At 45.0% G+C, this 576,716-nt stretch overlaps 1 protein-coding gene and 1 pseudogene across 1 annotated transcript; both read left to right on the top strand.

Moving 5' to 3' along the window:
* Positions 1 to 319,887: 319,887 nt before the first annotated feature.
* Positions 319,888 to 569,273, top strand: LMAN1 (lectin, mannose binding 1). Its single transcript, XM_085630506.1, has 13 exons — positions 319,888 to 320,174; positions 359,364 to 359,518; positions 359,606 to 359,713; positions 379,121 to 379,182; positions 381,394 to 381,493; positions 385,626 to 385,749; positions 387,801 to 387,859; positions 407,768 to 407,900; positions 433,173 to 433,363; positions 433,489 to 433,559; positions 486,831 to 486,984; positions 526,473 to 526,588; positions 566,418 to 569,273. Exons 1-13 carry the CDS (start codon positions 319,967 to 319,969, stop codon positions 566,452 to 566,454), a joined length of 1,518 nt encoding a protein of 505 aa, XP_085486632.1. The 5' UTR covers positions 319,888 to 319,966; the 3' UTR covers positions 566,455 to 569,273.
* On the top strand, positions 424,215 to 425,297 carry LOC146864017 (elongation factor 1-alpha, somatic form pseudogene; annotated as a pseudogene).
* Positions 569,274 to 576,716: the final 7,443 nt, after the last annotated feature.

The following is a 576,716-nucleotide window of genomic DNA, read 5'->3' as shown; positions in this document are numbered from 1 at the left end:
GGGAAGAATCGGGTACTGAGGCAGAAGCCGGCTCCCACGTAGCAGCGCTAAGACCACCAGGGATCTTACTACTCACGGACAGTACACTCCGTCATGGACGCTGGCGAGGTCCTTATCTTCGTAAAACGGGGGCAGTTTGGACGAAGCCTTCCGACCCCCACACGATGTGCTAAGATACTCTCTGCTTCTATATTGACGGACCTCCGTCCGTCTCGTCCGGAATCGAAAGCGGTGAACAGGAACGAATATCCAGGATTACGCGCATACGTCTGCGCGTGTCTCCTCCGTAAATAGTCGTGGCTCCGCCTTCTCTCTCGTTGCCCTCTGTGGATTGTAGGCAATGCAGGCGCCTCGAGTGCCGATCCTTACAGTAGATCCCCCCGGCAAGTGCCTCCTAGAGCCGGGCTTGTCCGGGTGCCTGAAGGGAGCGAACCGCCGCTGGAGCATGGACGTTGCTGCTGGGCTCCCAGGAATCATCCTCAGAAGAGTACCCCTTCCATGACACCAAATACCAGAGCTTCCCTCGCCTGTACCGCGTGCCTCAGATGCGCTGGACCTCGTATTCCAGCCCTCCATCGACAACCACCAGGGGCGGCGCCCTCCGCCTGACCCCCTTTGCTGGCTTCAGGAGGCTGCAGTGAAAAAACGGGTGGATCCTCAGTGAACCCGGTAAACGCAGCTTGTAGTCCACCGGGTTTATTTTCTTTATCACTGGATAGGGGCTGATGAAACGTGGATGAAACACGCTGCGAAGCTTGAACTTAATGTTTTTCGTGGACAACCAAACTAGATTCCCTTCTTCATACTGGGGGCCCGCTATCCGATGCCTGTCTTCCCATCCCTTGTATGTTAACTTCGCTTTCAGCAGCTGCTTCCTCACTGCCCGATGTCCTTCTCTGAGCGTCTTTATGTGGGCGCTGACAGACGGCTGATCGGCTAGGTCTTCAGGCAGATCGATAGGCAGTATCCTAGCGTTGAATCCGTAGTTAGCTGCGAACGGCGACACCCCCGTTGAACTGTGGGGGGCGTTGTTATACGCCAACTCGGCCATCCACAGCAGAGAAACCCATGATTCCTGGGCCTCTATGGCATAACACATCAAGTATTTTTTGAGAGTCTGGTTCAGCCATTCCGTCTGTCTGTCCGTTTGGGGGTGGAAGCTGGTGGACACAGCGGCCTCCACCTGCCAGGCCTGGCACCACTTCCTCCAGAAGCTTGCTATGAATTGGGGCCCCCTGTCCAACACTATGACTTTGAGAGCGCCATGAAGCCGCCATAGGCAGTTTTTTGCAAGGAACGAAATGTCCCATTTTTGTGAGGCTGTCCACCACTACGAGGATCGCAGAGTACCCCTGATCCACAGGAAGCCCTGTAACGAAGTCTAAACTGAGGTGTTGCCAAGGTGACCTGGGTGTGTGCATGGGAATGAGTTTTCCCTTCTTTTTTGTTGTGTCCGATTTGCCTCTTGCACAACGGTCGCATTCCAACACCCATCTCTTAACAACCGGTACCAAAGTGTCCCACCAGAAATATCGCTGCATCAAAACTGTTGTCTTTTTTATGCCGGGATGTCCCGCCACCGGGAAATCATGACACCACGCAAACACCTTCTTCCTCAGCTCCGCTGTGGGAAGAAACAGCTTGTTGAGATGGAAAGGCAGGCCCTGTCTGATGTCTCTCTCTGGTGTAGCTGTGGCCCACTTAATCCACCGATCCACGCTTCGGTTGGTGCGTATGTCGTCCAAGTACTGTTCAGTCTTGAGCGCACATATCACTTTAGAGGGAGTTATGATGGCCCTTTCCGGGGCGGTTGCCTTATCCGAAGGTGAGGCCAGATGTGACAGGGAATCCGCTTTGTGGTTGTCGGATCCGGGCCGATAGGTGATAACAAACTCGGATTCCTCGAAGAAAAGCATCCACCTCATCTGTCTTTGGGAAAGATGCCTAGCTGTCTTGAGCTACTGGAAGTTCCGGTGATCGGAATACACCGTAATCGGATACCGTGCCCCCCATAGGTAAGGACGCCACTCCTGGAAAGCCTTCTTGATTGATAATAACTCCTTTTCTGCGATGTTATAATTCCTCTCCGCATGGTTAAGTTTCTTGGAGAGGAAGGCTACAGGATGCAGCTGACCTGTATGTCTGTCCCTTTGTGAGAGAATGACTCCCACTGCCTCATCCGAAGCGTCAGCCTCTACTTTAAAAGGGGCCAGACTGGCCATAGCGGGCACCGGGCAATCCCCTGGTGGGCCGCACGGGTATGTGACGGTTTTGGGCCCTGGGGGCCGATTTTGTTACAGGGCCGTTTTTGCAGCTTAGCTGCAAAATCGGTCCTGTAACAAAATCGGCCGAAAACCGGCCCTGGCAGAGAGCTTGACCACACCCCCAACCCCCGGGGGGGCCGGCCGAGCACTTTGCCAGGGCCGGTTTTGGTTCCCAGTTCGCCCTGAAAGGGGCGTCCATCTATGGATGTCTTAGTACCGGCGCTGTGGTGAAGGCCCTTTTGAGATACTCAAAGGCCGCCTCGGCTTCCTGTGTCCAAGAGAACAGCACTCCCTTCCTGAGCAATCTAGTGATAGGTATCGCCTTTTGTGAGAACCCCTGAATGAATCTACGGTAGTAGTTGGCGAACCCTAGAAAGCATTGTATATCACGAACGTTACGGGGAACCGGCCACTCTCTCACAGCCAGTATCTTTCGTCAGCCATTCCTAGCCCTTCCGGACGGAGTATGACTCCCAAGAACTCCACCTCGCGCACACTGAACTCACATTTGCTCAGCTTACAATATAATTGATGCCTTCTAAGGGTGCGTAGTACTTGCTGAACATTTTCTGTGTGTTGTTTCTCTGAAGTGGAGTAGATCAAGATGTCGTCTATATAGACCACCACTGTGTGGTCTATGTATTCTTTCAGGATGTCATTCAGGAAAAACTGAAAAGCTGCAGGGGCGTTCAAAGCCCGAACGGCATTACAGTGTACTCATAAAGACCATAGCGTGTTTTAAACGACGTCTTCCATTCGTCCCCTCTTCTGACCCGTATAAGGTGATATGCCCCTCTAAGGTCTAACCTGGTATATATCTCTACTTCACGCACTTGATCCAACAAGACAGGTCTGAGAGGAAGAGGATACCTGTTACGTACCGTGTTTTTATTCAGTACACGATAGTCACAGCAAGCCCTCAATTCCCCATTCGCCTTAGCGATGAAGAAAAGAGGGGAGTCCGCCGGGGAACGGGATGTTCTGATAAACCCTAGTTCTAAGAAATGATCAAGGTACTCTCTCAAATAGGTGGTCTCAGGTTCTGAGAACGCATAGACCCTACACGCTCGTATGTTTGCACCCTCCACTAAGTCGATCTGACAGTCGTACGACCTGTGAGGCGGGACCTTCTCCGTCCGTGTCTTACTGAAGACATTGGTGAACTGGGCATATTCTTGCGGTAAAGCCACTTCCTTTTCAGCAGCTGTTGCCAGCAAGAACGGGTGAGCCAACATCGCAGCACACGACTCAGGCTCTGCGACTAGGTGTTCCTGACACTCCTTGGACAGGAACTGGACGGTCTTCTCCCTCCAGTCGATGGTGGGATTATGCAGTCTGAACCACGGCATACCCAGAATCACCTCGTACTGAGGTGTCTCGATTATGTTCAGGGCTAATACTTCCACATGTTGCCTCCCACCAGTCCTAATGGTTATCTGTACTGCCTCTGTCTGTTCTAGGAGTAATCCAGAGGTCAGGGGCTTTCTGTCCACAGCTAATACCTCCTCAGGTATCTCTCGTGGTACGCTATGTAAGTGCAGATGCTGGACCAACCCGCTGTCTATGAAGTTCCCCGTGGCCCCAGTATCGAGCATAACCATCACCTGAAACGCCTGGTGATCGACTTCCAGACACGTCGACAGTACCATGTGCGACTCTGTGTCTTTCAGATGAGTGGTGGCCAAGGAAGGGTCCTTTTCCACTGTCAGTACCGAAGTGACTGCAGAAATGCCCAGGGTGTCGGGGCTCACAGTGGAAGCCAGGAACTTCCGAGGTTTGTACGTGCTTCCAGGTTTCTTGGGCCTTACAGGACACTCTCGGACGTAGTGTCCTTTTTTGCCACAATACATACAGAGTCCTTGGAAACGTCTGCTTTCTCTCTCACTCCGTGACAGGGGTGTGCGGATAGCCCCTACTTCCATAGGCTCAGAGGCGATTTCATGACCCTTCAACTCCTTTTTTGGGCCTCGCTCTGGTCTGTACCCCGTTCTTTCTCCTTTGTGTCTATCCCCTCTTCTATCCGCTAAGCGTCCATCCAAACGCAATGAAAGACTGACCAGCTTGGTACAAGAACGGGGTTGGGGGTCTATCAGGGCAATGACATCTTTCAACTCATCGCAGAGACCTTGGTAAAAGAGTGACATTCTCTTTTCTTCGGGCCATGCAGCTTCCGCCACCAACCGGTTGAATGATGTCAAATATGTTACCAAGTTGTTTCTCCCTTGTCTTAACTCTAAGAGCTCTCTATCTGCGCTAAAGGTCGTGGTCCTTCTATCAAAGACTCCTTCTAACGCTGCTCTGAACTCGTCCCAATCTGACAGAACGGGGTCGTTATTTCTAACCAAAGGCACAGACCAATTCGCCGCGTCCCCCACCAGATATGAGATAGCGAACGCCACTCGGGAATGGTTGTTCGGAAACGAAGAAGGCTTACAGGAGAAATGCATCATGACCTGTGTGAGAAACACTTGAATCTTCTGTGGGTCTCCTGCGTACCTTTCCGTGCTAGCCAAAGGGATGGGAGGAGGGGCAGTTACATGTATCTGGGGGGTACCAGAGGCCACATCAAAGGGGTTTCTTGTTATTCTTACTACTCTCTCTCTTAATGCTGCGGTCTCGGCCCTAAAAGCCGCTAATTCCTGTTGAACCGCTGCTAGTGCCTGGAGGACTTCCTTCATGGTGGTCTGGTTACTGCGCCCGAACCGGGAGGAGCAATTTATCGTGGGCGCGTAATTCTGTAATTTTCCTGTTCCAGAATAGGTGCTCCTCAGGGTTCGAGCGACGTAACACGATTTCCACCCCTTGATCTCCCCAGACTCCCACAATAACTGTACGGAGAGTCAGAACGATCAAGTGAGGGAAGGGTAGGAAGGGAACAGCGGGGAGTAGAACCTGTAATACAAACGTACACCGTTAAAAGAAAACAGAAGCATGCAACACTACACTCTGTGAATTCTCGCTAGGCTGTCTCCTATACCTGTAACTGTGACACAACACGCCCCTTCGGTTCTCCTCAAAAACCAGGTATTACCTCATACCTGCCATGAAAGACAAAAGAGACACACCAGCCTTAGCTTTTGAAAGCACATTCTATACCAGGCAATGTGATACACCGGTCCCCTTCGTACACACCTGCCAAGAACCCCACTGTGCCAAAAGGGAAAGAACAAACGAGCCTAAAGTCTCGTGAAACACCTAGTTCGGATACTTTCTCCTTCTCTGCAGTTCAGCAGCCTGCGAAATGACTAGCAATGTCAAGGTTGATCAAGACTCGGGTCCAAATGCTGTCCATAAACGAAATGTTTCAAAGTACTTCCTCCCGTTTGCTATTGTACAGCAGATAGCCTGTTAATCACAAGGAGGACTAAGAATACCCAATGGTCACTCCGCCAATGAGGAAGTTAATGGGTACGTTTTGTGAAAATGCAAAAGAAAACAAGCATGTGCATTAGTGACCCCACGGAGGAGCCGCACGCTACGGCCGCTCTGGTTATCTATGGGCGCCGCATCAGGAGTAACAGTGCTGGGAAGAATCGGGTACCGAGGCGGAAGCCGGCTCCCACGTAGCAGCGCTAAGACCACCAGGGATCCTACTACTCACAGACAGTACACTCCGTCATGGACGCTGGCGAGGTCCTTATCTCCGGAAAACCTGGGCAGTTTGGACGAAGCCTTCCAACCCCCACACGATGTGCTAAGATACTCTCCACTTCAATATTGACGGACCTCCGTCCGCCTCGCCCGGAATCGAAAGCAGTGAACAGGAACGAATATCCAGGATTACGCGCATACGTCTGCGCGAGTCTCCTCCGTAAATAGTCATGGCTCCGCCTTCTCTCTCGTTGCCCTCTAGGGTTTGTAGGCAATGCAGGCGCCTCAAGTGCCGATCCTTACATGTTTCTTCAGTTGGTGACCGGACTCTCTCGCTTTGGCAATGGATGCGTTTCTACAGGAATGGTCCCTTCATCTCAATTATGCATTTCCTCCTTTTAGCATGATCAACAGGGTTCTTTCTCAGGTTTGCCGCCAATCGACCTCCCTGGTTATAGTAGTTCCCTTTTGGCAATCACAGATTTGGTTCCCGTCTCTTCTGGAAATGACGGTGGACTTTTCGGTTCTTCTCCCGGCCTCCCACAATCTGCTCCTGAGCCCCTTCGGCCTTCCTCACAATCTCGTCCTGGACAAATCCTTGCTCCTGTCCACGTGGAAGATGTCCAGTTTGTCCCTCCTGACCTCCTCATTTCACAAGACGCTTCTCTCTTTATCAGTAAAGCCTGGGCGCCTGGGCCCCTGGCACCTCCAAAGCCAAGCCAAGTCGGCTTGGTCTTTATGGTCTAGCTGGTGTCTGGAAAAACGTATCAATCCCTTTTCAGCCCCTCTAAATTTTGTGGTCAATTTCTTAGCTTCCGAAGCCAGTGCAGGTAAGTCCTATAGAACGGTCAATTTGTATAGATCAGCCATTTCCCTTAATCACTGTCCTATTGACGGCAAGCCGGTTGGAGTGCACCCGCTTATTTGCCGCCTTCTACAAGGAGTATGTTTTTCCACGCCTCCTTTGGCTAAGTATTCTACTTTATGGGACGTTAATTTGGTCCTGAAGTTATTTTCTGATTGGCCTGATAATTCTGCTCCTCCTCTCAAAATGCTCTCGGCCAAACTTACAATGTTGCTTTGTCTGAGTTCCATTAAGCGTGTTTCAGGCTCAAGGCATTAGATATTTTCTCTCACCAGTTTTCTGCAACTGGTGTTTTATTTCAAGTTCACAAACGTAAAAAAACAAATTTGAATTCTGTGTTTTACCCTTATTTCCCTTCCCATCCTAAACTAGGTGTCGGTCAATGCCTCAAGGTTTATGAACATAGAACCTCTGATCTCAGAATGTCCTCTCATTCCCAACTCCTCATTTCCTTTTGCAAACCCCATCTTCCTGTTTCCTCCGCTACTCTGGCACGTTGGGTTAGGTGGATCATATCCCTTGAGGGCATTGATGTCTCCGTTTTTGGGGCCCATTCCTCCAGGGGAGCCATGGCCTCCAAAGCTTTTTGGGCAGGCTCCCGTTTGGAGGACATTCTGAGATCTGCAGATTGGTCTAATGATAATCTTTTCCGTATGTTCTATTGCAAGCCAGTTGTTTCTGCTGTTTCTTTGGCTGTTGATATGCTTTGAACAAGCATAATATGAGCCTCCGGTCTTGCCATAAAATGTAGATTTTCCTAGTAATTTATGACGGAAAGTCTTAATTTTATTAAAGGCACGGAGGCGAGTATTATCCCGCCTCAACACTTCTAATCTGTGTTTCTCCCTCCCTACATCGACTCCAGCGTTGCCTCCTGCATCTTCATGATGAGTCTACTAGTCTGCAAGACTGCTCTTCACCTCTTCATGTCACCTCTCCTTCCGGTTTGACTTCCTCCACGGTGATTCCTACGGTTCGACTATCCTGGCTGGATGTTGGTGAACAGTTTTGTTCCTGGACTTTAGCCTTTTGTATTGTTTTTTCGATTGTTCCTCTTTTTATTGACTCTATCTGAGCTGCTCGCCAGTGAAAAGAGGACTGTTCGCAGTCAGTGGTGATGTTATACATGTGGCTTCTTCCTGATTGGTTATCTTGCTATGTTTTATTGCGTTCCCATTGGCCAGTTTTTTGCTTGGCCCTCTGGGAACTGTAGTCTTAGTGCTTATCTTGGCTGCTATTTAAATAAAAGCAAGATTAGAAAGCATAATACTCGCCTCCGTGTCTTTAATAAAATTAAGACTTTCCGTCATAAATTACTTGGAAAATCTACATTATCTTCCACTTTGGGTAATGTCTCTCCAGCCTCCCAAGCTTTACAAATAAAGGGACAGATTTAGTAACTTTTCAAGCAATGCAGTGAAGCAAACAAGAGTTGCTGCACTGAATTGTGTGAAAGGGAGAGAACAGAGCAGTGTCACATCTACTAAAATATCGCTCGGTTTTCCTCCCTCCCTGCGCTGGCACACTTTGGGCTGCCATGCACCAACGCACACACCCTTGCATGTTCTGTCAAACAGAGGTTTTGTATTGGAAGGGGACCCTTTCAGTACAAAAACTAGGCTTTAATATTTTTCCATGGTGTATGTGTGCTGTACAATGCAGAAAATGCAAAGTAGGAGTAATATGGAGAGTTTTCAAACCTGTTCCACTGTCATGCCTACCTCAAGAAGGTGTCATTTTTTGACAGTATGATGCAAATCACTGTCTATAAATGTTAGTAGATAGGCATTTGCCTCAAAATCCATGAGTGCTTGCATACGAATGTCCATGTATCACTCATTGTAACCCCCATGACACAAAATAGTGCATGGTGCTGCTACTTTGTGATACAAATGCAAATCATGATGTGGGTTTGAAAGAATATCCCATTGCAACATTTAAAAGCACAGGGCAAACCAGGGTCAAAGAGCATACTAAAGGTTCATATACTGATATTCAAATCTCCAACTGGGCTCTAAACTATTCTCCAATTATTCCCATCTTATGTCTTCCTTCTGAGCACTCCCACCACCATATAGGTGATATCTTATTTGTTTAATACCCACTTCTTCAGCCTTTCTCTTTTAACTTCCTTAGCAACCATCTCACTAAATGTTCCAAATCAAACCACATGGAAAAAACGTCTGTCTCTCATTTATATAAATATCATTATGTTGTATTCATTTCTAATTACATCTCCACCCCTCAAGTGCTCTAGTACTAACTCTAACACCAGAAATCTAATTTACAAAGAGTGTAAATGTTGAAACGTTTAGCAACCACAGACTTATAGGGCCAGATGTATCAAGCTAAATTGCGATTGCAAAAACTGAAATTCGCAGAATTTCAGCATTTGCGATCGCAATTTAGCTGTGTGCAATGTAGGAAAGAAAAACCTACTCGCAAAATAAGGAATCGTAAAATTTGCGATTACCTATTTTGTGCAAGCATTTAGAGAATCGTAATTTGCGATTCCCTAAATGCTATTCTAGCAGCCATTGCAAATTGCGATATTGCTGTAAGGAACACAAATTACCACCAACTTCAAGTTGGTGGTAATTTGCAATTTCCTTGAAAAAAGCACTTTTTTGCTTTTTTCAAAGTGCCATGTGGCACACATACATGCCCTTAGGGCATGTATGTGCACCACATGTGCACAAATGCACATTTCAGGGGTGCAACAGGGTGTCCTTTTGGAACACTTGCACCCTTGAAATTGCATGCGAAATTTGCGAGTACCTATTGGGTACTCGCAAATTGTGCATGCAATTCCCATTCATTCCTGTGGACCTCTTGGCCCATAAGAATGAATGGGAAGGGATTCCCTAATTGCGAATCGCAATTTGCGATGCGCAATTAAGGAATATTTAGGAATCGCTAAAATTATTGCGATTACTACCTACATAGCATTTTGCGAATCCTTAATAGCGATTCTCTAAAAATTGCAATTAAGGACTCGCAAACTGCTACAATGATACATCTGCCCCATAGTCTTATTTAAAGTTTGGTGGCCTGGGTGGCCGTATCACTGATGTGGCAGAGGCAACCAGAGCCAAATTTAATTACGTTGGCTATTTATGTGTACATTTAATTGGGTGGCAATTCCTTCTCCTTTTTAGAGGGCGCATAGATCAAATAGAGAGTTGCCCCATTATTGGAGCCATCTGTTGCTCTGCTGTTAGGAACTACAACTTCTCCTGAAATCTACGTGAGGAAGGGGCATGTTGTGGTGGAGAGGGAGAAAATGCTCCAATTTTTGGCAGATTTTGGGTATTTCTGGAACTTTTGCCTCACCCATTCTACATGTAGCCACTCCTAAGGGTTATTCTATTCAGAAATTGACCAATAAAGAAAAGTTTTAAGCAACTATCTCTGGTTTATGAATGACATTCACCTTCCTCTAAAGTCAAAGACCACACAAAATGTGATCGTGAATCCTTACTTGCACCTTGCTCACTTGATCTGATTGTCTGCCCCATCCTCCAGCTCTTTGTTGGACTTGTTACACCTACCGCAAGGGGGCATAAATGTTTTTACAAATCCCTGTCTCCTTTTTTAGTAGATAGCGAATTGTGTGAAATACCATGGATGGTTGCATGGAAATATCCATGTGACACTGAAGTATGCACCACTTAACTTACAGTAGTGCAAAGTTGCACAAAGCAATATTTTGCCACTAGTTTACTGATACTTTCCGGCTCAAAACTTATAAAGTAAATACCAAACTAACCGTTTGCACCGGTTTGGTCTCCCTCTGACCTGCCACACTTTAAGCTGGCTTACACCAGTACACACACCCTTGCACCATGTTGTAAGGGTGTGTGCTTGATGTCAAGCACAGATTGGGTACTGAGAGAGTACCCTTCCAGTGCAAAATAATCTACTTTGACATTGACTTTAGCCACCTACTTTATATGTGTGGTGTACAATGCAGCACATATGCAAATTGGAAGCGTTTTGAGAAAAAAATTACTTTTCTCAAATGTTTCACCTAATTTGAGAAGGTAAACATGTTTGATGCAAAGTAGTGAATTCCTTGATTAGTAGATAGGGCTTGTGCAGTGATTAATTTGTATATGAATGACTGCTGGTGCCCAAACCTGTGCTCAGAAACCTGCGGAAGGCGCAAACAAATGTTGGTATCCCTTTGTAGTCTTGAATCCACCTCACGTGTCGTTATCCATTACTAGCAAAAAAGGAACATATGATGGACGGAATGCTGAACAATGAAAACATTCACCTCCAGTCACAAATATCTGGGTTTAATACATAGTTCTTTTGCTCACCACACCACCCCAATTTGGAGTCTGGACCCAGCCATATGAAAATAAGTCTAGACTCTGTTCCTCATGGGAACAATCCAGCCCGAACTACCATGCCAGGTCCACCCTGGACCGGAATCAATCATCCTGGGACAGGTTTCGGGGCATCACCCCTCATCAGCAAGGCTAGCTTGAATTCAATGGGGCAGTGAGCACAAGACCCATGTCTGAGCATACCATTCACACTTAGGTCCCAAAATGCTTGTTTCCATTTCAGGGGACACTTGACATGGCAGTTCGGACATGGCAGTCCCATGAGGGTCAGGGTCAAAACTGTGTTGCATATAGCTGGGTCCCAACTGGGGTGGCATAGTGAGCAAAAGAACGATGGATCTCTAGACTAGGGGTAATGTTTTATTTACTCAGCATTCCATCCATCATTTGTTGCTGTAGCATTTATCCATTACTAGGCATTCCCTGTCCCTTTATTACACTATTGCAGGTTCCTCCTTTCTCCCTTTGTGACATTATTTCCATCTTTCTAGTCCTCTATTTTTGCACTTTAGTTGTTTTTCCCTCTCTTAGTATGGCAAATGTCTAATGTGGGAAAAATAAGTGCTGGCCCCCAAAAATGAGCGACGGTGGCCCCCACCGGCAACCGACGGCTACAATTATGCAATTGCTTTAAGGCAAAATCCATTGGTGGCTGCATAGGGATGCTCATTTACTACCCATGGAATGCCCCCTTGAAGCAAAGTAGTGATTGTGCAACTTACACTCCTTAATAATTACTTTCCTGAATAAATCAGGATTTGCATTGGACAGTAAATCCAAATTTAACACTTTTCGTCAGGTTTGCTTGACTTTTGTGGTGCAAACCCAGAATACAATGTTTGCAAATGTTCTCCAATGTGCCCTGGACTTTATGATCTACTGACTGGGATTGGTTTCAACAGCTGTTGGTCAATATCCCACCTGTCTCCACTGCGTCCTAATTTCCATTGCATTCTCCTATTGCAGTAGTGCAGTAATATACTATCACATACAGTACTGCCACAAAATAAATTCCCCCCAAAGAAATAACCCATAAAACAAAGTTTTTGTAAGCAACATCGGTGTCATTGGTGCAGAAGGTGCAGTAGCATTGAGGGGCCCACAGCACCGAAATTGTAGAGGGCTGCTGAGCTCATTTGTCTTGCTAACATTAGGGGACATGGCTAACTTGCCATGCCACTAGTATGCATGCATTATGACTTGCGCTGTTTGAGTCATACAACCCTCAATAGCTGGAAGTAAGGATAGGAGGGGGGTGAAAATGACCAGGCTGAAGTTCAGACAGCAAATCATCACTAAAGATGCCTTCAATTGTTTTTGTGGAGTTTTATATAGTGCAAACTCGACCCGAACGTATCAGAGCGCTTTACATGAGCACCAGTTGCGTTACAGATGGACACATTCATTTTGTTAGGCACAGGGAGAATAAGTGATTTGACCAGAAGCACAGGATGTTGAACGTCCCTGCTGAGACTCGAACCCAGATCCCCAGCTTCGAGGTCAACCGCTCTAGCCGTTAGGCCACATCCTTTTATTATTTTGTAACATTTTCTCAACCTTAGGAGATAGAGGTCACATATCAGGCTATGTTTTCTGACAAATTGCTGCCTTTTGTTTTAACCTGTAAATTGGTGCTTACTTCTCTTTCCCTGACTGCAAAGGTAGAGACTGTTTTAAGGTGAACTATCTGACAATCTTGCTGCGGTACAGAGAGTGAAAGGAAAGGCTGTAAGATGTCAGTTTTTTGTCTATCAAACAATGAACAGTAAACATATTTCGAAATATATCAGCAGTTAGGAAAGCACAAATGAAGCACATTTTTTGTAATTCTAAAGTGTGATGGAAACAAAGATTTTGATAGGATCAAACCAAATCAAGACACTTTATTTTGTGATGTGGAAATTATAAATATTTGCTAAAAACGTGCATGTCAGTGTAAATTTTGTGACCATTTAGATGGAAAGTGTACTCTCTGTAAATGAAAGTGTGTTACCACACCGTGCTTTAGTAATATATTTACAACACTGTACTCCAAAATGCACCATTGGCTACATACCATACATCTACCACTCTCATGCTGAATAAACATGGCTCATTCATTATATTTGTGTTTTTTGTGAAACAATTGGATTTTTCACAATCCCTATGACCAAAGTGATGTGACAATGATGAGAGCACCCCCACAATAAAACTTGGTCCAGCCCTATTTATACAACCACTCAGTTATGAATAGATTTGTTTGCATTTATTTTATATTAGGCAATTGGTAAATGGACAACTGTATGCTGGTTTTATGACTCCGCATTGAAATGCTTGGTAGCTGGGCTGTTAAAATACATTCCACAGCCGAAGGAGAAAAAGCAAATGACATATACTTTGTATAAGTAAGGTTAACCAGCTACCTTTCCAGCTGAGAAAAATCCTATTTCATACTTACAACTTTTTTTCTCTTGCTGTCTTGAGTGGTTCAAACGTCTGTAGTGGCCCATTTACCATGGTTCAACAAAAAACTCCTATTACACCCCATATCTTGAGGTATGTTAAAACAGGATTATAGCTCAAACACTAAAAAGGGGAGGTGTGCAGCCAGATCTATCTCTGCCTATCAGTGTCTGTGGTCCCCTCGCCTGTGGTCTCTCCACCACTGGTTACCTCCAAAGATTCGGTGTTTACCTTCTTTATTCGTGTTTGGTTCCCACAGGTCTTTATTATTTGGAATTCAATTGATAGCTGCTGACACTTGAATCCAAATATTTGTGCTATTCAACTGGAATCTTTTATTCTGTTAAATGCTTGATAATGTAAGTGTTTTTGTGTTTCCCTTGAATAGAGCACTTGACCAGACCACTAGGCCTATAAACAGGTCACGTGCAGGCTCAAGGTATGTGATATTCCATAATGCCAGGCTCAATGGGGGGGCACATTGAGTGAACTTGCTGTGCTGCGTTGTGTGAAAGGTAGAGAGCTTAAATGTTCCGTAGTTGCAAAGATATGTTGCATTTCTGCTCTCTCCTTGCGCACTCTGTGCTGCCTAGCACCAACGCAGGCACCCTTGCACCACACTACAATGTTGCCTGCATTACGGGGAGGATTGTTTTTATGCAGGAAGGGACAGCTTCCTGCACAAAAACAATCCTTAGAGGCATATTCCTCTTTCTATATGAGCTGCACAATGCAGCACCAATGAAAAGAGGAGAAACAAGAAGAAATAAAGATATTTCTCCTTGTTATGCCTCAGTCGGGAAGGAGCACAATTTTTTCACATACCTAGGTTTACAAGTCTTTGTAAATCTAGTTTGTGTCAAAATACATGGGTGGATGCATAGGAACGCCCATTCTCAACTCACATAACACCTACCCGATTTAAAGTAAGGCAAGGCAGCACTATGTGTTGCCTTGCATTACTTTGTATTTACTAAACCTGTAAAGCCATGTGTGGCTTAATAAATGCAAGAAAGGATTTTGCCTCAGGGCTGTGGTCCTAAAGTGATGCGACCGCGATGCAAAATCATAGTAAATCTTGGCCCAAATTCGTAAAACGAGCTGCAAGCAGCAGTCAAAGAACAGAAAACCATGATGGGAGAGGAAGGGGAAAATACACAACAGCAGAAGAGGCCTTTTGTTTTGTGGCAACAACAACAACAAGCATTGGCAAAGCCATTAGGTCTTGTGTTGGCCACCAGCCTGTTGGCTTTGGCAATTCTTATTTTGATTTGTTATGGTTTTTGCAAAATGTTATTGCTGGGGAAGCTGCAGGGCCCTCAACAATCTGAAAAAAACATTGGCTAATCCCAAAATATTTTTTTGTCAGAAAAAGGCACACATTATTCTAGTAGACCCTGGCACTAAAGAGAATTACTTAATGTGTAGATGTGCTCCTTTTGAAAGGGCAGCATGCAGTAACTTACACTGAAGTCAGCCTTAGGGTGAAGTGGGCTGTGGGTGGAAGAAAAACATTACCGACACACTAACAGACTAATTGAAGTCAGGGTGAAAAAACCCTATAAGTAATTATGTTATACACATACTTTTAGTAAATTAAAAGGTCTTGGCTAACACCTGACCAAAACAAAAAAAGAACTCAGATCTTTTACCACTTGCTTACGAGTACGAACTGGGCCTGATGGTCTCCAAAGCGGTGGTTAATTTCCCGCCACAAAGACTTCTGTTTTGTTGCCATTTAATCTTAAACAATTGTATTTCATCCAACTAGCCATGGCCGATAGGCAGGGCCTCAACTTGGTATAGCAGCTGTCCTCAGGAGAGGACAAAGAATAGATAATTTGGGAGTCATCGGAATAAGAAAACAAAGTAATGCAGAATGCCTTCAGTATGTCGGCTATATGTTGGATATATATTGGGAAAAGCGTAGGGCTCAAAGAGGTGCCCCGGGGGACACCGAGCGGCATATGACGGACCAATGAGGAAATGGAATTGGGAGTAACCCAGAAAGTGCAAACCTGTAGGAAGGAGCAGAACTATGCAGAGCTGATCCCCTGATGCCACGTCTACAAGTCTGTCAAATGCCGTGTTTAAATCCAGAAGAAACAGCGCAGCAGTCCCCCTGGTGTCAAGAATTGCTCTAAGATGCTTAGTGACTCCTAGCACAGCTGACTCAGTGTAATGGCCCGAGTGGAAGACAAATTGGGAGCCATTAAATAAGGTTGTTGAATGCTAAGTAAGAGGATACTTAAAAATTATTAATATTTTTCCAGTGGTTTAATTAAAGCCGGGAGAAGTGATAGAGGACAACAATTTTCAGACTTACACATATCTAAAGATATTTTTTTTAGCAATGAGACAATCATGGCATGCTTCCAAGAGGTAGAAACCTTAGCTTGGACATAGACATCTTAAGGACATCAATCCAGATAGGAAAGAACATTTTACGACCATGTTTTAATGTACACAGAGGTGCAGGATCAAATAGTGACCCAGATTTAATAGAGTTCAACAGAGGCTCCAAGCTTTAGGGGTACAATAAATTGAATGAGACCATGATGTGCTCCAGTCCACTTCAGTTGCGTCGCAGTAGGCAGTGCTACTTCTGCAGGGACATCAAATGAGGTGTAAATATCAGCTACCTTGTTAAAAATAGATTGGCAAATTATTTGCATCTAGCTAAAGAAAGAGACGCACATAGAGCCAGGCATGAAGGATCTGACAAGGATTCAACTATCTGAAACAGCTCCTTTGCCATATTCTTTCCATGACTAATTTTGACAACAACGCAGGCAACGCAAGCATCACAACAGGCCTTAGAATAGATGTCCAAAGCTTCCTGATATTTTATTTGATCAATAATATTATAATTTTTTTGCAAAAAGCACTCCAGGCGTTTACATATTTTCCTATGAGTAAGGAAAAGAGTAGAAAAAGCCGGAGCAGCTATGCAACTCTTACCTTTATGTACCACAGCCTTAGGGAGGAGGGCAGAGATCCTATACTCCACCCAACAAACGACTTGACTCGCTGTCAATTGAGCCCTTCAACTTTGGAGTATTATTTGAAAGGAGATCACAGAAGGCAATGGGGTCAAACTAAGGCCAACATCGCGGTAATATGTCTTTGGCACTTAACTGGATTGCTCTGACCGTAACCGGCACCATTGCCAGAACATCTAAATGATCCGTCCACAGCAACAGACTAAGGGCCAGATGTAGTGGCCAAATAGCGAGCACTAACGCTGAAATTAGCAGAATTTCAGCGTTCGCAATCGGTATTTGGCTGCGAGCAATGTAGGATGAGTTTAAACCTACTAGCAAAATAAGGAATCGCAAAATTGTGATTCCTTATTTTGCTCTTGCATTTAAGGAATCGGAAATTGCGATTCCTTAAATGCAATGTAAGTAGCACAAAAGAAAGTGCACTTTAGCCTTAAGGAATCGCTAATTACCACCAACTTCAAGTTGGTGGTAATTAGCGATTTCCTTTAAAAAAGCACTTTTTTGCTTTCTTTAAAGTGCCATGTGGCACACATTCATGCCCTCAGGGCATTTATGTGCGCCACATGTGCACACATGCACATTTCAGGGGTGCAACAGGGTGTCCTTTTGACACCCTGGCACACCTTGAAATAGCGCCCGCTATTTGCCATTCTTTAATATCGAATCGCAAATAGTGAATATCTTCCCATTCATTCCTATTGGCCTCCTAGCCCATAGGAATGAATGGGTAGGTATTCCTTATTAGCTAATCTCAATTTGCAAATCATTATTAAGGAATATTAAGGAATCGCTCATATTTTAGTGATTACTACCTACATTCAATTTTGTGAGTCCTTAATAGCGAATCGGTAAAATTCGCTATTAAAGAATCGCAAATTTGATTTTACCTACATCTGGCCCTAGGTGGCTTAACCTCAAGCATGGTCAATTTAGAAAAAATAGGTCAAGTGTATGACCAGCTAAATGGGTGGAGCCATCAACTAATTGAAGTTATTCAAGCATCTGAGTGTCTTCTTATAAAATGAGCGGTCATGGTGCTATCATAATCATCAAAATGAATGTTAAGGTCACCAGGTATATTGAAAATGGAAAATCCTACAACAAGTAAGGCAATGGCATCTGCGAATAGCGATCTCCACTTAGATGTCAAACCAGGCGGCTGGTAGACAAGAGATTCCAACAAAGAATACTTATTTGAGACCTTAAGCAAGAAAAGCATGACTTTACAGTCTGGAATGTTAAGATTTTCTGTGACGCAGGTAAACCATCCCTTATAGATAATTGCAAGACCACCCCCAGCTTTACTCTGCTGATCACATTTGTCTTTTCCATAGCCATTTGGAAGAGCCTTAAAAATATCCGTCATGGAAAAATCATTAAGCCATGTCTCAATTAAAAAGATGGCATCTAAGTTATTGTTGTGTATGAGGTTGAATACCTCCAGACTCTGTTTAGCCAAGGAGCAACAGTTGAGGCTTCAAAAGCAAAACATGCCCTGTCTAAAAGGTGTCACTATTTCAGTGATAGCATCCCCAAACGCCCTCCATTCCAGAATACAAACAAACTTACAACATGAGCATTGTTTCTTGAGCTTAAACGGACACATTATGACCACCATGCAGCTCAGCCTCCGAGTACACCAGCCATCTTTCAGAGGTTAATGACAATGAGCCAGTGTCGCTAGCCCCTGGGCCTTGTCTGGTGTGGACGGGCACAACCAACTTGCCTTTGGTGCGCCAATGGCAGCAAAAGCAGCACGCAGGCAGCACGTCTGGATACTTGGATGTTTATATAGCAGATTGGCTCTCCACAGGGCTGCATGGCGATAGAACTAGAGCGTAGCTCACCGGTACTTGAAAAGTCACTCCCATGATGGCCACACAGCTACCCGTCTTCCCCATCTAAGCCCTGCAGGAGCAGTGGGAGAAAAATGCTGATACCCAGCAGAGTGAATGCCAAAGCCCTTCGCAGTTACCCCAAGCATCTTTAAAACCACATGCAATACTAACAAAAAAAATAAGTAAAAACGATTTTAAAAGCCGCATGAAAAAGTTAAAAAGCTTCTCTGACAGGGCTGGAACTTATCTATAAGGTGAATCCACATAACATCTTCATCAATCCAATGCAGCCTACCAATACTCTTGCTCTGGATTGACCTTCTTGCCATCCCATACTTCCTTCTTCACACCCAACACATGAATGTCAGCCCAAACAAGAAAAACAAACATATAGGTCCTTCAAAGATTTTTCCTTAAATGACTCACTACAAGGAGAACTCTTACAGCTGACTGTCGCTTTCCACCCATCATCAGACGTCAACACCAGATACACCACCACACCATGTGGACCCAACTTACCTTTTCCAATATGATGCCCCATATCAAAAATCATGAGCGGAGTGATACTGCTAGTAGTTTTCTGGAACAATTGCACCATTCACAGACAAGAAAATAAATAAGTATGAAGCAAAACCACAGACAGCCTCACCCAACTCAAAAGATTCTGCTCTGTGTGTAGGTTGCTCATCAGCTCAGCCAGACCGAAAGCCTACCACTTTTCACATACAATATTGGCTCAGAAGATAAACCAAGCAGAGTACTTACTGTACAGAGAATACTATCACATCACATTGCATAGTAGTCTAAACTAAGCAATTCAATAGCCTAAGAATCAATGTTTGTGAAAGACAATTAATTGTTGGGGAGAGATGGAATGACATCACAAGGCTGTAATACAAAAGGCCAACAAATCAGTTGAAAGAAACTCCACCCTGCAAGTATTTTTGTATTGCCAAAGACCTATTGTGTACAATACAATGTTACAGAAAGTACGGCATATCCATAAATAACCAGTTATATACAGTTTGCATAATTGTTATCAACCAGTCTTATGTATGGTTTGTAGCTAGAATAAGATCCGCAGATATGCAACAAAATTCATCACTAACTCTGGAGTCATTGGCTCTGAGATTAATTGTGGTGCTGCTACAACTTTTATACAGGTATATGTATGGAAGATTGGTGTGGATTTGTGTAGATCTTCACAATGTCCTGGTGTGTTATTTTAGAGTCAACAAGCAACAACCAAAGGAGTTCATCAGTAGATCTCTAGGCTATCCCTATCTATCCCCATTCAAACGTACTAGCTGTCTGTGTAACTTGGATATGGCAACAGAAGGAGATGGGAGGTGGGTCCCGAAACTATGTCATCACTGCAAGTATCTAGCGCAAGACACCAGGTTAGTGGTTGATGCACACGTTTGTGTCCTGGCAATGTACAATCCTTTTTCTCCCTCCATGGGAGGTGAAGCACGCTTACCCCTTGCACAAATAGTATGAAGACAGTTATTGTCATCTTTATTCCTTTCAGCTCCCCAACTAAGATCTACTCTTCCCTTTCTTAGAGCCCCATTTCCACTCCTTATATTAAAGGTAGAGGGTAAGCAAGTGGATCTGATGTTCTGCACAATGTTTACTACCTGGAAATTAAATTTTTCCAAATCTGAAAACTGCCTATGGCTAGGCACCCTTCTCACAAGCTGTTCTGTGCTTCTGTACCACAGAGGAAGGTAATAATTTACTGCTTGAAGCTATGGACTCAACTGAGCAGGGACAAAGATACTTTATCGGACAGGTTGCCCCAATGTTAAACTTTGTCTGAGAGACATCTAGTTCCTAGCTTGGGCCCCTCTCTTCACAGCACATTTCTGATAGCTCACACCTCACAGCAGTACCCCACATTTTATATGTGCTGATAATCTAAGAACTGGAAGTTCTGACAAGAGCAATCTGAAGATCTTCACCTTGCTATTACTCCTGCAATGCGTGTCCCAAAGGATGAAATGAATATTATCAATGGAACTAATGAAGGAAACAAAGGGCCAGATCTATCAATATAGTATGGAGCGCAACACAGCAAGACAATCTGCTGAACTATGTCAAATGGAGAGAACAGGAATGCGCCATATCTACTAAAATTGGTGCATTCCTGCTCCCCCCATGCTCTGGCACACTATTGGCTACCAAGTGCCAAAAAGGAACCCTTGAGCCATAATACAAGGAAGCTTGCGCTGCAGGCCGAATTTTTTTATTAGTGCAGGAAGGGACAACTTCCTTCACAAAAAGAATCCTTTAAGGCTTTTGCATTTTTTTACCTGTGCTGCAGAATGTGTTTTATTAGTGCTGCAGATCCAGAAAATAAACATCCCTGGAGTAGGCCAGGGCCTGGGGTGCTGCAATTACATTTTTGGGGGAGGATGGCGTGCGCTTACCCCCGTGCACCTCAGAGAGGGCCCTAAGATCCCATTCCCCAGGGCCGTATCTATTTATTAATAGCAGGGGGTTTATGATTACCCACCTCGAGCCTGTGAGAGGCCCCGGGACCATACCCGCCATGCCAAAAAACGTAATAGCAGTAGCGGCTGATTTATTTTCATAGCTCCGGCATGAAACACCCCATAATGCCCTGCAAGGGTTTCCTATATACATTTTCAAGATCTTGATGGTGCTCATAGATAGGGCAAGGGCACAGCCAAGTTATTTTGATGTTGTGGCGGGGCTACAGGGAGGGAAGCAGCCAACCAGCAACCTTAGATTTAAAAAACTAAGTTTCCAGGGTCATTAAAACCATGAACTCAAAAGAGTTAACCATATTTTTTAAAGCACTCCTAGCTGGAGTTTTCTGCTTTTCAGCGGGAGTGCAGGGCCCTCTTGCAGTTGTTTTTATGGCTGCATTTTGTGAATTGAAAAATGTTAAAAGCAAGACTTAAACATGTTTATTTTTTAAAATAAAATGTTACTATTTTTTTTAATGACAATCATTTTTAGTAAACATTGCAATGTGTGAATTATTGACATATACATTTGATTTAATTATTGGAGATTTTTTGACAAATACAACGATACAGCCAATAGGCCCATTTTTTATATTTTTGGTGTTCTGACTCTGTGACATAGTCAGTAAGCAGCCTTACTTAAAATAACACCCTTTATGTTGTGACATCACATAGCCAGCCTGAGGGGTCACGACACTGCACAGGGGGGGAGGAGGTGTCAGTCAGGTGTTGGGCACAGGGCCTGGCTGAAGGCCTATCCCTCCCTGCAGGCAATGGCACACTGCGCAACACCAAAGGACATGTACTGCGGGGGTTAGGGTGCTTACCTGGCCTGTGGCCAGATGTTACACCCATTCCACACTGCACACAGCCAATGGTTGCGCGCAGCGGTGAATGGGTGCCCTGCATCCAACCCCACACTGTGCATAGCGATGAACATATTACTTTATGAAAAATATTCCATAGAACTGTATTGAAGACACAAAAAGTTAAAATGACACTATTGTTAGGAATTGTAATAATATAACTTTTTTTAAACCTTAGAAATTCACTGAAAAAAACAAAGGTTAAAGGTACATTATAGTTACGCGATGGCTGATTACCTCACATTTCCTCAAATATTACATCACTCATTGATAACATCACTGTCACATCTGAAATGACATCATTGATGACAAGACTGCACATGATGGGGGCTTAAACTGCCTAAGAACCCTAGATGATGACTATGACTATGCAAAAAGTGATAACGGGGGGGCGTGGCCAAGCAAGATGGCTGAGCGGACATGAGCCGCATCAGCTCCGCGCCCCCTGAGCTTGCCACGAGTCACTCCTTACGCTCATAGAGGACCAAGAACCGGATGATCCTGTCCAGCAGAATCCCGTGTTGATCGGGATCTTCGTGTTTGGTCTCAATCCCAGAGAAAATAAGTGTTAAGGGGATGGACACGCTGTGGGCCAGAGAGCCGGGAGTGGACCAAAGATGGCGCGGAGGCGCGCATACAGTGAAGCCGCAACAGCAGTCTGAACGATCGCGGAACTCCTGAATTCCCGGTCGGACGCACTGAAGACAGAGCACATCTCCTGATCTTGCAGCAGCGCAAGAAGAACTGAATGCGGCTCAGCGCAACGCACCCATTGCAGGACCAGGCTGGCTGGAGAGACGAAATGCGCTGAGACACGGCGGGGAGGCACATTGCACCGGTGGCGTTGCCGTGGGCCTGAGGGAAACAAAAATCAGTGGCTATGAATACGGGAACAAGGCAGTCGGTAGCGAGAGCACACCTGATGGGTTAGTCTCTTTTTCTTTCTGAAGTGGCAAGAGGGGGGCCCTGGGGAAGACTGAGCAGAGAGACCCTGCCTGACTTCAAGATGGCACCCGGGCAGTGGGGATTCCCGAGGAGGGAACCCTACACCGATATATCGCTGTCGGAGGGCGCTCTTCGAGCGAGGTTACGTCCCCTTGCAATGGACACCCTGGGGTGAGGAGAAAAGGCACGGTCACACCCAGTTAGCTGATGTAGCAGACCACATGACGTCTGACCCTAAGATGGCTCCAGTGGAATATACCACAGCAAGAGCTCCAACTTAGCGTATACCACACGTGGCGAGATAGCAGTTAAGGCGACTCTACGCTGAGGGACTACTCACAACCTGATTCAACACAGTGCAATTTTCTGCCCTTATGCCCCCCAAAAAAGCGACAAATACGGTCTCTCACTACTTTGCAGCTACAGATGAGGGCCCTTCTTCTGCCGAGGGGGACCAGACGCACAAAATGGCGCTCACCAGGGAAGATCTGGTGGCCTCCCCCTGGGACTTTAAATCTGACCTTTGCCTGGAAATCAGGCAAGATTTTCGAGCCTCCATAGACCAACTCAAGGCCGATCTAACTGAGAAGATGACGTCACTTTGGCACGACATGGACGCGGTGGGCTCTAGGGTGTTGGAAGTGGAAGAACAGATGCAGAAATTGGATGGTCACTATGTTAAAATGCAGGAAACATAACAGAATCTTCAGTCACAGCTACACCAAGTGCTCTTGAAAGCAGAAGACCTGGAGAACAGGTCCCGTAGGGAAACATACGTATCCGGGATCTGAGGGACCAGACCTGGAAGCTTTCATGGTGGGCCTCTTCTCCGAACTCCTGAGCCCTCGACAGCTGAAGCTCAAGATCAAATGGGTCCATCATGTGGGGACCCCACAGACTGGGGAGCACAGACGCACACGGGACGTCCTTGTCAAGATGCACTCATTCAAAACAAAAGAAGCCATCTTCAGCGCCGCGAGGAAAAAAGAGATCTCATTCCAGGGCTACAAATGTGTGCTCTTTCAGGATTTGGCACCCTTCACTCTGGCATGCAGGCAGCTGCTGCGTCCTATCACCACCAAACTGCAAGAGGAAAATGTACGATATCTCTGGACTTTTCCCTTTGGGTTCACTTTTGAACATAAGATCAAATCACACCATGTTACGGATCTGAATATGGTTTTGCTCATCCTGGGTCACCCGATTCCGGAGGATGAAAGCAGCTCAGGACCTTCGAACAGTTCAGGACAGCCTCGGAGAGAGTACCGGCCTTGACACACTGTTTCGAAAAACAAGCTAACTCCAAAATGAAGCCCTTCGAGTGGTGAATGCTCCAGATGCACAGAAGCCCTTGGTTAACGCCCACAGTTGCAGCCAGTCGAAACACTAAACACGGGAGTTTTGGCGCAGCAGGGAAGACAAATTTTCATGCTTGGGCATTAATATGATGTGCCTGTCCGCCCTTGGTGCTAATGTACTTCTGAATGTTCTCTATGTACTCAACGCATGGCAGCCGGGGGTTCGGGCCTTGTCCGTACCGCCCAGAATTACTCTACCGTTCTTTGAGAAGTACCGAGTTGAGAGCCCGTTGGCCTCTCGGCACACAGTTTCCAGCGGTTGTTGTTTTTTTTTGTTTTTTGGGGGAGGGTTTCTGGTGGTGGTGAAGGGATACGGTCGGCTTCTGTTTTCCTAGGGGACAGGCAGTCCGCTGTGGTGGGTTCACTTAAGATACGAAACTACCAGAAGGGAGACGCGCAAAACCACGGGAGCAGCACACAGGGGGGAGGCCAGCAGGATGGGAGAGGGGGGACACTTTCCAATGGTTTCCATAGTCTCCTGGAACGTTAAAGGCCTGAACTCACCCCAAAAGCGGCAAAGAATCTGTCGCCAAGGATCTGCCCTGTATCAAGTAAAGATCCATCTGTGCCCCAAGTAAAATATCACCTGCAGATAAGCGCCCAACGCTCAGCTTTCCAAACAAACTGCTGCATCACTCCCAGGCGCTGAGGTGCTCTGAAACCTGCCAGTTGAGGCTAATGGACAAGGTGGCAAATAAAGTTTCCTCCTTGTTGTGTTGATCGATGCGCTGGTAACAAGGCATGCGGCGCAGGGCTATCAACGAGACTCGACCACTCACTTGACTCATGTGGGCAGGACGTCCCAAGTGACCTCCGCCCATTTATTTATGCTCTCTGGCCACGCCTAGCCAGAAAGTGATGTAAAGTGTGGGAAACCCTTCCGGGCTATGAACAGGTCCCACCTGCGCGGTACTCAGGTTGCTACATCCCTTCTCAAGTTAGTGTTCAAACAAAGTTTACCGATTAACATGCAAAGTCTTTGATTCTTTGGCTGAGTCTGGGATTGGGCCTCAAGTTGTATTTTCGCTGCGGGACCTCTGGCTCTCAGTAGGGCTCTGAGGCAATGAAGTGTCTCCTCTGGTGTTAATGTCAGGCTCTGCAGTTGGAGGTTGGTGAGGATTCGCCTTAGTTGGTTCTTTATCAAGGCACGATTGTATGCCCACGACTGGTGCCTCTCTGCCCTCTGCAGGTCTGGGAGAACTTCTTTCTGATACCAAAGGGGATGATGGACGGAGCGTTGAGCAAATCAAACACTCACCCCTAGTCAATTGATCTGGGTTTAATCCATCATCATTCTTTAGCTCACTCCACCACCCCAGTTCAGACATGGCCATATGCAAATCAGTCTGACCCTGTGCCTCATGAGAACAGTCCAGCACGAACTGCCAAGCCATGTCTTCCCTGGACCGGAAACAAGAATCCTGGGACCGGTTTCGGGTCCATAACCCTCGTCAGCCAGGCTATTTTAAATCCAGTGGTAAAGTGAGCAAGGGACCCACGTCTGGGCATACCCTGCCAATTTAGGGCGAACAAAGCGATACCAAAGGGGATGATGGATGGAGCGTTGAGCAAATCAAACACTCACCCCCAATCAACTGATCTGGGTTTAATCCATCATCATTCTTAAGCTCACTCCAACACCCCAGTTCAGACATGGCCATATGCAAATCAGTCTGACCCTGTGCCTCATGAGAACAGTCCAGCACGAACTGCCAAGCCATGTCTTCCCTGGACCGGAAACAAGCATCCTGGGACCGGTTTCGGGTTCATAACCCTCGTCAGCCAGGCTATCTTAAATCCAGTGGTAAAGTGAGCAAGGGACCCACGTCTGGGCCTACCCTGCCAACTTAGGGCGAACAAAGCGATACCAAAGGGGAAGATGGACGGAGCGTTGAGCAAATCAAACACTCACCCACAGTCAACTGATCTGGGTTTAATCCATCATCATTCTTTAGCTCACTCCACCACCCCAGTTCAGACATGGCCATATGCAAATCAGTCTGGCCCTGTGCCTCATGGGAACAGTCCAGCACGAACTGCCAAGCCATGTCTTCCCTGGACCGGTTTCGGGTTCATAACCCTCGTCACCCAGGCTATCTTAAATCCAGTGGTAAAGTGAGCAAGGGACCCACGTCTGGGCATACCCTGCCAATTTAGGGTGAACAAAGCGATACCAAAGGGGATGATGGACGGAGCGTTGAGCAAATCAAACACTCACCCCCAGTCAACTGATCTGGGTTTAATCCATCATCATTCTTTTGCTCACTCCACCACCCCAGTTCAGACATGGCCATATGCAAATCAGTCTGACCCTGTGCCTCATGGGAACAGTCCAGCACGAACTGCCAAGCCATGTCTTCCCTGGACCGGAAACAGCATCCTGGGACCAGTTTCGGGTTCATAACCCTCATCAGCCAGGCTATCTTAAATCCAGTGGTAAAGTGAGCAAGGGACCCACGTCTGGGCATACCCTGCCAACTTCTTTCTGGGCCAGACTGTCGAATTCTTTTAAACCAGGATATAATTCTGGTGATCATTTCTGCTCCTCGCTGGGCTGTGCCATTTGTTTTTATAAAAGTCCACGGCTCAGGTTCATATGTTGTTCTGAATTTTCCACTGCGGCGGTTTTGAACTAGGACAATACTCCCTGAAACAATGAAGCGAGTCTTCACACTCCTTCGCCAGCTAGCCGATTCATTGGTTGCTGTTCGTCGTGCTTGAGTGCTTGCGGGATCATATGGTGACGGGACCCAATTATCAGCAATAGGGATTGTGACCCGGCGGTGTCTGGCTACCATCAGGGACCCCGGTGATATCTGTGTCATGCAGTGCGGGGTGCTGCGGTATTCACGCAAGAAGAAGTGAAGCACACTTTCAGGATCTGAATGCTCCCCAACTGCAATTTGGAGAATTTTGTTGAGTGTCCTCATGAAGCGTTCTGCTTCGCCATTGGCCTGCAGCCATTGTGGAGGTATTCGATGATGGTGGACTCCTAGTAGGGCTAGTAGTTCTTTGAACTCTCCTCCTTGAAACGGGGGTCCGTTGTCTGTTTTGATCTCATGGGGCAACCCGAAAAGCACAAAAGGCTTCTCAAGGATGGGCTGCAGGTGTGAGAACGACGTGGATGCAATCACTTCGACTATCGGGTATTTTGAGTAACTATCAATCAACACCGCAGTAGTTCTTCCATTGGGACAACTCCCAAAATTGAGGCTCACTCCTGACCACGGACATGCTGCAGGATTTTCTGTTATTACCGGGGCTGGTGATTTTTGACTGCTTGTGAGCTGGCAGGGTCGGAAATCTCTCACGAGGGTATCCACGGCTGCCTCCCGCCCTGGGAACCAGACTTTCTCCTTCATTCTTGACTTCATCCGTACTGTTCCTTGGTGTCCTTCATGAGCAAGCATCGTAGCTCTTTCCTGGAGACTTACGGGAATGACAATCCAAGATCCTCTCAGTATCACGCCATCTTCTGCAGTACTTAGTTCATCTCTTACTTTCCAGAATTTTCAGAGTCGCTCTCTGTCATGTTCATTCCATCTGTTGGCATCCCACGAGCCCTTTTGTAGGGAACACTTTACCCTCATTGTTACGGGATCATTGCTGGTCTCAGTCTTGAGCTCGTCTATGGTGAGGGTCTGAGGGCATGCCCATTAGGAGATCATATCTACATATTCTTTGGTTTTCACCTCATGGTCACAATCATACTCTGCTAGGTCTGGTGGGTGACATGATAAGAAATCTGCCGGATTTTTTGCTCCTGGGCGATACACTAAGTCCATTTGAAAATGCTGTAGCTGTATTACCCAGTGTTCAATTCTTGGGGGAGGGTGTGGTGCTGTGCCTTTGAATAATGGGACTAGTGGCTGATGGTCAGTTACAACTCTGAAGGGGTGGACGCTGACATATAGATGAAAATGATTGCAGGGCCACTTAATTGCTAGCGCCTCCCTTTCAATCTGGGAATAGCGTGCTTCCGTTGGGTGAGGGTTTTGCTTGCGAATGCGAGAGGTGCCCACTTGCCTGGTTCTGTTTCTTGAGTCTACCAGGAGTTTGGTCATTCAAGTGGCGTCAAAGTATGCCATGGTGGTCTTCCCCAGAAGTGCTGCTTTGACCTTTTGGAATGTGTCTTCTTCTTCTTTGCCCCACCTCCCGGTGGTCTCTTTCTTCGTTAGGGCTCGCAAGGGTTCAGCTATCGTGGCCAAATTCTGCATGAAATGCCCATAGTATGTGGCCATTCCCAGGAAACTTTGGGTTTCTGATGCTGTGGTTGGTGCGGGTGCTTGCTGAATGGAATGGGATTTCCGTGGGTTGACTCTGACTCCATCTTGGCCGAACACATAGCCGAAGAATTCGATCAACTTCTGGAAGAATTAGCATTTTTCTTTGTGGAGGGTCACTCCGTGCTCAGCAAGGCGTTGGAGGGTAGCCCGAAGATGGTGGTGGTGTTCTTCTATGGTCACGGAGTGTATTAAAATGTCGTCACTGACATTCAATATTCCTTGAAGCCCTGAGAGCATTTCTTGAACGGCATTCTGGAATATCTCGGCCGGTGACGATATCCCAAAGTTCAGTCTTTTGTAGCGGCGCAGGCCTATGTGGGTTGAGAAGGTTGTGATATACCGGCTCTACTTAGCTAGCCTCATCTGATGATTTCCTGCATTGAGGTCCAGCTTAGAGAACCAGTGGGACCCATTCAGGTCGGCTATGATGTCGTCAACGGTTGGTGTCAAGTGCCTCTCGTGCTTGCTTGCCTGATTGGGCAGGCGCATGTGTATGCATAGCCTTATTTTCCCAGGTTGCTTTGGTTTTTTGGCTATCACCATTGGTGAAACCCAGGGTGTCGGTCCAGAGACTTTTTCGATCATCCCTTCCAGATTGTGAAGTTCTTGCTCCACTAATGGCCTTAGGTGGAACGGTATGCGCCTGTGTCGTAGAGTGACTGGTTTCACAGCTTCTTCTGTATGCAGCTTAATCGGTGGTCCCCCCATGCTTCCTAGTCCTTTGAAGAGCTGCGGGAAGAGTTCCAAAATGTCTTCTGCCTGCAGGGCTTTGACCGTGTGGGCGAACGGAACGCGGCCTAGATCTTCGGCCGTGTTACTCCCTACCAGGATGTCGGCTTCTCTGTCTACCACGTGGAAAGCCGTCAAAGCTTCGTGGCTCTCTGACTTCACTTGCACGGTCATTTTGCACTTGAGGGGCAGGGGTGTTTGGCTGTCATTGGTGAGAATTTTGACACGTGACGGAGTTAGTATAGACTTTGGTTTCAGTTGCTTGTATTGTTGGGATCCAATTTCATTCACAGACGCCCCTTTGTCGATCAGCACGGTGACCTGAGACCCAGCGATTTCAAGTGTACATGTAGGCTGCAGACACCTCCTGTGCTTCAGGTCATTGGCGAACAACAAGATAGCACTTCCTTCTTAATTTGTGGATGAGTCTTCTAGGTACTGTTGCTGCTGGACGTCTTCAGGCTTTCGGGTTCTTCAAGTGACAGGTGCTTCACTAACTTCGATGGTGGTCTCCGTCCACATGCTCCTCTGTTTCCTGGACACCCTCGGCATGCGACGGCAAAGTGGTTGGGAGTGCCACACTTCGAGCACGTCCGTCCTTGTACAGGACATTTTTCTTGTGGGTGTTTGTCTTGCACGCAATACACGCAGCGCGAGCCTGGTGTGCTCTTGCTCAGCCACCGGCCCCGGGTTCCTCTGGTGGGGCTCTCCGGTCCGCTCCTATCCTGAAAGTCTCGGGGTGATTCGTCAAGCGGGGGCCGAGAAAAAAGGGGGTTTTTCCCCATGCAATTTTCCACAGGAACCGTTAATCGCAGCTGCAGCCGGAACTGCTGAACGGAGTTATATGGAATTTGGCAAAGAGGTAGCCCTTGGTTCACACTCGTGCCTTTTGGTGTAAATCCGTTGAGAAGTTGCTGAGAAAATCAAAAGTAAAATCATATATATATCAGGGCGGAGCCTAACCACACATCTCATCGTGACATCTGATTGGCTGTCAGCATTTCATCCCAGAAGTGTTGGCAGCCATCTTGGGACCAATATCCATGATAGCACCTCATTAAAAAGCATTGCAGTTAATAGAAGGTTTTAACACTTTAGTTACATTATAAATCATTTGTTGATGGTACCATACCCATTTTAGGAATTGTGGTGTGTTCTAAGGTGATTTTACCATGTGAAAAAGCCTTCTGCTGGGATATCATAAATCATGTTTGAGAGAAAACTATTTTCTCATGCTTTTCCCACAGAGGTTTGGAAGGTGATCTATAATCTAAACTGAGAGCATATTTTCTGTAAATTAACATTATCTTTCTCAGTCATGTGAGAATGAAGTCTGACATTCTCAGTAAAACATGTACATCCAACAAGGGCAGAGACTGTTAGTTGATTCCTTTGTGTTCTACTGCAGCTTCCCAGAGTGTTCTACAGAACATCTAGAGCGCTAACAGTCCTACTTATGACAAACGTATGGCACACCTGAAGCCATCCTGATTGGAATGAAGTGGTAACTCTTAAAACATTTAATTTTAAAAAGGAACAAAATGAGGGGGTTCATTTTGCCATAGAAAGTATGATTAGTGCTGCAGAAAGAAAAATTAGGGCCCATTTTGAGTGACTTCTCAAATCCTCTTCTATTTCATAAAAAAATTCTGACATGCAGACTGAAACATGCACTTTCAATACCAGCAGCAGACTTCCCTGGTGAGCAGTAGCTTTACTACAGTGATCTAATGAGCAACTAGAGTGCTAACATTGTGAATTTATGGCATATGTGTGACACATCTGAATGCCTTCTTGATGGAATCAAAGTAAAAACCTGAAAGTATTTCCTACTGAGGAGACTGTAGTAAATGAGGAAATTAGGAAACGTCATAACAAATAAGTCTCCCAAGATGGCCACCAGAGACAAAAGAGCCCAAATGTAGCACAAATATCACCCAGATGTAGCCCAAGTATAGCCCAATGACAGAATGTCCCAGAGTGTTCTGAAGAACAACTAGAGCGCCAACAGTCTTACTTATGACAAAAGTATGGCACACCTGAAGCCATCTTGATTGGAATAAAGTGGTAACACTTAAAACATTTAATTTTCAAAGGAACAAAATGAGGGGGTTCATTTTGCCATAGAAATTATGATTAGTTCTGCAGAAAGAAAAATTAGGGCACATTTTGACTTCTCAAATCCTCTTCTATTTAATTAAAAAATTCTGACATGCAGACTGAAACATGCACTTTGAATACCAGCAGCAGACTTCCCTGGTGAGCAGTAGCTTTACTACAGTGATCTAATGAGCAACTCGAGTGCTAACATTCAGAGTTTATGGCAAATGTGTGACACTTCTGAATGCGTCCTTGATGGAACAAAAGTAAACAAGCATTGAAAATGCAATAGGTCTCGCACTCGTTTAAGTTAAAGCAATTCTGTTTGTAATTAGGTGGCTTTTTAGCTTTGCTTTTATTAGTGTTTTTCAAACTTTTATGTACATAACATGCATATGTATGCATATATGTATATGTATACGTATGCATGCATTTATATTTGTATTTATATAGATATGCAGATTATATGTATGTTTATATATATATATACACATACATATATATTCACTGAAAAACCATAGGTTTTAGAGACGTTATAGTTAGAAATTAGCATTTAAAAAACCTTAGAAAGTCACAGAAAAAACCATAGGTTTCAGGGGTGTTATAGTTAGCTGGCCATTTCACTCATACAAAACCATAGAAATTCCTTCGTTATAGTTAGTTCTGCTAACTATAACTCGCGCGCCCGCAATGCACTGCTGATGATGTCACATGTTGCATCATTCATGACATGGTCATGTCATCAGTGATGTCATGAGTGATGCCACTGACCATGTCATGAGTGATGTAATATGTGACGTCATCAGCAGTGGATTGCGGGTGCGCGAGTTATAGTTATCTGAACTAACTATAACGGGGGAATTTCATTGTTTTTTTGCGAGTGAAATATCCACCTAACTATAACATGTGTGAAACCTATGGTTTTTTCTGTGACAATATATATATATATATATATATATATATATATATATATATATATATATATTCACTTAAAAAACCATAGGTTTCACACATGTTATAGTTAGGTGGATATTTCACTCGCAAAAAAACAATGAAATTCCCCCGTTATAGTTAGTTCAGATAACTATAACTCGCGCACCCGCAATCCACTGCTGATGACGTCACATATTACATCACTCATGACATGGTCAGTGGCATCACTCATGACATCACTGATGACATCATCCTTGTGATAGAGTGGCGGCCGCGCGAGTTATAGTTATCTGAACTAACTATAACGGGGGAATTTCATTGGTTTTTTGCGAGTGAAATATCCACCTAACTATAACATGTGTGAAACCTATGGTTTTTTAAGTGAATTTGCAAGGTTTTTTAAATGCTAATTCCTAACTATAACGTGTGTGAAACCTATGGTTTTTTCAGTGAATTTGTACGTTTTTTTAAATGCTAAGTTATGTATGTATTATTATTTTTTTATATATTTATTTTACAATAAACTACGTATTAAAAAAAAAAAGTAAATAAATTTTTTTTTTTTTGGTTTTTCACCGTGCGCACACGGTGCGCGCACCCCAGCAATTTTTTGAAAAAATTTTTTTCATGTTTTTTTCTGCCTTGGGGGTCCTTCAGGGACCCCCTGACAAAGGCTAGGGGGTCAGGAACTCTCTACCCTGCCCCCTTTTCATGTTCGCCACCTTCCTTTTTCACTCTCGCACTGAAAACAAACAAAATGGCGGCCGACACTTCCTGATTTCGACCGATTCGAACGTTGACTAACATGTAACCACCAATCAGAATTACGCTCGCGCACGTTAGGGTGCTCGCACGGTGCGCGGCTCTAGATATGTATGTGCTTTTAACTGCAATTTTCTCAGGAACTACTGAACAGATTGACTCCATATATGCAAAAGGCACATCCCTGAGCTGAGGACTACCTCTCTGCCAAATTTCAAGTAATTCTGTTCAGCCGTTCGGGCTGTACCTTGGACTAAAGGTCCCTATGGAAAATTGCATGGGGAAAACGAGTTTTGGGACACCCCTTTTTTCTCAGCCCCCGCTTGACGAATCCCCCCGAGACTTTCAGGGTAGGAGCGGAGCGGAGCGCCCCACCTATTTTGAAAATTTCATGAGGATTTGTCAACCGGCGCCAAAGTTATTCCAAATAGAATGTTGCGGATTTCCTATGGAAACACGGTCCTAACTATAACTATCTACTGGCGACCGCCAGTAGATAATATATATATATATATAAAATACTAACAAGAGGTTGCAGCTATATTCAACAGCCTTGTCATTATTATTATTACTATCGTTGCAAAATATTTTGCTAGAGCATAAGAGATCTTAGTGTCCGTAATGTCCATAATTAACTGCAATGCCTCCCGATAGCCAGTCAGTCTTCACATAAAAACAGAGGTTTCAAATATGTTTTCTATATTCAAGGTAAAAATTACAGAAAAGAGTTAAGTGCTGTATAGATAGTTCCAAGATATTGTCACATGGGCATTTGACATCATTTGTGGTCCACTTTGCCCTTCTTGAAAAGGCAACCATATGATGGAATCTTGTTAAAAGAAATCTGTGGTGAACATTTCCGACCAGTCTGAGATAACTCTGCAAGCCCAGACAGCTATATAACTGAATATAAGTCATTATGGTATTTTTTGTTTCATTCCTCGATGTCATTATCTGGGCACTCAGATCCCATAGATGGTGTTTTAGGGCCATTTTTAGGAGCTGTACAATATTTTCTTGTATCTCCTACGGGCTCTTATTTTTGGCATCAAAAAAGAATAAGCTATTTCTAATATGTAACAACGAGGGCAATTTATAGATCTGTTCCATTGCCATACAATCCCTGAGTTTTGCTTGAGTAAAATGAACCTCAGATTTTGACCAGACAGAATGCCATAGTAGTAGGAGTTTGACCTCTATGATATCCGAGATGGAATGGATGCCCAGTTCCATATGTATAATATCTCCGGAGTATGGTACTGCCAGCAATCTTCTCAAGAATTTGTCCTCCTGCCTTTGTATAATTTTATTGGCTCCCAGACCCATGCACCATTTGTCATAGCAGCTACCATCTTGGCATTATAGAGTGTTAGTATATCGTTAATTGGTTTGGTACCTAATTTTGCAGCAAATCTAAAATAATCCTCATTATTCTTTAACATATTTGTAACACTAGTTTCCCTGTGCAGGTTCCAGCCCCTATTGGTGAAGAACCGCAGGACTAAGAAGCAAAAATGCTTTGTGCTTGAAATCTTGCTCCCATTTAAAAAGAAGGTACGAGCCTTCCCTTTCCTCCTTTGGCATGGCATAGTAAATGTTTCCCCTGATTTATCTTCAAATCAATATTTACCATAAGGACAGTACATTAATTAATAAGAGTCTGCAAGCTTAATTGGGTTAGAGCTAAAAGGACTGCATAATCTGCATATAACAGAATTGGCATGAAACAGGGTCCTGCTCTGGGAGTATCAACAGCAAGTATCTTTAGTTTCTCGTCTATTCCATTGATATATAGTGAAAAAAGAAAGGGTGCTGTTAGTCCCAACAGTTTCCGGCCGGCTGTGACATATTGGAGCCAGTCAGAATCCACCATCTCGGATACGATGAGTAAGATACACATGCCAGATGACCTGTGTCACCCTTGGGTAACTTGTCACCGAGCAGTCAGGCTTATCCTCAGGGCCCAAGTGTTAAGTATTGGCAAAACACCACCTTCGCAACACACTGCGTAAGCCACAAAAAGACTCCACACCGTATGTATAAAACACTGGTCTTTGTATTACGCACACATTGAAATCAAAATGAACTACACATTGTATATACACTTTACAGTTATATGCAATTATCGAACCTTCCCATCAGCAGCAGAACTGCATGCACATACATGCCCTAATCAGAGGTATTCACACAGCACGACATTCCCCAATATCGCACACCCCCAACAGTTGCAATGGTCAAGCAATCACAGGTCTTTGACTTTGCCTCATTTTCCAGCCCCTAAGTCACTTAACTACACCAGCCACCGATTCATGTTGCCCTGCTGTCAACAAATTGACAAGATTGTCGGAACCACCTAAAATGGAAAGAAACAGTTAATTAGTTTTGTCCATCCAGATCAGACCTTCAGGCATCCAGCAGCACCTGCACGAGTGCGGGATCAGTATCCCCCTGTAGACAAAAGGTTGTGACCCAGGATGCTAGTGTGCTTCCATGTCTGGAGAAATGTTTTCCCTCAACTTGAGGTGTGAGCTACCACAGCTCAAGACAGCCAGCCATAGGTACACAAGGCACATCAAAACCCCTTGGCCCCGTCACAATGTTCTCCACCTTGTGGCGTGGTTCCAGGGAGAGGGAGCCAGCGACCTCGGATTGAGGTCACAATGTCACACACTGTCGTCCTCCCGATTTGGAGGTCGAAGACAGCCACATCTCCCTGCTCAGGTCCCCCAACACCTCTCAGACACCACACGCTCCGGAGTGCAAGCTAGCATGAGTCCCCTGGTTGCAAACACGGGTCTCTCAGACTCTGCAAGCTTACCCTGCACTCCTCGTACTCCTCATGTCCCAGCATCTCATGTGGGCTGTTGATCTTTACGAGCACACTCCTCTGCACAGTGTGATGATGGTGTAAATCAAGACGGTCCTTGTCCCAACCGATGACCACTTCCACCCATTTAAGCCGCACCGTGTGTGGTCCTTACAATCTCTTGCAAACTGGGAGATCCTTTGAAATCTCATGGACAGGAGGCCAGCCAATCGGCCCTTAAAGAGTACTTAGAGACCCAATGCATGACCGTTGGCCCTTAGCTGTAGGCAAGCAATGTCCAGGCAAAATTCACCAAGTGATAGTCCCTTTCCTGGAGCATGACAAGCTTCAAGCCACCATAAGTCTGCGGATAATCCAGTTGCACTCCCTCCTGCTCCAATGATTCCTTGTGTCGATGTCCCAACATAGAACCAGCACAGTATGCATATATAACTTCAGAGGCCAGAGCCCCAGTCACAGCAGTGGCCCGTGCAGGTAAGAGCGGTGGGACAGTGGGGCCGGGTGTGGGGGGGGGGGTTTCGACAGACGACAATGGCGGAAAATTGATTATTTATTGCATTTTCCCTTGTGGTCGTCTGTCGAATCCCCCCCAACCCGGCCCCACCGCTCTTACCTGAACGGGCCACTGCTGCCTAGTAGGTATACCTACAATGGCCTTTGAAGATGCGATCAGTTCAAAAGGTCACCTTTAAAATGCGCAGGCCCTCTCTAACTTTTGTCCTGTCTGCCTTCCTACCCCGGTAGGTTTTAGCACTATCTTTAGTGGGGCCAAGACCCTGCCGCTTGGAATGCAGGTACCAATTCCACCCCCATGTATCTGTCCCAGAAAGGTCACTTATAGTCAGAGATCTGCAGTTTGCCGTGTGCCTCTAGTTTATGGCCTTCTATCAGGAATGCACAGATGTAGCTGTGCCCCCAGCACCCAGATGTGAATTGGAAACAGACCGACAGGTACACAGAGCCAGGAGCATCAAAATGCCCGCTTTCCCAAGGTGACATTTCCAACTTAGTAATGTTGAATCCACTTGCACTACTGTAGAGGATTCACCATTACAAGCTCATCGATTTCAAACACTATACTGCTACTATTCTGCTTGTGCGAAATACTGCTCAATAGCCTTTCCCTACCTTCCCTCATGCTAGTCCAATGTGAGAAGCAGGCATCATCATACCGAATACACCATCCAGTGGCATTCATAACCCTTGCATGTAACGCACACGTGCACATATCCTACCTCTCCCCAACACTGCACCCTGTCCCCATGGAGAACTCCGATATAGCAAGAGACATGCAGAACCTTGGCACATAGCTTTTAAATGCCAAGCCGAAAAACAGTAACCTTCACACACCGGCCCCACCAGGGCAACCATGTGGTATGATCAATGAGCTACCTCTGTAGATGGCACAACCAGTGCTGCAGGAGCATGGAAGAGCATTCGAGGTACATGGCCTGGGTATATGTCTTACCCCAGACAAGGGACTTTACAGTTAACTCGAATCAGCCAATCATGTATATACCAAACACCAGTATGTATATGACAAGCACAGTTCTTTGGCACTGAATGGCAGTGTCCAACACACTCAACGTCCTAACCCACTAAAACAAGGTCCAAACCTGTGGTCGGCAGCCAAAAAGGCTAGGGAAGACCACACAAAACATGCCAGGTCTAACAGCAGCTAAAATGCATCCTTGTCTCTTTCCTCTGTGTAGTCTAAATGATCTAGTTAGTTCCCCACACGGTCCATGCCATACTCTTGCAGACAGATTACTGTACATATGGGCTAACAATGAGACAATGTCTCTGGGGGCCCCTAGAGAAATCATGCATGTCCATAGTTTGTTATGATTTACCATGTCAAAAGCACAGCTTAGGTTCATAAACCACATGAATAAATTGCCCCCTTTAGCCTTTGTATACTTCCCCATTAGGATGTTTACATTGAGGCATTGTTCCACAGTCTCCAATCCTCTTCTAATGACGTACTGTGCATAGGAAAGAACATTGCTCTCCTCTGCCTATTCCTTTAATATTTCCAGCAAAACCCTTCCTAATATCTTCACTGAAGAGTCAAGCAATGAATTAGATCTATAGCATTTTGAATCATTTTTTCAGCCCTTCTTAAAAATTGGAATGATTAAGGATTCAGACCAGGTGGATGGTATACTACCCGACCCAGCTGCATTACACTCCATCCTGAGCAGAGGAGACCAAAGGTCCAGAAGATATTTGTACACGTCTAAAGAAACTCTATCCTGATCACGAGCTTTGCCCAGCAAGGATTTAGTTAGTGCTCTCTTGATCTCTTCTATGATAAAGATAATTTGGGTTATATCCATGAGCATTACCCCCTCTTGGACTAATTAGTAGATGGTGAGAAGATCAAGAGGAAATGACCCACCCAGCCCTCCTCAATAACTGAGCTCTCACAGTTGGATGTTGAGTTTTCCCTAAGCAGTGGAGTATTCATGATCTTGCAGAAAAGGGTAATATCCCTGGTTTCTGTGGCTTTTATAGTCATTTTATTACATCTTCTGCTGTTTTAGGTTGCTGTGCAATCTCTTGGATGAATATTGATTGATCAGGTCCCTATGTGCCTTGGCGCAGATAGGGTTAAACCATCCCTTTGTGCTTGGTTCTTTACCCCTAGGTGCTATGCTCAAATATTGATTAACAGACTTCAGAATTAAGGTGTGAGCAGCAATGATTGACCCATTATCTGGTTTTACGTCTTAATAGCTCTGATGTAAAATTAGCTGAATCAACTCCTGACCATTTTATTCCGATTGTATTATGCCACGCCACATGGATGTTTTCTACACTGGGTTGGTGCTTATGCAATGGGAGATACAGTTGTAGTGTTAAAACTAAAGGATTGTTATCACTTACACAATTTTCCCCCACCTGTAAACTAGTTGGTGCAATCATTTGGTTAATGGGGGCTAAAATGTGGTCAGCAGTACTGCCCTCTCGTCCCAATAAAGGTGGGAGTATTACAGATGTCACCTGTACCATGTGGCTCCATAAGTTTCATATTATATTTCAACATTAACTTGTTCAAAACAGAGCTGTACAGGCAGTATTTAAAGTGATAAATATCTACCTCTAGAGGGTCACTAATGCCCCATACCTTGTTTAAGGCTACAGACCATTTTACTAGGTTAAAATCTGCTGCCCAAATTATGAACACGTCCTTCACTTTGTCCGAGAGAAATAGTTCTAAATCATTTTCCAAATTATCTATCACCTTCAACCAGGAGCAATCAAAAATAATATTATAATAATTGATTACTAGCTCGCAGTCAAACCGCAGCCACAAACCACCGAAGCACTCAGGGACAGCCATACCCCACCTTACTACAATGGACCCACTCCCTACACCCCACTGTTACCAAAAAAGGAATAACTCCTTTCAGCACCCGCACTTCCCACGATCAGCAAACTAGCTTGGCCCCACATGCTAGGATCACCCCGACCTACCTCAGCCCATGTTCCTCATCTCTGAAGTCCACCGACTGCATCCAACAGAAGCCCTCCTGTGCATCCAACAAGAACCTGCTTGAGACCTTATTAAGTAACTGCCACCACCACCGCCGGAGTCTAGGAGAGGCGAGGAAAAATCATCACAGGACAGTTCCAGAAGGCAGGGCACCTGGAAAGCGTTACAAGGAAGCGATGCACAGCAAGGCCAAAGAAACCAAGGACATCATCTTCTGCAGGAAAATCTTCTTCCAGGGGCCAGACTGGAGCTGGAGGAGTTTGTGGTCATCAGCGAGGCAGCCAGTTAACCAGGTGGTGGTAAACAACATCGCTTTGCTTTTAACCTAACCTGGCTGACCCCGAAGAGACTCTGCAGGGCTTGCTGCTGCCAATAGGTGCTGTAGCCAATCCTGTGTTCCCTGGACTTGTAATAAGGATTCCTTCGCCCTTTATCCACCTTCCAGTTTTGCCATTCAATCGCAACAAATGGAGATATACATTATGGAGACTTGGGTGCCGGAGCATCCCCTTTTGCTGAGACAGGAGGCCCTATTTAATTGATCAGACTAGAAAGGCTGAGGCTCAAGGAATCTGTGTTCACACCCTCCTGACTCAATCTGGGGCTATCAAGATGACACAGACCCAGTTTGTATTGACCTGAAACTCAAGGCAGGAAATGGACCAGTGGGAAAACATACAGGAAACCTGAGGTCCACTGTAAAACAGAAAGTGTCTCCTAATGACCTTCCTGGTTAAAACTCCAGCATGTAAGAGTCAACCCTGTGTATTCTTAGTGATTGCCAAAAGATGCACCTAGGGCATGCCCACCTGTCAAATGTGTCCTTGAGCACTTCAGAAAGAAGATGCCATTAGAGGTGACATCTGCTCCACTTATCCACTCTGGCATTGGAAGACCAATTAGTGATTGGTCACCAGGAAAATGTCTTGCTGATCCAGCCTCCAACAATGCAGGACTTCCTCTCACAAGACCACTGACCCCTCTGCTTGTTGTAGTTCCACCTGGTGGTCATGTCAGAGAGAACCTGCACAAGCTGCCCTTCGTCGGTCAGCAGGAAGGCTTTCCGAGTCAGCTGAATGGCCTTGAGCTCCAAAAGGTTGATGTGGAGCTTGCACCAGCCTACAGACCTCTGGTTTACACCTCTCGCATGTGGTCTCCCAACTCAGAGATGATTCATCCATCACTACTGTGAGATATGGACGGGACAGAGAGAGTGGCTTCCTTCAAGTCCAGTTGCTGTCTCTTTGCTACCACTGTAGGTCCCTCCCTGTCTCTTCTGAGTTGTGGATGGATTCGGACAGACTGCCCTGGGCTGACCCACTGAAAATAACAGCTCCACTGTAGGACCTGCATGTACCATCTATAGCACAAGACAAGGGGGATGCAAGAGTCTATGAGCCCAAGAAGCCCTAGAACCATCCACACTGATTCCCAGGATTGAGCCCGTAACATTGGGGTCATATCCTGAATGTCCTGAATTCTCTACAGCTGTGAAAAGACTTGAATGTAACCATGTCCAGTATAGGCTCTGTAAAGATAATATCCTGTGTAGGTTTCAGGTCGGACTTCGGCTTACTGATGAAAAACCCAGAGATGTTAAGAGCTGGTCTGCAACTGATTAGGGTGAAACCAGTTCTAGCCTGCTTGTAGACTGGTTAAAGTAGGACCTGTCCTGGCTAGGCTGGACTGTTTTCACTAGATCGGGTCCAACACTGGCTTGCAAATGGCTGGGTCTAAACTGAGGTGGCATGGTGTGTAAAATAAAAATGGACTGGAATGAGGCTCTGAATAATTACCAGTTGCTGAGATTAATTCAAGCATTCCATCAATCACTTTTTTGTAAACTTAAGTGTGTGTCCCTAAGTGGGACGGGTATGCCCAGATGTGAGCCCCGTGCACACTGTGCTACTGGAACCAAGCTACACCTGGCTGATGAGCCCTAACTAGGGCGAAACTGAACCGGTCCTAGGTCGCTTGTGTTCTGGTTCAGAAAGCATCTGGCCTGGCAGATCAGGCTGGTCTGGTCCCATTGGAGCATAGCCAAGACTGATTTGCATATAGCTGCATCCAAACTGAGGTTGTATGGTGTACGAAATACTGATGGCCCGGGATGCAGCTCTAAGTAATTACCATTTGTTGAGGTTAATTCAGTCATTCCATCCATCAGTTTTTATATACATATGAGCAGCCAGTCTTCCAGGTACAGGAGCACATGAATCCCTAACCTCTGAAAATGGGCTGTGACCACTGCCATTCCGAGTGGCTGAGTTGAAGTCAAAAAGCAGAAGTATCTATCAGATAGCAGCATTTTCCATTTTAACTTCCATAGTTATCCGTTCTGCCGTCTATCTCTGTAATGGGATAAAACCTTAAACCTGGCATGAAACTAGGCCTTTACTCATCGAAGTGCATTGATGGATGGTAGAGACTGGTAAGTATACCTTCTGTTCTTTTGGGCTTCGGTAAAACCTTTCTCTCTATCTGTAAGTGACATGGTAGTTGTACGACTACTGTCCAATATCCCTATACCAACCCATGTTCATAATTTATCCTTAAACTGTGTCTTGTAATGTCACCACAAAATATCCCATTTAGGCCTTGTGTTAATTTCCAGGAGAGGAATCTCTGTGTTTATCACATTATCATGTTTGACGGGGGTTTCCTATCCCTCTATATATCTCTCTCTTCTCATATACAGTCAGACAAGAGTCCTTTGTGTTCACATTGCGAGCAATACCACAGATTACATGGAGGACATCATGGCAGCAGCAATTTTTAGTTCTATATCTCAGCATTTTTCCCATAATTGTCTACTTTTTCAATATTGCTATTTGCCACCTCCGTTGTTTTATAAGGAAGTGTGTTGCAGTACCTATGAGTGGCCATGTGTGGTGCTAAACATACTCCATGGCTTGGCTTGAGTAAATTTCAGCCTGTTTAGTCCCCACTGGAGTTGTAGTAATTTAGAAGTGTACTTTTTGAATTGCAATGGTCTTACTCTTCTATTGCTGTGTTTTTGTATTAGCATGTCCCTCCTTAAAACCCCTCTTTAAATGTCTCTAATCTACTCCCATTTAGTAGTAAGTATTCACTATTTTCCAGCCATTTCCACTTGTCCCTCCTACATTTAGTATAAAAACGTATACTTACCTGTGCAGGTATCTCTGCACATATGGTGGAGACCTCCGCATAGAAAAAATAGGAGAGTTGGAGGTCTCCATCTATATGTTTTTGAATAGCATTATGTAGTACATAAGTAGTTCTTCAGTCGTACTACCTTACTTACTACAAAATTCATGAAAAATAGACAAGTGATGACAAGAGGAAGGAGGTGGTAGAGACCAAAAGATGAAGGGTGTGTGTATCTGTACGCAGGAAGGAGGAGTTATAGTGTCCAAGCTGGGACTGGCATGATGGAACAAAAGAATGAGTACATGTTATACAGGGAGAGGAAAAGGTGTGAACATAAATAAATGACGTTATATATTTGCTCATAATTCCTTCCCTCCTCCCACCTGCACAACTTTTATTACCACACTTACATGAGGTCTGGGAGAAAGGATTTGTTCACTTCTGAAATTTTGTGGATTGACACCCTTTGATGCCTTTGAGTACTGGTACATCACCCTTGTTGGTATTTTTCAAAGAGTGATTGACTAAATAAAATAGAATAAATAAAAGTGTTTTTTGTTCTGCATTTGTAAATTGCCCTTAATATTATGTACCCTATAACAGAATCTGAATACCATTGAGTACATCAGCTGACAGCTGCACATAATGCTACTCATTGGTCAATAAGTTTTGTCAGTTTTATAAATTGTACCTAACACTAGTGCGGTCTCTCAATAGCTTAGTGGGCTGAGAGTTCACTGCAAAAATCAAATACTAAGAATTCTTACTAAAAATCTGCAATGAAAATATCCTTACATCCTAAAAAACAAATTCTGTACAATAAAAGTTAAAGATGTGTCAAGATTACTTGTTAAAAATTGTTTCATGTTTTATCCTGAATTCTCTCAATCAGGACCCTGTCCACATTCCCAGATTCTTGTCCCAAGCTTCTTTCAGTGTCTATGCCCTTTTGATATTTTTCTAGTGCCATTGTCCACATTTATCTTCTCATCTTCATATCCCTGTGTTCTTGTGTGTTGTGCTCGGTGTTTCAGTCATTGAGTTTTGGCCCTTTTGTCCTGTCCAGAAAAACCACCAGAGGTAACTATATACATCCCACATGCCTGAAGGAGGGCATGTGGTCTAGCGGCTAAGCTGCGCACTTTTAACCAGTGGGCTTGGATATCGTGTGATTATTGGTGAATCACTTATGCACACATGCCAACACACCCGACTCAGGCAGGAGACTACAGTTTTTTAAAGCCCAATATTGCTTTATTTTAACTGTCTCCTGCCTCAAATTACCTCTGCATCAATATAAGTCAAAAGGGAAAATGTATTCTCCAAATTTGTTTTCAAAATCTCCCACTTTCCAGTTTTGAAATGTTGGCATATATGCTTAAGCCCTTATTATGTGTTACTCTTTTATTTAATTGGGTCTAGAAACAGCACTCACTGGCCCCAGTGCATTTATAATGTCGCAGGAACACCACAGATCTGTTTACTTTCACCTGGAGCAATCCAGTGCAGTCTGGTCCAAAATTACGACTTATCGGGGGAATAGAACCTGCAAGTAGTGATTCCTTGAAAATTTCTCAGGGTCCAACTCATAATAGACCCCATATTACCCATCCGGGAGGTTCCAGTATGCCTGGTATTGGTAACTCTAGGGTTGGGGAAGTAACAGACCATTTTATGGGCCAGTCGTAAGGAAGGCTAGAAGGAAGTTGGAAGGAAGTTGTAAAATGTAAAAATAATAAATGCAATAGTAATTGTATAATTCGAAGATGTAAATCTACAATTATTAAACGTACAATGTTGTAATGTCTCCAAACACCTCACCCATCCCATAATGTGCAATATTAAATTGTACCTCATTAATTTTTGTGCTTTCTAAATATACATACTTACTTCCTGTGTTCCAAAACTCATTCTAGCTGGTATAGCCAGACAACTGAAAATGTTTTTGACTGAATCTAATTGCACTAAAGTATACTGAAAAGGGATGAATGGAATGCTTGAATTAAGCTGAGCCACTGGGCTGCATCCCAGTTCATCGTGTTTTTGCACACTGTGCCACCTCAGTTTGGACTCAAATTAAACTCAACTCTGCTCCAATGGGGGCAGTCCAGCCCAAACTGCGATGCCAGGTCCTCCCTGAACTGGAACACAAGCAACCTACAACCGGTTTCACCATAGTTAGGGCTCATCAGCCAGGTATAGCTTTCTTTTGTAACATAGGGGTATATAAGCAAGGGATTTATCTCCGTATTTTTGGCTTTAAAAGCCAGAAAAGCGGAGATAAAACCATCGCTCTATCAGCAAGAGGGTGCTAACATGCATATTCGCATGTTAGCACCCTTTTTCCCTACACCGACTATTGCATCTCTAATGAGATGCAAAGTGGGCGTTCCTCCCCAGAATAACGGGAGAAATGTCGCTAAGTGACATTTCTCCTATTATCAAGCCTCACCCTAACCTGCAGAGCGATAAGAAAAGTAGCTCTAACCTCGGTTAGCGCTACTTTCCTTACGCCTGCTTTTAAACTGACTTAGCCAAGATATCCTATGGAAGGTGGATATCATGGCTAGGGATGTGTAGCCCTCTCAGCAATGTAGCGCCAAACGTTGTGCGATTATCGCTGGAATCCCAGCAATAATTGCACATTTGGCAGCTAACACTGATGTTTTTATCGCTCTGGAGATAAGCGTCGCAGATAGCGCGCTATCTCCGCGATAAAAACAAGCGATAGCCGGCGATAATTATCCTAGCGCTAAGTGCGCTTAGCGATAATTATCGCCGGTTGTTGCTCATATGCCCCATAGTGTGCACGGGGTCCACGTCGGGGAACACCCATCCCACTTACAGAGACAAACTAAAGTGTACAAAAAGAGGCATGGACGGAATGCTTGAATTCATCTCAGCCACTGGTGATTACTCGGGCCGCATCCCACTCCATCTCTGTTTTGCACACCATGCCACTGAACACCAAGGGTGCCATCTAACTGCGGCAATTGGTTTTTGCAAATGTTACTATTGCATTACCAAAATGCAATGGAAAAAAAATGATATCCTCATGGTCGTTGCGTATATGTCTGAACACCACATGCCAAAACGGAATCATGCCTAAACCACTCTTAAATGGTCCACTGGGAGTTCTATTAAGGCGCTACATTTATCAGGACAACACAATGTTTTAATGTTTACGCCTTCAGGACGCGTAGTGTCTAAACTGTCTATCCATCGACCCAATGCTACTTTATTAAAATTTTACGCTGCACTAATTGGATAGCCGCACACACTAATACTCGCCCACTTAGCGCAGAAGTAGCGTGTGTAAACATTGCCCTGTTCCAGCGGGGCTTTCTCTCTAACAAAGATTAACCCCGACTTGCTTCTCTGCAGCTCAGGTGCTTGGAAACGAGGCCTCCCAGGCCCTCCTCTGGAAGCAGTTAATAGTGAAAAGGCTTCCCCGGCCAGGCTTCCACAGCAGTTAATATTTGCTGAAGTGCGGCTTGTGCTCAATTATAACTCCCTACTTGCCATTTTAATAATTTAAAACTGCCCGCCGCTTAGAAAAAAAATATTCCCTAATCAGAGAGGCCTGAATGCGCCCTTCGCCTTTGACAGCTTTAAATTGAAGCTAAATGCCGGATTGTGAATGAGTTACTGTGCAGGGGAATAAAGGCATTAATGAGGTAATTTCATTATCGAGACTCACCCAGGCCTATGTGAAAACAAGGGGAGTAAATGGAGAGGAAAGCTGCTTTGCAAATTAGGGTTCCTTCCACACTAATTAATGTTGTGGGGCATTTGGTACAGGCACAAATTAACTGCTCCAAAGAGCGCTCATTGAAGAAAAAATACATTGTTGCCCTCTCGTGTCATTAGGAGACAGAAAACTGGAACACTTAATGAGTGCAAAGCCGGCCTTTAAACGACTCCAGCCAGCCACTGAAAACACGCCATTGTGGGGGCCCGGAGTTTAAGGAGGCACCGGGCGGACAATATGGCGACTGTTTAGGCCCTTCAGCTCTGCGGGCTGTAAACAGGTAGTCTTTGAATAGAAGACTATGAAGCGCTTGGGAGGCCCGCCTTGCCAGAGAAAAACAGCCTTAAATGCACCCCAAAGGCAAGGGGCGGTGAATGGGCCCAGCACAGCGAGGGCCCTCGCTCGCTCAATGCTGTCTTAAGCGATTACAAGATGTCGGCGCATCCTCTCCCATTGAGTTACTTTTACACTGCCTTTGTCTCCTCTAATTGGAGTTGATGAGGTGCTAATCGGTTGTCTTTAAAAAAAAAAAGAAGTTTTAGAGCTGGCGATCAGGGCGAGGCAGCGTGAGAGGAGTTAATGAGGGGTTAGCCTTAAAACACAAGCTAGTGCGTGTTTAATAAAGTGAGCTAGCGAGAGTTCGTCTGAGAGGGGGGGGGGGGGGGTTCATGCAGGCCTAGTTCAGGTCGGCAGAGCATCCGCTGATGTCACAATTCATGTTTGGGCATTTATAATACCGTTATTCGTTTGGAGAGGTCTTTTATCAATGCCCTGATTAGGTAAATATTGATCCATGTGCAGAGAGTGATCTGCCCAGGGACTGGATTTCAGTTATGCTCCAAATCATGGGTACTCACAAACATTGACTCAGGGGCCAAAGAATCTGGTCTGTGGTGTGACGAGGGCCACTTTGATGCCAGCAAGGGTAGTAGGTTGGGTGTGGGGGAGCGCTGTTTGGGAAGCAAAGCATGTGCATCTAGTAGCTGAATTACAGAATGTGAAACCAGAAAACCTGGGATCAATCCAGGCTTCTCCACGTGAACAAACTGTGTGATCCTAGGCAATTGTTTTATTTCACTTTGCCCCCTTTTTCTTCATTATCACATATAAGAGCATCTTGAAATAAGTAAAGTCAAGATGTGTGCTGTACACCACCTTCTCTGATGTTTGATTTAATAAACTATAGTGTTGTCTATGTATAATAATAACAACCCAGGCCACCCGGAGGGTGCACACGACAACTCCCTTGACTCTTAGTTCACTATTGGCATTGCTGTTAGGGCGGAGGGAGGCATGAATGTTTCTAAAATCATGTTAAAAAAAATATCACTTTAAAAAAACTTCTCAATGAACTGATGTAATCTAATGTACTAAAGTAAAATGGCTCTGCATGTTTATGAAATATTCTTTTTGAATTTTCAAAAGACCTTATCATATTTGTACACGTTTGCTGCTAGATGGCTTTGAAATGAAGGTATTCCTGAAGTTAAGCAGTCAGGATACCTTAGTTACTTCTTTTATTTAACTTCAATTGTCCATTAAATAAATGCTTGACCTTTTATTTAACATATTTTTAATACTAGTGCTGAGTGGAGTAAACAGCTCCCAGTCCTACTGTTAACCAGGGCGACGCATATGAAGGTCTGGAAGGCCGATAGCGGCCCCCGGTCCATACTCTGAGTACCACTGCTCCACATAATGAAGGGGAGGTTTTCCCCAGAGAGGGGTATTTACTACATTTGGTAATGGTATTTCTCATTTGCGGAAAATATGACCCCCTATTCTGACCCAACATGTAATTGGGGCATTAGTGCAAGGCTTATATTCTGCACCCGAAGCAGTGTCTGTGTACATTAAGCCACTGGCGGCCACACCACCCTCCTGACCCATCTAATCCACAGTAGGGTGCTTTGTGTGTAGGCTGGGCCGGCCCACCTTTCAGCTCTGCGCTGTCTGTACTCCAGAGTTTAGCAGATTTGTATTGTGCTCAATAGTTCTCCTCATTTGATAATCCACATGTAGAAATTCTGCATGGCGCAGGTGTTTTTTAGGTCCCTGTGAATTAGGCAGAACATTTGAATAGTTTTTAGCAAGCAGAAAAAACATGTAGAATTGGGGGAGGGGTTGCATTAATGAAGAATGAGACTAGGCTTCAAGGATGTGTAGATTGTCATTGACAATGGACATGGAGTGCGTACTTGAAACTTCGAAGTGGACAATTCTTGATGAATGATGCCTCTATCCATCTGCAACTATATGCTGTGTAAACCCCTCATCCCAGTCCAACCCCCCTCCAGCAGTCACCATGATGTAAAGGGCAGGAGCTTAGAAAAAAGACCAGAGACATAGGATTCCATACATCTCATGTAATGTACCCAAGCTACCATGCTGAGCTACACATATTTTTCCAGATACTCAGACCCACCCCGTTGCAGAAAAAAATGCAGGGGGGGGGGGTTGACAACATGTCCCTTGTCAGATGTGATAATTCTCACACCCGATAAAATCTGACACTGGTGTTCAGAGTTTATCGGATGCAATAATTAATTCGTATTCTGACTTTTTAGGACATTTCATGTAGATTTTGGTGCTTACTACCCCAAAATCTACAAGCCACAGATAATACCAAGTCTTTTCCCTTGTCAAATTACAGCAGGTACAACCTGCCAAACTTTTATGAAAAGTGTGAACTTTATTGAACCCTGAAACTACTGGCTACTATAAACATCTCAGAGCTTATAATTATGAGCCCTGAGCGAACACATGTATGCTCTGGGGTGACAGAATAACACACCACTTGTAATCAGGCCTACAGTATTCTGGACCACACTCCCTCTTCTCTGACCTACCTGCAACTCAGCGATACTTGCAATGTCGAGTCCACAACCTTCTACTCCCTCATTCCACCGCTTTAAAAAAAGTGACACTGTACCTTTGCCCTACCTCCCAGTCTTCCACTTCGCCTTCATTTTATGGTTTCCTCATGATTCCACGTCATTGGAACACAACATTTTAAAGCCCAAGGCCTTCCACTTACAGAACATTACTTTCAAGTGTGTTATTTTGACTGCTTTGATTTACCTGAAACCTAAATACAAGTCTCTACAAATCTACTTAATGAAAGCGCAAGACTGTGCTTGTTGTAAGATGTAAGTGGTACTGTGTGACTGTGGTAACATTTTTCTGTGTCCTGCAAAGTGTCCAGATCCAGCTGTGGTCCATTTAGGTAACATCGGTGGGGCAGGGTGGGGGGAGATTTTGAGGGACGATGCAGAGGGAAAATTAAATAAATAATTTGTTTTCCCTCGGCATCGTCCCTCGAAATCCCACCCCCCACACAGCCCCAATGCCCCACCACTGTTACCTGCACGGACCGCGGCTGCCCAGATCCAGCAGCTCTTATTGCGCTGACTCCGTGGCGGACCCAGTGAAATATGCAGAATTTTTCCTTGTCCTATTTGTCGACCCCGGGGACATTCAGCAGTGCCTGCACATTGTCTGCATTATATTCGGAGCAGCAACCTGCAGGTGGTGAAGGGGTTTTCTTATTTTTCACTACCAGTTGGGCTCAACATAAAGGCCTTTTTTAAAGGGCCATCAGCCTTTCTATTGTTCGAATTTCAAGTTGACTGGGAGTTATCTGGAGTATCACACATAGTTGGCAATATAGAAAAAAAGACACATAGTTTGTTATTACTTCACAAGTACTTAAGAGAAACTATGATTTGGAAACAGGTTTTGACTTTGTTCAACCCCTATATAAATATGCATGCACCGTAAGAATGTCAGATATATCTGTCTGAATGAGTAACTTCAAAAATAACAATTTAAAGAACACTTACCAATTTATTTTATCTAATTCTTTTATAGCGCTATCATATCTTGTAGGGTGTCAGAGTACTTTATATCACACTCACTATACAGAGACAGATAAGTCAAACAAGTGTCTAAATCAATGTCGCGGAAGTGCATAATACATTGAGAGTTACAAGGTGTTGGAATCACATATCGTCCACACTGGTAGGCATTATATTTTAAGAGTGCATGATGATAAACACAAGATTTCAAATTTAATGCAGTGGCTGGGGTTGTCTGACTAACAATACTTCATCACTAGCCAACCTTGGAATAAGGATTATTGGGAAAAAACACAATAACGTTCTAAACCCATGGTTTGCAGTTTGCTTGCAGCACCTTAATGCCACATCACAGTTCACAGCGCTTTTTGAATGATTGCAACTTATGAACTATGCATAACAAAATAACCTCTGTTTCAAAAGCAGAAACTAACTTACCTATCTATATAAAACACAAATCGATGATCTAGAAGTTACACAATGGGTTTGCAGCTGGAACATTAAAACTCTATGCTACTTTATGAGTTAAAACTGTGATTAGATGAAACACAGATCTCGTCAGAAAGTTTATTAACCACCAGAGATATCTTACTCTTAATATTATCCCTGAAAATTACTGGCCACACAAAGATCTCTGTACAAGTTTTCTTCTCCCTCTCTGATATTTTAAAATACATCCTCCTTGGCCAGAACAGATTCACACTCACATTTGTCCTTTTTGACAATGTTATTTGGGGCAGACATTTTAAATGAAATGCATATTGTGACTGTCAGACTGCTTTTCATGTCTCCGCCTCTTGTGACTCCACCCACTTACCACTGCCTCACCTTGACCTCCAATTTAGGGTTTACGGAGGACGTTGTTTCCATTTCCAGCATTGGTTCTGCACCAATGAGTGTAGGAGGTTCCAGTCCAGCGCTTTGTTGTGCACTCAAAATAGGCAGTCACTGTCTGTAATGCATTTATATAGAACTTGCTACCTCTGTTGAGGTATTGAAGTGTTTTATGGTGAGCAGCATGCTACTCTGGAACCTGAAAAGAATGATGAATCCATTGTTTTTTTCACTATCGTTAGTTATTGAAATTAGTCTTGTGGTCTCAGGTAAATCATTGTAAGCATTTACTCAAATTTATGTGCAGAAGAATAAATGAACAGGAGTTAGGTGTGTTTATTGGTGGGAGCTATGTGAGTTAATACATATGGTCGGTGGGGTGAATAAACAGGCTAGAGGAGAGTAGGCATTGTTAGCTTGCAAGGAAATAGTTTCAAAGGAGAGGGAATAAAACAAGTAACACCATTCTCCTGGTATGACACCTAAGACACCTATTGATTTCACACGAGTCCTTACCCAGTGGTGCCTGCAACGTGAGCAACGGGAGCACATTTTAACCTGCACTTGCTTTTTGTCAGCCTTTAATGTGAGCTTAACTCCCTAATATAAACCTGTCTTGGACTGGGGAACCTGAACCTTGCAAAAATGTTTAAACCAGCCCTGTTCCCTTCATGTTCTTGTAGCATCTCCCTCTTCCATCCATACTGTCTCAATCTCTCTCTCCTTATCTCTCTTCTTTCTCCCTCTCTGATTGATTGCTTTCTCTCTACCTTTCTCATTGCTCCCTCCATTCCTTTCCCCATCTCTAGAAGCCTCTCCGTGCCTTCTGCAATTAACCGCAGGGAGCTCGGGAAAGCGACAGAGAGACAAGGGCCCCAGCCCAGCAGGGACATTCCCAGTGGAAGAAAAAGCCTGTCTGGCCCTGCTGTCTCATAATATTAAGCCCACCTCTTTCTTTGTCAACCTGTTTCATATTCCGACTGTCTGTTTAGTGTGAGTCTGTTTCTTCATGGTGTGCCTGTTTGTTTAGTGTGTCTGCCCATGTAATGAGAGCCTGTCTATTTTGTTTTTTTTAGTTTGTCCCTTTACTTTTCTTACAGATGTGCCTGTTTCTGTACTGTAAGCCTGTACTCTGTCTAAAGGTACAGTGTCACATTAACCTTCTCTATAGACAGTGATTAATTTGTAAAAAGAGTATGCACTGTGGACTATAATTTCGCTCAGAAGACCGCTGCAGGCGGTATTTTATGTTTGAACTCCGAATACCAAGGCTGTATGTTGTTGATTCCACCTCATGCCTTTTTCATCCACCATAGTTACTTCCTACCTCTTTATCTCACACTTGCAGGTTCCTGCTTTATCCATTTTTCATGTTTTTTCTGCTTTTCCTTTCCTCCTTCTTTCACCCTTGTTTATTTTTCACTCTCTTTCTCTGGGTCAAAGTCTGGCAAGGAAAAATAAGTGCCAGTCCCAGGGCTTTAGATAGGATGAAAAAAGTGTGGGGATGGTCCCTGATAGGGTTGGGCCTGTATAATCAAGGGTGTGGCTTAAACATATAAACTAAACTTCCCATAGAGTGCCACCATACCCTCACATTTGCAAAGATTCACAACTGTAAGTGACATACGTGACAATTGCTCTGTGAGCTTCGCAGAGAGGCCAAGAATTGGATGACCACATATTCTAAACACAATTTTCCTCACTGACAGACACTGAGAGAAACTCACTCTCTCTCAGGCAAAACACATTTATGCCCTGTCATAAACACCTGGATGCAACTCCATTCAAATTATGCACTATCATCATCAACCAACTCTCATAAAGCGTGCAGCTACCCGAAACGGGCTTCCCGGCGCTAACAGGACGAGTGAGGTTTTTTTGACAGAGTAATATGCTGCCTTAAAAAAACAGTAATGACGTTATGCAAAAAGCAAACTCTAATAGAGAATGCAAGATTAATAAAGCATGTAAAATATAAGCAGAAACAACATGAGTTAACTTAACGTTTTTTACACTTGCTGTTCAGAACTCAACGAGTGTTTTTGCCTGAAAAGTTACGGACATGAATACAGGGCCCGAAAGGGACCTGTTTCAATTTCCATTTTTAATTAATACCTGGTTTGAGAGCCGGGGCGACCCGACTCACTTAAAGCCCTGGCCAGTCTCTAAAAAATGAGTGCTGGTGGGCCTCACCTGCAACCACTGGCTTAAATTAAGCACTGTCTATAGAACGTCAATGCTAACTTTTACAGCAGGGTGATGTGCAATCCAAAAAACAATGTTATTAATTTAACTCTAGCAATAATAGATTTAATTTGGTGCACGTGCCATACATTGCAGCTTGAATATGGTGGGTTTTGGAACAGTAACTGGCAAATCACCACAAAAGTGTACGATAAATAAATTAAGGGCAAATATAGTGGGTACAACTATCAATGTTATAAGACCACTTTTGAATGAAGCAACAGACGTTAATCATTTGCTTAATATTTAATTTCTATAAAATGCTTCATCTTTTCTTTCAGGAAGTCCAAGTAGGAGGATTGGAAAGCTGACATCCTGTATGCTGCAAAGTGATCCAAATAGGCATATTCTAAACTCAGTGCCACCAACATTTTAATAATAAAATAATATGCTCACTTCACAAATCATTAAACACAACTCATCACGAAATCCATAATTGGGACTATTTTCCACCATGTGGTGCGTGAACTGATTGGATTAGCCAGACCGCATATCCCTTCTGCGTACAAGTGGATATGTTCGTCACCGCGAATCACACTGCAATCATGCATACAATATTTATATAAATACACAAAATGGTACCAGTTCCTATGGTGGGCAGTCCCAAAGTGGTGAACTGCTGAGGGGTTGGGAAAATAATGGTGATTGTGAAGGTTCGCGGTGATGTCTAACGTGTAGGCCAGATACTCCTGGGTGGATTTCCAAGTGCCCTCACACACCCTTGCGGGTGCAAAGCATCATCATCGGGCGTTGCTCCTCGTGGGGGTGGCGCTGCAGTCCCTCACGGGCCCTTCAGGAGGGCTCTCTGTCGGAGATCTTTTTACTGGAGTAGCCGTAGTTGTGCGTGCGGGTGTGTGGGGATGGTGGGTGGTGTGGTGAGGCTAAAAAGACCTGTAGGAACCCCAAACGGTTTATTAATGGGTCCTGCGGGTCTGGTTAAAATCTAACGGGGAGTGGTGCCTAAATAGCACTCTAAAAAGGTAGGGGAAAGGTAGATAGTTCTGTTACTCTCGACCCGTATGTGATAAAGTTAGAGTGAGAGTGAGAACGTGAGGTGGGTGGTCAACATGTTTCGCGCTTCCCAGCGGTCCCTAACGGATACGTAGCGCTTCGTCAGGACCAAAAGGAAAGTGGTAACAAAATTTGATATAGGTCAGAATGTATCCTATATGTCCACAGTATAGGGATCACGTTTTATTCGAGTCCCTATGAGCGAACCTAAAAGGAAAGGGAGGAGAAAAAGGGGACAGGGAGACAAAAAAGGGGAGGCAAAATGAAGTGGTCAACAACATCTCCAGGGGGCGTAATACATGTCCCTGGTATCAAAACGAGTCGGTGCGGAGAAATACTCGCATCATGGTTGTGCCACATGCCAGGGGAGGGGGGCGGGTGCAAGAAAGACTAGTGGTTCTATCAACTCTGTCGGTATACGGGTCACGCAAGATAAATCAGTGCGGGACACATGCATAGTAGACAGCTCCACAGTGTAAAGTTCATGCAGGGTATCAGGGGGAGGCATAACTGCATCCGTTGAGCTGGTGTCTCAAAGTTGTCTTGTGACCAGTGAGACTACTTCTTGACGACATGCCTTGTGGTCTGCCCTAGTACAAGGTGAGTCATGCAGGGTTTCAGATTGAGGTATGATTGGATCGGTATCTGAAAAATGACTTGTGTCGAGTGTGATAGCTTATTAACGACATGTCTAGAGGTCTATCTGGTGAGTGAGGATAACGGAGCCGGTGAAATTATTCAGCAGAATCCCGTGATCACGACTATTCTACATAGTGGTGGTGTGGCAATATACTGTTTATAGACAAACTGGTAAACCTACCCAATGTTTAATGGGTCCAGGCTATACCGGATAAGGATCGGCTGGGGCGGAGGGCGCCAGCTAAAAGAGACAACCAGCGTAGTTTTACAATAAACACTTCAAGGGGAGCGGGAAATTGTTAAAAACGCCAGTAAGGCTAATCTTGGTAGAGTAGAGATAACACAAACAAACAAATTGTAAACCAGGCCAGTAGGGCTAACTGGACAGAGTAAGGATAATTCAAACAGGACTAATAAAGTGGCTGCAAACAAGTACTTACTCACGCCCCGGGTATTCTGCTCTGAACACCTACGTGCCTCCAGGATCGCCGGTAGTTGACACGGTTTTGGAGGCACTATTTATGTCCAAAGTTGATTGGGTGTTCAACCCGGAACAGCTGCGAGTGTCGTGGAAACAGAGGCGGGACTTTGTTTCACGAAGTTGTGGATGGCGGCCATGTTTGAATGGTCTAGAAATGTCAAGGAGTAAGAGTCTCCGTATCGACGATTAAGAAGGGGGGAACACATGAGTGTGTCTCGAGGGTGTGCGTGGCGTATGGACCCAAAAATAAAAAATAATAATAATAAAAGTGCCTCAGGGTCACGCAGTGGGTTGGTTGACTGGTAGCACCTCTAGCTACTGTGGTTAGCACGTCGGCCATATTGGAACGGGTCTGAAAGATATCCCAAAGTGTGTATATTATTGACAGATTGCATGGTCTGGATACAGGCACATGGGTTGGTACAATTGTGTCCGTTCCAAATTTACGTGTCATCGTAAGGGTGTCTCTGTGTCATAGATCTTAGAAGACACGTGTGGACATGGTGATGCATAAATACAGCAACCGTGTGGTGGTCCCAAAAGCCGGGCAGTCGAGTGAGGTACTATCATCCCATACACTTCTGGGATGGGAGCGTCGGCCCTGGTGGGTCCGGGACACTGTTCATGTGTGTGTGTGTCAGCAGAATGACTGGATAAGTTAGGTCATACATAGATATGGTGGTGTCTGAGTGTGATTGACCTGAGAGGTACAAGTGATCTGACACTCAGTGCTGGAGGTGGGGATACACAATTAATAAGGGTCCGTAGACTACAGATATCTGTGCACAAAAACTCTCATGTGTCCATACAATTAAAAGCTGTAGTAATCTAATTGTAAACGGGAAGAGACCCGCTGTTATCGTCAGGAGATAGAAACACATATAGTGACTGTCCGTTGGGTACAGGTGTCAGTACACAAACCCTCTCAAGTGTCCATACATTAAACTGCAGTAATCTAGATCCAAATGATAAGAGGACCGCAATAGTAGTCTGGAGATGGAACACAGGGATGGAGCTACAGTCAAAGCAGGTAGGTGTCGGGTCTGCAGTGGGTGGTGGAGTAAGGTTATGATAGCTGGTATTATGGATTGAGGGAACTCCATGGGATGTCGTCGTTGAGACCTGTGACATCAGTGCGGAGTCTGAAGACCCAGCGTTGTTCTGTTATGAACAGGTTGGTTGGTGTCCATGAGGGATTGTGGTCAATCACAGTCCATTTGAGACTGTCAGGGGAATGGTTGTGTTCCAGGAAATGATTCTGCAGTTTAGTCTGTGTTTTCTTGCACCGTATTGTACTCTTATGTTCTCCGATGCGGGTTTTGACAGGTCTTGTTGTCATGCCTATGTATCGGAGTCCGCACGGGCAAGTAATCAGATAAATGCAGTTTTTAGTATTGCAGTTGGTGTGGTGTCTTAATTGCCAAGGTCTGGGAAGTCCCAGATCCAGCTCTTTCACAGGTTTTGTCTGGTGGCAGGTAGTACAAGAACCACATGGGAAATGGCCTACAACCGGGGGTAGTGCCCACAGGGTTTCTCGTGGTTTCCTGTTCTTTCTGGGGCGGGTATGCACCAGGATATCTCTTAGGTTCTGAGTGCGTTTGAACGAAAAGAGGGGGCAGGGACCGGGGTCAAAGGAACCAGTTTTGAGTATTTTCCAATGACGTTTCACTATCCTCTGGATGTTGTTTGAGAGAGGGGTGAAAGATGTCACACATGTAAGTGCCGTGTTCTCTGATTTGGTCCTTGTTTCTAAAAGTGCATCACGGTTGTTATTCCTAGCCCTTTTGTGAGCTGTTTTAATGATGCTGGTGGGATATTTCCTGGTTACAAGATTCTTTTTCAGGATGGCAGCTTGAGCTTCGAACTCATTGAGGGTGTTACAGTTCCTTCTCAATCTGAGGAACTGTCCTACTGGGAGGTTGTCCCTCAAAGCTTTCGGGTGGTGGCTCTGATAAAGTAGGAGGCTGTTCCTATCAGATGGTTTCTTGTAGTTCGTGGTTAGTAAGCAGCCATCTTTCAAGGATATAGAGAGATCCAGGAAGGGGATCGACTCGTGAGAGTGGGTACCTGTGAATTTGAGGAAAGGGTCGATCGTATTCATCCATGCAAAAAAGGCAGCGCATTCGTCTGTACTCCCCCTCCAGAATACAAGGATGTCATCAATATATCGCCGCCATAGAAGGATGTTGTCTTGGAAGGGGTTGGTAGGATTTTGAATTTTGTCTTCCTCCAGCTTGGCCATGTATAGACAGGCCAGGCTCGGCGCAAATGTGCTCCCCATGCATGTGCCCTGTATTTGATGGTACAGTTTGTTGTTGAACTCGAAAAAGTTTTCTTTAAGCGCGAGTTGGGCACATTCGCAGATGAACTGTATGGGAGTAGTGTATGGCCATGGATCGAGAGAGTGTAGAGCATCTTCTAGGACCATCAGAGTGTCGTCCTGGGGTATATTGGTATATAATGCTACTACGTCTAGGGTAAACAGAAGATCGATCGTGTCAGGGGAACTGAACTGTTGTATCAGATTAAGTACTTCCATGGTATCTTTCAAATAGGTAGGGGTCTTTTCTACGAGAGGTCGTAGGAAGAAATCACAGAATTTACTTAGTGGTTCTAATACAGAATTGATCCCTGACACTATAGGGCGGCCCGGGGGGGGGTTGGTACCCTTGTGGATTTTGGGGAGACAGTAGAAGAATGGAGTGCGTGGATTGGTTTGATTGAGAAATGCAGCTTCATCATGTGAAATCCAATCTTCAGCTTCGGCTTCAGTGGTGATGTTCTGTATTTTAGTCATCAGGCGTTTCGTCGGGTCCACGTTGATAGGTTGGTAATATTGTATGTCGGCGAGTTGGCGTTCGCATTCTGCTTCATAGACATCCTTGTCCATGATGACGATGGCTCCACCCTTGTCAGCAGGTTTTAGAATAATTGACTGGTCGTCTGTGAATTGGGACAGGGTGAGTCGTTCTATTTTTGAGAGGTTGTCAAAATGGTGGTTGGGGGTCGCGTCGGCGACATCTTTCAGGACCGCCTGTTCGAAGGTGAGAACCTCATTTGGTGTCATGGCCGATGTGGGGGTGAACTTAGATTTGTTCTTGAGTCCAGTCCCTACTATGGGAGTTTCCGGTTTCCCTTCGAAGAAAGCTTTTAGTCGGATCTTCCTGAAGAATTGGTTGAGTTCCTGGTGAAGTCTAAAGTCGTCCTCTCTTGGGGTGGGAACGAAACCAAGGCCCTTGTCCAAGATTCTTTGTTCGTCCATTGTCAGAATTTTGGTGGACAGGTTGACTACGAGGGTTTGGGTGTTCTGCTCCTCAGGGTCATCTGTTCTTGGTCTTTCCAATGTACGTTCCTTGGTCCTGTTCTTCTTCTGCCTCTTCCTCTGCCCCTCCCTCTGTTTAGAAAAGGTGGGTTCTCGAATTGATGGTACTGAGGCACTAGTGAGTTAGGACCTAGGTGGGGGTTCCACACAGGTTGAGGGCCCATCCAGGGTCCCTGATACACGGGTGGTTGGTATGGGACACCCGGGAAGCCTTGGAATAGTGGGGGAGGTTGAGATGTATTTCTGTATCCTCCACGGTATCTGGGTTTCCTGTTCTCATAGCTTGAATTGCTATTAGAGGAATTGGATCCTGATGAGTAGATGCTGCTGGCATCGTCCGATGTTTCAATAGTTTGAAAGACATAGTCTTCCTTAGTGTACGGGTAAACCTTCTCCTTGTCAAATCGTTTTACGTCCTTTTGAAGTTGGTTGATTTTCTGTTTTGTGAGTTATTCCTTATGTTCGTTCATCTCTTGGTTAATCTCAGACAGGCGAGACTTAAATGTCGTGATAGAAATGCCTGTCTTTAATCTATTTTCAGAGAGAGTGATCTGTATCAGAAGTTCATCTGATAGGCGTTTGGCTGTGTTTATAATGAGTACCAGCCAGTCTCTGGTGCACTTCCATGAGATGCGAGACCATTCTCGTCTAAAGGTGAGATCTTCTAAAAAGATTCTTGGTGCCAGGGAAATAAGAAGACCATTTGGAGCGATGTTGGCTCTGAGATATTCGGTCATGATGGTGCCGTGCAGAGCGGTCTTAATCTGTAGTCTTCTCAAAGTTTGGAGAGATTTCCAATCGTCATCTCTACTCCCAGATGGGAGATTACCATCTTCTGCTAGTAAAGAGGGTGCCCTCAAAATTTCTGCTACTGTTTCGTCATCGAAACAGAGACCTGGGTCTTCCATGGTAGAGAGTGATAGGTGAGGTCAGTCTTGCGTGGAGGGGGGTAGGTGTAGACAGGGATAGGAGGTCAGAAAAAGATAGTAGGGGAAGTCCCACGGCAAACTGCCGTACTAAGTCGTAAACACACTGAGAGGGGGGGACCAGGAGCAGGAGTTAAGAAGGAGGTCCTGTACCAGCGCTCCTAAGTTAGCTAAATACACAAAATGGTACCAGTTCCTATGGTGGGCAGTCCCAAAGTGGTGAACTGCTGAGGGGTTGGGAAAATAATGGTGATTGTGAAGGTTCGCGGTGATGTCTAACGTGTAGGCCAGATACTCCTGGGTGGATTTCCAAGTGCCCTCACACACCCTTGCGGGTGCAAAGCATCATCATCGGGCGTTGCTCCTCGTGGGGGTGGCGCTGCAGTCCCTCACGGGCCCTTCAGGAGGGCTCTCTGTCGGAGATCTTTTTACTGGAGTAGCCGTAGTTGTGCGTGCGGGTGTGTGGGGATGGTGGGTGGTGTGGTGAGGCTAAAAAGACCTGTAGGAACCCCAAACGGTTTATTAATGGGTCCTGCGGGTCTGGTTAAAATCTAACGGGGAGTGGTGCCTAAATAGCACTCTAAAAAGGTAGGGGAAAGGTAGATAGTTCTGTTACTCTCGACCCGTATGTGATAAAGTTAGAGTGAGAGTGAGAACGTGAGGTGGGTGGTCAACATGTTTCGCGCTTCCCAGCGGTCCCTAACGGATCCGTAGCGCTTCGTCAGGACCAAAAGGAAAGTGGTAACAAAATTTGATATAGGTCAGAATGTATCCTATATGTCCATAGTATAGGGATCACGTTTTATTCGAGTCCCTATGAGCGAACCTAAAAGGAAAGGGAGGAGAAAAAGGGGACAGGGAGACAAAAAAGGGGAGGCAAAATGAAGTGGTCAACAACATCTCCAGGGGGCGTAATACATGTCCCTGGTATCAAAACGAGTCGGTGCGGAGAAATACTCGCATCATGGTTGTGCCACATGCCAGGGGAGGGGGGCGGGTGCAAGAAAGACTAGTGGTTCTATCAACTCTGTCGGTATACGGGTCACGCAAGATAAATCAGTGCGGGACACATGCATAGTAGACAGCTCCACAGTGTAAAGTTCATGCAGGGTATCAGGGGGAGGCATAACTGCATCCGTTGAGCTGGTGTCTCAAAGTTGTCTTGTGACCAGTGAGACTACTTCTTGACGACATGCCTTGTGGTCTGCCCTAGTACAAGGTGAGTCATGCAGGGTTTCAGATTGAGGTATGATTGGATCGGTATCTGAAAAATGACTTGTGTCGAGTGTGATAGCTTATTAACGACATGTCTAGAGGTCTATCTGGTGAGTGAGGATAACGGAGCCGGTGAAATTATTCAGCAGAATCCCGTGATCACGACTATTCTACATAGTGGTGGTGTGGCAATATACTGTTTATAGACAAACTGGTAAACCTACCCAATGTTTAATGGGTCCAGGCTATACCGGATAAGGATCGGCTGGGGCGGAGGGCGCCAGCTAAAAGAGACAACCAGCGTAGTTTTACAATAAACACTTCAAGGGGAGCGGGAAATTGTTAAAAACGCCAGTAAGGCTAATCTTGGTAGAGTAGAGATAACACAAACAAACAAATTGTAAACCAGGCCAGTAGGGCTAACTGGACAGAGTAAGGATAATTCAAACAGGACTAATAAAGTGGCTGCAAACAAGTACTTACTCACGCCCCGGGTATTCTGCTCTGAACACCTACGTGCCTCCAGGATCGCCGGTAGTTGACACGGTTTTGGAGGCACTATTTATGTCCAAAGTTGATTGGGTGTTCAACCCGGAACAGCTGCGAGTGTCGTGGAAACAGAGGCGGGACTGTGTTTCACGAAGTTGTGGATGGCGGCCATGTTTGAATGGTCTAGAAATGTCAAGGAGTAAGAGTCTCCGTATCGACGATTAAGAAGGGGGGAACACATGAGTGTGTCTCGAGGGTGTGCGTGGCGTATGGACCCAAAAATAATAATAATAAAAGTGCCTCAGGGTCACGCAGTGGGTTGGTTGACTGGTAGCACCTCTAGCTACTGTGGTTAGCACGTCGGCCATATTGGAACGGGTCTGAAAGATATCCCAAAGTGTGTATATTATTGACAGATTGCATGGTCTGGATACAGGCACATGGGTTGGTACAATTGTGTCCGTTCCAAATTTACGTGTCATCGTAAGGGTGTCTCTGTGTCATAGATCTTAGAAGACACGTGTGGACATGGTGATGCATAAATACAGCAACCGTGTGGTGGTCCCAAAAGCCGGGCAGTCGAGTGAGGTACTATCATCCCATACACTTCTGGGATGGGAGCGTCGGCCCTGGTGGGTCCGGGACACTGTTCATGTGTGTGTGTGTCAGCAGAATGACTGGATAAGTTAGGTCATACATAGATATGGTGGTGTCTGAGTGTGATTGACCTGAGAGGTACAAGTGATCTGACACTCAGTGCTGGAGGTGGGGATACACAATTAATAAGGGTCCGTAGACTACAGATATCTGTGCACAAAAACTCTCATGTGTCCATACAATTAAAAGCTGTAGTAATCTAATTGTAAACGGGAAGAGACCCGCTGTTATCGTCAGGAGATAGAAACACATATAGTGACTGTCCGTTGGGTACAGGTGTCAGTACACAAACCCTCTCAAGTGTCCATACATTAAACTGCAGTAATCTAGATCCAAATGATAAGAGGACCGCAATAGTAGTCTGGAGATGGAACACAGGGATGGAGCTACAGTCAAAGCAGGTAGGTGTCGGGTCTGCAGTGGGTGGTGGAGTAAGGTTATGATAGCTGGTATTATGGATTGAGGGAACTCCATGGGATGTCGTCGTTGAGACCTGTGACATCAGTGCGGAGTCTGAAGACCCAGCGTTGTTCTGTTATGAACAGGTTGGTTGGTGTCCATGAGGGATTGTGGTCAATCACAGTCCATTTGAGACTGTCAGGGGAATGGTTGTGTTCCAGGAAATGATTCTGCAGTTTAGTCTGTGTTTTCTTGCACCGTATTGTACTCTTATGTTCTCCGATGCGGGTTTTGACAGGTCTTGTTGTCATGCCTATGTATCGGAGTCCGCACGGGCAAGTAATCAGATAAATGCAGTTTTTAGTATTGCAGTTGGTGTGGTGTCTTAATTGCCAAGGTCTGGGAAGTCCCAGATCCAGCTCTTTCACAGGTTTTGTCTGGTGGCAGGTAGTACAAGAACCACATGGGAAATGGCCTACAACCGGGGGTAGTGCCCACAGGGTTTCTCGTGGTTTCCTGTTCTTTCTGGGGCGGGTATGCACCAGGATATCTCTTAGGTTCTGAGTGCGTTTGAACGAAAAGAGGGGGCAGGGACCGGGGTCAAAGGAGCCAGTTTTGAGTATTTTCCAATGACGTTTCACTATCCTCTGGATGTTGTTTGAGAGAGGGGTGAAAGATGTCACACATGTAAGTGCCGTGTTCTCTGATTTGGTCCTTGTTTCTAAAAGTGCATCACGGTTGTTATTCCTAGCCCTTTTGTGAGCTGTTTTAATGATGCTGGTGGGATATTTCCTGGTTACAAGATTCTTTTTCAGGATGGCAGCTTGAGCTTCGAACTCATTGAGGGTGTTACAGTTCCTTCTCAATCTGAGGAACTGTCCTACTGGGAGGTTGTCCCTCAAAGCTTTCGGGTGGTGGCTCTGATAAAGTAGGAGGCTGTTCCTATCAGATGGTTTCTTGTAGTTCGTGGTTAGTAAGCAGCCATCTTTCAAGGATATAGAGAGATCCAGGAAGGGGATCGACTCGTGAGAGTGGGTACCTGTGAATTTGAGGAAAGGGTCGATCGTATTCATCCATGCAAAAAAGGCAGCGCATTCGTCTGTACTCCCCCTCCAGAATACAAGGATGTCATCAATATATCGCCGCCATAGAAGGATGTTGTCTTGGAAGGGGTTGGTAGGATTTTGTATTTTGTCTTTCTCCAGCTTGGCCATGTATAGACAGGCCAGGCTCGGCGCAAATGTGCTCCCCATGCATGTGCCCTGTATTTGATGGTACAGTTTGTTGTTGAACTCGAAAAAGTTTTCTTTAAGCGCGAGTTGGGCACATTCGCAGATGAACGGTATGGGAGTAGTGTATGGCCATGGATCGAGAGAGTGTAGAGCATCTTCTAGGACCATCAGAGTGTCGTCCTGGGGTATATTGGTATATAATGCTACTACGTCTAGGGTAACCAGAAGATCGATCGTGTCAGGGGAACTGAACTGTTGTATTAGATTAAGTACTTCCATGGTATCTTTCAAATAGGTAGGGGTCTTTTCTACGAGAGGTCGTAGGAAGAAATCACAGAATTTACTTAGTGGTTCTAATACAGAATTGATCCCTGACACTATAGGGCGGCCCGGGGGGGGGTTGGTACCCTTGTGGATTTTGGGGAGACAGTAGAAGAATGGAGTGCGTGGATTGGTTTGATTGAGAAATGCAGCTTCATCATGTGAAATCCAATCTTCAGCTTCAGCTTCAGTGGTGATGTTCTGTATTTTAGTCATCAGGCGTTTCGTCGGGTCCACGTTGATAGGTTGGTAATATTGTATGTCGGCGAGTTGGCGTTCGCATTCTGCTTCATAGACATCCTTGTCCATGATGACGATGGCTCCACCCTTGTCAGCAGGTTTTAGAATAATTGACTGGTCGTCTGTGAATTGGGACAGGGTGAGTCGTTCTATTTTTGAGAGGTTGTCAAAATGGTGGTTGGGGGTCGCGTCGGCGACATCTTTCAGGACCGCCTGTTCGAAGGTGAGAACCTCATTTGGTGTCATGGCCGATGTGGGGGTGAACTTAGATTTGTTCTTGAGTCCAGTCCCTACTATGGGAGTTTCCGGTTTCCCTTCGAAGAAAGCTTTTAGTCGGATCTTCCTGAAGAATTGGTTGAGTTCCTGGTGAAGTCTAAAGTCGTCCTCTCTTGGGGTGGGAACGAAACCAAGGCCCTTGTCCAAGATTCTTTGTTCGTCCATTGTCAGAATTTTGGTGGACAGGTTGACTACGAGGGTTTGGGTGTTCTGCTCCTCAGGGTCATCTGTTCTTGGTCTTTCCAATGTACGTTCCTTGGTCCTGTTCTTCTTCTGCCTCTTCCTCTGCCCCTCCCTCTGTTTAGAAAAGGTGGGTTCTCGAATTGATGGTACTGAGGCACTAGTGAGTTAGGACCTAGGTGGGGGTTCCACACAGGTTGAGGGCCCATCCAGGGTCCCTGATACACGGGTGGTTGGTATGGGACACCCGGGAAGCCTTGGAATAGTGGGGGAGGTTGAGATGTATTTCTGTATCCTCCACGGTATCTGGGTTTCCTGTTCTCATAGCTTGAATTGCTATTAGAGGAATTGGATCCTGATGAGTAGATGCTGCTGGCATCGTCCGATGTTTCAATAGTTTGAAAGACATAGTCTTCCTTAGTGTACGGGTAAACCTTCTCCTTGTCAAATCGTTTTACGTCCTTTTGAAGTTGGTTGATTTTCTGTTTTGTGAGATATTCCTTATGTTCGTTCATCTCTTGGTTAATCTCAGACAGGCGAGACTTAAATGTCGTGATAGAAATGCCTGTCTTTAATCTATTTTCAGAGAGAGTGATCTGTATCAGAAGTTCATCTGATAGGCGTTTGGCTGTGTTTATAATGAGTACCAGCCAGTCTCTGGTGCACTTCCATGAGATGCGAGACCATTCTCGTCTAAAGGTGAGATCTTCTAAAAAGATTCTTGGTGCCAGGGAAATAAGAAGACCATTTGGAGCGATGTTGGCTCTGAGATATTCGGTCATGATGGTGCCGTGCAGAGCGGTCTTAATCTGTAGTCTTCTCAAAGTTTGGAGAGATTTCCAATCGTCATCTCTACTCCCAGATGGGAGATTACCATCTTCTGCTAGTAAAGAGGGTGCCCTCAAAATTTCTGCTACTGTTTCGTCATCGAAACAGAGACCTGGGTCTTCCATGGTAGAGAGTGATAGGTGAGGTCAGTCTTGCGTGGAGGGGGGTAGGTGTAGACAGGGATAGGAGGTCAGAAAAAGATAGTAGGGGAAGTCCCACGGCAAACTGCCGTACTAAGTCGTAAACACACTGAGAGGGGGGGACCAGGAGCAGGAGTTAAGAAGGAGGTCCTGTACCAGCGCTCCTAAGTTAGCTAAATACACAAAATGGTACCAGTTCCTATGGTGGGCAGTCCCAAAGTGGTGAACTGCTGAGGGGTTGGGAAAATAATGGTGATTGTGAAGGTTCGCGGTGATGTCTAACGTGTAGGCCAGATACTCCTGGGTGGATTTCCAAGTGCCCTCACACACCCTTGCGGGTGCAAAGCATCATCATCGGGCGTTGCTCCTCGTGGGGGTGGCGCTGCAGTCCCTCACGGGCCCTTCAGGAGGGCTCTCTGTCGGAGATCTTTTTACTGGAGTAGCCGTAGTTGTGCGTGCGGGTGTGTGGGGATGGTGGGTGGTGTGGTGAGGCTAAAAAGACCTGTAGGAACCCCAAACGGTTTATTAATGGGTCCTGCGGGTCTGGTTAAAATCTAACGGGGAGTGACAATGGACGAACAAAGAATCTTGGACAAGGGCCTTGGTTTCGTTCCCACCCCAAGAGAGGACGACTTTAGACTTCACCAGGAACTCAACCAATTCTTCAGGAAGATCCGACTAAAAGCTTTCTTCGAAGGGAAACCGGAAACTCCCATAGTAGGGACTGGACTCAAGAACAAATCTAAGTTCACCCCCACATCGGCCATGACACCAAATGAGGTTCTCACCTTCGAACAGGCGGTCCTGAAAGATGTCGCCGACGCGACCCCCAACCACCATTTTGACAACCTCTCAAAAATAGAACGACTCACCCTGTCCCAATTCACAGACGACCAGTCAATTATTCTAAAACCTGCTGACAAGGGTGGAGCCATCGTCATCATGGACAAGGATGTCTATGAAGCAGAATGCGAACGCCAACTCGCCGACATACAATATTACCAACCTATCAACGTGGACCCGACGAAACGCCTGATGACTAAAATACAGAACATCACCACTGAAGCCGAAGCTGAAGATTGGATTTCACATGATGAAGCTGCATTTCTCAATCAAACCAATCCACGCACTCCATTCTTCTACTGTCTCCCCAAAATCCACAAGGGTACCAACCCCCCCCCGGGCCGCCCTATAGTGTCAGGGATCAATTCTGTATTAGAACCACTAAGTAAATTCTGTGATTTCTTCCTACGACCTCTCGTAGAAAAGACCCCTACCTATTTGAAAGATACCATGGAAGTACTTAATCTGATACAACAGTTCAGTTCCCCTGACACGATCGATCTTCTGGTTACCCTAGACGTAGTAGCATTATATACCAATATACCCCAGGACGACACTCTGATGGTCCTAGAAGATGCTCTACACTCTCTCGATCCATGGCCATACACTACTCCCATACCGTTCATCTGCGAATGTGCCCAACTCGCGCTTAAAGAAAACTTTTTCGAGTTCAACAACAAACTGTACCATCAAATACAGGGCACATGCATGGGGAGCACATTTGCGCCGAGCCTGGCCTGTCTATACATGGCCAAGCTGGAGGAAGACAAAATTCAAAATCCTACCAACCCCTTCCAAGACAACATCCTTCTATGGCGGCGATATATTGATGACATCCTTGTATTCTGGAGGGGGAGTACAGACGAATGCGCTGCCTTTTTTGCATGGATGAATACGATCGACCCTTTCCTCAAATTCACAGGTACCCACTCTCACGAGTCGATCCCCTTCCTGGATCTCTCTATATCCTTGAAAGATGGCTGCTTACTAACCACGAACTACAAGAAACCATCTGATAGGAACAGCCTCCTACTTTATCAGAGCCACCACCCGAAAGCTTTGAGGGACAACCTCCCAGTAGGACAGTTCCTCAGATTGAGAAGGAACTGTAACACCCTCAATGAGTTCGAAGCTCAAGCTGCCATCCTGAAAAAGAATCTTGTAACCAGGAAATATCCCACCAGCATCATTAAAACAGCTCACAAAAGGGCTAGGAATAACAACCGTGATGCACTTTTAGAAACAAGGACCAAATCAGAGAACACGGCACTTACATGTGTGACATCTTTCACCCCTCTCTCAAACAACATCCAGAGGATAGTGAAACGTCATTGGAAAATACTCAAAACTGGTTCCTTTGACCCCGGTCCCTGCCCCCTCTTTTCGTTCAAACGCACTCAGAACCTAAGAGATATCCTGGTGCATACCCGCCCCAGAAAGAACAGGAAACCACGAGAAACCCTGTGGGCACTACCCCCGGTTGTAGGCCATTTCCCATGTGGTTCTTGTACTACCTGCCACCAGACAAAACCTGTGAAAGAGCTGGATCTGGGACTTCCCAGACCTTGGCAATTAAGACACCACACCAACTGCAATACTAAAAACTGCATTTATCTGATTACTTGCCCGTGCGGACTCCGATACATAGGCATGACAACAAGACCTGTCAAAACCCGCATCGGAGAACATAAGAGTACAATACGGTGCAAGAAAACACAGACTAAACTGCAGAATCATTTCCTGGAACACAACCATTCCCCTGACAGTCTCAAATGGACTGTGATTGACCACAATCCCTCATGGACACCAACCAACCTGTTCATAACAGAACAACGCTGGGTCTTCAGACTCCGCACTGATGTCACAGGTCTCAACGACGACATCCCATGGAGTTCCCTCAATCCATAATACCAGCTATCATAACCTTACTCCACCACCCACTGCAGACCCGACACCTACCTGCTTTGACTGTAGCTCCATCCCTGTGTTCCATCTCCAGACTACTATTGCGGTCCTCTTATCATTTGGATCTAGATTACTGCAGTTTAATGTATGGACACTTGAGAGGGTTTGTGTACTGACACCTGTACCCAACGGACAGTCACTATATGTGTTTCTATCTCCTGACGATAACAGCGGGTCTCTTCCCGTTTACAATTAGATTACTACAGCTTTTAATTGTATGGACACATGAGAGTTTTTGTGCACAGATATCTGTAGTCTACGGACCCTTATTAATTGTGTATCCCCACCTCCAGCACTGAGTGTCAGATCACTTGTACCTCTCAGGTCAATCACACTCAGACACCACCATATCTATGTATGACCTAACTTATCCAGTCATTCTGCTGACACACACACACATGAACAGTGTCCCGGACCCACCAGGGCCGACGCTCCCATCCCAGAAGTGTATGGGATGATAGTACCTCACTCGACTGCCCGGCTTTTGGGACCACCACACGGTTGCTGTATTTATGCATCACCATGTCCACACGTGTCTTCTAAGATCTATGACACAGAGACACCCTTACGATGACACGTAAATTTGGAACGGACACAATTGTACCAACCCATGTGCCTGTATCCAGACCATGCAATCTGTCAATAATATACACACTTTGGGATATCTTTCAGACCCGTTCCAATATGGCCGACGTGCTAACCACAGTAGCTAGAGGTGCTACCAGTCAACCAACCCACTGCGTGACCCTGAGGCACTTTTATTATTATTATTTTTTATTTTTGGGTCCATACGCCACGCACACCCTCGAGACACACTCATGTGTTCCCCCCTTCTTAATCGTCGATACGGAGACTCTTACTCCTTGACATTTCTAGACCATTCAAACATGGCCGCCATCCACAACTTCGTGAAACACAGTCCCGCCTCTGTTTCCACGACACTCGCAGCTGTTCCGGGTTGAACACCCAATCAACTTTGGACATAAATAGTGCCTCCAAAACCGTGTCAACTACCGGCGATCCTGGAGGCACGTAGGTGTTCAGAGCAGAATACCCGGGGCGTGAGTAAGTACTTGTTTGCAGCCACTTTATTAGTCCTGTTTGAATTATCCTTACTCTGTCCAGTTAGCCCTACTGGCCTGGTTTACAATTTGTTTGTTTGTGTTATCTCTACTCTACCAAGATTAGCCTTACTGGCGTTTTTAACAATTTCCCGCTCCCCTTGAAGTGTTTATTGTAAAACTACGCTGGTTGTCTCTTTTAGCTGGCGCCCTCCGCCCCAGCCGATCCTTATCCGGTATAGCCTGGACCCATTAAACATTGGGTAGGTTTACCAGTTTGTCTATAAACAGTATATTGCCACACCACCACTATGTAGAATAGTCGTGATCACGGGATTCTGCTGAATAATTTCACCGGCTCCGTTATCCTCACTCACCAGATAGACCTCTAGACATGTCGTTAATAAGCTATCACACTCGACACAAGTCATTTTTCAGATACCGATCCAATCATACCTCAATCTGAAACCCTGCATGACTCACCTTGTACTAGGGCAGACCACAAGGCATGTCGTCAAGAAGTAGTCTCACTGGTCACAAGACAACTTTGAGACACCAGCTCAACGGATGCAGTTATGCCTCCCCCTGATACCCTGCATGAACTTTACACTGTGGAGCTGTCTACTATGCATGTGTCCCGCACTGATTTATCTTGCGTGACCCGTATACCGACAGAGTTGATAGAACCACTAGTCTTTCTTGCACCCGCCCCCCTCCCCTGGCATGTGGCACAACCATGATGCGAGTATTTCTCCGCACCGACTCGTTTTGATACCAGGGACATGTATTACGCCCCCTGGAGATGTTGTTGACCACTTCATTTTGCCTCCCCTTTTTTGTCTCCCTGTCCCCTTTTTCTCCTCCCTTTCCTTTTAGGTTCGCTCATAGGGACTCGAATAAAACGTGATCCCTATACTATGGACATATAGGATACATTCTGACCTATATCAAATTTTGTTACCACTTTCCTTTTGGTCCTGACGAAGCGCTACGGATCCGTTAGGGACCGCTGGGAAGCGCGAAACATGTTGACCACCCACCTCACGTTCTCACTCTCACTCTAACTTTATCACATACGGGTCGAGAGTAACAGAACTATCTACCTTTCCCCTACCTTTTTAGAGTGCTATTTAGGCACCACTCCCCGTTAGATTTTAACCAGACCCGCAGGACCCATTAATAAACCGTTTGGGGTTCCTACAGGTCTTTTTAGCCTCACCGCACCACCCACCATCCCCACACACCCGCACGCACAACTACGGCTACTCCAGTAAAAAGATCTCCGACAGAGAGCCCTCCTGAAGGGCCCGTGAGGGACTGCAGCGCCACCCCCACGAGGAGCAACGCCCGATGATGATGCTTTGCACCCGCAAGGGTGTGTGAGGGCACTTGGAAATCCACCCAGGAGTATCTGGCCTACACGTTAGACAGCACCGCGAACCTTCACAATCACCATTATTTTCCCAACCCCTCAGCAGTTCACCACTTTGGGACTGCCCACCATAGGAACTGGTACCATTTTGTGTATTTAGCTAACTTAGGAGCGCTGGTACAGGACCTCCTTCTTAACTCCTGCTCCTGGTCCCCCCCTCTCAGTGTGTTTACGACTTAGTACGGCAGTTTGCCGTGGGACTTCCCCTACTATCTTTTTCTGACCTCCTATCCCTGTCTACACCTACCCCCCTCCACGCAAGACTGACCTCACCTATCACTCTCTACCATGGAAGACCCAGGTCTCTGTTTCGATGACGAAACAGTAGCAGAAATTTTGAGGGCACCCTCTTTACTAGCAGAAGATGGTAATCTCCCATCTGGGAGTAGAGATGACGATTGGAAATCTCTCCAAACTTTGAGAAGACTACAGATTAAGACCGCTCTGCACGGCACCATCATGACCGAATATCTCAGAGCCAACATCGCTCCAAATGGTCTTCTTATTTCCCTGGCACCAAGAATCTTTTTAGAAGATCTCACCTTTAGACGAGAATGGTCTCGCATCTCATGGAAGTGCACCAGAGACTGGCTGGTACTCATTATAAACACAGCCAAACGCCTATCAGATGAACTTCTGATACAGATCACTCTCTCTGAAAATAGATTAAAGACAGGCATTTCTATCACGACATTTAAGTCTCGCCTGTCTGAGATTAACCAAGAGATGAACGAACATAAGGAATATCTCACAAAACAGAAAATCAACCAACTTCAAAAGGACGTAAAACGATTTGACAAGGAGAAGGTTTACCCGTACACTAAGGAAGACTATGTCTTTCAAACTATTGAAACATCGGACGATGCCAGCAGCATCTACTCATCAGGATCCAATTCCTCTAATAGCAATTCAAGCTATGAGAACAGGAAACCCAGATACCGTGGAGGATACAGAAATACATCTCAACCTCCCCCACTATTCCAAGGCTTCCCGGGTGTCCCATACCAACCACCCGTGTATCAGGGACCCTGGATGGGCCCTCAACCTGTGTGGAACCCCCACCTAGGTCCTAACTCACTAGTGCCTCAGTACCATCAATTCGAGAACCCACCTTTTCTAAACAGAGGGAGGGGCAGAGGAAGAGGCAGAAGAAGAACAGGACCAAGGAACGTACATTGGAAAGACCAAGAACAGATGACCCTGAGGAGCAGAACACCCAAACCCTCGTAGTCAACCTGTCCACCAAAATTCTGACAATGGACGAACAAAGAATCTTGGACAAGGGCCTTGGTTTCGTTCCCACCCCAAGAGAGGACGACTTTAGACTTCACCAGGAACTCAACCAATTCTTCAGGAAGATCCGACTAAAAGCTTTCTTCGAAGGGAAACCGGAAACTCCCATAGTAGGGACTGGACTCAAGAACAAATCTAAGTTCACCCCCACATCGGCCATGACACCAAATGAGGTTCTCACCTTCGAACAGGCGGTCCTGAAAGATGTCGCCGACGCGACCCCCAACCACCATTTTGACAACCTCTCAAAAATAAAACGACTCACCCTGTCCCAATTCACAGACGACCAGTCAATTATTCTAAAACCTGCTGACAAGGGTGGAGCCATCGTCATCATGGACAAGGATGTCTATGAAGCAGAATGCGAACGCCAACTCGCCGACATACAATATTACCAACCTATCAACGTGGACCCGACGAAACGCCTGATGACTAAAATACAGAACATCACCACTGAAGCCGAAGCTGAAGATTGGATTTCACATGATGAAGCTGCATTTCTCAATCAAACCAATCCACGCACTCCATTCTTCTACTGTCTCCCCAAAATCCACAAGGGTACCAACCCCCCCCCGGGCCGCCCTATAGTGTCAGGGATCAATTCTGTATTAGAACCACTAAGTAAATTCTGTGATTTCTTCCTACGACCTCTCGTAGAAAAGACCCCTACCTATTTGAAAGATACCATGGAAGTACTTAATCTGATACAACAGTTCAGTTCCCCTGACACGATCGATCTTCTGGTTACCCTAGACGTAGTAGCATTATATACCAATATACCCCAGGACGACACTCTGATGGTCCTAGAAGATGCTCTACACTCTCTCGATCCATGGCCATACACTACTCCCATACCGTTCATCTGCGAATGTGCCCAACTCGCGCTTAAAGAAAACTTTTTCGAGTTCAACAACAAACTGTACCATCAAATACAGGGCACATGCATGGGGAGCACATTTGCGCCGAGCCTGGCCTGTCTATACATGGCCAAGCTGGAGGAAGACAAAATTCAAAATCCTACCAACCCCTTCCAAGACAACTTCCTTCTATGGCGGCGATATATTGATGACATCCTTGTATTCTGGAGGGGGAGTACAGACGAATGCGCTGCCTTTTTTGCATGGATGAATACGATCGACCCTTTCCTCAAATTCACAGGTACCCACTCTCACGAGTCGATCCCCTTCCTGGATCTCTCTATATCCTTGAAAGATGGCTGCTTACTAACCACGAACTACAAGAAACCATCTGATAGGAACAGCCTCCTACTTTATCAGAGCCACCACCCGAAAGCTTTGAGGGACAACCTCCCAGTAGGACAGTTCCTCAGATTGAGAAGGAACTGTAACACCCTCAATGAGTTCGAAGCTCAAGCTGCCATCCTGAAAAAGAATCTTGTAACCAGGAAATATCCCACCAGCATCATTAAAACAGCTCACAAAAGGGCTAGGAATAACAACCGTGATGCACTTTTAGAAACAAGGACCAAATCAGAGAACACGGCACTTACATGTGTGACATCTTTCACCCCTCTCTCAAACAACATCCAGAGGATAGTGAAACGTCATTGGAAAATACTCAAAACTGGTTCCTTTGACCCCGGTCCCTGCCCCCTCTTTTCGTTCAAACGCACTCAGAACCTAAGAGATATCCTGGTGCATACCCGCCCCAGAAAGAACAGGAAACCACGAGAAACCCTGTGGGCACTACCCCCGGTTGTAGGCCATTTCCCATGTGGTTCTTGTACTACCTGCCACCAGACAAAACCTGTGAAAGAGCTGGATCTGGGACTTCCCAGACCTTGGCAATTAAGACACCACACCAACTGCAATACTAAAAACTGCATTTATCTGATTACTTGCCCGTGCGGACTCCGATACATAGGCATGACAACAAGACCTGTCAAAACCCGCATCGGAGAACATAAGAGTACAATACGGTGCAAGAAAACACAGACTAAACTGCAGAATCATTTCCTGGAACACAACCATTCCCCTGACAGTCTCAAATGGACTGTGATTGACCACAATCCCTCATGGACACCAACCAACCTGTTCATAACAGAACAACGCTGGGTCTTCAGACTCCGCACTGATGTCACAGGTCTCAACGACGACATCCCATGGAGTTCCCTCAATCCATAATACCAGCTATCATAACCTTACTCCACCACCCACTGCAGACCCGACACCTACCTGCTTTGACTGTAGCTCCATCCCTGTGTTCCATCTCCAGACTACTATTGCGGTCCTCTTATCATTTGGATCTAGATTACTGCAGTTTAATGTATGGACACTTGAGAGGGTTTGTGTACTGACACCTGTACCCAACGGACAGTCACTATATGTGTTTCTATCTCCTGACGATAACAGCGGGTCTCTTCCCGTTTACAATTAGATTACTACAGCTTTTAATTGTATGGACACATGAGAGTTTTTGTGCACAGATATCTGTAGTCTACGGACCCTTATTAATTGTGTATCCCCACCTCCAGCACTGAGTGTCAGATCACTTGTACCTCTCAGGTCAATCACACTCAGACACCACCATATCTATGTATGACCTAACTTATCCAGTCATTCTGCTGACACACACACACATGAACAGTGTCCCGGACCCACCAGGGCCGACGCTCCCATCCCAGAAGTGTATGGGATGATAGTACCTCACTCGACTGCCCGGCTTTTGGGACCACCACACGGTTGCTGTATTTATGCATCACCATGTCCACACGTGTCTTCTAAGATCTATGACACAGAGACACCCTTACGATGACACGTAAATTTGGAACGGACACAATTGTACCAACCCATGTGCCTGTATCCAGTCCATGCAATCTGTCAATAATATACACACTTTGGGATATCTTTCAGACCCGTTCCAATATGGCCGACGTGCTAACCACAGTAGCTAGAGGTGCTACCAGTCAACCAACCCACTGCGTGACCCTGAGGCACTTTTATTATTATTATTTTTTATTTTTGGGTCCATACGCCACGCACACCCTCGAGACACACTCATGTGTTCCCCCCTTCTTAATCGTCGATACGGAGACTCTTACTCCTTGACATTTCTAGACCATTCAAACATGGCCGCCATCCACAACTTCGTGAAACACAGTCCCGCCTCTGTTTCCACGACACTCGCAGCTGTTCCGGGTTGAACACCCAATCAACTTTGGACATAAATAGTGCCTCCAAAACCGTGTCAACTACCGGCGATCCTGGAGGCACGTAGGTGTTCAGAGCAGAATACCCGGGGCGTGAGTAAGTACTTGTTTGCAGCCACTTTATTAGTCCTGTTTGAATTATCCTTACTCTGTCCAGTTAGCCCTACTGGCCTGGTTTACAATTTGTTTGTTTGTGTTATCTCTACTCTACCAAGATTAGCCTTACTGGCGTTTTTAACAATTTCCCGCTCCCCTTGAAGTGTTTATTGTAAAACTACGCTGGTTGTCTCTTTTAGCTGGCGCCCTCCGCCCCAGCCGATCCTTATCCGGTATAGCCTGGACCCATTAAACATTGGGTAGGTTTACCAGTTTGTCTATAAACAGTATATTGCCACACCACCACTATGTAGAATAGTCGTGATCACGGGATTCTGCTGAATAATTTCACCGGCTCCGTTATCCTCACTCACCAGATAGACCTCTAGACATGTCGTTAATAAGCTATCACACTCGACACAAGTCATTTTTCAGATACCGATCCAATCATACCTCAATCTGAAACCCTGCATGACTCACCTTGTACTAGGGCAGACCACAAGGCATGTCGTCAAGAAGTAGTCTCACTGGTCACAAGACAACTTTGAGACACCAGCTCAACGGATGCAGTTATGCCTCCCCCTGATACCCTGCATGAACTTTACACTGTGGAGCTGTCTACTATGCATGTGTCCCGCACTGATTTATCTTGCGTGACCCGTATACCGACAGAGTTGATAGAACCACTAGTCTTTCTTGCACCCGCCCCCCTCCCCTGGCATGTGGCACAACCATGATGCGAGTATTTCTCCGCACCGACTCGTTTTGATACCAGGGACATGTATTACGCCCCCTGGAGATGTTGTTGACCACTTCATTTTGCCTCCCCTTTTTTGTCTCCCTGTCCCCTTTTTCTCCTCCCTTTCCTTTTAGGTTCGCTCATAGGGACTCGAATAAAACGTGATCCCTATACTATGGACATATAGGATACATTCTGACCTATATCAAATTTTGTTACCACTTTCCTTTTGGTCCTGACGAAGCGCTACGGATCCGTTAGGGACCGCTGGGAAGCGCGAAACATGTTGACCACCCACCTCACGTTCTCACTCTCACTCTAACTTTATCACATACGGGTCGAGAGTAACAGAACTATCTACCTTTCCCCTACCTTTTTAGAGTGCTATTTAGGCACCACTCCCCGTTAGATTTTAACCAGACCCGCAGGACCCATTAATAAACCGTTTGGGGTTCCTACAGGTCTTTTTAGCCTCACCACACCACCCACCATCCCCACACACCCGCACGCACAACTACGGCTACTCCAGTAAAAAGATCTCCGACAGAGAGCCCTCCTGAAGGGCCCGTGAGGGACTGCAGCGCCACCCCCACGAGGAGCAACGCCCGATGATGATGCTTTGCACCCGCAAGGGTGTGTGAGGGCACTTGGAAATCCACCCAGGAGTATCTGGCCTACACGTTAGACATCACCGCGAACCTTCACAATCACCATTATTTTCCCAACCCCTCAGCAGTTCACCACTTTGGGACTGCCCACCATAGGAACTGGTACCATTTTGTGTATTTAGCTAACTTAGGAGCGCTGGTACAGGACCTCCTTCTTAACTCCTGCTCCTGGTCCCCCCCTCTCAGTGTGTTTACAATATTTATATCCCACACTGCCCAGTCTTTATTTACTTGTCCCATGCCATGGACATGTTTGGTAAGGGAGACACCAGGGAAAGGAGGCTTCTTTTGAAGATTGCATATTTGGTCTTTATTATCCATTATGGCATAAATAGGAAATAACTAATTATTTAGAGAGGTTTATGTATCCCATACATGTGAAAAATTTACATTTGACCACCCACCCAAGCAAATATGCCCTATCGTCTTGCAGGAGAATAATACGTTAAAGACATAGAAGTGTGTGGATTTTATAGAGCATCTTGCTTACCCAACACATTACATATGCACTTCCATTTTATGGTTTAGAGTGCTGCCAGAACCCATTCATGGCAATATTGCCCCATATTACATAGTTACCCCATTATGTATCCACATATGTGCCATGGCAGTGAAAATAAAAGAGGCCCAATCACACAAGTTGTCTAGAGTAACTAGATGAATAAATGCACGTTCATAAATGTATTATCACATCGCAGAGGTCACATTCTGGTCTAGTACTATAGGACAGTAACATTGAAATGAGAAAAACACTGTTTACTGCTTCATAAATTACAGAATACGATTACTTTACAGAGGGGCGTACCACAGGCCCCCGCATCCCCCGCAGTGCGGGGGGCCCCCAAGCTCCAGGGGGCCCCCTCAGCACTGCACTTCGGCCGGGGAGCTCCTGATAGAGTTCGGAGGGGGCCCCTCCACGTACCTTGCAGGGGGGCACCCTTAATTATCGTTACGCCACTGACTTTACATAGTGTGGCAGCCATTTTACAGTTCCTGAAAAGACTTGCTGGTTAACTGACTCTCGCAAAGGGTTCTTTCCAAGAGAAAAAAACATATAAAACTAGTTCAAGCAACGCTAACTATGAGGTACCCATTGTCAAAGGGATTATAATATAATTTAATTTCTTATTGGTGATTAAGACCACATGGTTTATGCTTTGAAGTGTTCATGCCTAATCACTATGTGAGCAGTCTGATATTTCAGATGAAGAAGGAAATTCTAGAACACATGACGGCGATTCAAGATCAGGTTCCGAGGTACCAGTAGTGAGACATTTTAAGGGACAACAAAACAGTGATAGGAATTTGGGGAAATATTTTGGCATAGATAGAATAGAACTCAACCCCATGAGGAGGAGATAGAGTTAGGGATTTGAGGATATTGGAATCAAAATACTTTTCAGACATACAAATCAAGATATCAAAAGGACTGAATAATGATGAGGAATTAGCTGTTCATTTGACTTGATTAATGGTATAGACTTCACTAGTAAAACTTTTTTTTTTTTTTTATTGTTTTCTAGTTTTGATTCACTCGATGTTTATCTTTTAGGAAGCATCTGGAGGACCCTTTGGTTACAGGTATCAGATCTGATCAGTTCTAAAATTGTTATCCATTTGCCCACTTTGGCCTCATTTACAGTGATTTATTTGATTACATGGACAATTTAAGGACAGTTTACTATTTTTGTTTGAAAATTAGGAATGTGAGGACTATTGTGTAATCAGCACAATTGGTCCTTATGGCTTTTCAAATGACTATTATTATCTCTATTTATATTTATATCACTAATACCCCATGAAGCACTATGCCCATTATATTTGTTAAAACTTTCATTATATCAATGGTTAGGGTGCACGCCACATTAGTATTTACTCTATGTTGATTGGTTGCTGAATTATGTCCTTTCTCACTCTTTGTCACTGGCTGCCTGATGTATTAATTATAGCGAACCAATGAAAACCAGATGTGGAGTGCCCCAGGGATATTCCCTCAGCCCCACCTATTTCAACATCTACATGGCCCCCCTTGCAACCATCATCAGAAACATTGTCTCCTATGCCGACAACACCCAGCTTATCCTCTCCCTCACCAAAGAACCCGGCATCACCAGGCACAACTTCCAAGAAGGGATGGAAGCCGTCACCACCTGGATGAAGAAGAGTTGCCTGAAACTCAACTCAGAGAAAACAGAAGTCCTCATCCTTGGCTCCACCCCCTCCACATGGGGCGACACCTGGTGGCCCCACACCCTCAGAAATCTCCCCACACCGACGGACCACTAACGAAACCTCGGCATAATACTAGACTCATCGCTCACGATGAACCGCCAGATCAACGCAGTATCCTCGGCCTATTTCAACACCCACCACATACTCCGAAAAATATTCAAGTGGATCCATTCTGAATCCAGAAAAATGGTCACGCAAGCCCTCATCAGTAGCAGACTAGACTATGTTAATGCCCTCTATGCTGGAATCAACAAGAAACTACTTCGCAAACTCCAGACAATCCAGAACACCGCAGCCAGACTGACCCTAGACATCCCCCGTCGCAACCACATCACCCAACACCTCCGAGATCTCCACTGGCTCCCCATCGAAAGAAGAATAACCTTCAAGCTCCTGACTCACGCTTACAAAGCTCTCCACAAGATTGGACCAGCGTACCTAAACAACCGCCTCTCCTTCCACGCACCCAAGAGACACCTCAAATCAGCTGACCTCTCTCTGGCCACCATCCAACGCATCTGCAAGACCAGAATGGGAGGAAAATCCTCCTCCTACCTCGCGGCCAAGGCCTGGAACGACCTCCCCCTCCACCTTCGGCAAATCCCTACACTGCTGCAGTTCAAGAAGGACCTCAAGACCTGGCTCTTCGGATTACCCCAGCACTCAGCGGAGCTGCCCCCACCAACCGTGCTTTAACAACCCTGATTGATTGATTGGAAGAGTTGGAGCAGCATTTTTTTTACCATCCATGGTAGTAGAAATTGGTTGCTTTTCAAAGGATCTTTATAGGCTTGTGCCTATTTTATCTGGAAATATATCACCATTTTTTTAAATGTCTAAAGTAAATAACAGAACCTGACACAATAACATTCACAGTGCAACATAATTAAAACAATTATAAAATAAAAGGGCATAATAGAACAAAATGGTACATCGTAACCCTTTCTCCGGACCTCTGCACCTATATATCTCTATACTTCAGCAACAGAATCACCAGCATCTACCACAGATTCAACTTCAACTGGACCCTTCCACCCTGCAGCCCTACTGTCCATCTCACCCTACACCCAGATGACCACCCTGACCATCTGGCCCACCGTCTCCTCTCAAGAAACTGCAATAACCATGCAGTCCATACACTCTGGAGCACCCTTGGACCCCTGATCTCACATCTGGACATGGGACTGGACACCCACATAAATAAAAATGTAAATTACTGTGGGGACAACACCAGCATCATGCTTATGACTCTATTTGCCCTGTGGTGAAATGTCTACAAATCACAGAACCCTAATCTAGATCCTGAATGACTCAATCATCTCTGCCACCTGCCTGGATGTCTGGAAACACACCACAGTACTCTCCCTCTTCAGGAAACCCTCTGGAGACCAGAATATGCTAGCCAACCTCTGGCCTACCTCCCTGCTACCCTACCTGCCAAAAGTTATAGAAAAGATGATAAACAAATGCCTAGCCACCCACCTCAATAAAAACCACCTCCTTGATACTGCTCAATACGGATTCAGGCCCAACCACAGTACAAAGACTGCCCTCATCCCAGATGACATCCGGATGATCATGGACAGAGGGGACACCATGGCTCTCAAACTATTGGACCTTTCTGCAGGCTTCGACATGATTTCCTGCCCCACTCTTATCCAGCAACTGCAGAAAGCCGCCATCCAAGGACCCACACTTTACTGGATTTGCGTCTTCCTGGCGGGCCGCACCCAGTCTGTCACCCTGACCCCCTTCACCTTGGATGCTGTCAACCTCATCAGTGTAGTTCCATAAGGAGCTCACTCAGCCCCACCCTCTCCAATGCCTGTGGCCAAAATTCCGCTGGCTAGGAGATTCCAGTCCACACAAAACTCAGCAGCCGGGCTCATCCTCACACCCCTCACTGACATCACCCCAGACCTCAAGAACACTGTCTCCCAATGTACAAATGAACATTCTTCAAACTCCTTAGGTACACAAACAAAGCCTTCCACAAAATTGGCCCCACATGGCTCAAAAACTACATAAATCTCCACAAACCTGCCAGACACCTCCACTCAGCCAGACTCCTACTTGCCCACCCCCGCATATGCAGAACCAGATCTGCCAGTCATGCCTACCTCGCTTCTAAAGCCTGAAATGACCTGCCCTTGTACATCAGAGCAGACTCCTCAGTTCTACAAGAAACTGAAGACTTTTTACCTATTTCCCAACCCTTGCTTAGCTCATACAGCTCCCGCTTCAGTGCCAGGATTCCCTCATAGGTGAGTAGTGCACTATATAAATACACATAACATAACAGCATAATAACACAACAACGCTTTGCAATAATGCAGGAGAAAAACATAGTAGCACAAAAAACGACATCACTGTAACAAAATGCCACACAGTAATCATTCTTGTCACATATTGCCACCTCCATTAAGATGCTTTCATAATAAGGTAATAGAAGGTGTCTGCACTAAACGCTTCCCGAACTTGCTACCAAGGAGGTGAAATACTGCCAGCCAAAATCGTATGTGATCTGGCCTTATAACATGCTAAAGCACCGCCTCACCTTTCAGCGTGTGATCTGCAGAAGGCATGGCACATAAACACTTTCAAATGATTTGCTCTTTTGCACACACATTTCAGTGTGTGATTTGACAGCAATGTTACAAAGACACTCCAATGTGGGCAATATGCAGTGCTGCTCATAAAAGAGGGTGCGGTGTTTATAAAACGACATTACACGTTTTAAGACAGTAGGAAGGAGCTCAGTTTCTGTCAAAGTTTCTATCAGATAGACATTGCTTACTCGTGCGAGTCACAAAACACACTCCTAGCTACAAAGCAAGGGAGCGCTGTACACAAGTGGGGATTTGTACAGTGGATGTTGCAGAAAGCGTGGGATTGGGAGGATCAGAGCTACTGGAGGGCACCGGAGGAAGACTGGCAGGGAGTGTCGTGCTGGTGGGAAGAGAGCGAAAGCTGCAGGAGGGAGCGGTGAGGGTGGGAACTCTACTGTGCTGTTCAGGCAACTGAGAAGTTACACTGTGATGGGCTGTTGCTTGAAAGAGTTTAGTGCCAGAAGAAGACATAGTGCACGCCAAGGCAAGAAATGATGGGAAAACACTTTTTATTCCATTCCAAAGTTTAATGTAATAGGAACTAGGACACAGTAAAGAATTCCAGGAAACTTGCAATCACGTTTGGAGGATTACAATGTCCTACCTACTGCCTGCTCTGCATTATAGATGTTAGTTGTGGGTTCCATAAACCCATCATATTCTTTTTTATTTCTTTTCAGACCGTCTGGGGCTCCTACGCCCAGGTAGATTCACTGCATCTGTAAATGAAACTTACAACTACGGACAGTCCAGCAGATGGCAGAATTTTCTGTAGTCATATTTTTGAGAAAGAAGTAGGAAAGTGGGTGTGCGCGTGATCAGAAACCTCCCCAATCCATTTGAATTTTCCTACCATCATAAATGCTCACTTGAACTTACTCCAAAGTAAGGTTAGAGGCACCGGCGTAACGCAAAATGCCCCTCCCCCAACTCCCGCAGAATGTCAACGAGGCCATTGAGACTCCAATAGCACAGAAATATTCATAGGCTTTGGGCTGAATGGGGGCCCCTGAAGGATTGGGGACGCGCTGACGTGCTGAAAGGTTGGAGCTTGTCACACCCCTGGTTGGAGGAAGTGTGCATTTAAGATGGCAATGTTCCCCAACAACAGAGCATTTCCTTCAACACTAATTATGTGAAAAGTCTGTAGATAACCTGCAGGCCTTTGGTTAAGGGATAAAGGAAGATAGCTAGAAATCTATTATTGATCAAGAAGCACTTGGCTTATTTGTAAATCCCCATTAATGGGTAGGTCTGTGACAATTGTAGGCACACCAACTACTTTTCTGCTGTGATGCCTTCTATCCTGAAAATCATGGGTTCAGGTTTCACATTCACTAGGTAGCGCTACTGCAGAGTGTTATAATGAGTTGATGCACAATATGCACCTGATTCTGAGTTTGACCCTTCTCAATGGGGAAATGCATGCAATGTGTGCATCAACTCACCACTTAAGGTTGTGCAAACTGGCATTTTGATGAGTGTGCCCCAGACCTTGCAGCAGGATAGCTTACCAATTATTGTGGCCACAACCACTTGCTTCAGGTGCGATTTGCGCCTGATTAATTGTAATCCTCTGTCGGGCACAAATGGGAGTTTACACCCAAAATAGGATTCACTGTCTGATTATATCCTTTTGAAGGAACAAGGCTCACTCCGAAAAATGATTTCCTGGCATGGACAGAATACGCAAGACATTCACAGCATACATCAAAACACACATTTGAAAGACTGACCAACATTGCGCAGAAATTTCCAGGACAACATCCAACTATGGTTTACTCACCCCAAGGCCTAAAGACAAGTGATTGCATATTTATTTTTCGCCTTGAAAAGTCCCAAGCATGCAAGTTCTCAAGTGGAGAAACGTGTTGGCTGAGAACTATGCAGAAATATCCAAACGCCGCATGTTGCATTGATGCAAGATCAAAGAAATAAAAAAATAACAAAAGTCATCACTTGCACTATTTATGTAATGACTATGCGTAGGCGAAATGTGAATTACGCCTGTGTAATTTGATTAACTTTGGGAATTGCACAACATTACCCTTGTTAAGCGAAATTCTCTAAATTACACTGTTATGCCACATTGCATAATTACTCCAGCTTTTGGGACAAAATTACAGCAGAGGAGTGAGAGAATGATGCAAACAACCATAACAGGAGCAGCTGTTCGCAGTAATTGTTTTGATGCTATTATTTTAGTGCAGAATGTGTCATTGCATCAAAAGTTGACACCATAACACATTTCACGCTAAAGCATTGCACTTAACGACAGATTTCCATTTCATGTAATTGCACATAATTTTGCGTCTTTGTCCCGAAGTTCCACATACCCCTAGCAATTACTGTATGCATACAACATGAATTTTGATCTAATTAGCATGCCGTACGCTTACCATACGTGTAAACTCTAGTACATAGCTGCTGCAGGGTGAGGACTGTGCCTCCACTTACAAGTGTAGACATGTCACAACATAGGTGCTAGTCTAATAAACGCATTTAAGAGAGTGGGTGGGAGCTAAGGTCCCTCTTGCCTTATCAAGTTACTTTCGACTACGAAAAATGCAACAATCTCGCAGGAAGGCAAACAGTCACAGTCGTAAAAAAAGAAACCCTGCTCTGTGTGTTTTTTAAGGTCCAGTTTAAAGGATGCGCTTCTCTCAGCGCCCGTACCATGAATTTGTTGAACCAATAAACTTCCCAGGGCAGGCTGAGTTTACAAGGGCACAGAAGCTAACAAAGGCACCGACTGCCTGTTTGTGATGCAGAGTTTATCACTGTCCCAATTATCCGAGGACAAATCTGCCCGATTGTCTTCAACAAGTGCCCTTGGTTCGGCGGAAAACAAGAGCTTAGTTTGCAAAGTAACGCAGAGGGGCCCAGACTAAATGTTTATCCCGAGTAATTTGTACTTTCTATTCGCGTGTGAAAGCCTTGTTTGACTAGGCACTGAATGTCACTGAGTCCTCATCATGGGCGCGTTATCTGCCCTTTGTCATGAAAATGAAGGGTTTCCTTCTGCCAGGAAGGAGGAACTTCCCAATCAACAAGTGACAATTGGCTAATCCTTATGTAGCTCATTCCTTGGGTGCTTACAAGTTAGGATGTGAGCAGTGAGGCAGCCGCCATGCCGAAGCCCTCCAAGATGTAGGCAGCAATTGTACCACGTGGAAAACCCAGCAGGTGAGCCCAAGTACTATTAACTGAGGATGAAAATGCCAAGTGAGACTCATAAAGCGCATAAATCATTAAAGCTCCTGCATTGGCAAGACCCCATACCAGTAGCCAAAGCCAAATCAGGTACCTTGTCATGTCTTAGCCTACACCCATTGACCGCTGCACCTTCCAGTGGAGGACCACTAGGTGTTCAAGATGGCAACATTGCCAAGTGGTGCATGGCAGAGAGCTTACAATGGGTGCCTGGCTTATGCAGCAAGTTGGTGCATTCCATATTGTTGCAAGGCAGCGTCGAGAACGTGGAGAAGTGTGGCTCAATGATTAGAGCGGCAGACCCTGATGCAGATGTCTAGCCTGGGACCAGGGTTCAATTCCCCGCCTCGGTGTGTCTTGGGCTCAAAAATTCCACGGACCTGATAATTCTTGCCTCGGTGCCATTCTAATCATGGAGTCCCACTCTGCAACTCTGGGCAATAGCTTGCTTAATCTCCACAACAGCCCCCACAACGCTAAGCATGCCTGGCCTTCACCTTGGGGGTGCCCAGGAGTGGACGCCTCACAGGGAAAAGCCAGGATGGGTTCCACAGTGGTATTCATACAAGCGCCGAGAGGCCTCCGGGTAGTCGTGCGCTATACAAGTATCCATACATTTACATTTGCAACTGCATACTTTAAACGTGTTCTAGAATCTGAGGGCAGAAGAAGGGCTTTCCATGAAGAATTGTTCCAGTGTTCAGGCCCAGATATGAGAAACCTGCAGCTGTTCTAGGAGAATCTTTAAGGATGAAGCAAAGCTTTTGATCCAGGCCCTTATACATGATATAAAACACCTACAAATAACCCTCTCTAAATATAAAGGTAGGCTTTGGTAGAACTGGTGAGACAGAATTCTTTTTTCCTACTAGCAGATTGTTAGCTAAATGTTTAATTTGGTCACTAATTTTGTCCAGCATTTTGATTAATATTTTGAAAAGCCTAAATACAGGGAGTGGAAAACATTATTAAATATACAAACTACGGTGCCCACAATAACTGAGTGGTCAACCTTCTCTTGTTAAAAGATAGCAACATATATATGAACACGAGAGGCCGAGAGGCCAGGACCAGAAAAGGATAAAAGGGCACCCAACAGCAGTGAATCATTTTGCACGCCTAAGTGGTAGTCAGATGCACAAAAAGTTGCACTTGTGCCTGCATAGCACAGATATCGCACAGAAATAAGACATTCAATGCTCTACAAAATCCACAAGTTGGCTGGATGTTATGCAATGGGACGTGGCATGACCATTGTGGCGAACATTTGCTTAATTGTGAACATTACTGTTTTCTTTCACAATATAACTGCCCTTTTAAATTAGTCAAAATGAGGGTGGAAACGGTCCACATACAACTCTGCTTGTTAAGTTGAGGTACTGTATGGAGTTTCTTCATAAAATTGGTTGGGTAGGAAAAAAGAGACAAAGTAAATGCACAATTCCCAATTTTTATGAGTGTGTGAGAATTTTATGACTCAGGTGGCAGGATGAGGGGCTTTGGAATGACATTCTGGAAACCCTAACATAGAACTTATACCAGGGAAGCAACAAAAGCCATACATTGCCCTGATTTACTCCTAACACCTTGTCGAATCACAAACTATTAGTAAATCTATACAACCTGAATGCAAATGCTCCTGCTCCCTGAGCAATAGGACCCAAGCAGCACCCCACTGAGGAGGCCCAGAAAGGCCATAATCTCTTTCCTTCAGGAGAGGACCTGACAGGGAGTTTGGACTGGCTTGATCTTATTTCAACTGGACCAAAGCTAAACTGCCGAATTTTGGTCTCCGTTAAGACTGGCACACAGGCGAAATGTGCACACAGGTTGAGATTATTTCATCTACTGTGGATGCCTAGACGTAATCATTTTTTCACTTAGCCCATAAGGTTTTAGGTCTGGCTCAACAGGGCAGCTGTTGCAATGCCTTATGTGATCAACAGAAAATGAGTACCCACATGGTGTTTTTTTTTTTTACATATAGCATTTGATTGGGAAGACGTTGTGTGCTTTTTCTGGAAAAGAGAACTTGTTCTGCAGTTTTTGCCTTGTGGGCAAGCTTATGCTCAAAACAGCAGGAGTGAGTTGGGTATGGTGGCAAGCCATCGATGAAGGCTATTGGCCTGATCTGTTCCTCATGAAACATTACAATAAAGTTTGTAGACCTGACATATTATTGTGAAAACTATATGTTAAAATGCATAGGCCTTTAACAGGGGTTCATTATAACACTGTTACAGGTTGTAGATATGTGTTATGTTACATAAAGTCTGAAAGATTACCATAGAACTGACCCTTTGGGTTAAAATATTTTAAATATGATAATCTTTGTTAGACCCTTATGAGAGGGGTTGGACATTGTTTTGCCAACTATCATTTTGTACATATTTGTAATTTTATAACTGTATGCATGATGGTTGCCAGCTTATTAATAGTGGAGTAGGCCTGTATTGAATGTGGCTTAAAGGTAAATGATATAGGTATTTTTTGTTTCATTGGGAAAAGGAATGTCAGATTCCATAGACTTGATTTGTTTATTTTGAAACATTATGGCAAAACCAGTAGACTTGTGTTGGAAACCGGGTTACTGGATGAGGGGAGTAAAACCCTATTGAAGCAGGAACTACAATCCAGTGGCGTAGCTAGACTAGTTGCCGCACATGGCGGTCCCTGTGGCAGCCGCCCGCGGCCGTATGTAAGAGCGGGGGGATTGGGGTGCAGGCGATACCTGCGGCAGCCGCCCCGCAGCCGTGTGCAAGAGGGTGGGTGCTGGCGATGCCGCAGGTAAGAGTGGGGGGAGGGAGGCCGCTGCCTCACCTTGATACGCCACTGCTACAATCTCTGTCAGGTTGAACGACAAGCAAACCCCAAATCCCCAAATTTACCTGTGCATAAACTTCTGGTAGCGTAGTACAAAGCATTCAAGCTTAACTTAGAGGTAATATGTAAAGTATTAAGGCAATAATTCGAATAGTAATAAAGTGAAAGCACCACACAAGAAAAATCACACACTAATTTAGAAGAATAGCGTAAAATGTAATAAATTATTTGACAGCAAAAGAACAAGAATCCAATCAGTAGAACCAGAGATATCTAATTTTAAAGATTCAAGTAAAAATAGTGCCTAGAAGCACAAAGGGCCCACTGTAGATATCTGGTTGTGCCAAACTGGCCAAAAGTCACAAGTTCAGGCTGACTCCGATGGATCCCGGGCCGGATACAGGGCCCCAGTTAGGCCAGCTGAGCAAGAGTACCTTAACTCCTGGTTGCCAAGTGTTTGTGAGATCGTACGTCAAGGATAAATCGTGCAGTGGGGGCCCCTAGGAGATGTGAGGCTACGATGCGAGGTCTTGCGTCGTAATCAAAGATGCCATCGTTAGGGGGCCGGCCATGCAAATTCGTGTACCAAAGATATGTAGCACTGGCTGGTTACAAAGAAGTTGCGGGGCTTGCGATGCAGAGTCCTGAATAGTAGTTGACGATGCTGTCGATGAGGGGCATGTGATGCGAAGGCCTGCATCGAGGATGCCTCATGCAGCAGCGGTTCCAAGCAGGCTGCAGGCTGTGAAGCGAGACCCTGCATCAGGTATGTGTCGAGCAACAGCGGTTCTGAAGCAGAGCTGCAAGGAGGTTTGTTGTGCTGTGTTAGTTCTGCACACATGACCACAGCTGAACTGCCAAAGCACCTTCAGGTCCACTTCCAAGGGTCCAGGACTGGGGTGGCACCACTTGGGGGACAGGAATCACAACAAGCTGAGTCCAGGTGTTGGCTTCAAAGTGGTTGGAGCCTATTCTGCCCTTGAGGCGTCTGATGAGGAGGCCAGACAACTGGCCCTTGGAGTCACTCTGGTGGTCCTGAGATCAAGGTGCAGGGCCAGTCTTTCACCTAGGTAGCAGGGCAGCAGTGTAGCAGTTCTTATTGCAGAGCAGTACACCAGTCCTTCTGAGTCTTCCACAGGTCCAGAGGGTTGTCTATGAGGAGCCAATATGTATACCTGGCACCCACTTTTTTTTTAAGTTTGAGTTTATTAAGCAAAGTAAATAGTAGAAGAAAAACAGTGTGTACAAAAAAGTACAATACATCTCAATTACATAAAAGTATTATATGGAGAATGCCCAAAATACAATCAGTATCAAAAAACACACTTCGTAAAATAAAGGAGTGAAGGAAGGGGGAAGCTGGGGTTATAGGGAGAAAGGGGAGAAAACAAGGGAAGAAGAATGTATCATAACTTTGTATCACTACAGGAAAAAAAAATATCACTGCAGGCATAAAAAAGACATTTTAAGAATACATTTCATACTGTGATAAGGAATACAATGTAAGAGATAAGAATGATAAGTTATTTTAAGAAGAAAAAGACAACACAATTCATTATGGCGGTTTCCGGACTTCATCTGAAGTGATGACAGGTGGAGCAATAGATGATGCAGCCCAAGTTAAGTAGATAACCAAAGGGAGCCACAAAATATCTCTTTTAATAGATAAATATATTGGGGTAATGTAATTAGTATCAAGTCTGTGATGAAAACATACGGCATTCCACCATGCTCTAAAAGTGACTTTGTCTGCCTGTTTCCAATTGGAAGTTATTAAATGCAAGGCTATTGCTAGTAATAAATCCACTAATTTAAAGTTACATGGTGATTGGGGCCATTGCAGGGATAGGGAGCCTAAGAAAATGTTAGAGAGGGAGAAAGATATATCTGTTTTAAAGATTTTATTAATTTGAATCCAGTCTAATTGCCAAACATAAGAAAAAGTGGGGCAATCAAAAAGCATGTGTTTTAAGTCAGCATGCGTTCAAGGACAGGACCAGCAAGTAGAAGAAGTGATCGTAGAGAAAGAAGCGAATGTCGCGGGAGTAAATAAAAGGCATTGGTAAACAAAATAAAGGGTTTAAGAAGTATTAGCAGCTCTGGAAGTTTTGTGAATTTTGAACCATGATTTATCCCAGTTGAGGGTCGACCAGCACTCTGACCAGTCCTTTTCCCACCCCAACTCAGCCTTTGTCTTGTCCCTGTCTCTGGAAATAAATAAGTGTTTATATAAAGAAGAAGCTGTAGGGGAAGAAATTAATGAGGTAAAAAGAGTGGTTTAGGGGCAAAAGATAAATAATTAAGATATTGGGTAAGAGAAGGAAGTGAAAGATTATATTGTGATTGAAAAGACGAAGGTAATGAAAATGTTGTCTGAAGGTCAGAGAAAGATAAAGGAACATCATTAACTAATAGATGTGAAATCCAAAACAACCCTTTGCGTCTCCAAGCTTTCCAGCAAATAGTGCAAGTCTTTATACCCAATAAGTTATTGTGCCAAATGGGTTGTTGATCTAAAGAGGAAGGAGAAGGAGATGAAGATGGTAAAAGGGGGATGAGAATTTTGCATGTATGGGAAATAACGGGAGGTCGAAAAGAAGATATATTGTTAGTAAAGGCAAGAGACTCTTTAAAATCAAACGGGGACACAAAAAACATTTCTATAGAGATCCATATGGGGGGTGAGTACAATGTTCAGGAGAAAGTCAACGTGAAGACTGTTTTAAAGAGAAAGCATAATGATAAGATTTAAAATCAGGGAATTTAAGACCACCGTTAGACTTGTCTGCCTTCAAGGAGGATAAAGCTATCCGAGGGGGTTTACCTTTCGAGAGAAACTTTGTTAAAAGGGAGTCAATTTTTTTAAAATACATTTCTGGAATGTGTACTGGGATCATTGAAAGAATGTATAGAATCAAAGGAAAAAGCATCATCTTGATGGAATCTAATTGTCCCCACCAAGAAAGAAAAAGCGGGTGCCATCGTTCAATAGTGTCATTTAGAATTTTGATGATATGGTCAAAATTTAGTTTCAGTGTTTCAGAAATATTCAAGGAGAACCATAGGCCTAAATATTTTATTTTAGAAGGTTTCCAAGAAAAACCGGTGTGCATAAAATAATGTTTAAGGCATAGCACATTGAGAGGTAGGACTTCGCACTTGTCCCAGTTAAGGTGATATCCAGATAGTTGAGAAAAAATATCAACCTGGCTGAGAAAGGAGGGGATAGATGTTACAGGATTAGAGCAATATAAAAGAATATCGTCTGCATATACAGACATTTTGACTTGGGAAGTATCAAGTTGAAAACCAGTAATCTGAGTATCTTGTCTGATCTTGTTTAAAAAGGGTTATAATGCTATTATAAATAATAAAGGAGATAAAGGACAACCTTGTCTTACTCCTCTGAAGAGAGGAAAATATTCAGAAGTTTTGCCGTTAACAAAAATAGAAGCTCTGGGACCCGAGTATAGTAAGGAAATAAAAGAAATTAATTTTGCGAGGAAATCATATCCATTTTAAAGCCTGGAACATGAAATCCCATCCAATCCTGTCAAAAGCTTTATGGTCTGGTACGACCTAACGCCCCCTCCTCCCCTGATGGTGACAAAAACAAAGAAACTTTCTTGTTTTTGGAATAGGGGGTCGTTGACCCCCGATCGTATTTATTAACATACAAACAAGTTATATTCATAACATACCATAACTCAGAAATGACAAGACAGGATTCGGTACATTTGCTTAGATCCTAGCTTTAACAAAAACTCTAATACATAAATGTTCCTATCCTAGTCTAACACATTGCTGTTAACATTTCTGCGTATTGTTCTGGGCCTACGGCAAGGTCAAAATGCTGGCCCCTCCCCCTTACACCGAAACTGTCCCGCGCACCCCAACCGGGATGCGCATGCGCCGGAGGCCCAGCTGACCCGGAAGTACTTACCCCCAGGCAACCCCCAAACGTTCAGGACTTACTCCATAAAGGGGCCATGCAGACAGCGCAGCTTACTTACGCCCGCGTGCGGGGTGGCTAACCAGCCAATGGAAAGCGTAACCCCCCCCTTGTCCCCGCACCGTTCCAACCAACCGGTTGTAACTGCCCCTGGAGTCTGGTGAGAACCAAATGTCCCTCCCCTCTGGGCGGCTCACGTAATGAGACGCCCCAAAAGATGAGTCAATTTAGTCTGTCCAACCTATGACCTTACCGCACAGGCCTGCATAGTAGACCGACTATCAGGCCACCCCCCCAAACCCAAGGTCATACTTACCACCGGAAACCCTCCAACCAAGCCAAAATATTGCCCAGGAAGAACTCGTTACCCAAACGAGAGAGGTGGACTCCGTCTTGCACATAGCATACGTCCCCCTTAATGCAACCATGAGCAATCACCTGTAATCTAGGGGTCCTAAACAGCCTGTCTATTTTGTTATTGACCCTCTGCACCGAGCGGTTGAGCGCCTTCACCGATACCCCCCCACGCCATTCAAGTCGCGGTATCATGTGTGACCACACGATAACCGTCTCAGGGCACTGCTTTGCCAGCCATGCCGACTCCGACAACACCGTCTCTATCAGGACCCTCCTGTTGAGGTGTACCAAATCGTTGCCTCCCAGATGCAAAATGATGGCGTCGGGAGGGGCATCCAAAGAGGTAAGCATGTGGCCTATCCGTTCCCTGAACCTGTCAAAACGTAAGCCCCCATAGCCGAAAAAGGAAACCCTGAAACCCAAACGCTGTGCACGTGCTGCCCCATTGCTTGCCCTGAAAAAACTGCCCAACCGAGACACATAAGAATGGCCAAAAACACAGGCATGACGCTCCCGCTGTGCCTTCGGGGAAATCCTTGTGGACTTGACTGTGTTGCTGTCTTGGTGGGGCGTCGCCGTCACTCTACCCGCGTGGCAGGCAGAGGGAACTGGTGATAGACAAGAAAAGAATGCCGTCAGTACCGTTAACATATGGAGTCACAACATATCCACCCGCACATAACGCCTGAAGCAATTGGAAGCCCACCGCCCAATCCTACGCGCCGCCTCTTCCCCGAGACCCTGCGCAACCGCCTCGGTGGCGGCACCAATCCTGAATGAATGTGTCCCAAAACTAGCAGGGTCCAGGCCCGCCCTGCCTATTGCCTTGTCTAAAACCCGCCTAAACTGGAACCTTGTCAGCGGATCCCCCCCCATGTGTATCAGCAGTGCCCCCCCCCTATCACTCGGCCTGTGTGACAGGAAAGCCTCCACATGATAAACCGGGCAGCAGGGATTGCCCGGCGCCCGGCTGAGAAACACTACCTGACCTCTGCCCTGCTGATCAGTCTTTGAACGCCGGATTGTAACTTGCAAAGCACCGTTGTGGAAATGAATGTCACCCACCTGTAAACCACCCTCCAGGTCCCTTTTGTTGTTAGCCACTAGTTCCCCTATTCTAAAGGCCCCATAGAAAGCCAATGTAAAGGCTGCCCTGAACAATAAGCATTCAAAAACACAGTTGCAGATCTGTTCTAGCGCTGTCAAGACTGCAGTCAGGGTATTCAAACCTATGGGGCGTCTAGTATCCGGCGCGTTCCCCTGCAAACGCTGCTAGCCCTTCAATGCCTTACGCACTATGAATGATTGCGTAGGGTCCCGCCCGCCGCCCAGCTGCGCAAAGAATGAAATTGCAGCTATGTGTCTCCTAGCTACCCCCACCGACTTCCCATTGTCCCGCAGGGCTTGCAAGAAGCAGCAAACCCCGCCCGCTTCCGTCCAATCTGTGCCCCCCTGACTCTGTAGGAAATTACAATATGCACCAAACGCCCCTTCGTATGCCTTGCGCGTTCCTGGTGCTAGACTTGCTGCCACCAAGTCTGGTAAGTGTGGGCACCAATCTGCCAGAGCTGCTCGGGAAACGGTGTTGGGCATGGTGCTGCTCCCGGGAGTTGTGCTCTGAACACCTGCATCTTGAAACGAGACAGAGCGTCAGCAGCATGATTCAACACCCCCGGGACATGTTTCGCTCTAAAAAGCAAATTCAGCTGGAGACATCTCAACACAATTTCCTTAATCAAACGCAAGATCATTTTACATTTTGCCGCCTGGTTATTTATACACTCCACTACTGTCATGTTATCAGACCAGAACACCACTGCCTTATTGCGTAATTGTTCAGGCCAGACACACAATGCCACCCAGATGGGGAATAATTCCAGGAAACCAATGTTAGACGTGAGTCCATTGTCCACCCACCATGCTGGCCAACGCTGCGCCACCCACTGAACGCCCAGTATGGCGCCAAACCCCTCACTACCCGCGGAGTCCGTCATCAAACCCAACTCTTTGCAGGAAGTGACAGGGCCGGGCCACAGGACAGAGCCATTGAAATCCCGCAGGAATGCTAGCCAAATCCGCATATCCTGCTTAACCTCGCCGCTCAATCTGGTGTGGTGGTGTTTTTGTTTAAGGCCTGACATTGCCTGTGCAATGGACCTGGAAAAAGGCCGTGCCATAGGTATAATGCGTAGCGCAAAGTTCAACTGGCCCACCATCTGCTGTAGCTGGTGCAACGTTACCCTTTTTGCTTCCAAACATTGCCTCAGTGTCTCCCCAAACCTGGCCACTTTGTCAGCAGGAAGCCGTGAGCATCCCGCGACTGAGTCTAGTTCAATCCCTAAGAACTCTATGACCGTGGAGGGGCTCACGGTTTTTCCCTGAGCCAGTGGAACCCCAAAGCTCTTCATTAATGCGCAGAACTGCTCCAGTGCCTGCCCACACCCTGCGCCCCCTGGAGGCCCCAGGAAGAGAAAGTCATCAAGGTAATGCAGCACATGGGCATGCCCTGTCACCTGTCTAAAAACCCACTCCAAGAATGTACTAAACATTTCAAAGTAGGCACATGACACCGAACACCCCATTGGCATGCACATGTCCATGAAAAACTTGCCCTCAAACTGAAAGCCCAGGAGGTGAAAATCGCTCGGGTGTACGGGCAGGAGCCTGAAAGCAGACTCTATGTCTGATTTTGCCATCAGTGCGCCCGGCCCCAGACCCCTCAGCATCTCAATCGCCTGATCAATAGATGCATAACGCACCGAGCAGCAATCATCATCAATGGAGTCGTTCACAGACTGCCCCCGTGGCGCTGACAAATTATGAATCAGCCGGAACTCTCCAGGGTCCTTCTTCGGGACTACCCCCAGGGGTGAACACACAAAGTTATGCACTGGAATGCTGTCAAAGGGCCCTGCTACTCTACCCAATCGACATTCCTTTGCAATCTTGGCCTCTGCCACACCGGCATTTTGGGTTACCGATACTTGATTTCTGCAGAAAGAGGGGCCCACAAAATTCACTACCGGGATTCTAAAACCATCTCTGAAACCCCCAATTAAGGTTTTTGCAGAGGTTGCGCACCTATATCGATTTAACCAGGGCATCATGGCGTGGAGGAGGATGGGAGTCCTAGTTCTGGTGGAAACCCCTACCGTCTGGTTTCTTCCCCCCCCTATCTTTCTGCTTCTTAAGGCACTTTGCCTCGCCATGCCCTGCGTTACCACAGAAACTGCATGCATGCCTAAACCTGCATGTCCCTGGTGCCCTAACGCAGGAGCGTCTGTTGTAATCCCAACAATATCCCTTCTTTCCGCCCCCCCTGCCCTGCGCAGCTGGGGGGAACGCCTGAAAGGGCTGAGGTTTTGGCGAGTCAGTGACAGCCTCCACTGAAAGTCCGCCCACATGATCCAACCAGGAAATCCCCTCTACCTGATTCCACTTTAACGTAGGATCAGAAGCCCTGATACGCCTGAACTTCTTATCATACTCCAACCACCCCGAGCCCCCTTTAGTCGCCTGCGCCGTGCTAATCCTAGACATATAGCATGCCATCGCAGGTGCCTCCTCAGGGAAACGTTCTGTGACCACTGCCATGTAGATGTTGTATGCCAGCATCCAATGCCTAATGTTCTCCTCAACCCTGTACTTTGACATTTCATTAGCCCACTCCCGCGCAGGCATATAATCCTTTTTTCTCCTCATCTCTTCCCTCTCCACATCATCTATCAGAAGTGAAAAAATATCGATATAGGTCCCTTTCCAAATGCGTTCCTTCACCTCCTGCGACAGGTGGCGCGAGAGCGATTCGTAAGACGTACGTGCCTCACCCATGCCCAACATTGGCAACGTCTGTGGCTTACCCTGCGAAGGTCCCGGGGTTTCCTTGGGGGCCTCAACTGCCGGCACGTCTTTAGGCTTTGCTAATTCGACCAGCTGCTTCGCCCACTCCAACGCGTCCGCCCCGACAACACCCGCCGCACTCACGTTCAAACCCATGCCCCCCAGCCAGGGTAGCACAGCTGCTAAACTGGAAACAAAATCGGGAGGCAGCGTTGGCACCCCCCCAGGTGCGGGGGGAATAGGTACCGAAAGCGCAGGCAGCGCCGGGACTGGCAGTGCTGGTGCCGGGGTAGGATTTGCCGGTGCCGGGGGAAGAGGTAGGGAAGGATCTGGCACCGCTGGCACTGGAACCGCCGGGATTGGCACCGCTGGCGCTGGAATGGGGATAGGGGGTGCAGGCGGGACAAGAGGCGTTGCGGGGAGCAAGGGAACAGGCCCCCCTAGTGGGACAACAGGCAGGGGCTCGCCCTCCGGTGCGTTAGGCAATGCGGGAAGTATTGGCAAAACTGGGGCCCCACCACTATCGGGGACAACCCGCGGGCCTTTCTTAGCTCTACTCCTCTTTGGCAAGGGAGGAAAAGCTTCCCTTGGAGGTAAAGCGTCCCTGCGTGACCTCCCAGATGGCCCCTCCTGCGCATCCAGCCTTTCTGCCAGCTGTGCCATGGTACTATCCATCTCCCCAATCTTCCTCATGAGTGCGTCTAACACAGTCGCTATACCTGGGCGCCGCTCGCCGCGCTTAGCCTTCGGGGGCATGGCTACCCTACTACCTGCACCAGACTTTACCAAAGATTTTGATGGAGGAAACACGCGGGCCACTTCACCCCCGCTACCGGAGCCTCACAACTGGCTAACCCAGCAGGGCAGGTGGGCAAAAAGGCTCCAACCCGCTTGGCTCCCAGCAGCGCCGGGGTGCAGTCCACAGACCGTGTCCTCAGGCACTCTCCGATGTTACTGCCGCGTCCCACCGATGAGAAGGCACCTTCCTGCTCCTGGAGCTGCCTTTACCAGATCTGCTTAGTGCGCATACAGCGTGCCTTCCTATGATGCAGGAACAAAAGAAAGTGATTAATAAAAGACAACAGCATTAAACCTCCAATGGTATCCAAGACCGTATAAATGTTACGTAAAACAACCCTGTGCCTGTGAAAACTACAGCGTTACACCCCGCGCCTTCCTGTTATGTAGAAAAGACAAAGCGATGAATATATGCTTGCTGCAGTGGAACAATAGTAGGCGGCTGATGGCTTACAAAACACAGTGAATATCAAAGCTTCTGACCACGGTAATCCCTTGCAGCTTCCAAATAAACGAATTCCCTGCTGAAAACGATCTCCCTGTTTAATAATCCTCCCTGGTTAATAAACCCCCCAGCCTCTCAGGTCCTTAGACACCCACATGAATGAAACGGCAATCTGTCCATGCGCTTCGTAAAGCCTTACGTGTACGTGTTGGGGAAGTGTCCCGAGGCGCCGCGCAGCAAACACAGTGCTCACCGTTGTGCAGGTAATCCGGAAAAGGCCTGCCCCCTCCCCTAGACTGTACCGGTAGGCCTCGCGAATGAAAGGGGGCCGACACAGCGAAAGGGGGCCGACACAGCGAAACTGCCCGGAAACCAGCAAAACGGACCGCTGTAGGCAGAACGAGCCGCCGCCCACGCCCACAACACCTTACCTCCGTCAAACGGAGCGCGTCCGCAAAAAGGGGGAAAGTAACCGAGTCCGCCGCACACAACGCTGCCGCCGACCCAGGCTCGACCGATGTCCCGTCGCGTGTCCTCCAAAGCCGCAGAACCGCCGACAACACGAGGCTGAATGACCTGCTAACGAAAGAAAAGGAAAAAACAGATTAAAGAGCCTCCCGAGGGAGGTAACGCACATCCGCCCGATGTGCAGCCGGGAGGAAAGAGAGAATGATCCCAGAGCTCCCCCCGGTTTTAAAGTCCCGAGGGTCGCCCACGCCCCCGGAAGTGATCGGATCGCTTCCGGGGCGCGGGGGAGCCTCACGTGACCCGGAAGTGATTCAATCACTTCCGGGCCATGATAGTCAGCGAGTGACCAGGACTGGTGGAGGGCACAGTTCCGGTGGGGGCACGGCCGACCACCATAATGGCGGCGGGGCCGATGCTGGCCCCGCCTTCCTCTTTCTGCATCAAAAGCTATAGCAGCAATTGGGTAATCTAGAGAAGAAGCTTTTCTAAGGATATTGAAAAAGACTCTGGAATTATCAGATGATAATCGACCTTTTACAAAACCCGATTGTTCGGGGCCAATAAGATAGATAGGATAGGATCAATAAGGAGAGCGAGAATGTTTGCAAATATCTTATAATCAATGTTAACTAAGGAAATTGGGAGGTAATTTTTGCATAGAGAAGGATCTTTATTGTCCTTAGGAATTAAACAAATCATGGCCTCTTGAAAAGTTTCACAGGAAGAGCCGGCTGCAATAAAAGAGTTAAGAAGTCATATAATATTTGGAAGGAGTAGGTTAGCAAAGTGCACATAAAAATCTATAGTAAATCCATCAGGGCCAGGGTCTTTTCCTCTTCTTAATACCGAAACTGCATTCGTAATTTCTGGCAAAGTGATATCAGTTTCTAAAGACCTAAAATCAGTATGAAGAGAACGAGGGGATTCAATAGATTAAAAATAAGAGGAAAGATCATTTGGGGTTGGGTGCTGTTCAGGGGTATATACATCTTTAAAGAGGAATCAGTGTTCAAATGATAATAAGTATATTCAAGATGCTTAATCTTAGTAAGTAACTGGGCAGTTTGAGCTTCAAAAGACTTATTCTTTTGTGAAAAGAAGTTCATTATAAAGCCTCGGGCTGCGGCCTTGAAAGAGTCCCAGAACATTACAGGGGAAGATTCTGGAGTAGAATTGAAAGAAAATAATTCAGGCACAAAAGAGCTGAATTGGCTAGAGAAATTAGGATCTGTTAATAATGTATTGTTAAAGCGCCATCTACCAGCATGAGGGGCAAAAGGTATCAAGTCAAAGTCTACGTAAACTGGGGCATGATCTGATATTTAGATAGAACCTATTTCAGAGTGAAGAACCTGTTGAGATAGGGATCTACTTAAAAAAGATAGTCAATTCGGGATTGTGATTGATTTGGAGGGGAAAAGAATCTTTTCTCGGAGGTCAGGGTTACAGAGCCTCCAAATATTAACTAGAGATTTGCGGCATATGGTGGAAGTGAATTGTGAGTGCATCTTAGTGTTGACAAATTTAACTGAGGAATGCCTGTCCAATACGGGGTCAAGTACCTGATTACAATCTCAGCCAAAAACAATATAGTCATCATCAAATAAAAGAAGTTTATCAGAGATTTGGGTCCAGAAAACATTGTCAACATTAACTGGAGCATAAACATTAAAGAGAACTAATGGTAACTGATTAATGAGAAGTTTAACAATTACCCAACAACCTTCTGAATCTGTTTCTTGACGAGTAACTGAAATCTGAAATTTCTTGTGGCAAAGAATTGAAACTCCATTTTTCTTACCTAGAGCTAGAGAGGAAAAAGCATTTCCTACCCAACATCTTTTTAGTTTAGATGCTTCAGTTTCAGATAAATGGGTTTCTTGAATCAATGCAATGTCCATTTTTAATTTGGCTGAATAGGTTAATACCCGTTGTCTTTTTATAGGGTTATTTACTCCCTTAACATTCCATGTAGTAACTCTAAATATAACCAATAAGTTTTAACATGAACAATCACTATGCAAACAGTGAAACTATCAAATTCACTATTAAGAGAAAGAAAAAAGAAAAAAGAATAAAAATAGGAATGCAGTTTCAGGACTGATAAAAAGGTGAGAAGGAGTGATAGGAGAGATATAGTAAAGAATGAAAAAGTAGACAAATTTGAAGAGAAAAGGTGGGAAAAATGGATAAACATAACAAATCAAACAAATCCAACATTTGATAAAAAAGAACGGTAACAAAAAGACATACCACAAACAGACAATAAAGGCGGGGTTGGTGGAGCCACATAGGGGAGGTAGCACGCCGAACGGAAGATTCCAGGATGAAAATGGCAAGGGTAACATCATCCAGGGAGAATGAAGGGAACATATAGCGAGGGACCACAAAACCGCACCTGCTAAGGAAGAGAAAGAATTAACAAAGGACATTACAACTTAAAAAAATACATCAGGAAGGAGGAGAAACACAAGTAATAACAAACATTAATGAAACAATAAAGTCATTTATGGCAGAGGAATATCCATGGATACAACTCTGCAGGTGTTCAAGAAATGCTGAAGAAGCGCAGGATCTTCATAATTTGTTGTTTTGTTATTAAAAGTCACCTTGAAAAGGCAAGGTTGAAACAAGCCATATCGAGCATTCAGATTGCGAAGTGCAGGTCTCATTTCCACGAACTTTTTCTGGCAATCCGCAGTCACTTTGGCATAGTCCTGGGCAAAAAAAAGATTAGATCCATTCCAAGAGATTTTTCCCTTTTGCATGGCAGCATGGAGGACTTTAAGCAGATCAGTGTATTCCAGAAAATACAAAATAACTCCTCTAGGCTTCGTTGAAGAAGATGAAGAACGAGGGCTCTGCCCCAAGCGGTGTGCTCATTGAATATTCAATGGTGGGGTGTCAGGAAGACCAAGAAGAGTTGGAAGAAAGGATTGAAAAAAGGATAGGGGATTAGAACCTTCGAGGCCTTCAACAAGACCATAAATGCGTAGGTTATTATGCCTGTTGCGATTCTCTAAATTTTCAACCTGCTGTCTAAGCTGCTGTATCTCTCTGTGCATATAGGGAACCTGATCGGTGACTGCTTGAACAGAGTCAACTCGTTTCCCCAGGTCCTCAACTTTATGCTCAGTATGAGACCAATTATCTTCAGGGCTCTGGAGACGAGAGTTGGTTTCTTCCATGTATGGGTTGAGGGCACTAATTTCTTCAATAAGTAGCTCCATGGAAATTGAAGAGGAAGAATTAGTAGGAGAAGACGGGTTCGTCTTCACTCATTTGCCTGACGTGGAAATGGATGTGGAGGGTATTTTGAAACCTGGCTTAGAACATGAACGAGGTTTATTAGGAGCAGAGCCCCTTGTTCCAACAGGCTCAGTGACTACATCCTCCATATTCTCTTGCAGGACACTAAAAGGATTATGATCCTCTAAAGACACACAGTTGCTATGCTGAGCACCACTGCGATTAGTGCGGGGCATTGCCATGAAAGATAAAGGTAGAGAGACCTCCATAATGATACTTTGGAATGAACTGTTCTGACAGAATAGCACAAACTCCTAAAATGATGCCTGAGGGCACATTAGATACGCTTTGAGGTGGAAAGAAAAAACAAATAATTTCAGTCCAGAAGCTTGTAATGCACAGGCTGATGGTCAATAGGAGGGAAAGGTGTTGAAGAAAGAAAGAAAAATGCTAATGCAATGCCAAACAAGCATCTTGCTGTGAGGAAAGAGTGTCCCAGGTCGTCAGGCGGTACACGCGGGGAGCGACAGAAATTCAAAATCGCGGCCGCGACTACGCATTGAGCTGCGGTCAGAAAAACAAAGTTAAAAAGACATCCTTCACGCTCCCCCGTTCATCCACGAAGGTCACCTGCAGTGTCGCAGAAGTTCCGACACATGTGTGTTCGGTCTTGAGGTCCAAAATGCAGGATTAGCAATCTGGAGAGCTCCCGTCACCCTACACCGCCATGGAGCTCCTCGGAATGGCGACCATCTCCTTTGGCTCCGAAGCCACGCCAACCCTCGCGTTCAACTCCGAAGCCACGCCCCCCTGGCACACACTTTTAACTAGGAGAATGTTCTGGAGGCTCATTTCTCCACCCATCCCCGCCCCAAGAGGTGTTTGTTCGAAAATGTGTGCCTCCCTGCCCTGGCCCCAGATTGTCTGGCAGGGCTAGACTGGGAACCCAAAGCAGCCCTGGCTAATTTTGTCCGACCAGCCCCCGTACAGTGCGCAGTATGTGAGTACGACCCCTACAAGTGGTTTTGGGGTGTACTCCCCCCAAGAACATTTGATCAAATGTTGCATTCTTCATTATGTTTTCAATTGTATTAGCTTTTAAAGCATAGTAAATAACAAACTTACAGTGCACCAGAATACAACAATCTTTGTTGGGGCTCTTCAATGATTCCCTCGCTATCACCCTCTAACAGTGCCTCTCATCTCTCCATAGCCCGTCTTTCACATGTATTTCATTTGTTTTATAGCGTCTCTCATCCCAGTTTGCAAGTGCTTTACATCACACGCATACAGAGACAATGAATTGGGTGAGTGTAAATCAGTGCATAGAAAATGTTGCATAAGACAAAGGGGACTACAAGTTATAGGATTCACATTTCATCCATACTTGTCGGCATATTTTAAGAGTGCTAGGTGTGAAGAAGCACAAACTCAGGATTCACAACGTAACACAGTGGTTAGGGCTGGCTTTACTAATAAGAATTTATTTCTACCTAAACAAACCCTTTTTAGCAACATTAGGATAATGAAAGACTGGGAAAAATATAACTTTCTATCCTGTACCATGCAGTTTGCATGCAGCTCTTTCATGGGAGTTCATACCTCACTGTGCTAGATTACGATTGCAACGTTTTAACTGCACAGTAGCAAATGGATCTCTGGGACAAAAGCAGTATCTCACTGAGCTATGCACATAAAATACTGTTCTGTGATCTGCATGGTACATGTTCTTTCCAGCAGGCACTACCTTAAATTAGTCAAACAATCTCTCTCCACCAGGTACATTAATCACAGAGTTATCTTGACACTTTTATTGGTGCCTGAAAACTGCTGGCTAAACAGCAAACTCTCCAGCAGGTGCTTTTAAAACTGCTGCACTTCTACAAATGGCCCCCAGTAACAAAACAGCCCCCCTCCACCCTTCCAGCCTCTAAGGTAAACGCCTGATGTCCAGTCTGTCCAGTCCGGCCTTGTTGTCTGGTGTCACAACAGACTAGTTTCAAACCCTTTGTGAGTGTGTTCAGGCAGGGCTTTTGTGATGTTCAGGTGTGGTAGGTGACAGCTTCCCCCCGCATCAAGTCAGAGGTGGCCCATCCTGCCAACATCTATGCCCCTGTGTCTCACTGTCTGGGAGAAATACACAAACACCAACTATGAGCTACACCTAGTTACGTTACGCAGGATACAGGCAGCAGACACCAAATGGTTAGGAGGAGAAAATACCAACTTTCTAAAAGTGGCTTTCCAGAATTGTGACTTAAAATCTGACTTTACCATTAAAGAAGGCTTTAAAGTCCAATTCTTTAGACACCAAGCTCAATATTCCTACCTGCTCCTATTTGAAAGCTATCACTTATTAAATGTAATAAGTTAACCCAATGTTACCCTATGGGAGAGGTAGGCCTTGCAGTAGTCAAAAGTGAATTTAAGACTATTTCGCAACAAGGTTATTGAAAAGTTAAAAGTACATATCCACCTTTTTAAGTACACTACACCCTGCCCACTGGGCTGTTTAGGGCCTACCCTAGGGGTAACAAATATGCATTAAAAAGGAAGGTGTATTTTGCCAGGTGGAAATGGTGGTTTAAACTGCCCATGCAGGCTGCAATGGCAGTCCTGAGATATGTTCAAGGGGCCACTTAAGTGGGTGGCACAATCAGTGCTACAGATCCACTAGTAGCATTTAATTTACAGGCTTTGGTACATGTAGTACCACTTTACTGGGGACTTACAAGTAAATTAAATGTGCCAAAAGGGTGTAAGCCAATTTAACCATGTTAGAAGGAGAAAGCACATGCTGTTTAGTGCTGGTTAGCAATGGTAAAGTGCACAGAGTCCTATGGCCAACAAAAACGAGATCAGCAAACAATGGAGGAGTATGGCAACACATTTGAGGGAAGACCATCCTGAGGCTGACAAGTCTAACAGCCTGACTGATTGTGAAAAGCATGTCCTAAAGACAATAGGCGTTTAACGGTGGATTGCTATTACACAGTGCAAAAGCCTGTAGATAGATAGTTTGTTAGATGGAATCTCAGAGGCTACCGTACGCAAGGGTTGTGGTACTGGTGATCCACTCAGTGGGGAAAGAAGATTTGCACTACAATACTCCATATTAGTACCACTTAAAGTGGGATTTTATATTGCTTTGAAAATTGTAATTTTGAATATATTTGTAGTTTTATTACAGTATACATAATGGCTGCCTTGTGGGAAGGCTTATTCTCAATACAGTAGGTCTGAGTTGGGCATGGTGTAAAGCAAATGATAAAGGATATATGCCTGACTGATTCATTGGTAAAAAGTATTTCAAATGCCTTAGGTCTGACCTGTTTATTATGAAAAGTTATGGCAAAGGCAGTATACCTGTTTATTTCTTATGAAACACATATGTTAAAGCCAATAGACTCTAATGTTGGATTTTTAATGCTCCATGTTGATGCCTGCAGACATGTATCCTTTGTAGGCCAGTGTTTAGTGCCAATTACTCCCTTTGACAAACACTTTGAATAGAAGATATATACATATATATATATCTATATTTATATATCTATATATATTATCTACTGGCAGTCGCCAGTAGATAGTTATAGTTAGGACCTATTTTCCATAGGAAATCCGCATCATTCTATTGGGAATTTCTTTGGCGCCGATTGACGAATCTTCGCGAAATTCTCCAAACTTTTGGCCAGTTCCGCTCCGCTCCTACCCTGAAAGTTTCGCGGTGATTCGTCAAGCGGGGGGCGAGAAAAAAGGGGGGTCCCAAAACGCGTTTCCCCATGCAATTTTCCATAGGATCTGTTGTCGCAGCTACAGCCCGAACCGCTGAATGGAATGACACCAAATTTGGCAAAGAGGTAGTCCTCAGTTCGGACTCGTGCCTTTTGCATATTTGGTGTGACTCTGTTCAGTAGTTCCTAATAAAATTAGGATAAAAAAGTTAGTGATATCTATGGCCGCGGAGGATCCGCGGACCCTACCCGCACCGTACGCGAACCCTCCCCGAACGGAGCGCGCACCCTCCCGATCGTGGCTGAATGCTAATTGGCTGTCAAGCGTCTCTCTACATTCGAAACCAGGAACTGTTGGCGGCCATTTTCTGCCTCGGTAGAAGCAACGCTGAAGAAGCAAGGGGAATATGTGCGTAAAACATATAAAGGGGGCAGAGTGGGAATACTCTGACCCTCTAGAGGTGCTTAGGGGGTCCCAGAAGGACCCCCTGGGCCCCCCTTTTTTTAGAAAAAAAGCGGTGAAATGCGCGCACGGTGCGCGCATCCTATCGCGTTGGATGCACGAATTCTCTCGAGGTGGGTGCGCGGATCCACGGCAACGTTTTTTGAAAAACGACAAGAAATCATTGGTTGTATAACAACTTTCTACACTGAAAGGTAGGGTGTATATTTCTGTTTTTTAAAGGTATGATTGTTATTGGTTAACAAAAACAGATTGTAAGGAACATTATATATGATAAGCTGATATGTTGAAAAGTCAAGCACACTTCCTGTCTTGTGTAGGAACATTGTGTGCTGAACTTGTGACCTGTGAGCTCAGTGCAGTGTTCCATGACCTGTTTCTATGGTAACTGGCAGAAGGCAGATTGGGGGAAGGGTTGAAATGTATTTCAGTTGGAAAGGGTTGAAATGTTTAACCAATAGAAATGTGTGTTTGCTTTTGAGTTTATGTGCGAAGTATTGTGATTTGATGTTTACATGTATATGTGTGGAAAATGAAAGGGAAACTTTTCCATTCTTTGCTTTTGCTGAGAGGTGCACAGTGCAGAGATTATGTAAAAGAAAATATGGTGAGTGATTGATGTACTCCTTAATCTACAAAAGAACTTGAAAGATGAGTTATTTAATTGTGAGGGGATGTATGTGGACTATTTTGATTTTAATCAGACTAATGTATTTTTCCTGCTAAAGTTTAGGGAGTACTTTTTTTCTCTACAATGTGTGTGCATGTAGAAACCATTCTGTGATTGGCATTTGTGTTTTTCATGTGTTTGTAGAGAGATAACTGTGCAGTTTTTATATTTTGGTAGAATTAGAAACCAGTCATTGTTTATGAATTTGTGAAATGAGTTATGTTATGTTTCTATACTAAAATGTAGTACTACTTCTAAATGAAGAAATGTGTTTTCATATAGTGCAAGGGATAGTGTTGTTTGTCTAGAATCACACAGTGAGTCTGTGTGCATTTGGGAACCACTGTGAGAGAAGCATTTGGTAATATCGTGTATTTGCTGACAGATAAGTGTTTTAAAACCAGTCAGGTTGTCAAGTTTTAGTAGCATTAGAAGCCAGTCTTTGCTTATGTGTTGATTAAATGAGTCAGGCATTGACACTAAAGTGCAGTCGTGAAATATGTAGATTGTGTGCAGTTCCCTTATCACTTCCAGTGTAGTGAATGAGTTTTGGTAAACTCCTAGGAATACTGGTGCTTGTCTAGAATCATACTGTGAGTCTTTGTGAATTTGGGAACCACTGTGAGAGAAGCGTTTGGTAACATCGTGTATTTGCTGAGAGAAAACTGTTTTAAAACCTGTCATTTTGTCAAGTTTTAGTAGCATTAGAAGCCAGTCATTGCTTATGCGTTGATTATGTGTTGATTAAATGAGTCAGGCATTGACACTAAAGTGCAGTCGTGAAATATGTAGATTGTGTGCAGTTCCCTTATCACTTCCAGTGTAGTTAATGAGTTTTGGTAAACCTCCTAGGAATACTGGTGCTTGTCTAGAATCACACTGTGAGTCTTTGTGCATTTGGGAACCACTGTGAGAGAAGCGTTTGGTAACATCGTGTATTTGCTGAGAGAAAACTGTTTTAAAACCTGTCATGTTGTCAAGTTTTAGTAGCATTAGAAGCCAGTCTTTGCTTATGTGTTGATTAAATGAGTCAGGCATTGACACTAAAGAGCAGTCGTGAAATATGTAGATTGTGTGCAGTTCCCTTATCACTTCCAGTGTTGTGAATGAGTTTTGGTAAACTCCTAGGGATACTGGTGCTTGTCTAGAATCACACTGTGAGTCTTTGTGCCTTTGAGAACCACTGTGAAAGAAGCGTTTGGTAACATTGTGTATTTGCTGACAGAAAATTGTTTTAAAACCTGTCATGTTGTCAAGTTTTAGTAGCATTAGAAGCCAGTCATTGCTTATGCGTTGATTATGTGTTGATTAAATGAGTCAGGCATTGACACTAAAGTGCAGTCGTGAAATATGTAGATTGTGTGCAGTTCCCTTATCACTTCCAGTGTAGTGAATGAGTTTTGGTAAACTCCTAGGAATACTGGTGCTTGTCTAGAATCACACTGTGAGTCTTTGTGCATTTGGGAACCACTGTGAGAGAAGCGTTTGGTAACATCGTGTATTTGCTGAGAGAAAACTGTTTTAAAACCTTTCATGTTGTCAAGTTTTAGTAGCATTAGAAGCCAGTCTTTGCTTATGTGTTGATTAAATGAGTCAGGCATTGACACTAAAGAGCAGTCGTGAAATATGTAGATTGTGTGCAGTTTCCTTATCACTTCCAGTGTTGTGAATGAGTTTTGGTAAACTCCTAGGGATACTGGTGCTTGTCTAGAATCACACTGTGAGTCTTTGTGCATTTGAGAACCACTGTGAAAGAAGCGTTTGGTAACATTGTGTATTTGGTGACAGAAAACTGTTTTAAAACTTGTCATGTTGTCAAGTTTTAGTAGCATTAGAAGCCAGTCATTGCTTATGCGTTGATTAAATGAGTCAGGCATTGACACTAAAGTGCAGTCGTGAAATATGTAGATTGTGTGCAGTTCCCTTACCACTTCCACTGTAGTGAATGAGTTTTGGTAAGCTGCTAGGGATAGTGTTGTTTGTCTAGAATCACACTGTGAGTCTGTGTGTATTTGGGAACCACTGTGAGAGAAGTGTTTGGTAACATCGTGTATTTGCTGACAGATAAGTGTTGTAAAACATGTCATGTTGTTAAGTTTTAGTAGCATTAGAAGACAGTTATGGCTTATGCTTTCATTATATGAGTCAGGCATTGACAGTAAATTGCAGTTGTGAAATATGTAGATTGTGTGCAGTTCCCTTACCACTTGCACTGTAGTGAATGAGTTTTGGTAAGCTCATTGGGATAGTGCTGGTTGTCTAGAATCATACTGTGAGTTAGTGTGTATTTGGGATCACTGTGAGAGAATCATTTGGTAACATCATGTATTTGCTGACAGATAACTGTTTTAAAATCTGTCATGTTGAGAAGTTTTAGTAGCATTAGAATGCAGTCTTTGCTTATATGTTGATTAAATGAGTCATGCTTTGACACTGATGTGCTGTACTTAAATATGTAGATTGTGTGCAGTACCATTAACTCTTCCAGACTAGTGAATGCGTTTTGGTAAACTCCTAGGATAGTGTTGCTTGTCTAAAATCACACTGTGAGTCTGTGTGCATTTGGGTAAGGTTTGTGAGAGAAGCATTTGGTAATATTGTGTATTTGCTGACAGATAAGTGTTTTAAAACCAGTCAGGTTGTCAAGTTTTAGTAGCATTAGAAGCCAGTCTTTGCTTATGTGTTGATTAAATGAGTCAGGCATTGACACAAAAGTGCAGTCATGAAATATGAAGATTGTGTGCAGTTCGCTTACCATTTCCACAGTAGTGAATGATTTTTGTTAAACTCCTAGGTATAGTGGTTGTTGTCTATAATTACACTGTGAGTCTATGTGCATTTGAGAACCACTGTGAGAGAAGCATTTGGTAACATCGTGTATTTGCTGACAGATAACTAATTTAAAACCTCTCATGTTGTCAAGTTTTAGTAGCATTAGAAGCTAGTCTTTGCTTATGCATTGATAAAATGAGTCAGGATTTGACACTAAGGTGCAGTACCATGTACTATTCTGTTCACTGTGGCAGAACTGAAAATTTAAAAGTTTTACCTAAGCACTGTCCTAGAAGTAGTCTGATTATTTAGCAAGTTTCTAAGTACCAAACAGATTGCTTCAAATAAAAGTGTTCTGACATACTATACACTTGTCTTTTACACCTTCAATTCCCTAGTCAGTATCCATACACTTCCAGGAAACATCCAGTCACTTCCTTTGCAGTCCTCTAGAGACCCATTCAATAGCATGTACTAATCCATTGACTGTGCCAAAACTCAAACACTTATAAATTCACCTAGACACTCTCTTTCCAGTACTCTAATGATTCAGTCACTGCCTAAGTATTCATGCACTGAGCCAGTTCTTAGCACATGGACTACGTCAAACCCATATCCACTATGCATGCAGTCCTCTAACCACCTACACACTTGTCTTTCACACCTTCAATTCCCCAGTCAGTATCCGTTCACTTGCAGCAAACACCCTGTCACTGCCGTTGCACTCCTCTAGTGACCCATTCAGCATCATGTACTAATCCATTCACAGCGCCAAATCCTAATATATTCACCCAGGCACTCTCCTTGCAGTACTCTAATCATTCAGTCAGTTCCCAAGTACTCATCCAGTGACCCAGGCCTCTATGTATGCAGTCCTCTAACCACCTACACAATTGTCTTTCACACCTTCAATTCCCTAGTCAGTATCCATACACTTCCAGGAAATACCCTGTGACTCTCTTTGCAGTCCTCTAGTGACCCATTCAGCACCATTTACTAATCCATTCACTGTGCTAAAACCCAAACACTTATACATTCACCAAGATACTATGTTTGCAGTACTCTAATCATTCAGTCAGTGCCTAAGTATTCATACACTGAGCCAGGCCTTAGCACATGGACTGCTTCAAACCCCTATGCACTATGCATGCAGTCTTCTAACCACCTAGACACTTGTCTTTCACACTTTCAATTTCCTAGTCAGTATCCATACAGTCCAGCACTTGTCACTGCCTTTGCACTCCTCTAGTGACCCATTCAGTACCAAGTACTAATCTATTCTCTGTGCGAAAAGCCTAGCACTTATAAATTCACCTAGGCACTCTCCTTGCTGTACGATAATCATTCAGTCAGTACCCAAGTAGTCATGCAGTGAGCCAGGCCTTAGCACACGGACTGCTTTAAATGCCTATGCAGTATGGATGCAGTCCTCTAATCACCTACACAGTTGTGTTTCACACCTTCTATTCCCTAGTTAGTATTCATACTCTTCTAGAAAACACCCTGTGAGTCACCAAGTGTGTCTCCTTATACTACTGTAATCATTTAGTCAGTTAGCATGTAGTGTTTTAGTGAGGTAGGCTTTAGGGCATGAACTGCTTCAAAGTAGTATGCACTATGCATGTAGTGTTTTAATGATCGTCACACTTATGGTTCAGGGCTATAGTTTCATAGTCAGTTTTTATATAAAATGTGTTTGTACAGTAATGGAATAGTATAAATTTGAAAGTTATTAATATACATTTATTTGTGATTCTTTTTTACAGATACAGAACAGGAGTGTTTCTCATCTGTTTGCACTCTTCTCATGCAAGATTGTTTGGATGAAGGGTCCTTAGGTGTTTCATCATACTTGCTGTGCCGCACGAGTATTTTTTGTTAGGATCTCCTCGTAACAGAACTCTTTGGCAAATCTTGCGAGTGACGAAGGTGGCATTGGTCTTTGTTTGCTCCTTGGAAAAAGTAAAAAATTTCCTCACCACTGAAGAAAAACGTTGTTTGTGTGGTGCCTTCTGCAAAACATTTTCTTCAGATTCGGTAAATATTTTAAAGCGGCAACATTTACAGTTTTTGTAAGTTAAACTTATAAAATTTTGATAGCTGTATGCATTTTATATATCTGTGATTTGTTTCTTGTGGTATTTTGTTGAGAATACCATGTTGTTTTTTTTTTAACAATCTTTCTTATTTTCCAGGTCTGTTGTCGACATCCATTGTCCCCACAGTAGTGTTCCGCCTTGTTGTTTTTTATTATTGTTGTTACATTTTGTTTATTAGTTTATTGTTCATATATATGTTAATAAAAAAATAAAGTTTGAAAATAGTTTTTCGTTTATATATTTATTATTATAAAAAATACGTAATAACGTTTTTGGTTGTTCTCTTAACTGCTGTGTGACTCTTTCTTGTTCTTATTACTGTTATTTGATGGAGTCCACCATGGTGTTAAATTTTGGTGGACTTATTGCTGGAATACTGGTGATATCTGCAGTTTGCACTAACTTCTGAATAGTGTGTTAGATTTATCTCAACTTTACTTCCGTTAAAGTGCAGATAATGAAATGGAGAGTAGCCATTCCCGTGCAAAAAGACACGAGGTGCACCTTTCCGATTTATTCTAAATACTAACATCCTGTATTGAATTGCACTGAGGTATTGGCTGCAGTTACAGTGTACACACAAAATCTATTAAGAAATCTCATTGTATTTATATTGATTGGGAATAGTGCGTCAGGTGCTGGATCTTGATGAGATACACTGCTCAGTTCGTATATTGTTCTGCGCACGAAAAAAATCCCATCACAACTTTCACACCAATTGCAATGCGAAACAAATTCCGGCGATAAGACACGTTAGCACCAGGGATTTTACACCTGCTTTCTGCTGGTGTTAAGCAGGACAACTACCTGCACCATGAAAGGGAACACAGTCAAGAGCCACACCAGAACACCCACAGGTACCATAGAGTCAATGAGCATGATACAGGGATACACATGAGGGACAGAAGACTCATCTCAACAACTCCAGGACCGACAATGCCCCCCAAACCCACATCTTAGTAAGTGTGTCCCTGTGGTCATTGTCTTAGCATGATAGGAAGGAGCCCTGCAACATCACAGTGTGCTGTCACCTCAGCGTTGGCAGTGAGCCTGGATGTGTAGCTACACACGCATCCTCCTGCATGCACAACTGGCGTGTGCTGGTCTGGGGTTCACAGGTCAGTGCAGGGGTGTGCCTATCCGGCAAGGGGAATGGGGTGTCTCGGACATGTCCGTGTACAGGAAGTGCGGTAAGTGTGTCTCTGTGTTCTGGTGTGGCCTGCTACAAGAGCCGCAGCAGTTGATGTTGTAAACTGGTTTGCACCACCTCCAAACGGCACTGTGATGTTGTTGTTGGAATGTAGCAGGACATGCACAAATAGGCATTACAATGGTGTGCTGTACGAGTGTACGAGATACAACAGCGCACCGTACAAAAGTGTGGGGGCTCGTGAAAGGGAGGTGCAGCCGTTTGGCAACATAACACACAGTGAACTCAACCATGTGCCACATGCTGGGCATCTCATCCATGATGACCACGGTCGCAGACATCCCACAACACCAACGACTGGCCTTTGTACACATCCTGTATGAATGCAGCGTGGTTTTCACTTCTATGCTCGTTCAGTGGTGTGATGTTGGCGGGTTGTGTGACTTGTGCTGCTTGTTGGTGTGTTTCATTTTGGCCATTGTTAGTCTATATGTGTGTTGTACTTAATTGTGCATGTGTGCCATTCTGCCCATCTCCGCCCTACCCCCACTCCCTGCTTCTTCCTCTTCCTACTGCTGTTGTGTCTATAATTTTGTTGCTGCACACATAAATACATGTAAAGAATAAATTAGAATAGTTCCTTGATTCTTTTAGGCTTCAAAACTTCTCTATTGGTTTCTTTTTAATTTTCCATATGAACCGTTTTTTTAATATTGAACACATAGAAGACAGAAGTGCAACGTATTCTATCAACACACTTTCTAGAACATTCTACAACACGTGCAGGTTAAAAGTTCATCAATTTTTTAAAACTTAACGATATTTTTTTGTAACATTTTCTTGAATATTTAACGACACGTGCAGGTTAAAAGTTGACGATTGTTTTAAGTTCGAACAGTGCCTTTCAAATGCAAGTAGCAGGTGTGGTTGATCTGAGCAAATTTTATCCTTTGATATGTACTCCACGTTGAAACTGCTTTTTCTTAACCAATCACAAAGATGCTTTTCCACAAAACTAATGTGCACCCTACTTTTAAAAAAGAATGCTTTTCGTGATATCTTCAGAGATAAGTTATAGATAGGAATTAGCATTTAAAAAACCTTTGAAATTCACTGAAAAAACCATAGGTTTCAGGGGCGTTATAGTTAGGAATTGGCATTTAAAAAACCTTAGAAATTCACTGAAAAAACCAAAGGTTTCAGGGGCGTTATAGTTAGCTGGACATTTCCCTCGTACAAAACCCTAGAAATTCCCCTGTTATAGTTAGTTCAGCTAACTATAACTCGCGCCCCCGCAATGCACTGCTGATGACGTCACATATTACATCACTCATGACATGGTCAGTGACATCACTGATGACATCACTTTACTCCTGAGGGTCTTTGGGGCCAACTACCCCTCCTGTTACCTCCAGTAAGTTCCAAACAACTGGATTACTAGGATGCTGTTGGAGGCCGCGCCCCCTTTCTCCACCACTCTGCAAGTGCACATCCTGGCACACTGCTGGTTGGGGAAGAAGTCCACTTTAGTCCTGAGGCCCTCAGAAGGCAAGGGGGTGTCACCCCCCTACCAGCAGTGCACTGGGAGGCACATTTGCAGAGTAGTGGAAAAAGAGGGCATAACCTGTGACCACCTCTCAGCAATCCTGCTGTGTGGGACTTACTGGAGATAACAGGAGGTCTTGTTGGCCCCCAAGGAACCTCAGCAGCATGCCAGGAGGTGCGATTGCAGATTGGTGCAGAAAGGGGGCGAGGCCTCCGGTGTGGTGTGGGTAGCTTTTTTTTCTTTTTTTCTTTACATTATAAAGCAAGGCGGGCCATGTGGCACCCCTTATCTGGGCTGTATTTGGCCCCGGGGACCCACCCCCCCAGGGCTAGGTATTTTCAGAATGGGGAGAGGGACCGCACAGCCACCCTCCATGGGCCGTATACAGCCTCGGGGACCCCATCCTCCAGAGCCCAACTTTTTCTTTTTTCTTTTTTTTAATAAAGAAAGAGGGGCCCCTCTTCCCTTCGCTAATTTTGGCACCGGGCCCCATCCCCTGGAGCCTACCCTTTTTTCTACATTTAATTTTTTTAAACATGGGAGGGGTGCTGCGTGGCCTCTCCTCACGGGCCGATTTTGGCCCCAGGGACCCCATCCTCCGGGGTCTGGCCATACTACTGGGAGCCCCAGTCCCACCCAGGGCACCCAGTTATTTTCATTGGGGACCACGAGTGGAGCCTGAAGTCCCCAGTGGTCCCTGCCAGCTCCCCGCGTCTTGAGGAAGCCGGCATTGCTTTTGGACAGAGAGAGCTGCTGAACATGTAGCTACCTTTGTCCAAATGCAATTCTGCTCTGCTTTCAGCAAGCGAGAACATTTATTCTGCTCTTCCTTGCTGAGAGCAGAGCAGAGTTTTCTATTTGTTATTTGTGACTTGTAGAGCGCATAGCTGCCCTAGGGTTTCCCAGCGCTAAGAGACAGGGTGCAGGTTGAGGCTGGACAGAGATTAGAGGTATTGCTTAAGCAGCCACAGTTTTCCGAAACTCCAATTCTTTGTCCAGGGTCAAATATTCCAGTGGTAGAGAGTTCCAGAGCTTGGGGGCTAGGTTGGAGAAGGATCTACTTCCCCAACTCGCCTTCCTGGCACTTGTTGGTTTTAGGAGTCCCTCCGAGCTTGATCTCAGGTTTCTATTTGGGATATATAGGGACACCAGAATTCTGATAGTCCTAGGGCCCCTGTTATGTAGAGCTCCTTGCGTTATGACCAGTGCCTTAAATTTGACTCTGGCCTCCACTGGGAGCCAAACTAGCCCTTTGAGGTGCTTTTTTGCCGTCTCCCGAGCTGAGACATTGCATAGCAGCCTTGCTGTCGCATTTCGGACCACCCGAAGTCTGTAGGTCACATATTTTGGCTGCCCTAGGAATAGCGAGTTTCCAAGTCCAGCCACGACGTGAGCAAGGAGTGGACTACCGTCTTCCTGAGCTGTGTTGGGATCCGCTCTTGAATTTTTCGAAGACTTCTAAACAGGTGGACGCGTCTTTCTTGGCTTTTGTTGTCAAAGAGAGATCCTTTTCTAGCCAAAATCCAAGGTTCTTAATTGATTCTTTAGGCATGGGTGGGGTGCCTAAGCATTCAGGCCAGCTTATGGATGGCCTGGGAATTGTCTTGTTCCCGAGATTCATTAACTCAGTTTTGTCCCCTTTCAGTTTTAAGCAACTGTTGGTCATCCACTCCAAGACTTTTTCCATGCTATGGCTTGGTGGGAGCAGTAATGCTCCCGCCAAGCTATAGCAAACTGCAATGTGCCAGGGGTGGGCACACCGGGACATTGCTGGAACCGGCCCTGGAGGGTGGCAGTCCCCAGGGCCATTATTGCCTCCAGGATGGGGGGGCATGCGACCCCCCTCCTATGTTTGAATTTCCGGGATGTGGTGGTCCCCGGCCCTACAAATGGCCATGCAGCCCTTCCGCATTACATTTGGCTAAAGCTTTGGGGCAGTGACTTTCCTCAGGGCTGTGAGGGGGCCACATGGTCCTCCCTGCATTATTTACATTTAAAGCTCTGGGGAGGTGGCAGTCCCCAAGGCTTGGGGGTCCAAGAGGCACCTCCATTCATAAAAAAATAAGCCTCGTGCCTCCCCCACTTTCATTTTTAAATATGCCCCGGGGAGGTGTACCCAGGGCCATTTTTAGCCCCAGGAGGGGGGCCCATATGCCCCCCAACATTATTACACAAAAGCCCTCGGGATATGGAAAACTGGGGGCAGATTATGAAAGAAGCGCAGGAGCCCTCGCTTCACTCTTTTTTTTTACATTTTTGGCTGGATCCACAGATCTTGCTGATAACGTTTGTAAAAAATGCCTTTTTTGGCCCTGCAGGGTCCCAGTGGGACTTCTCTGGAGGCCTAGGCAGTCAGGGTGCTTCTACCCTGCCCCCTTTTCTTTTTTTTAAACAATTTTTGTGGGACTCGGGACAACCGAGTACCACAATGTCTGCCAACACTTCCTGGTTGAAGTGTTGGTAGTCAATCAAGTTTCAGTAGGGTTTCAGTAGGATTTTGGGCTCCCAGATATCTATATTTTTTAAACTTAAGTATCTCTGAAACTACTGAACAGATTTACACCAAATCACAAAAGGCACGCTTTCCGGACCAAAATCTAGCTTTGTGCCAAATTTAATGTAAATCCATTCAGCAGTTTGGGCTGTAGTCATATTCAAAAAATTAAAAATCCCCGTAGACATAACATGGGGAAAACGCGTTTTAGGACCAGTCCTTTCTTCTTGGCCTATGCTTGCCGATTCACCCCGAAACTTTCAACACAGCAACTGAACCAACACGGAGACGTTTTTTGAAACTTTCGTGAAGATTCATTGAGTGGCGCCAAAGTTATTGGCAAAACAAAAACGCTTTTCCAATGGAAACTTTGGCCCTAACTATAACTACAACCTACTCACGGTCGCAAGTAGGTAGTTATAGTTAGGGCCAAAGCTTCCAGAGGAAACTACCTACTTGCGACCGTGAGTAGGTTGTATAAATATATATATATACACTCCAATGGTTCCCAGTTACCGGGTAATTGCAGCGCTCCTCGTATATATATATATTCCATATTAAGTCGCTCAGCAATTGATGCACCACACACGAACGTGTTCAAAACCTTTTATGTGGCAGGTAGCAGGGGAACCAGCATCACCTCCACAGCAGAGGTAACAACCAAACACGTTTCAGGCTCCCATAGCTCTTGTTCACTGGTGTCTAAAGGAGGCACAGCTGCAAAGTCTTGCGCGGCACTCGCGGCGGTGAAATAGAACTCCCGCCCTGTGGGCGTGTCCTGCAACAGCATTATGGTCTTTGTAGTGTGTGGGTTTTAAAGTTTGCAGCGTAAAAGGAACGGTGTGACCACTTTGGTGCGGAGACACGAGCAGGGACCCAGCCTTGCCCTTCCCAGCAACCTACTATAGGATTTTAAGCAAGTTGGGAGGCATTACTGCATACCACTATGGACTTTAAAACCCACACACAACAAATATATATATATATATATATATATATATATATATATATATATATATATATATATATATATATATATATATATTGCCTACTGGCGGTTGCCAGTAGGTAGTTATAGTTAGGACCTAGTTTCCATAGTAAAAGCATTTTTTGTTTTCCCAATAATTTTGGCGTCGTTTGACAAATCTTCGCGAAATTTTCAAAACTAGTGGACCGCTCCGGTCAGCTCCTGTCTTGAATGTTTCAGGGCGATTCGTCAGGCGGAGGCCGAGAAAAAAGGGGGTCCCAAAACGCGTTTTCCCCAAGTTAATTTCCATAGGAAATTTAGACCCAGCTACAGCCCGAACTGCTGAACGGAATTACACCAAATTGGGCAAAAGGTTAGGTCTTGGTTCAGAAAGCGACCTGTTTTAAAATGGTGTAAATCCGTTCAGTAGTTCATGAGAAATTAGAAAAAGAAAAAGTTTTGATATCTAGGGACGCGGTGGATTCGCGAACCCTCCCGACCGCGAGCTTAATTCTCATTGGCTGCCAACACTCCAAACCAGGAAGTGTTGGCAGCCATCTTGTGACTCGATAGAACCAAGTCACAAGAAAACAGAAAACTAGGTTAAAAAACAATAAAAGGGGGCAGGGTAGAAACACCCTAACCCCCCTAGGCCTGCTCAGGGTGTCCCACAAGGACCCACAGGGCCAAAAAAAGCATTTAAAAAAAATAATTTTGGTGAATATCGCATTGGGGTCACAAATCCAGCAGAAACTATTATAAAATAATGAAGCACGGGCTCCTGAGCTTCATTTAAAAAAAGCCCTGGGTGGGCCAGATCCCGGGGGCACTGCCAATTCATTAGCAGGGGCCCGCGGGGGCCACCACATCCCCGGGGCTTTCATAAACAACCGTGGGGGGCCCGAGGGATGGGGTCTCTGGGGCTGAAAATGGCCTCGGGAGGGGGGGCCACGTTGCCCCCTTCCCATATTAAAAAAATAAAATTAACAAATAGGGGTCAGGCCATGGGGGATGGGATCCCTAGGGCCCCAAAATAGGAAAAGGATGGGGGCCACACAGACCCCCTTCTAAAAAAATAAATAAAATAAAAAATCGGCATCGCGCCGGAGGCCTTGCCCCTTCAGTGCATCACTCTGCAAACTTGCCTCGTGGCACGTTCTAATTTGGGGAATTAATTCGCCTTGAATACTGGGGGTCCTTGAGGCCCAACTAGCCCACTGGGTACCTCGAGTATGCACCACAGAGCTGCGTTGCAGAGAGGTGGTCCGAGGCCATGCCCCTTTTTACACCTCTCTGCAACGCAGCTCTGTGGCACTTACTGGAGGTACCGGGTGGGCTATTTGGACCCCAGGGACCCTCAGGATTCAAGGGGACTTAATTTCCCAACTTTATACGTGCCATGGGGCGAGTTTGCACAGTGGTGAAGGGAGGGGCGGGGCCTGATGTGACATGTGTGTAACCACCTCCATAGTGGTGGAAGGCTACTGCCTTCACCAGGAGTTAAGCAGCATGAGTGCAGTGGTGGCAGCAGAGGATGCAGCCTAATGGCTAGAGTGGTCGACTTCAAAGCTGGGGAACTGAGGACCTGGGATTGAGTCTTGGCAGGGACGCTCAACATCCTGTGATTCTGGGCAAATCACTTAATCTCCCTGTGCCTAACAAAAAATGAATGTGTCCATCTGTAATGCAACTGGTGCTCATGTAAAGTGCTCTGATACCTTCGGGTTGAGTTTGCGCTATATAAAACTCCCCCCCCCCCAAAAAAAAACCATAATACAGTTGGAGGTAGAATGCTGCACAGTGCAGAAGTGGTGATTCTGCACTGGATGTATGTGTGCCTGAGAACTGTAGAGCACAAGAATAGAGCAGTGCTGTGCATGTACTGAGTGTATGTATATCTGAAAGAAATATATTACCTGGGAAATGTAGTGCTGTGCAGTGCGTGCGCAATGGAAGCATGTGCTGTGTGTATGTGTGCTTACGAGAAGTGCAATACATGAAGGGTGAAGTGTTGTCTAGTGTGAGCATGGTGAGTATGTACACTGGCAGTGAGTATTGTTTTTAAATAGCACACTATTGCTCAACAGAAACGATACAGTACTGAGAAGCGCACACAGAATAATTGTTTGTGCTGGGGGTGTGTGTGTTTGGGGTGTCACAATATATGGAGGTGACAGTACCGGACAGTTTGTGTGCTGTGTATGTACACTAAGTGTAAGTGTGCCTGAAATGGCATATTTTATGGAGGACCCTGGGTTCCATTTAGAGAAGCCCAGGACCTCCTGGTGAAAACACGAGGAGTGGAGGAATACCCCCAGACAGAATTGTGCATTGCTGCATTCAGGTGAGCTGGTTGGGACACACTGGGGGAAGGAAAAGAGAGGCTCCCCATGTACCTTTCAAAAGGGTGCTCTTTGATTCAAGGGTGCTCTTTGATTCAAGTTATAGATCACAATTAAGGGGCATGGATACATCTCAGGAAGGAAATGGGGCTGATAAGGGAATCATAAAGAGTTGGACTAGGAGCCTAGGATTAACTTTTTGATGCACATATCACTGTGGCTCACATCCAGCTGTGAACTCTAGTCACTTGGTGTCCAGACATTTGGTGTCTGGAAATGGACTACTAGAAGGGGAAGTTGAGACCCCAAAGTTTTCATCTGCCAAGTAGCCAGGTAGGCTGTGTGAAAAGACTTCTTCTGTGACCAAGACTAGGGGGCCAACGCCTGCTAGTCTCCTTGCTGGGTGAGGGGACCTTACCCGGGAAACCAAGATGCCTGCTCTGGAGCCTGGAGTACCAGCTGCCTGCTTGCTAAGACCAGTGTGCCCTGTGAGGAAGAGGAGCATGTTGGAGGGAGCAAGGTCCAGTAGGGAGCAATTCCAAGTAGACTCCCGTTGCAAGGTGTGAGGAGATGGCTGTGCACCGATCAGGCCATTGCCCATGTGCAGGAGTGATTTTGCAACCATTGTATGCCAGGAGAGGGCGTCTGTGGACTGAGCCAAGCATCACAAACCATGTGGGGAGCGCCAAGCCAGTACCGCTTCAATGCCGTGACCATGTATGCCAGAAGGGACCACCATAAATGTGAAGGTATGACAAAGTGCAAAGACTTGTCAGGAGGGGCTGCCGTGGTATCGGCAATCGCAACAAAGAAGTCTACGCCTTGTCTGCATGTACCGTGCCAACCCTGTGAGCCAGGTGAGGCTGCCGGCACTGAGTTTTGCCAAAGATATGTCCATTGACTGAGATCATTGAAGATAAGCCCTGCAATCGTCATCTGCCCGACTGATCCCGAGGAAGCTGGAGGATGCTGTGAGGGCTTTGCTCCTTCGCTGGGCTCTATTCAGGAGCGGGGAGATCCAACCTCCTTGTCCCCACCACCCTTGTGCGGGGAAATTGAACTTACCACACCGAAAGAACCTTGGAGCTCCTCCGATCACTATTGAGGCTGGCAGTGCTATTTGGAACAGATAGCCTGAGCCTGCCAGGTGCACCCTTGTGCAACGTGAGCAGCCCGACTCTTCCAAACAGGACCAGAGCTTCAAGTGGTTGGGGCACCCGCTGAAACACTGAATGCTTCTGTGCTGCTGGAGTGGGTAAGACCTTAACCGGGACAGCCGGGCCACGAGGGACTCGCTGCTGAAGGTGCTGCAACACCATAGACTCTTTTGACTGTTTCCTAAATCTCCAAAGGAGACTCTTGAGTGAGGCCCACAAGTGAGCATTTCCTGGATGTGGCCACCAGTGAACGGGGAATAACCTCAATCACATTGCACAGATGACGGTGGGACAGGAATTTGCCCGATAAAAACTAGAGCCCTAACTCTGTTGTTCCTTACAAACACTGTTTTTTCTTTGGATGTGCAGAGTTAGAAATAAAATAATTATTTTTATATCTAAGAGCATGTATTTGACTGGACATTGATTTATTGACATAACAGCAGAGCTGATTGGTTGGAGGGCGGTAGGGGACGATACTTCAGCGCGCTGGAGCAGACGCGCAGCGGACGCGCGCAGCGGGCGCGCCGAAGGCGCGCCTAAGGCAAGCCCGTCTGCGCCCTGCCGGGACCAGGGGCCATAAGCCCTGGCCAAATGCTGAGGTATTCGTCTTCTGAGTTGATGTCCTTTGCCACATTGTCCTTTCCTCTCAACCCCCCCACCCTGTTATTATTGGAAACAGAAAACCTCCTTAGGACCCCCGTCGCTCCCCGCTGTAACCCCTGTGACGTTGTGACCCCAGCACACGCTGATGCTCCCCCTGTCTATTCGGTATCCGGATCAGTGAAACCGCCGGGCCTGACTGTGGCTCTTTTGAATACAAGATCTTTACATAAACATCGTCTTGAAATCTTTACCCTCCTTCAAGATGGCGTTATTGATATTCTAGCACTGACGGAGACTTGGATGGGGGATGCATCAGTCCCCGACCTCATCTCTTCCCTGCCAGGTAATTTTGATGCCTGCTGGCACAATAGGCAGGATAATAGAAGAGGTGGGGGGTGGCGATTTTCTTTAAATCTAATCTAAAGGCCACCACAATACTATCAGAAAGCTTGGATAATTCTGAGATCTTAGGAGTCAAGTTTACGTTTGACTCCTCCTGCTTTGTATTGCTGACAGTTTATCGCCCCCCGGACGCCTCACCAGGCTTCTGTGACCACCTTAGCGAAACTATATCAGATCTTAGTACACGCTATCAAAAACTCATGGTTGTGGGCGATTTCAACTTCCATTGGGACAGCAATCCCCGTGAATCTCAGGCCAGTCAGCTGGACACGACTATGTCTAACTTGGGATTCCATCAGTTGGTCAATGGCCCTACTCACCTCAAGGGACACACCCTTGACCTGGTCTGGTCAACCTGCCAGCAAGTCAGACTTTTAAAGTGTCTCCCATGTGTCTGGTCGGACCACTTCCTCATCTCCTGCTGGGTTCCCCTGGACGGTCGTCCCACACTTTTACCTCCAGAGTGGAGGAGAGTGCGAAGTTGGCATAAGATTGAGTCGGATAATCTCACTGATTTCCTTCAAAAACTTCCTCCGCTTAGGACTGAGGAGGACCATACCAACATTGACTTAACCAGCCTATCTCTTAGTGCCACTCTCCTCCTGGCTATTGACCATCTAGCACCAGAACGCAGGGAAAGAGTCAAGCCCAAAAATAAAGGGGCCCCCTGGTTCAACGAGGCACTACGGATACATAGACAGAGCCTACGTAAAGCTGAAAGACAGTGGAGAAGAGCTTATAAGGCTTCTGACCTGATCCTTTATAAAGCTGCTCTGGCCTTGTATAAGAAAGCTATCACCTCAAGGAAAGCAGAATATTATGAGGCTCGGATTATTGAGGCACCTAATAAGCAAAAGGAAACTTTTAAGATTCTAAAAGAGCTTAGCAGTAAGGTCGATGTGCCTTCGACTCAAATACCTTTCGATGTTGACACCTTGCAGTCCTTCTTTCTGCAGAAAGTGGTGGATATTTTGCTTGAGATCAATAGATCCCCGGTGATTGCCGCTAATCAAGGGCTAGTGTCGCCTCAAACGTCACCAGTCCAATGGCTTGCCCAATTCCCGCCGCTGGACTCAGAAACCCTGGCCTTCCTGATAAATAAGATCAAATCCGGCTCACCGGCTGATCCCTGTCCTCCTAGGATTTTCCAGTTGGCTCGCCCAATCTTGGAATGTCAGATTCTCTCGCTCCTTAACAACTCCCTGGCCTCGGGTCAGGTGCCAAGTAACCTGAAGGAGGCTCGAGTTATTCCTCTACTGAAAAAGCCAGGAGCTAATAAGGCTGAATTGAAAAACTACAGGCCTATCTCACAACTCCCCTTTCTGGCTAAAGTTATGGAGCAACATGTCCTAAAACACCTTTCAGGTTTTTTGGACACATTTAAGCTTCTACATCCTCGTCAGGCAGGATTTAGAGCATACCATAGTACGGAGTTAGTCATGCTGTCCGTCCTCGACGATCTTAGATTGAATGCTGATAAGAGAGAGCCAAGCGCACTTGTGCTCTTGGACCTCTCCGCAGCATTTGATACGGTCAGCCATTCCATCTTGCTGACCCGTCTGTTGGACCTGGGACTCAGGGGCTCGGCCCTTGATTGGCTAAAATCCTTTCTCTCGGGGCGCTCGCAAAGGGTGCAGCTGGGCGACCGTTTTTCTAAGAAAGGTGTCATTCCATGCGGTGTACCCCAGGGCTCTGCGCTGTCCCCTCTGCTCTTTAATATCTATCTGCAACCCTTGGTGGCCGCCTTATCCAATCTTGACTGTCGTGTCTTTAATTATGCTGATGACACCCAGCTCATTCTGAGGATTGACAATTCAGCTCAAGCCCAAGAGACGGTTCAAAACATCTTAAGATTCACAGCTGGTTGGATGACAGCGAATTCTTTAAAAATCAACCCCGATAAAACGGAGGTCCTCGTCATCCCAACTATCACTCTTGGGGTGGCCTGTTCTGGCCCAAAGAACTTGGGACCCCTCCATGCCCTTCCCCAGCTGTGAAGAGTCTGGGCATTAAGATTGATGCAGAACTTTCATTAAGTCATCAAGTCTCCTCTGTGGTAGGCATCTGCTCTGGTATTATGAGGCAACTGAGGAAACTAGTCCCCATTCTGTCTACTTCCTCTATGAAATCCATAGTCTCGGCTACTATTCTGTCCCGCCTTGACTATGGAAATGCGCTGTACCTAGGTCTCCCTCTGAAACTCACTAACCGGCTCCAGGTGGCACAGAATGATGCCGCTAGGCTAATTTTTGGCCTTCCTAGAAGGTCTCATGCAACACCTCTGCTTCTAAAGCTACACTGGCTGCCCGTTAGACAACGCGCTAAATTTAAGGCCCTATGTATCGCCCATAAGTCCCTCTATGGTCACGCTCCCAGCTACATTAGGGATCGCCTGACTAAGTATGTTCCGGGACGCCTACTTCGCTCTACAGATGCTTTCCAACTGGTCTGTCCCCGAAGCAACTTGGCCTCCAAGGGCGGGCGAGCTTTCTCTGTGATCCTGCCACGCCTTTGGAATCAACTGCCAGATGCCGTTCGGAAAGAGCCAGGCTTACTCCCTTTTCGAAGGATACTGAAAACGCTGCTTTTCAGAGACATTTTCTAAGATCTCTGCGACCAGGACTGTCTTTACCGGGCTAATTTTGCAATCTCCTTCTGTCAAAGCGCTAAGAGACCTGTCGGTATACATGCGCTATATAAATTCCCCTACAAATACAAATACAAATAACTGCGTGCCCTTTGAGTTATGAGTCATGTTCATTCATCTGTCCTCCCCTTCGAGGAAGCCTTTGATTGATTGTCCAAGCTACTTCTCACAGACAAGTGCAGAAGGGGTGCTTGGCCCCAGTTGTGCAGTATCCACAGTAGGTCTCGTCCTGGCACATCAGAATTAAAACTCCCCGTACCCCCTGGAAGGGGTTCTGACAGCAAGAAAGGGATAAATGCACAAAGGAGGAGGAAAAGTAAGATGGAAAACCGTCCTAGGGGAGAAAGCAGGGACCAATAATAGTGAGATAAGGGGTCTGAGAGTGTCTGGTAGCTGATTAAAGAGGATGAGGTGAAGTCTACTGAGCCTTGATATTTGGCAGGCCAACATTTAACAGCGCCGGCTTCAGGCTTCTAAGCAGAGCTTTGGGCACCAGCACTCATTCTTATGCAAATTAAGACTGAGTGGGTGATTACAGTAATTCGTTTTTGGGCGGTTGAATGGATGCATGAGTGCAAGGGTGAGTGAATGAGTACATGTTGAGTGTCTAAACTCATGAATAATTGAAGAGGCACTTTCATTTATAAGTCAGACTATTTGGCGTTTGCAATTATTGTTGCTGTAAATACATGCCAAACAACAAATAATATAGTTTCAGATTTGAGAACATTACAGAAATTGACACTGAATATTGATATTGCCATAGTGCATAGCTTGCGTTTAAACATATTTCTATTGAACCATATTTTTAATAATTATTTTACTCTATTTTGTATTTTTCTAGTATATCACTTTAGTATACAATAGGGATGTCCTACATCAGCCCAACATCGGTCTAGTACAGCTAGATCTATATTTTCAGGAAAATTCACACTACTTAATTTATTATAAATAAATGTACTGTATGTAAATATATAACATGCAGATATCCTGAATATATGGAATGGTACTAGCCCTCATGGATCAACATAAAGCTTTTTTCTCTGTGTCTGTATCCATTTCAGAGACTTTACCACTTTCATTTTCAGGGTAAGTCTCTACACTATTCAAAAAACTGGACAGGATTAGTAAATTGGGTTCATCAATGTATCCAAAACTACTGCATTCTTTATTTTTGGTGGACATTTTTCATGATGTGTCGTACCAGTATTGTATTACTTTTTCAACTAAAAGGTTTAAAACATCAAGGTGGTAGAGAAAACACTAGTGCACTTGCAGGTTTTTTATTTTAGTGAAAAATATGCATGTACAAAGTGTCTAGAAAGGAAAAGACAGTTTCTAGGCCTCAATGGTTGTGCTGTGACTGTCATAGCATTAACTAGCCAAAGAAGAGTTTCTAAACTCCACCACGATACCAGTTAGCTGGGGTTCAGAGAAAAGACTAGCTATGGGGAGCTTACTTTTATTTCCATAAATGGGTTACCGGTTGACCCTCAATTCTGATAAGGGTGCTTGTTAATACTGTTAAATGTTGCCTAAAAAAACAGTTGCAATGTATGCTGTGCAAGACTCTGCAGGTTCACCCAGCCTCATACCCGGTTAATCTGAACTTGAGGTCATTCATTATTCTCCCTGGGAGACCCAGAGTAAACTGTTCCCGGTTCCTTGCCCAGGTAAGTGGCTTCAACCCTCGCCAACCCCCGCTCTCACAATTGCTATGCCTTAAACACTCTAGCAGCGTGTTTTATTCCAATCTCCTTTTTCCCGCCAGGATCGCTGACTGTAGCGTTCCTCCAAGTGCCCCCACGCTTCCCATGCCGGAATATAATCACAGCTCACCCTGAGCTCCAACGCCCCTCCTTAAGGCTTTGAGGTTAGTTGGTTGACAAGTGCTGCCACGTTCTTATGCGCTTCAAGTTTGTTACTGCAGTATCCGTTTGTTCATTTTTTCGGAATCAGCACAACCACGTCATGCCTCCGTAGTTACCACTTCCGTCTATTTCACCATTGTGAGACTCATAGGTCTTTTAAACAGAAAGATCCGAGTTCAGAAATTAGCCACATTCCGTTGTCTAGTCATTTCACGCATGCATGCGGCAATAGTAGCTGTCTTCATAAGTCACCTGTTCACGGAACTTGTCGCACCGCTGGTCATATCGGCAATGCCTTGCTATAGCGTATATACCCAATAGGCGCATTTACCACCATAGGCTCTTGTTGCACTTCAACTCACTTACCAACAACAGTTCTTTAGGCACTTTCAACCTCCCTTCACCATCTACAGCTCTCTAGGCACCCTTAACTTCCCGGCACGTTTGTGTACATGGCAATTGCTAAGTTGCTCACACATTAGATACCACCAGGAGGTTATCTCTTTTTTTAACGTGTCCTTGTTTTCTGCCTTTCTTCCCAATTCTCCCTTGTTCCACAGGCAGTATATTATTTTCAGGCTATATAATACCTGTCCTGATGATGATCCTAGTATTAATAAAGGGATCGAAACGTCGTCGATTTCTTTAAACAGTATGCACGTTAATCCAATGTGTTAAAACAAGTGCAATAACTGTTTATTTAAAAAGCTTGCCTTTATCATTTGGATCGGCCATAAGCTAATTTTGTTTTGCCTGAAATGTTTGTTTCTATTTGTAATTGTTTTGTGTTTCTGTAGGACGCAGGACTGTGTCCCACTCTATTATTGTGCTCTTATTTTGTTCTGAAATTGTTTTGATTCATTAAATCTCTTGTCCGGCTGGACACCATTTATATAGCACTGATTCTAGTTTATATTTATCACTATTTTATTGTACTTTAGAAGGACCGTTTGTTTTTTGTAACTAACTGATACCCAAGGTCCTCTTCTACTTTGCGGATTCCGTTGTTAAATTAAAATGTTTCTAGACTCTGCAGTCAGATGGATGAAAACGTGGTTTCTCCTGAACAGTGAATACTTCAATAGTTTCAGACAGTAGCGTAATGGAAACTTGGAAATTACATGGAGCCCCCACCCACATCCCCCACCCAGTCATCCGCTCTCAGGCCAGGGGCCCGCTGTTCATGCACAGTGCAGGAGAAGCCCCCCTGGAGCGAGGGCGGAAGGGCTGTTACGCCACTGGTTTCACAAAATTGTCAACATCCACACTGAAGTGGGGGTGAAGGGGCTTCCCAAAGGATGGTAACTATATATCCCTCTCTGTCTGTGTGCTCTCTGTTTGGAATTTGTTTAGCTAAACTCCAAATAATGAACTGCTTACTGCAATCAATTAAATATATGATCGATGGAGAATATTTTGCAGGTAGATCCAACCGAAGCAAAATTCAAGGTAAGGAAGAGAGCATTTTCTTGAAAAATGTTTGTTTCCCAGCAACCACAGCACATCCAATGTAGTGCACTGGTCTGCAAAAATGTCCTCTGCTTGAATTTCACTGCAGGCTCTGGTAGAGCTGCACTTGAATAGAGGATATTAACCTGGGAGGTGGCTGCAATTAAATGATTAAATAATATTAGCAGATATACTGCTATAAAGTATATGTAAGATAGAAAAAATAAAAATCGAAAAATTCAAAAAAGGGCCTGATTTAGATGTTGCCGGTCTTGGGACTGCCATTCTGGTGGATGGCAATCCCACCGCCGCCAACACGTCGGGCTTCCCGCCTGATCACGATGGTGGCAGTGGGACCGCCTCAAGACCCCCACTACTGGTAGTATCCCTTTTCGGTGGGAAAGCAGGCGGGAATCGCAGCGGTGCCGATGCCGGCACCGCCAAGCAGATTCTGACCTGCCTATCCTCCAAGCCTTTCATTGGGACGCCACCATGAAATGCTTGGAGGAAAGGCATGTATAGGGGCCCTCAACAGGGCCCCCTGGGCACATCTGCCCATAGGGGTGCATGCGGGGGGCACAATATATGCCCCCCAAAAGTGCACGGTCGTGCGTGCTCTGTGTGGCGTGCATGACATGCAGTAGCGGCTCATGGAGGGAGTTCGGTGGGGCAGTGAGGCGGGGCGGGGGTGGGGCAGGGTGGGGAAATGTAAACACCGGAATATGGATGAACGGAGGTAATTACACATTTAAATTAATAAAACAAATTCCTTTGCGCGTGCTGCATCGCATTTTGCGATGCAGAGCACGCAACGAAATTCGTTTTATTAATTTAAATGTGTACTTACCTCCGTTCATCCATATTCTGGTGTTTACATTTCCCCACCCTGCCCCTCCCCCGCCTCACTGCCCCACCGAACTCCCTCCACGAGCCGCTACTGATGACATGGTTGCATGCAACACCATGTACGGATGTGCTAGAAGCTCTGTCACAGCCGCGGGAGCTCTTTTGGCTCTCCTAGTCGAATATTCCCACCGCTGTGACACTGTTGGCATGGCACTGCCCGCCCTGGATTACTGTTTATAATCTGGTGGGCCGGACTGCAGACGGTTTAGCGGTCTATCTCGGACCACTATGGAGGCAGTCCAGCGGGAAGACCGCCAACATCTAAATCAGGCCCTAAGTTGGTAACCTCACAATAATTCATCGCAAGTGCAGTTACCAGAATATAGTATGGACGATGAGTGGGGTCAACTGAAGTGCAGACAAAAGAGAGCCTGCATTAGGAGCAAAATAAGACAGTGTTATGTTAAAGTCTAGCATATTGCTTCCGCTTTTAGAATTAAAACCGAATCTAGAAAAGCTCCAACCTTCCCAACCTTTCAATTTCTTTTACAGTTCTTTGTTAATTAAATTAAATATTTCATAATTTGTTTATTTGTATGATGTATACTTGATTCTGTTTTTAGTGCAATGTTTCAGGTTCAAATCGTAGAAACTGCTTAGACCGGGGTCCCTGGCTTCCAACAATGAGGTTCCCGGATTCTAATGATATTTTCAGTGGGGGTCCCAGATCCAGGAAAGATTCAGTGAGAGATCCAGAGAAGTCAAAAGGTTAGGAGCCGCTGCTCTAGAAACTCTCATCCCCATCTCCTGCTAGACCTGATTTTCTTTTAATTGACATGGGTTCAGGAGGGGAATGGGTACGATGGAGCAGTGCCTGAACCTCGACCTCATCATAAACAAATATGTTACGGTCAAAAAAGGTAATCTGTTTTTATGTTTTGCTGATCTCAGCAGTGCCTTCGATCTGGTCGAACACTCTATTTTATGGCCAATACTATTGGAAATGGGCGCCCCAATAGATATTGTACATTTTTTGGCCAGACTATACGAAAGGCTCTCCTGTAAAGTACGTTTTGGGCCTGATGGGGAATCTACCCCCTTTTTTAGAGTGACTCGAGGCATCAGGCAGGGCTGTGTTTTGGCCCCTTTGCTTTTTTCTTTATTTGTTAATCAAATTGATTCAATCCTTAGGCAAGTTCCTGCCGATGCCCCCCGAGTAGATGGCGACCCCATTCCAATACTGTTATATGCGGATGACGCCGTCCTCTTGTCACGCACTCAAATTGGCCTCCAACGTTTAATTAGCTGCTTCTGCAGGTTTATTGACAAAAGGAAACTGCTAATTAATAAAGAAAAAACATATGTAATGACTTGCGGGAACAAGAAGGGTGCTAAAAGGACCTTCTTCCTGGACGAGAATAAAATCCAATCTGTGACTAGTTTTTGTTATCTTGGCGTCACATTCTCCGGTGATGGGAGATGGGATAATGAATGTGAAAATGTGCGCCTTAAAATGGAAAAGAATACTAACGGAGTGTTTAGATTTGCCTCCAAGCTTGGGAACAGTAGAATCAATGATATGATTTCAATTTACAAAGCCAGATGTATTCCTTCCGCTTTATATGGTGCTGGTGTGTGGGGGCACCATACCCTTTGTGGTAATCACATCCAACTTGACGAGAACACATTTCTGAGGCGTCTATTGTGTACCCCCGCATCAGTCCTTCGCCCTCTGACCTTATGGCGTTCCATCTGGTCCAAAACTGAAACCATATTTACCCAAAGAGTAATCAGAGATTGTCTAAGGCTGGGCCACTGTTTGCATATTTCTTGGCTAAGACACATTTATTACTGGTTCAAGCTCCTTTTTAATCTAGATCCTTTTTTAATACCTGAGGAAGCTGCCAGTATATCTAAATTAGATCTCAAGGTGTCTCTTTTACGTCATACAAGACAATCCAGAGATTCTGTTTGTCTTAAACAATGTACTTATGCCTTTTATCGTGAAAACAATTTAAGTGAAGGTTTCCAGCCATATCTGACAGAAGTTACAAGAAGATCTCACCGTTTCGTTCTTATCCGCCTAAGGCTTGGAATAGTACATCACCTTGTGTCCTTCCCCATCACTAGGCAGCATAGTAATACTTTATGCCCCTGTGATGACTTATCCAAACAGAGTTGTTGTCATTTTATGCTTTTTTGTAAATTTTATGTGTTTTTAAGACGACATTTTTTAAAACCCATCTTTTTAAAATATAATGTCCGGTCTACAAGGAGCGCAATGCAGCTAATGTTTAATCTGGAAAGTGCAGATATTTGTTTTTATATAGCTACTTACATTTTGAAATGTATGAGTGTCAGGAAATCTATTGTATTGTAATTCATTCGGCTTTTAGTAAGTTGTATTGTCACTCTACCAAGCATCATAAGTGACTCTTTGCACATGTCCTGAACTGCGATTTGCACTTTACCTCGCATATTTTGCACATTAGCCGGCATGTTAGTTTTTAGGATATATAAATTTTAAGCCTATCAGAACTATCTTATTTGTTCTACATTGCTCATCCTATCATGTACTGGCTTTTCTACGGGGATGGCAACATAATTAATTTTCGGGGATAGTATAACAATTATTCTTGTTTTGTACCTAACTATGTAACTGGTCTATATTCTGCCATTTTACAGTTTTATTGTATGATTGTTGTATGTTATTTTATGTTTACTATGTGGCTGTATAACTTGCCGAATAAAGCATTTTGAACTGAACTGAACTGACATGTTTTTATTAGGGTTTTTCATGTATTGCATTACAAGTAACAATCATCATTATAAGCGTAAATTATTGTACCAGAACATATCATAACATCGTGGACCTTTAAGAAAGTTAGCGTGTGCGTGTGCTGTAGTCCGTTAGTGGCTGAGATCTCCTGTGGTGTCCCGAGAGACTTGTCTTCCCAGTGGTCGGCTCTATCTGGCCCCCATGTATATCGTCCTGGTCGTGCCTACACCTTCCGTCTCGATCGGGGGTCAGCTGCACCTTCCCACCGTGGTCTGAGCTGCGGTCCCTTCCTACCCGGATTCCCTATCATGTCATGTAACTAAAACAACGGTGTGTAAACCGCTAACTGGGGCTCTTGCTGCCTATGGGGCGGCTTGGGAAGGGCCCTGGAGTAGGGGAGGGGCCTCGAAACTGGGCAGAGTAGGGGAGGGAAGGAGGTAGTGTGGGGAGTATGGGGGGGGAGAGAGTGCGGGGTCGGCAGACGAGAAATTCCCGTGGTAGATTATGTATGGACTGGCGGTAGGTGTATGTGGTGTGCTCCGGGGATCCTTGGGGGGGGCGGCGGGCCCACCACTTGGCACGAGGTGGGGGGATCGGGTTCATACCTGCCCTCGTGCCTAGGCATGTTACCTGTCTTATGGGTCGCCTGTATCCCCTGTCGATCCGGGGCGGTCGGGGGGGCCACCGGGGCGTGGGAGGCGGATTGTGTCAGGTCTGAGGTTTCCCCCGTCACTCCTGTTTGTTTAAAAAGGATGAGGAGCTGTGCCCACTCCATAGATATCGGGCGTTTGCGGGCGCCTTTTGCCTCCTCCTCTCGCAGCAGCTCCTCCTCTGCTGCACCCCACTTGAGCACCGCGCCCACCCATGCCGGACTGGATGGCCCCTCCGGGGCCCTCCAATGCATCGCAATGTTCCTCTTCGCGAGGAGAAGGGCCAAGGAAGTGAACTTCCCGGGTAACTTTCGCGGATTTTCTCCTCGGGGTTATCCCCAGCGCGCATTCCTCCCAGGTGAGGGCGGACGGGAGTTCGGTTGTTGCTTGAATGGCTTGGTGTACTCCCCCCCAGAAACGTTGTATGGACGGGCAGGCCCAGAACATATGTTTGAAATCGGCGTCTACCTGGTGGCAACGGGGACATTCAAATCGTGTATCGGGGTAAAACCGGTGGAGCTTGTCCGGGGTGAGGTATGCCCGGTGTAGGATATTAAATTGGATATTTTTAAAACGCGCGTTCCTAGACACCTTTTTAGGAGATTCCAGGGCTTTACGCCACTCCGCGTCGTGGAATACTCTGCCGGCGTCATTTTCCCATGTTTCTCGAAGTTTGTCTAGGGAGACGTCTGTGAGCTCCCGGATCGCTTTATACAGCCAGGTGATGAGGTGGCTGCCCGCTCCCATCCGCAGCACTGTGTGTAGCACCGGATGCGTCGGGGGTTCCCCATCGCGTGCTTGCCAGAATTGGCCACCACTCTCCAGCAGCTGTCTGTGTTTCAAAAACTGCCCTTGGGGTAGGTCATGCCACTCCATTAGTTGTGCGTACGTCCTCAGCTGTCCCTCTTGGAACAACACCTCCATCTCTGTGACCCCGTGATCCGTCCACACCTGGAGGGCCCCCGCGGTGTAGTATCCGCTCCGTCGGGGGAAGCCCACAAGGGGGAGCAGAGGGGAATATATTGGCTGGCCCCTCGACATGCGGTGGATCCTCATCATGCATCTGCGGGCTATAGCGACCTGGAGCGGGTGTGTACGTGTCGGTTTGGAGCCCGGCATGAGTAGTCGGCGGATCACAGGCAGAGGAAGTTTGCCGCCCTCCGTGATCGTCTTCCCTACATGTCGTTCCGCCGTCCAGTGGGACAGCCACTGGAGCTGTGCCGCGAGAAAATACGATTCAAAGGATGGTGCTCCCAGGCCGCCAGCGGTCGTGGGGAGGTACAGTGTGCGCAGCGCTACTCGGTGTCGGCCGCCCCCCCATATCAGGGCTGCCAGCAACGTGTCTAGTTCCCGAAAGAAGGAACGCGGCGGTATGATGGGGAGGTTTGCGAAGTAGTAGAGCATCCTTGGGACCATGATCATTTTTGCCAGAGCAACGCGTCCTATGGGGGCTAGTGGCAATCTCTTCCAAAACCCTACTGCCGAACGCAGGCCTGTCAGTGCCCTTTGGTGGTTCCCCTCGAAGAGGTCTCTGGGGGAGTGATATAGGCGCACCCCCAAGTATCTGGGGGCCGTCCCGTCCCATCGCAGCGCCTGATCGCCCAACGTGATCTCTAGGGGTTCCGTGTGGGTGCCCAGAGGGAAAATGGACGATTTCTCCCAGTTGACCCGGAGTCCCGAGATTCCCTCGTATTCTCGTATCGTTGCCCAGATGGGCGTGAGGTCGGCCGAGATATCACGGACATATATCAGGAGGTCGTCCGCATATAACGACACACAGTGGGTGACATCCGCTATGGGTATCCCCCATGCGCCCCCCTCCTGTCGTAGTCTTACGGCCAGGGGTTCCATTGCTAGGGCGAAAAGGAGAGGAGAGAGGGGGCATCCCTGCCTGGTCCCGCGGGTCACTGGAAATGGTGCCGATATAAGTTTGCCAAGTCTCACTCTGGAGGTGAGGCCTCTGTACAGCAGATGGGTATAGGCCAGTAGCGTGGGCCCCACACCCACGTGCCGCAGAACCTCGAAGAGGTACGGCCACAGCAGGGTATCGAACGCCTTCTCCAGGTCCAGGACCAGACATGCCGCTCGGGGATATCGTTCTTTCGTCTGATCCTGAATGTGGAAGAGGCGACGCAAATTATGTGAGGTGTTACGCCGGGGAACGAATCCACACTGGTCCGCATGCACCAGTGTGGGAAGGATTTGGCTGTACCGATCCGCTAAGATTTTCCCAAGGATCTTGCAGTCCGTGTTCAGAAGCGTTATCGGCCGGTAGGACGCCGGGAGCTCGGGGTCTCTGTATGGCTTCAAGAAGGTCACTAATATCGACGTCCGCATCGAGTCTGGGAGCATTTGGCGGGTTACCGCCTCTTCGTATATGGAGACCAGCCGCGGTGCCAATAGCGTCGCAAATGTGTGGTAGTACTCAACCGGGAATCCGTCCGCGCCCGGTGCTTTCCCGCACTCTAGGGCTTTAATTGCTTGCTTTACATCGACCGGTTTGAGTTTCTTGTCTAGGTCTTTCCCGATTGTGGGGGGAATCTGGGGTAGGGCCAAGCCATCTAGGAATCCGGCAAGGTCTCCCGAGGGTCTGACATGTGGGGATCGGTACAGGGTCGCGCAGTACGTGCGGAAGATGTGCAGGATATCCGTCTGTGTACCTTTGAGTTGCCCGTCCAGGGTCCGGAGTTCAGTGATCGGGCGCGGCGCTGTGTCTTGCTTAGCTAGCCAAGCTAGTAGGGATCCCGCCCTATTCCCCTCTTTGTGTGTCCGAGCCGCGTATGCTCGAAAGTTATATTTGCGCAGATCTCGCAGCGCCGTTGCATGGGAGGATTTGGCCGCTGATAGTTGCGCCTCGGTGGCGGCTCCTTGGTCTACTCTCTTCGAGAGTTCCGCGAGCCGGGTCTCCGCCACTTGCAATGCCCTGTCTAGCACTCGTCTGACCCCCACTACTTGTTGAATGCAGTGCCCTCTGGCGCTTACTTTGAATGCATCCCATTCAAATGAACGTGCGGATGCCGTGTTATCGTTTTGTCTAAAGTGGCCCTGCATAAATTCCTCAAGGGTTTGGCGGAATACCGGGTCTGTAAGGCATTCTCGGGGCATCCTCCATGTGGGGATCGGGGGGTGAGGGGGTTTCCATCGGAGGACCGCCGTGTGTGCATCGTGATCTGACACTACTCTGCCTAGGTAGTCCGACTCTTGTACTGAGGATAAGAGCGACGCGGAACATAGGAATCTGTCTAACCGGACCCTCAGATCGTGTGGGATTGAGTGAAAGGAGTACAGCTTCGTGGTGGGATGGCGAGTTCTCCAAATGTCTGTTAGTCCCCATCTGTCTGCCCAGTTGCGAAGGTCTGTGGCCTGCTTGTATGCTGACGAGTGGGCTTGTGGCGGGTGCGAGCGGTCCAGGTGTGGATCCAGGGTGCAATTGTAATCCCCTCCCAAGAGCCATGGGACCGATGTGTGGGGGGCCAATGTGTGGGTAAGTTTGCCCCAGTAACCCTCCTGCTCTGTGTTAGGGGCGTATATATATACTCCCTATCAGTAGTTGTTGGCCCTCTAGCAGTCCCGTCAGTAGTGCATAGCGGCCCTCTTTATCCACAAGTCTGTTTTGCTCCTTAAAGGGCACCCCCGGTCTGATCCAAACGAGCGCACCCCTAGCGAATGCGGAGTAGGTCGTGGCACAGATGATGCCTGGCCATTTTCTCTGTAGCCGGCCCGCCTCCCCTGCCGTCAGATGCGTTTCTTGCAAGAGTGCTATCTGGGCCTTTTGTCGCTTGATGTAGGCATAAACGGCTGTATGCATCCCCCGAACATTAAGTGTCAGGAATTTTATGTCCGTGTTGGGAGAGTTGTGAGACATGCTGTGGGAGGTCGTGTGTATACGTCCTTGTTGCAGTGTGGGCCCCTCGGCCGTCGCGTCCAACCCCTCGCCCACCACCTACCGTCCGTCTGTGTATTGCCTCGTCTGTGAAGGTTGTCTTGCCCGCTCTGGGAATGACAGGGAGGGAACATAGGGGGTAAGGAGATGAACTGTAACAATGGTGGGAAACAGTCCCAATGCTGGGAGCGCATCGTGCGAAGCGATGCGCCCAAACAGGTTGCCATGGTGTAGCTTTAGTTCGTAAGCGTGGGGGTGGTGAATCCAGTGGCTGCCGACTCCCGCTCTGGCGGTTGCCCGTAAATCATTGGTGTCTATAAATGTCCTGCCCGGTGTCGGGCTCAGTGGTTATTCTGTTCCACGTGGTCTGCCGGGTCGTTCGTGCTCGTTCTGTCGCCGACCCGATCCTCGGGCCCTTCGTCAGATGAGTGTGTCCGCGGTCTGGGGGGTCACCACAGGGGGTGTCATCGAGCCCTCTTGTGATCCTGGCGTTGCGCTCTTTTCGTCGCCCGAGCTAAAGATGTGAGGGCCTCGTTCCGAGTCCGAGCCCCTATCCTGGGGACTCAGGGTGGCCACCGCCTGGAGTGCCTTCCGCCGCTCCGCGATTATCTGTGCGAGGTCCGGAGAGCTGGCGGTGGTAGTTCCAGTCTGTCTGTTAAGCGGCGTGGAAGACGCCCTGCGGGTTTCTTGTTCGGGCGAGGGCCGGGGCCATCCCCGGGTTGTCGTGTGTGCTGTTCCGCCCAGACTGCCGCGTCCTCCGGGTCCATGAAGAAGTGTGTCTCGCCTCCATAGATGATCTTGAGGCGGGCCGGGAAAAGGAGCGCATATTGTATGTTCTTCGAGCGCAGGGTACGCTTCACTGCCAGGAAGGTGGCCCATTGCTGCTGGACCGCACGGGAGTAGTCCGGAAACAGCATGACTTGTTTGTCTTCCAGCTGCAGCCGTCCCCGCTGTCTGGCTGCCCGTAGGACAGCGTCTCGGTCCTGATAATGGAGGAGTTTGAGCAAGAAGGGGCGAGGTGGCATGCCCGGCTGCGGTCTGCGGGCCGGCACTCTGTGGGCCCTTTCCACGGAGAAAAACGCGGTGAGAGCGTCTGCGGGTGTGAATGTGGCTATCCAGTCCGAGATGTATTTGACCGGATTGGGCCCTTCGATGCCTTCCGGCAAGTTCATGATCCGGATGTTGCTCCGCCTGGAGCGCCCTTCCAAGTCATCTGTCTTAGTCTCCAATACCTTTATCCGAGCGAGTAGGTCCTGGAGCGTGGTGTCCTGCTTTTGCACCTGCGGTTCCAGTGTTTGGAGAATGTGCGCGCTGTGCGCCACTTTGTCCGCCAGTTTCCTGTGGTCGTCGCGGAGGAGGCCCAGGTCCGATGACAGCTCGCCGAATCTCCCCTCTAGTGCCACTCGAGATTGTTCTATAGCTGCCAGGACCTGGTCCAGTTTTCTTGACGTGGGGTCATCCTTGACGGGCTCTGTGTTGTGGGGGGGCCTCGCTGGCGTCGGCTCGGTCGTCCTAGACTGGTGAGAGGCTGGTGGCATCCCCGCCGTTTTTTGACGACCCATTGTGGGAGGGGGGGGAGATCCTTCTGCGTCTGTGGATACGTCCGCTCACCGGTGCCCACACTCTGGCTGGTCCGGCGGGCCCGCTCTCCTCACAGTCGTGGCACGTCAGGTGGCCATCCCCATCGGGCCACGCCCCACCGTCTCGTCGGGAAGTGCACCACCCGCGTCCCTCCTGTCCTCGGCCCGGTCACGGGGTTGGTGCACGGGACGTCCGCGACCCCGCAGCGTCCGCGGGCCCGTCCCGTTCTTTGGGCGGAGGTGAGCGTGCCGCCCTCGTTAGTCCTCAGGAATTGCGACCAGGCCCATCTCCGTGACGCTCAGGGGCTCCCTCGGATCACCACACGCCCCACGTGGGTCCCGTTCAGCCCGTCGGGCCTCGTGATATCTGTGTCACAGGCTGCACGCACCTCCCGATCCGACAGTCCCTCGGAGGTCGCGTGGCGTGTTCAATGGGACCAGTCCAGTGACGGTGCGCGGTCGAGGTGCCTCTCTCTCCCCTGCCGGTGTCCCCGTCCGAGGCTGCCTGGTAATGCTGTGGCTGGGGTCCCTCGACTTGGGTTCTCGAGGACGGCGGGCCGCACCCCACACCCCCGTCAGGCGCTGCACCAGCTCTCTCCCTTATACAGGACACTGGGGGGGGGGCCCTTGGAGTCTCCCCGGAACTCGCGCCCCGCTCGGGGCTCACCTGCTGAGCGGGCTGCTCCGTCTGGCCGCCATCGTCCCGGCACGAATCCAGCCCGGTATCCTCCGTTCACTGCCACTGGGGGGGGAGGGGCAGGGGGATCAGCGCTCTCCCGCCGCCTCGCTCTCGGAGCCGCCGGAGCCCCCAGATCGTCCCTCCGGGTCCCGCTCCCGCCTCACCGTCGCTGTGCACCCTCACGGGCGGTCGCGGTCTCCAGCCAGGTTAACCACGTCGTCTGGGACGCAGCGGCTCCCTCATCTCGTCGCCGCTTCGTTCCGCTCCGTCCGCCATCTTGTGTGCAGCCCGTCCGAGGCCACACACGGAGCCTCCAGCGCCGTCCCTGCCTTGATCGCGGGGATCTGGAGTCAGTCAGGCGTGTCGCTGGATGGACGCCCGGGGCAGGTAGGATTAATTGCGTTACGGGCCGCCGAGCAGGAGCCTCAGGGAGAGGAGTCCGCCATCTTGGCTGGCTCGGCCACACCCCATCTCCTGCTAGACCTGATGTTCTGCCTGCCAAATCCTCTGTTACCCTTGCAGGTGCTGAAGGTGGCTTCCATTTACATTTCGCCGTGGAAACAGTGGAATCTTACATTTGGTTCAGAGAGATGCCACTGATTCACCTTTTGGAGCGCAGAATAACTTGTGTATTGAGCACAAAATAGGCAGCATAGTTATCATTGACTTCAATAGCTAACAATCACTCATCAGCATGGCATCGCAGCTCCTTTCGACAGCCCGCAGTTTGTGCAACTATGGATCACCTGTTTAACAAGCACAATTAATTCAGCCCTCCTTATTTATCATGCCGTCAAGTCACACATTCTTGAGCACTAATTCTTACAAATGTGTTGTATTGCCACAATTAAACAAGCATTGGCAAAGCCAACCGGTCTGGCTTAAAAAAAAAAAAAATTCATGTGCTCCTTAACACACTTCTCAGTGTGCTTGTGAGGATTGGTGAATATTCTAATGTCACATTCATACAGCGCTTCATACCTCTATGTGGGGCACTGAAGGGCTTGGCCAAATGACTAGCAAGTAGATTAATGTGAGAATGAGTCACTGGCTAGATGAATGGATGTGTGACCGAATGCATGGAAGAATGAATCTTTAATCTCTCAGTATATTTTATCCTGGATGGCTGCAAATAACCCTTTTGGAAAAGAATTAGTACGCACGTGTGATGTATAATTGCAATGTATATTTTATGTATGTATGTATAAGCTTTATTTTGACAGCTCGTGTTGTTAAAGGTATAAAAACACAAGTTGGAATAATAAAAAGAGATATAAAAAGAGAAGAAACAACTCATGCAACAACTTATTACAATTAAGGGTGTACGAACAGTTTGTCTTGTGCGTGCCTGTGACAGAGGAGCAATATAAAATTTGACAAAACAGTGGTAAAGAGCAATTTTAAAACAACAATAGGATAAAAACATACATTGAAACAATGTGAATAAAAAGAAGACGCATCACAATGGTTTCACATGTAGGGCCTATACAACTGGACCCAGTTCCCAATACCCAGGGGGTCTTATTATTGATTATTCCAACCATCCACAGGACAACATTGCAAGGAGGCTATAAGCACTAAAGTGCATGTGCATGACGTATGATTAAAGACATGAAATGCCATCCAGTGAGCCCTTATACGGCTATGGGTAGTCCTAATCCTGGAGGGTACTATGACATTCCTATCTGGGCTTTCCGTCTCATAAACCATTATTGGCCACTCCACATGCAAAAATTGGTCTAGAGTTGGATCTTTAAATGCGCAGGACAACCCGATGGTTCCGTGTGCCCAGTTGCCGGCAAATCGGTGTTAAGCCATTTCGACCTTGTAACGTATGCCGGACAAACAAACATAACATGGGCAACACTTTCCACTGGGTTCTTGCAGCATGGGCAATCCTTAGGTACTGGGTTGTGTGAGTACCAATTAGCCGTTTCCTCGCAGACAGGAAGTGTTCCAAACCTAAAATGGATGTACAACATCCTGTCCCGAGGGACCTGAATTATGTCTAGGTAGGATTCCAGGTGTCTGGTCTGTTTGTGGAGATGGAATTCTGTGGTTAGTCTCCCCAAGTTAGGTTTGCTGGATTCTTGCTGATCCACCCATTCCCAATAGTGTCGTTTGAGCACATCTTTCCTCGGTGGATCCTGCTTGACCCACTGCATTTAAAGCCTTAGCGCGTACGTCAGCTTCCTGGTATTGGTGATCCAGCCTACCTTATTACTTGTGTCTAGCCGGATAACCTTAGACAGAGCTTCCGCATAAGGTAGAAGCTCTGGGGTCCACCTAATGTGAGCCGAAAAGAACAATGGGCGAAGCCTTGCTATATCACCGATGGAACACCTACCCATATCGAGCATTAGGGGTGTGAGCAGAATATTTCGTGGCAGCATCACTAAATCCCTTAAAAATGTTTGCTCAGATCTACAAAATCATGGATCTTATCAAATCCCCACAGCTCTGTGCCATACAGAGCTGTGCTAACAGCCTTTGCATCATAGACCTGAAGGGCTGGGGCGACCGGCCTACTATGTGAAGCGCAATGCTCCTTTCCCAGCCACCCGTTACTCGCTTATGACCCAACAACATCTTAGTTAGGTTAGGCTTCCACGTGATTTTGTCTGAGAATCGGACACCGAGATAGTCAGAGCTGCCAACTCTTTCCAAGGGAGTCCCTCCTAACAAAGGACTGCCTTTGTAGGACTTGTGGGGGTTAAAGGCCATAAATTTGGTTTTAGACGTATTAATAACCAGCCCCCTGGTGTCGTCGCAGAAAGAGTGGAATTTGATAAGTAACCACTGCAGTCCCGCTGGGGTCTTCGACCGCGAGCAAGAGGGTCGGTACCTTATCACCCCTCAAGGTTGGTGAGTCTGCAGGTTCTTCTTGCACAACCTTGTCGAACTCCCCTGCTTACTGGGATACGATCGGTCAGTTGCCACTACGCCCCCATCTAATTTGTGCATAGTTACCTTCATTAATCCGAACTACCAAATTGAGGATGGGTGGCGGAATACCCATATCGTTTATCTCCAACCATAGTTTGCCCCTGGGGACTAGATCAAAGGCAGTCTTTAAATCGATGAATGCTAAGTAAAGACTGCCCTTGCTGATCGTTACCACTTTCCAATAGAGGAGCAAAAGCCGAAATGCCTGGTCAATAGCCCCCGTCTTTACCCTAAAGCTATCCTGGTACTGGGATAAGATTGCATGATCATCCACCCGTAATTGGATTCTCTGCAGCACAACTCTGCAGAAGACCATCTGTAGGGTGTTGATCAGGCTAATGGGCCTATAGTTTGAGGGTTCATCTCCAACTCCTTTCTTATAAATTGGGACCACCTCTGTGCCCTTCCAAGACTCGGGGACTCGGGCACTGCTAGCTATTGCATTAGACAGGATTAAAATGTAACGGGCCCAGTTTGGAATATCAGATAAAAATAGATCCCCCGGGATTCCATTAGGGTCTGCAGCTTTGGACGGCACTATTCTACCTATTGCGGCCTCTATTTCCCATAAGGCGAAAAAAGCATCATTCACAGGGATGCAGTAGAAGTCAGCCACCTCCTCTGTGGGCGTGTCTCCTGAGGTTGTATAGAGTTTCCTGAAGTGCTCATACCAATTCTGGCCAGTGATAAAGTTAGGGGGTGATTTTGCTCCTGAGCTACTACCCCGGGTGACTAAGGACCAGAATGACTTAGGGTCTTTCGCTGCGCTGGCCTCTTTAAGCTGCTGCCAGCGAGATTCCTCCCAAGCCATTTTTGCTGAGCGCAAGGAAGCCTTATAGCGCTTCCTGGATGATTTAATCAAAGGGCCGTTCTTAGCTTTAATTGCTGAAGCTAGAAGGGATCACTCACGCTTGCAATCCTTTGTGTACTAAGAATATGTTCCTCCTGATGGAATGCTGGGTTTCTGTTCCGACCTAGAGACTAAAAAGTATGAGCTAAGTCGGTCGAAAGTTCGTGAGTGAGCCGTGGCTATATTGACCATTCCACATTTGCTAGCAACCAAGGACTGGAGCTCGGAAGTGGCTACTAATAAGTTGTGCTGAATACCTTTAATCTTGTCTTCTTGTAAAGTGACCTTTTGCCATTTTAAGGATCTCCTGTCGTTAGAGGGAAGGGCCGCTCTGGTGTAGGAAGGAGGTGGACTGCGCATGAAATAGTAGGATGCTTTCCACAAAGGGTTCATACTCAAGTAAAGAGGATTATGATCACTCTCTGTTGTTGCACCCACGTTCATGTCTTCCAGATCTCTCCAGAGCCTCACATCAAGAAGGATGTAGTCGATGCGGGATGGGCAACTAACTCTGTTGTACGTATGTGCACCGTGCTGTCTGACGAGGTTCTACCATTCACTGCCCTCAGACCAAACTCAACATTCAGGGCATTAAGGTGGAGCACAGTCTGGATCCATCTTTTGACTTGGGGTAGGTTTAGGTGGGGGACAGCCCATTTAAGGTCATCATCATCCTCATTGCCTAATCGATCTTCTTTATCGCGGGGCTCAAAAGTGCAATTGAAGCCCCCTGCTACTATTACTCTTGAGTGGGATGAACAACTAGCGAGGCTTTCTTCCAATAGGATAAGAGTAGGTGAGACTCTGCACTGTAGTCCCCCTCACATAAACAGTAAACAAATCAATGGAATCTCTCACAGGGGGCCCTTAATACCAATCACCAAGATGTCGGGACTGAAGCTAGAATGGAGGGTAATCTGGCACCCCAGTGCGATTCCCACCCAAATGATCAATCCCCCTTTTGGATGCCCTCCCCCTATTGTTGTTGCTGGTGAGCAATAGCATACATAGCCTTATTTAAATAGGGGAATAAGACTCCAAGTCTCTTGGAAGATGCAAATGTCATATCCCTCAATTAGAGCATTCCAGTGAGGGAGTGACAATTTGCTGTTTAGCCTAGCCACGTTCCAGCGGTCGATGGGAATCCAGGATAGGAGACAACATGGCATTTGGGTTGGAGGGACAATGATTAGTAGGTGCCTGGGTTGGTATTTAGAAATGATAGACTGTCCAGGAGTGCACCCCCGCCGACCCGCTGGAATTGGTAGGGGCACTGCATGCTCCTGCTTCTTGCTGCGGTCCATCCTCCATTAGGTGCAGCGCCTTCTGCGGAACCTCATCACTAAGGCGGGTATTTACATGGGAAAAGGGAGTAGGGCATGATCTAAGTAACTGGTGGTCTTCCTTCGGGAGTCAATCGTAAGTTCTAAGGTGGAACCACTAAGTCTTCCGCCCAGAGGTAGAGGAATAACTAACTGATGGGGTATAGAGTGCTTAAACTGCATTGAAGAAGCGTCAGGGGAGCAAGTTCGGTATTCTAGGGCGAGGAGTTTCTCTGTCAAATCTAGCCCTTTTAGTGTGGGTTTAGCTGGTAGTATGCATCTGCGCGCCCTAATGATGCCATCACGAATCACCGAACGACAACACCTGACATGACCGATCCATTGAATCGCTTTGTTGATTAAGGAGTCTTCCCCCTCATGTCCCTTCCTTGTGCCAAGATTGGGGACATTAACCATAAAACATTTCTGGGCAGGTTGCAGACACGGAAGAACAAGTTGAATCGATTGATTTCTGCCATATTGTGACAATGGTTGCCCCTGAGGCAGGTTGATGTTGCTAATCCCAAGGCGATTACTGGGGCCGTGCACAACAGTTGGATTAGGGGGATAATTAGCTCGATTGGCCGTGGGTTTAGGAAGTGTATGGGTGTAGGGAGTAGTAGCAGGATGTAACTGGGGGGGCCCATCAGTGGGGGTATCCCTTTGGCGTAAATTTGGCTGACGGGACATGGGATGGTTATAATTGGTTTGTATGTCATTTCCTAACATGGGTTTGGCAAACTATACGGGTGGTGGGTCGTTCTGTAATAATGATTTAACTAATGTAGTGAGACCATCAGTCATTACTCTCAAGGGCCCTACTTCGTCCCTGAGATCAGTGATCAGTGATAAGTTGGTGGGTGCTCAAGTTCAGAGGCTCCGGGTTTGGAGCGGGTCTAATTGCATCAGAAAGCACAAGAGGCTGTTGTGGAAGATCCTCCTTAGGCTCATCGGACCGATCCGAGAGAGGAGAAAACCTGTTAGCACAGGAGATGATGGATTCCAATTGTAATATTGTGCTACAGGGGGGATTAGGAAAATTGGAAGGGGTAGAGTGGGGGTGAGCCCTCGCAATGTGGAAAGAGGCCTCCTGATTATGTGCAAGGCCCCCCTTGGAAAATTACTTTTTAAACAGCTGGGATGGCAGGTGGACCACTGCGGCTTGTGGTTCTGGTAGAGGATTGGTCAGTAGAAGTGCGTGGAGGAACAGATGGTTCGACTCCTAAAATATCTTCACACTCACTTATCAAGGTTGTCAATGCGATCTAATATGCAATTGTTACCTGAATGTTTAAGAGCTTTCCAGACCTTTTTCCCTTTCCCAGCTTGACCACCACCCGTACCCTCCATAGCTTTTCTTTTCCCCATCCCACAGGCCTCAGAGGACACAGCCCAACGTAAATGAAAACCAACTACGGTATAGACCTTTTCAAGCACAGAGTGACAAGATGTTAGAGCAGGTAGATGGTAATAATAGTGCCCAGCCCAACAATTGGCCTACACCAGCGAAGGACTATAATCCAGCCCACAAGATAATTGAGACACGGTACGGGGAGATGTTCTTCCAGGCAACGCAAAACGTAAACAGTCTAGATGATTCTCCCCCTGACGCAGAAACAATGAGTAGAACCAGTACAGGGTCCTAGGGGAGATTGCCGCAGGAGAAAAAAAAACTCATTTGTCCAATACAAGGTCCTGAAATACTCCTTCCCCAACATCCAATCGCTGTAATCCTTCACATGCCTGGAATTCCAATCCGCTACCACATTCCTTACTCCAGGAAGATACTCCGCTCTCAAAGCTATTTTGTTCTCTAGACAAAACTTCCACAACTCTTTTGCCACATCCGATAAAACCTTTGATTTGCAACCTCCCAGACGGTTTATGTACTCTACCCCTGGAATGTTGTCCATCTTCAAAAGCACTGTCTGACACTCTAACCTCTCCTTAAAGCTCTTCAAGGCATACAACCCTCCTGTCAGTTCCAGCCAGTTTATATGCTGATTTTTCTCTTCCCATGTCCAAGCACCACCTGTCTCCTGATGATCCAATTGAGCCCCCCATCCTAAAAGGCTTGCATCCATCTCTAGAATACATCTGGAAGGCAACCAAAAATTGACCTCCCATTCCAAACCTCTAAATTGTGTAACCACGACTCCAGTTCCTCCTTTGCTTCCATATCCAAAACTACCCGGTCCCCATACCATAATCCTGCTCTCAATGCATTTGCTTTCACTCTTTGTAAGGCTCGATAATGCAGGGGACCTGGGAAAAACAAACCCAGAATCCTTGCCAAATCTCTTAATGTCAAAGTCATTTTTTGGAGAACCTTCAACACCACTATCTTTATCATTTTCACCTTCTTCTCTGGTAACCTTAATACCTCTCCAACTGTATCTATCGTAAACCCAAGGAAATCCAAACTCTGAGCTGGTTGAAATATTGACTTTCTTTGGTTTATCACAAAATCTAAACTCTCTAACATATTTACTACAACCCTGAGTTGACTCCTTAACTCCTCTTCGTCCTCCAACGTCAATATAATATCATCTAAATACACAATTAAACTGAATCCTCTCTCTCTGAAATAAGCGACTACAACTCGCATCAACTTCGTGAAACACCATGGTGCTGAAGACAGGCCAAAAGGAAGACAAAGAAATTAATACAATTGGCCTTTCCACCTGACTTGAAGAAATTCCTGACTGCTCTCCTTCATTGGTACCTTGAAATAAACATCTTTTATATCTAACTTCACCAACCAATCTTTTGATTGCAACATGCTCCTCAGAAGGTGAATCCCTTCCATTTTGTAAGTTAACGAATGATTCAAGTTTCTCAAATTTATTACTGGCCTCCAACCCTTGTCTTTCTTTTACACCAAAAACAACATACTTACAGAAACTTTTAAATGATCTTCTATCATACAAATTGCTTCTTTTCTTAGCATTTCCTTCACTTCTAAATCCGCAATCTCTATTTGTTCTTGACTCAGCACTAATTCCTTTGGTTCCACACTCTGATATGGCCTTCTTACAAAATCTATTTCAAATCCTTGAACCACGTTTAAAACCCAAGGATCCCTAGTAATTTTCGGTCATGCTTCTACAAACAACCTTAAATATTCTCCTACTTTTCCTAGGGAAAAACCAGAAATTGTCTGTGATTCTAACTGTAACCGTGCTACCTGTGCTACCTGTGCAACCTGTGTAACTTATGTTAAAATAGTAACCAACATTAATCATCTAAGCAACCAAGTAACCCAGTGACAAGCATAACCCTAGTCCTCTTGCGGGAGGTTTTGGGGGAGGCCTGTGAGTGTGTCAGCTAGATCATAGGCTTATTTTAAAGCTGGGGGGTGGCTCTTTACTCGACAACAGGCACTCGAGTGTCTGTGAGGATTCAATCACAGTCAGCACAGACTGCTGCCCCCCCCAGAACCCGCTCAGCAAGATTATTACTGCAGTATCTTTGCTTCTGCCGGGGGGGCCAAACGACAGATTCATTACAAAAAGGAAGGCCGCCCAAGATTCATCGCCATTCAAAAAAAATTGAAGAACAGCAGCTGTGGTATTGTCGGCTTCATCGGCATCTGTGGGAGTGGTCGCAAAAGAATTTAAAGTCTCTAAAGTCTCTAAGCTGCCTATTGTGAATATAACAACTACTATAATTATAACACCCTTATCAAGCGTGCTGAAAACATTAAGACTTATACATTTAAAGCGGAGCAGGAAGCCGACTAGCCAAACCTCAGATCCACGCTCCATCAGGTTAGAGAGTAACAGCCAGACATATGACATGTCGGATAATGATGGGGCATGGGATGGGGCTGACAGACAAGGATCTGAGTCAGTATCTGAACAAATTTCTCAACAGCCATCTGAACAAATAGAGCCAATTACTCATCTTAATTACCCAGAAGCACTAGAACAATCTCGACAAGCAAATTCAGAGAAACAAAACGATAAAATTGCTCAAAAGGTAAAAGACGGACAGCAACGACCGGAAACTAGAGGGTCAAAGGCCAAAGAAAAAGTAGTCGAAAAAAAAGGGGTAGCAACTGCAATGTGGAAAAACCTAAAAACAAGGATAAAAACAAAAATAAAAACGCTGAAAAAATAACGGAAAAGGCTTTAGACAAGAACTCGGAGAGAAACGCTAACAAAGATAAGGTTAAAGAAAAAGATAAGGATAAAATGGAGAACAATGAGATGATAATTCTTAATGAGAACACAATGGCTATTGAAAAACAGACCAATGACGATTATAACTTGGAATTAATGGCCAAAAAGGCAAGAAGATTACAGACCATTAAGAATTTGAAAGCAGCTGCTAAAACCACTGGCCAACAGATAACATATTTACCCCTATATCTAAGGATGAGCAAAACAAATCAACAGAAATTTCTAAGATAGATGAGATGGAAAATATAATTTTACCCACAACAATACAAGATGAGAAGGACCTCAAGTCTATACTCTCAATTGAACCCCTGAGACTCGAGCAATTGGCACTTGCATTCTCCTCAGACAGAAATTTATTTTTGGAGCCCAAAGTACTTATCGCCGAGTCTAATTCAGATATTTATGAGACAGGAGTATCTATCTCTAGCACGACAAGTGACTCAAGCGAAGATGACTCAAATGAAAGAAATTTTAGCCATAAGTTAGTAGTAACAACTATGGAGGCATCTGATAATACACTCCCAACCAAATCAGCGCTGTTCTCTCAAAATTCTATAACAAAAAAAAACAGGAAAGAAAAAGATTAAGACATAGAACGCATCCTGTATCTGGAGGACACCGGCGACGTCCTGGAAGGGGCTATGGGGATGCTGTCGCGCTTCGGCAGGCTCTCGGGCCTCAAGGTCAATTGGACCAAAACTTGTGTTTTCCCGCTGCGGGCGGATGTGCCATATTCCCCTCCCACTCTGGATGTGGTATGGGAGGCTACGTGCTTCACTTACCTGGGGGTCCGGATATACCACGACATCGTGAACCTGTTGGACGGTAATATAGGGCGTTGTATAAGGGCCCTGAAGGGGTGCATGGCCTTCTGGGCCTCCCTCCCGCTCTCGGTGCTGGGCCGGGTTGCGCTGTTGAAGATGGTGGCTCTGCCCCGACTGCTCTATTATTTCCGCACCCTGCCAATATGGATCCCGCATAGGACTTTCAAAGAACTGAAGACACTGGTTATTGGCTTCCTATGGGGGACCGGACGGCGGAGGGTGGCCTTGACTGCTCTGATGCGGCCTAAATTCGAGGGGGGACTGGCGGTCCCTGATTTTGAATTATACTACCTGGCGGCACAGCTACAAGTGCTGACTCAGAACGTTGCTAAAGTGTTCAGAGGCCCGGAACAGGGACGGGGGACCGGCATCCAGAGGCACGTTCTATCCTACATAGTCATGCAACAGAAACTAGACCCGAGAGACTTATCCATTGAAGAGAGAACTCTTCGGTTATGCTGGCAAAGGAGCATCAAGAGAGCGAAAGCGGCGCAACCTTATGCACCGGAGATCCCGTTGGGGATGCTGACGGCGTTGCCGCATGGAGGTGACTGGTCCCCGTTGGCGGAGTGGGAAGAGCTGGGGTTGCAGATGGTGGGGGACCTCTACGTCGACGGGGCGCTGGCCCCCTTCGAGGTTTTGCAGGGGCAGTTTGGCCTCCCGGATGGGAGTTACCTCCTGCATGCGGCGGTGAGTGCGGCAATACAAAAACATTGGAGGGAAGGGTTGGCGGAACCTACCGTAACCCTGACCTGCCAGTACGTGGTGATGGCGGCGGGAACAATTAAGGCGGTGACCTGCCTCCATGCTAGACTGTTGCAGGAGGGGCTGGAGCCGCTCACGGCATTGAAGGAACGGTGGGAGGAAAGCATAGGCAAGCCCATTCCGGACACAGTCTGGAGCCACGTCCTGCGGAGGACCTGGAAGGGTAGTGGGAATGCCCGCTTTCAGCAGGTGCATTTCTTCGTCCTCCATAGAGCATATTTGACCCCGGGAAAGATTAGACGATACTTTAAGGTGCAGGATGCCGCTTGCCCGAGATGCTTAGCACTGGGAGCCGAACTCGACCACATGATGTGGGGGTGCCCGAAGCTTGGGACGTACTGGGCTGAGGTGGGGGAGATTTTGAATGCAGTAACTGACCGGGAGGTGGAGTTTGACATAGCGTCATGTTTACTGCTTTGGTTTCCTCACACAGCAAAGACGAAGGTGACGAGCAAATGCATTGACTTAGGGCTCATGTTGGCCCAGAGAGAAATTACATGGCACTGGAAATCCCGGGAGGGCCCGTCAGTCGGGCGATGGTTATCCGAGCTGCTGAAATGGTCTAGATGCGAGAGTGCGATTAGAAGGCGGCAGGCAACCAAGGCGGATAACGAGAAGGGGTTGGAGTGGGTGTGGCTCACTGGTTAGAGGCAGCAGACCCGGAAGCAGAGGACAGCCCGGGACCAGGGTTCAATTCCCGACGCGGCAGGGTCGTGGACCAGGGCCAGCGGACTCGATAATTCTCGCCTCGGTGCCCACTGTAACCAGGGATCACACTCGGCAACTCTGGGCATTAGCTTGCCTCATCTCCACAACGGCCCCCCACATTCGCCGGGGATGCCTGGTTTCACCTTGGAGATACCCAGGAGGGACCATCTCACAGGGATAGCCAGGACGGGTTCCCCAGCGGTCTACAGCGCCACGACGCCTCAGCAGCAGTGCGCTTTACAAAAAAACACATACATACATACATACACATACATAAGGGCTTGGGAGATGATCATACAAGCTTTGCAGGATCACCGGCTGGAGCGTGCGGAGCACGAGCGTTAGGAGAGCGGAGTTCCTTGAGGCTGGGGAGACTAGATGCAAACCCCGAGGATTGGCACGCATTAGTGTTAGGAACCACTGGTAGGGCCCACGTCAACAGCAGTTGGGGGGTGGGGTGGGCGGGGGGGGAGTTACTGGGGTGTGGTTGTAGTGTTACGACGAGTTGGATTTGGGGAGAGAATCTGGTAGGAATAAAAGCAGAGGCTATCATGAGACATGGACCGGGCTTCGCCATGAGGAGATCGTTGTGATAATTTGAATCACTGTCTTACTACGCCGCCCGGCCCCCGGGATGTGGGCTAAACGGCTGTGTGCATTGCTACAACGAGGGGTGTGATTTGAGATTGGACGCGGGTGCCGGTGGCCCCGAGGGATGTTTTGTTTAAAGTGCTGCAATAAAAACATGTTTAAAAAAAAAAAAAAAAGACATAGAACGCATCGAAAAATATTATACGATGAAACTATTGATCCCAGGAGCAATGTGGAACATTATGAGGAAAACACAAAGTATACACAGAATGATTTAATATCTCAAAATCCTCGCAAATCTGAATCTAATGAATGTGCTATGGGGGCCTTAGAGGAGATGACCCCAGTACAAAGGGAAGAGTATGATGACAGACATGGAATTGCAGATGAGCCATCTATGAGTGAACTACTTATTTCCATTAAACTTTTTCATAAAGATGTTAAAATTGATAGTAATAGGACTCATACAAAAAATGCAAGGTACTATTTATAAAATTGGTCAAACATGCACCGAAATATCGAATCGTATGGCCTCTGTTGAATCTTGTACAGAAAATCTAGAATCCGATGTCACCAAACTCCAATCCCAGGAAAAAAACATGATGGCATTATCAAAGACTTGATGCAAAAGGTAGAAGATTTAGAGAATAGAGGCAGGAGAAACAACCTGCGCTTTCTTGGCATACCTGAGGGCGCCGAGGGCAAAGACCCAAGTGGGTTTATGGCTGATCTACTAAAAACAACCTTCCCAGAACTTCAAACCTGGGATATGAATAAAGAGATACACCGAGCACATCGTTTCCCCTTGGCACTCCCGAAACATAACTTGGATTCGGATACCACAGCCTTCATGGCCTGGATCCGCGCCGCCTTGGACAAATTGGCTCCCGAACGACTAGAGAAAACCAGAGCTAAAGGAAAGGGAGCATTGTGGTTTGATGCATCACTTAGAGAACAAAAACAAGCCCTTCGTAAGGTGGAAAGAAGGTGGAGACTTAATTATAGTCCTGCGGAGGCAGAAAAGTATAAAAAGTCCCTTTCAAAATACAAGGCAGAGATTCTGGTGAGGAAGTCAGCCTTCTATGAAAACAGGATCAGAGTAGCCACAAATAAACAAAGAGAGACCTTTGCTATCTTAAGGGAACTTACGCAGCTGGATGGGAGGGTCCCTGCTAGCAACCAGCCTGACTGCAACGCCTTCCAAAGGTTCTTTCTCCAGAAAGTACAAGACATCATTAGGGATATCACAGCGATCTCAGCTGAGTCTTCGCTGTCATCCTGCTCAGCTAGTCAGGACTTGTCAGGGACATTGAGTATTTTCCTTTGCATCGACTTGGTGAGCCTGGCCGTGCTTGTCGGTCAAGTCAAGTCAGGGTCCGGCACGGACCCATGGCCCCCAAGGTTCTTCCAAATGGCTCTGCCGGCTATTCAAACTCAGTTGCTGAGTCTCTTGAATGAGTCGCTAAAGGTGGGCTATCTCCCAGTCCAGTTGAAGGAAGCCAGGGTCTCCCCACTGTTAAAGAAAGCAGGCACAGACACTAAGGCCTTAAAGAACTATCGGCCTATTTCACAACTGCCATTCTTGGGTAAAATCCTGGAAAAGCATGTCTTGAACACCTTGGCTAGCTACCTAGAGGATCATGGCTTACTCCACCCCAGGCAGGCGGGCTTTCGACCCCAACATAGCACTGAGCTAGTAACAGCCGCCGTCATTGACGAGCTGAGAATCAGGGCGGATAATAAACAGCCTTGTGCCCTGATTCTTTTAGACCTGTCAGCGGCCTTCGATACGGTCAGCCATTCCATCTTACTGGACCGTATCGCAAGGCTGGGAATTACAGGACAAGTGCTTAAGTGGCTTGAGTCCTTTCTGACGGGTCGCACCCAGAGAGTGCAGTTGGGGGACCAGCAATCCGAGGCAAGTGCTGTGACCTGGGGTGTGCCCCAAGGGTCCTCTCTTTCGCCTCTGCTTTTTAATATCTATCTACAACCCCTGGTGGAGGAGCTAATGCATAGGAACTGTCAAATCTTCAACTATGCCGACGATACCCAGCTTTTGCTCCAGCTGGAAGATTCAGTGGAAGCACAGGAATCAATAAGAAACCTGCTTCGATTTACTGTAAACTGGATGACCAATAACCTGCTGAAAGTAAATGCTAAGAAGACAGAGGTTTTGGTCATCACAAATCAAGCAAACCCCTGGTGTGACCTGTTTTGGCCTCCAGAACTTGGTACAACTCCCATTCCGGGTAGGGTGGTGAAAAGTTTAGGACTAAAGATCGATGCAGACCTCTCTATGGCCCCCCAAGTTTCAGCAGTGGTGGGGTCGTGCACGGGGGTGCTGAGGCAACTGCGCAAGTTAGTTCCTATTCTTTCTGCCCCCACCCTGCAGTCCATTGAGTCCGCCACAGTTATCTCAAGGCTGGACTACGGCAATGCCTTGTATCTTGGTTTGCCACAGAGCCTGTTGAGGAAACTACAGGTAGTGCAGAATGACGCTGCTAGGTTAATTTATTCTTTACCTCAGAACTCGCACGTCACCCCTCTCCTTCGGAAGCTACATTGGCTGCCAGAGTGCAGTTTAAATGCCTTTGCATAGCTCATAAGGCAATCTCTGGCAAAGCTCCAGACTACATCAAGCAGCGTCTGAGGAAGTACACTCCAGGCAGAACCCTGCGCTCGGGCACGGCCTCCAACCTCTGTCAACCTCGATTTAAGCTAAAATCAAAAGGGGGTAGAGCTCTATCTGTACTCCTCCCGCAATTGTGGAATGAGTTACCAACTAGCCTGAAGGCAGACCCGCAGCTACTGTCCTTCAGGAAGAACCTGAAGACTCATTTGTTTAAAAAGATAATCTCTTCATCCCAAGTAGGACGGCTGGCGGAATGATCTAGGCGCAGTTGGTTATGCTCTCTCTGTGTAAGCGCTTAGAGACCGTTGGTGATAGGCGCTCTACAAATTGACTATAACATAACATAAGACTCCACAATATCCGAGAGCAATGTTAGTTTATTTCGGGAACTTTATCTTAAGGGAAAAAATCTACGATATTGCCAGACCCTCAAATAAAAAAGAATATAAGGGGCTTACCTTCTTCGCTCGCCCGGACTTTGCCCACGCAACAGTAGAGCGAAGATGGCGAATGAGGCAACTTTTTACCCCTTTTGAGCAAATCGGAGCAACCGTGTTCCTGCAAAATCCGGCTCGTCTTAAGGTCATTTATAAAGGAACAACTAAAAACTTCATAAGTGAAATTCAGGCCGAATCCTACCTGAAAGAAATTACTGAGACAACTAAGCATAACACCGGAAAATAACATAGCGGCACAGATGAAAAGAATGGACACTAGCAGTATACTGATATTGATAAAAAATTAAATAGAGGTAGAAAGTAATTTACTTTCTATAGCTTGGGTTATGAGGATTACAAAGTGAAGTAACCTATTTTTTTTTTTTCTTCTTCTCAACCCAAAAGTATACATTGCTGATCCGGCCGCACTGCCCGCCGGGATGTACTGCTCACACCGGCACCTACACCTGGGTGCTCTATGACCCAGGACGTCTCGCAGGGTGGTGGGGTGGGGGGGTGGCAGGGGAGGTTGGTGGTGGATGGAGGGTAGGGGGGCAGTATTTAAAAAAAAATCTAACAACAGAATCAGAACTAAGACAGACATCACTTTTTTAACTATATTAATACTACTTTTAGGGAATAAGGTACTCATATACAAATTAATGTTAACATATCATTATTGTTACTTAAAACTACTGACATACTATGGGCTACGAAATATAGGATTATGGCAAAGTTAACTATTCGAACCTGGAATGTTTCAGGCCTTTTAGATAGAGATAAACACCAACGGCTGAGCGAGATAGTATACCAAAACCCAGTAGATATTATTTGTCTTCAAGAAACGCATCTGCCCTGGGATAAGAGGCATCTCCTTAAAATTAGGGGATATAATTTACTAGCATGTACCTCACAAACATCGAATACTAGGGGGGTAGCTGTGCTTGCTAAAAATTTTCTGGGGCAAGCTACTTACAAATTAGCAGATACTCAGGGCAGATGGGTTATTATTAAATTGGACCTAGGCATTACTATCTGCTCCATTTACGGATCTAACCATGATGACCCGACTATATTTGAGTTACTTGAGCTCGAATTAGCAGCAATACAGGGCCCACTTATCTTATGCGGTGACTTAAATATTTCATTAGGCCCCCAATTTTGCAGTAATATATGCCAACACTATAAAGGCCGTAAGCCCCGAGTTTTTAAAGCTATTTCCCGACTCCGCAATAGCTTTGGTTGAAATGATATTTGGGAGCTTAAAAATTATCCGGATACTGGTTACACCTATTATTCTTTTCCCCACAACAAATATGTTAGAATTGATTACTTTCTTACTACAAACGATCTGGTGAACAATGCCTCAATCATTAAGGAACCTAAAATCATCTCTGACCATAATGCTTTAACTCTCACAGTTAAGCTTATATCTATTAAGAGGGAACGATATATCTGGACTTTTGATAGGAAGCTATTAGTTAACATGGAATATATTACTCACATTACCAGCTGGACTCAAGAGTTTTTTGGCATAAATAGATATAGCGCCCCTAGGATTGTAGTATGGGATTGTTTTAAAGTGGCTCTAAGAGGTGAAACAATCAGTTATCAAGCTAGAATACGGAAGGAAACTAGTAATATGTATCAACAACAACTGGCTGCTCTGGCTAGGGCTGAGGAAGAACATACTGTGCGAATAGCACACGGTGATAACGGGAAATTAGCTATGTATCATCTGTTGGTGTTAAAAACTGAACTTAACTCTGGCTTGACTCAGAAAGCCGCTGAGACGTATAAAATACACCAAAAAGAAATATATGAGAATGGGGAAAAGGTAGGCAAACAACTGGCACTACATACACGCCAACAAATCTCTTATAATACTATTACAAAGATAAAATGGGAGCGCAGACGTTTACACAAACACCTGATATAATTAGCGCATTTCAACAATATTATCAAACTCTTTATCAGGATGATGATATAACTAATGGGGCAGACTTAGACCGGTTTTTGAATAATTTTCTCGAACATCCAGAGGTAAATAAGACTTTAGATGACAATATTAGAGAAGATCTTGAGAAAGAAATTACGCTAATAGAAGTCCAGTTTGCCTTGTCTTCATTGGCCTCAGGGAAAGCGGCAGGTGCCGATAAAATTCCTCTTGAATTATATAAAATTCTTAGTCATACCATAGGTCCACTTATCTATGATCTTTTCTTGGGGATTCAATGGAGCGGTATTTCATCTGCTTCATGGAGAGAAACAAATATACTTATCTTCCCAAAAAAGGGTAAGCCTCCGGATCAACTATCATCTTATCGTCCAATTTCCCTAATTAATTCTGACTCTAAATTATACGCCAAAATTATGGCCAATCGGCTCGGTCGGGTCATTGAACAGCTGGTCTCCCCATGGCAACATGGGTTTATCCCCGGTAAAGGCACGACTGATCATACTCGGAGAGTTATTTCCCTGTTTGATATTATGTCCGCAACGGGAGGGCAGATGTCGATGATTCTTTTGGACGCTGAGAAGGCCTTTGACCGGGTCTCTTGGGATTTTCTATGGGCAGTAATGACCCGCTATAATTTTGGCCCCAAATTTGTCAAATCTATAATGGCTATGTACTTTGAACCAATAGCAAAATTACAAATAATGGGTCCTGAATCAAGTATAATTAGAGTATCAAGAGGCACACGTCAGGGTTGCCCTTGTTCCCCAATATTATTCGCCCTTTATATAAACCCTTTAATTTTGAAACTACTAGAGAATCCCCGAATTATACCTATAGTGGTTAATCAATATAAAACTAAAGTATTGGCATATGCCGACGACATTGCTGTACTAACACCGAATCCCTCTGAGGCAATGTCTGAAATAGAGACAATAACACAAATGTTCGGACTTTACTCTGGATATTCATTAAATAAAGAAAAAACAATCATGCTGTGTACAGATAATATCATTTGTAACGATCGTAGGAAATCCCATAGCGCTACATACCTTGGTGTTCGCATAAGTCCCGATGTTATACAAATCCCTAGACTTAACTATGAACCCTTATTAAACACTATAAAAAAAGATTTAGACCGGGTTAATAGCCTACAGCTATCCATCATTGGTAGAGGAAATTTTAAAAAAATGAATATTCTTCCTAGGGTGCTCTATTTATTTAGAGCTATTCCTTTAATTCCTGAAGAGAAGGCCCTTAAAATATTAGATTCTGTTATGTCTAAATTTATGTGGCAACAAGGTAAAATTAGAAGACCCTTGAAGCTTCTCTCGCTCCCTCAGAACAAAGGAGGATTAGCAGTTCCAAATATCTTGTTTTACCTCTGGGCCTCATTTCTCCAACAGATGGCTCCGCTTCTCAAAGTCAATCCCAATCAAGAGATTCTTGTAGCCGAACCTCTCCCTTATATCTATGAGTTATTTTTAGGTGAAAAAGTTAAAGGTCTTTTTTTGAGGCAATTGGAGAGAAGCTATTATAAAAAGATTAAATTTAAAGTTATCTCTAGCACATGGAAAATATGGTTTAAAATAACAAAATATATGCATATTTCAAAAATTAATAGATACTCTCCTCTATGGCACTCTAATTTACTACCTGAACTAGTCTATGATGCTATTTCAAAGAAATGGCAAACTATTGGTATTATTACTATAGGTGATTTTTGTGGGCGAATCCAGTTTCTACATTTGCCGATCTGCAAAAGAAATTTCATCTCTCAAATGGACAATATTTTAAATTCTTACAGATTCAATCTATTATTAAATACAAAGCCCCCAATATTGATTTGGGGAAAATTGAAATTATCGATATTATAGGTAAAAATACGACTAGAATCGGTACAATTTATGGGCTATTGCTGGATAAGCTTGAAGATGACATAGAGCATACGGAAATTGCTTGGGCAGAGAAACTTGACAACCCAAATGTTGATATCGATATGAGCCTTTATCTTTCATCATGTCTCCTTATGTCAGCTAGGTTAAAAGCCCAGACGTATAAAACTATATATAACTTATATTTTACCCCGGCCAAATTATTTACTTGGGGCAAAAGAGAGAATGATCATTGTCCTAGATGTAATAAAGGCCCCGCTACAATAATACACATGTTTAGTGAGTGTGATCAATTAACTCTCATTAAAAAAATGATCTGTGAATTTTGGGATGAAGTGTTTGGCCATAAGTTACCTGACCCCCCCACGTTATATTTGTTAGGAACAGATAATACACTTAGCCTAAATAGGGATGAAGAAGCCATGCTTTTTATTGGAGCGGCGGTCCTTCGGATTATACTAGCAGCTCGGTGGAAAGATTCAGACCCGTTATGTTTTCAAGTGTGGTTAGCCCGCTTTCTTGGTGTCTTTAACCAGGAAAGCGCCATCTATTCTACTAGAGGGCTAAAATCGCCTATGCGGGGCAAGGTGATTTGGCAACCAATTATTAACTGGAGAAAGGGGCTCTGCGTAGTTTGAGAATAAATCACTGTAATATCTTTTTTTTTTTTTTTCACAACGAGAATGTATTATATATGAAAGTGCCTGTATTATATTTGAAAGTGTCGGCATATTGTATTGTATAATATTTTTGTATTAGGACTTCAGTCTCTGCTGGTTCTGAAATAAAAAAGAATAAAAAAATAAAAAAAGAACACCATGGCTCCATCCGCGCAAAAATTGCACGTCAACCTGATCACCATTAACCCCTTCAGTGCCCATGACGGTGGCGCTGTGCCCATGACGAGTCCAGCTCGTCATAGACCCCGCCCGCTAATGCAACGGCCGGCACTGGGCGGGGAAAGGGGCGGGCACTGAAGGGGTTAATGTATGCCTCCTCTGTCTTGTCTAATATTTTTCCTAATGGACCCAACACATCTAGCAAACGGTCCTGACATTGTTTCAATGACCGTTCTAATCCTTTCCTTAGATCCTTACCGAATTTAAACAAATAATAAATTAAATCTGGATCCAGATTTGGTTTTTGGCAAACCTTGTTGTCAATTTGAGGTCTTGAGCATTCAGCCTTCAAAACACTCCTCACTGCTCTTTCTATAGGTTTCCTTATCCACTGTTTGATAAATTTAGCCACATGATCTTGCGGCCACCAATCCGCACTTCGGGGGGATTAAACATTTTCCCACCTAAAGGCTCATTTAGAATAGTCTTTGAGAAAGAGGCTTGATCGATCTTTAAATCATCGTTAAGATCATCATCATGATCTACATCAAAAACATACTCATCGTACATTTTATCACCTCTCTCTTCATTCCTCTCATCCATATCCATATTATACTCCTCTTCGGAGTTATCCTGCTTGCAGCCAAAGACACCTTTCCTTTGTGTACCGTCAAGGGTACCACTCTTTTTCATGGAGTTAAATCCATCTTTCCCTTTTTTATCCATGTGCTAAGTCTTTATTGACCTTTTTGTCGCTCATATCGTGCTTCTATCCTCTTCCTCCTCTAAACAAGACCAAAAGTCCACTTCAGATCTATTATCTTTCCTTTTCTTATCCATGACAATTTCAATTACCTCTCTTATAGAGTTTTTCATCTCACACTGAATTAACTTCCTAAGACTCTCCTCACTCACTCTTCCTTCCACTACTTGTTGGCTAACACCAGCTTCCTCTGAACTCATTTTTAACTCAATTTTTTTTTTTAAATATGCTTTTACTCTTTTTAAACTAAAATATTCCTCTCTGTCCTGACTGTTCCTTATTTCCGATCCTCCGATACTCCGTCTTGCTATGTAATAACAGCTGTTTTTTTTTATTTATGTAAACTTGACACAATCACGCTCTCATGTTTGCCTTCACTTTAATGTAAAATGACCCAAACCAAGATGGCCGCCTTTCTCTTGCGAGATCTCGGCAGCCAGTCCTTTCCAATTAAAATACCATGACCTCACAACTTGTCACGCTATTTCCCGATGAGGCGACCGGTTCATTTAAACTGTTAATACTTTGTATCCACGCGATCCTCATCCGCAAAGATGTGCCTGAGTCCCCAACATGAAACTGGAAGACACCACATGCCCCCTACGCCTCGAGAACATGCGCGGGAGCCATCTGTTTCAACTACTCGCACGCGACCTCCGAATCGGACAAAATATGAAACGGTAAGATTGCGTGCAGCCTATTAATCTAAAAACACCGCATTTTACATAATTAATGCATCATAAGCTGTACACATAAAAATAAAACTCTCCTAAAACAGTTCTAAATTTTGATTTCTAAACAATATTAAAATCCCTTAAATATCCACGCATTTTCAGTGCTGCCTATTTACCTAAAAAGGCCGCATTTTAAATAATGAATGCATCATAAGCTGTACACATAAAAATAAAACTCTCCTAAAACAGTTCTAAATTTAAATTTCTCAACAATATTAAAATCCCTTAAATATCCACGCATACTGCTTCTGTAAATTAAAAGCTTATCTAAAACCCATACTTAAACATATTCCTCATAATTATAAAAATACATACAGGCCAACAGTCAATCCAAAATAACTTGTACTTATCTGTTAATGAGCAGCATTTAAAAGAGGATGAAGGTTCTATGCAGGAGACATTTATTGGTTTTGTTGTTCCAGTTGTGGATTGTTGTAGTGGAAGTTCTTTAAAGGAGCTGCTCAGGAAAGGCAAATAAAAGAATATGCATAATGGTAGCCTCAGTTCTTGTAATGAAATCCATTCAGCTTTCTGTGAAGTAGCTTGGGGAGTCAAAAGGTTCATCCACACTCAAAGACTCATGGTAGGCGACAAACTGAATGATATATGAGAGGAAGTTGCTAAGTGGCTTTGTGCAAAATGGCAAAATGGGGCATCGCCATTCAGCTATGATTAACTTTATCTGGGTACATGTGGCACATGTGGCATGGAAACAAATGACAACCAAGAACATGATACATAAATTAAACAAATGGAAAGCTGGAATGCTGGAAAGAGAAAATATGGAACTAGTGATTGAGAAGTGATTGCCAAATTAGCCAACAGATTAAAGTAACACCTGCCCCATAACTGTAAAGATGCATGGCCCAATTATTAAAGACTAGTGTATGATTAAGTGAGGCTTACTCTTGTAGTACTCCTGGCTTACTCCTGAATTTCAGGGGGTAATACACAAGTAAATCACAGGAACATCTGTATAAATCAGGCCAAAATCACGAAAAGAGCTGTAACAAGGAACACAGCTCCTGAAAACTACTAGTATTCACTAGAGCCTGTATGCCTTTCAAACATTATCAGTAGGCAAAGTGCCTTAGTAGTCATTATCACTTGGTCTGTTTTCTAATGATAGATGCTTCAAATAGTGGTAGAAAAGACGACTTTATTGACAGCAGTACAAACAATAGATCCCGTTCCAGGATAACAGTCTCAGCTCCCCATATTTCATAACATCCCAGGTTCTATCAGATGCCACATGGCAATCATCTCCAAGTGACCACAACAAACACATACATATTACAATATATCTTCCTTTTTCAAGAACTTGATATAAATTGCATAAGAGGAAACAAATGTACATAGCTAAACTAGTACGCTAAATAAACATAGGAGCAGGATGAATATAAGAGCAGGAGGGAAACAAGAGCACTAAAACCTAGGAAAAATAACAAATAAAATACTTTAAGCTTGATACCTATACATGCAAATAACACAAGTTCACAACTATAATCTTACATGCATAGAAAATCTTTCAAATGTTTAGGTGGCCTTCTGAGTGGCAAAGAAACACTTCTGGTAACGCCCTGATCGGGAATCAATCGACTTCCACTCTTAGTTTGACTGTCATCACTCCACATACCACTTTTATTTTGACTGTCCCCATTCCACATCTCAGGTTCAACAGCATGGCACTTGAGCAACTTTCTCGTATTCCACCATTTCTCCTCTAACAATACTTTAGTCCCCTTCACATCACTGATTTGTTTAGGACATTACTACTTGAAAAAACCCTTCCTATGACTTTCCCTAACTGCTCTAGGCCACTCTCCCTTCTTAATTTATGCCTTTGTACTTACTGTTCCTAATAGTCACTGACCTTCTTTCCCGATGACTCAAGATCCACTTTATCCTTAGCTGCCCTTTCCATCCATGCAGATACAGCAGTAGAACATGCTACTTTTCCTTTCAATAGGAAAAATTTAGTTGAACCTGTGGCTGAGTGTGGCATGGTTCTCAAACTCCACAACATATTTTTAATTTCTTTTTTCCATTTCAGCCCTGCGCACATAGCGAGCTGTACATATTCACTCAATACTCAGTTGAACCTTTCCACTAGGCTGTTTTCCCTAGGGGTTTCCCTAGGGTGATACACAGCACTTTGATAATGTTTGATACCTTCCATCCTAATAAAATGTGTTAATTCGGCTGATATAAATTGCAGGCCATTGTCTGATACCAAGGTTTCAAGACAACCCTCCCTCCTGAAAATCTCCTCACAGAAAGAAATTACATGATTGGCTCTGATCTCCCTGATAAATGCCACTGCCGGCCACTTAAAAAAGTTATCTATGAATACCAAAGCATATATCTTTTAGTATTAAATCGATTTTTATTAGCAGAACACTTAGCTTGAAAATACATTACAGCATCGCCTACAACCCTGCGGTTCCGCTACTGCACATTCAGACCGGGAGGGAGGGACAGTGGAATAAAGGCTCACCCAGTCGGGTAATTAACACAGCATGTTGCCTACAACCAAGTCAAGGTCGGCCGCGTTTGTGAAGGAGAGCTAGCGGGCAGGCCTAACTCCATAGCAAGTGGATAGTAGCAAAGTCCAATGTGCTGCGGAGTTTCGAGTAACAACAAGCCGAAAGCCTGGTACAGAAAACGAATTGCTAATGGTTTTGCTTTTGAAAAAGGGAACAAAAGAACAGCAAGAAAACCCAACACCCACCCTCCACCCCCACCCTACCCTTCTCCAGTGAGCAAGAAACAAAAGAAAATGTATTCCAGCTTACAGATACTATTAGATGCGATAATTCACAACGCCATAAAGAGTCAGGTAGCCCATTGGAGATAGATTGCGCTATGCATCCGCGCGACCCTCAGGAATCTATTTCAGAATACGGAGATTGTTGGAACAGGATAGTTCCCAGGATTCAGTGGATAGAATTATTATTATTATTAGGAAAGTTTATAAAGCGCCTGGTTACGCAAAAGCGTGTCCCCGCGCTACGTTTGCAAAACTCAGAGCAGAGGAAAGGAGGGGTTCAGTTACTTTGAGAAGAGGTGAGTTTCTAGGTTCTTGCGGAAACTGGATTCCGAAGGGTCTAGGCGGAGATTAAGAGGCAGAGCATTCCAGCATTTAGCTGCCAGATGGCGGAAAGAGCGTCCACCCATACGGGCCTTTCTGATTCTAGGGACCATCAATAGACCTCCGTGAGAGGAACGCAAAGCACGCGAGGGTACATGCTTGATGGCTAGGTTCTGGAGCGGTGCCGGCGCTTTTCGCGCAAGAATGCGATGACATGTACAGAGGGCCTTGAATTCCACTCTGCGTCTTACTGGTAGCCAGTGAAGGCTATGAAGAGCAGCTTTGGAGTCTGATCTTTTGGGGAGTTTTAAGATGAGGCGGGCTGCCGCATTCTGTAATACCTGGAGGCGTTTTACTGCCTTACAGGTGGCACCTAAATAAAGTAGGTTGCCATAGTCCAGGCGTGATGTCACAAGGGCATGTACCAGCGTTTTCCGGGCGGACATGGGGAGGAGGGCAAGGACCCTGTGTAAGATTTTTAAGACGCTGAAACAGACACCCGCTACTCGGTTTATTTGGGGACCAAAAGACATATCGGCATCAAACCATATACCAAGGTTCTTGACCTCCTGACGAGGCACCGGAGCCTCCCCCAGACAAGGGGGCCACCACGCCGACGACCAAGCGGAGGGGCTCCCCCCCACCACGAGCACCTCTGTCTTGCTTCCGTTTAGTTTAAGGCAGTTGGTAGACATCCATGTAGCAAGATCTTGCATGCAGGCCTTAAAACTACTTGAAGCAAGTCCGGGTTCCCGCGATAGGGAGATGACCAGTTGCGTGTCGTCTGCGTATGACACGATTTCCAGACCATGACTCGCGGCAATCGAAGCCACTGGGGAGATGTAAAGATTGAACAGGGTTGGGCTCAGGGACGATCCTTGGGGAACGCCCTGTCCCAGACCCATGGCTCTCGAGTAATGGTCGCCCATGCGGACTTGGAAGCTTCTTCCAGTCAGGAAGGATTGGAACCATAAGAGTGCAGCTTCAGATATTCCCCCATCATTTAAACACTGTAGCAAGTTGGCGTGAGCTACAGTGTCGAATGCTGCACTCAAGTCCAATAGGATGAGGGCCATAGTATGACCCTCATCCGCCCCCTGACGAAGAGCCTCCGCTGCAGTTAAGAGAGCGGATTCTGTGGAATGACGGGGACGGAAACCGAATTGTGTCTTGTGCAGTAATGCCGCTTTTTCGACGAAGTCCATCAGTTGTGAGTTGACCAATTTTTCGGCTACTTTGGCCAAGTAGGGGAGAAGAGAGATGGGGCGAAGATTCTCAAGTTTCTCGAAACTGATGGTCGGTTTTTTCCTAAGGGGTAGGACCACCGCCTTTTTCCAATCTTTAGGTACAATGGAGCTACTAAAAGATGTATTAAGTAGGTGCCTGATATAGGGTTCTAATACCACTAGGCTGTCTGCCAGGCACTTAGGTGTAGTGGGGTCTCGAGGAGAACCCGACTTCACAGATTTGCAGATTTTTACGAGGTCTTCAGGTGGAGGGATAGCAAAGTGGGTCAGTCTGATTCTGTTGCTCCATTCCCTGGGGCTTTCGATGAATTCTGCACCCGCTCTGGGTTGTGTTGGGAACGCTGCGTATATTGTTGCTATTTTCTCGGAAAAAAAATTGGCGATTTTATTGCAAGCGTCGGGGGAACAGTCATCTGGGACACTGGATGATTTCCCGCTCGAAAGGGTTTTGTATAGCGAGAACAGCTCTTTAGTAGAATTACTGGCTTCACTAACTCTAAGCGTGTAGTATGCAGTTTTGCACTTTCTAATTTGACCGTGGTAGAGTCGCCTCTCGGTCAGGTAGGTGGCTCTGGATTCTTTGGAGAAGGTCTTGCGCCATTCTCTTTCGAGTTTCTTCAGTGCAGATTTCAAGGATCTAAGTTCATCGTTGAACCATGGAGCTGTTTTTTGTACACGGCCCCCGGAATTAGTTTTTTTGATTTTTTGAAGAGGAGCCGTGCAATCAAGTGCCTCAGTGATACGTGTGCACAGATTAGTGTTGGCTGAGTCTGCGTCAGCCCTCCCCGGGCTTCCCCCTTTAACCAGTGCCACGCAGAATTTACGCTGGGAAAAGGTGGCCCAGTTACGCCTAAGATGATATAGCAAAGCCGGCTGCGGAGGTCTATATCCAGGGATCCGAATGGTAAAGGGAACTAAATAATGATCTGACCAGGGGATAGGAATAGGGGGTTTGGATTCTACTTCCTCCCAATTTGCAAATATGGGGTCCAAAAGATGACCCAACTGATGTGTTGGGCCGTTCACAATTTGAGTCAGCTGGAGAGCACCTAATGCCTGGCTGAAGTTCGTGCTTGTACTATTTGATGGGTTGTTGAGATGCAAGTTGAGATCACCAAGTACCAGAAATTTATTGTTGCATAAAACAGTCTCCATGATACCTTCTATTAGACTTTCCTCAAACTTGGCAATGGGACCAGGGGGTCTGTAAATTAGCATGCCCTTTAGCGTGTAGCTGTTGTTCACTTTAATAGTGAATTTCCCAGCCTCGCTGTCCAGGATAGGGGCACTTTCAAATTGGCATTGCAGACTTTCACGGGCTACAATTGCAATGCCTCCTCCTCTACCAGTGGGTCTGTCTTGTCTATGTATAGTGTATCCCACTGGTAATGCCTCAAGGGCATCGGCTGTAGACTCACTATCTAGCCATGTTTCTGTAAGGAACATAAGGTCCCATTTAGTCTCAGAGAGAAGATCATGTAGGTCCAACTTATGTTTCCTTAGTGAACGCACGTTGAGTAGTCCACAGTGTATAATGTGGTCGCTGGTGGTCGGGTTCTTGTCAAGGACATAGTGAAATTGGCAGTGTTGACAACCTGCAGTGTTTTCTACATGTAGCTTGTGCATGCATGACACGGTGACCGTACGACGTAAGGCAAATAAATCCTGCTTGCTCCACCGTATGTGGTCGTTCCGGGGAGCATGGGGTATGGCCCTGGACCGCGTACGATCGCGGACGGGCGCAGATGGGCTTGACTTAGGCTCGACTTCGGCGCGATGCCGGCGCGCCCGCTGCGCTCGCCCGCTGGGCGTCCGGAAAGGGCACATTGATAGAGGGCGGAGAGGCGAGAATGAAAATAAAGGGGGCCCACATCTTGGCGTAGTCTGATTTATTCCCAAGGGTAGCCATAGACAGCCTCTCCATACCTAAAAGATACCACAATTGATGCAGCCATTGCGTATGCTCCTGGATCCTGTCAGATTTCCACCCCGCCAGAAGCACCCGGTGTGCGGCATTCAGTGCTAGCGCCATCTGCCTACCTCTGGTAGAGCGCATTGGGCAACCCCAAGAGTGCATAAGCAGGGAGCCTGGGAATGGTGGTGTCGAAGGCCCTATCAATGTCGTCAAGTATTCTCACCCAATATCTCGTAAGCTTTGGGCAGTTCCACAGCAAATTAAGAAGGGCACCAGGGCTGCCGCAGCCGCGCCAGCAGAAGCCATTGCATTGTAAGTTCCAATTAGCTAGCTGGGCCGGGGTATGGTACCAGTAGGATACAATTTTAAATGCAGTTTCAGCGTGGCCCATGGAGTGCACGGTATGGTGGGACCTATAGAAGACATCCTCCCACTCCTTGTCTGATAGTGTGTGTCCCAGTTCTGCCTCGCAGCATCTCTGACCAGCCGTGCGAGCCTTCTTGCTGCCTTGAGTGAGGAACGAGTATATTTCAGAGATGAGTTTGTGGTCATCTCTCTTATAGAAGAGCCACTTGTCGAACTGCAGCATTGGTCTAACAGCCAAGGGTCGCGTTGTAGTACCAGTCACCCAATGTAACATTTGTGCATGCGGAAAGAGATCTGAGCCAGTAAGGCCATAGATCTCTTGGAGCTGTTTGAAGGGGATGTGACCCTGAATGTCGAACAAATGTCCCAGACGTTTACACCCATCCTCCAGCCATCGCGAGCCGACCCCTTTATCCATCCTGGGCGGGAAGTCAGGGTTTGAGAAGATCGGGGTCATCGGAGAGGGGAAAGTGGTAAGGTTAGCCTTACATCCAGCTGGGAAGGCAGATCATCGAGGTTGAGGCTCAGCACCTTGCAGGCGTCGGTCAGGGAGGAGACCTGATGTAGTTTCCCGATGGTGCAGAAAATGAGGTTGAATGGGTGGCCCCACGCATAAGAAATATTCTGAGAGCGCAGATGATTAGTAATGGGGCGGAAATCCTTTCTCTTTTGAAGGGTACTGGCAGCCAGGTCCTGATACAATTGGGGAGAGTGGCCTCGGAAGTGTAGAAGTTGGCTCGAAGGAGCCGCCTTGAGAATCTCTTCTTTCACCATGAAGTCGTGTACACACACTAAGATGTCTGCAGGAGGGCGGTTCGCACGCCGCGGAGGGCCTACACGGTGGCATCGATTGATCTTAACGATGGAGTCCGCTGATGCATTCCGGACTGTTCGGAAGAGGTCTTGGATGTATCCCACGAGGTCTTCCCCATCTGCCCTGGTTGGGGCCGCTCGAATGAGGACGTTGTTCCTCCTCGACCTATTCTCCAGATCCTCGGTGTGCGCTTGGAGGTCCAAATGTTGGTTGAACAGCCGTAACACTTCTTGCTGAAGTGCTGCGATCTCCTCATCTCTGGTAGTTGCTGAGTCCTCCAAGGAGGCCACCCGCTCCCCCCACATTATCGACGTCCCTCCGCACCTCCCGCAGGTCAGCTTGTAAGTTTGTTTGAATGCCCATGATATCTTCCCTGTGAGAAGCGAACAATGCCTCCAAGAACTCTCTAGTGACTGCAGCATCCAGGCCATCACCACCTGGCGTTGAGTTAGATCCTGAAGCGTCCCCTGCAGACTTTAGGAGAAGGTCCTGAATGGACCTTTCTTTCTTGGTTTTGGCAGTAGCCATCGTGGAGGCCCTAACTGGGAATGGACCTAGAAGAAAGGAGTTGCGCGTACCAGGGGGCCGTCTGATGATGGAGAAAGCACGCAAGCCCCCAGGAGAAGCGTTGCTCACCCTCAGGTACTCCGCAGGAGGTATCGACACTCCAATGAATCTTGGTAAGACTCCGTGTATTCCAATGTCAGGTGGCAGTCAAGGGGCCCTTGAGGCTCCCTGGGGCATCCAGACCTAAAGGCGGGCCAGATCTTGGGCTATGTAACGGAGGACCCCATGCACCGTCGATCCTCAAGTCTTTGCAGGGGACCAAATACCTAACAGGGTTCAGAGTCTCACTCCGGACCCGCTGGGCAAGCAGGGGAGGCCAAGCAGTTGCAGAGGGTCCCCCACAGCACCGCCGTCTCCCCCCAAGGCCCTCACAATTTGACCCCAGGTAGCTGGACTGCAGGCCTCCTGGTGACGATGTAGTGTTCACAGCAGAAGGACCCCCCAGGTGAACCCCCGTACCTGTGTTCACTGGCCACACCTGGGCTCCACGCTCGAGGCCTCGAGGTGGGGGGACACCAGGCCACTCCAGTCCACGCTGGGTAATCCCTGATGGGTGCAACGTGTTGGTCTCGGCCCTCAGACAGTGGGAGGCAAGTGTCAAAAGGGGCAAAGAGGAATCTGCAGGCAGCAGGCCCCGCCCACAAGAGGACCCAATGAGGTTCCACTGGCCCAGGAGCGTAGAAGCAGCCTCCTCCTCAGCTACGATCAGCCACCGGAGGGCTACCAGATCGCCCTCAGCTGCACTGTGTCACGCCGCCTACAAAGCGTGGAGCAACAGCACCGCTGTGCCCGTGCTCTGGCCCCACTCCACAGGCCCCTGGTAGGCTGCAGCCAGCGACTGGGCGCTCCTGAAGCCTCGTCTGACCCTAGGTCAGGACCGGGTCTCTCCCACTGTGCTATGTGCACACACTGAAGGCTGCAGCAGTGCAAGAGAGGCCCCGTACACGTCAATAGGCCAAGTCGGGCACTGCTCACGAGTGTGGGGACTCAAGCGATGAGCTCGGCCAGGAGGGGCCGCGCCGCCAGCCCTGGGCCGGTGCCCAGGCGCCAGCTCCCGATAGGCGTCCGGGGCGAGGAGCGGGAGCGGGGAGCCGACCCAGGCCTGCAGGGGCAATCCAATCTAGGCACCGTCCGTTAGTAGAAGCGGCGGGGGCCCGCCACACTCAGAGGCTCACTGACTGGCCGTGTAACAGGCCCAGTGTCTCCTCGCTCTCCATGCTGATGCCCCGGGGGTCGCTGGCATTCGTTCAATCCAGCCTCTAAGGAGGTCGAAATGCCCCTCTTCTCACGACTTCCAGGCACTGTCCCACCATGAAGTCATCGACAGTGGAGCCGGGTGCTGGGGATGCCGTAGATAGTGCTTTAGGCCCGGTGGGAGCAGAGCTCTGTAACAACGCGTCCGCTCACTCCACCATCTTGGCCACACCCCAGCATATATCTTTTCCTATATTAAGCAATGAAACAGCCCACAGATGTTGATGGCTAACTTTTCCCAGGCTCGCTTAGGAATAGCTATTGAGACAATGGGAGTCTCCAGGACAATATGAGACTTGTCACTGCAGATACATGATACACAATCCTTAATGAATCTATCAACATCACTATCCATTCCTAGCCACCAAAAGTCAATACGTGCTTTACGTTTCATGGCAGAAATTACCTCATGACCTTCATGCAATAGTTCCAACAATCAGATACTCAACCCCTCTGGAACCAGCAGTCTGTCTCTCCTCCTAGCAATTCCATTCAATACTGAGAGCTCGCCCCAGACAGGTAAGTATCCACTCAGATTTTCTCTTTGATCCTCACCTACTCCTAGATTGCTTTGTAATTTCCCCACAATCAATGTAATTTGTTGATGTTCACCCCACTCTTGTTTCCATTCGTCCTCCCACATAGCTCCCGTGCAAGTCTCATTTACTTCCGCCACCACCCATTCCTCAGCTTCAACACTCTCGCTCTCTTCTTTCTTCTTTCTTTCCTTGTTTCTTTCTTCTTTCTTTCTTGACAAACAATCTGCACTTAAATGTTTGCTACCTGGTACATAGCACCTTGTGAATGTGAATTCTGTACAACCACGTGGCTATCCGAGGTATGGCCCTCGCAGCACCCTTGGTGGTAAACAAGTTTATTAACGGTTTATGGTAAGTCCGTAATTCAAATTGTTTTTCCCAAATATACATACAAAAATATTTTATACCCCACCAGCACACTAGGGTTCTTTTTTCAATTGTGGGGTAAGTGGACTCCTTTTAAGGTATGGGATGCAAACGCCACAGCTCTTTTACATCACTGACACTCCTACCTTTGAAACCCCTCAAGCCCAGCTGTCTGAGGAGGCTGGGATAGAGAAAGCACAGGCCTCCAGGGCTCTTTAGAGAGCTGGGAGAGGCCGCTCCCTTCAGTCCTGGTATTGATCTCCTGCTTGTTACCAGCTTGAGAGCAGGAGTGGTTGGGGCAATTTTCTGGAGCCTGCGAGTCTGGAGGAGAAAGAGAACATAGAAGGGAGCAGGACGTCGTGCAGCAAGCAAAGTAAGTGTCTATTTCTTTTATTTACAGTTGCCACTCACCTTGCAGGCATGCACCCACCCACCACCCATGTGTCTGCCCCCCCACTCTTCCTAGATGCCAGCCGCCACTGGGCAGGATATAAGAATGAGAGCAACAAGTGAGGTGAGTGTGGAAAGGAACTAGCATTGGTGATGGGAATGATCAGGAAAGAGAAATGAAAGAAAGGGAACAGCGTGGAAAGCAAGTAAGGACAGGAGGAGACCAGTCAAGCGGGAGCTAGAAATGACATGAGCAAGAGAGCAATGAACACCTCACATTACAGTGCCTCAAGCCTCATTCTGAGACTCATTTTGAAATGCACTTGGAAATAAGGGAATGAATCCATACAATCCAGTGGAGGGGGCGCTCATATTAAATCACCAACGTGCACATTAGCAAAGCAAATTAATGAAAACTGTATTTGCGTTTTCCATTTGTGTAAAAAAAATTTGTTCGCAACACATAATGTATAGTGCAATGCTCAGACAGTGCTAAAGAGGAGTATGAGCATCCATATTAATGTGAGCGTTCAGCGATTTAAAATAGTTCCTCATGCCTTCTAAAGGAGGCAGAAGGAGACAGCCAATAGAAATACAGTGAGAATAAAAGGCCCCAGTGGGCTGATCCAAGATATGATTGTCAGTGTTGCACTCCAATGGCTGAAGGTTCCTGATTCAAAGAAGCCACTGGCCAACGGAGACCGATCCAAAGCCCCTTATGGTAAGCACGGAATATAATATGGTCATCATGAAGGACACACACTCAATCACACTAATGAATGGCGCAGGTGCCATTACCCATCAAACCTGAAAAGAGCTCTATAAAACTAAAAATATTTGGGGCAATAGAACAGCTCAGCGTGGACCCCAAGGTAAATCGTGTTGTGTAGGCTTTCTTACCTGCAGCAAGGTTTAAAGAGACACAGTAAACCCGTTTGTGGTGAACATCAACTCTTCATTCTTTCCTGTGTTCAGTTGTAAATGGCCGGCTTTCATGTTATCCAGGATACCTTTCAAACACCTCAATGTGGATTGGAAAGATTTTGGGGGTATTCTAGTAAGACCCACATAAAATATGGGGTAGCACTGGTATATGATTGTGTTGTGAAAGGCGAATCTTTGGAACCCTCCTCATCCAGAAGTTAGTATTAAAGCACATCTATTTCCAACCTGTATGATGTTGGCATTGAGCATGTCTTTTTTGTATTTTTTATGGTTCTCTTCTAATGCCTTAAGTAAGCGTCTGACACATTTTTGTGGCAGTGTTAGTCTTACGTTTTGTATTAAATCCATGCCACTATCTAGCCTAATGGACATACAAATTGTAAGAACTGAGAAACCTTCATGTCACAGAGTATATATCTTATTTTTTGCAATCTTTACTAAGTTCTAATGTAACTGTGGGAAGTATAGATCAGTAAATTAGTATAAAGATTCCCTGATTCAGAGGAGGCTCCTCGAGAGCCCTTATATGTTTTTATCAGGCTCTGCACAAATGCACTGTGCTGGAGATGCCAACTCGGTACAAAAGGGGGTGGTGATGGACGGAGCATCAGAACCAATCAAACACTCACACCCAGTCAACAGATCTGGGTTTGATCCATCCCCGTTCTTTGGCCCACTCGGCCACCCCAGTTCAGACATGGCCATATGCAAATCAGTCTGACCCTGTGCCTCATGGGAACAGTCCAGCCCGAACTGCCAAGCCATGCCTTCCCTGGACCGGAAACAAGCTTCCTAGGACCGGTTTCTGGCATTTCAGCCGTCTTCAGCCAGGCTTGCTTGAATCCAGTGGCAAAGTGAGCAAGGGACGCACGTCTGAGCATACCCTGCCAACTTATGGCGAACAAAGCGGTACAAAAGGGGGTGGTGATGGACGGAGCATCAGAACCAATCAAACACTCACACCCAGTCAACAGATCTGGGTTTGATCCATCACCGTTCTTTAGCCCACTCTGCCACCCCAGTTCAGACATGGCCATATGCAAATCAGTCTGACCCTGTGCCTCATGGGAACAGTCCAGCCCGAACTGCCAAGCCATGCCTTCCCTGGACCGGAAACAAGGTATGAAAAAATTACCTGTAAATATCTGAGGAGCACACATCTGGTGAACTGTACTAATGAAATTATGAATAATTGTTAGGTACATAAGTGAGTAATTTAGTAAGTGATCACCCATCTAATGAGTGAGTGAAGTGCTTCTATAGTGCTCTATTTGCTTCAGGGAATCTTGGCAATAGGACTAGCAGAACAGACAAGGTACTACACTGATCATAAGTATAAAAAGCTAAGGCTTCATCTAACAAAACAGATTAGATTTTAGTTCCTTGCAGAGCTATACTATTCATATTGTGGAACCTGTCGAAATTTAAGAAGCACATTGCTCCACGCCCATGGGGTGATGACGGAAAAGGCTCTGCTGCCAAGTCGAGCTCGCCTTACGCTGAGAACCTCAACAAAAGAATAGAACAATATCAAAGGGATAATGAAGGAGCAAATGGGCAAAGTCTTGAAAAGATTTATTTGGACCCAAGCCTATAAAAGACTTGGGAGAGTAGACACAACTTGTTGAAATTAACACATTGCTCCACCAGAAGGCAATGAATCTTGCAACAAGGTTCAGGAATATAGTCATGTAGCTTGAAGACTAGCCACAGCTTGAAGGCTAGCCATATTGCCATGTTGTGGCCTCTTGCAACTTATTGGTAACACTGGAGGGCAGACCCAAGTAGCACATGTTCCCATGATCATTTCGTGGCAGAATTAATACAGCATAGCTGGAGACCACAAATGTTGAGTGACCAAATGTCATATTTCCATCAGGAGCCTTGTCTAATGGAAACAGGTTAATACCACTATGTATCAGTACTCACAAAGGGACAGTTTCCTGTCAAACCGGCATCCAAGGTTTCGGTTGGTGGAGACCCTACTTCACTGGCCCAAAGGAATGATTTATCTAGCATACCCATTGTGCTGAATCTCTAGCAGAATCCGATTTGAACTATTTCGACAGTGAAAATAGTTTAAGGGCCAGATGTACAACCCTTTTTTGCGAGGGCAAACGGTAGATACTCCCGTTTGCGACCGTAAAAAAGGGTAATGGCATGTACAAACGCTATTTTGTGAGTCACTGCCTTGCGACTCCTGCTATGAGGAAGGGGCATCCCTTCCTAATAGCGAGTCACCATGCAATGTACAATTGTTTTGCAACCGCATTTGTGGCCGCAAAACACTCGCAGTTAACCACCTACTTCAAGTAGGTGGTAAACCACTCGCAAACAGGAAGGGGTCCCTAGGGGACCCCTTCCCCTTTGAGAGTATGTGAGAAAATATTTTTAAGAGCACGCAGTGGTCCCAGGGACCGCTGCCTGCCTGTTCTGAACTCCACATTCATGATCATCACAAATTGCAAATATGAATTCATTAAAATCCTTTTCTTCTTCACTGACAAATGAGTGTATTGTGGTACCTTATGCCAAATCTTCATCAGGGCAAGGGAAGACACACATTTTCCTTGTTATTCTCTCTCACTCCTTTATCTCTTTCCTCTTTGGCATAAAATATGGTATTGTTTTTGTTAATTCTTTTGCTGTCTCTGGCCTTTTAAATAAAATATACGTAAAAGGAATTAATGTAAATTACCTTGCTAAGATGAAGCAACATATTTGACATAAAGTGTTGTGAAACACGTGTTGGAAGTTTTGATTAAAGAGATTTTTAACTAATATATATTATGAATTATGAAGATAGTGATTATTAAAGAAGAACTAAAAATAAAAATCTGTTGGGCATCCCTCCCAAATCATTTATGCACTCCTAGAGGCTCACTCCCTTTTGCTAGTCAAATTTGATCTTTTCTTCCTCCAAGTATGAATACAACTCTAATGAGTTTTTTACCTTATGTGACAAATGACTTTAGCAGCCAATTTTCTCTATTTGTGAAACTGAGACCCCACACTTCAAAGTAAAATGCCAAACCATTGCAAGAGTGTAACTGGATAAGGTATTTATTCAGCGTCACTGTACATGCCCTTAGCATCAACCGCATATTCTAGTAATTCAGGCGATGGGAGGATTTAATATTCTCCTATTGTGTCCTGTATAGTTACAGATGTAAATATTCCAAACTTCTTCCTAAAAAGTGGTCTTTGTTACTTCTTAGAAGGTAAGTGTGAATAGAATACTCTTTCTTATCTGCATCATGCGAATCCGATAAATGTTGCTGTTCTATTAACAAAGAACTGAGATATATTCAAATATCTGCTTCAAGGGCAATTTTCATCTTAATTACAGGAGAAGGTTTCAACACAATGAAACAGGGCTCTATTCCAGTAAGGTATCAAAAGAGTTACCAATTTATTAAATAACTGTAATGCATAGACACACATCCGTTGTCCTCAAGGAAAAGAAAGGCAGCATTCTCATGTGATCAAAAGATGTCAAATACAATGCATATTGGGTGACGTCTCTCTATTAGAACAGGCATAATTGGAATTCTCAATTAAATAAATACTTCCCCAACCTTACAGTGTGCGTGTGTACCTGCAGGGAGCTTGGAAAGAATGGTGTTTGCCACCAAAGCATTCTAAAGCAGGAAGCTTTACCTACGAATTGCTGGAAACCCACTAAAATTTCAATGTAGCTTTCCTTTTTATACTACTTATGTATGATCAAGAGGAGACCAAAGAGGAGCTTCATATTACCATAATAATCACATACCTGCCAACTTGAAGAACAATCTCACAGTGTGAAGAGGGGGCGGGGCCTTGGAGGGGCGGGGCCTCGTGTGGGGCCTCGTGCCGAGAAGTACCTACCCCACCCAGCCCCCAATCTCCCACCTTCCAACCAAAAAAGCTTCCTGAGGCAGGAGCCGATGTCCTGGGGTGTTTTCACGCCCCTTAATGAACATCAGCTCAAAGCCCCTTGAAAACAAGCTGGAAAACAACTATTTACAGTGCTTCTCAGCTGGTTGTCCCTGCCACAGTGTGATATTGGCTCCTCACCGGGAGACGATGTGATGGGAGCCGATATCGAGTGTCACACTGTGGCACCGTGTGAGTTGGCAGGTTTGTAATCATGAAATAAGACCACATTTCACTTCTTCACCAGGGCCAAAGCACTCACACACCAGCTCCTGTGGTATGGATTCACACCCCGAATTTCCCTCGAAAAATGCTGCAGGCCCACCTTTGACGGAGGCATAGCTATCCCGGACCTGCTATCTTATTACAGATCGGCACACTGCCGGGTGCTAAATTACTGCTAGTTGGAGGGGTTCGAAGAGCCTTCCTCCACGGTGGAGGGGTGGGTCATGAGTCGCAACAGCGTCCAACGCTTGCTATATGGCGGTGACCTACCACAATCCTTACCCGCTTCTACTCGAGTGGTGCTGATCACTTGGACAGTAGCTCTGAAAGCCACTTACACTGAGACCATGTCATGGAAGGGGACTAGACTTCCTCAGGTATCTGCACTCCGCGGCTTCACCAAATGGGACATCATAAGTATAACAACACTAGCGGACACGCTTACCAACGGGCTTCTGAAGTCTTTCACAGAGCTGCAGGAGGAATATCAAATGCATCGCACCCGGCTTTTTTTGATTCCTCCAACTTCGGCCTGCGCTCACCCCATATTTGCCAGTGAACATCAAAACCACTGCCTATTCACCCATGGAGGCAAATGTCTTGCTATCAGACATTAAAACCTATAAACTGTCAGTTCTGTATAAATCACTGTTACACCATCAGCCAGACCCATTAGTGAGAGTAGGGAGGCATGGTCCCAGGATTTGGGCAGCAGGTAGAAGAGGACTGGAAGGAAGCAGTGGCCACTCCAAGGGAGGCGGTGGCGGCCTCTCAGTTCCGCCCTATACAACTCAAACTACTGCATTGCATATATCTAATGAGGACACGCCTGTTTAGAATGGGGATGACTGGTTCTGAGTTCTGCCTGCAAAGTGACGATGCCACAGGGGATTTACTACACACTTTCTGGAGCTGCCCAGTCTTATCACTTTTCTGGTAGTGAGTTCTGAAAATGCTGGGGATGTGATGGGTTGGGAGATCCCAGAGAACCAAAACTGATATTACTGCACATTTTGGATGATGTGGGGGGTAGCAGATGCGAGAGAGTGCTGCTCTGGTGGGGATTGCTGATATCCAAATGAGACACTGCAAATTCATGGAAGGGCACGGAGGACCCTTCCCAAGATGAATGGGCAAAGGGCATGGACTATTGTATGGGCTTTGAACGTCCAATATATCAGGCCAGGTTACCCATGCAAACATTACAAACTTTGGAAAGACTGGGCCGATCACTGAGGGATACACATTGCACCCTGTCCACCTAGGCCCTGGTCCATGGACAGTGAGATACGCTCCTTTGGGGACATACCAGGCTGTGTCCAGAGGAGAGGGTGTTTAGAAGTTTAAATAGTTACATTTATTAATGTACAATGCATTTAAAATATTTGTGCACGTCACACTCCATGACACTGTATCATGATTGTGCCAGGCCCGACTTATGTTTTTGATAAAACTTCAATAAAAAGTTATTCAGAAAAGACAGAAGGCAGGTGCAAATAGGTAAGTATAGATTTACTATTCTTAACTCCACATCTCCACATCCTGAAGATATGTATTATCATGGTACATATTTGTAGAGCAGCCCAGTGTAGGAGCGGCCCATTGAGGCTGCAATTGGAGAGCTGTGGAGACGATAAACTAATTGAGGCCACGGTACAGCTCAGGCTCCGCAGTACATTCTGGGTCCAGCTACCAGGCTGAAATTTAAGATGCCCGTGGTCACAATCTAACCCCCCATGGCCTGCTCTTTATACATGTGGAGAAACATTGGGGATATTCACTAGCCGGCCCTCTGAAAGCATCAAAGTGCATTTCCTCAGGACACAGATTCGCTGTATTCACTCCAATTCTGCCCCTCATGAATACATTTAAAATTGCTGACTCCATGCAGCTTCAAAACTGAGGAGTGCTGTAGCCTCTACGCCTGCTGCATATAGGGTTATCTTTTACACCATCCAATAGGTACGAATACACTCCACCACAGAGACTGGAGATCCTGCTTAATCTTTTAACCTATGATCTAGACCTACAAAGTTACTCTTTCTCATTGACATTCTGAGGATGCTGAATGTCTGAGAGACAAGTGCTTGCTATATCAAGCTTGAACTGGCGCAACCTGCAAGTGACATTGGTTGCCTCTGGTTAGGCCTGTGTTTGCTTGTGACCCCAGATTGGACTTGTGGGGGAGAGGCGAGACTGGGTCACATTGGCACCCCAAAGGCACCCATCATTAGCTATTCAGTAACACCGGTGTGAACTGTCACTTAACCTCTTCCGTGCTCATGACGTCTCCCGGCAGTCATGAGTCACGGGGGGTGTGTGCGGACGACGGCCGGGAGACGTCATGGCCAAGGCCGCGATTGGAATGTCAGCACTGCGGGAGCGCTGCGGCTGAATTTGCGCCACAGCGAAGAGGCTAAGTGGAGTTCTCAAATTGCAAAATCAACACTACTATTGATCATAGACATCCTGGGTCACGAGGAGTGGAGCCTAATGCACCAGTCCAATGAACGGGCTGATTACAGATCTGTGATAACTTAATCATCAGAAAACTAGGCGCGCTTTGAGCGCTCTGTGACAGCACCCACGACTGCACCTAAGTTCCCTATCATACAAGTCTAAGTACAGGCCAGCCACCTCCTCCGAACAATATGGGCAAACAAGACAGCCATCAGACCAAACTGCAATTCGATCCCCACTGCTCCACGAGTGTACTTAATGGAGTAATTGACCAACCTGTCACTGATGACCCCTCAGCAGAAATGCCATTGGATGCAGTAGATATGAAAACATTGCTGATGGCAATGCAAAATAGCTAGCTTCTATTGAAGCCTAATGCACAAACTCGAGAAAAATGACAGACACCTCCTGAACAATGCTTCTCCACTGTTGAGGACATGGTTTCCTCCCAGAGCGACCAACTAATAAGGATGGAAAGTCCTGAAACTCATTGCTGCTAAAAATGAGGATCTAGAGACGAGATCTCTGCACAACAATCTATGTATTTTGGAATTACTGGAATCTACCAATACTAACAGGATAGACAATTATATAGTGCTATTCCTTACCACCTTGTTCGGCGCAGACTCCTTCTCTACACTACTCATAGTCGAGCTTCCACACCGCTCACTGCTGGCCCATCCACCGCCTGGTGCCCCTGCATGGCCGATAATTGCCAGACTCCTAAATTATAGGGACCATAACACCACCCGGCGCCTACCCAGAGAAAAGCACAATTTACAATTTGAAGGCAATGAGGTGACCAGCTATCCAGATTTCACAAACGCGCTCTGGGAAGCAAGAAGGAAATGTACTCCAACCAAGCAAAAATTGAGACAAGCCGCCATTTCCTATGAGATGCTCTATCTAGCCTGTCTTCGTGTCTGCTTTCAAGGCAAGAATCACTTTTTCACCAGTCCGCAGCAAGTCATCAAATTCATGCACAGACAATCTATACATGCCTTCCCAACGAGATCATGTGACACCTCACCGAGAACCACCACACCAGCATCAGATATAGGCTGAAACTAGCATCTTTGATATAAAAGTTAAAAGCCTACTTGGCAGGTATTTGAAATAGATGTCTAGCAAAGGTATGACTGCAACTGTCAATATGTAATCAAAGCTCAGCTCTTGTATATGTTCTTATAGTGCTTACACACACTGAGCCAGATGAGACTAAATCACACCCCCTGGACACCCACGTACATACCAGGAGGGAACCGCCTGGCTCTCTGGAGTGCCTCTACAAGTCACTCCTAGTTGGGACAATTACCATTAATTTTGCATAATTTTCTCTGTTGGTTCTCCTGTTGTTTTGGGCCATTTTAATTGTTTTTTGGCAATCCTCCTACTAATCATTTGTTCCCTCCTTCCTTGACTCTCTCTTTTACTGTACCCTCGCTCTTTTCTTTTACCGCTATACTATTCAAGGCATTCTAGTGATAATCTGACCGAAGTGCATAAATTATTTTCCCCATAAATCAGATTTTGGTTCAGAATATTTGGGAAGGATGTACATCCCTGGCGGAATTGGGCCGCCAGTGTGTGTGGAGGGGGAATGGGACTGTTTGCTCTGTTATGTATTGTTCGCCGATACACCATACTGATGCCGCACTGTTCTTGTCCTGCGTGGACCCGCTTCTCACATCCATTCGCTGCTCCACCTCATGACAACCCACCTTACTTTGTTCAACCAACCTGATACTCTGATCCCCTCTACACACGCAGTCTATAAATGCCTCACATGGGAACGACAGGGGCCTTGGAAACCTGCAAAAGCAAAGACATATACTAGCCTATTTAGACCAATATGACATCCACATAGCCCTACTTCAAGAAACCCACCTGATTGAAGCTTCAAGTGCATCATTTGCCACTCCATTGGCCTCCCACAGGCAATTCTCCACGTACACTTCATACGCAAGAGGTACCATTACACTCATTCTCAAAGGTGTAACCTATGTCCCACAGGTATCATTGAATGATGCACAAGGTCGATAGTCGATAATGTGGGGCAGACTAAATTAATCTGCCATTGCTCTAGTAAACTGTTATGGCCCCAACACAGACAATCCAACATTCTTCGACTGTCTCTTGGGACAAAATTGCAGACATAGTCCCAACCCTCATCTAGTGGGGGGGGGGAGGGGGTTGATTTTAATGTCGCCCTGAACTCATCCATCGATGGATCACGTACACCATCCACTATGCACAGCTCTGCAGCCCGATATATAAGAGATATTATGGAAGACCGCAACTTATTAGATGCTTGGATACTGTTTCGCCCCTCTGAAAGGGAGGGCATATTCTACTCAGTGGTACACAACAGCTGGTCAATCTTAGACTACTGGATAGTCTCCAAAATACTCAGATCACTCCCCTGTCCTAATAGTGCTGCACCTTTATACCTGAGCTCCCATGAATGGGACATGGCGGCTCAATCCCTCAGTGCTTCTGGATACTCCTTTCGTGAAGAGATGCGACAAGAAATTGCAGATTATTTAATGAGAAACACTTATCCATGCCTATGAGAGGCGCAGTATTGAAAGCCTTTAAAGTCACGATTTGTGGAAACAGCATCGCTAAAAGAGAGGGGGTATCACCCTCATTGCAAAATCACCTGAGCCAACAGGAGAAAAAATTTAGGAAACTTGAGGTTTAGCTTGGCATCACAGATAATCATAATCTATCCAAGCAAATTAGAACAAGTTCATCAGAGGGACTGCCACTACCTTGGTAAATATGGTAAGGCGCGTGCATACTGGGAAGGCGCACTCCCAGGGCACACCCCAGACACCATGACCCGCAAACCGCCTGATGCCAATGACAGTCTAGAGGCGACAGATGCAGATGAGCTAATATGTAGAGACACACCAGAGATCCTCCAAGCATTTCCCCTATTTTATGGTTCCCTGTATAAATCTCGCAGATTGGAACCCATAAATGCAAATGCCTGCCTATATGAAATAGCTTGCGGTTGGCTGAGTGACGTACAGCAGAACTTTCTGGCGGAGAACATCACAGATGATGAGATGCAAGAGGTGATCATGTAATCGCGAAACGGTAAGGCCCTAATCTGTATATCAAGAGGCAAAGACAAATGGCTGACCCCTTTTGTCTCCGCGGTAAGGTATGATTATTGCTTTGCTTAAAAACAGGTAAGACACCTAATAAATGCAATTTTTATAGATCGCTGTCTTTAATAAACTGCAAAGATACAATTTTGGCTAAAATCCTTGCCAATCGGCTTTCCCTTCTTATGCCCTTCCTATCTCGCCCCGCCGGCACTCGAGTCCTATTGTATTGCAAATGCTTGTTTCCAATTATTGTCAAGTAATCAGAAAGTGGGACCCCCTAAATTAGTCCCTCTCCCAACAATTGCACAACTGCTTCCAGTGATAAACAGGAATCGTTTGAAATCCCACCCTGCATCAGATGACTACAAGCCATTTTCGTCAAGCAATCCTCTTGCTGAGCAGTGTAAATAACTGGAGCATCAGGTCTAGTTTGTTAAGCGTTTGCCGATGAGCTCATAGGAAAGTCTGCATTCTCAAAAGTGCTGGTTTTTTTTGACATTTTGACCTTATTTAATGCAAAGCAAAGTATTTCTCTGAAAGTAATCCTTCTAAAAGTTTCAGCACAATTAGAAACTGTTTGGTTGTCATTGACAACTTGCTGTGGAATAAAAACTCACCATATGCATAATACCGCTGGGCTTTATTCCAAGTGCAAGTTGTGTGCTCGACAAACCGACTGGGCAAATATTATTTCATTTGGTAATTATTCCAAGAGGAGGATTTCTTTTTTTATAATACATGTATATAAACTATTTTCTAAGAATTGTGCCAAGTGCAGTATGTATGCCAAAATACACAAAACAAATATTGAAATTCTCTAATAAATGCTTCAAACAGAACAATTATTCTCGAAAGATCAAGCAAGTACAGTCAAGATTCATGCTTGACAAACTCCCTCCGCTAATAATAATTTCAAGTACCACATTTATGCTGAAATAAAGTCAGCAAACATTGAGGGTTGCTGAGAAATATTTCATTATGATATTTCTGCCGGAAATCATCAAATGCTTATTTTGTTCTGAATTATTCCAAGTGGCAATACACTTACACGGCCGGACTGGCCGTAGCGGGCACTGGGCATTTCCCCAGTGGGCCGCCAATGTGGGGGCCGTATTTGGACTCCTGGGGGGGCGTTTTTGTACCGGGGTGGCAATATCGGTCCCCAGTAACAAAATCAGCTGAAACAGGCCCAAGCTAACAGCTCGGCCCCAACCCCTCTGCCCCACAGGGGGGCCGGCTGAGCAGTTTGCCAGGGCCTGTTACGGTCCCCAGTCTGGCCCTGTACACTTAGCATATTAGTCCATTTGAAGAGATGGCGGAGGCAGGTACACATCACACGAGGCAGGCAGCTTCATGAGCTGAAACATTTATCACCAGGTAGATCAGTGCAGAGGGCAGATGGTCAGGTATGCGAGTGAGTCACTGTCCCACCTTGAGAGTGATGTTATTAGCTCGGATGCTGGCTAGATTCTCATGGTTTCACCTAACACACAAAGAATCCTGAGGAAGCTCACAACTTCACACTCAGAACCATACAAAGCGTGGCATCAGGACAAGGAAGGGGCCACGTCACAGACACAAGATACTTTGCATCTCCCTCCTTCAACAACAACTAAACGAACAATGCTCCCCACTCTCAAAAATGAGAAACAAAACATACCACAACTTAAAACATTCAACCAAAAGTAGTCCAAGCACTCGCGTGCAAACTGCTACAACCAAAACCTTCTCAAGCAGCAACACTCTCATTACCTCTTCGTAAGTCTTCCTCGCCACATAACTAACGTAGTGAGATGAAGCTCACTACGTTAGTCATGTAGCGAGGAAGACTACACGCAGAGTAAGGAAGATTACAGGTAAGTAACTGGGGCATTACCTCCTTGTAAGTTTTTCTCGCAAGTAGTTAGTCATGTAGCAAGGAAGACTACACTCGGAGTAATGACGATTACCAGTAAGTAACTGGGGCATTCCATGTCAGACTGCAGCGAGTGAAGTAGATTCAAGCAGAAAGCCACCTCCCCTTTGTAGCCTCCCTTGAACCTCACAACCACACCATCTTCTATCCTCAGCCAGTCAATTTACATTCCGCAAGGACCTTTTACAGTGGGATAGAGGATGCTTACTGATGTACAGTTCTCATGCACCCACACCACCCTCAAGTTGCACCATAGCACATAGACACAGGGCTTTAAGTGGGCCGGGTCTCACCGGGTCTGAACACCGGCAGTTATTTAAAGGGGGCCTCAAAACAGGTCTCTATAGGGCACTGTTTTGTGCCCTGGCACAGGCGGTCCATTTTTTTCCATACTGCAGTGACAGCAGCCACATCGATGTGTGCATGCTCACACTGCTCACTTCTCACTAGTGGAGAAGTTACGGCATGACGTCATGCCAGGTGAGCGTTGTAGTGGAAGGGAAATCCTTTAAAGAGAGTCATTTTCTCACTGGATTTCCTTTCTCTTTTTGAAACTCAGGAGCAGCAAAATTGTCGTGGTGTGACTAGGGCTTTAAGTGGAAGCCTTTTCAATATTATATACAAGTCATAGTTTCTGCTTATTTATCTTATGCAACTAACAACCATTGACAAAACTAATGTCCTGACTTGTTGTAGGTATGATGTTACTTGTTGTATCATATATCTGAATGCAATGACAGAAACAGCAAAATATGTTAGGCGGCACACTATGCTAAGCACAGATTTATAGCTTATGTGTTTTAAGCCACGCCCCTAATTACATTGGCCACACCTCTTTGAGAGACACCCCCATTTTATCATCCCACTTAAAGCCCTGCATAGACACACTCTGTGATGAGTGCCAGCTGACTAGCCAAATAGAAAAAAAGAAAGAATAACACCCTACAGTCATATTTTCACTCCTTAGCCACTGTGGGTACACCGGTAAATGTACCAGTGCTTAATTTGAGTTGGTGGTTTCCGGTGCTCGGCATCGGCACTTAATTGTTAACACCGACACTTGTGACAGTCTGCCAAAAAGTGGCGCTGCTTGGCTAATTTCGAGATGACCACAACAACAGTTCATTATTAATTTAAAATTGAATAAAATATCTATTACATGCTGCCCGAGCCATTCTTAAAGCTTTGGGGGCCCGGAACAGTCCGAATTATTAGACTTGTACGAGTGTGATGGTTATTAGTTGTGTTGGTACTATCATTGGCAGCATGGCAAAGGCATTGTGTGGTGCAAGCTGCAGTGGCCTCTTGTAGAGAGCCCTGGCACTTCTTTCTTTACAAATTAAGCACTGAAATATACACAAAGCTGAGTGTAACACTTGAATCATATACCAATCTGCTATATTTTAGAACACAGACACCAACAGCTCAGTCAGAAGTAGCTACAACTCAAAGGAAATAAACAATGAAAAGGGCTCTAAACAGGATAAAAAATGCTAGAATAGACAATGACTTTCCAACCCAAGATCAGGTCTCCATAAAAAAGTTGAGTACAAATGTTCACAAAATTACAGACAGAGGAACAAGACAACTGCACAGAACAATCCAGCACATCAATAACACAATTATTTGTAAAGCGCAACATACCCCAAGAATCGTAACTTACCACTGAAATTAGAGATGTTTATTGTAACTCAACTCAATGGTACTCATTTCTAATGAACCTCGGAAATATGAAAGGCTGAGTGGACTCCCTGGATTTGAACCTGTTACCATGAGGTAAAACACAGATTCTTGCAGTGGACACATTAGTCTACTGAGCAACCAGATCAGGTGGTAACTTAGAACAAACTTTAGCAATAAATGAAAGAAACACAGACGTGGAGTAAAAATGTCAAACACTGCAAGAATAATCCTGTTTATGCTAAGTACAGTGTGATAACACGTCTTTCACCTCCTGACTCTTTCCACAAGTACATGTGCTGTAACAATCTTGACATAATAGCATTTCCCATGTAAAATCCTTAAATCATGGGAAGGAAGAGCCGCAACGGCAGCAATTTCTATTAGAAAGTATTTTTTTTGTTGACAATGCTTGCACTGAAGGTAGCTGCTCTTACCACAGGCAAAGTCCAGAATAGAATACAGATGAAGCAGATGAAGCAAGGGGAGGGAATAATATGCAAATATCACATATAGTCTGATTTCATGCAGATGCATCAAACAGCGCCAAGTTATTACTGAATGAAACTTGACTGCCTGTCATTTATCTTTGCCTACCCTAATGGATCTGCTCAAAACTTGACATAACCAACAGAAAGCTAAGTCTGCTATGGCTAAGCAGGAATAAAAAGGTCTTCCATTTTATTTCCCTCTTGAAATTATACTTTAGATCAAACCTCTGAATGGATTTTGTACATCTCTGCCATTTTAAATTTCAAACCATGATTCACAACTCCAGTCAATCATATTTAGAATTTTTCACACGTAATTGGTTGGAGAGGAGATAAAATGTTTTCTGCCATTTTCAAACTCATGGGTAAGCACTGACTTGCAAGTTTTGAGCTATGGGCTTTGCAAACTGATATCCACAGCCATGGGAGGAACCATGAGAGTTCCCGGCCCCAGGTGGATGTTGGGAGGCAACAAGAGGCATTAGTAATGTGTGTAGAATCCCCCACAAAACTGCGTTCGAAGCACCAAATGTCATCACAGTGGGCATTTATCCTCCGTGGTCCATTGTGCTGTCAATACCCCGGTCGATCGCCCTGCCTGTTCATATTTGTGCCTTGCCTTCGGTTGCCTGTGTGCATGCTTATTACCCACACCTCCTGTCGTCAATGGTCTGTTGTGTGCTGCCAGTGCCCCTGCTACTTGCTTGTTCATCTTACTGCCCCTGGCCACTCCCCCTGCCTCCCATTTTCCATCTGTGCCCCTGCCCCTCCATCCAGTCCTGCACGGTCCCTTGTGCTGCCCCTGCCTTGTGCCCTGCATTTTCAGTTTGCTGTCTAGTCCCCTTGCCCTCTGTTGTTCATGTGTCTGCCCCTGCTTCCCCCCTTCTGCTCTCCGTGGTCCATTATGCTGCCTCCTGCCCAGCCTTTTCAGTTTGCTGCCCCATTCCCTTGCCCTCTGTTGCCCATATGGGTGCCCCTGCCTCCTCCCCCTGCCCTCTATCTGTGTGCTTAACCTTGCTCCATCCCTCCTGTCCTTCGCAGTCCCTTGTGCTGCCACTGCCCCTGCCACCTTACCTGTTTGGTGAGCGTGCTACTTCTGCTCCTGCTTCTGCCCCCTCTCTCCTGCCCTGCGTTGTGCTGCACTGTCCCTACTGCTTGACCTGCATGATCAGCAGCCTGCCCTCCTCTCCTCCTGCCCTCTGTTGTCTGTGTGCATGCCCTGGCCCACTCCCTCCTTCCCTCCATGGTCTGTTGTGCTGCCACTGCCAGTGACCTCCCTGGTACGCTTACTGACCCTGGCCCCCATCCTCTGCTGTCAATGTGCGTGCCCTGACTCTATCTCTCCAGCTCTCCATGCTCCGTTGTGCTGGCATTATGTCACTGCCCTGCCACCTTCTTCTCCTCATTTTAGCTTTATAGAGGACTAACCAAACAGCAAAATGTTATTCCTATGGACACTCTGACCTAACTACCCAGTGCCGACCATCAATTTAGGTGTTTAGGTATCGATAGGTCAGCTTACAATAGGAAGAGCGTTCTTTGTTTCACTAATAACTTTGGAGTCTAAACATGAATCTTCATGAAACTTTCCCATTAAAAAAAGTTAGTTTACCACTTCAGCACCTTACTAGAAGGTTTCTGGGTGACCAGTTAAGCTGAAACCCAGAAAAAGGAGAGCCACAGATTTTTTTTTCACCATTTAACTTCTATAGGGAGTTTCAGACAATGATACAAAAAAACGGCTAAACAGGATTTCACCAAGTTTGCTAGATTATTACCCAGAACATGTGCTTTTTGTGATTTGGTGTAAATCTTTTCAGTCGTTTTTGAGAAACTAAGCCTCAAAAACTAGAGATCTCTAGACGTTTGGTCCTGCAGGACTCCATCTGAAGTCTCGCCTGACCATAAATTAAAAAACGTCCTGGTATCGTGGGCCGAAGCAGTTCTGCTGTAACAAGAAATCTGATTGGTTGACCGCAATATCAAAAAAATGTTTGCAGCTGCCATTACAGAGCATAGAGACTCGGACCCCATGTCCTAAAAAATAAAATTATTATTGGTAAAAGGGGGAAGGGTAGGGGTATCTCAACCCCTTCCGTTTTTAGGCCCCAAATTAAAAAACAAAAAACTATTTTGATTCACCAGTCCTGCAATGCTTTCGCAAGGCCCTCCATGTGGTTCCATGGGTTCCCGTGGGAGCCAGCGTGGACCCCGGAAAATAAACTTTTAAAAGGAAAATGTGTGGTAGGGTGCATGGCCAGTTGGCTGCTCACAGGGGTTGGCTGTCTGTGGGGGGAGGGGATTGGATGCATGGCCACATATGGCCAAAAGCTATAGTTAGGTATTGTAATAAGATGTTACTTTACATAACAAAACTGAAATTTAAGGAAACAAAATAAAGTGGACTTTATAGTTACTGAATAGTATCTAACTTTATATTTAAAAAACCTAGAAATTCACAGGAAAAAAAATGGTTAAAGTGATGTCATAGTTAAACTGATTAAGTGGCTAGGCACCTACTACTCACAGACATTGACTCATAAAGAGCTCTTCACAAGGAGACAACTCTCTTCACAGAGCTAAGTACCTTACCGGGAAGACTGCACCACCACAGAGAAGGAAATGTGAGTCTCGTTTGGTTCAAGGTTTGGAGCCAAGCAGAGGAACAGTAGACTGGCAAAGAAAATGTAAGTACAGCTGTCTCTTGCACTGAGAGGCCCATTGGAGGGCTGTAAACATTTTTAACTGTGCTTTATGGCTAAGCACACCCACTGGAGGGTAACAATGAACATTGCAGCACTGCGTTTCCGAGCATGCAATTAAAAAAGAAACATACCTGAAAGGTCCACCAGAGGACAATAAAGTTTTATAAGCATGAGAAAAAGGTGCCACAGCTGTTTGGTGTAATGTCATGAGGCTGCCTGTGAACAAGGATCGGGAGGATCCGAAACGCGTGAGGCTGGAAAGAATTTTCTGTGTAAGCGCCAGACCACCTGACTGAAAATAAATCCTTTTGTCTACATGGGAGTGAGTCTTCATGTCTAAAGGCAAATTTGGTGACGGATTATATGGCGGTCCTGCCGGGAAGACTGCACCACCACAGAAGAATTGTGGGTCCGGTTTGATTCAAGGTTTGGAGCCAAGCAGAGGAACAGTAGACTGGCAAAGAAAATGTAAGTGCAGCTGGCTCTTGCACTGCGAGGCCCACTGGTGGACTATAAACATTTGTTTAATCTTGCTTAATGGCAATGCACAGCCACTGGAGGTAACAATGAACATTGCAACACTACGTTTCCCAGCATGCAATTAAAAACAAACTTACCTGAAAGGTCCACCAGAGGACAATAAAGTTTTATATGGATGAGAAAAAAGTGTGGCAGCTGTTTGGTGTAATGTAATGAGGCTGCCAGTGAACAAGGATCAGGAGGACCTGAAATACGTAAGGCTGGAAAGAATTCTCAGAGGTAGCGCCAGACCTCCTGCCTGGAAATAAATCCTTTTGTCTACATGGGAGTGCGTCTTCATCTCTAAGGGCAAATTTGGTGAGAAATATATATTCATCTCCATTCATGGTGGTTGAATCTTTTCATTTAACCTAGTTCATCCGATCAAGGAAATGCTTTCATCTACACGATTCGGCTGACAACTGCAGCTTGTTCATGATGAATCATGACATGTGTACACTCAATTTTAAAGAATGTTGCTTTTCATCAACATTTAAGAAGGATAAAATCAGAACAAAACAAAAGAAAAGTGCAAGCCAGCACAAATGATTTTGGTTAGTGCCATCTTGAAATGTGCAAATACAGCAAGAATCAAGGCAAATGCCTCATAGGAGAAACAGGAATTGAGGTGTCATTAAAGTCAAATCTTTTGTTTGCCATACAAACTTCCAAAGATACTTTGCATCAAATGTGAAAATAGCCATTTCGCTTCAGAAAATAAAGTGCTCTAGTGCATATGTCACTTAGCAAGTGCCTCTATATTGGGATACCAGATGTTATAATAAAAATACTTAAAGTCATCAATATTTTGAAAGCAGTATGACATAATGATCAAAAATACCCATCTCTGCAAAGTGATTCTATAAAATCAATATTGTCCTTATTCTGGCTCAGAATGTTTACTAATGGTATAACATACATGATCCTAAAAAGAATTTATTAATATCTATTAATTGAACGTTTACATTTTCAAAGGCATAGACGCTGTAAAAAAAATATTCGTAAGGCTGGTGCCCGAGTCATAAAGTGCACAGTGCAGTGTATAAAGTGCCTTACAAATGTAACACGAAAGTGCAAATCCACATAGCTGATTTTGATTAACACCATCTTGAAATGTGCAAATACAGCAGAACTCAAGACAAAAGCTTCGTATTTAGAGACATGGAACAAGATCTCATTTATAACAGGATACCCCTGGAATCTAATTGACTGTTCACCATACAGACTCCAAAAATAGTTTACTTTTAGTGTTCCAATAGCCATTCCACTTCAGACAATAGGATGCTTTGGTGCCTCCTCCAACGGCAAGTGCCTATACATTGCAATGCCAACTGTTATGTAACAGTACTTAAAAGCATCAATATATTAAAAAGCAATTATGTCATTGTTACCTAAATACCCATATGCAAAGTGATTCAATAAAACTGATATCAACCACAGTCTGACTCTGAGTTTGACTAATAGAATAGCCTATATAATCCTACAAACAGTTTCATAACATCTGTGAATTCCACTTTTACATTTTAATGGCATAAAAGCTATGAAAAATATTCATATGGATAGTGTCCTCATCATAGAGTGCACAGTGCTGTGATATTTAAAGCGCCTCAGTGCCCTCTAAAACAAAAACTGAAAATATGAAAAAATATATCATTTCTGCATGCAACATGATCTTTCTAAGAGGTATAAGTGCTTTTGATATACAGTTAATAAAGACATGTATAAAGCTCTTCGTCAATATTGAAACCATATGGCTCCTAACTCTCCAGTTCCAAGTTGTAAAACGTTACTAACTTTCTTAATTTTTTCTCTCTATCCCCTCCTCTCTTCATTTAGGAAATTTGTGCGATACAGCTATATTTAAAAAAAGATGGTTTATTCGGATAGGTTTTCTCAAAATGCTTCTCTATTGGATAACTCTGATCTTTGTTGTTGATAGTGCGGAGGTGCTGTAGGATTCTCCTATGTACAGGTAAGGTTGTGCTCCCTACATAACACTTATCACACTGGCACTTCAAAATATAAACAACAAAACTTGATTTACAGGTTAAATTACCCTTAATTTCTATTGTCTTTTGAGATGGAATGGTTTTAATAGTTAAGTTTTCGCCATTCTCGCATGCTTTACATTTAGAGCACATCTTAAAACCTGCTCTGGCAGTGAGCCACGTTCTATTCATGTTACCACAAGAGAAATCACTTTTAAGTAAGTGGTCCCTTAAAGATCTAGATTTTCTGTAGGTAATCTGGGGTCTTTGAGTGAGTATCTTGCCTAGAACTGGACCCTGTTTCACTAAGTGCCAATGTTTATTTTAAATTTCCCTGCCCTTTGTGTATTCACAGTCATAAGTGGTAATGAACCTGTATGGCTGTCTCTTGGTACTTAGTTTTTTTTGCTGTGTTAGAAGGTTCAAAGAGGGCAGCTTCCCTGTTCAGTGCTCTTGCTTTATTGGATGCTGTATGGTATAATGGTCGTAAGTAGGCCTGGGCGAAGCACTACGCTACGCTCGCGTAGTTTGCGAAGTTCGCGCTACTTCGCGCTACGCGAACTGCACGTAGCACAGTGCGAACACGCGTAGCGTAGTGTTGCGTAGTGCTGCGGTCATTTTTTGCTTGCTCGCGGTCCTCAACGTCAAGTTGGCGACCGCGAGCAAGCAAAATGACATCCTGGCGAGACTTTTTCCTTGTTCGCGATCGCGAGCATGGAAAATAAACCTCCCGGCGAGATTCCCAACGCGAGAAGGTCAGGTTTCTCATTGCGAGGGGTCGCGTATGCTCGCGACCGCTCGCGATGAGAAACTACCAGTTCGCGTTGAGAAAGCTGCAGCTCGAGTAAAAATCTACTCGAGCAGCAGAAAACTACAGCTCGCACTGTGCAAGATGCCATTTTCAATGATTGCACAGTGCCGGTTGCTTGTCCGCACTGTGCAATCATTGAAAACAACATCTTGCACAGTGCGAACATGTTACTTCGCAGTTCGCGAAGTGCTACGCGTAGCTCGCGTAGTGCGAACTTCACTTTGCGTAGCTTCGCGAAGTGCTACTTCGCGAACTACGCCCACCCTTAGTCGTAAGTCCTTTATCACATTTTCAGAAAATATATCTAAATTGTCCTTTGGTGTTTGTGGAACATATTTAGACTTCACTCTGAAAGATGCTATAACCTCAGTTTCAATTATAAGCTATTTGGGTCCAAAATCGTTGTACCCCGACTCTCTTGAGTACTCGTTATGATGCTACTTTCCTTCTCTAGGGATCACAGATCTTCTATTGTATCTAGATCTGCCACTGTGAGATTGGTGATTCTGCCACCACTGATGGTATCATTATTTGTTAGTTGCAAGTTGTTCCTATCCTTCATCACATGTATTCTAGTCAACTTAAGTTTCCTTATAAATTTGTACAGATCTATTTAACTTTGGGGTAATTAAACTCATTAAGATGACAGTAGGACAGTCCCAAATCCAGGCAGGATCCCTCTTCTTCAGACAGGTCATCTAACCGACTTAAGTTAACTATTGTTTTGTTCTCTTTTACTCCAGAGAGGTTTTCTTGCCGTTTGAACGGGTCGACCTTGTTGTTTACTCTCCATGAGTTTCTTTTTCATCCCTGGCCCCCTCTCCTCTGTTTCCTCTTCCTCTGGGCCTTCCTCTCCTCTGTGTTGACTTGTGATCTACTCTTTGGTCCAACTTTAAAAAACGTAACTCATCCATTACTGAAAGTCTCATAGTGGCACCATCCTGTCTAGTTGTTTTGTCGAATTCCACCTCAGATCCTGTGTCTGAACTCATTTCACTCTGATAGGTCTCCTGTTGTCATTTGTCTGCTATTTGCTGCTGTTGAGTTTGTCATACTTTTGTCTTCTAGCGATATCAAACCTTTTGGCAAAGGTGTACATCTGACCCCTCTCATAATCTAGGTGATCATGCAAAAATGTCACTTTCCTGTCTTTAATCCTTTGCTCGTATTTGGTTAAAAATCCTTTTTGATCATCTTTCAATTTGGTAACTTTTCCTTGATCCGGTTCTTTCTCTAAAATCTCCGCTATCTCCTTTAATTGTTTAATGATTTCATGGCTCTCAATTTTGGCATATTTTAGGAGCATTTTCATCATCCACATTGGCACTATGTTCAGCCCATTCCTTCAGAAAATCAGAATTAGGATTCTCATATGTGAGGGTAATCATGATTCTTAGACACGATCTTTTGAGTGAGGCACATTCCCACCAACGTGAGGTTCCCCTCTTTTTCAGTCTCTCCCATGATTGCAGATTTTTCTACAGGCTATTACTGCCCGTCATCGCTTTAGCTGTATCACTGATACCATCTTTAGAGCTGTCCTCTGAAAACAGCTTAAATGCCTTCTGCTCTCTCTCGGCACATTCCTCGTCACTCATTTCCTTGTAATTTAAAAGGAATATTCACACTGCTCTGTAACAGCGTTAAACTGTCCACCTTTGTTAAAATCCCAAAAGCTGTTAACGTTGTTTACCCCGCTCCCACCTGCTGCCACATACGTGACTCCTACCTTGGTTGGTGAGTATCCCATCCATCGAGTGGCCTCCAACTCCCGGCTCGCATCTCAGCATCCAACCTGGGTTCAGGTCACTGGTTTCCTGGCTTTGGGGGGCACGCCTCCTCATCCAATCGGGGTTAAGGTCACTGTTTTCCTGGCTTCAGGGGTTGTACCTGCCTCGTACTTGTCTTGCTACATTGCTGCAGTTGCTGGCGCGCTTCCTAAGCGCCGGTGGTGCCATTCGAACGAGGTGTCCGCCCCGCCTCCAATATTTCAGAAGAGAAACATCCTGGTTGGGACATAGAAATGGCACTCTATTCAAGGTGGTTAAATCTTTTCATTAAAGCTAGTTCATTCGATCCAGGCAATGCTTTCATCTACGTGTTTCAGTTGTCAACTGCAGCCTTGTTCACGATAAATCGTGACATGTGTACAATCAATTTAAAAGAATCTTGCTCTTCATCAACATTAAGGAAGGAAAAATACAAAAACAAAACAAAAGTGAAAGCCTACACAAATGATTTTAGTCAATGCCATCTTGAAATGCAAATACAGCAAGAATCAAGGCAAATGCCTTGTATTAGAAACATGGAATGAGGTGTCATTAGAAATCTTTCCTTTCCCATACAAAATCCAAAGATACTGTGCATCAAATGTTCCAATAGCCATTTTGCTACGGAAAATAAAGTGCTCTAGTGCATACCACTGGGTAGTTATAGTTAGGTCTGCGTTTCCAAAGGTCATCCTTTTTATGGTTTGCTATTTACTTTGGCACCTTTTGATGAATCTTCACAAAACTTTCCAAAAAGATTTTTGCTTTTGCCTAGTTTCTTCATGCACAGTTTCAGGGTCATCCATCAAGTGGGGCTGAAAAAAGAGGGGGCCTTAAAAGCTGAATCCATTTTCCATAGATTTTTTTTAGGAAGCATTATCGCAAATATTGCTGAACAAAATTACACCAAATTTGTTAGGAAGCTAGATCTTGGGCCAGAAAGTGTGATTTAGTGTAAATTTGTTTAGTACTTTCTGAGATATTGAGGATGCAAAATATTTGACTCTATGAGCAGTTGGGTTCCAGGGACACTTGCACGAGTCCCTCGAACCCAACTTTAAAAAAAACAGAGGGTTCTGATTGGCATAGGGGGTATTTCCCTTGGGCTTCCTTGCTTCCATGGTAGTGAGACTCCCACAAGAGTTAGCGGCTGGCTACATGAAAGAAAATGTTGCAGCAGCTATTACAAGACATGGGACTTGTATCCTGTAAATGGTGTTAAAAAAGATATATGGGCGCATGATAGGGATACCGGGCCCCCATAGCCCTTTGGAGGGGTCTCTCCTGGGGCCCCAAACATTTTTTTGTCATGATCCTACGAGAGATAACTATAACTGGTGAATTTCATCTTTTGTACATGTAATGAGTGATGTTATATTGGAGGTAATTAGCAGCTAATGGGGAGCTCGACTTATAGTTACTTTAGAGCATGAGTTAGATTTACATGAGATAACTATACTGGCCCTCGAAAAATCATAAAAATTTTATTAGACGTGCAGGTCTAGTAACCTGAATAATCTACTTGACCTAACTGTAATGTACTTGACCTGTAAAATGGTCTCAAATTGTGTAACCCTGGGCAAATATTGTATTTTATGGATCCACCTTTTTCTTCATTATCACATAAAAGAGCACTTTCAAATATGAGAGGGCAGCATTTCTGCTGTACAAAAAAACCTTTTTTAATTTATTTAATAGACTAAGCGCTAGCTCCATGTATAATAATAATCAAGCTCACATATAGGGTACACATGACCCCGACTTGCCTCTCAGTTCACTAATAGGATTATCATCAAGGCGGGGCAGGAATATTTCTCAATTCAGGTTTAAAAATTCCCCTTTAACAAATATATTACAAAAGTGTGATGTGGAAGGGCACTGCCATTTACAGACAGCACATTTTCCTTTGAAATGACCAAAAACTTTCCCACTAACGTGCATATTTATAATTTGCACTTAACCAAGTTAAGTGTTCTAGTTTGCTTTCATCCTATAAAAATATTTATTTCACCACACAGAAATACAAAAATGTGCCTTCATAGTGACTGAAATATATTTAGAAAATTTAGTACAGTTCATTTATTAGCTATTTCAATGTTGTTTTAGAATAAAAGCCTGACATTTTACAGCCATTCATTTCACATGCTGTGCACAGCATGATTGTCACACAGTTGACTTTACAAAATCCTCTAACTTCACAATCAGAGAAATAAAAGTAAATGTAGGAAGACAAACTGACTTTTTACCTCTGTCTCTAAATGTAGGACAAATGTGACAAGAAAAAAACAATACTTAAAAGCATCTTTATTGCTCATTAACTTTGTGAGTGAACAGAACAGCTGTTATTTGACAGCTTGCCAGAATGAGCAAGTAGCCCCTAAAAATAGTTCACCCTCATGAAATATGACTCACCAAAGCAAGTGGGCAAGATTTCTCGATGCCTGCTGCAACTGGTGAATTTTAGTGGTTTTATGCCTTGTCACCTATTTAAAACATCCCATCAACCATTGTTTTTTCCAGTGAATTTCTAGTTTTTTTAAAAGTACAGTAACATATAATAACAATTCTTAACCATAACATCACTTTAATGCCCAATCCCCTCTCCTCATTCATGGCCAATGTAGCGTTTGGCGAAGGGCTTGTCAGGCCAGGCCCTGCGCCAAGCCCTCCCTCCCAGCTTCAAATAGCTGAATATGTCATGTAACAATATAAAATATGTAATTTTCAGTAAGAGAGACCTATTGGCTTTCTCACAGTCTCAGAATACCAAAATAATAGTGCCAGGCCCATTGGCTTCATCAAGGGGTCACCTCATCAACCCACATAAAGCTGGCCTATTGGTTTTATCAAAAAGTCACCTATAACCATAATCAAATGTATATTTAATAAATGCACACGTTGCAATGTTTAGTAATAATGACTGTGATTAAATATTTTCAATAACACCTTTTTAATTAAAAAAACATTAACATGTCTTTGAGTTTTTTTTAAAAATTTTCAGGCCACAAAGTGCAGACATAGAATTAACCACAAGTGGTCCCTGCACTCCAGCTGAAGAACATACAACCCCAGCTCGGAGTGCTTTAACCCCTTCAATGAGAGTGATGGTGCGGTTCCGTCATGCGCGTCGGTTGCGCTGTGCGCATGATGGAACGCTCCGTCATGGCCCCGCCCATGCACGGAACCTTCAGCACGGCACGGTAATCCGTGCCGCGCTGAAGGGGTTAAAAAAATATGAAAAGTTCTCCTGGGGTAATGAATTCAGTGGCCCAGGTGACTTATTGTGTGATTTTTTTTAATGTTGTTTGGGGAACTGCTGCACTCCCTGTAACCCCACACAACATAAAAAATGTTTGGTGGTGACCCTGGCACTTCTAGGGAACACATCAGAAAGTATTTAATTTATAGTTGCCAGAGAAAATTGTGTGGTGCTCCTTAATGGAGCATTTAATGAAAAATGAGCAGCTCCTGCTGCTCATTTATTATTCATGTTTTAAAATATATTTTTTAATTTTGTAAATGTCCCGGTGCCAACCCGAGGCACACACTACTTTTTAATGCTGGGGGCTGCAGGGGGATCTCCGAGGCCACCGCTGCCCCACCCCGGCTATTGTTTTTAAATTTGTAAGTGAGTGCCCTGGTGCCCACCCAGGACACCCATATGCACACAAGCATTTGGGGCCAGAGGGGAAGCCCCAAAGCCCCTACGGCCCCTGCATGCTCCCCAGCCACCCCAGTGGTGGAATCTAACCTTTTTAAAAATATTTCAGAAGGGGGTGTTCTGGTGCCCAACCACGTCACCCTCATGCACATAATCGTTGAATGTAGCAGCGGTAGCCCTCTAGCCTCGCGGCCTTCAGCCGGCTAGCACCATTCTAATATTAATGCACCCGTCCCAGGGAAAGGGATCCCCAGGGCATCTCAAATGCTCAGGGAGGGGAGCCTCATGCCCCCTCCCCACAAATCAGAATGTTCTGCCCCCTGGGCCTTGGTTCACCCTGGGATCCTTATAGAAACTATGCGGGAGACCGCTGCTTTTTATTGTTTAACGGTGCTGCGGATCGTCCATGGATCCGTGGAGCTGGCTTACCCAAACTGTTTTTTGTGCCCCCACGGTCCCTACCCTCCCCTCTATATGTTTTTAAAACTTTTTTCTATGACAGGGGGCTATATAAATTATATATATGGAATATATGAATACATATTACCCAGTGGCCGTCGCCACTTTGTGTTTATAGTTAAGATCGTATTTCGGTTGGCCTATAACTTTAGCGCTGTTTGATGAATCTTCACAAAACTTTTCAAAAAGAGTCTAATCCACCTCAGCTCCTTCATGTAAAGTTTCAGGGTGATCCATCAAGTGGGGGCAGAGAAAAAGCGACGAGCCCAAAATGCATTTTCCCCATACATTTTTCCATAGGAAAATAGTACAGGGATACCGCAAAAACTGCTGAACATAATTTCATCAAAGGTGGCAGAAATCTAGATCTTGGTCCAGAAAGCATGCTTTTTGTGACTTTGTGGAAATCTTTTCAGTAGTTTTTGAGAAATTGAGGCTCCAAAAAATGGTATGTTTCACACTGCGGAGGATCTGCGACGTTGACAGATCTCGACCACATCAACAACTATGTGGTGGCAGCTATATTGGAACTCTGGACTAAGTCCTGGGAACAAAAGTACAAAAAGATATAACGGGGCAGTATAGGGAGATCCTTACCCCTAGGCATGGGGGGTCCTCTAGGACCCCTTGGAGCCAAAACCGATTAAAAACATTTTTGTTTTAAATGCCCAGGCTCTAGTGCTTTAAAAATATCACCCTCCAGGATGGGATATGGCTGGGGGGATGGCACAAAGCATTTTAAAGGGGTGGTGGTCATGTGGCTCCTCCAAGCATCTAGGAGGCTCAGGAAACCCAAATGTCCGGATCGTGCATAAATTAAAGGGCGGGCACATGACCTCCCTTCTCTAAGTCACACTAAGGCCTCTGGGACCCACCCCCCACCTGGGGGTTGGCCTCCTCCCCGTGCCCTGAAAGGCCCTAGGAACCCCATTCCCAGGGGCGGGCTCCATGCGGTGTCCTAGTCACCCTACTACTGGGACACTGTTTCCCTGCCTGCAAGAGTGTGGTCAGGAAAACCTGTCAGCTCCCACCCGACAGGAGCTTCAAAAATACTCCCGCCAGTAGGCAATAGATATTTTGTTTGTAGATTTTAATAGCGCTAACTCAACCCAAAGGTATTGGTGTTTCCCTGCCCATGGTCCCCAGGATAGTGTCTTGTGGGTGCCCTGGTTTGGCATTTGGGCACCCACCTAATGTCCCTCTGGGGATGGGGTCCCTAGGGCTATAAAGTCTTGGCGAGGGGGGCTGCATGTCCCCATCGCCTTATTAAAAATGAAAGGAAAACGATCCTGGAGAATGAGGTCCCCGGTGCCCATAAAGGCTCGGGTAGAGGGGCCACTTGCCTCCTCCCAATAACGAAAGAAGATGGTCCCGGGAGATGGGGCCCTGAGGGCCTTAAAAGGCTATGGGAGAATGGCCACAGGCCCCCCTCCCTTATAAAAAAATGTATGGATGTCCAAGGTAGGCACTGGGACACCCAAAATAAATTTAAAAAAAAAGAAAATTAATAATGAGCGTCAGGAGCTGCTTATTTATTATTAACTGCTCTTAGGAAGAAGTGTCCCATAATGCCATAGTGCATTTTAATATACAAAATGTTCATGCTTGTGGTATCACTAGAAGAGGCAGGGGCACCACCAAGTTTTTTTAATGGTGCGGGGGACTGCAGGAAGTGAAGCAGCCCAAAAGTCTTGCGTAGCGTGGGGTTGGCTGCTTGCAGGGGATTGGGTGCCCAAAAATAACTACAACTCACGCCCTCAACATGCATAGCTAATTACCCGACATTGTACAACATGGCTTTCTATATCATAATTGATAACATGACTGTAACATATGAAACTACATCATCAATGACAAGACCGTGCATGGCAGATATAGTTACTTTAGGGCACAAGTTATAGTTACTAGAGACAACTATAACTGCTAAAGTTCCGTTTTTTTTTACTTTAAAACATTAAGTTGTCACTGAAATTTTCACCTAACTATAACGTTATTTGAACCTTTGGTTTTCTCAGTGTAAAGTAAGATATAATTACAGTTACTAACTATAACGTTAAATTAACCTTGCTTTTTCTCTGGGAATATATATATATATAGTTCATTTCACTTATGTGTAGTCAAACGGGGCAGTACTATAAAAGGTATGTTAAGGATTGACAAGTACAAACAAAAAACAAGAGTTTTAGGAGATTTCTGCCCACATCTACCCAACACTGCTCAGATATTTTTTTCAGTGCGCTTTAAGTAGTAGATCCCCCGACCTGCCCATCCCTGTTACCAGCCCCCCCCCCACCCCCACCCCCGCCCACCCCGAGCCGTCTAACTTCTTAGCACCACAGAGAATGTGTCCTGAAGCCGCGCCTGATTCATTGAATTTTCCCATCAGTTTACTTCAACAGGACCATTGTTCATGAGTTACACTAGAAGCGTAAAAGTAAATGACTCAATTTAATCAGTTTAATTAGGCATAACCTGTACTTTTTCTAACAACTGAAAAGAAGGAAGGGAAAAGGAGAGCTGGCAGAACCACTGCTCCCACCGGACACAGCGCGGGGGTATTTTCTTAATCACACAATAATTTAGCCCTGTTCGCTGAACCTCATCACTTTGGTTCACAGGTTTGGAGTAAACCCAGTTTTAGGAAATGCTTAGCTCGGTTGTGAATGTATCCTGTCTTCTCAGCTTTGTATAGGTGAGCGTTTCGTATATTCAGTCATATGCACGTTATAAGGCATCTGTTGTGTTCTCTGTAACCACTCGCATACATAGATGTTTTAAATTCTGCCGGTTTAAATCAATCGGTGTGTTTTTATATGTTTCATGTCTGTAGCAGGAGACGCATGCTGGCCATTAGACAATCTGTAAAGCTATGTCTGAGCAACCCAATGGCCAAGTAAAAGTACTCTGATTATCTTTGTTGAGTGCCCATATCTTACTATTCAACAGTAGACCAATAATATTCATTTAAACAACAACATCCAGCAAACATCTGCTAGTCTGCACACTCCTGCTGCAAACAATGACAGGTAAGTAAAGGAAGAGTTATTTGACACAACCAAATTGGTGCCCACACAGTATAGAGGCTGACGTTTAAATCTACAAGCTGAGGTGTGGCAGAATATAGTCATATGGCTGATCAAGGAGGTTCAAATTAATTGCAGATTCAGGCAGTAGACTCATGCTAACAAGAGCGTTGACAAAGCCAATAGATTTGACTTTTATACTGTAAAACATTAGGGTGCTGGTTATTAAGCTGCTTGTTGTTGTACAATTTAGGACCTTATTTAGAGGCAGATGGTCAAGGGAAACCCGTAAAGCAGTCGCTGTTCCCTGACTGACCAAGGAAAATGACTGAGTTTACAAAGGCGGAGTCCTAGCCAGGTCTGCTGTCCGAAACCCACTGACTGTGGGCCAGCTACCCACAGAGAGCTTGTGTGCTCCTGGCCAATGCAGGTCTGCCTGATCCAGGCATAATGCATAAAAATAAAAACAACTACAATAATAATAATAATTCCTGAAAATACCCTTGTCCTCCAAACATCAGCCTGCATTGTAGCAAATAAACCAATTAGCAATCTCAACATCCCCTTGCCAAGTACTTAATAATCACATAGTTGGTTTATTTTAAGTAAACACACAAAATAATTTCGAAAAATTCTGATTATAATTTTTGGAAAATACATAAAATCGTCCTGTCTAGAACAAAAATGTTTTAAATTCATATATGCCAGTCATTGCACTAGGTTCCCCATCAATAAACATTTAGTGCCGTCCTGGAATTAGCCACTTCAACATATATAAGTGCCATCCAGGCCACCTAGTATGCTCGAGATATCAATTATTGCCATGATGTGCCCCTTTATTATCCCTATGGGTTAGGAAGAGCTTAGCACACTCTCTGCTTCTGCGCCACCTTGCAAGATTTGCATAGGGTTGACATCATGGCCACGAGATCTACTGCCCTCTGTCCTGTTGAGCACCTGAGATTAGAAATGCAATTTGACCCTCAAGAGAGCAGCAGGGGACTGGATATCCAAGGGACCAGTGGCTGTCGACAAATGACTAACCGCTTCTGCTGGTCTCTCTTAGGTCCCCGCCTACTCTCCCTGGGGACATGGACAAACAAACATGGTCAAGCAATTAGTAGTGGCACCTTGCAAGGCTTTTGACATAGCCAATCGTGATATTAATCAGGCTCTTCATTGTAAAAGCTAGTGTAATTGCTTTGACATGTACACTGCTTGTGCAATGGGGCCCACAGCTCAGTTGATCCTCATGCAGTAAGCAGGCAGATCAAGTCTAAGTAAGAGATAACGGTCTGCTGTTATGCAGTTCCAAGAAGAAAGTAGGTTTCTGGAAATATGTTATCGAAACAGAAACCTTATGAAGAATATATTCAATTGTGATTATACAGTCATCCAAACTTGATCCGTAAACTTAGGTCCTCCTGCTTTGTGCTGCTATGCCTGCTGAAAGAGATCCTCCTGTTTGTTTCCATGGCAAGGCGTGCCTCTGTTAGTGGCACTATCCTCCTCTTACGCCTGGGCTATGGCAATGTGCTGTGTACATGGGACTCTCTGAGCATCTGGTGGGTAAACTACAAAGACTGCAAAACACAGAGGTCTATCTAATGTAAATTATCTCCATGTGCCATGTACTTCACCAGATGCTGGTTAAGCAAACACATCCATGTTTAGGTGCTTTGTTTCATTCAATTGGCATATTACAGAAAAATAACAAGAAAACTGTAAAAGAGAGGATAAGATGAAATAATGGTCCAGCACACATTGTCCCTAACAAATATCAGGTTGTTCAAAGTGCTGTGCAGTTCCATGAAAACAGTCTCAAAAACCAAATTCTGCTCTCCTTTTTAGGATGCACAGACCCTTAGCCACCAGAGTGGCATTCTTCATCATCGGGTCTCATCAAGGTGGCATGCTTCATCATCTGGTCATGCTCCTCAGTGGGCGGACAATAACCAACTTGGCCTACAAGGTGGTTCTTAGTCAGAGATCTTTCCTCATCTATTTGTCCTCAGACACAAGACATTTGCCCCTATGTCCTGTGTAGGCTAGAGGAAGTCGATCAGAATCAAGCTTGTTGGTTAAAATTAACTAAAGGCACCAAATCAGTTTTATCCTGAATGGATGCCCTTGTTAAGGTTAAAACTATCAAAGGGTTGGAACTCCTAGGGAGACAATACCAGAGTTCTGTATGTGGGCAACATATTTCTTCCCTAGTTGCCTTAACAAAGGGTCAGTCGCAATTTATCAGGGCCAAACTACAGGATTGATATTCTACTGTTATAGACACTCCCTAGTGCATAGATGGTGCCCACTTTAAGAGACCTATTCAGGATATTTAACATCTGTATGTAGTAGAGTCCTCTGTTAGGAGTTTACTTCTTTTTCTGCTTGTGACCTGGGGGACTAAACAAATGAACAAATATAAGTAAAAACACTCTTGTTTTTCATATCCATTGATATTAAAGAATAGTGAGAACCAGAGGCGCAAATAGAGCCAAATTTTGGGGGGGAGGGGCTAAGAACATATTTCAGGTGGAGGCTAAAGCTGCAGGGGCTCTAAGAAGGGGTGAAAATACAACAAAGCCTCATTAACAAGCAAATGGTATTTTAAAGACTTATGAAGTACTCGGGTGCGGCTGTGTGTGTGCCCTGGAAGCTGTCTCAGCCCAGGCTGCCACACACGAGGGGGGGGGGAGGGAATGAAGCCCTTTGAGCCCCATGGGCGATGCACTCCTGGTGAGAACCAGTTAAAGCCACACATGTGCATGCTGAGGGCCATCGTGAGGCGTGAGCAGAGCATAACACAATACACAACACACAGTGATCGACGTAACCTCCTGCTCATATACATTTATGGTGAAACTTGTTAGGTGTGAGTGCTTACTCAAGTCCCTAGTTGATCAGGCCCCCTCGGTAATCATGGAGGAGAGACTCCCATGTGGCTCTGTGGGAATCAATCAAGACATTTATTCAGATATTCGTGTGGAGACAGAAATCTCATGGCAGTAGAAAGATTAAATGGAAAGCCCTGTTTTGGCTTACTTTTTGGTATTAGACACTCCACTGTAAGCCTACCCGCAACCAAGATCTGGTAAGTGGATTCCAGTGGAGTGGGCAGCATTTAATCAGTGGATTGGGCCAATGCGTGCGGCATGTTGTATCACCACATTTGTATGTGATGTCAACATGTCAAGAGAAACTTCTAGTGTGTCTCAATCGATGCACCGGGTGCCATGATGGGTGCAGACTTTGAGATATGCACATGCCATATTTGTGAAGGGCAAAAATATTTGTGTGGAGTAATGTGAAGTTCCAACAAATTGGGACATAATCTGGAAAACACAAGTGGCATATTTAAAAAATAATAATTGAGAAACCTAATTCACTTGAGAGATTATAAGGTGTCATATTAAAAATTACTGGGGCAAACTGTCTCATTTGATATAGTGAAGTACTTTATTTGCGGACATCAATTGTATATTTCTTCTTTCCTATAAATCATTTGTGTAGTAGTTCAAATTTTCTATTAAAAACTGTGTGCGTTCTATCTCAATTTGATATAACTCATGTGACGGCTACCTCAAGAATGGTTAAATAATAGCTATATAGTAAGGAATGATTCATCAGTGTATATGACCACCTAGGTTGAGATGCGTACTCTCTGATACCATAGGTAATAAGGAAAAGAGAATCTTATTTTCTTGATATGAGGGTGCAGGGGATATCATCATTTAAGCATCTTTCATGTGCTTTTAATTTTAAAATCCACCTTTCTTCTGTATTGAATAGGTATTCTTGAGTATTTTTAGATTTGTTCTTCAAAGCAATCCAGGTCATGTCATTTGGGGAGTGATTTATTTTTAAAAAATGGTTCGCCATTTTGGTAGGTGATCATTTGCATCAGATAGTGCTTCTGTGTTCATTAATATGCATCCGGACAGGTCTTGTGGTCAATCCTATATACTGTAGTTGGCAGGGACACTTTATGAGATATACACAATTGATGATGTTGCAATTGCTGCATGCATAGAGGCTGGTTACTGGTGATAAAACCCAACGCGTGGGGAACAACCCAGGTACCAGTTACTTTTTGGCCTTGTATGGACCAGATGGTCTTTTAAATTACTTAAGAGTTGGAAAGCAAACAATGGCTTCAGAATTGTCAGGTTGCCATAGCTCAAGCTGTTCCGTTTTTTATTTATGATCTTTTAAATGTCATTTGATAGGGGGGTAAAAGTAGTGGCAAAGGTTATTTTTTTTTTGTTCATTCCTAGGAACAACCTGCAAGAGTGAGCCACTATTATAATTTATTGGTCTTTTCTTGGCTATTCAAATGGTGTTTTCCAGAGTTCTTAGTTTCTTCAGTAGATCCTCTGCTTGATTGTCATATTTGCTGGGGGCGTGGCTAGCGCCCGCGGGAAATGGCGGCATGTCCCTGAAGCTCCCGGGAGGGTAACGGCGGTGGTGGACCTGACGAGACCTCTATTGCCTGCAAGGTATCCAGAATGGCAGCGTAACTAGCCTTCAAATCACTGCACACGGCGGATGCTTTCAACTCACCGCGCCATAATGTAAGCTGCTTGTCTTGTCTTCGGCGCTTCAGAGCGGTCCCATTTTCTGAACGGCCGCCATTTTGAATCGTGTTCGTTGGATTCTGCTCGCAGCTTTCTCCACAACGAATGGGCTCTTCAGCTGCTTTCTAGTCTAAGGAATTACTTTGTTTTGATCAAATAGGTTCATGTTTTCTTCAATCCTACCTTTTCGCTTGTTTGCTCCCCTATGTGCTTATTCCTGAGGTAACCTCCCGAGGTTGTATGTCCTCCTCAGTTTTTGGCGGCAAGCTTGGAAAATCCTGAGATGTCAGCATTTGAGAGGGAGACATTCACACTTTATGCCATTTAGTAGTGATATTTGCCTCATAATGACTGTGGCACTGATTTGATTTTACCTTACATCATAGTTTTGTGGTGTCCTCATCATCTGCCAGCTGTTTTTGTGAGGAACTGCATTTTCTTCAATTTGGAACTGCAGTGCCAGCTCTTCTTTGTCCAGGCAATTGGACAATCATTTGCGAGAGAGATATTTACATTTCATGCTCTCTAGTTGGGTTTTTTGCCTCATAATGACTGTGGTACTGATTTGAGTCTATCTTACATCATATATAGCAGCACCCCACTCATTTTATACTAGTGAGGTTCATTACTACTCACCCTTATCTTCCTCCATTTGTACACCTACTCTTAATAGTTTTGTGGTGTCCTCATTATATACCAACTGTTTTTGTCAGGAACTGCATTTTCTTCACTCTGGAACTGCTGTGCCAGCTCCTCCTTGTCCAGGTACTTAGATCAATTCATTCAAGTTATACCTTATTCTTCGCTCTTCATTCAGTATATACTGTTTTGAGATGGATGACTCAACAAATGATTCGTCTAAGGGTGCTATGACATCCACCATCATGGCTACCTCTAGCACCAATAAGGCGCCAAGCAAACGGCTAAAAAAGGATCCCCCCTCTCCACCCAAACAACCTTCTTCAGTCTCTTTAGACCTACTATTAGAGGAAATCAGAGCTCTACGTCCCTTCGTAGAGGAAACTAACTCTAAACTACAAATTTTAAATGACAGCTGGTCAAGTTTGGAGAACAGAGTTACTACAGTGGAACATAATATTGAAGCTCTTTCCTCGTCTCAGGTCAAAATGGAGGCTCTCCATTCTCAAGTATTGATGCTCCAAAGGCAAGTTGAAAATCTTGAAAATAGAAACCGTCATAATAACCTTCGTATTTACGGACTACCAGAAGGCTCGGAGGGTTCAGGCCCCATCAGTTTCTTCAAATCCTTTCTTCCAAAGGTTCTTAACTTACCGCAAGATACTATTCTCAACATACAACGAGCCCACCGCTTAGGCCCTGAATCTTCACTGAGCTCCTCCACAGGGCGGAATCCGAGAGGCTTTATCTTGTACTTTTTGGAATACACTGACTTGCTTAAAGTCCTGTCTGCAGCCAGAGCAACCAACCATATTATTTGGTCAGGATATGCTCTGTTTTTTCCTCAGGACTATTCCAAACCCACTGCTGACAGGCATAGAGACATTTTAGCAATGAGACCACAGCTTCGTTCTATGGGTGCGCGGTATGGTCTCCTTCACCCATGCCTATTCAAAGTGACCCTCAACAACAAGACTACTACATTTGAGGATCCCATAAAACTGAAAAGCTTTCTCAACTCTTATCATGTGGAGTCTATGGACACCTCCTCACTGCAGAACAAATAGATGTTCCTGGCTTAGTCTTGTGCAGCTTTTGTCTCTTGTTTTTCCTTGTTAACATTACTTTGATTTTCCTGTTTGAAGTTACTGTTGTTCTTTATTCAATGTATAACATGCATATTAATCTTCTTCCTTGGTAGGTTTTGTCTTTCTTGTTGTACCTCCCCTATGTTTGCTTCTCGTTGGGTCTGTTTCCCCTCCCGTCTTCCCGCTTGGAGTCTGGATCCGTCATTGTCCCATGTGGCCTCATCTCCCCCCATTCCACATAAATCTTGGATTTTTTGTAAGTATGTAATTGGTGTCTTCCTTACTTCTTCTCACATCATTTGACTTGCTCTTCTTACTTTTATCACTCTTCATTTTGCTTCTACTTCTCTTCACTGCACTCATCTCCCTCCCTGTCTCCCTTCTATCTTCTTTTCCTTATTTATTACTATATTACATGTCCCTTTTTACATTTCTTTATCTTTATTTTCTTTATCTTTTCAACTCTTTTCAAATAGTTTTTATATTTATTATCTTCGTACTTAATGTAATGATTGTTTGAACGGTTTTACTGGTTGCTATCATTCTTGACTTTGTCCTTCGAATGTTTTTCATAATGTTTAACTCTCCACTTCTTATATGTTTTCCATTTAGAAATACATATGTTATTACTAGAAACAAACAACGTACGACTGACCAAAGGCTCAGCACCTCAAAATCTTAAATATAAAAGTTCATTTAAAGTCTGTGCAATCACATCCGGAGTATGTCGCACTTATACCCCACTGGAAACCAGATAGATTCAAATGGAAGAGAAGGATGGTGCACCAGGATAAAATCAGGTTACTTCGTATGTATTCCAAAATATGTTCTTTAATGGTTTTTCAATTTAAAATCTTGGACATCAGCCAACGCGTTTCGTTCCTAAGGGAACTTCATCAGGGCTGAAAAGAATATACATAAATACAAACTAAATACAACTGCCACATATATAAAACATACAAAATACAACATTTATATACATATAACATATATATTACAAATAATCATTAAATAATTAAAAAGAAGAAAGTGGCAACGAAAAAAATACAAGATCCTAAATATACAAACATATGATGTTAAAACATATAAACGCATAAATAATATGCACATCATAATAATGTCATTGAATATAATGACACAAAAAGAGAAAGAAAAGAACAGTATTTCTTTATGCCACACAAAAAAGGGAGAACAAAGAAAACAGTAAGTAGAAAAAGGAAGCATAAACATTTATGTAGAAAAATACTAGTATATAAAAGAATAAAACTCAATAGAAAGATAGAAGCAAAAGAGAATGTAAATATAGAATAAATATAAAAACGTGTATGTGAATGAACATTTTGAAAAGCGTTTGTAGTAAATATAAAACCCAGGATTAGGACTTGGGTTTTATATTTACTACAAATTTACTGACCGTGGAATATTGAAGAATCTTATTATTGACCTCTAAGTTCCAGAACCCTGGCCTTTCACATATATGCTCTTTGTCCTATCCAAGCGACTACTTGATTCTCGGACACGTGAAGATATATTTGGTGAGACTTTGTACTTACCCTCGTGGACAGTTTTGTAGTACATTTAATTTGCGTAAGAACTTTCTGGATTTCGTCTACCTAACGCTTTTCAAAATATTCATTCACATACACGTTTTTATATTTATTCTATATTTACATTCTCTTTTGCTTCTATCTTTCTATTGATTTTAAATTGAAAAACCATTAAAGAACATATTTTGGAATACATACGAAGTAACCTGATTTTATCCTGGTGCACCATCCTTCTCTTACATATGTTATTACTGGTTCAATTGAATTTTCATTTTACTCGTTTCATACGTGTTCCTGCAAATTGTCACTTGGAATGTCAGAGGCTTAAATTCTCCTATTAAAAGACAACGAGTTCTTTCCCACTTATCTAAAATGGATGTTAACATAGCTTTATTACAGTAGTCACATCTCACCGAAAGCAAATCATTAAAGCTTAAGAGGAATTGGGTGGGTGATTTTTTTTTCTCACCGGGAGATGGTAAAAGAAATGGTGTCATAACCTTATGTCATAAAGCATTGAATGCCAAACTTATCTCACAGGAATCAGACAACGAAGGCAGATGGTTGCTCACCAATCTTTTGATAGGGAAAACTCCCATATCCTTACTTAACGTATATGCTCCTACCACTGGTGATGTCTGCTTTTGGACTCGCATATCCCAACTACTCTTACAACATCCCACAGAGAACCTCATTTTTGCAGGTGATTGTAACCAAATAATAGATCCCTTCCTTGATCGGAATTCCAAGGTTTCCTTTATCCCAAACAAGTCGCACAAAGCTTTTTTGCGAACTATAGAACAAAGAAATTTGGTTGAAGCCTGGAGACTTTGTACCCCATCCTTGAGAGAATACTCCTTTTTTTCTCCACCACATCAGACACAATCCAGAATAGGCCATATTTTTCTCGCACGCAATGTTACCCAATCTCTGCTCTCAGCAGATATAGGTCCCATCCTCATTTCTTACCACGCTCCTGTTATGATTCAACTAGATATCTTCCACCAATCTACGTCCCCTAAGAGATGGCGTTTCAATAATTCCTTACTTCTTGATTCTAGCTTTAACGCTTCTTTTACTACATTTATCCATGAATTCTTTCAAACCAATCAAACTGACGATCTCCCGTTTCGTACAATTTGGGACGCTTTTAAAGCTACCACCCGAGACTTTATTGTTAGGTATTGGTCAAACAAATGCAAATCTTTTAAAACAATCCACAATACACTTCTTACTCAAATTAAAACATTAGAACATGCCTTTTACACCTCTAAAACGAAGACCAACCTGGAAGATCTTATAAATGCAAAGATTGCTTTTAATAAATCTTCCACTGAAAGCGCCACTTTATTTTTATTGAAGATGAGCGTGAAATACTGTGGTGGCCAAAACAAATCAGGCAAACTATTAGCCAATTATCTTAAGATCAAGCAAAACAGGCTTCACATTGATTCCATTATAGATGATAATCATATACCACAACATAAGGATTCCGAAATTCTTCAGGAATTTTTACGTTTCTATGAAACTCTTTATGCACCAGAAAATAGACCTCCGGATACAGCTATACCTCAATATTTTTCCAATATCCAGAAACATGATATTCCCCCTTCCAGTCTAGATATTTTGGAATCCGACATTATGCAAGATGAACTACTAGCTGCACTTAAGACTCTCAAAAAATATAAAGCTGCGGGTCCTGACGGATTCACGGTGGAATTTGTTTTACACTTCACCCAATTGCTTATTCCGTACTTACATACTCTCATTTCCTCCTTCACTTCTTCCTGCAACTCATCAGGTTCATTTTTAGAGGCATTGATATGTTTAATACCGAAAGATGGCAAAGACCCCAGATATTGTGAGATTGCTGGAGCGGGTAGTACAAAATTTTGTATACCCTATTCTGCATGTTTATATTAATCCGAATAATCAATTAATTGTAATATTATTAATCTGTTTGAAGTGTTAACTCACCAACTATATTAACAAGAGAAATATACGTGGGAATTGCACTTTGCATGGCTATATTAATTGCGAATTAACTTTTGTACGCATATTAATAGTAGAAAATTTGAATATTATATGTTATATGTTGCTTTAAGTGATGTATTTGTGATTTGTTCTTTATTTAGTGAGTATAAACCACTCTGAGTGTTGCTTCTGCTAGATAAATACACACACATATGGGTATTAGTAAGGGTATAACATTTTATTAGTCATTTCCATCTTTTAATTACGTTTTTGTGTTTCTTTTGCTTAAGTTGACCATTTCGGCCTATACAAGATGGCTGAACGGGATGGTAAACGTGACTGCCTTGACAACACGAGGTTCTGGGTGAAGTGCGCATGCGTCACCGCCAGCAACAGTGGCCTGGACCTGACCCCGGGTGAACATGTACCCTCCAAGGTCATTCCGGGAACCCATCCAAGACTAAGAGACAATGCCCAATTTAAAAGCCGGAACAAGCAAGTTTGATGACTTCAGCCTCGACACCCTGAGAACCGCTCATCGCCAGTCGAAATTGACCAATCAGAACTCTCTAAACCCAATCTTGATACATATTTGTTAGTATTTTCATTATAAAAGTAGGTAGGGAATTAGGGTAGTAATGCTATGACCGGCTCGCTCTTCTTTGACAAACTCGATTTCCTGACGTTATGCTGATGGAGAGGACGGTGACACTGCTGGACAGCTATTATCCTGAATCTTTGAGAGACTGAATTGCGGCCTAACTCGCTGAATACATTCTTGACTGATTGACTTAGAGGACGACTTAGCCAGAATAGGTAAATATGATGCTCTGAAATGCTGATGATGATGATTTTTAATTTTCGTGCAAAATAATTTAGATGAAGAGTATTTGATTAATTGACAAATGTGTTGTGTCAGTTATTTGAACAAAAGAAATGTGGTAAGGAAGTAGTGTATAGATAGACGAGCATTATTCATTAAAACCAAGTAAAACAACTAAATGATCCATCTCCGCATGGGAGGGATATCTTAGGTTTGATGTCAAAGTGTTTAGGATAAAGTAAAGGTATTCCTCTCATGTCAGCATTGAGAAACGTATTTTCCCTCAGAAAACAGGTCAACTGAGTGTAAGTATATTGGTGTTATGGGCCCCACCAATGAATGTATGTGAGTAAATTGAATGACGAGGTAGTTAGTCTGTGCCGAAGGGGAAATTTGACGTTCTGCGCTGCATCAAGATTATGCCTTTAACCAAATACACGTTTAAAGAAGATTTTCAGATCTCCAAGTTTACATGGAACTCCAAACATATAAAATATCTCTGACTTTGGTTCTCTTACTCCATAGCCACATCTATATCTCTCAACTTAGATAAATGCATAGATAAATTAAAAGCGCTCACTGCAAGATGGCATCCACTTCATCTCTCTTGGTGGGGTCGTTTAGATACCATTAAAATGATGCTCACCCCTATAATCCTCTATATCATCTCTAATATACTGTTACCTATACCAGCCAAATACTTTCACAAGATGAATTCTATACTGGCAACATTTTTATGGAATAACAAAAAAACAAGGATGGCCATACACAAACTAATGCAACCAAAATCAGAAGGAGGCTTTCATTTCCCCCATTTTTCCAGTTATCATAAAGCATTTCAACTGAAGCACCTATCACATTGGATATCTGACCAATCATCCAACTGGCCATTGTGGGTTGACCTTGAAGCCTCATTTATAGCACCTTTCTCATTTTAAGAATATCTTTCTTTTACTCGTAAGCCACAGAAAAACTACACACCAGTAATCAAACATTCATGTAAATTATTACAAGCCAATTTTCTCAATTCCACAATTTGGCATAACAAACTTGTATTAATTAAAAATAAACCTATATCCTGGAAAGTATGGAGAAATAAAGGCTTAATTTGGATACACCAGTTATTTGACCAGGGCATACCTCTTCAATTTTCGCAAGCACAGGACCTGTTTCAATTACAGACTTCCTTCAAACATAAATTTTCGACCCAACAAACTGCGATTTCCGACACATGTGCTCGGCTCTCACATACCCTCTCTCCATCCTCCTTACCCCATAACATTTGGAAACGTTTTCTATGTGTACATCCTAAGGCCTCTACTATTTATTCCCGCTTAACACAATCTCCTCCAAATAGAGATAAATCTAAAATAGAACTCTCTTGGGAGAATGACTTGGCTGTTGATTGGCCTGTCTCTCTATGGAACAAGATATGGCTAAAAATAAGGAAATCCTCCAGAGCGGCAAGTACCACTCAAACATTTTTTTTTATTTATAACAGACTGCTTTTCACACCCGCACATCTACACAGGATACACGCTGCTACCTCCAGTACATGCTGGACCTGCTCTCAAGACATTGCTGACTTAAAACACATGCTATTTACATGCCCATATGTCTTGAAATTTTGGGAACAGGTTTGGTCTCAAATCATCACCATCTTCAACACCACAGTTACCTTGTCCTTTAATAACATTATTTTAGGTAGTTTGTCACCTGATTGACAGTAACATCACTCACGAATACGAATCATTGACCTACTATTAGCAGTTGCCTTTCAACAGATAACAAAGAACTGGAAAGACACTTCCAAACTGTTATTTCTTGCCTGGTGGTATGCTATTTGCCACAATCATGGATTAGACACGACTCTTGTTCATCCAATCTCGCTCGCCACAAAGCGATTACATCTATGGTCTCTGTCACACAATTTTTAGAAGATAGTGCGAAAAAATCCTTTGTTCCCCAACCTCTACTACAAGAAGTTGCTAAGCCTGCTTGACTTCCTTTATTTTGTATTAACATTGCTTAATATCCCTACTTAGTAATATGTACATTATAATATATTGAAATAACATTGTACCCTCCTTTTGTTATATGCTATGTTTAACATGAACCAGACTTTCTTTGCCTTTAAATATGCATATCTCCCAATGTACTTTTCTTTTCAAATACAATGTAACTATGTATCATCAATATCCTTTATTTACTTTTAACTTTCTTAAATGTATTACCTGTACGAAGTATTGTTGATTAATTGCTATTCTTAAATAAACTTACTTTTGGAAGTTAGATTGTCATATTTGAAGATTTCACTGAATTGACCATATGGTAGATTCATACGAACAGCCCTTGGGTGATGGCTGTTAAAGCATATAGAATATTGTGGACCAGTTCCTTGTGGTATGTCTTGTTTTTCAGATAACCATCTTCAATTGTTATTGTCAGGTAAAGGAAAGATATCTCTGAATCTGAGATTGTGTGGAAGAACTTTGATCCAGGTGAAGAAATCCTCCGTTGTTTATTGATCTCCTCTCCATATTGTCAGGATATTGTCGATGTACTAATTCCATAAATTAAACTCAGTTCTGAAAGGATTAGTTTCTGAATCAATGAAGGTGTTCTCAGAGTTGTGCATATACAATCCCACCAAGCTTTCGGCAAAGGTGCTGCCCATGAATGTCTCTTTGATTTGGAGGTATACAGTGTTTTCATTTTGGAAGAAATTCTCTTTCAGATCCATTATGAAACTTCATTAAGACATTGATAACAGTTATAGAATCCCAATCATATGCTGTCATAAGTTCTTATAATATTGTCAATGTTGTGTCTTTAAGAATGATCAGACGGTCTGTGGGTCCTTCAATATTGATGGTGTTTATTCAGTTCAGTACATCCTTGGTGTCTTTCAAACACAAAGGTGTTTTCTCCACCATAGACCTCGGAAGTGGTTCACAATGTGAAGAGAGGTTGTAGGGCACAGACCTGGAACTGCATATCATTTTAACAGCTATTACAGATCAGACCTGTTTTTCTCTCCAATCTGCTAATCTGTCAGATACCTAGCTGAGTGTGGATATCTGGCTGCCTCGTTGAGGGTGCCATGCTTTAAAAGATATCGATGCTTAAAAGCCAGTTGAGTAATGCATCCAGTCCAGACATCTGTTTTGACCTCATGGCCAAAGGTTCAAATCCCGGCTGGTCCACTCAGCCTTTTATTCTCCTGAGGTCAATAAAATGAGTACCACTGAGTTGGATAACAATAAACATCTGTTATTCAACGCCAATCTCCCACAAGGGCTGAATGTGCACATCACAAAAACTATGTTGCATGTCAAAGATTATTATTATTTTTTCTGGTTAATTGAGTCTGTATGACAAATGCATGTTAGAGTGCTCTTGTGCATAATGTTTTACTACTTGAAAGACCTGAAGTGCATATAAAATCAATTATAAAATGTTGACATGGCAGTGAAGAAAATCAGAGGCTCTTGGGATTAAGCATTGGAGGAAAGAAGTGAGGCTAAAGCCAGAAGCCACAGGTTTATGCAGATAACGTAGATAGCCTCTGGAAGCCTTCGTATGGATTACTAGTTAAAGCCTTTGTACAGGTAACTCTTGGGTAGCCGAAATTGTAAGATTTACCCAGGAACTCTCACTGGCTTATTATGAGGAAGGTCCCAAGTTCCTTAAACTGCAGAAGTGCTTCATTGACCCATCAGGGTTTTGGTGGAAGAAGAATAGCCGCAGATGAACATTATTTCAGGTGAAGGGCCATTGTTCCACCAACTCAGTAGTTCTGAGGTAACAGAGTAAATCCCTTGTTTGCCTAAAGAAATATCAGAGGACTATCAGGTGCGGCTGAAAAAATGATGCTGGATGTGTGTGAAGAATTTAAAAACACAGAATTTAGAAGAGACCACTTGCCTGCACATTCACCTGCAAATTCGCAAAAGTCATGGGGAAGAAACATGTACACAAACGACAATTAGGAGGATAGAATTGGCAGGCAGGATACACCACCACAAATGTTCTTGCAGAGCTGGGTTGGGAATGAGCTCAAAACACATTTTCATAGTCATTTCACTCATTTTACTAGAGAGGAGGTATAAGTGTTACACTAAACGTGGTTGCCCACAGGAGCAGGGATAGAGACATTTAAATTTAGTCTAGGTCAGGTGCCCAGGTGCCTTATAAAGTTAAATAAAGAGAAGAATATTTTGCACCCAAGCTACATTTTCTGTACAATTATTTCTAGCACAGCACAGTTCACCTTTATCTTTACCAATGATATATTTGCCTGTCTAGCTATGGGCACATGGTTATCATGAATTCTCAGAACTAGGCTCAGTGGAGGCAGTATACCAAATTATAAAAATATCAACCATAAGCGATCTCAGATTGAGAAGACATTCTTTTAAAAAGAAAACCGCATATAGCATCATGCAGTCTTCACAAAATCTGGGTAATCATATTGTTCAGCGAGTGAGACCCTAAATAATATGAGCTTACAGCAGGAAAGTGTAAACAGGAAGGGATACGTTTTAGTGGCATTAGTTACAAAGTACTAGTACTAGTAGCATAGCACTTAGACTGCTGAGGACCAGAAGGAGAAGAAACATCTATGTTTACACCGGGAAGGGAACATTTGTGAGTTGGAGGGTGGCTGTCTCCTGCTATGATAATACATACAGAATGTTGTTGGCAGACTTAATGTGGTGAAGCGGTAGATTTCCAAGTTAGATGTTGCATGGGAGATTCAAAGTAAACTCTCAGTTGGAACTGGAATGCCAGAAAGGGAAGAAGGCTCCGCTAGCAAGACAAACAGAGGCAACAAATAGAGTCTTTAACTCTACCTATCACAAAAGGGTACAGAAGTATTCCATTAACCCTATATTCAGCCACTGACCACCCTGCAGAGTATACTCACAGATTTCCGAAAACCTTGCCCAATTTTAAATTTTTTCCAACACATAAAAAATCTGCGGTAACGGTCCCTTAAGTTTGTGTGAAAAGGCCACGAGATTATGTAAGAACGTTTAGGTCTAGAAAAACAAGTGCCTCTACAATGCAGAGCAATCTAAGGCTTTGCCAAATATTTGCCATCATGTTAATTAAGAAAATTGGATGGTATGACACACATAACTAATTACACAGTATTTTCACATCTTTGGGTAATAGTTATAACTGCCATGTATTTCTCGAAAAGAAAATGAAAAAATTGAAGGTTGGAATAATTCAATTCATCTCTTCTGCTGGCAAGAGAGGGACAGAAAAAATGCCTTACACTATCCACCCTAAATAGGGGGGGGGGCAGTGTAATGCCCTGTCTCTGATGGCAGTTACTCCACCAGACCACAGAAGAAAGTGTTCAATTAGCCCCAATGGGGGTTCGTTGAAACAAACCTTAGGGTCTGCCCATCTCTAAATGACATGGGCGGACTGAGAATTTGTAGGACTTGGTACTCCATCACATTTGTGTTAGAGTACCCTGTGAACCAAACTCCAAAATGGGCCCTTTGCCCCCATTCAGAACCAGATCTATAAACACACTGCTATGAAACAACCTTGTGAAATTGGATGAAAGTTTATTACTCTCCATTACCCATACTAGGAATTCCAACTTCACCAGGTGGAAAACCTGTCTCAGTGTCAAAGAACACTATTGGTGGTGGTGGGGGCGCGATTACAATCGCCTCTGAGTAGTCTATGACCCTCAAAAGATAATGAGGGCCTGCTGCTAGTAATCTGTGTGGATTAAATCAGCCTCATTACACACAATTGGATACATTGGTCATTAAGATCTTTAAAAAGTTGGATCTTCTAAACCATCATTTCCTCATCCCAGAATTAAAGTTACCAGGGAAATAGCAGGGATTGTGAATTTTTGTGTAATAACATGTCAGAATGAGTGTTGCCTCTTTGATTCCTGCATGGAACCCCCGGAGTTTCAATTGGAGATTTAAGATGCATTCAGCATGTCTGGTGTTTCCTTCTGTAAACAAAAAATCCCTTTACTTTTCACTGGATCAGTCTATGTTATTGTAGCTTTTTTCTAAGCTGTTCGCGACCAGCTCTCACTTGAGAGAACATTGCTCCACAAAACTATTTTTTAAAGACATGACTGGGGGAACCACAGTGTGCTTATAGTGGGCAGTCATGCTTCTGCCTCATCACTGAGGTGTAGTGTGAGTTCTAGTGTACAGCAAGCTACAAGACCTATGTCTTGAAGTATGTATCTCACTTGAAGTTACGTTACCCACTTAGAAGACCCGAATGTGAGTTACAAATTGCTTGAATTTACACATTGCTGGATTGCTGTTTACTATTTGTAGTGGTATGGTGGGCAAAAATATGACCGAATTGAATTTGATGTAGAGGGAGCACCGCTATAGGACTCAAACTGCTCTTCCCTGAGGCCTAACCAGGCTTACTCATGTCTTAGGTTGCTTATGTTTCTTACAGAGGTAATTTGTGCCACAGGAACTGCTCCTGTTGTGGAAATGCCAAGAATGGCTTGCATATTGTTGAACCCTGTCTATAGTAGCAAGGTGGGCAAAGCAATGGACTGAAATGCAGCCCACAGCAATTACTGGTAGATGAGATTATTGCAGGCATTTCAAACATAGCCTTTTTAGGTTTCGCCTGCACAGCGATTGTGTTGTGCTGGTGAAATCTATTGTATTTAATATAAATCTTAAAAGGGGCTTACATCCTGCCCTTACTTTACATTGGTTGGTGTGCTTGCCACTTACTTTTCCTCCATTTCTATTGGCTGTAGCATACTATTTCCTGTTATTCCTTGTGAGTTTCTCTTATCAGTGTCTCATGGCCCAAGTACTATTTTTATCTGCTTTAGTGGAACCCTTTTGTAAGCTTTTGCCTGCATCACACTTTATTTGTTTGTCCTCCGCCGTTTACCTAATCTACCTGTGGCTGCACGCATTTTAAGTGTGCTAGTTAATTTACTTTTAGCAATTTAAGATAGCGTGAACTCTCCGAGCACTTTACATGTGCATCAGTTGCATTACAATAGGACACAATCCAAGGCACGGAGAGAATAATTAATTTGCCAAGAATTACAGGATTTTAAGCCTCCTGCCGAGACTCAAAACTGGTTCCCCAACTTCAAGATCATCCGCTCTAGTCCTTTCTCCACATCGTCTCTCCTCTCCGTGGACATTGAGCTCACCATTTAACATGGATGACACTCCTTTGGAATGCACAATTGAAAAGCATTTCAATTACATTATGTGTTCCAAAGCAGCACCGGCCATCGTGTTTTTTTGGCCAAATGGAACTTCACTTCCGATGCTTGTTTTTGTTGCAGTTCTAGTTGTAGCCTTCCAATTACAGTGCCCTCTCCAACCCGTTTTGCTTTCCCACGAATCCAACCCCACCCTGTTTCGTTTTCCCATAGCTTTTTTCATCCCCACGCCCTCCCTATTTACAGTAACTTCTGGTGCTGCCAAACACAGATAGGGTACTCAGAGATACTATGCACCATGTTTATTTGTTATTGCTTTTTATTGATTCATTGTAGCTACAGACCACTGCATTCAATTTTTAATTTACAGTAGCTGCAAGTGCTACCGAACACAGATGGATAATCATGGTTACAAGGCACTGTTTTCATTTTAATTTACTGCGATTGGAGAGGGCACCAAACACAGGTTGTTTAATGGCAGTTGCAGAACGCTGTGCTTGTCAGAAATTAAATTGCTGATTTTGGCGTCATTACCCTTTTTTTTTTAGTTAGTATTGCAACGCATTTCTATAATTTTTAAGTAGAGTATTTGCTACTAGCACCACATACTTGATGGTTATGCCACATATGTCATTGCTTGGGTTTGCTTTTAGTACTCATTGTTAGAACTGGGAATCTCTGGTTGACACAGGTAGGTACTTGTGTCAAGCAGGGATCCTTTATTCTAGTCAGGGTAAGGGGGTACACTCTAACAATAACCCCTGCTCATCCTCTAGGTAGCTTGGCGCGAGCAGACAACTCATTATCTCAGGTGTAATGGTTGAGCATTTGTGAACACACACACAGTAAGTCAGCGACAACCCCACAAATGGACTCCACACTGGGATATATGCAAAAATAGTATTTTATATAGAGATATAGGATTAGCACAACACCAGATAGCTGTTATATGGCCCACAATACTTGGTAGCAAAAGAGTTCTTCACTTTAGCGTAATGTTATGGTTCCGTGCGCATCGTTCCCTTCAGTACGCTTCAGACGCGTTAAACAGAGGCTCGGGGAACGGGTCTTACACGCACTGTAGGCGCTCCAGTCAGGAGCGTACACCCTACGGTGTGATCTGGCACAGTACCTTTGTCTTGGGGGAGTTCGTCACAAAGGTTGCGCGGGCATCAAGCGCGGTGTCCGGTGCGGTGTCTTCCTGGGCGTTGCGTACTATGGTACGTTGGACCTTGGGTGTGCAGGCTCAGGGGACGGTGCGTAGGCACGGCACTTCACAGCTCGTCGCGACGTTCGCGCCGTACCGTGAGATCGGTAATCTTGGGTCGAAGCGCTGGATACAACAACAGTACGCTCCGCACAGGGGAGACGTACACGACCACCACATGCGCCGCAGCTTTCCCAAAAGCAGGGGAAAGGAGCGTACGCTGGCAGTACAGTTCGTAGGGGGGTAGAAGCAAGTACGGATCACAGTCCTTCCGTTACGGTGCGAGCTACGGCTCGTAGGGGCCAGATAGTCGCGTTGCTCAGGCCGGATGAAACCTTCCTTTGCAGTGTGAGCTACGGCTCGTAGAGGGGCCTCAGTCACTTTGTTCCGGCCAGACAGCGGGTACAAGCTTCAGGGGGGTACGCTTCGATCGGGAAGTGCACACAGCAGTTCTCTTCAGGATTACAGGAAAACGGTCCGTTTTCCAGCGCTCTCTCACGGCGGTGAAGTCCACTGGTCCTGGGACTTCGTTCAGGGGGCAAGCTCGTTCACTAGCCCTTGGAGATCTTTAGCACAAGTCAAATAAAAGTTCCTTTGGTCTTTTCCTCTTCTTCAGCAGCAAGGCAACCACTGCAGGCCAATCCCCCCAGGTCAGGGACAGTACTCCTCCATGCAGCTTTCCCGGTTTCTCCTCGTCGGACAGAGGTTTCTTCTTGGCAGGACAGGATCTACTTTCTTAGGAGCAGGGCTCCTACATTTATACCACAAATCTTTTGTTCTCTCAGGCCAGGGGGGGCCTTGCCTAGTTCAGTCCAGTTCTGGAGCACTTTGTTGATGCGATGCAGGCTTCTTCTTTCAGGGTGCAGGGCAGAGCCATCAGACGCTCCACAGGGGGCGGAGCCAGCATTGTGGTGGCAGAGCACAGCCCTATTCAGAGTCCAGGTGTACTCCTCCCACCCATCTATATGTCAATCTTTCTATTCACTACCAGGTGACCTAGCCCTGCCCCTCTGGGTTTCCCCAGCCCTGTCACTCACACAAGCCAGATGTTACACAGTAGAACCCGTTCCCTGTCTTTGGTTGGTCAGGTTCACTACATTACCTAGAAGGCAGTGGGAAGGGGGAGGAGGTTGTGTGCGCTTGCAGAGATCACCTGATGTGAGAGGCGGATATATCAGCGTCTCTCTCCGATATGCCGGTGCTTGACAATCCCTCCTTTCTGGATGGACCACGCCTCCCCGCAGCTGTGCATCGGACCTTTGCCTGCAGCGGAAGTTCAACAGGTAGCGCGTTTGCTGCCATCCTGCTCGGAACCTTTTTTGCCATTGCCTGTTTCTGGATCTCGATCTTTCTCATACCTGAAATCTTGATACAGTGTATCGTTCCTCCGCAAGACCCGCGGACCAGCGAATAACCTAATCGGAGTTTCCTGAATCTGAGAACGTTCTTGCTCTCATCCCGGCTTCGCATTTCCCCCTGATTCCAGTCCGTGTTTTCCTTTTCACCTCCGGTTTCCCGCGTTAAGACAGCTCTCGGAATACTTACCCCGGCCTTCTACACAATCACGGAGGGAGTCGGACTCATTTGCTTCTCACGACAATTTCACTAATAAGTCGTGACTGGACCTTTCTCTCTGTGCGACTGCTGTAATACACCTTCCCTAGTTGCTGATATTTATCGAGTGCTTGGAGTGCTTTTCTCGTGGAGTGTTGGACTCTCATTGAGAACATTGGTGCCACCTGTGACTGCGCCGGGTAGTGCGTAACCCTACGAGATTGCCTGCCTTTTATGTTGGGAAATTACTTGTCCTCGAGTACCAGCCATTCTACTGCTTCGAGTGAAGACTCCACTTACAGATTAACGCCCTGGTGAGTCTGCGAGAGCACACATCCTGGGAAGGGTAGTGGTTATAGGAGTAAATAGATACTGGCGGGAGGGAAGGTACACAAGGGTTTCTCACCAGTTCACTTCACTTATCTACTGTCTCTTCTCTCTCTCTGTAGGGAAATTGCACTCCTGACAACCTTACTTCTCAGCCGTCCCTCCTTGAAGCCTGGTGGTCCTACGCTGTCTCCTACCTCCCTGTGGGGCAGTTGATCAGGGGTCGAGATTCTTCTCGAGTCTGGTCGTGCCCTGAGGAGAGACAGGAGAAATATCTTCGCTCCTGAGGTTTGGTATCCTTTTTCTGGAAATCGTGCCCTGACAGATTGTCAAGCCCACGTCTTTTCCTAAACCCCCAAGCGAAGATGGATAAGGATGAGACATTCACGGCCGGAGCCATGGCAGACCCTCATCAGGTAGTCACGATGTCTCAGTTAGCAGCAGTAGTTAACAACCTACAACAAGAGCTCCAATCCGTAAAAGATGAGAATAACCAACTACAACTAGAACTTAACACTGTAAAGAACCAGACCATGCCCAATGCCAGTACCCCAGATGGGTCTGGTAAGCCTAAAAAGACGTATATTCAGCCGGCCCGGTTTCAAATGCCTTCTCTGGTGGCAGATTCCCCCGTAGTGGTTCCTCCAGCGCCAGTGAACGTCACGGTGCTCACTCCTCCTCAAACTCCCCTGGCTATGCCTGAGAGGTTCTCTGGAGACAGTCAGAAATACGCTGTGTTCATGAACCAATGTCATTTGCAGTTTCTTTGTCGCTCAGCATCTTTCCCGGATGATGCGGCAAAAGTGGCTTTCATCATATCCTATCTATCTGGCAATGCTGCCTTATGGGCAGTTCCCTTAATCGAAAACGACGACCCCATTCTGTATGATTTGGTCCATTTTAAGGACCGCATGAAAAGTCTTTTTGCTCGGCACGCCTATATGCAGGCAAGTGATAATGAGCTATTAGGGCTGAAACAAGGCTCCAAAGACCTGGTAACTTACATCACTACCTTCAATCGGCTGGTGGCTGAGACTCAATGGCCCGAAGAAAAACGTACTTCCTTGTTTTATAGAGGACTGCGAGATGATTTGAAGGATATTCTCTCTCAAATAGTGGACCCACCAGAAGATTGTCCTTCGTTCATTGATCTAGTGGTCAAGGTGGAACACAGACTTAGTGAGAGGAAGGGAGAACTTACTAAAGGTGATTTTTCTCGCTTGTTGGTGACGCGTAGTGATAGAAAGGAGGCGAAAGAGGGACCAGAGCCAATGCAGATAGCGGGAACTTGGGGACCTCTCAGTAAAGAGGAAAAAGAGAAGCGAAGAAAACTTGATCTGTGCTTGTACTGTGGGAAAGGGGGACACTATGCCACAGATTGCTCGGTTAAACCAAAGACTAGTACTAGGTCGGTTGTTGATAAGATAGGATCATCCGTGCAGGCGGAAAACTAGTTGACTTGGAGAAACAGGAGACCAGTTCTTCAAGTCCTCTACCCTCAGTGGTCTCTAAATTTCTGGCGAATACTTCCTCTGTCACTCCCAAGCATTTAACCTTATCGGTGGTACTGTTTTTATCCGCTACTGATAAGACCATGCTGTCGCTCATGTTGGATTCCGGTGCTACAGGTAACTTCCTAGACATTACGTTAGCCAAGACCTTAGGAATAAAATTTATACCCAAGTCACAGCCAGAGACAGTTAGGGCAGTGGATGGTACCGAGCTATCGTCAGGTAGGATCACCTATCAAACCCCAGCCATGGTGATGTTATGTGATAACGGACATACTGAAACGGTCCAGTTTGATTTAATAGCGGCTCCAAATTTTGGGGCCATAGTAGGAGTGCCTTGGCTTCAGAAACATAACCCGTACATTGATTGGGTAACACGGAAAGTTACTCTTCGGTCTCCCTATTGCTTGCAACATTGCTATCTGAACCCCACACCCACCACTACCTCAGTTACTTGTGCCCTCGCTGATTCCCATACCCCCGCCTTACCTGCAGAATATCACGACTATGCGGCGGTATTTGACGAGGTAAAGGCGGTGGCTCTTCCTCCTCATAGATCTTTTGACTGTCGCATTGACTTAATCCCGGGCGCAATCTTACCAGTGAGTCGAGTCTATGCTTTGACCGAACCTGAAAGCAAGTATCTACAGGAATACTTAGAGGATATGTTGAAAAAGGGTTTCATTCGCCACTCAACCTCTCCCGTCTCTTCCCCTCTTTTCTTCATACCTAATAGGGAAGGGGGTTTGCGCGCCTGCCTGGACTACAGAGCCCTGAACAAAGTCACTATAAAGAACAAGTATCCTCTCCCTCTAATACCTGGTCTTTTGGACCAAGTCCGAAAGGCTAAGGTATTCACTAAACTAGACCTGAGAGGTGCGTATCATCTCATACGAGTGAAAGAGGGAGATGAATGGAAGACGGCATTCCGCACAAAGTTTGGCCTCTACGAGTACTGCGTAATGCCGTTTGGCCTCTGTAACGCTCCAGCAGCGTTTCAATTTTTTATCAATGAAATTCTGCGAGAATACCTTGATGTGTGTGTCATCGTCTACATAGACGATATTTTAGTGTATTCACAAAACATGCAAGAACACGTCTCTCACGTGAAGAAGATCCTCCAGATACTCCATGACAACCATCTTTTTGCCAAACTGGAGAAATGCCTTTTTCACTTAGAGAATGTAGACTTCTTAGGATTTGTGATTTCCCCAGAAGGCATCAATATGGATCAGACTAAAGTTTCGGCCATTACACACTGGGCCAGTCCCACCTCCGTCAAGGATGTGCAATCTTTCCTTGGCTTCGCCAATTTTTATAGGCGTTTCATAGACCATTTCTCAGATCTCATCACGCCCATCACCAGGCTGTTAAGAAAGGGAGTGGTGTTCAAATGGGACGACAAGGCGGAAGACTCTTTCCAGGCACTGAAAAACAAATTAGTGTCCGCCCCGATTTTGAGACACGCATACGAAACACAACCCTATTACGTTGAAGCTGATGCTTCTCAATATGCTGTGGGTGGTGTACTACTGCAGAGAGACCCTGGGACAGGAACGCTCCATTCTGTAGCCTATTTCTCAAAAACGCTTGCTCCCGCAGAACAGAATTATACAATCGGGGAGAGAGAACTCCTCGCGATTAAATTGGCCTTCCAGGAGTGGAGACACTATTTATTGGGCTCTCCGCATGTCATCACTATATATTCAGACCACAAGAACCTGCAGTTTTTCAGATCAGCGAAGGCCCTCACACCTCGCCAGATGCGTTGGGTGGCTTTCTTTTGTGAGTACGACTTTGTCATAAATTTCAGGCCCGGGGCAAGACACAGAGCAGATGCCTTGTCTCGCCTAGGCAAGGAAGCAAAACACACCATGGAAGAGTCTGTGCCGTTGATACCTGCTCACAAGATCGTGGCAATTGGGGAAACCAAAAAAGAAGCTGTCACCCCTTTTATAGAAAGATTAGTGCATGCTTACACTGCCCTCAATGAAGAGGAATGGTTACTAGACCCTTTGAATAAAATACTCTATTTTATCATGAGGGATTGCTGTATGTTCCTTCTATGGAGTTACAGACGGAAATAATCCAGTGGTGTCATGCTCTCCCTCTTGTGGGACATCCTGGGGGTGATAAAACGTTAGAGTTGTGCAAGAGGGGGTTTTGGTGGCCCAACATGTCTCTGTGCATCCAGGAGTATGTTAAGGCTTGTCCCGTTTGCGCGCGACAGAAATCTCTTTGTTGTGCTCCTACAGGGTTGTTACACCCCTTACCTGTTCCCTCAAGACCCTGGTCATCCATCAGTATGGATTTTATAACTGATTTACCTCGATCTCAAGGTTATACTGCCATACTCGTGGTAGTAGATTTGCTTACAAAGATGGCACATTTCATACCACTCAAGAAACTCCCCTCAGCCAAAGAATTAATAGAGACATTTATCATGCATGTGGTGCGTTTGCATGGGCTGCCCTCAGTCATTGTCTTAGACAGAGGCCCTCAATTCATTTCTAAATTCTGGCAGGGCATCTGTACCGCTCTTCACTTAGACCATCGCCTATCCTCTGCATATCACCCGCAAACAGATGGGCAAACGGAACGCACCAATCAGACACTAGAACAGTATTAAGATGCTTGTTGAGTACTGTTACAGGGGATTGGGTACAGGCACTGCCGTTGGCGGAATTCGCCTACAATAACACTAATCACTCGGCCTCCAAGATATCTCCCTTTTTCTCTTCCTATGGCTATCATCCAAGGTTCCTGCCCTTGTCTCTGCCCCCTTCAGTAGCACAATTCCCTGCAGTTGCTGAACATCATGCTTTGCTAACACAGATTTGGGAACAAGCAATACATGAACTCACTGAGGCTAAAGACAGAATGAAGAAACATGCAGACACACATAGAAGACCAGCTCCCGAGTATCAAGAAGGCGATCAAGTTTGGTTAGCCACAAAGAATTTGCGAATGCCGGGACGACGCAAGCTGCAACCCAGATATATAGGGCCTTATACGGTGAAACAAGCAATCAATCCTGTGGCCATAAAGTTAAATCTCCCAGAGGAAATGAAAATTCACCCGCTGCTTCACACTTCTCTGCTTAAACCTTATGTAACGCCATTTTGTTCGGAACCCCCACCTCCTCCGCTTCTCATTAACGGAGAAGAAGAGTATGAAGTCAAGCGTATTATAGACTCTAGAAGGGTGCAAGGAAAACTGCAATATTTAGTCGATTGGGTAGGCTATAGCCCTGACGACAGAACATGGGAACCAGCTGCACATGTAAATGCCCCTTCTCTTGTGAGAAGATTTCACGCCCTGAATCCTAGCAAACCCAGACCAGTGGGGAGATCTTTACGGGGGGAACTGTTACACATTAGAACCCGTTCCCTGTCTTTGGTTGGTCAGGTTCACTACATTACCTAGAAGGCAGTGGGAAGGGGGAGGAGGTTGTGTGCGCTTGCAGAGATCACCTGATGTGAGAGGCGGATATATCAGCGTCTCTCTCCGATATGCCGGTGCTTGACAATCCCTCCTTTCTGGATGGACCACGCCTCCCCGCAGCTGTGCATCGGACCTTTGCCTGCAGCGGAAGTTCAACAGGTAGCGCGTTTGCTGCCGTCCTGCTCGGAACCTTTTTTGCCATTGCCTGTTTCTGGATCTCGATCTTTCTCATACCTGAAATCTTGATACAGTGTATCGTTCCTCCGCAAGACCCGCGGACCAGCGAATAAGCTAATCGGAGTTTCCTGAATCTGAGAACGTTCTTGCTCTCATCCCGGCTTCGCATTTCCCCCTGATTCCAGTCCGTGTTTTCCTTTTCACCTCCGGTTTCCCGCGTTAAGACAGCTCTAGGAATACTTACCCCGGCCTTCTACACAATCACGGAGGGAGTCGGACTCATTTGCTTCCCACGACAATTTCACTAATAAGTCGTGACTGGACCTTTCTCTCTGTGCGACTGCTGTAATACACCTTCCCTAGTTGCTGATATTTATCGAGTGCTTGGAGTGCTTTTCTCGTGGAGCGTTGGACTCTCATTGAGAACATTGGTGCCACCTGTGACTGCGCCGGGTAGTGCGTAACCCTACGAGATTGCCTGCCTTTTATGTTGGGAAATTACTTGTCCTCGAGTACCAGCCATTCTACTGCTTCGAGCGAAGACTCCACTTACAGATTAACGCCCTGGTGAGTCTGCGAGAGCACACATCCTGGGAAGCGTAGTGGTTATAGGAGTAGATAGATACTGGCAGGAGGGAAGGTACACAAGGGTTTCTCACCAGTTCACTTCACTTATCTACTGTCTCTTCTCTCTCTCTGTAGGGAAATTGCACTCCTGACCACCTTACTTCTCAGTCGTCCCTCCTTGAAGCCTGGTGGTCCTACGCTGTCTCCTACCTCCCTGTGGGGCAGTTGATCAGGGGTCGAGATTCTTCTCGAGTCTGGTCGTGCCCTGAGGAGAGACAGGAGAAATATCTTCGCTCCTGAGGTTTGGTATCCTTTTTCTGGAAATCGTGCCCTGACACCAGACAGCAGATACACATCACGCAGAGGCAGGCTGAAATGGTTAGGCAAGCAAATGCCAACTTTCTAAAAGTGGCATGTGCAAACGGAGAATGTTAAAATAAACCTTACTAAAAGATGCACCTTATTATTCCGAGTTCAGGCATACTAAACTCGATCTTCTACCATATTCCCTGGGCCTGTTAGGATCATAGAATGTAACAATCTTAACAGCCCATTCTGGCCTATGAGAACAGGTAGCCTTACAATAGTGAAAAACGAAAATGGCAGTAATTCACTATTAGGACATGCCACACACATCAGGGCTTGTCCTACCTTATGCCACAATGCACCCTGCCCTTGGGCCTACCATAGGGGTGACTAACATGAAGTTAAGGGAAGGTTTAGGGACTGGCAAGTGGGTGCACTTGCCCAGTCAGCATGACAGTACCAGACTGCACGCAGGTTCTGCAATGGCAGACCTTAGACATCTTTTACCAGGCCGCGTCAGTGGGTGGCACAATCAGTGCTGCAAGCCCACCAGCGGCATTTGTATTTACAAGCCCTGGCACTCCTGGTGCGCTTTACTGGGGTCTGATAGTAAACCTAATAAGCCAATCATTGAGATACAACCAGCATATACATTTTACCTAGGGAGCACTTGCACTGTGGCACTGGTTGGCAGTGGCACAGTGCTCTGAGCGGCCAACACCATAAAAACACATGAGGCACAGCGACAAAAAGTTGAAGGGAGACTCACGCCAAGGTGCCAGGTCTAACACTCATCGTTCATTATGCACTACTTTCATGCTAGATTACAAAACGATGATGCGGCACCCGCTTGAGAGATAATGGCAGGCCATTCCACAAATGGGAGGCTAGCACTTGAGAGGAGCGACCGCCCATACGGGAGCGGGAAAACTTAGGGATGGTCATCAGGAGCTGTACTGTGGACCTCAATGCGCTTTGCGGTACATATGTGTAATATGAAGGGCCAATATGTAACACTCAACAAACCAACCCAGAGAAAGATGACTCACAGCGAGTGAGACCCCACCTCTCCTACATTCTTTACCTCTGTTGGCACTTTACTAACCCTCTAATGGAAAGCCCTGCCTAATCAAATGTATATATTGTACAGGGAGACCAGTAGTGCCCAATCACAGAGCGGAAATACATCGTCTTTTATAGTCAGGAACCTGAGGAAGAAGAGAATGGGCAGAGTGGATGAGCCTAACATGAAAAATGGTTTCTATCACTTAAGGCAAATACATCTTAGGATGTCCGCCTTCTTCAAACTACTATGTAAAGAAAACCCTCCCATACCTTCAAAGTATGCTTGCTTTGCCAAAAGACAAAGTCTGCCGACGTTCGCACACAGTCATTCAGTAAGAGGTGAAATTCGATTTTGGACTTTTAGGCTAGACCTGGTAGTTTCCATACTAGCAGCCTCCTGCTAGAACACATGGTTCTAGGGCTTTAAGTGGGCCGGGTCTCACAGGTGCTGAGCACCGGCAGTTTTTTAAAGGGGGCCTCAAAACGGGTCTTTATCGGGCTCTGTTTTGCGTCCTGGCACAGGCTGTGCATTTTTTCCGGACTGCAGTGACAGCAGGCACATCGATGTGGGCTGATCACACTGCTAACTTTTCACCAGTGTAGAAATTACGGCATGACGTCACACAGGTGAGCTTTGTAGAGGAAGGCAAATCCTTTAAAGAGATTCATTTTCTCTCTGGATTTCCCTTCTCTTTTTGAAACTCAGTAGCAACAACATTGTCGTGGTGTCACCAGGGCTTTAAGTGGAAGCTTTTTCAATATTATATACAAGCCATAGTTATTGCTTATATATCTTATACAACTAACAACCATTGACAAAGCCAATAGTCCTGACTATGACTAGGTATGATGTTACTTGTAGCATACAGCTGGATGTAATGACAAAGAGCAAAATACAAGTCAGGTGGCACACTATGCTAAACACAGATTTTTAGCTTAGTGTTTTTAAGCAACGCCCTTAATTACATTGGTCACGCCCCTTTGAAAGACCTCTCAGTTTTTTCATCCCACTTAAAGCCCTGCATGGGTCTACATAAAACTGCTAACACGATCTAGCCATGGCACAAGTAGCTTCCTACTGCAAAACACAAAGTAACATGGCGGCATGATAAGCCAGCCGAGACAACGGCCCGGCGAGTTAAACGCTCAACGTTGACATCTACAGAGGCCTGTCGGCTGCAGTTCGAATCCCAGTAACGAAACCCTGGCTTTTGAGATCAACTGAGCAGCATTAAGGAGGGTAAAAGAGACAGTCCTTGTTTAAAGTGTTTAGAAACGGCAGAAATGTGGTGTTAAAGTACTGTGTTTAAAACAATTTGGAATTATACCGTAAAGCAACACACAATATTGGGTTATTCAGTGTCCAAAGTCTGCCCGGGCGAGATGCTTTCTGGCACCAGGACGTTCTTTGGCAATGTTCCTTGTTGCCCTAACCAGACAGCAGGAGCTTTGATAGCCTGCCAGGGCGCTATATGGAAATGACGTGTCATACAACAACAGCTTTATAGAGAGAGTAACATTTCCTAAAACCTCAGCCCTTTCAGCATTAGTCTCTGAAGGAAGTGGCGCGCAGAAGGAAGAGAAACAGGTGTCGTCATACTAATTGCAGTGGGTAGCTCAGTGGGTTTCGTTTTCTCTGCTGCTTGTCTCGTCGATATGTTTTCTTTCTGTCTTAATGTTTCTCAGGTCGATGTGCAAGATTTTCCTCAGTGGCCGGTATTGGGACACAAGGTGCCTAGACCGCCAAAGGCTGCCCTGGGCCAAAACCTGACTCAAGCAACCCCTCCTCTTCCCCCCCGCCCCCCCCCCCAACATCTTCCCCAGGTGTGGGTGTGACGGGCTGACATGGCAGGTACAGGAGATGAGCTGTCACTCACCATTACACATTATTTACATATTTCCGGCTACGTGCACGGCGGCGCTGAAGCTGAGGAACGCGGTGAACACTTGAAGCGCACGTGGCACATGGAGGGCTGGAGAATGGCCAGCCATGGTCCCTGACACCCATAATTGCCTCCCACATTCACTCACGAACCTTTTACTTGGGTTAGAAATTAGGGACTAGTCTATGGTTAACAAGAAGGAAAACACTGATTATGTGCACAGCTCTTCCTCCACCGTTTCTTCTTAGCCCTTTCACCCCACCTCGCCCTCAGCCCCGCACCCCATCTTTCTGCTTCCTTTTCATCCTCTCAACCCCTCTCCTATTGATTTGTTCACTCACTTGGTCTCCCTCCTGCCCGACGTGTGTTCCCTCTCTCTTCTTCTTTCTCACTTTCCTTTATTATTCGACTCTTTCTACTCTTGCTTCTTCATACTTCCTTCCCTCTCCTCATGCCCCCCTCCCAAACGCGTCTCTTTCTTCCCTTTCCTTCTTTCCTCCTCAATCCTGTAGCTTATTTTATTCCTCTGATGTGTTCAACAGTCACTTCTTCCTCTCTGCTCTTCCTCCTATTCTCACAACTGGCCTGTACCTCTCCTTTCCCTCATACCCAGCCTGCATTCCTCTGTTTGCCCCTCTCTGCTCTTCTCTGTCTATGCCCTATTCTCTCACCGTCCCCCTCTGCCGTCTCCTTACCGCCCTTCCTCTGTCAGGACTTTGTCCTCCTTTTCTTCTCTCAGACTGTATGCCTCTGTTTTCTCTCTTCTGCTCTTCTCTCCTCCCCCTCCGCCTTTGCTCCTTCAGGGCCTGAGGTTGAACCGCAGCCTGTGGCGCACACACACTCTGAGCTGTCTTCTTGCTCTCCCCTTAAAACCGGCCCCAGAGGCCATCTTTACATCATCCATTCGCAGGAGATTTTGTGGAGACATCAGCAGGTGTTTATTGGGAGCATATTGTTTGGGGTCTCATGACATAGCGCCCTCCTTCAAACCAGGCCTCTCAACGCTTTAAAAGGCAAAGATGGAGTTTTTCCAGTATGGAACTTGCCCCGCACTGATAGTGAACTTCTGGTCCACCAGTGTACCTGACCAATGAAACACCATAACACACTGTTTATCTTAAAATATTATCTTTGGTGGTTACACGACACTTACAATAAATATGTGCAAAAATAGTGAATATCCCACACATCCCAGAGTGGTAGAAAATAGATTCCAAAATTCCAAGTCACAAAATTATCATTTGTTGACATATGTGGCAAAGAGTCTCTAGTGCCCGCCATCCATTCTCTGAATCCAGCTAAGGGAACATCAACCCCTTGCCCGGTGCGTCGCTTCCCTTGGTGCAGCAGGTGCAATGACACCAGGGCCGTTAGGCCTGTGGTGCAGATTGAACCCTGAATATTGCTTTATTTTATAACTCAAACAGTGGACAGGGATTCCATATCCTCCCTTGCTATAGGGCCCATGACAAACTAACAAATACATATGCCTTCATAATTTACCACACACATACCTAATCAGCCCATAGCTGCACCTATTTCAAACGTGCTTGTTGGCTGCATGTTTTTTATTCTTTGTCCTCCACTCTTTACCTAAGCTCCCTACTTTATAGTACCACCAGTAAATGCGCAATATATAGCCTTTCTCAATAAACAAGTCCTAACACTTTTACGGAGTTTCAGTAACATATTACATAACTGCTCAACAAGCTCAAATGTAACAACAAAAAACAACTTATCATAAATCACATAAGCGAAACCTATTGCATTTTCCCATGCTTAGTAGTTTTCTTTCCTATTGGTTATTCATCTCATTGTAATCTGAGTGAGAAATGTCACAAGACATGACATAGAACCTTTTACCCACATGCCACCTGAGTATGTTCTGGAGAGTCACCTGTAGTCTGCTGACGTTTTTTATACTCCAGTTTGATTACGCAAGGACTATGTTTTGTTTTTGTACCATACAAACTGATGTAATCAGTTTAAACCGCTTTGCCTTTCCTATACCATAATATCTATACATAAAATAGAAATTGAGTTTCAGCAGCTACAATTTGCTGCTAGGCCGCTTTTTTTCTAGAGAAAATATACTTTCCCATAATGTTCATGTTTTTTTTTTATTTACCATTCCAAGATGAGTGTCCACCGACTTGAAATGGTAAATAAAAAAATGGCAGCCAGGCCCACCAAGCTTGGACCACCATATCATCATGACACATACATGTGCATACATGACGACGGATGCGCCCCTATGCATCACGTGTTTTTCCCTCATGCTGTTCTGCATTGCCAAAAACCTTTCTTTTTCAATCTTGACGATGCGTAATGGCTCCAGCAAACAAACAGTGGCAAAGGAAATAGACCCCCACATTGGCACAGTGAAAAGGCGAGACCCATTGGCTTTGCCAATACTTGTTACCTAGTATTGCTTATTTTACGAATAAAGGTCAGTGCTTCTTTCTTGATCAATTAATTAAAATCATTACAAAATACTACATTTTCCATGTATAAAAAAGGAATAGACAAAGGAAATGTGACAGGGCTAACTGAATGTGCTAAAAGCATTTTACGAATCCATTCCTTGTCGCAAATCTGCCTCACAGACTTTCTATCTGCCTCATGATGTCACAACCTTAGCACATTTATTAGTGCAGTGTCAAGTTTACCTTCATGCAGAAGGGCTGCATTCCCACTGTACTCCCGCAGGCAGGCTGTGCCCGTTCACTTTTGCAAGCACTGGGCTATAAGGGCAACAACCCCCAGCATGTATGAGGAGTGTGTGTTAAATGTCGGCGTTGAACATCACACCAGACTCTTAAATGGCTTCTGTTTAGGGAGACTCTGGTGTAGGTTACTGACGGCGCATCCCGCATTACACACACTTCGTGTCAATTATTGCCTGCAGAACCCACTGCGAAAGTTGTTGAGTTTAATTAATTAATCATGTAATGTTATAATCGCCCTGCCTGCCGTAAACTTTCCATTTCCTCGGCCCCGCCAGGTCCGGGAGCCGGAGACCATTCCCAGTTCATTAACTGACTGACCTCGGCATTAACACCCCCTCGGCGAGGGTTGCCCGGGAAACAAAGCTTCCTGTGCGTAATCCAAGATTATCGAGCTCTTTATCCCGCATGTGACCTCTTAATTACTTGCTAAATTAGAATGGTTTTCTGAAAATCACAAGCGGGAGGTTAATGTGAGCTTCCAGAGCTGGTCAAGCTAAGACGACACTAAATTCACAAGGAATTCATGCGACATGATCCCGGAGGCGCCCCTTTCAGTGGGAAGACGTCCTGTCCCAGTGGGCGCGGCCTGTCCTGATAATGCGTCCGTCACTCACTTTCCTCGTCCTGCTGGTCTAGCCGCAGACAGATCCGCACTGAGTAATTTCTTAGGCCGCTAACTGCAGCCATTTTATTGTCTTTGGTGATTAACTCTGTAATTGAATGTGTTTTGCTGCATTGCTTCATGGCCGAAGACAGTTGAGTTTCGCTCAGATTATTAAATGTTTGCACTGGAGCAAAACAAGGCGCAAACTTCTTTTACGGTGCTTTTGCTATTTGCTTAGCAGGGAGTTGGCAGAAGTGCTTCTTTTACTTTATTTTATATAGAGATTTTGCAAGCAGGGAGAAACGGAGAAACATAGAGCAAATGGAACTGGAGTGTTACCTGACATTGACCAGTTTAGCAAACAGTATCAAATGCAAAAGTGTTTCTCCGAAGTACATACTGTGTTGTGAGCTTTGCACATTAAATGCGCAAGCCCTGTTCTGGTAGGGCCCTTGCACAAGCACGTTATAATACAAGCACGTTTCGATGCCTCGTCAGGTGTAGTAAGCGCTATATAAATGCTATTAAAATACAATTGCAATACATTAGTCATAATAGAAAACAAGAATATCAGAAGAGGACCCCTTTAGGCCTTACGGTCTGGAAACACAAACAAGTGGAGGGCTGGAGACTGCTGACATCAGTAGGCTCAAGGCATGCCTCACAACGGCCTTGAGTCACCATTAACCATGAAAATTAAGCAGGAAATAACTTTCAATGACTTTGCTAGCAGTTTCCCAGGTGGAGATATAGAATGAAATATTGTAACCACTAGGCCTGTCCTATGGAAAATGTAACTTAACGTGCAAAGTAAAATAGCTTTAAAATTATACATTTTGGGGCACCTTTCTGTAAGTTAAGCACCCTGCCTTGTGGGTATGCTCAGACGTGAGTCCCTTGCTCACTTTGCCACTGGATTCAAGCAAGCCTGGCTGAAGACGGCTGAAATGCCAGAAACCGGTCCTAGGAAGCTTGTTTCCGGTCCAGGGAAGGCATGGCTTGGCAGTTTGGTCTGGACTGTTCCCATGAGGCACAGGGTCAGACTGATTTGCATATGGCCATGTCTGAACTGGGGTGGCAGAGTGGGCTAAAGAGCGGTGATGGATCAAACCCAGATCTGTTGACTGGGTGTGAGTGTTTGATTGGTTCTGATGCTCCGTCCATCACCACCCCATATTGTACCGCTTTGTTCGCCATAAGTTGGCAGGGTATGCTCAGACGTGAGTCCCTTGCTCACTTTGCCACTGGATTCAAGCAAGCCTGGCTGGAGTCGGCTGAAATGCCAGAAACCGGTCCTAGGAAGCTTGTTTCCGGTCCAGGGAAGGCATGGCTTGGCAGTTTGGTCTGGACTGTTCCCATGAGGCACAGGGTCAGACTGATTTGCATATGGCCATGTCTGAACTGGGGTGGCAGAGTGGGCTAAAGAACGGTGATGGATCAAACCCAGATCTGTTGACTGGGTGTGAGTGCTTGATTGGTTCTGATGCTCCGTCCATCACCACCCCCTTTTGTACCGCTTTGTTCGCCATAAGTTGGCAGGGTATGCTCAGACGCGAGTCCCTTGCTCACTTTGCCACTGGATTCAAGCAAGCCTGGCTGAAGACGGCTGAAATGCCAGAAACCGGTCCTAGGAAGCTTGTTTCCGGTTCAGGGAAGGCATGGCTTGGCAGTTTGGTCTGGACTGTTCCCATGAGGCACAGGGTCAGACTGATTTGCATATGGCCATGTCTGAACTGGGGTGGCAGAGTGGGCTAAAGAACAGTGATGGATCAAACCCAGATCTGTTGACTGGGTGTGAGTGTTTGATTGGTTCTGATGCTCCGTCCATCACCACCCCCTTTTCTACCGCTTTGTTCGCCATAAGTTGGCAGGGTATGCTCAGACACGAGTCCCTTGCTCACTTTGCCACTGGATTAAAGCAAGCCTGGCTGAAGATGGCTGAAATGCCAGAAATCGGTCCTAGAAAGCTTGTTTCCGGTCCAGGGAAGGCATGGATTGGCAGTTTGGTCTGGACTGTTCCCATGAGGCACAGGGTCAGACTGATTTGCATATGGCCATGTCTGAACTGGGGTGGCAGAGTGGGCTAAAGAACAGTGATGGATCAAACCCAGATCTGTTGACTGGGTGTGAGTGTTTGATTGGTTCTGATGCTCCGTCCATCACCACCCCCTTTTGTACCGCTTTGTTCGCCATAAGTTGGCAGGGTATGCTCAGACGTGAGTCCCTTGCTCACTTTGCCACTGGATTCAAGCAAGCCTGGCTGAAGACGGCTGAAATGCCAAAAACCGGTCCTAGGAAGCTTGTTTCCGGTCCAGGGAAGGCATGGCTTGGCATTTTGGTCTGGACTGTTCCCATGAGGCACAGGGTCAGACTGATTTGCATATGGCCATGTCTGAACTGGGGTGGCAGAGTGGGCTAAAGAACAGTGATGGATCAAACCCAGATCTGTTGACTGGGTGTGAGTGTTTGATTGGTTCTGATGCTCCGTCCATCACCACCCCCTTTTGTACCGCTTTGTTCGCCATAAGTTGGCAGGGTATGCTCAGACGTGAGTCCCTTGCTCACTTTGCCACTGGATTCAAGCAAGCCTGGCTGAAGACGGCTGAAATGCCAGAAACCGGTCCTAGGAAGCTTGTTTCCGGTCCAGGGAAGGCATGGCTTGGCAGTTTGGTCTGGACAGTTCCCATGAGGCACAGGGTCAGACTGATTTGCATATGGCCATGTCTGAACTGGGGTGGCAGAGTGGGCTAAAGAACGGTGATGGATCAAACCCAGATCTGTTGACTGGGTGTGAGTGTTTGATTGGTTCTGATGCTCCGTCCATCACCACCCCCTTTTGTACCGCTTTGTTCGCCATAAGTTGGCAGGGTATGCTTAGACGTGAGTCCCTTGCTCACTTTGCCACTGGATTCAAGCAAGCCTGGCTGAAGACGGCTGAAATGCCAGAAACCGGTCCTACGACGCTTGTTTCCAGTCCAGGGAAGGCATGGCTTGGCAGTTTGGTCTGGACTGTTCCCATGAGGCACAGGGTCAGACTGATTTGCATATGGCCATGTCTGAACTGGGGTGGCAGAGTGGGCTAAAGAACGGTGATGGATCAAACCCAGATCTGTTGACTGGGTGTGAGTGTTTGATTGGTTCTGATGCTCCGTCCATCACCACCCCCTTTTGTACCGCTTTGTTCGCCATAAGTTGGCAGGATATGCTCAGACGTGAGTCCCTTGCTCACTTTGCCACTGGATTCAAGCAAGCCTGGCTGAAGACGGCTGAAATGCCAGAAACCGGTCCTTGGAAGCTTGTTTCCGGTCCAGAGAAGGCATGGCTTGGCAGTTTGGTCTGGACTGTTCCCATGAGGCACAGGGTCTGATTTGCATATGGCCATGTCTGAACTGGGGTGGCAGAGTGGGCTAAAGAACGGTGATGGATCAAACCCAGATCTGTTGACTGGGTGTGAGTGTTTGATTGGTTCTGATGCTCCGTCCATCACCACCCCCTTTTGTACCGCTTTGTTCGCCATAAGTTGGCAGGGTATGCTCAGACGTGAGTCCCTTGCTCACTTTGCCACTGGATTCAAGCAAGCCTGGCTGAAGACGGCTGCAATGCCAGAAACCGGTCCTAGGAAGCTTGTTTCTGGTCCAGGGAAGGCATGGCTTGGCAGTTTGGTCTGGACTGTTCCCATGAGGCACAGGGTCAGACTGATTTGCATATGGCCATGTCTGAACTGGGGTGGCAGAGTGGGCTAAAGAACGGTGATGGATCAAACCCAGATCTGTTGACTGGGTGTGAGTGTTTGATTGGTTCTGATGCTCCGTCCATCACCACGCCCTTTTGTACCGCTTTGTTCGCCATAAGTTGGCAGGGTATGCTCAGACGTGAGTCCCTTGCTCACTTTGCCACGGGATTCAAGCAAGCCTGGCTGAAGACGGCTGAAATGCCAGAAACTGGTCCTAGGAAGCTTGTTTCCGGTCCAGGGAAGGCATGGCTTGGCAGTTTGGTCTGGACTGTTCCCATGAGGCACAGGGTCAGACTGTTTTGCATATGGCCATGTCTGAACTGGGGTGGCAGAGTGGGCTAAAGAACGGTGATGGATCAAACCCAGATCTGTTGACTGGGTGTGAGTGTTTGATTGGTTCTGATGCTCCGTCCATCACCACCCCCTTTTGTACCGCTTTGTTCGCCATAAGTTGGCAGGGTATGCTCAGACGTGAGTCCCTTGCTCACTTTGCCACTGGATTCAAGCAAGCCTGGCTGAAGACGGCTGAAATGCCAGAAACCGGTCCTAGGAATCTTGTTTCTGGTCCAGGGAAGGCATGGCTTGGCAGTTTGGTCTGGACTGTTCCCATGAGGCACAGGGTCAGACTGATTTGCATATGGCCATGTCTGAACTGGGGTGGCAGAGTGGGCTAAAGAACGGTGATGGATCAAACCCAGATCTGTTGACTGGGTGTGAGTGTTTGATTGGTTCTGATGCTCCGTCCATCACCACCCCCTTTTGTACCGCTTTGTGGGTTTACAAGGCTGACATTAGGAGTGACATGTTAATATGTAAAAATAGGTTTTCCTACATGGCAATGTCACCTTTCCTTGCCATCTGTTACTGCAGTGCCTTTAAATTGCAGTCTAGCCAGTGCAAAAGCATTATGGCACTGAATAGCAAGTTCTAATACATCATGTAACAAAAACGTGTTGATGCTAAAAATCTAAAAATTGCAACTCAAAATAACCACAAAATAACACGATAACAACATGTTAGATATGGCCAGCTTATGCAAGGTTCTACACAAGAATTTGTTTGTGACTGTTTTTACTGTCCGTAGAGCTCTGAGCACTTTACCCATGCTAACCACTGGTAAAGTGTCTGTGCTCCTTCTTTCAATATGCCGAAATTGGCATCCCCTTGATTGGCATAGCTGCAGTTAAGGTTACTAATGGCAGGCCTCCTGTCCTCTTTACGCTGCCACTAAATTGGATTGTATAATGAGTGCTGTTGTCCACTGTGGCATTTAACATTCACATTCTGTGTATACTGTAGCACCATATATTAGGGACTTATAGGTAAGTAAAATATGACCTGTTGGAATAACCCCTTTCAACAGGCCTAAACCCTCTCTTTTAAATATTAATAAGTCACCCCTAAGTTGACTTTACATGCCCATAAGGCAGGATGTATGGTATTTAAAAGTAGGACATGTAAAGGTTTAATGGTAAACATGCTATTACAGTAAAAAAGCTCTTAGACCTATTTTTACTGTAGTAGGGGTAGCTGTTCCTTAGGAAAGCATTGGGATACAATATTACATTTAATATTAGCTATTTTCGCTTGTGAAACAGCTAGAGTTCATATTTGTACTTTTTAAAATAAACATTTAACACAAAAAGAATTTATATGTAAATTCGGATTTGTAATAAATTCTTTAGAGCTGGTACTTTTAGAAAAGTTATCTGTTGCCTGCCTAAAGACTCTATAACCCATTTGCATAAGCTACTAACTGTCACCAAGGAGCTGAATAGCTCTCCTGATAAGGTGTGAACTTGCTCCCAGAGCTGACAAGGGTCTTGATGTGGGAAAATGTTCTGTTTCTCTGGCAGGCTGATTATCTGGGCTGTGCACAGGAACATAATTAACTTCAGAGGTACTTACCCTGTCACAGACAGATGCAGCTAACATTTGGTCTTGCTCACTTCTATTGACAACCAAGCCAGTCAGGCACCAGGCCCAGCGGGTGAGGAGCTGCTCGCAAGACCAGTTTAGAATGACCACAGAGAAGGGGTTGCTCATTTCCCTGGCCATATCTCTAAGTTGGGCACTGGAGCTCTGCACAGGAAAATAAAGGTTCTGTTGTGTTGGTTCTGGGCAGAGAGGGGCACTGTGGGATTGTTTACAGTAAAACACACAGGAAGTGCTGCAAAATTGGGGACAGTCTCCCCTGGGAACTTTGACCTCATTGGGTAGGAAGTGGCCAGAAGTTTCCCCCACCCACAGGCTAGCATAAATTTTACATCCACAATACGCTTCTCAGATCACTTCTGGACTTGTAGAACAGAAGAGGATTAGACCTGCTGTTTGTGACCTGAGAAGAGTCTTGAAGACTGGACCTGCTTTTCCTCTTGTACGCAGGACAAAGAAGTGGACTCCAGGGTTCATAAGGCTGACCTCCTGTTTGGGCTACTGGGATATAACAAGCCTCAAGAGGCCTTTTCCAGCATTTCCAGTTGACCAATTCCCACTGGACCTTCCCTGGGTCCTTCTTTTTTTTTTGTCCTCATACAAGCCGCCAGTTACGAATAGCCTCTAGATGGGATCCCCCTGCGCCTTCCACACAGACATCTTCAATAGCCGCCCTAATGGATGGCCTGTGACGGGCTAACAGAGTTCACCCAGAGGTAGGGATGTCTCCTGGTCCCACTCCCGTTCACCGCACCTGACCAACCCTATGTTACTTGGGAGGACAGGACAACAGTCTTCTGGCATAATCATCGGACCAATCTTAATTATCCCTCCAGGTCTCTAATGCCGCCCAGATTTTGTTAACGCTTGATTTATCGCAGGCCATATCCGATTGGCTAATCATGATAATATTCCTGAGACAATCTGCAAATGAAGGTGGAGTCTCGGATTTCCATGCTCTACAAATTTCCCTTCTGGCAATAACTATTACATAAAATACAAATTTCGAAGCCAGAGTACTCATACTGTAGTCCGGCAAAAGACCAAAGAAAATTAATCTAGGGCTTACTTCAATCGGCATCTGCAGCACTTCCTCCAAGAAACCACATACCTCAGTCCAGTAGGAGCCAATCTTTGAGCAATCCGCAAACATATGTTGATCATCCCATTATCTTTTAACACTAGGGATCTTGCTACCCCCAAGGTAAAATTGTTTCCTTTATATGGGCTACAAAAACGCCTAGAATCGCATGGAAAAAACTTAGGAGGAGGTTAAGGTTAGGGGGACTGGCCTTACCAGATTTACTTTCCTACTGCCATGCTTTCCACTTTAAGAACTTTAGAATACTGGCAAACAGATTAGACTCTTCCTCGTTGGGTCTTTTATTCCAGGCAATGCTACAGGATGTTCCGCAGGATCATGAGTTTTTTTTGTATAAATTTGGCGACCTCAAGTTCTACAAAAAAGTCCGGCTTAAGACCTTGTTGGCTGCACTCAATAACTGGGGGTATATCAGGAAAGCTCTGAGAATACCATACTATACAGCACAGGCTCCAATTTGGGATTCACCGGGCACCCCGGAATGTCTACAGGACCAATTGTGTCAGCCGCTGAAATTAGCTGGTATGGAGCTGTGGGGTGATCTCTGCGAGGATTCGCAACTTATAAGCTGGGAGTATTTTTGCAACCTGACCAAAGGGACATTAACTAGATTTAAGTTTTATTAGCTATCTGCATGGTGGGCAACACAGCCGTGGGACAATGAGGAGGCTAGTACGATCACTAATCTTGTTTCTAGAAAGGTCCCATGGAAATGCGAAGTCTCGTTTTGGTATGGGGCCCTGGTCGGTGCAGAAGATCGCCTGGACTTTGAACTGGGAAATCGCTGGGGCAGTGTTCTTATAGGTGATGGGGAGGGAACGCGGACAATCTGGTGTGACTCCTTTGTTATGTCGCAGACAGTGATTAAACCAGCGTCTCTCAGGAGGAATCATCTGTACACTGCTTAGAGTGTACTGGACTCCTGGGAAACTGTCTAAGGAGTCTGCGAGGATATACCACAGTCCCAGATGTAAGTTTCCAGCTGCTGATGATCAACATATGCCCTGGGCCCTTCTGATGGTATTTACTGAAGTGAGTTTTGATCCCAAAGTGCTGTCCCTAAGGCCCTGGACCCTTGGCTAGTGTCAGAGTGTACTCCTCCAAACTAACCCTGAAACCTGGAACTTAGAAACTTTTGCCAAATTTTGCTCTCAGAACCAAGCAGACTGTAAGAAAATGAGTTATTGGTTGAGAGGGGTGGAAGTCTCACTCAGACAATAACCAGAATTCTTGTCAGGGTGTGCGCCGGGACAATCCTTGGAGTAGCTATGCACGCTAGAAATGCTGTTAACATAACAACATAACACAACATAACATAACATAACATAACAGGGTGAGCCACGAAAGTAGGGGTGGGCGGTAAACCCCACTCCTCAGAGGAGTTTGTGGAGTTTTGCCTACACCACGCTCTACTTGGAGCACAGAGTTTCTGAAAAAACTCCCCCAACCACTACATGGAGTTTTTTCTCACGCATGGCTCACCAACATTAAGGGAAGAGGTGTGGGGCAGCAGCCAGAGCGGCTGACTCAGGAGCAAGAGGCTCATGGTCCGATCCCGGCACCGGCGGCAGCTCAGCTCCGCATCATGGGACTCTGGGCTGTAGCTCACTTAATTTCCCAGATGGTCCCCAGTGCCTGAAAACACTAAGGGGTGACATGATTGCGCTTTACAAATAGGAATTATTACAGAGCGAGAAAATCGAGTGCTAGACCGTCTCCCAGCGAGATTTCTCAACGCGGGCAGTCGCGGCAGGTAGCTATTGCTCATGTTGAGAAAGTTGCCGCTCGCTTTGAGAAAGCTGCGCTCAAGTAGGTGCAAGGTGCCATTTGTGCTGATTTTACAGCTTGGGAGAAGCTCTGGGCGCTAAAAAGCAACACGACGTACTAAACTCCGCCATTTGCGGAACTGTGAGGAATATCGTAGAGTTTTTAGGTAACTCTAAGGAATTCTGGGGAGTGAAACTCCGCAAGTTCTGCCCACCCCTTCCCAAAAGTCACTAAATTAACCTGTTTGTAAGCTTCTGGTAGCTTGGCACAAAAGCAGTGAGGTTTGATTAAACGCAATGTGTAAAGTATCTATGCACACACAAACAGTAATCAAGTGAAAACACAACACATGAAAATTCCCAAGCCAATTTAGAAAATTAAAGTAAAATTTAGTAAAGGAAATAATACTAGCATGAGAAAAACCGAGTAAGAAGAACCAGAGATATTGAATACATTTTTTGATAATAACGCCAAGAAGGAGAAAGTGGTGGGTGGCATGGCCAAGATGGTGTAGTACTCGGACGTACCTTAATGAGCTCAGCCAGGGCTCACCTGCTGAACATCAAGTCCTCTGGACCTGGGATGCCTGAAAACGACCATCACAGTCTCTCCAATTGCCGATACTGTGCGGGGACACCTGCTTTTCAGCTCCCGCTGACATTCCATTGGCTGTGTAGCAGAGTGACGGTTGAGCCTCAAGCCGCTATATTTGTGTGAAGTGAAGCTGCACTGTGGTGCTGCATCGGCTGCAAGCCGTCCTGTGACCTGTGGTTCGACGGATGTTGGACAGTGGAAGGGGCCATGCTGCATATGGGGTCTGAGCACTACCCGCCTGCTATGACACCGTACCAGGAGGCCACAGGATCATGACGAGGCTGCCCCCACCCATAAATGGCTGTAGCTGATGGACCATACAGCAGGTGAGGGATGGCGAAGTTTCCCTTGAAGGCCATTAGAACTGGGATCCCTAGGAGAGGCCTGCCCTTCACTACACAGTGGTTGACTCAGGGGCCATTGGACACTGCACGCCCTGTGGCTTGTGTAGGCCTGTGGCGCTCGGGAGGCATGCCCCTCTCCCACCGCTCCCCAACTGACTGAGACCTCCTGTGGTCTATCAACTGTGGGTGAAGCTTTGCCGCTGGAAATTTCCGGGTGGAACCGGCAGCCTATCTTGGCCTGAAATCAGTGGCGGCTGGTAGGGAACGGGGGTGGGGTGGCGGGGTTTTAAAAATATTTAAAAATAACACGTAACTTTTCTGCAGTCTCTCCTCGTCATCTCCGCTTCTCTTCTCTTCCTGACTCCGAGTCCGTAAGAAGCAGGAAGCACACAGGCACCTCTAACCAATGATTGGTCTGAGCGCCATGGTTCGATGCTCAGACAGGGACAGGGAGCCTATGCATGTTCCCCACCTGGCGGTGCTTTACAATCTGGTGGGGAATATGCAAAGCGCACATCACTGTTTGGCCAGCCCAAGATGGACAACCAAACCATCATGCGCACTTAAGTGAATGAACTACACCTCTTCCCTATGCCACCAGCCCCGCCTACCCTAACCCAGCTCAGCAGCAAAGGTTTTATTATCATTTTATTTTTCCCTTTTCCACTGCTCTGAGAGCAGTTGGGCGATGTTCCTCCACCTTAGCGGAGGAGTCGCCCTGCCTGGAATGTGGCTGTTTCTCACATAGCACACCAGGCCACGACCAGGGCGAGACATATGCTGGATGAGGCTTGGCCCTCTGGGGACACCCCAACTTGAATGCCCCCCCAAACACTGCTAGAGGAGTCTAAGGGTACAGGACGACTGCCTCCTGCAGTCATAGCTGGGACTGGGCCGGGGGAGAATAACTGCTGCCACTGCTTTAAACCACAGTGGTCTGCCAGGCAGGAGAAGAGACCTAAAGGAACAGTAGCTAGTTGAGTCAGAGCTGCACTGCTTCGGTGCGGTGGGACCTAGGCTGCCAGGCCTGACAGGTGGGAAGCAATTCATGATGCCTGTGGGAAACCCCCTGCCTGCCGTTGCTGCATGCCTGCACCCACAAGTCATCTACTGCGATAGGGTAGCCAGGAGCCCTACTCCCTTTTCCCGTTTACTAGCGATGGCACCTTCTCATCTCTAGTGTACCTTTGATGTTTCCACACCTTTTGGCAATGGCAAAGGCAGATCAACCTGTGCTATCGCGGTGCCCTTCCTGGGACCTCTCCACTCTGCCTAGATATGCCACCTGGCCTGAGGGCAGGGGTTAGCCCGAGGACCGACGTGAAGCCTGCCATTGCCAAAGGTCTGGTAGGCCCTTCCCTCTATGGGGTCATAATGGTGAAGCCCAAACCCAACAAAGGCCTGACCTAGGGCCCTACTGGGGATGCTTCCCTGTCCACCACCCCAGACCATGACCTCAGCATGCTGGCCACCTGGAGAATACACTACGCAAACACTCTACCCAGTTGGAGAAAGTATTATGTAGTATACTAGACACCAAGACCTCACGGGAAACAAAGATAGATGCTGTGTCTCTGGATGTAAATGTTGCTCCGTGGAGTCCACCGGAAGCTGACAGAAAGGGTCGAAGATGTGGAATCCTCATTGACATCCATGCATCCTACTCTACTTGATCTCCTAACTCAATTAAACAACATGAAGATGACATCCCTCAACAGACAGGCAGAAGACGTGGTAGGCTGCTCACGACGTAACAATGGTGGCTTCCTGGGCTTCCCCGAATGCTCTGAGGGCCTGAGCATGGAACTTTTTCTTGAAAATTGGCTGACGAACACTGTGCTGGAAGGCAAGGTATCAAAATTCTTCTCAGTGGAATGTGCACTCCGGCAGCTCGCCTGCAACCTGTCATTGCTCACCTTCTTAACTTTATGGACAGAGACTTGATATTGCAGCTAATGAGGACAAAAGCCCCGTGGCACTTTGAGAATACCACAATTATTGACTACCCAGACTTCACTATGGAGGTACAATGCCTTCATAACTCATGTACAGCAGTCAAACAATGACTCCGGGAATCAAACCTGCATTATGCCCTGCTCTATCCTACGAAAGTTGAGGTGGCGGACGGTGAGATATCCCACTTTTTCTCTTCCTCAGAGAATGTGTGGACTTGGCTCAATGTGAAGGGCCACACGCCCACTACCACGCCAGCTATGGGGAACTGGCTATCAAATCAACCGCGGCGTAGGAGACGTAGATGAATGAGTGGCCATCCCACTCAGGAAAAGGTGGCCTGGGAACAGGCAAAGGTGGTGGCGGAGGCATTACAACATAGTCAAAATCCCTATGACACATTACGTATGGACTGAGTCTGAGAGACGGGCTCTGACACTGGGGATTCTGAGACCTTGAACACAGAACCTCTCCGAGGCCCGAAACTGATTCCAAGAATGGCAGATGACATCCTGTGATCTATAACAATCTGTACCATAGGCTGCAGAAGGCTGACCTCGTCTATGTGAGGCAGGCTGACTCCTTACCCTGATGGTTGCCTGTCACCAGATGCCCATACTATCAATTCAAGCCTCCTCGCTGCTGGAGACCTCTGCTTACTGGTATACCACGCCCCCAGTGGCTCCGAGCAGGAAATGGCTTATTTTACAGTTTTTATTTATCTTTGTTGTAGTAAGATGGGTAACTTTGGCCGGGGGCTTGTGTTCCTTCTGACGTGGGACAGGGTGGAGCAGGTTTGTTTGGTTGGACTTTTGCTCTGTTTAATCTATGGAGTCTCCTATAGTTTTGATTGAGTTATGGCCCAGATACACAACAGACACATCAATACAGCTGGGATACACAGGAGGAACCACACATGAAGTTTGGGTGGGGAGGATTGGTTATTCCTAGTTGTGTCGTAACCAAACACTTCATCTCATGGCTATACCGACATACACTGCTATCCCATGCTATACCATGCTCACATGAAAAGTGGGCGGCATGGCTATCCCCACAAAATGATACAGGGTGCATGCATACCACAAGCACCGTTACACCCACTTCGCATTTTTACAAGGAACGCACCTTACACAAACAGAGGTTCGCAAACTTCAGGCAAAATGGAGGGGACACATTTATGGCACAATGGCATCAGTATATGCGTGGGGGTGTTAATATGGATAGCCCTGGGGTCCCCTTTGTGTAGTTTATACATCAGGTAGATGAGGGGGGTGATATGTGATTGTGGAGGGCCACTTAGAGGGGACACCACTAACACTAGTGGGCATGTATACACCCAACACTATTCAGGCAGCCTTTTTCGATACCCTCACACCCTATGGGGAGGTGATTTTAATTGTGCACCAGACATTACCTGCAATCTGTCTGTCCCACCTCTTAAAGGAGCGCCCTGCATCCGAACAACCCGACACTTTCGGAACGGGCGACTTGCATGCAAGTGATGATTCATGGCTTCTCAGACCTCCCCACGAGACAACATTTTCATATTACTCCCCGGTCTATGGGATACACAGCAAGTTAGACTTTTTACTTTGAAGTGCACTCCTAGAAGCACAGATTGGTGAAAAAGAATATCTAGCTTGCACCCACTCGGACCAGTGCCCTTTGTTAATGACGCTTCGATGGGGTAAACAATGACGCTACGATGGGGTAAACAGCGTCCTGCCACACCGACCTAGAGATTCCAAACGGAGGCATTGGGAGACTCACCCTTCAGGGAAACTATACCAACATCTATAGCTCAATACTTTGACATTAACAAACACACCATCCCTCCAGGACATTGGAATGGGACGCCCACAAAGTAGTCATACATAGAAAATGTATCACTACCTCATGGGGGGTTCGATGAGTTTTAACCAATCAAGCCCTGACGCTGGGATGAGAATTTAGTATTCTTTAGACTAAAGTGGCCTGACAAGTCTTCAACAGTTGAACTACTCCAAACATCGGAGACCAAAATGAGGCTGAAGAGGCATAATCTTCAATGCTGGACTAATCTCCTCCATACGTATGGAGACTGATCGGGCAGGTTACTGTCCTGGCTGATGAAAGAGGACCAACAGAGGTCCCCAATAGGTGCCATCCAATTGAATGATGGCACAGTAGGTAACACACAAACAAATATTAACACTGCTTTCATGGATTACTTCCAGACTTTGTACGCAGCTAATGAGCAGCCGCTACCCAACCACATGGAAGGATTCCTTAGGGATCTACCACTTGTCAAACTGGTCCCATTACAATGTGAGGACTTAGAGGCACCCCTCCAATTGGAGGAAGTGCGAGCAGCAATTGCTCAGATTGCCCAGAACAAAACGCCGTGCACTGATGGCCTTCTGACCGAATACTATTTTACTTTCAGTGCCCACCTCTCCCAACGTCTTTTGGATATGTTTAATGAGGCACCGACGCTGAGCCAGCTTCTGGACTCGCTCCATGAAGGGCTGGTCGTGATTCTGCCTAAGCCAGGCCGTGATCCCTTAGATGTCTGATCATATCGCCCACCATCACTCCTAAACTTAGATTATAAGATCTTGGGGAAGGTTCTAGCCAACAGGCTCCTTCCTGTCTTAGATACACTTCTACATGCTGACCAATCCTGGTTCATACCAGAACGTAGTACCTTTCTGAACGTACGTTGGTTACTGTGTCTGATAGGGGCCACCCAACACTAGGTCAGATCCAAGTGGTGGTATCGTTAGATATTGAAAATGCATACTAAACTTTGACATGGGAATACCTGATGACTTTTCTGGATAGTATAGGCATGAGACCCGGGTACCTTGGGTGGATTCACACCCTATACAATAACTCGACGGCTCGTGTTCAAAAAGCTCATCGGATCTCTGAAAGCTTTGCCATCCAGAGAGGCACAAGGCTGGAATGCCCCATATTGACTTTGATCTTTGTTTTGACCATGGAGTCATTGGCTTGTCGTTTGCACCAGCAAGCGCGGCATTGGGGGATACTGGTGCATGATAGCAGCCACGTTGTCTCGTTATATGTGGACGAAACCTTGCTCTTCTTGTGAAATGTCGCTGCTTCACTTTCAGCCCTGATGGCACTGATGGAAGGGTTCGGGAAGTTATTGGGCCTTAGGATGTACTGGTCCAAGTCATGTTCATTCCTCTGTCTCAGATTCCAAAACCTGACAGGGAGCCCTTACCACGATCTTGGTTCAAATGGTGCTGTGACTCCTTTAAATACCTGAGCATCCAGGTTTACCATAATGATGCGGACCTCAAAAGAGGGCAACATTGACAAGGTGCTGGGTTTGATTTCATAAATCCCTACCCTTCTGGGGCTCTTTCCTGTTATTCCCACTGGGGCGAGTGGCAAACTCTAAGAATCTCATATTGCCCTGCCTCCTCTATTTCTTCGCTGCACTACTGATATCAACACCTAAGAGCTTCTTCCGGGAACTACATGGTCTTTTGTCGGACTTAATAAGGGGCTCGAGCAGGGGATGGGTGGCACTCTCCATACTACAGAGGCCACTGACTGAGGGAGGCTTAGGAGCCCGCAATAAAAACGCAATGGTCGATGTGGTGGCTGGGATCCACCACCTGCCCAGTTAGGGCAACTATATGCAAGGTTCTTGGGGTAACCCCAATGTACACATTGCTAACAAGCTCTGAAACCCACCTACGATTCGAGACACACCAAATGCTTTGCCTGGCAGAGATATGTGTGCAAACTAGTCCTGCATTCCCCATATTCTCCGTCCATACTAGTGTGGCAATACCCAGAACTTCGCAAAGTGGGCCAACAGTTTGATCTTGCGACCTGGAGGGACGCAGGAATAGAATATCTCAGGGACTTATATTCTGACAGAACCCTTATGTCCTTACAGGACATAATGGACACGTATGGGCTGACTGCAGGGCAATTCTTGGCTCATCATGCCATACAGCATGCAATACATGCCTTATGGGGCACCGATGTAGAGGAACCATCCAAATCTCTTATACTACACACACTCCTGACATATGGTGGAACCCGATGAGCTATAACAGTGCACTACACTGCATTGACTACTGACCCCTTGGGAGCACCTGACAGAGCAAGGACCAGATGGTCTGCGGACCTCTCACAACAGCTGACTGACAAGCACTGGAGCCAGTCGCTCCAACAGGTCGAGAAGGTATCTCAAAATCCTTGTTTAATTATCTTCACCAAACAGACTTGGCATCTTTAGCGTGGTTTCCCCAGACTTTTTTGCCTCTACCTCCCGTATTTTTGATGCTATGCTGGATTTCGTTTTTGCTGGTTTAGATGCTTTGGGCACTTTGCCACTGCTGATCAGTGTCAAAGTGCAAGTGCTCCCTGTGTAAATTGTTAGTACAATTGGTTCTCCCTGATAAGCATATTTTATGTACTGATAAGTCCCTAGTAAAGTGCCCTGAGGGTGCCAGGGACTGTAAATCAAATACTACTAGTGGGCCTGCAGCACTGATTGTGCCACCCACATGAGTAGCCCTGAAAAGGTATCTCAGACCTGCAACTGCAGTGTCTGTGCGCAGTTTTAAACTGCCATGTCAACCTGGCAAGTGCACCCTCTCGCTAGGCACTAACATTCCCTTTTCTTACATCTAAGGCACCTCTATGGTAGGCCCAAGGTACCCCCATGGGCAGGGGCTAGTGTATGTAAAAGGTAGGACATGTACTAGTGTATGTGACATGTCCTGATAGTGAAATATTGCTGATTTTATTTTTTCACTATTGAAAGGCTATCTGCCCCATAGGATAGAATGGGAGATACTTTGTAACATCTTACATGTGTAAGTTCCCATTGGGGCAAGATGGAAGAATAAAGTTTAGGTTCTCTGAACTACGAATTTAATAACACATCTTTTGGTAGAGATGGTTTTTTAAATTATGCGTGGAAAATACCACTTTTTCAGAAAGTAGGCATTTTCTTATTTAACCACTCTGTGTGCCTCTGCCTGTTTGTGGATTGGCTGTCTGGTTTTGGAGTAACAGGGGCTGGGATGTGCATTCATTGTAGACAGCCACTGGGGGGGGAGTTGAGGTGTGCCCGGCCCTTCCTGGATGACTCAGAGCTGGGCTGAATAGACCTTGGCTGCATTTAGAGTACCGGGAGGAGTTTTCCTTTCACCTAAATAGGGCCTGTCTTCCTTGCACAATGCTGTTTCCACCCCCTGTGGTCATACTGCACCAGTGAGGACAGAACTGGTTTGAACCTAGCTCAGCGACCTTGCACAAAGAAGAACAAAGACAAAATGGGGTATAAGTAGTGGACCTTAAACCCCAGAACTTTAGATAAATTCTGGTCTCAAGAGGAACCTTTGCCAAGGAGAAGAGCTGTGAGGAGAAGTACTGCCCCTTTGATGTGTGCTGTGTGGGGTTGGCCTGCAATGCTGCTTCTGCCAATGAAAGGATAAGGACTGAAACTCTGCTGTGAACCTGCTTGAAGAAGAATCTGTGTGTGCTGCCTTCCTGTTCTGAAGTCTTAGGGATACAAATACGTCACCCCCAGCTCCCCTGAACTCTATTGCTAAGAGTTCTGACCGTCCAGGAGGTGCCTATTCCAACTTGGGCCTCTGGAGCTTGTTCCTGCTGTTGGGAGCTGGTAGCAACTTGAAAGGAGCAAGAAAACCTGTCTCCGACGCCGTCAGTGATGCCGCTGTGATGCTGCGGAGGCTAGGGGCACCCCTCCTGAAGTGCACAGCACCTCTGACGCCTGCAGTTATCGCCATTTCCCGACGCAGGGCTCGCACCAACTCCTTCATTGCCAGAGCCTGCATCCTCTTATTGCGGCGAGATAACTACCGAGGGTGACTCCACAAACTTGCCAACTTTGCACCATCACCGTAACCAACGCCTCACTGCTGACACAACTGACGTGCCCTGTCCTGGAGTGGAAACATCGCCTTCTTGCGGTCAGGACGCGTCACCTCCCCCATGGTAGCCAGAAAGCCGGCCTCGACCTTGACCACGACGCCTCACCTCACAACACAGTGCATCGTCATAGACTTCGTTATCCAAAGTTACTCTTTGTTTGGAGGTCCATGTGACTCCGTGCCCGACGCCGCACACCTCGCGGTCAGCGTTTCACTTTGGATTTATTACTGTCATGACGTCGCAATAACCCCTGTTGGAGATATTTGTTTTCTACAAGCTTTATTCTTGAAATTACTATTTTTTAAGTGCTATTTTACTACCAGTATGTTGGATTTTTGTCATTTTGGTCTTGTTGAGTTTAGATAAAGATACTTAGTTTTCTAAACTGGTGTGGTGCCCATTTGTGTTGTTATCACTGTATTACTGTGTGTTTTGTGTACAAATACTTTACACATTGCCTTTGGGATCAACCTGTCTGCTTGTGCCAAGCTACCAAGTGGGTGAGCAGGGGTTATCTAGAGTGTGTATCCCCCTTACCCTGACTAGAAGCAAGGGTTCTTACTTGGACCAAGGTACCTACCTCTGCCAACTAGAGACCCCCATTTCTAACATACTTGACACTAGTTCAACTTCATGTATGTTCTCCTTGGTGTTCCTGGCCTGCCCCAGATGAGGCACACTTAGTGCTGGTTTTTACAACACAGTATGGGACTGCAGGCTGATCCAGAGGGCATGTCAAGAGGTCACGGAAGTCACAGCTGAGCAGGCATTAGTGTCATCACCTGAAACCTGCTTACTTGGATTACAACCCAAATCGAAAGGAGACAAATACGTACATAGGCTTATTTTCCTGGACCTTGTCCTGTTTAATTACTATATTACAATGACCTGGAAGGTGCCCATCTCTCTGGAGGTTAAAGGTTGGCTGGGTGCATAACTGAAATGGGCAGAGGCTGTAGCGGACACCCTTGCAATTACATGTATGCGGGAAGGAGGGTCAGTGACCGGAGGGGACTGGGAGAAATACATACAGAATCTAGAAGTGAAAAATGACAATCGACCATCCTGAATGCTACTCAGAAGTCGAAGAGTCTATTCTACAATATGATAGTTCTTTAATTTACCATCCCCTGGTGATGCAATCCTGAGACCCTGAGATGTACATCTGTGCACACAATCACTTGACGTGAGGGGGCTGCGGGTACTGCACTCCTACGAGATCCCAGAACCAACCATGCCGCTGGACTTTCCCTAGTCTATCTCAGCGTTGTTATCCTGAAACGTAAAAGAGGCCCCTGATCCTAGATGACTCTACTAATGTTGTTGTGTACATTTTGCTTTTAGGTTTCTTTTTGGTTACATGTTTTGGCTGTTGCACACATTTGTGCTTGTAAATGATATCCCTATTGCACATGTGTTTAAGTAAGGCTGCTACACTACTCGTATTGTCCAGACTGTTATATCCTTCACTATGTTGTGCACTGCAATCAGTAAAATTAAAAAAATTAAAAAAAAGATGGAGAAAGCGGAAACCGCGGGTATCTGGTCATAAAAAGGCTGGACCAATGTCAAAGGTTAAGGTGACAGCAATGTAGCACGGTCCGGCTACAGGCACCAAGTTGCCTCAGTCTAAAAGTTACCTTCAGACTTAAAAAACTTCTTCAAGATTTCTGAAGCATGTAGAGTCTTCAGCAGGGCAATGCAGCAGGCTGTGGCCGAGCGGTCGTAGTCATCCGAAATCCACTGGACAAAGTTAGGGTGAATATTTCTACCTTTGGACTTTAAAGATTTTTCAGAGGTTAGATTCCTTCAGTGGGATGAGGCTGCAGCCTCTAGTCCAATAGGGCTGCATGAGGCTGAACACCTTATTTGAGAGATCCCGCTGAAAAGGATTTGCTGCTGAGGAGCAAAACATAGTAGGAGCTGCGGGGAAGTCAGTCCCATTGGCGATGGACCTTTGTTGAACCAACTTGCAGGCAGGTCCCAGTCTCGGAGCAGAATTTCTTGAAAATGTTTCTTTTAAGTCCCAGCTTTTAGGGTTTGGCAGGGACAGTACCACCAACACCACTTCCCAGGGTCGAGGACCTGGGGGCACCACATGGGGGCTTAGAACCCGCTCCAGCAGAGGCAAGTAGGAGGGGTCAAGGCCTCTGGAAGCTTGTTGTGTGTCCCTGTAGCTCACACAGGAGGCTAGCCAGCTTGCCCTTGGAGTTACTCTGGGGGTCCTGGGTTCATGGAAGCAAATCCAGTTTTTCTTCCTTTCTCCCTCGGGTAGCATAGCAGTGCTTCAGCAGTAAACCAGTCCTTCTTGCAGCATGGCGGCAGGGCAGTCCTTTGTCTGAGTCATCCACGAATCCAGAAGTGATCTGATTTTAGTATTGAAATTGCCACTTTTTATCCCCAGTGCCACCTTTGTCTCCCCTTCCTCCTTCCTGAGCCTTCCTGAAATTGTCTAGCATGAAAATTGCAAGGGCAGACCTGCTGTCAGGTCCCATTGTGTGTGTTGAATGCATAGCCCTTTGAAGTGCAACTGGGACTGAGTACCGTCCATCCCCTGCCATCCTGGCAGGATAGTCCATCCTGTCCACATCTAAGCATCCTTTTCTCAGTGTCTGGCAGCATTACACAACCCACAACAGCAGTGTCAGGTGACCCAGGCTACTGGCAGAAAGGCGCAGTGGACTTGTGCCAAAAAATACCAACTTTTAAAAAAAGTGGATTTTTTTTAAATTGTAACATAAAATCCTACTAAGCCATTAAAGAGGATTTTATGCTACAATTGTAAAGAGACCAAGAAGTATTTCTCTATTTGCTCCAAATCTAAAGGTAGCACGAATTAAGTGTAATAAGACAACCCTGTGTTATCCTATGAAAGAGATATGCCACGCTACAGCGAAAAACAACTGTAGGTGTTTCTCAACACCAGCACATGTGAAAACTTAAACCCACTTGTCCTACTTTTTAAATAACATGCACTCGGTCCTAGTAGCTCTTAGGGTCTACCTTAAGGGTGGCTAATAATTATTAAAACAGAAGATTTAGGCTTAACAAAAGATTTCTTTTGCCAGGTCGAAATGGCAGTTTGAACTGCACTACAGGCAGCAGTGGCAGGCCTAACACGTTTTCAAGTGCTACTCTTGAGGGTGGCACAAGTTGTGCTGCAGGCCCACAAGCAGTATTTAAATTACAGGCCCTGGGTACATGTAGTACTATTTGCTAGGGAATTACAAGTAAATTAAATGTGTCAATTAGGTTTAGGCCAATTTTATCTTGTTTTAGGGACACAGCTCAACCATTTTAGCACTGGTTAGCAGTAGTAAAGTGCTCAGTGCCCTAAATGTGAAGAAAAACAGATTCAGTAAGAGAAGGCAGAGGAAGGCAACAATATAGGGTGCCCTGTTGAAAGGGTCAGGTCCAACATGGACCAACCTGGCAAGTTGATTCAATGAAGGTGCATCGCCACAGGGCCAAAGATTAAGGTTGCTCCCACTGTGTACTTCTCCTCAGCATCAAATCCCTTTCAGCCAGACCTCACGGAGAAGGTATCTGGCTTAATGGAGTCCACTTCGTAAATTCAAATCTCTCCCGCTCTGAGCTTTACTGCCAAATGTCACTGGCTTGACATAGACCTCATCCGGTGGTTAGCCAACAACGTGGATCCGTTTTCAGCCATGTCCTGCTGCTATGCCCTGCTGAAGATTTTTGCTTCCATTCCAGAGACTAATTCCAAAGATACATTTTTTTGCTAGTACGAACCTGGCCCCCGTATCCGACCTGCACTCAATCGCAGTCTGCCTTAAACCATACCCTTGTCTTGGTCAAGCGTAATACGATGCCCACATATGGACCCATTATCTGCCTCATCAATAATCACAAATGAGCGGCTGTGTCACCCAAGGAGATAGGTCATGATACTTTTAGAGGTTGGGCTCAACATGCCGTAGTGTTCTTTGGATGGGCACATGACTCTATGACTGCAAAGAAATTATGCTTTATCTTTGCCAGCTTAGATCCCAATGACTAGCAGTCCTATCATCTCAAACCATCCTTTTCTACAGGAGGGTCATTAAATTGCCCTCAAAATACATTTCTCTGTTCACTTTGCTGGATAATATGGGCCAGGCCAATATGAGGCAGGTGTTCCATAGGCCTCGCCTTTTTGCTTCTGCCAGCAATCATCGTGGGCACTGGTCCAGTCACGATAGAGGTCAGTTTGCATTCTTCTGTCCCTTCAAAGGCCACCTCCCACTCTCCTTTGGCCTCCATGCACCCACATTTTATCCCAGTGGAAGCCGCACCAATTGAGGATTCAGCCATGGACCCAAGTAGCCAATCCTCTGTTCTCCAAACCAAAGTAAGCCAGGTATTTTCTTATTCTTCCCCCTTACCTCGTATTAGAGGGTGCATTGATCTGTTTTTCCCGATGCGCTGCTCCATAACTTCTGACCCCTGGATCTGCAAAACTGTCTCTTGGTATGCAATACATTTTTTGACTACTGCCTCTCAAACCTGCAATACCGACCCATCCCCTTTCCACAAGAGGAGTCCGTCTTGGGAGACCAGGAAGTTTTCCTCATCCTCAAAAAGTCAAAGGTCTTCGCCCTGTCATTAACCTCAGAGCCTCAACCCTTAGGTGTAATAGCACTGCATCAAAATAGAGGTTATGCCCCCCCTACAACACATCCTTCTTCCTGGGGACTGGTTAGCTGGACTAGACTTTAAGGATGCTTACTTTTCAATTACCACCTGCAAAGACAACCAACCCTTTCAAAAGTTCCAATGGAAGCAACAAAAGTGTTAGTTTTGCTGCCTCTCTTTTAGCATTTCCTCAACCCCCAAAGTCCTTTGAACAGCTGCCAGAGGTGTCTACCTCATTGTCTACGAAGATGGCAGTCTCTTGATGCATCAGTCACTGACTATCCAAATTAATTGCCTAGAATTGACAGTGTCCCGCCTTTAAATCTTGGGTTTCCTCTTCAAATTTGAGAAATCACACTGCACACCTACTCAGAGAACATATTATGGTAGAGGCAGTCACCTGTACACTCTACCCACAACTACCAGAAAATAAGCTTATTCTCCTCAGACATGAGTTGAAGGCAGCACAACCAGACCACATCCTTTGTCTCAGGACCCTGGCTAGTTCCCATCAGTCTACTCACTGCCTCAATCTGAGCGATTGATTCAGGTCCAATGCATTTGGGATTTTTGAAGATGGCACCTTCAAGTGGTCAGTGGTCACAGCTCTGAGAGTGTTAAGCTTTGCAATGCAGATGGAGCCCTTGCCTCCAAAACGTCAAAGGAGAGGCCTCTTGTGAGTGGTGCTAGAGGTTCGAATGCCTCCCTTTGTTTCTCTCGGATGGGCATGCCAAGGCTGGTCAGGGACTGTGAATATAATTACCTTATGCAGATTCTGTCCCCACTTTTTGCACATCCAAGAACAGACGGAATCTCCTCCAGGTAAGCATATTGTAAGGGGAAGCCTTTAATGTATCTGTTGGCTAGAAGAGTAATTACCTTGGCCCAGCAGTGTAGCTCAAAACCTGAATCTAATTAAATGTTGACTCAGAGATATATGACCACGGTCAAAGCACACAAAGGAGTGCAATTATGGTCACATTAATATTATATTTGCACTCTGGCCTTTGTTTACCTAACTAGGCATGCGTTGAACCTCTCTCTAGGTTGAGTCAATGTGAAATTGTTACTTTGGTGCAGCTTTTGCCTTGAGTGTTATTACAGAAAAGCACTACGCAATTTCAGTGAAGCACTACAGACTCACACTATAGTCAAAAAGAAATAGAACATTTCTTTTTTAATGGCCAATTAAATTATAAAGCTTGCACAGATCATAAACAATTTTTTTTAAATATCTCATCTGTGACACGCTACTTGTGCACAGATATCGGGATGAGTTAGACAGCAGTCCCACTTTCCCAGTTCGCACAGGGTGTGTGTGTGCGTGCGTGCGTGTGTGTGTGTGTGTGTGTGTAACTGCTCATGAGCAACAGGCCCACAGCCTCTTACCCCAGCTGTGTAGCAGTGGGCCCTATTACAAGAGGCAGCCTCTGGTAGCTAGCTCTCAAGTCCGTTTTATCAGACCTTATTGTGAGTAAGACTAGGTTAATGGGACTCACTGACAACAAAGATTCAAATACCGGGTGGTTTAAGGGCAAAAACTCTAAGGGGACTATATGGGTCAGAATCCATTCTACATCATTCATGTTATGTTATGTTATGTTATAGCCATTTGTTGAGCGCGCAGCTGCCCCAGCGAAGGGGCGTCCCGGCGCTGACAGCAGTTTCCAAAGAGAGCCAGGTTAGGCTGTGGGAAATAGATGGGTTTGAATGGCCTTACGGAAGGATAGCAGACAGTCTAAATGTCGAGTCTTCACAGGGAGGGAGTTCCACAACTTAGCAGCCAGGAAACGGAAAGATCTGCCCCCTGCCCTGGTCTGTTTCACTCGAGGAACAGTAGCCAGGATCTGCCCAGCCGTGCGTAACTGGCGGGTAGGGACATAGGGGACCAACAGATTAGATAGGATCTCAGGCGTAGAAAGTTTTACAATTTTAAAAGCTAAGCACAAAGTCTTAAATTCTATCCTCTTAGAGATGGGTAGCCAGTGAAGGCGGCGTAAAAGAGCCCGACATGGAACATTTATCTCCCAAAAAGTTAAATATAGACGTATATACACAATTATGGGATCACTTAATTGCATCCCTGCCATGTTTACCTCCTCAAACATTAGAATAGGGTACATGGGCAATTATTTACCAAGACATATAGGTTCATATTAGACTGTAGTCCAATCTTTACTACTCATCAACTGCCACATGAGGTATAATAATATCATAAATGTTGTAGTAGGTAGCAGTAAACAGAGACAAAACATTCTACCAATCAACAGTCTTAATAGTCCTTTCATTCCTGTATTTGGATGTTGTAGTCCTGCTATAGTGCACTGTGTTATCAGGCATTACTGATACTATATGTTGCACTTATTGCTTCATTATTCAGGGTAAAGGCTTAAGACTTAATAAAATAATCTTATTTTCATTTTATTTTTCACTGTTGCCTTTGCTGGGAAGCCGAGTCTCCACAGCCCCACCCCGGGCCATCCTGAGCTTCAGGAAGAGGAGTTCTTCTTAGGATGGCCAAACTGACATGCGCACTTAGCGTTTCTTTACCCAGCTTTGTTGCACAGCAGGCTGGAGAACAGACACAGGCTCCAAGGCTCTGTCTGAGCAGCAGACCAGGCAGCTCAGACCAATCCCAGTGCTTCTCTTATGCTGGGAATAGTATTCCCACTCTGGGAGTCTACGCAGTGTGCACCAGACGAGGATCATGAGAAGAGCAAGATAGCGGACGCAGCGTCAGGTAAGTGATAATTTATTTATTTTGAAATGTTTTTCTTTGGTTTTTTATTTATGTATTCCCCCCCACACTGCCGCGATACCACGTCCCATCGGGAGCAGCCACCCCTGGCCCTTAAGCTGAGCAGGCCTCACATTAATGCAGGGCGTGACTGATACACCTAAAAGGCAGCCGGCCATTGCTGTACCAGCTTGCTGGAATAGGCCAGCAGGCCATACAGGATGCAATTCACCCATCCTGTTTTGCAGTATGCCTTAGGTGTGAGCGACTGACACTTGACCAAGGAACGTGTTGGGCCTGAGGCAGTCTCTGGCAAAGAAACTACAGACTGTGCCTGTACAGTCACGGGGTGCGTATGCCTGGTAGATGCAGGGTGAGCTTTGCATCTTGCGCTGGTTACATGTTCCAGCATTCAAATCAGAAAGAGTCACTTGTGCTTGTTGCTCACAGCAAATCCTTGCAACCCCAAGGACTGCATATATGCCCGACGTTTCTTGGAGTGAAAGCGGAAATTATTACTAATAACACAATGCGCTTTCTGATAACTAAATATTGTGTAAGCCTGCCTGCTACTAAAATCGGATTGGGATTTCTAACCCTCAGACACAATACTGAGCCGACAGACAGGGGCAACGGCATCCTATCTCCCAGACATGGGTGAAAGTAGTCACTTGTGCTATAACATATTCAATTATATGTTCAGCAGCGCAAAAAGGAGGGAAGAGCAGGCACATGAAGATCCTCAATCAGACGTCCATGAAATGACTCTGATGAGTGGGAATTACCATTAGCCTGGAGCTTTAAGCAGGTGATGTGGGCATCAGTAGATGATAAGGTGCACCAAGCTGTGTCAGACATGTTAGAGCCTATAGAAGACATGCTAGAGTGCCTTTTACAGCAAGTGTATCACCCATTGAGTATTCCTGGGAGGATACCAAGGCAGAACCAGTCAAGTGAAGGTTCTGGAGAGCATGATAAGTTCAGGAAATACAGCAAGTGCCCATACCAGAAGGCATGGGATGACAGGTGGCGCCTCCTTGAGAAGCTGCAGTGATAGCTCAAGTGAGTTGCAGACTCCTGATCTGCAGGCAGGACCCTCCGCAGAGTGATCCCTTTCATAATCTAAGGGAAATAATTATGGGAGGTGATGCTGAACCGCATGATGAGTCTCCCGCTATAGGTGGGGGAGCCATGAGAAGCGCAGTCAATGACATTGACACATTCCAGGGTGACTCAGAAAGCACTGGTGATGATCATAAAATAGCCTAAATGGGAATGGACGTTCTCCAGGTGGGTTGGTTTGCTCCAGCCAAATAGGTGAGTTGCCATGAAGATGAGATGGCAGACTTGGGGGAGGACGATTAATTAATCTCAGAAAATCTTGTTTATCCAAGGTATTTGAACTGGACCTCTTCACTTAAGGTGCCACAATAACTCAGCAAGAGCCACTTCAGAGGAAGGTAAGAAAAAAGCTTAGAGCTGAATGCCCTAGGTCAGACAAGGTAGCCATGATACCAAAGGTAGACGCAAAAAGGTTAATGTTTATGTCTAAGTATGCCAAGGACAACAAATAAAGTATCAATAGGGCATGATGAGTGGCCAGGATAGGATTTTTGACATATGCAGCCCCGTGGCCGAAATACTAGATATGCAAAGGAAGCCAAGGAGACAGGATCCACAGTAGACCCAGACATTTTCAACAGATGGAACCAGAGAGTGGTGAGCTTTCTGGGTAACATAAGTTGTGCATGCTCAGGAGAGCGGTCCAAAGATTTCCTGCTTAAGATTGATCTTAAGGTAGGAGAATCAGAATCCACAAAGGCTGGGCAGGTGGCCCGAGGTTAACTTTCTGAGGAGCCATTTATTAAAAAGGTGTTCACAATTGTAGGTGCCTACACAGAACATGAGAAAGCCCAAGAAAATTGTCAGCCAGAACCAGAAGGTTTTCAGCAGGGCCAGTCGAGATAGAGGCGGTTTGGCTGGCCTTGGTGCTGCATCGAACAGGTTCTAGGGAGGTCATTACTCACAACAATGGTATGACAAACAATAATTGTTTACTTTCTTATTGTCCAGAGGTAGAGGAAGTAGGATATGGCATGTTGAGGAGGCCAGAAATATACCAGACTCTTATCAGATGAGACCCAATGTAGAGGCCATTCAGCGTTTGGGAGTGGGGGTTGGCAAGTTTCTTTCACTTCTGAAAAGCCTGGCTCCTACAGACTGTGAGGGGAATCCTTCTAGAATTTCTCAGCACTCCCTTTCAAAGTCACAAACCATGACTGATCTCCTTCTCACAGTAGCTCCACTAACTGATGAACAAGGAGGACAGGAAATTTGCAGAGAAAGACACCACTGTGCCAGTAGATATAACTGTTACTGGTTTCTTGACCAATGTTTTATTAGTGGCAAGAAACAATTCTTTGAGGATGCGGCCAGTGATAAACCTAAAAAAGCTGATCCAATGGCTTGTGTATCATCGCTTCAAAATTAAAGGTATTCACATTCTTCAAGATATCCGCCTGATGGGGTCTGGATGACAAAATTGGATTTGAAGGATGCATTTCCAGTGGTTCCTATGTGGGTTCAACACCACAGATTTCTCTGATTCGAGTGTCAAGTCAGATATGGGAGTTTTCCTGGTTGTCCTTTGTTTGTCTTACGACGCTGGTGCCCTACGAAATTACTGAAACCAGTGGCAGTGTTTCTGAACTCCTGGGGTATCAGAATGCTCCTCTTTCTGGACAACATGATGTTCATCTCACAAGACACAAACATTGTATAGCATCAGATAGAGATGACTATAACAATTCTTCAAGATCTGTGTTGGGTTCATGAAAAAGTTGATCCTGAACCCCACACAAGATAACATTCTTGGGGTTCTCAGTTCATTCTGTTCAAGTGGTGTTAGATTTGCCCATAAAAAAGTTGAGGGCAATACAGGAGATGAAGCACATTTTGAAATAAACAGAAATGCATTTCCTTGAAAATTCTGCCAAGAATAGTAGGCCACTAGTGTTAATTTACATAGACAATATTTCCAGGCCGCTTCTTTACACCGGGCACCGAACTTCGGAGGCATTTTACCGTGTTCGCAGTCACACAACACCCATCAAAGTGCCAGGCAAACGATGGACATTCCCTTATTGAAATGAATATATAACTTTGATAATCTGCGATCCACACTCTGATGTATTCTTGAAAACCTTTTTCATACAGTTTGCATCCAGTAACATTGTAGACTCAGATACTGCATCAGAAATGGCTTGCATGTAGCAAACATTTTTCACTTAAATGATGACATGACTGGATTAATTTGATGCCAGTAAATGTCTGCCCTGATGAAGTCCATTTTCTAGTGGACGAAATGCGTTGTCTGGTTTTTTTTTAACATTTATATAAAGCACTAATAAAAGAAGAATATCACTGAACTGCTCGAGAATTATTGTTATTAACTGCAAAATATTTATGTGCTTGTATTTTTCTTCTGTTTATATGTAGTGCATCTCTGGTTTTTGTATTTGTATTCATATTTCCAGGCCCTTTAAACTACGGGGCTCTTCAGAGAATGAAACTCTTACACCTGCAGTGTGGATTGTCTTATGAGGTCCGAGTGTCATTGTCTCAGAAAGTAAAAATGGAATTAGAATGGTGGCTAATGGGCACATAGGTGGGAAATAGGTAATCTATCTTTGGAAAAAACTAGACATGGTAGTAGATTCCTATGCCCATTGTTTCAGCGGGGGAGCTCACTGTGGAAATCTGTGGAATCAAGGGTGAATTTATTATATGGCAGAGAATATGAGCTATGAGTTTAGTATATAGAGTATGTCGCCATTTGTATTGAAACTGTTTTTTAAAATAAGCCTTTATTGACATCCCGGCTCCTAATAATATAAACTACAATTCCCTTCATTCCTCGAATATTGGAACTACGACTTATTACGTGCCCGATTGGACTACACGTCCGGTCACGTGGTTGGGAGAACCAATCCTAGGCTAACCACACATTCCTAGATGTCCGAGTATTCCGGACAATGTAATAGAGGTAATATCTCCACTAAAATAAAATACTGGAGCCAGCGGGTGCTTCCACCCGCGGTGTAAATATATTTTTGGGTATCAAAGTTTCCTGATTTAAAACAATGTTATCTCGCTTCCCAGTACACTCGGGACCATACGTTCACGTGATTCATCACGTGACGGGGTTGACCAATCTCGGCTCACTGTACCGAACGCGGAACCATAAATCCACCATTCTACGATACACGGCGCGAAACGCCGGGGATCGAGACCAAGTAGGTGGACAAGCGGGGCAGGACTCTTGACGAAGTAAGTGAGAATCTAATGAAGGACCTTGAAAGGGCGACTCACATCCTTACTGGGAGAGATGTTTATATAGTCAGCTTCTCCACATCCCTAAACGGGTCTTTCCCATACTTCTCCTCCCTATCTCTCATATTCCGGGGCTCCGACGATAGGGTGTGACTACAGAGCTACCCCAATAAGCCCTACGATCCTCTGGGACACGTAAAACATTCGAAATTCGGGTAAGAAAGAGTGCATGTGTGTTGATTTGATTCTGCAGTGGCACATATGTCTTGTAATAATCACACATGGTTGAGGAAATACAATGTTCATTCACAGATACAGTGAGATTGTTGTATGTGAGCGTACTCCAGGAGAGTTTTTACATTGATAGAGAATACTAACTGGCATGAAGATTCAGTTAGGATGCGAGCAAATTCGCCACCGCACAATACATCTGTCACGCCGATTAATTGTGTACAGATACAGTTGTGAGTGGCACATGTTTGTAGATAGTTGCACACCACTTTGCATTATGACCACCTGCCACTTGTAGGTGTTGTTTATCCTAAACACGAATAGGGGAACCAGTACTAAGGAAATCTACAAGTACAAGTTGTTTGTTGTTGTTTTTCTTTGTTCTCTTTTCACAGATGGAATACGACGCTTGACAGATTAATTAATCAGTCGCTCATATAAGGAGCAGCTACTCTGCCCTTACCATAACGAATAGGATAGGGAACTCCTTCCTCTGTTATCCAGGGTGGCCTCTTTTTGCCCTGAAGAAAGTCCTGGACCTTCAAGGCCACACACGGACTGAAACATGTTGGCACTAGGGTCATAGGACCATAACACTCCTACCTAGACCCCAATTTTAGTATTTTAATAACCCAGACAGACCCGATAATAAAGGGAAACTGGGGATCTGCCTGAGGTTTTTTAATTCTCTAGTCCCCCTGGTCTACAATATCTTCAAAGAGCTCCCAACACTGTGGTTGAGCCCTCCCCGACTTTTAGGCGTCAGGGTGACCCGATGATGAAGCATGACACCACTAGGGTGTGTGAGGGTACCTAAATCAAAAGGAATTGCTTCCTTGCTCACCTATTGGTGAAGTTAAATTTCCCCTCATTATTTCCTTCACATCATTCCATCCACGTGTATTGATATTGACCTTCTGTTGGTCAGTTGGAGTAAAATTAATTGTGTAATTGATTATATAGGGAGGTGTTACTCTGACCCAGAATCCTCTCCACCCTTTAGGCAAAAGGAAAATCCTTTTTCAATAGCCTTTTGTACACATTAGCCATTTGTATTTCATCAGGATTCTTTTTTCTTCATCGGTACATCAGAAAGCGAAGTGAACAGACGGAATGACTAGTTGAAATGAGAGGAGAATTAGGAGCAATATTCATCAATGATGGTTCTAATCAAGTTATAGGTGGAAGTGCAGATCTTCATTGTAGTTGTCTTGCATCAAGGAAAAAAGAAAGAAGTGGAGTTCATCAGTGAGGTTATGGACTATGACTGTTGATTGGTAGAGTGTTTTGTCTATGTTTACTGAGACCTACTTCAACATTCATGGGAGTTGTGGTATTTGATTGAGTGTCATTATTATACTACATATGGCTTCTGACGAGTAGTAAAGACTGGAATTTGGCCTAATATTTGCCTCAGTGTCTTTAATATAATTCAATACTTTCTAATATGGTGTCCTGAAAATCTTAATTATCCCTGCATAAACAGAATGAATAATATTCTCAGGGAAATCTAGTGCTCCTCTGGCCGTGATTCAAGTGTACCAGGGTTTGCCAGGCCAGGCTCAGGCAATGCAAAACAAGCACTGGCAAAGCTAATAGGTCTCGCCTATGTGAGAGCTATTGGCTTTGCCAATGTCTTTTAGCCATCTTTTACAGCAGCATGGCTAAACATTTTTGGCATAGCATCATGGAGACAGGAGTAGCATGGCGTAGAGTTGAGTGGTGTAGAGCAGCGTAGAGTGGAGTGGTGTAGATTTGAGTGCAGTAGGGTGGAGTGGCGTAGGGTGGAGTGTTGTAGAGTGGAATGAGGGAGTGTGGAGTGGCGCGGAGTAGCGTGGGATAGTGAAGAGTAACGTAGAGTGGAATAGATTGGGGTGATGTAGAGTACAGTGGTGTAGAGTGGTGTAGAGTGGAATGGAAAGGTGTAGAGTGGAGTGGGGTAGAGTAGAGTAGAGCAGAATGGCCTGACGTAGTTTAAAGTAGAGTGGCGTAAAGTTGATCACCACAGAGTGGCATTGTGTGAAGTGGAGTGGGGTGGCGTGGACTGGAGTGGCGTACACTGGGGTAGCATAGAGTGGAGTGGCGCACAGTGGCATAAAGTAGAGTGGCACAGAGTGGGTTGATATAGAGTGGAGTGGAGTAGAGTGGCTAATCTGAGTGGCATAAAGTAAAGTGGCACAGAGTTCTGTGGCATGGAGTAGAGTGGAGTTGCGCAGACTGGTGTGGAGTGGAGAGGCATAGAGCATAGCGGCGTAGAGTAAAATGACGCAGAGTGGCATAGAGTGGGGTGGAGTGGAGTAGAGTGGGGTGGTGTAGAGCTTAGTGGCATAGAGTAGCGTGGCTCAGAGTAGAGTGGCATGGAGTAGAGTGGAGTAGTGTAGTGTGGGGTGGAGTGGAGTGGAGTAGAGTGGCTTAGAGTACAGTGGCCTAGTGTGGTGAAGTGTGGAGTGGTAAAGAATAAAGTGGCACAGAGTGACATAGAGTAGAGTGCCGTGCATAGAATGGAGTGGCATAGAGTGGAGTAGTGTAAAGTGCAGTAGCATAGAGGAGAGTGGCGTAAAGCAGTGCAGTCATGTGTGTAAGTAACTAAAGCGTCAAAAGAGACTGCAAATAGGGCGAAAGCTACATAAATAAAATCAGTATGCCTGTATCAGAATTAGGAAAGCACACTGCATGTACAGGAACAATACAGAAACAGTTATAAAATAAAAAATAGTATGTTGCAAAAAGATGAGGAAGAACAAAGTTGAGGAACACCACTTGTACTTGGTCTATGCTCCAGAGAGGAGCTAACACAAGAAAGGAAGGGAGGCCTTAGGAAGAAAAGTAATCGGAAGATTGCAAGTGAGAGTGGTGACTAAAACAACCAAAGGTATGCTGTGGGCTGTGGGCTGGTTGTAAACCCACTGAATTGTAAACAATATGTCTTTCAGTACAGCGCATGCACTGTGTAGGCACGACCTAAAAATGGATGTTCAACCACAGCCCTATGGGTCCCTCTAATTCTGACATTCAATTGCTGAAAGAAATAAAACTGTTGCTACCTCTATGTCATGCACGTGCTGCAGTACAATGTTATTGGAACCCCCTTTGTGACACTGGCACTAAAGCAACATGGTGGATACTGTTATACTTCTTTGGTGACGCAGTACCTAAAGCACTATTCCACTACACCAAGTTATTTTCACTTACTTTTAAATTTACTTTGTCAAATTTTCCATTGCCTATGGGCGAGGATAAAGGTGCTATATTAACTGTTAAATTAAATATCTTATTTTTTTATTTGCAATTGTCCCGTGAAACTCAATTTGTCAAACACAGGATTCTATTTCACAAGTATTAGGCTGTGCCGTTAGTTACAATAGGTGCGCCTCTTTTAAAAGTTTCTTAGACACGCTCCGCTTTCTCCACGTCTGGTCTAGGGCTCCCCATCTTTTTCATTTGAGATAAAGCACTGTTGGAAAATAGCCCTCTCTAGAGGGTCACCCCCAAACATTTTGCATTCCTCCTACACTTTTTCTGACCTCATTTATGTTGGTCTTAGGACTCTGAGCACTTTATCACTGCTAACCAGTGCCAAAGTGAATGTATTCTCTCCTCTAAACATGGTAATATTGGCTCATACCCAATTGGCATATTTAATTTACTTTTAAGTCCCTAGTAAAGTTATTTGCATGTGCCCAGGACCTGCAAACTAAATGCTACTAATGGGTCTGCAGCACTGCATGTGCCACCCACTTAAGTATCCTTCTAACCATGCCTCAGGCCTTCTATTGCAGAACCTGTGTGTGCAGTTTACACTGCCATTTCGACCTAGCAAAATAAACCTATTGCCAGGCCCAAACATTCCCTTTTTAAACATATAAGTCACCCCTAAGGTAGGCCATGGACAACCCAGAGGGCAGGGGGCAATATATCTAAAAGGCAGGCCAGGACAAGTACTTTTAAGTTTTACATGTCCTGGGAGTGAAAAACTCTCAAATTAGTTTTTCACTACTGCAAGGCCTATCCCTCCCATGGGATAACATTGGGGTTACCGTTTTACATTTTGTAAGTATAATTCCCAATTATGAAGAGATGGACCTTTCAAGTTTGGTGTCTCTGGAATCACAATTTAAAGTTCAAACTTATGGTGAAGTCGGATTTTAAATTGCAGTTCTCAAAATGGCACTTTTAGAAAGTTGGCATTTTCTTACTTTAGCCATTTGGTGCCTGCTGCCTGTCTCTGATCACATGTCTCAGTGGGTGACAGTTGGGCTTTGTGTATTCTCCCTAGACAACCACACACAATGAGAGCTTAGGTGTGACTTGATGGGCCATCCCAGCCGAATTGGAGGGAGGCGCTGGACCCAGCCTCACTTACACCTTAATAGGCTGTGTCCTGTCCAACAAACAAAGGGCTGCATACCCCCCTGTAGTGAGTCTGGAGCCAGGGAAGTAGGGGAGGACCTCTGTACACTTCAAAGGCATGTCATTGAAGTCTCCCCCACTTCAAAGGCAGAGCTGGGTATCAGTACTGGATTTCTGCCACCACCACTTCAGTACACTTCTGGACCTGTGGATACTCTGCCAGAAAGAAGGACAGCTGTGCTGCTGAAAGGACTGCCACTGGCATGCACTCACCTCGTCCCAACCGCAATAGAGCCAATGCTGGGGCTCCTATCCCTCCCGAGGACAACAAATGCCAAGGAACTGAAACCTTGGAACACACTGTCCCCCAGGGGCAAGGGGGTTGAGATAAAATAAGAAAAGAGAGACGTGTGGTATTTGATCTGCTCTGAGGCTGTAAAAACACAGAGTAACAGGATCTGTGACATCTGAAGTCTTCTAGGTTTGTGAGGTAGATGCGCAGTGGACTAAAACCTCTGATTTTGTGATGACACAATGCACTGGAAATAACAAAAGGAGGCAGTTACCATCCATATACTAACAGGTCTCTATACACAGTGACCATACATTGACTTCACTGACAGGTTTCATCAGCAACACAACATGAAATTAGAATAACCAAATCGCAGATTTTAGTTTGGGACACTCCCGAGGGTTAAACTCGGAACACAGGTTCGGTACAAGGTTCATACATATATCAAAGATCCTGAAGTGCTTTCTCTAGGCACTACTGTTCATCTGAGATACACTAAGCTCAAGTCTTTAATCCTTGTGCGCTAACAGTTCTAGCGCCCAGGTTGCAGGAATCGTCTGGAGTATAAACACACTAGAATCGCTGGAGTAATAACATTGAGGACACGGATTAAAAGTCTATAGGCTTTGAAGACGTGGATATTCAGTCCCGCTTACTACTATAGGAGGATTAGTGGGCGGTAACCTAATATCAAGTACTTAACCTAGTTCTTCCACTTGACTGAAGTTCGAAGATCTCAAGGCTTTGACTTAGGGAGTTACAGGTGGTCCGGCGTAGCAGTAAGGAGTGAGAGAGGAGGAAGACATCATGGCAGCTGGAGCCACGGGAACCACAATTTCAGATGGACTTGAAGGTGACTGGAGCGCTTCTCGGTTCTGTACCATTCTTCAGATGAGTGGGAACGGCGAAGGTTGTTCTGCAGGGACCAAGGCCAAGGTACGATTCAGGGTTGGGTGGGGTTTATATACCCCCTCGAAGACTCAACAGATGTAGCTAGATCATGTGTGGCACGTGGGGCACATGGCCGTCTGAAAGGTTCTCGAATCTTGAAGAAAACTTGTGTTAGTACACTCCCTTTGACCTTACAGAATCAGCAGGTACAACTTGATGATCAGAACCAAATAACAGGAAACAAATGTTTCGTTTTCACTTGAACGTGCATAATGGAAAACAACACCAAGGCCCCAGTAAGAATGGGAGCAAGGCTTGCCATTAGCTCATGGGATTCTGGGGTAAGCTTGCAGGGATTTATTGGAAAACCACTTCAAGACCCTAGTAACAGCAGGTGCAGATAATCTATTAATTCACGGGTTCTGGGGGGCTCTTGCAGGGATTCAAGCGCAATGGTATTGTGGTTTCTGGGGGACTCTTGCAAATACTCAAGCGCAATGGATTCACAGGTTTTGTGGAACATCAGTCATGGTATCATGACGTGCCATAAAGCGCCAGAGGGGTAACGCAACATGATCCCTAGGCACTAAACCAGTATGTAGGGGATGTAGGAAGGGATTGTGACAGAGTGGACGCAGGAGGGGGTCATGTCAGCCACTCTGCTGGACTCCTTTTTTGCTGCGCTGACCTGATGCCTGCTACCATCTTGCCTGGGTGGAAAAGACTGGCCCTGCATCACTTGAATCTAGAACCCAGAGTGACTCCAAGGGCTATTTGGCTGGCCTCCTGATCTGAAGTCTCAGGGACATAAAAGACTTCAAACCACCCTACTTCTGCACCTGGACTATGCCATCTGTGAGTTTGCCCTGCGAAGAGGTGCCACCCCAGTCCTGGACTCTTGGAAGAAGGCCTAAGGTGTTTGCTCCAGCAGAACCGACACATCCTCTATTGTACTGACGTATCACCACTGTTGAGTGGACCAGAACCGACACATCACCTCTGCTATGCGGATCAGAACCAGCGCATCATATCTGCTGCTTAGATAAGCACAGATGCACCACCACTGTTGCATTGATCATACCTGGCGCGGAATTACCCAACACTGAACCTCTGCATTGGAACTACCTGCTCATTGGATTGGACGTGTTGTCCCTGCTGCACGTATTCGGACGGGCACATCGCTGCCGCTGTGTGGATTGGTACCAACACATCGCCTCAACTGCACCATGTATCCTCGACGTTGATGCATACCGGATTATGGTACTTTTGTTCATCAGGCCTCTCTATGAGTCCCTGTATCTGGCCCACAAAACCATTGTAGTTGGCCTGAACTTTTGGTTTAGTCCCGGGTCTGGCATAACCTGATATGCCAAATAGCGCTTTTTGCTTTTAGGTGCTATTTTTACCTAAAAACTTTGAAATTCAATATCTCAAATTCTAGTTATTGGATTTTTGTTGTTTTGGTCTGATTTTATTTAATAAATAAATCTCTATTTTTCTAACCAGATTTGGAATCTGTTGTGTGTGGTGTTTTCACTGTTTGAAGTGTTGCACAAATACTTTACACATTGCCTCTAAAGCTAAGCCTGACTGCTCTGTGCCAAGTTACCAGAGGATGAGCACAGGTTAATTTAGGGTGTGCCTGCTTCTTACTAGGCCTGGGTGGTGAACTCCACTCCGCTCCCAGAGTTTGCAGAGATTTTCCCTCCCTGCGTAGTGGAGTTTTTCCTCTCTCGTGGCTCACCAATGTTAAATTGGTAAGCGCAAGCATGGAAAATACAACACTAGACCACCTCCCAGCAAGATTTCTCAACACTGGCGGTTGCGGCAGGTCGCTACCGCTTGTGTTGAGAAACTTGACGCTTGCATTGAGGAAGCTGGTGCTCAAGTAGAACATCTACTCAAGTGGCAGAAAGAAGCTGTGCCCTTTTGCGCTGTGTGTGGTGCCCTTTGCACTGATTTTACAGCGCAGGACAAATACCCACCGCTAAAAATCAATGCCTACTTCTCACCCTGACTAGGATTGGGGCTAGGGCTCATACACCAGTTAACCAACAACCCAGTTTCTAACAAGTACTGTCTTCGGAGCTCAGCCTGTCGCACTTGTGCCAGCTGATTTTTTTGTCATTTTAGGATTTTGTTTCTCTGACTTAGTTATGAAGCAACATTTAACTGCTGCCAGTGGATATTGTTGTCATGTTTCTGACGTTGGCCCTTGCCCTCTGCCGGCAGCTGCAGGTTCATGAACTCAAGTGCATTGAGGCCAAGGGAAAAATGGGCATGTGGTACATGCATACCTTCTTTTTTAATGGCAGCAGGATGGACTTCGCAAAAACAGAATTAAATGGCCGGCCTAGAGAAAAGGGAGAAGGCAGAAAGAGCTGTTGCTCGTGGCTGAGAACGAGAGGACCACTCAGCGAGCTGAATGTGCAGTGCTAAGCAGCAGCACTGTGCCTTCTGAAGGGAAGCTGCTGATCAGTCATTTCACCCTCCTCCTCCATAAGCTGGTTAGTTAACTCTCCAGCTCTGATATACAGGAGTGGACTGCTGTGTTATGGGTACAGAGGGTAGGTAGTCCTGCACATTAACTGTGAGCTCTACAGTTACATTAAAGTCATAGGGGTTCAGCTAGTGAACGGTTATCTCCTAAAATATTGGCCCGCCTTTATCACCACACTTAGATGCAGATTTGTCCTCTGTTAATAAATATTTGGTAAACTTTTTAACCAGAGTTCTGAAATTTCCTTTCACTACACCTGAGCTGCTCTGTGTGTTTAGTAATTTTGTTCTGCATTTGTTTTGAGTGCCCTGTAAGTATTATGGATATGCCCTGTTTAGGTGTCTCCTAACAGTGACTCTAAACAAAAGAGTAGGGGGGACAGGGAGCTAATAAAGGTCCAGTGCAAGGGATCCATAGCAATGTATAAGCCAAAACAAGGGGTCACTGTTCCTAAAGGAAGAAAGAAGATGTCGGTCTGGAGAATAGGAAGGGAAGTCAACTTGACTTTTACTTGTTGCACTCACACATCCCAACGGATGTCATGCTTCATCATAGGGCAATTGATCCTCGTTGGGCTGGTGCTGCAATGCCCAAGGGGTCCCCCGAAGGGTCGCTTTTTTGGAGATCTTTTGATTATTCGCCATATGATGTGTGCGAGGTAGTGCTCGTGAAGTGGTGAGTGAGTCTAAAAATGACTAGAGGATATCAGTGCTACATCAATTTAATAAATGGATTCTTCTGTCATGAGTAAAAAAACAAACGGCTGTGGCTGCTGAAGGGTTGTAATGGCCCTAAGTAGTTATGATGTGTGTAAATAAAGTTTTATGTTAATTAGGTCAGTGCCTAAGCTGTTGCTGCGAGAGGTACTGTATACAGTAAATGGTTTGGCATCCACTCATTACTTACAATTTGCTAGTTTGATTGTCCATCATTTTTTGCTGTCTCCTAATTGGCCACCGTATGCCACATAACACTTCCTTTTATTTCTCTGGAGCATGGGCCAAGTACTAATGGATTTCACTTTATGTGAGTCCTCCTGCTGACCGCTCTGTGATTTATGGTACTTTTACTCTGACCAGCATTTTTTTGGGAGGTGGGGGTGAATTCAGTGAGTCCTTTTACATTTAACAGTAACAAGTAAATGCCACGGAGTCTTTAATCAGTTCATGATTATTGTTATTATTATTTCTTTTTTACAGTTCTGCGCTATCTTTTACCAACACCTTTGGATTGCCTTTAATTTGTATTCCGTTTCGTGTTGGAAGCTTTTGTTTGTTACTATTGGAATTCTGCACTTCCTTTTACAAAAACAAATAAATGGCACAGATGATTAAAGCAGTCTGTGTGACTTTATTCGTGTTTGTAGGTTGTGTTTATTGCCTTTTTAAGCGCCTCAATTATGGGCAGCGCTGCAGTTAATCCATTTCTCCTTAAAATCTGTATTCTCATTCTTACATGAATTCCACAGATGCACATTCAGGTGCACTAGATTACTATAAATTCAGATACAACAGATGTACCCTAACGGCCACAGCTACACTTCACTCCACTCTAATCTACCCTACTCCAATTTACCTCAATCTACTCTACTCCAATCTATCCCACTCTACTCCATCCAACCCCAATTTACTCAACTCCATTCCAATATACCCCAACATACCCTACTCCTCTCCAGTCTACACAAATCCACTTCCATCTACCCCACACCACTCCACTCCAATCTACTCCAATCCACTCCAATCTACCCCACTCCACTTCACTTCAATCTACTCCAATCTACCCCACTCCAATCTACCCTGCTTCACTCCAGTCTACCTCAATTCGCTCTAATCTCCCTAATCTACCCAATCCACTCCACTCCAATCTACCCTACTCCACCCCAGTTTACCCCAATCCCCTCCAGTCTACCTCAATCTACCCCACTTCACTCCAATCTACCCCAATTTACCCAACTCCAATCGGCCACAATGTATCGCACTTCAATCTACCCCACTCCAATCCAATCTACACCACTCCAATCTACTCCACTCCACGCTACTCCAATCTACTCCAAACTACTGCACTCTGCTCCAATCTAACCCACTCCAATCTACCCACTGACTCCAATCCACCTCACTCCAATCTACCTGACTTCACTCTAGTCTACTCTAATCCACTCCACTACAATCCACCCCACTCCACTCCACCCCAATCTACTCCAATCTAGCCTAATCCACTGCACTACACTCAAATCTACCCCACTGCAATCTACCCCACTCCACCCCACTCTACCCCAGTTCACTTCACACCAATCTACCACACTCCACCCCAATCTACCCCACTCCAATCTACCCCAATTCACCCCAATCTACCCAGCTCCCCTCTAATCTACCCCACTCCACTTTAATCTATCCCTCTCCATGCCACTCTAACCCCGCTCCAAACTACCCCACTTCACCCCGATCCACACCAGTCTACTCCACTCCACACTACCCCAATCCACCCCACTCCACTCCAATCTACCCCAATCCACTCCATTCCAGTCTACCCCAATCTACCCCACTCCACTCCAATCTACCGCACTCCACTCTGCCCAACTCCACTCAAATCTACCTCACTCCACTCTACCCCAATCTACTCCACTCCATTCTACCCCACTCTACTCCAATCTACCCCAATCTACTCCACTCCATTCTACCCCACTCCACTCCAATCTACCTCACTCCACCCCAATCTACACCACTCCACTACAATGTACCCCACTCCACCCCAATATACCACAATCCACCCAGTATACCCCACTCCACTGCAATCTACCTCGCTCCATCCCAATTTACCCCAATCCACAACAATCTACCCCACTCCACTCCAATCTATCCCACGCTCCTCCAATCTACCCCATTCCACTCCACCCCACTACAATCTACCCATTTCCACTCTAATCTAACCCACTCCAATCTACCCCACTTCACCCCAATCTACACCACTCTACTTCAATCTACCCCACTCCACTACACTCCAATCTAACTCAAACTAACCCACTCTACTCCAGTCTACCATAATCTATTCCATCCTCTTTACCACAATGTACCCCACTCCACTCTAACACAATCTAACCCACTCCACTTCACTCCAATCTACCCTAATCTACTCCACTCCAATCTACCCAAATCTCCCTCAATCTACTCCAATCTACCCCAATCTACTCAACTCCAATCTACTCATTTCTAATCTAGCTCACTCAACTTCAATCTACCCCAATCCACTCCATTCCAATCTACCCGACTCCGCTCCAATCTACTCCACCTCACCCCAATCTACTCCACTCCACTCTATTCCAATATACCACACTCCATGCCAATCTACCCCACTCCGATCTAATGCACTCCACCCCAATCTAGCCCACTCTTTTGTACCACAATCTACTCCACTCCACCCCACACCACTCCAATCTATTTTGAAATCCACCCCACTCCACTTCAATCTATCCCACTCCACCCAGCCCAATTTACCCCACTCCAATCTAAACCACCCCACTCCACCCGACACCACTCCAATCTACACCACTCCAACCCAATATATGCCACTCCACCCCAATCTAGCCCAATCTTGCCCAATCCACCCTAACCCAATCTACCCCATTCCAGTCTACCCCCACTTTACCCCAATGTACCCCACTCAATTCCAATCTATCCCACCCAACTCTAATTTATCCCACTCCACTCAAATCTACCCCATTCCACTCTAATCTACCCCACTCCACTCCAGTGTACTCCACTTTACCCCACTCCAATCGACCCCATTCCACTCCAATCGACCCCACTCCAATCTACTCCACCTCTCCCCAATCTATCCCACTCCACTCTACCCTAAACTACCCCACTCAACTCTACCCCAATCTACCCTGCTCCACTCTACAACACTCCACTCTAACCCAATCTACTCCACTCCAGTCTACTTCAATCCACCCCACTCCACCCTGATCCACCGGAATCTACTCAACTCCACTTTACCCCAATCTTCTGCACTCCGCTCCACCCCAATCTACTTCAGTCTATCCAAATCCACCCCACTCCAATCTACTCCACTCCACCCCAGTTTATCCCACTCCACCCCAATCTACCCCACTCTACATCAATCTACCCCAATTCACCTCACCACAATCTATTCCACTCTACCCAGTCTACCCCACTCTACCCAACTCAACTAAAAATCTATCCCACTCAACTCCAATCTACCTAACTCCACTCCAATCTACCCTACTCCACTCTAACTTACCCCACCCCAATCTACCCTACTCTAATCTACCCCACTCCACTTTACCCCACTCATCCAACTCAACACTACCCACATCTACCCCAATCCACTCTACTCCAATCTACACCACTCCAACCTACCCCACTCCACTCTACCTCACTCCAATCTCTCTGATTCTATCCCAATCTACCACACTCCACTCTACCTCAATCTATATCACTCTACCCCAATCTAGCCCACTCTACTCCAATCTAATCGACTCCAGTCTACTCCAGTCTACCCCACTCCACCCCAATCCATCCCACCCCACACACTTTTAGCCATGCTGAACAGCAGCCACCTTGGTGGACAACATGGCAAAATCACATTGCCACAGCCAATAGCTCTAGCATAGGCGAGACCTATGGCTTTGCCTATGGTTTGTTTGTATGCCGGGACTGTACAAGACTATATGGAGTGGGGGGGGGGGGGGGGGGGGGGGGGGGGGGGGGTTTGATGCTGGCCCGGCCAGTGCTGCTGCAGTCCTTTTGTAGTATAGCTTATGGTCCATTGTCGAAATTTGCTAAGTTAGCATAAGTTTCGCTGCCACGAGGCTGCTTTTGCGCATGACACTGCATGCATATATTTCTCAAGACTCTGTTTGTGCCCCTTTCACATGAGAACTGTCTGCCTTTTGCATTCTCTGCTGTGCTCTGAGGTTTAATCTGCACACAATGTACAAGGTCGATCAACAATGCCCCTTGTTATTCTGTTCTGGTCAGTCCCTCGCATCTAGATAAACATGCTACCCACAGCTGCACTACTGGAAATCGTGTGGTTTAATATTGCAAACAAAACATGTTTTAACACACTTGGAGAGACACCTTACCAGAGACAAGAGCGGTGCTTGTCTGAGATGTGAACCTTTCACCTAGGCCTTGAGGTATGGGGTCTGCTGACAAAGCCCAGAGGTCTTCTTTTCTATAACAAACTATTTCTTACAACGGGGAGGGTGGCTAGGTCTTTTCGTCCTTTTCTACTGTCTTTTATAAAATGATATCCTCGTTTGTATTCTATGAAATTGTGACAATGCTGACTATATTGTGTTTATGTATTTTGCTGCTAGTAACGGCACGTGTACTGTACCATAGAACGCGTTAGTTGAAATAAACATTTGAAACTATACCGCATCTCTGATTACTCTCATTGTGGACAAGTACGAGTGAGTGCGCGAAAGAGTGTCTGGCTCCCGCGATTCCCAAGAGAGAGTGACATGTTCTGGGTTGTCTAATCATTGGTAGCTTCGCTGTAGACAGAGAACGAATGAGACACTACAGCTAGTCGGTTTGGGATTTTGGATACTAATGTGATAGGTTGGTACAACCCTATTCACTGAGGTCCTGTTTTCCTGTACATAGTTCTGTATATGTGCAGAATAACTGCAACATGGCACCGCCAATGCTTGGTCTGGTTCTTATCTGCGAGACGCTTGAGTAGTGCTTGTGCTTGTCCACAATACCCTCACTTCTGCCTCCGGAGATAGCTGTGATGGTGTAGCCTCCTAAATTGCCATTTTTATAGGTTCTTTCAAGCTTAAAGTTTTAAAAAAAGGTTTCCCTCTTTCTTAGTAGCCCTACATTGTGCTGCCGCTTTTTAAGTTGTTCTTCTTTGCTTTTTGTGAAGGCGCATAATATTTCGGCACACAATGGCGCTCCCCTCAGGGATCATTTGAGACTACATGGAGAGCCTAATGCAGGTGTGGATTTGATTTTTGTAGTAGAAGCGGATCCTGCATTCCACTTCGAAGTCTTTTACTCTTGGGTCACCTTTCCGGCAGTGGACGGAAGAGACAATCTGTTCCATGAATACACCGACACGGCTGTTCCGATTGCGTAACAGCCCTATCGGACCCCTGAGGTTCCGTTAACAGCTTGGCAACACCGAATTTGGTTTAATGGCTCTCTTCCACACTCATTCACGCCGGTCCGTTTAGGTTCTTTATCAATTGAAGGGGCAACATGGCAGGTGTTGGCTGGGTATGCACCTCACCCGCGTGGGTTGACAGCAGCAACACTGCCCGAGCTACGCGTGTTACATACTTCTCTGATACAAGTACATAGAGCTGTTATTCCGTTCGTGTTGCGTACTTTCCATGTGGCTCCACCTGGACTTGTTGCACAGCCTGCGGGGCCTGGTGGAGTGACTATCAGTCCTGTTATGGTTAATTTAGTGATGGGCAAGTGGCCCCAAAATAAGGATGAATTGCCTTATTGGCTTGCCGAGAAATTTTGACAGCTTGGAGCTGTTTTTCCTAATACGTCTCCTGTAGAGAAGCACCGGATTTTGACTATAAGTTTGCCTAAAGACTTACTTCCCGAGTTGGCTGATTGCAAAACCTGGGGCAGGTGTTCGCAGCTGTGTAGTCTATGACTGTACTCCCCTCTGTGATTAAGCGTGTTCAAGATGAGCATGGTGCTGAAGCCACTGTGAAACTGGGGATGAGACTGGTGAGAGTGTTCGACGTGGTTGCTGATATGATCCTTGCCAAAGTCAAGGGCGATGCAGTAAGCTTTCAAGTCGCTAACGGCTTGAAGGCTGTCCCTGATGTAGACAAACCACGCAAATTACCAAACATTATTGCAAAGGCTTATAAAACCACTGGCCGCAATAGTTTTAGAGTTATGCCTTTTACTCAAACGCAAACTGAGTCTCAAACACAACAAAAAGCTAAGTCTTACACAGATGGACGTCCAGTCTTTTCTAAAAAGAACTGGAAAAACAAAAAAAGGGGGCAGCAACAACAGAAGCAGAGGTTGCATGCGGGATCAACGACACCTGAAACTGGGATTTTTTGGGAGTATCTGACTGCTTCCTATGACATTTTATTAGCAGAGGCAGATTGGCCCCCACCTTTTGTTCTGGCTGCAGCACGAGGGGAGGACGTGATACTTCTGATTTTTTTGCGTTATGTCCCCAAAGAGCATGCAGAGGCTTTTGCAGGTGAGTGGGCTTTGGCCCTGGTGCCGGCACTGTGCCGTAATCAAGTGGGCTGGCATAAAGATTCACCGCCACACGAGATTCCATTGCGGTGTATGCCTGAACCTCAACCCCAATATCCCATCTGGCGGGAAGCCAAAAGTCCCATTTCTGATGTTCTAACTCAGTTGGAGTATCAAGGAGTGATTGAGACATGTGTGTCACCAATGAATAATCCTCTTTTTACTGTATCCAAACCAGATGGGTCTTACCACATAGTTTTAGATTACCGGCATTTGAACTCCCATTGTCATACGTTTGCAGTACAGAATACCCATAGCTCTGCTCTTGTTGACAGCATTGTTTGTGAAAAATATAAAACGACACTAGACATTTCCAATGGTTATTTTAGCCATCACCTGTCCCCTTAATGCAGTCAATGGACCACATTCACGACCGGTGGAAACCAGAAATAATTCCGGCGTTTACCTATAGGGTATAAGAATAGCCCCGGGGTTTTCACCACATGTGTTGTCTCTCTGTTAGACAGCATAGACCCAGATGCATACTCGTATGTTGATGATATTTATCTCACAGACGATGCATTATGGCCGCATCTATGCCGTGTTGACCTCATAATTCTCGAATTGGCGGTCAACGGATACAAATTTAATTTTGCAAAATCTAACACTGCTTGTTTGGCGGTGCTCTTTTTGGGCTATGAGCTCAACAAGGAAGGTTGGGGCTTGGCTCCCCCCTTTCTGGAGAAATGCGCAGGTTTTCAGTCTCCAACTACCCTGAAAAAACTTCAGTCTTTGCTGGGTTTTTTAAATTTTGGGCGTTCTTACATTCCCGAATATGCCCAGCGTATCAAGCCTCTTTATGCCTTGATACAACCTACCTTTTCAAAAGCCAGCTGGCTCCCGGAACATTCTGCTATTTTGCATTCTTTGCAATCTGATTTGCTTGAATCTAAGTACTTGTTAACGAGTGATAACCACACACGATGATATGAATCGTGCCAGGCGCAGTGGGTTTCACTTACTTAACGTACAATAAAGGAGACACAGTACCTATCGCATACAAATCACATTTGTACACTTCAGCCGAAATGCAGTTTTCCACTGTTGAAAAAGTTTTGACAGCTGTGCAGATGGCGGTCCTGAAGGAACGCGCACTGGCACAGGAGAAACGCATTTTGGTGGTTACACCTTACCTTGCCTTAGAAGCAGTGACAAAGGTAAGTGTGCCAAACTCAAAAGCTTTACATCCCCATTGGATACAATGGGCTACTTCTTTGACATCTCCAGATGTCATGTTTATTTTTAACCCTTCTCTTCAGACACAGGAGTTCTTGCAGTTTGAACATGTTCATGTACCTCCTCTGTCTTTGCTCCCTTTGGAGGAGTACGCATGTATCATCTACACCGATGGTTCGGCGCAACCGGCCACTGGTTCTAAACATGTTTATTCAGGGGCTTGCGCTATTGTGGCAGGTACAATGGTGAATGGTGAACTCAAGTTTAATATAGTACACACTCAGGCACCAGGAGACTGTACTGCCCAATTGGCCGAGCTGCGCGCTCTGGTTCTTGTTCTCAAATTTGCAGATCCAAAGGTTTCAACCCTTATTGTATGTGACTCTTATTACTGTGTTCAGTCTTTCGATGGCAACTTATTCTTTTGGTCTCAAAATGATTATCGAGATTGTAAATGATGTACCATTAAAATACCCTAAAGAACTATACCTACCAATAGTCCCAATACCATTACCAAATAATCAGTCAGTTGGCAGTGAAGAAGGTTCAATTGTTTATTAGACAAAATACTCTATAGAGGAGCCTCTCCGAACCTCACCTATCAGGTGCGCCGAGAAGACTATTGGCTCGTATTCAAACATGAGGTTATATACTTTTCGGTTCAACCCATACAATCACTGCAAAAGGAAAAATACCAGTTGGCCCTGGAGCTTCAGGGAAAGACCATATATGGCACACATCAGATCAGTACAAAGGCTTGACTATCTATTATTGAGGAGGTCAGGAGGGGTGACTCCCTTTCGTCTTGGTGCCTGGGAGTGTAGACACGGCGCCTCTAGGAATGCGCTTATCACCCCCAAAGCCAGATGCGACCTTGAGTCTTAGAACAGTCAAGTAAAACAGCCTACCTTCAGCTGCTACCAATAACTCAGATGGAACTGGGGCCTGACAACGGCACGTGATCAACACGTGATCACGGCCCGTGCTCGAGCATAGAATCAGAAGATGGCGTCTGTATGGTTCTCGGCCTACTCTTTAGCAATAGATATACAGGGAGGAAAGAAACAAATTTCCTCCAAGCAGAAGTATATATATCAAACAGGGAGTATACGTATAGATGCATCATGCTAACATAATATGAGTCCGATACCCCTTATATACGGTAAATCTACTTTTTATCCCTCATAAAGGCAGCACAATTAAGCATAAAACGCTTTGGGTTCGACTGGCAGATCTTAAACAGCGTCTGCTGCTCACACATGTTATACATACTCTTGGCCATCAGCATGTGAGAGCACACGCTCATGGGAATGTTTTGGCTGATGAAGCAGCCAAATCTGCAGTAGCCAGGTGTTCCGTTGCAGCCGTTATGAGGTCCATGACTAAGATTGATAATTACATTTTGGCAGCAATAGCTGCTACTAAGGAGGACCTCAATTACCCGCAGGACTTCCCTTCAAAGTATTCTTATCAGTTAACTCACGAACAAGTTCCTTTTGCTAGAATACCTGACGTTGGAGATCGGCTGATTCCCAATGCGGACTGCAGACACACTTGTAATCAAAACTGCACACGAAGGCATGGCTTCGGCACATGCCGGAGTGTCTGCTACTGTTTCTATCTTGCAACAACGTTACTGGTGGCGTGGTTTATATAAACAGACCTGTAATTATGTACTTTCTTGTGACATCTGTCAACAAATCAAGCCTTCTATGGTAACACGTCCACCACAAACACTGCTTTGCATTGCTAATCGCCCTTTTGCTTGTGTGTATCTTGATCACTGCGGTCCCTTTTCTTCACTGGTTTAAACAGACTTATTTGGTCCCTCCATGGACATACATCTGGTTGGTCCTTATCTTGATTTTTCTCTTCATGTCAATTGGATTCGTAACTGTTTTTTTCCTGCTCATCAACAGTCACTACTTGCCTGAACGCTCTGCTGTGAACTTGGTTGATGGTATTTTGGCCCCCCCATTCGTCTTCCCACATCATGAAGCATGACCAGACTCTTGTTAACATTTCAGCATTCCCAGTTTCTGATGGTATCGTTTGGGATTAAGTGGATTTTCAAGTTCATGGTCCGACTGAGCTCATCAATGTACCACACATATTTCGTGTTTCTATGGGTGATGGTAACACAGGACATACGTTCTGATGACTGGGATGTGCATGCAATACAAGCCTTGGTTTCAGATTTAAAATATTATGGTGCTTTTGATGCTGAAGACTTGTATATGAATTCTGCCAATTATGCCGATCTGTTCTGTTATCAACATTATGGGCATCATTTCCGACACAAGACTAATACATTACATCCTGTTGTTAATTACACTCAGTGGGAACATCATTGCCCTACAATGGTAAAAGACAGTTCGAAAACACTTAAAAATATGTTTACATACTTTACAGATTTTGATAGGTCAAATCCTGAGTCATATTATTTCAAATTGAGTAGTTCTTCCGCCCCAAAAGTCATGTTGACCCGCAGTAAATTAATGTATTCAAATTCTTTCAGGCATGATCTGACTCTTAAAGGTTATGATCATTGGAAGGACACAGTCGATTTGAAATCAATCTGGGGTTCTAAGAACTGGCAGGTGTGAGGCACTGAGGCCTTACATCGTGCCTGCCTCATCCCAGCCTAAATATTATTTTTAAATAATACAGTGTACCAAACTACATGTTTTGGTTTGGCTACTGCAAAGAAAATGAACGCCCCTGCCATTCTCTCTTTAGCTGCATATAATAATTGGCGCTCACACACAAATTATACCATTGAAGTATTGCAAAATGTATTTCAAAATAATTCATTCAATATATCTTTTTTGGATCCTCTAGGGTGGTTAGTTTGGCTGACGAGTTACAATGCCTGCCAACTCCGTTTTCATAACACTATTTTAGGTTTTATGCAAGACAGACCCGCCCCTAGATTTTCTGATTCCCATTCTGTAACAACCTACTTGGTTGGTAAATTATGTTAACAGTGGTTGCAGCACTCTACTCTCTTGTCCGTTAAACAACACTTATCGTTGTTGTCCAACAATATTAATTTGGCCGATTCTGTCTTAGGGCCTAGAGCTCCTAGAACAAAAAGAGGGATATACGCTGCTTACAATGAAATTTGGAAACTTTCACAAATTGAAGCAGCTTCTTGTTTGTGGGAAATTGACCAGGCTAACTTAGAAAAAGATTTAGCCGTTGTCAACAACAGTATTAATACACTGTCTCCCTGCATTTATACATTAAATAATATTGTTTTCTCTGTTATTGACATTGTACAAGAAGATGTGTCTCTGTTATATCATGCTCAGAATCAATTGCGCTCTGTAATGCAATTTGTATGGACTTTGCAAACTCTGAAAATGGGAAAAGTACCGTGGGATTATTTGAATGCAACTGCTTTGTTTTTACAGTTTAATTTAACAGACAAACAGCAATTCATGTCCATGAAAGATGCTACCTACACTCTTATGCACATTGAAAAAATAGAGCCTTTACCTTTTTCTGTCGCAGAAACTGACTCTGCTGTTTGGTTAATCCATGGTGTTATATCTTTGCCTTGCTCCCTGTTTCAATTCAGCTCTTGTATGAAAAATTACCATTTACGCCGATTTGAACCCATTGGAAGCGCTTTTCTGCATGAACTGTGGTCTTTGCCTTTCACTTATCGATATTTAAGGGAAGATACAGAAGTTTATCTTACCGGGGAGGATTGTGACTCCACAGTGGGGCATTCCCTACTATGCAAACTCATAAAATTGCACGGAGCATGAACATGTTAGCTCCGAACCTCGCTTGTATTTTAAAAGATAAACCAGTGCCGGCAATAATTCCCAATTCCCATGTTCACTCTGCTTACTAACAGTAGTTATCTTATTTTAGATAACCAAGAACGCTGCGGTGGCTTGCTTGCATACCATACATTGTAACGTAATTCAAACGCTTATAAACACAAACCTCTCACTACATTTTGGGGAGCTCATCCATCACATTTTTAATGCGTCTACTACTCAAGGCCTAGCACATTTTTTTAAAGCTGTTGGCTCTGGCCTTGTGACTTCTTTTCAGAATATATTTGGTGTAAGACCTGCATTCATTCTATCTTTTCCAGCGTCTTTGGCGGCTTTCCCCTAATATTGGCATTAGGCGCTGGAATCCTGCTTCTGCTGTGCCTTCTATGCAATGGCTGCTCCTCTTATGGTACTGCACAGACAGGGCCGGCTGCAATTGCTTCGAGAGCGGATGCATGAATGCTTCGGTACACTACCACTGGCGATACACAGCGTGTCTTATGGGTTGTCCTAGCGTTTTGCATATTTCACTTGCGTGTAAGCAGTCTTTTCATGCTTACGATGTCAGTTTACATGGGCATTGGATTTATGCCTTACCAATACGTCATGTCCGGACCCAGATTTCGACCAGCTAATGGGTCCCTTAGTGGCCCATGAGCAGGACTGTTCTGGGATTGGCTAAATGGTGCGTGCAGCTGCACTTGGATATCTGTGAAGCTGTACAGAATCTCCTACTTCAGAGTTATTTTGAATATCACGCAAGCTATCCAGCGATGCTAATGGAGGCACCTGACTATTAGGAACACTCTTGTTCTTTCACCTTGCTAAATTGGATGGCGTCTCTTTTTTCTACTGACCACAATGATGTTCTTTAGGAGGGTGGTGCGTTCTGCTCCTACACTCTCATGGATTAACTGCATAGATGGCCTGCCGGCAACATTTGGGTTCCATTAATTGTTTTTTTTTCTTTCCCGAGACTCTAGTCTTTGATTTTTTCAAATTAATGGACACGCCTTTTGAACTCTGCTCTCGTTTTTTTAACTCTGTTTTCATCCTATGCCTACATAAGATGGACTTACCATGGGAAGGGTGTAGTATAGCTTTGGGGTCCATTGTCGACATTTGCTAAGTTAGCATGAGCTTCGCTGCCATGAGGCTGCCTTTGCGCATGACACTGCAGTCATATATTTCGCAATACTCTGTTTGTGCCCCTTTCACATGAGAACTGTCAGCCTTTCGCATTCTCTGCTGTGCTCTGAGGTTTAGTCTGCACACGGTCGATCAACAATGCCCCTTGTTATTCTGTTATGGTCAGTCCCTCACACCTAGACATAACATGCTACCCACAGCTGCACTACTGGAAATCGTGTGCTTTAATATTGCAACCGAAACATGTTTTGACACACTTGGAGAGACACCTTTCCAGAGAGAACAGCTGTGCTTGTCCTGAGATGTTAACCTTTCATCTGGGCCTTAAGGTATGGGGTCTGCTGACAAAGCCCAGAGGTCTTCTTTTTTATAATAAACTATTTCTTACAAAGAAGAGGGTGGTTAGGTCTTTTCGTCTTTTTCCACTTTCTTTTATAAAATGATATCCCCGTTTGTATTCTATGGAATTGTGACAATGCTGACTATATTGTGTTTATGCATTTTGCTCCTAGTAACGGCACGTGTACTGTACCATAGAGCGCGTTAGTTGAAATAAACATTTTAAACTATACCGTGTCTCTGATTACTCGCATTGTTGACAAGTATGAGTGAGTGCACGTAAGAGTGTCTTGCTCCTGCGATTCCCAAGAGAGAGTGACGTGTTCTGGATTGTCTAATCATTGGTAGCTTCGTTGTAGACGGAGAACGAATGAGACACTATAGCTAGTCGGTTTGGGATTTTGGGTACTAATGTGGTAGGTTGGTACACCCCTATTCACTGAGGTCCTGTTTTCCTGTGCAAAGTTCTGTATATGTTCAGAATCCCTGCAACACTTTCTCTCTTTACTTATACCTTCCTTATATGGTTGAACCTATTGTACAGCTGTTCTCATCTCATCTACCTCAACTGCTGTCTGATTCTCATGCTTGCAGCATTTCACTTTTGCTTTTACTCTTGGCCTCTGACCTTCGCAGAAGTGTGACATGGCACACTATTTAAAAGGAAGCTATTATTGTTTGAATAATTGTTCTTCTCGTACACTATTGTTTTCTGACCAAACATAGCTAACAAGTCCTGTCTTGCAGATCCCAAACACTTTGCTGACATGAGACTTGCACCTCCAAAGCACAATCTATTGTCACTTCTCCACGTGCACACTGTTGCTCTGGCCTCCTCCTCGCCAGCTCATCAGTTGCTGGTATATAGCAAAGTGCTTCTTTAGTGATTACTGAAATGATCAACTACACATACAAAATAGAAGACCAGTGCCCTAGCACTAAAAAAGGCCAGACCTATTGGCTATGCCAAAGTTTGTTAAGAATGCATTTGTTTGTATATTTAACTATTTTATTACATTTTTTGCTCAAAAATTGGAGTTTGCCTTTTTCAAGCGGTAAATAAATATTTATATTTATAATGATAAATTATAGCTTTCACCGAACAACATCACATTGCTAATGTACAACAGAATACATAAGTCTCCATGGTCTATTCTTAGAGCACATACTCCTCTTCATATTCGTTACAGTACTCATCTCTCCTTTTCTAACTATGCCACTTTGTACATCCTTCCCTATGCATCAGTTATCTGCAACTACTCTCCCCTCATCTTTTCCAGGTATCAACGCTGCAGCATATTGATGTTATAAGCACTAGGCCCCTCGTGGTTCTGGGGCGGACTCTGAACAGGAACTACGTTGTATGTGGGGAGGCGTTAGGGTGTGGTTAATGTTGAGTATGATGTAATGCGCAGTGTGTGAGGATATGATGAAGAATGAAGAAGTGTTTGACTGCAGCTCCCATGTGTGTTATTTCATTTGCATACTCCAAGGCTGGGGAGGACGCTACATCTGGCGACGAGTAGGGGATATCGGCACCAAAGAAAACAAAGCCACCCTCCCTGAGAGTTTCCAAAGGTACAGCAAACTGCTTGAGTGTGCCACTTGTATTTGACATTGTTCAGCATTCTGTCCATCAAGTGCTCTTTTTGCATTTGCCACCTGAGTGGGACGTGTATGCCCAGATGTGGCTCCCGTGCTCTCCATGCCATTGTAGTCAAGTTAGCCTGGCTGATGATGGGTGAAACCCCAAAAACTGGTCCCAGGATGCTTGTTTCCGGTCCAGGGAGAACGTGGCCTGGTATTTCGGGCTGGGCTGTTCCCATAGGGAGCAGGGTCAAGACTGATTTGCATATGGCTGGTTTTAAACTGGAATGGCATGGGAAGCAAAAAAGCAATGTATTTAGGGGCCCTGATATCTGTACTGGTGTGAATGTTTGACATTGTTCAGCATTCTGTCCATCAATTGTTCTTTTTGCATTTGTCACCCCGAGTGGGACGGGTATGCCAAGACGTGGGTCCCATACTCTCCATGCCACTCGAGTCAAGCTAGCCTGGCAGATGAGGGATGAAACCCCGAAACCGGTCACAGGTTGCTTGTTTCCGATCCAGGGAGGACCAGGCCTGGCGGTTTGGGTTGGACTGTTCCCATAGGGCGCAGTTTCAAGAGTGATTTGCTTCCGATCCAGGGAGGACCAGGCCTGGGGCTTCGGGCTGGACTGTTCCCATGGGGCGCAGTTTCAAGATTGATTTGCTTATGGCTGGGGTTATACTGGTATGGCATGGGGAGCAAAAAAACAAATGGATTTAGGCCCAGATCTCTGTACTGGGATGAATGTTTGACATTGTTCAACATTCTATCCATCAATTGGTCTTTTTGCATTTGTCACACCAAGTGGGACGAGTATGCCAGACGTGGATACCGTGCTCTACATTCCACTGGAGTCAAGCTAGCCTGGCTAATGAGGTGTGAAACCCCAAAACCGGTCCCATGATGCTTCTTTCCGGTCCAGGGAGGACCTAGCCTGGCAGTTCGGGCTGGACTATTCCCATTGGGAGCAGTGTCAAGACTGATATGCATATGGCCAGGTTTAAATTGGAATGGCATGGGGAGCAAAAAGACAATGGATTTAGGCCCAAATCTCTGTACTGGGGTGAATATTTGAAATTGATCAGCATTCTGTCCATCAATTGTTCTTTTTGCATTCAAATCGATGCAAAGCAGTCTGCGACTGGTACATGTGGAGTCAAAGCACTGCTCCAGCCCACACAAAGTAGAAAGCAAAGGCCCTACAGAGTAGCATATTCAAAAAGCCAGCCGAAATTGCAGGTAAATCGTTTGACGGAGATGCTGCGGTACACCCCAAATATGTAGAAATTACTCAAATGAAGCAGAACGATAATGGCAGCAGCAACCGGGTATGAGAAACAGAGAATTTACTCACTGTCAAGGACAAGTGATTCATTCTACGACCTCAGATTGGGTGTTTGGAACTAAAGTTCAAGCTTAAGGGTTGGGCTTGCAGAAGTTGCAAGCACTGACTGGGACAGTGAAACCTGTCTAAACCACAAGGGCTCCCAATGGCAGAAAAAGGGAGCACGAAATACACTGTAGGCATGTTCCTGAAGCCACCACCACCCTTAGACACTTCTAGGAAGCAGGAGTTTGATTCTCGGTGGGCTGCGCGGATCGAAACATTCAATGACTTCATAAATGCACAAGAAGAAGAAGAAGAAAAGAAGATTATTAAATACTTGAAAAACCTTGCAGGCGATGGAGTGAAAGAAGTGCTAAAGAATGTTTCACACACAGATGCACAATCATACCAAAAGGTAACAGAAGCATTGGATGCCAAGTTTAACCCAATTCCCAATGTCCACTATGATAGGTATACCTTCAACCAAGCTTGACAACAGGTTGGTGAAACAATGGACAAATTTGTTGAAAGACTTGATACACTCATTAAACATTGCAAGTTCTGTGATTTCATGAATGAGGAAACCATGCACCTCAGAGTCATTAATGGCTGCCTTTCACATTTTTTAGAAGGTGCATGTTAAGAGAAACACACAGCTTGGAGAAAATGCTGTTGACTGTGAGAGCAGAAGAACGAGCAGACCAACAAGCTGCTGACATGCAAGCAGGAACAGCCCACAATGAATGAGCCCAGGCCATGAAAAGCAAGCCCAAGCAAAAACAAAACCTGCGTAAGTCGACATCTTTAAAGAAATCACACTTATGCTTCCGATGTGGATTTTCATTTCCCCATGAAGGTAAATGTCCAGCCACCAGGCAGGTCTGCAAAGGTTGTGGAAAAAAGAATAATTTCATAACTGTGTGTCGAGCTAAAGAAAAATCATGTGTGTCACGATGGAAAGACGCCAACAAAACCAAAAAGCAACATCAGCTACAACAAATGGAAAGCAGGCAAAATTCATCATCATCAAGCTCATCATACAAAGGCTCTTCAACGTCACTATTGAGTACCAGTGAAGAAGATGGGTGTGCGCTGATAATGTCTATCGACGGACAGCGTGCAGATGTGGGGTTGGCTGCTTGTAAGGAAGATCACAGTTAAAAAAAACCTCACCAAAGTGACAAACTTCATTTGGACTTTGTCCCCAAATTACATTGAAAGTGAACGATCACCCAATAACTTTCATCATACACAGTGATGTGTCTATTAATATCATGTCAGTGGAAAACTTGAATGGCTTATCTCCTGTGCCTCACCTAACTCCATCAAGCACGAAAGGCTATACCTGGGCTGCTTCTGAGGCACTGCAAAGCCAAGGGTCATTCAAAGCCACAATGCGATACAAAAGACATTGTTGCAAGCCACCATTTATGTTCTAAAAGAGACTTTGTTGACCGCCTCTTGACTCTTTTGCCACCGCTACTGACATGGGGTTAATATCCCTCAACTACCACCTCTGTGCTCAGTCTGAGATCACAAGCTGATTCCCATCGTTATTGCATGGCCTGGGAAAACTCAAGAACATGAAAGTACAGTTTCATATCAATGAACACATTCTCCCTGTTGCTCAGCGACACCGTAGAGTTGCTTTCAATCTACAAGAAGCTGTAGAGAAAGAGTTGGAAGCATTTTTAGAGCATGACATCATTGAACATTCCACAGGCCCCACACAATGGGTTTTGCCTACAGTAGTAGTACCAAAAAAGAAGAGTAGTGGAGCAGTGCATGGTATACAACGTTTACAACGCAACTTTTACACCGCACTACCATTACAACGAAACTGTAACAACGCGAAATCTGTTACAACGCATGCCATTACAACGCATGCCATTACAACGAAATGCACTAGATGGCGTGCTAACATTAGAAATAGTGTAGTTTTACTATCCAAACACCTTCCCAACTGCAACGTGGACTGGAGTTAGAATAGTAAATTATACATTTCTAATGTCAGCACCCCATCTAGTGTACGTCGTTGTAAAAGCATGCGTTGTAAAGGCTTGCGTTGTAACAGATCTTGCGGTGTAAAAAATGCGTTGTAACGGCATGCGGTGTAAAAGCATGCGTTGTAACGTCATACATCCGCAGTGCATATCTGCCTTGATATTTGCCTGTTAGACTTGGGGGTCTCTAGTTGGCACAGGTATGCACTTGTGACAAATAGGGGCCCTCGTCTCTAGTCAGGGTAAGAAGGTACACTCCTAAAATAACCCCTGCTCACCCCCTTGGTAGCTTGGCAGGAGCAGACAGGCTTATCTCAGAGGCAGTGTGTAAAGCATTTGTGAACACATACAGTAATCAAGTGACAACACTACAGATGGACACCACACAAGTTTTATATCCAAAATAAGCATTCTTTATATAGATTTACCACAAGACCATAAACGACAAAAATCCACAATACTGTTACTTTAAATGGTAGTTTTAGCTTAGTTCTCTTTAGTTCAATGTACTTGTAGATGCGACACGCAGGGCAACAAAAGTGTTGCAACGATGTTGATGCGATGAAAGTTCGGTGCAAAGAAATAAAGACGTGAAGATCTTCCTGATGCGGCTCGCTTCTCCGATGTTGTGAGAGATATCAGCTCGATTCGTCAGCTGCAGCGGCGACACCCTTGTTCAGTGACGCGACGACAGCGGCTTTGGCGGCGACACTCGTCTCCGACGTTGCGAGACGCTTCCGCTCGATGCAATAACTGCAGCAGGTCCGATGGCGGCACGCTTCTCCGTGGATGCGAGGTACTTTTCTTGATGCGGTGCAATGTGACAGCTACAGCGGCGTCATCCAAGATGCGACGGCAGCGGCTGCGACGGCGACACGCTTCTTCCTCGATGCAAGACTCTTCTCTTGATGCGATGCAATGCATCAGCTACGATGGCTGCGACGGCGACACGCTTCTCCGGTGTTGCGGGCGCTTCTCGTGATGCGGTGCAATGCGACAGCTACAGCGGCGACACCCTTGTTCAGTGATGCGACGGCAGCGGCTGCGACACGCTTCATCTCCGTGAGTCACGCTTCTGGCTCCTTGCGACACGCAGTCCCTCAGAAGGCCCAAAACAGCAGCAGGCACTTCCAAGGAACTCTGGGGAGCTGGTGGTTGAAGTCTGTTGTCCCTGAGACTTCAGTAGGAGACAAGCTCTTTTCTAAGCCCTTGGAGATCCTTCACAAGTTGAGCAAAAGAACACACAAAGTTCCTTTCTCCTCTCTTTGGCAGTAGGCAACCACTGCAGGCCAATCCCCCAGTTTCAGGGATAGTCTCTCCTCAGTTTCTTCTTGGTTCCTCTCCTCAGCAAAGGTTCCTTCTTGTTTCCCAAAGTGATCCAAATTCTTGGGATCAGGGTTCCAATACTTATACCCCAAAATCCTTTGTCCTCTGAGGGCAGAGGGGCCTTTGCCTTGTTCAAACCAGTTCTGGTCAGTCCTGGAGCACTTTGTTTACCTGACTTCTTCTTTCCTTTCAGAGTGCAGGGCAGAGACATCAGGCACACCACAGGAGGTGGAGCAAGCATTGTGGAGGGAAGGCACAACCCTATTCAGGTCCCAGGTGCAACTCCTCCCTCCCATCTAGATGCAGATCTCTCTATTCACCACTGGGCTACCTCCCCCTGTCTCCTGGAATTCACCAGCCCTGTCACTCAAACTCCAGACAAGGAATACACAGCCTAGCAGAGGCAGGTTTGAATGGTTAGACAAGAAAATACCTACTTTCTAAAAGTGGTATTCTCAAACACAGAATGTTAAAACCAACTTCACTAAAAGATGTATTTTATCATTCTGAGTTCAGGCATACTAAATTCGAATTTCTACCATGTTCCCTGAGTCAGTTATAAGTTATATAGAATTATAAGATGCAATAATCAAACTGCCCATTCTGGCCTATGGACAACAGGTAGCCTTGCAATAGTGAAAAACAAAAATGGCTGTGATTCACTATTAGAACATGCCACACACACCAGGGCATGTCCTACCTTATACTTACACAATGCACCCTGCCCTTGGGCCTACCATAGGGGTGTCTGATATGAAGAAAAGGGAAGGTTTAGGGACTAGCAAGTGGGTGCACTTGCCCAGTCAGCATGACAGTACCAGACTGCACGCAGGCTCTGCAATGGAAGACCTTAGGCACACTTTTACAGGCTGCTTCTGTGGGTGGCACAACCAGTGCTGCAAGCCCACCAGCAGCATTTGGATTTACAAGCCCTGGGCACTCCAGGTGCACTGTAATAGGGTCTGACAGGTAAACCAAACCAACCAATCATAGAATCACAAATTCATACATCAATTTACAATAGGTAGTACTTGCACTGTGGCACTGGACAGCAGTGGCACAGTGCCCTGAGCACCAAATACCAGCAAAAACACATGAGGCAATCAGCAAAAATGGAAGGGAGACCCACGCCAAGGTGCCAGATCTAACAGTGCCAGACAAACAAATCCATCCAGAGGGAGACACACCCTGGTCCACACATAGCAGATGTGATCATCTCACAGGGAAAGCCAGGATGGGTTCCCCAGCGCTATACAGCGCCGGGACACTTCCGAGTAGCTGCGCGCTTTACAAATTAAAATAACATAACATAACATCATGCAATTGAACTGAGCAAAAGTGTTTTCCTGTCTCAACCTGAATAAAGGATACAATCAACTTGAACTGGAGCAGAAATGCAGGTACATTGCTACCTTTTCGACTCATGACGGTTCGTTCAGATATAAGAGCTTGAGTTTTGGAGTATCCTCGGCTGCTAAGATATTTCAGGATACTATTCGCTGAGTTATCCAACCTGTTACACATGTTTTCAATTACAGTGATGACGTACTGGTTTTTTGGGAAAACACAAGAAGAACACAATAAAGCCCTTAATCAAGTATGCCAGTTACTTGTTGACTCAAGTTTTTTGGGCTCATATTTTCTGATCAGGGAATGGTTTCAGACCCAGACAAGGTGCAAGGGCTATCATCCACTTGCCCTCCCTAAGATGTTACCATGCTTCCATCCTTCTTAGGCATGGCCAGTTATTGCTCAAGCAACATTTGCAACTTTGCCACAGTGAGCGCCCCAATAAAAGACTTGACAATGCAAAATGTACCATTTCAATGGTCTCCAGAATGCAACAGGAGTTTCAGAGACATTGAACATGCAATTGAAAGTGCAGCTGAAATGGCCTATTTCGACTCCAAGTTACATTCTGAAGTAACGGTTGATGTAAGCCTGGTAGGGCTCGGGGCAAGCCTTGCTCAACAAATGGCCATCCGAATGCTCAGCGACACATTGTGGCTTATGCCAGTCGGAGCTTGTATGATACAGAATGTGCCCACTCTCAGTCGGTGAAGGAGAGTCTGGCTGTAGTGTGGGTCAGTGAACATTTTCATGTATTCCTCTTTGGGAAACGGTTTACTGTTGTCACAGACCAACAGGCATTGCTTACAATATTTGGAAACCCGAAGGCCAAAATGCCCCCTCGCATTAAGAGGTGGGGGTTAAGACCTAAAAATATGACTATGAGGTTGTGGACAGACTGGGGAAAGATCATAACCCAGCAGATTACTTTTCACAAGTGACGCTACATAGTCATAGTTCGACATCCAAGACAGCTAAATCCTATCTCAACTTTATCAAGAGATCCAGCTGACCAGCGGTTCTGTCAGTGAAACAAATCATTGTTGCCACCAATACCAACAAAGGCATGATTGTCGACAAAGAAATTATTGCTACGCAATCATGGAGAAAAAGTTCCCAAGCCCTTGCATATAATGTTGAATTTCAAAAGTTGTACAAAAAATGTACAGGATGAGTTAGCAGTCACCCTAGAAGGTGTGATACTGAGAGTCTTGAGAATCGTCATACTTGAAAGCCTAATATAGCAGGTCATTGAGTTGGTCCATGAAGGACATTGTACTATCGTGGCCACCGAAAGGGCCCTGTGAGATCAAGTGTGATTCCCTCTGCTAGATGAGCAAGTCACGAAGGAGCTGAAGGCAGGCCACATTTGCAACTGTTTGTCCTCTAAGATGACGCAGCACTTAGCGACAATGTCTGACCTACCTGCCCATGTCTGGGAAAGGGTTGCATTTGACTTCTTTGGGCCTTTAGGAAATGGACACCATCTCATGGTAGTCATTGATAAATATTTGTATTTTCCTTTGGTGGAAGACCTTTGACAACCCATGACATGGTCATAGAACAACTTGATTAAATCTTTGCAAAATGGAGCATTACCGAAATCCTCAAATCTGCCAATGGCCAACCCTCTTACAGCAAAGAGTTCAAAGAGTTTCTTGTCTGACTCAACGTCAAACAACAAAAGAGTACACTTCTCTGGCCCCAAGCCAATGGTGTAGTTGAATAATTCATGGGGACCCTCAAGAGAGTCATTTAACAAGTGCACATGGAAGGAATTGATCTTAACCATGCCATGTGCCAGGCCTTTCTGGGCCATTCCTCACTCCACAACTGGTGAGAGTCCAGCCACCTTGCTATTTGGGAGAGCCTTCAGAGCAAAACGACCTCAATAGCCCTCAGATCGATCAGTAAGTACTGACCAAATTCGAGACACCGACGCAACTTGGAAAAGGAAAATAAGCCAATCAGCGCCGTCATGCCCAGGAGACAGTCTTTGACAAAGCAGACTGGGTATCGGTTAAGCAGAAGCAGAAACAGAAAATGGACACTCCTTTTGCCACTGATCCTCTACAGGTCGTGGCATGGAAGGGACATATGATAACTGAAAATCGTACAGGATAATCCATCACTTGGGACACGTTGCGTTTCAAACACCTACCACGACAGTTGTCGAGTCCTGAAACCATGCGTGAGGCAGCCCAGCTAGCAGCCCGGCTCAAGTACCTGAGCCTATGCCACTGTGGTCCAATCAGGGTAGAGGACGATCATTTCGGATAACATGGTCCGGCCGAACAGTGCGAGCACCTCGCCGACTGATTGAAGAAATTTGATTTTCAAATTGTTTACCACTTTTTATTTAATAACAGGGGAGATGTAGCATATTAATATTATACGCATTAGGACCTTCGTGGTTCTGGGGCGGACTCTGAACATGAACTACATCATATGTGGGGACATGTTATGGTGTGGTTAATGTTCAATATGATGTAATGCGCAGTGTGTGAGTGTATGCTGAAGAATAAAGAAGTATTTGTGTGGCATATTTCATTCACATGCTCCAAGGCTGGGGAAGATGCTACAAATACCACACACAAAACATTCCACCAACCACCATCAGACAATTTTACAGAATTTCCTCTGAACTCTAAAACTCACATAGGATCACAAAGTTTAGACATAAGATTCTTGACCAAAACAAGGTACTTAACTCTAACCCATTTACCAACTCTCAACCTAGATTTGTACTGTTTCTTGCATTTATGGTATCATCTATTTTTGGCCTTCTTCCATGCCAACATGGAAACCTCATCTCAGTCTTCACCATCCAAAATGGACACAATTCTGAAGCCACTCTTCTTCGTCACTTTAATTCAAATGGAGAACTACCTGTCGATAAATAAGGTCCCTCACTACCTTCACCCACACTGTTTCCAAACAACCCTTGAAAGTATTCCACTGACACGCTATTAGAATGCTCTACTTTTCTATTACTCCGAGGGTGGTAAAGTGTTTAGTTTTGTCTAGTATCACACTTTTCAGGTAATGTCTTCATATCAGAAGAAAGAAATTGCAATCCATAATCTTTGAGTCTCTCTTTCGGGACTCCTTCCCTCACAACATCAAAAACACTCCTTGTCATTGGTTCCGTAAACACTTCACCTCCACCCATCTTGATCTGATCATCCCTATAAAATGTATGCAGAGGAAAAATCATAAATGGTCCCAAAATATCTAATCTAAGTCTTTGCCATGCTCTCCCTCGCTGGTTAAAGCATATTCCACCGGCACTTCATGACTAAACTTTTACTGATGGTGCAGCACCTCAAACATTTCTTTACAAACATCTCCACTTCTCTATCAAGATCAGGCCATTGACAAACAAAATTCTCATTCTTCTCCTGATAATATTACTGCTGAGATGACCAATACTTGCAGTCAATACAATTCTCTTTGGGAAACAGGTCTGTGGAAGTCTGTGAAACCAACTTATCACCTTGCACGAATCTTTAACCAATCTGTTACCTTCTATGGATAATTCATCATCCACTTTCCAATAGGGGCACAATTATATCTGCATTTAATTTTCTTTAAGCAAACTGTCATGTTTTAATGCATTTTCACATAGTCATATAGTATGCCTACTATTGCTTCTCCTACCTGTTCCCGTTTGTCCCCACCTCCCTTTCTCCTAATCCTCCCCTTTCCCAATTGCTGATTGGACAATGGGCTTGTGCCCCGAATGAATGTGCCCCGATGGATGTGGATTATGATCAAATGAATGAGCAAATTGAAATGGATAGTGAGTACCTCATTCGGGAGAAGTGACCCTCTGGTGAAAAGCTGCACATCGGTGGGCTGAAGGAGCAGGGCAAGCTCCCATCTTCGTCGCCAAATGAAGTAAAGGATAACATGGAGCGAGGAGCTTGTTGAAGAGGAGTTTATTTCAGAGGATCAGCCCAAGACACACCCAGAGCAGCCGGTGATCCAGCTCAAAGGGGCAAATATACATATTCTCCCTCTGTCACAGATTCTTAATCACAACAACTCATCCATACACTCCTTCATTGGTGGGGCCCATAACACCAACACGCACTCATCTCACCCAAATCTGTGCACAGGAGAAAAAGCGCTGGACATGTGGGTACCTTATTACCTATCAGGATTACATTTCTTTACATATATACATTATATACACGTGCACCTATAGGATTCTGACTTTAACATCAAGGCTCTCCACCACTTGGACGATGGACCAATTAGTTGGACTGGTTGATGGTGAATTAGAACCAGCTAAAACACAGTTAAAGCATGGGAAAACATTTAATTTCTGTAACCGATTAAAGAACCACAAACTCTTTTCTTATTAATTCAAATTTTGTTTATCTAATAATAATTTTCTCTGCATTAGCTTTTATGCACTACAGGTCATAGTATAAATTTGTTTTATTTAAAGAGAAATCGAACATCTAGTAAATAAGCATAGATTTAGAAGGCGCATTTAATAATTACCAAATGTCAAACGTTGGCGACCCTCTGAGCAAACAAAGAATTATCTGCATTCTCTGGTACAATCTCCGGGATAAATGTCCGACCCACAGCAAAGATGAAACCATCAGACGAAATAACTTCCCGAAAATCAAAGAAACCCAAGGCAAACCATGGAAATCTTCACCAGCTCAATACAGACCCAACGCCATGAAAGATCCACCCGATAAACCACCCCCCTTTGGCGGATGAGGGCATTTTATACCCTTTTTCCCTCTTACTTCATTTTAACACGCAACATTTTAGGGGTAGAGAAATGTTCTGATTGGACAGTCCGGGGTCATCTGTAATTTTATAAAAGTTTCCCAGGGTAAACTGGTTCTCCATGAGACTTGGCACAGCAGGGCGCAAATTTTATACTATTCATTCGGCTCCCAGGCGAAAGTTTCGAAAGTAACGTTTGGAGGAAGAGAAAACATTTCAGTACAGGTTCTGTATTGTCCCCTTTGCTGTTCACACCGTCCATCAGTTGGCAGGACACCACGCTCAAATCCTTGACAAGGAACACAGTGTCACAGAGCTGAGGTCACTTGGAGATCTCCAGAGCCATCCGATTCTGCGCAGAAGTCATCGCGCTCACATGGTGGTGGCTTTGTAGGGACTCCATCTTAGGTACTGCGGCCTAGTAAGCCCGAATGCCAACTTAAGCAAAAACAGACATAACAAGAATTAAAATATAGAAATGGAGATTCTAATGTTTAAACCCACACTAATCCCAATGTATATTAGTATTCACCTAGCTTGTAGCAACATTTAAAGCAATAATACTCACCATTCTGTAGTACTAGAAGAACAAACCATCACAAAAGCAACATAAATCATGCAATTTTCTATTTCACCACAATCTAAAGTTAGTTTGCGTACCATAGGTAATTAATTAATTGTTCTGCCATGCAATTAGCATTTTAGTCCCACGTGTATCTGGTGTTTATCAAGGTGTAAAAGTTGGTTAGTAAATTTCACTTCAAACTAATTAGTACGAGTTAGATTTAGAATGATTACGTAATTAATTTAATGCAAATTAGAGGGGGTATTCAAAATTTTGTTTTATCTGCTCCATCAGTCCCCCCTTTGGTGATTTTAACATCACCACTAATCACTAAATTTTCTAAATTTCTCTACGGAAATGGTTTTATTTAGTCTCAGTTGCATTTGTTAGGTTACATCATAGTATTTCCCATATCGTTCTCTTTTGTTTTCTTGTACATATTATCTTGTAACTTTTCTAGTTCTATGTCTTCTAACTTTCTTTCTCTAATTTCTTTCTCTTTCCTTCCTTGTCTTGTCTTCTCTTTTTATTTTATTTTGTAATTTTCTTTTTATACACACACATCCTAATCTCAATATTAACACTAAGATAATCACAAAGGTCACAGGTATCAGTATTTTACCCACAAAGGAACTACCTAGTTTTGTTAATAAATTCTTAATAGTGGAAAAACCCTTACCAAGTTTCTCCCATACACCTTCAAACTCCAGTGGAGCAATTTCTTCATGCAAATCAGTTATATTCTTTATGTATTTCTTTAAGTACTGACTTTCGTCAGGAATGTAAGTACAACAATGTTGTACCTTCTGCATTCCACAGACTCCTCCCTCTTTGGCCAATATAATACCAAGGGCAAGTCAATTTTGCATATTCATCACTCTCATGGCAACCATTTCAGTATTTACCATTAAGAACCCTCCAGCTGTGCTTGTTGATAAACGATCCACAACTGTAGACAATTTTCTAATTTTATGTGCATTCAGAGATATTCCAACTGCTGGTATCAGTGCTCCAAAGACATCACCTATCATTTCTGACCAACTTTCCCTCCTTCTACGTGTCAGTTGCCTATCTATTTCGTGCAAACCGTCATCTCCCTTTTCCACATGAAATATTTTTGGAAAGACCAGTCCTACATAACATGTCCCGAACCAGTGGTCCGGCAACCTATAATAAGCTCTGTTACCACAAATGAAATATATTCCAGGGAATACTGGATCTTTTCCTCCTTTAAATCCCCATCCTCCTATTATTCTATATAAGTAATGGCATTCACTTGCACCTACAAAATAATTAGCATATACAGTATTATACTTATGCATAACGTCCCTTTCTGGGGCTAATCTAAAGCCATTGCTGGATTTGTGTCTCCCTTTAAATGGTTTTCCTTTCTAACATTCCAAAATGTTGTTTCCATCTTTTCCCCAGACGCCTTCCTTTGCATCTTAACTCTCCTCTACCATGTTCAGGAAAGTTTTCTCTTCTTTCCTCAAACTACAAGCAAGGTTATTCTTAAACACTTCTTCCAGAGTTAATTCTCTTTTTTCTAAGAAGAATTCGCTAAGAGTTTTACCAGGCTTTACCCTATTTAATTCAGGAACTACAGGAATCTGTGAGAAAATATTATCTACATCAGTGTAATAGTATTCTAATTTCCCTGTTTTATAAAACAAACTAGCTAAGACACTACAAGTTATCCCATATGTCAAAGGACACAGATGCAGATAACTGCATGCAAATGTAGCAGTCTCTAACCTCCATGGTTTTTACATACTCGTACAACAACTTTGAAAAAACATTATTAGAAAAATTATTTATGGACTTATCTTTGTGAAGTTCTGTTCTATCTACCAGTTTGGTAACATGACTTTCAGCAACCTTTTCCTTATTAGTTCCGTTTACTGTGTGTTCTTCTATATTTTCTAATGTTACTCTAAATGAAATTGTTATTGCTAATATGATCCAGACAAGCATTAGTAATCCTGTACAACAAAAACACATTTTACACCATCTTCGGAGAAACCCACATGTGGGATTTCTATTTTCTCTGTTTGCCATTTCGGTAATGATCAGTGTCTTTTGACTTAGCCTCTTTTCTTCAACAATTTACTTTTGTCTAAACCTAAGGCTCTGGTTGCCTAATTGGTTCTTTTCTGGTCACATATCTCGTCCGGGTTTTAATTCCTGGTGATTTCCTTTGTCATTTCAGTCCATGTATGAATCGTCTTTGCCTTTAGGTTCACAGTCTTTGTTCAGAACTTCCTGATCATCCGTTTCTTCTCTGGTGTCAGACAAGATAACTCTCAGGATTTCTGAATCTTCCTCTCCTTCGTCCACTTTTTGCACAGTCAATCTTAGACTTTCTTGGCTATCAGCTTCCTCTTGTATATCAGGAAGTGCCACATTTGTCCATTCCGGTGACTTGTACTTCTGGTTTGGTTTCTTTATCCTCTTTGCTCTTTGCAAGTGTTTCTGGTCAGTGTCTTCTAGTTTTTCTTGACTAGACACTTCATTCACTTGTTCAGCATTGGCAGATTTTATTCTGGTTAGTCGGTATCTCAATCTGTTGATTCTGTTGAGCCAAATATCTTCTTTTAACGGCCTTTTTAATTTTGTTCCTTGCCCTTCTCGCTCTGTTTTCCAAGCTCTTTTCCTCAAAGTTCTTCCACCTTTGCTTTCTTCTTCACTTTCTTCAGATTCTGTATCTGTCTGGATTTTACTTTCTTTGGATTTTATCCTCAAGACTTCAGGTTCACTGTCTGTATCTATCCATCCTCGTGTTTCTTCCACGCAATCTTCCTGCAGTTTAACTGTCCCTTTTTCTACCTGGGTGTGTTGTGTCCCTACACCTCCTCGGGGGTCTTCCGCAATCACCTCACACTCACTCTCTGTATCTAATTCCTCACCTTCTATCTCTATGATTTTGGGCGGCATTTCTCTTGTGCTTGTACTCGGGACTTCCTTCCCAAAGATTACTTGTTCAGTTTTTCCAGTATTCTCATTTATTCTTTCTTGTATTCCCCCTGGTTCTGTCTCTGATTCAGAACTGGTATCAGAAATTTCAAGTCGCCTTCTTAGTGGTATATTTTCTTGCTCAACAATTTGACTTAAACTCGTTTCTCCTGCTTCTGGGTTTTGCCTTGTTCTCGTTTCTTCTGATTCTGTTTCGGAACTGGTATCTGATGCGTCTTGTTGTTCCTCTTCAGCTTGATCTTCGGGATTGGGGACTCGAAGAGTGTGACTGGCATGAATCCAGTTCTTCACTCCTGCACACTTCACAGGAGTCGTTGTTGTCAGAATCACTTGTCGTGGTCTTCCCCAGCGTGGAACCAGACAATTTCTCATGTGTACTTTGGTGCGTGCATCTGGTCCAACCTGATGAAACACAGAATGTACCATATCAGCCAATCCTTTGCAAAAATCCAAGACGAAGTCATCGGATATAGGCAGTAGTTTGTTGACAGGAATGAAAACATGTCTCATTGCTCTGCCCATGATAATTTCATGGGGACTCAGATAAGAGGTTCCTATCAGGAATTGACCTTATTGTCATGAGGACAAGAGGCAAAACATCTGGCCATTTTAGACCTGTGGCCAAACACATTTCTCCCAACCTGATCTTTATGGTGCCATTTATTTGCTCCACCACTCCAGAAGCCTCTGGTTGGTAGGCACACTGCAGTTTATGTTGTACATTCAATGCTTCGCAAATCAATTTTATAATTTTGTTCTGGAAATGTGTTCCTCTATCTGTTTCAATCGTTACTGGGACACCAAACCTAGGAATGAACTCTCTCAGTAGGAGTTTTGCTACAGTAACTCCATCATTCCTTCGGGTCGGGTAAGCCTCCACTCAACATGAAATCAGACAGACAATCACCAGTACATATCTTAGCCTGTTACATGAGGGCATTTCAATGAAATCAAGCTGCATTCGAGTAAAAGGACCTCCCTCCCGTCCTATGGTTCCGAAGCTCACTACAGTTTTCCTTCCTGGATTATATTGCTGGCATATAAGGCATCTCTGACAAAGACTCTCAGCTATATGCCGAAACTTTCCATTATACCAGGTCTGTTTAAAAAGTCTAATCATGGCATCCCTACCTATGTGAGCCTGCCCATGGTACATCCGTGCCATGGTAGAGATTATGCTATTAGGCATTACTGGTCTTCCATCACGGTAAACCCAAACTCTGTCTGCCTCTCGTGGTGCACATCCTGATTTTATCCACTGTTTCTTCTCCTCTTCCTGTAACTGTCTCACTTCATCCAATGTACATACAGTGTTAGTAAAAAGCAAGGGACATAAATCCATTTCCTTCTCCCTATTACGATTTAATGAAGTTTGGTTTCGTGCACAACACTGTGCTAGGTCATTGACAAACTCATTGCCGGCTGACACATAGTCAGTTCCCTTTCTATGTGCGGCACATTTTATAACAGCGATCTGTTTAGGCAGCTGTATCACCTCAAGTAATTTTCCAATTATTTCTGCATTTCTGATTGGGGTTCCACTCGACGTCAAGAAACCTCTTTGGGACAGATCTGCCCAAAGTTATGCACCACTCCAAACCCATACTGACTGTCAGTAATCACAGTGACTCGCAAATTCTTTCCCAACTTGTATGCACTATTCAGTGCAAACAACTCAGCAACTTGAGCAGATTGTACTCCTCTCAAACAAGATGCTTCCAACACAGTCGCTACAGTAGGAAATTATTCAGCAATAGCACTCCCTGACACAGTTATATTTGGCGATCTTCCGCCTAAAGTACAATAACAAAAATGCTTGCGTCCTCAGAAAAATTTGGTTTTCCTTGTTCTTGGCTTCAATGCTTTTCTCTCCTTCTCTTTAATACTCTATGTCTACTTTAACACTAAGCTAACATTCATCTGTATTAATATTTAATTATGATAGCTTGTTTGTGTAGTCTCATGTATTATATATACTCTCATCTTTTCCAGCCTTGATAAAGTCTGCATACGTATTGTGGTACAGACGAAACACGTGTTGGCCCAATTCCAATAATTTGCTGCTGGGAAATTTCATATAAAAGAATAAAAAGAAGATGAAAATACATCATTAATGGACATTTTTCTGAGAATGCAAGCATTTTTGTTATTGTACTTTAGGCGGAAGATCGCCAAATATAACTGTGTCAGGGAGTGCTATTGCTGAATAATTTCCATGTGTATATGCAGGTTTATGATCTGTTAACAAGCATTGTTGGGTAATCGGTGTTGCCAGTCTGTACACCGTATCCAAAATATGCCCACTACCACGGATAGAGTAATTGCACAGTTGCACGCACATACATTCATCATACGCTAGGGCCCATTTCACTAACACACGCTCAATACTCTACTGGTAATAAACCTGTGGGAAGGAAACACCTAAACACCCTGCATCTATATCGAGGACGATAGGACCTAATTATAGTGATTGTCCTTACGCTCAATACAATCTATACAATAATGATCAAAAATGTACACAATAATTGACAAGAAAGAATATTCAACACCATGTTTAAAAGTTATATTGCTTTATCTAAAATTAGTCAAAGTAAATCAATCAGAATAAATCAGTTCTCATAGTTACCTATTCTAACTAAGTGTCAGAACGGGTCAGGACCAGTCTCTCGGTAAAGTCTCTTAAGACGGAGTCCCTTCAGCATCGATCCTCAGCAACGCAGGTTCACGCGGCAAAGGCAAAATGGCAAGTGGCAAGCCCTCCCTAAGCTAACAATTTTTATAGTAAAAATTACAATGGAAACACACATAAAGTTTGCAAAATACACTGAATCACTGAGCAGAGCGAGAAGGAAGAAATGTAACATTGCTACATCTGAAAATCTCCGCTCAGGAAAAGTCACAGGACGGAACTACGGAACAGGAACCAAGAAAATAAAACATGTATCACATTTATCCTGCTTCTCCTCGGCCATCGAGCCACAGTTCATAGTTTCCCTCTAAGGCTCCTTTGTTTTTCAAGATTGCCAAGGACACTTTCACTTCTCTTGGAGAACTCCCAAAAACTGCTGCTGTCCTCATGGAAAGTTTTTCAAACCAGCAAACAAGGACCATGGTCAGTTAGCTTCAAGACCATTTCCAGCAGGGGTCTCCCTCGTCTCAGTTTTCACATATTCACTCGAGGCCAGGCTCACCAAAACAGCCATCATGGACTAGGCCTCCATAGGCCACAATAAACCATCTCAATTAAAAGAAATAAAAACAACGTTACTACAGCATAGTGATTAAACAGTGTTAACCCCACTAATACCCTTATGTGTATGCATTTATCTAGCTTTTGCAACATAAAAAGCATTAATTCAGACAGCGTTTTTGTGCTCAAAATAAACAGCACACAGCAACGTTTAAACATGAAAACTTGCACATTATTTTTTAGAAAACAGAAACAGCACACACATGCTAACCCTCGTGTAACTTTCTCTTATGTTAAGACAAACGAATTGATTAATTAAAACACACTTGCACAAGACAAATAATTAATTTGTTATTTATTAATAATTAATAAAACGCATAGACATACTAGAGCTTCAAAAGCCCTGAATTTTCTAAATGAAAACTCTGCTCCAGCAATCCCCCCTTTGGTGATTTTATCACCAAATAAACCCCCCAAAAAAAAAAAAACAAATTAGTGAAAATTTAGTCCCATTTTAGGAGAAATCAGAAATGTCTTTTCCCCTTACACAACATTAAACACCAGTCACTCTTTCATCATCCCTTTTTGTCTCTAAGTAAACACCCTCCCTCAATTCTTCTAGTTCAATTTCTTGAGGTTCTCTCCTCAACTTCTTATTTCTCTTTTCTTTATTCAATTTCTTCCTCCCTCCCCTGTTTTTACAACACACACACACCAATCTTATTATTAATAAAGCCACAACTATACAAGACAAGGGAAACAATATTCTACCTATAATAGTACTACCTATTTTTGCAATAAAATCCTTAACAGCTATCATCTTATTAGCTATTTTAGTCCACAAACTCCCAGCTTCAAGTGGTACTAATTCCTCATGCAAATCAGTAATATTTTTGATATAGACCTTCAGGTCTTTACTTTCATCAGGAATGTAAGTGCAACAATGTTGAACTTTCAGCATTCCACAGACTCCACCCTCCTTGGCCAATAGAATATCAAGGGCAAGTCGATTTTGCATAGACATGGCACGTACGGCACTTAATTCCGTATTCACCAAAAGAAACCCTCCTGCGGTATTTGTCGATAAGCGATCAACCACTGTGGACAGTTTCCGAATTCCATAAGCATTTAAAGAAATTCCCACTGCTGGAATCAAAACCCCAAAAATATCACCCACAATTTCAGACCAAGTTTCTCTCTTAAAACGTGTTAATAAGTTAATATCTTCTACATCTCTTATTTTATCTGTATGAAAAATCTTAGGAAAAACCAGGCCCACATAACATGTGCCATACCAATGGTCAGGCAACTTGTAATAAGCCTTGTTCCCACAAACATAGTACACTCCTGGAAAAATTGTATCCTCTCCACCTCTGAAACCCCAACCTGTCGCAACGAAGTATGTATCATGGCACTCACTAGTCCCCACAAAATATGTATCATATTGGGATTTCCTTCTGGTAATGCATAGTTTACCCTTCTGCGGTACATCTAGAGCTAAAGTTGGACTAGCCCCATTTTTCAACTCTTTTCCCATCTCAATGTCCCAAATTGTCTCACTCACTTCATATTTTCCCGCTTTCTCATGCACGTTCACTCTCCTTTCCTCTACCATATCCAGGAAAGCTTTCTCCTCTTCTTTCAGACTGCAAGTTAAATTATTCTTAAAAATATAATCTAATGTTAATCCTTTTTCTTCAATAAAAATCTCACCAAAAGTGTTAGCTTCTTTAGCTGGATTCAGCTCTTTGTTCATTGGCAAGTGCCCAAAAATACTATCTCTGTTAGACATCTTATAATCTATTTTCCCCAACAGATAAAAAACACTACTTAAAACACTACAAGAAATACCATATGTAGCTGGTAAATGGTGATAAGTAACACCCTCTGAAACAGATGCAGGTAACTGCATACAGACATAGCAATCCCTGACTTCCATTGTCTTCACATATTCATATAACAATTTAGAAAACACATTACTAGAAAAATTATTAATTGACCTATCTTTGTGTATGTAACCACTACTTCTAATTGGAATTACTTTTTGTGAACTCTTCTCTATATTTGTCATATTTTCTGTATTCATCCCAAATTCAACCTTAAAAGTCACTAATAAAACTAAAATACCCCATAGAAGCATTAATAATCCAGTACAGCAGCAGCACATCCTACACCACCTTTTAAAGAAGGCACATCTATTTTGATTATCCTCTATGTTAGCCATTTTACTACTTTGACTTAACCACTACTGAAATTTGAAACTTTAGAAATCTTCAGCAATTCTTTTCAAATTCTTTTCTCTCTTTCCAGTTTCTTCAAATGATCTTTTCCATTCACTTAATCCAAGTGAATCCTCCTTTTATTCAGTTTGGATACTTGTCACTCTTTACTTCACTTTCTTCAACATCAAATTGTATTAGATCTCCAACATTCAAATCCAAATCCTCAGTATCTGACTCTTCTCCAATGTCAGTCAAGAGTACTTTCAGGATTTCACCAGTATCTTTTTCAACCACTCCTCGTACGGTCTCCTCTGGATTTCCTTGACTTTCCACCTCTTCACCTTCAGGCAGTGTCACATACATCCATTCCGGCGACCTATACTTTTGGTTAGGTTTTCTCACTCTTTTGACTTCTTCTGGTTCTTTCGATTCTTTTGATTCTTTCCCTTCAGCCTTTGAACTTTGACTCGATATTTCATTCACTTGTTCAGCTTTTGATGAATTTGCTCTTATTATTCTGTATCTCAGCCTTTTAACTCTGTTGTTAGGCCAACGACCTCCTTTCACAACCTTTTTCGGCCTTAATTCTTTATCATTCCTTTCTCCAATCCAAGTTCTCTTTCTCAGAACTCGACCCTCTGTTTGTTCATTTTCATCATCCGATTCTGTTTCAAGTGCCTTTTGTTTTCGTTTCTTTGCAGTTTTCTTTTCTTCCACAGATTCTTTCACCACTATTTGAGACTTCCCTACTTCTGTCCCTCCTCGGGTCTCCGACACGCAATCTTCTTGCTGTCTACTTGTCCCTTCACCTAGCTCGTCATGAATGTTCCCTACACCTCCTCGGGGGTCGTCCGCAATCTGTCCCTTTCTATCTTCTTCTGACCCTGCTTCTTCAAGTATAATCTCAAGTGGTTCTTCAAACTCCTCCTCTTCTGATTCAGGAGTAGTCTCTGTGTGATTTTTCTTTTCTTTTCTTTTTCCTCCACTGCTACTTGAAACTTCAGGCTCTTTTACAGAATCCGATTTTCTCTCTGATACTCGCAGTGATTCTCTTGAAGCTTTCTCTGCTTCTTTTCTCACTGATTCCGTATCTTCAGTATCTTCACCATCACTAGAATCTGACTCTTCAAAATACTCTTTACCAGTCCCTTCTTTTGGGTTTGGAACTCTCAGAGTATGACTTGCATGTACCCAGTGCTTTACTCCAGCACACTTTACTGCAGTCGTCGTAGTCAGAATAACTTGTCTCGGCCTTCCCCACCTTGGAATCAAGCAATTTCTTCTTCTGTGCACCTTAATCCTTACCCAGTCTCCTGGACTCAGATCATGGGCTTGCTTCTTCTCAAGTGTGGTAGCTTCTTCTCCAACCTGGTGAAACACAGAATGAACTGCGTCAGCCAGGCCTTTACAGTAATCCAAAATCATGTCATCAGTTATTGTCACCAATTTATTCACAGGCACGAATGCATGGCGCATTGCACGTCCCATGATTATCTCATGCGGGCTCAAACCTGTAGTTCTATCTGGAGTAGATCTCATAGTCATCAGAACTAAAGGTAAAACATCTGGCCATTTCATGCCAGTAGCTAAGCACATCTTTCCGATCCTATTTTTGATTGTGCCATTAATCTGTTCAACCACACCAGAAGCCTCTGGTCGGTATGCACAATGTAGCTTCTGCTGTATTTTCAATGCTTCACAAATTAAACTTATGAGCTCATTTTGAAAGTGTCTACCTCTATCAGACTCAACTGTAACTGGAAACCCGTACCTAGGAATCAACTCCCTCAACAGTAATTTTGCCACTGTTAATCCATCATTTCTTCTAGTCGGGTAAGCTTCCACCCACCTTGAGAACAAACAGACTACCACTAGAACATACCTCAGTCTGTTCACTTGGGGCATTTCAATGAAATCAATTTGCATTCTTGTAAAAGGACCTCCTTCTCTGCCAATAGTCCCTAGACTCACCACTGTCTTTTTCCCAGTGTTAAATTGTTGACAAATCAAACACCTTTGACAGATGCTCTCTGCAATTGTCCTGAACTTTGCATTGTACCAGGTCTGTTTGAACGACCGGACCATTGCGTCTCTCCCCAAATGTCCCTGGCCATGATACATCCTTGCCATTGACGACAAGATTGAGTTGGGCATTACTGGTCTGCCATCTCTGTAGACCCAAACATGGTCTGTTTCTCTTGGAGCACATCCTGCCTTAATCCAATCTTGTTTCTCTTCTTCTCCTGCCCCATCTTGTAACTGCTTCACTTCATCCCATGTTTCTAAAACATTAGTAAACATCACAGAGAGAAAAGACATTTCCCCTTCTCTGTCCCGATTAATGGACTGATTTGTCTTGGCGCAGTATTGCGCAACATCATTTGCGTACCTATTTCCAACCGTTATGAAATCCTCCCCTTGACCATGGGCAGCACATTTTACAACTGCTAACTCCTTAGGCAGCTGTATCGCCTCAAGCAATTTACCAATCATTTCAGCATTCTTTATCGGAGTTCCACCTGACGTCAAGAAACCTCTTTGTAGCCAAAGTTGGCCAAAATCATGCACCACTCCAAATCCATACTGACTATCAGTTATCACAGTTGTCCTCAAATCTTTCCCAATTTCACAAGCTTTTGTCAATGCCACCAACTCAGCAACTTGCGCAGATTTCACTCCTTTCAATGGTGATGCTTCCATGACCTCTGAAACTTTGCACACCGCATATGCTGCACATAGCACACCATTATCATTTCTCAGGCATGATCCATCCACAAACAACACATGGTCATTCTCAGGTAAGGGAATATCCCTAATGTCTGGTCTCGGTTTTGTACAGTACTCAAGCACATCCAAACAATCATGATCATCTTCCATCTTTATACCCACATTTTCAATATCCGGCAAGAGTGTCGCTGGATTCACATTCACACATCTCTCAAGAGTCACATTTGATGCTCCCAGAATCACCTTTTCGTACTTAGTCAGCCGACTATGTGACATGTACTGAGTCCTGCTTCTCGTCAAAAGAATTGCCACATTGTGAGGTACGAATACCCTTACAGGATATCCCATTATGATTCCCTCACTTTGTTCCAGGCTTCTGCATGTTGCAGCCACAGATTTCAGACAACCTGGTAAACCCACAGCTACAGGGTCAAGTGTCGATGAGAAGTACGCAATAGGCCTCCTCAGCTGTCCATGTTTCTGGATTAACACTGAAAGTGCACATCCATTTCTCTCACTGCAGTACAGTTCGAATTCTTTCTCATAGTCAGGCATACCCAAAGCTGGAGCTTCACACATTTTACTTTTAAGCTCTTCAAATGCTGCCAATTGTTCCGCATCCAGATCCAATGGGTCTGACATCTCACTTTTTGTCAATTTAATCAGTGGCTTTGCTATCAGCGAAAAATTAACTATCCACTGACGACAATATCCCACCATACCCAGGAACATTCTCACTTCTCTCTGGGTTTTTGGAGCTTTCATTTCTCTGATTATTCTGATCCTGTCATTAGTCACTTTTCTCAGACCTTTTTCAATATTGTGTCCAAGATAATGCACCTCTTTCTTGCAAAATTGCAATTTGGCTGGAGATACCTTTAACCCTCCATCTCCCAGATGATTCAGTAAAGCTATGGTATCTACTTCACAAGCTTCACGTGTCTTTGATGCCACAAGTAGGTCATCAATATACTGCACTAGTACTGAGTTCTCAGGCATGATTAAACTTTCCAACGATTTTTTCAATAACTGATTGAATATCGAAGGACTCTCCGTATACCCCTGTGGGATACGACACCATGCTAAAATACGCTGGCCAAACCTAAATGCAAAAATCGGCTGGCTGTCATGATGCAATGGAATTGAAAAGAACGCATGACATAAATCAATCACTGTATACCACTCAGCATCATGTGGAATTTGATACAGAATCACTGATGGATTTGGCACGATAGGACAACATGCCACCACAATTTGATTAACTTTTCTCAGATCTTGGACGATCCTAAATTTGCCATTAGGCTTCTTCAGCCCCATTATCGGTGAATTACACGGGCTACTCAATAGTTCTCTCAGAACTCCTTGCTGAATCATTTTCTCAATTATAGGAGTTATCCCTTCAATTATTTCTGGTGTCATTTTGTACTGAGGAATGTTAGGATATGTAATTCCCTCTTTCACTGCAATTTTCACTGGATCAACATTATTCATCAATCCCACATCCTCTCCAGTAAAATCCCAAACTACTCTTTTCACTGTGTCTCTCAGCTCTTGAGGCAAATCCTCCGGATTAAATACTGCAAATGCACCAATTAACTCACTTTCTCTATTTTCTAGAGTCATTCGGTACAATACATCATCATCTGGTGTCTCAAAAGCTATTCCATCCGGTGTACAGAAAATTGTGCAGTTCATCTTGCACAACAAGTCCCTACCTAACAGGTTCACTGGACTCGTGTCACAGACAATAAATCTGTGCATGTCTGAAAATTTCCATATCTGTACTCTTACTGGTTCAGTAAGACGTGTTCTGATTTGTGAGTTTGCTACACCAACTACTTGGATTGCTTCATCCGAGAGAGGAAGATTTCTAACATCTGTTGACCTGACAGTTGATCTTGTCGCACCTGTGTCTACTAAAAAAGTAACACTCTCCTCATTTATTTTCCCATCCACAAATGGTCCTGCCTGGTCTATTTCTAGAGTTGCACCAAGTATGCACTCTTCCTCCTCTCTTCGGCACCGTCAATAATCACCCTCAGACTCACTCCCTTCACTCTTTAACAAGTACTGTTGTACCTGGTTAGAACGTCTTGGTTTGTTTACCTGTTCATCATTGTAGAATCCTGAATCCTGATTGTACTTTTGCACCCCTCTATTCTGCGGCAAGGGCGGTTTTGGCTCTTGACTCTGCTGTCTCACAACTTTCTGTTGTTGTTGCTGTTGGTTATTTCCTTCATTCTGCACCTGTTGATTTAAGGATTTACCCTCATTTAATGGTGGATTAGGACATTCAGATCTCCAATGTCCCAGTTGGCCACAGTTGTGGCACGGGAACTTCTTCTTAGCTTCCTCAAGACTTCCCTTTCCTTTTCCTGCAAACCTAGGTCTATTCCCCGCATTATTTCCTGGATTATTTGCCTGTTCCACCAACTGTGCTTCTTGTCTTTCCGCAACCTTCACTTGTGCCCACATCGCTTTCTCTTTCAGCTTTCTTTGATTTGCTTCAATTTCATCACTGAAGTATTTTGCATGTCTCAGAATCTCATCTACTTTCTTACTCTGCCAATCCACTGTGTGTTCACGAATTCTCTCACCAATTTCAGGTCTTAGACCATATACAAATCTGTATACAAAATGACTCAAATCTTTGTCACCCAGGTGTTCATCTCCACTGAATTGTTTAAAAGCCAGTATCAGCCTTTCGTAAAAAGCATGAACTGATTCTTTTGCTTCCTGTTGTGTTCGATCTATCTTAACCCAGTCTGTCTCTTTTGGAGGAACTTTACTCTTCAGGTATACCATCACCTGATCATACTTCCTCATTACCTCTGGATCTGGTGCCCCTGTTCTTGGATCTCTTGGATACTCCTCACTAGGCCAACTCACAACTATTTTACACTCAGTCCACAAGTCTGCTGGAACAATTATATCAAACAGACTATTCAGGTCGACCCACAGCACTTTTGACAATTTCACAAACCTGTCTACCTGCCTATACCACTCGACGGGCTTTTCTCTCAATCGAGGGAAATCATTCGTAAATTACAAAATATCCTGTCTGGTCCATGGAACATGTACATGTCCTCCTCCAGGTATTTCTCTCATGGGATAATGCTCCACTGGTTTCTCCTTTTCTCTCACTGGAAATGCTGAATAAGTCGTTCTATCTTCAGATTCATCTCTTCTCTTATACCACCTATCCTTCCACTTTTCTACATCACCCCATCTTCGCAATAATGCTATCATTTCCTTGATCTGTCCTGTTCTACCAGTAGCATTCAAATTTTCTATATCCTTTTCAGTAAAGTCCATCCTGTAGGTTTTCTGCAAGGCCTTCACTTTATCAATGTCAATTCCCTGCTCATTTGCTATCGCTCTTAGTCTATCATGTGTATTTCTTGCTCTCCAGGTGATACTTTTACACATAAACATCAGCTCACCATCATGATGACTCTTCAGGATTTCTGTTGGAACTGTTCCTGTCACAAGCTCTTCTAATTCTATACGTAACCTAGCCACATCAATAACTTGTGAATCTTTATCCTTTTTCTGAAGAACTTTCATCCAATCATTTAAATCATCAACTGTTATTTCAGCAGTTTTTCTCACTGGAACCACTCTTTTCTGCGGTTCTAAAATTGGCATCCCTGAACAACTAGGTTCACTAGCATCCAGTATTTCACTACATGTGTCATGTCTGGTTTGTCTCAGGTCACTTCTCCCTGTTCTTTTATCTGAATCTCCTGAAGGACCAACTGAATTTGTCAAATCATTCGCAACATATGGAACTACCAGTCCATTTTCACCTGTCCTCTGTCTGTCAAACATAGGAATAACCGGACCTATAGTTACAGGCACCGTAACAGCTTCCAGATTCTTCGTTAACTCCCTAATTTTCTCAGTCAGTTCTGTTGTCGTTTTGGCTAATTGTCTGGCATTTTCTTCACTACCTCTATTCTCTCTCTCCCTGAAAGAACTACTACCTGATTCAGGTGTCACTTTTTCTTTCTCAACTATATCTCTTATCGGAGAAACAACTGGTGTACTCTCATTTTGTTCTGGTCTATACGGAGGTGGTCTCTTGTAAATCATGTCATTTAAGACCTCATCCTCATACTCTCCATATCTTCTCATATCTGACTCAGGAACCCTTTCTGCTCCCCCTTCAACTGTTCTCATCGGATATAATCCCTCTGACATACTAGCATCTCGCCATCTCTTCATTCGATCATGATGTGTTTCACGATCATGTCTCCTCCCAAACATATGCCTGTAGTAACCTCCAGATCTTTGCTTTTCTCGCTCATGAACTTCCTCTTCCCATTCCACTAAAGCCTCAAACTGTGTAGGTCTCGGCTTCGGGTCTAAGCATGACATCTTTTCCCGTAAATTTCTCAACACGGCCAAATTAAATGAACCATGTTCTGGAAATGCTAGAACACCATCTTCTTTAGTATACCCAACCCAATTCTGCAACCATATACAGGTATGTAATCCATATTTCGCAGCCATGAAGGATGCAGGTGTTTTCGCTGGAGGTAGCAACTCACCCTCTCTCGTTTTAACCTCTTTATCCTTGCTAAACCACTTCTTAACTTTTCCAAAGAATGTCCTTTTCTTTTTCTCTTCTTGGTAATACATTTTAGCGCTTACCAAAACTCTCTACTCTTTCCGTATTATAAATATACAATACGAGTTTTTCAACCAATAGCAGCGCGACTCACACTAACGCACCAATCCTGGAGCGTCTACGTCACTAAACAGCTCTACCAATCCCTGCGCGACTTATACTAACGCACCAATCCTAGCGCGAACCCTATTCTGATCCACTATCCAATCAGAGCGCGGTCTTTCTGACGTCAACAGTCGCTGCAGTCTCTGTCTCCTGTCTCTGTCACTCGTCTACCCCTCCTTTACAAAATCACTCAGTAGACTTCGTGTCAAGATTTCTACAAAATCTATTAGTTACAACATAAAAACATCTCCATTGTCTGCTTCGCTAACCACAGAATAGTAAAAAGAGAGTCTATTTCTCAAGAGTCAACAAACTTACATACATCTCATAACTGTTTCCTCTAGGACTTATCCAAAGAGTCTTACAATCAATAAATGTATATGCATTCACGCACATTCATACAAGAAAAATATAGTACATGCACACAGAATCCTGCTTCCCAAGAACAGCGTACAATCTGTCTCTGTACAGAATTATAACTCGCAACAACTAAGCAGCTTACCTCCGCCCAGTTCCTCAAACAAGCTCAGAGAATACCTATTACTCCTCCCGCAATAAGCTTTAACGGCAATCTTTACAGATCCCTGGGACTTAAGACCAGAGTTTCACAGATAACCTTCACTACGATACACACTCCTTATATAGCAGAAATATATTCTAATAGTAACATACAATAATGTCACTGATTCCGAACCCAGACAATGTGAACGTGCAACTTCAACTGTCACACGTAATTCCTTACAATCCCGTCTTTCCCGAGAGCAGCATATACTTCCCTCTGCCCTACTATGGAACTGCTACCAGCTTCCAAATTCCAGAAGCACTACATATAACTCAACAAGACGACTCCAACATATAGTATTAGTACATATACCAACATCAACCAAATAAATCAATAATCAATAAGCTAATGTACAAGCAATCTTATCTTATCAGATCAAGACAACCATCTATAACCATCCTCTGCTACCAGAGAAATTGATAGAGATCAGGGTATCCAAAATATGCCCACTACCACGGATAGAGTAATTGCACAGTTGCACGCACATACATTCATCATACGCTAGGGCCCATTTCACTAACACACGCTCAATACTCTACTGGTAATAAACCTGTGGGAAGGAAACACCTAAACACCCTGCATCTATATCGAGGACGATAGGACCTAATTATAGTGATTGTCCTTACGCTCAATACAATCTATACAATAATGATCAAAAATGTACACAATAATTGACAAGAAAGAATATTCAACACCATGTTTAAAAGTTATATTGCTTTATCTAAAATTAGTCAAAGTAAATCAATCAGAATAAATCAGTTCTCATAGTTACCTATTCTAACTAAGTGTCAGAACGGGTCAGGACCAGTCTCTCGGCAAAGTCTCTTAAGACGGAGTCCCTTCAGCATCGATCCTCAGCAACGCAGGTTCACGCGGCAAAGGCAAAATGGCAAGTGGCAAGCCCTCCCTAAGCTAACAATTTTTATAGTAAAAATTACAATGGAAACACACATAAAGTTTGCAAAATACACTGAATCACTGAGCAGAGCGAGAAGGAAGAAATGTAACATTGCTACATCTGAAAATCTCCGCTCAGGAAAAGTCACAGGACGGAACTACGGAACAGGAACCAAGAAAATAAAACATGTATCACATTTATCCTGCTTCTCCTCGGCCATCGAGCCACAGTTCATAGTTTCCCTCTAAGGCTCCTTTGTTTTTCAAGATTGCCAAGGACACTTTCACTTCTCTTGGAGAACTCCCAAAAACTGCTGCTGTCCTCATGGAAAGTTTTTCAAACCAGCAAACAAGGACCATGGTCAGTTAGCTTCAAGACCATTTCCAGCAGGGGTCTCCCTCGTCTCAGTTTTCACATATTCACTCGAGGCCAGGCTCACCAAAACAGCCATCATGGACTAGGCCTCCATAGGCCACAATAAACCATCTCAATTAAAAGAAATAAAAACAACGTTACTACAGCATAGTGATTAAACAGTGTTAACCCCACTAATACCCTTATGTGTATGCATTTATCTAGCTTTTGCAACATAAAAAGCATTAATTCAGACAGCGTTTTTGTGCTCAAAATAAACAGCACACAGCAACGTTTAAACATGAAAACTTGCACATTATTTTTTAGAAAACAGAAACAGCACACACATGCTAACCCTCGTGTAACTTTCTCTTATGTTAAGACAAACGAATTGATTAATTAAAACACACTTGCACAAGACAAATAATTAATTTGTTATTTATTAATAATTAATAAAACGCATAGACATACTAGAGCTTCAAAAGCCCTGAATTTTCTAAATGAAAACTCTGCTCCAGCAACCCCTATTCTAAAAAATATTCAAGCGCTTAATTACTTATGCTAAATTTGACGGGTATCTTTCACTTGAAGTGCGGCTCATCCCTATTGAGGGATTGCTATTACCCTCCATTCTCAATTTAACAGTTGCTACAGTACACACAGCATAGGCAGCGCTCAAACTCCCTTCTCCAGTTCTTAGGCATGACCCATCCACAAACATCACATAGTCACTCTCTCAGAGGCACATCTTTTATGTTCGGACGCGGTTTGGTGCAAAAATAAAGCACTTCCAAACAATCATGATCTACCTCATCCTTCATTTCCGCATTCACTGCATCAGGTAATAATGTTGATGGGTTCACATTAGTGCATCTTACAAGACTCACATTTGTAGCACCCAAAATCACCTTTTCATATTTAGTTAGACGACTATGCGTCACGAACTGTGTTTTACTCCTTGTCAAAAGGATTGCCACATCATGGGGCACAAACACTCTCACAGGGTATCCCATTACAATTCCTTCACTTTGTTCCAAGCTTTTACAAGTGGCTGCCATGGCTTTCAAACAACCAGGCAACGCTACAGCCACCGGATCTAATACAGCTGAAAAATACGCAATCGGTCGTCTCAATCTTCCATGTCTCTGCACTAATACGGAAAGGGCACACCCATCTCTCTCACTGCAATAGAGCTTGAATTCTTTTTTGTAATCAGCCATTCCAAGAGCTGGTGCTTCACACAAGCTTTCATCTCTTCTTTATTCAGCTCAATGGGGATCTTTCACATCACTTTTTGTTAGGCGTACCAGTGGTTTTGCAATCAGCGAGAAGTTGCTGATCCACTGTCGACAATATCCTACCATTCCAAGAAACATTCTGACTTCTCTCTGTGTCATTGGTGCTCTCATTCCTTTTATTATTTTAATTCTGTCAACAGTCACCTTTATCAGGCCCTTTTCAATCTTATGACCTAAGTACTGTACTTCTTTCTGACAAAACTGTAATTTTGATGGGGATACTTTGAGTCCTCCATCGGCCAAATGATTTAACAATGCAACTGTGTCAACCACGCATGCTTCTCGCTTCTTCGATGCCACTAATAGGTCATTGATGTATTGCACAAGCACTGAATTTTCGGGCATTTTTAAATCTTCCAGTGACTTCTTTAGAATCTGATTAAATATTGATGGACTTTCTGTATACCCTTGAGGGATACGGCACCATGCCAAAATACGCTTAACGAACCGGAACGCAAACATTTGTTGGCTATCAGGGTGCAATGGAATAGAAAAGAAAACATGACACAAGTCAATGTCTGTGTACCATTCTGCATCATGGGGAATCTGATATAGAATTACCGAAGGGTTTGGCACAATGGGACAGCAAGGAACAACAATTTTATTCACTTTTTTTAAATCCTGTACTATCCTAAAGGTCCCATTTGGCTTTTTCAAACCCATGTTCGGAGAATTACATGGACTGCTCATTATCTCTCTCAGAATTCCTTGTTCAATCATTCTGTCTATTATAGGTGTTACTCCTGCAATTATCTCTGGTGTTAATTTATATTGAGGAATATTCGGGTAATTTACTCCTTCTTTTACAGTTATTTTTACAGGATCTACCCTTTTCATTAATCCAACATCTTCTCCTGTGAAATCCCACACTTCTGTTTTTACAGTTTCTTTCAACTCTTGAGGCAATCCTTCCGGATCAAATACAACAAATGCCTCTGTAATTTTGGGTTCTAAGCTTGCCATTGTCATTCTATAAGGTATGTCTTCATCTGGAGTTTCAAAAGCTATACCATCAGGGGTACAAAAGATGGTGCAATTCATCTTGCACAACTAAGCTTTGATCTGTCTATTTGAGACTCCAACTACTTGTATTGTTTCACCCGAGAGAGGAAGCTTTTTCACTTCATCTGATCTAACAGTTGAACGAGTAGCACCAGTATTCACTAGGAAAGTAATGTGTACTTCATTCACCTTTCCATCCACAAAGGGTCCAGTCTGGTCTACCTCTAGAGTTGCGCCAAGTACGCACTCCTCTTCTTCTCCTAGGCACCGTCAATAACTCTCTTCTGACTCACTCTCATCGCGATACAGCCAATACTGCGAAACGGCACCAGCACGCGGTAGCATTGTTACCTGTTCTTCGGTGTAGAATCCTGTCTCATTACTGTATCTTTGAGGATTTACGTGCTGTGGAAAAGGTGGCTTTTGCACCTGACACTGTTGGGTAACAACCTGCTGCTGTCGCGGCGGTCGGCAACTCAACCCATTCTGCACCTGTGGATTCAATGATGAATTATCACCATTAGCTCTCGGTGGCAATTTACACTCGGATTTCCAATGCCCTAATTTTCCGTAATTATGACATGGCCATTTCTTTTTAGCTTCCTCTATGCTGATCTGTCTTTTTCCTTTTCCAATATTAGGTTTTTGTTTTGCTTGGCCCATACCATTAGCTTGCTCGATCAACTGGGTTTCTTGTCGCTTGGCCACCTTAACCTGTGCCCCCATCGCCTTTTCTTTCAGTTTACGCCGTTTAGCTTCAATTTCATCACTAAAATATTTTGCATGTCGTAACACTTCATCTATCTTTTTGTTCTGCCAATCCACTGTATGCTGTTTAATCATTTCACTAACCTCAGGCTTTAAACCATAAACAAATCTGTACACAAAATGACTCAAATCCTTTACGCTTAATTTCTCATCTCCACTGTATTGTTTAAAAGCCAACAATAACCTTTCGTAATACACATGTACGGATTCTTTAGCCTCCTGATGAGTTCTGTCAATTTTTACCCAGTCGGTTTCTTTTGGAGGTACTTTATTTTTCAAAAAAGTAATTACCTGATCATAATTTTTCATTACTTCTGGATCAGGGGCTCCCGTCTTAGGATCCCTAGGATACTCTTGCGTTGGCCAATCTATTGTAATTTTACATTCTGCCCATAAATCTGCAGGTACAATTATATCAAAAAGACCGTTCAGATCTAGCCACAACACCTTTGAAAGTTTGACAAACCTTTCTACCTGTCAGTACCATTGAACTGGTTTTTCTCTTGGAAAATCATTGGTAAATGACAAAATATCCTGTCTAGTCCATGAAACGTGCACATATCCTACTCCAAGATTTTTTCTCATGGGACATTCGATTACCACTGGCTCTTTTTCTCTCACTGGGAATGCTGAGAAGGCCTTACCTGTAGTTTCCTCTCTCTTTCTGAACCATCTATTTTTCCATCGATCCACATCACCCCATTTCCTTAGCAATGCAATCAGTTCTTTAATTTGGGTAAACCTCCCTGTGGTGTTCAAGTTTTCAATATCCTTTTCAGACAAATCTACCCTATATGGCTTTTGTAATGACCGTATTTTCTCAAAATCGATTCCCATTTCAATCGCTGTCTCTTCTAACTTTTCATGCAAAGTCCTTGCTCTCCAAGTTATACTTTTGCAGAGAAACATTAACTCCTCATCATGATATGCTTTTAATTTTTCAGTTGGAATGGTTCCTACGATTTGCCTTTTAAAAAAGTTTCCCAGGGTAAACTGGTTCTCCATGAGACTTGGCATAGCAAAGCGCAAATTTTATACTATTCATTCAGCTCTCAGGCGAAAGTTTTGAAAGTAACGTTTGGAGGAAGAGAAACATTTCAGTACAGGTTCTGTATTGTCCCCTTTGCTGTTCACACCATCCATCAGTTGGCAGGCCACCATGCTCATATCCTTAGCAAGGAACACAGTGTCACAGAGCTGAGGTCACTTTGAGATCTCCAGAGCCATCCGATTCTGCGCAAAAGTCATCGCGCTCACATGGTGGTGGCTTTGTAGGGACTCCATCTTAGGTACTGCGGCCTAGTAGGCCCGAATGCCAACTTAAGCAAAAACAGACATAACAATAATTAAAATATAGAAATGGAGATTCTAATGTTTAAACCCACACTAATCCCAATGTATATTAGTATTCACCTAGCTTGTAGCAACATTTAAAGCAATAATACTCACCATTCTGTAGTACTGGAAGCGCAAACCATCACAAAAGCAACATAAATAATGCAATTTTCTATTTCACCACAATCTAAAGTTAGTTTGCGTACCATAGTTAATTTATTAATTGTTCTGCCATGCAATTAGCATTTAAGTCCCACGTGTATCTGGCGTTTATCAAGGTGTAAAAGTTGGTTAGTAAATTTCACTTCAAACCAATTAGTACGAGTTAGATTTAGAGTGATTACGTAATTAATTTCATGCAAATTAGGGGAGGTATACAAAATTTTGTTTTACCTGCTCCATCACCGGTCAGAATCCAAAACAGCCTGAACTGCCATGGAACCCAACCATCGCCTAGGAGCGCGTGGCAGCTTTGTGAGTATACACATTCGAGGGAACGCAGGGTTGCCACTTGTCCTCAATAAGTAACATATCACTTACAACAATGAGACAGAAAAGAGCACAGGGACAGCTGCAGTACTGAGGGTGGGCTCCCAGTTTAGCTGATGCATGCTGTCTGTCTGGTGCCCATTCAGTGTTCAGCCAGGTCGTTCAGCACTGTAGTTCTGATATGCCCATGTGTTTATAACCTATGTCTAACTGTCGCTGTAAGACAAACTGCACATACTGCAATTATGCTCTGCTGCTTCTGAGAATTGTTTGGTTTATACCTTGTGTGAGCACATCATGCCCCAGGCCACTCCATTGAACTAAGGGGAGTAATTTCTGAAATGAATTCCATCACAGAGACGTAACTGGTTTGCACCTCTCATAATAGTGGCACTCAAAGTGTCACATTTTATCTAACACAAGGCATTGACATTTCACACAGTGGCACACTTCAATAACAGAAAAGTCACTTAAGAAATATGTAAACGTTGCAATGGTATACAGGAGCAAACAACTCGCAGGTCACAGCTGGTTTAAGAAAATGATGCATGCTTAACCAGAAGTGCCGCTGGATGAACAGCGTCATTCCAAAGCATACACAAGCAGGGGTTAAGCGGTGTTTTATGCATATGGCTCGGCCATGTTGAAATTCCAACTTTTCACTTTAAGTCAAACAGCACAAACGTTTATTAACTTACTTATATGGCATACTTTCTAAAAAAAGGTTTTCTACCAAAGTCTTTAGTACAGTCTCACTAATAAATTCAAAATATTTTTCTTACAATTAATGTATTTAGTATATTTATAGCCAGAAAAACAATTTATATATAGATGTCTTTCTTTATTAAATCGTGCCATGAGTTGTAAGCTTGAGAAGAAAGTGTCTTCAATATTCGCACGAGCTTTCCATTCTATGAAACTAACAGTATCTGCAGGAAGAAGCACACGTTTTTGTCAAGAGGAAGTCGAGAATCCGCTAATTACGTCTGTCTTTTATTTCTGTAACAACTGCCTCCATGGCTCCCAGAGTAAACAAAACCCATCTGACTTTTGACCTGCTCCCGAGTTGATTGACCAATCAGAGAGCGCCCTGTTGGCTCTGCAGGATTTCCCCATGTCCCCTCCTGTACCTAGGTCTACGTCAGCAGAGCCAAGATGGCGGTGTCCATGAAGCGGTTTCAGCTCTCTCCGGTATCCAGGGGACTGTCATTAATTCTATTCTTGTGCCTCCACCAGAGCTCCGCTGAACCGGGCACTGATACACCCTCAGTCCCGCATCGAAGGTTTGAATATAAGTACAGTTTCAAGGGACCGCACCTGGTGCACAGCGATGGTAGCGTGCCTTTCTGGACCCACAGTGGAAGTGAGTATGCCAGAAACATATTTTTAATAGAGTTGGTGAGAAGACAGACTGCCTATATACATAGCAACGCGCCTGTCTATGTGCATTTATCTGGCACCGAGAGCCTAGTTCAGGGCGATTATTTTGTGCACTGCGGTAACTCATAAACGGTTCACTTCACTGCATCTTTATTATATCCCTGTGCTATTCTGGGCAGTAAAACTGTGATAACAAAAAGCGAGTGTGCGTATGTGTTCCGGGGAAAGACCAACATCTTATTTACATGCTTTGACCTGTCTCTTCTGAGTTATTTGTAGATGTGTCCACTACAGAGGGTTGATCAGTTAAAATAACAAGCATTGGCATAGCCAATAGGTCTCGCCTTTGGGACGTTATAAGTGTTTAGCCATGCAACAATTGAAGTTGTTGCACCAAGGATATTGTGCTGCATAACTAAACACTTCTAAGGTCCCAAAGGCGAGACCTATTGGCTATGCCAATGCTTGTTTCTTTCAGAGGGTGAATTGCCGTGTGAACTCTCTGAGAGGCCAGAGATATGATGCGCGAGGCGGGCACATAGGGTATGACTCGATACGGGACAGATGACGGACCTAGGTAGGCAAGGAAGGGCAGCCTCTTACAGTTCACCAAGGACGAACTATCAAAGTACTGTAGAACTGAAGAGAATGGCACGATGTTCATGTTTTTATTTTAGGGTGAGGCATTTTATGAAAGAGAAAGCAAGCAAAATACATAAAATCAATTTGTGTTTAAAAAGAAAAAAAAGCCTTCCACCTTCGGGGAGGGGGTAGGGGGCTATTTGGGCACACTGTATTAGCCTGGGAAGGCGTAAACAGTGTGTAGAGAGAAGGAATTTGCATGTTGCTAATAACACAGATTTCTCCGAGCGGCCGAGTCTCGCAATTCATCAGGTGCCCCATCCTTTCTTCCGGAAGAAAGGTTAACGTGGCCCCGCGGGTAGGTCACAGGGGGCTTCCGGCGGGGTCCCTTTGAGAGCTGGGCCGCGCTGACAGCAGGATGGCTGGGCAGCCGCAGTGCCTTTGTGCCGCCTGTTTGCGACCCGCGGCTGCCGGCTTCAGGAGCAGAGCCTGAGGTCCGGCAGGGCTGCAGCACGGTGCCAGTCACTGGCGGGTAAAAATTTGCAGATGCATGGCCGCCCTCCAACCATAGGGGGCGGAGGCTAATCACACAGTGTCTCTCCGAAAATTGCTCGTCAGGTTTCCAGCACAATCTTCATAGCTGAGCAATACACCTTACACCAACCTTAAGCCAAACACATTAACTCGCAGCACCGGACCTGCATCTGTACGCACTAACAAACAGCACTCACCGGTAGCTCGTCACACTAATAAACAGTACGCGCCTGCAGTTGTACACATTACCTCAAAATACAACGTTTTAGCTGAAAGCACTAACAGCAACAAACCTTTAGGTGTGCGCACTGACTCCAGTTGTCAGTAACTCATGACTACGGCCACTGCAGGACACACCACTGCATTTAGACAAAGGGGACACTTTAGCATGACGGCCGAGCGTCTCCTTGTACCACTAAACTTTTTAACAGCTGGTCTATTCTGCACCTCTAACCCTACAGCAGAGGCTGTCAATATCCCACTAATCTCTTCTGCAGTCATGTGTGTGTCTGTGATAAACAGTTGTATAGATGTGGGCGACAGCGTGTGTATGCGGGAATCTATCTACATGACAACACATACACACGGCATACATCGCTAATCATACTTGATATAACATGATCTATAGGCTTGCAAGACCCCACAATTATATACTACAATAGTTCATTAGCCCGAGTCATTCGGGTTTTCAAAGTGCACCAGGATCGCTCTTTCATCACTGAAATCAAGAAAGCTTTCTCTTGCAATGTAAAATATTAAAAAGAAAAAACCCTGCATGTTTGTACAGACAGGTGTGCCAAGTCATTAGCAGTTCTCCTAATGGCTGAAAAAGTGTGCCTACCAGAACCAACAAATTGCCGAGCGAAGGAGGCGAAATGTCATAGCAGGGAAGGAAGGCTGAACGCACCAAATCAGAGGCGCGTGAGAAATCAGTTATCGATTTCGAGGCGCTATTGTAGGCGCTGGACGCGTGAAAGGGGAGGCATCTCCGCGGTCGAACAGCCCACGCGGAGCGCGCTCTCGTCTCCACATATTGACGTATGGCCAGCATCGGAAAATCCAATGTGCTTCATTAAGTGAGATAGTTGTAACAAACAAGCACGCACGCGCCTCGGGAGCGAGCAGCAAGGCGCGATAATTGATAACATATGGCGCCAGCTGCTTGCTCCCTCGAGTGAATCGCCAGACGTGCACGCGTTGCCATTAGAAGCAATGCAACGCGTGCACGTTTTTGCCGGGAAAGCTGTGCCGATTGCTAAAGGTCTCTTCCCTAAGCAGCGCATGCGCGCTGCGTAGGCGAGACCTAAAAAGCATTGCAGAGTGTAAATGTGCACAATGGGTAACCTCGCAGGGTTAGTCCTTGTGCCCCAGAGGAGCTATAAAGTGTAAGTCTTAGTGTCCCCAGGATCTATCACTTGTACTATCATTTTATAACTTACAGAATGACCTTCTAGCAAATGATAGAGGGGCATTGGTATGTGGGTCTAACTGATGGCTAGCACTAGTTCCAATAGAAATGCGAAGTGGCTTCCTCAAGAAGCTAGGTGATGGGCCCATTAGATGGTATGTGAGCCCGTTAGACGGTATCTGAGCCTGTTAGACTTCGTGTACTCCGGCTGTGCTCCAGAATTCTGGATCTAGCAAGACCTTGAGCAGGCATGGGTTTGCCAAGAAGATGGATGTTGTGCGCGCAAATATCAACTAAGGAAGATTTGGCCAATGACGGCATGGGCCCATTTTTAACAAGTCTAAGATGTGAAAGTTGCATATCTTTAGTAATATTGGGTCTAATTGATATCAACATTGGTCCTGTGCAGTGCCAAATTTGTAGTGCACGCATGGTTATAGGGCATTAGTGCAGACCATTCTGTGCAGGCATTAGTGCAGTGCCGTCTGAGCACAGCAACAGAAAATGCTTATTTGAGATGTGGGAGCAGAAAACTGGTTAGAGGGCCATGAGCTTTGTCCATTGCTCGTGCATTCCCATGCCCAGAGAGTATTATGGGCAAGATTGTTTTGGCTACAAAGCATGCCTGAAATGTATGGACTGTGAACTTGAGGGCAATATGTTACCATAACTAACAAAAGCTGTTAAAGTCAATGTTTTTTAGGCTTGTATCATAAATAGAATGCCCTTCAGCAGTGATTTCAAAACGCTTATTTCACAGGAATTATGCTATGTTGTTGAATAGTTTATTTTCCAATGTTTGTTGAGCTCAGAGTATTGTAAAATACTATTGTCTATAGAAGCGATATCTGTTCATGTTTTCAAAACACAGTTTACCATTTTCAAAAAACGTGTTGTGAAAAGTATATAACTTAAAGTTATGAAGTTCTGATGACATTTACCAGTCACTGCCACATAGTTCAATCTCATGCCACAGGCATCCTACTTTTGTAGTATAGAGTTAGAGCACAGTGGAGTACTATTTATAATAAAGAATTTCTGATGCAAAGCAGCTATATTTGTTAACATTCACGTTTAGCAGCTTGCAGTGAACTGCTTTTTATACAGAAAAGGGGGCGAGGAATAGAAAAAGAGGAAAAAAGTAGAAGAGAGAGAGAGAAAGTATGATGATGGTGATAAAGTGCATTCGGAATGATTCATAAATATACTTTCGAAAAACAGTATTTTTCAATCAAAGATGAAGTGTAAATGCCTTAACAGGTAAATTATGAGCAGTAAATTGGCACCTGTAAGACAGTAAGAGTACTCAAGGCGATGATTCATATATCTCATATATGCAGCAGCATGTCCTGATATAAAGTGCTAGTGCATCAATAGCTTATTCAGTGCAATTTTTAAACAACGACTTAGCCCAATAAAGTGCAAGTGCATCAGCTTCTTATGTTACATTTTACGATATCTTGAGCATGTATACAATGAAACTCTGTATAAATATGAATTTACTATACAAAGATATAAATGTTTATTCAAATATATGCTCCTTAACTGATTTTTCAGTACTTTGCGACTTGTTCTTTTTACTTGTTGCCTACACACATCTTTTATTATCTGTTGTCAAAACACTAACATGACTAATACCATGCAGGCTTCACTACTTCATTGTTTTTCTCTCCTCTGGAGAATGTCCCAAGTGCTGCTTCCCTACCCAGTGCTCTTCCACTGCTCGCGTTTTCAGAGCTACTTTTTAGGTCGAGCTAGACAGCGTATGCGCCGTGTCTTTGAGACCTGCTGTTATCACTCAGTGGGCATCCAGTCAAGGCCTCTTTTTGCTATTGGATGGCTGCATTTTCACTCGTTCATTCTATACTTTGATTTGTTAAAATCATGCATTGTTGTTTCCTGTTTCCTCCCACAAAGCACTGGCTTTAGGCGTTCATGTGTTCCTTTTGCGACTCTTTTTTTTTTTTTCTTTCTTCTGTCTGCACTTGTTTGGCATTTCACCAGAGCGCTCGGCCTGCAGCGAGGCTGTCAATCATGTTCTCTCATTACATTTGCTGTGTAGGAGGGTGCTTGTTTCCACCCCCTGCCACCACAAAAAGAGAATCACAACCACAATTATTTACATAAATTTTCACACGCTGTGTCAATCTACTGAGATAATCGCTAGTGGTATGATTTCTAATAGTGGCTGCATGGCATGCCGAAGGATATGAATAACGTCAGAAGACCGTTTTGAATCTGGACAATCCTACTCCTGTATAATTACTCTACATTCAGGCACATTGGGCTTTACTGAGTGACACGCTAATGGCCCGCCTCACAAGCCCCTTTTGACCCCGCCCCCTCTCCTTCCCTCAGCAATGCCCTTGCCGCTCTCTCTGCCTTCACCATGCTGGAGTCCGTAGGTCGGTGTTGGCCCTTCCAAATGCCCCCGTCGCTGTTTGAATTATTTTAATGTACTTTGCATTGTTTTTGCTTTAAGCTGCTCCACTTTGCCCAGCGCGGCACCTTCACCCATCTCTCCAATCCTCTGCCACAACACTGCTTGTTAAGTACACAGACTGTTCGGCGGTATGTGATGCGACTGCGTTTCTTCTGACAGCGCCGCACGGAGTTGTCAGCAGCTTCAGCTCGCTTTTGATAAAACGGGAGGGGATAAAAGAAACTACCAGTGTAAGAACATGCACAAGTACCTCTACGGTTTGTCTGCCTCACCATCCATAGTGACCACACCGTCATCCGCTCCGCTCAACACGTATGCACAGACATCACCCAATGATTACACTGACACATTAGTTATGGGTGAAGAACTGCTGCAGGTTTATTTCATACAACATAAGTATGACGGTAGAGTGGGTTATCTTACGGGCGATCCAGGGCAAGCAGCCCCTCGCTGCTCCGCCCGCCTTACGAGCCAGCACGCACGGTGGGTCGATGCCCGGCAGTGCGGCACATTTTTCAGATCCTCCTTTGGATCACGTGATCTGTCTAATACTCCCGCCCCTTTTAACGGGGGCGGAGCGTGTTATGGCACACCCCCGGTTGGTTAGGCCCCCCAATTGCCCGAAGGACTAACGGGGCGCCGTCGCGGTCTTCCCAGAACCTCCTTCGGCTCCCGGACCTTGGCTCGGGCACCCTTACTGTGCCGGACAGGGGTACCCTTACTGTACCGACTGTCGCAGAGGTACCCTTACTGTACCCTTCTGCCTCCAGATCGCCCTGTAACTCCGCCTGCAACGCAAGAAAAAACATTATAACAGTCCAGTTGCGCGCTGCTTACGCCGCGCAGGGTAAGCGGAAAGGGTGGGAACTCGCGCGGCACAGGAGTGTACCCCAGGAAGCAGAGGGCGATCTGCGGGGGCGGCGGGCTTAAGTAGGGCCTAGCCCCGCCCCGCCCAGCACCAGTGGCCCGCCTCCCCCAGCATATGCCTATTGAGGCCTCCCCTCCCCAAGGCGCGGCCTCTCGGGAGAGGTCGAACAGGGGGGGGGGGGGGAGAGGAGACTCCGACGGGTGGCCACTAGAGAGCTGCCCTGCTGATGTCCCTCTGCGTGGGACGCGGGCAGCGGCATAGTGACCACACCGTCATCCGCTCCACTCAACACGTATGCACAGACATCACCCAATGATTACACTGACACATTAGTTATGGGTGAAGAACTGCTGCAGGTTTATTTCATACAACATAAGTATGACGGTAGAGTGGGTTATCTTACGGGCGATCCAGGGCAAGCAGCCCCTCGCTGCTCCGCCCGCCTTGCGAGCCAGCACGCACGGTGGGTCGGCACATTTTTCAGATTCTCCTTTGGATCACGTGATCTGTCTACTACTCCCGCCCCTTTTAACTGGGGCGGAGCATGTTATGGCACACCCACGGTTGGTTAGGCCCCCCAACCGCCCGAAGGACTAACGGGGCGCTGTCGCGGTCTTCCCAGAACCTCATTCGGCTCCCGGACCTTGGCTCGGGCACCCTTACTGTGCCGGACAGGGGTACCCTTACTGTACCGACTGTCGCAGAGGTACCCTTACTGTACCCTTCTGCCTCCAGATCGCCCTGTAACTCCGCCACAGCTCTGGGGAGGCTCCCGTCGCTGCCAGAGCCCCCCCTTCCTCCCTTCGCTGTTATAATAGGTGCCCTGCCCCAGCGAGCTAGCTTTAGTGGGCTAAATTATGGGTCCTGTCCTGTAACCCGTAAATCACAGCAATAATTTGCAACTTTACTCAGAAGCCCAGGCAGACTGACAAAAGAGATTTCTAATCGAAGCGAATTGACGCAAGGATGTCTTTTGGCCCCACTGCTGTACAGCTTAGACGTGAATGGTGTTCCTAACTTTCTTTGCGATGCGACTGCAGATCTACCTAACGAATTATGTGAAGATCTAAAACCCACAAATGGAGCCAGAACTGAAACAGTTTTTTTTTTTTTTTTTTAAATTCTTCAATCCATCATACCCTTCGTATCCTAGCACGAAGAAGGTTTTTAATTTCCACTTTGTCTACAAAGGTGATGTATTGATAGTGTTGTGGTTCCCGAATTGCTGCTGCTTCGAGGTTTGCATGATTTCTAGGAGGGCAAAATATTTAACGCTGACTGCTATATGGACGCCTTTTATCATGACTCCGGATAAAGCCAATATGACTGACTGACTAAAAGATGAGAATATGCTTCTGAAGAATACATATCTTTCAGCTCGAGGACCAAAATTTGTGAACGTTTCAAACTCCCTAGGCTCCAAGGTAAGACTGAGCGAAGAAGAGCAACACCTAAATCTGTTTCTCAGGCTGGAAAATATGGCATGGGTAACAAGGCATTGGTGAGATAGGCGCTTATGGACATGAAATCCTATTATTATTTTTCAAATGGCCAAATTAGGGTCCATCCTGACTTAGAAGTGTGTTTCCAACGGCTACAGCACAATAAAGCAAGATGAAGGTAACGTGAGGGTTAACCACCTTCCCTACGTATATAAACACAAGCTGACACCACGGGTGTCTAATGAGGGGGTGGGCACTTAAAAGCTGTGAACATCCGACAGTATGGGGGGGAACAGCCTCTGTCTATGTACTCTCACCCAGCACACGGGAAACATATGCTCACTGCCCCTAGCTGCTTAATGTCACTGTCTCTGAATGGTTAATGCCACAAACCTTAGCTGGTGACTGCATTGTTGGCAAATGAGTCGTTGAGACAATCTCACCTTCCAACAGCATGCCAGTACAAATAACTGAAAAAATTCGATAAAAACTGCTAACTCTGCCGTATTTACCTTTCCGGCCATAACTCCCTACTTTTGCTTCCTTTCACATTGTATTGTTATCCTATTGTTTACTTCAAATTTACCAATATCTCATCAACATCTCCTTGTTTTGGCCTTTCTACTGCCAATAATGACCTAGCATTCTGCGGATCTATCTTAACTAACCAGGTAATACAGGCTTTATTGAATACTTTTGCAAATTAGTTACAGTAAATTAGATGACGGGGTCTTATTCTGGCCTTGTTGTTCAATAGTTGTAATATAAACTCAAACTAAGATAAATATTATTGAATATGTCGGTTCATTCCTACTGTTTAATTTACTTAAAATTCAAGTTTATTACCTGAAGACGACACGTAATGAGAACTAATATTTATAGAAATCAAATCAGTTTCATTAATTAAATTGGCTCAGCCCCCCGTTCCCTAATTCAAAACCTAATGCTAACCACAACAATTATGAACCTATGTGCAAGTGCCATTGGCTTGGCTATTTGGCAATGTCCTTTTCGAAGGAGTACAGCTCTCAGATATCATTCACCCAACACCGGGCATCTATGAGCGACACCAAATATTAACAGTTCCTTGTGCTTATTAAATTGGACCCGATCCTTAGTTTCCAGGACACACTGCACTTTAATGTCATCTGGCCCTGGTGCCTCTCAAACAACTGTGATGGCCTCTGTCACCGTCATAAAAATACATAAACGAACTTCAAAAGGTCGCAGGAGAGGCAGCCGGGCTACATCTCGGCAGACCATGTCACTCTGGGCTTTAGCTTGCCTCCCTGTGGAACAGGGAGAATAACTTTAAAGATGTTATGTTTGACACACAAACCCCAGGCCTTCCGCTTGCCTCATCACAGCTCAGGCTGCTGACTTTCCTGTATAGACTAGGCTGCCACTATGACTGCGAGTTGAAGAAAACATTACCCCAGCTGTTTCCGACTGGCAAGGCTAAAGATGAAGGCAGCAGCATCTCTTGACTGAAGCGTGGAACTCACAATAATAAATCAGTATTCCGAATCCAAAAATCGCGAGTGGCTGGCAAAGAGTTCATTTGAAATATCAAAGCCATGCATATTCAACATGAAGCCAGGAATCGAAGGAAAGCTTGGGGACGATAGTGTGAATAGCGATGGTGGCATCTGGTTCAGGGCTTCCAGGAACGAAACATCCTTCAAGTTAAGAGAGACCACTAACTCAACTCGAGCTTGGGAACTAACCCATAGGTTGCTTGCATGGATTGTAGTTCCACCAGTAGGTGGGCTGCAATACGAATTACAGTATAGGGGCCAATATGAGCATGGTGTTTGGACAACAATCGGAGAGGTAACCCGCAGCAGCTGGTCCGCATGCCACCCCCGCACGGCGCCGCCACCCAGAGCATCCACCCCGCAAGGGGGAATGACCCAACTCCCACAGCGCTCAAAGGCCACGCGATCACCACACACCCAAACCAACTCAAAGACATGTACGGGCAACATTGCAGCTGAGCCGGTGCCAGCTCAGGCGCCCACCGGCTGCCCCGAGGTAACAAAAGGAAAACCGAATGCCACAAACCCTGAATTCCAGGAGCTATACCCGAAAATGTAAAACAGAAATTCAATTCTAGTGGTACACACAGGAGGGGGCTGGCAGTCAATGAATTTAAGCCTCGTGGCTCAGGACGCGAGCCTGCCCAGGGTGACACACTGGGGTCGAGAAGTATTCTGAGTAAATAAATGAGCCTACGCGAGTAACATCCACTAACATGTAACGGCCTGTGATGAAGCGAGAGTGAAACTCCAGAGTGTGGCACGGAACCTGAGGACATCGTAACATCTATAGCCCCTTCACAACAAACTGAACTACCGTAGCAAGACCTGAGCAGAGGCTCCTATAGACCCCACCGAATCGAAAGGTAACATTTGTTTACGGAAAGCAACTCACTCCTGGTGGACGACACAATCAACTAAAGTTTCATCGAAGGGATGCATCATCAGACAATCGTGGCATGTTTTCGAAAACAGTACAGCACCACTTCACTTCCACAGTCAGAGTGTCTTCAAGTACACAAACAACCAACACAAACAGTGCCACACCACGGCAACAGACACCGGCGCAGGTGCCCGTTGCCAAGCGCTAGAAACAATCGGCCCAGCTTTTTGCGCTGCGAAAACCGGCGAGGCAAAATGAATCTACGTCTATCCTTGCTACATGCGAATTCCAGAGGGGGACACTGACCACAGCTAGGCCCATGCCACCCAAAAGTTTAAGAGGGAAGGTCAATTGACTGAGTCAGCAACAAGGACGGCCACTATCGAATTCCACTGTGATCTCTGATAGGATACGCGCCCTACGCCCCATCCTCGCACTACACAACCTGCAGTCAGGATTGACCCATGAGGGTCTAAAGGCGCTGACACAGGGCAGAGGTTAAATTGGTGGGCAAAACTACTCACCCTCAGCTGCTCACAGTTCACTAATATCGACTAGTGGGGCGTGCACCTGCCCACCACAGATCCCGTTGCTTCCCCTGACGCTCCTTGCCCCCCCAGTCCCCTCAGAGTCTCGCCCTCGTACACAATAAGTAAGTACAGGGGACTGGGGGGGCAAGGAGCGTCAGGGGAAGCAACGGGATCTGTGGTGGGCAAGGCTCCTCAACGGATGCCCTGCGTGTGTAGATGAAGTGGGAGTGCTGGAGGGGAGAAAAGGAAACGTCAGTGGGGCTTCCCCGAAGCGCGGACGATACCCCAAACGCCCGTCCCACCAAATCCAGGTGGTCCGTGGGACCCGAACCCCTCTCTCCCACTTACACCCGCAGGTGAGATCCCTGACCAAAACCTGAGACTCAAGCTGTCCGACCTCCTGCGTCGCAATCCGAGCGCGTTTGCGTCCTGAACACTGTCTGGCCTGCGATAAAGAAAATAATCATTATAGCGCCCGGACGATGCCAGCGTCCGTGATCCCCATAGCCCTGTCGCATCTACATTGCAGGCCCCTGTGTCCCAGAATCGTGCTGCGGACGTGGACCCTTTGAACCACCGTGCAGCAGTCCCCCAACGCCTGTCAGTTCCTGCAAAAGAGACACATTAAAACCATCCAAACAGTGCACCAAATGCTCTTGCGACCCCCATACTTGACTCTAAGGTCTTTGAGCGCTGTGCATGCACCGGACTGACACAATCTGGCACGGCAGGATTCCGTGATTCGCCCAGAGTCACAGCGCAAACTCGACCCGAGGGAAATGGAGCGCTGTCCATGAGCACAGTACAAATAAATATACGAGCCCTGGGAAATCAGTGATTGAAACGGAGACACAGCGCGACAAGACCGGAAGGTAATGGAGCGGATTGCTTGAGCACCTATGATACCTACATATTCGGGCACGCGGGAGATAGAGTGAATTGGCCAGTCACGGCGCAACGCGACCCGAAGGTAACGCCGCACTGTACTACAAGACCCCGTAATTACAACAAAACTTGCGCACGGGGAGAAAATTTAATTGCCCAGGGTCACAGCGCAGCTAGGCCAGGAGGAGCTTGAACGCTGTACATGGGCACCGTATAAAACAAGAGCGGGCCATGGGAGATCGAGTGATTTGCCGGAGCTGTACATAAGCACCTTACTTTCGTGCAAGCTCGGGCACGGGGAGATAAAGAGATTAGCCCGGGGACACTGCACAACGCGACCCGAAGGTAAAGGGTCGCTGTACATAAGCACCGACTTTCGCATAAATATCTGCCGCGGAGAGGTGAAGTGGTTTGCCCTAGAGACACAGTGCGAACCCGATCCCGAAGATACTGGATCGCAGCGAGTGGGCACCGTAGTTATGAATCGGTCACGGGAAGAAAGTGATACACTGCACGAGCCCGACCCAAAGAAATCGGAGCGCTGAGCATGAGCCCCTAGAATACCTACATCTATGGGAGATAAAAGTGCGCCCTGGGGACTCCCGAGGCAAAGAGACAAAGGCGCGGCGCGTGGGGGAGCGTACCATGCCGGAGTAGCCCCCCACCCGCTAGGCCCGCCTCCGGGTAAACACTTAAAGAAAGAACGAAACCGGCGCCCTAGTCAGCATGGACGGGATACCCTGAAACTTGGCCTTATGGTCAAAACAACATAAACAAAGAATATATGGGCCCGCCAGAAAGTACAGTGCAGAAGGAGTAAAATTAGCAAAAGGCAGCGGAGGGATGCGAACCTACGGCAAACCCGCGCCTTCGACCGCATAGCCGCGATACCCAGCATACTCGGCCCCGGGGTAAAGCACCACAGCCACCGGGCGCGGCCCCGAGGCCGTACAAAACAAACCTGCCAAGCTGGAGAGCCCCCCGCCCCCGAAGGTCACGTGCACATGAGAAACTCATGCCTGGAGGCCATAAGGGACACTCCTAAAAGGGCACCGGCCGTGACTCGGGAGCCGAGCTACGGGCATAAACGGCCTGGGATAAACATTTCATCACATCGATAAAACAAGTAAATATGTACAGTCAATGGTGACATCCCCTTACACTGCCTAGGCGCTCAACCCGAACCGCGGGACTCCCCCCACACAGGGTCGAAAGAGCAACTCCCGGACAAGTGGGAAATGCGAAAATGCCCCCCTCACCCCCGGAGCTGCGGGACACACCGCACACGCTTCAGCGCCCCTTGACCCCGCACGTATTGAGCGGACACAGAAAGGAGGGGGCCACTGCCAGGCCCTCCGGATCACTCACCGCCTAAGCGAGCAGCTTCGAGGACAGGACATGACACGACCGAGTCGGCGTCGGGGCGGGGGCCGTCGGGGACATCAAGCGAGCAATTGCCCAAATTCGCACGGTGCTGGGCTGTGCAGCCCGCCTGTGCCTGAGATCGAACCCCGATCCCCGCGCTCGGGAATCGGCCGCTACGAATGGGGCACAGCAAAGCCACTGTGAGAGCCTTTGACTCACATGCTTCTGAGTTTTCGCGCCCCTCGCAGTCTCAGCGGGGCGCGGGCTTTATGGCTTTCCAGGGCCTGGGGGGGTGCTACGCTCCCCGGGTGAACACATTAGTCAGTGTCAGCGGAGGCCCGGTAGTGATACAAATCACGGCGCCTACCGAAAACGAGCTTTGAAACCGTGGCTTTGACGCTGACGAAGCGTCCTACTGTGCCACGACGGCCCAACTTGCGCCCCCCCCGCCCGTGGCCATCCGAGCCACAGGGCCCCGTCGACCTGGTACTGCCCAGGGACGGGGCGGGAAGGGTAGAGCAAGACTCACCGTTGTTCAAGATGGTGGAAGGGCCGGGACCACAGCGACGAAGCGAGGACGACGACCGGAGACTGCGACCGATAAACAAGGCGAGGTGGGCAAACTCGCGCGGCACAGGAGTGTACCCCAGGAAGCAGAGGGCGATCTGCGGGGGCGGCGGGCTTAAGTAGGGCCTAGCCCCACCCCGCACCAGTGGCCCGCCTCCCCCAGCATATGCCTATTGAGGCCTCCCCTCCCCAAGGCGCGGCCTCTCGGGAGAGGTGGAACAGGGGGGTGGGGGAGGAGGCTCCGACGGGTGGCCACTAGAGAGCTGCCCTGCTGATGTCCCTCTGCGTGGGACGCGGGCAGCGGCATTCCCGATGCAGACAGAATAGTTACTAAAGATTATCTGTGCTACGTACGTAACCCTGCCTTATTAAAATAATTTCCATTTTATATAGTGCTTGCTACAGTTTTGTCTTTTCATTGCACTGCAAAGAGCATGTGTTAATATTACAGACCACAGTATAACTTCATGTATCAACTTCAGATAGATTTAAGGTGATTGAGGCCCGTCGGAGTTAAAGATAGTTCAGGAGGAGTTCAAACGTTTGACGAAGCCCCCACAACTATACATATAAGAGGAAAAACCACACTTTGTGGATCGGACTCCGAACCCTTGAATGTTGCGTTCTAACACTAAACTTTATTTCGTTTGGGATCATATTTCAAAAGATGTCTGATGAAAGAGGCTCTAGAAATAAAGGACATTAATTGGCTGGTAAATTTCACTTTGATTGTCTGATAGTACAGTCCCTCTCGAGTACAAAACGACAAAATCAGGAGATGGCACTATGAAGCGGCACGGACGGCAGATAGTGCTTTGTAAAATTACTTGCATATACCTAATTAAGTCTGCCGTCTTTGGGACCAGTGGTTAGTAGTTTTCCTAATAAAATCATTTGCCATTTCCACTTGTTTCCCCCACCTTAATTATTTCAAGCACGAAATACTAGTTTGATTCCTCAGACCATGGGCTGCAGAAAGCTCAGTAGTTTAATACATCTCAGCCTTTCATCCTTTGAAGCTAGATAACATGAGTACGAAATAGGTTATAACGCCTGTTTTCTTTTAAACAACAGGAGGCACTTCCATTTCACATGAACCCAACAAAATGCTCAAAATATGAACTTGGGTTATCGCAATAATTATTTTCCAAAGCGCTACAAAGCAGTAACGGGTAGCAGGCACTATTTGTAAGCACACCTGTGTAAGAGGCGCTTTTCAGTGGCTTGTAGTGACTTGTGCAGCGCAGCCCTTTGAACTGTACTCTAGTGATTTTAAAGAAAGACACGTGACACAATGAGGCCCAGAGGTGAGCCACACAAGCCCAGGATATTCTTTAGGGAGGCCAGAGGGCCCCAACTCATGTGAAGCAAGCAGCAGCCTCACTGATCACGGAACGCCAGGGCTTTATTCTGAGCCTGTATTCCTCAAATGATATATACATAAGAGATTGGCCCGCAGACTCTGCTGCAGCTACCAAACTCAGTTTATCCATTACAGTAGCCGAGGTAGAGGAGGCGTTAGTTCAGGGGTCCCGACTAAAAGCACCAGGTTCTGATGAGGTCCCCCTTGACCTTTTTAAAAAGAATCCAAACCTGTGGGCTCCTATGTTGACGAATGTTTTTAAGGTAGTAATTACTGGCCCAATCCCGTATCTTGGAGGGAGGCAATAGTGGTCCCTATTTTTAAAAAAAGGGTAATAGAAGTGACCCAGCTTGTTACAGTCCAATTTCACTCATTGATGCCACAGCCAAGGTACTGGGCATAGTTCTCCTGGCCCGATTAGAGACCTGGGCATCCTCCACAGGAGTGCTATCCAATACGCAATATGTATTCAGGAAGGGACTTGGCACGTCCAAGCAATGCCTTTAATCTGTCCTTAATTAACAAATATGTGAATGCCAGAAAGGGCTCAATTCACCTGGCCTTCATGGACTTGTCCAGTGCCTTTGACACTGTTAATTGGGAGAAACTGTGGGATATTTTGGAATTATTGGGCGTGGAACTAGCATTGGTGTTACCCATCAACAGACTACAATGAAATACTTCAGTCTCCATAAGATACGGCACTCGGGGGGGGGGGGGAGGGGGGGAAACTGACCAAATAGCTTCAACAGAGGGTGTCCGTCAAGGGTGCATTTGAGCCCCTTTTCTGTTTTTAATACTTACAAATGGTCTAGAGGCCTCTTCGTTAAGTATGAATCTTGATTTCCCCAAGATTGGCAGTAAATGTGTGCCCTTGCTATCTTATGCCGACGACACGGTGCTAATGGCTACGAGAGCGAATGGCCTTCAGAATTCCCTGGATACTGTTATTGATTTTATGGGTTCACTTGATCTTAAAGTAAATTTCATTAAATCTTATTTTATGGTATGTGGCCCAAAGAACACAAAGACCAAACTTTTGTAGCACGGGAAACAAGAATAGAAAAGGTTGAGAATTTTATGTACTTGGGGAATTTGTTTAATAACAAGTTGAGTTGGGACCCATTAGTGACAGCAAGAGCCCACCACACAACTAGGGCTGTGGAGGGGTTATTTTGCTTTGCATGCAAATTAGGCCATAAGCCTGTGGGGTCAATAATTACCACTTGCAAAGCAAAATGCCTCTCGATTGCAACATACGACGCTGGGATGTGGGGACATTATAATAGCCGCCAGTTAGCTAAGGTGGGCGCCCCGGTTTAAGGAAGGCTATGATTTCAGCGTCCCTCAAGTCTGGGGCATGCATTTATTTTTGAGGGCTTCGTTGATGGCCGTGAGATATCGTGGCCCTAGTATCGATGCAAAGGCTTTAAAGAATTAGCTTGGGAATCCGTTGGGTCCTGGCAATTTCCCAGTTGTCATTTCAGAACCAGCTGACATTAGTTCCTCGAACGAGATGGGAGTTTCTAATAATTCACACTTGATATTGGACAGTGCCTTTGGTGGTATCTCTCGGTAGAAGTCTTCTATCTGGAATTCAGTTAGGACTTCATGCGCAGTGGGAAGGGGTTGATAGAATTCGGCGAAGTACTGGGCAATCTGTATGGGGTTAGTGAGTGTCTTGTCTGTGTGTGATTTAATGGTCGGTAATTGAACCGGTTTTAGAGTGTGTTGGCACAACCTGTGCAGGAGTTTCCCAGATTTATCCCCCCATGACATATCCTACTTTGTGTAACCTGCCATGTATGTTTGGACTCGTCCGTAGCTCACTTTGATTTTGTCTCTGCAACATGCCTAGTTGTCTATGAGCACCATCACCGTTATGCTCCTGCGCGCGTCTCTCAGTATCTATGATCTGGGCTTTGACTTGTGTTAAGGTCTGCCTTTTCTAGCATTTAGACCCTGTGCAGTGACTAATATTGAATCCCAAAATGGTTGGTTTATTTGCTTCACATAGTGTTGTGTCGGAGCTTGCTGTCTACACATTAAATGAGGAGTATTCTAGCAGGGCTTTATGAAGGTTGGTTTTATAAATATGGTTGTGCATATGAAAGACGATAGTCGCCAGTGAAATGGGAACCGCCTGGGGCCAATTACTAACTGGAGCTGAACGGGAGAGTGAACTGACAAACCTTTAGGCAAGATTTCTGCTTTAACCAATGTATGGATGTGTTCCCTGGTGATAAAGGTGTATTCTAATCTAGAGAACGATCCACGAACGGCTGAGAAGTATGTGTAGCCCGCATCTGGGGGCTGTAGGGTCCTCCATGAGTCTGATCAACCCAGTGTCTCCACCATTGGTTCTAGACGACACTCCTTTGGTGTAGAGTGTAGGGATGTGGGACGCCATCTGTCACGATCAGGGTGAATGACATTGTTCCAATCTCACCCCCACCCCCAATGATTGGCTAAGGGGCGGGGGCATATGTGTACCCACCACTATAGGTTCTCCACTTATCGTGCCTTGACCGAGCAGATACCTGTCAACGTATCAGCCCGCGTGTGATTATGTATGAAGGAGATTCTACGATGGATCAATATAGCGTCTCCCCTGGAGCCTCTAGTAAAGCCTGAATGGAAGACGTGTATAAAACCAAAGCGGGCCAAACATGGGGCTTTAGTCCCCATTAGGTGGGTTTCTTGTAGAAGCAGGATATCAGCCCCTGTATGTTTCACATATTTGAGGATTGCACCTTGTTTGCTCTTGTCTAAGAGACCCCGTACATTCCATGTTAACCACATTAAGTTCCCCTGTTGGAGTTGGACTAATTTGATGTGTCATCAAGGCATGCAGCATGAAGAATTGTGGGTATAATAATCGAGAGCCAAGTAAAGATAGTATGATGAGTGCGCAATTTAACCACTAACTCTAACAACATCTGGAACTCCCACCCCTCTCCCACGCCCACCCCAATACCTCAAAGAACATTGAAGCATCTGTCGCGTAAAGTAAGCAGTTCCCACCCAAACAGGAGGCGAGGGCTGAAGCAGTCCAATGGTTCCCCGAAAATCCCATCCCTGGCCAATGTCTCAGGAATCTGAGGGGATCAGTTTATATACAGTAGCCCATGTTGGTGCCGGTAATAGAACGCGCATCCCAAAGGAGTATTATCGTTGATGACCGTGCGGTCTGGGGGTACAGTATTGTTGGATTTTTGAGTCCGTTGTCTGGTAACTCAGCTTATTGGTCGCCGCGAGACCTGGAGCGCCAGTATGACCTCGATCGATGCCTTCATTTATCCTTTTTATTCTTCTAATGGAGGCGTGGGTCTCCAGAGGATGAGTCTGAGTCACAAGGCGCAGCGTATGAGGCTTGACCGAATGACTCTTGTCTGCCCATTGGAAGACCTCCTCGGGAGTGTCGAAGAGAAGGTGCTATTTTTATAGACGGGCCAGGAAAAGCAGCATGTAAGGGACTTGTAGTTTGCCGAGGCATGTTTTCGCAGCCGTAAAGGATTGTCTCTGCGCCTCAATAAAGTTTGAAAGCTGCTGGTTAACATATTTCTCTGTAACCTTAGAAAAAAACTGAAGCAGTGAAATAGGCCTAAATTTCATGCTTAAATGGGTTCAAAATATATATATATATTTTTTAAAGGAGTGGGACCAATGTAAAGTGTTTCCAGCACTATGGAACCTTGCCCACCCTGAAGGAGCTGTTAAGTAGAGCACAGGTAGTACTCCTACCACTCCTCGTTCCAGAAGGGCGGGCGATGGAGTGTCAGGTGGGGAGCCCGACTTAACTGCAACCATCAAAGTGGACAATTCCTCTGGTTCAATGGGTCCAATGAGTGACAGCCCAAGCTGTCAGTGGGGGTTGGGGGGGGCAAGAATTAAGGCATGGAGCATCCCTAGAAGCCTCAAGAAACAAGGAGTAGATGGATGCCACTTTGTCAAAGAAGTTCTGAGCTAGGGCATTACAGCGCTCCTTTAAAGGCGGAGTAGAGGATGACACTCAGTCCAATGAAAATAGGTGTCAAAATTGAAATGGGTAAACCTCATATGACTATTATACACCTTTAAGGCAGACCGATAGTTGGCCTTAACAGTAGGATCAACATCTCTGCCCATACGCGCTCTAAGCGTTTTGCAGTTTTTTTCCAAAACAAGCAGTTCATCATTGAACCATTGCGCCGATGGGTGGGTTCTTCTAATAGTTTTGTCTGACAAAGGTGCAATTTGATCAAGTGCATCAGTTATCCAATCTTCCATTTGAAGGTTGGCTGGGTCAACATCTCTATCTACAATAGGGCGATTCCTGTCTAAAATCTGAGTGAAATTGGCAGAGGTCATCCATGCCCATTTCAGTGTCGTGACTAAAGCGATCAGACCACAAAAGTGTATGAGAGGGATCAACAGATAGATTGGTCAATTTGGAAAGAAATGGGAGCATGCGTATGTCCCAACCTATGAGTGGGGATCAAGACCAATTGAAAAAGCGAAAGGCTTTCTATGTCCGCAACCAAAGCAGCTACCTTAGGACATGTAGTTTCATCAAAATGGAGATTAAGGTCTCCAATAACAGTAAAATTAGAGTAGTGCAAAACAAATGGTGGCAGTGCTTCTGCTAGTGATAGAATAAACAAAATGCTGGGCCCAGTGGGTGTTAGATCAGAATCCCAGCTAGGGTAAAATTGCTGGAAAAGATAAAGGAGAAGAAAGCTGCCCCACACCCTGTGATAGCTAACTCTGTAAACATACACTTTCTCTATTGCCACATATGGAAATAGACTGACATCAACTGCAGAAAAGATGGAAATCTATTAATATTTTAGACCCCCATCTACACCTCTGCCGTGCCAGCTACAAATGATTTAGTGACTGTCCAAACTTTGTTGCTTGTCCCGTCCCTCCCATCCCCGCACATAGTTGTTCTATGCCCCATTGCTGCCTTGTTGTTGCTTGCCTTGCCCCTCCCACATTGTTGTTGCTTGCCCACTCTTATCCCGCCAGAACAAAAGTGCTAAGACACAGCCAGTACTGGCCACATCAAAGCCCTTTTTCCCCCTAACTTTAGCCATGCTGCACATCAGCCACACTGCTGCACAACATGGCTAAAAAACATTGGCAACGTCAATAACTCATGCATTAATGATACGTTTTAGTTTTACCAATGCTTGTTTCCTTTGATAGCAGCACTTTGTGGGAGTGCCTGTGCTTTCTTACTCTCTTCTCCAAGAGCAGCTTTCTCCCACTTTCCTGCCCCTCACACTCCGTGTTATTTTTTGACCAAAAGTCATCCATTGCTTCCCCCATCAGTATTATTTTTTTTCTTCAACTCCTTCGCTATCTCCTCCATTGCACCTCTACCCCACTCCATCCTGCTCCTCCTGTGAGGCTGACTTACAGTCACCCGCCTACCCCTTTATTTATATACGATCCCTAACCTTTCTTTTAAATATATATATATTTAAGAGTCAAGCTGTTGTAGTTTGCTTCCAGGCCACTCCTTTATCTTTGATTTACTTTCATGCATGATTGTTTACTTTAATTCACTGGTCCAAGATTGGTGTCTGCTATCTTGAATGGTAAAGTAAAAAAAAATGCCTTCCTTGTAGGCCTGGGCAGAGTTGGCGGAGTTCCACTACACGGAACTCTGCGAAGTGACAAAAAAAACTCTGCCTCACTCCGCAGAGTTCCGCAAGCAGTGGAGTGAGGTAAGTTGCGCTGCTTGCACTGATTTATAGCGCCAGGTGTTTGTCCTGCACTGTAAAATCAGCTTGAACGACACCACATGCAGCTCAAGAGGACGCAGCTTCTTTCTGCCGCTCGAGTAGATGTTGTACTTAAGCAGCAGCTTCCTCAACGCGAGCGGCAGATATCTCAACTCGAGCAGTACAGTCCTACCGCCTGCGTTGAGAAATCTCACAGGAAGTGGTCTAAAGTTGGACTTTCCTCATTCACGAGCTGCGAGAGAGGAAAAACTCCGATATGCAGAGTTTTTCAGAACTCCGTGCTCTACGTGGAACGCGGAAAACTCCGCAAACTCCCCGAGCTGAGTTTACCGCCTAGTCATACTTCCATGTCGTGATGCTTGCATGTTTAGCATCATTATGCTGCTATGTCTGTTTTTTGGTTTTGTTTTGCTGATGCTGTTTGGCAAACAAGCATTTTTTTTCTTTTTGCCCTTGCATACCTGGATTGGCAAAAAACACAGGCAAAGCTAAAAGGTCAGGTAACATCACAAAAGTGGAGACCTATCGTTATTGTCAATGCTTATAGATTGTAACACACATATATCTACTGTAACTTTAATTTCCATTGAAACCTTTATTTTTTGATCTAACAAATAACATATCAACTTGATTTTTCTGTTGTGCTTGATATAACATATTTTGACATTTTATAGTATTGTAAATAGCAAGCTTTTCTACTCATCAAGCCAATGATAAACGTTTTATCAGTCTCAGAAGGATGAAATACTGAGAAGCCTATGCTGGCAATCAAAGCAGTGCCCTGCAGGTTACACATGACTCCGACGTTAGTTGTTGTGCTAGCACAGATACCTATGTAAATAGACATGCATTTCATGTGAATTAATTAGATTAATATACAAAATGGTCTTTTACTGTTATGATGAAACATTTTTTTTATTTAGTGTTGCAAATTAGGAGCTGCCTCACAGTAGGAAGAAAATATAACAAACCACTACTAAAATATATTTTCTTTAACTGTTTACATAACATTTTTACTTTTCTTGGCAAGACAAAATTCTTTAAAGTTTGTGTCTCATTTTGCTGTCTGACTCTTAATTACCCTCTAATGGGAATTGGTATTTTGTTGTAATAGGAGTTCAAAGATACCCTCCTGTGCATTTTGACTGGGGAGGGAATATTATTATCCACTCCTTCTGATCTTCATGCCTATTCCCTCACATACAGGAGCCAAAGACATTATGGTTAAACAAAAAAACAACATATTGACACTTCTACTTGTGAATGGGCTATGGTTGAGTCGGGGGGGGGGGGGGGGGAGGGGGTGTCGCTAAATATTTAGAACTTGTGCCCACCTTCAAAACTTTATTGCAAAGATTGGAGGAACTGAAGGGGCAGGACTGCGCATAGGCAGCAGAGCTAATGAGATCATTTTGAGTTATTTTTCTGTAGCTCATAATCCACACTAAATGTAAGACTTATAAAAAAGTAAATGCATCAAACAAAAGCAGAAAGTGACCATCAAACCACTGCTCCCCATAATTGGGGGTGTTGTGAGCCCCTCACATTCGTGGGCCCCAATGCTGCTGCAGTTGCTGCACTAATGATAGCTGCAGCCCTGCAAAGCTGTCTCTCATGTGGCTCTTTCATCCCTTCCCCACCATGCCTGGCCATCACTCCAATCTTGAAACAGGCTCTCTGTCTCTTTCAGAAAAAAAATTGACTACCACTTGTTCCTCCCCTCTGCAGCTCATATGCCTAAGGGTGCACTGAAATCTAAAGAAGAAATAGGCCTTCTCATCAGGGTGTCTGCTACCTGAAAGAAATGTAAATGGGTGCAATTAGTTATGAAATGTAAAGGCTACTTCAGAACCAGCATTAGCTTCAATTGGTGGAGTCTCTCAAAGCTTCTTGGTGACTTAAGATTTATTCTTTCTGAGAGGTAATGTAAGAGTATTATCAGCCGAATTCTGCAATGCGTCTTTTAATGGACACGTATAAAAATGTTGGTGGTACTTATAGTACAGTCGGATTATGTATACAGTTTTATAAGTATTTGTTGCAAAGTCATCCTGTGTCCTGGGCACCCCCCAACTTTTTGCCTACTGGAACTGGTGGTAACTGACTCTGACTGACCCTGGGCTCTGCCTAACCAGGCCCAGGGCCAGTGCCAAGCTGAAAGGAACACATTAGATGTATATAATATGGCAGGGGATTGAAACTACCTAGAGGTCCCCAGTATCATGGGGCATGGCAGTTTAGAGGCCAGCAGCTTTTATGCACTTGCATGTGTGCTCTGCTGAAGCCTGGGGTGAGTTTAAAACCAGCCCTGGATGTCAGGACTGCTTTTAAAAAGTAAAGAGCTGCTCAAATTCGACTTTGATGCTAGGAAACCTGGTTAAGGAGGATCTGCAATATTTCTGCAGATTCAGAACCCCTAAAGTCTCCCTTAGTTGCACAGGGGGTGGGGGTCCTGTAGAGATTAGGGAAATACTTCTAAAATATGTTTTTAAAAGCCTTGGTGCTAGAAAACTGACCCAAGTCATTTTCCCCATTGCAAACCCCATGGCCCATAGGTTAACATGGTAGGAAGTTATTGATTAATAAATATTGAGAGGAGAGGACTAGCCGGACCATTCAAAGACTTCCCAGAATGGTAGTAGTAAATCCAACAATATTATATTGTTGAATTTCTCCTAAAGTGTACATACAAAAAGTTATAAGACTGTCTTGTTTGTAAGTCCAAATTGAGCCTTCCAGTGGTCTGCCCTGATTGGTCAGAGTTAAGTGGATTAGCCAGGCTGCTTTGAAGAGGTGATAAAGAACCACTCTGCTGGGAGGGCAGTGTGCTGGTCTTTAGGTATGCCAGGCCAGGAGGTGGAGTCGTAATCTATGCTCTTCAAAGGCAGAGGGGAGGCCTGGGTTTCAGTTTCACTCTGACACTCTTGACCCAGAGTCAGGGCTAGACTTAAGGAAGTTATGTGCAGAAGGTAGGGGGAGAGTCCATGGAAATAAGCCATCCCAGGGGGTGTGTTTAGCCAGCTTTTACCTCCTTGCTGGAAAATCAGCCATTATAGATTTGGAAGAATGATGCACTCTGGGGCAACAAAATGCCACACTCTGCAGGATGTGGTCATCACTATGAGGAGTTACCCTGCTTTCATTGGCCAGAGGTGACCTGTGGCTTGACCCGGAGAATTTTGAATAAGTATCTGAGTGGGGCAGAGCCCTCCAGAACTGCTGCTTGAAACTTACTGAAGCAAGACGTGCCCTGCTGCGAAGTTCTGCTGTGCAAAGATTTCTAAGGCCTGACCTCTGAAAACTGCACCATCTGAAACCTGCAGCCCTGTGGATTACCTTGCTACAAAAGGACCAAGAAGTAGACTCCCTGCAAGCTACAGGTTAACAGAGCTCACCTGGACATCCCCACAAAGAATCCCCAGCCTGGAGTACCAGTGGATTTGAAAGGGTTTTGTTCAAGTGGATTGCGGAATTGAAGTTTCACACTTTCAAGGACCCTCTTGGAGATTCCAGAACCTTGGACTGTGTGTTGGATACTTTGGGACCCGCAAGCAGAACTTCAGGAAGGATTTCTAACTGGACCCAACCTGCTGGAGAAGGTTGCACAGTGGTGAGATATTCTCCAGAACAGCTTCTAAAGGTGTGTCCCTGTCAGAAAAAACGAATTGACTAAAAGGGGCACTGTTGGTTTCTAAGCGCTACAAAGTGACTAATCTTTAAAAATTCATATCTCTGGTTCCCTACAGTGGATTTTTTTCGTTTTGGTGTCATTTAAAAGATACAAATATTTTTATAAATTGGTGTTGGATTTTTATTTTGTGTTGTGTCTTAATTATTTACTGAAATCGTGTTTTTAAATGCTTTACATACCTGTCTTTGAAGTTCAGCCTGTCTGCTCGCAGCCATGTTGCCAAGGGTTGAGCATAGGAATAATTTTCTAAGACCTATGCTGGGTCCTATCATGTGTTAGTGGCCTTATTGCCAGTGGCAGACCTACATTTGCCCCTACCAATAACCCACTTTCCAACAGTATTACTAAAATACATTCTTTGAAAGCACTTGTTTTATTTTATCGTAATCAGTAAGGCCCAAAATTTACTAGGAAATCACACAATGCAGTGCAGCAAGTAAAGGTGTGCGATAGTGCAAGGGTTTCTGCATTGTGCTCTGCATAGGTTTTGTTCCCTCTTTTCATGTGCACTGTACAATACAGCTCACATGCAAAGAAGGGAAAAGCAAGGAGAATTGAAAATATTTCTCTCCGTTACGCCTGCCTCGAGAATGCTCACGATTTTGTCCCAAATCCCTGCCCACTCTTCTTGGTAAACGGGGATTTGCGTCAGAACACATGGTGATTACATGGGAAAGTCCATGCACGTGAACGCCCCCTTGATGCAAAGCAATACAAGGCAGAGAGTAGTGCAACTTTGCATTACTTTGGGAAAATATCCAAAGCAAATACTGATTTGCTTTTGAAAATAAATCTCAGCCTTATACTCAGGGTTGGGTTTGCGTTACAAAAGTAAAATAAACTCATCACAAAGCATTAGTAAATCTGGGACCTAGAATGGCGCTGTGCGGCCTTGCATTACATTTGGTTGTACTCTAATGCAAATCACAATTTGCTCCAGATTGTAACTATCAACACAACACTTTGCGTCGGGGTTGTGCTAAAAAAGTAACACAAACCTGACGCAGTCTTTGCAAATCTTGACCTAAATCGTTTTGCTGCAGCTAGTTTTGTGCTGTGTGTAATGCAATTTTAAAATAATAATACATTAGCAATGCTTTCTACCAAATACAAAAGTCACTATTCCCTACGGCACCAACCAGGATTCAATTATGTACATCTCTGGTCACGGACAAAGATTTCTGCTGTGATCACATTAACCAAGAGTGCTTTCCCCACTGGTTAATCTGCATGTATTTTTCATGCAGTTAACCGGAGGTGAACAAAACAGCTACACAATATTTATTTCATTGACCCTGCCACTACACTGACTTCAACCTACCCCCATGGCACTTAAGATCACAGTTTCCATGTATGTTTTTATGCACTTTGAGGTCTGCATGTAAATGAAGACAACGTGGAAACTCCAACTAAACAAGGTTGCTCCTCTGGGCCAGCTTCATTTACAAATATTTACTGAATCATTTGTTTCACTCTGGGAATGCCGCCACGGATCCCCATTGGGGTGGGGGAAGGGTCGCCCCACAGAAGACCTTTGCTCTAGAAACAGGCCTGTGTGTACTGAAAGGCTAGCTGAGGGGATTTGTGTGCACTGAATAGCGAAGGATTAGCCTATGTGCACTTAAGGAATACCAAATCAAAGGAATTTAAGTGGGCCAGGTCCTTGGGTCTCAGACCCAGTAGTAATTAAAAACGGACATTAAAACGGGTCCTATATTCATGTCCATGGCAAAAACACTGATCACTTGTCATAGATTACCTTATCCTGAAACGTTAACTTAATTTATGTCTGAGATTTAGTTTCAATCGCAGTCAGTCAGTCAAAAACAATGTTTATTTAGACCTTGGTCTCTAAACAATTCTACAAACAATATTAGATTAAAACAATTAAAAACAGTATCTATTCCAATGTATATTTTATATGTTTTACACAATGTTGCATTTCCTAAGACTGTTGTCTATTTCCAGGATGTTGTGTTTCTGTATTTTTTTCGTGTAACATATTGCTTTTGCATAGTGCATACTTTGAACTGAATCAACTTTGGATGTTCATAAAATACCCCAATTGAGAACTTTGTAGTTGAGGTTGAAGGGAGTTTGTGTTTCTCACAGTGCCTGTCAGTGGGTCCAAAGGGTGCTCGGAATACATGGCAATCCAGTCCCTGGCCTTTATACAAAAAAAGGGCACGTATTCCTGATGCCTATGTGATTGTCACATAATTGTCTGGCGACAGCTGTCCTGTCAAGCCAGACCATAACATGTTGTATTGTGCCTTCTCATTGCACTGCATACTTTGTGTCATATCAAGCCACGTAACCATCACCTATGCTGAGTATGTTTTAAACTGGATTGAGGTATTGACGCATGCACCGTCTTGTACTGGTTGAAAAAGCAATTTTTTTAAACGGTACATTGACCTTGTGGATTTCAGCCCAGCAGATTACAATAGCATCAAAGTTCTGTATTAACCAGCATAGAAGAGTACACGTAACCAGCTAGAAGCTACACTTGTGCCACATATATTACTGACAAAAACATTATACCTTAATACAAACTAAGAAGGTATAACTGGAATAAATTGCTCTACAGGGCACTTTATTTAAAAAAATGAATGACACAGCTTATTCTCTGTAAATTAGCATACTTCCAGTAATATGTGCTCCTTTTCGGTATCCATTCCAAATTCTCTCAGACTTGCTCAGAATGTAATTCTTTTGAAGTTACTAAAACAAGAACCAGGGGCGTTGCTAAGATGTGGACTGAGATGTCTCCTGCGAGCTAGCCGACCCTTTTCAAGCGACTTTTTAGGTCTCGCTTAGAGCAGCGCTTGCGCTGTTTGTTCGAGACATGCAGTATTCATCTTTATAATTGGCTTCTTTTCCTGTCATTTGGAAATGATGGCATTTGATTTGTCAATAGGCTTAGCAGTCCCTCCTTTGCCCCTCCTTGTCTCTTTTTGTAACCTTCCATGAGGACTGGCCCTCTTACTGTGGTGTTACGCAGTATGTTTTATTTACTGTCTGTGGGCACTATTTTCTTAAATGGCTTTCTCCTAATGCACGCGCCTCATGCTTTCCTGCATTCTGCAACTGCTTGTTTACAATTTACGACTGACAGACGCTCCTTCCCTCTCTTCAGCTCCCTCTTCCTCCCTTCTGCTTCTTTAATCAACGCTGTCTACTGCGAGTTTTACATTGACACCCCCATCCAGCTTTTATTAGCACAAACATCCCTCTCTCCTGTTGCTTGTTTAAATTGCCCTGCAGAAATGAGAATTGTAAACGGAGGGTTTAGTAATGCATGATGGCAGAGTAAGATTGAACTTGGTAAAAACACTTTTTTTTGGCAAACCCACATTAAATGTAGTTTTCCCCACAGTCACCTTTTCTGTCTCAAAAACGAGAGTTTTGCAGCCATTCACAACTTCCACAAAGAAGTGTGCCGCTTTTTAATGAACCAGATTATTTATGAAGTGCCCTCTTTCCTCCTATGTTGGCAGAGCCAGTTTAGCTATGCATTAAAGTTGCATTGTGTCCAAAACGTGCTGTCTCTGCGGACATAGGAGGAGGTAGGGCATTTTATAAATAATCTTGTTATGCTTATTACATGTGCAGTAACAGCCCCTTGCATCTTTCATTTTCTGTCACTTAATGCAGTAATGCAGTTTTCTGGCTTTAATGCAAAGGGAGTGTTTTTCTTCAGCACACATTTCAGTTGCTAGAACACAAAGCTTTAGAAAATACAAATATCATTGCTCTGTGAAAGCCAGCATTTTGTTGTTCTTAAGTAGAGTTTATTGCTAAGTGTTCACACTACTGACAAGCTTTTTAGGTCTGTAGTCTGCAGACCTAGCACTGGAGCGCGCATGCGCTCCTCGCCCTGCGAGGCTTATTGTGATCGGTACGATTTGAGAAGGGGACTTGAAACCCCGCCCATCATTCCAATTGGCTTGCGTCATCGTTCCTGCTAAACAGTGGCTTTTCATTGTAAAGGAGGCTTCTTAGTCCCTCCTTGTTACCGCCCTACCTCCTCTTGGCCCCGCCCACCCAGACTGTATCGTTTACATGCGACGTTAGACGGTCTCCTTCATAAGTCTGTAAGCACTTTTTTTTCACTTTCAACGTGGTCTGCTTCGGCTGCGCTTTTTAATGATATGCTTCATGCTTGTGTAAGTGCTCGATGCACGTTTGTGTCTTGTTTTTCACACAAAGCATTCTTTTGAGCAGTCCCTCCCCCATTCTTTCACTCTATTAAGTGCATTTTTTAAATACACTTTTGTAAAGGACCTGCGGGCCAGGAATTACACTTCCCTACCCAGACCATAGTAAATATTTGCACCATTAACCTCACCTGCACAAATTTCTGGCTTAGAGCAGAAGGGTTACAAAGCGCGGCAGATGAGGAATTGTGACCGCATATTTCTAATACTGTGTGTGATGCTGATAAGCCACGAGGGGGGTAGTAGGGGGCGACTGAAGAGCCCTGCTAGAGGTTTTGTGGTCCCTTACACCTCTCTTGCCTCTGTAGGGGCTTCACAGACATGATGAGTCCAATGGAACTGCACTCTGTGCGCTTTAAAATGTCTAACTGTGGGAGCGTCTATCTGGCTTGAATGCCAGACAGCCTGCCATGTGGCTGGCTCTGACCCAGCCCTACAGACCTTTCAGAGGCACGTACGTATCGGGAAATCTCACTTTTCTCATGGTCTGGTCCGCCTTTGGCGACGCCTTTTATTAGACTAAATGGTTCTGCAGATACATTACAGCAGAAAGGCTTTTTGAGTCCCGCACGCTCAAATTCTCCGGACACTTTCGGGCAGTGGAAAACGATATCCGCTCGAATCTGCCATGTGTTAAATAATACACTGATACGTCACGGAGCTCTAGGGTAACCGAGCCAGGTACCCATCGATGTTTGACGCACACCAGAGGAACAGTGAACCCCCAAAACAGCCAACTCCCAGACCTCTGGCCGCGAGAGATGTGTGCCAAAGAAAGAAGGCACGGGTTGGTGCAGAATCGAGGCGCAGCTGACCGTGAGTAGAGCTGATTACTGAAGGGAAATGTTGCACTGTGGCTTCTTTGTAAAACGTACCAAGGGCATTTCGCCACTAATTGAAAACATACTCGTCTGGTGCCCCTTAAGACCCAGTTCACACCGTCGTCCACCGCCCTCTCCTTCCTTGTGCCTCATGCTGCTCTCCTCACTTTTCTTCCTTCTGCCTCATGCTGCTCTTCTCCTCCTCACAGATCTCATGTCCCTCATGCTACTCTTCTCCTCCTCTCTCCTTCCTTGTGCCTCATGCTGCTCTCCTCACTCTCCTTCCTTCTACCTCAGGCTGCTCTCCTCCTCGCACTCTTCCTTCTCCCTCATGCTGCTTTCCTCACTCTCCTTTCTTTTGCCTTATGCTACTCTCCTCCTCACTTTCCTTCCTTGTCCCTTATGCTGTTCTTCTTCTCTCCCTCACTCTCCTTCCCGATTCTTGGTCTTCTCCTCCTAACTGTTTCATACCACAGCTAATAATTACAATCCAACCCACATAATTCCGCTGCACATCACATACATACACTCAATAACAGATGGCTAAAATACAATACCATTAGCAAAGCCAAAGGTTCTAACTTAAACAAATGCGAGACCTATTGCATTCCCAATGCTTTTTAGGTCGAGGGACCATCCGGTCTGCCGAAGGCAGAACCGGAAGTCTGGAGATTTAATGTTTCTTAGAGTGGCTATTTAGCCCGCCTCTCTTTTTGGCTCTCCTCCATTGGCTGGCTTCCTAAACGGAGGCCAGCCATTGGAGGAGAGAGCCGTCCCTCCAAATAGGCTCCGTCTTTTTCAGATTCGGGGGCGTGTTCCGTGCTGTTCTTTCCACTTTTTAGCCACGCCCTTTTTCGAACAGCAGGAACACGCCCTAGAATCCGAAAAAGTTTGGAAGCTTCCATCCGCCATTTTTTTAGCAATCACGCGAAGCTCCGAGGGCGTTGCGGGCGGCGCCGGGCTCGGAAATCCTGTGACACAGCTCCCAGGTGCAGCCTGCTCCATGCCCGGCTGCCCTGTGCGCATCACAGACCGACAGCCTCCTCCCGAGGATCCCGGTGGCTGCGCTCCACCCTCAGCCCGGCTGCTATCTTCCAGTGCCGTCCGCGCCGCGGCACCAGCAGCAAACAGCTCTGGGATCGTGCACAACCGGGAGCCCCGTGAGCTCCCCCAGAGAAACTATGACTGTCGGAGACAGCCGAAAGAGCACGGAAGAGCCGAATATCCGGGCCACAGAAACACCCGAAGCTCTTCGGCTAACCTCAGAATGGAGGGAGAGGCGCAAGTACGATGCAGCTGTAACTGTTTCTGAGCAAGTCTAGTGGGTTTTGTTTAAATATTACTTAATGTTTCTTCTTTCGCTCTGTGTATCAAATATGAAGAAAAAAAAAATCGATAAGACTTCTTGACTTGCCTTTCCAACTCATACATTTATGTTTTTAAGAAACTAGTGTCACGCGCTGTGCAGTGTGGTACAGAAACGTATTCGGGCACGCAGTTGCATTCTGGCATATCTTTAGCCTTTAGAGTACAAGGAAAATCCTGTGTTGAGAGACGAGAGTTGGAATAGTAATGGATAAAGCAGGACGCAGGAATGCAAATGCTGTGATGATAAATTACTCAAGTGAATGCAGGCTCGTGCATTTGATTATCCCTGCCTTTCAGTAAAATGGCGCTCGTTGCATGTATATACTAGGTAGGGATGACTCAACAGATAGAATCTCTCCTTAAAGACGCCGACTGAACCAGTTAGCTTGGTTTGCCTTGCTTTAACTAAATAAAAGATACCGACAAGACATACACACGTGATACCCAAGCATGGTGTAAGGAGGAAGGGCTACAGACTTCTGCATTTACATAATTTTCTATTAAACTTCTACCTAAAGTAAGAAGCACCACAGAATTCTCAACAATTCTTTGCATAGGGATTTTGTGAGTAATATTTTACATATCCTATTTATCCTCGAAGCCGGAAGTTTCTAACAGAATGAAAGCATTTCAATGCACAACTCGTAAACACGGGCAATGGTAATGTTATTTAGACTGAAATGAGGCATCACAAACGTAAATTCATACAGATTTTGATGCAACAGCACATGCCATGCAACGAGTAACCATTCCAACGTGCTATTCAGCTCAAAAACGAAGGGTCCCATTTATCCACTGCACTTTGTCCGTGGTAAGCACAATATGTTATATTAATAGTTGGCATCTAAAAGTCATATCTTTTCCAAATGATGACAGGCACCTCAGCGATTAGCTACATTATGCTTATATGGAACATTTGTTGAGAGACTGAAAAATACTTGTTTAGTCTTACACACAAGACATCCATATTTCTGCTAAAGGTCAGCAGACTAGTTTATCTGCCTCTCACAAACGATTCTTCAGCACAAATATAATGAAAGTCCATGTTCTCCACTTTAGAACACAATTACAATGTAAATGTAAGTACTGTAACACTTATTTGTATTCGTGAATGAGCTCAGAGCAAATGCACTTCCAACTACTTCTCTCTCTAAAAAGATCACTACCTCACTCTCTATATCACAACTTCACTCTCTCTCTAACTCACTACATCACTCACTCTCTATCTCTCTACCTCACTCTTTCTATCTCACTAACTCACTTTCACTGTCTCTTTCACTACCTCTCTCTATCTCACTACATCACAACACCACTCTGCTTACATCTCACTACCTCACAATATCCCTCTCCCTCACTGTTTCACTACCTCACTCTCTCTCACTACATAACTCTTTCTACCTCACTACTCCACTCTATCTCACTACCTCACTATCTCACAACTTCTCTCTCTCAAAACATCACTACCTCACTCTCTAGCTCACAACCTCACAACTTCACTCTCACTCACTACCTCAATCACTCTCTATCTCACTACCTCACGCTTTCTATCTCACTAACTCACTTTCACTCTATCTTTCACTGCCTCTCTCTCTATCTCACTACATCACAACATCACTCTATGCTTATATATCACTACCTCACAACATCCCTCTCCCTCACTACCTCACTCTCTATCTACCTCACTCTCTCTCACTACCTCACTCTCTATTTCAATACCTCACTCTCTCTCTCTATCTCTCTATCTCACTACCTCACTCTTTCTCTGCTAATGCAATAGGTATCACATATGCAAAAAAAAGCTAATGCCAATAGAAATGACAATGCCATTTATTTAGGGATACAAAAAAAAAATAATGAGCAATACCAATAGCTCTACCTATAATATTGCTATGGGTGCGGGAGGAAGGAGACAGGCCTGATAAGATAAGGATCAGCAATCAAAGGCTATGTCTGTTTTCAAGAAACATGTGCTGCTTTCCTGTTACTATAATATGATACTTTGTGGAATTTTTGTCAATCATCCATTTCTTTTTATATTTACTTTTTAACAAACATTACGGGATAATCCCAACACTACTAGCCTATCATAAAAATATTTGTGATATTGTCCTAGGCTTTTTTTCTTTGATATGAGATAGTGTGCTGCTTTTGTAAAAATGTTGCTGTTTTAATCACTTTAGAATTAGACACAATTCTAAAGTGTCTACAATATAATTTAAAATCCAAGGGAACATAAGACCTGTAAACAGGGCTTTTTATATGTAACCAATGCATCAGGGCTATTTGTTACAAGCAAACAACCATAACCCACAGGTTCCTACAAAAGGTCTCCTCCTTTACTAGAATAAAAGAAAATTCTGCTCATTCAGGAATTGTAAACTGCGTAGCTTTCTTTCTAGAAATTGTATGAATGTTAACATTGTTTTCTGAAGCTTTTGCGTGATGTTTTCACTGTTTTTAAAGGGAAGGCGTTTTTATATGTACTCAGTCAGCACTGCTGTTGATAGAAAACAAGTATTCAGCGCTACATAAATCAAAACAATGCCACAGAATTCCGCAACACACAATTCAGAGCCTCACAATTCCACACAACAAAATTACAATCCACATAATACCACTCAACACCACATAATTCAACTCCACCTAATTGAATGCTACTCCATACCACATAAATACATTCCACATAAATCCCCTCTGACACATAACAATCCACATAAATACACTCCACACCATGCCACATAATTCCATTCAACATATTTTCCCTCAACACCACACTGTTCCATGCCACACTATTCAACTCAACACAAATCCATTCCACACTACATATTTCAACACCAAACACATTATTCCTCTCCACAGCACAATTCCACAACACACCACATATATTAAATTTAGAACACAGAATTCAACATCATACCACAAAATTCAACAGCACACCTCATAATTAAACTCCATTACATAACAATCCACAACACAAAAAGCCATTCCAATACAGTCAAAAACACCAAATTACTATTCACATAATACAACTGCACACCAAGCCACATAATTCCACTACACAAATCCACGCCACACAACAATGCTGCAACTAACAATTCCAATCCAACTCATATATTTCCATTACACACCACATATATCCACTCCAGTCCATAACACATAAGTAAGATATTTACATTTACAACACCAATACCTCTAACTCTTTCTCTTTTTACCACCTAAACACACAGATCTGTGGCTTAGCTATTAACTATTTGTTCTTTTTCGTCACAAAAACGCAACACTATCCACACAGTTCCACGCCACACAATTCAACTCCACATATTTCCAATGCACACCACATAATTCAACACCAAACCACATTATTCCACTCCCATTCACCATTCCACTACAACTCAACAACACAATTACACAACACACCACATATATACAATCCACTCCAAACATATCCAATCCACACCACACAATTCCACATCATGCCACAGAATTTAACAGCACACCATATAATTAAACTCCCCTACATGCCATTTCACATAATCACACTCCATAACACAGAATCCCACTCTACATGATTCCAGTACACTAAAAACCACATAATTACTATCCACATAATTCCATAGTACACCATGCCACTTAATTCCACTACACAAATCCTATCCACACCATACAATTACACAACTAACTAATCCAATACAACCCACATAATTCCACTACACACCACATACATACACTCCATAACACATAGGTAAAAGACATTGCCATTAACAATGCCAATAGCTCCAAGTCAAGCTAATTAATGCAAGACCTATTGCTTTTTTTGTTGAAAAATATCCCATCAGTAGCATAAGTAAGGGTGCAGTACCTTATATGGCTAACCGAGGTCCCTTTACAACTCCACAAAGACGCCTAGTAACAGCCTGTGGTACTGCCCCCTTTTCTTGCTTTGTGGATTTTCTTTTATTACTTATGCTATGCTGTGATATTTTTTAACAAAATAAAATCTAACAAACATTCTCATTTGCAACATGAATAGCTGAAACTTTCAGTAAGGCTACATCTATTGCATTGCAAATGCTTGTTTTACAACGGCCTCCTGGAACTTGGTCTGACAGCTGCCTACGGGTTGATTGAGTGTCCAGCAAATGCTGGATCTTTGGATGGGTGCCAATACGGAAGGATTGGTGTAGATTTATGACTACAGTAGGCCCAACTTGGAGCAGACAAATAACGCCCAATACTGTGTACTGAATATGCAGGCCCTCGTACAAGGTGCTGAAAGTTTATATGAAAGGAGTGGGGTACAGATGGGGCCACCCATTCCTCCTGATTTTCACCTGGCATGGCCAACAATATCACACAATGAGGTGAAGGGAACCCTGACCATGATTGGCTCGATGCCTTCTACAGACATCAAAAATGAAAATGCTCCATCAAAGACCTATCCAAGACCACAAAGAGAACATTTTTAACTGGTGACATGAAGATGAAGGTAAACAAAACCAATGAAAGAGGCTGTGGACAGTGAGAGAGTGGAAGCTAGCTCACATCTGCTGGAGAGAGAGATCCTGGCAAAATATGTGCCAAGGATACACCCCAGGCACCTTGGATACGAACAGTGAAGGGGAAGTTTGAAAATGAGACATAATTGAGCCCAGTGACATTTACTTGGGACAGATAAATTACTTGCAATGGAATGAGGGTGGGTGGGGGTTTGTGGGACATTGATTAGTGTTTAGTCTCTTCCTGGTTGTGACAATGCTAATTGTATATTGGGATTGCATGTGTATTGTATAGCACAAGAACAAGAGCAACGTCCTGAAAGATCTGGGGGTGATGGACAGACACTGCAGACTAGTTACTAGCTGGGTAGAGCATTTTTATGGAACTTAAGGGATTGGGTAGGGTTGGGTTGTCTTACACTGGAACCAAGAGGGGAGAAGGAGAGCACCCCGAACTGATCTTATAAAAAAATGCAAGAATCAAAGAGGCTAATCGCATGGGCCAAGTGACATATACTTCACTATGCCACATGATTAAGATAATTAGCTTAAACACACTGAGACTCAAATTCTCCTCTAAAATCCTGGTGTTTATGAATGTTACCTTTCTTGAAAAGGGGACATTTGCTTCTTATAAGAGACCGACCTGGCATGAAAAAACCGGAGGGGTGGCATTTCTTCTAGAGTGGAATTTCCGGGGGTATTTCATTGACATCCGACCTGATGCCTGCTGCCAGCTTCTCAGTTGTCATGTGTGGCACCTTTGTCCAGCCTATGCTTTTTAGCCAGCAACAATCTTCCTTTTGAAACTTGTAGTTTTGCTTTTTCCATTGTAATTGTTGCCTCCAAGTTTAGGTATGTGGAGTTCTGTTTGCTGATTAACCAGAGCTGGTTTCAGTCATCACGCTTTGAATGAGACCGTTTAACATATATGTGACCACCTACCTCAACGCTTTCCCCAAGTTTCAGAGGCCGGTTAGTACGAGGCAGCCAGTCCCGCCACCCATGCCATCAGATGCATGTTTTTAAATAGGCCTGTATTGCATAAGTAAGACTGTCATTTTACACACATGCCAACCTTGAATATTGTATTTTCATTCCTATGTCTATAGAGTGAGTTGACTTCTTTAGCACGTGAAAAACACACTGAAGAGGTCTGGTCTGAAACTATTGACTGTCAAAGGTTCCCGGCCTCAACCTTCAATTAATAATCTTAATCTGCACTTCTCCCCTGTAATAGCAGCTATGTATTGAGTTATTTTTAATTGTATTTGTAATTTTGTTGCTTTTATGGTTACTGTTTGTTAACCGAATAAAGTACATTTTGACTTGAATCTTAATCACCAGTGTGCCCAAGGAAGGACGTTTCGAGGCTTGAAGTAGAGCGGCTGCAGGTTGCCAAAGAGACAGAAGGACGTGGTGCATTTTTGGAATTTAACAGTCGCGGACCTACATTAGTCTTGTTCATTTAGCAAAAGAGAGCAGAGAGGAAAGTAAAGCTCGTGCCCGTGAGTTGGACGCTCCCCACAAATCTGAGTTTGGTTTCATCTCGACTTGGATTTAATTAGTCAAAGTCATCCTGAGCCACCTCTCAGCCTGCGTGTATGTGGTTGGTGTCAGAGCACTGGAGAACAGTCTCTTTAGACAGAATCACTGGAGCAGATTCTTTTTCGGAGAGCCTTTCTTCTAGACTGGAGTGCCTACAAAGCATCTACAGATTGATGCACCTTGGTGATTACTAATCACTCAGTGCAGCTCCTTGTCCTTGATATGTTTTACACTTTTACTTTCTTAATATTTTTTCATTCAGAGGTTTCAAACTGGAGCATCACTGTATTTTACTGATGCGAACACATCCTTCTCCTCAAGTTGGATGGATCCCGTGCCTCCTTTGGCAATTTGATACCCAGCTATATATTATTAAACCATGTAATTAAATTAAACACGTCAGTGGCTTAAATGCTTCCAATACAGGAAAAATCCCCCCCCCCTCCACCTCCCCTTATAAAGTGTGCTACCGACCTGCTTTTGATTATTCAGCTTTCTCTGGTTGTTTTAGTTTTACTGTGAGAACATCAGCCCTTGCTTCAGGAGTCTGCTATGCAAAATAGAGTGCTTCCCTACTACAAAAATGCTGTATTATTTCCCTTGTTATAGGATCTATCTATTTCATACTGTGAGTATTCTGAGATCCTTGAATTCACGTAAAACATTTTTCACCCAGTATAATTGCAGTATGCACTGAGGAAGGCACTGTCAACGCAATTACCTTGCTTGATTGCATATATTTGTAACTATTTAAGGTAGTGGTCATCAGACGTTTTTTATGCCATGTTCAACTTGAGTGTAAGAAAATAAAAAGGCTTGGACCCCAGAAGGGGCATAGCCTGTTGAAATGTTTAGTGAGGAACATTGAATACTGCTGGCATTATTTATTAGTAGTTAAGCGATGTTTGGGGTTAAAATTTAAGAGAATCAAGAATAAACATGATCTTTTGTGGTGCATGGCCCACTGATACTCTTTAAACATACAATGTAAATTGTGCTCCATGGCGTGTACAGCACAAGTAGCAGCTGCAGTTCAAGCTTCCCTCAAAAACACTGAACAGACAAAGCACAGCTAGGAGCGCAGTGCAAGGTCACCTAACACACAACAACTAGGTGCAGCATTGAAGGCCACAGATAAGGTACAGCAGATGTTGCAGCAGTGTCCGCTTTCCTCTCTCACAAAACAGACACAGTAGAGGCAGAAGTCGATGCAAGTCGCCTCGCAAATATGTCGTGTATAATTTGAGCAGTAGAAATTCAAGGTGGCGGAAGGGTCCTCCTGTGGTTAGCAAGGCAGAATTATGGCAGATGTGAAGTGGATCCTCCAATCCATCACCATCCATCACAGAACGTCTGGTGAGTCATTAAGTGATTTTCACATTACCTCAGCCAGTGCTCAAAATTCAGGTGACCCTCCATAGATACTTCATCAACTCTAAGACATCCTAAGCTATTACTCCGCCACCCTAAGTCAGCCCTCTGACAATCCTCGTGATCCAACATGCAATCATTGGCAACCAAACTGACTTTAAGATCATACACTAGTTTTTCAGTCACCCTTAATCCACCCAAATATGGTGCTCAGACCAATTCTACAGCAGTCAGGCTGTAAACTTCAAACAATCAATCTGCTCTTGATCCAAAATATGTTGACTCGAAGCCAGTCCGAGTGACACTTGACTAACTCACAGACGCTCAGGGGGCTCTTATATCAATACACTCACCCAGCTAGACTGCAGAGCCACGTAAACACCTAATTTGTCTTTTGAGCATGCCACATTGCCTTGATCACCCTAGTTCAGACCTTCTTTAATGACCCTTCGATAGCTTCAGTCCATTTCTGTGAACTATCAGTTCCTCATTTTGAGCCTTAACGTAACCGAAGTTCTTCTGAGCTCTTCAGACACCTTTCACTCACTGCAAATGGGGCAATTTCTCAGCAATAACAGTCTTTGAATCTCCTTTCTAATCTACCCTGAATTCCTCTGTCCATATCCTTTCATGGTGCATCAAGACACTTCACTTAACTGCAGCTCGTAGGGTGCCACAGAGTGGCATACATCAAAACTGTACCTACCGGTCAACCCCCACCCAACACCCAAAAGGGCAAAAGATTTCACTTAGGTTGGCTACCTCACAGATTTACAAAGGCATTGGACTAAGTGTGGCCCTACCGAGGGCTGGGGTTCCCCTGCACCGCAGCAACTGCCCCTGGTACCACATTTTCTGCAAGCAGATCCCAGTGTTTAAACAGGACTGCAGAAATGCGAAGAGCTCCTTTACAGCGCTGTACAGAAGACATATTAATATTGCTGCAAAACTGGGGCAACGTAGCAAGTAAAAAACAACACAAGTGTGAACTGTGTATGTAAATGTATATCTACATGTAGATATATATCTGCATACAAAAATTGGTATTTTTTCATGCAGTGTGTTACAACAGTCTTACAATTTTGATGCACTAATTGCAGACATGCAGGCTCAAAAATTAGCAAGACACCGCAGTAGGTTCAAAAGGTAGTTATAGTAGAGATATTTGGATAATTATCAGTTTACAATGTATGGTCTTGTCAAATTACTACATTCCTTATACACTTGCTGCACAGATCGGCATGTGAGCTACTTAGCTTAAATTTGTATCCTTGCCAAGATAACTCAAACTTTAATTTTTAGGAGAGTGATTCGGTGTATGCCATTGAGTGGTGTGGTATGATAATGAATGCCACAAAAGGCAGTTAAGTTAACCTTACAGTTTTTAAGGTCTTATAGTGAAATAATGTGGTTCAATGATCTTCCATCTGCCTTTCAATGTTACCATTTGTTGTACCTTTTTATTTGTATCTTGCAGTTTTTACTTTATCCTTGTACTGACCAATGTTTTCTTCCAGATGCCATACCCAGTGCAGATCAGGTACGCATAACTCCATCGTTAAAAAGTCAGAAAGGATCAGTGTGGACGAAAAGCAAATCAACTTTCGAGAATTGGGAGGTTGAAATAACGTTCCGCGTGACGGGAAGAGGAAGAGTGGGAGCTGATGGATTGGTATGCTATTGGGATTTTTGAAATACAAAGTATTATAATTTGTTTTGAAACTCTATTTTTACATTTGTATTTTGCTGCTTTTAACAGGCAATTTGGTTTACCGAAGCACAAGGCTTAGACGGTGATGTTTTTGGGGCATCTGATTTATGGAACGGTGTTGGCGTTTTTTTCGATTCCTTTGACAATGATGGCAAGGTTAGTTGGTGACCTTTTTTTCTCCCCATTAAACTAAATCTAAATGTATGTTGGTTTATACAACTTTATTCAGGTTTCATCCCCCTTCCCCTCCCGTTTCACTTCTGTAAAAAGTTTTTCTCGGAGTGTTAGATTTAATGACTCCCACTATGAACTTACATTTCAAATACAGGGGTGATGATACCAGCACATTGTTACCATGATCCATTACCTCTCAATCAAGATATCATTGCGATGGGGGAGGGGGAGGTGAAGGAAATGAGTGCATATCTGTATGTCTGATTCCCTGGGTATGTAAAGTCATGGCATGGACGTTGATTTGAATAGATTCAAGTCATTGTATTATTGGTCCATCAAATGCTTTGTTTGAAAGGGAACAGTGCAAGTATAGTGCCATTGTATACTGCCAATCACCCTAGCATGAAATGTCTGCTCCATCTATGTTTTCTCTACAACAAACAAGTGACATGGTTGCGGTTTGACAAATTGTGCTGATGCACACACTCAATGTCCATATATAGTATAAAAGTTATTAAGATAACACAAAATTCAATTGGGCTCCTTATCTTTTAGTCTTCTTTTATTTCTAAGTCTTCCATTCCCAACGCGTTTCGTCGCTATGGTAATCAACTGTGCGACTTCCTCAGGGCTGGAAGTAACAAATAACCACAATTGTAGTACCATGGTTGCGGTTTGAGCTTCCCCTTTTCCCTGACTGTGAGCCTGTCAGTCTATTCTTATCTGGCGAAGCCGGTGTATGTGGGATCAATAGATTGAATTACATTTACTGCCAGAAGTAGATTCTGGTTTGTCTTTTAGTTGACCTGTGATGTAAAAATGAGGAATCCTACTTCAGTGACATGTTGGACTTTGAGACTGGGCTCTGAATCAAAATCTACGGTGCAGAGTGCCCTCCAATTTGGCTGTAAATTTACACTAGGCATCCTTTGCTCTGAAATGTAGCACTTACAGTTGCAATCGTATCTGTAAACCGTATAAAAAATAATATATCAGGAAAGCATTATTAGTGGCTTTCAGGGTCTTTATTATTTACTTAAAATGAAAGAAGTAACGATGAAGAGAGGATACTGTATGCACGAATGAGAGTGCAATGAGGGTATGGAAGAATTTTCAGATTGGGGGTGAGGATAGACAATATTGAGAGACCATAGCAAAGATTTGATAGCAGTCTATATTCGAAAATAACCTATTTAAGGATATCCTTTAATGTCGATCAATAGCCATGATGTGGTGACGGAGTACATTTAAGATATTGATAGTGCAGCCTAGGAAAGTCGGTTAGCAATGTTCCTTAAATGGTATTTTGTAAAGCTGAGAGGTCCAAACAGTTTTTACACAAGGATTGCTTTCTTTCCAATGAGTACCTCTTCCGCTATATTCAAAGGTGTCTTTCAGTGCGTTAGTGAGGCTGAGAACTTGAGTGCAAACCATGTAATGGATGTTTAGACTCCACATCACCTGGTGGCGCCAAATATTTTCAGTGCCTTATCAGCACAAAAGTATGACTGAAAGTGGTCTATATTTGGAAAGGTTGTTGCTATGCACTAAGGACCCGATTACTTTATCGAGCGGAAAGCCTCTGACCAGCAGTCCTGGGTAGAATTTATATTTTTATTATGGGGAGGTGGGGAGCACATGGCCCATCTCCCCAGGTCGATTTCAGTCCCGGTGCCCCCCCACCCCTCCGTACTTAAAAAGGGAGAGGGGGCCATAAGGAAACTATAACTCGTGCCCTTGCCATGCACTGCTAATTATCCCATATAAGTCATTACCTCTTCTATGACATCATTGATAATATCACTGTGATATTTCCAATAAAATTATTGATGAGAAAACTGTGCATGGCAGGTGTGTGAGTTATTGTTACCTTAGGGCATGAGTTATAGTTTCTTGAGATCAGTACAACTATAAATGCTGAATTTCTATGATTTTGTATGTGTAAAATCTGAACCTAACTTTAGCGTCCTTGTAACCTTAGATTTTTTTCAGTGAATTTCTATGTTTTTGCAATTGTATTTCCCAACTATAATGTCCCGGTAACCTTTGCATATATATCCATATCTACTAATGAGCGCCAGTACAAAGTTGTAGTTAGGACCATGTTTCCAAAGCGTTTTTTGGTTTGCCTATATCTTTGGCGCCGTTTGACAAATCTTCACAAACTTTTTAAAAAAAGTTACCCGGTGATACTAGTTGTGCACGGAAACTTTTGGGGCTATCCGTCAAGTGGGGGCCGAGAAAAAGGGGGGGGGGGTCAAAAAAAGTGCGTTTCACATGTTCATTCCCTTCGGGCCTTTGAACATGACTACAGCCCGAAAAGAGGGCACAGTACGAATACCCTAACCCCAGAGCCCTGGGGCCTCGGCAGGGCAAAAAAGCATTTTATTTTAATTCACAGTGAAATTCGCAAATATTGACATATTGCAGTGAATTAAAAAGAAAACGACAACAAGCACGGTCTCCTGCGCTTGCTTTTAATATTGCCTCCGGGTGGGCCAGGTCCCGGAGAATGCAGACATTCAAGAATAAGAAGGGCGGGTACATGAGGCCCCCCTCCGAGGGCTTATTTATTCCCAGGGGACAGCCACCTCCCCGGGGCATATGGCAGTGTTAATGTGGGTGTGTGTGCGGTGGTCCCGGAGACTACCACCTCTCTGGGGCTATAAATAACAAGCATTTGCAATGCAATAGGTCTCGCCTTAACACTAGTTTAAGCTATTGGCATTGTAAATGACAATGCCTTTTATTTATGTTTTAAAAACAAAAAGAAAAGGCATTGTTATTTTTAATGTTAATAGCTGAAACTTGCGTAAATGATGAAAGGCAATGTCTACAAATATTTTCCCCAAAAAGGGACAGTTCTGGTGCTTGCGCCCTGCTGCAGGTGGAGACAAACCTCACAGACCCCAGTGAAGTCCCATCCCTCCTCAGAAGGGACCCCGGCATGTATGCCCCGTCCTCAGAAGGGGTCCAGTAAGACAGGGTGTCCTCTGTACCGGCTTTGTTTGAGTGTACTCCGAAAGGAGCGCGGTTTGAGTGTGGGTCCTCAAACGTCAGTCTGGAGTGAGATTGCGTGCCCTTAAACATCAGCCGGGAGTGAGAGTGCGTGGTCTCAGAAGCCAGCCCGGAGTGAGAGTGCGTGGTCTTAGAAGTCAGCCTGGAGTGAGAGTGCGTGTCCGCAGAAAACAGCCTGGTGGGAGTACGAGTCTTCAGCAGGCACCGTTATGTGAGTGCGTGACCTTTGAAGAGAGCCCTGCGTGTCCTAAGATGACAGACAACCGTGACTGGGAGCATGTGTTTTGGAGTGAGCTCGATGTGATAGTGCTAGCTGTTAAATGCCTCATCAGGGGTGTTAAACGCTATAGAAATACAATTACAATACAATATTGCAAAAGAGTGCGACAGAGAGGAAGTGAGAAAGAAAGAATAGAGGGAACTTACACAGACTCACAGAGATTAACAGACAGACAGGTAGAGACATAGAAAGCAAGTGAGGGAGAGATGGGAGACAGAGCAAGAGAGAGAATCAGTGAGACAGAAATAGAGACCTAGACCGGCAGAGTGGCAACAGGGAAAGGCAGACAACAAAGAGAGACACGTGAAAACAGAGGCGCATGCTGAGAGAGTGAGCAGGAGAGGTTGACGGACAAAATCACTCACAGCGAGCCATAGGATAGCCAGAGAGAGATCTGCCCTAGCAACATGGAAGTGACCGCGCCCTTACAAGTATTACCCCAACTCAAGATGGCGCTACCCTGGGGATGTACTTTAGATCTCTGCTCACTGCCCAAATCCAGCAGGTACAGGTGGTGGCTGATGCTTACATCGGTTTAAGTGAAAGAGCACGTGCAGGGTGGCAGAAAACTGAGCTCCAGTCAGTTCTGACTGTGAGGGTAAAGCATGATCTGTGTCTGTGCCTTGGGTTCAGGCCTGTGCTGGCAGGACCAGTACAGTTTGGAGGCCGAATGACTGCAACATGGAAGTAGTGAGGCAGTAAGCAGTGAATACTCAAGTTATCTATACTGGACTGTTGGGATAAATACAGCAACACCCGTGTGCATGTTTGTTTATTAGGATGGCTCGTCCCAAAGTTTTGCGTTGTTTAGTGTATGCATCTTCACTCGCAGGCACTATAAGTATTTTTTTATATCATACATGTATAACAGTTGTTGATATAGCGTGGACCAGGACATAAAAGGAGTATCGAAGCGCTTTACAGCGCATTGCAAGGATCTAATGAGAGGAACGCAGAGCTCACAGTAAATAACAGCGTCTAATAAGAACTAGTTAATCAAGGATTACGTTGTTCTTACAAAAGAAACGCATTTCTGAAACCCTACCATTTTCTGCATATACATGTCGAAACTTTCATTCAGCTTTACAAATTAAACTTGGAAAATGTATTACTAATCCGTCATTTCGGGCAAAACCTGTACGAGGCGAAGTCCCATAAGTGAATTGCCCTGTGTTGATTCCTATAGGACTCACTGTGGCATCTACAGCCGAACCCCCTCATTTTATAGGTTTTTGATTGAGATTCACAGATGAAGTCCCCAAACCGTATTTTCGCTCCGCCGCCGGGGGTCTTATAGGAGGGTTCACACGCGGTGTATTTGCTTTAACCAATGTTAAACAGGTGGGCGGCGGGAGGGTCCCCCTAATTTCGCTCGGCCCCCTCTCTGCAGGAGACCCCCCTTTTAACCCATTGTCAGGGCCCTGAATGGGGTTATCAGCAGGGTCCGGCCGCTTTTAGTTAGACACGTCTTCTGTACGGCTCCCATTGTAGGACGACGGTCTCATAGAGCGCTCTTCTGCCTCTTTAGAGCGCTTCCTGAATGCCCAGAAACGATCTAAGCCGGGTGAATAATGCGGTACAGCCGAGCAAGTCTCCTCTTCGCGGATCTGAGTGTGCACTCCTTGAATATCTGAGGGTGCGCGTGCACACTCACTCACGCACATATACATGTGCTTAGGCAGATTGGTCAAGGCGTAGGCACCAGCCTCCAGCCGATCATTTTTATTGCTCCAGCTTCATGTGCAGTCGCAGTCACTCCCTTCCTGTGGCCTCGCACGCGCAGCAGCCAGGACCAAAAATCGGAATCCCAGCCCCAGGCAGAGCGTGAGCACAGGGACCACCTCCTCCTCTGTGGCTTTTAATGATACTGGCAAAGAGGTGACCAGCGATCCCTGCTTCCCTCGACTCACCCAGTGTGCACAATTAATCTCAGTCGCGTGGCACTGATGGGCGTTTAATTTAATGACGCCTGCCCCTCGCACCCCAGACATGCATGTACTTGGCCGTCACTCTCTAACACGAGGGAGCGAGCGCGCATGCACAAACAAACGCCCTTAGATATCATGCCAGGACGCAATAGCCCCAAAATAATGACATTATCGTGCTTACTATGGAAAACCTTGGCTGCAGGCAGTTGGCATAGCAACACACAAGGAAGGCCATTTCCTGGCTAACGAACAGGCAGCCTCCCTTCCCACATAGTAAAATAAAATATAAAGAGGTTCTCGTCATAGTAGGCACCCGGCATTGCTGCTTCCTCTGCAGGCTGCGGTGCCGGTCAGGGAGCCAGATGCAGCCCGGACGGATGCTCGCTGGAGCCTCCTTCCACAGCCCTTCCCTCCCGGTACTATAAAACATTCAGCCCACGGAGCCGTCACGAGTGCAGCGGGGCATTGTTTGAGCGTGCAAAATGTGAAAGCGTGGTGGAAGCACACTAGACGCCGTGAGTGTGCACATCTGCTGTCCGGCCGCAATCTGACATCGCCAGAGAAGAAATGGCATGAGTGTGCATATCGGCTGTCTGGGCAAGTGCACATCTCCTGTCCCCCTTCGGCAACCAAGTCGATGACAATAGATCTTGCCAAGGCGAGCAGCGCATGCACTGCGTCGCTAGGCGAGACCTAAAAATTAATAGGGAGAGAGCCTCCCGAACCCCTGTGACCACCACCTCCCTGGTGTTGCAAAAACCATTAAAAAGTGGGTCTGCGGTCCCTTGCAGACTGGGTGTCCTGAGTGACACAGTGAGATGTGGCAGTCGGGGGGGATGGGATCCCCGGGGCCGAAAAACTGGGATAGGAGGGCATCCCGGCCCCCTCTACTCCCCCATTTATTTGTGGCTAGGCCCCGGGGGATGGGGTTCCCAGGGCCGAAATCGGTTCGGGAGGGGTGGCTGCATGGCCCCCCTCTCTATTTAAATTTCCTCTGGGCCCTGGGGTGATGGGGTCCCCAGGGCCAAAATCGGTTTGTGGGGCTACATAGCCCCCCTCACACATTGTCGTGGCCTGCCCCGGGGGATGGGATCCCCGGGGCCGTGCTGGCCCTGATGCTCATTTCACAGAAATTAAACCTCAACAGGAGTCAATTACAAATATAAACACAGCAGGTGCCCCCGTTGAAGTTTCACTTCTGTAAAGGACAAATTATTATTCCTTTAAATTGCTAGGAGTATGCAAATGTAGTAATCACTTGGATGCTTTCCCGTTTTGCCCCGCCTTCCTTAGTATGCCATGGTCTTTCTGCCATTTTGCCAAGTGGCCCCCTAACGCATTTTGCTCTGATTTGGTGGCGCATTCTTGATGCTGAGGAATATAAGAACATCTCCGTCAAACAAAGAAGCACTTGCTTCATATAGGACAGTTGTTTGATGGAGATTTACCTCTTTGTAGTCTTGTCTTGTCTTCTCTATAGGAGTATTCATGTTATCAAATATTTCTGGATAAAGACGCACCAGGTATAACCATATTTCCAAAACGCTCTCAAGATCACTGGTGATATTTCCATATCAATCTAGAAAAGCTCCCTCAAGACCTGTATTTCTTTCACAAATCTGAAATTAAATTCAGCATGGGCTAATCAACTTTATCATGACAGCAACACAATTTAAGGGAGTGAACTTCTGAAAGTGGGGCTTCCTCAAACTTGGAAGGCTCTATTTTGTAGGAAGGAGGTTAGCCATTTTAGTGCTGTTCCGCCATGTCGGCCTCTTCCAACCTTTTTTCTAGTACTGGGTGGAAGACAGTGTCAAAATCTGCTCTCAGATCCAGCAGGATCAGGGGTCCTGTCTCACCCCTATCCAGGATAGCTCTGAGCTCTTCCATGACAGTAAGCAGTACTGTTTCTGTGCTCTTACCTAGTCTAAAGTCTGCCTGAGACAGATGTAAGATGGCATTTGTTTGTAGATGTCCGGAGAGGTTTTTATTGACAAACGTTTCTAGAATTTTACTAGTTCCTGGGAGGAGGGAGATAAGGCTGTAGTTTTCACATTTTAGGGGGTCGACCTAAGGCTTCTATAGTAATGGTTTGACATTGGCAGGTTTCCAGGCAGAAGGAACCATTTCTGCTTTGAATGAAACGTTGAACATATCTCTCAGCATAGTTGTTACTACTATTTTTCACTCTCTTCATGGGAGATTTCAACTGCGCAATTGTTGGTAGCACAATTGGCAAGACGTAACTGCTCAATAAACAGCCCCAAGTGTGAGGAGGATATCATTAACCATCTCTAACAAGAAGTCGACCAGCACGTTGCATCTGGATTCTGAGGCAGGGGTCTGATTTGCTTTTTGCGGGTTGCATTAGACTACTCACAAGGTGGGACAATTCTTTGGAGGAATCTGCCCATTGTCAATCTCAATCTCAAAGACAAAGTCGTCGACTCTTTCTAATAGTATAGTGATATGTTTTTACTGCCGCCTTGTAGTTATCTTTGCTAGATACATCGTAGCTTTTTCTCGAGACCCTTTCTACCTTTTTTGGCTCCTTCATCACTTTTACGAGATGCAGTGTGAATCATGGTGCTCTATATGACACTTGGCGTTCTGTTGTGTAAGAGGAGCATTTTATTTTTTTTAGCTTTCATCATCCGTGTTTCAAATTTGCTGTATCTGCTTGCCAAATATCCAACCATTTCAGGTGAGGGAGGGGTAATGTGGTGTGGAATTGATTAAAATATCCACTTGTCCATGGGACAGGTTGCTTCATAAAACAACTTGTCCTGTAACAAAATCCACTTGTCCCTTTTGGTGCCATGTAGTGCGGCAACAAATTATGGCAGCAATCGCATTATATAAGAGCTCTGATAATAGACTCTCTGAATATCCTAGAGCTCATACCATAGTGAGCTTTAAATTCTAGCAATTTCCTTATTTTGCCACATTTCCACAGATCTACTTATTGGGGCTTAAGGTAGCGGTAAGGAATAGTTCCCTATGGTTGAAATGCCCTTTTGAGTCTGTGCAAACCTACTAACGTGCTTGTTTCATGGGTTTTCATCAGCTTGTCTCTAATATTTTCCCATATAGAGAGATGTTGTATGTTTACTCCTGAGAAGGGCAGAAGTAAAACTTCTTCCAGGGTTGGGGGGAATAAGTAGTTGGTGGGAAAGCGAACTTGTTACAGCTCAACAGATTTTCACATGAGGAAATCTACACTTGATTATTTGCCACTGCTAAAATGCAGTTCACAAATATTTTTTTAGGAGTACGAATTCTTGTGAATTTATGGAATCTTCACCACTACAAGGGAATGTACCAGAGGTGCAATATTGTGACTTTCTTTAAGAATTGGGCCCCTATTTAGGTCTGGCATGTAAAAAAAAAAAATTCCTTCTCTCTATCTGCTTGCTGGCTGCACTGTGAGTGACCGCATTCTGCTGTTTCACAAGGAGCATGTTGGCACCCTAATTAGTTTTGTTCAGTGCCAGGAACTACTTTGGTAATGTGTAGTTCTGGAGACCCAAAATATTTTAGCTTTTGCCAATGTTATAATGATGATGGCCCACCAGCTCCTACAACAATAATTATTTTCTACAAAGCCCATATCAAAACAAGACACACATTGACATAATCAAAAGGCCGACCACCAATGTCATACCGGTTAGCTTTGCCAATGCTTGTTTATTTTCATATTTCTTATAATTTTGTTGCAACTGGTTACACTGATTTTCTATAATGAATATTTGTGGGAAATGCTAGCATACATCAACACGTTACTAAATGAGGCTGCAAAGAAATGGTACCTGAAATTTCACAGTGTGTTCCTAGTATATTTTTAACTGCTTCGGTGCTCATGACGAGCCCAGCTCGTCATGAGGCACAGTGGAGCTGTGCTCATGACCTGCTGGGCTCGTCATAACCGTGGCGGCCTGCCCACACGTGGTTGATTCCCCGCCTGTGTGGAAGAATAAATTGGTGGGCAGGGTCGTGACGAGCGGGAGAATTACCCGCGCGTGGAAGGGGTTGATGAACATTTTATGTTAAAAGCTAAGAATCATCAATCTTGATTTTAAGCTTTTGCATATATTTGCATCTAATCAGAGAGCATCCTGGAAGCATAATATGTAGCTTTATATTGTTAAACTTTGCAAACGTGTGTACACATTTTAATACTGGAACCACTGTCAATAGTGCAGAGCTTACCACATTTCCTTAGAGCGCTAACCCTAATAATAAATGCTTTGTATTAATGAGCCACAAATACAAGTTCTAACAGCATTCACATATGGGTACAAATATTACCTTAACTGCAGACAGTGCCCTTTCCTGATCCATAATGTGGTGCTGTAAACGGGAGGCAAAGGGTTTGTGCTGCAGCGGGTTGGGCCTACTTGTCCCAAGGACAAACAAAATAAACATGAAAACTGCTTGTCCTTGACCCCAAACAATATATCCTGGGCATCGTGCTATAGGAGTTCCACACCCTTGGGTAATCATGTTCTCCCACAGTCCTATGTCCATTTTTGACCAGCTGCGTCTAAGTTTTCACTGGTGAGGCGCAGTGAATGTAGTACTTGTACTACACAGTTGGAAGGGGATTAGATCAGACTATAGGATCCCTAGTGGGTGCCCTGTGGTCAGCTCAGGTATGTTGGAGAATATTGAGTCTCTAAGGTGGCCTTGCTTATGAGTAGGGGCTCCGACGTGTAGTGTTAATTGGACTGTTGCTAGGTCCATTATGAAGTTTTTGGATTCTTCACAGTTGGAGTTTTCTAGATGCAAATTTAAATCACCTAGAACAGCGAAGTTACCAGATAATAGGCAGTGTCTGCCACAAAACCAGGAAGGGTCTGTATGAACTGCGTGGCAGGGCCTAGGGGACGGTAAATTAATGAACCTGAGAAGGTAAAGGTCGGTTTATTGATAGTATTGTAAGTAAAGGATAGTTAGTTTAGGGTAATATAAAATACTTTGTGTACGGAAATACCACGTTTTGCATGTTCACCTTCACATTTTTGGATTGATACTGCTGGTTTTTTTACTCTTGAGAATGAACTGAGACCTGCTATCCAGACCTCGGTGCCAGTGCTCTAACCCATTACAAAGTATATGTTGAATTGGCTATCTCCATGTGGCAGAAACTGACTTACTTATAAATCCTTAGCATATGGTACCCTGGTAGGCCTAAAAAACGCTGTTACTAGGCCTGCAGGTGTAGTGACTTGACTAATCTACTCGACCTAACTATAGTGTTCTTGACCATAAACTGGTCTAAAATTGTATGATGCTAGGAAAATATTTTATTTTATGGAGCCGCCTTGTTCTTCATTATAACATATTAGAAGGTGCTCTTATAAAAGAGTTCAGCATTTCCGCTGTACAAAGAAACTTTTTTATTTTATTTAATAGACTAAACGCTTGCTCCATGTATAATAAGAACCGAGCCCACATATAGGGTACACATGACCCCTGACTGGCCTCACTGGCCATTAGACTACTTTCTGCCCTCCTTTTAGAGTAGTGTGAATGGCCCACATGCTAGGGAACCATAGCAGCCTGCTACAGGGCCAGGTTTTACCTTCTCTTCACAGGAAGCCACTCAGGGTGTTAGCCCAAAAGGTGAGCCTCAATCAATCAATCAAGACATTTATAGAGCGCACTACCTACCCGTGGGGTCTCAAGGCGCTGGGGGGGGGGGGGGGGTGCCGCTACTGCTCGAACAGCCAGGTCTTGAGCTTCTTCCTGAAGGAGAGGTGGTCTTGGGTCAGGCGCAGGTCGGCCGGGAGGGAGTTCCAGGTCTTGGCGGCCAGGTAGGAGAAGGACCTTCCTCCTGTAGTGGCTCTGCGGATGCGTGGGACGGCGGCGAGGCCGTGGCTGGCAGATCGGAGGTGGCGTTTGGGAGCGTAGAAGTTGATGCGGTTGTTGAGGTAGCTCGGGCCTTGATCGTGGAGAGCTTTGTGTGCGTGGGTAAGGAGGCGGAAGGTGATTCTCTTGTTGACCGGGAGCCAGTGCAGGTCTCTTAGGTGTCCGGAGATGTGGCTGTGTCGTGGGATGTCGAGGATGAGTCTGGCTGAGGCGTTCTGGATGCGCTGGAGTCTCTTCTGGATCTTGGCGGTGGTTCCGGCGTAGAGTGCGTTGCCGTAGTCCAGTCGGCTGGTGACGAGGGCCTGGGTGACGGTCTTCCTGGTCTCTGTGGGGATCCACCAGAATATCTTCCGAAGCATGCGCAGGATGTTGAAGCACGACGAGGAGACGGCGTTGACTTGCCTGGTCATGGAGAGGGAGGAGTCCAGGATGAAATCCAGGTTGCGTGCGTGGTCCGTTGGTTTGGGTGCGGTGCCCAGGGCGGGGGGCCACCAGGAGTCGTCCCAGGCGGAGGGCGAGGAGCCCAGGATGAGGACCTCCGTCTTATCTGAGTTCAGTTTCAGGCGGCTCGTCGTCATCCACTCGGCTACCTCTCTCATCCCTTCGTGCAGGTTGGCTCTGGCGGCGGCGGGGTCGTTGGTCAGGGAGAGGATCAGCTGGGTGTCGTCGGCGTAGGAGATTATGTTGAGGTTGTGTTGGCGTGCGATGGCCGCGAGGGGGCTCATGTAGACGTTGAAGAGAGTAGGGCTCAGCGAGGATCCTTGAGGGACGCCGCAGATGACTTCGGTGGCCTCTGACTTGTACGGTGGTAGGCGGACTCTTTGTGTTCTTCCGTCGAGGAAGGACACGATCCATTCCAGTGCCTTCTCCTGGATTCCGACGTTGCTGAGGCGCTGCACTAGGGTGCGGTGGCAGACCGTGTCGAAAGCCGCGGAGAGGTCTAGGAGGATGAGGGCCGCTGTTTCTCCGTTGTCCATCAGGGCTCGGATGTCGTCAGTGGCGGCGATGAGGGCGGTCTCGGTGCTGTGGTTGGCACGGAATCCGGACTGCGATGGGTCGAGGGATCCGTTCGTCTCGAGGAAGGCGGCCAGCTGTTTGTTGACGGTCTTTTCGATGACTTTGGCTGGAAACGGGAGTAGAGAGATGGGGCGGTAATTCTTGAGTTCGGTGGGGTCTGCTGTAGGTTTCTTGAGTAGAGCGCTGAGTTTGGCGTGCTTCCAGCTCTCGGGGAAGGTGGCGGTGTCGAATGAGGTGTTGATGATGTCCCGCAGGTGGGGTGCGATGACAGCGTCGGCTTTGTTGAAGACGTGGTGAGGGCAGGGGTCGGTCGGAGATCCGGAGTGGACGGAGTTCATCATGTGGACGGTGTCTTCGGTGTTGACCGGGGTCCAGGCGCGGAGGGTGGTGGTGGGTGGCGTTGCTGCGGTGGTGGCGTGCGTCGGTTGAGTGCTGAAGCTGTTGTGTATGTCCGCGATCTTGTTGTGGAAGTAGGAGGCGAGGGAGTTGCAGAGGTCTTGCGATGGGGTGATGTCGTTGTTTCCGGCGTTGGGGTTGGAGAGCTCTTTCACGATGTTGAAGAGTTCCTTGCAGTTGTGTGCGTTGTTGTCCAGTCGGTTCTTGAATGCAGTTTTCTTGGCGGTGCGGATCAATTGGTGGTGTTTCCGGGTGGCGAGCTTGAGGGTGGTCCTGTTGTCCGGCGTGGGTTCCTTTCTCCAGGCTTTCGAGGGCTCGGCAGTTCTTCTTGGAGCTCTTGAGTTCGTCGGTGAACCATGGGGCTCTCTTATTGCCGGGTCTGCTGGGCGGGGTCCTCAGAGGGGCCAGTTCGTCTGCGCATTTGCTGATCCACTTCGAGAGGTTGTCGGCGGCCTGGCTGGGGTTCGCTGAGCTGGCCGGAGGGTGCTGGCTCAGGGAAGCGGCGAGCTGGTCGGCTGTGATCTTGTTCCAGCTTCTTCGGGCAACCTGTTGCTGGTGGTGGTGGATCGTCGTTCTTCTGAAGGTGAAGTGGATGCATCTGTGGTCCGTCCAGTGGAGTTCTGTGGCGTGGCTGAAGGCGATGTCTTTGCTGGATGAGAAGATGGCGTCGAGTGTGTGTCCGGCGAGGTGGGTGGGGGTGGACACCAGCTGCTTGAGTCCAAGGTTGGCGAGGTTGTCGAGCAGGGTGCTGGTGTTGCAGTCGTTGTTGTTCTCCAGGTGGAAGTTGAAGTCCCCCAGGAGGATGTAGTCAGCGGAGGGGAGGGCGTGCGGGCTGACTAAGTCGGCGATGTCCTCGCTGAAGTGAGTGCGTGGTCCCGGAGGTCGGTAGATCAGGGTGCCTCTGAGGGTGGTCTTCGGGTCGGTGTGGATCTGGAAATGCAGGTGTTCGGCGGAGGGTGGGGTGTTGTCGGTGCTGGTCGTGATGCGGATGGTGTTCTTGTGGATGATGGCGATGCCTCCTCCCACCTGGTTGGCGTTGCGGTCCCTCCGGGTGATCTTGTAGCCTTCTGGGATGGCGATGGCGATGTCGGGCGCTGAGGAGGCGTTCATCCAGGTCTCCGTGATGAAGGCAACGTCAGGGGCTGTGGCGTCTAGGAGGTTTCAGAGTTCGATGGCGTGTCTGTGGACGGAGCGGGTGTTGAGCAGGATGCACTTGAGGTGGTTGCTGCTGGTGTTCGGCTTCGGCTTGGCGAGGCAGGTCTGGATGCAGGTGAACTTGCAGGCGTGGCAGCTGAAGGGTCCGTGGGTGCGTCGTGGGGTGGCTTGGTAGCATCCTGGGAGTCGACCGGTGTTGAGTGCGCTGAGGGTGGCGGCGGTGTACGTCAGGCGGGTTGGCCGGGGTCCTCGTGGGCCAGGGGTCCTGGCACTGGGCGCGGTCCAGGCGCGGACGGGCGTAGACGGGCTTGCCTTTGGCGCGCCTTCGGCGCACAATCGGCGCGCCCGCTGCGCGTGACCGCTGTGCGTTCGCACGGTCGCCATATCTGGCGAAGTGCGCGGGTGGGCGGAGCAGCTGGGAGGCGGGAGCGGGGAGGGAACAGAAGGAAAAAAGGGGCGGGGTCAGCGGTGGTGGCGGGAAGCGGGGAGCGGGGAGGGAAGACGGAGGGCGGCAACAGGCGGGAAAAAGACAGTCAATACGGCGGAAAAAACAACAATGAACACAAATACAATTCTACAGGCAATACGGCGGAAAAAACAACAATGAACACAAATACAATTCTACAGGCAATACGGCGGAAAAACAACAATAAGCACAAATAAGCACAAATACAAGTCTGCACAGAGAACCAGGGGCACAGGGAGAGGAGCGCTGATCACGGACCACGCCGCTCGAAGGAGGGGGCGTGGTCACGAGCCGGCAGTCGGGCAGCGAGGCACAAAGGAAGGGGGGGCACACGCAGCAGCTGGTGGCCGTGCGGCGCGGGGGTGTCCTAAAACTAGGTCACACTCACCTGCGTCGCACGGTCGCCATATATGGCCAAGTGCGCGGGTGGGCGGAGCAGCTGGGAGGCGGGAGCGGGGAGGGAACAGAAGGAAAAAAGGGGCGGGGTCAGCGGTGGTGGCGGGAAGCGGGGAGCGGGGAGGGAAGACGGAGGGCGGCAACAGGCGGGAAAAAGACAGTCAATACGGCCTAAAAGGCAAATCCACCTTTGGTGGGCAAATGGCACCACACTCATGAGGGGCTGCCTTTGTCTGGGTAGATATGCTGGTTGTGGAAACAGAGAGGGGAGACCAGTGCTCAAACCGTTTTTCCCGTGGGCATGTAGTCCACAGGTAGCCACACCTCTAGGGTGGGCTACCAAGCTCCCAACATCTGAGGAAAGATTCAGACAGCTTGAGAGTGGGCAGAGTAGTGCACTCTGGGATTGCTAGATGTCATTTATTTTTTATTTTATTTATTGAGTTTTATATAATTTGAACATGACCCTTTCGGGTATCCGAGCACTGTACAACATGGAGGCAAACAGATAAGCATATACAAATGACCCTTTCGGGAATCCGAGATTTCTACTTCAGGAAGAAAAATACATACACATGCAATACACGTAGCTGGAAAGTCCTCTCCAATAGGGAGGAGATCTAGTAGCCTATTTGCTAGTGACCACATAATCTGCCCAGGGCACTTTCTGGGCACAAATATGATACCCATGGCACCCTGAACCTCCGATCACGCCGGAACTGGAGAAGGGACCGAAGAAGGACTGAACTGCTGACACCTGGACTTGGCACCTGCCGCACCTTGGGCTAGCTAAGAGAGGACCGTCCCTGTGGCTCCTAGCTTGGGGAATAGTAGTTCCCAAGCCTCAGACAAAAGAAGTGACTCGAAGGGTCAGTCGGCTGACCCCCTGAAACCTGCACCAGGGCCAACAAGGCAGAAGTAGCCCAACTTCAGAAGAATCCCCACTGACTGCAGTTGGGGGCCCGACAAACTAATCTTCGATGGGCACAAGTTGTACCCGAGTCAGTCGGACCTCGGACTGTTGCCTGAGTCCAGATTGGTCACCCAAGAGGGACACGAGCCTCCACCAAAGGATATCGTTGGGACCGCTGTGGACGGAGAACAGTAACCCAGCTACAGCTGGCCTACAACTGTCTCAAAGAGTGCTTCGAGGGACACTGATCTCAGTGGCCAAAGTCGCCCCACCTGATCTGTGGACTGAGGAGTAAACTAAAATCCCAGTCGACCACACAGCACCCAGAGCATCCTTGAGCTTCTTCCAGCTCCTGTATCTGCAGCATCAGGACTACTCCATTGAAGTCTATGGCAGTCGTGCTGTAAAGTTTGGAACTAGAAAACACTTTGGTGGCCACGTAACTGTCCAAATACTCCTTATTGGCACGGCAGACCTTCTCCCTGTCAGATTTGGTCGCCCAAGTCGGGCCGGAGAAGTCAAACTCAACTCTTATAAGCTTTTCAAAAAGTTCACAAACTTTACAGCTACCAATGCTTTTTTGCGGTTAAACTAAGATTTACGTTTTCTGTAAAAATCTGCATCTCCGTAACCCTTCAGTGGATTCTACTCACTTTGGGCTCTAAAAATGCATAAAAATATTATCTATTTGTATATATTGGTGTCTGATTTCTTTTGTGTTGTGTGGCTTTATTTCATTGTTTGGTACTGTTAAATGCTTTACACTAGTTCCTTTATTGATGCCTTGCTGCTCACAGCCATAGCTACCCAGAGTTGAGCTTAAGGTTTTACAAATGAGACTGACAGGACCCAAGACAGTTTTTGCGAGGGTATTACATAGTAAACCCGCACTGCCATACCATATAATTCACCCAAATCCTGACACTTTGTATAAGCATTTGTCAACTGCGAAATTACTGTCTTGATTTGCTTGAATTATTATCTTTCTATTATTACAAATGTTTAAAATAATCAAAATGACACTTGTGTGCAATAAACCTACTATTTTGTCATCTAAGAATCATCGACATCTTTGACTTTAGCAAGTCTGCAGCAACAAAACCTACTCAAAAAGAAACGCAGTCTGGGAGCATATTGCCATCATTTCCATATACCCAGTAAACATGTGGGCATGGAGTCCAAATTCAAGTATGAGAACTCAACACATTTTAAAAGAAAGATATTCTCTAGATAATTGTACTGTAACTGAAACTATCCAACTTGATATACCCGATAAAGCTTCAAGAAACATATATCCAATTACACACGCACAGGAACTTTATTGTTTTGGCTTGAAAATGTTGCAAACAGTGTATTTAATTTCCTTTTACTTGATATATTTGTATTTATAAAATGTCCGGCAGTAATCCATCCTGATGTTAATGATCTCACCAAAAATCCCTATGTGGAAAAGCGGAGTTGAGTGCAGCTTACAGAGCATCCGTAGGTCTTCCTATTATTTGGGGAAAGTGCTCTCCAATCCAACAACGCTCTTTAACATTTAAAGGAGTGATTCCTGACACAAAGCGAGGGACTGTTTATCTCTCTAAAGAGATATATTTTTTATTTTACATTTTCCTGGTACCTTATGCTTGATTATTCAAACTACTCAGAGAGGAGTACCCACTAACAGTGAACTTGTGCATTAAATTGTCAGTATGGTCGTTGAGTTGTTAAAAAAATTAGAAGAATGTGTTTTGTATTGCAGTTTCCTTTTCCGAGAAGTGCATCTCTGCAAAGTTGGGCAGCTCAGAGCATGCAAGTTGGCTCTGTGTCTGTTGTGCCAGTTATCTGATTCAGATTAGTTCTTGTACAAGCCATTATTACAGCCGGAGTATACTACTTGAGAAAACAAGAAATATGATATTCGTATATAATTATCTGATTAGAGAGGTAAAGTCCAGAGAATTTGATACGAATGAGACAATCCTCCATACCTGCACAGATTTTTTGGTGACCAGACAGTGATAACGTTATAAGGTGCTTATTAGGAAGCTGATGGGCACTCAGAAGATTAAGATTTATTAAGAAGGATTAGATTCCCTTTTTGAAGACCGAAGAGTGTAAAATTGGTCATTGTTACAACAGAATAAAAAGTTAAATGTCTCAATTTCACTTCGAGGTTTCCGGTTAAATGGTTAATAGGGAACTTTTTATTTCTGTTATTTGGTGGAAGGATTTTCTGTATGAATTTCCATTACTTCATCCCATTAATAAAGCTACTCAGAAATCCAACTATGTGGACTTCTTGATGACTCTGATTGTTACAGACTAAGCTGAACAGATAGTGTACCAGATATGTATACTCCAAATGGTTATCACCATGCATCATATTTATTGAACCGATTCTCACACAGATGGGTGAAAGTGAGTCATCCCACCTTAGTATAGTTGAGTTTAACCAGTTGTCTCTTGGGATACACTAATGTGGAGATTATGCTCACCCTCAGGCATTTATGGAAATTCGAAGGATACTACAATGCCGTCAACAAGTGTTGGTCCTTACTTCAAACATAATATATTGCATTTGAATTGAATTGATGAAGCAGGATCTATTCCAGCCTATGTAATTCATTCAAAATCTGTTGTACTGTGTGTTGTCTTGTTAGTGTATTTGCCTTTCTAATAAGGATTCCAGTCATTCATGAGTTCCTGGACAGTTTTGAAACCAGTGTGGTTTTCACCAAAATAAATGGTCTTTTATATGAGCTGTTACATAAGTGTAACTAATATGCATGATTGGGTTGTGCTAGTTTAGGCGCCATCAGTCACCCAGCAGAATGAAAGAGATGAATGCATTTTTATAGACCATTTATGATTTTTCTCAGTGATATGTATTGGTGTTTTAATAGCACAAACTTTGTTGTAGAGCAACACAGTGGTGTATGCATTCATTAATATAATTCCAGGTGAACAAATAAGTTCTTTTCAAATCATGTCCAAAGGGAGGTTCAAGAGGTTTTTATTATAGGATGACAACATCGATTTTGAAGAGATGGATTTTGAGCTTCTTTCCTTAGTGGAAAGAGGGTGGTGAAGTTTTATCTCTAGGGGCCTGTTATTCCAGATCCAAGGTACATAGTAGTTTGAGATGGATTTTTTTCTGCACTTGCAACGTTTGCATCTTAGTTTGCAATCTGGGTGTTGTAAGGTTTTTTTGTGTTGCACTGATTTTGGGTGTACACAAGTAGGATTACCTAAAAAGTGATTTTGGATTGTAGCGTTAATTAGGTAGTCGGTGTTTAATTTCTGTAAATCAACGTCCCCAATTTAACTTATTAATATTGGGTATTTACATTTGTGCTTGGGATTAATGATTATCGAGACTCTAGGCAGATTTTTGTTCTTGTGTATAATCATTCCGTTATCAACCTTTTTTAAAGCATACATTTATGGAGGGGACTGTCTATGTTGAAAGGTTTATTATTTTAGATTTGGGAAACCTGTGGCTCAATCAACAAATAGAAAATCAAGTCCTCTTAATCCTCAGTGGATTTGCAGGGCAGGTGGATGACTATGAATCCATTGACTTTGCAAGCACTACTGCTTGGAATCTAATGCAAGCTATGATTCTTTGATGGAGAAGATATTGCTCTAATAGTGAATTTGCTGCTTTCCATTTTATCTGGAGCTTTTGTTCCACTGAGTACTCTGTTCAAATGCATATTCTTTGTGGGTACTTGTAACCACACCACATTAGGTCAAGAGCAGATTTAGAAATATTTTCTTTGCTCATGCTGTCTTATTTATTTGACATGACCTCAAATCCCTTTACCTGAATATTATTTTTCTGATTGACTACATGTTTAATTCAAGTATTTCCTCATTTGTTGCTAAACCACTCTGGCTAGTTTCATCACCTAATTCAAGCCTATGACTAAATAGTTTTCTTTGTGTGTTTTATCTTCAGAAAAACAACCCAGCAATAGTGGTTGTAGGCAACAATGGAAAACTTGTCTATGATCATCAAAAGTGAGTATTTGAATTTGTATTTCTTAAAATATTGTGCATCTTGACTAACAATTTTTCCCTTCAAAATAAGCATTTTGACTAAAAAATGTACATTGTAAAGATAGATTTCTATTCATTGTAGAAGTATGTTTGAATTTGAACTGGAAAGTCTTTGAAAAAAGATCTTCAGTACCAGAACACAGTTGTGCGCCCTATTGCTGGGGAAAATTTAGCTTCCAGAATGTATTTATGTCCTCTGTGAACATCTGGAATAGTCAACTAAGTGCAGACAATACAAAAAAAACACCACACAGTAATTCATCCATATAATATTTACTAAAAAAAAATCAATGTTCCTACCTAAATATTCTGTGCACTATTATTTGCATGAAAATGTCATGTGCTTTGTTACTTATCTTTACCTCTATTGTTATTCCTCTTAGGGGTTTTATTCCAACTATAAATGTTTCAAATGTAATTAGATTCAATGTTCTATAAGTACACTTGGGTCTGCATATAATGCGATGTATGGCATGCAAATAATCTGCTATCTTGTATACTTGGACATCTGGTATATTGATTATTTTCTCTGGATTTGATGCATTAGACCATCTTATCTTGTTAAACGTACTGCCAGGGCAGGTGTCAATGCTCCCTGCTGAGTTGTGAGTTTAATTTTTCTTTTTGGCAGACCGCAGGTCATTTAGATCTGTTACCAATCTATTTAGTTGAAGAAAACTGTTTAACAGTTGTGTAAAGTTTCTGAATAATTTCTTCAAAATTTGCAGACATCTACATCAGAATTACGTAGGTGACAAGCATATTCTATTTCATTTTGTGAGGAGGTTTGAGCAGCATAGAGTTCTAAGTTGAATTAGTACACAATTATGTATTCTACTGGTTTCCGGTCTGAGGAAATATGAACAAGTCTCGCAGAAATCTAGATTGTTCAAAAATGGGGCTCCACTATCATTGGTTATGATTATTACCTGATTCATTCTTGTTTCTACACCACCATCAATGACAAAGAAGAAATGGAGGGTTAAGACCCACTAGTACAGGTCTACTAATTCCTTCCCAGTTTGCCTTGCTCTAATGGGTAGCCAATGTTTTCTAACTTGGTGACTGAACAATAGATCACCCTTTGGTAGGAGCAATTTAGGTACACCATAACACTTTGCTGCTTTTTATATTATTTTATCTAACAGTCATAAGACTTGCAGAAACCACAATGAATAACTCCTGGAGATGTAGCTACATAGTACAAGCTATGTAACTGAAATCAAACCAAAATGTTTTTATCCATTAGTTGACACTGCTACATATTAAGAGCACTGTTAGCACTAGTGGGTTTTTTGCAGGTAAAATATGCTTGAACCTGCCTTTGTTAATCCAAACTATATTTTCTATCTCCATTTTTGAAACGCAAGTGCTAAGTGTGAACGAGAAATATCCCTGAATTTCTTTCTTGCTGGGAAGGGAGTGGGAATGCCTTCCACAGAGTTGGGGAGTAGAACAAACCTGTCGCTGTAGGCTTACCACTCAAAGTCCTTCCACTTCCTGACTTTCTTATGAAGCCTTTACAGTTTCCTGTTCTTTTGTGAAGCAGGTGTCTTCACTTCATCTCTGGCTAGCTAAAATGTAAAGCCTTTGTGGCTCCTGAATGCCACTGTTCCATGCTGGCTTACCCTAGTGAGAGAACCTCCACTAAGGTTTGCTCTGCTGGACTTTGTTCTTTGTCTTACTGCTCACAGGCTGGCTTCTCTTCATACAAGTGGCAATACGCTGTCCTTTTATTACTGACATGTTCTCAATAGTGCTATAAATATGCAGAAGTGAAGGGGTCATTGTATATGTTTGACACACATTACTTGTTCACTCTCTTGAATTATATAACATCCCGATTGATGAGCCTTGTTTTGGTTTTCTTGGCGGTTGCACTTATCATTTAGTGCTATGCCATTACTCCCTTATCCACTCATGCATTAAATGAAAGCTAACTTTTAGGAGAGGGTAAATGCTCTGAGCAATAATTGCTATATTTTTTGCTGAATTAGATGGTGGTGGAATGCTCTTATCTGATTTTGTAACATATCAGGAGTAAACTATGTGTGAACATTTGTTTTCACAGAATACTGAACATCTAATTGTGTTTATTTCACAGTCTGTTTCTGTTTTTTTTGTACGTATTAGAGGTATGTGAGATTGAAAATTGTACTTTGTGTCTTTTAGTGATGGTGCCACCCAAGCTCTGGCATCCTGCCAAAGGGATTTTCGTAACAAGCCTTATCCAGTCCGAGCCAAAATTACATATTACAAAAGAACTCTCACTGTAAGTGTGCATGCTTATTCTTAACCCAGTGAAATGTTATACTTTAAAATTAGAGGCGTGTTAAATGCAGGACTACTCTTTCACTCATGTTCTCAGTTGGAGTTTGCATCCTAGTTTTTGGGTAACAAAAGGACTGCCACTGTTACTGTACCTAATAAATATCAATGGACATGTAATTAAAATTAGGCATCCAGTCACTAACATTTTCCAAGCTTCCTAAACATTACACATTCACACATAATTCATTAATCTTTTGTGTGAACAGCCATAATCATTTTCCAACTGAACGGCACGGTAACCTGATAAAGTATTCACATTTTTCAAATTGCCTTCATTAGACTCTATGACAATTCTTTCCTTGTCAGGGCGTATTTCATTTTTAATTTTGCAGTTTTATCTTCCTTTTCTATGTAGTTTGTGACCACATTTCTATAATGTAGATGCTTTTGTTTAAAGGTACAAATAAAGTGCATTGATTTACATTTGTTGGACTTTCAGTAACTATCTATTAAAAGGCATGTTCACAGTAACTATAGGTGTATCTGGTACACTTTTCCAAAGTTAATATAACATTTTATTCAGTTTGTAAATATTTAAAATTATTACAACATTACTAAACCATGTTCCCTATTTTAAATGATAGATTTTCAGGATTTCATCTTTCAAATCTAAATAAAGGGATTATTGGACATATTTGATATTTTTTCCAAATTTATGATGGCCTGTACAGGACAAACATATTGTGAAGTAACAGAAACTTTATTACCATGTTGACGTTTTACCCTAATACTGTGTTCCTCTGTCACTATCCTCATCCATCAGCTCTTAATGAAAAGCCGACTTAAACCTATTAATTTTCAAGAATCTCCTGTATGTCACATATTCAGTTACTGCCCTTAGGTTGAAATTCAGCAGCTCAGAGCTTGGGACGCCAAGGAATCCGCCTCTGTTATTTTACCATGTTGGCAATCATTGGTGGGTCAGGGTTGTATGACAATAAAATTGAAGCAAAAAATTTCGGATATATCACCAAATAATATAGAGGACACAAATACTGACTTTGTGTTCTTTGTATGTAAAAGACAAAATAGTGACTGCAAAAATATAGAAAACCAAAATATAGTTACAAAATTAGTATATTTCAAATTTTTAATATTAACTTTCAAAAATATATTCAATTGGAATATTACTTAGAAACTTTAAATAAAATCATATACTCTGAAATAAATGTAAAACAATAATATCTGTGAAATATAAATACGTTTTAAATAAACATGAATAAAATACATACTAAAAATAATTCCCAATTAAAAAAATAATCAAATCCTAAAACATGCTTAAAAGTACTAAAATCAACAAATGTATAGGAATAGTCCTTAAAAATATAAATACATAATTATTAATAAATCAAAATAACGTAAAAAATTAAATGACAAAAATGTACTCTTTAAAAATTAAAAAATTAACCCTTGTAGGTTGGACTGTGTAGGGTTCAGACTTCCCATTCCAACTCAAGCAACATTAGGGAAAGTGTCATACTATGGAGTGATCAGATTTACTATACCCACTCCAATTTGTTCAACAGCAGGGAAAGTGTTGGACTTTGGAATGGTCAGACCTACTAATCCCACTGTAACCTGCGCAACATAAAGGAAAGTGTTTTTGAAAGCTTAATTTTACTATTCCGATCTTCCCACCCCAAAATGTTTAAAAGTATATGCACCAAAACTTAGCATAACATTAATTTAAACAAATGTATATAAGTGTGTGTGTCTGTGTCTGTGTGTGTGTGTGTGTGTGTGTGTGTGTGTGTGTGTGTGTGTGTGTGTATATATATATATACTTAAATATTTACTAATTAAAAATAAATATTATAAAAACTTGGAATGATTTCACAACCTATCTTCCCAACTATCGAACAAAGTTAAATTAAGTAATACTTGGAAAAAAGTTCACAGTACACATACATTGTTCAGAGAAAACAAAAATTGATAATCCATAATCTAATTTATATAATTAAAAATCAAATGAACACACTTATAATAAACAAGACTTATAATTCACATAAATATTAAACAAACCCACCGTATTCCTGTACAAACCCATCGCCCTAAGTGCGTCGGGTATGCCTAGACGTAGGACCCGGGCTCACTGTGCCACTGGGATCGCCCTAAGTGCGCCAGGTATACCTAGACGTAGGTCCCGGGCTCAGTGTACCACTGGAATCTCGCCCTAAGTGCGCCGGGTATGCCTAGACGTAGGTCCCGGGATCGCTGTGCCACTGGAATCAAGCTATTCAAAAAATCGCCCTAAGTGCGCCGGGTATACCTAGACGTAGGTCCCGGGCTCACTGTGCCACTGGAATCAAGCTATCCTAAAAACATATGGCCAGGTCTAAACTGGGGTGGCATGGTGAGCAAAAGAATGTTGGATTTAACTCAGATCTCTTGACTGGGGGAGAATGTTTTGATTTGTTCTGCATTCCGTCCATCAATTGAGTGTCTTTTGCTTTCTCACCCCATCAACCCACCAATAAAGAAATTCAAATTAAATTAAAGAAATTCTTTAAATATATCACCAAGTCTAAAATAAACTATCCTAAAAACATACACTTAACATTTAAATAATAATAATCTACAAACTGTAAAATGAAAAAACTACTAAAACACAACAAAATAATTAAAATATATTATGTACACATATATAAAAAAATGTAAAGTACCCCCAAAAATATTATTGCCTTCTATTTTATGTCCCACAATATTTTGAACATTACAATATTTTTGGACACAATATTCGTACCCCACTTTCTTTTTGATTCAATATTATGGTAGAACACAGGGGGTCAGGTTTGACTGAATGTTTATTTCTTCGCACTCACTCAAACCAGGGCCACTTTACATGTGATTCATGGTATTTTGCTCCATTAGGCATTTTGCATGGTACAGAATAATTTACATTTGATTCTAGAATCTGCTTCAGTCCGAGTGTTTCTCTACAATGATATACAATTTGTTTTCTTTAAGTTCAAACTCTTTCAGGCAACCTGGTTTAAAACTGTGCACTCTGTTTATGTGTTTAAGGAGTCCAGTGCAGATGATGGTGCAATAGTAGCTCACTCTTGCAAGCACATTTGTTAATTCTACCTGATGGTTTTGTGGAGGTGAGATCGAAATTTGCAGCATTCTTAATCACTGCCTATGACCTCACTCCCTTCTTCATGAGCAAATCCCCAATTGCTTCTTTTTAAGAGTCCCAATCCTTCTTTTGAGATCTATAGTTGTTTAATACTCTGTCATCTCTCTGAATGTCTGTCTTCTGACGTTACAGCGCTCACTTTTAGGCAAGCACTTTTTTCTTTTTCAAGCACTCCATGAGAGCGCATGTGTTTTCCAGCTATATCCACTATATTCTGATGCCTCCTCACCAAATGCCCACTCCCCCACTCTCTATGTTGTGGTCTCACTCATGTAAGCATGGTCCATATTGTGTGCTTCTCCATCTACCTAACTGCCTCACTGCCCTGAGCTCTGTGTTGCTTTTTCGCTTGTGTGCTTCTCCCCTGCTCCTTGTGTTGCTCTCCCTTGTGTGTATCTTTTCCCTCCCTCTCCCACTTGATGAAAACCTGCTGCACCTATCTAGAGTGATTTATCCTTTTCCATTTTTGGACCAAATATGGACCAGACAGTCATATTTCTCATTTTACGACATATGTAAAGGCAAATGTTGCCCCACCTTTGTAAGGTTAACCAATGATCTGTGGCACCAATGCTTTCTTTTACACCCAACAACTCATTTTCCACCCTTTCCCCTCCTGCAAGCTGACCACTATGGGAAGCACACAACAATGTGGTAGTGGCAGGGTGACATCTCAAGCTCCCAATGGAACGATCTTTAACTAGGCCCTTGCTGTGTAGAAGCACAATTTGCTAGACATGGAAGCAGCATCCTGATTTCTGGTTGAAGTATGTGTCGTTGTATATGTAGTTTCATTGTTCCTGTTAATACTAATTATAATTTATTCTACCTTTCTCCCAGTGGTTTAAATACACAATGACAATTGTCTGTTTTTGTTTTTTGCAATTATATATGTGCTTATGTACATTGTGAATTTAGAGTGTTCATTTTCCAGGTGCTAATCAACAATGGGTTTACCCCAGATCGAGAAGACTATGAATTTTGTGCCAAAGTGGATAACATGGTAGTCCCATCACAAGGGTACTTTGGCATATCAGCTGCAACAGGGGGGCTTGCAGGTACTATTTCTATTATACAATAGATGATGGTTTTTCTAACATAAACTGTTTTACAAATAATTCATTATTTGCTTCACCTTATGCAACCTGTTTAGCTACAACCATAGTTTAGACTATTTTTAGGAACGGGGGAACCGCAAACCAATTTGTTCAAATTTTACTTGTGGTAGGTCAGGACCTGATGTATCAAAAGGTTTTACTAATTCTTGTCTACTTGGAATTGTCTATAAGTGATGGACTTACTTAATTATTACATTTTTTAATGTAATTGTAGTCATGAAGTAGTGTGAAGTTTATGCTGTACGGGATATTTTTCATCTCTCACATTTTCTCCTAGAATTGCTAGACACATAGTAGTGTATGTAACAGTCACAAATTGTTATCAGATATATTATGATATCAATTCAACTAATTCACCAATGTTTTGTACAATGTGCAATTTCAAATCCTTATTTATTGAATTATGGAGTTTAGTTTTGTACACATAAAATTCCTTTTGTATGCGAAATATCAGCTGTACTAACACTAGTTTCAAAGGTAGGGGGATGTTCCAGCAAAGGAGCAGATGACAATTGTGAATTGAAAACAGACCAAGCATTAGCTTTTGGGATATTCTGCAAGCAGTTTATACACCTAATGTGTGTGGTAGCAGAGCCTGACAAAATAGTGTAAGACACAAACAAAACAAAGGAATGGAACTATACTATTATCACGCACATCAGTTCTTTAGCTGGGTGGTTCTGTAAATCCATTACAGTTAATAGTTTCTTTGTGAATCAGACCATGAATGCTTATTTCTTTCTAAGTTACTTTTTATTTTAAACATTCTACTTAATAGGAGTGGTATCCTTTGTACAAAACTCACTGAAATTAGTTGTAATTGAACAGCTTTATGTTGAATTTTGATGACTTTTGTTTCATGACCTAGCTTTGTCACATCTAGTTTATTTTACTGTTATGTAATACCGCTATAAATATCTGTAAATTGCTGTGGCATTTTAAATTCATAATGCAATTGCCACCACTAAAAGGAGGTCTATGTATTCCCTTTATGTGATTTTTTTAAATGTGGATTAAAATAAGGACTCTTATGGCATTATTATGAGTTTGGCAGTGCGGTAGCGGGACTGCCCCATTCCAGCACCACCAAACCCATGTTTGAACCTCCTGCCAGATTAGGAGATCTCTCCTGTCTGGCGGGCAACTCTTTGGCATTCCTACGGTGGTGCCAATGAAGTAGGCACCGCAATGGGAACGTCCTAATCAGTACCTGCACGGCATGGACTGCTGCAGTCCATGCTGTGCATGTATTGGGGTGCACGCACACAGGGGGGGGCTCAACATGTCTCAGGCGCACAAGGGGGCCCTGTAGGGTCTCCTTTGTTTCCTCACCGCCATACTTTTCATGGCGGTCGCACCGCCATGAAAAGTGTGGAAGTGAGAATACTGGTAATATGCTTGGCGGGGCCACAGCTGCCCACCAAGCATATTGTGGACTCAAGACCGCTGTGCCACGGCCATGGATATCTGATCCCTGGTGATTGCAGTGGTATCAGGGTGGCCCGACCGCCCTAGTCATAATAGGGCTGTCAGAAGACTGCCACCGCCACGCCCCCACGAGTCTGGCGGTCTGTGGACCGCCAGACTCATTATAAGCCCCTTAGTTTTGCACAATTTACCTGTGCTATATTTCTCATAAAGATTTAAAGACTACTGTGGACAAACATATCTATAATGCATTCACCAAAGCGGTTTATTTTGCACTTTTTGTAAAAGTTTAGAAGTAGGGCGAATGACGCTCTATAGTTTTCCATCCCCAGTGAAAGGAAGGGGTGGTGGAGAGATGAGTGTATGTTTTATGTGGGGTTATGGGTACATGTGGGTGTACCGAGAGGTATGTGAGGCAGGGTGTGGGGTTGTGTATGTGCTCTTAATTGAAGCTACATTATTTTAGACTGATTGCTCCATTTGTGTCAGAGGAAATATTGCATGCAAGCTATTTTGTGTTAAGCAGTGAATTCATTTTGTGTGTTTTTTGTTTTACTTTTCAGATGACCATGATGTTCTCTCTTTTCTGACATTTCAATTGACTGAGCCTGGAAAAGAGCCAGTGAGTATTGTTGGAAATGTACACCTTTCTAAATATGCGCCATAATTTACTGAGTAGCTCTAGAACTTTTATGGATTCCTGCAAACCTCTCCTGATCAGTGAGGCTTGAGAGCTTCCAGTCTAGATCCAGCAATACTGCTTGCTTAGCATAGATGTGTATGTGTTGAAATAACAATGTGAATGTGTAGTCAGGAAAGGTGTAAATAGATATAGTTCAAGTGTGGTAGGGAGAAACTCTAGCACTATTGCCCGCAAACTGCGAGGCAATGTGCCACATGTATTAGTTTAATGACTAACCTATAGGCTGGTAAACATGCAGGTTACTTGGTACAGGTGGGGGCAAGAAGAGCTTTTAGACTTGGTAAGATAATTTATACGCAATGAGACTATGCTTTTGAAACACTTGACATAGGACAGATGACATTCTGCTCTTATCCATCATAAAACCTCTTTGGAAAAACTGTCATCATATCTCTAACATTGTTGGTGCCTCCTGCAGACAAAATATCTTCCTGGTTATGCTTATCTTACCCCTGCTGAAAAATCATACCATGTAGCTTGTTGAACTAGCCCATTTCTATGCAATAACCCGCCTGTCTTTCATTGGAAAGGCACATATACAAGAACAGTCTGTTACAACAGCCTCTTCCCTCAGTGACAAAATTACCCCTGCCCTCCTGATCTTGCTTGACCTCTGCAGCCTTCATCACAGTAGACTGTCAATCACTGATCTAATCCACGAAAACACAAATAGGTTTTTGCCAATACTATCCTGCAGTGTTTCAATTATGACCTTGCCAACCATCACTAGCTTGTCCTGATGGGATCCTCAAGATCCCTGAAACTCTCGGATTCCTGCAGAATACCTGGGAATCCATTATATTCCTTCATTATGTTCATTCTCTTAAAGGCGCCCACCCCGCCCCACCATATTCATACTTCGCAACAGCCCTCACCAATAATGTACCTCAAAGCATCCTAATCCACTGTGATTCAATGACGGAAAACCAACCACAAGCTAATATAGAATAAAATGTTAAATACTCCACTCTACTAAGACCATTCCATTCTCTATCACTACCAGACAGGAGCATATAAAAGCATGTGGTAGTAGTAAAACTTTATTTCGGCCAAAAGGCCATAAAAGTCCAAAGATAGTAAACAAGATACACAAACTTAGCAGCAAGTAATATCAGACAGTATCACAATATCTGAGGCCCACAAGTTGGGGATATGAGGATACGTTAAGAATGGAAAAAAATAACATTCAGATAAAATGCATAGAGACATAACATTGTGTGACAATAAAGTACTCAATGGCATACGGTCAAAATGCCGCGAAATACACACTGAGAATAAAAATAAAATTGATTACATATGAAGATGAAGCAGAATGAAAGCACTGTTTTGATTAGAAACACCTAGAACCTAAACAGCGAAGTTGGATGGCTTACATATTCAAGTAAAGTACACAGATAGAGAAGGCAGGTAAATAAAAACCTCAATTAAGGGTCTGCTATGTGCTCCTACCAATTTGGCAGTTGAATCCGAATATCGGAGCTACACTTGAGGAAGAGTCATGATCCTGTTGCCAGGCTATCCTCTTGTAGGCAACAGGAAATAAAATTCGCTAACCTAAGCTGAACAATATAGTTAAGACGTCTAGGAACTGATGTGCCAACAGAGCCAGAAATAAATAAAAATTGGTGAAATGTGAGGAGAATCACCACTCGTCAACCCTTTGAAGATCAAATAAAGAACATAGAGCTAGAACACGTATTTCGGGAATATTTCTATCACTAGGCATGTGAATGAGGAGTAGAAGGGTCTGGTGAATAATAGAGGTGTAAGAGGAATTCAGAGTACCAGTAAGAAAAAGCCTGGAGCGTATAGACTAGGCCACGAATTAATTATAAATATCTACCGATAGTGACTACTATGGTCTTGGAGGGATCAGATGTAAAGATCCTCTGAGCCACCAGAACTCGTATCAATGCTGACGTTAAGGAATGAATTAATTTGTGCCTGGGACGCAAGTAGAATGGATAAAAAAAACAGAAAATGATCGCTATCATCAAGCTTATGCCCACACAATTTACACTCCGTCATCAAGAAGTAGTATTGAAACCATTTGCTGGCAAAGGCCCTTAACAACAAGATTCCCAAATGAAATTTGATATATAAGCTTTTCGCCAAGGGGGGAGTAATCTCATCAAGATAAAGATCAAATTTGGGGAGTGGTTTCTAAGAAATGAGTTGAACAGATAACAAACCCAGGTTAGTTGATTAGTGCCAATGGGCCACTAAAAAGTCCCAGTAGGTTTTCTTTAGAATGGCCTTAGAATTAAAAGTAATGCACACAGGAGAGGTGTAAAAAGGCTGTAAACCTAGTTTTGTAAACCATTTCTTCAGATGAGTGATCCACTTGATCTTCTTGCCTAAATCTAACCTCTTGATTTCCAGTACATCCCTTCAATACAGGTCCAGTTCAGGTTTGGACCAAAGTCTGATCCAATAAAGTAGGGATCGTAGAGCAGAAAGATGCTCTATACCTTTATGAGCAGTACCCAGGATGATAGGTAGAGTAGGGGCAGACTGAGGCAGTTTGAGCAGTAAAATTAGAACATTTAAATCCCAATGCATCAACCCAAATACAAAAATCGCTATTTAAGGAATCCTTAAATAGCGATTCCTTAAATTGCGATTGCATTTAAGGATTCCCAAATTGAGATTCCTTAAATGCAATGCATGAAAGTTAAAAAATTAGCGAATTCGCTAATAGGGGGAGCAAATTACCATGAAGATGAACTGCATGGTAATTTGCTAAAAGTTTGAAAAATGCACTTTTGTGCATTTTTCAAAGTTTCATGTTGCGCACACACATGCCCTTAGAGCATGTGTGTGTGCAACATATGTGCACATATCAATTTCAGGGGTGCAATAGGGTGTAATTTTGACACCCTTGCACCCTTGAAATTGCATGAGCAATTTGCGAGAACCTACTGGTACTCGCAATTTGCTCATGCAATCTCCAATTCATTCCTATGGGCCTTGAGGCCCATAGGAATGATTGGGACGGCATTCCTTAATTGCTACTCGCAATTTGCTAGTCGCAATTAAGGAAAGTTAAGGAATCGCTATTTGAATAGCGATTCCTACATGCATAGCCTTTTGCTATTCCTTATTAGCGATTCCTTATTTTTCACTAATAAGGAATCGTAAATGGCATTGTTGATGCATGTGCCCCTTAGTTTCTTGGATTTTAACAGATTGAGATTTGTATTTCCCCATAACTCAGCACCACAGAATGTAGCTGATTGAGTTTTAGCTGTATAGACCTTAAGTGCTTGGGAAATGGCCTGCAATTGGGAGGCCTTGTGCATTTTTTAGGAAACCAACCCATATATGGGGAATACTCCAGCTGCATTGAGCATCTGGGGCGACAAGGAGAGAGAATTAGAGATCATTACCCCAAGCATAAACCTAGCTGACAGACCGTGCAATCATGATATTCTGTTAAGTTGACTACATTCTGGAACCATAGTGCCGAATACTGCTATTCAGTAATTTATTTAGTTTTCTAGGATAGACCCTGTAGCAACTTGCACAGGAACTTTCTGCCTCTACATTTGCTATAGCTACACAATCACAGATTCTTATTGTACCAATTTAAGAGTGATTAATAATATCTAGTCCATACAGCTATATCCCAGTTACAACAATCATCCATAGCTTCAGAAAATTATATTAAATGTTTGGGGGAAAAAAACAAGCTTTATTTTATTACACATTTTTTGTGATTGAAGCATCAGTGAAATATATAGAAAATGGCACTCTGTAGAAAAATATCTGCCGTTACCCGATTCAGAGATTACAATGTTGATTATCTTGAAGATCAAACAGAAAAAGACACAGCTATACTTATGGAAAGCTTGGATGCGCTGGGGCTTACCCAGATGGTTCACAAAGCGATGCATGAGGCAGGGCACACACTCGATGGGGTGTTCTCCTCGGTACCGGGTCTGGCAATTAAAGAGATCTAGCCTATGGCCTGGACAGACCACTCACTCATCCTAATAGACTTTCCAGTCACAAAAATACAAAGAACCAGACACACCAAACCACAGCAACACACATATAAAGCATGCAGTAAGCTAGATATGAATCATTTAAAACTTCAGCTGGAAAATACTGAGCCTACACTGAGTACTCACACAGACCAAGCAGCAGAAGATTACACCAAGTGGCTCAATGATGCTTTTAGGATTACAGTGCCCACTTGCACAAATGCAGGGAACCGTATACAACCATCTGCTCCTTGGTTTACTGAAGCCCTGCGTCTCGAAAAACAGAATTGTCGTAGATTGGAAAGACGCTGGAGACTGAAATATGAATCACAGGATAAAAATAATTATAAACTCGCTTTATCTAAATACAAAAAACTACTGGTCACAGAGAAAAGGTCTTATTTTTCTCAACAGATGGAGAAAGCAAAAAACTCTACCAAAGAACTTTTTGGGGTAGTGGAGAAACTGACTGCAGCACCCAAAAATAAATCCTCAGGGAGTAGTTAATCTCTCTGCGATAGAATTTCTAGTGCCTTCAGAAATAAAGTGGATGACATATACAACATATTCAATTTGACCACACCTAATAAAACAGAGAAATGAAACCGAAAGGAATATCTTTCCTAACTTCGTTGAGGTTTTAAACAAGCAGGTAGTAGAATTGATTCAGGGAATCAAATCAGGATTCCCACTGGATTCCTGCCCCCCTGCGTTGTTAAGAAACATTGCAAGGTAGGTTGGCCCCACCTTGACCAAGATATTTAACATGTTCACCTAAGGCAATTACCCGGCTATCTGGAAAGATGCAGCCATCTTGCCACTAATAAAGAAAGCCAATCTGGACCCACTACTAACTAGCAATTACAGGCCAATTGCTAGGTTGCCCCTCCCAGCAAAAGCAGTGGAAAAAACAGCCAGTTAACTGAATTCATTCGACAAAAGGATTTACTATATTCATCTCAGTTTGGCTTCCGTCCTGGTCACAGTACGGAGACAGCACTGATTAAGGCAACAGAGGAGATAACAGCAGAGATGGACATAGGAGGTGCGGCTGTACTTATCCTTCTGGATTTGTCGGCGGCTTTCGACACCGTACAGCATGACACACTGCTCCAGAGCCTTGATAAGCTGGGGATCAAAGAGCTGGCATTGTCTCTAATATTATCTTTCTTGATACACAGAAGACAGACAGTGACTCTTGACCAGTTCAAAGCAACACCCTATGTGCTCCCATGTGGGGTCCCCCAGGGCTCCTCGTTGAGCCCTTCCTTATTCAATATCTATGTATCTGATCTGGCTCCGTTAGTTCGAAACTATGGTTTCAATCTAACTTCATACGCGGACGACACCCAGATTGTGATCGCGGCGCACAAAAATTCTCTCTCCCCAGCAACTCCAGTTTCAAAACTGTACAATAGAAATCAGCGGGTGGATGGAAAGACATTGCCTCAAGCTGAATTCGGATAAAACCGAAGTGGTTACCTTTGGCAACCTCCAGCCGAGCTGGGACGTACATTGGTGGCCAACAGAAATGGGAGAAACATCTATTCCAGTAGAAAATGCCAAAAATCTAGGGGTTCTGATAGATAGTAAACTCTCCTTCACCCAACAAACGAATGCGACAATCTCAGCATCGTTTTATTTGATAAAGAAACTAAAGAAGGTTCTCCCCTTTATTCCCCTTGAACTCAGGAGGACAGTGGTCACCACCATGGTGCTATCGAAGCTGGATTATTGTATCTCGAATTACAAAAACAACATCTAAAAAAGCTTCAGATGGTGCAAAATGCGGCAGCCAGGCTCCTACTGAACTTACCAAAATTTGTATCAGTTAAGGAAGAAATCAGAAAACTTCATTGGCTGCCAGAGATCAAACAAATTGGGTTTAACGTGCTGTGCTTAGCCTACAAGGCCCTGAATAACATCGGACTGGCTGCTTTGATAAGCCTATACTCATGGTATAACCCGGTCAGACACCTGAGGTCTTCCGATTCCGGGCTGATGGTAGTTCCCAGGGTTCGAACAGCGAGCTGGGGGGCCGAAGCATAGCCTACGGTACAGCCAAAATCTGGAACACGCTACCAAAGGAAATAAAAGCTTTCAACTCTCCGGGCCTTTTTAGGAAAATGTTAAAGACCGGGCTTTTCCAGAATTAAGATAGGTAGAAGCAGGCAGAGTCGGTTCATTTCAGCTCCAAGACACTTCTGGGTAATCGTGCGCTATAGAAGTTACAATAACATAACATAACTGTGTGAAAATCCTTCTTTAGAAAAAATTATTTTTATTAAATTTTTAACTTCATTTTTTTTCAGACCAATGAAGGACCTTCCACCAAAGAGAATATAAGCTTTGTTTATTTATTACCAGAAATCTGTACTTTACTGTGACTACCCGATCTGTAATTAGCAATATGAAAATAGGCAACCAAGTAATCGGTTACTGAAAATGATTTAATAGATTATTTGATATCTAGAAGCAAATTGGCTTTTGCTGCTTGAGAAAGTAGTTTAATAAAGGGCAACAAGAGTCCGTGTCAGAGTAAGAGCGAGTAGAAGGCCAGACTTCTAGTTGGAGAACCATGTGACATTTATGCTCTTTTTGTTAGCTGTTTGGTTTTCTATGGGGAAGGGGTTTGATTATACCCATCTGCCGTCCCTGTCAAAGGATGATGTACACTTGTTTGCCATCAGAACATTGATTTGCCTGTTTCTGTGTTAAGCAGTCTCTTTACAACATAACTTATTTATTCGCTCTGTGCAGACACCTCTGTCGTTCAGTCTAGATAGAGATAAACAAGAGAACACTAAGGGCCTGATTACGTGCTTGGCGGACTGGGAGCAGCCCACCATGCCGGCGGCCTGCTCCCGCCAAACCTGCGGTCGTGCCGCCCGTCAGATTACTTGTTTCCTCGTGTCTGGCAGGCTGTTGTAGGCATTCCCACATCGGTACCTCTGAAATAGGCACCGCAATGGGGACGCCCAAAACAGTTCCTGCCCGACATTGACTGTAGCATCCATGCCGTCCAGGAACTGTGATGCAAGCACACCAGGGTCCAGAGGCACAAGGGAGCCCTGTAGGGCCCCCTTTGTTTCCTCTCTGCTACAGTTTCCATGGAGGAGAACCACCATGAAAACCATGGTGGAGAGGAAACTCTTAATATGCTTGGCGGGACCAGAGCGCTCCCACCAAGCATATTGCTGCCTCTACACCTCCGCGCCCCCGCCAGGAAACAGCGGTTCCCTGGTGGCATCTTTGCTGCACTGGCAGTCTGACCACCCTACTCGTAGTGGGGCTGTCGGTGCGCCGGTGCGGCGATTGATGGACTGCCACCGTTGCGCCTCCGCAAGTGTGGCGGTCCTCAGACCTCCAGACTTGTAATCGGGGCCTAAGTGGACTACATTAAATTGTTTAGGAAGATGCTGCCTCCATATTTGCTAATTATTCATCTTGTTATCTTATACAACAACTAACTGCACTTTCTGCAATAAACATAGGGCTATGTCACAAAAAAAAAGGCTGCTAGTGCCAAACTCTAACATGAAATTATCAGACCACAAATGTGTTTCACCCTTTGAAATTGCTCTACTTGAACTTGAAGCCAAGGTGAAATAATCTCTTCTTCCAGGCCTTGAGGACTAATTATTGTTCAATTGTAATCCTCTTTTTTTAAACTCTCATTTTTCAAATTGAATGGTTTATATAGTGCATCTCAATGTTTGCATTTTATTCTACCTCAATTATCTGCTAATTAATCTACTTTGGAATTGGTAGCTTATTAAAACACTCGCAGTAGTGTCTCTAACGCTTTCTTTCTCAAATAATAATCTTTCTTTAGTTACGATCTTTAAGAGACCTAAATATGCTTTGTCTGAATTTCTGGTTTAATTTTGCACTAGTCTAATGACCGAGAATCCCAGTCTAAACAAGGGCTTTCTTAACTGAGACAGGAACTCTCCAGCATTTGAATGTTATCTATAGATTTGTCTACAGTCATTCTATAGACTGAATAAGGTGAGTAGTGGCTTATTACTCTGCTAGTACAAAGAAGCAGCTGGCTACAGTAGACCGATATTCTCATAGACCGTATATGTTTGTTAATGGGTTCTGAAAGAGAAATACATTGACCTTGTTCTAAGAGAGATACATTTATGTTGTCCTTAATTTTACATGTTATTCATATTTAGTAAGCTTTTGCAAAAGAGATGTCCTCATACTTCCAGACAACACTGAGATTATGCAATAAACACAATTCTCTCTTAGCTCATTTGTGCACTATTTCATTGTGCTTGTAGGCTTCTTTTTAGAAAGAACAAATCCATAGTGACTTTTGTGCTTCCCAAGTGATTTTAGTGGGTACAGAGAAAAGAAAAGGCAAAGATAACCTGTTATTAAGTGACTATTGATTAGCTTTTGGTTCAATAGCAATAACTAAAAAACGGGGACTATGTGGCATCAGAACATGTTTTGGAAGATAATCTTCGTTTGATTAGATTTGATTCTTCGCTGGGCCTTAAGCTTTTCAAAGTTTTTCTACCATTGGTCTAATTTGTAGCCATCATCAGATCATTTAGGGATTGCTTGACATTTTAGTTCCATTTCTTTTTATTTTGGTAAGTATTGTGAAGGTTCATATATTGTGTTATCTGTGGTACCGCACTCTCTGAGCAAGTGTCCAGATGAATGACTAAGTTTGTACTGCTGGCTGAATTTCTGGCAAGCACCCTGAGCAGCCTAGCTGAATCCCAAAGAAGTTACCTTCTCAAGACATTGATTTACTCGTAGCCCTTTTGGAGACATTTAACATCCCCTTTAAATAAGTGTGACAATGTATGGAGTAACTGCAAAGGACAGAGAGGGGCAGGACACTGGGTTTTGGAGACAGAAGAGTTGAGAGATATTCTGGTGATGGGGGTAGTACACGGCATCACACACAGTCTGAAAAAGTAGACTATTGAGGAATGGGTAGAGCAGTCAACAATACTTGGGACAGGGTCAGTTAAACTAGAACTACAGTACGAACAGCAGGGGTGCTGAAAACTATAAGCACTGAAGATGAAAGGCCAGAAGGGTGAAGTTTAGTGCAACATTTACGTCACATAAGGAATGCCTAGTATTCACATATTTTCACTATATATGCCAATTATAATTTCAAAAGAATTAACCTGTACTGTTCTGTGTCTTGTAGTGATATTTACCACATGAGTGGTTTAATCCAAGTTGCAAAATGGTGTGTAGTTGCACCTTAGACTTGGCTCTGGGAACTGGTAGGATATACTTGTATTAACTAGTTGGTCTCTTTTTTCTTATTATGTTGGGTAATTCATCAGTGTATAGATCATTAAAGTATTCTCATTTTTCAGTTGTAGAGGTCTTTGTGTTATGGCAGTGTAGTGCGGGCAGAAATAATGTTTCAGATGATGATGTTTATTTTCTCTGTGGACTAGTATGCAGGTCCCAGATTTCCTTTGTGTATCTATGCGTTATTTTTGCATGCTAGTTCAGACTTCAAAGAAAGAAGTTCTAGATATACTTCAGTCAACGCCTTTCAACAATGAGGCTATTGGTCACAGTTTTGTAAACAGCGTGGAATAAGTCTTTTGGTCAATTATGGATTTCTTGAATTAAAGTTGGGGCATTTCAATATCATTTTTGTATGTTATGTTTGTATGTATTACACTTTGCATTTAGTTCTGACATTTAGGTAATTGACATAAATCTCAAGGAGTATGCATGGTGTTAGACCCGGCACCATTGGCGTGGGTCTCCCTTCCATTTTTCGCTGTTGTCTCCTCTGTTTTTGCTGGTGTTAGACATTCTGGGCGCAGTGCCACTGCCATCCAGTGCCACAGCGCAAATGCTCCCTATGGTAAATTGACTATATGAATTAGTATTCCCATAATTGGCTCATTTGATAGACCTGTTAGTCCCTAGTTGAGTGCACCGTGCGTGCCCATGGCTGGTATGGCAAATGCTGCTGGTGGGCCTGCAGCGCCGATTGTGCCACCCACAAAAGCAGCTGAAAAATGTGTCTCAGACCTGCCTTTGCAGGGTCTGCGTGCAGTCCAGAACTGCCATGTTGACTGTGAAGTGAACCCACTTCCCAGTCCCTAAACCTTCCCTTGGCATCATATGAGTCACCCCTATGGTAGAGTGCATTGTATGTGAAAGGTAGGACATGTCTTGGTATGTGTAGCATGTCCTAATAGTGAATTACAGCCATTTCTGTTTTTCACTGTTGCAAGGCTATCTGTTCTCCATAGGCCAGAATGGGCAGTTTGATTATTACACCTTATAATCCTAACTGACTCGGGGAATATGGTAGAAATTCGAGTTTAGAATGCCTGAACTCAGAATGATAAAATACATCTTTTAGTGAAGTTGTTTTTACCATTCTGTGTTTGAAAATACCACTTTTAGAAAGTAGGTATTTTCTTGCCCAAGCCTTCCAGTGTGCTCTGCTGTTATGTGTATTGGCTGTCTGGTTTTGGAGGGACAGGGCAGGCTGAGTCAGACCTGGATTGATTAGAGAGATCTCCATTTGGAGTAGGGGATCTGAGCAGGGCTGTGCCTGGCAAGGTGAATGCTGGCTCCACCTCCTGCTATGCGTCTGATAGCAGGCCGCCTCTTGCTGAAAGGAAGGATGCAGCCTTGTAAACAAAGTGTTCAAGGACTGAGCAGAACTGGTTGTAGCTGGGTTCAGTGTCTTGTGACTGTTTAGAGCAAAGACTTTTGGGGTAGAAATATCTGTGCTGAAACCCCTACAATGAGTATTACTTCTGGATGTCAAGACGAACCTCTGTCCGTGTAACCAAGGAATCTGCAGGAGTTGGACTACCTCCTGTCGAAGTATCAGGCACATTAGACTTTACCATCGGCCTTCTGAATCCTCCCAGCGAGGACTTCTATTTGCAGGTGAGGCGCCTGTTGAGGATTCCAGGGCCTCTAGTTCCACTGCAGAGAACGCGGGCTGAAATCACCGCTTCTGCACGTTTGCGAGCCGCTGCAGCCGAAAGCGCCACTTTGTGAATCGAGCCGCTGGCTCCGAGTGCTTGCAACCTGAAATTATCTCACCACATGTTTGCGGGCCACTGCAGCTGAGAGCTCCATCTAGAATCATCGTGCTGCTGCATGCTCGCAGCATCAAGATCATCGCATTGCATCAAGAGTGTCGCATCCCAGCGATCGGCGCATCACGACATCGCAGCGGGACGCACCGCGACCGCCATTGCCATCGCATCGTATCAAGACTGCCGCTCCCGAGCGGAGCGCCCTTTCTCGCATCGCAACCTGCGCCATCGAGAATCATCGCGCTGCTGCCGCTGAGTGCTCGCAGCATCAAGATCATCGCATCGCATCAAGAGCGTCGCATCCCAGCGATCGGCGCATCACGACATCGCAGCGCAGACACACCGCTGCCGCCATTTCCATCGCATCGTACCAAGACCGCCGCTCCCGAGCGGAGAGCCCTTTCTCGCATCGCAACCTGCTCGCAGCACGCATTAGCAGGCCGTCGCATCGTCTCCTCCCTTGCGGCAAGGATTCATCGCATCAACGGCCTCGCGTGCAGAAGTTCAACGCCTCGCCTTCCCTCGCATCAGCAGATCGGCGCATCACCTCCTCCCTCGCGTCAAAGAATCGATGCATCACCGGCTTCGCGTGGAAAGAATCGACGCTACAGCTTCATTGCGACATTTTGTTTATTTGCACTGCCAATCCAGGTACTTTGTGAGTGAAAGGGTCGCAGAGACCACTGCTTTGAACTGAGCTCCTTTTGCACATCTTGAACTATTTTTGCAGCAGTCTAAGAGTATTTCCATTTTACAGTATTGTGGCTGTTTATAAGTTTTGGATCTTGTGGTAAGTCTATATAAAGATACTTAATTTTTTATATCTACTTGTGTGGTGTCCCTTTGTAGTGTTCTTTACTGTGTATGATCATAAATTCTTCACACACTGCCTCTGAGATAGGCCTGTCTGCTCGTGCTATGCTACCACAGGGTTGAGCAGGGGTTATCAAAGGGTGTAGCCCCCTTACTCTGACTTAGGAAGAAGGGTCCCTACTTGGACAGTGGCCAGCCATTGCCAACTAGAGACCCCCATTTCTAACATTGGTGGTCAGCGGTGAGGATCTGGACTTGCATTTGTGATCCACATACAGTAATTATAGTGTACACTACTAGTGAGTGCAGACCATAACACGACCACATACGTTTTTGAGGTTTTTTCTATATTTGATTGATATCGCCAGTTATTGCTACAATGGGCAAGCCCAGATCCAATGCCTCGGAGGATCTCTCCTGGGAAGAAGAGAAATTAGAAACCTACAATGCCAAGCAGCTCAAATATTTCTGCAAGCAATTCACAGTCCCTATTACAGGTCTCTCTAAAAAGGAGGCGTATCAAAAGGCGCTGATGGCCTGGCTAGAAACCAGGGATGCCCCTAAGAATGTGGGAGAGTCTGTGGAGGAGGGAGAGGATGCCGGAGAGCAGCAGGTGGAAGTAGTAGATTTGGTGGGAGGTAAAGCACTTTCCAACCCGGGCACTAGCGTGTCCTTAAGGAGTCTGTCTCCAGAAGAAATAGAGGACAAGGAGAGAGATAGGTGGCATAACATGGAGATGGCTAAGCTTAAAATGGATGGTCAAAGGGACCTAGAGAACAAGAAGTTGGAGTTTGAGTCAATGAAAATGAAATTTGAGCATGAGAGAATATTGAGAGAGTTGGAGATCAAAGCAAAGAGTGTAGACAGCATACCTGTAGTACATACTGAGAGTAGAGTATATATACCCAAGGAGGTCATTAAGGATTTCCACAAGAGTGAAGATATTGGGCAATGGTTTGCAGCCTACGAATTAGCCATGGTGTCCCACCGGGTCCCTGAGAAGGATGAGGGGAGGGATACCCTGATGGACCTGTCCGAGGAAAGTAGGATGGTTTATGCCCATATGAAAGAGGCCCTGTTGACCCACTATGGTTTGACCCCTGAAATGTACAGGCAGAGGTTTAGGACCCGCAGGAAGTTAGAGGGTACCACTTGGGTGGAATATGTGTCTCTTTTTTTGCAGAGCAATGGATCGCTGGGTAAAAGGTAGCAAAGTAGAAACTTTTGAGCAATTGTATGATTTGTTTGCATGGGAGCATTTATCTAGTAACTGTTTTCCAGAGCTACGCCAGTATCTTATTGATAGCAAGCTGACTAACCCTAGGAAGCTTGCTGAGGAGGCGGACCGCTGGGTGAGCACCCGGGTTCGCAAGGGTCCTGTGGGAGACTTCGCCAAAGGTGAGCAGGGTCCCCAGCAAAGAAGTGGGGGGGACAGGGGTAAACCGAGGGAGTTCCAAAGAGGGCCCCAAAGTAGTTCCCAAGGGAACCAAGCAGTGGTGTCCCAGCCTCCACCTGAGAAGAAGCCAGTGCCCCTGACAGGTAGGCCTGTTAAGAGGCGGGCCCCTTACTTGTTTTAAGTGTGGTCAAGTGGGCCACCGGTATTATGATCCCCAGTGTCCCCAGAGGGACCCCAATGCACCACCCCGTGCACCACCACACCAGATTGCCAGTGTAGCCCTGGGTGGGGAGTAGATGATAGATGAGTGCCCCCGGTGGGTGGGATCCCGTAGAGTTGACCCTTGTCTCATTAGGAGACTTTGAGGTGGTCCCTAAGCCTACACTGCCTGATAACACTAAGAAATACAAGCAGTGGGTGATCATCAATGGCCATAGGGTGGAGGCTCTAAGAGACACAGGAGCCAGTATCACTGCTGTCAGGTCCCGGTTGGTGTCCAAAGAGCAGGTTGTCCCCCATGCATTCTGCCCAGTAGTGTCAGCAGACAACTCTGAGAGCCAGTGTGAGGTGGCTCAGGTTCCCTTCGAGTGGGGGTGGGAGGGTCTCAGGAACTCTTCAAGTAGCTGTGAGGCCAGCCATGCCGGTAGACTGTCTATTGGGCAATGATTTAGAGGACTCCCCGTGGGCTACAGTGGAGAAGAGATCTCACTTGGAAATGTTGGGTCTGCCTGAGTGGGCGTGTGTGACCACTCGGTCCATGGCAGCCCAGAAGGATGTTCAGAAGGACCTGGAGCCTGAAAGTATGGTCCAGGCCCTTGCCTTAAAGAGAAGGGGTAGGAGTTGCGGGAAGCCGGCCCCCGTGGTTCCCACGGTCCAGGAGGAAGCAGACCTCGAGGGGGATGCCCTGGAGCCTACAGGGGAACAGGTAGCTGAACTGGGGGACCTGCCTGAGCTGACCCATTGGCTGCAGGAAGGAGGGCCCACCAGGGAGGAATTTTTTGAGCAACAAAAAATGTGCCCTTCTCTTGAGGGTCTGCGGCAACAGGCTGCAGCCCAGGCAGCAGGTGATCAGTCCGGGTCACATCTGATTTATTGGGAGAACGACCTCCTTTACAGCGAGCCTAAGGCTGCTGAGCCTGGTTCAGCCCGTGTGCTGGTGGTTCCCCAGAGCTTCAGAGCCTTCCTACTGGGGTTGGCTCATGACATACCGTTCGCAGGACATCTGGGGCAAAGCAAGAACTTTGAGAGGCTTGCTACCCACTTTTATTGGCCCCAGATGCGCAGGAGCTCAGATGCTCACTGCAGGCCATGTGAGACTTGCCAGGCAAGTGGGAAGAGTGGGGGGATAATCAAGGCCCCACTCCAGCCCTTTCCAGTTGTCAGTACCTCATTCGAGCGAGTGGGCATTGACATTGTGGGGCCTCTGGACCTCAAGACAGCCTTAGGCAACAGGTTCATCCGGGTCTTGGTGGACCATGCCACCCGGTACCCGGAAGCCATCCCGCTCAGGACAGTGACGGCCCCCGTGGTGGGACGTGCACTGATGGGGATTTTCTCCCGTGTGGGGTTCCCCAGAGAGGTGGTGTCTGACAGGGGAACCAACTTCATCTCCCAGTATATGAAGTCTTTGTGGGAGGAGTGTGGGGTAACTTACAAGTTTACCACTCCTTACCACCCCCAAGGTAATGGGCTGGTTGATAGATTCAACCGGACCCTGAAGGGCATGATTATGGGCCTAGAAGAGCCCATGAGGCGTAAGTGGGACGTCCTCTTGCCCTGCCTGCTGTTTGCCTACCGTGAGGTGCCACAGAAGTCCTTAGGGTTCAGTCACTTCGAACTGCTCTATGGCCACCCATTAAGGGGACCTCTGAGTCTAGTCAAGGAAGGCTGGGAGCAATCTCCCAGGAAACCTCCCCAGGATGTATTTAGCTACATGCTGGCCTTCTGGAACCAGACTCGGCGTTTCAGAAAGCTTGCTGAGGCAAATCTGGAAGCCAGCCAGGAAGAGATGAAACGCTGGCACGATCAGAATGCCACTCTGATCGAGTTTCAGCCTGGTCAAAAGGTTTGGGTCCTGGCCCCAGTGGAGCCCCGGGCGCTGCAAGATAAGCAGACCGGCCCATTTGAGGTGGTGGAGCGCAAAAGTCCTGTTGCCTACTTGGTGGACTTTCAGACTCCCAGGAACCCCTTGCGGGTCCTGCATGTGAATCGCCTGAAGCCCCACTTTGAGAGGTCTGAAGTGGGCATGCTCCTGGCCACAGACGCTGGGATGGAGGAGGAGAGTGAACCTCTTCCTGACCTCCTGTGCGCAAAGGAGCAAGATGGGTCAGTGGAGAGTGTGGTCCTCTCCACCACACTGACGCCTGAGCAGCAGAATGATTGTCGCCAGCTGTTGGGGCAATTTTCTGGTTTGTTTTCCCTGGTGCCTAGTGTCACTGATTGGTGTGTCCATGACATGGACACTGGGGACAGTCCTCCTGTGAAGCACAAGGCTTACCGAGTGACTGACCGGGTTAGGGCGTACATTAAGGAGGAGGTCTCCAAAATGTTTGCTTTAGGGGTGATTGAGTCCTCTAGCTCTTGGTCCAGCCCAGTGGTCTTGGTACCAAAAGCTGCAGCGCCTTGTACCACCCCAGAACTTCAGTTCTGCGTGGATTACCGAGGTCTCAATTCAGTCACCAAGACTGACGCGCACCCCATCCCCAGAGCTGATGAGCTCATAGATCGGTTAGGGGCTGCCCGGTACCTCAGCACGTTTGATTTAATGTCTGGGTATTGACAGATCGCCTTGACTGAGGTGGCTAAGGAGAGGTCAGCGTTCTCCACACCAGATGGGCACTACCGGTGATGCCCTTCGGGATGAAGAACACCCCTGCCACCTTTCAGAGGTTGGTCAACAGGGTGTTGGCTGGGCTGGAAGATTTCAGTGCCGCCTACCTGGATGACATTGCAGTGTTTAGTTCCTCATGGGAGGACCACTTGCGCCACCTCTGGGAAGCGTTGATGGCGCTGCGGAAAGCAGGCCTCACAATCCATTCCAGTAAGTGCCAGATTGGGCAGGGTTCTGTGGTGTACTTAGGACACCAGGTTGGGAGCGGCCAGGTGGCGCCCCTACAGCCCAACCTTGAAACCATCCTGGCTTGGGAACCTCCCCAAGACCCAGACACAGGTGAGAGCCTTTTTAGGACTCACAAGCTATTACCGGAGGTTTGTCGAGGGATATGGCAACATTGTTGCGCCCTTGACTGAGCTGACTTCCAAGAAGCAGCCAAAGATTGTCCACTGGACTGACACCTGTCAAAAGGCTTTTGACGCCCTGACGACTGCCATGTGCACCGCACCCGTACTCCAGGCGCCCAACTTTTCAAGAGAGTTTACTGTCCAGACAGACGCTTCAGAGCATGGTGTGGGGGCTGTTCTGTCACAGATCAATGAGGAGAGGGCCTAGACCAACCTGTAGCCTTCATTAGTAGGAGGTTACTTCCATGGGAACAGAGGTGGAGTGCAATTGAGCGTGAGGCATTTGCTGTGGTCTGGGCGCTGAAGAAGCTGAGACCATACTTGTTTGGGACTCACTTCCGGGTTCAGACAGACCACAGGCCCCACAGATGGTTAATTCAGATGAGGGGTGTAAATCCCAAGTTGTTGAGGTGGTCCATTTCCCTACAGGGTATGGACTTTACGGTGGAACATCGCCCTGGTACAGAACACACCAATGCTGATGGTCTGTCCATATTTTTCCACCTTAGTGATGAGAACTCCCAAGGGGGTGGGTAATTCTCCTCACATTTCAGCTGGAGGGGACACGTGTTTAGACCTGGCACCATTGGCGTGGGTCTCCCTTCCATTTTTCACTGTTGTCTCCTCTGTTTTTGCTGGTATTAGACATTCTGGGCGCTGTGCCACTGCCATCCAGAGCCACAGCGCGAATGCTCCCTATGGTAAATTGACTATATGAATTAGTTTTCCCATAATTGGCCTGTTAGTCCCTAGTAGAGTGCACTGTGCGTGCCCAGGGTAGGTAGAGCAAATGCTGCTGGTGGGCCTGCAGCGCTGATTGCGACACCCACAGATGCAGCTTGAAAAGTGTGTCTCAGACCTGCCATTGCAGGGTCTGCGTGCAGTCCAGAACTGCCATGTTGACTGTGAAGTGAACCCACTTCCCAGTCCCTAAACCTTCCCTTGGCATCATGTGAGTCACCCCTTTGGCAGAGTACATTGTATGTGAAAGGTAGGACATGTCTTGGTATGTGTAGCATGTCCTAATAGTGAATTACAGCCATTTCCGTTTTTCACTGTTGCAAGGCTACCTGTTCTCCATAGGCCAGAATGGGCAGTTTGATTATTACACCTTATAATCCTAACTGACTCAGGGAACATGGTAGAAATTCGAGTTTAGTATGCCTGAACTCAGAATGATAAAATACATCTTTTAGTGAAGTTGGTTTTAACATTCTGTGTTTGAAAATACCACTTTTAGAAAGTAGGTATTTTCTTGCCTAAGCCTTCCAGTGTGCTCTGCTGTTACGTGTATTGGCTGTCTGGTTTTGGAGGCACAGGGCATGCTGAGTCAGACCTGGATTGATTAGAGAGATCTACATTTGGAGTAGGGGAGGGGTGACCCTTTGATCTGAGCAGGGCTGTGCCTGGCAAGGTGAATGCTGGCTCCACCTCCTGCTGTGCGTCAGACCCCCTCTTTCTGAAACAAAGTGCTCCAGGACTGAGCAGAACCGGTTGTAGCTGGGGTCAGTGACTTGTGACTGTTTAGAACAAAGACTTTTGGGGTATAAATATCTGTGCTGAAACCCCTACAATGGGTATTACTTCTGGATGTCCAGACAAACCTCTGTCCGTGTAACCAAGGAGCTGGACTGCCCCCTGTGCCAGTGTGCTGTTTCTGGGGTTGGCCTGCAGTAGTTACCAGTGGACTTGGAAGAAGAGGGGAAAGGACTTGGAGAGAACTTTCACAAATCTTGCTGAAGCAATCAGCCAAGGGCTTGAATTGAGCTTGCCTTCTGTCGAAGTCTCAGGCACATTAGACTTCACCATCAGCCTTCTGAATCCTCCCAGCGAGGACTTCTATTTGCAGGTGAGGCGCCTGTTGAGGATTCCTGGGCCTCTAGTTCCACTGCAGAGAACGCGGGCTGAAATCACCGCTACTGCACGTTTGCGAGCCGCTGCAGCCGAAAGCGCCACTTTGGGAATTGCGCTGCTGCCGACGAGTGCTCGCAACCTGAAATCATCGCACCGCACGTTTGCGGGCCGCTGCAGCTGAGAGTGCAATCTAGAATCATCGCGTTGCTGCGTGCTCGCAGCATCAAGATCATCGCATTGCATCAAGAGTGTCGCATCCCAGCGATCGGCGCATCACGACATCGCAGCGGGACGCACCGTGACCACCATTGCCATCGCATCGTACCAAGACTGCCGCTCCCGAGTGGAGCGCCCTTTCTTCGCATCGCAACCTGCTCGCATTGTCTCCTCCCTCGCGGCAAGGATTAATCGTATCAACGGCCTCTCGTGCAGAAGTTCAATGCCTCGCCTTCCCTCGTATCAGCAGATCGGCGCATCACCGCCTCCCTCACGGCAAGGAATCGACGCATCACTGGCCTCGCGTGGAAAGAATCGACACTACAGCTTCATTGCGACATTATGCTTATTTGCTCTACCAATCCAGGTACTTTGTGAGTAAAAGGGTCGCAGAGACCACTGCTTTGAACTGAACTCATTTTTGCACATCTTGAACTATTTTTGCAGCAGTCTAAGAGTATTTCCATTTTACAGTACTGTGGCTTTTTGTTGTTTTGGGTCTTGTGATAAGTCTATATAAAGATACTTATTTTGTCTGCTCGTGCTATGTTACCACAGGGTTGAGCAGGAGTTATCAAAGGGTGTAGCCCCCTTTCTCTGATTTAGGAAGAAGGGTCCCTACTTTGACAGTGGCCAGCCATTACCAACTAGAGACCCCCATTTCTAACACATGGGAGTCAACACAAACATTAATTTGTCATTCATAAATCTATTAACTCTTGAGGATTGTCTGTATGACCGTGAATCTACTCAAGAATGAGTGGCAGAAATATCCTTTAGAATATGTAATGTTTTTTCCCCTCGACCTGGGAAATATTTCAAGAAACATCTTCCCCTACACCCTCTTGAAAAAGAGGTGTTGAGTTACCTTTCCCACATTGGCAATATACTTGCTCCTACATTTTTCGTAGTAATTGAACATGTGTCTTAATGTGTGTTCAACCCAATTTTCATAACCACCTCCCCTTCACCTCCTAAACATAATAATGCAAAATGTATGCAAAGGTAGTAGATTTTGTTTAGTAGCAAGTGGAAATTGTATAAATCTGATTCTGTGAATAGGAATTTTCAGTTTCTTACTGTAGATTTCAATAATGAAGGCAAACGTAAGTGTGAAAATAATAAGGCTCAGAGAAATTTGTTGTGACATTGATTTATCCGTCAAAAACAGGCACTGAGCCTAGATTTGTGAAATAGCTAAACATAAAACTGACCATGGTAGTGATTTTTTTTGTTGTTTATTATTATTTTGAAGCCTTCACCAGATGCAGAAATGCCGAAGGAGGAAAAAGACAAGTACCAAGAGGAGTTTGAGCATTTTCAACAGGAACTTGATAAAAAGAAAGAAGACTACCAAAAAGAGCATCCCGGAATGCAAGAGCAACCAGGCAAATGGAATTTATGGTTTTTGTTTTGCGTTTCCATGGCTGGAGGCATCATAATATAATGCATTCTGTTATATAATGCTGTAATTGACAGTGGAACCATTGTTCGCTTTCACTAATAGCGTAGTGTTGTGCACTACATATGTATATATGTAATCATTAGAAGACCTGTCATTCAATTGCATACTAAATCAGGTGATTTGGGCATTTTTGGACCAATGCCCAAGTTTTTACCCTGCAAGGTATATGGAAAAGGTTGACCAAAGAGTTGTTGCAATTAGTTTAGTCCAGCACCTCTACACAATCTGCTTCTATCCTTGTCTAGAAAACGGAGTAAGTTCTGATGTTCTTGCTGGGTGAAGCTATGCAGAGGAAGGGTAGTGGTGTGGGTGGAGCCCTTTTCCGGTAGACCTGCCAATAGTCTTTGACAGCATTGACCACAGAGTCTTACTATCCCACCTGCTTTGGCAATGGAGTCTTGAGGCTGCTTTATTTTAACTCTAACTCTGTGGTAGAGTACTCCTAGTCCCTCCTTTCATGTCTCCTCCTCTCATGCTTCCTCCTCATAAACTCACCTAGGGTGGTAATAAAGTGCCAGCACTGTCACCAACATTCTTTGCCCGAGAACCATGGTTTCTGCTACCCAGTCAAAGTGCTTGGAGTTCAGTAAATATTTTGACAAAACAAACAATTTTTTGACTTTGGAAGTAAACCTAATTTTAATCCAGTGCAACTCTCCCACTTCCGTAAACTATTAATCTTTGGGTCCTTCAGAGCTTCCTTGAACTAAATGTAAATTAATTTATGTTGTAATTTCCGAAACCCCTGTCAATCTTTGCTTGAAGACTTCTCGCATTCACAGTTTAACAGTTTTGTGTTATCGCATGACTAGCATTGTTGGTTAAGAATCTCTCTGGAGGGTTATTTCCTATGTACACTTGACATTTCTATGTTATTGTTGCTGCAATTAAGGCATGCCAATTATAACTTACCTATCTCAGTATTTGTAAGGGAACTCACACATAGACTGGTTGAACAGTTTTAAAAACCCAATTCCATAGTGGTCTATAAACCGTTTTCAAACCATACATAATGAATCTCCAAAGCATCTATTGCCCCGAAATGTCTGAAAGGTTATAAAGTGGCCTTGGTGCAAGGAGAATACCATTTACTTCTAAGTGGATTGCTCATCGATCCCTTTATGTAATTGGACTACTTGTTGTTCCTGACTCTGGCAATTTAAGCTGTAGCCTCATTAACTATCATATTGCTTATGGCTGGAACGCCTGTATGCCTTAATCCTACTTTTTCCTCTTAAGTAACATGCTTATGATGGAAAGAGTAAATTTCACAACTTTACCTATGTGCTCACACTTACTATCAGTCAAGGGAAATGAAGAGTTTATTTTTACCCATATAGGTTTGCTTAAGTACATTAAAATGTGGACATGTTGCATAATCTGCTGGTTCCGTTTATTTGGTTTAGTATAGTGCAGTAAACAACATAAATGATATTAAGATGCCATTCTCATTAGTTCTTAATACACATGCAGGAAATATCAGTTGTTACCACCCATGCATTTATCACACATGCCTTTACTACCAATGTAATACAATGTGTAGACCTTTACAGCACATGGTATTACAACGTTGTTCTTTACCATGCATTTTTATTTTGTGTGTGTATGTTTGTGTGTGTGTGGTTGTGTGTGTGTGTGTGTGTGTGTGTGAAGGGTGTGTGTGTGAAGGGTGGGTGTGTATCTAGGGTGTGTGTAGATTTGTGTGTGTTTGTGTGTAGGTAGGTGTGTGTGTGTATATATATGTGTGTGTGCGCATTCATTCATTCGTTCGTTCCCTCCAATACCTTCGATTTGGGCGACAGAGACATCTCAAAACACAGTAGTTCGGTACGTGAAAATAATTTTTCTTTTATGAAATGTGTGTGTGTGTATCAAGAAAAAAACAAAGGTTAAAGCTGAGTTATAGTTAGGAAACCTTTTATTTTTTTTCTATACAAAACCAACTTAAACTACAGAAACATTAGAAAATTGCACAGATTTATATATTTTTTTTTTTAAAGATTTATTTATTGACACAGTACATTGCACAGATTTATATATTTTTTTTTAAAGATTTATTTATTGACACAGTACAATACCAAATAACAGCCAGTATAATAGCCATGGTAAGCAATATGTCAAAACAGAATATAGCATCATGCACTGTGTAAGTTTTATAATAGAAATAAAGTGGTAAACAGTTGGGAAATAGCCAGAGATATCAGCGTGTATACCATTTGTTTCAACCGGATTCATTGACTAGCCGCCTATATTCTAGGTTTACTCCCCTTGTGAACTGACCTCAACTGTCCGTGATATCCTAGAGCCATTGTGAACGGTGGGGGGTGCATCCCTTCCCCACGCCATAGCTACTCAACATTTACCCAAGAGCAGGGCCAATCCAACGAATTTCCTACTACACTACTTTGGCATAACCCAGTAATGCTGTCTGGGACATAGGCTGCACTGTCAAGCCAACACTGTCATTTAAGGTTTGCAATAGTCTCCTCCAGTATTCAGCTTTCACGTTGCAGTCCTTTGCCAAATCTAATAAATCTGCCTCAGGAGGACTATTGCATCTTTCACCAGCACCACTGTCTTTCCCTCTATATTTATGCAGTCTGGCCGGAGTGTAGTTGACATGATGGACAAAGTTGTAATGTAGCAGTCTGTTTTCCGTTCATGGAGCAAGACCCCCTGACCTTTTGGCCAGGATACTGCTCTCTGGCGCGCAGCTCCACCGTGAGTGCCCTGCCTCCTGCTTCCTCCGCTGATCCCGGTTCGAGGCCACTCCTCACTTTTGGCCTGCTCCTCTTCGGCCTTCTGTGCACTCTCGGTCTCTGACGTTTTTTTCCTACTCTTCTTATCTTCTCTTTGTTTTCCTTCTTTGTTTATTTACTCCTTTTTCCTTTATTTAGATTTTTTCTTTTCTTTTCTTTCCACTTTCTCTTTTTTGCCCCCTTTCCCGCCGCTGCAGCCCCGCTGCCCCTCACCCTCCCGCGTGTTCCCGCCTCTCAGCTGACCTGCCCACTCCCTACTTAAAGGCAGCCGCGCCGCTGGCACACCAAAGGCAAGCCCATACGCGACCCGACCACGACTAGCACCAGGAACCCTGGTCCTCTGCCCGACAGCACTATACCTCTCTGTGCTTTCAACGTTGGCAAGAACAACCACTGCAAACTCACCTCTCGACACCCACGGACCCTTCACCTGCCGAAACTGCTGCCACTTCTTTGCTCAGACCGAGCCCCCCCCTCCTCCACCATCCAGTAACACCACCACCGCACCCACCAAACCCTGCGATGCATCCTCCTCAACGTCCACTCACTCCACAGACACGGTATTGACATCTGGGACCTCCACGACAGCACCACCCCTGACGTCGCCTTCCTCACCGAAACCTGGACAAACAACGCCTCGGGACCTGACATTGCGATTGCCATCCCCGAAGGCTACAAGATCACACAAAAGGACCATCCCAACTGCCCCGTAGGAGGCATTGCCCACAAGTCCAACCTCCGCCTGAACACCACACCGACGGACCTACAGACCTCATGGAACACCTCCACTTCAAAATACAGACCAACCTGTCCACCACCCTCCGAGGCACCTTCATATGCAAACCCACCTTTCCAGGAGTCCATCACCGACATTATCACCCCGCAAGCCATCACCTCAACCGACTATCCCCTGCTGGGAGACCTCAACTTCCACCATGACAACCTCCAAGATCCCAACTCCGCCTCCCTCCTGGACAACCTCCACAGCATCGGACTCAAACAGATAGTGCCAGAACCAACACACTCAGCAGGACACACCCTCTTCCCCATCTTCACAGCAGGAGACTCCATCGCCTTCCGCCACACCTCCGAACTCCCATGAAATGGACTATCGTTTCGCCAACTTCACCTTCAAAACCAACATCACCCGCAAACGTCCTCACAAGCTCCAGCGGAGAAACTGGAACAAGATACCCGACGATCAGTTCACCGCCTCCCTCTGCAGCTCTGCACCCACCGCTACAGACGACCATTGCTGCCTATACCCTACACAAATGGATCACCGACTGCGCCAACACCATCGCCCCTCAAGAAAACCTCCAATTCCCATGCCAAGAAAGACTGCTGGTTCTCCATGAACTCCGAGAATCTAGACGAACCTGCAGACGCCTCAAAAAGCTATGTAGGAACTCCAAAACAGCAGATTTAAACAGCTTCAATCAGCCACCACAGCTCACCACAAACACATCCGGATACTCAAGGAAGAAAGCACTCCTGGACAGAATCTCCACCCACGCACACAACAGCAAGGAACTTTTTGGCATCATTAAAGAGTTTTCCCAACCTAACAGCGAGACTACCGACATCCCACCCTCTCAGGACCTCTGCGACACTCACTTCCTTTTTCCATCTCAAAATCAAGACCATCTATGGCAATTTTGAGGACGACCACCCCCAAAAGAGAACCCACACGCGCCACCTCCTACAACACTCAGCCGAAACTTGCCAGCTGGACCACCCTCAGCATTGAAGACACCCTGAAGACTATGAAGTCAACCCACTCTGGGACCCCCTCAGAACCCTTGCCCCCACCACATCTACAGAGCAGCAGACATCATCTCCCCATGCTTCAACGAAGCATCAACAGCTTCTTCGAGATCGCCTACTCCCCCGATGACTGGAACCCCCTCCTGAAAAAATCCTCGGCGGATCCCACCAACCTCAATAACTACAGACCGTTCTCCCTACTCCTGTACCTGGCAAAAGTCATGGAAAAAGCCGTCAACAGCCAACTCGCCTCCTTCATAGAAAAAAAACAACTTCCTCGACTCCTCCCAATCAGGCTTCAGGAAGAACCACAGCACCGAAACGGCCCTTCTCGCCGCGTCCGACTATTTCAGCTCACCTCTCGACAGAGGAAAGAGTGGCCCTCATCTTCCTGGACCTCTCTGCGGCCTTTGACGCGGTCTCTCATCGTACCCTAGCCTGCAGACTCCACGATACAGGAATCCCAAACATGGCCTACGACTGGAATCGCTCATTCATCTCAGACAGAACGCAACGGGTCAGACTCCCCTCTTTCCTCTAGGGACCCACACTGACCAACTGCAGAGTCCCCCAAGGATCCTCGATCAGCCCGACCCTGTTCAACGTTAGGGTGGTGAACTTCAAATATGGGGAACCGGGTTCGAGTCTCGGCAACGACGCTCAACATCCTGTGATTCTGGGCAGATCGCTTAATCTGCCCGTGCCTAACAAAAATGAATGTGTCCTCATGTAACACAACTGGTGCTCATGTAAAGCGCTCTGATTTCGGGTCAAGTTTGCGCTATATAAAACTCATCCTCTTCCTATCCAACAAACCTAACATCAAAGACAACTTCTAAGAAGGAATGCAAGCAGTCGCCAGGTGGATGAAGAACAGCTGCCTACAACTTAACACAGAAAAAAACGAAGTACACATCATGGGCCCACACCCAGACTCCTGGAGCGACACCAGGTGGTCCCCTGCCCTCGGGAACCCACCCTCCCCCACGGACTACACACGCAACCTCAGAATCTTCGTTGACTCCAAACTCAAAATGGACTGCCAGATCAATGCTGTCATCTCCTCCTGCTGCCACTCCCTCCACCTCCTCCGAAAGACCTTCAACTGGATTCCACTTGAACACAGGAAAACAGTCACCCACGCCCTTAACATCAGCAGACTAGACTACGGCAACGCACTCTACGCCGGGATCAACAAGAACCTCATCCGCAAACTCCAGAACTCCGCCGCCAGACTGGTCTTCAACCTACCACGCCACTGCGATATTAGCCAACACCTACGGACACTACACTGGCTCCCTGTCGAGAAGAGCATCACTTTCAAGCTCCTCACCCACGCCCACAAAGCCCTCCACAACACCAGACCAACCTACATGAACCACTGCCTCTTGTTCCATGCATCCCAAAGATCCCTCCTCTCGGCCCAGCTATCTCTTGCGATGGAAACCTGCATCAAGAAGATCAGAACAGGAGGACGCTCCTTCTCCTTCCTCGCGGCCAAGGCATGGAACACCCTCCCTTTCCATCTCTGACAGACACCCTCACTCGCCAAGTTCCTGAAGGGACTCAAGACCTGGCTCTTTGCCTATGCACCGTAACATCCTGTAGACACATGCACCCCCCCTACCAGCGCCTTGAGACCCTTTTCGGTGAGTAGTGTGCTTTACAAACACCTGATTGATTGATTGATTGATGGAAACCTCTTTTGTGCTCCAACAATAGTATTCCAATTGCGTGTCTGCCCGTTGCATACCTAGAGCTGTCAATCTGTTGGCCCATGAGTGATGCCCCACTATGGGCATGTCTCTCAGGGTTGTAGTATACATTGTGGTGATTGTTTTTGTAGTCAATGTGCCAGTTGCAGCAAGGCTCAACAACCTCCAATCTACCTGTTCCCAAATAGAAGTATGCAATGCCTTTCATACAGCCGCACGTAACCTGGCATAGAGAAATATCACTAGTGGTGTAGAACGACCTCTTGATAGATATTTCTCAAGGGTGAGGAATAGCCTGCCAACATATAAATCTCCCACTGTCCGGATCTGTCTATCCTGCAGGTGCTGTAATATGAATGGTTCACTAGTAATTGGCAGTTTGGGGTTATGGGTTTACTGTGATGAGCAGGGAGAGTACAATGTCAATGCCAGTAAGTCTAGCCAGTTGTGCCGATGCTCATGGTGTGTAATGCCCTTACTCACTATCAGGCCCTGGTCTCTTCTTAAGTTTTATGATAGCAGTGTTAAGCTTGTGGGGGTTTGCTAATCTCAGTTCTAAGTTTCGGTGTGGTACTTGTTGTTAGTTATGGAAGCAAACTGTGAGCTATATTTCTAAATGTGGTACGGCCAATCCCCATTGATCATATGGTCTCTGCAGTAGTTTCCAGCTGACTCATGGCTGCTTACCTGCCCATGTGAGTTTGATTAGTGAGTTGAAAAAACTCTGGTTCAGCAGTATCGGGATTTTTTGGAAAAGGTAGAGGTGCTGGTGTAGTATCACCATTTTCCTAATTGCAATGTGGCCTGCCATTGTCATGGGCACTTTAATCCATTTGTCAGCATTGATTTCATTTTCATCCAGTGAAGGGACATAGTTCTCCCTTAGGATCACTGTCTGATTTTATAGACCAGAATCCTAAAGTAACAAATGGGGTCTTCCTGCCACTGTAATGGGTACATCAGAGATGACTGGGTTGTTATTTCTTTGAGGAGCATCGTAAGTGACATAGACCAGTTTATGGCAAGGCCCTGATCAGCAACTGAATTTGGTGATATCTGAAAGGATAGGGTCCAGGTTAGTGTTGGGGTCTCGCACCAGCAGCAGAATGTCATCAGCATATAGCAATGTCAATACCCTTTGTGTCCTAAACTGGATGCCTTTTTTGCTGTGTATTTCATAGAGTCTACTAACTAAAAGTTCCAATGTCAAGGCAAAAATTATCAGGGACTGGGGTGCAACCTTTCCTCATCTTGCATTGTATAGTGATTGGGTCACAGAGACAGCCATTTAGTCATATGCACGCCACCGGGTTAGTTACTTTTCAACACTGCCTGTAAGTATTGCCATTCTAAGGAATCAAACTCCTTGGTGGTTTCAAGAAACACTGCCGCCGCCCTCAACCCCGGGTCTAATGATTAAGGACTGGGAAAAGTATGCAGATATTGTCAGCAGTAGATCACCGCGGTATGAACCCTGATTGTTCCGGAAAGGCGAGGCCATGTAATTTTGGTACTGGTTGGGCTGGTAAGATTTTCGCCAACATTTTATCATCCGTGTTTATTGAGGATAGCGGTCTATTTGAGCCCCATTTCTGTGCAGGCCTTCTGGGCTTAAGGAGTATGATAACCACCACCTACCGCACCATAGGCGGGAGTTCACCCTTCCGAAGTGCTTCATTATACATGTCAAGGAGATATGGGGCCAGGAGTTCACCATGCTCTTTAAGGAACACCCACAGCAATCCATCCATACCCGGCACCTTGCCATTTGTAAGGTCCTTACTAGTGCAGATAATATCCTGCTTGGTAATCTGGGAGCACAACAATTCCTGCTCAGTAACCTGTAACCTAAATATCCTGTGAGCCCCTCTTCATCTTCCCAGTTTGCAGTGATGTTTAACTTATGAAAGTATGGCGTAAATTCCTCAAGAATATCTAATGTACCGGTTTTCTTCTCGCCTCTGTTAGTTATTAGGGCTATGCGATCTGCAGCACATTTGGGTTAAGTAGTCAATACAAGTACTCTTTATACTGTCATCCAGTGACCATACAAGAGACAAAAGAAATCATACATAGTACAGTACATTATGTACAATGATGCTATTAATGCAGAGGACCTAAAAAGGCATAATTTAAAACAATAGTTTATAAAAACATAGCAGCCCTTAATCAAATAGCATGTTGCACAAAAATTGCAGTAGAGTAACAAATCCTCACTGTTGGCAGTGACTGTAAAAATTCTGTAGCAGGCCTGCATTGTCTAAAATTGACCTGTTTTAAAAATGGTAAAATAAGTAGTTATCTTAACGATGAAAAGTAGAATCAAAAAAATAAAATAAAATTGCAGCGGGCTTTGCGAAGAGCATTCATCTCAAGGGCAAGGTTACCCATGCGGCCAACCTACCGCATAAGTAACCTGTATGAGGAATGCAACATGAAAATGTATAAGGTTCAGCCTTAGCCTGGTTAACAAGAACCTATGGTGTGTATTGTTGACCCAGGTTAATAAGGTTTAATGCCAAGACATGCAAATTTGAGCATGGGCAGGAATGATGGATTTACTTTATTTTTTCCCGTTCTTCCATACATTTAGTTAAGAACAGTTTACTGTGTGTTTTTGAGAATCCAATGGAAAAAGAACCTGGGTTCTCAAACAGGTCACCTAGGTCCAGACCAATGCAGGCTTTATATCTGTATGAAATCCAGGGTATATTTATGCCCTTTTCCAATATAAGACATTTGGCTATATTAACTCGGTTCAAGGAGGTTTCTTCCTTAGCCCATATTTTGAACCATAGCAAAAGTGGTTGTAGCTTCACATCATCATTTACCTAGTCCAGCTTCACTGTGGCAGATGTTAATACTTGTGGAGTTGGGTAAAGCTAGCAATCTTTTCTGCCCCATACATCAGCCCCATATGTAGCACCTGGAGAACATTTTGCCTTATAGACTTTTGATAGCTCTTTATTCGGCTTGGTTCTTAATCTAGGCTCAAAGACTATAACCGCCTCAGTGCTTCTTGCAAGATGGGCAGCCTGTCGGCTTTCAAGGTACCCCCAGGTAAGCCTGTCATCAAAATGTATTCCTGCATATGGATACTAGGGAAACGTGCTTATTTCTGTATTATTTATTCTAAAAACCTTGTTTTTTGTGGGGTGGGGGGTCCAAAGATCATTGTGTGTTTTGACTTGATTGACCACTGGGTCCAGACTGCTTATAAAAGCACAGAACTGGTCTAGTAGTCACTGTTAGCCAATCGCAGTTCTGGCCATTAAAACCGTGTCATCAGCATATATCAGGGCAGGTATGCTACAGTTACCTACCTGTAACACAATCAACAGAGTCCATCAGATGTTTCTCCAGCCCATTAAAATAAAGTGAGAAGAGAAAGAGGGCCAAAACACAGCCCTGTTGTACACCGCTTTCAAGCCTGAACGCTTCAGCTGTTTCTTCAGCAAGCCCATATCTCACACTGGTGGTTACAACTAAATGGAGCTCCCTCATAAAGTTCACAATACTGGGCTCTACCCCTAGGTCTGTCGTGATTGTCCAAAGTTTTGACCGGTTGACACAATCAAAGGCCATACAGGCTAGATAAACCTTACCTTCTTTGGCCACTGTATACTTATTGATTAAAAGATATAGATTCAGTCACTGCTACTCTGCCCCAGGGCCGGTATGAAAACTGAATGGAAGGTCAGAGAGCACGTTTATCTTCAGTTACCCATACTAGCAGCCTTTCGAGCAAGACCCTACCCATAATTTTAACAGTAGAATTTAATAATGAGATGGGACGTAAACATTGTGGGTTACCTTTGGAGCCTTTTTTGAAAATGTAGACTGTAGTTACATGAGACCAGGCCTTCGGAGGGCCCAAAGTGGGAGAGGCCTTGAACACATTACTCATGAGAGGGCAGAAATGGTTATGTTCACTAGGATCTCATCCGGTCCGGGGCCTTTACCTACGGGACATCTATTGCTAGCCTCTATCACATCGACCAGTTCGATCTCGAGATCACTAATAGGCTGGAAGGGAGCCTACTACTGTTTTTAACTGACTCCTGGGCTGGACAGGTCTCTCCTGACATACCCAACATACCTGACCTGAATACAATGGGGTAAACTGACTAACTCAATCCTCCGGGGCAATTACTGCATCAAGCTCAGTTTGGTGTGATTTCAGATAATTTAGGTTCACTGTATACTGAAAGAGTTTGCTATCCTTGAGCTCTCTAGCCATTATTAAACTCTGATAAGCTTCCTTGCTCAGTGCTTTTTTCTGGGTTGCTAATGTCTTTTTATATAACTTCCTACAGCTTAGGTAGTCTAGCCAATGTATTCCTGTCCTCCCTGTACTTCCACACAGCAGTGTAGTTCCCCAAGTATTTCAATGCTCCATCAGCCTCATTTTAGACCTGTCGTAGTGTCAGCTGGATCTGTTAAAGCATTTCAGGATTAGGATCCTCTCCGTACTGGCTCTAAAGTTGTTTCAATGTATCTTCTAGTCGAGTAAGAGGGCCTCCAATTGACTTCAGAATGCCATCCACCTTCAATATGCACTCGTATTATGGCTTTAAAGGCCCCCCCATGCAGTTGCGTGGTTGCAGGTGCCACAGCTGTCACGTCGTCCGCCTCTGGCATATCTAGTGTTAATATCAGTGAAATGGTCTGAAAGTGTACAGGGCATATGCGTGATGTCATGTGTCCTCTCCAGGGCATCCTTGATCCCAAGCCAAACTGTGGAACTCTAAGCAAAACGTGTATTCCCGCTTGGTACCAGAACATGTTCTTGAGATGCCAACTGATTTTTGAGTCTGCACTATATCTAGTAGTGCAAACTGAGCACCACCGTGTTGTTAAAGTCCAATGTTTGAGCTATTCAGAGTGCCATGTTGTGTCAGGTTAAAGTATCCTCCCTATAGTATGAAGCTCGGTCAAAGGCAGAGGCAACATGCCACCCTTGTGCGATAAAAGTTGGGGTCATCATGATTGGGACCATATGTGTTTGATAGTGAGATGAGTTTGCTGTAGTATCCCCTGAACTTTCAGGTACTGTCCCTCCTGGATCAGACAACAAATGAAGGGGTTGGAATCTGTGATTATGCCTAATAAACATGGCAACCCCCCATGAGTAGGTTGAATATGTAGCCAGAAATGTATGTGAGCTCTATTGTTTAGCCACATTTTGACTTCTGAGGTGCAAAAGTTGGGTTTCCTGTAATAGGAGGCTGTCAATCAAATGTCTTGAGGCATAAGCTAGTACCTGGTGTGTTTTTCTAGAATTGTTTAGACCTCAACATTCCACTTCATGTATTTCACTAGGAGGGGGTCTTCAGTCAGTATCTATGGTGGTAGTGATGTGCATTAGGCTGAGTTCTATGTAGGGCTGTAGTGTACACATAGCAGTCACTTATAGAAATGTGTAGTTGTTTTCCCATGTTATCTCCCCAACCGATTCCTGTCTGGTCCACTACCTTTCCCTCCTCATCCCATCTCTCCAACACAACCATCCCCATTCCTCTCAGAAACATTTCCATATTCAGGGGCTTGCATCTGGGGATGGCTAGTAGAAAACCATATGAACTATAACAAGCAATATATGGAAATTTATATGGAAAAAGCAAGTCGTAAAAAGCCCTTGTTTGTAGTTATAGGGTCATAGCAAGAAAAAGCACTGTTTCCAGTGTGACATGCCACCCCCCTGTGGTATATATATAGCTCCCACTCCATAAGCCCAGGCTGTGACAAGCACTTAGGCAGGTTCTGAAATGCAATCCAGTCTGCCCTTGTGCCACACCCTCCCTGCCACCATACAACTGAATAATAGCATGCCATGATCCACAATAAGTGTGTCATGCTATATCACAGAGGCCTTGTTTCGAGTCCGGTCCACTGGGGTGCTGATTCTTATGTATCTGTTTCTCTTGCGTTGTCGGGAATTTAATGGCTGTTTGGTGATGCGCAAAAGACATGAGGTTTGCCATTGTAAACGTGCGTGGTCCAACATTGCATATTTAATATTCAGTTCCTGCAGCTTCTTCCTCACAGGGACAACTTTCCGAGAAGCATCTTGAACCCCATGGGTTTTTTCCGGGTAGAAAGATAGTTTGTTACCTTTCATGTGGGATCTCAGTTTGTTCTCTGGCTAAGGCAAGTATGGTGTCTTGGTCGGTGTAGTTAAGTAATACAGCCAAGATTGGGTGTGGTGACGCTCCCGGGACCGGTCGCGGACCCAAGGTGCTGTGGGCTCTTTCCACCCCAAATTGGGTGGATAATTTTTCACAGCCAAAGTAAATGTTCTATATACTCCTTTCAGTTTCCTCATTGCTGCCGTCTCTGGGAGAACCAGAATGCAGGTGTTGCACCTCAGACCTCTTTTTCAGATCCTCTTTTTTACCTTTTAACCGCTTCCAGTTCAATCGCCAATCGCTTACACTATGTAGGATGTCTTCGGTGTCAGAAATCCAGTGCTCAGCTGCTGCTGTCATTGCTCGTGTCCCTCCAGCTTTTCCTTCATGGAGTCTAAGCACAGCTTAAGCACATCGATCTTCCCATTGATTTTGGCCAAACTCCCTTGCATAGTAGTGTACTCTCCTCCGCCGCTCTACCACCCATCAGTGCTAGCTTCTGGAGGGGAATCCGTTGCCATGGTAGGGTCTGGGTTTGTGTATTTCTACTGGGAGGTGGTTGCCTTTTTAGATTTGAATGGTAGTCAGCCTTATCTAATATCTGCTTTGTGAGTAGACATTTGCTGTTATATTTCAGGGTCTAAACCAGCAAAAGATGCGTGATGTGGCGCCGTACTCTGGTCACATAGCTTGTGGTAGCAATTCGCAGGCCCTTGAGGGCTGGCCCAGGTCACAAAGGGTATGCATTCAATTTACAATTCATAGTCGAGGAGCAACGCCATGTTAAACACACCATCCACCTGCCATGGAGAAGCTAACTGCCCCCTCACCCAAATTGTCTCGCTCAGAGGGTGCCTGGCGGTGTCTGAAGGGCGTAGGTTGACAATTAGTCGGCCATGTCGGAAAGCAAGGCAGGTTAGGCATCCCAGGGGATCACCAAGATGTATTGTCAGGGTGGCAGGGCTGCGTGGTACAGCTATAATGTAAATCACTGCTCACTGGAGTCTTTTGTTTTGTGTCTCAACTGTTTGTGCCATGTAGTTTCCCAGCGGTATTCTTTAGAAGGAGGTATAGAGGCCTCAACTGTTGCATGCAGCCAGTTGACAATCAGTCACTCCCCTCCCCATATCGAGCGGGGAGGTTTGAAGCCCTGCCCTATCTCAAATTATGGGAAGAGGTGGAGGAGTGTCGCCACTGGCCATCTCCGCAGCCCACCTGCTGTGTCGCTACTTTCCATAATTTATTCTCTGAATGTTTACTAAGTCCCGAAACGCATTGGGCTTGAAGATTTGTTTATGATTTTGGGCACACACGTTTGTTTATGCAATTTGACATTTACATTTGTGTATGTTTATGAATCAATCAGAACATTTGTAAAGTGCACTACTCACCCATGAGGGTCTCAAGGCACTGGGGATGGGTGCTGTTACTGCTAGAATAGCCAGGTCTTGAGTAACCTCCTGAAGGTTAGTAGGCCCTGGGCTGCCGTAGGAGGATGGGGAGGGTGTTCCAGGTTTTGGCGGCGAGGTGGGAGAACGATCTGCCGCTGGTGGTTGCTCTTTGGATACGGGGGACGGTGGCGAGGTCGGCGGAGCGGAGCTGGCGGTTCGGGGTGTAGAAGGTGAGTCGACTGTTGAGGTATGCCGGTCCGGTGTTGTGGAGTGCCTTGTGTGCGTGGGTGAGGAGCTTGAGGGTGACCCTCTTGTTGACTGGAAGCCAGTGCAGGTCTCTCAGGTGGGGTGTGATGTGGCTGTGGTGAGGGATGTGGAGGATCAAGCGTGTGGAAGAGTTCTGTATGCGTTGTAGTCGTTTCAGGAGTTTGGCCGGGGCTCCTGTGTACAGGGCGTTTCCATAGTCCAGCCTGCTGCTGACGAGGGCCTGGGTGACCTTTCTTCTTGTTTCGGTGGTGATCCACCTGTAGATCTTGCAGAGCATGTGGAGGGTGTTGAAGCAGGAGGACAAGACTGCGTTGACTTGCTTGGTCATGGAGAGTGTTGAGTTGAGGATGAACCCCAGGTTGCGTGCGTGGTCGGTGGGGGTCGGCGCTGCTCCCAGTGCGGTCGGCCAAGGGGGTGGAGCCGAGGATGAGGACCTCCGTCTTGTCCGAGTTCAGCTTCAGGCGGCTGTTCTTCATCCACTCGGCTTTCAAGCCTTCGTGGAGGTTGGTTTTAGCGGTGAGGGGGTCCTTGGTGAGGGAGAGGATCAGCTGGGTGTCGTCAGCGTAAGAGATGATGTTGAGGTTGTGCAGTCGGGCGACGTGAGCGAGCGGTGCCATGTAGACGTTGAACAACGTCGGGCTGAGAGATAATCCTTTGGGTACGCCGCAGATGATCTCGGTGGCTTCGGATCGGAAAGGGGGAGACGGACGCTCTGGGTTCTGCCGGAGAAGAAGGAAGTGGTCCATTCCAGAGCCTTGTCTCTGATCCCTGCGTTGTGGAGGCGTGTGTGCAGGATGTGATGGCAGACAGTGTCGAAGGCGGCTGATTGATCCAGGAGGATGAGGGCCGCGGTTTCGCTGTTGTCCAGCAGGGCCCTGATGTCAACGGTGGCGGCGAAGAGGGCAGTTTCGGTACTGTGGTTGCTGCGGAACCCGGACTGGGATGGGTCTAGGATGCTGTTCTCTTCGAGGTGACGGGTCAGTTGTCTGTTGATGGTCTTTTAGATGACTGTCTCCAGGAACGGGAGCAGGGAGATGTGGTGGATGTTCTTGAAGTCCTTCGGATCAGCCTTGGGTTTTTTGACTAGGGCGTTGATCTCGGCGTGCTTCCAGCTCTCCGGGAAGGTCGCGGTCTCGAAGGAGATGTTGATGGCCTTGCGGAGATGGGGTGCGATGGTGGCGCTGGCTTTGTTGAAGATGTGGTGTGGGAATGGGTCTGACGGAGAGCCGTAGTGGATGGTGTTCATGATTTTGATGATGTCGTTGTCATTTATGCTGGTCCACGTGAGCAGGGGTTCAATGTGGGTGGTGGTCATGAGGTCAGAGGTCTCGGGGGCTGTCGGGGCGGTCAGGTTGTTGAAGCTGGCGTGGATGTCTGCAATCTTGCGATGGAAGAAGGTGGCAAGGGAGTCGCACAGGTCTTGCGATGGTGGGATGTCGGTGTTGGAGCTGGGGTTGGATAGTTCCTTCATGATGTTGAAGAGCTCTTTGTTGTTGTGCGCGTTGTTGTCTAGGCGTTCCCTGAAGGAGGCCCTTTTGGCGGATCTGATGAGGTGATGGTGTCTGCGTATTGCGTTCTTGTGGGCTGCGTAGCTGTCTGGTGTCTGTTCGCGGTGCCATTTCTTCTCTAGTTTTCGGCAGGATTGCTTGGAGGCCTGGAGTTCCACGGTGAACCAGCTGGCTTTCTTGTTGGTGCGTCTTTTGGAGGGTTTCTTGATCGGGGCAAGAGTGTTGGTGCAGTCGTCGATCCTCTGTCTGAGGTTGCGGGCTGCGGTGTCGGTGGGGTAGACGGGTGGGCTTCGGGCAAGGGTGTTGTGTAGCTGGTCTTCAGTGACTTTGCTCCAGCTGCGGCGGGGGATCTGTTGAGTGCGGTGGTGCGTGGTGGGTTTCCGGAAGGTGAAGTGGATGCAGTGATGGTCGGTCCAGTGGAGTTCGTGGTGTGGCTGAAGGTGACGTGGGAGTTTGCAGAGAAGATGGGGTCAAGCGTGTGGCCGGTGTAGTGGGTGGGTGTTGCGACGAGCTGTCTGAGTCCAAGGTTGGCGAGGTTGTCAATCAGGGTGGTGGAGTTGGTGTCGTCGTCGTTCTCGAGGTGGAAGTTCAGGTCCCCGAGGAGAATGTAGTCTGTGGAGGCAAGGGCGTGCGTACTGACTAAGTCGGCGATGGATGAATGCAAATGAATTACAAGAATTATGTAAAAAATTCAGAGAATAAATGATAGAAAGTAGCATGAACCCCGAACCCCACTACAGCCAGAAGCGTTTCGAAGAAATCACCAAGGAAGTCAGCACCTACATCAAGAAAATCAGTTACAACCCAGCCACAGTGGCATTTGTGCTAATCTCCGGCTGGCATGGGGACAACATGCTCGAGCCCAGCACCAACATGGCCTGGTTTAAGGGCTGGAAGGTTGACTGTAAGGAGGGGTCCTAGACTCAATCATCCCGCCTACCCGTCCCACCGACAAGCCACTGCAGGACGTCTACAAGATAGGAGGAATTGGCACAGTCCCAGTGGGCTGTGTGGAAACCGGTATCATTAAGGCTGGCATGGTGGTGACCTTTGCCCCCAGTAACGTAACCACTGAAGTTAAGTCTGTCGAGATGCACCACAAGGTGCTGGTGGAGGCTCTCCCAGGTGATAATGTTGGCTTCAATGTGAAGAACGTGTCTGTGAAAGATATCCGAAGTGACAGCAAAAATGATCCCCCGATGGAGACTGGGAGCTTCACAGCCCAGGTCATTATTCTGACTCACATTGGATTGCCACACTGCTCACATTGCCTGCAAATTTGCTGAGCCGAAGGAAAAAATCGACAGACTATCTGGCAAGAAGCTTGAAGATAGCCCCAAAATACTCAAGTCTGGAGATGCAGCCATTGTGGACATGATTCCAGGCAAACCCATGTGTGTGGAGAGCTTCTCCAAATACCCTCCTCTTGGTCGTTTTGCTGCCCGCATCATGAGGCAGATGGTAGCTGTCGGAGTTATCAAGGCTGTTGAGAAGAAGGCTGCCAGTGCTGGCAAAGTCACCAAGTCCGCAATCAAGGCCTCTGGCAAGAAGTAGCGCCAGCCACACCCAGCTGCCCTAATGGCACTGGGTACCCAGAATCCTCTGGTCTCGGATCGCCACCTGCACTCTATGATCAGGGACTGGTTACTGTGCATTAGGGTCCATCACAAGAGCCTCCGCAGGAAAGGGAGGCTGGACTTGGCGCTTGTTCTGATGTTCTAATATTTTGTGACTTACATTCTGGTTATTCCCTGTCTATGATTTCTGAATAAAATATTGGCACAAAAAAAAGGAAAGTAGCATGATGACATTGATAATATTGTTGATTTTGTGATATATTATATTGTACAGTGCACACTGAATTAAAGTTCAACCACTTGATTAGAAATCAACATTGACCCTATACCATACACTTTACAGCTAGCATAGTTCACATTAATAATCAACCACAGATGTATATAGGAAACCCTAATTGAGTACGATGTTCAGTATACAACTGTTCACAGAAAGTCAAGATTCTAGAAATAGTAAATCTCAGTTCCAAAACAAGTGACCTACTACGGGCCCGTTTATCCATATGAAACACCTGAAGCTCACCAAACCTACATTGAGCAATGAAGTTGATATCAGTAGAGAACTGGGTACTGTAAACAGTGCTTACTACATGTAGAGAGTTTACTATATACCACACTGTTTGCAAACACTGAAACGTTCATGAGAAATACAGAAAAACAGAATATGAAAAAGTATCTACTAAGAAAAGTGTAAAAAAGAAATTATGTGCAAAAGGAATAACCAAGATCAGAAGGTGCTAAACGTCCTACTACATTCACCCTTCATTCTGTCTTGAAAACTTTAACAAATGCTCATCTTCTGAAGCACATGTACATAGGTTAGTACCTGGTGCACATAGTGTTCGATGTTCTGTAGCAATTGTCATGCTGACACTTTTATGTCTAATAACGCAAGGCTGATTACAAAAGTTAGGATCTACTGCGTAGAATCCTACTCCTGTTGAAAACGCTTTTTGTAGAACCAAAAAACACAAGTCAACTTTCACCTGCAAACAGAGTTACTCTTGAATACAAAGATGTATAAGTTGTTCAATACCTTTACACACCTATTGTGCATCAGGAGCAGATGTGTTTAGTAAACACTTACACTCATTAGCTGGACCAAGGCTGTACAAACGTAGGTAGTAATATGGTACTTACTCCCCATTATGTAAACTATGAAACAAACTAGCACCATCATTGGAAGATGGCATCAGTGATTTCATTTGAGATGTCACCAGTGATGTCATAAATAATGTCATAGAACATGTCATGAGTGAGGTCATATCTGAGGTCATAAGCAGTGCATGGCGGGGCGCAACTTATAGTTAGTGCTGCTAACTATATCTGGTGAATTTCTGTGTTTTTTCTTTTTTAGTTCAGAATGTTAATGTCATTGGCAAATTCACCTAACAATAACGTTACTTTAACCTTTGCGTTTTTTCCGTGAAAATATATATATTACCCACTGTCAGTCGCCACTGGGAAGTTATAGTTAGGTCAGCGTTTCCATAGGAAATGCGGTTTTTAGTGTTACTAATAACTTTGGCTCCATTTGCCGAATCTCTACAAAACTTTCCAAAAAGGCGCTACTTTTGACTAGTTTGTCCATGGAAACTAGTGATCCACCAAGCGGGGGCGAGAAAAAAGGGGGTTCCCAAAACGCAAAATCCTTATGCATTTTCTATAGACTTTCAGGGCTACGGGAAAAACTGCTAAACGGAATGACACCAAATTTGACAGGAAGCGGACCTTAGTTGGCAGATTGTGCTTTTTGTGATATGGTGTAAAGCCGTTCAGTAGTTTTAGAGAAATGAAGGTTTAAAAACCATTGTATATCTGGACGGTTGGGTCTGCGAGAGTCTCGCAGGAACGCTAATTTAAAATTGAAGCTTTCTCATTGGCCCAGGGAACTTTTTTCCCTTAGGCCATCCAGCTCCCATGGGAGAGCAGGCACATTGAGAAAAATGTTACTGGCAGCCAGTACAGGACTCTGGGATTAGTCCCCTGTCCTGAAGTTAAAAAATTTGTAAATTACATTAGGAGGCAGGGTAAGGATACCCTGCCCCCCCCCCCCCCCCCCATGCCATATGGGGACTCCTGAGATGACCCCCCAAGGGCCAAAATGTAAAAATACAAAAAAAAAGCAATTTTTGCAAGGATTCCATGGTGCTCTACCAGGATTGTTGCAAAAAAAAAGAACAAAATGGTTGCCCGGGGCCACATTCTTCAATTACGGAGAGGGGTTGCAGCCTCCCCTCGAGCCATTATAGGCCCCAGGGAGCCCAACCCTGGGGTTACATTCCATAAGGGTGGATAGACATGCGGTCCCACCTCCCGGAGCCGTTATAGGCCCCGGAGAGCCCACCCCCAGAGCTGAAATGTTCTGACAAGGGAAGGGGGGCACACAACCCCACTCCCAGAGCCTTCAAATGCCCCAGGGCCGATTTGTTTAATTAAGGGGAGGGAGGCTGTGCGCCCCCACCCCTTGCCTGAGCCTTCAATGGCTCCGGAGAGTCTACCCCTGGGGGCCGCATTCCAGTCCTCCTCCCCGAACCATTAAAGGCACTGGGGAGCTGATTACTTCAATTAAGGGGAGGGAGGCTGCGCAGCCTCCCTCCCCGTTCCTTCAAATTCCCTGGAAAGCCTACCCCCGGGGCCAAAATGCTCAAAAAAGGGAGGGGGGCACGCAGCCACCCTCCCTGAGCATTCAATGTCCCCGGGTACCCAATTCCCTGAAGTCAGCTTGCATATTATGTCATGGGAACTTGTTTTTGCTCCCACCTGGCAGGAGCATTTTTTAATCTCCCGCCAAACAGGAGCAAACACAATGTCCGGTCCTAGCGGGCGGTGACTTTAAAAATGCTTTAGGCAAGTAAACTGATCAACACCTTAAAAACCCTCTGGTCTCCAAAGAACAGTGTGACAATTTCCCTAACTTCATAAGTGACAAAATCACGAAGATCGAGCTCTCCCTTGAAGATCACCAATCATCCAATGGGAGCCCCCTTCCAAAAACAACCTCCCTTCTCACCTCATGGCCTCCCGATCAACTATCACCCCTCAGGACAGTACTGGGAACAGCCATCTCCATGGGGCCCTACAACCCTCCTAAAAGCTGGAAAGTATTCAACCCACTCTTGGAGGAAGACCTATCTGCTCTGCTGGCTGCTCCCAAACCCTCCTCCAACCTTGCTGACCCTCTTCCAGTATTCTTGGCAAAAACACTCGATCATGCCTTAATCCCCCTCTGGTCAAAGATTATAAAAAAGCTCCTTGATGACGGGCCTGATGCCAGACTGCCTCAAATTCTGTCAAATCACTCCAATGCTAAAAAAAACAGTTGCAGACCCGAACGACCTCAGTAACTTCAGAGCTGTCTCCAATCTCCCCTTCCTAGTCCAAACTCGAAAGAGATGTTTTCTCACACAATTAAACCAACACATGGACAACAAAAATCTCCTGGATCCTCATAAAAATGATGCAGCCCAGAAACAGCTATTCTGAACATCGTAGATGACCTTCACAAATTTCTGGCTACAGACTGATGCTGCCTGCTCATACTCCTAGACCTATCTGGGGCCTTAGACAGTCGACCACAAGCTCCTCCTAGAGTACCTCCAAAAAAGAACTGGTGCAGAAGGGGTGGTCCACTGGTTCACATCTTTTCTACAAAACTGATCTCAACAAATTAAGTCACAACCTGACCTCTGACACAACAGCAATTACCCGGTGCATCCCCCAAGGCTTCGTCCTCTTGCCCATACTGTTCAATAGCTACATGAAGTCCCCCACAGCCATTCTCAACCAAGCAAACACACCCTTTCATCTATATACAGATAACACCCAACTATGCACTGAAATATCCTCACTTGCCGACATCCACCAGTTAAATGGCACCTTCATAGAGGTCCAACACTGGCTATCCCACAACTGCCTAAAACTCAACAAGATACAACTAAAATTCTCCTCTTATCAAAGACAGAACCGTCCCCACGGATGCAAGAATGGCTAAAATCCATTGACGCTCTTAGCTGCACACTATCCCTAGCTGACTCTCTAGGAATCGCACTGGACCCTAAACTGACAATGAAAGATTATGCAAAGAATAGCTCGAAGAGTGCTTTCTACAACCTGAAAACATCTGAACCAAATTAAACTCTACCTAGCACCGAATAATCTCAAATCTACCACGCAATCGCTGGTGTTGTCTAGATTAAACTGGGAAAATTCCACCCTCACAGGAACAGCTCAACCCCCTTCGAATCACCCTCAATGAAGCAGCCAGAATGGTCATAGGAATCAAAAAATATTACCACATCTCCCCTGCCCTCAAAGTACTGTACTGGCTCCCAATTAAAGCTTGCTGCAGTTTTAGAACAGCCTGCCTAACTCACAAAGCCCTTCACACGGGAAAACCAGCTCACCTCCCCTCTAAACTCAAAAAGACAGGTCAAACAAGATACCTAAAGAGGGTGAAACCCTCTAGTTCTCATTCCGCCGAAAACTCACAAACAAGAAACCCAGGCACGCTCCTTCTCGAGCAATGCCCAAAAAAATCTGTAATTCAATCCCAACACATATTAGAACTAACCCCTCCTTCTTGAGCTTCAAAGGACAGCTAAAGGATCTCCTCCTAAACAAACATCTCACCTAGCAGGACATCAGTTACCCACAAAGACTTGACCTCGACCCTGAGCTCTCCTTTACCCTCCCCTGCTACTTTTCCTCCATCATCCTCAACCCCTGCCTTGTCCTGATTTGATTCAACTGTACGGTCTACACACTTTATTTGTTGAACATATACTGTTATAAAGTGCTCTGATACCCTTGCGTATTTGCCAGTGATATATAAACTCTTCAAAAAACGAAAATTACCTCCCCACGGGAGGGAGCAACATAAATAGCTTCTCCCTCCGGGTGGGAGCAATGTTGTCTCCCACACCACAAGGGGAGCTGGCTGGGGCCGTGGGGTTGCACGGCCTCCTCCCTTCTTGTCAAAAAGCCAAAGTAACTATGTCTCCTCTACAATTGCACGATGAAAAATTATCTGAAATCCTTGATGGAGGTGAAAGATCGCTGATTTATTGGAGTACAATCTATTCTGCAGTGACTGTCCAAGATGAATGGGTTCTTTCTTGTTGTCTCCTGGTCTGAGAACAGAGTCCACAGTTCCCCCTTTTAATTGCTGCGGAGTATGCAAAGGTGCCCAATCACCTACAAACTCTGCCTGTTAGGCCCTGCCCCTTCCACGTTAGTCGTATGCAATGGTGTTTCCACCATTTTCTAGGCCACTGTTACTCAAAGTACGCCCCTGGGGCTGCATGAGGCCCTCCTGACCTTTACAGGCAGCCCACTGATCAACAGCAGCTCTGGGCTGCTGTTTAATCGTCTCAGGACTATCGAGAACAATCATTGGCATAGCCAATAGGTCTCGCATTTGGGACCTTATTAGTTTAGCCATGCATTTTTGACATTGCAAATAACAATGCCTTTTATTTTTTCGTTTTTAAAACATAGATAAAAGGCATTGCCATTTACAATGCCAATAGCATAAACTTGCGTAAATGCGAGACCTATTGCATTGCAAATCCTTGTTTTAATCATGAGGAGGACATGCAGAAGCTGTTGTTCCAGTGTCCGGGGTCCAGAGCCAGGAGCTCCATGGCAATGTAGCAGTGGATGGCAGGAGGGCCAGGGGCCCTAGTGCTGAGCACGGTCCAGGAGCGGATGGGCGCAGACGGGCTTCTGTTTGGGCATCAGTGATGCGCCCGCTGAGCGCACCTGCCCATTAGCTTTCATAAGTAGTCCTGGGAGGTGGGAGGGGCTGGTAGGGAGGCGGGAAACCAGCAAGAAAGCAGGAGTGGGGAAAACGGCGGGCAGGGGCAGAAAACTTTACTGCCCAACAGTAAGGAAACCTAAGTCTACACAGAAATAAACCAAAGTGGCCTCAGCCACAATCAAATATAATTTTGAATCCACAATTAAAAATGAGCCACAAACAAAACAATAACAATAAAAAAGAACCAGCGGCAGCCAGGCTTGAACCAGGCGAGCCTCGAAGATTGGGGCAGGAGCGTTATACAGCGACTAATTTAAAGCTGATTTATCCATTAGCATGGCGCTCAATTTAGCACATATAAATGATAAAATCAGCATTCTAGTTCTTTGTCAGAACTCTGTGGGCGTGACCAACTGCCCATTGATGTACAAGCCTGTTCATTAGAGATTTCCGAAAGCACCTACAGCAGGTGCGCAGAAACTGAAAAGGGGCACTATGCATTGTTTACGTGGTGGCCCTTTTAGAAAGACTGTGTTCTCTTTCTTAACCTACGCTGTCCAGGGGGAAAGTCCGAATTAATTCAGTTGTATCTCGCTCATAATTTTAAAGGGAAGTTGCGAGGACCAAATTAGGTTGATTAAAGGGAAACTTTTAAATTCTCAAAAAATAATGATATTTGAAAATAGTTCGAAGTGAAAATAATAAATCATGGCCCTTTTGATTGCTGCCTTAATGCAACACTGTCATGTTGTCGGCAAAGAGTGGTGTCTATCTGTTAATTCCATGTTGAAAACGTATTTTTTGACAAAAACGTTTAATATAATACATTGTGTTTTAATGTAGTTTTTTTTAACTTATTTAACACATTTCTAGGTTGTTTGGCGTTGGCCTTGTTTGGTAGGCCATACACTTGTTTTGGGCTTCTTTTCTCGGAGGATTGTGTGTGTTTTTTATTTCACACGTAACAACTTTAGCCCCGGGAGGAGAAGGAGGGGGGTGGGAGCCGTCATCGCCACCGCGAGGCTGTGTTGAAAAAAAAAGAAAATCATGTGACAGTCCCCAGCCTTCGGGCATCGGAGGACGGTACCAAAAAAAGAGCATTAGATTTTTTTTCTAATCTGTATCCCCCGAAGCGCGGGCGGCCACTGTGGCCATGGCTTTTGAGAGCCTGTTCTCCAGCCACCTCCCCCCACCCTGCGCTAGAGAAGCGCAGCCCCGGCTCTGAGCGTGATGCAGGGGAGGACGAAAGGTCGAGTAACATTCTTCTATCTGCTTGTAATGTGTGTGGGGACCGAGGGGTAGGGTAGAGGGAGATCCCCATGTTCATGACTGCAAACGCAACATTCACATGAAAAAAAGGTGAATGCCCGACCTTTTGTAATCCTGTAGTTTGAGGGTGGGGGTCTCTAGGTATAAATGTGTGTATCAGTTTATACTGTAACAGTAAGATTACATGCATGAAGGGTGCCACAAAAAACCGTCATCGGAAATCACTGGTCAAACGCAGACGTCCGTTCATTAATCCATCATCCCTTTCCCATGGCCTACTTAAGAAACATCTCGCTGTACGTTGACAGTGCTACTAAATGAGCACGAATATGAAAAGCTTAGGAAATGAAGTTAAATTGGTGTAGTGAAATAACATTTCACTGGGCATATATGCCTGTAGGTATTATAATTAGACCCTACGTTACATACCCCACCCCTCAGTTCTGCTTAATTTTATAATGGGGGTATCCAAATGATCTAACTGTACTTTCGTTGTTGACATCTTCACCCCACAAAGCAAAAACGTAAAGCTCACCATCCTCTCATAATAAAAAAGCACGGTGCGCGCGCACTGCAAGGAATGTGAGGTATGCAGCTGGCACCGGGCCGCACTGCTGCTCGCTCCCGAGCTCCCTAGGCCAGGGGAGAGAGAAGGCGGGACATGCACCTGCCTTTGGCCAATTGCGTTCTGTCTTTCTTAGAAAGACGCACGCAAAGGCCAATAGTGTGTGTGTGAGCAAAAATAAAAGCACAGGTACGAGCGTGTGGTCCGAGTTGAAAGTCCTTACTAGAAGCCTCGTAGAGCAGCGCATGCGCGCTGGCTCAGGCGAGACCTAAAAATATGCTAAATAAACAGGCAAGCATTTATTCAAATAATAATTTGTCTTGAAAAGGAAGTAACTAGGGAGTCTTGCACTAATTAACTTTAGGAACATATATTTTAAAGACTTCTTACAGCAACCATGTAAACATATATGATAATTACTCTTCAGAATTTAAATAGTGCATTTAATTAACATGCAGAACTGTTTTTTCGACTGTTCCTTTACCCTGCAGATGACCTGTATGAATCTGTAAACGATCGAGAGCTCAGACAAGTTTTTGAGGGGCAAAACCGCATTCATCTTGAAATAAAACAACTGAATAGGCAACTTGATATGATACTTGATGAGCAACGGCGGTATGTCACTGCTGTAACAAATGAAATAGCCAACAAAGGAGCTGGAGACCAAGGTCAGCAAATGCAGGTGAGTAACTGTAATGCTCTGAACTGCCTACACACGGATCATTTTTAATAAAGATTTATCCCTGTTCCCATCTTATTTATTGCTGACACATTTAGTAACCCAATTTCTGTGTTTTCTTTCTTCAGGTGTCGCAGAAGGATCTTGAGGCTCTTCTACACACACAGCAGGATGTACTGAAACAAGTGAATGAAATGAGGTAAGCAATTATTAATGCATTTTTTGTGCTTCCTTGAAATCACTAGACCTTCAAATTTCTAGAAACGTGAGTCTAAGTTTATTAATGGATTTCAAAATCATAATCTCAGCATTTTTTAAGTTCAAATCTGGTGTTACCCTTTGAAAGGGACTAGTCGCTTAAAGTGGTTTTTGGTCTCTACCGGGTGACCGTTGAACTTTTCAGTGAAATTTTTTTTTAACAAACTATTAGTATTTAAATGTGAATGAACTGGCAATTGGTGATTTACACTGACAATATGAAATAATTGCTTTAGTGAGTTGTATTACTTTATTTCTGACCACTCTTCTCGCGAGTCACTCCTACTGTTGCTCAAAGCGCCATTTTAGATTTAATTACCTTGCTTGCTTGTGAGGAAGTGATCACTACATGCAACACATGGTTGCAAACTGTGAAGCACAAATTAACCCTGGAGGCAACGCACTGGGGAGCAGGAAGTTGCGTCAACAACTATGCGTTCTAGGGACGAAGTAGAAAGGTGGTGAAAGGCTGGGAAACTGAACGAAACCTACCTGAGTGTGCCACAGCTCCTGGCGCTTCCAAGTTCCTTGTGCCCGCGGCGTCTCCCTCCCGCCGTCGCTTGCTGTGGTGGCCGCTGTGTGGGGGGAGCGCACGCCAAAACTACATTTCCCAGGATCCCCTGGGGCCGGAAACACGCCGCCAGCGCGCCCGGAGCCGCTACTTAACGGTCCTTGACCCCGGCAGAGCGGGGGACGAAGTAGAAAGGTGTTGAAAGGCTGGGAAACTGAACGAAACCTACCTGAGTGTGCCACAGCTCCTGGCGCTTCCAAGTTCCTTGTGCCCGCGGCGTCTCCCTCCCGCCGTCGCTTGCTGTGGTGGCCGCTGTGTGGGGGGAGCGCACGCCAAAACTACATTTCCCAGGATCCCCTGGGGCCGGAAACACGCCGCCAGCGCGCCCGGAGCCGCTACTTAACGGTCCTTGACCCCGGCAGAGCGGGGGACGAAGTAGAAAGGTGGTGAAAGGCTGGGAAACTGAACGAAACCTACCTGAGTGTGCCACAGCTCCTGGCGCTTCCAAGTTCCTTGTGCCCGCGGCGTCTCCGTCCCGCCGTCGCTTGCTGTGGTGGTTGCTGTGTGGGGGGAGCGCACGCCAAAACTACATTTCCCAGGATCCCCTGGGGCCGGAAACACGCCGCCAGCGCGCCTGGAGCCGCTACTTAACGGTCCTTGACCCCAGCGTCGCGGGTAGCGCCGGGAGAAGCCCGGGAGAAGGGCGGGACCGTCTGTGGCCGTCCGGGGCCGGAAGAGGCCGGGCTGGGCCACGGATCCTGTCCTAGCTCACTAGGTCCTGGACTTGTAAGTAGGCTACCCTATTGTACATTGGCATTGTTTTGGTTTATATACTTCGTAGTTGGGTGCGCTAAGTGTATGACAATTCTGAAAAACAGGTGAAGACCCTGCCATTTTATTTACTTGTAAGTTTTAATTGTTGTCTGCCTTGATGTCGAAGCTTAGGTCTACTAAATTACCTGCCACAAGTGATAACAGGACTATGGACAATTATCTTGTGAAAGTGGTAAACAAGATCAACAAAGACAGGAGACTCTCCCTGGGCAGATTGAGCCCAGAAACGTCACCAACAAGGTCTATCACTCCTAATATTAGACCTCTTGTTCTAGAAAATAGTTGCGATAATATTAATATCGCTGATATAGTCATGACAAACGACCTGGTAAACGTTGAAAGTATGGAGGAGCATGTAACCTTAAATGATTCAATTTCCTCCCAGTGTCTAGCATCCTGTTCTAAGGACATTACATCTCCATCTCCTGCGCATATAAGGGTGCGTGCTTGTAGGAAGGCTCCAGCTAAGAGGATGGTAATCCGAAAGCCCAAAAAACAAGGCTCTGCACAATCAAGTAGGGGGGTCACATCTGAGTCTCCACACGATACCCCTGAGGTCATTAATAAAGCTGAGGGGAGTATTCTCCACCCGGCCCTTATAGATCTCTTGGTTTTAACTTTAGAGTCCAAACTAGAGTCAATGCTTAGACCTTTGTTGGAGAAGTTAGACCTAGTCTCTTCAGAGGTAAACAGTTTGAAAGGCCTCTTGGATTCCCACCTGTCCCGTTTTCCTTCTTTGATAACCCCCCAACCCGATTTGTCCGGCCCCTCGGGCTATAACTCATCGGAATCCATTTTTCATCCCACTGTTAACATCTGTGAGGGAGGTCCTGGGGGCTCTGGGGGTAGTAGTCAGACATGTCAGCCTGTAATCGCCTTGCCACCCTCTTTATTACCACATCCACTAGGGGCTATCCCACCAGTTTCAGTACCTACTCAACGACAACCACACTTAGCACAAAAAAGTTCTCAGAATACCCAGATGAACTTAGCCAAGGGTGAAGCGCCGGGGTTTATTAAACACAGGAGAAACAATGCTGTTAACCTCCCACCACAGTGTGTTCCTTACACAGTGGTACTGATCAATGTCCCTGAGGTTGACTCCTGTATGTCGAATTCTAGGCAGGAAACCCATGATGCTTTAAAAAATAAATCACTTGCCTGGCTGAATAAAAATTGTGGTTTTCCGTTGGCTCTTTCAAACGATATAATATCTACTCGTAGAGTAGGCTGGATTGGGTGTGGAAGGAAAACCACAAGAGGGGATTGCATTATAATCAACTTCAAATACCCTCAACATGTGGCTACCGTCCTCCTAAGAGCCGCCTCTTTACCCAATCAGGATAACTCAGTCGCTGTTAGACCTCTTGGATATTTTTATAGTCATCTGACCAGCACTCAGCAGCAACGGCCCCAATTACCTGAGTATTATGGAAATGACATCACCAGGGGAGGGCCTGGCTGTCCTATTAATATGCCACTGAGAGTTCCTATGCACTTAAATGATGTGGATTTTTATGGCCAGCAGCCAGCTAACAGGCAGTGGGAAAACGATTGACTCCCTGATGCAACCAGCAAGCCACCCGAGTTATCAGCTCCATCTCTTAAAATTGCCACTTGGTACATTGCTGGTATAAAGAACAAAATGGGGAACCCGGATTGGCTATCGTCACTTAATGCATTTGACATCATTGCGTTACAAGAGACATGGGATCTGACGAATAGCTTTTCCCTGGATGGCTACAGCTGCTTCTGCATTCCAGCTATCAGTAGCGTGGCTGGTCGACCCAAGGGGGGCCTGTTAACTTTATTTAAACTAGACATAAAAGGGACACTTACCCAACGTTCATCTGGCTCTGAAAATTGTCTGATCGTTGAACTTGCTTCGAATGATAAGGCTAAGATTCTCTTTGTTAATTTTTATAATTCTAATGCCAATGATTGCACCAGTCATAATCTTGATGTACTGGATAAATTTATGTCAGCCTATAGTACTAATGCTCATACATATGAATTAATATTATTGGGGGATTTCAATATACATCCATGCCCTCTACCATGCACTAGCCAGGAGGTTGACGTCCCCCCCCTTCTCCTCCCTAGTGCATTTTGAGCATACCAGGCGTGGTGAACTTCTAGAAATTTTTCTAGCCAGATGGAATTTATATGAATCAGCCTGTGGGGATGGAAACAACAGAACCCCCTCTTTTAAAGGAAATGACAAGGGTACTATTATAGACTATATATTTTTGACTTCATGTTTGTTGTGTAATGTTATCAAATATTATACGGAGGTATCAGTTTTTAGTGACCATAATCCGGTTCTTTTAGAGTTATTGTTTGCCAATGTATTTTCCCTTAAATCAGCTAAAGGTAGAGGGGGAGCAAATCTTGTGGCAAAAGATCAAAATCGCAGGTTAAAATGGGCAAAAATAGTTCCTGAAAGCTTCTTAAAGGAGGTGTTGCACAGGACCGAGGACGAAGTTGCAATTTGTTTAACAAATAGAATTGAATGCAATGAGGTCATAGCAGCTTTTGCTAACATTTGCATAGAAATTGACCGTAGTCTCCAGAAAAAACCTAGCCCGATGGTGTCCGTGGGAAAAAGATGGTTTGACAAGAAATGTTCTAATGCGCATGGGGACCTATTAAAAGCCATCAAGGCTACCCCCAAAATTCGTGCGGACATAGTAAGTGCAAGGTCTATATATAAGAAAACTATTCTAGAGAGGAAGAGGGTCCTAAAAGATAATGCCTTAGCGCAGCTACTGGACCCATTAACACTAAAAAATAGTGGCCTCTTTTAGAACACTATAAACCAGCCACTTTTTTCGGAGGACCCACATACCCCTCTTGAGGCTAACATCCCCGATGAGGGATGGATTAAACACTTTAGTGAGATCTACACAGATTCCACTGGCATTGACATTATCGTCGCCCCCTTAGGAGTAGAAGGAGGCGTTTTGTGTCCCACTAAGCAAATTGTCATTTTTGCACCGGCAGAAGTGGAACGGGCAAATGACTTGTCCCCGAAAAATAAAGCCCCAGGCCCTGACGGGGTTCCTGGAGATGTTTTTAAACATGCACCTAAATTTTGGTCTAAAATTCTATGTAACGTTTTTAATGTTCTTATCACCGATAAAATTCCGGACTCGTGGAAAAAAACGATCATCATACCGGTCTTTAAAAAGGGTAACAGGCAAGATCCATCCTGTTACAGACCGATATCTTTAATCGATTCCTCGGTGAAGATCTTGGGTAGGGTTATCCTCTCTAGGTTGAATGAATGGATAACTGAGAAAGGGGTACTATCTAATGTCCAGTACGGTTTAAGACCCAAAAGGAGCACAATCGATCAAAGTCTTAACTTACACCTATTGGTCGAAAAATATACGAAGGCCAGAGAGGGGCTCATGTATCTGGGGTTCATGGACCTCTCGTCTGCCTTCGATTTTGTTAATCGCTCCAAATTGTGGAATATCTTGCTTAACTTAGGACTGGACAGGGCTCTAGTTTGTCTTCTAGCTGATCTCCACTCTAACTTAACAGCTGCGGTTAGAGTAACCACGGAAGGGCGATGCACCAACCACTTTAAATCAGAAAGAGGGGTGAGGCAGGGATGTATCCTGGCACCCCTTCTGTTTACAATTTACATAAATGCCTTGGAACCCTCCCTCAAAGCGGCAACTCTCGATGTCCCACGTATAGGTGAACTTGGTATTCCAGTTCTCCTATACGCGGATGACGCCGTTTTGCTCTCTCGTACTGGTATGGGTCTCCAAAGGCTATTGAATGCTTTTGAGGCATTTATGAGTTCCCTGGACCTAAAGATCAATGCTAAAAAATCTCAAATTATGATCATGGGCAGGGTTACGAATAATAGGCCTTCAAAAACATTCTTCTGTGGCAAACAAGAGCTTTGTAGAGTAGCCACCTTCCCATATCTAGGCATAGTGTTTGACGAGAAAGGTAGCTGGGGGCCGAATATAAAAAGTAGAAATATTGCTCTTGCCAGATCTTCTTCCGCTCTCCAGTGTTTTATAAAAAAATTAGGAGCAAGACCGATAGTCACTCTGCTAAAAATTTATGAAGCCAAAAGTTTAGCTGTGGCAACATATGGCAGTGCCATTTGGGGTTATTGCTCAACGGAAAGCATTCAGATTACTGAAAATAAATTTTTAAGTTCAGTCCTTTCCGTCCCCCAGTCAACTCCTACTTATATTGTACACTCTGAACTTGGCATGGGTTATATCTCTGACCTGATAAAAATGGCCCCTGTCCTGGCTTGGTTGAGGATCTGGTTGAATCAGGAAATTCCGCTCAACCATACCATCCTAAAAGACTGCATGCAGTTAGATAGAGCATGCAAAATACCGTGGCTAGCCTATATTAAAAACAGTCTATCCAAGATAGGGAGATTAGACCTTTACTCATCCCCGTCCACAATAACTGCAAAAGACCTAGTCCAGATCAAAGCTCTGATGGGAGATACGTTACGTTTAGCCAGGGAACAAACAGAATTGGAGAAACCTATGGTAAGGGCGGGCATTATCCTGAGCAGCCATGCTGGCCCAGAACCATATCTAACCTTCGTTAACCTGCCTTATCATCGCTTTCTCTTAACCCGATTTCGGCTAAACCTGATCCACTTATCTTTGGGTCACTTTCCAACTTGGTGTTCTCCCGAAAACGCCCTGCTATGTAACTGCGACAACTTCTCGACCCAGAACACTTTGCACTTTTTGATGTTCTGTGAGCATTTCACGGCATTAAGAAGGAAATACTTACTTCCAATCCTCAAAGAGGTTGGGTTCATACAGGTTAGGCCCGCACTCCTTTTTTTACAGCTATTACAGACACCAAGGATAACCTTCCACGTTGCTAACTTTTTAGTGGGGGCTATCAGAGTCAAGAAAAGGATGTCGAATGACATCACTCTGAACTAGGGTCTCTAAATGCGTTGAACTGTATTTTGCTCATGGTTATTGATCACTCCAAGAAAGACTTTTAATTGATTTTATGTAAACGCTTTGTACAGTTTATTTTATCTTAACTGACCTCTTTTTAACACATACTTAGGATCGAATTTTATCACATGTATTTATTTTAGTATTATTTATGTGTATATCATGATTGAATGTATATAAGACAAATATTTATTTGGTATCAATTGTATTTTTTGTTTGAGTGTACATATTTTGTTCCCTTGTCTTTTTATGATATTGATTTATCGAAATAAAGTACTTTGACTGACTGACTGACACTACATTCACCTACAATAACTAACGTGCTCCATGCCATACTCTGTGTCAAACCCAGCAACAGTTTGATTGACTTGTGGCTGTCAGGGTTCAGCGTGCATCAGAAACAAATATTATGGGATGTTGGCCATCTTTTTGGATTCTGAGACACTTCATCTTGTGAGATGCTTATTTGTTATAGGACCTGAATGTGCAACAAACTAGATGCACTTGGATATGATTGATTCCCTCCAAATATTCAGGTACTGCACCAGACCCCAGTGACTACATGGCCAAACCCTGCCTTTTATGAATTGTGAATGCAATCTGACTCTGTAAGCCTGATAAATAGTTTACTATTGAACTTTGGTGAAGGGGTGTGCACCAGCAAAGGAGGGCTGAACCGGGAGCTGCACTGTGTTGCTGCTACTTGCCTGTAAGGTTTTGGGGCAAATTGTGATTTAGGAAGAGACTGCTATTGTTTTGGGCTAAGACAAAGGAGTTAGACTGCCCTGTGGACTGCAGACATTTGCTGCCTTGTTGCAAGACATGTTAAGCCGTTTTCAGCTGCGCTGTGAGACCCTATTGTCCTTATCGAGGAGCTGCCCCAGAACTGTTGCTTGTTGTATGATGTTAAAATGCATGCCTTTTGCCACGCAGTGCCTTTTGCCACGCAGTGCCTTTTGCCATGCAGTGCCTTTGCCGTGCATGCCTTTTTGCACTCATGCCTTTTTGCACGGATATGCCTTTACCACTCATTTCTTTATGACACGAGGTAAGTATATTTAAGATAAGTTAAACCATATATAAACACGCTTACCTTAAATATAGTTACCTTCTTGGTAAAAGCATGTGTGGAAAAGCAAATTCTTAGTAAAGGCATGCATGGTAAGGTAAGGTTTTATGGTAAAGGCATTAAATTGTAAAACAATTGTCGTAGAGTCTGTTCTCCCCACCCCCACTCCACCCCCCAAGAGTGTTTCACCCGTGCACCAGAAGCTTTGCATTGAAGCCTTCTTTCTGCATCTTGCAATCTTTGTACTGCATGAGGGAATTTCTCTCACTCCTCCCTGTTGTGGGTGGTGACTATCAGTTAAAAGGGAAGAGTAGGTTTCTGTCTCCTACTGCCTCCTCAACTCTGCTGCTACCATAACCACGAAGGTCACCCAATTCTTGTCCCTGGACTGGAAGAGACTGTACACCCCTTTGCCCTCGGTGTGCCATTAAGCTGGAAAATAGCTCCCACCTCAAGCTGCACTTCCTGGCTTCAAATGCTGTTGTAAGTTAAGCATTCTGACTGTTAGTGTTCTGGCATCGCAAGTACAGAGGTCCAAGATGTTCCTGGGACATGTCTAACTACAAAGAAAACATGTAATGCATAATAACCAGCACATTTGCAGAAGTCTCTACACTTTCCAAGACGACCAGAAACTTGCTTTCTAGGCCACAATCACAAACCTTGCAGGTGTTCATGTCCCTTTTAAAACGTAAATGTGTGCAAAGGAATTTCAATTACTCCCGCATTTTGGTAGAAATTAATCCGCTATAAACTGTGGCGTGTTTACTGCCTTTTGAATTTAATAGTGAATGATATTGTATTCTTTTCTTAAAGGATACGTCTAGCTGGACAATATAATGGAGTGTTATTTGCTTTGTCACCTCTATCTTATCTAAGCCTACACTATATTACCTTACTAATGTCGAATACTTAAGAGACCCATGTTAATTGAGTTGCAGTACAATCTGATTTCAGAGGCCCAAAGAAAACTTGTTATAAGGATTGATCAATTTCCTTCTAGTTATCTAGGCACCAGAGAATCGGGTTGACATTTTATATTTGTTGTTTTAAGTTATGGTATTTGATAGGTATTGTGTGCTTTAATAAACCAGCATGTTTGTGAGTATTTAAAGTAGAACCTCATGTCAACATTGTGTCCAGTACAATTTTGGGTTTTCAGGATTTTCAGTGGTAAATCCATAATCAATACCCAGCCCAGGAGATGTCCTCTGTAAGGTGTTCGTACTTTCACCATTTTCAGAATAAAACAACACTTTAAGATTTCTAGTTGGTGATGGTGCTATAGAGCCCTTTTCATTTCCCACCCAAAGATTAAACTCTCAATGGCCAAATCTTACCACTGGCTTTGTGTATGAATTGAGGAAATACGTTTTTTCTTCAAGTGTTTCTCAATTTAGGTTGAACTAAAGAGGACTAAAAGAATGAGTCCTGCTGCAGTTTCATATCCGTATACCCACTATATATAGGAAAGTGGATTATTATTTGGGGTGGCCAAATTTCCACCTCCGAGAATAAGGTCATCACTTGTCACACAAAGCAAATAGAATAAACCTGTGCTCAGTCCCTGGTAACATGAAAAGAAGTCTGTCTTAAATCGAAGGCAACATGAAAATTATGTAAGCAACCCATTTACAGTAGAAAAAATTGCACAAAACACTGTAAAGAGCCACACCAAAGTTTAGATAAGCAGAATTTTTTTATGAGAAAATAAAACCACGGGGACAAAAATCCAGAAATGTGGCTGAGCCGCAGAAGATGAGGAATGCAAGCTAGAGAAGCTCCGTTTCCGAGACCCACGATCCTGCACACATCGCAGTAACCAGTGCTTGGCCGACTAAAACCAGTAGCAATCGGTGATGTGGCGGAATCTGTGCCAGCCACTTTTAGGTGGGGACCCCGGCGGCGAGGCAGGGTAGCTTACATTGGCCTACCTTGAGGGGGGGCCGAGCATCAGCTTGAAGGCCGTATGGGTTAGGCCCATGGGTGCGTCAGCCCTTTTACTGGCAGGGAGAGGCCCGAACCCTGATCAACGGAGGGCCGGGGTGGTTGAGAGTGGCCAAGAGAGGGCCCGGGTGATGTCAGGACATGAGCTGAGCTGGGAGGGGAGCGAGCGGTGAACTGCTGAAGGCCGCATTGCCCAGTGCACACTCCAACAGGGACTGAGGCGTGTGGGCCCCTAAGAAGACATCGCAGTGGCCGGGAGGAGGAATCAGCAGTGCTTGGGGGTTGCGATACCAATGCCCAAGGCTAAACTGGTATGGTGTGACTTGCCTCCCCCCTACTGATTTGTGGCAGCCACTAGTGCCCGACACATTTGCAGCAGCTGAGGGTGGGTGTGGCTATTTGCCTCAGCCCCTTCTCCCCCCGCGGAGCTGAGACCTGCTACATCATTGCCCACAGAGGGGGGGGGGGGGAATACTGTTGGGCCTAACAGCCGATTGTGCTGGGGCAAAAACAGGGACAGCGGAGGCCTGTAATAGAGGCCACCCGGACCGGACACGGAGGAGGGAGGCCTCTGCTGATGGCTGCCATAGTACTGTGGGCCCTGAAATCGACTGGGAAATGACTAGGACGCAATCCTGGCCTGAAGGGGGGCAGGTGAGGAGCGGGCAAGGGATTACTGAGGGCCCAGCTTCTGAACACACACCTCTGGTGGAGGCTGGGCTCGGGACCCGCACCTAGGAGAAGGCCTGGATGAAGCCAGGAGACTGTGTGAGCATCATCCTGGGGTGAGTTTGGCTGCTGCAGTGTGGCCCCGGTGCCAGGTGTCCATGGATGCCTAACCACATGAGTAGCATGTGTTTCCCAAGTGACTGTGACCTGCTTCAGAGACACCCAGAGAGGGGGAGGGACGACTGAACCGCTACGATTCCGGTCACATGTTTGGGTTAGGACTGGGAGGAGAAGAGGCCCTGGGGGGGTAGCGTCCCTCGACCCTGGCTCATCCATTGAGAACCGCTAAGAGTATCCACAGAGTACTGTCCCACTTGCGCTCCTACCCCGGCTCGCACATAACTTGATCTGCAGTTCAGCCTTGGGCTGCTCGTGCCCCCGTGTATCAAGGTTGAGAGTCAGATGGGGAGAGGCGGGTCCTTGTCAGTACGAGAGTCATTACGAGCGAGGCCTCAGCAGGAGTCCCACTAACACAGGAGTCATCTCAGTCACTGGTCAATTGCTGCTGCAGTTAGATTGTCCCTCGACCCTGTTTAGAAAACGGGAGCAAAGTGCTGGAACGGTAAGGTCACTGACTCCTGCCCCTAATGGAATTGGATAGTCAGCCAGAGTTGCGCTGTATGGTGTTATAGCGATCTGGGGACTGGCGGGCTTGAGCTGAGAGGAGTGCATTAAACCAGCCATCCAGAGAGCGGGACTTGACTACCTCTCAGTGCCACAAGAGAGGGTGAAATCCCTGACATCATGGGGAAGAGAGGCAGAATAGGCTCCCAGCACATTGGACGCCCACCAATGGACGTGATTGAGCGCCCTACCCCTGAGTCTATGACAGTGGAGGTAGCCTCACCTGACATGGATGCAGAACTAGTTAAAATGCTGGAGGCTGCCGGTGAATTCAGACCGCAACTTAGAGGCACGTAGATACTGTAGTGATTGAGTTGGGGGTTGCTACGGGACGACCAGAAGAAACTGTACACCCATGTCTGATCCACTGAAACTGCTATAGCGGAGCTCCAACCCAATGTATCAGAATTGGTGGCACAAGTGCGCTCAGTCACAGCCAAAGTCCAGGTATTTGAGAAAAGAGCAGAAGACTCAGATGGGCGATCGCGCCGCAATAATCTCAAGCTAATTGGGTTTCCTGAAGGATCCGACCCAGTACTATTCTTCTAAAACTGTCTGAGTCAGACAGGCGCCCGTGCTAAGCTATCTCCACATTCCCTACTAGAACGTGCCACTTGTGTGCCACCTAGGAGGCCACTGATAGGAGCTCTGCCTAGACCTGTTGTGGCATGCGTAATGAATTACAGTGACAAAGAAGCAATATTGCAAGCAACCCGCACTGCAGACCCTATTCTATACGACAACACAAGACTATACCTGTACCCAGATCACATGATGGCTGTGCAGTACTGGAAAACCTCGTTCCTAGGAGTGAAACTAAAGCTCCCACAGGTGGGCTTAAGATACTCTTTGTCATTCCTGAGCAAACTAAAGGTGATCGCGAATAGCAAAAAGTCGTTCTTCACTGAGCCTCCGGATGCTTGGGATGGGCAGAGCGCACTGTTATGAGGAGGAAACAGCGGCAATATAGGCGGCGAGGACCTGTGGGGGCGAAACAGGACAAAGAGGCCAACAGTGAGATTAATGGTACTCCTACACAGGAGCAAGCCTGGGTGAAGCAGTCCCAGGTGTTGTCCACAGCCTCGTCTTGGTGGGTGGGACGTTGCTCCCCGCCGGAGATCATGGATGACGCCCACTAGGACTCAAGAGGCTCATAGAACAGTAATGCATTGTTGTTCTTACCAGACGTCACACCGCAAACCGCTGACAGTTTGATATAAGAAAAAAGGTTGAATTTCTTGACACTGTGTATCTGGGTCCATCTGTGGCCATACCCCTGAGACTAGAGAGGGTGATTTAATGTGCCAACCCTCTATTCCCCACCTCCTCCTAAGATTGGATTGCCTCCTATTGCAGATGAGGGGGGTGGCCATTTGAGTGCTGGGCCGGGGGGCGTTAATGCGGATGGGGATTGTGTATGGAGACTTGGGCCGCGGCGGCCAGCCGAATGTGCTTCCGAAAGTAATAGAAGCTGTAAACGTGGATCTAGCACAACAGTTGGCCTGCTCTAACCCTTCTTAGCACTTACAGCTCTAGACGGCTGAGAAGGCCATCGCAGAGCCACTGGATAAGTCTCCCCTTGCCCCCCCTCACTCCCTTTTTTCCACCTTCCCGCCGCAGATATCTCCCCACAAGCCTCGTATAGTAATATGCAAAAACATCTTTGAGCTCCCACACATGGGATATTGAATTAACGGTTTGGGCAGTCACCCCATTGGAAACCACCCTGGGATGGGAGTTGAGATGGGGTTTATTATCAGTTCATGTTATAAAGATCATGCAGACAAAGACGGACCGGATGTCCGTGACAGGGTTACCACTGGATGAAGCTGCACATGCAAGCCAAGAGAACCCCTGTATCACCCGTATGATCGGAAACTGGCCTGCCTCCCTCACCTTCGCCCCCCCCAGATCCCCCTGATAACACAACACAGTAAAACATTGATAACATAGGGGTTTTAACCTGGAACGTGAGGCTCACATAGCAAATGGGGAGGAGGTTCCGTTAAAAAAGCGTTGGTAAGGGCAATGCTATAGCACCACCTATTCAGGGTTTGCAAGAGGGGTGCTTATATGGATCTGACTTGGGGTTCCTTTCTGGCACATTGCTGCGGAGGTGGACTCGGAGGGGCGCTATGTCCTAGTGGAGGGCCTATTAGATGGTAGACCCGTACTCCTAGGAAACATCTATGCACCAAAGACAGCCCAACCAGCATTTTTGACGCGTCTCTCCTTGGCCCTCAGTCGCTGGGCACATATTCCTTTGATAATGGAAGGCGATTTTAATTGCTTCCTTGACCCGCACCCAGATCGTTCACACCCCCATTGCCAGCCTCCCTAGTGATGTCAGCGGCAGCCTGTTCTCACTCAATGGATTAGCCACTGGTCACTACATGATAGCTGGCGGGGCTTACACAAGGGGATCAGGGAATATTCCTATTCTACCCCTCATGACTTACACGTCAGATTAGATTAACTTTCTGTCATCACTCAGTTCAGGCTCAAGTAATGGATGCTGAGTATCTTGTAAGGCCATTCTCTGATCACAACCCATTACAGATCCACCTCCGATGGTGGGCACCCCGACCCCCAGTCCCCACGTGGAGACTGCCGCCACTGAAACCAGAACATCAAGCCTTCAGAGAGGAGACACGCGAAACAGTTTTCCACTATTTTGATGATAACTGGAACACAGGCACCTCTAGGCAAGTTGAGTGGGAGGCACTGAAAGCTGTAGTGAGGAGGCACTGCATCAGAACAGTGGGTCCAGCGCTTCATGGCAACCTAATGCGGACTCACTTGGTACCCAGGAGCCTGCAGCCAAAGATGACCCCACAACGCAGCCCACCCCGGAGGAGGCGTGGGCATGCCATCTTTGGCTAATAGTGCAGCTCCGTTGCCTGAACTTTCGTGCATACCAGCAAGCCGGCTTCTATCTTTGCTTCTCCATAGCGCAACACCAGCGATCCCAATCCTCCAGCCCACATGCACACTACCCAATCTGACATCCTTAGTGCCTTCACACGTTACTTGCAGCGACTATATGGTTCCACGACTGTAGAGCACCGCACACAAATAACTGATTTTCTGGAGCACCTCACACTACCTACCATTGATCCCTTGGAAAGAGAGTAACTAAACACCCCACTCACACTACTGGAGATCGGTGGTGCCATCAGGGGCGTAGCAACACAAAAGAACGCGGACCTGGACGGATTACCCACAAAGTTTTATAAGGCCTGGGAGTTGTTGCTGGGCCCGAAATTGTTGAAGGTATAGCAGGCTGCCCTGGATGAGGGTTGCCTTCCGCAGTCTGAGAGTATCCCTGTTAGTGTCAATGACTAAACCACACAGAGACCCGTTAGAACTTACCTCTTACCACCCACTTTCAATACTAGGTACGCATTATAGGATCCGGAGTAAAGTATTAGCGGTCCGACTGATGGAACATAGGCCCCGTCCAGAACAAATTAACCAGAACGGCTTTATCCCTGATAGGTCCACCACACTGAATGTCCAAAAACTATATTGAGTGATGGAGCAAGCCTCAACACTGTGGCCATTTGCTGCCTGTCTGGTATTAGACTTAGAAAAGGCATTTGACACAGTTGATTGGGGCTACTTTTTCTCCACACTAAGATGTGCATAATAGGGAGACTGTAAGCGCTGCTTATTTACACAACACTCTCTGCCCCGATTCTGGTGAGTAGAGGCACCCTACAGGGTTGTCCCCTCTCACTAATATTATTTGCTCTGGTAATAGAGCCTTTGGCTCAACAACTCCGCCAGAGTGGAGAGACATGGGGCATCCCACTAAATGATGAATTCATAGAGGGCTGGGTGTACGACCCTTACATTTTGCGACTCTCAATTTGCGACTCGCAAAATGCAGTTTACAACAGTGTCTCAGATACTGTTAACGATTCCTAATGGGGTCGCAAATTGCCTCCCTCACTAATATTCGTGAGCATGCGCTATCTGCAACCCCATTAGGAATGGCCAGCACTCACGGGGATAGTGGGCTGCAGACCACCATGTCTGTGACTGCTTTTTTAATAAAGCAGTTTTTTTTAAAATTTAAATGCAGCCCGTTTTCCTTAAAGGAAAATGGGATGCGCTTAAAAAATAAAAATAAAACATTTCTGTTTCATTTTTAGGTCTCGCCTGAGCCAGTGCATGCGTTGCTCTGCGAGACATACAGTAGGTGGGTTTCCAAAGTGCTGCCACAGGCTTTTGGTGGCCTAAAACTTGCGTGCACGTCAGCATGCACACGCGCAGCCGCCATCTGTCTTTCCTCCGTCGATCGTGATCACTTTCACTTTCGCTGGCCGCGCGGCTGTGTCACATTCACGGCCGCGCGGCCAATGCTTGTTATACCTGGGAGAATGCAGGCAGGGGGGGATGTGATGTGTGCTTTGTCTTTCACTACTCACTCCCTAGCAGGAGAGGGTAGTTCACCTTACATTGATTGCTCTCATTGGGGTAGAGGGGGACAGACCGGCTTACAGCACTCCCCCCTTGGCTGAAATACAGTACTGCACAAGTCCCGGCGCAGCTCCCTTCTCACCTCTACCAGCCTGCTTGGTGCGTGTGAACGGACACCGACGAGTGTGGGGCACGCAAACATAATCATAGAAGCTGGGTACACAGAGTGGGTGCAAGGAGTGCACTTGAGACTGTGTGAGTCACACAGGAAGGGAAATCTGAGTATCCGGGACACACCGCAAACTGCAAGGAGCAATGGACACGTTAGTGTGAGAAAGTGGCTCTGTATATACTGTTCCTTAATAGGTACAGGGTGTACGGATTCCACAGTCCCCCAGGGTTTGACAGAGGCTAAAGTTAGATATAACCTTACTCTCTAAAGTGGTAGCTTGGTCGAGCAGTAAGGCAGTATCAGAGGACAGTGTAAAGCATTTGTTGTACACACTCAGTCAGCAAATTGTCTCACACACTCAATAACTGAACTCTAGGCCAATGGTTTATATATAAAAAAAATATATGCTTGTTTTATTTTAGAACCCACACTTGGATTTAAAATATACTTTCTCAGAATGAGATGTCTCATATAAATAATTTTGCAATATACAATTGACTTTTGTAAACAGTTACAAGTGGTTGCAATAGGAAACTCTATTTTAATCACAACAATGCATTGAGCTCAATGTAAAATTCAAGTTATTTGCAACAGATTACTTTTTAGATTACTTTTGGAATTCCAGGACTGGATCCTAGATTCAGTCCTGGGTCAGTACTCGGAATCAAGTGATGAAAGTCGACTTAATTACTGTAATGATTTTTAAACAATATTTAGCTATTTTAAAAGTTGACACTTAGAGAAAATATTTCAAAGAAAACAGTCAATGATTCCCTATGGAAGAAAATTCAAGTTGCAGGTACAGTAGGTTTTTGTTACATTTGTAATCCAGTACTGGGTGCCTAGACTCAGTACTGGGACCTTTATCCAAAACAGGTAAGTAATTACGTTTTCAGATATTATACGATTTTTGAAGAATATTTAAAGATTGCAGAAATCGACACTTAGAAGAAATTTCACAGAAAAACAGTCAATGATTTCCTATGGAAGAAAATTGGGTTACGGGTAAGTACAGTTGTAAGTATTTTTCAGAGTCAGTGCTGGGCACCAAGATCCAGCACTGGGAGCTCACCTAAGAGCAGGTGAGTAATTTCGCTTTCGTTACTCAGCTGATTTTTGGTGAATATTTTAAGATTTGAAAAGTCCACACTTAGAAGAAATTTCAGGAAAAAGCCAGTCAATGTTACCCTATGAGGAAAATAGAGTTATCGGTTTAAGGGTAAGTACTCGACTGGCAGAGTTGAGGTTCTGGGCATAGACTCAGGGGTCCCCCAGGGTTAGGTAGGTACAGTTGGTTCACCCTCAGCGACTCTAGGGCGGCCGGGTGTAGAGAGAGTTAGGCCCAATGTTATCCTATGAGGGATAGGGGGGGTCTTGGTTGGTGGCTGCTGACTGGCAAGCCACGCGGCTGTGGGAGCTGGGCTCCTGGTCACTTACTCAGGGCAAGTGGGGAAGTAGGTAGGTGTGGAGTTTTCACTGCCAGGGCCACTCGGGCGGCTGGGTGCAGGGTGCTTTTGAGCCTTCGGGCGCTCAAATGATTTCAATGGGAAATCTCCGGTTTAGAAAAAGACTGCAAGGTCGGGGACGAGGACTCTTCAGGTGCCACCACCACTTCGAGAGGTAAGTTGGGTAGTTGGAGGATAGGTAGGTACCCCTGGATTGGGCACAGGGGGCCGTGGGGCGCCGCGTGCAGGGGTGCCTTTTGGTGTCGGGAAATCTTACCCTCTGTTGATTGTGGTAGGGGGGCACCTTGTTCTGAGGCTGCAGGCTTCTTCAGGAGTGTCGAGGGAGGTCCTTGGGTGCCGGACTCGGGGTCACAGTCGACGTGGGGTCGTCCTCGTGGTCTTTGTTCACTCCGGCACTGGCCAGGCTTGGCTGGTGCAGAGTGTGCTGGGTTCTCGGTTCCGGGCTGCTGCCAGGGATTAGAGGTAGGTTTTGAATAGAGCCTCTACTCATGGGAGTCCCAGGGACTTAGAGCCAAAAGGTAGCCAGGTCCTCCGGGGTTGGTGAGGTTGCTGGCCACAAGAGATGCCAGGTTGGAGCAGGTTCGAGGGTCGACAGGCCGGTAGGGCTGGGGCCAAAGCAGTTGGTGTCTTCCTCTTTTTAGCAGCTGCAGGGCAGGTCTTCTTTCTTCTTCTTTGTAGTTTTTGAATCTGGAATCTGGGGAAAGAAGGTTCAGGGTGCCCCTAAATACTAGATTTAGGGGCGTTACAGGTAGGTGAAGGGCAGGGACCAATGCGTCCCTGTCCTGGGGTGGGTACACCCACTATCCTGCCTCTCCTGTGGGAGGGGGGCAGTAGCCTAGTCCTGATAGGTTAGGACTCCCCATCTTCAAGATGGCGAGAGCCCCGAGATGTGCTTCACCTCGCCTCCCCCACCTGAGGGGTGGGGTTGGCAGGCTGGCACATCCCCTGTCCTTATTTGGGGTTTCCTGACAAAGCTTCCCGCCAGAGTGAGGGGTTGCAGTGGCCTGGGGAAGCTCACAGAGGCGGCATGCCTTTGAAGCTTCCCCTGCCCATCCTGGGGGAGGAGATTTAGCACCTCGCCCAGGATGTGCATTGTTGCAGGCCCAGGAGAGCAGGGGCTCAGCAACATGTCTGCTGGGTGGCAGCCTAGGGAGCCTCAGAGCAGACGTGGATTGTGGGGTTAGGTTTAAGGGGACACCTCTAAGATGCCCTCTGGGGTGCTTGGTACATTAAATCCCACACTGGCATCAGTGTGGGTTTAATGTGCTGAGCAGTTTGATACCAAACTTCTCAGTCTTTAGTGTTGCCATTATGGTGCTGTGGAGCTCGTGTTTGACGAGCTCTCCGCACCATGTACTCTTAAATGGCAGCACTGCACTTACAGTGCTCAGTAATGGACCTGGGCACTGGGCTCCTGCTCCTGTGCCCACACCATTGGCATAAGGCACCCAGCTAGAGGGGTGGCTGATGTATGCCATGGCAGTGTAGGTGATGGGCATGGCACACAGGGATGTGTGTCATGTCGACTTTGTTTTTGTATTGCACCCAAACACTCAGCCTGCCAAGGCAGTGTGTGTGTGTGTAAGGGTACAGGGCCTCCAAGGGTGGCACAAGGAGTGCTGCAGCCCTTAGAGGCCTTCCCTGGTCACAAGGCCCTGGGTACCTAGGGTACCATTTACCAGGGGCTGACATGTGGCCAGGGTTTGCCAATTTGGGTTTGGTTTGTTTTAGGGAAGGAACATAGGCCCTGGGCACCTGATTGGCAGGAGTCCAGGGCACACTCAGTCAAAGTACATTCAGCAATTCAGCAAAAAGTGGGGGCATACCATGCAAGAAAGATGGCACTTTCTCACAGTGTGAAGACTTTAGGGGACGGTTTACTGTTTGGGGCATCGGGTGGACCTCTGTAAATTGGCCGTTCTCCCGCCCTGTCAAGCTCACGGTTTCTCCACTCCAATTTCAGTAGGCGGAAGTGCTGGTTTCTCTGACCTGTCAACTGGTGCGTCACAGGGCCGCCTGGCATAGTTGCAATACTACCGCCATATTTAGCGTGATGTGAGTGTCACTGAACTTCTCTACTCGCGACCACCATGGGAGTCCCAGGGAGAGGAGATTATCCAGCCGCCACATGAGTCAGGGTTATTGATTTTGTTTGTCAATAATAAAAGCCCCCTTTTGGAGTTTATTCTTGAAAAACAAAAACCTTGCAGAGTGGGGGCCCCTCTCCTAACATGGAGGCTACCCGGCAAAGCGTCACTGCTTTCAACGGTGCGGCTTAAGCGGCTGTTTCACTGAAAAGAAACACTCTTGCTTGGTCGGTTCTCCAAATACGGAGGTCCGTCCGTCCTTCGCTAGCATGACGTATACTACGTCATGAGAAACACAAGGGGACCATTTTGCGATCCCCATCAAGCTGCACAGCCAATCACCAACAAATCCAATGAATTAAATTCATTTCTTTACTCCTCAATTTTGTCCAAAATTATTCATCTTTCATTCTCTTCTTTGTATTCAATTCATTTTACTCATTTTCATTAACGTTCTTTCACTGTTCATAAAACCGCAGGAGGAAACTTGTTTCTACATGCCGCACTTTATTTAAAAATCACCCAATGCATTTCGGGAACAAATCCCTTCTTCAGGGGTTTCGTGAAAAGTGCAGCTGAAAACTACTGAAAGCACAGTTTGACTGAATGTCCTCTGCTTTTAAACTGTGTTCGCTTCTCTAACGCGGAAAATCCTGCGCACTGGTCGAACGCGACTTGTTAACCAAGCTTTACGTCATACCATGAGTGACCCCGTAGACTCCCGAACATCCCATAGTTACATTTTTTGTTGGCACGTGAGCCCAGTTACCCACACATGATTTGACTCACGCTTGTACTGTGTGCAAAGTATACTGTTATTTATTTCATGCAGCTCTTCGGCGTGAACGCAGTGGCCAGCGTGTTAGCTTGTAAGAGTGCTATTGTCAGAATAAATGTTTTCATGCCGGCTGATGTTAATTTGTTTTCAAAAGCTGTGGTGTTGTGGGCGGTTGTGAGTGAGCGTCCAGCGGTTTCAAGAGTGAATGAGTGTGACTGTGTATGTCTCAGTGTTTTTTGTTTGCCAGTTAGTGCAGGTTCGGCTCTGATTTGCGCTCACCTCCAGAGAAGGGCTTCCCAGAAACTCATCTGCTGGTAGTTTGCAAACCCCAGAAATTTTGTAGTTCTTCTGGAAAAGAGAGGAACAGTCGTAGAGGGCATCTGTGGAAGGAAAAGAGAGCTTTACCTAAAGCACAAAACAGTTGGCGTCGCTATGCTTGCTCCCTCCTCTGGGGTCCATCCAACCTCTCTACACTTGCTTCACTCCTGCACTCCTTCTGACCTCCCTGCACTTGTTATGGCCCCTACGCATTCCATTGGCCTCTCTGCTCACTCCAGCTAACCTAATTGCATTTCACCTGATCTAGATGCACTCGAGGTCATTTCCTCTCCAGGCTGCACCGGGCCTCTCTATGCAGTTCACCAGCCATGATACACACTGTTCGGGCTCCAAACGCCTTCCAGGCCCCTTGGACGTCTAACTGGGCTTTTGCTCATCCTCCACCCCCTCGGGTCCCACACACTCCATACTTCTAGCCTCTCTGTTTTCGTCATGACCACTCTGCTGCACCTTTATCCCACACACCACTCTGTCTGTACTCCATCGGCCCTTCTACACTCTTACGTCCCCTATGCATCCACCCCGCCTCCCTGTTTCCCACCTTGCTCCTCTACTCTGACCAGACCTTAGTGAACCTCCACCTAGCTTCTCCGCACTCTCGTGGTCTGGACTCTCACTGTCCATTTCCCAAACCTTGCTGTACTCTCTTGCCGTTACCCCTCTGTAGCCTGGCATGTCCCCCTTTACAGTTCCCTGGTGGGCTCTTCCTGACTCTACCTCTGACCCCATTGGTGAACGTACATTTATCGCTGTAATGGTGTCCCCCCTCCTTTTCGAGTAACTCTACTGCGAAATCAAAGTCCCTCCACCCTTTTATAATTGTTAACTATTTAAAGGATAGTTTTGATGCACATGCCTTATTCTCAAGCCATTTCAACTCCTTATGCCTTTTTCGCCGTCTAGATCTTGTGTTTCCAAACTCCTGAACCCATCTCGATTAAATCCAATTGTCGTTCTGTGGGAGTGGTGGGTGAAGGACTAAGTGACCACATTGTCTCATAATTATTGGGTACTGTATCAAAACCTGGTGGTAAGGAAACACTTTGTACAAGACACCCCACAAGAAATGACCAAAATGAATGTGCAGTGGCGCTTCTCTCATAATAAATACTATATACAAAACAACAGTGAAGGCAGTAAGTGAGCTAAACATTATAGAGGCTTTTTGTAGATATCATCCAAGACTTTTTTACGTTCAGGTTCTAAATTTGTAGATTTTTTTTTTGCTCTGTCTTTGGCAGTATTTTATAATTAACAGCGTGATTAGGGAGATATCCTGTGTGGAAGTAATGTAGAGGTAACATTAGGAATATCACTGAAGGTAACTTCAAGATCTAACACTGGACAAACGCTGAGGTGCTGTGGGCCTCAGTGTTGTCAATTTTGTGACTCTGCTCCCCAACGTATTTGGTACTACCCTTAGACTGATGCCACCTGACATGTTGGTCAACACTGTTACCTGGTTCCAGGTTGGAGGTGCTGCAACCTTAAATAGTATTTTTGTTCTACTCTTCCATCCTACCTCCTTAAGGTATACATTCTTTAGTCCACTTCTTACTTTTTTTGCACAAAAACCAAAATTCAGCGCTCTTGAGTGTTTAATGTCCTTATTTAAATTATTTTCAGTATCAACATGTACTAATGCACTTGCACTTCGGTACAGAACTTACGACCCCCAAATGTTTCTGTCTGTATCTAATTGCCTTTGGGCTGCTTGGATTTGGCTGCATAGACCAGTTCAGGGCCCTTTTAAAACAAGCACTGGCATAGCCAATAGGTCTCGCCTTTGGGACCTTATAAGTGTTTAGCCATGCAACAGTTGATGTTGTTGCTCCAAGGATATTGTGCCGCATAACTAAATACTTATAAGGTCCCAAAAGCTAGACCTATTGGCTATGCCAATGCTTGTTTAAGAGCAGGCAGTGGTCCCTGGGACCACTGCCTGCTCTTAAAAAATATTTTCGCACACACTCACAAAGGGGAAGGGGTCCCCTGGGGAGCCCTTACCATTTGCGAGTGGTTTACCACCTACTTGAAGTATGTGGTAAACTGCAAGTGTTTTTCTGCCACAAATTCGGTTGCAAAACAATGTGACATTGCATTGACTCGCTATTAGGAAGGGACACCCCTTCCTAATGACAAGAGTCGCAAACGCTATTTTGTGAGTCACCGACTTGCAAAATAGTTTGTACATGCCAAGACCCTTTTTCGTGGTCGTAAACAGGCCGATTACCTGTTTGCGACCGCAAAAAACGGTCAAACATCTGGCTCATAGTCTCATTGTATGCGGACGACGTCCTCTTGTATATACGTGACATCCGAACAGGGATCACTGATGTTGCAGGCTTACTTGAAGATGTTAGAAGGGCAGTGGGACTTAGAGTTAATTGGGCAAAATCATGTGCTTCCCCTGACTCCGGGGCGACTGTCCCTCACAGGAAATAACAGTAGGAGAGCACGCTGGGAGATGGGAACCTTACATGTTTCGTATTTAGGGGTAAACGTATTCCACAACACCCAAGACCTTATAGATGGAAATCTCACCAGTGCTATTTCCTCTCTCCGTCCACAGATGACATTCTGGAGTACTCTGACATTTACAGTACAGGGATGTATATCTCTCTCAAAGATGTGATGCTCCCCTTGCTTCTATATTTCTTTCTTAACCTTCCAGTGTCAATCCCACAATCCACTTTTCATGCCTTGCATAGAATGTTGTGCGTGTTTACATGGAACAAGGGGAGGAGGTGGGTGGCATTGCGCAAGCTGCTACTGCCAGTGGATAGAAGAGCACTAGGAGAGCAAAACTTTGAATATTATTACCTAGAAGCACAACTGCAGTAGCCTAGTAGGTGTTTAGCAGGTAGGCAGACCAATATGGTAGGTAGACTATCAGTGGCCAGAGAACAGACTTTGATAGGAGAGGCCCTACTCTGAGGAGCAGGAACGCCTGTGCGGCCAACAAACTGGTTTATGTTGCCTGTGAGAGTTTTCACAGAAGTATACACTTTATGATGTGCATTTTACCCTATTCTCCAGCTATACAGATTAGTACCATCGCACCATTCCGGGAACTCATCGGGTGAGATGGACTGGTGACATGGTCATATATTGGAGTGGGTACACTTGGAAGTTTTGTTTCGGGATAGCGCAATCATATCCTTCGGTCAACTACAGGAGGACTTGCCGTGGGACACATCCTGACCTATGGCACATTGGTGGTTGAGCTAGGCCATCTATATAACATCACTGACTCAGAACCTGAGAAACATCCACTTGTATACACTTCACACATCATGGAGAACAGCCGCCACCTTGTTTACCTGGTTTGCCAAGGTGCTAGCACACACAACGACTGACCCACTACTAGCTACACGCAGAAGTTGGGAAAGAAGCCTATGCCTGGACTTGACTTCCAAAGAATGGGACCATGCCGCACCATATCTACTGAAATTATCCCTCAATGCTAACTTCTAATATATCCAACATAACATACTGCACAGGGCTTACCTTACTCTAGCCAGCCTCCATAGAATGTTCAGGCTTCCCACCTATGCCCCAGATGCCACATGTCCAATGCGGATTTGATACATATGTTGTGGGATTGCCCAGCAGCGGCGGCATGGAGTTCGGTTACAGTCACATTAGCAACACTGACTGATCGCACAGACCTATATACATTAGAAGGGGTAATGCTTGGCCTTTATAGACGAAGGAAATCCCAGAAAGTAACTTCTACATTCATAGACCTGGATTTGCTCGTTGCTCGCTGCTTAATAGTAATTCACTTGAAGGCACACACTTTGCCGAACGAACGGCACTGGCGGGTAGCAACTTTGAAATGAGATAGGGCTGAGGCAGTGGCGCTGCCATGAGAAAAGTCCAGGGGTTTACGAAGAATCCCAATAGCGGGGCTGTGGGAAAACATGCTTCAAGAGCTACAGCTTCTGCCTATTACGCCATCAGATGGATAGGCGATAGATTAACACTAAGGACGTACATTCAATGGGCTGTGTACCCATACTTGCCTGAGCCGACCCCTCCCCACCCCCTTGTCTGACCGCATTCACTACAGTTTGGGGGGGACCCAGCCTTAAAAGACCACAACATATGCCCACCCACAAACATTGAGGATCTCTTCCCTCCCCAACCCCCCTCCAATGGCGGGTGGGGGAAGAAGCCACATTCACTGATTCATGGCTGAAGTAGGTGCATACTAAAAACGGAGAGACCCACTACATGTAACAGAGATTTTTTGGGGGGATATATCGATATGCACACTTAACAGAGATTAGTACAGAAATACAGACATCCAAAAAGGTTGACTCTACTGCTGAAATCTTAAGTTAAAGATGTTATTAAGAACTGTTATTGTTATAATAAACCAATTTCACCTGCAAATATTTATGAATGTAAACTCTAATGTAAATTTTACTATGATTTACCATGTGATGCATTATAAGCTGACAATCGAATAAAAATGGTTAAACAATAAAAGTTGACAAAAATCCAAGGGCAACCGGACACATACATTTTTAAAGATTTAAAAAAAGACAGCCCCAATGATAGTGTATGGAAGTGGTAGACTGGGGCCTAGGTGTGGAGCAGTGGTCGGGTACGCTAAGGGAATTGGTCCCAGTGAAAGTCTGCAAGTCAAAATGTTTCAAATTTCCAACATAGAACAGGACTTTGTCACTCCCTTAGTTGGCCACTGCTGAAGTTGTGACCACCACCATAGAACCGAAGGCTGGATGCTAGAAGCAGGTAGGTCCTGCTGGAACTCTGGAGCTTTAGAAATTTCTTGCTGAAAATGGTCTAAGTTCCAACACTGAATGGGAACAAAGCTGAAATTCAGACCAATGCCATGGAACTACCAGTCCAATACGTTTTTCTATAGGTCCCCCTGATGCTGTGGAGGAAAATGTTTCTGTTTCTAAACTTTGTTTGGGCACCAGAAGAATCACAGGAGTGCACTTCTAAGACCCCTGAGTCCTATGGGGAGGGCACTTAAAGACTCTCAGGGTGTCAGGCACAGGCCAACAACAAAGTCCAGTCCATATCCAGTTGCCACTGGTAAGATGGGCCCTTCCAAGGACCGGCCTCTTGGAGCTTGTTACCCTGTAACGATGCAGGAGGTCAGCCAAACAACCCTTTGAGTCCTCTTCTTTGTCCTGGGTACAAGAGGGAGCAGGTCCAGTAGTTCAGGACTCCTCTCTGGTCTAATATTCTTCTGATCTTAAGCAGGTCCAGTAAGTGTTCTGAGGAGTTGCGTTGATGTGCCACATTTATGCCTGGCTCCAGCTAGTGACTGGTGGTGACTCCTATGGTGGTGAATCTTGGGCACTCCCTAACCAATGGGGCAACCCTGCTCACTTCTTCAGCAGCTCCTGTTTGCCCTACTGCAAACAGTCCCACAGTGCCCCTCACTTTCAAAATACAAGCTGGGGAAACCCTTCTCCTCTTGTGTTGACCTTGTATACCTACCTAGAGATGTTGCCACCGTAATGAGCATTCCCCCCTCTATAGTTACTCAGTACCGGCTCTTGGGGTACTTTTACTCCCACTGGACGTGTTGCCAGCCTGACTTGGGGCCAAAACCTGAGGCCTTTCCAAGTGTTGCCTAATATTTATTTGTGCCAGGTAAGGTCCTGTTGTTGTAAATTAGGTTTGTGGGTCCAACGGATCATCTTACAAGAGACAGAAACACCTTCCCACTCCTACGCCATGTTCGCTACTCTTAGAACTGTTTTCATACCTCATGAGGGCTATCACACCCCTTTCACTCCTAATTCAGGCTAAGTACAGGCTGGGCAGGTCCTGGTGGGCTATTGCAAATTAGTCTCCAGCAGTTTAAGGCAGCGTAAAGGTATCTTTCTAAAATGATTTTTCTCCAGTATTCTATCTTTTATAGAAGCACATGCTTGAATCTTCCCCGTCGTCATGGTGAGAGTCCCACAGTAACATTAGAAATAGCAGTATTAAAACATCACTATAGACATCCATAGAACGGAAAATTAATTTGAGTGACCTTTCAACCTTATTTTATAACATCCAAAATTCAGCCAATCACAGCACAGACTTCAGAGTTCCCTTCTCCTGTAGTGCCGCCATACCTCATATTTCTTTCTGCACGTCGTGTGATAGGGAGTATTCTATCTTCAACTTTTGACCTCCAGTCCCAGCTTCTCCTACTTTCAAGGTATTTCTGGAGTATATATTCCATACTTTATTTCTTGTTGAGATGCTAGAGCCTAAAAAAGGTCTGTTTAGGCCCTGTAAGACCTGTGGGGAGTGTAGGCTGTTCTCTGAAAGCCCCCACAAACAGTGCCTATATTGCCTCTACCCTGATCACAAACCCAGGGAATGCAAATATTGTCGCACTTTTTCAGCTAAAACCCTCAAGAACAGGCAGGGTAGGCTACTACTCTGGCTCCAGAAGAGGAAGGCTGTGTCAGACTCTGAGTCTGAAACTGAGGAAAAGACCCATTCTTCCTCAAGCAAAAGAAAGGAAGACTGTTCCTCTTCCCATCATGGGGACTCTAAGATATCCAAGTCCCAGGAAGGCAGAGACTTCAAAGTCTCCTTCAGCGCCAGCTTCTGCTTCTCTGACTCCTGTCAGAGACCAGACTTCTCGCCTGTCGACGGCATCATCGTCTAAGATTCCAGCCTCCTCAAGCAAATCTGAGGTTTCTGCACTGTCTACGGCCACTACGACGACAGTCAAAATGTCGACGGCTACAACGTTGGCAGGATCACTGCAGACCGTACCAACTATGTCATTGTCCACGAGGCCTTCTTAATCGACTGGAATCGCACCGTCGACCACCGGTCCATCGACAATTACAATGACGAAGGTCGCCCACGCACCGTCGAGGGTGTCGCAGATAATTACAATGGTGACTGCACCATCGTCGAGCCCGTAGACAGGACCTTCTAATTAGCCTCCTTTAGCCCAGGCAAATCCTGGATTTCTCCAAGGTATCTCCTTTGCTCCCTGCTTGCCTTTGGACTTCGAGAGTCAGAGGATGAAGGTTTGTTTGGCCCTGTATACACTCCATCACAGTTAAGGGTCAAGTGCCAAGATTCTGATGATGAGGACATTGAGGGCAGTGATCCATCATCTTACCTGGCAGGAGAGAGATTTCTGCCATGCAGCGGCCAAATTAATTCCAGGAACGTTACCCTTATGATGATGGGGGGAGGAGCGTCATCATTTTAGGGTGCTGTTGGTGAACGTTCTAGTTTCTTTGGTATAGGATCTCCGTCATATTATTAGCGATTATTACAGATGTTTCCCGGACGCAAATGCTCCTCCGAGGCTTCTACCTTCCCAAGAGGTTCCTAGTGTTCGCCCTGGCCAAATCACTCCCAAATCTACCGGGGAAAAAGTTCTCCCTCCTCCTATAGTCATCATGGAGGATATGCCACCTTGATAAGAGGTTCTCTGCCTTGGCGGCCACCTTTACTAGTGCCTTTAATGCCATGGCCATTCTAGGAAGATATGACCGACAGATGTGGTCAGACATCTCTACTCTGCTGGAGTATCTCCTGGATGTTAAAAAGAAAGAGCGTCTTGGGAGCTCATTGAAATTGCTATGGACGTTTCCTCTACTGCGTTTCACCAAATGGCAGGAGCGGCGGTCTGCGTTGCCAGGGATGGCTAAGGGCAACCACCTTTCATGCACAGGTTAAAGCCAAAGTCCTCAACATGCAATTTGATAGATGGTGCTTGTTTGGTAAGCACATATACTAGGCGCTACAATCCATAAAAGCGAACACGGACACGGCTAATGCCTTAGGCAGTCTCCAGCAGCGCCATTTTCAGTCCTTTCGGGCTAGAGTGCGGGGGCAGTTCTTATCCCGTCTGCAATTTCACAGTGGTATCTGCCATATCCGCAGAATACCTACCAGCCATACACCTGGTCTTTCAATCCAACTCTGCTCAGTTTTATTTAAGACTGGCAGGATGCAAGAGGCAGCAATGTGCTGTAAAGTCCCAAGTCTCCACTAGGGGGCTACGAAGTTCATTTGGCCCCTGCCACCATAGTCTCACACCACGATGCAGTCTTCTCCACACCGTTTCTGAAATGGAGCTCCATTTCTTCATACAAATGGGTTCTAGACATCTTCTAGCACGGTCACACTCTGGAATTCATTCAGACTCCTCCAAATGTTCCACCACGGAAAGTTCAGCTGTGTCATCTTCCGGATCTTGAAAAGGGGATACAATCGCCTCTTCTCAAGCAGGCCATAGAGAAAGTACCCCTCAGCCAACAAAATCGGGTTTATTCTCACTTCTTCCTCATCAAAAAGAAAACAGGAAAATGGAGACAGTTCATGGAGCTCAGAATGCTGAGCAAGTTAATCAAAAAACAATCTTTCTGGATGCTTTCTCTTCAAGAGATTCTTCTCATGGGAAAATGGGATTATCTTGCTTCTCTCAATCTCCTCAGTGTCTATCTTCATATTCCCACCTTCCCTCAGAATCGAAAATTTCTCAGGTTCGAAGTAGCAGGGAGCCATTTCCAATTCAAAGTGCTTCCATTTGGTTTGAAATCCGCTCCCAGGGTTTTATCAATTGTATTGCACTGGTAGCGGCCTTTTTAAAACGTTCAGGTTACCATGTGTTTCCCTATCTGAACGATTAGCTCATAAAAGCTCTGACTTATAAAGAGGCAGAAATTTGAACAAGATCCTATTGGGATCTCTTCCAGTCTCTAGGTCATTGCATCAATCTGGAAAAATTGTCCATTATTTCAGTCAAATCGCTGATTTTCCTGGGTGCAGGTCTCGACACGGATCTCGGCAAGGTCTTTCCCACTCAAGAGAGAATATTGCATATTTGAAAGACAAAGCTTCTTTCAACAAAAAAGTTTGTTTCTGTGATACAGTACAAGTCCATGCTGGGGATGATGTCCTACTGCATCCCGCTAATCCCCAATTGCCATCTCCGCATGCGACCACTGCTGGAGCAGCTCGATGCACACTGGATTCTCTCTCAAGGTTCATTTAACAACAAGGTTCCGTTTCAGCAGCAATGAGAGCCGCAATGGCCTGGTGGATGGTCAAGGAAAACCTTTTCCGAAGTCCCTTTCATTCACACTGTGCCACAGCTGGTGATGACCTAGGATGCCTCAATGGATGGATGGGGGGGCTCACCTTCAAGAATTACAGGTTCATGGCAAGTGGTCCAAACAGGATTCGGAGTGCCACATAAACATTCTGGAACTCAAGGCAGTATTCCTGGGTCTGGAAGCCTTCCATCCTCGGGCAAGGGTTTTTTAGTACTCGTCAGGATGGACAATAATACAATGTTTTACTTCCGAAAGCAAGGCAGCACAAGATCTCGAGCGCTCTCCCTTCTTGCTAGGCAGATATGGGAATGGCTTTTTGCCAACCACATCTACTTGCGAGTGGAGCACGAGCCGATTGTCCACAATGAGAAGGCCGACTCTCTAAGCAGGGTCTCCAAACAATGTCACAAATGGGAGCTCAACTTGCAGGTGGTCTTCCAATCCTGAGGTTATCCAACATTAGATCTGTTCGCTACGTTCCTCAGCAAAAAGTGTCCTCTTTGCGCAAGCAGGAACCCTCATCCAAAATAGTGGGGAGATGCCATCCAGTTTCCTTGGACGGGGATGTTCGCCTACTCCTTTTCCCCGTTTCCACTCATCCCTCAAGTACTTCAGAAATTGAAGCAAGAGCCGTGTTGGCTCATTCTCATTGCTCCCGGGTGGGTAAGACAATTCTGGTACACCGAGCTGCATCGCCTATCAGAGTAGTCTCCGATTCTCTTTCCTCCAAAGGAGGATCTTCTCTGCTGAACCAGGGCCAAGTGGTTCATCCACAAACTCCCTCTCTTAATTTGTCGGCTTGGCTCCTCACCATGCTCAATTTGGGAATTTGAGGCTAACCAAGCAGTGTTCTTCGATAATACAGAAGTCTCAAGCTCCTTCCACGCTGAAATGTTACACAGCTAAATGGAAGAGATTCTGTGCAAAGCGCGACAATAGTTAAAACAATAGAAAATTAAAAAGTAATTGTTCAGGAAGTGATCTAGAATTTGATGTGTATAATTTATAAAACTTAATAAAAAACAGCTCATATAATACATTTAAAACATTTGATCCCTAGTGCGTGCCAGGAACCTGGCCAGACCAAAAACTCCGACCCTGCGGGTGTCGGTGGCTAGAGATCTAAAAACTTCTTGGTGATAGCCAGGCCCAATTAGTTAACACAACAGAACCATACACCTGCCCCTCAAGCTTTTATAATGGGGCAAAAAAATAACAAGTGGACTATTGGTTCGGAATTAGCCTTGCACGCTGGACACTGTTCATCTGAGGGGGCCTTACTACCCCACTTTTTGCAGAACAGTTTAGTGGGTAGAGTTTTAAAGCGAAATTGTAAAAATAGTTTATGTGCCAAGGTTGGAACAATTTCATCAATAGTTTTCTCATAAAACAGAACAAATCCCACCGCTTTTAGCAATCTCCTTCACCATAATAATATCCCAGTATATCTCTGTGACCCTGCATTTTGGAATATAGGACAATCTTTCAGGAGTGGACCAAAACTCCTCCATCCCAAGTCTCTTGAGTAGATTTTTCAAGGAGCTAAACCATGGAATAGAGTTTACCTGGGTTTGCTTCAGGAGATCAATGGTCACTGCACTATAGGGGTCACTGCTCATTAACCGACCACATATGGTGTCAAAACATTAGCTGCTTGTAGTCCATCTTAGGAGCTAGTAGTTTTTGGCCCAGACCCAAATACCTGGGAGCCAGGGGGGTGCTTCTGGGAAGGTTTAAAAGTGAACGAAGAAAACGGTTTTCCTCAGAATTAAGAGAATTTGTGTTCCCAATGCCCCACAATTCGGCCCCATAAAGAGCCTCCCCCCCCCCCTCCCCCATTGTTTTGGTATTGTACATTTCCAATGCTGGGGCCAGTTTCCTAGCACCTATTTGTTGGAAGTTTACTTAAATGAGCAGTTTGCTGGATTAGTGACAGTTGGACCTTTCCAATATGTGATGTCCAATTTAACTTTGAGGTTAAATGGATACCCAGATAATCAAAGGCAGAAACATGCTCCAGGGGGCTACTTCCCACATACATAGGTCTTTTAGATGGGTTAGTGTTCCCCTTGGAGAAGATGATAAATTTCATTTTAGCCTTGTTTAATACCAGGCCAAACTTCTTACAGAACCCAGTGAAATCATTCAACAATTGTTGCAGTCCAAGGGGAGTTTAGAAATTAATAGGGTGTCCTCCGCAAAGGGTAGGGCTGGTATTCTTCTCTCACCTACTTTCGGAACATCACATCCGTCACGATATCTGTAATCTACCACTCCATTTATAAAGAAAGAGAATAACGTAGGCACTCACACCCTTGTCTCACTCCACGTTTACCAGGGAGATGCTCAGTGAGTTGGTTGTTTTCCCCACACCTAACTTGGGCTGAATTTGAGGAATGCAACCAACTTTATATTTCTAATAAATCATGAGGTAGGCCCATCCCTGCCACCACTCTCCACAACTTGGCTCTCTGTACTAGATCAAATGCGTTGTGCACATCTATAAAGGCAACATATAGCTCACCCCCTCTAATACTGACCTCCCTCCAGTAAATACACAAATTAAGACCTGGTCCAATGTGCTGATGTTAGCACGGAAGCCTGCTTGAAGGTCACTCAGAATATGGTGCTCTGATATCCAATCCTGGACCCGTAGCAACACCTGCTTGCAGAAAGCTTTCTGCAATTAGTCAATTAGGCTTATAAGTCTATAACTGGCTGGGTTGGCTCTATCGCCCTTCTTGTAAATGGGGATTAATCCCACTATGTTCCACAATCTGGAAATATTCATGCCTGTTATCATATTAATATAATTGCCCAAGCAATTAAGTCCTCTTTATACAGATCGCTTGGAAATCAGTCGGGCCAGGGCCTCTAGCTGGAATACTAGAACGAATCGCCACCCAGGTTTCTTCCATGGAGAACACCAGGTCCTCCATAGCTTTATTCAAGTTTTCCCCCCATTCTTCAAGTGGAGCCTCAACCTCAGTACTACCTAGCGTGTAAAGACCCCCAAAGTGAGTCACCCACTCCTCTGGTTGAACTGTAAACTTCAATTTAGGCTTTCTACCGTTTAGCCAGTAAGCCAGTTGTTTCCAAAAGGATTTAGAATCCTTGGCTATTGATGCTTTTTGTAGGGAGGGCCAAAGTTATCTTTCCCACTTCTTTTTGGCTAACTCTAGTGCTTTCCTATAACTTTTTCCACAAGCCACCAGATCAGAGTGGGCGTTTTGCTGCCCGTACAAGGTCAGCCTTAGCTTTCCTGCAGTCCTGATTGTACCAAACTGCCTGAGGTTCTTGCTTAGGCTGGATCCTACTATACTCTGGTTTCTGCTCCCTACATGGTTTAGCCAAGAGGTCCCTAATTTCATTGAATAGAGTTTCATGCAGGGTAGCCAGTTCCTCAACTATCATATCTTTAGGGAGTTTTAACATCTCTTCCACCTCCAGGCGTACTGTGCCTTTAACTATTTCCAGGGCCTCTGGATGTTCCTCCGCCCTATTCCATCTAGTTGATCTCAAATTATTTGTGATGGACAATTCTCCCAGATCCTTCTTCCCCCTGCTGCCCATTTCAGTTGTGTTGTCACCCTGGTTTATTAGGGAAAGGATCAGGGTGTTGTGGACACTATCTAGACTATTGGCCACTGCTATATCATGAACCAATGGCCAAAGACTAAGAGCAACCAAGCAATAATCGATCCTGCTGGCATAGCCAGGTCTCTTAAAAGTTAGCTCCCCATTTTGGTCTGATTTGGTTCTCCCATTAGTGGCTCTCAGATCGTGTTGCAGTGTTAGTGCCAACACCTGGCTACCTCCCTTTGTCCACCTGACTGGGGGAATATCTAGCTGTGGGACCTGCCAGACACTATCCCACTCCTCGGTCAGGTCTTGGGGTGGTCAGGGCAAAAGTTTCAAATAGCAATTAAAATCTCCCGCTACCAAGGCTGGGGCACTATCATTGGAATCAGATAGTACATGATCTAGAACTTTGATGGCGTTAGTGTCTTCAAAGCCCCAAACAACTCTGTTGTAAACGTTATAGATCCTAATTTTCAGATCACCACATGATTCCAGATCTATAGCTAGAATATCGGGTGAATCTACATAGACTGACTTTATTTTTAGGCCAAGAGCATTTTTGACCCAAATCGCCTGGCCTCCCGATGGTCTCCCTTTCTCTTTCCTTGTGGCATTTAGACCATAGGAGGAGAACCCACTCCTATAGGGGGTGTGCAGACTCCATGTTTCTTGGAAGAGTATCAAATTGTGTGAGTCCACAAAGGAACCCCAATCAGGGTCATACAAAAGTTTGGTAATCCCTGTCAAGCGTTTCCCTCACTACAACCCTAGCAGATCCCTGTGTTCCTCTAAGGACAATCTAATCCTTCCTACTAGGTTCTCTTCGAAAACCAAAGGTGGCAAAACCTTAAATCATCTTGCCACTAAAGCTTGGAACAGCATGCCCAAATCCCTGAGGTCCTTAACCCAAGAAAAACACTTCAGGAAAGCACTAAAAACTTGGATTTTTAATCTTCCCGACGACTACACCATGGCAGCCATCTAACTTTTCTACCTTTAGGAAGTTACTTGATCTTCTACCTGGAAATCAGCGCCAAGATGCTCCTTCCGGAGCGACCGTTGCGCTCTACAAATACCCCCACAAATTACAAATGTTCCAGACCAATACTCTTAGGTGTATGGGGTGAGCATTGATATGTATATAGGTGATATTGATCTCAGCAGATACTCCTCTTTGCTCAATATAGGGGAGACCGCTGGCCCCATCTCCTCCCAAGTCCACATTCAGATGCTCACAATTTTCCTTAACGTTTATAAACAGCCCCATCCCTACGGGTATTTGTGCTAGGGACTCGGTCAAACTTTGGCCAGGGAGGCGGGGTGCATATTCGTCTAGGGGCGGCAGTTCTCCTCTCTGCAATCATACCTGTGCTCCTGCACCACTTATTTTGGTTAGGGGCCCCCTTCTCATTGCAGATCTTGGTGACCTTAACAGTTCTTTGTCGATTCCTGCCGGCGGTCTGTATCTAATAGAGGTATTAACGATGGGGATGGTGCGAGAATCAATTGACCTTAAACCATCAACAGGGGCCTTACAAAGGAACAAGACTTTAACTACATCTTTAGATACCTAATATCATCTCTTATGATTGGGTAACAGTGCTGGGTGTCCCTCGACCAGTAGGTAACCTTATTTTTGAGTGAGTTACAGTCTTCGTAACCATCCTCTTGGAGTTTGGGTACTTCCTGTATATATACTACTGGATTATTATCCTGGTGCTAAGATCCAGAATAAATTCCGTCCATTATAATACCCTTTCCTAATAGTCCCCCAAACCCCGACATAGTAGGTCGCCCCTCTACTGGGGAGGGCTTTCCCCCAGCTGTCACCCCTACCTCCTCACTTCCCTGAAATATGCACTGAGGGGGGCCATCTGCTTGTTGAAGTACGCATTGCTTCCAAAGTTGTTTTTCGGGCAGGTAGGACGATTTGGAAGGGGGGTGTGGCATAGTGGCTCATGTGTGAGCTGAGCTGAGCAAATCTGCCTCCCTCCACCCCTGACGACCACAGACGTATAGATGTTTGGCTCTTAGACGGTAGGCGGGAATTAGGTGCCTCAAGGGCAGTGCGTTCATCAGTCTTGCCTCTCCCTGATAGTTCTGTAGCTCCCATCCTCAAGAGGACTAACTCGTCTCTCAGGGATTCAATAGTAGTTTAAAGAGCCTGCAGTAAACCAACCAGCGCATTTTTTCCGTCTCCTTGACCAACCATATACCACCCATTGTTTCTCCATTAGCCCCCGCTGTAAAAACCTTGAATCTGTTATGACACTCTATTTGGGGACTATACACCTTCTTACTGGGGTCCTGCGAGTCACTAGTGGGAGCAGTTGGATTTAATTGTGGCATAGGGCTAGGGAAAATACTTCCAGTCCTCTTCCCTTCCTGAGGATTCTTAAACATCAAAGGAATTTGTATAGCAAATGTTTTTGTGAGAGGAGGCATGGTAGGGGGTTCCTACGGGGTTCCAGGGTTGGTGTCAAAGCTAGTGGAATTTGCTAGTTGGGAGGGTGACAAAGGAGGGTCTGGACTATCTATCTCATGGCATTCGGTAAGAAGGGTCTCGATCCTATCCATCGCCTCATGGCAGACTGCACCTGTACCCCTCTTTTTAGAGTGGGGCGCACCCTGGACTTTTTCGTGGCCTTTCCTTTTGCCCATCGTGAATCCTCCCAGGGCACTACTTTTTACAGCAAAGGGGAGATCAGAGGTAAGTAACTAGAGGTTATAAAAAGAAAAGCACTTCCAATCTCTACCCGCTCAACACAGTATCTCAATGAGTACCCCCGTAGTGCTCATGCCCTCCCTCCACAGACTCCCCTGTTGTTCCACAAATTACAATTTCCAATCAAATCAGCGACGACGAGGGGAAAAATAAAAGCAATGCTTGAATTGTTGATAGTCAGTCAATAGCAGGCTCTACTTGGTTGAAACAGTACCTTGTTAGCAGTCAGCTCTTTGGGGTAGTAGGCAGAGGGTTAAAGGGTACTCTACTTCCATTACATCCACGAGGTGTGGCCCTGCCCTGCCTCTTCCGGGCCCGCCCTTGGCCCTGCGGGAGCCTTGAGCTGTTTTTGTAGCGCCTACTGGCGTGTTGTTGGCGGCTTGCGAGCCGCAAGGAATGCTGGGGGGTATAGGCACCGGCTCAGCCAAGTGACAATGTCGGGCTCTTGCAGCTGCTTTTAAAGCGCCTCCTGGCGCGCTGACGGTTTGCAGCGTTGGTGGCGTGACAGCCGCAAGGAAGGCTGGGGTTGTAGGCACCGACTACCCCGAGTGACCATGACGAGCTTCAGTTTTTAGATTTAGAAGACGTTCAGAGCAAGCTTCCCTGTGGTCTATTCAACTCATCAAAGAATTTATGAAGGGACTCTTTTAAGCTTTTCCACCTGTTAAACCTCCTCCAGTACTGTGGCAATTAAATACAGTCCTGTCGCAGCTGATACGTCCTCTATTTGAACCAGTTTTCAAATGTGAATTGAAGTTTTTTCTGGGAAGTTGCCTTTTCTCTTGGTCATTACGCCAGCCAGACTTCTCAGTAAAATCCAAGCTTTAACTATAAAAGAACCCTATCTTCACCTTTTGCTAGACAGGGTTATCCCACACACCAACCCTTCTTTTATACCTAAGGTGCCTTCAACTTACCACCTCAATGAGCAGATTGTCTTGCCAACGTTCTTTCCTAATCCATCCTCGGCTGCAGAAAGGGCATTGGATTCACTGGATATTAAACGTTGTTACAAATTTTATCTACAAAGAACGAAGATCTTCCATAAATCTTCTCAGCATTGCTCACTGGGTCTCCTCAACAATTGTTTTCTGTCATGAGAAGGCTGTTCGCCTGTTTCCTACAGACATGCAAGCTCACTCAACTAGGAAAGTGGCAACTTCCTTGGCCCTGTTTGAAGGAACATCATTTCCTGACATATGCAGGGCGGTAACGTGGGCAAATGCTCACATATTCATGAAGCATTACTGCCTCGATGGTTGTAAGAAGGCAGATATTACTGTTGGACAAGCTGATCTTCGACGCTGGTTTACATACTGGTTGGTTATTTTATATTAACATGGGGTTGTAAAACTGTACGCATATACTGATGGTTGACGTAATTTTCTTCTTTCTTTACTTCTTGGTTTTCTGATGTTCCAATATTATGTCATGGTGGGATAGTTCGCCTACCCACCACCTTTTTTTTCTCTTATTGTGGTTATACTACTTACTGGTCTGATTCAAGCCTGTGGATCTATAAAAGATACAATACTGGAGAAAAAACAAGTTACTTACCTGTACACTGTGGTTATCCAGTATTGATATATTTTATATATTCACATGTGACCCTCCCTCCTCCCCCATTAGGCTCACCATTTACCTCAAGAGTTTTGTACACTTGTGCTTGAAATCTGAGGTATGGTGGCTCTACAGGGAAAGGGAACTCTGAGGTCTCTGCTCTGGTTGGCTAAACTTTGGATGTTCTAATACTTTTATTTCTACTGTTACCGTGGTACTCCCACCATGACGGGGTAGATTCAAGCATGTGATTCTATAAAAGATATCAATGCTCGAGAACCACAGTGTACAGGTAAGTAATTTGTTTTTTCCAATATATTTAATAAAAATCTAACTTCTCCATTACAATTAGATTTTTATCAAATGTGAAAACAAGCCTTTGAATTGAGTCTGTAGCTGGTACAGGTCAAATGTATAGATTTAAGTATATAAACTACATTTTAACGTTTCCTATGAGGCTCACCAGTGACAGTCATTTTGGGCCTCGTCACTGGGGAAACACGTTTCTGATGTCACATATTTTCCACTCTTAAATAATGTGCACCCTACCTTGTGAAAAGCAAGGTGCACTTAGCGGTGATTTATTTAATTCTAAATTCGTTTTTCCTAACTGTCAATATGGTTATTTTAAGAGGTCTGTGCTGCAGGATTCAAGCTGCTTCTGTCAGGCTATGTGGGGTAGGCCTAAAGCCATGTTTTCACTGCGATTGTAGTGGATGGCACAATGGGTGCAGCAGTCCACAGGTGGCGTTTAGCTTTCCATGCCATGGGTGTATTTCTGCACCATATACTAAGAACTTATAGGAAAGTTCAATGTGCCAAAAAGATTTTAAGCCAATTTCAACATGTGTCATAGGTTGGAGCACAAACACTGGGTACTGGATACCAGTGTCCCAGTGTTAAAGTTCAAGGTTACCAGTAGCTGAGTCTAAATAAATGTAAAATGTGAGGGTAACCATACCAAAGGGCTTACTTTTCAAGATTATTTAGTTTTTCTTTTAATAAACTGCAGTGGATTATTGGAGCATCCCAATTTTTACCTGTGTTATTGGGATGTCTTGCAGCCCATCCATTTCTCTAGCGGATGGAACGCCGTACACACTACCTCTCTGGCCATTTGTACACTGTAAATGTGTTAATTTGGAAAATATTATAGATTGACAGTGATCTACGTTTTACAGGTATACATTCTAATGTAGGGTTGATTCTGTGCATGCCAAAAGATTAAGGAAGGAAAGCTTGCAAATAATCTAAACCACTGGCAAAGTGCTCTGGGAGACATCCAATCCATTGTGTTTTGCTGGTCTGAGGATTCCTGTGTTCTCACTTGTGGAGGAATTTCACCTGGCAGTTCAGGATGAAGTGTACCCATAGGTAGCAGGATCACTACTGGTCTGATTAAGGCAATTCTCTATCTGCTATGGTACAGTAGGCAAAAAATGATGAGTTGGAATGCTAAATAGAGCAATCAGTGGTGGTTTAGACTGTTTGAAAGCATTCTTCCCATCACCTTTTGGGTGTTTGGTTTAATGCACTAAGTGGCCAAGGGCATGCAAAGACATTGGTCTTTTGCTCACTGTACCACAAGATCCAAGCTTTAACTCACTGACTAGGCTTAATAAGGCTCAAACTGGCCTAAGGTTGCTAGTGTTGCCTTCTGAAGGGAATGCCGCCTTGCAGTTCATGATGGACTGTTCTGATGAGGAGCAGAGTCAGTACTGATTTGCATAAGGTGAGTATCTGACTTAAGTGGCACAATGGCAACAAACAATAAGTTGGAATACTACCTGAAGCTATTGCCTATCTATTGTTCGGTACTCTGCATAATCTGATATTTATCTGGCAAGGGCTTGAATTAGACCACAGTGCAAGGTTGTATGTGTCAAACAAACAGAAGTCACTACTGCTCAATCATTTTCCACCTTCCCTTTGCAGGAAATAACAGTGGTTAGTCTGACTGCAGTACTCGATCAAGGCCACACAGGTTGCCTTCAAGGTCTTGGAGCAGACTAATGGTGCACAAACATGATAGGGTAGCCTCAGTCACAGCTAAAGGATAAAGTTCTTCTTGAGAAAACTGTACAGAAACACCCTAAATTAATTTAAAAGTAAGAGGTAACATCTCTTTCAAATTGTCTTCAAAAAATGTTTTAATTTTTTTTAATAAATATTACAATAGATGGTGGCCCTAAGCCAGTGGTTACCATAACAGCATTGATTGGTTTGTATATCTGCCCATTGCATGTAGTGTGTTTAGGCTGTATTGCCACTGTGATTCTTAACAATTCAGTAATGGGCGCTTCCACAGATTAAGTGAAATGCAAGTATAACTTCTAGATTCACATTTCGAAGCAAAATGCTGCAGGCTTGCCCACCGCTCACGTTAAATTGACCATGCAATATGTTTAGACTGGCCTAGAGTATGCCATTTTTAGTCTGTATTGCTGACAGTGTTCAGCTGCTTTCTGTCATAAGCTATTTTCTGAGCCTATGTAGAAACCTGTTACTTGCAATTCAAACAAATTTCTTGATGTGAGAACAGTGAAGTTCAGCAGCCTTTCAAACTCATACTTCTGTTGTGTGTTCAAGGGATATCCAAAATCAACATTCTACCAGAGATGTTCACAATAATGTCCCTTTGTGCAGTTGCTAATAATTCTGCACTTTGCACAGCTTCACCTGAATTTTTGCATTTGAGAATTTACTTATGTTTGTCTGTCTTTCTCCATCTCAAACTTTGTTTTAGTTATGTCGGTTTCATAATAAATAAAACTACAAAGAAGCACACAATGTCAGCCCTTGTTTGAACAGCTGCTTTCTAGACTCTTACTTGCAAGTATAATTTAAGTTGCAAATTTCATACTCTAATTCTTATTCATAAATAGACCAAAAAAGCAGTACAAATATCAATTTACAGTGAAATAGGGATAACAATCTTTGATTGATGTGTCTTTCATAGTAGTTAATGTTTTCCGTCCCATTAATAAATACAGAGTCTATAATCCTAACATCCTCTGATGTTTTGTTTTTGGAATAGGATGAAAATTCCATGAGCCGCAAAAATGTCATGTTGCTGCTTCTCTGTTATTAAAAGCTTTTATGATAAATGATCAAATTTCCTATTTGACATCTGCCAATTTATAACTAGGTCAGTTTAGTGAAATGAATAATTGAGTAGGGTTGCGTCCCCATATATTTCCTTAGAAGCTTTTATTTTAATAATCGTGACAAATCTTTAAAAAAAAACAAATTAGATTTTTTTGTTAAGACCATCAGTCTGTTTGTTTACTGACTGCCCATTTGGAATTAATGTATCTAACATTATCGTAAGGTACTCTTCTAGGATTAAATAAATGTCTTGAGATATTGGTGCATAAAAGGAACAGCCTGTCGCATGCTCATTGCTGATCATTTTTGGAAGAAAACAAGTTGTTCTTTTAAAGTAATTTATTTTTGGAAGATTCGATAAATAATCTGATTACATCAGCATCTAATACAGTCTTAACATATATTAAAGAATGTAATGTTCCTTTGACTTGTTTTAATACTGAAAATGAATCTTGTCTGGGTTTTCCTTATAAATGATTTGAGCCGATTACAGATGGCTCTTCATCTCAAGGTTGGTTCTTCATCCATCAGCAAGAAAATCAACTTGCTATATTGAGGAACATTACAAATGTTAAATTGCTTGCCTTTGACCACATAGTATAAATCACAAAAATAAGTTATGATTTTTTTAAGCTAGAAGATTAAAACTATTCAAAGCAAACAATCCTAAAAGGTTAGTTCTGTAAGATGATTTTGCATAATCATGCTGACTGGAATTACATTTATTCTTAACTAATTGTAATTGCATTTGTATAGCGCTTACTACCTCGACGAATTGTCGAAGCGCCTTTCGGCGGGTAGCACACTACTCGGTAACCCAAAAAGAATTATTGGAGAATTAGTTTAGGGAAATATGAACATTTATTTGAGCGGTGGACAAGTGTTTCTGTTAGTTAGATTGAAAAGGATAGTGGAGAGATAGAAGAGGAAAAGGTCTTGAAAGTTTTTATTTGGAGATTATAGCAGCAGGAGGAGGTTTGGGACGAGGGGAGGTGGGAAGAGTCAGAGGGAGGGGCTTGTTTGGGATATCTGAATAGTAAAAGAGGTCTGAGATGATGCAAGGAGGTGTAGAGGAGGCAAGAGTCTAGAGGGGATATTTTGGGCATCACAGTAGTAAAATGGGGTTTGGAATGAGTCAGAGTGGAGGTAGAGAATATATTAAGAGTATTGTAGGGTTAGAAATAATATAGATCATTGGCGAGAGTAGCAGATTGAGGTTTGGGATGAGTCAGAGAGTGGGGGTAGAGGATATAATGAGAGAGGTATAGGGTGAGTGCATTGGAGATGCTGAAGTAGGAGTAAAGTAATAATTATAAAGATGCATACGTACATGGAAGGTATATATGTATAAGTAGGGTGATATATATATATATCTCTATAGATTCAAGGTGTATTTAAGAAACTCAGACTTTCAGTTGTTGCTGTACTTATAGCTAATTTATTTGTTTTTATATTTTCTTCAATAGTGAAGCAATTGTAGATGGATAGTTATGATACAAATTTACTTATTTATGCAGTGACCTATATACATTGTTAAACAAATATTATAACCATAAGTAATATGCACATTTGTTAAGCAGAACTAGCGAATATATATTTATAAACCTGATTTTACACATTTATACAAAGGAATACACCTATCTAGGTAAACATATATAATCCAAATAACTGCTTAAATTCACAGGGATATGCTGTATATTTATGTTTGAGTATGGTGGTTATGTGGGGAAGAGCCAATTCTTGAGTAGTCTTCTGAAGATAAGGTGGTTATCCGTGGATCTTACGTTTGGGGGTAAAGAGTTCCATAGTTGGGCTGCTTGAACAGAGAAGGATGTGCTACCTATGGATTTTTTCTTGTATGTTGGGATATTTAGTTGATGTTCTAATCTAGAGCAGAGGTTCCTTTGTTGAATGTATTTGGTGATTTTATTCCTGATGAGCGGCCCTGTTCCTTGTAGGTGATACAAAGCAGCTTGAATGTGGAACTTCTGGCAACCGGTAACCAATGTAGTGCTTTCAAGGCAGGTGAAATGTGGGCTTTTGGCTTTATATGTAGGAGTAGTATGGCAGCAGAGTTCTGAATCCATTGTTGTCTTTTAATAGTTCTTAAAGATGATACGTGATAGAGGCTATTGGTATGATCGAGTTTAGACAGAACAAGAGAGATAATAGCCTGGACCTAGTGTGGAACTCCCAGGTGGGGGGGAAGAAGCGTTGTAGAGTTTTTATAGTAATGAAGCTTGATCTTGCTAGTTTGTCCACTTGGGCATTCATTAATAGCTTGGAGACCATGGTAAATCTAAGGTTTCTTACTCTCTTAGATACTTTAGGCAGTGTTCCCAGATCGTCCGGCCAGGTTTACGAAGTTTATATCTCTTTATTTCAATTCATCCAGTTGTCACAGTATAGTATCTTCCCAATATGTTGACACAGTATTTCAGCCACAAATATACTTAATGGTAGTCTTCCCCAGGGCAATGTCTTTCCAATAAGTATTTTATTTCTTGGATATGTATATCCTAAACATATGAAAATGCACCAGAATTGCTAAACAGTTTCTTCCAGTGTCTCTACTCTACTATTTTTCACAGACCTCAGCATAGATTTCATATTGTTCATGATTATACCAATTTACTTTTTTGTCACACCATTTTTCACAATAATTATATCATTCTTCTTAAATAAATGGTATTCCTTCATTCACTTCTTAAAAAATGTCAGTCGTCTTTCAACATACACTGAAGCCTTTTTTTAAAATGCAAAACAATAAACCAGGCAAGCACTTCTTTCTAGAACCCCAGGAGAAAAGTGACCACATATCAGGGTTTTAAAAACACTGCCAGGTTCAAAACCAGAAGACTGTGTTGGTTTTGAAAGAGATGTGGGGTCTATTTTGCCACCGAGGTTCAAGAAAGAACTTCTTATTTTTATAGACAGGTTACCTACCTAGAGGGGATATATTTTTTTCTTCTGTTTTATCTATAAGAACTAACACCATTTCAGAACCTTTGAAAAAGCATCCTGGGTAGGAATGACTTGGTTTGCTTCAGTGACCAACTTACCCTTTTGAATGAGAAGTTTGGAAAAGAAAGTTGTCTGACATCTGTTGCTCGCATTGCTTTTTATCACCTGCTATGTCCCTATCAGTTCAGTTGCTATTATCTTTTTAGCTCCGAGAAACTGGCCAGCAAATTATGAATGCACCCTTGAGTTTAGTAGATCTTGAGCATGTGTGCCTGCATGCCTATTCTCCTTGATCTCTTTGAGGCTCTCAATAAAGTCAGTCTGCAGGCACCACTTTCCATTGTTATACACCATTGTTGTTTTAATTGGTATATTTTGGTCATTCTCATAAAGGAAGAAGGTGCTGTCTCTGTCACCTAAGCGAGTTGTGTATTATTTCCGCCGTATCGTAATTTATACTGGATTATAGTACAGAGGATTCTGCAATCTCTGCATTAAAAACCCATCTCCGATTTCTTTATAATTGGCAACTTGAGTAAATAATTTATTACAGTTTAGTTCCAATGTTACATTGCCTGCTGCTAGAGCCTGCAGTCGATGGGAAACGTAGGTCAGATCACAGAGAAAAAGTGAAGTAACTGTGCAAGGAACAAAAAAACATTGCCTGTCCTCTGTTTTTCTAGCTTTTAAGTGACTAGCAAAAAGGAGAGATTTATGGCAACATGTTTTTTTTTTGTACTACTTAGGTATTCCTTGGAAAAGTTAAAATCTTGTTTCGATTTGTTCCGAAATACTTCACCCTTATTTTTTTTTCACCTGACTTGCATTAAACTGATTTGAATATCTTTTTGCAACAAATATCTAACAGCTTTTTGATGTGTTTAATTTTGCATTAGTGAAATGAAAGAGCTGTGTACCAGGGATTTAAGTGGTTTGTGGGAAGGTGATAGTGTGACCATATATATGATAAGGAAATAAGGATCCCCTGCCGTAAATAAGGATGTCGCAAGTCACTTCGGATTTCCATAATGTTATAAAGGAACTCTGCATTTGGCCTCGTTTCACTATATGGAACTCCTCGGTGACTTGCAACATCCTTATAATGTATGCCAGGGGGTGCTTTATCCCCCCATATATCAGGCCTCATTTCCTCTATTTTTCTCTGTACTGTTATTCGAAACTTTTCCAATGTTCCGTTCTGTACACAGGGGGTGCTCTCCTGTTTGCTCAACACTCTTTGCTCTTCTTTGGGTGATAGGAGAGCGTTGACCGTGCTGGATTTTTTTAATGTGTGTCCATGCTCTGTGCTAGTCTGACTGGTCCAAAGGCTCTTGGATCTTCGTCTTGTCTTCCCTTCTGCATGTGTGGTGGCAGCATAATAATATTTAAATCAGGCTGCCCACTCTCTGCCCACTCTCTGCTACTGCCTTGTTAGCAATACTGAGCAATACTGAGTTCGCAATAACAGCTTTACTAAGGTTACTAGGATTGGTATAACCATCTTGTTCTCCTGGTGTGGCCTGCACTTCTTGAGCAGCGTTACTCTGTGCTACGTAGAGGTTTGTGATGGGTGAGTCAGATGAGGAGTCAAATGGTATTTCTCCATTAGTTTTGAATCCTTGTGATGTTGTTATTGTTGGGTATTGTTATTGGTGTCTTATAGGAGGGACCCATGAAAAATTAGTAAACTAAAGAAATGGCTGAGAGAAGTGTTGATGTAGTCTTGGCATATCTGGATCCTTCTCCTGCCTGACCCCATTATTTTTCGATTCCCCCAGCTTGTGGAGTTGTTTGATTTTATTTTTACTTGGCTTTTCCTTACTTACGGGGATAGTCCTTTTTTTGCTGCTGCTTGGTCTCTGTATTTCTATTTTAATTTAGGGGCAGTGGAGCGTATATATTGAGGGATGTGTTATTGAGTGGCAGGAGGCCAGTTTTTTTAAATACATTTTTTGCATGTTATTTATTGTTTTTCTGTTACTCCTCTGCCCTTGTACTTGTTGGAAGCAGGTGCAGATAATTCTGGGGGGGGCTTATACAACACAAAAGTATAGACGGTTAAACCTTAAATAACGGGGATGTTGTTCACCTCGGGGTTTTAAGTCACATTATAGACCACTCGAGCTACTTTCTCGTCTCTTTGATGTGTCACATCCCCGTTATTCACTGTTACCAATCTATAATAGTATATGAGTATTTCACTTTAGAGCTGTGATTCTCGCCTAAAACTGATGTGGAGCAAGAGGTGGCTGTGGGAGGGGTATAGAAATGTTAAATATAATGTAGTATAAAAGCACTGGTCTGGAGCGCAAACAGAACAATTACTTTATCATCAATTGACAATGAACTTAATACTCAACTGGCTATGAAGCACGTTAGGAAGAATGGCATATCGTACATTGTACTATTTTGGTCTTTGCTAAAGAGCAAGAAGAGAAAACATTTAAAGTTATGCGAATTAATGTGCCTAAAGAGTTGATCTTGCTGCTGAAAAGACACCGAGTGAGGTAAATGTGGCAAATTCATTGAGATGCTTATTTGCTAAGCTGATAAGTTCTGGAATTTAAACAGTTTCAATTCTGACACATTTTTTGTTTTTTGATTTACTGTAATGGTGAGCTCGAAGCAAAGCAGTTCAGTTTCTAATAAACCTGACTTTCATATTGGAAACACTTTTTTCATCTTCCTGTAATCATCCAACTTGATTCTAAATCTTTTAGCCCCAAACCCCATCTGGATTTATTACATGACTGATTTGCTTTTTAGAGGTGTCTAAATTTCTCCATAAAAATGAAATAATTGTGTGAACTGACAGCAAAAGTATGACCGATACGTGAGGATGCATTTTAGAAAATGATAGAAAAACAGAGCAGTGCTGGAGTACAACAAGGACACTTTGGGGCTTATTACGATGGCGGGCGGACTTGATCGGCCCACCACCGTAGCGGTGATTGGGTCTGACCGCCATGCTTGTGGTGGTCCCTCATATACAATTATGATGGGACCACTGCGGACGGATTCCGCACCTTTAACATGGCAGCGGTGGCTGCTGACAGCAGCACCGCCGCGATGTTAAAAAGAGCATGTTGTGCATTTCACTGCACTACGTGGCAGGCACTACACTGTGCCTGCCACTTGGTGCAGTGAAATGTAGGGGGTACCATGGGAACCCCCCAGTGCACCCACACATGCCCCCAACACAAGGGGGGGCCAGCAACGGGCCCCTGAAGACATTCTCCGCGAGCCTTTCAATGGCAGTTCAACCGCTACGGAAAGGCTGGCTTCCGCCGGCATCATAATTGTGCCGGCGGAGCTTGCTAGGCTCCACCGCCATTGTGAGCATGCTGACCGCTCCTCCAGGCAATCGTGACGATTGCTACCGGCGTACGGACTTTATGTCCGCCGCGATACCCACCGCAGTCATAATGTGGCGGGGGGTAAATCTCATGATGTATGCGGAACGATCGCCAGCCCGGCAGTGGCTATTTTTCCGCCAACGTAATGAACCCCATAATTAGCAAAGTCCCTGTAATGTTACTTCCTTCTTTTTAATGGATAGGTGTAGAGAATCCGTTGAGGCCAGAGAGGTCTCAAGACTGTTGTATAAGAAAAACCGTGGTAGAAATACAAGCACGGAGAGAGTATAAGTCGGCTCAGCTCTCTCCAACCCTTCTGTCACCAACACTCTCTCTTACATCACCCTTATGAACCTACGGGTCTAGAAGATCTCGAAGGTAATTTTAGAATTAGAAAATAACACATATTCTTCTTTTGAAAGAAAAAAAATATTTAGACTAAAACTAATCAAAATCTTAACATACACTATGTGTTAAAAAACATAATAATTTTATCTGCAGGCGGACAGATTTGCAAGAATGAATCCCAGGGTACAGAGTTTGATATTATCTAAGCGTGATAATGGTGAGTAAGTGGAATGAGGAGAAATCTCAATCACGCGCAAAACCCTTAAACCTGTTTGGTTTCCTTACTGCCCTTTTTACTGTCTGTTACCTTCGACAGGTCTAGCATCTTATGTAACAACTTCTTACTGTCACTTTGATTGGGTACCTCTTCACTGCTATCCAGTTGTTTACCATTTTCCTCACTAAGACTCTCAGACAACCAGCTCCACTTACTTTCCTTCTCTTGTCCGTTACAAACATAACCCATGACATTTCCCGCTTTGTGAATTGAAAGGCTACTCCAATGCAAAACTCTTCCATCACTTCAAAGTGCTGAATTACAAAATACCTTCCTAACCTGTAATGGTTCAGAAAATGTACTTTCCCCTTCTTTACTACAGTACTCTTCTTCACTTTTACAACGTACTCCAAGGAAATGTTAACTGCCTTATAATTGTGTTTAGCATCATAATTCTTTTTTCCTACGGCTTGTGCTCAGGCTAATCTTTCTTTCACAACAGGCAAGGATTTTAGACTTCGGCATCCAACCCAAATTGTCTCTTAAAAACAGCATCCTTCCCGCTCATCAGTTCAAATGGTTTATGACCGGTTTATTCACAAGGGTAAATTCTATATGCCCACAATGTATGCAGCATTTTTTCCTCCAATCCAATCTAACATTGACAGCTAATTGCACCGTTCCTTTACTAGCCCTATTAAAGCATTCCACAGCATCATTTCCAGCGGACTGGTAGACCGAAGTTGCCTTATGTGCAATACCATTTCGGTTCAAAAAAGCTTTCAACAGGTCGGATGTAAGGTGAGATCCATTGTCACTTAAGATGACTTTTGGTACTCTCTCTGTCAGAAATATACTATCGAGAAATTTCACAATTGCAGCAGCATCTGCCTTGAAAGCAAAGTCACTTTCTGGCCATTGAGAGGAATGGTCAAAAACCACTATAGGATATATCTATTCTCCCCTTTCAAGAATTGGTCCCATAATGTGTATGCCAATTCTCTTCCAACGCATATTGGGACTGCTTATGGGACACAAAGGCAGCCCATAGTAATCTGTGTTTTGTCAGAATCATTGCACCTGGCTCATTCTCTTACCTTCATCTCTACTGCTAAGTCCATACCAGGCCATCAATACAATGTTTTCGTCCTGCTTTTGCTTTTAAAAATACCAAGATGGTCTTCAATCTTACCTTTTATGCCTTCGGAAGCAACCACCCTGCCATGTCTCCTAAGTACCTTCCACTTCATAGAGATCATGCCTAGCTTCCCCAAAACTTCGCAAACCCTTCTGAAGTGTATTTTTCTCCGGACACCCTTAATTGATCCTGACTCAGACTCCTCTAAGTATAGGATCTTCCTCCTGAACATCTAACCGTTATTCATTGGTAATGGGCTCATCGACCTCGGCCACACAGTTTTTCACATTGATCCAAAGGGACATGCTTCAAGGGTAATGGTAACCTACTCAAACAACCTGCAATCCTGTTTTTCACTCCCGGTACATACTTTACTACATAATTGTAATCCAAAGGTGTCTTAGTGACAATAAGTGCCGAAAGTAATATGTTGGCACGTAGTGTGAGCTTCACAACGTGAGGCACGTAGTGTAATCTTTGTAGTGTATAACGTAGAATGTGTAAAAGTATACAGTGTAGCACTGCTTGTGGCGTAGTACTGGCAAGATGGCAGTACTTTGTGTCACTCATCGTGACTTGTGAGTGTAACGTTACTTGAGCAATGTTATGGGGCTCCGATGACGCGTGTATAACGTGAAGAAAAAAGGAGCAGTGCGAAGGAGCGCTGATACGCATTCAAACAAAGCAAGTGACAGGCGCACAACACCCATAGGGCTAAAAGGGCTCAAGCCCCCCTATCCCCACCATTCCGCCCCTCTCCCCCCGCTTGTCGTGTGTCCTAGCCCGGGCTGCAGCAGTTCCAGCTGCTGTGGGTTTGGCTGGGCAGTGTCTGGGGTCTTTTCTCCGGCACGCCCACGTTTTTCACAGGTCTTTGAAGACCATTTCATTTGCATATTTACATACCTTTGTTAACAGGTTACCAAGGTTTTTTTTTTTTTTTAGAATTGGTTCATAACAGTAGTAGTTCGCAGGTAGGTTGTAATTCTTCTATAATTCAGTTAAAGGAAGGCTCCTGGCCACGAGTGACCACTGCCAACATCCATGCCCGGACAGTAACTTTTTCTGTTCGAATCAGAATGTCGGGGTAGCTGTCCACGAGCTCGCAATGATTATCTCAAGGCACGACTCCAGATCATACATAGACTACCTCAGACTTCTAAAACTACAGGATATAAGAGTTCTATTGTTCAGAGGTTCAGAGGCTTAACATAAAATGATGTGGCCCCCCCTGCAGACTGTGATGAGAGGCCGAGTCTCCAACATTGCACATATATCCATTGGCTTTGGGCAGAATAGGGTCCCCTGGAGGGTTGGTGCCCCCTATGCCACAGGGGCCTTTGTTATGCCCCAGGTGTGTCTAAACCAGGCTTCTCCAACGAGTAGCTCGTGAACTACTGGTAGCTTTCCAACTACCCGCGTGTGGCTCATCTGTGTACAGCCCCGCCTATTAATTTGGAAAATTTTGCTTGGTTGAATTAATTATTATAAGTATGCCTCAATAGAAAATTGAGTTTTTTGAGACACAAATGTGTGTATTTTAAAGAACTCCTGATTTCCATAACATATTTATATCTGATATTGGACTGATTAATCATGCGGCATTGGGTTACTCATTATTATAATCAAAATAATAATTATTATTACCTTGGTACCAGTGGCTTTACAGCTGTGGGCCTTATCTATTACCAATGTAGAGGCATTTCTGATTGACAAAGCCTTTTCTACATTATTGCTGGCAACCCTGCAAAGGGGTGATCAGTGCTGCCAGTCTTGCATAGGTTGCCACTTATGTAATCTTATGCACTGTACTCCCTACACTTCACCCTCCATGGAGTGGACCTCGAGTGGTAAGACCCCAGTAATCACTGCCGCTCCCAGATGTCCTCCAAAAGTGAAGGAAACACCTGTACAAGACTGTAGGAAACAACAGTCCTCCCTACAGGAGAAGTGACATGTCAATTTAGATAAGTGACTTATGCATGTTACCGTCTACGAACATCTATGTCAAAACAAATGTACATTTAGCCTGGAGTAGTATTTTTTTGTTTTTGTGTTTTTATAGCGCGAACCAGACTTGAAGGTATCAGAGCGCTTTACCTGAGCACCAGTTTCGTTACAGATGGACACATTCATTGTTGTTAAGCACGGGGAGATTAAGTGATTTGCCTAGAATCACAGGATGTTGAGCGTTGTTGCCGAGGCTCGAACCTGGTTCCCCAGCTTCAAGGTCGACCGCTCTAGCCATGAGTCTACATCCTCTCCCCGTGTTAATCACCAATGCAGCTACCGGTGTCGCCCCTAGGTTGCCCCCAGACGAGATATGTTTAGAGCTTTCCAACCCTGACTGCCACAATACCTTTATGCCATCTCGTCTCTGTAGTGCGTCACTTCTTTACAAGCTCCACTGTTACTGGGTTCAGAGAGGAGCTTCTGAGTCGCCCAGACGTGGAAAAATCTGAAGTTTTACACTTTGTTTTTAAATCCAAACTTGGCCTTGTAAAAAAGGTTAAAACTGCAATACCCCGTTTTAATCTGAATATTTCTTATCAAACTCAAGAAGCAGAGTGTTATTTTTTCTTTGCTGCTTTGGTATTTTATTTGATGCAGAGAGTATGCCTGAAAGTAATTTTCCTACTAGTGCTGCCTTCTACACAAGGAAGCAAGAAAGTGCGTTGGTCCATTAACATGTAATTGATGACTATTAATTCAAGTCACCACAGTTTGAAAACTTGTGGTCTGCATATTTATTCATAAACCATTGCTTTCCACATGCATGAAATAGTTAGCGTTGCATCCCTAATACAGTTTAATTAACAATGAAATCAATAGATTATTGACCACGCCTTTTTACACTCTGGTCACAGAATCTTCAGAGATAAGCGGAATTTTCCAATGCAAGTTAGAAAACATCACCCAATTCTTTTCCATTGATGGTAATCTGTGTTTTTTATGCTGGCATATACATACTGTTTGTCAGTAGCCTGTCTATACCCTCAAGTCAGAAGGCTGCTAAAATGGCTTACAAAGTTAGTGCTTGCTGCTGGAATCAGTTGTGATCTGCAAGTTGAAATTCCATAAATTCCATCCAGCTTTCTATACTCTTGAGTTCGGTAGACCGAATACCTTTAAATCATTCAGTGGTAGTTCATGAAATTTAAGGGGCAGAAGTGCGAAGTAAAGCGCTAGGTAAAAAGAAGATCTTTATAATAAAAATAAATAATTTCAGCAAGCGCCTTACCCCCTAAGTAACATTGGGTGTATGGCTCACCTTCAAGGCCCCTTCCTGGCGTGTCATGCCATACTAGGAGAGATAGCAAGGACCACTTATAAACCAGGTATACATAGATCATTGTGCTGTGTGGGGTTAGACCAATCGGATAAATGAAGCCACCTTATGATGCAGAGGGCCAAAGAGCATGTGCGTGAGGCATTACGCTACACTTTTGCTTTGCCTTGCACACGTTTTACATTGCTAGGTACAAAGAGAAAACGGAATTTTCCCAAAAATGCACAATGGTGGAATGTAGCCCCTACACCACATCTCGTCATAGAACTTATAACATAACAATGTGTAATCGCATATCCACCACCCCTCTAAAATTTCCATTTCAGACTGTACACCAGGAGCCGCTAAAATAAGATCAGCGCCATGGCCGAGGTATTAAGACAATAATAAAGTGAAGGGCTATCTTGCGGAGCAGAACTCTACAATAAGTCAGGTGCAAACTCAATGTAATATGTGGCTGTAAAGCTCCTAGGACCCCAAGGCTAGCATAGCACTTTACTACCAAGTTTCATTTCTAGTGCAGAAATATTGTTACCATATTTGCAGGAGCTGCTCATATATATATATTTTGTACAATAAGGTAATCAAGAGATGCATACATTTGTAGTCAACAGCATTACAACAAGGTACATAACGCATATATACTGACTACAGCAGTGCATCAATAGGAGGGATATATGGGATATATGTGTTTGTGGTCATGGCCCGTCCAATAATCGGGCATATAAAATAAATACACAAGAGCAGACAGCAGCAGTTTTGGCAATAATAGAGGATTCTGAATGTACATGAATTAATATAGATACGATTTAGTAAGTACATGAATGTGATCGAAGTAGTACAGGAGGCTGACAGAGTACCCAATTAAGGTCTGTTAGGGAAACATTATGTATCAAAGTAGTACAACTAAAACGAGTTAGCATTCTAGGCATCATAAGGCAGAAGTAGCATATTTATGCCAAATGATCATCACAGAGAGTAGTGTAGGAGGTGATTTACTAAATGATAATTTGGTCTAGATATGAAGACTTGATGTGAGGGGTTTAGTCTGATCTATGTGGGAAGGGGCATTCTAGATGCTGGGGCATTCTATTAGAGGATGCATTTAAGCATATATATCTTTGTAAGCTAGTTTTGAGAAGAAGAGTGGATTTGCAACTTAAGGACGTGCATGCGTCATTGAATAAATATCCATGACGGTGGACATTTTAACACACACTAAAAATTACTGATTCATGTTGTGAATGTGACCATGTACTAAGGTGTAAAGAGCCGTGGTGCAAAGCATACTCTGGATTGGGACTGGTAAGGTGAAAAGGGGTACTCCCTTCTGTACCCATTCATCAATCCATCTGTGCCATTCCAACCCTACAGAAATTCAAAATAGTGCTACAAAAACTTGTTTTGCATCTTGAAAAGTGAGTGACTACTCTGGCCACCCTTTCATACATCAATACAGTCAAGCTCTCCACTCATCTGTCCCCTCACTTGCACATCCATTTTTCCACTCACCATCATTTAGTCATCTATTAGACATTGATGATCATTACTGCTGGGGCCATTGATATGTGTTATTATCTGTGGACATTGATGTTTATGACTGCTTTGGGCCATTGAGGCTCGCTGCTGCATTGGGCCTTTCAGGCTCGTTGCAGTCTGGGTGCCAGTAGTTCTCTGTGGTTACCTGTATCTGCATGCCTAAAAGTTATGTCTCTATGCCTGCATGTTCTCCATACTAAGGTAAAACGTTTTGGCTTTGTTATCGTTTTTATGTTTTTTTAATATGTTCTTGGGATAGTGATGAGAATTTATAGTAGTGTGGTAATGCTTGTGTTTACTTTGTGCAAAGAGTATTCAGTTGAAGCGGCTTGTTTTCATTAAAATACTTCACGGTTTGCTGTTTCAGAAGTGCTATAAGTGACACCTTGAGAATTGCTGGAGGGATGCAACACGTAGGATCTGCAGGCGGAGGCTATGAGACTGCTCAGCACTTCTCTGACATCAAAGAACACCTTCATGTGGTAAAACGAGACATTGAGCATTTAGTGCAAAGAAATCAGGTAATCTTTTATTATATATTTTATATTTAACCTCTGTGGTATTTTGTAATTTATCTACATGTGTTCCTTGCAATCTGAGAGTCATGTGTTACTCTATCAAACATCAGGTGTCTTCATTCAAAGTAAATGTTTTCTTATCAGATTGGGGGGAATCAAATGCATTAAGTTCTGTAAACTTACGGTAGTCTCATCCCCTTATTTTGGTCCCGTTGCTAAATTTGGTTTCAACTAATGTTCTTGAACCCAACTGTTAATCTCAATTTAATGCCCTCCTCACCCAGCATTTTCTGGTAGCACATCAGCTAGTATAGGGGTCACTTGGCCTATGTCCCTTGTCTTCCTTAGTGTCTCCAATAGTAGACTTTTGCTAAATTAATTTTATTATACACTGGCGCCTATTTTTCTTAGATCCCTTGTCTAGGGTTTATTTCCTTCCCATGGCAGTCATTAAGTGGACATCCATCAGAAAATGTTCGCTTCAGGCTCTCTAATGTTTATTAGACTAGTAAGGTTTCAGAGAAGTCAGAGTTTTATGCCATGATGTTTTCCCCTGTGACTACAGTCTCTGTCGTTTGCATCACCTCCCTCGCAGCCATTTCTCTCCTTGGAAGCAGCAGGCTCTTTCTCCCATCTCCCATTCTCACGATGAAAAACAAGTAAGGTGAAGAACTGATATGTCAGTCACAAAGGAGATTAGAGCGCTGTTGCCATGTGCAGTGTTCCTTTGCCAGCACTAGTAATGCAGCGATTTGTTTCGCACATCAATCTGACTGCCCACCGGCAGATAGTGCAGGTAGCTGACCTGCGACTTCCCATTTCAGTCTTTCTGCTTTTGTCATTATTTAGATTATTGGCTTTGATAGTTGGTATCCACCTTCCTTCTGTCCTCCGCTCTTTGCTTGCTCTATTCCCCTCATCTCTACATCTACGTATCTTCGTTTCCTGTCTGTTTTTTCAGCCACTCTACATTTCATTCCTCTAAACTGACTTTAGTTAGTGTATATTGGCTGTGCATACCCAAGCCAGCGCCAGGCACAGGGACCGTGTTGGAGGATCCACAAAGGAGCTGTAACAGCACAGCAGCAGCATTCCAAGGAGCAAAGTTTGAGGTTGTAGGTGCAACATACACACCACACTAAGGTAACATGTCTAAGTAACAGATACCCAGCAGCAGGCCCTGTGCCCATAGCACCATGGTGGCAAACGGTCCCACTTGCAATGGTAGGGTCATTCACCCTAGCCCTACCATCCCTTATGGAAGCTCACATCACTGCCGCATGTTCAAAGTGCTTGAATCCATGTGGTATGATTTTTTGCCTGACCTTGTGACCTATCGGCGGCTACTAAATTTCTGCATGAACTGACTAAATTGGCCTAATTTTTATTTTATTTATATATTTAGTGTTTTATAGACCCGTTAGGGTATTAGAGCGCTTTACAGGGATAAGCTAAATTCAAAGATTAGGAGCAAACGATCATGAATACACTTAAGGGAGAAAATACAAGCAGGAGCAAGGGAGGACTGCACAATAACGACCCCTGCCCAATAAAGTTACAGAGAGGTAATAATTATGCCGTAAGCTAAACATTGTCCATAATACCAGAATCGCATAGGTTACATCTGCGAAGTCTAGTGAGACTTAAAACGGGTAGTGTTCTTTAAATAGCAGTAAAATGTTGCTAAGCCGCTGATTCCGTAAATGCTCTAAGAGCTTATGGCAGGATTTTGCCCATTAGAAAAGTCTTGGCTTCCTTCTTGAATCTTGGCAGAGATGTTGTTCTTCTGATGATTGGCAGCAGCGAGTTCCATATTCTAGGTGCCGGACCAGAGAAAGATCTGTGGTAAGTTTTCTTCTTCTGGAAGGAGGGAGGTTTCAGCATAATATCCCTGGCACTCAAGGAGTACCTGCCTCCTCCGGATTCCTCGATTTTATGAGCAAGAAACGAAGGTAACTTAAAGTGTAGTACTTTGTGAGTGATACAGGTCAGTTTGAGTTGGATTCTGGCTTCGTAAGGAAGCCAGTTCAGGGCCTTCAGGTGCGGTGAGATGTGGTTGAATTTTTTGTCAAGCCTGTTATGAGTCTTGCAGCTGCGTTGAGGCAGGCTTTTAGGGGAGCCGTTGAGATCTTGGGCAGACCAGAGAGGATTGCGCATCCATATTCGATGCCTGTACTGCCATTTTGAGGTCAAACGTGTCGAGGAAAGGTTTTAGTTTTCTAAGGTAGCTCAGGTGAATCCTGGCGTTTTTGGTCAGTTTGTTGATGTGGGCTCGCATGTTCAGGTTCTTGTCCAGTGTGATTCCTAGTGATTTGGCTGAATCCACTATGATCGGGGTGCAGTGTAGCATGGAGATCGATTTGGTCCATTCAAATTTAATAGAACTAAACCCTGCAACCTGCAGATTCCACAAAGTGTAATGAATCAGAGACATTACTTGCACTAGGTATTTAGTATCTGTATTGGGAATAGGGACCTGCTTCGCGGTCAAAAACCTTCATACAGTTCTTCATCCAATGAGCAATTGTGAAAATGGACCCATGCCGACTGACCGAGACCGCCCGTCCTGCTACTTGCTGACGCTCTTACCCTATTCTTTCGATATGACTGAACAAGAACCACCGTTAACTTGAATACAGCATCTCGAACAATTTTCTTACTCACTCTGTGGACAAACCATGGGAATACACCTTGAAAAGCCCCAGGCTTGCCAGCCAATAAGTGGCGAAACACATGTTGGCTGTGCCTCACAATTGTTTTGTTCATTTTGCTTCAGTGATTCGGTTATATTAAGAATCACTGCCGACCCTTGAACTTTGATCTTGCGTAATAAACACTAGATATCTATAGTACACTTTTACTAGCACATTTTCATAGCTACCTAATTATTGGGTGAGGGGTTCCCTATTTCCACGGACAAGTGCTAATATAATTATGCTCTTTAGACGCAGGTTGGGCTAATAATCAGGATCCATCACCCCTCCATTTTTTTTAAGTATAAAAAATTAGCAATTTCACCATCTGATATGCCGACAGCAGCATTCTGAGGGTAACTTGAAAATGTAAGATTCAAACCCATTTGACTCCAATTCAGCTTATCATACTTCTAGGGTTGCAAGTCTGAGTATTTACTACCACTGAGTTTCCTGATAAGAATGCCTACCAATTATTATGGTACTTAATTTGCAAATATTCATGTATGGGGTTTTATAAAATGTGAAGTACTATACTATTGTAGAGGGGAGAAGTACATAGGTGGGGAGTAGTACAAGTAAGTAGGGGGTTTGATCTTCCAGCAGGTTGTATGCAGAAGATGTGTTGCTTTTGAAGAGGTTCTTTCAAAAATGTAGTTGTGCTGGAATCTTCCCGGATCTGGGAAAGAGGGAGTTCCAGATTGTAGGAGCATAGCATTCGAAAGATTGACATCGTCTTCGCCTTTCTGCATTTCCCTGACTAGATTGCTGATACGAAATGCACATAGCACACCAGAGACGTTGATCCTGGCATGATGGAGTGCTGTAGTTGACCACTTTGTGTGGTGTGCTACTGATTCTTAAGGTGATGTGAGGTTCTGAATAAATGAGAAATTCTTTAAAGGTGTGTGAGACTGTCAAACCTCTTGAATCTCTTGATCAGACAGCAGTGTGAGTGGAGCTCTCTAGGTTGATCAGATGTGAATCTGTAATGCCCACGGGTGTTGCCTCATGAGCTAGTAAAGGGTCAAGATTGTACGGCTGTTCAGAATTGTCTTGCTCAGAAAAAAGCTTTTACTTTACAGAGCATGAGCAGATGCCACCAGGCAATCTGTGTCTTTATTGACTTGTGAAGCTAAGGTTGTGTGTATGTGTATTCGCAGGTTTGGTGCAGTTGAACATTAACTAGTTCACCCCACTGCAGTCATTCCAGAGATCTGTTTCTGTTGGTTTCTGCATGTGCTTAACACAAATTTTGTTTTCACACTATTAAGCTTCAATTGGGAACTTGGTCATGCTGACCTGAATGGCGGCGAGGCTATCTTTGTCGTGTAATGAGATTTACAGAAGTAACTTGTTGGGAGAGTTGGGCATCGTCCACATACTCCAGGATCTTGCTATTAAGCAGACATCCAAGATCCATGTAGATATTGAAGATTACTGTGCAGTTCGTATAGATGCAGTCCAAGTTTTAGGTACTCATGTGACTGACCTAGAATCTGTTGTTAAATTCAGATGCAAACTACTGGTGGATGGTGCTGGCAATGGCTATACTTGAGCAGAGGGTATTGAGTAGAGCTTGATAATTCACTATGTCAAATGGTGCTGAGACACAGCAGAATGCAAAGACGGGTTGCTTATATCTAATTAGGAGTGCATCAAAAACTGCTTGGATAGTGGCGGTCACAGTGTTGCATTGTGGTCAAAGTCAACATTGGTAAACTTGAAAAAGGGATGTTCCTGGTTTCTCATGCAGTTGAGTGGTGACTACATTTTAGATGCTTTTGCCTTTCAAAGGTAGGTGTGGGGTCAGTTAGTAGTTGGCCAGGAATCTGGGTCCAGGTTTGGTTTCTTCTTCAGGAAAAGTCAGTGGTTTTGGGTCCTGAGATAGCTAAGATGCCCTAAGCTAGGGAGGCAATGGGAAGTGGCATTGCTGGAGATGCTGAGATAATTTTACCTTCAGTGAGCTGAGGGGGTCTTAAAGACCCCCAATGGAGAAGGAGTCAAAATGTCCCACTTGAGTTCTCTGCTATTGCAGAACTGGGTAGAATTTCTGTCCTATCATATTTTCTTCATCTTCTCTTCAAAGAAAATGCTATTGGGTGTGCATTTCTCCTTCAAATCCTTGGAGGGTATGACTGCTGCATTTCTTTTGCATGCTTTGATGTTGATTCTGAAGAAGTGGACTTGTTGTCTCTCGTGAGCCTCCTGTTGTATGCATGGAGGTTCTTCATGGCACTGAGGCCCTCATACAGCTGCAATCAGTGTCACTGCTTTTTTTCGCCTTCTGATTCCTGATAATTTGTGTGTGTACCATGGTTTGAATGAACGAGATTTGACCAGGCTGTGGGTGTCATCAGTGGTGTAGATGGTATACATAAGGTAAGAGAATAGAAAGCTAAAGCTTGCATCCAGATTAGATGAGTTTTCCTTTTAAAATCTGTTGATGGGAAAGCTTTTTAATGGGTGGTAGTGTTTCTTGAACTAGTTATCTTTGATGACAGGTCTTGGGAAGTTCGGAGCTTTTGGCTGTGTGGTCTGTCCAGTCTAGAATCTCAAATGCGTCTAAGATGAGTTTGATTTTGGCTGTATACAAGATGCAGTCCAGGATGCTGTCTTTTGTGTGGGTTGGTAAAGTGGCATTCTATTGAATGTCAGCCGTTTCTGATTGGTTGAAAGTGGTTTTCTTCATGATCTTAGCTGTTTTGTCACCCGAGAGGTTGAAGTTACCGAATGGAAATGCTGTGTTAGTAGTTAGTTTAGATGTGGGATGAGATCTGAGATCTTAAAGGTTTAGGTCTGTTGAGCCCTGGTGGGCGATGGGATAATAGAACCTCACAAATTTGTTGAAGAACAATCTAAGGGGCAGAAGGCATCCCGTTAGGTAGCATTAAGCCTACGACTGATGTTCTGCAATCATAGCTCCTTGGAGTCAAGAACATCTATTTAGAAAGCGAGTCTGAAATTTGTTTTGGTGAGTTTTCTGATCAAAAGTGATTACGTTCTGATCCCAGGTAAGCGCTGAGGGTATTCCACAGTCTTGGGATTTTAACTCCTAGATTTCTTCCTCTATGCTTTATTTTTATGAACAAATATTTTTGGGATTATGTTTGCAGCTGATGACCTGGCTGGGTGTAGCATGGGGCTAAGTCTTACTTCTGTTTTAGGCCTTTATCCCAGTGGAGTTTGTGTACTGTGCAGAGGAACTTAAATTCGATCCAGTCTGCTTCTGATAACCATTGCAGACCTTTTACATCTACCTTTATGTGGTGCCTTATACGTTGCTTAGGGCACATTTTGATTGCCTGCTTTTGTATTGTTTGCAGTCTGACAGTGAGAGTTTTGGGGAACCTGATTTAGATTTTGTTTTTTATGTAGTCCAGCTTACAATCAAGGAAGGTTTTCTTGGTGCTTAAAGAAACCAAGCTCTAACCAACACTAAGTAGCAAAGTATGGCATAATAGCGGTTTCTAGGAGACCTCTCTAATCAATAAGCCACAGGGAAATTATACCAGCCAAGTCTTAAGTGACTTTCAAAAGTTTTGTAAGTTGAACTCTTGACAAAGATGGATGGTTAATGAGTTCCATTTAAAGGCAACAGTAGTGGAAACAGCCCCCCCCCCCCTCAGCACCAATAGTTGTGCAAAGATATTTGGAAATGGCCACGAATTGTGAAATACAATGCTTTCTCAGTGTGCTTGCTGTTGTGTTTTGGCGAGCCGATTGTAGATGAGGTTATTTCAGCTGTGTGAACCGTGATGACTAGAGTAAGTGTGGGCATTAGATGACCGGATGGTGTGTAGGTGGGGGGCATATGCTGATGGAGTAAACAGAGATATGGTTGAGAATGGGATTCTGACCTAATGGCCTCTAGGCCTTTATAAGTCTAAAACACTTTTGCCCTTGTCCTCAACTGCCCTTGTCTGTGTGTTGTGGGGGCTGTCCTAAGGAAGGGGAAGAGTCATAATGTCCTTTATGATGGATGGCCTTTAGTAAATAGAGCACGCCTATATTGGCTATTCATAGTCGTTCCTGTGTGCAGGACTTATTGTGGGTGTGACCCCTGTGGGCGAAGCTTCTGTTGCTTCAATAGCAGCTGCTTCTATCCAGTGACTGCTCAACCCCGCACACAAACTCTGTGGAATAGAAAAATGCCAACCCTATGACAGTTGTCATTGCTTGTTTCATATTTCTGAGGTCCAGTGAAGGAGATCCTTTGGTTAGATGTTGGGACGCTAACCTTATTTTGTTTCTACAGTCCATCCTCTGGATTGCTTAGTTTGATTTGTAAGTGGCGATAAATGGATGTGCCCATCAGGCTGGACTGAGGTATATTGAGGAAGTGGCAGAATTATTTTTTTCTCACATGTGGAACTTTTCCTTCATTATAATGCTCTCAAGAGATGTTAATAAAGTAAAAACAAAAACCAAATTACACTCCTTCCGATATGATATGTTTCCACTTACAGAGACTTCTCATTTTAATCTTCTTGCAGGAACATACGGTCTCAGGACCTTCTCTTCCCATCTGGCTACCTTTTCATCTTTTCATGTATAAATTGCTCACCGAAAAGTTTATAACCCAAAATGATTGCTATTGTGGTGATGTATCACAATACGGAACATTACATTCTAAGTAAAAGTACAATGTGTTGAACGAGAGAATTAAACACGCGGTTTAGTTTACATGAGGTTTGCAGGGTACACCTACGCCAGTGTCTAACATATTTCTACCCCTGTTTTAATCAACCACTACAATGGTTTTCCAAGCTGCCAGTAATTGTCTGTATACCGTTAGCACACACGGTTATCCAGTTATTGTCTATGTACCGGTAGCACATACTTGGATAGTTGTGCTTACACCTGCATCCGTTCCCTTGTTCTCTTAAATACATAGGGGTGGTTTCAACCTCAGACATCATCACACAATAAATATCCTTCGGACGATGCACTACTGAAGAAGATGGAAATAGAAACCAGTATTCATGCGCCATATAATTAACAAGCCCATGGCAGGTCAAAGTACTAAGCAACATTCTTATTATTTTTTTAGCAGAGCAAGCGGTGGTCTGTTGTCTGTTTTTATTATAGATAAGATCCATTTTTTTCACTCGGAAGTCAGGTCCTTTCACAGAATCCACCCGCAAATGGAGGGAAACTGGCAGATATATAAATCAAAGCAGTCAGAGGCCCGGTGTCACTGTACCGTAGCAGACAGACAGATGCTGTTCTGCGGCCCTAGAAACCAGAAACAGGCTCGATAAGATCCATTCAGCTAATGAGGTAAGCGTTCACACGCCGAGCTTTGGCCCACACCTGCTGCACAGAGCGCGTTTGACTAATATCATACTTGCCAGGCGCCCTGTTCTAAAACAGCATATCTGAAAGAAACCTGTTAGTTAGATTCCTCACCTTAGAATATCCCCTGGCGTCAGGCTGGATCCGGAAAGATTTTCGTCAGCAATACCCTTGCGCGTCGCTAGGCGGCGTCTGCGTCTCCGCGTGCGTCGTCGGCGGGATGACGTCGTCGGAGTACTTAGACGCCGCCCTCGCGCGCTGACGTCAGTTCTTCTTTTTTCCGCGCCAGTATGCGCCGATCCGGGAAGAGCATACCCTTTAGTAATTTTTTGACTAAACTTTTTGAACTCTTTTGGTTCTATTCTCGTCGACTCGACTCTGGTGCCGGTAGGGATGCCTGACTTTAAAGCTTGTGACTCCTGTCACCGACTGATGTTGGTTACGGACCACCACCGCCGGTGCCTTTACTGCCTGGGGGCCGAACATGATGCTGAGTCGTGCCCCGACTGCTGAGCCTTGACTTCGAAGGCCAGGCGGGAGCGGGCCCGCAAGCTACTCGAGCTCCGGCAGTCGGCTCCACTCGTCGGGTTCCAAGTCTTCGGGTAAGTCGAAGCATAGTAAGAAGTCCAAGAGGCGACATCGCTCTTCGGGCTCCCCTCGCCGGTCGCATGACTTGGCCGAGGGTTCGGGTGGTACCACCCACGCGGCTCCGTCGGAGTCTCGTCCGTCCCCATACCCGTCGGTCCCTGGGACTGGCGCGACTCCGGCGGAGATCAGTGCCTTCCTCGAGGCCATGAGGAGCCTGGCTCCGCCGACGACGCCTGCCGGTGCGCCTTCGGGCCCCGCAGGCTCGACCGGGAGGCCTAGCTCCAGCGACTCCGGTCCCGACGCCGCAGGTCCCCGCGGGATCCAGGCCTGGTTCCCAGTCTGCGCCAGGCGACCTCACGATCCCTCCACCGGCGCCAACTCCAGTGCCACCGCCGGCGCCGCCTTCGGACGGCGCCGTTCCCCAGTTTAGGCCCGGTGCAGGCCCAGCGTCGGAGCGGCGCTGTCCGGCGCCGCACCCTACGCCGATGGGTGGCAATTTCATGACGGTGATGACTGGGAGGGGTCTGAGGACCCTCTGGCCAAGCAGGGTCAGTTATCTCAGGACTGGGCAGACGAGCTAGGGGACGCCAGTGGTCTGGATACCTCCCCTGACACTGGCTTCATCTCTCCTCCGACAGTGGCTTCGGAGGAATGTGCTGCATTTTCTGTGGTGCTGTGCAAGGTGGCCGACACCCTTGGGCTGGAGCTACCTGCTGTGGCCATGAGGACTAACCTCCTCACTGAAGTGCTCCAACCGTCAGCAAGCCCCTTGGAACCTCTGCACTGGTTGACGTTCTCAAGGGCACCTGGTCCAAGCCCTCCGCAGTACCTCCTGTGGACCGGAACGTGGCCCGGCGCCACTGCCCTGCACCGGGCGACCCCAGTTTTCTGTCCATGCACCTCACACCCGAGAGCCTGGTTATCCAGGCCTCTACTTCCCAGACCTCCTTCCCGTCCGCTCCCCCGGACCGGGAATCCAAGAGACTAGAACAGTTTGGTAAGAAGCTGTTCTCCTCCCTTAGTTTGGGATTGCGTTCCATTAACACCGCTTGTCTCTTGGACCGTTACTCCCACTCCCTGTGGGATACGGTGGAGGACGTGCTGCCCCAGTGCCCGGAGGAGGCCTGGACACGGCTCGCCCAGGCTCTTGCCGAGGGGTGGGATGCAGCACGGCATGCAATCTGATGTGGACTGGACACTACGGACTCGCTGGGTCGGGCAATGTCGGCCACGGTGGCACTTCGCCGGCACGCCTAGTTGCGGTCCACGACTTTTTCTGGGGATGTCCTGAGCACCCTCATGGACATGCCCTTCGATGGCAGTCGCCTTTTTGGCGACAAAGCGGATAGTGCGCTGGTGCGCTTTAAGGACTCCAGGGCTACGGCCAAGTCCTTGGGCCTCTCGGCCCGCGCCTGCAAGCTTCCGCTTTTCGCCCCTTTCGTGGCCAGGGAAGGGGCGCCCCCTCATGTCCGCCTAGCCACAGGCCGCAGAGCCAACCTCCACGCGGTCGTGGACGTGGATTCCGCCGAGGCAGTACAGGGGGACAACGTGCCGGTCCGTCCACATCTACCCCAGCAGCATCCGCTTCAAAGCCCTCCTAGTCCGTGCTTTCAGGCCCATTCCACGCCAGTGGGAGGCAGAGTTCGCCATCACCTGCTCCACTGGCATTCCATCACGTCGGACAGGTGGGTGCTGCAAATCGTCCGAAGGGGCTACTCCCTCCCTTTCGAGGCGACCCCTCCAGCCATGCCACCGCAGTACCACAGCATGTCGGGGGATCACTTGAATCTTCTGCAGGAGGAAGTTACGGCCCTCTTGGCCAAGGGGGCCATCGAGCGCGTTCCTGGTCCAGAAGTAGGTTGTGGTTGTTATTCCCACTACTTTCTGGTTCCCAAGAAGGGCAAAGGGGGCCTACGTCCTATCTTGGACCTCCGGAGCGTCAAGATGCTCACCTTAGCTCAGGTTCTGGCTGCCCTAGACCCTGGAGACTGGATGGTAGCGTTGGACTTGCAGGACGCTTATTTCCACATCCCCGTCCTGCCGGCCCACTGGCGTTACCTGCGGTTCACGGTGGGCCAAGAGCATTTTCAGTTTACCGTGCTCTCCTTCGGACTCACCAGTGCCCCTCGGGTGTTCACGAAAGTGATGGCGGTGGTCGCAGCTCATCTGCGCAGATTGGGGGTTCCAGTCTTCCCCTATCTCGACGACTGGTTGTTGAAGGCGGGCTCGCCCCAGGCAGTCGTCTCCCACCTCCAGACTACGGCCGACCTCCTGCATTTGCTGGGGTTCTCCATCAACATGCCGAAGTCGCATCTGAGTCCCTCCCAGAAGCTCCTCTTCATCGGAGCGGTTCTGGACTCTGTGCAGTTCCGGGTCTATCCTCCGGAACAGCGGGTCCGGGATATTCAGGCTCTGATTCCCATCTTCCGGCCTCTATCCCGGGTTTCGGTCAGGTTGGTGCTGCGGCTTCTGGGTCTGATGGCCTCCTGCATCCTGTTGGTGCATCACACCAGATGGCGAATGCGGGCTCTGCAGTGGGACCTGAAGTTTCAGTGGGCCCAGCATCGGGGCAACCTTTCCGACCAGGTCTTGATCTCGGAGGGCACTGCGAGACAGTTGCAGTGGTGGCTCACGGACCGTGATTGGGTCAGTGGCAGATCCCTCTCCCTACCCCAACCGGAGCACGTAGTAGTGACGGATGCGTCCCTCCTAGGATGGGGGGGCCACATGGGAGAGGCGGAGATCAGAGGACTCTGGTCTTCGGTGGAGTCTTGGCTCCATATCAACCTTTTGGAGCTGAGAGCGATCCGACTTGCACTGAAGGCATTCCTTCCCTCTCTCCGGGGAAGTGCAGTGCAAGTGTTCACGGACAACACTACCGCCATGTGGTATTGCAACAAGCAGGGCGGAGTGGGGTCGTGGGCCCTTTGTCAGGAGGCCCTGCACCTCTGGACATGGCTGGAACATCAGGGCATCACCCTGGTGGTTCAACATCTGGCAGGCTCTCTGAATGCCAGAGTAGACGAACTCAGCCGCCGGTGCATAATGGATCACAAATGGCGTCTGAACTCGGACGTGGCGCAAGGCCTCTTTCGGCAGTGGGGAGAGCCTTGGTTAGATCTATTCGCCACCGAAGAGAACGCGCAATGTCAGCAGTTCTGCGCGTTGGAGTTTCCAAGGGGGCACTCGCTCGGGGACGCCTTTCGTCGCGAGTGGAGTTGCGGTCTATTGTACGCCTATACCACTTCTACCCAGAGTGCTGAAGAAGATCAGGCGTGACCGGCCCCAAGTCATCTTGGTGGCTCCGGATTGGGCAAGAAGGTACTGGTATCCCGAGCTACTCAGTTTGTCGATCGATCCCGCGATACGACTGCCTCTTCAGGAGGACCTTCTGTCGCAGCAGCAGGGGACAGTCCTCCACCTGAACCTGTCCAGTCTCCACCTCCATGCGTGGAGATTGAGCGGCAACAGTTGATGCCATTTGACTTGCCTCCTGAAGTCTGTGATGTTATTCTGGCAGCCAGGTGTCCCTCCACAAAATCAGTATACGCCTGCAGGTGGAACAAATTTGTGGCATGGTGCACAGCAAAGGCTGTGGATCCCCTTTCCGCCCCTCTTTCTGAGGTTCTCCTCTTTCTTCTTTCCATGGCCCAGCAGGGCTCTGCTCTGGGCACTCTTAAAGGTTTTCTTTCAGCTATCTCTGCTTTCTTACGGCTTCCTGATCAGCCTTCTCTTTTCAAATCCCCTGTTGTTTCTCGCTTCTTTAAGGGCATTACTCACATGTTTCCTCCTGTTCCTTTCGTAATGCCTCAGTGGGATTTGAATCTGGTATTGACGTATCTGATGTGCGCTCCCTTTGAGCCACTTCATAATTGTCTTTGTCTGTTGACGCTTAAGACTGCTTTCCTGGTGGCCATCACCTCTGCTAGAAGGGTGAGTGAGCTCCAGGCTCTCTCTCCTAAGCCTCCTTTCCTTTCCTTTCTGTCCATCCGGACAAAGTTGCTCTCAGAACTCGTGACTGCCTTTCACATCGGGCAGTCTGTTACACTGTGCACCTTCTTTCCGCCTCCGCATCCCTCGAAAGAGGAAGAGAGGCTCCACCGTCTGGACCCAAAACGGGCGCTGTCCTTCTATCTGGACCGCACCAAGCAGTTCCGGGTGGACGACCGGCTCTTTGTCGGCTACGTGGGCGCTAAGAAGGGGCGGGCGGTGCACAAACAGACCATCTCTCGGTGGGTCGTTTTGTGTATCAAGACTTGTTACTCCTTAGCTAAAAAGGAACCTTCTGTAGGACTGAGGGCCCATTCCACTCGGGCCACAGCGGCGACCACTGCCCGGGGAGCCCCCTTGCAAGACATTTGCCAGGCAGCAACTTGGGCCTCGCTGCACACGTTTGCCAAACACTACTGCCTGGACATCCAAGTCCGGAGAGACGGCTTCTTTGGCCGTTCTGTTCTCCAGGACTTTCTGGTGTGATCTTGGTTCGCAGACCCATCACCGGGGTTGGTATTGCTGGGGTATCTATTCTAAGGTGAGGAATCTAACTAACGTTTTTCTTTCAGATGAACAAGTTACTTACCTTCGGTAACGATATATCTGTAAGAAACATTAGTTAGATTCCTCACCGACCCACCCATCCTCCCCGTTCTGCGGACCGATATCTAGGGTTGAGGTCATCCCTTTCAGGGCCCTAGCATTTTTTGGCAACAGTGTCGGTCTCTTGCATGGCTCTGCGTTCCTGGCGCGGAAAGCTATGTACAAGAACTGATGTCAGTGCGCGAGGGCGGCGTCTAGGTACTCCGACGTCATCCCGGCGATCACGACGCTGACGACGCATGCAGAGCTGCAGACGACGCCTAGCGACGCGCAAGGGTATTGCTGACGAAAATCTTTCCGGATCCAGCCTGACGCCTGGGGATATTCTAAGGTGAGGTATCTAACTAACGAATGTTTCTTACAGATATATCGTTACCGAAGGTAAGAAACTTGTTCTTTACTTGGTTCTAGACCCCGCATTGAAGGGAATATTCTCCTACATTGGAAGCCACTGAGCCCCTCATTCTTATTGATCCTGAAGTAACGAAGAAGGAGCCTGTTTTCATCAGGCACACTACGTCAAATCGGTGAGCCCAGGAGACTCTTTAGAGATCTTCACTGATATTATAAGGTAGAAGGAATCCAACACACATGCTCTCTGGATACGCCTGGACAGCACAATCAACGTGCGTTCCAACCCCTATAAGTGGAATTTCCTACAGTGCCCAATCGATTTTTGCCAGCTCACCACAAACCTCACATGGGGTAAGTGTTGTCCTGTATGTATCGCAATTATGCAGTCATGCTGTATGATTACCAGTAAATAAAATAGGTTGTCACTAACCAATTCTATTCTCTCACATGTGCAGCGCCTGTACGGGTCTCATGTGAGTATCTTATTCTGTAGCTTTTTCACGGTGCCACACCTCCCACACGAGACTGTGCAAACTCAACCTTCAGGTACTATTGTTAGTACATACCACGTATTCACCTTCTCAAGCGAATTGTTCTTAATTGAGCCACATACTGATATCATCCCTCATCTTCTCATAGGTGTCCCTACAATGTTAGGTCCCTACAGTGTTAGGTCCTGAAGAGACAGGGTCGAAACGTCGACAGTTTTCAAAAGCGAACCATTCAAAACCAGCACTTATTGTATGAAGCGCGATTCACAGAACATATACTTTCTAATGGTCGTTTTTATGAAGTATAGGAAACCTTGTACATATGTCACAAAAATGTCACTAATTTCCTAATTTTCTAGGTTCCATTATTTTCACTGGGACACCACTCACTGAATACTAAGTGTTTAATGTAATACCATGTATGTAAATTGTTTTGAAGATTATATAAATGATTATGTCTGTAATACAAATCTAAGGTGTATTCGACTCCTTCTCTTTCCAACATCACATTAACCCTTTACATTGCCATTGTGCATTTCTACAATGAGATTGCTTCATTTATTGTCCACAGGAGCCCTTGTTTTTTCTTAATAATTTCATTACCCTGGTTCCAAGTGAGTAGGGTTCCCTTGTTCTCTGTTCTCACCTTTTCATCTGTGGCAGGATTAGCGTATTTGGTCACTAGTTAGGGAGCGAGAAGGTGATCCAGCTTTTTCCCATTCAGCCAACAATACAGTAGGAGCCACTGAAAATCTTTGGAATTTTTTCAGTTCAGTTTCTTCTCCTCGTAAGAAATTGCACTTGTTCTTGTGAATAATGTGTCTACCCATGCAGTACTTACTGTGCTTAGCCATTGTTTTGCTGTTTTCTTGTGGACCCCTTGCTAAATTGCCCTAGCCAACAAATAGCCAACATTAAAAAGACACACGCTTTTCTTCTGTTCATTCCATCCGTTCTGAGGGCTTCTTCTGTAGTAGTTATGATGACTAACCATTATGTTAGCATTATCTGTATAATAAAGTCTCACAGCATCTTGCCTTCTCGGTTTTCTCCTATTTCTTTATTTTTATTTATGTATTTTGTTATTGCAAAGAAAGGAGAAAAAAAAAAGTCTCAATGAAACACAGCCTTATGCCTACAACCCGTAGGGCCGGCAGTCAGTAAATCCACATTGGTATACACAGCTTTTCAGCCAACAACCTCAAGGAGTAGGCAGCATATTGCAATCACATTAAACTGGAAGATGGTCCCTCTCAGTAGTCATGGTGCACCAAACCCCTGGTCATAGATAATGCACATTGTCAATGCTTGCGAGCTGCAACCTAATGACGTAGATATTCACTAATATCCAGTAGATGGTAAACCCCTACGCTCGTGTGAATCTAAACCAAGCCCCTCCCCCCTCATTGCCCGCCCAACGCACCTGATGCGTAGTGTCCCCTTCAGCTGATTGGCCAGGTGAGAACCTCAGTATGTGACCCTAGTTCAGTGAATTAGGGACCGGGAGCGTGTGTGCCAATGTCTGTAGTATTCTGGGGTGTCTCATCCGTGCAGACCTCCTTGGTGAGTAGATAGGTATTATATAGTCCCCAGAAGTTTTTGGGTCTACTCCTGGGGGGGAGCAACTCACTAAAGGTCTCAGTTTGGGTACTGCAGTATAGCATGTCTTGTGACCATTGCGCCATTGTGGGAAACGGGCCCTTTAGCCAGCACATTGATACCCGCCTCTTCGCCACAAGTAGGCTCATGTCTACCAATCTGCGGACCGCCTTAGGTAGCCTTTTAGAGTACCCCAGGAGAGCCAGGGCCGGGTCCGGTGTGAGAACCGTGCCCACCACTCTACCCATTTCCTGAAAGATCGATTCCCAGTATCTATACACCGCAGAGCACTGCCAAGCCAGATGTAGGAAGTCTGCTAGCTGCTCATGGCACCTATCACAAGATGAGTCCTCTCGCAACCCGTACCGGCACAGCCTCTCTGGGGTGTAATACGCTCTGTTCAGATACTTGAAGTGTACAAGTCTATGCCTGCCGTGCAGTGAGATTTTCCGCGTGCTGGTACAGCAATAGGACCGCATAATGTCGTCAATCTCCAATTGCAAGTCTCGTTGCCAGGCTAACCTAGCTTTCATATAGCGATGCGCCCTATGAGACATGCCAATTTATAAATGTTGGAAACCACCTTACGAGGCGATTTAGCTTTAATAATATAAGACCGCTCCAGCAGCTCAGGCGGTTCCTGTAGGTCATTCCCCAGTATCTCCCGTAAGGCTCTCCGTACCCTGTGAAACTTGAATCTCTGTAGTAATGTGCAAACCCCAGCTGTACCTTCCACATCCTCCCACGTTTTAACCACACCATCACGAAAACAAGTCCCCCACCGTTAGGACTTTCAAGGTTTGCAACGCATGAATCACCCCTTTATCTCTACAAGGAGCTAGCCAGAGGGCCCATTCTATTGGCATAACCGGTGAGTACCAGGCATGGCGTGTCGAATTGAGTGAGTCCATTATACCTGTCTTACGGTCCGGGGGTTCAAAGATCGTGGCTGGGAGAGGCAGCGGGTCAGCAAAAAGTCTTTCCATGCAAAGGAACGGGACATCAGGCGAGCCGTGCATCCAATAATAAGCCTGAGCGCCCTGTGCTGCCCTATAATACAAATTTAAATCTGGCGCACCCAGCCCACCCATGTGATATGGGAGAGTTGGTATCTGCCAGCGCACCCTCGCCTGTTTGCCCGCCCAGGCTAACTTTATCAATAATGAAGTGACCCTCTGAAAAAAGGAAACTGGTAAGACAATGGGGATATTTGTAAACAGAAACAGGAAACAGGGCAGGATCACCATCTTCATGATGGACACCCTTCAAAGTAATAACAATGGTAACTTAATCCAGGCCTCAACGTCATCCTCCAGCCTGCTGACCGCTACACCATAGTTTTCCCTAAACACGGTTTCCGAATCTGTATGAAGACGTATGCCCAAGTAGTGAATCGCTTCTGTAGACCAGCGTAACGGGAAATCTGGCTCAAAGCGCTCTGTAGCCGGAGTGAGCGGGAAGATTATGGACTTGGTCCAATTAACACGTAGTCCCGATAACGCACCAAAATGTACTACTTCGCTGAGGATAGAGGAGAGATTATTCTCTGGGTCACGGACATACAACAAATTATCATCCGCATACGTGGACACCACTATCTTATAGGTCGGGAAACGAATACCCTCATGGCCATGATATTCTCTCAACGCACACGCCAACGGCTCTACGACTAGAGCATACAGGACTGGAGATAACGGACAGCCCTGTCTCGTACCCCGAGTGATGGCGATGGGCTCCGTTACCAGATTACCTATTTTTATTCGTGCTCTGGGGAAATTGTACAGAATTCCGAGCAACTGGAGAAAGACGGGGCCCAGCCCCATCCTCATGAGAAGGTGACGCAGGAAGGGCCACTCAACCGAGTCGAAGGCCTTTTCTATGTTGAAAGGTTCCAAACACCGTACGGAGGTTATACGTAAGATTCCTTTCAGGGACAAACCCCGCCTGCTCGGGAGCTACCAGCACCGACGCTAGGGGGGGAAAGACGGTTAACTAACACCTTTGAAAAGAGTTTAGTATCCACATTGAGCAAGGATAGCGGTCGATATGACCCACACTCACTAGGCGGCTTATCTGGTTTGGGGATGGCAACAATCACTGCCTCCCTCATTGATGGTGGCATTGTGCCCGACACACAAATGTCATCGAAATGCGTAGCAATGTGAAGTAGTAGTAAATCAATAAATGTCCTATAGAACCCGACAGTCAGGCCATCCACCCCCGGGGCACTAGTTTCCCGCATTCCCGACAGGGCTAACACTATTTTGTCTCTTTCAATGGGACGCATGAGGAACTCCCGGTGCGTGTTCGTTAGGAATGGTAGTTTGATATACTCAAGATATCCGTGTATTTGTTCCTCCGTACCTGAAGAGCGTGATGTGTATAAGTCCCCATAGAATCTCTTAAACCGGTCTGCTATTGCCGCGTCTTCAGTTGACAGTTCTCCCTCCTCTGACTCAATCTCTGTGATCTGCACTCTGTTGCGCTTGGTTTTAAGAATCTGCGCTAGGACCGACCCAGGCCTGTCGCCCTCCCCATATGTGCGTGCCATCGCGTATTTGCCCATGTGCTTCAGTTCACTGTCTGCCGCCTCATGATATTCCGCCAAACGATCTTTAAGAGCCTGCGCGGTGTCCTCGTCCTGACTCACTAACTGGCGCTGCTCTAAAACTCCCAGTTGCTTTTCCAGGGCGGATAATCTGCTCCGAATCGTACGGAGGACCCCCGAATGCTTGGCCATGGCCACTCCCCGAATATAGACCTTAAAGGTTTCCCATATCACCTGAAAACTATGCACTGAGCCCACATTAAGGGGGAAAAAAATTTCTATAGCTTTAGCCAGTTCAGCTTTAAAAAGAGGGTCAAGCAGTGAGTAGGCAGGGAAGCACCAAGTGAATGACGGTATTGTCTTCTTAGGTGTGGTAAGTACCAATAGGTGGGGAGAATGGTCCGATAACATACGCGGAAGAACCAAGCACTCTCGAGTGTGCTCCACAAGCGAAGAAGAGGTCAATCAATAATCTATGCATGTTGTAATAGGCGGAATAATGTGTATAACCTCCCTTGGCTGGGTGCCGCGTGCGCCAGACATCATAGAGGTCTAGGCTCACCAAAGCACATTCCAGTGCTCTCGCGGCCGCCGATGCCCTCCTCGCCGGACCCCCGGATCTGTCCAAAGTTGAGTTTCTGACCAAGTTAAAATCCCTACCCCATATGTACCTAGCAGAAGGGAATCTGGCTGCAGCGGTGGCCAGTGTAGTGAAAACCTCTGGGCAATCATAGTTCGGGCCATAGCTGTTTATTATGATGAAATCCATGCCCCTGACACTGAGATATACGTAACATCCATTCTGGTCTGAATCCAACTGGGTCAGTGTATAGGGGGATTTAGGGTTAACCCATGTCAACACCCCTCTGGCATGCGTAGTAAAGCCTGATACATTAATATGATCTTTCCACCCTTTGCTTCGTAATATAGCACTATTATGTGGAAGGTGCATCTCCTGTACTAAGGCCACATCTATATTTTGTCTCTGCAAGTAGTGCAATACCTTCCGCATTTTACGGTAGTCATTAAGCCCCCGTACATTCTACGTGAGTGCTCAGAGAGAATCTAAGAGCTTTGGCGTAGGAGTGACACTAGGTTCCGCCATCTGTAACTTCCCTACGTGTGATGTGTCCTGACTTAAGCGACCTGTGGCTAGAGTACCTACTGGACAGCGGCCTGTTTGAGACTTTAAACAACAAAACTCCCCCCCCCCCCTCCCCAAACACCCACCACCCACGTCAGACCACCCCCAACTTGGCCGCGAATCATTCCCCAAAACTTCCATCCCACCACCCACCACGAAACAGCATTACCACCATTGTGTGATGCACTCGCGGGCAGATGTTGCTCTTGTGCTCAAGGAGAAACAATGTGTACAGCAAGCAGCCCCTTCCCCGTACATCGTCCTTAACTTAAACCTCAGCATCGCAATCCCAAAAGTCCTAGACCTTTATAGGCGCATAGAATAGCAATGAAGTGGCTGCCTCTATAGGTCTGATATCACATATACAAGATTCCGGGACAACTCACCACTCCAGGGCTATGTTTGTGCGTTCTCCGCAAGCGAGTCCCTGTAAACGACCCATCAAGATGGTGAAGACTTAGTTATCGAGTGGACTCCCAGCGTAAAATTAAATGCTAAGGCAGCTCTCAGCTGCTGTTAGCCCCATTCAGACCCTGGCAGCCCCTACGTCACCGGCCCCAGTCAGCCAAGCCCCGAGTACACAAACACCCCCCCAACAATCCCTGCCCTGTAGTCCAAAAGTCTTACTTAGCAGAGTGTGGCCACCTTCCGTAGCTAGTCCTGCTCGTCCAGTTCGCTCCTGCCACTTCTCTGAGCTGCTGCCGGACTGGGCTACTACGTTGCTCCTTAGCCCAACCTTTCAGTGCCTTCTGGAGCGCCTTTGGTTCCGTGAAGATGTGAGATCGGCCTTGCCTGTTCACACGCAGCTTGGCAGGGTACAGGATGGCATAGTCTACGCCCATATCCCTCAGCTGTTTAGCACATGGTTATAAACTGTCTGCGCGCTTCCTGTACTCGGATTGTAAAGTCCGGAAATAACTAAATCTCAGAGCCCACATATGTCAATGTCCGCTTTTCCCTCGCAAGACGCAGGGCAGTGTCTCTGTCTCGATAATTGAGCAATTTGGCAATGATCGGACACGGAGGCGCCCCCGGCTGCGGGCGAAGTCCCAGGGAGCGGTGCGCCCTCTCTACCACAAACATTGGGGAAAAGACCCCTCTCCCAGCAACACGACCAACAGCCTCTTAATGAACTGCTCCATGTTGCCAGTTTGTGTGGTCTCCGGCAAACCTATGATCCTCAAGTTACATTGACGAGAGTGCGCTTCCAAGTCCTCTGTTTTATCTTGCAGGACTCGCAGAACCCTACCCAACTGCTTATGTTCAGTATCGAGCGCGGTATGCGACTCTTCAACTTCAGTTAGCCTCCATTCTGACATGTCCAATCGCTCAGCGTGCTTATCTAAACATTCAGCCATTCTGTCCATCCTGTATGAGAGAGCATCCATTCTCGTACCAAGAGCAGTGATGCCGCCCTGCAGATTCTTTTCCATGGCCAATAGCATGCTCCGTATATCAGTACCAGGGTCGGCTGTCCTCGACGCATCGTCCATGGAGGCATTATGCGACTGCGACCTCTTCTGTCCGAAAGAGAGTTTAGGCTGCACCTTGTCGACTCTGCCAATACTGGTGTTTGGTATGCACTCCCTGCAGTGGCCTTTTACTGCATGACTACTGATCACCAGGGACCACACCTAGTGGACAGCCACTCCTGCCCTGCTCCCGATCCTCTCAATGAGCGTTGCCTGCTCCAGCATACGCTAGTCACCCGCCCGTGGGTGACTACACACTCCTTCGGTATGGTCCACCAGATCGTGTGCTAATTAGCCGTGCTAGACCTCCACTATGCAAGCTCTATGCAGGACAATGTCACCAATAGGTTCGGTCCATGCTGCTCCTCAAGCAACCCCCAGCTGTACTCCGTAAAATATTGCCTCGGCAACCTGCGTGTAAGAGACCGCTCCTGCGCTCAGCTGGTAAGCGCTATGGGGCACAGCAGCTCGTCGACCTCCGCTCCCGTACCAGGCTGAGCGCTTGCACAGGGCCTTGCTCATCAGTGAGATATGGTGGGCCCTCAAGACAATATAGCAGATGCAGTCCCACACTCTGCCACTAACTTGCAGACAGCACTGATCCGGTACGCAGTCATCCGCCCAGTGGTGCGCAACTTCCATGACCTCATCTCCAGGTGAAGCGCGTTCAATCGCCCCTCCGTGGAGCAGTATCCGGCAATACTGGGCCCGTCTGCTACCCAATGGCAATATGGCCCCTCTCAGCACCTGCCAAAGTGCAGGCAGGTCATCTCCTCTCCCTCACAAGGCTTAGAAGGCTGCAGGGCGAAGTGGGGGGGGGGGGCGACAGCGTCGCTCAGACCAGGCACCGCTGCTCCCGCCGCTCATCCAAGGGCTTGCCACCTTTAGCCAGTGTTTAAGGCGTCTCCGCTCAGGGGTGCTACTATCCGCCTCACTTCTCTTCAGTCAGCGGCCGATGTCGGCCGCCGCGCCGGGAAGCGCCTGCGTCCGCCGCCATCGCAGGGAGTCTGGGAGCACCTATTGGTATGGCAACACAGCGCTCACCACCAATGATCTGCCGCCTCTCAATGGGCCGCCTCCGCAGCAGCCGCCAATTCAGGGGGTCGCCTCCCCGTTACAGCCACTCACCTGGTCAGAACGCCTCTGCCGCTTGTAGACCCGTCGTTACGGGCTCCTCGCTCCTGGACTTCGCCCTTTCCGAACCGGTGGTGTGCGCCAGCAGGCCCCAGACGGCGGCGCCAGCAGCAGCCCTTCGCTCCACAACCGAGACAACGCCTCGGTGCACAGTAGTCCGCCAATGTTCGCGCGCCGCTTCTTATTCCGCTCGCGCCGCCTCAGCACCCCTCTCATCAACGGTGCCTCCGCTCACTAGCACCACTCGAGTCCGGGGCCCGGCCACCGCCGTGCTCACAGCAGCTCCCGGAATCCGATCCTCTCCAGTGTTCCCCTGGGTGGGGAGCGATGCTGTTCGGCTCAAGGCCGGATTGTCGGACGATGTACGGAGCTTGAGGCTCAAGCGGCCATCTTGGTCGCGAGCAAGCTCCGCCCCATCGGATTTCTCCTATTAATTCAGTTCCCTTTTTATATTCTGTTTAATGGATGTGAAATAAAATTGACGTTTTCAAACCTTGAGGGGCCTCAACAGGCTGGAGCCGCCACCATATTTTACATAAACAGTGGTACCTTCACGTTCTGTCTCACAGTGAGCATGTTTTTGCCGCGGTGGTGGGAAAATTGAGTGTAACACTCAGGCTAGCAGGCTGTACCTTACAAACGGCATATCAATTCTTAGATGTTATGGACAACAAATTACTACATATGTATGCTTAGAGTGAAAGGGAGCCTTGCTACTGCAGTGGTTAAAACCAACACTGTTTACCCTTCTACCCCTGAGCCACCTTTAGACATATTGGTTCTCTTCATACTTCTTTGCTACATCAAATAGTCGACCCTCTGGCCTTTGGCTAATGCCAGTGATGACATCACACAATACAACATAAAATGTAAGCACCCCTAACACACACACTAGCATGAGGAGCCTCAGCCACTGTATCATGTGTATTGACAGCTGTGTTCATGCCGGCTAGAAATTAAACATTGTAATTTTTGGAGTCTTGTTAATGTAATTCTGTTTGAATGTCTTACACAGTGAACTAGCATGACATCCCAAAACCTTTGTTACCTAGCGGGTGTTGCTGTGGATTGTCGGCTTGTGCTTAGAGGTGAAGATTGGTAGTTGCTATCCATTCAATTAGTTGGCCAATTGGTGTGTTAAATCTATTGGCTTGGATATTGCTTAGATTTTACATCTTCTATTCAGGGAAGATATGGGTTCATATCTGAAGGGTTCTAGTCCATCCTTGATATTCTTAGAAAAACTTTGTAAAGGGTTGATCTCACGTAATTTTAGTGTTTTTGTTAAAAGAATTGGTGCACTCACCTGGAGCCTTGCCTTTGGGCAGTTCATATATATTTTTTTTTTTTTATAATTTATATTTTTTCATTGAAAGTTCGGATCATGGTACAATATAGACACTTATGCATAGTAACAAAATAAAGTGCAGTGTGCATACGTGCTCAATATAAATTGCATTTAGCAACCCATCGAGAATAATTAGGTACATTCTTCTACAAACAATAGACGTAATATACTTAAAAAGCACAGATTCAATATATGTATAGTCGGATATTGCACAGTTCCCTATTTCACAGTAAACAAGTATAAAGTGTGCATATATTCAATATGGAATGGAATTAAACAACTAAGCACATCTATATTTCAAATGACTTTTTCCAACCATATGTGATACGGTTGCTTAGAAAACAATACTATTACCCAAATCTTTTTTATTAATTTCCTAAAGGCCCCCAACGTTTCACAAATTTCCTAAGAGATCCTGTTCTTAGTGCATAACGCCTTTCTAGTTCTTTGACTTAACACAGTTTTGCTCTCCATGCTTGGAACGAGGGTACATTTTTACTTCGCCAATTTTGTAAAATTAAAGATCTTGCCACTAGGGCAGATATATATAAGCATTCTTCTTGCATATTATTCAATGTTAAATTTGGAGAGCATACCAAAACTGCAGTATAATTGTCAATAGCTATAGATTGGCCTATGATACGTCTAAGATATTTTTCAATTTCTTCTCATAGATTCTCAATTTTAGGGCAATCCCAAACGATATGTGACCATGTGCCCCCTCCTGTTTTTGCGCATCGGAAACATCTGTCTTCTACCTGGGGATATATACTATGTAAAAATAAAGTGGTTCTATAGAGTAACCATTTTGAATAAAATTGCATTTGTTTAAAATTAGCTCCTCTAATTACTGTGATGTTAAGTCTGTTAATTCTCCTCCAAGTTGTTCTTGGGATCTGCATACCTTCTGTTTTTTTACGCCATTTATCTTGCATTTTCTCATGGATAGTAACCAATGTATTATCATTAAAGATTTTTATCCAAGCGATTACTGATCACTTTTCAGGGTTTTCTAGAGCTTCAGTTATTCCCGAACTTGCTGCTAAAGTTCCTGCATCTATATTTTCCAGAAAGTGCTTTATTTTAATGTATGACCATTTAAGCATGTCCTTGGAATGGAAGAGCCTGATTTCTGTCTGAGGCCACTTTTTCCAGGAGTTTAGGTTAAGGAAGTATTTTACTTGCCTATATCCATTTTCCTCCCACTTTCTCAGTACACCGGTCTGTAGTAATTTAAACTCCTCAGTATAGAGATCAGTCAGGCTCGTTGTACCGTTTATTCTTGGAATCCTATAGAAAGCTAACAGTTGAGCTCTTTGTTTCTGAATCCATTGGAGTATTTTGTACCGCAATTTCTGCGGATCCTTAACTATTTTTGTTGGGTCCTTAATTCTGTATTCTATTAAAATTTTATTCATTTCATTTCATTTATTCCATTTGTAACGCGCTCGGCTACTCAAGAGTGTCCCGGCGCGAACCAGAAGGGGGGAAAGAGAAAATCATACAAAGAGGAATGTTTTAAGCTTTTTCTTGAAAGATACAAGCTCCTGGGTGAGGCGAAGATCAAGAGGAAGTGCATTCCAAGCCCTACTAGCTCTGACCACCAAAGAGCTACCTCCAAACCTCTGAAGCTTGTAGCGCGGGACGACAGCCAGGCGGAGAGCCGACGAGCGTAAGACCCTTGCTGGGGCATAGAAGGCAAAGCACCTTTGAAGGTAGAGCGGGCCCTGCCCATGAAGAGCACGATGGGCCAGGACCAGAGATTTGAATTTGATCCTGGCCACAATAGGCAACCAATGTAGAGAGTGCAAGTGAGTGGTGACACTCGACCTAGATGAAATACCTAAGACTAGCCTAGCCGCCGTGTTCTGGACCACCTGCAATTTCTAAACCATATAACCAGGTGATCCAGTAAACAAGGAATTGGCATAGTCTAGCCGAGAGAGAATCAGTGCACAGGTCACTGTTACTCTGGCTGCCTGCGGGATGAGCGGGAAAAAGTTCCTAAGTGTTTTAATAAGACCAAAGCAACAGCCGGCCGTCTTCTTGATATGAGTAGAAAACGAGAGGTTCTCCTCAAACCGAATGCCCAAGTTCTTAGTGGGCTGTCCTTTCGAAAAGGGAGGAGGAAGCTCCTGAGGCCACAGCTGTTGACGAAAGTCAGTAGGAAAAGCGCCAAAGAGAAAGATCTCAGATTTCTGCTCATTACACTTGAGCTGAGCATCAGCCAGCCAAGTGAAGATGGAGCGAAGGCACTGTTGGGCGGCCAGAACAGAGCTGGAGGTCTTATCCCACGTAAAAAGTAGCTGGGTGTCGTCAGCATACGCCAGAACCTTCGCCCCCAGATTTTCTGCAAGATGAATCAATGGTGTGACATAAATATTAAAAAGCAGAGTACTGAGTGCAGAGAGAGCCCTGCGGGACTCCCGTAGTGACCAGGTGAGGGGAGGAATGAAACTGAGGGAGCCAGATCTGTTCGACCCTTTCCTCAAGAAAAGACCTGAGCCAGCCCCACACGGCCCCAGAGACACCAATCTCAGTGAGACGGGTCATCAACAGGTCGTGTGGGACCGTATCGAAGGCCGCCGAGAGGCCCAATAGGATCAAGGCTGCTCTGCCCCCAGCATCCAGGCATGTTCGAACCGCCTCAACCACCTCAACTAGAACCGTCTCGGTGCAGTGGCCTATCCGGAACCCCGATTGAGCTTGATGTAAAATACCCTCCGTCTCCACAAAATCCGACAACTGTTTGTGTACCACCTTCTCACAAACCTTAGCAATAGCTGGCAGAAGGGAGATGGGGCGATAGTTGACCGGATTAAGCGGGTCCAAAGAAGGTTTCTTCAACAAAGGAAGAATCTTAGCCTGCTTCCAGACCTGAGGGACCATAGACTGAAGGGAGAGGTTGATAATCAAATTGACCTCCAGATGGATACAATCAGCTGCCTCTGCTAAGAGTCTGGCCGGGCAAGCATCAGCTGGGGATCCCGATTTAAGCCCTTTCAGAATTTTCAGAGTTTCCAGGGGGGGAACCGGGGAGAAGGTAGACAATAAAGTAGAGGGAATAATCAGGTCATTCCATGTGCCATCCCGTGCATCACTGTCAGGGGAAAAGGATGCCTGAATGGCCAGTATCTTATCTCTGAAAAACCCAGCCAGAGTATTACACCAATCAAAAGAAGAGGGTGTAGCACTTTTCTGGGCCAATGGGGAGGTAAAGCCCTGAACTATAGCAAAGATTTCTTTGGAATTGTTTCTAGCCGCCTCAATGCGGACCGCGTAAAACTGGCTTTTAGCCGCAGATATGGCGTCATAGTAAGCTCTTTGCATAGTACAAAGTTTTGTTTTCGCCACAGGGCAGTAATTACTCTTCCGCCATGCCCGCTCCAAAATTTTACAATCATGTTTAAAAACTTTAAGTGCCGGGGTAAACCATGGCTTAGAAGGGGATGCTCTGGCCGGTTTTATGGGTCGACGGGAGGTAACTGAAATCACTGCTTTGGACAACCAATCCGTAAATCCAGACATACACTCCTCCAAGCCCCCGGACAATACCGGCCTGGTAGAATCCAAAGCGTGCACAAAATCCTGGGGGTCAATTTTCCCTAAAGCAGGTTTCAAAAAGCCAGGCACCCAAGCCTCTGTCCTGGAGACTGTCCAGGAGAAATACGAGATATAGTGGTCCGACCACGTCAAAGGGAGAGGGTCATCAACCACGATGGAGAAGTTGGAGCATATAGGATCCAATAGGTGACCAGCCTGGTGAGTTGGCAGGCGGACCAGCTGGACAAGTTGGGCCATGGCCAGGTGATCCAAGATGTCCGTCACCTCCCTCTCATGAGGCATATCCAAATGAAAGTTCAGATCTCCCAGCACCAAGTAATGAGAAAACCTGACCGCCCTAGCAGTAAGGGAATCTCCCCAAGTTTGGAGAAAGGGGCCAGAAGGGCCCGGTGGCCGATAGAACAGGGAAGCCCCAAGAGTGAAGTGAGCTGAAAGTCGGACACTAAAGTCCAATACCTCACAGCCTGCCCAGTCCTGGGAGTCACCCAAAAAAAGATCCCAGCATTCTTTATAGATAACAGCAACACCTCCCCCTCTTGACCCTTTACGATCCACTCTCAGGATCTTATAGCCCAATGGGGTTGCCAACGCGACTATGGGGGCGACGGAGGAATCAAGCCAGGTCTCAGTAAGAAACAGCATATCCAGGGCCCCATTCTCCAGCAGCCCATGAACTTCCGCATGATGTTGTTTTAATGAGCGGACATTAATAAGTGCAGCTGAAAGCTGCACTGAGTTGACTCCCCTCTTAAGACAGGGGGTTATATTAGAGGGAGACGCACAGCCCAGCCCTAACTGGAAGCCACAAGATCTACAGGCTCCAAGAGGGATTGCTGTCACATCCCATAGATGTGGATGTCGACAGACTACCACATCCAAGCCCCTGAGAGCGGCGCCAGAGTATACCACGCGGCCAGCAGTAACAGGAGAAAACAAAGATTGTGAAGCAGCGTTTCTGGCGCTGGTCGCTACCGGGGCGCGGATGGGCGCAGACAGGCTTGCCTTAGGCGCTTCCAGCGGCGCGCCCGCTGCGCGCGTCCGTGCGTCGCGCATTAAATGCGTCCCGGTAAAAAACAACTAGCGCACTGACCTGCGCCAGTAGCAAGATGGCGTCGCGAGGGAAGGAAATGCCCTCCAACCCTCGCCGGGACCAGCAGACAGTGAGGTAAAAGAAAGGATTGTGCAAATAAGCAATTCTGTATTCTTTTAAAATGCGTGTATGCGGAAATCGAAAACAGCAGCAGGCAAAGAAAAGAATGTGCAAATAGGCAATACTGAAATCTTTTAAAATGCGGGTATGCGAAAATCGAAACTAGCAGCAGGCAAAGAAATGTTAAAACTTGTCACTCAGTTAAAACATCAGAACATAGACAACATAGGCAATAGCACACATTCACAGTACGTGTCTCAGCCCAAGTGAACCCCTTCAGGCGCTGCACGTCCGTGCGACGCGCATTAAATGCGTCCCGGTAAAAAACAACTAGCGCGCTGAACTGCGCCAGTAGCAAGATGGCGTCGCGAGGGAAGGAAATGCCCTCCAACCCTCGCCGGGACCAGCAGACAGTGAGGTAAAAGAAAGGATTGTGCAAATAAGCAATACTGTATTCTTTTAAAATGCGGGTATGCGGAAATCGAAAACAGCAGCAGGCAAAGAAAAGAATGTGCAAATAGGCAATAGTGAAGTCTTTTAAAATGCGGGTATGCGAAAATCGAAACTAGCAGCAGGCAAAGAAATGTTAAAACTTGTCACTCAGTTAAAACATCAGAACATAGACAACATAGGCAATAGCACACATTCACAGTACGTGTCTCAGCCCAAGTGAACCCCTTCAGGCGCTGCGCGTCCGTGCGACGCGCATTAAATGCGTCCCGGTAAAAAACAACTAGCGCGCTGACCTGCGCCAGTAGCAAGATGGCGTCGCGAGGGAAGGAAATGCCCTCCAACCCTCGCCGGGACCAGCAGACAGTGAGGTAAAAGAAAGGATTGTGCAAATAAGCAATACTGTATTCTTTTAAAATGCGGTTATGCGGAAATCGAAAACAGCAGCAGGCAAAGAAAAGAATGTGCAAATAGGCAATACTGAAGTCTTTTAAAATGCGGGTATGCGAAAATCGAAACTAGCAGCAGGCAAAGAAATGTTAAAACTTGTCACTCAGTTAAAACATCAGAACATAGACAACATAGGCAATAGCACACATTCACAGTACGTGTCTCAGCCCAAGTGAACCCCTTCATAAAAAAGTTATCTATTTCCAAGGTGTCAAGATGGGTAAAAAAATCTGTGTTTGTTGTGTGCAAAATAGTATTCTCTTATGTTTGGGAGGAACAATCTTCCCTCTTCCTTCGAAAAACTTAAACTGCCTAGTGCTAATCTTGGTATCTTATTAGCCCACAGAAAGGATGAAAACAAACTATATATCTCCTTAAAAAAACATTTGTAGAGCGCAAGGAGCTCCTGCGAATAAGAAGTTAAACAGTGGTAGAATAGACATTCAAATAAGTGCCACTCGTCCTAAGATTGATAATGGTAGTTGATTCCACTGTGCTGAAAGGTGCTTAACTTTTTTTATCACGAGAATATAATTCAGCTGGAACAGCTTCTCTACTTTTTCTGTCACATATATCCCTAGATAGCTCTTCGAGCGTGAGTTGTACGTTGGCCTGAAATTGGGCAGTAAAGTATCCATGGAACAGTTTCATAATATTATTTCGGTCTTGGCCTTATTTATTTTGTATCCACCTATTGCTTGGAATTCCGAAAAGATCTCTAGTATCTCCTCTTGGGTATGATCCCTAGAGTTTAAAAAAAGAACAATATCTTCAGTGTAGAGTTGTATATTAGTCATGCCTTGCAGCGGTGTGGTATGTTAACATTTTTTGTCTAATAGTTATTGCCAAAGGTTCAATAAAAAGGGCGAATAAAATAAGGGAAAGGGGACAGCCTTGTCTCGTACCCCGATTTATTCGACGAGTCTACATTTATCGAATTAATTAATATTTGCGCCTGTGAGCCTTTATAAAGTTTTCTTATTAATTGTATAAAATCTTCTGGGAAACCGAACTTTTCAAGAAGAATAAAAAGACAGTCCCGGGATACTAAAGCAAAGGCTTTCTCAGCGTCTAAAAACCACACCTGAGCTTCAATACTGTTCTTATGAAAATTCATCCAGGGCTTCTATTAAAAATGTTGTGTTTGTCGAAAGCTGTCTCCCTGCCACAAATCCACACTGATATGCATGAATAGGAGAACCCACAATTCTATTAAGCCTATTTGTGAGTAGTTTTGTAAAAATCTTATAGTCCACATTAAGAATACTAATAGGTCTATAAGAGTTAACGTTGTCTCTATCTTTATCTTTCTTCAAAACGCTGACTACTACCGCTGTGTGGAAAGAGGCCGGGATTCTCCTCCTTTTAGTAGATGGTTAGCTAATTTTAGAATTTGCATATTAAGAGTTGGGGCTAATCTTTTATGTAATTCTTCTCCCCAGTCGCTTTACAGTTGGCTAATGAACCAATCCCCAATTCAACTTCCTCAGTAGAGAATTCCTTGAGTGAAGATTCTCTAATATCATTGTGCAGTGAAGGGATCTGCAGCTTATCAAGGAAACCTGTAAAGAGTTCTTGTGACGTTTGTCGATCTGACTGATAGATTCCCCTGTAGTGTATCAGAAAGGCATCCCCAATATCTTTAGTGTCTTAGATACCTCATCCTAAATACTTTAAATTCTATTTTTTACCTGCTTCTCCTTTGCCTGCCATGCGAGTAGCTTCCCAGTGTACTCACTCTCCTCATATGCCTTTTGAAGATGAGTCCTACTTACTAGATCCCCCAGTTGATGATAATGCTGCATCTGCGATTCCGCTTCAAACACCTGCTTTGTTGTGAAACTCCTATCCTTAATGTGATCGTTATTTGCCTGCGCATAACGCGCCTCAATTTTTAGCCTTTCTTTCTTTTTAGACTTTTGTTGCGGGATTTCTTTTGATGTAATTAACCCCTGTAAGGTGGCCTTAAATGCATTCCATACTATATTTATTGGTGCTGAGTCTGTGTTGTTGAAAAAGAAAGTATTAATCTCTTTGGCTATTTCCACACACCAGCTCTCGTTTTCCAAATTCAGTTTATTAAGATACCATCTCATGGGAGTTTTCGTCCTTGATCTTACTCCCACTATTTTCATCTTAATTAAAGCGTGGTCTGAGAACGCAATTGGGATATCATTGTATGTATCAACCCTGAAGCCATGTGAGATCAGAAAACAATCTATCCTGGAAGCTGTATCATACTTTGCCAAAAAGCAAGAAAAGTCCTGTTTTCCTGGGTTTTGAAAGCGCCATTGATCTATCAAATCTAAAGACTTTTTACAGCTAGCCAGGGCAATAGCTACCTGGGGCTTGTTTTGCTTTCGAGCCTTCTTAGAGGAATCAACTAAAGGATCCTGAAGGAAGTTAAAATTGCCCATCCTCCCTCCCCACCCACCATATAATAGGGCCGGGAATACACAAGAGTGCCTGCTTCAGCTGTAGCAGGGGTTGAGGATTATCAAAAACTGGGGCATAGATTAAAGCTAAAGTGAGATTTGACTGATTTAGGGTTCCATGTACAAGAGCCCACCTGCCCCCCGGGTCTGACTGGGTGTTTCTTACTTGGAAGTGTACATGCTTCCCTATATAAATCCCTACTCCCTTCTGCGCGCATCCTGCGTTCGCTGAACATTGGAAGCCAGCCTATTTCTGGAAGATTTTACTCACATCAGATGCGCTACGAAAATGGGTTTCCTGTAAAATAAAATGGCATCCGGTTTGTGTCTTCTAAGCCAACCTTCAATTGCCTGAGCCTTACGTTTATTATTCAGGCCATTAGCATTAAAAGAGAGAACCGTAATTTTTTCCTTACTCATAGTTGTTTTATCAAGAGTTGGCTACTGACTTTGCGAGCTGCCCAAACGGACACAGCCCCCAACCCTGTGTGCCTCAAAGACGAATAAATTTGTACTTGGTACAGTCGTTCTAAAGTGTAGGTATACATTTTCATGCAGTCAAGAGTCAAAAGTGCAAGAAATAGCATATAAATAGCAGCGATATATACAGTACCTAAAATGTTTAAAGTGACAGGTTCTGATATAAATCAATAACGTCTGTAGGAGATAAGTCTAAAGTGCAACAGATAGCAAATAAATAGCAATAGCATTTACAGTACCTAGAATATATAAAGTGATAGTTCATTAATTGCCTTAAAAATTGTATGCTATATGTCCTTTCATTGTGTTTCATGCCCAGCCTCCAAGAGAGTTAATAACGTAGAAAGATGTTAATCTTTTTTGTGTGTGTCTGTGTCTTTTGGTTGTAATTTATGATCTGTGCTCCTTGCTCTTTTCATTAAACGTTGGTTGGCCTGGAGTCGGTCTGTCTTATTGACACCATGTAGGGGTTTTGCCTTGTCAGATAGTACCTGATAGTCGGATTTTGTTAATAGTTTATTATATTGTATTTGAGGCTTTTGATCTTTAAAAATGCATCCTGGGTATTGGGAGTGATGCGGGTGCTTTGTCATTACTTTATCTCAGCCTCTAAGATTATAATTATTTTTCTTCAGTCAATATTTATGCATGCCAATTTATTACAGCATAGCTACACAAAGTTTATTTTTCTGCTTATCATAGTGTTCCTTGTTTAAATGACTTTCAGACTTGTTTGTATCTATCATAATCTTAGTACATGGGAGGTCAGAATGATACGTCCTCTGGGTTTCCTAGAGAGACAGAGATAGGTTTTATAGACTCCATGGCACTAAGGACTTAGTCATTGTGCCATCCTGGATCAGAAAAATAGTTGTGCTGCAGCCATTACTCAACCCACTGTGCAATATCTGAGCGAGATATATTCTATGTTAGGATAATCAGTGGAATCCGATACCCTGTTTCCTTTAGGAAAAGCACTCACAAAAAAACACTAGACCGCAAAGGGCACATTTAAAATATTTATTTAAAAACTAAAATCCTAGTCTAGTGCACACAATATGAATCGTAACCACAATGAAAACAGATAATATGGCAACGGTTATGTTATGTTAAAATGAATTTATAGAGCGCACGTACACCGGGGAGGTTTCATGGCGCTGTTTTGGTTGAAATCCAGATCATAAAAAAGGGTTTAGAAAGCCTGTCCGAAGAGCTAAGTTCTTAAAAGACTCCTGAAACCGAGGAGATTGGTACAGGAGCGAATATCAAGGGGAAGAGAGCTCCAGAATATGGGGGCCAAGGTAGAAAACCTGGCACCTCCAGTGCGCTTTAATCTAAAATGAGGAATTAATAATACATTTTTGTGAGCTGAACGAAGATTTCGTGTAGGAGCATATTTGTTAATCATATTATCAACAAATTTAGGGCTCTTGCCATAGAGTGATTTAAAAATAAGACATCCAGTCTTAAATGCGCATCTCTGAGCAACCGGGAGCCAATGTAATTGCTTCGAAAAGGGAGTGATATGATGATGCCTAGGATGATGAACAATCAGACGAGCAGCCTGATTTTGAACAATCTGTAAACGTCTAGAAAGATAGAGGGGGATGCCAAAATATAATGAATTGGCATAATCCACGTGGGACATGACCAAAGCGAGAATCACCTGAATCCGGGCATCATAAGTAAGGTATCTGCAAATCTTTTTTATTCTACGCAGTTGAAAAAACAGACGGAGATCACTGAGCTAATTTGAGGCTTCAGGGTAAGATCCTGACTGATGATCACTCCTAGGCTTTTCGCCAAACTAGAAGGAACAGGGGGCTGGCCCAGCTCTGTAGGCTAGAAATGAGGTCCCCATGGATTTTTAAGAATGCCACCCATTAAAACCAGCTCCGTCTTGTCCGGGTTAAGTTTTAAATGGTTCTTGTTCATTCATTGACTGATGAACAGCATGGTCGATTGAAAAGCATGAACCGATTTGAGGAGTTACTGGTGGTGAAAATTATCTGCATAGATAAAAGTGCAGACTTTACGCTCCTTCAGAGCTCGAACAAGAGGGAGAAGATAGAGATTGAACAGCAAGGGAGAAAGAGATGAGCCCTGAGGGACTCCACAGGAGATTTTGACTCTAGGAGCGGTAAATTGGGCTGTGTAAGACTGCCTGGGAGCGATTTTCCAGCTAAGGGCAGGGTCCTCAATTCCTGCATCCCTCACACGGTCGACCAAAAGAGAATGGTCGACCGTGTCAAAGGCAGCAGAGAGATCAAGCAGGACGAGAGCCTGCGAGGAGCCACTATCAACCTCGTCATGTAGGGTGTCTAAAACTGTGAGAATTACCGCCTAAGTGGAATGCGCTGGACGAAAGCCACCTTGATGGGAGTCCAAAAATTCGGATTCCTCCAAAAATTCTGTAAGATACCCTGTAACATAAGTTTCCAAAATCTTAGCTAGATAGGGAAAAAGGGAGATAGGGCGGTAGTTGGTCAGGATGAGTGGATCTGATCCCACCTTTTTTAAAAGGGAGACAACAATTGCCTCTTTAAAGGTAGCAGGGACAGTTCCTTGGGACAAGGACCCATTTAAGAGGTTAAGAGCAGGACTAGGAAAGATGGTGAAGATTTCCTTCAAAATGTTGGGAGGGCAACAGTCATTGGGAGAGCTCAATTTGACTTTTGAAAGAAGATTAATAAAAATATGGTCACTTATAGGAGGAAAGTGTGTGAAAGAACTATGGTTTAAAATGGAATAAGAACTGAAATCCAAAATTTGGCAGACTGGGATACTGGACTTAATTTTATTAATTTTATCAATGAAGAAGAGGTTCAGAGCATTACAAAATGCTTGTGAAGGAGATAGTTTGCGAAGTATTCTATCTAGATTAGATAACTCATTGACAATATGAAAAATCTCCTTCGAACGATTAGATGCCGATAGGATTTTGGATGAAAAATGCGCCACTTTATCAGTTGACACGGATTTCTTATAGATTTTCAGAGAGTTCAAATAAGGCAATTTATCTTCAGGTTTGTAGTTACTTGGCCATTTCCTTTCCAGTTGTCTTAAAGCTAATTTTTGTTGTTTCAGTTCAATTGAAAACCATTTCTGGGCCTCATGGCAGCGAGGGACATGGATGCTCCTAAGAGGAGCAAATTTGTCGCTAGCGGCTAGCAACCAACTAGTTAACTGTATATCCGCCTGGTTAATTGAAAGATTACCCAGGGGAGCCGAGTTGGCAAGTGAGTCAAAGAATAAAGGTTTCTCAATCTTATTCCAACTCCGGCGGAGGCAACCAGCACAGCTGGGGGTTTTATTTGCAAAATTATCTTGAATAGAAAATTAAGCTTATGGTGATCAGACCATGTGCAAGGTAAAACTGAAACCGGAGACATGGTGATGTTAATGGTCCAAACCAGGTCAAGGATATGTCCCTTAGTGTGTGTGGCCGTGGATACCTGTTGAGTAAGATTTAAACCTAGAAGTAGCTCGGTCAGTTCAGCCGAATGGGGACCACTAAGAATGTCATTGGCCCAGTAATTGAAGTCCCCAATCAGCAAAACCTTCCCATAATTGGTCACCAGGTGGGCTATCTGTTCACCCAAGGAATGGGGAAAGAGAGGCATCCTGAAGGGAGGTCTATAGAGCAGAACACATACCAAGGGGGCAACATCTGGTTCAAAATCAAATTTTATCACCGACGGTAGATTTAGTGACGTCAAGGCCGTATAGTTGTAATTGTGGTGTATTATAGCCGCTACTCCTCCGCCCACTTTCCCCTGGGGGCGGTTGGCCTGGATGATATGGTAGTCAGAAGGTAGTGCCGCAAGAATATCAGGAGATGATTCATGGGATAACCAGGTTTCAGTGAGCAAGAGAAGATCAGGCTGCTCAAATTTGAGCAACAGAAAAATATCCATCTGATGTTTGACCAATAAATGAGTGTTCAAGTATGCAACAGAGAGCTTACGTGTATTATGTCCAAATATATGTTGGGTCAAAGAAGGACCAATGGCATGCACACTACCAATTTTGGGGAAGGTAGTTCTAACTGCCAAAATTCCGAGTTCTTTTACACGAGTATACAAGGGGATTAAGATTAAGATTAAGTTTAATAGAGGCTGCATGAAATGCTATCAACTCACTGACAGTATAGTCAGTTTCCTGAGCATGATGGCAGGTCCCAGGTCCTGGACGGACGCGGGCGGGTGCAGACGGACTTGCCTTTGGCAGGCCGCCGGCGCGCCTGCTGTGAGCGTCTGCTGTGCTTCCGCGTTGCAGCCGGCATAAAATAGCTGGTGGCAGCCTTAGCACCGCCCCCCCCCCCCCTGCGTGCCGATTGGCTGTCAAGTAATCGTGACAGCCAATAGCCACTCAGCAGGAAGACAAGCGAGGGGAGAGGTGAGCTCTGTTGGAAGCACAGCAGTGAGTTTAAAAAAGAAATAAGCTTCGTTTTATCAAGTGCAGAGAAGCGTGCGGGTGAGTGAGCTCAATTTTTAACATAAGAGAAACACACAACGCGACAATTATTAAAGATAGCAGCAAACTTTCAAGTGGGCAATTTAAAAACAAGTAGAGACAAGTTACCAGAAGTGTGAATAATAGATAGCACTCCAACATGATTTGCTGTTATTAATACATAGCAATATTACCCTTTTCCTGTTACTTCTTCGTGCTAATCTAGTTGTAAAATTCTAGCAAAGCAGAAAATGGAACCTATTATGACTAGAGATGGCCCACACCACAATGAGCACTAATGTTTATTGTTCAGGGAAGCAGGCTGGGTGCAACGATAGCTCGGTGCATGAAGACTTAGTGTCTCTCTTTTCTATACCCTCAATAGGAACTGCAGATATGCTGTGCCACCTTCCGCAGTGTCGCTTCTCTGCACTTCACGTTCTGTGCCCGACTTTAATAACATAATCTCAATGTTGTTAAGATCTGTTGGTGAAAAGAACGTGGCCTGTTGCACTTGCAGTTATTTTCATTCTGCGAAACTGTTCTTTGAATATCAAGAAAAATGAAGCACATAGTTAGCAACCTTCTAGAAACACATAGAAATTACCAACATGACAACGTAATAAAAATGAAGCCGTCTGCATTTAGATAAATCATTGCAAATATATTCACATAGGCTGGTTCATTACACTGAAAAACAGAATTATATTTACCTAAGTGCGTCAAATGAATCGTGCATATTCAGCATTTTGATGATCTGTTAACACATATTACTCAAGAAGGGCAATGCCCAGGGTAACAGACACAGTAATCATGACAGGATATCTATAATGGTGGTAAGGCTTGGTTGCTCTGTCTTTTGCAAGAGCTCCCCGCTCACTGAAAGGTAATCTAAACTCGGAGAAGACTTTATCACTAAAGTCATTGCTTCAGTGTCGCTTAAATTCTTTATTACATCAACTTTAAAAATTAGACTGGCAAATCACCATTTCACAGGGCACGCATGTGCAGGCAAAATAAAAAGCGGTCATAATCAGCAGTAGGTGAAGAGAATAGAGGAGCTAATAGTGTACTTGCTGCATGTCGGTATGTTTCTGTTGTGAAGCGTGGTAGTGGCTGCAATTAGTCAGTTGTCCAACATTGAACAATTGGCCAAGGGACGAAATGAAAAGTAATACCACGCCCTTGATTGATTGTTGGAGGCAAAGAAAAGCATAGCTCTGATATCTTCAGTGCATTGGAATTTTTACAGCCTGGACCCTGGAAAATATCTGTCTTTCCACTGACAGACTTTGATGTACTTAAGACAGCGGTGACTGGGATTTTTATTTAAGTACATATTGTACTCTGGTTGTATAATCCCTGACAACAGTGACCACTTTTTTTAATTTTAGTTTGTTTAATCAGTTGAAATGTGAGCTATATAAACGTATTATTACCAGTATTGTAGCTTAAAATAGTGAGATGTGGTCTGTAGTAGCACAAACCCAGAGTTTTAACTGGCCCTGGTGATGCCATGGAAGGATTGGTATGTAGCCTTCGGAACAGTTTTATAGGTGGGGTGCTTAGTCAACGGGACCCTCTTGCTCGAGAGAGTGCAGTGAAAACAAATTAAATATCCCATAAGACTAAATAACAGGCTGGGTGGGGTCAAACGAGTTATGCATGAGATACTGCGTTAGGGTGAGAAGTGGAACTGGCATAAGGAAAAGTGTGTCAATGTGGTCCGCTGTTAAGTAGGTGCCTCGAACCTAGATTCATATGGTGGGGTAGGAAAATGGAAACAAATGGAATATGAGGAGAGTTGCAAAGTGCAGTGAGTGGAAGAAGAGTGTGGTCTGGATCTGTTGGTTGAACATCCAGTCGACCAATATCTAAGATAACGTGTGGTGATTCTAAAGACATTTGAGGGTTACATTTTAATGCTGCATGGTTAATGCTCTGTTCTTAATGGCCATGATGGTACTTGTGAATCTGTTAGCACCTGTACTAGTTTTTAGTTTTTAGCTTTACCTTATGTGTAATAACCTGGAGCTGCCATCATGTGTGACTCCAGCTGTAGTTATGGTACTCTTCCCTTTTCTAGTTGGATCCTGTAGGCTCCACCGTCAAGCAGCTGAAGATGTGATGCTGCCAATGCCGGTTGCGCTCTATGGATGTAAATAAATGCTTTATTTTACTGCATCGTGTGTACCGAGCTTCTGTACTACTGTTCCCAGTTCCGTCATTTCTCCAGCAGTATTTGAAGTCAGATTGTGAAGATTCTGTAATTCAAGCAGATTATTGTATATGGTCTGAACATAGAAACGCAATGGCTATTGCGGCCTGGCCCTCCTTTTTCTCTGGTTGGGAAGAATTCCGATGGTCGGTGGCTTAGAGACAACGGGGGTCCAAATTATGTGATAATAATGAATAATTATTAGATAACTTCCTTGTCATGCACTTAAGCAACAATTTTCTTGGTCTGTAATTTTGAGAAACCCTTCTGGCAAAAAGTGCATATGCAAGTGCAAGAAAAGTGCAAAACAATCTACATTTTCGAAAAAAGGCCATGTAGGTTGCTTGAAGTCATTCAGTACAGATTAAATGCAAAAACGTATTCTAAAATGTTTGGGAAACTTTTGTACATTATTTAGTTAGAGAAGGTAATACTAACGCCTTACTTGATTAGGATGAGTTTTGAACTCTATTTCTAATTCGGCGTAATTTCAATGTGTATTAAGATATGATTCTTATTTAGCACTAGCGTTATGAATAGTAAAATTTCTTATATTTCACACTCATTTTCCTTTGCTGCGTTTATAACTGTATCTTTTATTCTTACTATTCTAATTGCATACGTCTTCGGTTTAGTCTCTCTGTCGAGTGAAATGTGCATTCCACAACCGAAACAAAATATTTTAACTAAATTCACGCCCTTCAAGAGTCATAATCAAACGATGTTGTAATTCTCAAGTGCAAAAGACCAAAATTGTATTTACAAGAAAGAACATGCCACCAATAATGAATATTTAAATCAACAAACAGAATAGCCTAAATGAGGAGTTGGACTATTCAGAGCATTCGTTTTCCGAGAATGCACACGTGGGATTATTGTATATTATATTATATAGCCTTGCCGTTCGCGTCATTAAAAAAAAAAAGTAATTGGTACGTTATTATTTGGAGTTTTCATGTATTGTTTTTGGAAGTACATGCGGCCGTAAATACTAATGGTTATGTTTTTCTCTTTTCTTATAAAGCCAAGTGAAAAGCAGAAGTGCCCAGAAATTCAGTTTCCATCTTGTTTATCAACATCACACTTCTTCATATTTGTAGCAGTACAGACAGTATTATTTGTGGGGTACATCATGTATAGGTAAGTTACTTCACTTAGGGATGATGATTATGATTTAATTAGTAAAACTATTTCTGATGGTGAATTGCATGTGGGCAGTGGGGGAGTGTTCAAATTAGGCTTTCTTGTCATTCAGTGTAAAGAAGCATGCTTTGATTTGCTACTTGCTAGCGATTACCTGCTTTTCGTGTATATAAAAATGCTGATTATCTGTCTTTTCACCCACTCCAGACTGTTGGGAACAGTTTTCTTAAGTGGGGCCAGGGGATTGGGTGTGCAAATTCCGAACACTAGGTTTTATATCCATATTCCGGCCAGTCCATTGCCGAATATTTGCAAAGGAACTGCCCCTTAGGCCACTGTTCTCATTTATAAGGTCCTCTCTATGACCTTTGGTGCAACCTCAAAACAACCCTAAATCTGGTGCTTCCGCAGATTGTATTGCCCGGCATCGCGTTCTACGAGACCCCCACGTGCCCGTAGAAGAGGATCGTAGAAAGAAATCAATCCGCACCACTCATGCTTTCACAATACCTCCACGATCCCAGGGTGCAATATAGAACTGATCTGCAACAGCCATGCGCGGTTGTGTACCTGGGCAACCGGTCTGTGACAACCTATGAGCTGGGGAGGCGCATGCGCTGTGAAACCTTTATTACATAAGCGGAGTTCATTCATGGACATCTTGCACATCGCCGCCTCTGCGAGGGCTACAAACAACGCCGTATCCTCTGACCTCACCTCATTTATTTTATGCAACCTACAACGGGATGCAACCCGCGAAATCAGAATATACACTTCACACAAAGTGAACAAAAAAATGTGCAGGGAAGAAAATAAAACATAGACCCCCCAGGCAATGGGGGAGCCATGCACATGATGGAGAACAAGGGAAAGAGGACTAGGAATGAGTCCAGAGATCAGGGCATATGAGGGCAGATGAAACGTGATGGGTAAGTGGAGTGGTAGGGAAAGGAGAGTACACACTGGCGCTGGTGAAGAAAATACCATGAGGTGTGAGTACGAAGGCGGGGCGATGAGGGCACACGCTGAAACTGAGGGAGTAGATCACCGTAGGTAAGAGAAGGTCATAGAAGTTTGTGTGTGTTTAGGCAGCACAGGCACCAATCACCTTGTGGGTGGATAAAAAACAAAATGTCTGCAAGGCATTGTATCAGGGGTCAGTACAGGATAAATAAAGATGAAAAAAGAAAGGGAGGGAGTGGCAAGTGAAAGAGAGAAGAAGAGATTAAAAATGAAATGGGAACAAAACAAGTAAGAGAGAGAAGGCGAACAAAGAAAAAAGTTGAGTGGAGAAAAGTGACAGTGGAGGATGGGTGGAGTGTGCGAAAGGGAGAGAGGCTGGAGTAAGAGAGGAATAGGGAAGAGAAAGGGGCATATCAACGGTCAGCAGTAGGATGTGTGAGGGTGACTAGCATAACACAGAAGAGTAGAACAATGGAAACGGTGCAAATGGCAGAGGTGAAAGAAAGTGTAGAGAGAAGTGGAAAGAAATGAAATAGAAGAGCTAAGAGAAATTAAGATGTGCGAATAGGGGCTTGCATTGGAAAGGAAAAGGCAATAGGAGAGAAAGGAGGAGTAAAGGGGGACCCAGAGTAAAGATGAGTGGGAGCCTGGTCCGTGAGTCTACCTATGTCTAGCTGAAGCCCGGATGGAGTGTGTTATTAGCTTCGGTATAGCACTTCGATCTGTTGGTGAACACCATGGATTCCTTTCATGCAGCAGAAAGCCTGTGAGGCGCCCCATGCAGTCTGCTGCTCGGCTCTTGCTCCTCGCTGTCCGTGGTTCTCAACAGAAACAAATATCAAACCATGATTCATTCTAAGATATAGACAATTCTCTCACCCGAGTGAAATCAATCTCAAACCACTGCACCATAAAAAAAGATCTTTGAAAGTATTATAGTGCCAAGTTTTCAGCCACTGCAGACATTTGGCGAGAGCGAAGTTTAAATAATGAATGCACAAATCAAAATGGGAGATGACAGAAATGTGACGGGTCACATCTTGACCTTTTTTATTTTTAGAGTTGCATTTCTAATGACTCTTTATACGACACACTATAAAAGAACAGCTTGCAAGGCAAAGTTAGCTGCAGTGCCTTTTAATGAACTTGTAAATGGGAGCTGTTGCATCCGGCACTACGGGTTTACAAAAATATGGTTGCAGTGTTGAGATAATGTAAAGATTGTAATGATTTATATTCTGACTGAAGTAGAATTAATGTATATAATGCTTCGTTTAAAAAAAAAAAAACTAAAATTCTTTATTGGTATTTGTATACGAAAACATTACATAAAGGCATCATAAGAGAAGATAACATTTGGGCCATTCAGTTCTCAAGGTGCGCAGATACTTCCAGGGTGTTATCCACGGGGCTAATAGATATTCCCAATAATTTTAACTTCAGAGCTTTGCTCATTGCCGTTATTTCTCAGTGTTCCTCAGGGGAGTTGTGATTGTTGCCACATATCTCAATAAAATACAATAGATCATAATGCAACTTGTAAAATAATATTATAATAACATTTTAACAAATATGGCATCCTGGGGTCAGCATTCATGCTTGGTATTCAGGTTCTGCATCTATGTGGCGATTACTACTCCTTGACATATGCGGGTCTCTGAGACTAATATGTAGCTGACAGGGGGATTCTCTGAATTCAGCTGGGTTTTCTCTTCTCATCCATCTGGGCCTGATGAAGTAGATCCAGGGCTTTCTGCTAACTGTTACCCACTATGGTTGCCCCTAGAGGGGCTCTCCCTATTATCTTCCTTCCTGCTATCCCATGCCTGTAACACCTCAGACCACAGCCCCGCAATTGTCAGTCGCCGCATCTTCTTTCATTTAATGCTCTCTCCTCTGCCCTGGGCCAGGCGTTCACATCTCGTTCCCAATCCACCAATCTAGGTCCCATCTTCACCTGCCATACAGGACAATAAACATGCTAGCACCTCATTGAGTTTCGCTAAAATCAAGCACCAGCCATAATGTCGGTTTGGACAATCCCACACTATACGTGCAAATCCCACATCTGGTGTTCAACATCTCCGGCTCTGCTGCCCCAAAGCCCCATACATAATATTAGGTCTCTGGGGGGTGAGGTAGGTCATGTGCAGAAAATTGAATTGCGTAAACTTAAAGTTAGTGTTCCTAGAAGTTTTCTTCGGGCTGCTTATGACTCTACTTCACTCCACCTCAATCTGCTCCCTGCCCACTGAGGCTCCCCATTTCTCCCTTCTATGTGGTAGGGGTTGTATGGCCATCTCTAAAACGATATGCATGTTTCAAGGGAGCGTGTAACCGGGTCGAGACTGCCTTCCATAAGATAGTTTGCTTCGTGAAACACTTGTATGCCGAGATACTTAAAGGAAACCAGGAGCCCAGTTAATGTCTGTCGGGAGGGTTGCGGGTTGATGTAATAAGGGCGCTATCGGGGAAAACATGTATCTTGGACTTATTAACTCAGTCCTGTCATTGCTGCAAACTCCTCCAGTATGTTCAGGCATGAGTTATCCCCTGTGTACCATCTCTCAGATCTAGTAATAAGTCATCCACATATAGGGAAATGTGTTGCCTTCCCCCCCTGAAGCAAACTGTGTTGTGTCCCTTCCTGTCTAAAACGCTCTACTAAGGCAAACAATAGTGGGGACAATGGGCAGCCTTGCCTGGTCCCCCTGTGGACATCATAGGAGGCTCAGACTACGCCTCCCGTCCTGATCCTTGCTGTGAGGCTAGTATAAAGCAGCCATATCCATCAAAGTCACCCATCTCCCAGTCCCATCTTCTTCATAACAAGCATTAAAAAATCCCATCTCAGGAAGTCAAATGCTTTTTTCCTAGTCAACCGCCATTACTATGGCATCTGGGTTGTCGTCTATGTCATGGTGGAATAAGACGTGGTAAAGTTTTCTGAAGTTGATCTAGCGGGTATGAATCCATTTTGGTCAGTCTCTACATATGTGGAAGCAGTCTCGTGGCTAGGATTTTACTGAGTACCTTGAAATCCATGTTTAACACGGAGAGTGGCAAAACTCAGACAGACTGGCTATTCCAGATTTGGTTTTCAGTAAAGGGACCACTAATGCCTCCCTGGTGGAGTCCGGCAACCGACCAATGCATAGCGAGTCCGTGTATACCTTCACCAAGGGGGGTGCAAGGAGTGGCACAAATGCGGAATAAAACTCTTCTGGGAGCCTGTCTGTTCCCGGAGTTTTACCCTTATCCATGTCTTTAAAAGCGGCATGGATTTCTTGTACAGATATCGCTTCCCCCAACGTTTTCCGCACAGTAGGAACTACCGTACTTAGCCTTTGTACTTGTCTATGGTCTTGGGTGGTAGTTCGATCGGTTTCTTACATAAGGTGGTGTAGTACTCCCAGATGGTGGAATTAATAACTTTAGGCGAATACGGTGTGGCCCCTTTAGTATTCACTAATTGGGTAATGGGTGTACCCCTGCTCTCAGGCCTAACCAGCCAGGTCAAGAGCCTTCCTGATCATCCCCCTTCCGCATGTTGCCATTCTTGGTAAGCACGGAGGTCCAGCAGACGCAACCTTTCCAGGGATGCATCATATTTACTCTTGGCCTCCAAGAGCTGCACCATGACCACATATCCTGCCCCAAGTCTATTGTTCAGCGAGTGTATTTGAGATTCAAGTGTGTGGAGTTCCCTACTGAGTTCTCGCCTCGCGCCCACCGTCTGTCCCATGCACTGGCCTCTCACCACTAACTTAAACGCATCCCATTCAACTAGGGAGGAACTCTCCGTAGTCTGGTTCGCCCGGAAGTAATCCGAGATAGAGGGCTGTAATGTGTCTCTGAAACAGGTGTCTTCCAAAAGGGCGGGGTCAATGAGTATAACCGGGATGGCCACATATTTACGGACAGGGGAGACGCTCAGAAGTAATGGGCTGTGGTCTGATAATGTGTGTCCCAAGTATACCATGCTAGTCACTTCCGAGCTAAGTTGAGCCGAGCAGAGAAACCTGTCTAACCGTTTGTGCAGGCAATAAAGAGATGAAAAGTAGGAGTATTCTCTTTGTTGCCCGTGCTGCAATCTCCAAATGTCTATAAGCTGCCATAGCTCTAGCCAGTCTTGGAAACATCTTGATATTGCAGTTGTTAGCGTACCCCGTACTGGGGCAGTAGATCTATCTAGGTGTACGTCCACCGCACAGTTAAAGTCCCCTCCCAGGAGTAGGTCACCCGCCGCCATTTTTGACAGGGGGCTGCACAATTTCTGAAGGAACAGTGTTTCATCCTGATTGGGGCATATGTGCTCCCAAACTTAGCCTCTCTGCCCAATAATCTGCCCTTCACTATTATGTAACGTCCCTCTAGGACGGTCAATAAACCTGTAAGTCGCCTCAAATGGGGCACCCACTCTCAACCACAGCAGGGCTCCCCAGGAAAATGCTGAGTATGATGTTGCAAACAATTGCCCACGCCATCTCCTCCAAAGGCGAACGCCCTCTTCCGCTGTGAGATTTTTATTATGGCGTTTGGCTAGGGACCCCATTCCCTGTACATTCCAGGACAGAAGTTTTATTTCCCTAAGGGTGTTGCTCATAGCGGTCATTGAGGCATAAGGTATTTCGGCCCCTCCCCAACTCCCCATGATATTGCCCAGCTGGGCACCATAGTTAGAGCAGAATTATAGTCGGACCCCTGAATGCACAAACTTCACTCCCAAAAACAAACTCCCCTACCCAAAGGCAGCAGCGCCAACAGCAAGCCGCCCAAACCCAAACCAAAACATTATGAATAGAATGCCACCTTTAGCTTACCATTAAAGATAATGGGGTAACCCAGTAACCCTCAGAACCTGGGCGTTTTGACGAAGCAAATAACAATGGTTCTGTTGGGAATCACAAAAGCTTAGTTAAATGTGTTATCAATACATACAGTCAATGTTTCAGTATTCATTTAGTAAGTAACACAAAAGCATACACATAGGCCAAAGCAAGAGATTCTGAAATTAAATTCGTTTTTACTCTGTCGTATGTATCAAAATATTCAGCAAAATATATACAGGACTAACCCACCGTAAGGCACATAGAACATAAAACAATTAGTGACTGAACGTGCTTGGTGACAAAGAATTGACCACAAATTCACATATAACATATATATATATATATATACAATAATAAACATAATTATACAAAAAAGTCCAAAGTCGAAAGCATAAACCACAACAGGATATAATTCTCCTAATTCAAATTGTGGGATTGCGGAGACAAGATGGACGAGTAACGTCGACGTTTCGACCCTGTAAAGTAGTGCCGGATTATATGCATCTAGAGCGGGTCTTCATCAGGACGGAAATTGGGAATGGCAGGAAAGGGGATACCCCAAGGGACTCCACAGCAGAGCCAGAAAAAGGGCCTGGTATAGACCACGAGAAACTTTACTGGAATTACAATCAAAGGATCGAACAATGGATAAACTGATATGCATAACAACTTTCAGCACCAGAAGCAAAGAAATAAAAAATGTCATTAAGAAGTATTGAAACTTGGTGGGAACAGAAATCGGTATGACTGAGGCACCTATGTTTTCATTCAAACGGGCAAAAAACATCAAGGACTTTGTAGTGTCATCTTACTTAGAACCACCTCCCATACCTGATATAAGATCACAACTCAGTCTGCCACGAATTACAGGACACCACAGATGCAGCCATTGTAAGGCATGCCAATATACTACACCTGGAACTATGTTCAGACACCGTGGAAAGACATATGCCCTTGACCACTTCACAAATTGTAATAGCCAGAATGTTATCTATGCTATCAGATGCCCATGTGAGCTTATCTATGTGGGTCAGACGACCCAAAAAGTCAAAAATAGGATCCTGCAACATCAGAGTAGACTAAAATGCAAGACCCATGGAACTCCCCTAGTCGAACACTATACAAATGCAGGACACACCCAAGAACACCTGGAATGGTGGGTACTAGAAAAAATCGTAGTACACCAAAGGGGAGGGAATATTGCAACCTCTCTCAACTATAAAGAGTGCCGTTGGATTCATGTTCTTGAGGCGACCAGCCATGGCCTCAATGAGCATGAAGAGACGTATTTACAAATGAGTAAACTGTAAGATTACTCAATAGTTGAGTTTCTTCAATCCTAGAATGTAAAAACATCGTTATCCCCTGGCTCTTTTATCTCTAGTCAGGCCGACTGTGATGGCGGGCACATGTGATCATTGCGATGGAATACTCTCCTCCAACTATCTTTGTTCATTACATTATGTTCATTACATTGTGTTGTTTCATGGGCATTATGAACTACTGTACTAGTTGCTGATGTAATATATACTAACTGATAACTGAGGCCCATAAAGTTCATTGCTATATGTTATATAATACAACCATGACAATGATGAACCAAACTAGCCTAACTTGTACAGTTTGGGTTAAATTTATTGTGGTGAAATGCATTCACAAAGGCACTTTACTATTGCGGTCTCATTTTCATGAATTACTGAACCAGTGCCTTAAAACTGTTCGATATAATTGACTTGTATATGAGAGAAATCTATTGTGGAAGAGATTCCTGAGACAAACCATGTTTATGCATTGATGTGTATACACTTACGGTCATATGTTTATAAATTACTGAACCAGTACTTTAAAACTGTTATATGTAATTGCCTTATATATGAGAGAAATCTATTTCGCCATCTACCTGGGAGCTCCCGAAGCCACCCTCAACAAATTACAGCGAATTCAGAACGCCGCTGCCCGGCTTCTCACGAACACCCCGGCCAGAACTTCGGCTAAACCAGCTCTTAAACTCCTGCACTGTCTCCCAATAAGAGAAAGAATAATATTCAAGGCCCTCTGTCTGGCGCATAAACTTCTACAAAACAAGGGCCCCCCCATTCTTAAAAACCTAATCACGCCCTACAAAGCCACAAGGCCTCTCCGCTCGGATCACGAACACCTTATCACAATCCACAGAGTAAAAAAGGCACGCACAGGAGGTCGGCGATTCTCGGTGAACACGGCTAAAATGTGGAACGCCCTACCTCTCAAACTCAGGAGTGAACCCAATCATCTCCGCTTCAGAAAACTTTTGAAAACTCACGTCTTCCCTTGACCCACCCCTTCTTTCCTCTCCCTGGTCACCCCACCGAATTTGCTGTCTTGGTTTTCAGCGCTGGGATGCTTCCGGGTTACTATGCGCTCTATAAAACCCACATTCATTCATTCATTTTGTAAGAGATCCCTGAGATAAACTGGGTTTATGCATTTATATGTATACACTTCCTTCATTGTGAATAAACACTGCGCTCTTCGGCAAAGCTTTAGCAGACGCGTGATCCGTTTCACGGGATTCCTGACCGCGTTTTGCGAAACGAGTCGGCTTCCCGCACGTACACGCTAATTGAGATTACGTCATATAAGCCGATTTCACCCTTCACTCGCTGTCATTAGCTGTCGAGTTACAGACAGACACAGAAGTCTCTACAGAGAACACCTAGTAAGTCTTCATTACATCGCTGCTTTATGTTCACCGTGCCACCGTATGGAACCCATGCGATCTGTTTGGTGCTCTTGGGTATTTGACACCGCTGTCAACAGATCAGAGTGATATGAAATGCACGCTCGTAAATTAGCACACTTCCCGGTAGATTCAAACCGTCGAATCACCGTCCCATTCAATTTCCTGTTAAGTTTTAACATGCACCATTCTAAATGTAATAATTGTGTACTCTTTAAGATTACCTCTTTCCGTACGGACAATACATTTAATATGATCCTTCCGTTTTTAATTAGCCGTTTATTCACTATCAATTCACTTCAGCCTTTCCAAGTGGCTTTAACCATGCCGTTCTATTTACAGTATGTGGCGATCGTTATGACGGCACCACCTTCTTCCAAGAGGAAAGAATAACTGCCAAGGTATGTTCCTTCGCCCGTACCACACTATCCTAATTAGTACAATAGGGAAGCCATGATACTATTCCCATTTCCTCTATTTCATTACAGAATAGATGATCTATTGAGGTGTCGGTTGACATCTCACTAAACGTGACATCAGGAAATTCAAACCCTGTAATACTTTGATACCAGGTGAGCAATTTTGCCGCTTTAAGTAACATTGAGTCTATCTCAAGTTACGTATACATACACATGGCCCTTATGTAAATATCTTTTGCACTTACAGGCTGCCATTCCCAATTTCCGTCCTGATGAAGACCCGCTCTAGATGCATATAATCCGGCACTACTTTACAGGGTCGAAACGTCGACGTTACTCATCCATCTTGTCTCCGCAATCCCACAATTTGAATTAGGAGAATTATATCCTGTTGTGGTTTATGCTTTCGACTTTGGACTTTTTTGTATAATTATGTTTATTATTGTATATATATGTTATATGTGAATTTGTGGTCAATTCTTTGTCACCAAGCACGTTCAGTCACTAATTGTTTTATGTTCTAAGTGCCTTACGGTGGGTTAGTCCTGTATATATTTTGCTGAATATTTTGATACATACGACAGAGTAAAAACGAATTTAATTTCAGAATCTCTTGCTTTGGCCTATGTGTATGCTTTTGTGTTATTTACTAAATGAATACTGAAACATTGACTGTATGTATTGATTACACATTTAACTAAGCTTTTGTGATTCCCAACAGAACCATTGTTATTTGCTTCACCTTTAGCTTACCAGGCGGAGGACTCTCTTGAGGCGGGGGGACATGGTGTGGCTCCAGCACATAATGCCCGTCCCGGCCTTCTTCTGGTACCGCGGGTCGCCCCGGTGGTCTGTGAGGGCTCTGCACTCCGCTTTACTCCATCACCCAAAGGGACAAAACCAAAAATCCGAAACAATATTTCCATGTGTCCCACTTAAGCGCCAGTGTAGGAGTGCATCAGATCTCTAATAGGGTCATCAAAAGCTCTTTATATTATGTCATCTGCATATTGAAGTGTCACTTTTGGCAAGTGTGTCTCACTGCCAGCGGAGTCCCCTGAATCCGAGGCCGCATACCTTGACTCTGACAAAGCGTCCATTCCCGGTCTTGCTTCTGTTGGGTTATGATCTGTGCTACACCCTGCAGTGCTGCTCTCCTGTAATGCTCCGTCTGTGAGGCTGTAGGTTTCTGCAACTAATCCCTCCTCCTTGAATGTCGTTGCCTTTTCCTGGCGGGAGAGTTCGCTGTGCGGTAGCCAATCTGCTGTTTCGGCAAAGGAGCCTTGTAGGCTTCTAGCCAGGACCATGTTTCCTCTGGAGAATCGCAAAAGTGAATGTTGCAATCGAAAATGATTTCGAGTTTTGCTGGAAACATTAGGGAGTATTTTACTCCCGCTTTACGAAGGGCCTTTTTCGCTTCCAGAAAGGATGCTTGTTGGGCCTGTACTTTGTTCGCGAAATCTGGGAACATCAGCACTTTACTTTAGTCTTATCGTGTAGGGTCCATGTTTGCAGGCCTGTTGGAGTATGCTGTCGCGATCTCTATAGTGGAGGAGTCTTACCACCACAGGGTGGGGGGGGGATCACCCAGGTGCCAAGGGGTGGACAGGAACCCGATGAGCCCTTTCGAACACGAAAAACTGGGAGAGGCGGCCTGGAGCTACTTCTGTCCACAGCCATTTTTCCATGAATCTGATAATGTTCGATGCCTCGGCTCCTTCTGGGAGTCCGACTACCCTAATATTGTTAGGGTGACTGCGGCTTTCTGCATCCTCGTCCAGTCTTTCCAGGACAGCCACCCTGGTCGTGAGTTCCTCCTTCTTAGAGGTTGTTGCCTTTTGTTCCTTCTGTAGTTCAGCTACTGTGCACTGCCTCACCCTGTCTACCAGCTTATGATGTTCTGCCTGCAAAGTCCCAGGCCCACTGATACGCCCCAATGTCTTGCTGTAAGGTGGCCTTGGTATCTGTGATGGCAGCCAACATTTTGTCTAGGTGTGAATGGATTGAATCTTCTGTGCCAACATCCCATCCCCCTGCTTCTGGGGGTGTCGAGAGGCATTTCTCGTACTTGACTGCGTGCCCCCCTGTTTCTGTTTTGGTTTACCCATCCTGCCCACTGGTGGCGTCAATGCACTCTAATGGGGGGGACAAATCTAGGCCTCTCGATTCCAACATCACCTCAGTGGCACTGGGAAGTCCCAACAGGTCTCCCAAACTGTAGGAACTTTCCAGGTCACTCAGAGAATTCTGTTGGTGGGGGCACGTGCTCCAGGCCCTACTCCACCTCAGGTAGTCCTTCACTGTCTTAACTGGGCCCCGGGGCCTATGCCATCAGGCAACTCCAGTACTCAGTGCCATGAGGCGCCCACACGCCCTTGACACTTTGGTCCCGTAGGAGCCGGCCAGTTGCTGTCGGACCGGCATCCGTTCTCGCTCCGGCGTCAACCCCCGGACAGTCCAGAGTTAGGGTGTGGGTTCGAGTCCCTCACCAAGGCCCAAGTCTCTTACCAGGCAGGGACAGGAGAGGTAGGTATTTAACAGAGCAAGGGGGAGAAGGAGTCTCTTCGTTCACTCCTGTAGGATGCTCCGCCACTCTCAGCAGGGTCCAATTCTTCCCCTATCCCACTGAGGCCGCCCACACCAGGCCTCACGGCGGCGAGCTGCCAGTAGAGCACTGGCCTCCAGCCACTCTCATCGTAGATCTCTTCTCTCATTCACCGGGCCTCGAAAAAAGGCCCGACCTCCCTCGTCGATCAGGTCTACAGGGCACCCCGGGGCCTCTGCACCCAGCCCTCTGGGTCAGACACCAGGCATGCTCAAGCTCCTCACTGGCGACCAGCGGAGATAAAGCTCCTTGGCACAGTCTCAATGCCTCCACGGGGGGGGGGGGCAGGAAAGACAGTCCGCAATTGGGTACAAAAGAGGGGGGGAGCACTTATCCGGTCATGTAGGCTTTCCGGCTTCGCCACTCCCGACAGGAACCTCAGTTTGAGTCTCGGTAAGGCCTAGTTTGCCGATTTCTGCAGCAATGAGTACACGGGGGATCGTCCATCTCTCAGTCACACCTGCATCGCCCCCAGCACTGTCCTCACACCTGGCCTCGATGATGGCCCGACCTCCATTGTAGATCGCGTTCCCAAGTCTCGGGAACCTTCCAGAGTTGCTCACCCTGCGCCCTGCTCCTCTTCTGAGCCTCCGATGGCCGCAGTGCTCTGAACGGTTTCTAAAGGGATTCCAGCCACAGGTCTTCCCTTCCAGACGGTGGTTCCAACTCACTGTGGATCTTGATCGCCTTAGTTTGAAGGAGGAAGTCGCTGCTTCGGCCCTCTTCTTACTTGGCTCTCTCTTGTATGTGACCCTTTTATGCCCTGGTCTCTCACGTCTGCAGCCCTCACTGAAGCATGGCTGCCTCAGTCCCGGATCCCTCTTCGGTGCGTCAGCATGGAGCTCGTTGCCTACGCCCTCAGTTTCACTGCACTACCCCAGCGCCACCGCCGCAGTCCCTCAGCCTAATGATGCAGGATGTTTGTGAGGCCAAGAAGGAGCGCGGGACTCACACGTCCGTCATGTTTGACGTCTCGGCCACTCCCCAGCTATAAAACTTCATGCCTCAAAACGTAAACACAGGACAGCCTCAGCGTACCGGTGACCATGTTTACACCTATCGGCAAGCGAGGGTAGTCTATCTGTCTTTGTTTCTTTGTTGTTTGTTTGTTTTTCTTTCCTTTTTTCTTTTCTTCCTTCTTTCCTTCCTTCTTCGTTCCATCTTTCGTTCTTTCTTCCTTTTTCCTTCTTTCTCTCTCCCTCCCTTGGTAAAGTTAAAGAAAACAGAACATTTTAGAGTTTTTTGACTTGCAGCTTACAGTCAGAAAGCATAGGTAATTATTGCAAACTGTAAACGTTCAGTTTAAAGTTCCATGGCATGACACTGTCTAATAATAAGCAACACACGTTTTCATAAATTATGCTGCAGTTCCTCTTTTATGCGCTTCCTTCATTCTGCACTCTGGTTGGGACTGCAGATGGACTTTTTTGCCAATAGGTTGACTCTTCAGTAGGCGGATATACACATGTACAAGAGCAAAGCGTCACTCGTGAGAAGGGAGGCGCTGGCTGCAGAGAGCTGACCAATGCCCTATATGCTGACTGTAGTGGTGGGCGGGATCAGAATGTGATTGACACTATAATGGACCAATGTATGAAGAATGCTGGCTGAAAGCCCCACTATTGTATGTCTGTATATGTATGTATTTGTTAAAGGATTTTTTGGGAAAAAACAAAAGGCTTTGGCTAAAGCCAGACCTAAAAATAAACTTACATGTTATTTTGTGCTGTATGATGGTAAAGGGGATAAAAGCAGTTCATTTCCATGAAAACAATATTAGCAAAGATCTACTGAAAAAAATATTTATAGCAATTAACAGAACAGTCTTGGGGTATATTTTCTTTTGTATCTTTGTATTGTGAGAGTCCTACCCCAAATGACACCAAGAAAACCCTTTAAAAAAACAAATTTTAAATATATATATATATATATATCTAGCTCAGGGAGGACTAATGCACCTTTACATGTTGGCAACAGTCTGCTTCATATTATTTTCGTCATGGGTGCCCTTCAGCGCCCTTTCCTGGGGGATTTACGAGAGAAGATCGTCAGAAAACATCAGTCTTGGTGTCACCGAACATACATCCAACCCTCTCCCATGCCTTTTGTGTGAGAGAGTAGTGGCTAAGTAGAGCTGCTTACTTTAAAGATGGACTTCACTGTCCTGCGTTAGGTCAAAAGAAGATTCCTGGATATGTCTAGTGGGTTTGGACAGTCTCATTGTAAACGAGCATTGGTAATGCTAATAGGTCTGACCTTGGCTTGCTGGTATAATGGTTATTCTTTTCTGCATGTTTATTGCATGCATATGGCACACAAACAAGCAATCATTGGCAAAACCAATAGGTCGCTCCAATGTGAGATCTATTGGCTTTGCCAGTGTTTCTTCGCCATGTTGCAACACGGCTGAAAGTAAAGAAAAATAGCTGTATGACACAACCAGCATTGTCTGCGTCATTGTACTTTTGTTTTTCCCTTTCACTTTCATCCATGCTGCACTGAAGCCAGCGCTGCTGTACAATATGGATAAAGAAACATTGGCAAAGCCATTAGATCTCGCCTACACAAGACCTATTGGCTTTGCCAATCCTGTTTTTTGGGGGCTGTGTTTTTTAGTTCAAGCAAGGAAGCCTCTAGGTAATCATCGCACTATTTTAAAATCACATGCCACTGACCGTGATTTTAATGTCCGTGATTTTAATACTTTTTAATAATTTGTTGGCCGAATTCTCACACCCAGTGTTATTAACTCCTGACCTCCCAATGTTTCCTCAGCAAAGTACTCCTCTGCTAACCTCCTCCTGGCTCCTCTTAGCAGTCTGACTGGCAAACCTGTGTAATAAACTGTGTTTGGCAAAGCAAAATGTTTTCTTACGTGTCTGTAGCAAAAATTTAAATAGTAAAACATAATATTAACACCTAAAAATAACTAGTGGCAAAAATATGCTTTCATGTTTTGTACACGTGGCTCTTAAAAGCCCCTGCTTTGCGATTGCTATAATTGTTTTTGTTAGTGTTTTATGCATGCTCTGATGCATTTCACAATACATGTGAACATACGTGTATACGGGTCTATTGAGTCCAGATATTGATGTTCTGCAGTGCGCCATCACGTGTGTCACAGAGTACTGTGTTGGTCCTGAAATGTACTACGTGTATATTTGCAGGAAGTGTCTTTTGTGTATTCTTATGAACACTGTATAATCAATTCAGCGCTGCACCTGCCCCTGTATTAATAGTTCTGTGCAGTGCACATGCCACTGACAACTCTAAGATGTATAACACATTATATTTTTCACGAAACACTGAACAGTCTGTTTTTCGCACGCTATGTACATGAAATGGACTGTACGGTGCACAGCACAATACCCCCTGACACAAAGCACTAGATTAATCCTCCGGGGTTTAAAAATACAGCTCGTGTTTGTATAAATTTCTGGTAGTGTTCATTCCATGATGATGTCCACTCTATTACTGTACTGCACTCTATGCTGCACGATGAGCCGCAGCATGTGGCATAAAGGCATTATGCTCACAGGGAGACATGCTAAGGTTGCTTGGAGTGCTGTGCAGAGTGCATACCGGGCCCTCAGTACCAGGCACACGCAAGACATACCATTGAAAACGATCTCAACTCTACACTACGGTGTTCTTAACAGAAGCACTCTGATGTACATCATATCGGTTCTGTTAGGACTACTAGAGCAAAGCAGAGTCTGGACGATTACCAGTAAGATGTCTGCATGTGCCTGTATTCTCGTCGATGCACAGGGGAGCACATATCTCAGACAAATAGAACATGGTCTGCTATCCATGCCACAAGTACTTTGGTATTACACATCCAGTTTAATTCGATAGCATTGTTTCCCCCTGGATCCCTTATCTTATGCACATATGGATCAGGAGATTGTGTTAGTGAACCTGTGCCGTTTGTTTTGTGTACTGTGCCACGTGAGTTCTAAATGTGCACCGACAATGAGCGCACACAGTATACCATCGAAAGGCAGCTGACTGGGGAGCCAGGTTCGAGTCCCGGCGGTGCTGAGCAAACTGCTTAATTGTCCGTGCCTAAACCAAAAAAAACATAAATGTAATGTCCCTGTGCCTAAATAAGAAAAAAATAATTATGTTATGGTGGTCTTGTATAGCGTGAACTCAAGCGTTTTATCACACTGCAAAAATAAATAAAACATGCATTACTCTTTCCTATAAATGCTCTCACTTCGAATTCTGAATGCACAGTAAGTGTTACTAGATAAGAACAAGATTTACAGACCAGTTTGCAGAAATGCAGCACTCAGAAGGGTAAGACAGCATCTGATATTTGACCTCGATCTTTGAATACCCAGCAAGTGTGACGAGATAAGAACAAGGTTAAAGGCCTGTTGACAGAAAATGAGTTTGTGGAAGAATACAGTGAACACTGCTTTCTCATCGGGCGGGCCGAACTGAATCTGGACAACCTTAAGCAAAACCTGAGTTACAAACCACAAAGCCAATGGCAAGAGACGGGCAGTATGCATTCAAATGTCAAATTTCTGAAACCTCCCAAGATGTCTTTCGCATACCACACAGCTGCACTGTATGGTAGGCTGAGACAGAAAAAAGAAAACATGCTGCAGCCAAGAAGAGTCAGCCTCTAGTGAAGCTACAGACACATTGCAGTGTAACTGGGCTGACAAGTCAAGCAGAAGAAATGGCAAGCAAATATAAAGGAAAAGCCGATGTTCAGACATCTGAGCCCTCTGCTTGACTGCACAGGCAAGGTATTCTGTGTTCAGAACCTGCTGGTTGTCCTGTGGATCATTATTTGGGTTCAGACAAACTACATATGTACTAAGTCCCGACACTCCTATCAAAATAATTTTGGCATACCTGAATAAATATTTTATGAAATGGATCTCCAAATATATTAGCAAAGCAGAGGTGCATTCATTGGAAGTACAAGCAGAAAAGGTGCGGTCTAGAAGAGCTACATCCAACGGAGGTACATAAGCAGCAGTATAAAAAGTATAAGTGTGGGGGTGGGAGGTGTGCAGCCTTTGGAGGTAGAGACATCAGGGGTACAACCTAAGCACAGTAGAGGTTCTGCCTGCATAGGCATAAAGAGCAGAAGTATAAACAAGCGGAGGCACATGCTAATATGCCACAGTGTGCAGAGGTACAGTCAGCAGACGTACAGGCAACAGTAAAATAGTGGCCCACCAGAGCTACACGGAAGTGCACTTCTTTTCAGGTGGGTGTGCACATGTGATCAGAGTAAACATGTTGCTCATTGTGCATGGGAGACAACGGCCAATGCCCTTTGCTGTGTATATATATTTAATTAATCTTTTTTAAAAACTGAACCTGAAGACACAGCTAAGACTGTCCATAGGGCAGACCTAAAATCATTGTCCCTCGGACCACCCCCCTCAAGGCTGTGGCGTTCCTAAAGATGCAGCTTCAATTAAAAAAAGACAGAGGAGTACCTTTTATTTTCAAATCAAGAGCAAGATTCCATTTATGCACAATAATGTATTTGGGAACCCCAGGCGGGCAAGGAGTCTTTTCTGTTCATTTTACATGATGGCAGTAATTTTACAAAAGGATTATTTTGCTGTTAATGGGCCACGCTGAGATGCAATTACGCCCCTCGCTTAAAACTGCTCCTATTTCGTTTAAAGTAGAGGTGTCTTAAAATGTGCTGATATTGCTCTGACCTTCACCTCCTACCACTGAAAGCAGAATGCGGGAGTCCTCTGTGAACAATTGCAGACCAATGCCTACAGCTAGGGCCTTGATTTAGGGGTGGAAACAACAAACAAAGGATGGATGGGGAATATTTCATTTCTATTGCATGCTACCTTGTTTTTCACTTTTTATATTTTCTGGTCTTCAAGTTCTTCGGTAATACCTACCAGCAAAGCACATGTTATTGCAGCCGATGTCTCTTGCAGAAGTTTAATGAAGAGACACCACATGCCCCCTGAGTGCACTGATATGGCCAAGCGGAAGCAGCACATGTGACTGTTGGTGTGTATGAGAGTGCTTCTGGTGCGGGCTTGTCCGGCTCTCATCGTGAGGAAAAACTCAGGCAACATATCACATTTTTAGGTCTCGCTGAGGCCAGCGCATGCGCTGGCTCGGAGAGACATTTTGTAGTTGGGATTTTTAAAGTGCTGCCTGTGGCCTAAAGCTTCAGTGCACGTGAGCGTGCACGAGCGCATCCGCCAATCACTGCTGCGCGCGCACCACTCACGTGCTTGCCACCAAGCGATCGCGATCACTTTCGCTTTGATCGGGATCGCTATTACTTTCGTTTTAACATTTTTTTGCGTCCCGACTGCTTTAACATTTTTTTGCGTGGCGGTGAAACAAACCCGAACTGCTTACTGCTTTAACATAGTTTTATGCGCATGTTTGTTTTCTTTAATGGCGCCCGAATTATCTTCATCTTTCACAGTTGTTTGCGTGCGCACTTGGTTTTATTTAATGCCAGTGAAATATACCAGAACTGCGTTCAGCTTTCACAGTTCTTTGCTTATTACTTGTAGGCAGACAACAACGTTCACAAAGCACTTTATGATAACAATGTGCTTTAGATGGTGGTGAAACAAACTCGAACTGCTTTAAAAAAAAATTGAGCGCGTGTTTGTTTTCTTTAATGACACCCAAATTGTCTTCATCTTTCACAGTTCTTTGCGTGCGCGCTTGGTTAACTTTAATGGCGGTGAAATAAAACAAAAATGTTCAGCTGCCTCTTCCTTTAGCGATTTTGCATTACTCTTACTGCTAACACCCCCCTCCAACCCCTCAAACAGCACACCTTATCTTAAACACAGGTCACGATATCCTGCATAGCCATTCCTTTAATACAAACTGGCGCCACCTACATTTACATATTTAAGTGGATGAAAGACCGAAACAATTCACAGAATCAACTGTCGGTGGCTTTCCCTCGCCTGTAGCCACGTGTCCCAGCCTCCCGCTGACTGGCATGGGCATGATTTGTGATCATTTGTTTTCCTTCCCTATGTGTGTGGCCTAACTTAGCGCAACTGCCAGCGATCACACAGATATTCCGGGGCTTTGTTTCTACCGGTGTCATAACGTTCCCAACAAATGCAGACTACATTTTTTGAATGAATACCACAAATAAATGTTTTGGCAGGAAATTACCTGTTACACCAACTTAATGCACATGGAAATTGCTTTTACTAATTTTATATAGCGCAAAGTCGACCTGAAGGTAGGTTTGGGAAATATTTCATTAAGGCATTACGTGCACTCCATATGTCCCAGCCGCCCGTTGACAGGCACGGGCAGGATTTGTGATCACCGAATCTGCACAGTGGCACAACAAAGTAGGCTGACAGAAATAAAGAGCGTCAGTCACATTGCTTTATTTACCTTCTTTATGCCGCAAAGGCATGTGCGGATGACAGGCTTTCTGCCCAGCGAAGCCAACATCAGAAAAAGCAGGGCATAATTCCCATGTACACGTTTTAAAAAATATGTTCGAATGAGCTCTGCACGGCCGTGTCTCCTTCTCGCACAGAAGAAGTGGTGCTAACAATGCCGGGCTTCTTCCATGTTCAGCTTTCCATTGGAGGCAGGCGAAAACAAATGTATTTGTGCCCTTTCAGCACAACTGTGCAAAGTGTGCAGTATTGATGGCCCTGCCTGCACTGGGTGTACGAAGGAAGTGTGCCGTGCCGCTAGCCCCTTACCTTCACTATGTGTGTGGCCTAACTTAGCGCTCCTGCCAGCGATCACACAGTTATTCCGGGGCTTTGTTGGTACCGGTGCCACAACGTTCAAAACAAAAGCAGACTACATTTTTCAAATGAATACCTTAAATAAATGTATTTACCGGAAATTATCCGTTACTTCTACTTAATGCATATGTAAATTGCTCTTACTAATTTTATATAGCGCAAACTCGACCTGAAGGTAGGTTTGGGAAATATTTCATTAAGGCATTACGTGCACTCCATATGTCCCAGCCGCCCGTTGACAGGCACGGGCAGGATTTGTGATCACCGAATCTGCACAGTGGCACAACAAAGTAGGATGACAGAAATAAAGAGCGTCAGTCACATTGCTTTATTTACCTTCTTTATGCCGCAAAGGCATGTGCGGATGACAGGCTTTATGCCCAGTGCATCCAATATCAGAACAAGCATTGGCATAACCAAAAGGTCTCGCCTTTGGGACCTTATAAGTGTTTAGCTTTCAACAGTTGTTGTTGCACCAAGGATATTGTGCTGCATATTTAAATACTTATAAGGTCCCAAAGGCGAGACCTATTGGCTATGCCAATGCTTGTTTTCTTACTGATTGATTTGGTAATAGTGGCGTATTTTAGTGGGACTTGGTAGAATCACAAATTGGTAGTTTTCCTGTTGAACTGCACAAGTGGCAAATAGGATATTAAGTGTGATGCGAGAGAGAACTATGCTACAACACAGCCCTTCAGAGGACACAAATCCGTATCTATTCGGTATCCATAATTGTTTCAACTGAAAATTTCCTGCCAACAGACACAAAATGGCAGTATTGGTAAAAATGTGGGAGAATAACAGAATAATTTAAGAGCGCTAACAAAATTAAAGTGTGGCGTTGTTCTTACCAGCTTGCCGTTAGTGGCACACTTTTATATTTCTTGACCTGCAGCAGCTATTTCTGTGATAAGAGGTGGAGGGCAGCAACTTGTTTTTCCCCAGCTAGATGACAGGGATGGTTAGAGAGGGCATTCATTCATGGAGTGCTAGCCCAAAAGTGTTTATCAAGTGTTTGCAAATGTGGGAATATAATACTACTGATTCATTCAGAAACAGAGCAATGGAAATAAATAAAAAGCAAGCATGCTTAGAATGGGTTGAGTTAGAGGGTTTCCAAACAAAAGGGAGCACTAGAGTTGGTCCCTGCTTCGGCCCGAGGGGACTCGTGAGTGCGCTGCTCGTTTGCAAACAAAAGGGAGCACTAGAGTGGGTCCCTGCTTTGGCCCAGGGGCACTGGTGAGTGCACATTGCGATTGGAGCGTTTGCCTTCCCACAAAACAAACTGAGATGTATACGGAGAGTACTCCCCAGCAAGTACAATTTCTGGCGTTACCAGCACTCTCTGTATACTAAGGACAGTTTCAGGATACCACAGACTTGAAGTAGGAGACTTACCTATATTTATACATCTGCAGTTACATGACAGGATCTCGATCCTATCAGATACTGCCATTTTTTACTACTTGCAAATTTTGGGATTTCACGTCTGATTTTAAGAGCCCCTGATTAAGTCAATGGTAGAGCTACCAAATGACGAAACACAGCTGGAATTGTTTGGACGCATATGAAGACAGAAAATAAATCAGAAATGAAAATATAAACTACTGGTGGACTTTGAATTTTGGACAATAATTGGTGCGCAGGAGACTTTTGAATATTTACTTGAAGGCATTTTGTCTTCATAGATTGGAGCCGTTTCTCATCCTTGAAGTACTACTTTTACTAACGGATCCAATATTTTGGAGCACACATTTTGCGCACTGAAAAACCCTGCCACTTCCTTTTTATATACGCTTAAAAGAAGTTCCACCAAAGCGGATGAAAACAGTACTTGGGCCATGGGATATGGGATACTGATAAGAGAAATACACGAGGAACCACAGGAAATAGTATGCTACAGCCAATAGAAATGGTGGGAAAGTAAATGGCAAGCACACAAACCAATAAAATGAGAAAGGGCGGGATGTAAGTCCCTTTTAAGATTTTTTATAAATACAATAGATTTCAGAAGCACAGCATAAGCGATGTGCAGGTGAAACCTAAAAAGGAGACTGGAAGTAAATCACCCTCTAACTGGACACCCAGACTGCAGGCAAAATAAATAGCCTTTTTAAAGATGTACCACAAAAAAAATTTGAACACACTTTGAAAGTTTTTTTTTACTGAAGACAAACAATTTTTTTGTGGATGTAAGCATTGTGCAAAATCTTTGTGCAGTCACTTAAAGTGAAAAAAACATTCTAGTGTACACATGCTTTAGAGGTAGCAAACTTATTATTTGTGTGCCAGTTGTCAATTAAACGTTTTCAACCATAGTGCAGTTTTTCCCATGTCAAGCACTGGATGAGGTACAAAATCATTGGTATTATTTTAGATGTAGTGTTTACTAAAATTCTGAATTTTGGTGGGATCACTTGAGTTAAATGGACATAGATGCAACCCATCTGTCATGGAAGATGTTTTTTTCCCCGCAGCATTATTACTCTGAAAAAGGCCGATGTGTGAACAATTTATACCTCCCTGGAAATTCGTAAATGTCAGGACAATGGGAATCTAATTGGTATCTACGACCTTAAGATGTTAACTCTGATTTGATGCTGCATTAAAAAAAAAATGTGAATGAACTTTCGGAAAACTAGTGTTGTAGATTTCCATTACAGTGGGTAACTGCAAGCAAAGAATGAAAGTGTAGGCAGAAAAAAAATCTTTCAGTAGCTGCATCTAAATCAGACAACTCAGTAGCTGTACATTAGTTTCTGGAGTATTGTCAACCCCAAACAAATTTTTCCCAACAAGGTAATTGTATTGCGATAGTCATGAGTCAGATGTTTTAAGATTTTAAAGAATTGTACCTCTGCCACCAAGCAGTGTATGTCACCTCCGCCCCAACAAGGTAGCTGTTAGCTGAAAATACTGCTTCTTCGTGAAGTTACCTGGAGTGGGCATCAGAAAGGAATGCTCTTTTGATAAAGTGCTCTGACATTTACCTTTGCGTTCCACCTATATTGAATATTTCTGTAAATAAATATTAAGTGGAAAATCCAACATGGCAACAATTTTATATCTCTGACATGGTTAAACTTGCCATGGTCTCATACAAGAAATAAAACACTATATAACTATCCACATCCCAGGCTTGAGGTTAAGATAGCATTTTGGACCCTGAAACTCCGATTCAAGCAAATTAAAGGGACGTTTTCTAGACTGATGGCACCATCTTTTGAACAGATGCTAGCTAAAGCACATCTCCATGAAAGTCTCCTTCACATTAGAGATGATGAAGGCTTGATGGTCTGTGAATAAGTACTTTTCACCAATATTCACCAATATAAGGTGGTGCTTGTGTTGGACCCCTTTTTCCTCAACATGGCCATTGTTACTAGTATATTTCCCATGCTACACTGCATGTGTTTGACAGCTATGTTCAGCATGGTTGCTCTTGGCTCGCTACACTTTATTAAAAGAAAGTCTTGTCTAAGGAAAGTCTGGAAAAAACATCTTTCAGGGAAATGGTTAATGGGAATACCAGAGCATTAGGCTTCATATCTAAGTGGAGCAATAGGTGTTCTGGTATAACTTTATGCGACCAGGCGCTTGCACACTCTCCATAGTGTTTAAAGTGCATTTGCAAATATTTGCTGTATGCACTCTTGTGCAGACATACTACGAGCTAACAAAGAACACAAATACTGATTAGGAGTGTTCACCTCTAAGTCTTCCGGGATTTTCCTTGCATCTGAATACGCAGCGTAAGACTGTAACTAATTCTCAATGGAAAAATAAATGTTACTTAGCTGTGGCACTACTACTGCAGCATGTTGTCTGCTATAAGATTCACATACGACACAACTAGCATCATGTGGTGGTGGCTGACTTGATCTCCTGGGATGATCAACAAGCAATCTAAGGATGGTGCTTGCTTGAAGGATGTTTGTACTGCTACATTCAATGCCCCACATATGTTTAGGTGAGACAAAGCACATTGGAATACCTTTAGCTAAACATATGTTGTTGTAGTCTCAAACAGCGAGAGCGGAACCAAAATATATATACAGCATGCATCAAGTCACAGTACTATACAAGTAAAGCACATTTTCAATTTCACACACAGGACATTGGTGCAGTCAGTCCTGTACATAATTAACTAATTTTGTAGGAATTTAGACCTTTGTCCAGTAAACATGTTTTTTATTCATTTGTTTCTGACTTGCATTCCTTAATGGGAATGACTTGAATTGCTTAAGCCTGCATTATTACCTTGACCAGGTACAATAATTAGGCTAGATTCCACGAGATATAAGCCAACCAGCATGTTCCAGAAACCTGGACATGGTTTGAGAAGAGTTAGATACCAAAAAACAGATGTGGTTCTCTTCCATCTATTGATAGAAATCTTTGTTGCATATACATAGAGTATCAGTGTTCCGGTTAAAGGACATGTTCATTGTGCAGGATGAACTTGTTCCTTCAGCCCATAGTTTTGTCTCTTTGGTATTGGCAAGTGGTGACAATACCAATATAATGGAAACATGGTTTACAAGCGATTTGACAGAACTGTCAACAGCTTAATTTAATCCAGCAAAAATCTAAATCAATTGAAGTAATGATCACAGAAAACATTTGTTGAGTTTGAACCAAATGAGGTCTAGCAAAACCCACCACGAAATCTTCCTGTCTTCTCCCTCTGCCCTTAATGAAAATTCTTAGGCCAGAGGCTTTTGTAAAATCTCCTTCGCCTTTGACATGAATACTTAAGTTGATCTTTCCTTAAATTAATAGTAACATTGTTTCAGGAGTACTTATACAGTGCTAGTACTGGAGTACAGCATTTTCTCTCTTGATGCTTGATGTCTTAGACCACATTATCATCTAAAATCATGTCCAGGTATCACGAGATTTCACAAAGAGCTGTAGTTCTGTCTCTGTTCCTACTGTTTTTGGATTTTACACAATTTATATGTAATCTTAGTTTCAGTAACGTGACACCAACTATAATGGAAACTCCCTTTGTAGCACCAATCAGTTACATACACTACCCTTCCATTTATTGAAATTTTACAACAGCCGTTGACACTGGTGTCAACTTCTTCCAGTAGTCCTATCGAACAATGGATATGTTCAAACCAGATCCCTTTCTGAACATCCAGTAATACCATACTGCGCATGTAAGGACAGCATCAATATTGGCAAACATGCTATTCTGGTGCAATCTTCTTGGATAGGGTCCATGATCCAGCCATGTTTCTGAAAAGTGAAGTGGTTATAGAAGCCTCACAGCCACATAAACTTGTGCAAGTGGTTTTTGGTCATTTGCTGCTTCCCAACCCAATGCTGCTCCCATCGGTCATGGGAAGTAAATGCCTTGTCCATCATATGAAGGTCCTTTCATATCAATCGAGGAGCACGCTGTTTCCTGGACCTCACCGCTTCATCTACGGCCAGATGTATGACCTTTACATTTTGCGACTTGTGATCAATTGGAGTTTTTTAATGTACATCTCTGTGGCACCTACATATGCCTACTGCTCGTTGTTACAGCTGCCACACCTTTGGAGATGAAAGGTTAAGGGTGCTTCTGCAAAGTACCTGGGAGTTCGCATTACCTAGTCCTAACCATTTGGCGTCTGCAGCCCGTTTCCTGGCTCACATGACTAGGTGTAGCCGGCAATTGGTCTTTGTGTATTGCTCCCAGACAGTGAGACATTGGAGCATCGGTGTTGTCAGGATGGGCTATCTCTGACTTGATGAGGAGGAGGAGCTGTCACCTACCACACTTGCACATCACAAAAGCTCTGGCTGGGCACACTCACAAAGGCTTTGACACAAGCTGGGGCCAGAGCAGAGAGGTAGGACATTGCAAACAGGTATAAATATTGGACCCTCCGACCCAACTCTTCAGTTCACCTTTGAACATATGGAAGACTCTGGAGGACTGCTGTGCTGCTCTGCTGCATGAGTGAAAGGACTGGACCTGCAGCTTGAATCCAGGACCACTAGAGTGACTTCAAGGACTATTTGGATGACCTCCTGATTGTAGCATCAGGGATAGAAAAAGCTCCAACCACCTTAAACACAGCACCTGGACTCTGCTGTGAGTCCTACCACCCAAATGGTTGCACCCCATTCCTGGGCCCTTGGAGGTGGGCCGGAGGGTGCTTTGGCAGGCCTGCTGTGATCCTGTAAGCAGAAACGCCACAGCGCAACATATCCCTTATGCCAGACCCCCCCCCCCCTCCCCCCCCCCGCTGCACAACGCATCCGCAAGCCCCTTGTCGACTCCTCGCTTGTTCGGCGAGTTCCTTTCTCATGAATTAAGTGAGATAAGGTGAATCATTGGTCCCCATTAATGAAAAATATGCAGGCATAGCAGAGCACTGGATCAGTCAAAGTTGGTGGGATTGGTAGACTCAATGGTGATTCCTCTCCTCCCCCATCCTCATTCCCCGGTAATATTTTCAAACCTACAAATAAAAAAGAACAAGCAAAGCAAGAGCATAAATGATAAACCACTAGTAGCGACAACTAGTTGCTCTTACAAGCCAGTGGGTGAGGGGTAGGTGTGTAGCCCGTACCACTGGAAGTGGGGGCAGGAGGTCCAGCTCTTCAGCCCGACCAGCCTCTCTCTGTGCCATGCAGATACAGTCAAGCGGGACCAGTCTGCCGGGAAGAGATCAGCAGGTCACTTCCTGCTCCCGTTTGGCCAGTTCCCATGCTGGTGCCAGTATCCGTTTAGAAGATTTGGCTCTGGAGAGAATAGTGGGCGCATTCCATCTTCCCCAGTTCGGCAAAGTCTATTGTCTTCTTGGCGACCTTGTATTTTATTTGTGTCGCAGTAGTATGGGGCACCCTTAATACGCTGTCTTAGCCCTCCAGCTCCGGAGTCACTTGTCCTCTCTTGTCTGAAGTGGGCAGGTTGGACTGTTAGGGTTATGTACACAGGCATGCCAGCTGTCTTTGACTAGTATAGTCATATTCATGGTCTCAATCGGCATGGAGTGTCCAGCTGCTCCAGCGAGGTGCCTGGCATAGCGCCCAACAACGTGAGCAGCCGGGCACAGCATCAGTTTGAATGCCCAGCAGTCAGGCTGCCCTCTGGACATCCAAGACGGTGTGTCGCTTGTCTCACAGTTTAAAGGGAGTTGGGAGATATCCTGGAAGACTGTGCACAAGTAGTCTTGAAAGCTCACTTCTCATGCTTTTCTGGCATGTTTAAGGACCTTTACCTTTTCTGAATAGTAGTGGAACTTGATGAGCACATCCCCAGGACGCTGGTGTTGGGAGGTTCGATTTGGGCATGCGTGATGTACCCTATGGATCGTTATTTCGGGGTGGTAATCCCCCAAGAAGGAAGAGAGCGTTCCTACCACAAATGTTTCCAGCTCGGCTTTCATGGTCTCCTCACTCATGCCTCAAAGGTGGAGATTTTCACATCTTGAAAGGTTTTCAAGGTCCTCCAGTTTCTCAATGGCAGCATTGAGTTGAGCTTCCAGCGTGGTGCATTTTTTCGCTGTTGAGTTGTTGCCAGTGCTTCCAGACGCCCCTCTGACTCCAGGTTGCGTTGTTCCACTGAGTCAACATCTGTCCACAAGTCTGCTATTTTAGCCCACAGGTCAGCATGCAGTTCAGTGAGGCCCTTCATGAAATCCCACTCGTCGTGCAGTTCAGTTTTGAAAGTGTGTAAGCTCTCCAACAGGGTTGGTTTTAGTGAGTCAGCGTTGTTCTGCTTAGCTGTTGGCCGTGGCTGGGTTCTCCAAGTTTGCAAGGCGTGCGCTGCAAGTTGAAGAATTATTTTTGGGGGGGAGGACTTCTTGTGGGGGGACTCCCTGCGTCTAGCCCCCGCCACTCGACCCACCTACCAAAGGGTGTGGGTTATGCCTGGCGACATACACCAAATCAAGACTTATTAGGATCGCAGTTATATCAGCAGGAGGGATGTCCAGAGTGTCCTTTTATTCTTCTCTCCAGGGCATGTGCGCATCTCCCATAGCACCAGTCAACCCACGGGGGGAGGTAAAAGCAAACTGTTCATTCGAGGAGACCAGGAGTTCTATGTCTTCAGCACCTCTCAGTCACTGACCTCATTGGCTCATTTGCATGATGTAGCTATGCATTGGTTTTCAATTTCTCGCCCCACTGCTCCCATGGAGATCTGGTATGGCCACATTCTCAAGGTGATCTGGTAGGGCCACATTCCCAAGGCACAGGGCCCGATCGTCACATCCCAGTCCTCCGGGGTCACCTAAAGTCAAGTGCCGCACCACAAGTCACTGCAGCAAGGCTTCCATCCACGTCAGCCACCTCACTGACCCTCGCCCTTATCTGCCGGGACTATTCGGCACTGCCTCCCCCGCACAGCCATGGCCCAGCAACAGCAGGGTCCGGTGATAGCGGGACCCGGGAGCACACCGCACTCCGTGTCAGAAGGCATCAGAAAGCACCTCATATTTGTGAATCAAAATATAGGAAACGTTTTCAAAAAACAGTGAGGTAGTATACAAACAAAGTATAATATATAAATGTGCAATTCTATATAGTGTTATCTTATTGACCAATTAGGACTACAAGGAAACTAAGTCGTTTCTTTCCATTTATTGATTATTGGTTACTTTGTAAATATATTTATAGACATATACACAATCAATCATTTCAATTTTCTCTGTCATTCTTGTACAAACAGCTCCTGTTGTGGGTGCTGTATCAATACAAATTGATCCAACGATTATATATTAGTTCATATTAAAAAAGGAAAAAAGAGAAAAATTATTATTGTTGAACATGGCTCTATTTAAGTCTACGCGCGTTTCGGCGTTCAGCCTTCCTCAGGTAGCCATGATTTCTTTAGATCCTTCTGTTCGCCGTTCGTATGTCGACGGTCTCAGCTCGTGCAGGTAGACTGGGGATGTGTAACGCGGTTAATCCGTTTCTGCGTGACGATCTACGTATTCGATTTCTTACTTCAAAGCAGTTGACACGAGGTGAATGAAGGACTGACGGGACCGGATGGCGCAGTGATATCTATGAAAGGCAGCTGACAATCTGCACTCCGAACCACATGGAAACAGTTAGAAGTTTCATCGGTGGACATAACAAGTAACCGCCAGTCAAATAACATACAGGAGACACCTGTGTCTTTAACACCGCATTGGTCCGGGTCCATCAGTTACGTTTTGAATTTACGTGATTACAATGCAACCCGCCAATAAGACGGAAGCTAAGGACGCCACTAGGAAGCACTAAGGATACGTGAATCGAAGATCACGTCAAAGAGCAAAAAGTTACATGAGGGTAGATCGTCACGCGGAAACGGATTAACCGCGTTACACATCCCCAGTCTACCTGCACGAGCTGAGACCGTCGACATACGATCGGCGAACAGAAGGATCTAAAGAAATCATGGCTACCTGAGGAAGGCTGAACGCCGAAACGCGCGTAGACTTAAATAGAGCCATGTTCAACAATAATAATTTTTCTCTTTTTTCCTTTTTTAATATGAACTAATATGTAATCGTTGGATCAATTTGTATTGATACAGCACCCACAACAGGAGCTGTTTGTACAAGAATGACACAGAGAAAATTGAAATGATTGATTGTGTATATGTCTATAAATATATTTACAAAGTAACCAATAATCAATAAATGGAAAGAAACGACTTAGTTTCCTTGTAGTCCTAATTGGTCAATAAGATAACAATATATAGAATTGCACATTTATATATTATACTTTGTTTGTATACTACCTCACTGTTTTTTGAAAAAGTTTCCTATATTTTGATTCACAAATATTAGCTTAAACCCTGAGATAGGAAACTAAATTAGGGGTACCCTTGTTACACTGCATTATATCAGAAAGCACCTCAGCCAGCCTTGACTCAGTGTGGGTTTGCATCAACACTGCTCTGCTCTCTTTCTGCGGCCAGTAGGAGCAGGGCGCATCGGGCAAACCTGGCACCACCGCTCACGTTTCCTCATCTGTCTCTGCTGTGAAGGGCCAGCAGTAGTTGTCAGCACGCTCCCAGGACCCTGGTGGTCATTCCTGCTGCTGACTAGTGTCAGATGGGCATGGTAAGCATATGATTGGTAGTAGGCTGGTGGGAGTGATGGTGAAGAGTATCTAACCACTTTGCCAGCCCCAACTTTATAACCTTTTGCCTGAATATTACCATCTCCAAAAACATTGTCTCCTCTCCTGAAGATACCAGGCTTAACACCATGCTGCACTTCCAGGAGACAGATGTCTGTTACTGACCCAAACAGCATGTACCTGTGGTGTGTAGTATGACTCTTAGTCCTGCAACCAATGCTTCCTTATGCACCCGTAGACCATTATGGTGGGCTTGGTGAAGCTGTATATCTCTGAGCACAAGAAGTAAGTGAAGTCATGCTTCAGAACCATTCCTGCTACCGCTCCATGTGACGCCTACATGTGCCCCTAAGGTACTGACTCTAGACCCAATCCCTGATACCTGTTTCGGATCCCAAGCAGACTTCAGCCCAACCTTGGCAAAAGTCTTTTTATGAAATATCTAGATCTAGGATAACTGATTTATTTTCTTCTGTAACACTCTCTTCTGGTGGACACTCAAACTACGTATTTTTCACATTTTGAGTTCCCTTCAGAATGGATGCAAGACTATTTCAACAATTGCTCCTGTGCAGCAGTAGGTGGTGATATCGGACTCCTTGGCTGCTTTGCACTGCCTTAGAAGTGACAGCATGGACCAGTATATGGTTGCCACCCATGCTCACTGACATCAGTTTTCTTTTGAAAGTTCACCATGCCCCAGATCCAGAGCAGTTGTCATAGATCATAACACGAGAGTGCGTAAAACCTAACGTATGACCTCTTTTTCAGTAACCACAAAGTCCTCTCCACAGAACGAGGAGGAGGGAGGATATTGAGCAATCTGTAGCATGATAGAGTATCCACCAGGAAGATAATTACCAAAAGTACGTAGCTTGTTCTTCTGCTGGATACTTACAAAAGCAGTATCTCGCCCAAAGGGAGAAGAGTGTGCTGAAGAGTGCCCCTCCCTTTCGACTTAAGTATCACAACAGTAAAGCATGGCAGCCTTGCAGATGTCCAGGACCAAACATCTCTCATCAGTACGCCCTCAGGACAAGTTTACTTGGCTAGGGCATGAGGCATTTTTATGCACTGGACAATCTATCTAGACATGGTTCATTTCTGAACTGCCCTTCCTTCTTCACCTGTAAAGCCAGTAAATAGCTGGTCATCCACCCAGTATTCCTTAGTCTGAACTTGGGATCCAACCTTTCCTCCTGTCCTTAGAGGGCTGTATCAGAGCGAAGAAAAGCAGTCCCCATATGGAAGGGTGATAACTACTTTCAGTAGGAAAATGCCTGACTTTGAAGCACCACTTTTCAGGGAAAAAAGTGGTAGCTGGTGGCTGTACTGACAGCACCAGCAGCGCACTCACATGGTGCACAGAAGTAATCACAATGAGGAAAACATTGTTAATAGTCAGTAAAGTCAAGGAAGAAGTGTGCATAAGCTCAAAAAGAATGCACGTCGAGATCATGAAAACCAAACTAACATCCCACTGTGGCATTATTTAGGGCGTTAGAGGAAACAAATGAGAGCCCTTAAAACACCATCACAATGGGAGACTTAAACAATGATTGTTGGTCAGGCAAATGTAGAGATGCCGGAAGGTTTGAAAATATTGATGAAGCCAGCTGAGCCATGCTTGTGACAAAACAAACTTCAGAACGTCAGCCACTTTGGCTTGAAGAGCATCACACACTTTGGCGTGAAGAGGATTAGCCTGATCTTCTTGCACCAGGTCACAAACTTCACCCAACCATCCGAATAATCTCACTTGGTTGATGGGCACCAAACTGGCAACATATGTCCACCACTTTAGTGGGCAAATCAAACCCCCTCGGCTGGTTTTCTCAATCACGATGCATTGCTGTGTAGGTTGTGGAGATTTGGCTGCATAACCATGCCCTGTTGATGAGACAGACAGCCCTCCAGAAGAGGTAGACCAAACAGGGGACAATGCTCAGGCTCAGTAAGCAGGAATACCAAGCTCTCCTAGCCCAGTCCGGGGAGCTCGGTCTTTCTTGATCTTCATCAGAACTCTGGGCAGATGTGCCAGTGGTAGAAAGGCATTCAGGGTACCATAGCCCCACTGTAGAAAGAATGCGTCTCCCTAGGAGCTTTGAGGCAGAAACTAAATCCCGCAACAGTTGTGAAACAGAATGTTCTCGGCAGTGCCAAAACGCTTTACCCAAGGGTGAAGCCTCCTTGCTCTACTTTGCCTGCAATCCTACACCATCCTCCTTATCAAAGTACCACACAATGGTCTTCTGTTGTCCAACAGGACCTTCTCCTTTCCCCGCACCCCCATTCCTTCCCTCTTGAGAAGACCAAAGAAGGGCCTATCAAATTCATGTGGTTCCAGAACTGCTCCTCTGTTCACCAGGGACCAAAGGCTCTGATTTCCACCTTGTTCTACCTAACTGCCCCACACATACATCAGTCTCTTCTGAGAGCCCTTTTGGGGTAGGGAGAATGGCCCGCCACAGGTCAGGCTGTCTCTAACAGCCAATACCAACTGTCCCAGCCTGCATCGTCTGAGATATAGATGTTGTCTGAGAGGCAACCCAACTGTTGAGCCCACTGCAGAGCTTGCATGTGCCAAAAGCACGAGAAACAAGTAAGATGCATGAGATCAAGAAGCTCATAACCATCAACCCTGAAACACAGGAGTGAGCCAGAAACTCCTGCACCATAACCTGTATGTCCTGTTCTCGGTGCTGGGGCAGAAAGGCTTTGAAAGCCACAGTGACTAGGGTTACCCCAATTAAGGGTGTAACTTGCATCATTGACAGTGGGATTTTGGTTTAATAGCGAACCCAAGGGAGGAGAAAAGGGAGATGGTTATCTTCAGGTGATCTACGACCGACTACAGGAGCTTGCTCGCAACGGCCAGTCTTCAAGCTACTGGAATATGCGTGTCCACGACCTTTGAGAATGGGCTGCAACCAGAACCATTCCCTTTGTAAATGCCTGGGGGCCCAAGGTGAGGTCAAAGTGTAGGATGGTGAACTGAAAGTGTTTGGACTCCACAATGAACTGATGGGAACCTCTGTGGGACTGCAGGACATATACATGTCCCGCAAGTCTAGTGAAGCCATCCAGTTCTTTGGATTTGGGAAATAGAGGATCTAGGCAAGTGTCAACATCTTGAACTTGTCCTTTTGAAAGAAAGTGTTCAAGACCCAGAAGCCCTCCATCATTTTTAGGCACCTAAAAGTACAGGGAATAACATCCCCTGCCCTTTTCTGCTACTACAAAATTCTCTTTCTATAGCTAGTATGCTAAACAGTGAACAAACATCCTTTGGCCAAGATGAAGGCATGGTTTGCGAAGTAACCAAGTTGTACAGCCATTGGTCTGAGGTTACTGCTGTCTAGCAAGGGTGTAAGACCTTATCCTTCCCCCTGCTGGCTCTGTCAGACCACAGAAGGGGGAAAGGGGAACCAGATTGGCATGACTGCAGTTGCAGTGGACCAGGAGGAGGAAAGAGATTACTGTCCTGTATTGTGGCCACTGCGTCTGCTGCATCCACGTCCTGAACATCCACAAGAGGGCTGTACTAGCTGTTGAATACGTTGCAGAGGCTACATTTGATGATATGCAAGACCCCAAAAGTATCCTTTGAGCCTTTGGTATTGTTGGTGGAATTGACTGGCTGCAAATAGCATAGTCCCTTCCTGCCAATAAGTGGCATCATTCGGCACTGAAGTGTTGACTCTGCTCTTGAGCTGCGTATAGACTCCACCAAAGTGTGGTAATATCCATTTCTTTTTCAACACTGTCCAGGCCCTCGGATGCAGAGCCCCAAAACGAATTGAATGTTCCGGTGTGGAGATCTCTAATTTGAGACCTTTTTAGATGGAGAGAGTCAAATCCACGAAATGGCGAGGCAGGAGGGCAGTGAGGAATCTGAATTTGGAGTATGCACCAGAATAGAATAGCAGGTTTCTTTAGAATAGATACCAATGTAACACATTCCCCTGCAGGACCGGATGGCCAAAATGCAATTCCTGTCGGACATGGCTGTCAATCGAACAATGCTGCAGGAACGTGTGCCTCAGTGCCCATGTCGCAGCATGACAAATATCCAGGACCAGTTCCCATCGTCCCAGCGGTGTGGTAGCAGCCTTGGCCCTGGTGTAGTGTGCCCTTAATCCTTGAAGTTTCTGTGTTTTTGCTAGCGTGTTGCAAATCTTGATGCACAGGACTATCCACCTGGATAAGGCTTCTTCTGCACTGCCTTGCCTTTCCTAATCCTAGAGAACCCCATGAAGAGTTGATGGTCCACCCGATGGTCATTTGTATGATCACTGAAAAAGCAGAGTGCTCCTTTAGGGTCCAAGCAATGCTGTTTCTCCTCCTCTTTTGAGGAGTGAGGCGGGCCAAGAAAGTCGGAAGAGCGATGGACTGTCCAATGTGAAAGGGAGTCGTGCCTTTTGGTAGAAAGGCCGCTCTAGTCCTCAGCACCAACAGCACAAAACTTGAAGATCAGTCACATGAGGTGATTGCAATGAGGAAAACCATCTTCAGGGTCAAGAGATGTAGGAAACAGCTGTGTAACGGTTCAAAAGAGGTACACATAAAAAGGAAAAGACCAAATGAAGGTCTCATTGTGGCATTATGAATGGTTTAGAAGGAAATGTGGCCGAACCTTTGAGGGAATTCATCTGAACAGGTGATTTGAACAAACACGGTTGGTCCAGTAAACACAAAAGGCAAAAATGGGCAACAGATAACCCTTAATAGTGCCCACTACAAGGCCTTGCTGTGCTAAGGAGAAAACAAACTGTATCAAATCTGACAGTTAAGCCTGCAACAGGTTCATGTTATGGGTGTCAAACCAAGCCACAAACTTGTACCAGCTTCTGCACAAACAGATTTTGTTAAAGGACGCCTGGGCACCAGGATGACATCATGTACTTTGGAAGGTAGATTGAATGCAGTCCGGTGTCGCTGCTCAGTCTCCACTTATGAAGGTCTAGGTTGAGCAGGCCTGGATTCAGGACCCTACCCTGCTGCTGAGACTGAAGATCCTACTGTAGCGGCATCCTGATTGGAGGACAGATGCTCATGCCTAAAAGTACTGGGTACCACACTCTCTTGGCCAAATTTGAAGTCACTAAGATGACCTTGGCCTGGTACCATTCCTGATCTTCATCAACTAGGCCCAAGAGAGGTTGCTGGAAGGCATATGGGAGTCCTGTTCTCCACTGAGAGAGAGCCTTCTTGCTAATTCCAGTGCACAAAAGTGTTGAGCCTGGGTGTTCTTGTTGGTGGCAAATAAAACCAGCTTGATTTCTTCCCATTGTCAAAACTCTTCCTGTACCTCTCCCGGGTTTAGTTGTTGTTCGTGATGTTCTAGGTGTCACCAGCTGAGTTTGTTTGCTCTGGTGTTTAAAGATCCTGCCTAGTGGTGTACAATCAAGGAGATGGTCTGACGATTAGCCAAGTTTAGGAGCTCAAAGCCTCTTGGCACAGAACCCAAGCCCCCCATCTGCCCTGCTTGTTACAATACCACATGGCAGTGGTGTGTCCGTGAGGACCTGAACCCGCCTCCCTTTCATGGATAGTAGGAAGGCTTTAAACACCAAGTGAATGGCCCTCAAATCAAGTAGGTTGACTTGATGGTGGATCTCTACCTGAGACCCAAGTCCTCCGATGTCCACCTCCCCCAGATAGCCACCCCAGCCCAGCAGTGATGAATCTGTCACCACTATCAGCTCTGCTAAGGGGTCTTCTGCTGGTCCATTTACAGCCAAGCAGTCACAACTGCAGTCTACTTCAACACCTGAGTGTAACCAAGCAGATTCCCTTGATGCTGGACCAACTGAGACTTTTGATCCCACAGCAGGGCGACATTTGGCATCTGGTATGGTCGACGAGCAGGATCCAGGAGGCAAATAACCAAGAAGGCTCAGAGCCCACGTCACGAACACCCAGGGCCGAGGACGAAACATCACGATCATAGCCCGAATGTCCTGGGCTCATTGATCTGGAGGGAAGGCAATGTATCCAGGATAGCTCTGAGGAAAGAGGGCCTCTGTGAAGGAGTCATGTGTGACTATAGCACATTGATCGTGAGCCGACGTGATGTACGGTGGTTTGCTGTTGTCCGGAGATGGTCCACGACCGACTATAGTGAGTCTGTCTAAACAGCCAGTTGTCAAGATCGAAGAAGAGTAGAACCCCTGACCTTGGAAGGTATGCTTTTACCATTGCCATCACCTTTGTGAACACCCAAGGAGCATTGGTGAGGCTAAAAGAGAGCACGGCAAACTGAAAATGGTCGTAAACTACCTCAAACTACAGGTAGAGCATATGGTTTTGCAGGACGTAAATTTGGAAATCGGTGTCCTGCAGGTTCAATGCTACCATCCTGTCACTTGGATCCAGGGCAGAAAGAAACTGGTCCAGAGTGAGCATATTGAATTTTTCCTTCCTCTAGAAAAATTGAGAGATAGAAGGTCTAAAATAGGGCGAAGGCCTCAACCCTTTTCTGCACAACAAAATAATGGGAGTCATTCAGAGTTCTCATCTCCCAGGCAGGGACCCTCTCTTTAGCTACTTTGTCCAAAAGAGCCTGAGATTCCGTCAGCAAAATAGACAAGTGACCCTTTGAAATACCCTTTGACTTGGGTGGAAATGCGGCGGGACAGAAAGGAAACTGGCAAGACATAGCCTCATTGGACTATCTGCAGGACCCACAGGTCAGATGTTTTGGCTTGCCACCTATGGAGAAAATGACTGATCCTGCCTCCAATGGGGTGGTCCTGTGCTGCTATTGGAAAACTAAGGGCATCATAAACAAGGTAATGGATGGAATGTGTGAATTAATCTCAGCCATTGACAATCATTTGGAGCTGCATCCCAATCAATCGTTTTTCACCCACCATGCAACCTTAGTTCGGACCCAGCCGTATGCAAATCGGTCTTGTCCCTGCTCCAGTGGAAACAGTCCAGCCTGACTTGCCAGACTAGGTCCACCCTAAACTGGAACGCAAGCAACCCATGACTGGTTTCGCCCTTGTTTCGCCTCATCAGCCAGGTATCGCTTGGTTCCAGTGGCACAGTGAGCAAGCTATAATGGACTGTTGAGCCCTAACAAGGATGAAGCCAGTCTTATGTTGCTTGTGTTCTGGTTCAGAGAGGACGTGGCCTAGCAGTTCTGGTTCAACTGTTCTCATTGGAGCAGGGTCAAGATTGATTTGCACGTGGCTGGGTGCAAACTGAGGTGGTATGGTGGGCAAAGTAAGTATGGACTTGGAAGTAGCCCTGAGCAATTACCAGTTCAAGATTAATTCAAACATTCCATCCATCACATTTTTTTAATACTTCTAGAGGAAACAAAAGCAGCTTGGAGGGTGCTGCTAGAGAGGCTGGGGATAGGAAAGTTTGCTGTCCCTGCAGGCCTAAGAGACTGCCTGCCAGGTCTTCTATCCTGACCCGAAAGGACTGATGGGTGCCTGTGTTGGGTGGCATGGGAGGAGTGTAGACCTTGATGCTGTCTAAAGGTGAAACCCCTAGTGATGCCTAAATTAGGGTTAAATTGTTGGGGATATGGGTGTGGAAAGACAGAGGGAGGGCACAGTGTCAGTACTCTTTTTGAAGCACTCGAGGGCAGGGTCGGCATACTTGCAAAGAAGTTGAGACTAGGGTTAACGTAATTCAGTGAAGCGTAATCATGCGGAATTACATAGAAATCTGCGAGACCATGCACAATTCAGCATTTAGTGCCATTTCTTAACAAAACGTCCCCCTCCTATTCAAAATGGTTGCAAGAATGCATTTTCACGCAGAAATATCACTAAATGCAACAGAGCATGAATAGCGAGCATCCATTCACGCTCGCTAAATGTGCTTTTCGGGTAGGATTATCACTCAATTTACTCCCAGCATTTATCACTATTTTCTGAGCACAAAATCCCCCCCTTGAGTCGAAAATAGGTGCTAGAAATAATGTTAAATGTGCTCTTGGGGTAGGATTTTCCCCCCAGCTTAGTCCCAACATTTATCACTATTTTCTTTGCACAAAATGCACCCTTGTGCCTAAAATGGACCCAAGGATGCATTTTGTGCTAAGAAATAGTGCTAAATGCAGTCAAACATGAATAGTGAGCACAAGCGGTCATTCGTTGTCGCTAAATGTGCTCTCACTGTAGGATTGTTTTTCCCCAAATTACTCTTAATTACGCGAGCAGTAGTAATTGCGTTATTATTGGTTATTCCATGTCAAAGAGTAACACGGAATTACCAAAATTAATCAGAGTACTCAAGCTTAATTAAAATTAAGCCCTGTCCATGACAAGACCGGTCGGAAGGCTTATCCTTGGGTGACACCTGAATTTCACCCTAAATGCCTGTGGATCTCACCCACTCATGGCGCCGAAGTACCACGCTAGTATCGACCGTTCTGCCTGAACAGTCTGTAATGTCCAGGCTTCCTGTACTTGACCTCATCCTAGCCATCTTGAATGGTCTGTGCCAATTTGGCTCAAAATTCTTCTGGGACTGCAGATAAGAACTAATCGAAAGAGTTCATTATGCAGCGGAGTATTTCCCAGCAAATAGCAGGTTGACTGACCTGAGGACAAGACTAGCAGTAGAAATCACCCTCTTCCCAAATGACACGGTTCTTTTCACTCTCTTTTAGTAGGAAAATAATTGGAGTTAACTTGGCAGCATTTAGCCCAAGAGTCCAAGAGGGTGTCAGTCGAGCCCCATTGAAAGGCAGTAGAGGTTCAGATGGTAACACTTCTGTGAGGAAATTTGGCTTTTACATGAACAGAAGGCAACTGCACATGTAAGACTTTATCTGCCTGCATAATAAACCTTGACGAATGAAGCAGACTTCTGTAGAAGGGCCGTTGGGAAAACCAGCCCTCTGTCAGGGTAATTGCCCAGCTCACTGGCCTCTTTGTTGGTCCTGATAAAATGTTTTCATCCAACGGTGGGAACAATTTGTCCCCATCATCATCACCAAAAGCTGATTGACTGCTGGACCGACAGAGACTTTGGAACAGTTGCTGTAGCACTTGTGGGAATGGGGGGGGGGGCTGAGGCGGGGTGGTTGGGGCACAGCTGCAAGCCAAAGCCCCTGTATTGTCGGAGTGTATGGGTGCCGGATGCTTAGGAACTGATCCAGAATACGAGCACTATGTCTTTTGGTGCCATGAAAGGGCTGCCTCCCCTCCCCCAAGTATCATCTAAACCTTTTATATTGTTGGTGAAATTAACGGGCTGCAGATAGGGAGCCCTAGGAATGGGTCATAGCATTGCTATCTTTGAAGTGCTCCAACACAGAATCGACATTTTGTCCAAAAGCCTGAAGCTGGGATGCCTGCTCGTCCTTTGGCGTGCATCCAGACATGTTGTTGGATCACCACAATGGTACCAGTGTTGTGGGCCACGTAGTCTAATTTGCCATACTGGCTCTCAGTACGTACTTTGCCAAGTCCTACCCATCATGGATTGTTTGTGCAAACCTATTCTGAATTCCTGACTGGGAAATCTTGCTGGCCATATCCCAGGAGTGTGTGTATGTAGCACCCTAGCAGACAGCCTGGTAAGTAATCGGGCAGTCCACAATTTTTGCAAAATGCATACACTGATTACCCAATAGAGTTATTGACTAGGTGCCCATTTCAGATGCTACTAAAGATGAGAATTACTATAACTAATTTAGGTGTAATTATTGTAGGTCATACATTAACTTACACTTTTGCTATAAAATATTTTCACACTTCCAAGTTAACAAATTGTGTGTATAGTCTGACCATCCTTCCCATAATTAGCAAATGGTAACTTTGTTCTTCTCTGTGCCATATGCTCAAACTGTGTCTGTAGTGGGTAACCTATAAAAGAGCAAAAATCATCCTCAACAATGTTGCATAGTGATGTTGGGGTACGTTGCATACCCTTCAAATCCTTCTACTGAGAGGGAGAGCATACCTGCTTAGCAACTGTGAGCAGAAGAACCATGCATGCTATATATGGGTCAAAAAGTTTTCACTGAAGTTGAATTGCTGTTTAGAAACATTGAGAGAGTATAAATAATATAGCATTGTTTTCTTTCTTCAGTGAGATAATGCACATGACAAATTGAATTGCAAAAGCATGGGTGCCTGTCTAATATAGTTAGTGCTTAGTGATTTACTTTGGTCCGCTTCAGAAGGATGAAAGGCTAAGTTAGACTGACTGGGATTTAGAAATGTGAACTGCTGTTCCCTTGTTGACAGTTTTGTTCAATTTTATGTAAATAGAACTGTAAAATGTTAAAACAACTCTGATGTTTTTATTAACTGTAAGAACCAATCTGTAGTGACTTATCTATCATATTAAAGGTAAGCCCAGTTGGTGGTGAGCAGGTTCATGAAGATGTCATCTGGAAAGCTGAACAGTATATTAATAGTTACAGTTAGTTCTGTGTTTTCATCTACTCTATTGTTTTCTTTTAGGAGCCAACAAGAAGCAGCAGCTAAAAAGTTCTTTTGATGACTCACCTGCCATATGTACACACAAAGAACAATCTGAAAGTTTGAGAGGGACTTCTTCAGTAGATTAATTTATTGAAATTTTGCAAAACATGATGGATTTTGTTTTGTGATGTTATAACTGAGCTCAACTTCTTCAATACAATGAAATGATTACAGTTGAATGTAATGGTGGGTAGTTTTATTATACATTTTTAAATGCATTGGTGCTTTGCTGGAATACTTCAGAGGAACATTTACACAAATGGAATTGAAAGTTGCATCTTTTACTGGTTCATTTCCCTCGCTTTTAGGTGGCAGGCACAAATCATTTATTGTATATATTACTCACCTGCTGCAAGAGTCACTAGCATCCATAAATGTAATTAAACACGGCTTGCATTTGTGTGTCTGATAATGTACATTCTGTATTCAGCTAACTCTGCCCTTTGTCAACATCTTCACTGATATGTATAATACATATATTTTTTTACAAGTACACTGTAAACAAATGGTTACAGAAGTTTTGAAAATACGCCTAGTGTCCAGTAACTTTCAAGCATTCAAATTAATGAAAATAATATTTATTTTGACCTTAAAAATGCGTTACCTTAAATATGTTTAAATGGCAATTTTTAATTCTTTTTAGATTTGTACTAGCAAGTATAGAAATGTGTTGATATGAACACAAAATTATGTTTTGAAAGGCTTTTGCAAAGATCACTGTGATTGTTCATTATAATTTTTTGTCATTCTGTATAGGATGGGTAAAATTTCCTGCCAGCAAAATATTAATTTTGTTAGTACAAAAAACAAAAAAGTCTGCTTAAGTACTCCTGAACTAAGGTACACATCTGTGGTATATATAACTCATCAGTAGAATATATGAAAAATTATTATAGGGGTTTTTAATGCCATTATTTAGTATACATTGGTCCAATTAATTCTTGGCGATCCATTTCAGTAAAATTAAAGAAGGTATTACTTTTAGAAAAGTATTTTTTTGTCTTTTCCTTTGTTCAGAGGCAAGCAATTATTTTATTTCATGGACTAAGATGTACAATAAGTGCTCTTGAATTAATTACATATTCTCAGTATGTGTTCTAAAATGGTCAATGAATGATCTTACTGCACCAGTATTGTTTATGATCTTCTTTTTTGTTATGTTACGTTGGATACAACTAATACTGTTTATTGTACTAATAGCAATAGATTTAAGAGAAGTGAGCAGAAAACTGTTTAGCAATATTAACAATTCTGATTTAATTCAAACGTACTTACTATGAACAACTGCTCACAATATTTTTTTTCTTTACAAGAAAGTATTATTCCTTTTACGTCAAAACAAGTAATGATTGTAATGTGATAAATGTGTTTAAATTAAAAACAATTTATTACATGTTGTGACGGGAATCATAATACAGAAGCTGGCTGTTATCTGTATATATATTTTTGCATGCTCCACTTTGGTGCCTGAAAAAATGTGTTTTATAGATGTTGATTTTATGTTGTATCCACAATATTAATAATAGTTAAATCTATCAAAAAGTATTTTTGTTTCCACAAAATATTTTTAAGACAGGCTTTTGATCATATTCTTAGACTATCTATCCTCAAAACACCAGCACAAGCAGGACAAGGAAACCTTATCTTATAAATTATATGTAAAAAGTGCAGAAGTTATAGATATTCCATACACTTGCATTGTCAGTATTTCAGAAGGTAAGCGAGTAGTTTTTTTCGTAGCTTTAATAGCAGGCAATATTGAACTATAAATATTTAGTGTGATAACTTATTTGAGAAGTGAAAACCAAATTTGTCTTGTTGTACTGTAGTGGTGATTAACCATTATGCTAACTATTACATTTTGAAAATAACAGGATGGGTATGTGTAATCAGATCACACAGCACAGTTCGTTAATCTGGTTCTGCTCAGGTTGAGCCTTCTCCAAAATATGGTACTGCCGTTTGAATTTGTCATTTGTTTGTACTGATAATGAATATTGTTACTGATTACTCATTGAAATGCAAAACATCAGAAGATAAAGCATAACATCTAAAAATGCATAACACTAATTTATAATACGCTATTATCTGCCCTTTATGTCGTAACTTTAAAGACGAAGCTGCAGTGCCTTGTTCCAAGGTCTGATAGTTTCCTTTCTGAAGTTGTCTGCATATATGTGAAAAAAGACATATTTGTATGCTTTAAATACATGTATTTTTTCTGGTGAATTTCTTTCTGCAGTGTTTTTATGTGATTATCTTTACTGAGTTTTAATGCAACTTAACAAATATGTCTGCTAATCTAAACCAATGTAAAATCAGGATTCTGCATTTATTTTTTTCTGAAGAAAATTCTTTGTTATGTATGTTGTGCCTTTCTTTAGGCAACTAAAATGGAACTATTTTATGGTGCATCACCTTTCACATGTCTAATGCCAATTGGTGACCGAAGACTTACTTATGTGTACAAAGTATTTTTCAAGTCCATTGTTTTAGCATTTTAGAGGAGTGTTGTTTTATATATTAAATGTATTTTGGGGAAGACTAAGGGTTACTGAATTGGTGTATAAGTAATTGTAAAATCATTGATGTTTCTCACACTAAAGGGCAGTTACTTTCAGAGTGAAGATATAAGACCCATATCAGAGCATACATGACCAAGAGAAATTGTATTGTACATGGATGCTAGATGCTCACTGAATAATTTGCAAAAGTGGTTGGAGCAAATCTGCATGCATTGAAGTCTTTAATTGCCAAGCATTATCCTCTCACTCATACATTTTGTACACAATTGAAAATACCAATGTTTTGAAATAAAAGCGCCATCTTGTAAAATGACGCGGCACTTTACATATTTAAGTAGGTTTCCTGAATGATAACCGCAGCCTCTCACATGCATGATTTGGGGTGTAAACGTGATGTTGATGTGATCTGGAAAGTCATGTGTTAACTTGTTCTAGTGAAAGGTAAAGGCACCTACTATAGGAAGCTGGCTTTGTATATTCTATACCAAAATAAGGTATAATGTGCACAGAGTCCAGGGAGTCCCCAGAGGTATAGCAGAGGCTAAATTAGGTAAGTACTAACTGCTCTCTTTGTGGTATTCTGGGTGAGCAGTTAGGCTTATCCAGATGGTGTTATGCATTTATTGCATTCACTCAATCAGGACTGAAGGTACACACTCTGAGACTGAATCCAGACTAATTTGGTAAGTATAAAAAAAGGTATGTTATTTCTAGAACCAAGCAGGACTTGATACAGGTATGTAAAATATACTTTCAATCATAGAACATTCCAAGAAGTGCAATTGGGAATGGATTTGCAATATTTACAGGTTTGTAATGGTTCAAAAAGCAGTTTAAATTACACAGTAATTACTTTGGATTACTTTCTCATTACTTTTGGATTACATCAACTACTCTGGGTGATATGCCTAGGTCTCACACTCTAGACTTTGTCACTTACAGGTAAATAGTGACAATTATCAGTGTAAAGCATAGTTACTTTCTTCCCATACAAAACAGCAGTTCAACAGAACATTTTTGGTACTAAAACTCGTAACATTGGGTTTGAGGCATTTGAGCTGTACATCACATGCTTTGCATAAGATCGCCATCTAGTGTTGGGTCCGGATGTTTGCACTTTGTTTTTCTGGAAGACGTTTTCCCTAATCACAAGGTAGGGGACTCCTCCCTTAGGTGATAGTGCGTATGGCCATCAACTCCATCTTCAGATTGTTTTTTTCCGCCATCGGGTTTCGGAGGTAACTCGCTGCGCTCCGGTTCAATGGTAATCATTCGGTCCTTCTCACGGGTATCACTTCACACTCGTCTGTATTGTTTCCGATCGTTTTCCCCTTTCTTCGCGGACCGTTACTCATAAAGACAATTTAGATCGGAGAGCTTGTGGTAGGCCGTCAGGCCTAGCCCCTGGTTCGACTCGCAGTCGATGGAACAAACTCCTTTCAAGTTCTGTCCTCAGTGCCATGCGAAATACCCACTCACTGACTCACGCGAGGTGTGCAACTTGTGTTTGTCACCCGACCACAGATTAGACCACTGCGAAGCTTGCCGACGCGTGCCGAGCTTTCCGCTCCAAAAAGACTGTTCACGATCGTCGGGACTGACAACGCGACATGCAAAGACAACAAACAGGCTCCATTCCAGACCTTTTTGGACCTCAATCGAATGAGGGGGAAGACGGCGAGCCCATCGGAGCCAATGAGGAACAGGAAGACATCTTCATTTCCGAACACAGCTCCGACGAGGATGAAGACATCCCGCATGGACAACACACCGCGAGTACAGTCCCTACCTCGTCCCACATTCCACTTCCATAGAAGAAAAAGGCATCGGACCAAGCTGCGCCTTCGGGCCCGGTAAGCGCCGGGAACGAGCTTCCGAAGCCCCGCCTTCGGGCTTGGCACCAAAGCCTACTAAAAAGCCTTCCTGCTCCGAAAAGCCCCATGCCAAATCGGGCACTGAGCCCAAAGCTTCGGAGCAGAAGAAAAAAGTCTGGCACCGAACACCCTCCGTCGGCACCGAAACAAACTTCAGATCCGATAACTCGGGCCAAGGACACGCAGAATTAACCTAAAAAGCATATTTTTGGTGATCCGCTCGACAAACCGGATCCCAAACAAAAAATTCTGGTTATACACCTAAAGACTGGACATATCACCACTAAAGTGACTTTAAATAGAGGTGCTACTACAAAAGACTAATACCACATACCATTGAAGAAGAGAACTGTCGGGAGAAATCCTTCCCCCTCCTCTTCCTTCACCTTCTCTACCCCAGACTATACCTGTGCCAACTTCACCTGAGCACTCACCACCACACACACCTGACAATCAGGGGGATGGGGATAATAATGATGACGATCAGCTTGGAGATGTGTGGGACGACTATAATACTGATTCTCCCACTGACAATGAACAAGACATATATCCTACCAGACCCTCTCCACCAGATGACAGTGTAGGATTTGTTGACTTGTTAAGTAGGGCTGCTACTTACCATGCAGTCCCGCTACATAGAGAATCCCTTGAAGAGGACTTCCTTTTTGAGACACTACACAACACACAAAAGTCTCCACACGTTGCCCATGTTGAAAGGCATGACCAGACACGTTGACGTCATTTTTAAGGACCCTGTTAGAGCGCGTATCCTTACGCCTAGGGTGGATCAAAAATACAAGCCTGCTCCATCAGATCCAGTCTACATAAGGGGTCAACTACCATTAGGTTCATCAGTAGTTGCTAATGTATGTAAAAGGGCAAACTCCCAGACTACTGGAGACGCACCACCCCAAGACAAAGAGTCTAAACTCCTTGATGCTTCAGGGGAAAGGATAGCCTCCCAGGCTGCTAAGTTCTGGCGTATTTCTAATACACAGGTGTTGCTGGCACGCTATGACCACGCACACTGGGATGAGATGGATCAACGTATCCAATTTCTTCCTCGGGAACATAAATCCAAAGTGCAAGACCTGGTTCATGAGGGACAGTTAATTTCTAATAACCAAATTAGATGCTCCCTAGATGCTGCTGATACAACTGCCAGAGCGGTAAACACTAGTATTCTTTTAAGAAGACACGCCTGGTTGCGCATATCAGGGATTAAACCGGAGGTTCAGACTTCCATATCAAACACACCCTTTGACAAGGAACACCTTTTTGGACCGGTGGTAGACACTTCACTGAATAAATAAAGAAGGATACTGAAGTGGCTAAATCCATGGGAGCCCTTCAGTCTCCGCAAGGGCTTGGTTTCTTTCGTCGCTTCTTCTGTCAAGCAGGATCTAAAAATACTTCCTCTGACACTGCGTCCACCTATAAGGGCAATAACCAACCCTCAGGTTCCAAGGGATTCTTTTGAGGCAATTACAGAGGTAATAACAGCAAGGGCAGAGGTAGAGGTTCCAATACACGTACCTCACCCTCCAATACAAAACAGTGACTTGCCCATAGTTCCCCCGACCACTTAACACCTATAGGGGACGACTGTCACAATTTCTACCAAAGTGGCATCCAATAACAACCGACCAATGGGTTCTCCAAGTTATCCATTCTGGTTACTGCCTGGAGTTCATCAACACTCCTCCAAACATTCCCCCTAAGTCGCGCAGACTTTCACAGAATCACCTAGACCTTCTCAAACAAGAAGTACAATCCCTGTTACTCAAACAAGCCATAGAGCCCGTACCACCAAAACATCAAGGGTCGGCGTATACTCCTTTTACTTTCTAATTCCAAAAAAGGACGGCTCTCTCAGACCCATATTGGATCTCCGAGAACTATGTCTTTACATGCAGTCAGCACACTTCCACATGGTAACACTGCAACAGATACTGCCTCTTCTGCAAAAAGGCGATTTTCTTTCTACTCTAGATTTAAGACGCCTACTTTCATATTCCAATCCATCTGGCTCAACGCAAATTTCTCAGGTTTGTGGTAGCAGGTCAACACTACCAATTCAAGGTGCTCCCATTCGGAGTCACCACTGCCCCCAGACTCTTCACAAAATGTCTGGTGGTAGTAGCTGCACATCTCAGTAGACAAAGCATCCCTATCTGGACGACTGGCTCATCAAAGCCGGCACATATTAGCAATGTCGCAAGCACACTTCAGTAACCATTCAGCTGCTTCAACAGCTAGGGTTCTCAGTTAATGTGTTAAAATCACATCTTCAGCCAAACAAAGTTCAGGATTACCTAGGATCCACTCTAGACAGTCAAAAGGCTCTAGCGTATCCCAATGCAGCCAGAATTCAAAACATTCAGGTGCTCATTCTGAAATTTCAACCCAATCAGTCACTTCCAGCTCGATTATTTATGCAACTGCTGGTAATGATGGCATCTTGCATCATGATAGTTTCCCACGCCAGGTTACACATGCGTCCACTTCAAGAGTGTTCAGCTAGTCAGTGGAATCAATCACAAGGTATTTGAACCGATCTAGTGTTGGTGAGCGGCCGTACTCATCGCTCTCTGCAGTGGTGAAACACACAAAACCTGTCAAAAGGGTGGCCGTTCATAGACCCGATTACACAGACAGTATTAACAGCGGACGCATCCCTTACTGGCTGGGGAGCTCATCTGCAATAACACACAGTGCAAGGATGGTGGAGCCGATAGCAAAGGCTGCTTCACATCAATCAATTGGAACTCATGGCAATCTTTCTAGCGCTCAAAGCCTTTCAAGATCACCTGTCTGGCAAAGCTGGTCTAGTCCAAACCGACAACATGACAGCTATGCATTACATACAGAAGCAGGGGCAACACACTCTCTCCAACTGTCCCACTTAGCCCAAGACATCTGGAGGTGGGCGATACACCACAACATTTATCTCCTAGCAGAACATCTCCTAGGAGTCCACAATCAAATTGCGGATCTCCTCAGCAGGCAGTTATCAGATACACGAGTGGGAACTTCACCCTCAAGTTCTCCAACCATACTTTCAAGCCTGGGGAGTCCCTCACATAGACCTGTTCGCAACACCCGAAAAAGCAAAATACCAAAGCTTTGCCTCCAGGTATCCACACCCGTTGTCCAAAGGCAATGCTCTATGGATGAACTGGTCAGGGATATTTACCTAAGCTTTTCCGCCTCTCCCACTCATTCCATCAGTGGTTCGGAAACTCAGGCAAATATCACTCACGCTAATACTAATAGCTCCAACATGAGCACGTCAACCCTGGTTCACAACTCTGTTGGAACTCTCTCTGGTACCACACCAAAAATTACATTTAACGCCCAGTCTCCTCACACAGAGCCATTGAGAAATCAAACACCCAGACCCCAAACAGCGATCTGGCTCTAGAAGTCATCGTTTGGTTATCTCAACCTACTACCAGACTGTATGAACATTATTAGAGAAGCCAGAAAGCCTACCACAAGAGCTTGCTTCGCAGCCAAATGGAAGTGTTTTGTTATCTATTGCAATAACAATCATATCAACCCTCCTGATGCTTGCATACAGAACATTCTGTGCTACCTATTACATTTGTAGCAGTCAGCATTGACCTATACATCCATCAGACTGCATCTTGCTGCCATAGCAGCTTACCTTCCAAATAGGCAACACTTATCGCTATTTTGATTGCTCGTCATCAAAGCATTCATGTAAGGACTAAAAAGGGTAATACCGTCAAGACTTCCCCTTCCCCCAGTATGGAATCTTAACATAGTTCTCACAAGGCTAATTTGTCCGCCATTTGAACCCATGCACAAATGTGAACTACAGTTCTTTACTTGGAAAACAACTTTCCTCGTTGCAATCACTTCATTGAGGGGAGTGGGTGAACTACAGGCACTAACCATAGAAGAACCCTTTTTCCAGTTACATAAAGATAGAGTAGTTCTTCGTACCAACCCTAAATTCCTGCCTACGGTTGTATCTGCATTTCACATCAATCAGTCGGTTGAATTACCTGCATTCTACCCTCAACCTGACTCTGTTGCAGAACGAGTTTTACATACCTTAGATATCAGAGGAGCTCTTTTGTATTACACTAAAAGAACTGAATCATTTTGTAAAACCAATCAACTCTTTGTAGCTTTTGCACCACCTCACAAAGGCAATCCTATTTCCAAATCAGGAATTGCTAGGTGGATTGTTAAGTGTATTCAGATTTGTTATCAAAAAGCCAAAGGGACTCTCACAGTACCCCCTAGAGCACATGCCACTCGCAAGTTAGGGGCTACAATGGCTTTCTTAGGGAATATCCCTGTTACTGATATATGCAAAGCTGCAACATGGTCTACACTACACACATTCACCAAACACTATTGTGTAGATGTGTTAGCAAGACAACAAGCTAATGTGGGCCAAGCAGTACTAAAAAAAGTTATTTCAGACAACTCCAACCGTTACAGGATAGCCACCGCTTCAGGGAGACTGCTGTATAGTCTATGCAAAGCATGTAATCTACAACTCGCATGCCTCAAACGGAAAATGCTATTTACCCAGTATGCATCTGTTCTTGGCATGTAGAGCGGTAGAATCTCATGCGCCCACCCACCTCCTCGGGTACCTGTAACTGCTGTCTTTTTCTGTTTTACTAAACATACTTATGCATGAACCTCTCTAGTCTTTACTACTACTCCATTCTCTCTTCCTCTGCGGAAAACAATCTGAAGATGAAGTCGATGGCCATGTGCACTATCACCTAAGGGAATAGTCCCCTACCTCGTGATTAGGGAAGACTTCTTTGAGAAAAACAAAGTGCAAACATCTGGACCCAACACTAGATGGCGATCTTATGCAAATAATGAGATTCTACAGCTCCACATGCCAAGAACAGATGCATACTGGGTAAGTAGCACTTTCCTTCCTTTGGGAGAAAAATGGTTATCGGTTTCACAGGTAAGTAAACGTTCTTACGAGTGGAACATTTGGGGGTTAGGACCAAAGTTCCCTGTCCGGTCTAGGTAGGGACTCCAATTGCACCACCAGTGGCACTGGGGGGGCCAGGTGCAGAGTGCAGGGGCCCAACGTTAGCCAATGGGGCCTTCTGTCAGGGGCTGCTTATGAGCAGGCCACTCCACTGTGGGAGCAGCGTTCCTGGGGTTAAGGTCAGAACTGCAGGGGCAAACAATCAGCACAGGAGCAGCACCAGCAGCAGCACAGGGGCAGCCGGGTGCAGTGTGCCAAGGGGACGTCGGGGACTCTGTGGATTCCAATGGCTTGGTCAGGGAGACTTACTGAAGGCGACCACTGGCGGGAGAGTTAAGTTGGGTTCTTGGGGATACCTGGATACTGTCAGTTGGGCTACCCAAGGCCATGGGGCAGGTTGAGGCTGCAGGCATAGGCTTGAGGGGGTTCGGGGTTCACAAGAACCCAAGTCAGGATTCCTGGGGAGACCTCCTCTTGGTGTTGGGACACTCAAACTCGGGTCGTGGGCGTCTGGTGCAGAGTGGTGCAAAATCGCTGAGCCGCCTGGATCCGGATTCTATGGGAGAGTCTTTGTTTGAGCAAATCTGGTGCTCACTGGAGACAGAGTCTTAAAGATGGTCACAGGGCAGGTCCTCCGGGATCTGGGGGCTGTTGGACTCTCTGGAGTTCTCGCTGTACGCAGGTTGAAGTCAGGAAAGGCCGGTAGAGCTGGGACCAAAGCAGTAGGTGTTCTTTCTTCCTTGGTCATCACGGCTCTTCGGTCTTCTTTCTTCCTTGAATCTGAGGAGGCAAGGTTCAGGTTTGCCACTAAATACTAAATTTAGGGGCGTTCAAAGGGGAGTGTAGGCCGGGATGAATGGGTCCCTTCCTTGGGGTGGGT

Source organism: Triturus cristatus, chromosome 2_1 (genome assembly GCF_964204655.1).
Source record: "Triturus cristatus chromosome 2_1, aTriCri1.1, whole genome shotgun sequence".
In the NCBI taxonomy this organism is placed as follows: Eukaryota; Metazoa; Chordata; class Amphibia; order Caudata; family Salamandridae; genus Triturus; species Triturus cristatus.
The sequence above is the reverse complement of the archived record's forward strand: the minus strand, read 5'-3'. Positions and strand labels throughout refer to the sequence as shown.

Coding starts and splice junctions, on each gene's coding strand:
- LMAN1 (XM_085630506.1), top strand. CDS start 319,967: ATGGCGGTGTCCATGAAGCGGTTTCAGCTCTCTCCGGTATCCAGGGGA. Junction 379,183..381,393: donor CTTGTCTATGATCATCAAAA/GTGAGTATTTGA, acceptor TGTGTCTTTTAG/TGATGGTGCCACCCAAGCTC. Junction 433,364..433,488: donor ACCAAGGTCAGCAAATGCAG/GTGAGTAACTGT, acceptor TTCTTTCTTCAG/GTGTCGCAGAAGGATCTTGA.